This window comes from Podarcis vaucheri (assembly GCF_965113315.1).
Source record: "Podarcis vaucheri genome assembly, chromosome: 4".
In the NCBI taxonomy this organism is placed as follows: domain Eukaryota; kingdom Metazoa; phylum Chordata; class Lepidosauria; order Squamata; family Lacertidae; genus Podarcis; species Podarcis vaucheri.
This window is the reverse complement of record NC_138762.1, coordinates 105306710-105883425: the sequence shown is the minus strand read 5'-3', so window position 1 is coordinate 105883425 and position 576716 is coordinate 105306710. Positions and strand designations below refer to the sequence as shown.

The 576716-nt window shown below is 42.9% G+C and overlaps 2 protein-coding genes and 4 long non-coding RNA genes across 17 annotated transcripts; 4 read left to right on the top strand and 2 right to left on the bottom strand.

The window, feature by feature from the left end:
* Window positions 1–92926: 92926 nt before the first annotated feature.
* On the bottom strand, window positions 92927–107550 carry LOC309531725. Of its 4 annotated transcripts, none has more exons than XR_014219381.1 (4): window positions 107429–107550; window positions 106420–106494; window positions 101879–102060; window positions 92927–93167 (listed from the first exon to the last, which is right to left on the bottom strand). It is a non-coding gene; the product is annotated as an uncharacterized lncRNA (long non-coding RNA). The 4 variants fall into 4 exon arrangements; XR_014219382.1 differs by having other exon boundaries at window positions 101855–102022; XR_014219383.1 differs by having other exon boundaries at window positions 101879–102022.
* A 1652-nt stretch (window positions 107551–109202) lies between these two features.
* On the top strand, window positions 109203–110940 carry LOC309531128 (uncharacterized protein). Of its 2 annotated transcripts, none has more exons than XM_082220467.1 (2): window positions 109203–109322; window positions 110004–110940. In XM_082220467.1, the coding sequence occupies exon 2, from the start codon at window positions 110060–110062 to the stop codon at window positions 110756–110758; it is 699 nt and encodes a 232-aa protein (XP_082076593.1). In that variant the 5' UTR covers window positions 109203–109322; window positions 110004–110059; the 3' UTR covers window positions 110759–110940. The 2 variants fall into 2 exon arrangements, with proteins under 2 accessions (XP_082076593.1, XP_082076592.1); XM_082220466.1 differs by having other exon boundaries at window positions 109227–109322; window positions 109972–110940.
* An 80038-nt stretch (window positions 110941–190978) lies between these two features.
* LOC309531727 lies at window positions 190979–200847 on the top strand. Of its 4 annotated transcripts, XR_014219385.1 has the most exons (5): window positions 190979–191214; window positions 193045–193197; window positions 193965–194486; window positions 198718–198826; window positions 200138–200847. It is a non-coding gene; the product is annotated as an uncharacterized lncRNA (long non-coding RNA). The 4 variants fall into 4 exon arrangements; XR_014219386.1 differs by lacking the exon at window positions 198718–198826 and having other exon boundaries at window positions 190981–191214; window positions 200138–200841; XR_014219387.1 differs by lacking the exons at window positions 198718–198826; window positions 200138–200847 and adding an exon at window positions 194588–194881 and having other exon boundaries at window positions 190981–191214.
* KLHL1 (kelch like family member 1) lies at window positions 193558–345651 on the bottom strand. 5 transcript variants are annotated; one of them, XM_082221415.1, is made up of 11 exons: window positions 344435–345645; window positions 318909–319091; window positions 314074–314210; window positions 304084–304280; window positions 273311–273523; window positions 257151–257337; window positions 239857–240084; window positions 220343–220505; window positions 202304–202516; window positions 197791–197965; window positions 193558–194067 (listed from the first exon to the last, which is right to left on the bottom strand). In XM_082221415.1, exons 1-11 carry the CDS (start codon window positions 344923–344925, stop codon window positions 194008–194010), a joined length of 2247 nt encoding a protein of 748 aa, XP_082077541.1. In that variant the 5' UTR covers window positions 344926–345645; the 3' UTR covers window positions 193558–194007. The 5 variants fall into 5 exon arrangements, with proteins under 5 accessions (XP_082077541.1, XP_082077543.1, XP_082077544.1 ...); XM_082221417.1 differs by having other exon boundaries at window positions 239857–240081; XM_082221418.1 differs by having other exon boundaries at window positions 197794–197965; window positions 239857–240081; window positions 344435–345644.
* On the top strand, window positions 257216–560341 carry LOC309531769. The gene is made up of 3 exons (XR_014219441.1): window positions 257216–257309; window positions 260395–260640; window positions 560125–560341. It is a non-coding gene; the product is annotated as an uncharacterized lncRNA (long non-coding RNA).
* LOC309531773 lies at window positions 380962–383237 on the top strand. Its single transcript, XR_014219445.1, has 3 exons — window positions 380962–381039; window positions 381831–381928; window positions 383136–383237. It is a non-coding gene; the product is annotated as an uncharacterized lncRNA (long non-coding RNA).
* Window positions 560342–576716: the final 16375 nt, after the last annotated feature.

Here is a 576716-nt window from a genome sequence, read left to right as displayed (position 1 = left end):
ATGAGCCAACAGTGTGACGCGGCAGCTAAAAAAGCCAATGCAATTCTGGGCTGCATCAATAGGAGTATAGCATCTAGATCAAGGGAAGTAATAGTGCCACTGTATTCTGCTCTGGTCAGACCTCACCTGGAGTACTGTGTCCAGTTCTGGGCACCACAGTTCAAGAAGGACACTGACAAACTGGAACGTGTCCAGAGGAGGGCAACCAAAATGGTCAAAGGCCTGGAAACGATGCCTTATGAGGAACGGCTAAGGGAGCTGGGTATGTTTAGCCTGGAGAAGAGGAGGTTAAGGGGTGATATGATAGCCATGTTCAAATATATAAAAGGATGTCACATAGAGGAGGGAGAAAGGTTGTTTTCTGCTGCTCCAGAGAAGCGGACACAGAGCAATGGATCCAAACTACAAGAAAGAAGATTCCACCTAAACATTAGGAAGAACTTCCTGACAGTAAGAGCTGTTTGACAGTGGAATTTGCTGCCAAGGAGTGTGCTGGAGTCTCCTACTTTGGAGGTCTTTAAGCAGAGGCTTGACAACCATATTTCAGGAGTGCTCTGATGGTGTTTCCTGCTTGGCAGGGGGTTGGACTCGATGGCCCTTGTGGTCTCTTCCAACTCTATGATTCTATGATTCTATTCTATGATTCTATGATTCTAAATCATAGCAGAGAGTTGAGATGAATAGGCAGGCACAGAGAGTTTGAATCCCAAGATAAATTGATGCAATAGATCAAAATTTGTTGTTGTTGTTTTATTATTATTATCATTAACCAATTAAAACATCAAGGGAAAGAACTTATCTTTAAAAGGCACTTCTTGTTTCACAATAGTAGAAACGGAAAGGCACAATCATGCATTTGTTTGCATAAAGGTAAAGGACCCCTGACAGTTAAGTCCAGTTGCAAATGACTCTGGAGTTGCGGCACTCATCTAGCTTTACTGGCCGAGGGAGCCAGTTTTTCCGGGTCATGTGGCCAGCATGACTAAGCGGCTTCTGGTGAAACCAGAGCAGCACACGGAAACGTCGTTTACCTTCCTGCCAGAGCAGTATCTATTTATGAACTTGCACTTTGACGTGCTTTCGAACTGCTAGGTTGGCAGGAGCTGGGACCAAACAACGGGAGCTCAACCCATCGTGGGGATTCGAACCGCTGACCTTCTGATCGGCAAGCCCAAGGCTCAGTGGTTTACACCACAGCGCCACCCACATCCCTTTTGTTTCTATACCTGCACACAAATATTATTTAAAGAGAATAAAAAGTAGAGTGTCTATTACAAAAAGGCATTCCATAAGAAATAAAGGCTGATTTCTGAAAAAGCGAGCCATAGGTACTTGATGCTTGTACAAGTTCTAGACTGGATATTCCCAGAGGCCCATGGGAATCCTGGTGTTGTCATGAGCAGTATTGCCACAGGACGTTGCCCTGATTATAGTGGCTATTAATTTAGGATGTCCCCAAACTCCATTGCTCTGAGGCATTCAGGGGCGAGACAACCTCATCTCCATTTTCAACAAAAAGTAGGTAGAAAGAATTAAAGAAGAAATACATAGCCTTCTTTTAAAAACAAAAACCGAACCTATCGGGATTAGGCAAAGAGATCCACACTCTGCTGCCTCAGGCAACGCAGCAGCCCCTGCTGTTCCCACCTACTGATCTCCTGTAGCTCCTGCTAAGGTGACTGCTGCAGAACAGATGAAACAAGGCTCACCATCTCAAATCAGCAAAGCCTCATTCTGACAAATGAGTATGTTATGAGATCAAAACACGGCAGCTCAGCTGACCCTAAAGACCACCCATGCTATTACTACTTTGCCATTACGGTGGTGGATACTGTTCAAAGTTTAACAGTAGCAAGCTCTTAAATAACCCCTCACAGTTTACCATTGTTAAACTGCAAGCTCCATTTCTTGCAGCAAAATCGTGGCACTGCAGGTTCCATGCCAGGGATACTTCACCCACAAGGCATGTTCCAAGGAAGAACCTTTGCTCAGATGGAGATATAGGCAAACTTGTGCTGCTGGAGAGCCAACAGCTGCTTTCCTGCTGCAGCAAATCAGTGCTGTTGCTCGTGGAGCCCGTGAATATGACAACAGCTTCATGCCTTATGCAGCATATGCTGTGCATTGCAATCATGTCAAATTTCTGCCTTGAAGAGGAAATATATTTAGTGTTTCATAAAGAGATTATAAGTCTACTGAAGGATTTTCTTTGAAGTAATAAGCTGCTGAAAATTGGATTAACCTAACTACAACTCCGTAAACAAGATGGAAGGCTACATTTTCCTCAACATTCTTAATTAACAGTCATTTATTTACCTAAGAGCAGGGTAGAGGTCAGGAGGCTGGGAGGACAGAACATTTCAAGTTATTAGATCTTTTTTTCCTAGTCATTATATAAGTATTTTTCATTCCATTTCATCAGTCCCACCTGACTAACTGATTAGAAAGTCATTCATTCAAGCCATATTAGTGGACTTTAAAAGAAAGATGAAGTCTTTGTTTGATGCTAATTGGAAACTTAGATCTTCCTTTTGCATGCTCCTTGCACGGATGATAAATAATTTTTTTTAAAAAAGGAGAAAGAGCAAGTATTTGCACTTCAAGTCAGACCATTTGGTGCATTAGCTTTTTTCTGTTGTAAGAGGTAAATCTGAAGACATCAGATTTGTGCTTTAGATACACGAAGCTGTAACAGGTAATGCATTTTCAGCCCCTGCCTTATGGATGTGTGGAAGTCATCTGAGGAAGTTTGCTAGTCTTAGAGTGGAGCTGCTGCACACTGCAGGGTGCAGCAAGCAGGGCCTTACATATCCAGGGTGCTATCTGCAACCTGTAATTATCACCTCATTCAGGATTTTCTTGCCTCTGCTCCACATCCCTGGCTACCAATAGTGGGCAGAAAGAAACATACAGCATGGTATCAGGACATGGGGGAGTTTTTAACTATATGTTGTAGAGGGGTAGGGATACCTGGAATGATATGCTTGGCAGAAGAGCTGTATATCTGAAAATCTGATGGCACCTCTAGTCCAGGCATGGCCAAACTTGGCCCTTCAGCTGTTTTGGGACTACAATTCCCATCATCCCTGACCACTGGTTCTGTTAGCTAGGGATGATGGGAGTTGTAGTCCCAAAATAGTTGGAGGGCCAAGCTTGGGCATGCCTGCCTAGTCTTTCTCTTTCCACAAGCAATGTGGAAGTGAAACAAATGTCACAATCTATTAGCAGTTGTGCACAACATGCTGCACTGGAGATGTCTCCCTATCAAACAGATGATAGATGTTGTCAGCTTTGAAAGCATCAGTCACTTGCAACGATCAAGGTTAAAGGGATGGACTGAATTCTGTCCCACTATTTACTTGAAAGGTACGTGGTTGGCACTGTGGTCTGAATCACAGAGCCTACAGCTTGCTTATCAGAAGGTCAGCGGTTCGAATCCCTGCAATGGGGTGAGCTCCCGTTGCTTGGTCCTTGCTCCTGCCAACCTAGCATTTCAAAAGCACGTCAAAGTGCAAGTAGATAAATAGGTACCACTCTGGTAGGAAGGTAAATGGTGTTTCCATGAGCTGCTCTGGTTCGCCATGCTGGCCACATGACCCGGAAGCTGTCTGTGGACAAATGCCGGCTCCCTCGGCCTGCAAAGCGAGATGAGCGCCGCAACCCTAGAGTCGGCAGACGACTTAATGGTCAGGGGTCCCTTTACCTTTACCTATTCACTTGAAAAGGTGATTGGCGCCATCTGCACTGCTGCTTATTGTTTGCGTGTTAATTCTACATCCAGCAAGGAGAGCTATGGCCAATTCAAAATGACGGTTTTCCCCTATAAAGCCCTAAATGTTTGGGGACAAGAAACATTTGTGCTTACCTGAATGTGCCTTGAGATAAGTATTGGATGATCTCAGTAGTGGCCTATACTATATGGAATTGCTTCTCAATTTCTCAAGGGATGTATAGTTAGCCTCTTCAGTCTTAGTCTTCAAAGAGGCTTTAAAAAACTACCTGTTTCAAGTGGCTATTTATTTTGATTGGGCCTCTTGTTGTTCTACAGCAGGTTTCAGAAATAGATTTGTATTGGTGGAATTATATTTTAATGCCATATATTGTTTTTCTGTTTTTTCCCCTAAGATTTCAAGGTTTTAAAAATAATTTTATATTACTGCCATGTTGTGTTTATATTTTTCACTGCATCAGGTGGACTTTTAGACAGTTCTGGCTGCTTAATAAAGGGATTTCTTCCATAACCTCATTTTACAGAGCCTGTCTTTGCCCATGAATCACATTTGCTGGGCCATGAACATGGTCTTTCTTCCTCTGCGAGAGTTGCCATCCCATTTTGCCTAACTCAAATTTATTTTGAATTTCAAATTAAAGGGTTAAAGGATCCACACTCAGGTGAACCATCTGAAGAATTTGTAAGGAAGCCAACAGTTATGACTCAACTAGTACAAATTTCATAGAAAGCTGTGGGGAAGGTGGGGAATCACTTGTCTACAGCGGCGTAGCGTGGGTTGTCAGCACCCGGGGCAAGTAATTTGCGCCCCCTAACCCCTAACCTGCCGCCGCTGCCAGCTTCTTCTTGCTGCTGCCTGGTCTGGTCTGGTGTGGTTCTCTCCCGCGCTCAGCGCTGCGCTGGGCAGCCGCTGCACTGTCCCTCCCCCAGATAGTCCCTCTCTCTCCGCACCGCACGCCTGGCACCCACCCCCTCCACAGTGGGCAGCAACCCAGCGGCTCGGATTCGCACAGCCAGCACTGCAGTGAGAGAGAGAGAGTGAGCCAGGTAGGGGCAGAGAGCTGCGAGCGCCCCCCCCAGATGTTGCGCCCGGTGCGGCCGGCCCCCCCTGCACCCCCCATGCTACGCCACTGCTTGTCTACTAAAGGGAAGATTCCAAGGTTCGTAACTGAAATAGGTTCCAACCTTCAGGAATTTGTGGGAAGAACAAAACACATCGCTTTCCATATCTATTTAGGGTGAAAGTAAAATGTGAGCTTCTGCTTAGATCTGTGCTTCTGAGCACATTGGTTTTTATGATGTTGTTGTTTAAATATACTTTGCCAGAAGTCTGCTGTGACAGAGCCAAGAAAGCAGCCTATGTGTTTTCCTAGAACCTGACTGGTGCAATTAAGAATCCATAAAGCCCTAGCCAAACGCTTATTGCATTTGTAGATGGGAGTGTGTAGGAGACTATTCATTTCAGCGCTACCTGCTACCCAAAGGACAGTTGGAAATATTTGATTATACTTTTCTCGCATAATTCTCTCATCAATAAAAAGAGAAGAGGTGTGCAATTTATCTTCTTCCATTTAAAAAGGGGGAATCAATTACTAAGCAAAGCTAAACTTTATGGCATGGTAAAGCAAACAGTAAGCATTGCATCTTTGATTCCAATATCAATATTCATTAAAGTTTTATACAGGCTACCTACAAACTAATCATGCAGGAAGATGAGATTCTTTTCTCCCCCCCCCCCTGTCTCCCACCTACCTTTTCTGCCTCCTGTTGAGCCTCACAAAATATATTTCAGTGTTCCTTCAGTCAAGACAATGGAGCAGTTCAAAATGAGAAAGATAGCAAGCAGAATGGATAGGATGATTAAGAGGTGGCCTGGTTTAAATGACCGCTAAATTAGAATATAGCACACACACACACACACCTTCCACATCCCGGATCGTTTGATTACATCGTCCTTGTCAGAAAAAGGTCATTTTAATTCGATCACACCAAATATTCTAGGCAAAGAGTGCCGCACATGTGCAGATGCTGTGCTCATTTGTCACATTATTGCTTGCTGTCACTTTTGAAGGTAGGTGTCTGTTTGAAGAATGCACAGCATCTACAGGGGTCAAGGCATTTGCATAAAGTACCAAAAGAAACTCTTTTCAGGAAGAACAGAGGATTTTGTTCTGGTCCCTGTTTACAAAAAGTCTTGAGGGAGCAGCTGTCAGGAACTACACTATTATGTTTTCAGTTAAAGTGCTCGATTTTACTTAATAATGGATCGAGTAATTATATTTAAAGCTTGCATTTGCATGACTTCATATTAATTCCCACCCACCCTGATTTGCCAACAGCTGAAATTTCAGCTTTCTGATTATAATTGTGCTGGTTGCAGCCATTTCATCCTTTAAAAGTTGAAAGAAGATGAAGCAATATGTCAGTAATCTCTCTTGGGGGTTGTAACATTCTATGTTCTTAGGGACGCTCCTGCCCCATTCTCTAGTCAGTGGGGTCTGAGGTGTGCTCTGTCTCACAAACAGATGCCCTCATGAGTTTCCAGCTTCATTATCAGCTACCACTGTCAGTACGCCATCAACCGATGTGCAGCGACTGGGCTCAATAACTGGTTCTGTCCCGACTGGGCTAGGCAACTGGAGCACTTTCAGAGACCTTCCAATCCTGGAAAACAGGTCCCAGTGCACTGGACCCACAACTGTGCATTGTGAGCACCAGACTCATGCAGAGTACAGTGGTACCTCGGGTTACATACGCTTCAGGTTACATACGCTTCAGGTTACAGACTCCGCTAACCCAGAAATATTACCTCGGGTTAAGAACTTTGCTTCAGAATGAGAACAGAAATCGTGCAGCGGCGGCGTGGCAGCAGCGGGAGGCCCCATTGGCTAAAATGGTGCTTCAGGTTAAGAACAATTTCAGGTTAAGAACAGACCTCTGGAACGAATTAAGTACATAACCAGAGGTACCACTGTATAAATAACGCGGAAGCTAGCTGTGAAGCATAACTCCTTTTATTTCTAATAGCTACTACAAACTAAAGAACTACAGTGGTGCCTCGCAAGACGAAAAGAATCCGTTCTGTGATTCTCTTCGTCTAGCGGTTTTTTCGTCTTGCGAAGCAAGCCCATTGACGGATTAGCGGATTAGCGGATTGGCGCTATTAGTGGCTTTTAGCGGCTTATCTGCTGATCAGATCAGCTGATAAGCGGCTTAGCGGCTTAGAAAAAGGGGGGGAAGGGGAAAAACCCAGCAGGAACTCGCAAGACATTGTCGTCTTGCGAAGCAAGCCCATAGGAAATTTGTTTTGCGAAGCACCTCCAAAACAGAAAACTCTTTCGTCTAGCGAGTTTTCCATCTTGCGAGGCATTTGTCTTGCGGGGCACCACTGTACTGGCTTGCTTGAGTGTTACAGCTCCAACTCAGCCATCTGGTCACTACATAGATAAGACTCTCTCCACACACAGAGTCAGGCAGTCAGGCAGGAGCGGAAGAATGGAAAGGCAGTTTCTGCCCCCTCCTTTCTCAAAACATCAGATCAGGAGATTCTGGCAATGGGAGGGGTGAAAATATCAACAGTAATAAGGTTTCCATAAGTATGAAGCCCATGAGCTCAGGTGCATATGGGACCTGCGCGAGACATTCAATCATCCGGTTAACATGTTTTTTGTTTCCCCTTAAAATTCCTTCCATTTTTCACCAGAGAAGAAAAACCATGAAGATATTGCCCTGGAATTTTACTTTAGGCAAAGATGTGTGGCACCTGGGATGTGTGGGTTTGGCAGTCTTTTATTTATTATTGCTTTCATTGAACTCCATTAAATGTTTTGCCAAAGCAGTGTCCTCTAAATGTGCTTCACAATTTTCCCTTAAGGCAGTTCCCCTCTTACATCTTGCCTGTAAACACCCCCCCCCCCAATTTCGCTCCCAAGCCAATGTTTTATTTTCTGAAGAGCAGCGCAAAACAGCACCTCCCCCACTGCTATGAACAACAGTGGAAAAAGCTTTGCTCTTCCACTCAGACACCAATTCCTGCCTTTATCTATCCAAGTAATTTCGTTGTCCCCGAGAGGAGGCAATGACAATAAAGATATTATTATTATTATTATTATTATTATTATTATTATTATTATTATTATTATTAAATCATGGGTAGGCAAACTAAGGCCCGGGAGCTGGATCCGTTCCAATCGCCTTCTAAATCTGGCCCGCGGACGGTCCGGGAATCAGCATGTTTTTACATGAGTAGAATGTGTCCATTTATTGAAAATGCATCTCTGGGTTATTTGTGGGGCATGGGAATTTGTTCATTTTTTTCCTTCAAAATTTAGCCTGGCCCCCACAAGGTCTGAGGGACAGTGGACTGCTGAAAATGTTTGCTGAACCCTGCCTTAAATCCTGCTGCCTACTTCAGCTTATTACACAAGATAATCTTCAGACATTATAAGGATATCCCTGTTTACAAGTGAACTGTGGGAAAACACTTCATGATAACCTGGTTCAAAGGTATTATGGGTTAGATATAATGAATCCTGCTGCCACCTTGCACAGAGTGGCTGGGGCAGCAGGTGGCTATTGCAGCTATTCAGGAAAGGGAGGGCAACGCCAGGCCAGATCATGCACCCCACACTTGGGCTATTTAAACCCATTCCATCCCTCTTTTGATTCTGGCATGGAGTGCTTGTTATGCTCAATAGAGGCAATGCTGGTTTCGATGGCAGAAGGGTGTTGAGTACAGTTTCTTTTTTACCCATCAATAGATTGGCCTTGCTGTCCTGTGTTTCACCTTTTCTGTACTCATCTGTGAAAAGGTGGCAGCTACAAAGGAGGTTAATTCACTCACTTTGGCAAGTAGGCGTGGGAATTTATCAGGCACTTTTGAGGGTCTAATGTGAGACCTGCCTTCAGGACTGGGAATAAACTGGTGTGGTAAGGAACCCATTGAGGCCAACCTACAACAGAAAGGGCCTCACCTCACCTGAAAGGGTGAGGCTCGAGGGAAGGGGTAGAGGAAACATTGTCCTTCTCCCATAGTAGGGTTGTCCTCCTGCAGTATTTTCACTACTGTTCTCCGAAAGCTGGGGTCGGCAACCTAAGGCCCATGGGCCACAAGCGGCCATGAGGGTCATTTAACCAGCCCATGGACCCCCGCCGCCCACTCGGTCGGCTCCCGTGCGTCGCACTAAACCGGCACGGAGCGGAGCAGGGACTGCCTTCTGTGACGCTGGCCAGCTTCCCATTGGCTGCAGGAAACTTCTGCAGCCAATGGGAAACTGTGCAAACCTCCTCTGCGCTGCAAGGAGTGCCAGAAACAGCGTTTGTGCACGCGCGCGCACACACACACACACTCCAGCCCACCGCGGCATCTGCAGGACTGTGAAGAGGCCCAAGCCACAAAAACTTTGCCAACCCCTGTCGAAAGTAATCAATGTGGCCCCATTTCACTCAACTTTTGTTTCTCATCTCCTTATTTCCCTGTTCTGGTTGCATTTGCCCTGCAGCTTGACCCATAGTCCCATTAATCCAGAGTTCATAAATTTAAGCCTATTTAGTCACAATAAAGATAATGGATCTTAATCAGCTTACAACAAACCTCTTCAATTTAAATGGGTTGTTGATCAGGCAGCCTGACACTTTGAGCGATCAATGAAGGCATTAAGAAGAGAGGTGCTGGTTTTGATCCAATATATTAAATGATTGTGCATAACACCTTAGATGATTATAAAAACCTTACTCTCAAGGCAACTGGGATTCATGAGGAAAGGATACGGAAAGCAATGGTAATTTCACCATATATTACGACCAGTCCTTTTACTGTTAATTCGCAAAAGAAGATCTTTTATAAATGGAATTAACTCCTTGTCACCAAAGTTTCTCTGCAAAGCAAGCTCAAACTAGCTCAAAGGTTTGTGTGACTGGTTAGACATTCCACAGATTCCAAACAGAGCTGCAAAGGTTCATGTACAGATCAAAAGAATGCATGAACATATGGAGGATCGTGCTAATCAGAGATATTTTTTCCTTTGAGGTCACAAAAATAAAAGGTCATTAGCATTCCATAGCCTATAAATGACAAGTTGATCATCCCCACTAGAATTCTAATAAACAAAGAAAAAAAATACTGTGCTCCCGTAATAGTTTTGTAGCTGTCAATTTCGGAGTACTTAGAGCAAAGGACGGAGATTGTCATGGCTACATCCCACAACTGCTATAGATATTGCAAATCCTCACCAGTATTCATTTTAAAGGTCAAGGGAGGACATCATTGTCACTATCTGAGAGAGTCTTTGAAGGTACCTTTGTGAAAACCTGGGGAAGGCACAATGTGCTGTAGGTTTTGTTTTTGGTTTTGTTTATAAAAATAATACACTTAGGCTGTATCTTATTTTATTCAGGGACCTTGAGTTGCCATTACCAGACATACACAAAGAATGCAATCGCAGAACAGTTACGCAGTTTGCCTTGGAGGATAAGTGCAGTAAGACTGAAAAACTATCTTTAACAAGAGGTTTTTTTATGAAGAAAAACAAACAATCCAACTAAATCATACTCAGAGTAGACCCACTAAAATCAATGGACTGGCTCTTTTAGAGGGTGTCACTCTGAGTGTTACTAACATTGGCTACGATCACTCATAACGATCAAACATGAATTAGAAAAACGAGAAAATCTTTCCATTATTTACAGCACCAGAATGGAAAATGCAATTAAGTCCTGCTTCCTTTCTTTATATTTCCAGAATAATTTGTGAAGGAGGGAATGAAGCAACTCCAGTATGGGATGATGCATAGGCTCCCAGAATCAGAACAACTCACACACCTTCTTGCAGGGAATGTGCCTGTTAGAATGAAGCTAGTTTATTCTTTGAAAGAAGTTTTCTCTTTTCGCTTCTAGCTTGTTCCAAAAGAGCTTTGCCTGTTGTCTGCCTAAGCATATGCAGAGGCCAGAAGGAGCAAGGTGGTGTGGGGAGGTAGAAAATGTGCTTACATTACAGGAATCTACTTTAGGTGTGATTATGGTGTTCAGTACACAGCGATGGTGCATTATCTAAAGCCCAACTATTCTAGATAGCAAGCCCAGAAACCCAATTCATTGCCAAGAAACATTAAGGTGTTTAAGTTGCATTATGCAAATTATGGCACAATGATTAAAACCTAGTGCTTCCAGTTGTAGACATGTTTAACACATTTAGGTCTGTAACAGAGTTAATAGAATTTCAAACTATAAGTGAAAATGAAGTGGTTGATCTTCAGGTTGTTGGTTTTGCTAAACAAACACTCTCTCACTCTCTCTCTCTCACTCTCTCTCTCTCTCTGTGTGTGTGTGTGTGTTTAGACTTTACCATTTCAAAGATCCAGATGTACGATTGCAGGCGTGAATGCTCCCCTTCCTGAAAAACTCCACTGCATGGTTATTTTGTATCAGGCCTAGGGCTACCTGAGTTGTAAGATTTCTGTGATTAGGCAAAACCCACTGTAATATCTGGATATCCTATTACAACAGAAGAGGAACCTGCTGGATCACGCCATATATTTATCAGACTTTGATTGTACAGCATCCTGTATCTCACACTGGCCAAGCAGCTGCCTATGGGATGATCACAGTTTTAGAGTACAGTAGCCCTCTCTCACAGTTGTTCCTCCGTGACTGGTATTCAAAGGCGTGCACCCTCTGATTCTGGAAGTAGTGCATAGCTATCATGACCAGTAGGCACTGGCAGTCTGTCTTCACAGCTTCCACCTGCTGCAGAAAGAAGTGCAATACCAGAACTCCTATCATAGGCGTTTTCAGTGCATGTAGGTTGGTTCTTAGATATAGGGATAATTAATGCAAACATCAGTGATGGGTATAGGGACCTGTAGGTATGGGGCAGGGTGTTCAATTCGGTCCACATTTAAGGCTAAATTTATTATATTTGCACTTTGCAGAACAATATGGGAACCAAGCCATAGCTGTCTTTCAAAATTCACATGTATCCACCTTTTTCAGTGTGGTTCTCCAACTGACCATTATTTACAAAAATACATATATTAGGTAAAAGTGTGCATAGAAATGAATATAAATGGGAAAATAGCATACAAACATACATTATATTAGGAGAAATAGCTTGTTCAGTGGTACCTCGGGTTAAGAACTTGATTTGTTCTGGAGGTCCGTTCTTAACCTGAAACTGTTCTTAACTGGAAGTAGCACTTTAGCTAATGGGGCCTCTTGCTGCTGCCATGCCGACACTGTGTGATTTCTGTTCTCATCCTGAAGCAAAGTTCTTAACCCAGGGTACTATTTCTGGGTTAGCGGAGTCTGTAACCTGAAGCGTCTGTAACATGAACCATCTGTAACCCAAGGTACCACTGTAAAAATGTGCACATTAGTCATAACTGCTTACAAAAATATGTTTATTAGGAAGAAGTCACACTAAAATGCTGAATAATTTTCATAAGGATTTTTCAAAACAAAATTTACAACTTTTGTGGGGAATGGAATTTAAAGCTGTCTCGGAGACAGAGAGCGACAGCATGTTTTGAGGCCTTGCTGTGAGAGAGTGACTGCAGGGGTTAAAAGTTTTTGGGCAAACATCTTTTCATACGGCCAAAAAAATTATTACCTCTTCAACTATATTTCCTTCAGGCTAATATCTTACACTCACTATCTTTGCATTTTCATGTTGGGGCTCTATCCCACACAGTAAATTTTTTGTCACATTAAAATGATACATATTTTTATACATAAAAACTTCCCTGATTAAAAATTAAGTCCCTTTCAATTACAGTCATAGATTGTAGCCGTAAAATGTAACATGAAGGAGAAATGCAATTAAAATGGTAGTGAACATTTATGTAAATCAAAATTTAGCAGTGGGGCAAATATAATGGGGTGTGTGTATCAAACTATGCCCAAATCAGATCACCCCACCCTCAAGTTCTCTCAAAAGAAACATATTTAGAGAGAATGCAGATAGGAAAGCTATTTCCTTCTGCACTCTTCTTTCTCTCAAGCCATACCTACTGGGATCATTTTTAAAATACTATGGCCAGCCTGAGCTCCCAGTCCATTAATCTTCTTTTGGACCACTTGTGTCTTTGAGAATTAGAGTCTGATGGCCTTTGCTCTGAGAGAACCTTACAGGGAAAGTCACTCAACCATCAAATCAATTATCCCTAGTGCTGTAGACATATCATCTATATTTAAACTCTCTCGAGGAATTAACTAGACCACTATACTTGAGATGCTTCTGGCCTCCTTTTGTAATACTCTGGCACTGCGGTTTCCCCTACCCCAAGCACATAGTCAGAGACACCACGGAAAATCCCCAAATGGGGACCAATTCCCCAGTACTGAGTGTTGCAATAGCCCACAGGTTCCCTATATAGCAGGGGTCAGCAACCTAAGGCCCATGGGCCAGAAACGGCCTGTGGAGGTTGTTTGACGGGCCCATGAGCTGCCCCCGAACCGAGCTAACCCTAACCCTAAACCGGCGCAGCATGGCACAGGGACTTGCTTTCGCGGAGCCAGAAATCACATCTGCAGAGACGCCGAAAATCATGCACGTGATCAGGCCCATAGAGGGATCTCTGCTAGACCAACCTGGCCCAGGCAAGATAAACCTTGATGACCCCTGCTCTATAGGGTGCAAAAATTTGATCGTAAAAGTGCTATGCATTCAAAAGAGGCCCAAACTAAGACCAGGCCTCTACAACGCATTACACTTGCAGTAAAATAAAGCCCATGGAGGCAGGTCACCCCTTTTATTGTTCCAGGCAGGCAGAAAAACAAAACAAAACCAAGAGCTTGGAAGCACTATTGGAATGTATTTTTGCTTGTGCAAGGGATCCAATGTTCACCAACACCTCCTCCACACACATACTCACCATGAGCTTCCCGTGGCCCTGCAAGGCTGCTTTTGTGGTTTGGGAGCCTCTGCAGAACAGCATTGAATATGGCAGAATGGGCTGTAGAGCAACGCCATTGGGGCCAGCCCAAGAAATGTCATCCTGCAGAACATTTTGCCCACTGCTAGATGATTCTGAATGGCTCAAAACCTTTGAATCATTGGGAAAGGGAGCAGCTTTAGTTTAAAATATTAAGCATTAATAAACTTCCTAATGCAGGGCTGCCTTCAGATGTCATCTAAATGTTGTCTAGTCATTTAGCTCTGGAGCTCGGAGGTTGCATAACTCTATAAGGTAAAGGGACTCCTGACCGTTAGGTCCAGTCGCGGATAACTCTGGGGTTGCGGCGCTCATTTCGCTTTATTGGCCGAGGGAGCTGGAATACAGCTTCCGGGTCATGTGGCCAGCATGACTAAGCCCCTTCTGGCGAACCAGAACAGTGCACGGAAATGCCGTTTAGCTTCCCCCTATTTATCTACTTGCACTTTGACATACTTTTGAACTGTTAGGCTGGCAGGAGCAGGGACCGAGGAATGGGAGCTCACCCTGTTGCGGGGATTTGAACCACCGACCTTCTGATCGGCAAGCCCTAGGCTCTGTGGTTTAGACCACAGCGCCACCCGCATCCCTCGCATAACTCCATACCCTCCAATATTTCTTCAATGAAAGAAGGGCTGTCCTAAGGAAAAGCGGGATATTTCAAAATCAAATCAGAAACCAGGGGGACTTCTGTAAATCTAGGACTTTCCAGGGAAAATAAGGACACTTGGAGGGTCTGCTTTCTCCCACTTATGGAGTATCTGTCACTTCTTCTTATCGAAAAGCAAAGTGCTGTACTTAAGGACACATTCTAATGAGGGGAATACATATGAATCTCCAGAGCCAGTGTGGTGTAGTGGTTAAGAGCGGTAGACTCGTAATCTGGTGAACCGGGTGCGCGTCTCCGCTCCTCCACATGCAGCTGCTGGGTGACCTTGGGCCAGTCACACTTCTGTGAAGTCTCTCAGCCCCACTCACCTCACAGAGTGTTTGTTGGGGGGAAGAAGGGAAAGGAGAATGTTAGCCGCTTTGAGACTCCTTCGGGTAGTGATAAAGCGGGATATCAAATCCAAACTCTTCTTCCTTGCCATGGTGTGGCTCTGTTCTTGCTGAGGACACTGCAATGCATTGTGAAATATACTCGGAGTCGCAAAGTGATTTCATGCTCTTTATTCAGCTCATAGTGGTGAGGAGGAATGAATGAAAGTCCCCTCACAGTATCTGCTTTATATACACTATTTACACAATGGGCTGCACATGATTGGCTAATTCCGGAATTCTACTGTAAGCCAATCAGGTTGTGGATTCACTTCTATCTGGAGCAGGATTGGGTGGTTCCTGCCAACCAATCATACTGCTGCATTGTTCTAGGACCAATCAGACTGCTGCATTCTGAATCCTATTGTTCTAGGACTAATCAGACTGCTGCAATTTGGATCCTATTGTTCTAGGACCAATCAGACTGCTGCAGTTTGGATCCTATTCAACTCAGTACATAACACCCCTCCCCTCTAAGTTCCAGTCCTGCCCGGGAGGTCGCATTCATAGTCCTCAAGGTATGCCGGCGGCCTACGTGTGCGTTGCGGCCTAGGGTGTTCCCTGGTCCGGGCTCCCGGTTCTGGCTCGTGTTCCAAGGATGCTGGCTGTGATGGGGTTGTTTGGTCTGGTGCAACCGGCTCGCTCAGTCGTGGTTCTGGTTCTGGTGTCCTTTCGGCCTCACGGGTCCTCTCTGTATTTACTGATTCTGCCTCTCCTGCTGGCCCCTCCTGCTCTATGGGCCTCACTGCCCCGCTGTTCCCTTGGGACTCCTCTGACATGTTCTCCTCCTGGGTTTCTCCCGGGAATCGTCGCCGTATCTGGTCGCAGTGGCGGCGCCAGCATTGCCCCCCATCCGTTAGCACCTCGTACGACACTGGGCCAGTGACCCTGGTGACTGTGGCGGGTACCCATGCTGGGCCTGCCCCAAAATTCTTTGCGTACACTGGGTCCTGGGCCTCGAAGGTCCGGGGGTTCCTGCCTTCCCCCACCACTACCTCATCCTGAGCTCTATCGGGGTGAAGGCGGTCCAATCTGATTGCAAGGCGCCGACCCATTAGTAGTTCAGCGGGGCTCCGGCCGGTTGTTGAGCTGGGGGTGCTGTGCTGTGCTAGAAGGAATGTGGCAAGGCGGTACTCCCAGTCCCCTTGCGTCATGCGGCGAAGGGTGTCCTTGGTGGTCCGCACCATGCGTTCTGCTTGGCCATTGGTGGCAGGGTGGAACGGTGCCGAACGGATGTGGCGGATGGCGTTCTGTGCTGTGAAGGTTTGGAATTCTCCTGACGTAAATGCAGTCCCGTTGTCTGAGACGAGAGTGTCAGGGAGCCCGTGGGTTGCAAACAGCCTGCGTAGTACTCGGATGGCTGCGGACGTGGAAGTGGACGGTACCAGTGCGACTTCCAGCCATTTGGTGTAGGAGTCCACCACTATGAAGAATGTTTTCCCCTGAAAGGGGCCAGCGAAATCCACATGCAGGCGTGACCATGGTGCTCGGGCGGACTCCCAGGACTGGACTGGGGCCCTTGGGGGATCTGGGCGGGATTCTTGGCAGGCCTGGCAGTGTTTGACCCAGGCCTCTATCTCTCCATCGATCCCCGGCCACCACACATAACTCCTGGCAAGGGCCTTCATTCTTACTACCCCTGGATGTGTCTCGTGTAGGGCTGTGAGGACCCTTTTGCGGAGGGGCTGGGGAACAACGACTCTGCTTCCCCATAACAGGCACCCCTTGTGCGCCGACAGTTCATGTTTGCGGGTTGTGTAGCCGGCGAATTCTGGCCCGGGGCTGCTGCTGGACCATCCCCTCCACACCCAGTCCAGGACCCGGGAGATGACCCTATCTTTCTTGGAATGGTGTGCAACTTCTTGTGCCTGAATGGGGCGGTCGGGAAGCAGCTCCAGGCTCATAACCTCTTGTGCAGGTGCTGGGTCAGGGCCTGTTTCCGGCAGTGGTAGCCTGCTGAGGGCGTCCGCATGGCCCATCGCCTTCCCAGGTCGGTGAATCAGTGCATACTGGTAGCTGGCAAGGAAAATTGACCACCTGAGGACCCGAGGAGACAGCACTTGGGGGGTCTGCTTTTCGGGGGCAAACAAGCCAAGCAACGGCTTGTGGTCAGTCACCACGGTGAAGGGCCGCCCATACAAGAAATCATGGAACTTTTTTACTCCCTTCACGATTGCCAGACCCTCCTTGTCAATTTGCGAGTAGTTCCGCTCGGTTGCGTTGAGTGTCTGGGAAAAGTACGCCACCGGTACCTCTCTTCCATCCGAGAGTTGGTGCCCCAGGACAGCGCCAATGCCATAGGGTGAGGCGTCGCATGCTAGCACCACCGGCAGCCTCTCGTCGAAGTGTGCCAAGACAGAGTTTGAGACAAGCAAGTCCTTGACTGCCTGGAATGCGGCCTCCTGGCGCTGGCCCCACACCCAAGGGGCCCGCTTGTCCAGGAGTCTGTGTAGGGGCTCCGCTACCGCCGCCTTGTGGGGAAGGAAGGAATGGTAAAAGTTCAATAGTCCCAAGAAGGCCTGAAGTTCAGTCTTGCTCTTGGGCGCTGGAGCATCACAAATGGCCCGTACCTTGTCCCCAGTCGGGTGGACCCCTTCTGCGTCCACCATAAATCCCAGAAAGTCCACCTGAGGCACTCCTAGTAGACATTTTTCCCGCTTCACCTTGAGACCCGCCGTCTGGAAACGGTGCAGAACGGTGCGGAGGCGGTCCTCAAACTCCTCTGGTGTGGGCCCGGCAATCAACACATCATCGAAGAAGGGGGTGACACCAGGAATCCCTTTGAGGAGAGAGTCCATTAAATTCTGGAATATGCCTGGTGCCACGCTGACCCCGAATTGCAGCCGCTTTACCCTGAACGCTCCTCTGTGTGTCACAATCGTCTGTGCCTCTGCTGTGGCCTCATCTACTGGCAGCTGTTGATATGCTTGGGCCAAGTCCAGCTTGCCAAAAATTTTCGACCCAGCCAGGGTGGCAAGGACATGGCTGACCACTGGCACAGGGTATGCGTGGGCCGTGAGGGCCTTGTTTATGGTACATTTGTAGTCTGCGCAGATGCGGACCGAACCATTAGGCTTGACGGGTGTGACGATTGGAGTTTCCCAGGGGGCATTAGGCACCGGCTCCAGCACTCCTTGCTCCACGAGTCGGTCCAATTCCTCATCTATACGGGGTTTCAAGGCGAACGGGACCCGGCGGGCCTTGAGCCTGACCGGTCGTACTGCGGGGTCAAGCTGTAGCGCAATGGGGGGGCCCGTATACTGTCCCAATTTCCCGTCGAAAACCCCTGGAAATTCCTTGCATATGGCGTCCACGTCCACTTGTAAGCTAGTGTGGTTCACCCCGGTGACAGCTAGCCCCAGTGGTCCAAACCATGCCAATCCCAGTAAGCTAATGTAGGGGCCCTTGACCACAAGCAAGTCTAGTTGCCGCGTCCGCCCTCGGTATTGCACCCTGAAGCTCCCCACCCCCATTGTGGGGACCTTACGTTTCTGGAAGTCCCGGAGGGTGAATGGGGCCGGCCTGAGTTTGGGACCCCCAGTAGGACACAGTTTCCTTAAGGTCTTTGCCGAGATTATGGATAGAGTTGAACCCGTGTCAAGCTCCATGCGGCATGGGGCCCCCTCTATCTGTACCTCTACATAAATTTTCTCTACGTTGGGGTGGGGCAACTGGTATACCTGGCAGTCTGTGAGCTCCGTCGAGTTGCCTTGGTGCGTTGGGCCCCGGGACCTGGGGCTCTTGGGTTGGTCATCTGATGCCTGGTGTCGGGTGGGCCGAGCCCGACACACCCGGGCGATGTGTCCCGATTTTCTGCACTGCCTGCACTCTGCGTTGCGGAAACGGCAGGTCCTCCTCTCGTGACTCTCCCCGCAGCTTGCACAGTTTCCTCCTTCTCGTCGAGGCAGCTGTGGTCTGTGCGCTGCTTGAGTGCGCTGCTGTACTCGGTGCACCTCCTCCCTGTCGGATCCTGAGTCGTCGGTGAGGTCTTCATGGTGGACCCTCGGTTGGGATGGAAGGCTCGGCCGTGCCTCTTGCGTCGACCTCTCGGCAGCTTCCGTTGCCAGGGCCTCCTCCAGAGCGACCTGGAACGTTAGGTCCTTCTTAGCGTAGAGGCGTCGTTGCAGCTTCTCATCCTTCAGGCCACCGACGAGGCGGTCACGAAGCATGTTCTCCAGCTCTGAGAAGTTGCAGAACCGGGCGGCTTGGCGGAGAGAGGTCACAAACCCAGTTATGGTTTCCCCAGGGGCTTGTCGCTTTGCGTAGAAGGCATTTCGACGAGCCACCACTGAGGGCTGCGGCGAAAAGTGCCCCTTCAGCTGTTCCATTATTGTTTTGTATGGAACAGTAGCGACGTCTTCAGGCGCAAGGAGAGCCCGGGCGATTTCAAACGTCTCCTCTCCGCAGACGCTGAAGAATATCGCCCTCTTCTTGGCGTCTTCTTCGTCGGTGACCCCTTTGGCTTCTAGGAGGAAGGTGAAACGGGAGGCGTACGCTTCCCAGTCTCCAGATGCTGGGTTGAACGGTGAGAAGCTGCTGTCGGTTGCCATTCTGAGTTCCTTGTGTCCCGGAGCTGAAGCCTGGATACACGGTGCGAGGCAGCGGTGCGGCAGGTGGCGGTGCTGCGGTGCTGTGTGTGGCAGTCAGCTCAGCGGGATCCCACCTTCGTCGCCAGTGAAATATACTCGGAGTCGCAAAGTGATTTCATGCTCTTTATTCAGCTCATAGTGGTGAGGAGGAATGAATGAAAGTCCCCTCACAGTATCTGCTTTATATACACTATTTACACAATGGGCTGCACATGATTGGCTAATTCCGGAATTCTACTGTAAGCCAATCAGGTTGTGGATTCACTTCTATCTGGAGCAGGATTGGGTGGTTCCTGCCAACCAATCATACTGCTGCATTGTTCTAGGACCAATCAGACTGCTGCATTCTGAATCCTATTGTTCTAGGACTAATCAGACTGCTGCAATTTGGATCCTATTGTTCTAGGACCAATCAGACTGCTGCAGTTTGGATCCTATTCAACTCAGTACATAACACATTGAAACCATGCTTCTTTGGGTCTTTGATATAATGGGCTTTTTGCTAGTAAAAAACTAAACTTCGATATATGTGTTTTATCAATATGTTCCATGTATACAAAGTTTGTAGCCTAATAAGAACATTAAGGAAATTCAGTTTGGATTCATCTGCTTTATAATTTTAGGCGGTACATCTTGTCATTTCTCATTGTGTGCCTGCAGCCTTAAATTTTACACTGTTAGCAGTCAACAAAAACAATATTAAATTATAATATAATTATGCTTTGCACAAAGTTAACATTATGCTTCAAACAATGGCTGTTTGCTATTTTCTCACAGATCATTAAAAATGCAAAACTTGGGTCAATTGTGTGAATAACTGACACTTTTGTTCAAAAATAAAATTTAGCAAGCATAATAAAGAAGAAGCAAAATTATAATTGAATAAAAGGCTCCCAAATTAACTTGCAAAGTCTGCCACTTGGCTCCTGTTTACACATGATAAAAATAATCTATGCAAATGAGATGTAGCTGAAACTAAATGGAATTTAGCAGAGTAAATGGTGCCAACTAAATTTTATTGTACAAATAAATTTATACAATATTTAATTTTATTGTATAAATAATTTTTCATACAGATGGCGTAAGACATTGAAGAAAGTTACTTTGGAAGGGCTTGTTTGTTTGTTTGTCCTAAATAAGACGCTGTAACATTGAGAGAACATTTGAGAGATGATCTGCTTCAAATATCTGTTTTAGCTTGCTTTTAAGCTTTGCCTTCTCTCTTTTTGGAAGAGAAGAAATAATTTGCTCACTGTTTTAATTTAAGCTGATTAGATTTTGTTCCCACCTGCTGTTTATGTGTGAGAACGGAGGATAAGAAAGCCTGTGAAACTTGACTAAATTGTACCTTGTGAGAAAGCTGGATTTTTGAAAAAGTTGGAGAAAAGGGAGAAAGGAAATGTTAGAGTTTGTTGATATAAGATATTTATTAGTAGTAGTTTGCCCTCCATCATCTCCTCAATCCTTCCATTATTTAGAGACCTTGAGCTGCTTGATAGTTTTGTGGATCCCAAGGGAGAGGGTGGAGGACTATAAATATATGAACTGTCAGGAAATGGCTAACATGCAAAGAAATAAAAAATAGTATCGGTACAAACCCATAGTATCCACTGGTTGACCGGCTAAAATACTTACAAAAAAATCAGTATTTCAACATTAGAATGTTTCTCAGTGAGTAACATCCAATGTTAACTACGTCCCAGAATTTTGGTTTCCCCTCTGCAGCTCACCTCCCCTAAATCTGCTCCAGAAGGCAAGCACTAAGATCTAATGTATGTTCAATCATCTCCATATGTGAACAGGGCTGTCTTAAGCATATGCGGCACTGGGGTGCAAAGACCTTCCCGGCACCCCTTCCCTGGTTGCCCAGTCCCAGGAGCACAGGAGGACGGAGCCGTCTGGCCGCCTCAACGTCTTGCAGGCTCGGTCACCCCTGAACTCGCAGCACAGAGTCACCCACAGCAGAAGAGCCCGCCGTGGTGCTCCGACCAATGGGCGGGCCCCAGACTCTCGTCCTGGCGCCCCTGAGAGCCTGGCACCCGGGTGCCCCACACCCCTAGCACATATGGGTAAGATGGCCCTGTATGTAAACTAATCATAAAGAAAGTAGGACCCCACTTACTGGTCCTTTCCCCAAGTTCAGTGTGTACCCCCCTTGTTGCATTCAGAGGGGCTGGAAGAAGCTTCTTTGTGTGTCCAGCTGCAAACTCTTTTCACACTTTCTGCTGAAAGAGTACTTGGCAACTTTCTGCCCATCACGAAATAATACTGGCCTGCGTTACAGAGCAGTTGAAAGAATAAGTCAGATTGCATATCCCAAGAGCTTTAAACACTTAAACGACATATAAATACTAATTTAGGTTTCATTTGAAACCCCCTTGGCTTGGGATGGTGGTGGGTCGGGTGGGGGGTGTCACTCCATCCAGCCCTATTAGCTTCCTCCCAAAGGGTTATAGCAGTGTCACTCTGCCTATTCCACCTCCTAGAGTGGGAGTAACCTGCAGAAAACTCCAAGAATACGGTGATCTGGGGCAGGGTGGTTGAACCAGCCCAGAATCCACTAAATCAGTGTTTCCCAAACTTGGGTCTCTGGCATAGCTGTCAACCGTCCCTTATTTGGCGGGAAACTCCCTTATCCCAACGCCGTGTCCTGCTGCTGTCCCTTATTGATGATGTCCCTTAAATTTCCCAGGTTTCAAAGGAAGCAGCTCCTCTCCCTCCCTCCCTGCCGGCCAGGGAGGAGCGAGGCTCCAACTGTGTTGCTTGGCTGCGTTGCTCACCCAATAAGGAGTCTAAGAACGACTGGGGGGTGGAGCTTGCATGCCTTGTGCCGATCAAATCAGCCACGTTGCCTGGGGACTCGCCTTTGCTCAGCACTTCCCAGCGGAGAAGTGACGGTGGTTTTCCTTGCTGCATCCTCTTTGCCGGGTTGCTACGCTGTGGGAACCACCACTTGAGGATTTGTTTGGCTGCTGGCTGGGCTTTCTGCCTTTGGCTCGGAGGGGCTCAGAAGTTGAACATACCTGTGCTCTGAAAATCCCTTATTTTGGCTGCTGATCCCTTATTTCCAAGGCCGCTGGTCCCTTATTTTGAAATCTGTAAGTTGACAGCTATAGTCTCTGGCTATTGTTGGACTACAACTCCCATGATCCATAGTGAGCTGTTTTTGCCCCTTTTCATATCCCTTCCAGGTTTGTGGTATTGCATGCATGCACGGTTGCATGTGCCTTGAATTTGCATAACTGAGGAGTTGCCTGTATGCCATTTATATTCACACAAATTGTAACTTTATCGATTTTTCTGTTTATGACACATCTCTTCACCCAGGCTTTTGGGTTCTTGAGCTAGAATGCTGAAACTGTCTTCTGAAAGGTATTAACTTTTTGCTGCTTTGACGTTATGAATAATTTTGGTGTTTTTAACGGATTACCATATTTTTTACATGATTTTCATTGCATCACCTGTGCTTTATCTGTAAACCGCTCTGTGATCCAGCATGAAGAGCAGTATAATCATTACATAAATAAATAACCATCTGGGTGGTTATGTTTAAAGTATTAAGAAAGGAGTATTTATATAGATGAAGGCAGAAGCAATGTCTGCAGAGTTGAACTCTGAACTTTCTGTAAATCATCACAAGGCAGTAGCAATAATCCAAGGCTCCCATGGAAGCCTCAGAACAAACGAGCTCAGCTTCTAACACAATTATGCAATTAGAGTCAAATTCTGCTCCCACTGAATTCTAGAGGTCTTGTGCCTGGGATGTAGGAGTAAAACCACTCCATCTTTAAAAAGCAATTATTCCCAGAGCTTGGCTGGAATCCAGACCTGGTGTCTCTCTCTTTCTTCCTCTCTCTCAAGATCTATGGAATTATTTTCAGCTAGGCATTGTGTGGGTATTAAAATAAACAGATAGAGAACAACAATAAACAATCCCCTGAACAATAAGAGCCACAATGTACTTAAGTTCTGTTAATGCGCTCAGGACCAAATCCCTGTGATTTGCAAGGCTAAATTAGTCCAATTAGATTTCTTACAGAAAAGTCAGCGAGACACCAGATTATGAGACAATGATAAATATAATAGATAAGTTGCTTCAGATCTTTAGGGCCCTGGTTCTGGAAATCTTTGTGTATATTGTATTTCACAAATCCGTATCATGTTTGTTTGTGCGACTTTTCTTGTTGGACTGAGCTAGAATTGCCAGATGGCTTGTATCCTGATGTTCTATCAGCATGCTTAATATAATTTGTAAACTGAGAAATCCTTGAGCGCAAGCCTGTTTGGAAACCAAGCTCTCTGATTTGGGAGCATAGCCTCCCAGTTCTAAAATTGGCTGCCTTTAACAACTTAGAAATATTATTCTCACAGTGCATTAAATGAGTTCCATGCTCGGACTGACACAGGGTTCTCAAGCACATCTTGGTAGGGCTGACATACATCTGGACATTACTGGGATTTCTAAGGTAAGTCAATCGAAAAATCATGGGTTTGGGGGGTGTTTTTTGTAAAAATAAAAGGCTCAGCAACATTGTGGTATGTTTAAAAAGAGCTCAACAACTTTTGGGGTGTCCTGGTTTTTACTTTTTGAAATATGGCAACCCTACATCTTGGGGACTCGACATCTGCAAACTTCCAAAGGTTTATACACATTGTGAGATTTCTACACCAATAATCGACCTATATCTATTAACCAAATAAAACTAAATTTGTCAAATCTTAACACAAACTGGAATAATTTCGATCAGATTCATTGTTTTATTATCAAAGAACATGTAAAAACACAAGCTCTGAGACAATTTGAAAATTTATTAAGCACAATGGGTAATGGAGGAAAAGGATTAGTTTCCCAATTGCACTCCATATTGCTCAATATAGCTTATTGATCCATGGAACCCCTTAAAAAGATATAGGGAACTAGATATAGGCCCACAGATTCCTTCCAAGGATTGAAATAAACTGTTGGAATTGCGACACTTAATTTTTTCCCCCAGTTTTATTAGGGAAAACTCTTTAAAATGATTAAACAGATGGTATCATACTCATCTGCAAATGTTGAAATGTTTTCTTCTATGTCACCCAATTGTTGGAAGGGTTGTACTAAACTTGGTACATAACATTTAAGTGGGAACGTCAGTTGGTGCAAGATTTTTGGGATTTAATTTTGACAGAAATGATAAAGAAACTATTGTTTGTTGTCAAAAATTAATGTTATTGGATATTTTTGATGACACCAATGTAAATATATTGTCAAAAGAATCAGTTTTATATATGATCTTGACAGCATGAATAATACTTACAATACAATGGAATACAGCCCAAAATCTTACACTGAACACTGGGTACCTCTAACTCTGGAATATAGCTGTAATGGAGAAAATTACACATAATTTGAGATTTCAGCAGGGAACCTCCAGACACTTTTTATATGATTCAGCATTCCTTTAAGACATATGCAGCAGAACCTTCATTTTCAAGGCAACTGTCATTGTAAGCCTGTGAAATCTGAAACTATACTAGAGCAGTGTTTCCCAACCGGTGTTCCGCGGCACAGTAGTGTGCCGCCGGAAGTCGCCTGGTGTGCCGTGGGAGGGAGGCGGGCGAGTCGGGCTAATCCTCCGACAAGCTCCACCTCCAGACCCATTGCTCAAATCCTTTAACCCAGGAAGGCAGGAGGGCGGGGGGGGGGAGAGAAAGAGAAAAAAGAAAGGGTGGAAAAAAAGAAGGGGAAGAGAAAATATTTTTTTTAAAAAAGGAAAGAGAGGGGAAAAAGCGAGGGATGGAGGAAGGGGAAGGGGAAAGAAGATGGGGGGTCTTTGTGTATAAACAGAAGAGGAGGACAATGAAGAGGGGCGGGGCTTGGCAGGCAGCAGATAACTGGGGAGGGGGGCGCGGCTGGCGGCGGCTCAAGGCAGGAAGGGAGGAGCTGCCTCACGGAGAGTCTTGGGCTGCAGAGATTTCCCGTTCAGGAGCGCGGGAGGCCACGCCGTGGATGGGAATCTCCTCCTCCTCTTCCTCCTCCTCCTCCAGGAGAGAGGGTGGTCCGCCCCACCGAGTCGGGACTGCTCAAGTGTGGGAGCCTATAGTTAGAGCTCAGCTCCTTTTCTTGCCTTCCCCGCCCCCCCAGCACATTTTCCTCGCCCCCCAACCCCCGCATAATAATAATAATAATAAATTTTATTTATATCCCGCCCTCCCCAGCCGAAGCCGGGCTCAGGGCGGCTAACAACAATAAAACAGTACAAAAGTACAACATAAACAACCTTCTAAAATCATTCATTATAAAAATTAATTAATTCAAGCCACTAGCAACCATTGGGCCAGAGCTCTGCGAAGATTGCCGAGGGAGGGAGTCAGGCTGTGCCCTGGCCAAAGGCCTGGTGGAACAGCTCTGTCTTGCAGGCCCTGCGGAAGGATGTCAAGTCCCGCAGGGCCCTGGTCTCTTGTGACAGAGTGTTCCACCAGATCGGAGCCACAGCCGAAAAAGCCCTGGCTCTAGTTGAGGCCAGCCTAACTTCTCTGTGGCCTGGGACCTTCAAGATGTTTTTATTTGAAGACCGTAGGTTTCTCTGTGGGGCATACCAGGAGAGGCGGTCCCGTAGGTACGAGGGTCCTAGGCATGTAGAATAGAAGCCCTCCAGCCTCCACGGTGCACAAACTCTGTCCTCTGCAACGAAGCGCTTTGTTGCATATCTTTGGTGAGGTTTTTAGGCAGTCTTGGTGCACCTTAAATCAGCGCTAATTGCGCCTGGACGCAGTATTTACTTCCGAGTAGGCCCCCTTCTCCCCCCCCCCGTAGCACCTGACGTTGCTATTCGTATCATCAGGTTTGTTTGTTGATAATTTAATTGTTTTAAAAGCATCATGCTAAAGAGCTCTCTCCCACCCCCAGACCCTTGGGCAAAACAGAAACAAACACATACACAAACACAGAGATTGAGCCCTGCAGGTTTTATGAAATGAATGGATTCTGAATGCCTGTTTCAGTGGCTTGTCCGCCTTAGGCTGCTGGGCCAGACACCTGTTACACGGTGCAGTCCATAAGCTGTGAGCGCTGCTACCTGCCGCCGAGACCACGTAACGATAGTCTTGAAAGACCTACATTGGCTCCCAGTACCTTTCCGAGCACAATTCAAAGTGTTGGTGCTGACCTTTAAAGCCCTAAGCGGTTTCGGTCCAGTATACCTGAAGTAGCGTCTCTGCCACCATCGTTCAGCCCAGACACTGAGATCCAGTGCCAAGGGCCTTCTGGCAATTCCCTCACTGTGAAAAGTGAGGTTACAGGGAACCAGGCAGAGGGCCTTCTAGGTAGTGGCGCCCGCCCTGTGGAATGCCCTCCCATCAGACATCAAAGAGATAAACCAGTGTTTCCCAACCGGTGCGAGACGTTGCCTGGTGTGCCGTGGGAGGGAGGCGGGCGAGTCGGGCGGCGAGAGGCGGGGCGGCGGCTGCGAGGAGAGTCCGCCCAGCGCGGGGCTCTCGCCGTCTGCCTGCCTGGCTGCCTGCGTGGCGCTGACGTCACGGGGCTGTAACGTGCCCCACATAGGCACACGCGGGGCGGCGAGCGAGCTCCCTCCCACATCCCATCGCCGCTCGCTTCGGCCGGCCTACTGGGCTGTCGCAGGCAGAAGGCCTGCGCATGCGCGAGGTTTTCGCGCCTTCGGGATTCCCTTCACGCCTTCCTCCTCCCGGGTCCTTGAGAGCGCGGGAAGCAGCAGCGCGAGACCGGCGTTGAGCCTGGTAGGTATTGCGCTTGCCAAGGCAGTCATTTGGGAAATGAAAACTTGCAAAGCAAGCAACCAGTTCAATCTGAAGTACGTGTATGCTTAATATCCTGTATCTGAAACCTGTTCTGCCCCCTCCCCCACACTTGGTGCCATTTTCATCTACACATGCAGCAGAGTAAGTTGACCCAGAATAGTACCAATTCAGATGGTAGATGGGAGAATGACAGTGCTGAATGCTTTCCCATGTAGAACAGTCCCTGCAAATAAAAACCTAGCATATTTGGAAGAGGGATGCTAGCCTAACCATTACCTTCTATGCTGTTACTATTTTTTTTTTTTTTTTTACATAAGTAAAAAGTGACCTTTCCCCATCTGGCATGGTGGTGTGCCTCAAGATTTTTTTCATGAAACAAGTGTGCCTTTGCCCAAAAAAGGTTGGGAAACACTGTACTAGAGGATCTGATATAGTTGATAGTCTTTACTTAGACTTTGTTATTTTAACTCATGTGCAACTACTCATTCTACGTGCCTATTTTATAGTTTTGTTTTTCATCTTTTAATTTTTGTCTGTTGTTATCATTGTTCCCTCTGCTTTATACACATTATAAAATGAAATAATAATAAACAAACTTTACCAAACTCAAACTTCAGTGAAGCCCAGGAGGTGGTTCTTCTGATGCTCAAAATGTATTTTGGGTGAGATCTTTTACACAGTGTCTTCTCCTGTACCTTTTAAATAGTATTACCAATGTTCAAAACCTATAAAACCACTGCAGTTATGCCTCAATGAACTGCTTGATATGCAGACATTATTAGGTGCCAATATGTATCTCAGTGGCTTAAACCAATTACCCCTCTCATTTCAATTCTGCGTCTCATGTGGGCATAGGAGGCTGATTGATAAGCGAACATACTGTTTGCCCAACATTAATATCTAGCAACAACTTGCCAGTCTCAGGCAGGGCTCCTGCCCCTTTAATATTTGTGTAGAAGCAGGAATAGTCACAGAGCCATTTCCCCATATAGTACAATTCTGTGGGGTTGCAGATTGTGTGCATAGCACAAGTAATTTGGTGGGTCTGGTCACGTGGCTCTTCCCCACCCAGTCAAGACCTTGTTGGGGGAAATGATTCTGGCTGTATGAGAAAGTCACTTCATGTGGATGAACAATTCGCGTGGAAATTGGGAGTTGGCCCCCATACCATTGCAGCTCTGTGGTTTAAAAGAGGAGAACCGCAATGCAGGGAGATCAAGATCTCAGTTTTGGCATGATTAAACTTGTCAGCTAGACAACCATAAAGGGCTGTCACCATGACAGGCTGTGATTTTCAGTATAATGGTTTGGTTTAAGCAGATTAATATTTCTGAGAACTTCTGACAACACTAATTTGCTGTCCAACCAACAGAAAGAACTCAACACTGCGCTGAGTATTCTCCTTTACCTTTAAAGGGGTCCACACACAGTTCTTGACTTATTCTGTTACTAGGAGCAAAGCTCTGTCCTCCATATAGCATCTCTGGTATTTTGTCACTTATCACCCAGAGCAAATTGCATGCATGTCCTAGGACACAGACCCCCACCGTTGCTGTGTGTTGCAAAGTAAGAAAGGTGGGGGTGTTTCAGGGAAACTTGAATGAATAGGGCCAACTAATTTACCATGTGATTAATGTGGGGAAGTTTTCCTGCTTGTTAAATACTGTATTTTCCGCTCTACAGGACGCACTTTTTCCCCTCCAAAAATGAAGGGGAAATGTTTGTGCATCCTATGGAGTGAATGCAGGCTCCTTGGCTTCAGCGAAAGCAACGCGAAGCCTCCAAAGTGCAGAGGGAGCAACCCCGGGCTTCCCCCTTCAGCCCCGACACTGATTTGATTCAGAATATGTTTTACTTGTTCTCCTCCTCTAAAAACTAGGTGCGTCCTTTGCTCGGGTGCGTCCTATAGAGTGAAAAATACGATATATGCTGAAGTGCAGCAATATAGATGGCGGGGGCTGGCTTTGTAGGAGTCTGTGGTTGCCGTTGTTCCATTCCTAGTTACTGACTTGTTCTAGCACTGCGAGTGGAGATTTATTCCTCCATTCTTTTATTTTCTTTAATATTTATGTTTTATTTCATTTTTTACTCATAGACAGCAAGGCTTAAATCAGTTTAATTTTTTTAAAGTATTTCACCGGTAGCTGGAGCAATAATACCAGCTCCATTTATGACTCATTTGTGACTCCCATTTGTGCTTTTGTTGTGTCATTTGGTTTATCCCCAATAGCTTTAAGCTGTTGCTGAACTGGGAAAAGACCCCAAATTAGCTGTGCCTGGCTATGATTTATTTCTACCATTAAACAGTTTAAGTTTAGACACAATTTTCTCCACATCACGGCAACTTTCACAATTTTCTTTTGTTCCCCAGCCTCAGAGGCCTGAATAGAAACCTCCTTTGAGATTGGAGTGGTCAGGTATCAGGTCTTTTGTGGATAAGACATGCTGACACACAAAGAGACAACAGCTATTTTATAGGTTACTGATACTATTTTAGGTATATTAATGCCTGAGTGGGGAGTCCTCTTCTATGCAACTGACACAGGGGCTGACAGTTTAAAGAACACCCCCCACCCCACCCCCATGTATTTGGGGCAAGTATTACAGATTTGTGCTGCTTGAATTTTCAAGTCTAGAAATACACATCTCATTTTTATTAAAAGGGGAATTATTTAACGTAGTAGGCTATTCAGTACAGTACTGTGAGACTGACCATTTTTATCTCTCGCTGAAGACTGGAGAATCTTTTGCTTAACTACATTCAGATAGCTCTTTTCCAGTCATCTTTACATCAGTAAAATAAATAACCTCCTTTCCCAGCAATTTTATACCACTGCAACACTTTGGGGGTGGCGTGCGTGGGGAAGGGGGCAATCCTCTACTTTAAATGGGTTTAAAAGCACATGTTACAGCCTGACCTTTGTAGTACTACAACTGTCTTGTTCTGTCTCATTTTTTAAGGGCCTTAGCTTTAGATTTTACTAGCTGGATGGCTTCCTTTTACTTTCTCTCTTTGAAGCGCTGAGCTCCTTTGAATTAAGGAGGTTAGATTCCTTGAGACAAGATATGCTGTAATTAGGGAACACCAGCTTGTAAATGAGATATTAACACTTGTGGGATTTGAATTCTTGTAGCCTCTAATGTTTTAGCACACCATACTGAGCTAAGTTCAAGTGCCCATCTGTAAGCAAATCTTAATATTTTTTCCTTATTAATGAGAATCATATACTTTTTTTTAATGAGGACAAGATATTATTTCAGATTTTTCTTCTTTAGCTTTCCAACCAAAGTGAAAATGTGTATATATTTATCTCTACATATTACCCTGTATGACAGGAAGCTACAGCATGCCCTCTTTTATCTGAAAGCAAGTCCCACAAAACCAGGAGTGGGGAACTGCCAGACTGCAGATCAGATGCAGCCCTTGGAGTCTCCCTATCTGACCCACATCATCTCATCCTTATCTTTCTCTCCATCAGCAAGGCACTAAAGCTTTGAAAAAGCCTCCTGTTGAACACAGTAGGGTACTTTAAAGAAGACTAAATGCTAGATGGGGGGTATTTGGGGAAGGTATCACAGTTAGGGAGGGAAGATTAACCCCCTTTGGAGGCACACAGACCTCCCACTGGAAAATAAAACTTCACTTGCTACAGTTGGGCTTCTTTTCAAGCCTAAATCCATCTTAACTTCCCTGTCCCGATTCCCTCTCCCTCTCTCTCTTTCTAACTCTGACTTGGATTCCGCTCTGCGCACTGAGAAAGTGGCTCCCCTTTTCTTCGGTACACAGTGAGGAAATGCTGCAAACTCATGACCCAGAAAAAGTAGCTCACAGCATTTCATTTCTGGGAACTGGCAAATGGGATTCAGAGTTAGGGAAAGAGGGAAGAAAAGGGGGAGGAGAGAGACACACAGTGTTGGCTATTTGCCTTATTTGCCCTGGACCATTTTTAAAATTTGTTTTTTGTAAGGTATTGCTATCCTTGAGTCTTCAAAATTGGTATGTTTTAAAAGCATTTGTTTTAACTGTTTTACAATAAATTATATAAATTATAGCACCGTTATCCACACAGGGGACTTGCCACTTTCCTTTTTAAAAAAAGCAGGGGTGAGGTTCTCTGCTGTATCTCTGCTTGTTTGGCGCTGACTGTTCTTGTCACAACAGCATCACTTTGTGGAAATACTTAGTTTGCATTAACCACATGGACTTGGCCTATAGTCAGAATATCATAAAATTGACTCAGCCCATCAAACTGAAAACGTTGTGACTGGTTTTGACTCCGATGCAAATCATCTGCCCCCCGGGCACACAAATGACACAGAGAAGAGTGGTGCATTTTAAACTTCTTTCTACAATGGTACCTCAGGTTACAGACGCTTCAGGTTACAGACTCTGCTAACCCAGAAATAGTACCTCGAGTTAAAAACTTTGCTTCAGGATGAGAACAGAAATCACGCAGCAGTGGCAGTGGGAGGCCCCATTAGCGGCCGGGCGGAAATTGCTTAAATATCCGGGAAAATCTGGACATATGGCAACCGATATCGGAAGTGTAGATTCTGGCAAATTTTCTTAAACATAGCTCAAAAATTTCTTCTTCTTCTTTTCTTTTGAGCTTTTGTAAAGCTCAACAACTTTGGCAAAATAAAAAGGAAAGAAAAGCTCAACAACTTTTGCTTTATTATTATCATATCTGATTGGGTTTTTGCATTTCTCCTTGTTTTCTTCATTTTGTGTGGTTTTGTTTGCTTTCTGGCATTATCAAATCGTTAAAATGAAGGAATGCCACCAGAAGAGCAAAAACAAAGAAAAATCAGAAGAGACATGTCCAGATTTTCACTTTTTGAAATAATGTATTTGCCTGAATTTGGATCACTTCAGTAAAAAATACGTTATTTTTGGAACCATTGGTGGCTGGCTGCCTTTACAAGCAGGAGAAGGTGTGCATTGTTGTAAATGAAGCAAACACGTGGCATCTTTACATGAGAAACAAAACATTGGCAGGATTCATTTGATGTACCCCATCAGTGGAAGTCTTGGGCCAAGACTCCTGCTTGTGCAACAGGTCTCCCCTCCTCTCCTCTCCTCCCTCTGTGCCCCCCGCAATTGGCTTGGGAGAGGGGATTGGGGATTGGGAGAAACTTCAGAACAACTTGCAGGGAGAGGAGTGGGTGAGTAGTCCATCTGGCAAGTGGCAAAGCTAGTGCAGATGGCATGTTCAATGCTGAATTGCCCCCATTGTTCGTTTCCGCTGTTTTCTCTTTTTTGGCAAAGCGTGCTGCGGATTGCTGACAGTCCTATCTGGAGAGGAGAGCGCCTACTTTTTAAGAAAAGGTCTTCTGTAAGTTTGCTGTGCAATGCCAAAGAAGGGCACAAGATATCATCACCTAAATAAGGTAAGGTAAAGGACCCCTGGACAATTAAGTGCAGCCAAAGGCGACTCTGGGGTTGCAGCGCTCATTTTGCTTTAAGGCCGAGGGAGCCAGTGTTTGTCCACAGACAGCTTTCTGGGTCATGTGGCCAGCAGGACTAAACCGCCTCTGGCGCAACGGAACACCATGACAGAAACCAGAGTGCAAGGAAATGCCATGTACCTTCCTGCCACAGCAGTGCCTGTTTATCTACTTGCACTTTGACGTGCTTTCGAACTGCTAGGTGGGCAGGAGCAGGGACAGAGTGGCGGGAGCTCACTCCACCGTGGGGATTCGAACTGCTGACCTTCTGATCGGCAAGCCCAACAGGCTCAGTGGTTTACACCACAGCGCCAGCCATGTCCCTACATATCACCCAAATATAACAGGCAGAGCACACAGACAGTTCCAATACACTTGTCTGGATAGGATTGTTCAATGTTTTAAGCAGGCACAGGGAAGGCCCCTCCCCTGCCTGCTGGCAATAGGGGGAGGGGATGTTCCAAAGTGTAGGTACCATCACACTAGAAGATCTATTTCTTACAAGTGCAGAATCAGTATGATGTAGCCTCTGTAAGTGCTAGTTTTGCAGTCCACAGTGGTCAAGCAGACGCATATGGGGTAAGGTGATCCTACAAGCAAACTGGTCCCAAGCCGTTAAGGGCTTTATATATCAGTAGTAATACCCTGAACATGGCCAGGCAACAACTACGCCTGGTCTCTTGTCGGAAGCCATGCTGCAGCATTCTGCCCTAATTGAAGTCTCTGGGTCAAGCACCAAGGAAGCCCCACAGGGAGTGGATTCCTTGAAGCCACCATTGCCTGGACTACTGTCGTCAGTCCGGGATCAGCTGAAACTATCATACCAGGTTCATGACATATAAATTGTGCGCACACATTTGTCATTATGGGTAAAATATATTCGCGAAAGGTATTTTGTTGCTTTCAGAGAAACTGCTGTTGGTGATTTATCTCTTTGTCTTCAACAGTGCAATTTGAGCCCTCATTACACAAGGAAGTGCTTAAAGATGGGCAACCTTTCCCCCTATTTTTTTACAAGTCTTCTGTGGAGCAAGTTTTCAAAAATGATGGATGTTTCTTGCCCCTTGCTACCAATTTTCTCAAATGTAATGATGGATAGATTTGATAACCACACAGTAACCAGTTCCTGTTTTAGAAAAATAATGGTTTTACTCCAGAGGCATTAAGACAAATGGATTCTCAAGCAATCTAAATGCTGCATCTTGAAAAGTTGAATTCTGCTTTCTATATAAATTGTGTGAATTGACAAAATTGGCACAAATTCTCTGTTTTTCAAATTGAGGTTGTAATTTTTACTAACAGGTCATGAAAATGGGCAAGGTACTATGCAAGCACACACCTCTAATGACTGAAAAACCTTATTCATCCAATTTCTGGCTTTGGAGACTACAATAAACCTTGCCCAAACACTTTTAAGCATATATCTCTGCACTCACAAGGCCTAAAAAAAATTATTATTTTTTTTTAAGATGAATGCTGAGATTCTCAGGAGTCTAAATTCTGCATAAGATGCCAATTCATGTGCTTTTTATGTGTGCCACAAATCTGCAGCACATACACAGCCCCGATTATCATTACCACAATGTATTTTGTCTCTGTGCCCTTAGGACCTTACATTAAAATCTCACTGTTTATGATATCTAAGCCTCCAAATACCAGTTAAAATTCAATATCCTTCCTAAGTCTGCATCAATGCACATTGCTTCGAGGTACATAACAATTTAAAAGTCCGCCTTTAGACGTAATTGTATCAAAAAGCAAGCTCAGTGGTATCTTTGGGGCTCTAGCTAGATATGTGACAGTCAGCGGTTGTGCTAATCTGTATTGTTAATGTTGAAGACCAAGCATGACAGCAGAAGACAAGATAGGCTCTGCTGAATGACAGAGTAATCAGTCTGGAATAGAACTGGTTCATCCATAAAGGATCAGGCTGTGAGAAGCCCCTATCAGTATGTCCACATGTTTGCTTCTTTTTTGATTCCGATGGCTGCCAGATAATTTAAACAGTGCTCTTTCTTTGTTTGAGGCTATTTGAGATTCATGTTATTCTAATGCCTTTTAAAATAAGCTGATAAAAATCACCCCTGTTTACATTATGGATATTTTAGCATTAAGTGGCATAGTGAGTTCTGTGAAAACTGCAAGATAAATGTAATAAGGGACTCTAATGAACATCCCTCTTTTTCAAGACACTCTAGCATTCCGCATGCTGCGTTAAATATAGAAAACATAATACGGGAACCTGCTGTCATAAGAGACAGGAGAGAACTCACTGTGCATCTTTAAATGTCAGAGTCTAAAATATTTTGAAAATAGTATTTCAATATATCTAGCCATCATGTGAACTTTCTGAACCTTTCATAATCATTAGAATCTGCTGGTGTCAGAAACTGTAAACGTCTCCTGTCCATAGCTACTGCCTACATAATTCGGTGGTATGAAATATGTGATTCAACATGCAACTGGTCTTGCATGACTCCATTTCTAATAATATTTCAGTGGATAGGGAGGTGGCGTGCTCAGATCCTAACAGTACTATTAATACATTGTTATATATACACTATATATTCACTTTCTAAAAACAACAACTCTGAGGTGGAAGCATGCAAACACCATCCTGGAAATTGCACTCCCTAACTGATGGTGTTGCCAAAACTGCAAGTTTCACCCACCATTTTGAGTAGTGGGATCCTCTTAAAAGATGGTCCTGGTTGCGGGCTGGCCCTCAACTCAGTTCCCCTCAGCCTGGTGTGGGTAGAGTAATACCCTCACACCAGGGTGGCACCATGATCACCAGGCCTCTTGGCCAATCATTTTGAGTGGGGTAGTTGTGGGGGATATAAAAGTGGCAGTGCAACGTGTGCCTAGCACCTGCTTCGTGCTGCCGAACACCCACCCTCCCTCCCTTTAATTTAGGTGTCCTCTGGCCTTGCTTTGGACTTCGGTTGGTCACCTGTCTTGGGATGGGGACCAGGTAGGATTTTTTTCCATTTGGCAGATTGGCACTGGCCATTTGGTTTTCGCCTACCTCTTAGCAATCATCACAACTTTTCTAAGGTTTGGCGGTTAGGCATTGGCCTATTGATGAATGGGGGGTCAGCCATTGCCTGCCCCTTCATTGTCCAAGGATATTCTGTTAAAGGAATCCAGGGTCTGGATCCTGTCTGAAGTCCAGTTGAGGGGCTAGGGCCATACCAGACCTCTGGGAACACCGGGGGAGCTGCAAGCAGGTTCTCCTGAAGCAGCTCCCTCTTTTAATAGCTTACCCTTACTGACTTCCTGCAAAGGGGGCAGGAGTCTGATATAGTCTTTTGCCAATGCCTAAGCCAATACCGCTCACATTTGCTGTAATCAATAAAGTTGTGGCCTAAATTTTGTCGATGAGCCTAAAAATTTCTGTGTCAGTGTGAATTTCTTTATTCTAATGGGGGTTGGCTTGAGGGCCTTGACACGCAATTCCCAGCAACTTGGCTACAAAAATTCTATATTGCCCAGAAAGGGGACTTAAGCACAGCCTTGGCTGCGCAGTGCAAGACCCAAATCTAGTTGCGTGTTCCCCACCAAAACATGGACAATGGAGTGATCTCTTCCTACTCCTTAGCTACTGTGTGGGCCCTTTGCAGGACATACCTTACCTGTCTCTGATCCCAATCCCGCCAAGCCTTGTTGTACCATCTTGTACAAGGAGGACTGAAAATTCTGTTGAACGGACCAAGGAAAAGCTAACCACTTTCTTTGTTAATCAGCACAAAACTATAGTCTTTACTTGCCTGGAAAGCAACCTTCCAGGACCACTCTTTTGTAGCTCTCTTTCTACTCAAGCTTACAAGTAGCCTGAATTCAGACAGTCTCCTCACAGTTTCCAAAGAATGCATGTTGTTAGTTTTGATGGCAGACTTGCTGGCTCCTGAAATTTGGAGCTCCCGTCTCATGCCTGTCGTACACCCCTTGAATCATTGGTTTTTTGGTGTTCCTGACAGAGCATAGAAGTATCTTTCCTGACCCTTTCCCTAAGGCCTCCCACTCTCCACCCTCCTCCTACACCCATCCCACTTTCCTGGAAAACTTTCATAGCCATTTAACTGCTATTTGTTTTTTGTTTTTATTCACTCTAAGAAACTTTATTTTCTGAAAAGCTCCGGTCTTGTCTCAATCTGCTCCCCAAGAGCACATAAGAAGGGCACAATGTTATCCAAACTAAACAATAAGTATATGTTACCCAAATTTGGATGCTCTGGGTATTTTCACGGAGCAATGGATCCAAACTACAAGAAAGAAGATTCCACCTAAACATTAGGAAGAACTTCCTGACAGTAAGAGCTGTTCGACAGTGGAATTTGCTGCCAAGGAGTGTGGTGGAGTCTCCTACTTTGGAGGTCTTTAAGCAGAGGCTTGACAACCATATGTCAGGAGTGCTCTGATGGTGTTTCCTGCTTGGCAGGAGGTTGGACTCGATGGCCCTTGTGGTCTCTTCCAACTCTATGATTCTATGATTCTATGATTCTATGATTTTGGTTAAGTGAACTACTTTGTACCAGCTCTAACAAACGGGACAACCCCTTCCTCTCCAGTAGCATATAGGGAGGGGTTGTGTTGGAAAGTGATTCCTCTAAGAAAGTGATTCCCCTTCTGTTTCCCCCAGGTATTCATGTTCCAGAAAGGTTTATTTCCTGAACCCAGGGAAATGGGCTACATGCATGTTTAGGATGTGTCTCCTGAGAGTGCTAGAGTGTGTTTGAGTCCATGTAGCAACTTTCTGTGGTTACTGAGTCATGAGGAGAGTGCACTCTACACCTGCTCACGGGGTCCATCCATCTATCTCTTCTTCATATATTTCAGAATTAAGCCCTGGCATTAAAAGCAGGTGCTGGGCTGAGCCCTAAGTAATCCTTGTGTATATTCAAAACTGTCTTGTCAAAATCTGAAAAGCAATATAAATGCCAATCATTATTGTATTTAGGTTCTATGTAACCTTTCATGGGACACTTCATTTCCTTCAAAACACAAGATTAAATCGGCAGTCGTATGGGTGGTAGTCAGCTAAGTTTTACTGTGAGCAGACCCGTTGAAATTAATGGACCTAACTTAGTCATGTTCAAGAATTTCAATGGGTCTACTTTGAGTGTGCTTGCCCCATTGAGTAGGCCCCATTGAAAACATGAGTAAACATGCATATAGGCCAGTGCTTCTCAACCTGTGGGTCCCCAGATGTTGTTGGACTACAACTCCCATCATTCCTAGCCAGCATGAATGGTCAGGGATGACAGGAATTGTAGTCTCAAAACATCTGGAGGGCTGAGGTTGTGGAAGCCTGTTGTAAGCTCTCTACATGCTGTGCCATCAGGCTGCATTTACTTTTGGCTTTATGTATATCATAGAATCATAGAATCATAGAGTTGGAAGAGACCACAAGGGCCATCGAGTCCAACCCCCTGCCAAGCAGGAAACACCATCAGAACACTCTTGACATATGGTTGTCAAGCCTCTGCTTAAAGACCTCCAAAGTAGGAGACGCCACCACACTCCTTGGCAGCAAATTCCACTGTCGAACAGCTCTTACTGTCAGGAAGTTCTTCCTAATGTTTAGGTGGAATCTTCTTTCTTGTAGTTTGAATCCATTGCTCCGTATCCGCTTCTCTGGAGCAGCAGAAAACAACCTTTCTCCCTCCTCTATGTGACATCCTTTTATATATTTGAACATGGCTATCATATCACCCCTTAGCCTCCTCTTCTCCAGGCTAAACATGCCCAGCTCCCTTAGCCGTTCCTCATAAGGCATCGTTTCCAGGCCTTTGACCATTTGGGTTGCCCTCCTCTGGACACGTTCCAGTTTGTCAGTGTCCTTCTGGAATTGTGGTGCCCAGAACTGGACACAGTACTCCAGGTGTGGTCTGACCAGAGCAGAATACAGTGGCACTATTACTTCCCTTGATCTAGATGCTATACTCCTATTGATGCAGCCCAGAATTGCATTGGCTTTTTTAGCTGCCACGTCACACTGTTGGCTCATGTCAAGTTTGTGGTCAACCAAGACTCCTAGATCCTTTTCACATGTACTGCTCTCAAGCCAGGTGTCACCCATCTTGTATTTGTGCCTCTCATTTTTTTTGCCCAAGTGCAATACTTTACATTTCTCTCTGTTAAAATTCATCTTGTTTGTTTTTGCCCAGTTCTCTAATCTGTCAAGGTCGTTTTGAAGTGTGATCCTGTCCTCTGGGGTGTTAGCCACCCCTCCCAGTTTGGTGTCATCTGCAAATTTGATCAGGATGCCCTTGAGTCCATCATCCAAGTCGTTGATAAAGATGTTGAATAAGACCGGGCCCAAGACAGAACCCTGTGGCACTCCACTAGTCACTCTTCTCCAGGATGAAGAGGAACCATTGATGAGCACCCTTTGGGTTCGGTCAGTCAGCCAGTTACAAATCCACTGAGTGGTAGCATAGTCAAGACCACATTTTACCAGCTTCTTTACAAGAATATCATGGGGCACCTTGTCAAATGCCTTGCTGAAACCAAGGTAGGCTACATCCACTGCGTTCCCTTCATCTACCAGGCTTGTAATTCTGTCAAAAAACGAGATCAGGTTAGTCTGACATGACTTATTTTTCAGAAATCCATGCTGACTATTGGTGATCACAGCATTCCTTTCTAGGTGCTCACAGACTGTTTGCTTAATGATCTGCTCCAGAATCTTCCCTGCTATTGATGTCAGACTGACTGGGCGGTAATTATTTGGGTCCTCTCTTTCCCCCTTTTTGAAAATAGGGACAACATTTGCCCTCCTCCAGTCTGCCGGGACTTCGCCTGTTCTCCAGGAATTCTCAAAGATGACTGCCAGTGGTTCTGAGATCACATCTGCCAGTTCTTTTAATACTCTTGGATGCAGTTCATCTGGCCCTGGAGACTTGAATACATCTAAACTAGCCAAATATTCTTGTACTATCTCCTTAGTTATTCTGGGCTGTGTTTCCTTTGCTGAATCATTTGCTCCAAATTCTTCAGGTCGGGCATTGTTTTCTTTATCGGAGAAGACTGAGGCAAAGAAGGCATTGAGGAGTTCAGCCCTTTCTGTGTCCCCTGTTTGCATTTCACCATCTTCTCCTCTGAGTGACCCCACTGTTTCTTTGTTCTTCCTTTTGCTACGGACATACCCATAAAAGCCTTTTTTGTTGCTTTTAACCTCTCTAGCAAGCCTGAGTTCATTCTGTGCTTTAGCTTTTCTGACTTTGTGTCTACACGTGCTGGCTATTTGTTTGAATTCCTCTTTGGTGAGGATATCTATCCCTTTCTTGAAAAAGGGAACATACGTGGTAGATCAGGAGCACAGAGCTGTCATACTATTTATTTAGAAAACCTATTAGAAATAGTTTAGACTGGAGAACCCAAAGCACACAGATGCACATACTACCAGGGGTCCATAATAAATCAGAATAAATATATTTTAATTTTGGTCATTGTGAAGAATGTATGTGTACTTTGAACGACCGGGAGGAAGGAGTTCTCAAATAAGTTTTAAAAATCAAACCATATATCTGCCTGCTAGAGTTACTCTCACTGCTGGACCAACATCGCAACAACACCCTGGTATACTACAGAGAAGTTAAATATGATAGTTAACCAGCTGTTAGTAAAATAACTGTCAATCTGCTAGTAAACAATTCCAATGAATCATAGCATTGTCATAGAAGAGCAGATGCTCATTTTGAATATGCTTATTTCAATGTCTCCAGGTTGGGGTGTTTTTTGGAACAAAACCTACTAAATAAACATTTTGAGTGAGTGTAGGAAAGCCTGGCTTCCATTTTATTAGCAGGCAGAGCAGAAGGATCAAGGGGAAATAGCTCTAAGCTTACATTTTGTCCCTCAGTCAAATTTCAAGCCTCTCAGTGAAGCCTCTCAAAAACCCTTGATCTGCACTCGTATGACAAAGAGAGAGTTCCAATCCCTTAGCGTAGTTCAGATTACAAGAGCAAGAGCTTGGCAATTAATAGCCAATTATAAACCAATGGCTTTCAAACTATGTTCTAGGGTTCCTAGGAGGCTTATTGGGGTAGCTTAATGAGCAAAGCAGTAATGGTGGGTTAGCTTCCCTGAAAGAACATAGGGAGTAAAATAGATTTGAAGAAGAAGAAAGGAGGGCATATTTTGGGGTGGAGAGAAAATGAGCCTCAACAAACCTGGTCAGCGTTCTTAATGAACTGAAAATGCCACCACCTGCACTGCCCAAATCTGGGGGGGGGGTCTAAATGGGAAGAGTTCCCTGATGAAAAAATTGCTGAATTAAAAGACATAAATTTATATATGACTCTGGTAGACCACCTCTGCAGAACACTATCACCTGAAGACTATTAGGTGATTCTCTACATTTTAAAATATTTTTATCAGAACAACAACAGCATATACATAATAGCATGCACGTAAAATTACACACATGCACACACAAAGTGTTTATGTATCTCGTATAATGCATGAGGGAAATGTCAAACAATCGTATTAATTATACAAATAATAAATAAGGAGATGCAATACATTTAGTGAGCAATCCTACCCCAAGATCCAAAGGGATGAGTAGGTTAGGATCAGGCAGGTCCCTAAACTGAGCTGGAAGGTTCCTGGTGCCACCGATTTTGAAGTGTAGGTGGGTTCAGGCATGACCCAAGACCAGATTTCAGCTCAAAATGATTTATCGTAACACCAGGAACAAGGAGAACAAGGGTGGCAAACAGGGGCACTCAGCCCAGTATATAGACACCTGAAGCAACACATCTCCCCACCTGTGATAGGTCGCCTTATGCTGTGACTGGCGAATCACATCACTGGCCCTATCACAGCAGGGATTGGTTGCCTGCCAGCTCCCAGCAAATGTCATTGGAGGATTTTAGAATCCTCTCTGAAGCTCATGAGTTCTAGGAGCCATTAAGGGCTAGGCCTGCAATCCCTGCCTACAAAACAGGTTTAGTTCTGATTTAACTCTCTCAAATCCCTACTTAAAATATTTGTCACACAGCATGGGAACAGTGCTCACAGTACAGAACAATCCTTGAGATAGCTTCCTTGTTCCAGCCCAGTGAAAATGGATTAGCGTTCTGGCACAGTTCCCATATAAAGTGGTACCTTGGTTTAAGAACAGCTTAGTTTATGAAGAACTTGGATTAAGAACGCTGCAAACCCGGAAGTAGGTATTTTGGTTTGTGAACTTTGCCTTGGAAGCAGAACAAGTTTCACTTCCTGTTGAGTGTGTTCCATTTATAAATTGGGTCCCCCACTGCTATGGGAAAGCTTGCCTTGGTTTAAGAACGCTTTGGTTTAAGAATGGGCTTCCAGAACGGATTAAGTTCATAAACCAAGGTACCACTGTAGTACCAAGACAGCCAAATCTCCCACAGGCTTCTTGCACCACTATTTCCTTGTGTGCATGGCTTGAGCAGTTGCAACAGTTGCTAGAACTGGATGTCACATAGAAAGCTTTCTTTCCTTTCTGCATCGATTGTCTTAGCTACTGTTGGTGCAGAGCCTCAGACGTTGGTTGCTTTTGAGTCTCAGTCTCATGGAAGTGTTTTTCAGACAGAAGCCTCTGACCCACCCACCATGCTCCATGATAAACCACACCTGAGATACCATATAGGTCTTTCAAAGGCAGCTATGAAACGGCGCGAGAGTTGCCTGTTCCAAGGGAACTGGGGGGAAAGGTCATCTGGGTAGGTAGTCTCTGGTTTGCTAGCAATAGGATGCCTCCAGCATAGAGCCATTATGACACTTGCCTTCTCTGTGCTTGGTGGCTTTTAGCTGACTGGGTGAATGTCTTTGGAAAGCCTTGCGCTGTTGTGAATGCTTTGTCTGTCATACTTGACCCATTGTAGTTCATTTGCACATGCAAGCCATTAGGAAACAAATACATGATCCTATGCAATGTGCATTCCAGATATGACAGGAATCTTTATTGTGGCAACACCTATGCTCTGGAATGCTTTGCCTATTCATATCCGGCAGGTGCTTTCACTGTACTATTTTTATAAGCTTTTTAAAACCTTTTTTTTTGTTTTTGTTTAGGCATGCATACCCAGAGACATAATTGTATTATGTATATACTGTATCTTCTGAAACTCTGTTGATTTTATCCAGTTTTGATCCTCCCCCTCACTTGTTCTTAAAGTCTGTATTTTAATACAAATATTTCATAGTATTTTATGTAACTCCTTTAGGGATGTACATAGGCAGGGTTTTTTGTCAAGGGGTCTATAAATTTTGTTAAAGAAATATGCATGTATGAACCAGCCCTATCAATATTTCCCCCATGCTTTCAAATTAACTGCATACTTTCTTCTAACAGTCCACATTATACATAAATTTACCTGTGCAACAATATCCCCTGCTTAAGTACATTTTCTTATGTAAAGAATATTTTCCACAGTACTCATATTCCAGTTAACTGGTGCCATGTCACGTGATGTTATAATGGATATGGAGAACATTATTCCCTTCAGATTAAGCCTTTTCTGTGCATATATGATTTAAACCAGCTTTGAAATGAAAACCCCTTTCCATCTCATGAGTGTAGCCAACTAGTAGTCTAAACTGTAGATTTGTCTTCTGAAGCAGGTGCTTTTTGTACTTGTGTTGTGCTTAACACAATTTTAATCATAATGTGGTAAAAAAATGTTCAGGAAAGAAGCAAATCTCTATATGTATTTCACCTTATTATTATATTTCGGTCTTACATATTCGAGAGAGGTAAAGATCTACTGTCGGTCTTATTCTTGAGGAGATGTTTCAGGTGTTTGATTCCTTAGCCTCCTCCAATTGATGATTTGATGCATGCAGATCTGATGCATGATGAGTGCAGATCTATGAATTCTTAATGTGTGATACAAACTTTATTGCAGAGCCAGACCGCACCTGAGCAGAGATTTTGCCACAATTTGTAATTGCTTTGTTCAGGCAGAATATAAAGTTGTCATAATGCCTGGATGCATTCCAAACTGAGTGTTGTTTCCCTCGATTGTGAGCATGCAAAGTCAGCTTTCAGCAGCCTAGGCACCAGATTTCATGCACATATATTCTTTATCTTCTTCAATCACTTGCTCACACTGAAGATCTTGGTTTTGCTGCAAAAGCCATCTGTTCTGTAGATGCCTGCACAGAAATTCATTAATGCTAACCCTTTACTTTTGTAAAACTCTCATTGTTTGCTGTGAAGAATTGCAGTGACTTGAAATCTGCCTAACCAAACAGCCTTCTGTGTAATGAGTAACTTCTCTTTTTTTTGTATCAGCCCTCTGTTATTTCCTACAAACAACAATAAATTGTTGTCCCCCATCCAGTTCTCCCTCTCTCTCTCTCTCTCTCTCTCTCTCTCTCTGGTTCTTATATCTCACCTTTTCGGACAAAACACTCTCAAAGTGTCTTACAAAAGATAATACACTTTGTATACACTAACAGGATAATTTAGCTTTTATATGCATAACAGGAACACTGTGCTTCCAAATGATTTACATCTCAATCCACATTCAATGCTTGTGCTAAATTCTCTCTGATTTTCAGCTACCTTTGCGGGGGTGGGGCTAGGAGGGTGGAAGTAGGGGGGGAAACACAGGCAGTTGAATTTACAAGTGGATCTCTGCCAGGGCTGGTGTAGCTAACTCCCATGCCCCACACCCAGGTTATCATTTGAAAACAGCAGTGGTAGAAGGAAACATGCATGGACAAAAACTGGAGCCATTTCAGATAGATATACATTATTTGATTATGGTCGTAATGGATGTCCTAATTCTGAATCAAGAAGAAAAGAGTTTGCGAATCTTGACAAAGTTGGATTGCTTCAGGATACGGACTAGTAGTAACTAGGAAACATAATGGTCCAAAACGAAAACAGAAGTTGGGTATCCCAGCTCTAATGATTATGTCACATCATGAAATGTGCATTCAATACCTTTTTGATAATGCTAAGTAAATTATGCTGTGTATAAAAATACCTGGTTACAAAAACTGGAAACAGGTTTCATCCAGAAATGTGTAATAAACTCAGAAAAAAATGCAGGTATGCCTCATTTGATATTGGCCATATTTCTGGTCAATGATATATTTGAGAGCGCCGCAACCCCAGAGTCGTCCACAACTGGACCATGTTTTGTAAATGACCATGCTTTGAACATGGTTAAGGATAATTATAACTCATTTTTAAACTTGATATATTTATGTGGCATCGTTATGAGTTCATCTGTAAGTTACCTCTTTTTATGAGATAATCAGTCTGAATCACTTTGTTTCCTTCCATTCTTATTTTAATGGAAATAGGCAATAGCAACATTTAATTATGACTGTACAAGAGGTTTTTTTTTAAATTAAAGTGACTATTTTGTTTTAGGTGATCATATTATTTTATTGATTCCCCCCCCCCCAAGAAAAACTCTAGTTAAAACTGCAACTGTTACCAATAAATAATTGACTGCTGATATTTTGTTGTTGTTGTTGCAATTTTCTACTGATTCAGGGCCAGACCTTCTATTGTGCAGTCACTCATAATAATCCTCAGTAAAAAAAGGAAACATTTCAATTGGCAGTCAGAAAGATGCATTTCCAGACATGCATTCCTGGCTGCAACTGAGAATAATCCATTCCCATCTGAACAATACTGAAGTGGTTCAGAATGGAAATGGAAGTGGGGGGGGTGCTTTCTCCTTCCTATAGTGTAATACTCAGATTGGGAAGGAGAGACTTTCTGCAGCAATCAGGTATATATTAATGCAGGAAGCAAGCTGTATTGCTAATGAATATATATGCCCCCCCACAGTTTGTTTGTTGTTATGTACTGAGTTGAATAGGATCCAAACTGCAGCAGTCTGATTGGTCCTAGAACAATAGGATCCAAATTGCAGCAGTCTGATTGGTCCTCTGATTGGTCCTAGAACAATAGGATTCAGAATGCAGCAGTCTGATTGGTCCAAGAACAATGCAGCAGTATGATTGGTTGGCAGGAACCACCCAATCATGCTCCAGATATAAGTGAATCCACAATCTGATTGGCTTACAGTAGAATTCCAGAATTAACCAATCATGTGCAGCCCATTGTGTAAATAATGTATATAAAGCAGATACTTTGAGGGGACTTTCATTCATTCCTCCTCACCACTATGAGCTGAATAAAGAGCATGAAATCACTTTGCGACTCTGAGTATATTTCATTTGTTTTTATTGATGAAGCTCATTGGAAATTTCTAGCCCAACTCCTGAAGCAGGGTCAGCCCATGACACTTTGCTGCCTCAGATACAGCAGCAAATGACTCCCCACCCTCCTTAGTGTTGTAAACAAAATCTGCCCCTTTTCCCTTATGGGGTATCTAAGAGCCCGCATAGAGTCCTTATGTGGGTTCCCTATTGGTAGGAGAAAATAACAGGCCAACCAGAGAATATTGAGAAGCAAAGCGGCTAGTAAGCCTGATCTTTATTGATCTGTTGCAACAGGGTTCGCCCCTCACAGGCAAGAAAGGAGGAGGACCCAGAACCAAGGTGTGCCTGCCCTTATATAGACATTTTAAATTGCCTTCCCTGGAGCTCAAGACCACCCCTCCATACATCATACATACATCACAGAAGGGGTGTAATCCAAGACCTCCCCCAACAAACTTCATACCTACATCACAGAAAAGGTGGTCTACAACAGAAATTTGAACGTTGTTGTTTTTCCTGTCTGCCAGGTTATCTGATAATGCCTTATCTGATTGCCTTTCCTGGTAGTCTGCCCATTCCTTTGAGATGGTGATTACCCAATTCCTGAGACAATGGGAAGGCTCCCTGACCCCCTCCCTCCTTGCAGGGAAAACATTTGGGCAGTTTGGGAGTCAAAATGTTTTCAGGTCGGTCTTCCTGTGCTGATCTATGTACGTGCTTGGTTGGTACATTTATGAACATTTATTATATATATAAGACCTTAAATTGTTTATTACATAAGTGAAGGTACCTAAGGCTGGTCAAGTTATCTGTCACAACTTTGGCAGATAAGGCATTGGGCTGGATCCTTAGCCACAGGGGTACCACCTTAGGGAGGTCCAGGAGGGGTGACTCTGTCCAGGGAGTCCGCTAGGGGACCAATGGGCCAATACACCTCTCCCAATGGTGGCCTGTGCCGGGTCATGTTGGTGACAACTCCCCAGCACAGAGTCAGCCCCACTGGGTTTCTCTCAGGCAGCATGTGGGCTGCCTGATGCTGGATACATACCCAGTGCCTTAGCCAAACCTACTCTTACCTGTTGGCAATAAAGTTGTGGCATAAGTCAACCCAGTACCAGCCTTCATCCATTCTTTTGGTCTTCCCTGCCCCAGGCATGGGCAATATGTTCCTGTGGTGGCAAATCACTCCCCACCCCCTGTAAGTAAAGATACCCAAGGCTGGTCGAGTTATTTTGGCACCCGAGGCACAAAATCCCACAAGTGACACTCCTTGGGAGTAAAAAATACAATACGAAGAAATTAAAACAAAAAACAATAGGCTGTCCTTTCATGATAGGTAGAATTGCTGCCGGGGGAAGCCACCTACCTCTGCCAATTTGCAAATACACAGAAGCTTTTTTTGATTACTGAGCACATGCATGTGTTGAGAATTCTTTGAATTCAGTTGCTGGAACCTCGAAGGGTTGGGGAATGGAGATAAAAAGAACTTTCTGTCTGAGAGCAGGGCTGAAACTGGGCTACCTGGAGGTACCCCTGCTGAAGCACATCATTTGCAGCTCCTGCTCCCAGGCCTTAATGAAAATGCTTCTGTTCTACAAGAGTGCTGTATGTTAAACTCCAGTTGTGTGATTGTTGCCGAATCAAATTAAACGACACTGCAAACCCCAGTTACCCTTTTAGCACACTGTAAAGTCTAAGTTTAAATGCTTTAAATGATAGCGATAACCTGCCATGGAAGGCGATTCTATTTGCTTTTGCTAACCAGCATGACGTCTTTTCCATTATGTAAGTGCTATCTCATTTGTCAACGGGTCTTATGAGGTGACAGAGGAAGAGAGAGAGAGAGAAGAGCCTCTTTTAAGAATAAATCTTGAAGCGACAATAAAGATTAGGTGGCAAGAGAGGCTAAATATTTTTTTCTCAGAGTGCTAGAGGAAAAAAGGAGTGGGGGGATTTTTCAACAGGGATTTTTTTGGAGCACAGACCCCGTTCTCAGGACCATATCAGCTCTGGCAGTTCCCAGAACAGACATCTTCTGTTGGCTTTTAAACTGTGCCAGTGTATGGCAATGCCCTTCTTCCTTCATGAGACTAGGATTGATTCTAGATCTCTTCACTGCAGACCACCTTTGAGTGCTGGTTAGTGGTAGCTTACTGAAAAGCTGCATCCCTAATGAAAGCTGGACGTTCGTGTTGGACAACTAATTTAGCCTCCGAGTGGATTCCAGTCCCTTTATCAGCCTCCCAATGCCCCTATGAACAAGACATGCATAGGAGGTGACACAGGAGTTGGCCGTTACTGCAGTCACCACTTTTATGGGTAGCACCAATGATATATCTTTCCAGCTGCCTTCAAAGCCTAAGCATGGGGAAACAAGGACACTTGCTTATTTTATTAAAACCCTTCTGTTCCTCCAAAACCATGCAGAGCTTGAGAAGTCCTAACCAGGATTTTGAATTGAGCCCAGAAACAGTCAGGGAGTTCAATGTGGCCACTGTGAGAACAGGATTCTGCACTCGATGGGCACTGGCCTGATCCAGAAGATGTAATGAAGGCATGTGACACCATAACCAGATATTCAGAAATAATTTAAATCGGTGGAGGGAGGAAGAGGTGTAACTTTCCAAACAGAGTCACGCTGGCGAAGTAGTGGGTATTTGACCCTGGAAGGAAGGGGAAATAGCAAAATGAAGGAGCTTCAGCATTGAAAACCTGTTTTATAGTGCAACTAAGTGCACTTCAGGGGCGTGTAGTATTGTTAGTAAAGCCCTATTTGAGGAAAGCAGGCGGTGGGCAGGGACACATAGTAGGTAACCTGCTTAGGGCTTTGAATGCTAAAAACAAAACCTTGAACTGCACCCAGTAGCATAGTGACAGTCAGTGCACCTGCTTCAGGTGTCATATAGTGTAGACAGCAAGCTGCAGCTTTGTTTCAGAAAGTGTGAATTCAGTAGGTTCACCTTTAAATGCAAACTGAATCCTGAATATGTCCAAGATCGCCCACTTTGATTTTGGAATCACCTAAATTTGATGCAGACACACACACACACGACAGAAAGCACTCCAGATTATCACAGCGGGGGTTTTTAGAAATAGATCGGAGAACTTCACAGTAAACCTTTGCCAGATTAAACAAAATATACAGTTATGTCGCTGTGTGATTTGCAGCACTACAAATAAGCAAAGCCAAATTTTGCATCCCACCCAGCAACCTAGCACCCTTGTATTCTCCTTTGACCACTTTCTAAAGCACTTTTGTTGGTAGGAGAGGTGATGTGGATAATCAAGTGAAAACTTTTTCTGCATTTGTGAGCATTTGTTGTTCGACTCTATGTAAGATTACAGTGTGGATCATCCCCATAACGTCATCTGTGGAAATTACTCTCAGATGAAAGTAGGAATTCTCATTTGAGATATGTTGCACACAAATTGGCATGAGGTTGATATGAAAGTTCAGTTTGCGGTGACTAATCTGTGATGCCTCATTCAGAAATGAAGGTTGTTGCTTGATGCTCCAATTGATCAGTGATGATCAACAAAAGTTACCTGGCTCATAGCTGCCCCTGAACCTGGAGTCATATCAGGAAAGGACACCTGTGAGTCAGAACTGGTATCAGAAGGAAGGAAAAACAGACTTCATGAATGCAACTTTAGGGAGAATTTTCTTTGCATTCCCCTAAGAAGTACCATGAGAACTCATTACCAGCGGGAGCTGGCAGCTCAGGTAATATTTCTCACATTATTAAGAACTCAGATGGAAATAAATGTTTCTCCCTTTAACCTCTGTTGCCTTCTGCAATGTGAGCCATAATATTTTCTTCCACACTTGCAAGCAGATGTTCTAACAGGTAAAAATGGTTTTTTACACATGGCAAATACTGTGACATTGCATCGAGCAAAACGATTTTTTATTTTTTATTTTTCAGTTTTGCCCTTTGGCAGAGAGCGGCAAGTTTTTAAAGCTGTTCATAAGATAATGTCCAAGTCATGATGCAGTAGTTGTGCTGTCTATTTCAGGCAGCTGTGAAAGATGATTGAAGAGACCCAGCACTGCACAAATAGAGTCTAACTAAAGTGCTTTCAATCTTGAAATTGTATCAAGGATCAGAGTTGCTTGCAATGCAGCCTAACAGCAACATGTTGGGGCAGGGGGAGGGGAGGATTCTTTAGAATATAGATCTCAAACTATGTAGTTTTTCCTTTTTTCTCACTTTGCCCTAAATTCTGACCAATGAGATCACATAGCTGGAGAAACTGCTTACCTTACCTTGTGCATGGCGATATTGCAGGCCTTGTAGAAACTTTATCACAACTATGGTGGCTTCTTCAAGCCAACACCAGAATGAGAATCAGGGAGGGCACAAATGAGAATTGTGCAGAGGTTCCAATACATACAAACGTCACCTCCAATTCAGTGATCCTGGCCAAACCATGAGCCTTCAGGGTGTCTCTGCAATCATGACAATGATCAGAAGTGGGCCAATGGTTGAATGTACCACCCTAGGGTCCTTGTACCAAGGAGAAGACAATTATATATAGTCCTATTCCAAATATGCCAGTATGCATGGATGAGAGAATTTAAGCCGTGGTTCCTCTGAAATAAATGGAAAATAGAGATTCCATCTATCTCTCTGTTACAAAGTTCCCCTTCATTCTACTTGTTTCTATAATAATGGAATCTTAGCTCACACCTGAGAAAGGAATTTCTGTTTTGCCCTGGAGAGGCAAGGAGAGAGCCTCCATGATGGTCACTCAGGTAAGGTACATTTAAACAAGCTGTGTTGCAAAACATCCTGCAAAATCCACCGAGTGCTGTCTCCTCTTGTGATAAATCTACTTTTTGCAAACAAAGGAGCTTCGGACTCCTTCTGGAAATGTGAAGCCAAGATAATATCATCTAAATTATCACTCCTTCTCTTCCCACCATAACTAATCATGAAGTTTGAATGGCCTGAGGCTCCTGACAGAAAAGCCCCACACTGCCTGGGCAGCAGAATAAAGATGCCTTTACAGAAGCCATTCTCAGAAATTTAGGATGAACTTTTTTCTGGATGGCAACATTTTTAAACTTTAAACACCCAGTAACAGGATTTGTAATAGTTGTCTTTACTTTAAAGCATGGGTAGGCAAACTGAGGCCCGGGGGCCAGATCCAGCCCAATCGCCTTCTAAATCCGGCCCATGGACAATCAGCGTGTTTTTACATGAGTAGAATGTGTCCTTTTATTTAAAATGCATCTCTGGGTTATTTGTGGGGCATAGGAATTTGTTCATTATTATTTTTTTCAAAATATAGTCTGGCCTCCCACAAGGTCTGAGGGACAGTGGACTGGCCCCCTGCTGAAAAAGTTTGCTGACCCCTGCTTTAAAGGTTAACAGATTATGTCTTTTGCCATAGCACTTAAGAATTTTTTGGATCCTAATTTCCTGTACAGGGAAGGTCCTCCCCCCCCTACTTCTTTCCTCTCCTTCCCTTCTCTATCACTGTGGGTGTCTCCAAAGTCAGTATTTTGCAGCTGGGATTCAGCTGCATGGCAGAAATTTAAGTTTGCACAGTTAAAGGGCTTTGTTGCCCAAGGATGTATACTGATTTCTTAAAAGTACCTGACTTTATAGGTTTTGGAATGTGATGGGGAAATGCATTGAAAAATGTGGGATGCCTGAAATCAGGACAAATGGTTGCTCATTCGCATATAATTGCCCTGCAAAAATAAATAAATATCAAAACACAAGGTTGATAAAGGCTTGATAAAGATTGATATCTAACCTCCATATAAACTTTATGCTCAGTAAATAGGTCATCTGGAGTAGCCCTTTCTGCTGCACACTGAGCACTCTCACCTCCATCACTAGGGATGGCAGAGAAATTCAAGCCTGTATATATTTAAAGCCAAACCTATCAAATTTGCACATTTTGAAACAACATGCAAAGTGAAATGCAGCTGCTCCTTGGAAATTTGCACTTATCTGAATGTTGAGATGTGATTCTCCAACCAATGTTTACAAAAATGCATATGTGTGTGTGCATAAAAATGAATATATTCGTAAAAAGAGCATACAAAAATGCATGATGTTAGGGGAAAATACTTGCAAAATTCACACTAAAGTGCTGATGAATTTTCATGAGGATTTTAAAAAACCCGGAGGTGTGTGCAGTTCAGACAGCCATTGCACATGCACAGACAACAGTTCCCTTGTATATGAGTTCAAGACTGGCTTAAGACGCAAGGAAACAAATCAATTAATGCTTATCCAATGAAGACAAACACACACACAAAGTGTGTTCAGAAATTCAACTTGAAATGCTGCTGGGGAGAATGACATCAGGGCATTTTAAGCTGCTAACATATGCACACCCGTTAAGGGTTTTACCCTGAAGACCACAATAGCACCGGAAAGGGTGGTGAAAAGCAACACATGACAAAAAATAAGTTTTTTACTCAACACACATAGTTTTATAATGCATGCTGCAGATTGAGAGAGGTTAGGTCTGTCAGTGGGTTCTAGCTCTGCAACTCCATGTTTAGAGCAGTATGCTTGCATGTATAAAATACCAGAGACAAACAAAACAGTAGGTAACCTTTTACGCCCTGCATACAGACCTCTCAAATGTATTTGGTTAGCCGCTTCTGGAAACAAAATGTGAGTCTACGTGGACTTTCTATTTGATCCTGCAGGATTCTTCTTACATCTTTCATATTCGCAGGCCTGTAAGCCTCATGCAGCTATACCGGGCATTGCAAGCACTGCTGTTATCCAGTACAGATTCAGGAAGGACCTTTATCCAATTTCAGGCTTTGATCAACCACTTTGAATGCCAAAGGTTTACATTATTGGCTCTGAAGGTCAATAGATGCTCATGGTTTCCCTATGGCACTAAAGCTGGAGCAGGAATTTGACAAAGATGCAGTCCTGGAATGCAATCCTGCTTTGCTGCCTGACTGAACTCAGATATTGTAGAGGAGAGATAGGGGAGCGGGCAGAACTGGGGGAGGAGAATTTCATCTGCATTGTTCTCCACCAATGCTCTGTTCAAGAAACAAAAAGTAATTGGAAGAGAAACATGCATGCTTGATGTTGACAAAGAGTCTGTTTCGCCTTGTAGATTGAAGAAATTGTTCAAGAAGTGCTTATTCTCATGGAAAGATTGCCCTGTTCCATGCTGCCAAGGTCAGTTTCAGCTTCGGTAGCTGCCTATGTAAGTGCTGTACTTAAGTCACAGTAACTTTACTTTTAAAGTCAAATCAGATATTGAAGAATTCACAGGCCATGCAGATTCATCTGGTGCATGCCAGGTAGACTGGCAACAAAATATGGTCTCCAGGTGTGGAGTGGGATGAGGGGGACCCCAGTTCCATAATGAATTAACTGGAGAAGACAATGATTTTCTGCTGTCAGCTTCCACCGCATTGGATGCTTCACCTGCCCAATTTGGGAAGGCAAGCTTCTCAGATCGAACTGGGGCCAACAGGTGTGATGCTGCAAATCTCAACAGCTTGATCAGAAGGGCAGTACCATGGTTTGTCAGGGAAGAGGAGGCAGATGACGGTATTTCTGAAGGTCAAAGAAGTCATGGGAGTAGCTATAGGAACTAATCCCTCGGAGCCTTCTCACTCTGTGGAGTCTGTGAACAAGGCTCTCCATAGTGAGAGGCTTCCAGAGAAGTGAGGAAACAAAATAAAAAAATTCCTTCCACTAGCACCTTAGAGACCAAGTAAGTTTGTTATTGGTATGAGCTTTCATGTGCATGCACACTTCTTCAGATACTTCTTCAAATACACAAAAGCTCCTACCAATAACAAACTTACTTGGTCTCTAAGGTGCTACTGGAATTTTTTAATTTTGTTTTGACTACGGCAGACCAACACGGCTACCTTCCTATAAAGAGAAGTGAGGGTTCTAATAGCTGCTACTTTCACTTGTGGAGAGATGTCTTCCAACCCTCCCTCAGCATTGTTGACCTCCCTTTGGACCACCTACTGGTGATGCCTAGTTCATTCTTTGACCTGGAGCAGGAGAGAGGAACAAGGAGTGTGCAGAGAGTCTTGTCTTCCTTGTTCCTCTCTTCTGTTCTCAGACAGAGAAGAAGCCAGGCATTGCTGGGATTTATGGTGGATGGCAGGCAGGCAGTGCTGCTGCTGTGTGTGTTGGAAACTGAGCTGCGACCATCATCCAGAACCTTCTAATCACACAGAGATTTCTTCATGAACTCTTGTGTAAATCAGAGCACTATATGCAGCAGATCCTCTGAAGTCCATCCTTTGCATATGTCCAGAATGGCCTATGCCCCATGGCCTTTTTGACTAACCAGGAATATTTAGAGTGGCATATACTATAAATCTGTTAGTGTGCATCACTGTAATGAAACACAAATGGTAACATCTCAATCCCGATATCCCAAATTCTGATCTGGATATGAAATACTAAATGATGATGGGTTCTTATTTGGATATCAACTACAGGTTTTTCAACCCAATTTCAGGCAATTCTCCACTACCAGTGGCGTAGCGTGGGGGGTGCAGGGGGGGCCGGCCGCACCGGGTGCAACATCTGGGGGTTAGGGTTAGGGGGCGCAAATCCACTGGTCAGGGGGCGCAAATCCACGGGTTAGGGGGCGCAAATTACTTGCCTTGCCCCGGGTGCTGACAATCCACGCTACGCCACTGTCCACTACCACTGCAGCCAGTCCCCATACAGTGGTACCTCTGGTTACAAACAAAATTCATTCCGGACATCCGTTCTTAAGCTGAAACCATTCTTATCCAGAGGTGAGCTTTCACTAATGGGGCCTCCTGCTGCGCGTGCGCCAGAGGCATGTGATTTCCAACCAGGAGCAGCTACTTCTGGGTTAGCGGAGTTCATAACCCAAAGCATTCGTAACCCAAAGTGTTTGTAACTAGAGGTACCACTGTACTGAGAAGTTACAGTGGGCTGCAGAAGGAGAGGAGAGGCAGAGAAAGATCAGTTCTGCAAGCTGCCTTCTATTGCTATTTGGATTTTGGACAATATAGTCTTCAGAACCAGACCCTATGCATGGGGAACATATTTGAAAATAATAACAAAATGGCATGATCTCATACACACTATTGTATTTAAATTACTAATTATGCCATAAGGCTACAGTAAAGGAAGAGATATCACGGGGTGACCTCTGAATCAGTAACTTTTGGCTCCTTTCCTTGAACTGTTTCCATTCTAGCGGATCATACCAAAAACTCTTTAACTGGGAACAAGTGCCTGAATTTGCTTTTTTCCTTCCTTGGAAAGGGTTTATTTATTATTAGTTATGAGTTATTACCCATGCCATTGACAAACCTTCCCCTGCCCCAATAACATATTTTGTGCATAGTGATTGTCCTATTTTATTCTCACCACAGGTCTCCTCAGTTGAGATGAGTATATCTGTTGTGCCCAGTGCTATTTTTCTAGAAAAATAGATGCCAGAGCTCACCATGAACTTCTCCCTTGTTCTCTTAGAATGACAATAGCTCCCACCTGAGAGGTGCTGGAGCTCCAGTTGAAAAACAACAACCCCTAGTTATGCCATTGGTATCCCACCCCTCCTCCATGCACCAAGTAGGAAGCTATCTTAGTGGAATCTTACAAATCTTGTGTGAGATATAGTTTGGGCTGAGTAATAGTGAGCTGCTCAGTGAGTTTTATGAGTTGGTCTCTTTGGTCCAGTTACAACTACAACCCCTAAGAATCCCATACTGCACAGTTTCCCAAACATGGGTCAGCTGTTTTTGGACAATTCCCATCATCCCTGACCACTGGTCCTGCTAGCCAGGAGTGATGGGAGTTGTCATCCAAAAACAGTTGGAGACCCAAGTTTGGGAAACCCAGCCATAATACTTGCATGAGCAAATTCACTGTCTATTGTTGCTGAAAATGTGGTCTTAAATCTTAATACTTAGTCTATCCTCTTTTTAGCACCTTAACTTGCCTGGTAAGTTGCACTTTAAATAATTTGAGCGATTCTCCTTCCCACCAGCTTCCACCACATGGCCCAGTATTAAAAGTGTGGCTTTGAAACTAGGAAGCTGATTTCTGATACATGTTTGGCAAAAACTGTCTTAATAGCTGCATAGTCAACTTCAGTTAAAGGAAATCACTTCAAGAACCCAGAAAAACTTTTTATATAGCCAGCTGCCAGGTATATTGATGCTTTCTCTCTTTTTTTTTTTTTGCAGTATGAAGCCTTCATTTTCTGCTTTTATATTTACCCCATAAATATCCCCAGAGAAAATGAAATCAATATTATGATAATAAAATATGTACAAATGCAGAGCGGTGCAAGAAGTCTGTTTGCTAGTGCCATCATTTTTAAACGGCCTACGCGACTAAGATTTAAATGGATCTTTTTAGGTTACAACCAAGTCCATTCCCAGCAAGCCACAGGCACATCGAGAACGGTCAGGAGGATATGTGATTGTAAAACCTAGGTTGTGATTACCTTCCTTTGCCAGCTACACATTTGACCCCAGGTGCACTTAAATGCATTTCTTATATATTCAGCTTCTCTTAGAGGATTTTTTCTTTCTAAACGGATGTTGAAGCTGTTTCAAAGTTCATTCTGCAAGGCTCTGAAAACAAGAAAGTTAATAAGAGGGCTGTGAGGAGACACATCAACGGATGGGAAGTGTGTTTAACCTGCCTTTGAAGTAGTGAGTTTCTGCAGGGTTAAATACATTAAGATTCTTTTTAAAAGGACCTTCTCCTTCTGACTAGTCCAACCTTGGAAATTTTTCACACGCAGAGAAAGGACTTTTCCTCTTTACAGGCTTATTTTCAATCAAATACCTGACATGGGGATGGATGAAGCACTTAGTTTGTACATTCCCCCCCCCCAAGAGTTTTATGCCATGGAAGCTGGTGATTATACAATTACTGTGCCAGAAAAAGTTGTTTACAGGCTTCTTTCTTCTTTGGCGATCACTCATAGACAAGTAAGATTGTCTTCCATAAACACGGTTTTAACAGTGAATCCATAAGTGGCTGTGGAGGCCAATTTTGGATCCATATGTCCTTCCACAGTGGGGACATGGGTTTCTGGGCGGGAGTTGATCATGGTGGGGGTTTGCCAAGTGTGCCTTCCTCTTAGTACGTTTTCCCCTTACGTCCTGAGTTTGAGCATCTTCAAAGCCTATAACACCTTTAATAAAGGCTGTTCTTCAATTGGAGCATTCACAGGCCAGTGTTTTCGAGTTGTCAGTGTTTATACTGCATTTTTTTAGATTTGCCTTGAGAGAGTCTTTAAACCTCTTTTGTTGACCACCAGCATTACGCTATCCATTTTTAAATTCGGAATAGAGTAGTTCGTTTACAGTACAGTACTATGCACAGAACCATGAAAATAATGCAGTAATAATGTGAAGGAATAAAATCCATAAGTTTACTAAATAGCTAAAGGACTGTCTTATCCCCTATGAGACTGCCTGACAGTTGCTATCATCACCCGTGGTCCCTTTCCAGGTGTCTCTCTGCCTTCCAAGGATTGGCGGGGGGGTTATCTGAGAGAGACCATTTTCTGTGATGGCTTCTGGATCGTGGAACTCCATTCTTAGGGATATCTCCCTGACACCTTCTTTACTTTCCTAGGGGCAGGAAACTTGTGTCCCTCCAAATGTTGTTAATTCAACTCCCATAAGCCCCAGTCAGGATGGGCAAAGGTCAGGGGTAATGGGAGCTGCAATAAACCTCTGGAGGGTCACAGGTTCCATATCCCTCCTTTAGGTGCTAGGCAGTATCTGTTCCGTTCACCTGCATCTTGGGTGGCTACTGATGTCTTGATGTGTTAGCTCCTGCTAATGTATCTACTTATTTTATTTTATTGCTTTTGATTATTTTTTTTAAGTTACCCTAAATACCACTTTGCAGTGGAAAGGCAACATAGGGCATTTAAAACATACAAATATGTTTTAAATGCCCCAAACATGCAATTTAATATAAAAACATCTGTGTGTTCAGAGAGCACTATAATCCTCTTGAAACAGGATGCTCCACCTCATTTTTCACTTAAAATAACGCAGCTGCTTACAATGCAAGAATGATTTGTTTTACAGACATTAGTCTATATACCATGAGGCTAGGTAAAGGTAAAGGGACCCCTGACCATTAGGTCCAGTCATGACCGACTCTGGGGTTGCGGCGCTCATCTCGCTTTATTGGCCGAGGGGGCCGGTGTACAGCTTCCGGGTCAAGTGGCCAGCATGACTAAGCTGCTTCTGGTGAACCAGAGCAGCGCACGGAAACGCCGTTTATCTTCCTGCGACAGCGGTACCTATTTATCTACTTGCACTTTGACGTGCTTTCAAACTGCTAGGTTGGCAGGAGCAGGGACCGAGCAATGGGAGCTCACCCCGTCGCAGGGATTCGAACCGCCGACCTTCTGACTGGCAACTCCTAGGCTCTGTGATTTAACCACAGCGCCACCCACGTACCTGAGGCTAAGCATGCAGAAATGATGGAGAAGTCTCTTTTTCTACAAAAGGACCTTAAAACGGAAAGGACTTGTTCCACTTTCAATGTCACATAATAAGTGGAGGTGGTTTTGTGAGGGCAAACCTCATCCAGCGAGAGAAATATGTGCACATAAGTAGTCTTTGGTGCTCACTGCAGGTGTGCAGTTGGAAGGGCACACACAATACCACACACTTTGCAATGCTCATTGGAGGCCCAATAAATGACTGGGATGTGTCTTCTGACGATGATGTACATCCAGTTGTTAAGTATGACTGCGTGCCTATTATGCAGTGACAGAATGTTAGCAAATACTTTGCGAAGTTGCACTCCCAGCAGCATGACAGAGATTGGTGCGTGCTTCTGCCATCATTCATCCACCTTCCCTTGCAGCATTGGCTGTTCACACAAGCGGAAGCTATTACACTGGAGCTGGTCTTGAAAATGGGCTCGCAATGGAAGGATGCAGCATTGAACTAATTGCTGTGTAACTTCCATTCTAAAAGTCCACATGAGCACGCCTAATGATGCCGTTCCCTTTCACACAATCATGAAATGGATGCTTAAAAATGAGATTCAGTTGGGCCCTCCACAACTTCTGCTAATAAGGAACCTTCAAAATGGCCATTGTTTCCTTGGTTTTATAAAATCCAAATGTCCATTTAAAATTAGATGGGGTCAAGTAGTGGGGGGTGGGGGTGGAATTCAACTTTCCTTCAGTTCTGACCACATTCTGCTATTTTTACCTTGACGAGTATCTCATCTCATGACTAGTCTCTCTGGAATTAATGAGGCTTCATGCTGAGTAGACTACTTGAATGTGTCAGCATGAGCAAAGGTGACACTCAGGCCTTCAGCCAGCAGCGCAGTCTAACCCTCTGGCCCAAACAACACCAGATGTACATTAATAAATATAGCCTCCGATCCAGGATCCCCACTGTTTAATTGAGGGGAAGAGGAAGGGGCACTTCTTTTGCTGCAACGCCCTCTGCATTTTAAATAGTTTTGTCTTTATTAGCAGCAATGTAACTTCCACATTATTTCCATTTGTTTTGACATGATAATGTAGTCTCCGCAGACTCGCACTGACACCATTTCATTTTGTCTTGATTTTGTAACCATCCCCTTGACATCTCCGCCGACTGATTTAGTGCAGCTCTGACATTGTAATGCGCTCTGTTGCAGACTTGTATTGACATCTTCTGGGGAGATTTGTGATGGCAGGAGGTCCCACGGAAGTGAAGGGTATAATACCATTGTCACAAAATATAATCGCCTTCTGCACCCAGGAGCTATTTAGCTATCTTAAATATCTCCTCAGGATTTCCTCCACCAAAGATACATTTCTTTAAAATGCAGCAAGTTTATGCTTCTGTGAGTCAGATACAATGCAGTCGTAGCCTTGGGTTGTGCCAGCAAGACAACAATAGGCTACTCAATACATTTGTGCCTCATAATAAAATATAAATCTTATGTGCTGGCATAAAAGATACAATGTCGTGTAGGGATACTTTGACATTGGCCATTATCCTTATGTGAACGGGATACCAAGAGGAAAAGTGAGTAGAGGACTAATCAGAATCCTGTGCACATTTAGTGATCTGCAATAGGGGTGTCTTATGTGAAACACTACTATTGGTATTAGCAAAGCCTTTCAGCATCAGTGGAGAGGGCAGAGCTGGCTTTAGGTTTGATGAAACCCTAAGCTACTGAAGGTAATGGGGCCCTTTATATGTCCAGCTGTCCTTTGTCAACAACAAACTGTCGCTGTTTTTTGTGTTGAATATATGCTATTGATAATTTATGGACCTAATAGGTATCTAAAGCCATTTGCACATAACAAATAGGAGCCTACACAACACAAAACACTGTTGCTGTATGTAGGTTTTATTTGTTTTTGATCTTATATTTTGGAAATGTGCATCCAGGGTTTTTTCCTTTACATTATTTGGGGGCTCCCAAGAGAGTGGGGCCCTAAGCTACAGCTTGTTTAGCTTACACGTAAATCCGGCACTGGAGAGGGCCCTTACGTCACCCATCAGCTGATGTTGTGAAGTCAGGTGACCCACCCACCTGTCAAATTTGGCCTCCAACTGTAGGACAGATACTGATCAGGTTTCCTGGAGGAGGCAGGATGCTTCACCACCAATAAAAATAATGACACACATGGGAACTTGGTAATGGGAAGCTTTGGTGAAATTGTACTTTATGCAGAGGAAATACTTAAGCCAAACAACGAGGGTTGACACCATATATAGGAAGGGCAGATGATTATCACTTCTGTACCTACATCCCTTAAGACCCTTTGTGAATGTCTGAAGTCTTGAAAAATCATGGGAGGAGAGTTTCCAGCTACCCTCCGCCTCCCATTTGCCCTCAAAAGCCTTATGCTTTAAATATGTATTTAATCTTTCTGTTACAAAATTGTACATGTGCAAAACTTGGCATGACTGACCAAAAATGGGTCACAAGATAATTCTTGCACTGTATGGTATGGTTTTATTGGAAGCTGCTGCAGGAAAGTGACTGTGAGCAATATCCTCGGGTGTATCTAGCGCTGAGGTGAACCTGTGAGGTTGTTTTTGCTATTGGATGCCTAATGTTGTTTAAGTAATCTTGTTATCTTTATAGTATTGAAATGTGGACTTTTGTATGTTATTATACTTTTGCTTTCCAATATTATTAAATTGCTCCTATGTTATTGTTTTGCTATGTTATTTTGAAATTGTCCAGCTCTCTGCAATGCAGAAATCTTTTGCCCACTGTGGGGCTTGAACCCATAACCCTCAGATTAAGAGTCTCATGGATACCGATTGAGGTATCCCTCAGGGCTCTTTGTGTAGTGCTTGTCTGAAAGGCACCCCTGTTTCTTCATTGAAAGCCACTTTGCTGCTTTTCCGCCACCTGACATTGTTACGCCTCTGGTTCTGCATTAGATGTGTGTGTCGTTTTTTAAAGCACCCATACATGTGAGCACAACAATACTGCGTGACAAAGTAGCTTTGACAAAGTTTCAAAACCATTTTGTGATATAACAATCTGTTGGGAATGGGCAATTAAAGATCAGAAAACCCACTAGGCCAGCACAAGCCCCTCATGTGAGTCTTAGCAGCTTCTGGATCAAAGCCATTCTATCCACATGAAACATATTCTGCCATCTTAAAGGATATGGGAAGAAAATAAGGTGCTATGGCGCTTCTCCTTTTTTTGCAATTTTGTTGTGATTGAGTAAGTTTTCCAGTTTTTGTTTGTTTAGCTATTTGATTCCTGATTTACTTGCTTGATTCCTACCACTATTGCTTTTTTACTTTCCTTGTGAACATAGACTGGTCATCTAATTTATATTTAGCTTATCCAGCGGTAAACCAGTTACATGAATACACTGCCTGGCTTCACATAGCCATATTGGCAGTTATTAAAGAAAGGCTTACGGTGCATTTTCAGACCATCCAACTGAAAAGCGGTTACAAAAGTGCAAGGTACTCTTTCATAGGGAGGAAATGATATAAAAGCCAAAAATGTTAAGTCTGGCTGTGATAATGCATTTTGCTTAACTGCATAATTCAGAATGTTTGCTTATTCCCCCCAGTAAGAGTCGTAAGGTAGCTAACAAATGTCAATACACTGGTAAACAAAGTTACTTCTCCTTGAATGCAGGGGAGAAATTTTGTTCAGAGCCCAAAGTATTTCTTATTCAGCTGATTACGTCTAAAAGATAGCAATAATTGAATAGCAATGCGCTGAGGCCAGTCTTCAGAAATACTAATCCATACATGTACACCCTCACACTCACAACCTACCGTACTTGTTCTGTCATTACTTGATAAATCGGGATCATAGCTGTCAACGTTTCCCCTTTTTTAAGGGAAATTCCCTTATTCCGAATAGGATTCCTTGCAAGAAAAGTTGACAGCTATGCTCAACATATTACTTGATGATTTGCCACTAAATGTGTGAAATGACTCCATTGAAATGCATTAGCATCTAGTGCAGTTAGGTAATTTTAGACTCTGGATTTAGTTGTCTTACTGGAATACGGGCTGTTTAGATGATAATGTGCATTACTTTACAAACTTCTAAATGTGTTAAGCCAGCCCTGCTCCCTTTGGGGGCCCTCCTGCTCTTTTGAGTAAGACCTTAGACATCTGTTCCAAAAACTTGCCCTGGTGGCATGACTGCAATGATATGAAAGTTCAGTCTGTAGTATTTGATCTTTTATGGCTGATTCAGACATGCAAGACAGCATCTGATGTGGCTGTAATGAAACTCCAGTTGTCCTTAAACGCTATTACAGACACCTACTAGCATTAGGGATGGGCAGAGTCTCTTCCATATGTATTCTATTATGTCTAGTTGTTGTTATTCGGGTTACTATGAATACAACTGCTGCTAATGCTATGAGTGCTGTCTGTCTGATGGATTTCTTTGATGGCACATGATTCCTAATCACAAATTGGATTCTTCACATGCTTACACAAAAAATCTCCTTCCAGATCTTATGTGTGGCATATAGTAATCCTGATGGACGATCAGGAAAGGTTGGGGCAAGAGTATGTGGTAAGAGGGAATTTCACTTCCCCCTTTCACACAACCTCTGAATTATTCAGCAAGGATGAATTGCAGTAGGTCCAGGACAAGCTAAGGAAAGTATTCCTTCACACAATTGACTACCATGTGATGTGGTGATTGTCTCTAGTTTAAGTGGCTTTAAAAGGTCCATTAGCCATGATGATTAAATAGAGCTACCTTGTACATGAATGGCACACTTCTAAATATCAAATAGCAGGCACAGCAATATCTAGATGTTCTTAATTGGTTTTATTTATTTCTATAATTTTTATTAAATTGTCTGTTTTACATTTTAGAATATTCATTTAAAAAACCTTAAAATATTAATGACTTCCCTTCTTCTCTTTCCATGGTTCATTTTGCATAACATAAATCCTTGTATATTTTACATAAACTAAACCATGCAGTATTCCATTATTACATCCATCAAAAATTATTTACACTGTTGAATTTATCTTCATGCTGCCAACATTTTCAAGTGTACACAATTTCCCCCCATATATTCAATAAACATTTTCCAATCTTCTTTAAACGTATGTTCTTCTTGTTCTCTTATTCTATATGTTAGGTCTACAAGCTGTGCATATTCCATCAGTTTAAGTTGCCATTCTTCTTTGGTTGGGACCTCACTCGTTTACCATTTTTGGACTAACAAAATATGGACTGCAGTAGTGGCATACATAAATAACCTTTTTTGGGACACCTGGGCGATGTTCTTAATTGGTTTTAAATATGTTTTATTTTAGTTTTAAATGGATTGTTTTTCCTACTTTGTCGTTTGCCACTCTGGGTTGCTTTTGAGAGGAAAGGTGAGAAATAAATTTAATGAAGAGCAACAACATTCATCAAATCCAGCATGGCAATTCTTGTGCTCTTGTAACTCCATCCCCAGAACCCGACATCTTTTCTATACAAGCTGGCTCATGAAACACGAGAGAGCATGCAGGTAGCACAGGGTGAGATGTAGATCACACACCCAAAGATCTTGTAAAAAGAAAACCCTGGCTATTCCTTCAAGAAAGTATAATTTTCTTTTAAAGAGACACTAGAGTCCCTCAGACCTTCACAGCTTAAGTGTTCTGAGAAGAGTACCTTTCACGATCAGACAGAAATGCAGACCCTGGGGAGTAATGGCTTTTGAAGTCAACACATCTGAAAGCTTCAGTTTTCAGCTCACACAGCTAGATTTTTTTAAAAAGAAAATGGAAATGGGAAAGGAAAATTCTTCCTTCACCACATTCATTTCAAGTTATAGCTAAAAACGGCAAACAAATCTTTTTGCTAAAAGACCAGTTGTTCTTCTAGCTATTATTGGTAACATCCTTAATACCCTTGTTCTGGATAGCTGGTACTTCCTGAATGGAGAAGTTGGTGTTCCGGAGTCATAGCTGTAAAGCACACCTATACACAGTATTAGGGTTAAGACCCATATTCTGTCTACATGTATGGCAGAAGCGAAACAGGTAGCAGTTTCGGATTTATCCCCTGGTGGAGAAGCAAGTCTGACTTTTGCAGTTGGCTGGCAAGAAGGCAAAGAAGTCTCCCCAGCAACCTCTCCGCATAGGGAAACTAACGCTGTGCCATCTGCCCAAGGAAATCCCTACTGTTTTAATGAAGGTTGAATGTGAAAATGTCAGGAATGCTATAGTGGTGCTTATTTCACCATTCAGCAGGCGAAGTAAAACTGCCTTATGCCATCAGCTCAGGCCCGTGAAGGGGCCAGAAGAGAGGAACAACTTTGTCAATTAAATGGCAGGCCGGCAGGCAGAGTGTATGATTAAAATGTTACACATATATGAGGTGGCTGGGTAGTTTTTCTCTGTAACAAAAAAAAACAAACCCTCCGATTCTCAGGACTCTTCTTCCAAAAGCATAAAAGTCAGAATAAGGATTAAGATATAATTGTGATAGATGGCTTGGTATTATATACACATACAGTTTTTCTTTTCTTCTTTCTTCTTTACTTTATTTTTCTCTTGATTTGTTTCTGATGTCCCTTCTTTAGATTAGTTTGGTTTTTACTGTACCTTATGTTGAAAACAAACACATCCTTCTGAAGGAAATCAGCCCTGAGTGCTCACTGGAAGGACAGATCGTGAAGCTGAGGCTCCAAGACTTTGGCCACCTCATGAGAAGAGAAGACTCCCTGGAAAAGACCCTGATGTTGGGAAAGATTGAGGGCACAAGGAGAAGGGGACGACAGAAGACGAGATGGTTGGATAGTGTTCTCAAAGCTACCTGCATGAGTTTGACCAAACTGGAGGAGGCAGTGGAAGACAGGAGTGCCTGGCGTGCTCTGGTCCTTGGGGTCACGAAGAGTTGGACATGACTAAACGACTAAACAACAACAACAACAAATGTTGAAAACTCTCAGTAAAATTTAATTTAAAAAAAGAAGTACTTCCAACACGGATAAGGTAACTATGCAACATCACATGGTTGTGAAAACCACCATGCTGCCCTACCCTCTCTGCGAATATCTCCTGCGCTCTGCAAAAGAGGCAGAAAAAACAACCCCCGTTTCCCAGAGAGTGAAGAATCTCATGAAAGTAGACAGCAGGGTTTGGCCCAGCACTATCAACTCTGCAATTGGATGCAAAGGTTTTCCTCATATGACGCATCTTTCTCATGGTGGCATTCCTAACCCATGTTTCCTTACTGCTGTCACGTGGAGTAAATTAGGGCATTGGTACTAGTAAACAGTGGCAGGGAAAATGGAATATTGGGAAGCGGGAGGAGTCACGGCAACAAATGCTAGGGAACAGTTGCTAGGAAGAAGAAGGCAATTAGGAAAAGGATGGTTAGACGAGGAGGAGAGGGTGAGGGAAGAACCAAGGGAAATGGAAACTAAACATTATATTCAGCCAGCTTTACAGCCCAAAGACTTGGTTTTGAAACCCATTTGATCATTGTGGAGGGGCAGGCAAGGTTGGGAGGCCTTCTACATGAAATTTAGCTGTTGCCGAATGTTACTCTGTCTGAAACACTGTGCATGCACACAGCTACAGAAATAAATGACTAAAACAGAAAGGACAAAAAACCAGATTTATAGACCAGCAATAGCAAAGTAGTGAGGGTGGGAAATTTATAGGTTTGGGGCTTAAGGGGGGGGGGAATCACATCTCCTTCATTATCCTGCTGTTTGTCTGGATCATCTAATTCCCATCTCCATTCCTTGTTTAAGCAAACCTGTGGGCTCATCGGTCACATTGCAGTTGTTGATGACCCACATTAATTGTTCATCCATTATTCACTGCCATTTATCTGAAGTTGGTGAGAAAGATAGAGGCAATGTCTGAAAGGGGGGATGCTGACATATTGATCAATCCCAGAAGCAAGAAATTACAGCTGGCCCATGACTTCATGCCTTTCTTTACAAAGGAAATTAGTAGATAAAATTGGAATCGAGCCCATTTTGTAGCCTCATGGATGCTAATGCCTCAGCATTTCAGCTGAGTTTTTTCCTCCAAGGAAAGAAGAATCTTTAGATGCATGTGCATTTCAAGGGAAGGTAGGTACAAAATATCTTGGCTTTTCCATTGTTGATTAGAAAGTCTTAAAGGTGACTGCGCTATTCTTTCCACTTCGAGGTACAGTACCAGGAACAGAGTTGGTGAGGCAAATGAGAGAGAAAAATAGTATCACCAGAAAACTATGCTACATTCTACTGAGCCTGTAGCTCTTCTTGAGAGGAGGAATGCCGTAAAGGTTTATCCTGAAATGAATACACAAAGATGCACACATAGTGTGGATATACACACGAGGGGAGGGGTGTGTGCTATAAAAGAGTCGGAAATTAAATTGTGACAACAAAAGGGGGGAAACCCTATGTAAAAATCTCATAGGAAATTTGTTTGCTCTGTGGCGTCCTCTGATGTTGCATGTTTATAATGCATTCAAAGCATTGTTGTTTTTTACTAATGTAGCTGAGTCAACAGAGAGAGATTAAGGGAGAGAGGGGGGGATACAAAGTTATAGCTCTTGTTCTTCCTTACAAAGCTCAGTGCAGTTTTCATTGGGCTTCAGTGGTCCCCTATACAGGTACTGAACAGAGATCCATATTAGTAGCATCAGCAGTGGAAGTTCTTACAGTGAAATTGATTAAAGCTTACCGCCCTGCAAATTCTACACAATTCTGCTTCCTCTGGCTGTGCAGCACTTTAGCATGGAAGCATCATTTGAGGCTTGCCAGGGGACGCAAGATGCAGCCACCCCAGGACATGTACATGTCAGTGTTTGTATCAGATGCCATGGCTGTAGGACAAGCGGCCTTTCAGCTCCCAGCCCACCCTCATTTCCCGTGCAGGATTTGCAGTCACTTCAGGGATGAATAAGGATGCTTTGCCTGTCCACAGATTGGCCGAGTTGGGCAGTCTAGTCTGTATTCATGGCTGGGTGGGGTGTGTGTGTGTTGTTAAGCAGGTTAATTGGTGCGTAATTTGCAGGAAGGTGTAAAGCTAATGGGGCAGAACTGGGGGCCATTTCCAGAGGCCAGCTGCCTGGGTTTGTAGGCCCTTGGCCTGAATGTGGAATATTGTTGAGGCAAGCCTACTGAACCTTCCAGAGTTGTGGGACTTGGGATGGTGTGGGGGCAGGATGACTCCATACTCACTAGAAGGTGAGGTCCAAGCTCTGGGGCTATGGCTTGACAAGCTCCTGGATATGAGCAGGGCTTGGCTCACCCAAGGTTGATGTTTGAGATGAGTCTTCACATTTCTCATTTCCCAGGCTATCAATAAAATATGCTTTTAGGACCATCCATTTTATATATCTCATCTCCATGCCTGTGGTCCTGTTGCAAATGGACGTTATTACCATAGTGTTGCTTTTATCATCGTTGCCCAGTGGGTAAATTAAGTGAATCTCAGATAAGTTAAATGATCTGCCCTCAATCAAAGAACACTAATTGAAAGAACTGGGATCAAAACATCCAAGTTTTCCACCTGTTACATTTTTGTCACTGGGTTTTACTACCAAAACATTACACTTCAACTGCTTCATATCAATGCGTTCAGCACTTGCTCAGAGATGCTGTAATTTTCTCAGGGGAAAATGGGTCATGATGTCTGGATTGTAGCACCCTTCTTACAGAATACCACCCCCCGCCCCGCAATAGAGGAAGCTGCCCTTGTTTCTTTTCCAAAGAGCAGTTAAGACTCTTCATTTTGTTTATTTATTTTCCTAAAGCATCCACTGACTAAATTTAGTTCATCTCTGCTGCTTTTTATGTAAACCTGGAAGTATGGTGTGCTGGTTTTATATGGTTTTATATGGTTTTAAGTGCTTGTTGTATTTTATGCACTCTTAAGGTTTCTGGCCCTGTAATGGGGATGAAATGAAATAACAATTTGAAATATTTAAATTGGCTGTATTCTATTGGAAAGGCAGTAATGATACCAGTGAGGAAGGGTTTGTGTGAGGTGCTAATTCTATTCTTCTCAAACAACAGGTTGGTGTTATCAGTGATTTTTAAACAGATGGGATGATAAGATTACAAGTATGGCACAGATTTGCATTTGAAGTTCCGCATCTGGCTAAGGTACCTACTTCCAGCAATGAGTGGCCTTTAGATGACTTGGAGCCTTACACTTTCTGACTCAATCTGGTAGGAGAATGCTTTATTTTGCTTTATTTTGTTTTTGTGCCCACATTGTATTGGTTAGTCTGAAAATAGTGACTATCAGATCACATGGCCAGATTGAAGAATTTAGGATCAATTGGAGTTTCAGAGTAGAAAACTGTATTCAGTAGCCAAGCAACAGGAAGGATGCGAAAATAAATGGTTATACCTAATATCTCAGTACATAACAAACCTGAGATGGAAAAAGAAATCCCCACATGTGCCATATATTTGCTTTATAAAACCACAGTTAGTTACTGACTTAACAACAACATTACATTCTGCTCTGATAAAGGGAGATGGGGTAGGGGCTGCCAGTAAGAAAAATTGCCCTAGATAAGGCTACAATGCGTTATACTATTAATTTATAACTTAAAAGCACAACAACAGCAAACCATAAAATACTTTTGAATCACGGTAACCTTTTAGGTGTTAAATGAATTGGGTATCATGTCCACATTGATAATCCCTAGAGTCCCCTGAAGTAAATATGTCATGAATGTCAGTTATTGTTAACTTTCCTCATAAAATGGAGTATTTACCCGTCACAGATTGGTGTTCTGAACAAGCACCCGATACACAAGCAATAATTTAAATCGGTACGAGAAACAATGAATGGGAAATAATGTCACAATTACGGCAAGTCTGTGGTTATCTATGTGAAACTGTTCATCGGTAAATGAAATCTTTCAGTCTTAAAATGAGGAATTATGTGCAATTAAGCCAGGCCTTCTGTTTTTGAAGGGATGAGAATGCAAGTCAAGTTAGGTCTCTCTACTCTTAAACAGAGAATGGTGCAAAATTAAGACAATTTGCATGTGATGCACAAGTTGGAGGGGGAAAAATGGAAGGGGAGCAATCCTTGCTGCTACAAAAACCACATATCCATTTTTGGAAATAAGTATACTGAACATAAAATGACAGGTAGAAATAGCTTTGAAAATAAGTGGGACCATTTTTCACATCCCTACACACAGCTAGGGACACAGGTGGCGCTGTGGTCTAAACCACTGAGCCTAGAGCTTGCCAATTGGAAGGTCGGTAGTTCGAATCCCTGTGACGGGGTGAGCTCCCATTGTTTGGTCCCAGCTCCTGCCAACCTAGCAGTTGAAAAGCACATAAAAGTGCAAATAGATAAATAGGTACCGCTCCGTCGGGAAGGTAAACAGCGTTTCTGTGTGCTGCTCTGGTTTCGCCAGAAGCGGCTTAGTCATGCTGGCCACATGACCCGGAAGCTGTACGCCGGCTCCCTCGGCCAGTAAAGTGAGATGAGCGCCGCAACCCCAGAGTCGTTAGTGACTGGACTTAACTGTCAGGGGTCCTTTACCTTTACACATAGGTATTGGCCTTAAATATACTGTATGTTGGTGGTTGCTGATTGTTCCACATTTTTGGAACGCTCTTCTAGAAGTCATGTGAGAGATTCTGACTTTTAGTAAGCGGCTGAAGCTGAAATGGCTGTATGTTTGCTCTAGAGCAGATGGAAATTTCAGCAGAGGTTCTCCTAAATATAGGACTAGTTCATGTTTTCCAGTAATTCCTCTGGGAGCACGCAAAGGCAATGTTTGTATGGCATGGTTTTCCCATTCAGTTCTGGAGGACTTTGAAAAAGAAAACTTTCGGCAGCATGGATGCTACTAGCCCAGAGATGGAATGAAGATAAAGTCCCTACCAGAGAAGAATGGCAAATTAAATTGTTGGGCTATGCCAAAATGGCAAAATTGACTGGAAAGCTCAGGAACCAAGAAGACCAAAACTTTAATAAGGAATGGGAAAAAAATTATAATTTATCTTGGAGACCACTGTAAACAGATGAGAACATTAGCAGGATAGCAATAACACTTTATTATGTATGTATGTATGTATGTATGTATATATGTATGTATGTATGTATGTATATATGTATGTATGTATATACGTATGTATGTATGTATGTATATACGTATGTATGTATGTATGTATGTATATACGTATGTATGTATGTATGTATGTATACATACATACCCATCTGGCTGGGTTTCCCAAGCCACTCTGGGCAGCTCCCAACAGACGACTAAAAACAGAATAAACTTCAAACATGAAAAACTTCCATAAACTGGGCTACCCACAGATGTCTTCTGAAAGTCAGATAGTCGTTTATTTCCTTGACATCTGATGGGAGGGCATTCCACTTGCAATGTAGCAAGTATTATGGAGATAATGACGTTATAAATATACTGAAAAGAGATGCAGTAGAAAAGATTTAATAACGGAATCCATAGAGGGGAAGGTGGGAAGTCCAGAGATTCAGAGGAATCTCTTAATTATGGATATGTGTTATGTTATGTTTTCATAATTTTATACTTGTAAAATGAATTAAAAATTATTTCATAAGCAAAACAGAACTTTCAAAGATTGTCAGAGAAAAAATTCTCTGAGAAGATTCAACACAGCTCTACACAGTATTATTATTAGTTGTTCTTAGAATCATAGAATTGGAAAGTTGGAGGGCACCCTGAGCATCTTCCAGCCCCATGCAATGCAGTACTAGGCAGCTGTCCCCCGTATACGGGGATCGAACCTGCAACCTTGGCGTTATCAGCACCAGGCTCTAACCAGCTGAGCTATCAGTTTAGAAACGGTCTTTAATAAATAAATATGCATGTCCAATGTTGCCCATTTTCTCCATTCTTGAAACTTGGCATGGACATTTCATACTAGGGGCAAGGTGTATTGGCTTAGCTCCTTCCAGCCAGTAATTTGTCTGCCACAAGATTGGCTATCCTATTATATATATATATATATATATATATATATATATATATATGCAGGTTTTGGTGTCTTCGGGTGTCTTCCCGTGTAAGAGTCGGGGTGTCTGTGCGACGTTTCGACGAGGTCTCACTCGTCATCTTCAGGCTGGTGCTTTCGGCTTCTTGTTACTGGAACAGAGCAGAGTCTGGTGTTTGAGTTCCTGTAAATACTGTTGAGGGGTGTGGTGTATAGCCTCCAACGTTCTGGGCAGAGAGGAAGTTCCTAGATTAGTGTGCCTTTTCTTCCATCCAGTAGCCAAACTATAGTGGCACCTCCGGATGCTGCACCCCCCTGCAATCCCTACACAGATCTGGCTGGCACAAGGCACAAAACCACAGCTCGCCCCTATACACGAAGCCAAGCCAAAGCACAACTAAATGCAGCACAGCCATCTTCTCAGAAAAACTCTTCACAAGCTCAAGAGGTCAAGACACGAAAGCTTTAGCAACTAATCTACACTTAATGACCCACCCAGTGGTATTCAGAATATCACTCATGAAATCACCCAAGATATCCCTCAAGTAATTAAGGAACAAAAGAAGAAAAGGCACACTAATCTAGGAACTTCCTCTCTGCCCAGAACGTTGGAGGCTATACACCACACCCCTCAACAGTATTTATAGGAACTCAAACACCAGACTCTGCTCTGTTCCAGTAACAAGAAGCCGAAAGCACCAGCCTGAAGATGACGAGTGAGACCTCGTCGAAACGTCGCACAGACACCCCGACTCTTACACGGGAAGACACCCGAAGACACCAAAACCTGCATTCCTATACCCGTGAAAATCTACGAAAGCAAATATATATATATATATATATATATATATATATATATATATATATAATATTGTACTTAATGCTGTATTTATAAATTGGTGTGACTGGCCCTGGTACCTTCGGGTGAAGGAAAGGGAATAAATCAAACAATAATAGCAACAATGTGATGAGTTTCATAGGCCTAACAAGTGTCTCAGCTACTCATGGCCAAAAAGTTACATTATTCATTTCCTATTGCTCAAAAGGATGATAAAAGTGGGCTTATTCTCTCACTAGCCGCTGGTAAGATTGTGGGGATGCCGAGAAGCTAGTCTTATGTGCACCTTGGTTAAAATATCACAATGTATAATAGGAAAAGTGGAGTATGAAACATAATGTTAGCACTAGAATAGACACCATCAAGTTTTCTGTGCCTTGTGCCTTTGGAAAAGAGGCCACAAAGCATTGAGAGGGATAAAATATATACATAGTGATAATTGGAACTGGTCTGTCCTTTGAAATCTGAAACAGAAATGAATTGCTTAACATTTTGGAGGATTTTTATAGCCGAAATGAAGGAAACCGCATTAGAGTGGAAAGCCTAGAGACAAAGAGCTATTAAGATTGGAGGCTAACGTATGTGGGTCACTGGAATCAGGAATTTATCTTGTTTCATAATTGGAGCCAGGGTTCCTCTCCACTGCATCATTTGTCACAGATCTGTAAATCATTTGTAAAGAATAAAACTATTATCGGACAGCACAAGAGGTCATTGGATTGCTGCTCATATCCATTGCACAAGATTTGGGAATAAATGTGCAAAACCACTGTGGCCCAAATTGGACTGCGGCTCTAATTGCCTGTGATAAAGTAGGGCAGTGATTGGGAATGTATTAATAGGCCCAACAGATATTGAACTCGCTGGCATAGTTTTCAGACAAGATGTGTTCACAAAATTGATTTCTTTTCTTTTCTTTTTTTGGTGGTTAAAAATGTAGAAGAATGCATGTCTATTCTGTCTGGTGCCTTGTTATATTTTTCCAACAAAAGAATCCATGTTCAAGGAACCGTGCACTGTTGTTGATATATTTATTTTTAAGATTTCACCTGCAAACTAGTTGGCATTTGATAAAAAGAAGAGGAAGACATGTGTATTGTTAAATCATTTGCTGATGATAACACACTGCAGAAAACTCAGTGCGGTGCCATTGTAGGTGATGCCACTGAAAGAGATATAAAAATTATCCCTCAAAATGCAGATTTATTTAAATAGGGAAATGGGTTAAAAATTGATCTGCAACCATCTCCAACAATGTACCATGCAATTTGTCATCTAATTTGTATAATTTTAAAGCCTTCTTTGTATGACACTTGGTCTGATTCATGTTAATATATTAAATTAAAAATTGCAGTCTATTGCTTTGGGATTATGTATAACTCTTAGGTCAAATGAATGAATGAATCCATGGCAATTACACGAAACTCTTTAAAACTGTAAGGCATTGACTATATTTTAATTCATTGTAGGGATAAAATTACCCTAAAAGTATACAAACTGAAGGCTGAAGGAGAAAAACAATAACACTTTTGGTTTCTTCAAACCATGCATGGTGTAAGAGTGCCATCTGCAGGGTCTTTTTTAAAAAATGTCTCTTGTCTCCCTAAATTCTTGGCTCCCATAAAGAAATACTGCTTAAAGATTAATGGTGTTTACTTGTCTGGTTGCCCAGTGTTTGTCATTTTATATGTCTAATCTTACTAGTCCCTGTGAAAGAGACTTCATTTCTTTTCCCATTCTTTCACATTAAGGCCTTTGGTCTGCTCTGCTGTTTCCAGGCACATAATTTGGAGTTTCACACACACTAGAAACAACACTTTCTCATTACAATTCTGAAAGGGTGATATGCTGCACTATGTTCCAACAATACGGAGTGTGAAAACATTAATCCCCTGGTTTTTTTTAAGTACCTGCGACTGTGTAAAGCAAAGAGCAAGGGATTGATTTAGGATTGACATGTTCTAGCTCTTCAATCAATGGCCGAGTTTGGATATTATGCCAATTTGCCTAATCACTGCATCTCAACAACCTTAGATGTCAAATTGTCTGCCAGAGGGTCTGTTTCTGCTCTTGGCAACTACCTTGAAAACTTGGAGAATAATCATCTAAGGAAGTATTTTTATATCTGACAGGAACACTGAAACAAAATTAACAACACACAATTAATGTACTAAACACAGTGCAAACTTTTCTTTGCCAGTTTTAGGGCATAAAAGCAGCCCTCCTCCTCTCCCCGGCTGTGTTCGTGGTACTTTAGGATTCAGGATTAAAATCATTTTGAGGGTAATGGGAACTGGGGTTAGGCAGGAGAAGCCTTGTTATTCACTGGCTTAAAGACTGGGCTCACCTGAAATCTCAGAACAGGATCTGAGATTCCCCTCCCTTGCAATGGTTTATTTTAAGAACCCAATTAAAGTGTTGGAAGCAGAAGAGCTAGGCAGAGTGCTAGCACACCTGATTTTTCCTTCCCCTCAGCTAAAGTTTTCAGAAGAACATAAGCTGAGTGCTGATTGACAAGGAAGGGAGTTCAGAAAATGTACATTTCATCTTCTTGTTGGTTAGTACATGCATAGACTTGTAATTTTTAGGCAGCCTAGCTCCTCGGTTCACTTTGGGCATAACTTTTGGTTTCCCCTGAGGTGGAAGTGAGAGTTGCCGTAGGAAACAATAGGGAATTTGGGGTTTTAATAAACACAGACAAACAGAGAAAGCAAAACAAAAGCACAGCATGTCTACATGTATGCTTCTTCATGCGTTTGAACACTGATTTTGGCCTGAGCAGGAACCGAGGAAGCAGTTTATGCAATTGGGCAGATGTTTGCTGCAAGCTGAAGGGTGTTTTATATGGCAGACTTTGGGCTCGAAATCCAAACCAGCCTCAGTCTCACACATGACCTGCAATAGTAACAGTGGACTATTTTGCAGGGCTGTTGTTAAGTCACTCTAAATAATAATAATAATAATAATAATAATAATAATAATAATAATAATAATAATAATTTATACCCCGCCCATCTGGCTGGGTTTCCCAAGCCACTCCAGGCGGCTTCCAACAAAACATTAAAATACAATATCCTATTAAACATTAAAAGCTTCTCAACCAAAGGTGACCCTCCTTTACAATCTGCATGTGTGTGCCAACACTGGTGGCAGGGGAACTATTTTCAGATGCTTAAGCATGGAATAAAAAGAACATTTCCTATACAAAAATAAAAATGCCCTGAGTCAGAAAGAGTAGAATTCCAGGAGTTGATGCTATTTTATTTGTTTGTTTGTTTATTTTATTGAGTTTTTTATATCACTTTTTCTCTAAGGAGCTCAAGGTGGCAGGCATGGTTCTCTTCCCCCTCATTTAAACCCCACAAGACTCATGTGGGATAGGTTAAGCAGAGAGGAAGTGGCTGACCCTAGGTCACCCAGTGAGCTACATGGCTGAGTGGAAACCCTCCTTGTTGCTGTCCAGTTTGCAAGGTAAGCACCCCAGGAATTTTTGCTGCATTTCACCCCCTCCAAACAGTGGAGTCAAACTGAGAAGAATATTTCAACCCAGAGTTATGCAGGGTATCATAGGTTCCCACATATGTCAATCATAGCGGTGGCTTCCCTTATTGGTATAGAACCATGGCTCCCAAACTTACCCCACCCCCTGGCAGAAATGACTGGCAGAATCTGAGATCAGGGAGAAGAGGTGGTGGAAGAAGACTGGAAGAAATTTAAAGACTACCTGCAGAAATACTGTAAAATTAATGAATGTTGAAGGAATGTTGGATTGAAAATAAGCGGTATTGGGGAAAAGATGAATAAGAATATGTAAATGCGGATTGACAATGGCTGGAAATATATAGTTATAATAGGTTAAGATAATAAGTAAAGATAAATGATAGAGGGTAAGGATTTGCTGAACTAACTATGTGAACTGGAATACAGAAAAGGGGGGTGTGAGGAGGTCAGGAAATAAGTAAATGAAAGATATGACATGAAAATATTGATTGTTTTTCTCTTTTTTTAACTTCCTTCTTTATTGTCTATTTTTGTATTTTTTCTCTCTTTTTTATTATTGTTATGCTTTTTTATTTTCTTATCTATAATTTTGTAATTTTTAATGTTTGGAAAAGTTTAATAAATATCATTTTTTCTATAAAAAAAAACAACTTACCCCACCCCCATGGATCAATTGGAAATTGCTGATGGCCCTGGAGGACCACAACTGAGACTTTGCTCCCTGTTGCAGCAATCTTGATCCTCTGTGCTAGATGCTTTCTTTCTTCCTTTAAAAAAAGCAAGTTTCTTGCTTTTGTGGCAAGTATGTTTCAAATGGCATGGTGGTGGATATCTCTGCTGGAATTTGAGGAGGCAGAGGGAAGTGTTTCTGAATACAGTTCCCCAGAGCTGGAGGTGGGATTTCTGTTCCCTGCACAGCAAAAGACCCTGTGATATTAATCAGAAAAGAGGGAGGAAAGGAGTGTGATTTATGTGCCTTGATCTTATCACAGCTGACTTACCACAGTATTATTGCTACCATTAGATAAAATTATCTTTTCACTGCCGTTAAGTCTCCACAGTGAAAACTATTGTGCGGGGGGGGGGGAGTAAGAGTGATGTATAACAATGCTAGAATAGTTTAACACACACAGCAATTAAAATTAAGTATCTTAAAAAATACCCATCATCATAGAAATGAATGATGGGCTCAGATCTTATTTGTGACGTATATATATGATTCACATATTTTTACCTCTAGGGTGGCGGTGTATGAGTGAACGGCTAGGAAATGAGGTTCAAAGGGAAGTTAAGTCTGGGGGATTTGGGCAAGGAGGGCTCAGTATTGTCCATTAGTTAAAGGGAGAGGAATGTGCTGGGACATGGGTCAAATTAGGGGCAGGAGCTCTCTCTGAAAAACAGAGAGAGAGGTTGCTAAGTGACTAGATGAGACACCTGCTGCCTGGGTTGAGATTCTAATTTATGTCATAGAGTTGGACAGAGGAGAACCTTTTCCTAATGCATAGGATGTCAGAAGTTGGATGGGTTCTCCACAAAGAGGCCAGCTTTTGTGCTGCCTCCTCATGCAAGAGAGAAAACAGCATCAATTTCTTCATCACACAGGTGAGCAGAATGAAGGAAGTGGAGCACAGGGGTAGGTTCTACAGAAAGCATGCGTGAGACAAGTGTAGTTTAGATCTTTTCTTTTCTGCATCTGTGTCAATATGGCCCTTAAAAGCACAAGGGCCTGTTCCAGACTAGCTGAGATAAAAGAATAGAGACAAAGTGCAGGGCCTTTTTAGTGAAGACAACTATGTTGTGAAATTATTTCTACACAGAAACTAACCTGGGACGTTCCCTAGAGACTTTTAGCTGGTTGGCCAAGACGTTGCCATTTTTATTTGGTTGTTTTATTTGATACTCTATTGACCTTATTGTTTATGAGCCGCCCAAAGGCCCTATTTGGCATTTACATTTTTAAGAAATAATTTTAGAAACAACACTACTCTCAACACTCTGCTTCCATGACTTATTTGGACTACAGTCATACCTTGGGTTACGAATGCTGTGGGTTGCGCATTTTCAGGTTATAGATGCTCCAAACCCAGAAGTACTGGAACAGGTACTTCCGTGTGCTCGCACATGCGCAGAAGCACTAAATCACGCTTTGCGCAGAAGTGCTGAATCGTGTCGTGCCTGTGAGCAGATGTGGCGCTGCGGGTTATGAACGCTGTGAGTTGCGAACATGCCTCCCACACGGATCACGTTCACAACCTGAGATTCCACTGTATTCATAACTCATTCCATAAATAATCAATATTAATCTGGGTTGTGTAACACAAAACAGCTTTCACTATATCACTTTGCGGTAGGGAAAGTGCATGCAGATCATGTGGCAATCAGCACATCTGACAAACATGAGAAAGAATTACTGGCATTGTAGCTAACAGAAACAGTGCTCTGGCTGCAGCAGATGCACCATGTTAGCTTCCTGGTAAGGTGGGACCTTAGTGCTTACTGGGAAAGAGGAAGAGGCAGCAGCAGGGAGATTTAGTGGAAAGGCACAGGCGGAGCCAATCCAGAATTACTGCATTCCACTTTTTGCTCTGAGCCAACCTCCCTGCCACCTTGCCCAGAAAACCACCCTCCCAGTAAACCGCCTGCTGGAGAGCTGGCATAGTGGGTCTACCCCACCTTGCAAGCCACTTCTTTACCAAGTCTACCCATGGGAAGTTGGGTCCCCATGGACTTGACCTACATTGTAGTATTATGTAGGTGAGGTCTACAAGGTTTTCCTGCATGGAAGTGATATGCATGAAAAGCCACTTGTGGGAAGCAAAGAGCAGAGGCGGTTTTAGGGTGTCATGTCTGGCACAGTGGCAATGGGAGGTGCAACCGGTGAGGCGGACTGAGCGTCATGCTGCAGGCTGCCACAACAGTGCTGCAGAATGGAACGCGAGAGGCAGGGGGCACGAGTTTTTAGTGTCACACTGAAATTTGAGAGCCCAAAGTCCATCACTGCAAAGAGGATTTGTGCACAGGTCAGCCAAAGGTGTCCCCGTCAGCCTTGCTTGCATCATGCCCCTTCTTTATTTTCTTTAGTGTCCTTTCCTTCTTTCTTTTCTTTATTTTTGGAGCCCCAGAGAGGCAGCAAACACAAGTTTCTGCAAGGCCATCACAGAAGATGCTGTGTTTGTTTCAGAGAGTGGGAGAGAAATACAGAGTGAACGGTAGGCTAAAAGGGAGTCAGTTTATGGGGTGAAGTAGTGGATCTGCTGTCTTGTATGACCGTGTGCAGTGGTGCCCCGCAAGACGAATGCCTCGCAAGATGGAAAACTCGCTAGACGAAAGAGTTTTCCATTTTGGAGGTACTTCGCAAAACGAATTTCCTATGGGCTTGCTTCGCAAGACGAAAATGTCTTGCGAGTTCCTGCTGGTTCCCCCCCCCCTTTTCTAAGCCGCTAAGCCACTTATCAGCTGATCCGATCAGCAGATAAGCAACTAAAAGCCGCTAATAGCGCTAATCTGCTAATCCTTCAATGGGCTTGCTTCGCAAGACGAAAAAACCGCTAGACGAAGAGAATCACAGAACGGATTCTTTTCGTCTTGCGAGGCACCACTGTACATCACTTGCTTCCACATAGGCTCAAATTGTAAAATCATGAATAATATTATGAAAACACTGTGTTTCCCCCGTACTCCTCTCCTCCAAAAGGAAGCCAAACCCACTTGGTGCTTTCCCTAGAACTTCTCACCCCATAGGGGAGTACAGAGGGTGTTATAATATTAAATTACTCATTGTGCATCCAACTGAATTAGCAGGCGGAATGTTGGCCCCCCCAAAAAGCTGAACTTTGGTATTACAGAAAATGACACAATGAAGATTTACCGCCAGCAAGTAGTGACCTTAACACCGCTAATCGAAGTGGGTTCTCTGAATACCTGCAAACAGCAATTACAGTGGAAATATCTCCCATATAAATTCAGGAAGGATTCGCGGCCATTTGCCAAGAAGATAACAAGGTATAATTAAATGCTTATAATCAAAAGGATATCTTTACCACCGAGAGAACATTTAAAATATTTTTCCTACACCCAGGTATTTAAGAAGACACTGAGCAAGAGCATGTATCTCTTGCTTAAAATATTCCTAAAACATCTCAGTGGAGACCAGGGATTAAAATAGGCGTCTCAATGGTAGCAGCCTGGTAATAAATGTGTAATGCATATCCTTATGGATATAAAACCATAGGAACTTGTGCAAGGGCGATAATTATACTTTGATTAAATCTCAGATTTATATTATTACTTGCCCCACAACCACCATAACACTATGACATTAACTAATTTATTACCTAGTCCTGTAAACGACTGTGAATGACAGCTCCTCTTCATTTTAAAAACAAATCAGAATCACTACTGATATATTATTATTCTTATGATACAGCAGATTTTGGTCAGCTATGGTTGAAAGATACCCCCCCCCAAAAAAAATTGTATACTTCACTTGATTGATCACCAGAGGTATTCAAGAAATCTCTCAGTAATCCGACATTAGACCTGTTCAGGTTTTCCTCTTCAAATGAAATACACAGCTACAGCAGGGCTGTGCTTTTAGTTCTGCCTCTGAAGTCAAGTGACTTAATGGCCAGCCCCTCATATGTTTGGGGTGAATATTTGCCCCATGGAGCCTTTAATTCTGTCCTGGCTTCCTACACAATGAAGAACCTTGATTTTCCAGAGTTCTTAGTTGCCCCAGCCAGAACCTCCACAAATACAAGGGGGGGGGGGGGACCCTATTGCTATTTTTCAAAAAGTGAAAATCCATACAAAACTTTGTTGAGCTTCACCCCCCGCCTCCCAAAAAGCTATTTGCTAAGGAAATGGGTTGCCATACAGCTGGGTTGTCCTGGAAAATTGTGTGATTTTTGGAAATTCCACCTCTGGTGTGTTGGTAACTTTTGAATAGGGATACTTTTAAAGCGCAATGGATTTTCACATGGCGGGCAGGCAGGAGTTCAATGGGAACATTCACTTCTCTTGGGCAGTTCTTAGGTATTGTTCCAGTATTAGACAGAACACTATTCTCTAGACTTGACAGAACACTGGTAAGCCCATATCTTTTTTAAAAAAGTCATTTGCAAAGTACTTCTCCTCATCCTTCTCCTTTACATTATGGTTTAAAACCTTCTCCTACCCAGGTTTAAACAGTGGGGAAGAAAATAGTTTAGAGAGGGGCTAAGGAAAGAAGAGGAGAGCAAATCAGGGTATTGCACCAAATGTTACAGGGAATGTGTGACCTGCAGGTCTGGTTATAATAGTGAACTGACACCACACCAGGAAGAAGCATCACACCACCTTCTGGATCTTTCTTTGATTAAGGCTCAGTTGTATGTTTTTTTTCTATAAATTGCTAGTCTTTTAGAGTTTGTTAAGTACTCAATGCACTGAGCACCCGGTGTCAAAATAATGTAGTATTTACATAAATTTACTATTAACTGTTTTTTTCTGCTTTATGATTTCATCAGAGCTACTTCTTTTTCAGCAGTGTAAGGGCTAGAGTACCTATCAGTATATTTATAATAGCAGTTATTGAAACATTGGTACATAGAGCTCTGATATGAAATCTTGGCTATACTACCGTATTTTTTTGCTCTATAAGACTCACTTTTTCCCTCCTAAAAAGTAAGGGGGAATGTGTGTGCGTCTTATGGAGCGAATGAGGGCTGCGCAGCTATCCCAGAAGCCAGAACAGCAAGAGGGATTGCTGCTTTCATTGCGCAGCGATCCCTCTTGCTGTTCTGGCTTCTGAGATTCAGAATATTTTTTTTCTTGTTTTCCTCCTCCAAAAACTAGGTGCGTCTTGTGGTCTGGTGCGTCTTATAGAGTGAAAAATACGGTGCTTAAGTCAGTATAGGCTTTATCTGAATTGTTTGCCAATAGATTCAAGACAAACAAACAAATCTTGTACCCAAACAAAATTTCAGCTAATGTGAATTGGTACATATTTAATATCTTTGAATTCACCACACCCATTCAGCACCCTTTTGCTCAAGCCAACATGAGGCTCACTGAATATGTGGAATAATGTTGGTGGGATCCCCATCAGTGGGGAACAGCAGAAAGCCCCCAAATAGGACTTTCCATTTGTGGGGAGACGCTGAGCTGGCCTGGAATCTGCCATATCTCCAACTGATCCTACTCTCATCACTTCATGGCCTTCAGCCCATTCTGGGCCTGATCGCTGCACCAGTTCCAGGTTGGCACAGCAATTTGCCTGTCTCTCCTTCCTCCCTGACCTTCATGTGTGATGGGGCTCCAGATGTGGCAGCAGCTTTGCACCTAGCAGGGGGTTAGAATGGATTGCCCTCCTGCTTCCTATGGATGGAGAAAACACTCCTGGTCTTTCTTACATACGGTTGCTAAAACTAGGGCTGGATGAGATGAATGACTGAGCTTTGCTACGCCCTTTATAGGTGGCAATGTGTGTGTGTTTTGGAGGGAAAGTGAACATTTTTATTGTGTTGGGGAATAATTATTTGAATTATTTTACTAATGGAGTCACTGACTGTAAGGGCAGGTTGTGGCAGCTTCATCTTCCCTTCCCCACCTTTTTAAGTAGGCAGAAGAAATGTAGTTTTGATACTGTTGTAAAAAGGTAAAGGGACCCCTGACCATTAGGTCCAGTTGTGGCCGACTCTGGGGTTGCGGCGCTCATCTCGCTTTATTGGCATACAGCTTCCAGGTCATGAGGCCAGCATGACTATGCTGCTTCTGGCGAACCAGAGCAGCGCACGGAAACGGCGTTTACCTTCCTGCTGGAGCGGTACCTATTTATCTACTTGCACTTTGACGTGCTTTCGAACTGCTAGGTTGGCAGAAGCAGGGACCGAGCAACGGGAGCTCACGCCATTGCAGGGATTTGAACCACCGACCTTCCAATTGGCAAGCCGTAGGCTCAGTGGTTTAACCCACAGCGCCACCCACATCCCTTGCGCCACCCGCAGTAGCCGTTGCAAAAGCAGGAGCAATGAACCTCTTCTCGCTAACCACCAGCTGGCATCTGGTATCTCTCCTCTGCAGAATGAAGTGAGTTAACATCCTTCCAGAGCAGGGGTACTCAATGGGCTGCCCCCCAGATGTTGCTGAATACCAGCTGTCATCAGCCCCAGCTAATGTGGGCAATGGACAGAGATAATGGGAGTGGCAGCTGCTGAAAAGAAGTTTGGTGCTGCTGCTGCTGCTGCCATCACAAACAAGAGGCAAAGCTGCATTCTTTTTACCTGTTTTAAAAAAGAGGGGGGTGGAAAGAAGTTGCTGCTGATATTCTGTGGGGATGTGTGCATGATGTGTTTTTCTCAGGTGAACCCACAACATGTGTTCCTTGCGCCCATCCATACGAATGCACAGTCACTAACATCAAGGCACCGTACAGCCACCTGCTGAAGTAGATTTTGAAGAAATCTTGCAGGCAATTAGGTTGGTTTGTTTTTTCCTGGCATAACCTCAGAAAAGCCGAGGGCCTCTTGTTTCAATTCATGAGGGCAGCCTGTTGAGTAATAAAGGAACACAGCATGCATCAAAAGGGGTACAGCTTTTAGGAAAGAGTAACAGCAGTGGGGAGTGGGCTCCGTGATAGTCCTTGCTGCTTCAGGCATGTCCCTGTTTTCATCAGTGAAATGTTGGAAGATGTGAGATTGCCATGATTGCTTAATTCACATGCTATCTTGAAAAGGGGCAGCCCAGGAGGAGCCTCCGCATAACTGATACTAATTTCAGGAGTTGAGAGAGCATTAAAAACAGTGGTGGTAGGAGCAGGGATTAAAAAACAGCCCTTGCTAGCAGTGCTAGCACACCTCAGGTCTTCAATTGCTGCACAGGGCAAAAAAATGAGGGCCCTTACCAAGATTAGCATTCTTTTCTCGCTCCCTTCAAATGTCCGTTTGTTCTCTATAAACAGAATTACTTTGAGAAAACTAGTCTTATCCACATTTGTGTCGCATTCACCAAGCACATTCTCAAGCAAACACTTTTCAATTCATTAACCATTGTAAGATTTCATAATAAGTAGCACCCTAGTGTGGTTTGATAAGAACAGAAGAATGTAGAAAAGCCACATTCCTTATTGTCATGGAAATTGCATTGGAGAAAGGTGGATAGTTAGCTATTGACATTGTTTCTTAATTCCTATTTCTTGAAAAGAATAGGTGGCTTTATGCCGTTAATCTTTCTATTCATTAAATGAGCATTGTTTTAATTGCAGAGTTGGATTGAAAGCTGATCTGTAATTTCAAAGTAATAATATTTTGCCTCTCCCACTTTCTCTTGTCAAGAATGTCTTTTCTTCTTGAAAAATCCCTCCATTAACTTTCCATTTTTTCCAGTTTAATCTATTAAATGTAGTAACTTCAGCTCTTTGAAAATAGAGTTGCCAACTTTTCTTTTCTTTTTTACTATTTTTGTGCCTGTAAGGGTAGACAGATAGGCAGAAATTAAGCAGGTGTTTAATTAGGTACTTAATATCTTCCTGTCCCCTGCTTTTAAAGGTATGGGGACACAACCATTTTTGAAAATGGATTTCTGTATCTTTTTTTATTTTGTCCGAGACCTCTTAGGACAAATCCATACATCCTTACAGAAAAGCACATCTTTTAGAGGAGATTCTAAGCTTGTTATTAGAAATCTCTGAAACACTTTCATTTCATGAGTGTATATACTCTATCCATATACAAGGACCAAATTAAGAGTGTTAGTAAAAACAGAGGATAAATAATTCAGGTCATGTCCACACCACACACAGGTAATGCACATTTAAAGCACATGGTGCCCCCAAAGAATCATGGGATATGTCTTTTATCCCTCACAGAGTTACGATTCCCAGCCGCCTTAACAGACCACAGCATCCAGGATTATTTGTGGAAAACAACATGCTTTCAATGTGGTGCACGTTGGGGATGTGACCTTAGTGACACAAAGCAAAGACACAGATTGAGAAAGGGGCTCAGCACAACTGTGTGCATGCCTGTTTCATATGACTGCTTCCCTCTTAATAGGTTGAGTACCTTCAGGGGAACTAGCAGCAGCAGCAGCAGCAGCAGCAACAACAACAACAACAACACCAACAACAACAACAGCAGCAGCAGCAGCAGCAATGCAACACACAGACAGCCTTAGATGTATGCCTGTGGTTGGACTGAGCCAGTGTCATGGGTAGAGCATTGACCTTGAACTGCATGCATCTAACAACAACAACTTATTATTTATACCCCGCCCACCTGTCTGGGTTTCCTCAGCCACACTGGGCAGCTTCCAACAAAATATTAAAATACAATAGTCCTTCAGATATTAAAAGCTTCCCTAAACAGGGCTGCCTTCAGATGTCTTCTAAAAGTCTGGTAGTTGTTTTTTCCTTTGACATCTGGTGGGAGGGCGTTCCACAGGGCGGGTGCCACTACCGAGAAGGCCCTCTGCCTGGTTCCCTGTAACTTGGCTTCTCGCAGTGAGGGAACCGCCAGAAGGCCCTCAATGCTGGACCTCAATGTCCGGGCAGAATGATGGGGGTGGAGATGCTCCTTTAGGTATACTAGGCCGAGGCCTTTTAGGGCTTTAAAGTTTAGCACCAACTAACTAATGTAATTTAATTCAGATCTCTGGACTCTACCTGACCATGATTTGCACTGAGTGACCTTGAACCAATCCGCTGTGTGCTGTGGTAGATGGGATAGATCTGCAAAATAATGTTGTGGTATCTTTTAAGGATCACTTCTTACAAGAAAATGTAAGCTGTGAGTCTGCTGCTAGCCTTTACATTTATGAAATAATAATAATTTAGAGCACCTAACATCAAACATCAAATCTGTATCTAATAAAAAATAACATAAAACGTGTTGTAAGAACAGTAAAATACAGCTGTACAGGTACAAAAATGAAATTGTAGGCTTTCTTGTTTTGTTCTTGTTGATGCTTCATCCTTTTGGTGTCCAAATAAAGCTAATGGAGATCTTCTCCTGCCTTTGGTGTGAAGTCTACCTCTCTCTGCAACCAAGTCCCATCATGAGTTGGGGGTGGGCAGATTGTCTGCTCAAGGGAAGAAGCCGTCCCTGTTCCGAGGTTGGGAAAACTTTTGGAATTGCGAATGTATAACTTGCTGCTTAAATGGAATACTCAGGATGAGACAGTTAAATCGGCCATGATAAAGTGGGCCCAAGATATTGGGTACAACATCATGTTTGAAGACTGGGAAAGTTAATGGACCACCGGTATGAAATTTATGGCATGTAATGCCCTGAAAGAAAACATTATGAAAATGATATACAGGTGGTACATGACCCCAGTCAAGCTAGCAAAGATATACCATTTGACTGACAATAGATGTTGGAAGTGTAAAGAGGCTGAAGGGACATTCTTTCACCTATGGTGGACGTGCCCTAAAGTGAAGGCCTTCTGGGAAATGATATATAATGAGTTAAAAAAGGTGTTTAAGTACACCTTCCCTAAGAAACCAGAGGCCTTCCTCTTGGGCATTGTTGGCCAAAAGGTGTTAAAGAAGGATAGAACGTTTTTTATGTATGCAACTACAGCAGCAAGGATTCTCATCGCAAAACACTGGAAGACTCAAGATTTGCCCACACTGGAAGAGTGGCAAACGCAGCTGATGGACTACATGGAATTGGCCGAGATGACTGCCAGGATCCGAGACTTGGGAGAAGAAGCGATGGAGGAGGACTGGAAAAAATTTAAGGACTATTTGCAAAAGCTTTATAAATTATATGAACTATAAGAATTCGCACGATTTTGAAAGATTAGCACCAGCAATGAGAGTGGAGGACGTATGAAATTAAATAATAAATTAATGAAAGAACCAATGTTTAAATGTTGAAAATGATATTACATTTGTTTCTCTAGACTAAATTGAAAATAAGTAATTTAAACTAAAACGTAAGTTTTTGAAAGTATAAATGAAACGCATGAAACAAGGTTATAATTTGCTGATATCTTTATTGTTAAGAATGCACTGTGAGGGAGATGTGGGGAAGTCCGATAGGAAACTGAAATAAGTTTTGAAATTATCTATATTTTCTTTTTTTCTTTTTTTCTTTCTCTGTTGTTGATGTTTCTTTGTAAATTGAACGTATATCTTTATCTGGAAAAAAGCAATAAAAAATATTTTTTAAAAAAGAAAACTTTTGGAATTGCAAAGCCAGATTCATCTAGCAAATTCCACACATGCCAAAATAAAATGAGAAAGTTCACCAGAGGTACCATGTCTTATGGAAAAAATCTTTAGCTTCCAGCTCTTGAATATTGCAGAGGAAGGGATTAAGGAAAAAGCAGTTGTGGCATAACAAGGTTAAACAAAAACACGGGATCTCCTTTCCTATTACTGATGTCTGTTAGGCATGGAGGAAGATGTCTTTTTTAAAAAAAAAAATGTAGAACAGGGGAAGCAACATCTGTATTGCAACAAATGAAACACATAAAGGCAGCATCAATACAACTCCTAGGAGAGGTAGTCAAAAAACCCTGTAACTCCAGCAGGCCAAAATTACACCTATCAAAAGTGAAAAGGAGCTCAGGACAGGGCTTTCTATGTACCAAGAAATGGCAATGCTGTAAAGAGCCACACTGCAAAGTCGCTTATCTGTTGAAACAGAAGTTTGAAATTGTTCAGCTCAGCAGAACAGTGGCCCTCATGTGTTCATGCAATTCTGCAACACAAACAGAACGTTTCTAAATTAAATCCATCTCTTAACTCAACAATGTTTCCACTGTCAACATTGAACCATAACTCAGTGTAAACACAACCACTGATTTGATTTCAATATGTTTTGTTTTGATGGTGTTGATTTACCTGTCTTTGACACTTTCGTCCCTTTTCTGCTTCTTCTTCTTTATATAAGCATCTTCATCAAAATGGCTTGATATGAGAAAACCATTAATCCCACATGTAACTCACACTAGTGACAATACTGAGCTTTAAAGTGCTGTGTTTCATATACTTTATCTCGGTTATTTTTAAAACAACCCTGTTGTGTGGGCCTATATTATTACCCCAGTCATTTAGATGGGAGATGGGAGTAATCAATTGTACTGCACAGATTGCAATAATTATTTTTTATTGCGTATTTGGGGAATTAATTTTAAGTCAGACGCAACAAAGTTGTTGAAGAAGATTGCTGTACAAATGCATCCTGTAATTTTAATTTGGAATTTTAAATATACAGTGTTAAATTAAACTAAATTTATAATATAGGGCAGATGGTAGATGAGATTTAAGATGTGCTATCTCTAAGAAAAAACTTAATATATGGAATCAAAGTGTGGCAAGATTTCAAAGTTATTACAATAAAAGATTGCACACTGATAATTAGAAAGAAATGGTTTTTTTGTTTGAAATTATGACTCCTAAAATCTATTTGCCTGCTTCCAGTCAAATAGCTAATCTTCAAAATATAAATTCAGAGGGGTAGCCAGTTCGTCTATTAGAAAATGTAAAAAGAATATTGTACTTCTTCCATTTTACAACCTTTTAGTCTATATTTTCCTCAACATCTTTTCATTTCTCTTTCCATTTATCGGAGAGACAAAGAAGGGTCCCTTCAGACATATTTTTTATTGGGAATTCATGTTTATTTGTGCTTGTGATGGTATCAGGGCTGTATAAAGTGATTCTTCTTTCAATGCTGTTTGTGCCTGCCAAAGCTGTGATGCAGTCATACAGCTTCATTGCCAATCTGTGCATGTCCTGTAACTTCCTCATGAAATCTTGTAACCTTTTCCTATCATAAATGTTCAAGAATTCAGGGGTTCCAGTACTTATCCATGGTTTGGTTTCTTTGGAATGAAGGTCACTGGAGACTCTGGTGTCTTTAGGATATATGGTTTTATTTACACATAGATACATAATGAGCTTTTGAATTATGGTCCTGTAGGAAACTCTTGAGAGTCCCATGGACTGCAAGAAGATCAAACCTATCCATTCTGAAGGAAATCAGCCCTGAGTGCTCACTGGAAGGACAGATCCTGAAGCTGAGGCTCCAATACATTGGCCACCTCATGAGAAGAGAAAAGACCCTGATGTTGGGAAAGACTGAGGGCACAAGGAGAAGGGGACAGCAGAGGACGAGATGGTTGGATAGTGTTCTCGAAGCTACTAACATAAGTTTGACCAAATTGTGGGAGGCAGTGGAAGACAGGAGTGCCTGGTGTGTTCTGGTCCATGGGGTCACGAAGAGTTTAACATGACTAAACGACTAAACAACAACAACATAATGAGCATACGTATGACGGTAGGGCTTGCAACATTAACACTCCAACAAATCTTATTTCCCCTTTATTTTTATGGGGGTGGGGGTTCCCAAAGCCATAGCTTTGGATTCAGCACAGAGAGCATGTTTCTGTGTCTCCCACTCTAGCACAGGCAGATAAGGGTAACTCCTGGCCTATTGTTCTCCTCTGGAAGCACCACCAGGTTCTTGACCATCTCTTTAGACACTTAAATAGAGTGCTTGCAAGCTTAACAAAGAATCTGGTTTGATCAATCCTGCAGTCCCTTCTACTATAAACCCCTATTTTACAGATACAAAACCACAGGCTTGGGTGGGATCCATACATAATCCAAATCAATCTCCAATCCTGTAGCACTATTCCCCCCCCACACACACACTTGTGTTGTTCTGTACTTCAAGAGTGCCCCTGGGGATGGCAATAATACAGTCACAGTGGCTGTGTTACCATGTAGATAAGGCAAGCAAAGTTTCTCAACAATGTCCCATGCATCCTTAAATATGCAATCTAAGTTTCACAAATGCCCTTTAAGAATAGGTTATTATGCCTAGGATATCATCTTCTGGAGAAAATCTTCTTATGAGTGGGGAAAAGGAAGACTAGAAATATGAGAACAGCTATAATGGTTTGATTCACAGGAATATGATAAGATCAAACCAAGCATGATTTTCTTTTCAGCCTCAAGACTTCAAGGAACAGTCTAGTAATAGGCATGTAAATGGAAGGGCACTGATTCGTACTAATGTAGACTGTGAAGTACTTTATAAACTACACATTTCTTCCTGAATTCTGAACTATTTGCTATTTGTAGCTTTAAATGAGCCCCTTCTTTCTAATAACATATGGTGATCGGTGGTTTTAAAATTGAAATCTATATTGGGGGGAATGCAAGCACTAATCATAGCCTTGACTCTATATTTAGTGTCTGTGTGTGGTAATAATGGCCGATATGCTGATTAATTTGAAGACTAACTGAGGAATAATGGAGCAACTAATGGAAAATTGTTCCTCTGATATATATTTCCCATGAGCCCAAAGAAACAAGGAATGAAATACACCTGGTAGTTTATATTGTCTGAATCCAGAAATGAAAAAAGAGGGAACATTATAAATGTGCGATTACTTATTAATTTATTTGCAGAACTGTATAGTTTTACAAGTTACAGATCAACATACTAATACACTGGTTTAGCCACAGACTCTGCTCACACTTTGCTAATTTGGAGGGGGAAAAACCTCTATGTTTTAGTGCATTCATTACATTTAGTAGCAAATAATTCTTGTGGGCTGCAATAAAGTGAAAGCAATTATTAATGAATTTAAAGTAAAATATTCGGGCCCTTGCCTCATTGGAAAGTAGTTAAGAAAGATATATTGGATTTCGGCATCTGGGACTGTCAACTACTGATTGGATTCCCTCCCCTTCCCACTAATATGAATGTGTGATTTTCAGATTGTGTGATTGCCAAAGCTAGCTCACAAAAGAAACTAACTTGGGGACTAATGGAAGAATCTTTTTTCATTGGAGCAAGGTGGGCATCAATTTAGTTGTTCACTCCCATTGTAACAGGTGATTGTCACTGGCAAATTATACATTGGTGGCCATCTGTCTGATGCAAAACATCCAATCTTGTGTTGGAAACTATGGGCATGATCCATCCCAATGGGCAGAACCATGTTGGGACCCAGCGTGTGCCCACCCACCTCCTTTCTTAGTGCACATTATGGGATACACATAATACCAGCCAATACGGCAACAGAAGGACAGAACACTACCTAGCAGGCAATTTTCTTCATGTTTTCTGATTCAGTCAATGCCTAGCTGAATCTCTGGGTTAGAGATGCAGTACTGGATGAGGAAACAGAAATGCAAGCCAAAGAAGAGCAAGGGTTCCATTGAGGAAGGCTCCGTTTCGCCTTGGGGTGAATCCTGTGTTTGCCATCCAAAGAACTGGGTTTTTACTTATTTGTTTACAAAATCAAATTTGTAACCAACCCTTCCTTGTGTGAGCTCAGGGCAATGGCATAGGCTTGTCGCCTTTTACTTCTACAAAAATCCTTAGAGGTTAGTTAGGCTAAGTCAAGATCGACTCGGAGATCCAGGGACTGATTCTGACCAATTTCAGGCGGCTCCTCCTCCTCCTCCTCCTCCTCCCTCCTCCTTAAGCCGGCTTGCCTTCTTGGGGGTTAGAGCTTCAGTGTTGGGGTGAGCGGGGATGGGGAGGCAGGAAATGAAACTCTCTGTGCCTGCTCACCCACTAGTTCAAATGCAATGAAAAGAATAAGAAATGACACCCCCCCCCCCAAAAAAAAGTGAGGAAGGCAAATAACAAAACACATGGGGGAAAGCCCCCTTAGCACTCCATGAGTCTGAGGGAGGAAAAGGCTTTAACACAACAGTAGGAGGAAGAGAGGTGGAGGAAAGTCATGGGGATGCTGACACGAAGTCAGCTGCGATTTAAAGCAACAGTAGGGGAAAGACAGAGGCACTCTGACTGGCTCCTCAGATCTGTGTAAACTAATATAAACATATAGTTTGACTTTTCTCACTTGTTTAGTTACTTGCCCATCTAACAACTATGTGGATCTGTCACAATGATATCCAAACATAACTACTGTATCTGGGGAATGAAGATCCATTTATTTATTTACTTAACTCAAATGACTTCGGAGGGTGGTAGATCACTGCCAGTTTTTGATATTGCATTGTAAATCACACCCTACTCATAGTTGGACGTGCCTGGGCTAAGAGACAGGGAGTAGCTCACACAGGTCATCCAGTGAACTCAGTGGCGTAGCGTGGGTTGTCAGCACCCGGGGCAAGGCAAGTAATTTGCGGCCCCTAACCCGTGGATTTGTGCCCCATAACCTGTGGATTTGCGCCCCCTAACCCGTGGATTTGCGCCCCCTAACCCTAACCCCCAGATGTTGCGCCCGGTGCGGCCGGCCCCCCCTGCACCCCCCACGCTACGCCACTGAGTGAACTTCATGGCCAAGCAGAGATTAGAACCTGGTCTCTGCAGTCTACATTCACTGCAACTCCATCAGTTACATGCTCTCAACTGAGTAGGTGATGCATGTGTGAAACATTATTGCATATGAACATCATGTTTTCATATAATAGATGCTCTAGCTATACCTGATTCAATGCATAATTTCAGAGTAAAAAAGACAAACAAATGGGGTGGCTGTGGGGGAGGGAAGAAGAGGTTTCCACATTGCAATAAAAGGTCTAAAACTTGCTATCAGTTCCATGCCATTATGTGCTACAGAGATCATGATCATTAACATGCTTATTTTTTGGGGGGAATGGGAATAGGATACAACTTTCAACTGTGAATCATGCAGAGTTCCTATTATATGGGCACTTACTCCCCTGTTTTCTAATGCAGCGCTGAATTTTCACCTACTAATGAAACACCAGAGATGGAATATCTTATGCTGCTGAGCAGCAGCAAACCTATTTAAATCTGCAACTCTAATTTGCCAGCAATATTTTATACTTAATTTGCAGCAGTTCTATAAAGTTAAATTACAAGAAACCAACTTGCATTCCCACCCCCCTTTCTGTCTGGGAAATTATACTATTCATATGACTCCAAGCATGGCAGATTAAGCATCCCAGCTACACTGTGAAACTCATTAATACAGATAGTAAGCAAGAATTCAATTTTTCCCTGTATTTTCCATCATTCCTATATGTATATTTTATGGTATATTATTATCTCTATATCTTTTCTCATTTGCAGGAGTAAAAAAATAATTTTAACAATGCCATTTTGAAATTAAAAAGCTGCATATTGAGAGAAATTGCCAATGGGGAAAAATGAGTTTCAAGTAATTATTGGTGGCTTAAGAGTTCTTTGTATGCAATTTTTCATTTATACAACTGAAATGACATCTCTAACTTTTTTTATACCTGTACCTGATATCTCTTTCTATTTCTTTTTCTCCTTGAAAATATGATTTTGTAGTTAGGAAATGCATTTAAGTTGTCATGCCATTTAAAAAATAAAGATGACCTGTTTCCATTTTGTCAGAAAAAGCATAAGGTTCAAATGTAGCTGCCATGACAGAAATGCAATTTGTGAAGAATAGCCTAAAAGATTATAAAAACTTTCACTTACGCTATGCCTCTGCTATTTGAGGCTATTTGTTCAAATTTTCACACTAGTGGATGATGCAGGGCATGTCACTGTGAAAAGATGAAGGGGAAAGAAAATGATAGCAATGAAGTGGAAACTCTGAGTTAGCCATTTATATGTTAAAAAGCTTTTTCACAACAACAAAATGAAGCTCTTGGCATTTTGTAGCTCTCTTTATAACAATTAGGGGTTCCTTCTGACATCACCTCAGCAGTATGGCAGCTGCTGCATGTTCGCTCTTTTTGTCAGAAACTGCTCCATGTGGTGAGCTCCATCACCACAACTGCTCAGGGCAGAACCGTCCAGACTGACTCTACCCAGGCAAACCACAGTCTCCTCCTGGGAAAGAAAAAGTAAAAAAAGTTCCAGTAAAATTCTGAGCAACAAGGTCTTCCTTGGGTGTCTCTTGCATTTGCAAACTTGGTTTTTGGTCATTCTCTGGTGCTGCAACAACTGTTGTTGTTGTTATCTTTCTGACTTGGGTTTCCTGACTCTGGGCTTCTACCCACGGCAAAACCCTGACACTTTCCCACACTACTCTGCTTCCTCAAAATCTCAAGGTCACATGAAAGGTGTCATCAACATGACTTCTTTCATCCTTAGCGTTGATTCAAGATTGGTGACACTGGCATGAGAAGTAGCTGTGATGCCGGCTCCTCCCATGTGAATTCTAAACATGGCAATGGAACACAAATGTACAATCTCAATCCCAGTTGAAGGCTGAACTTTAGCTTTAAAAAGTTAATCCAGTTAGTCTTGCACATGACCTGGCAGCCCAGCATAAATTAAGACGGCAAAAAGGGGTGGCTTGTCTTCCCTCAGCCAGCAATAGCCCCACTGCTGAATGGAGTTTGGATTCAATGTGTCTGTACACCAAGCTTGCTTTCCATCAGCTTCTTGAGCATAGGATTGCTCCCTAAGATTTGCATGGGGATCCAATTCATATGTGTATTCCTGTTGTTGACAATTCATCATATGGTGCCTGGCACAAGGCACATCTGATGAACTGTTGCTCAACACCCAGTTCAGTGTGCATCCACACATCTTTTTCTAGATCCCAGTGGTAGCATTCTCAAGCCTGCTGCCACCCAGGACATTTATCTGTGACAGTGAGCATCCTTGCAGTAGTGCAGTTTCCACACCTGGGGCAGAAGAAACATGGAAACTCACAACATCCCAAGACATAGACCTTTTCTGAAAGCTAAATGTCTACAGTAGGGCACACTCAAACAAAACTACACATGTTTTAAAATGTTTCTTCTGCCCCTTGAAATACAGATTGCATATTTTTAAATTGCTCTAAATAAATCTAAATGTTTTTCCCCCTTTGCTGTATTTCAGAGACGCCAAAAAAGATTAGTTACATCTAATTTAAATTGTGTGGAGTCTATAAATATCCCTAATTGGCATATTTAGTAGTATAACAATGGGAGCACCTGTTTGAAATAATCCGACCTACACAGTTAGTTGAGTTTTTATCCAGTCATTGGAAATATCATTCACAATTATAATAATCATGCTATAGAGACATGGAGACTCTAGCCCAAAAATGAATTATATGTAACATCTGTTCAAATTCACAAACTGAAAGCTGCAATGAACATAATATTATCTATAAATGAACCCTTTAGTTCTCTGTATAAGAAGTGATCCTTTAAGCTATTTAACAGCGCTACATAAAAGAATTCCCGCATGGTTTTTTTATGCTTGGGGAAAGGATACAGTATACTAGTGAAGACTAGCTTAAGCTCATCAACAGATTGATGAATTGAGGAGCAAATCTAGATTTGCTGTCACTCTAGTCTTCTTCATACATTATGCGTATTCCTAAGGCTTTTGTTCAGTTGAAAACACAAAGTGTGACGGCAACAAGTATATTTTAAAAACACTGATTTTACCTCAGAATGTTCCGCACAGGAGGATTTAGCTCAGGAAGCTGGAAACTAAGGGGAAACTAGACTTATCCTTCTGATTGGTTGAAACATTGGGAATGGTGTGTGAAAATATTGTATGTAAATCAAACTAGAAAATTTGGTAGGAGACTGTGATTGTGGAGTCAGAGAGGCAGAGTTTGAAGCACTTCAAGGGGGAACTGCAGCAGAAACAGAATTGAGCGATAAAGATTGATAAAACATTGGCTTAATTAGGGAAACAGCCAAAACAGGCATGGCTGGATCTGTTTATCTCTGTTTATTTTATTTTATTTTAAATAAAATTATTTGTTCTTATAACTAGTCAAACTGTACAATAAGGGTTTTTTTTCTTTACCCACCCCCCAAAAAAAAATTATTCAAATGTTACTTTACTAAAACCTAAAGTAAAATCATGTTTTGTTTTGGAAAAGCCTTAATATTCACCCCACATTTAATTGCTGTATTAGGAGTAGGTTGGAAAGTTCAATGGCTGTTTAGCAGAGCCAGGCAGAGAAAGAAAATGGTATATTCTTGGGGGCATCACTGAGTAAGAGAGGCATGGTTTGCTTGCTTCCCATCCCATTTGTGGTACAGACTACGATCTACGTCATCACAGATGAAAACCCTGGGTTTGTTGCTGTTTAGTGAACACTTTTGATGCTTCACTCATGATTGAGCTCACATTTTTGACCCGGGTGTGAACTCAGGTTTTTGGGGAGTCAGTCATGGGAGTGGGGAGCTGATCCAGTACAAGGCATCCATCTGCAAGGGAAACTGTCACCCACAGCAGTTTCAGTGTGGTCTTCTAGGGAACATTATTGGTATCAGCCTATCTCTAGAGACAATGGAGTGAGCCTCTGGGAATGAAGTCAAACTGTTGCATTAGCAGCGCCAAAGTGACCTCTCTAGGGTGCTGGTCTGCCCAGACAATATCAGCCTCACTGATGTGGCTCAAAGGAAAGCAGAGCAACACATTTGGCACTGGCTTGGATGCAGGAGATGCCAGAAAGAGGCACAGAAGACAACATCCAACTGTCTTAGGGACTCCAGATTTGTGTAGGGTTTACTCCTTAGCCTTTTCTCCTCCCAAAGACATCCTTCAAAGCAGCTGAGGTTTTGGATCAGAGTTTTCCTTCTAGGTGGACTACCTTCCCAGACTGATGAGCCCCATCTTTTCCTCTAAATGGAGGGATCAAATCTCAGAGGTACAGCACATATTTCAACTGTGGCATTTTGTTTTTATCTAGCATTGAGAAAATTGTTTGCCTTTTTATAGCTTTGTGTAATCCCCTTAGAGAGTTCTATTTCATTAAGGTGTATGACTTTTTAAACGAGTATTTAATCATCAGCGTTCCCAAAGGATCTCAGATTGCATAACTGGGAAAGGTCCCTGCCTAAGACCTTGGAGAACCACTGGGCTAGATGAAGAAATGGCAGTTTTATGTGTTCATGAGAATCTCTGGTCTCAGGCTACTCTCTGGAAATATCGGCAGGCTTTTCATCATAATTCAAACCTGCCTTTGAAATAAAACTGTGCTAAATTCCAGAGAATGCTTTTTAATCATGCACCAAGGTGCAATTGCCTAAATGGAAATAAATGGAAATGCTGTTCCAGGGATCAATTTGAGCTGCTAGAACAAGTAGGCATTCCATACAGTGAATTTGTTTTGTGCAACACAGTATGCCTAATTTAGCAGGCAGTTGCCAGAGGACCTTTTAAAGCCAGCTCAGTGGCACATACAAAATTGCTGCACGTGCAGTTTGGCTTTCCATTCCATTATGCTTTAGAGACTTCATACTGATATAATAGTTTATTTTTATGTCCTTGCTTTCCTTGTTTAAGAAATGATTGTGCCTGCAAATTATATTATCAACTGTTTTAGTGTCGTGGTTTCTTTTTTTACTTTCTGTTATTTTATTTTATGTGCCGTTCTGCCCAGTCCTCGTTTTCAAAATACAACTAAAATGGGGAAGAGGAGTCTGTGGCCTTCCGGATATTTTGGACTACAGTTCGCATAACCCCTAACCATTGACCATGCTGGCTGGGGCTGAGGAGAGTTGGAATCCAACAACATTTGAAGGCTGCAGATTCTCCATCCCTAAAACAAAGACCAAAATCTGACAATTCCCTTTCCCAATGCTTATCTGATTACTCTTCTTATTAGAATGCAACACAGATCCATGATACATCTCATGAGAAAATGCATCTTAGGTTCAAGCTCCTTGTGGGAACTGTAGCCTGTCGTCTCCAAATGCAGTTAATGTTAGAGATGTGGTAGAATATCTTTGCAATTTGGAGAAACAATTCTGGGGATGGTAGGGGGGAAAATAATCCAATTTATGCTTGCCTTAATTGTTGTTCTGATATCTCCTGAAGGGGTATCTCAGCTATCTCCTCCCTCATGAACTTGTCTAATCCTATTTTAAAGTTATCCAAGTTAGTGGCCTTCACATTTTTAGGAGGAAATTCCATATTTTAACTATATACTGTGTGAACAAATTACTTCCTTTTGTTTATCCTGAATCTTCCAAGATTCAGCTTCATCGGACAGCAGATTTCTGGTATTATGAGAAGATTTCTTCCCTATCCTTTCCCTCAATGACATGAATATTTTTATACACTTGTATCATGTCTCTCTTACTCTCTCTCTCTCTTTCTTAATTAAAAATATATAAATCTAAATGTTGTAACCTTTCCTCAGCTACTTGATCATTTTGGTTGCCCTCTTCTGAAAAGGGAAAATAAATCTAGACCGAACACAATCAAATAGAGCACACATTAGTGATGGGAGAGAGAGAGAGTCAGTTTCAGAATATTTTAGGCTGTTGCTCCTGCAAGCAAGTTCAATGTGTGTGTCTCCGCACTAAGGAATTATATTAAAATGACAATACTTTATTAAAGGTGAGAAGCTGGTTAAAACCAATACAATCAGGAGTCTAAAACCAAACTTTTCTTTAGAGATGGGACACAATAAGAAACAAGGTACAGTGAATCTTATGGCGCAATGGGTGCCACATTCTGGGTGCTATCAGAATTTTCACCATCTCTGCCTCAGCAGCTGATAGAACTAGAAGCTGATCACAGAGGATGAACAAAATTGTATCATGGGTGATGGCCCTTAAATTGCCCTGATCTAAGCCGTTTAGGGATTTAAAGGTTATGACCAAGAACAGAAGTATAGTGTTCAGATCATAAGACATAGTGGTACTGCTCTTTCTGCTTTAGTCAGACCTCACCTGGAGCACTGTGTCCATTTCTGGGCTGCATTTTTAAGAAGGACACTGGATCATGTCAGAGGAGGGCCACAAAGACAAGGGCCTTAGCTATAAAGGAAGGTTAAAGGTGCTGAGCATATTTAGCCTGGGGGGGGGGATGATTAAGAGGTGCTATGCAGGATCTGATTTCTTTCACAGAGCCTGTAAGACAGAGTTGTTCCACCTGGCCTTTGGCTTGGAGTCAATTTGATTCCTTCCCCCTCTTTCTTTTTTCCTTTCTTCTCCTGTGATGAGGCTGCATTTTAATGTTCAGTGTTTTAATGTTGTATTTTAATCTTGTTTTTAAGTTGTATTCATTCAACTTGTTTTTATTATTGCTTGTTAGCCGCCCTGAGCCTGGCCTTGGCTGGGGAGGGCGGGGTATAAATAAAATTTATTATTATTATTAACCATCTTTAAATGCAGGGTTTTCACACAGATGATGGTGTGTGGCTAAAAATCAGATATCATGGAACAAGGAAGGTAATCAGCTATTCAGGCAGTGTCATGTGGCCTTGGAAACTTATCAGAGCAAGGCAGAGAATGCACTGGCTTATCCTCTTTGGAATACTTCTCCCAGCAGCTTTCTAAGACATCTTATTGATAAAAAAAGAGTGGGAGATGATGAGAAGAAAAAAGGAGGCCAATCGTGTTCTAGGGTTGCCTGAGAATGGCCCAAAGCTGTAAGATGAGATTTACGAACCAGGAAAAAAAACACACCGAGGTGACAGCAGTCACCCAAGGCTTGAAGTCTATGTCCAGGTAGTTTTGAACTTCACTATGCATAACTCATATAAAGTGACATGACTTCTAGGCTGTGCGGACCCAAATCATAAATATTTAGCCACTACAAATTAGTACTGCTACAGTTGGGTTCTGATCTTGCCTTTAGCGAAGGGGTGCAAAATATCTTTTGGATCCACTGAGACGGGTTGGGACAGGTTGGCGGGTTGGTTTTAAAAACTTACATGTTACTTCTTATTTATAAATCCCAAAGTAGTTTACATAAAAATAATCAAAATTGATAAAGAACAACAATACATCTAAATACTCATAACACGTAATTTCAGCAAATACAGCAGCCAGAACCAGAGAGAGAGAGAGAGAGAGAGAGAGAGAGAGAGAGAGAGAGAGAAAGAACTTGATATCAGCAGTCAGGAATTACCAAGGTTAACAGAAAGGTCTTTTAACTGTCTGTGAAAGCACCCCATAGTCAATGTATACCTGATCTCAGTAGGGAGCTCATTCCACAACAGAAATGCCCTCCTTTGAACCCTGGCCAAGTAAATTTCAGTAGGCCATGGCATTGTCAGGAGGGCTCCACCTGTAGTTGACAGTGGCCTAGGTGAACTATACGTGGAAAGACAGTCTTGGAAATAAGCTGGCTGCAAGATGTTTAGGGCTTTGTGGCTAAAACTCAATACCTTAAAGCTGGTATGGGCAGCCAACGCATGTCATATGTGCATGTTAGGGAGCAACCTAGTTGCAGCTTCTGAATCGACTGGAAGGGTAGCCGCACATAGAGTATGGTACAGGTACAGTTAAAAATGAAAGAGGCTCCTATCTACTTCATAAAGTATGGAGAAACTAATTCAAAAACTTAATTCGTTCCGGAGGTCCGTTCTTAACCTGAAACTGTTGAGGTACCACTTTAGCTAATGGGGCCTCCCAGTGCTGCTGCGCAATTTCTGTTCTCATCCTGAGGTAAAGTTCTTAACCCAAGGCACTCCTTCTGGGTTAGCGGAGTCTGTAACCCGAAGTGTTTGTAACCCAAGGTGTTTGTAACCCGAGGTACCACTGTATAAAAGTTTTGCTTCTTAACAGGTTGTCAACCGTTAAGACAGAATTTTGCCAAATTGTGTGCACTGCATTGTATTACTTTGGCAAGTACAAAGATATGTTAGGTTATAGCTGACAGCCTTAGCTGTGCATGTCAGGAATGTGTGTTTTCCATTGTGGAGGCAAAAATATACCACTAAAATAACTAATTAGCTCATTTTGATACCATCTTGGTGATAAATATACATCCTGGAAAATTTTGTCAACAACAAAATGTATTGCCTTTTCAAAAACTAATAGATCTATTTCAGGCCTGAGCATTTTAAGGTATCCAGATAATGTCATCAATCAATCTTGATAATCAGATACAGCCGCTTCTCTGCCAGCTATTAATGCCATGCCAAAGAGTTTCCAGCCGTCCTTGTGAGAAAAGAAAATGGTTGCTGATCAAGGTGATTATGCTGATGATGATGTATTTAGAGGGTTCAGAACAGATAGAGAAATAGATAGAAACTGAAAACCCCAAAGGTTCCTGAAGAAGGATGCTTCCTTCGAAAGGAATGTTACCCTGCATATCTAACAAGAAAACCTTCCTTTAAATGTCCCCTGGGTTACCTACAGTAGTCTTCAAACTGTGTATGAGCAAATCCTGGGGGTGTATTAGAATCTTATCAGCAGTTACTTAATGAAGGGATTCAGTAATGGTGAACAATATGCTGATTCTTCTGCCCCAATCCTTCCCCTGCAAATACAACTGCAGGAAAGAGTTGGGTGTCCTTAAGGCCATCACCTCAGTTCAGTCAGGCCAACAATGAGACGTACAGTGCTTGGAACCATTAAACATACAGTGGTGCCCCGCAAGACGAACGCCTCACGAGACGAAAAACTCGCAAAACGAAAGGTTTTTTCGTTTTCGAGTTGCTTCGCAAGACGAATTTCCCTATGGGCTTGCTTCGCAAAACGAAGCTTGCCCCGCAAGCTCCGGGGACAGCGGGAAGCGCAGCGCGTCTTCCCCGCTGTCCCCGGACCTCTTTTGAAGCAAGGGGCGGCGCGGAGAAGATCGCTTCTCCCCGTTGCCAGCCCCGCAAGCTCCGGGGACAGAGGGGAAGGCGCAGCGCCTTCCCCTCTCTCCCCGGACCCCTTTTGAACCAAGGGGCGGCAAGGGGGAGAAGCGATCTTCTCCTCTCCGCCCCTTGCTTCAAAAGGGGGGACACAGCGGCGCTTCCCCTCTGTCCCCAGACGGTCTCCATAGGAACACATTGATTGATTTTCAATGCATTCCTATGGGAAACCGTGCTTCGCAAGACGAAAAACTCGCAAGTAGAAAAAACTTGCGCAACGAATTAATTTCGTCTTGCGAGGCACCACTGTATCCCAGAATCTGGTAGGAATATAAATCTGCACTTATTTACCCTTCATGAATGCAGCTATGCCTGTGGTACGGAATTTGCACAGATCTCAGTGGAGCTCTTGTCTCTCCTTTGCGTGACAAAGGACTGGTCAGTATTTTGGGCCAGACAGAGGTGTCCACTCCTAAATATCCACCCCTTAGTCCTCTCTTCCCCAGAGCCCTAGCCAACCCAAATATATATACACCCACACTTTATGGATTTTGGAATTTAGATCCATCTTTCCAAAATATACTTGTGGAATTTTCTGTGGGCATTGAGATCCCTGGGAGAGGGATGGAGGGGTGGATAAAGCAGGAGTATTGTGTTAAAAAGGTAAAGGGACCCCTGACCATTAGGTCCAGTTGTGGCCGACTCTGGGGTTGCGGCGCTCATCTTGCTTTATTGGCCGAGGGAGCCGGCGTACAACCTGCAAAAAGCGGCAAGAGGAAGGCATGTGATAGCAAACATCCAACTCATGCTCCTGGTCTAGCTGAAATGTCTGCCTCCCTGCCACAGGACCGCCTAACTTATTTGTGGGAAGGAATGCAGGAGGGGAAAGAACGTTTCCAAGCGCATGGTTCTAAATGTACCCCTTGCATTTTATTGCCCAAGATCATTTTCAGGTTTTAGCTGAAAATCTGGATGCAAGCCATCTTGCTGTGGGAAACAAAGACAAGATGGCACCCACCCATTCTATGCGTCAAATCCTTACTTCAGTATTGCCAATGAGAGCGTGTTCCCCACTGGGGTCTTCAGGCTAGCTTAGGGAGCACAGGGCAGGCAAGCTTCAGAGGGTCTGGGGAAATGGAGGGGCTGCTCCCAGCATCTACCGCTTGAGGTGGCTGCCTCATTCTACCTAAGGACAGCATGAGATGGGGTGGTAGTGGATTATGCCTAGAAACAAACAAACAAATAAATAAATAAAAATAATACAGTTGATGAGTGAAATAGTGCCTTCCATGGACCTGAATAGACAAAACAGTCTGTTGCTCAAATAGGAAGCTGGTCGTATTGGTCTATTTAAAGAAATGCACATTCAGAAGCCGATTAACTTAATGTACTCTTGTTTCCAATATGAAGCATTTATTCACTCATGCTGATATCTGAAAACAAAAGCAAATGTGAAGAAGCATTCTACATGAAATTAAATACATGTGTAGTGTAATCACAATAGCTAGAAACAACATGTTACATTTTAATTTACACTTCTAAAACTGCTCATCGGTTAAGCATTTTATTACAAGTCCGGGTATCTTGGCACTTATTTGCATGCACTGTGTAATTAAGGCAGCGCTCCAAAGAAATGACAAATGGTGCACCGAACAGGAGTAATTATTCTTATTTATTTACATTGGGTTAGGAAGACAAATACCAATTATGATGAAGGTAGCACCATGCCAGCTAGTTAACAAATAGAGGAATGCTTTCTGTACAGTAAAATATGCACTCTCTTAATCTCCTCAGAAGACCCATCACCACAACACAAAAACATAGCTCCAGGTCATACATTTTTTTAAAGGCCCTTAATTCTGTTCCTATTAGTGTGTAGCCACATAGGCAAGTAAAGGGTGCACAGGAATGCACATATTTGTAAAAATAACGCACACAAATGCATTATATTAATGGAAATTGATTTACAATGAAATTTATGCAGTGGTACCTCGGGTTACATACGCTTCAGGTTACAGACTCCTCTAACCCAGAAATAGTACCTCGGGTTAGGAACTTTGCTTCAGGATGAGAACAGAAATCGTGCTCCGGCAGTGCGGCAGCAGCGGGAGGCCCCATTAGCCTTGGGTTAAGAACAGTTTCAGGTTAAGAACAGACCTCCGGAACGAATTAAGTATTTAACCCGAGGTACCACTGTAATACACAAAAATGCATGTGAACATGTGCAAGTGAATTTTCATGAGGACTTTGGGGGGAGGGAATCAAAAACTGATATGGAAATGTGGAGAACTGAATTTAAGCTTGTTAAAATGAGGAACTGAAGGAAACCAAAACTGATAAATTCTCTCATCCCTTCCACATACTCCTGCTTTTCACCCCAGTCACCTTATTGCTTTCTATTCTGCCCCTTGCAATCCAAACCAGTGAGTGGAATTTGACGGAAAATATCCATGCATGCTTCTTTTTGTTTTCGTCCATCCTCTCAAACCCTCCTCCCCAGTTGGTTTCCAAGATTAAGCTGCTGTTTGTTTGTTCCATTCTAAAACAAACAAACAAACAAACAAACAAATCCCACCTCTGCAATTCTAATTTAACAGAATTACACAAGATCTGTAACTGGTGCTCTGAGTGTGTGTTGGGGAATGCCTGTGCCAATATTTCAGTCAATTACGATAATATCTATTAAATTATTTTCAGGGGTAAAAGTTAAAACAACAACAGCAACCCACACCTTTCCTTCAGTTGTCAGATGTTTGGGCATTGATGACATGGTCTGAAACACATTAGGGGAGTATTGTTGACACATCTTCCTTCATGAGTAGTTCCTGTGGAAAGCCCACAAAATACCTTCTAGCAGGATAGGGCCATAGTGATAAAATATGCCATCTACAGATTCCATTAACTCTGCTTTGAACAAATAAGATTACATGGGAAGACCATAATGAATGTGTTGGAGCATTCAAGGGAACCTGTGGTAAAGAAGGAGTCCAAAGAAATTAGAACCCTGGTGTGTGCCACAAATTTAATGTTGAACACATGTCCTATTATCTTCTTGGATGCTTCCTTTGCTTCAGTTCCAAATATTCTGCTTACTTACAGTGTTTATTTCAGAAGTTCTTGTTTACTTTTTTAATTTAGAGGGGGTATCCATGAAAAACAAATGCATCCTGCGACACCCTAGAAGATCTGATAAAGGGACCCCTGACTGTTAGGTCCAGTCACAGACGACTCTGGGGTTGCAGTGCTCATCTCGCTTTACTGGCCGAGGGAGCTGGCATACAGCCTCCAGGTCATGTGGCCAGCATGACTAAGCCACTTCTGGTGAACCAGAACACCGTTTACCTTCCTGCCGGAGCCATACCTACCATATTTTTTGCTCCATAAGACACACCTGACTAGAAGACGCACCTAGTTTTTAGAGGAGGAAAGGGGGAAAGTCCTGTTTTTTGGGGGATCAGCTCACAGTTGTGCAACTTCTTTTGCAAAGGGGAAAAATCCTGTTTTTATGGGGTTCAACTCACAGTTTTGCAGCTTCTTTAGGAAAGGAAAGGGAGCCGTTTCTACAGTTTCTAGACAGATAATCTAATCAGCCAGTCACATGTCGCTGGGGAAACAAACAGCCTCTGTCTGCAGAACATTCAACAATGGAGGCCTGGGCAAGGGGGCGGGGCCAGAAAGGGAGCCAGCGATTGACCACACATTCACTCCATAAGACGCACAGACATTTCCCCTTACTTTTTAGGAGGAAAAAAGTGCATCTTATGGAGCGAAAAATACGGTATTTATCTACTTGCACTTTGACATGCTTTTGAACTGCTAGGTTGGCAGGAGCAGGGACCGAGCAACGGAAGTTCACCCTGTCACAGGGATTTGAACCACTGACCTTCTGATCAGCAAGCCTTAGGCTCTGTGGTTTAACCCACAGCGCCACCCGAGTCCTAAGAAGATCTGATAGTAATATCTTAATTTCTGATATTCTGTAACTAGAAACTTGCACAACTATTTGTGGAGGGTATGTGATATCCAATAACATGATGCTGTTGTAACTGCAACCAAGTGAGAACAGGGCCAACCTGAATGATGTTTTCTAATGAACAAACTCTTAAATTGGAAGTTATACTGTAGAATCATGAAATAATTCCCTTTTGTGTGTGTGATTTACAGCTGTGAGTAAATCCTTCTAATTATTCCAGAGCCTTCCTTGTAATCACAGACTAATCCCATTTATATGCTTCTGGGGTTAAAAAGCAAAAAAACAACAACCCAAAAACCAATGAACCCCACCAGTGTATAAAGATTTAGATATACAAATTAAAGGTTTCTTGCTGTAATCCATAGATCGGGAGGGAGGGATTGTTTATCTTTTGTTCTGTGTGAAGCACTTTGGCTTGTGGCTTCTAGACAATTGTGTCTATAACCTTAAACCAAAAATAAGACAGACAAATAAGTCAATCTTTGACGCTTCCCAAAAAGACCGTGCCATCTGGATGTTTTGGATTCTTAACAGGTGCTTCTGGGACTTTGAGCCTAATTCTTGGCCCAGATTCCAAAGCATGATGGGTGACTCTGTAGCTATGTGCAATTGTGCACTGCATTAATTGAAGAGATTGGAAGAGGCCAAGAATAGTAATTAGTCAGTTGGTCATGCAGAAAAAGAGAGCAGTGGCTTCAAGCCACAGTGATGGAGGCGCAGATGGGCCAGACCATCAGCTCTTGCTCTCCGTGGTACCCAGCTAATCTATTGCTGATCAAGCAAACAGTCCATCTTCATCCAGGTACTCAGCTTGTTGAAATCAACAACATAAATTTCAGAAGCCACTGGGGAAAGAAATCACTGGGGTTGAAAGCCTTTAAAACCAAACACACCCACCCACCCCGAAAAATACCAAGCCATGTCAGCGCAACATTATTAGGCTTGGAAAAGCACCAGAGAAGCCAAATGTTAATATGAAATTACCGTATGTCTGTATGTAAAAAATAAAACTGAGGAACATTTTAAAATGCTCTTTATATTGTGCATCAGTTGCACGTTGTGTTTGTGTGTGCTCTTGCAAGCACACGTTGTGCATGAAATTATACTATGAAGATAAAAATCACTTTGTCTAGGCAGCAAGTTTTAATTGCATAAAAGGTACCCTGGTTTTGGGGTAAGTGGGTCAAAGCACACTGATGGTGTAGCTTACTTTCTGCTGCTTCACTGCCAAATCATAAAAATCATAGAATTGTAGCATTTGAAGGGGCCCCCAGGGTCATCTAGTTCAACTCCTGCAATGCAGCAATCACAGCTAAAGCATTTAAGACAGATGGCTACCCAGCCTCTGCTTAATAACCTCCCATGAAGCAGAGTCCATCACCTTTCGAGGAAGCCTGTTCCACTGTCAAATAGCTTACTGTCAGAAAGTTCTTCCTGGTTTTTAGCCAGAATCTCCCTTCTTGTGACTTGGATTCATTGGTTCAAGTTATTTTCCATAATCTGAAAGGTCGCTCTTTCTTCCAACATGGGTGAGGGATAGCGTTTCACTTTTTATATGCTCTCGCTTATGGAATAACAAATTTGTACACATATATCAATATTGTACTCACAGAAGTGTCCACTTAGTTCCTTAATATTCTTGGAAAAAGCTCATTGCCAAGATTTTGCAAGGAGAATTCATTAGTCTGGATGGGACAAATAGTTTTGTTTTGTTTTCTCCTCCTCAGTTTCTGCTTATTATTATTATTGGGGTGTCAAAACAGCTATAAGACCCTAATTGTGAATGATAGCCTGTTGTTCTTTTTAAAGGCTAGCTAAGATGCCCTACAAGGGACGCGGGTGGTGCTGTGGGTTAAACCACTGTGCTGCTTGGGCTTGCCACTCGAAAGGTCAGCGGTTTGAATCCCCGCGACACGGTGAGCTCCCGTTGCTCTGTCTCAGCTCCTGCCAACCTAACACCAAAATGCAAGTAGATAAATAGGGACCGCTCCGGTGGGAAGGTAAACGGTATTTCCAGGCGCTGCTCTGGTTTCAGTGTTCCGTTGTGCCAGAAACGGCTTAGTCATGGCCGTTTGCCCAGAAATGTACAAAGACAAGGAATGTTCTTACCGTCTGCTTTTTATTCAGTATTTACAGAGAGATGCTTTAGAACCCAGCCTCTTGGATAATGGCATTCTCCCGAGTCAATCTCCACACACACACCCGGCTCTCCCACTTCCTCATTCGTCATCACCTCTATGGGTACTGACAAGTGCCCTCTGCCTTTGAGCTCTTTGCTTTTCTCCTTTCAAGGTCCTCCATGTTCTGGGGGGCGGGCGGTCTGGAATGCTTTCTAAAGTCACTGTGTCCATCAGCTGTCACCCCCATGGTGATTCCTCTACCTCCTCCTCCTCTCCCATTGTTTCCCAACTTTTCACCTCATCTGCATCTGAGCTGTGACCTCCCTCAAACCCCTGTTGTAATTCTGAACTGTCTTCCTCTTCTCTGGAAGGGTTGGGCTGGGGAGGCAGTCTCCATCATTCCTCCTCTGCCCAGTCCCTTACAGACGTTGAATTACACCCCACTCCCAATGTAAAAGTCTGGCAGTGGCTTATGTAGGCGCACCACAGAGCTCCACACCTGTGCTTCTTGGCCACCATGCAGTATAGGGATACAATCAGAATTTTGTATAACAATGTAGAGATGTTTCACCTTCTCACACAGAAGAATTCTAGGAAACAAAACATAACAGAGCTATCCTGTCCTGGAATGTTGCTAACATGGTAATCATGGAACAATGATATAAACATAGCAACTGTGGAAGCTGGCAAACAGAGAAAACCAAGAATACAATCCTGTTGTTTGGTCCCAGTTCCTGCCAACCTAGCACTTCGAGAGCACGCCAAAAAGTGCAAGTAGATAAATAGATACCACTCCAGGGGGAAGGTAAATGGTGTTTCCGTGTGCTGCTCTGGTCTCGGTGTTCCGTTGCACCAGAAGAGGCTTAGTCATGCAGGCCACATGACCCAGAAAAACTGTCTGCGGACAAACGTTGGCTCCCTTGGCCAGTAAAGCGAGATGAGTGCCGCAACCCCAGAGTTGTTCGCGACTGGACTTAACTGTCAGGGGTTCTTTACCTTTAAAAAGGTAAAGAACCAGTCGCAGATTGTGCCGAGGGAGCTGGTGTTTGTCTGCAGACAGCTTCTGGGTCATGTGGCCAGTATGACTAAGCCGCTTCTGGCGAACCAGAGCAGTGCACGGAAATGCCATTTAGCTTCCCGCCAGAGCGGTACCTATTTATCTACTTGCATTTGACATGCTTTTGAACTGCTAGGTGGGCAGGAGCAGAGACCGAGCAATGGGAGCTGACCCCGTCACGGGGATTTGAACCGCTGACCTTCTGATCGGCAAGTCCTAGGCTCTGTGGTTTAGACCACAGCGCCACCCGTGTCCCTCCTTTACCTTTACCTTTATTCTATTTAAAATGCTTTGTATGGTTTGTCATAACCAACATTTAGCACACATTTTAAATATGGGCTTAAATTCTGTTCTGTGATACCTGTTCTGTGACATATGCCTGTGCTTCCACAGAGAGAGATATAAAGATTAATTAGAATTATTTCAGCATGTTCCCACACATATGTCCATCACTGACATTTGGATCGCGCACACATGCACTTCACTGATATGTGTGCACATGCGTCTAGTTCACACCTACACAATCACTATGAAATGATTGCAGCATTCCAAAATAACTTCCATTTATGAGAAGGCCATCACAGATCCTACACAACTGTTAGGACTTGTTATTAACACACAAAGCTTCTTAGTAGAAGCATTTCCAGACCTTTGCTGTTTTTCAGTGAGATTCAGTCACATACTGGCAAATTCAGGTGGTGCAATTAAAGATGATTTGGAGCTCTTGTACAACAATCTCATGTCCAAGACAAGTATCCTACTTTTTGCAAAAAGGAAAGAGAGAGGAGAATGCGCTGGGAAATGTAGGGTGATGTTTGCTCAATGCAGTAGCATTGAACCTCCACCCGAACAGAATGAATTCTCAATAAATAACTGACATCATTTAGCCCCTCTGCAAATTTTGTGCAAACCAATGGGGGATGGCTGCTCAATAAACAGGTCATCTGGAGGCGACCTTTGTTCATGTGATTAGCATTTCAAACTAAATGGGTGAACTGGTGCCATGGAGAAATGGTACATTTGAAGTGAGGTGAGGGGACACCACATCTGTGGTAGTTGATCTGCAGTCGTTCTGTCAGCCCATCAAGACATCAACTGGCTGGTGAACATGTCTCTTAAACTGCCAAAGGATAGACCTGCCTTAAGCTCTTATGTCATATGCAAATTTGTCTCCACTGAAAAGTTCCCCTTGGATACCATTATGAAGACCCCTAATTATTGCCTCATGGAGGTTGCCAGTGTGTAATGACATCACTTTGGGCCACTCAACATCACATTTTCAGCTCCAGTCGCCAAAGGTTATTAGGCAACAAATTGACTTGAGACTAGTATATAGGTAAGTGCTATCTGATCATGAAAATATACATTTTGGGGCATGGAATCTGATAAAGTGGGAAAGCCCCAAAGGATTCCCAACAGATTATATTACCCATTCTCCATTTTAAAGCTGTTTAGGGCTGTGACTGATGAAATAGCAAGTTCCACGAGACGCTGTACATATGAAGCTCCTTTATAGTTAATTAGGCTGTGTTAATCTTGTAGTAACACTTCTAGAAACAGAAGAAGGTGTTCACACAATTTTAATGGATAATGTTTCACAAATTGGGAGTCCTGGAGTCTGGATACCCACAGAGGTTTTAACTGTCAGACATTTGGTCTAGTCAAGTATTATCTCTTCTGACTTGAGACAGCTCTCCCAGGTTTCAAGCAAAAGTCTTCCCCAGTCCCACTACTTGAGAGTCTTTTAACAGGGATTAAACCTGAGGACATTGTATGAGCAGACCACGGGCTCTGCTCCCTATATATGGGCCCTGGCATGGGCTTCCAAGAAAACATTTTATGTTCAGCCTGTTAGTTTCAGCGAAATCAATAGACTTGTGGAAAGAGCAAGTGTGATTGTGAATTAAGTTTGTTTCTGTTCTGTATAAAGTTTCCAAAATGAATGTAATTTGCCTAATTTTGGATTACTTGCCTTCTTCCTGTAGTTGTTTTCATTGACACTTCACATTACTTTCAGTCTGATGAACTAGTGGATTCAGCAGACTGAATGAAGCCCCTGCCCTGGGGGATGAAATGCTAGAATCCAAGGATGGAAAATATTTAAGCAAGAGTAGCTCTCATCCTTTGACATGCTCCTCTACCTACCTGTCCTACCAGAGACAGCTAAAGCAATCACTCCGGGGTGAGAATCAAATCCTTTGGGAAAAGAACAGGACTATTCGCGAAGACAACAAAACTTTCCGTATGGAAAACAAAGCTATTCGTGAACAGAATTGTACTCTCCGAGACACAAACAATATTGACTGGGAGGAGGGCAGTGTCCTCAAGGAGAACAAACTGGACGCTTTGGATGAGGGAAAATCACTTGAGGAACAGGAAAAGGTTCTCCGAAAGCAGAATAAGGCTCTACGAGAAGAGATCAAATCCCTTCAGGAGCAGGATGTGGCCTTCAAAATGGAAGAGAAGGCTCTTCAAGAGGAGCTCACTGCTTTGTGGGAGGAGAACAAGGCCTTCCAAGAACAGATCAAGGCTCTCAGGGAGAATAGTGCTGCTCTCCTAGAAGAGGAAAAATGTCTCCATCAAGAGAGGCGAGCCCTCCAAGAAGAAGAAGCTGCCCTCCAGGAAGAGAACAAAGCTCTTAGAGAAGAAAGGAAAGCTCTTGAAGAGGAGGATAAAGCCCTGAAGGAAGAGAATGAAGTTCTGCAGCAGTGGAAGACGCTCCTCCAAGGAAGCCTCAGTGTGCAGATAGAAGGGCAGGGAGCCCTGATCTGAATATTCAGCCAAGAAACATGTGGTTCTTCTGGCATACTGGTTAAAAGGGAGAGAGCGACCCCAACAAGCTAAAATAATTGTGCTACAGGTATTTACCAAGAATTAAGCATTAATATGCACTAAAACAACTTGATGTCTGCAGCCTTAATTCCAAAGGGTGTTAATAAATGTCATGGACATCATTTATTTGTAAGATTTCTTTTCTAATTGTGCTTCATTTAATTTCAAGACCAGTAAAAATCCTCCCCGATTGCCACATTCCCACCCTCCATCATGTCATTGCCCCTTGCTAGCATCCATGTGTTTATTTCCTTTCCTTTTCTACTTTTTGACTCTTCAGCAAAACACCAACCCTTAAGTGAATGCTCCAACATATTTCTTAGGTATGGCTTGGTTTATAGAAATGATATATTCATTTGAATGTTTCCCCCCCCCAGTCCCATCCCAAAGAAAACGGGCAGGTGGGTTGCAACATCCATGTAAATAAACTCACCAAAGTTCTTAATCTGGTCTTAGTCCTCCTCTTCCAGCCTTTCTGATACAATCGTTGATTCCAACACAATTTAAAATACCGGTCAAGCCCTAATGTTACTTACCTCAAAGTAATTTCAATGGTGCCCATTGAGGCATCATCCTAAATAGATGTGTACTGGATTTCAGGAAAAAATATGGAACTCTAAAACAATAATATATGAAATGATCACTTTCCAATGCTCCAAAAACCTGCCTAAGATAGCGCTCCATTTGGGGATGTTCTGAAGATGTGACATTAAACCTCAGTGTGCATTACAAGTGACCTTATGAATTATGTCAGAAATAAGCAATGCAGAGTTCAGTGCAGCTTACCCCTTGGAAAATACATATAAGATTGTTGTGAAGCTGATATTAATAACCTGGCCATTATAATTTTGTTGCCTTCATATTCTGCTTCTAAGCTTCTCAGAGGCACCTTCAGAAACGAAATGCTGGAATATCTGGACCTGTTGTGTGATCCAACAAAGGCAGTTTCTACAGCATTATTTAGACTTCTATAAAATTTGATTCTATAGAAAATATTTTCCAGCTACCAAGCTTTTAAATAATGAACAAGCACTGTATTCTAATTAGACTTCATGAATTAATATGATGAAATTTACTTTCACATAGGGAAATTAATTACTTTCCATAAATACATTAGTAAATTATCATGCATTATTGGGAAATTTAAATGTGATTAACGGCACTTAAAAATGATCTGCTTATTTCCTGTGAATAATTAAGCTAAAACTTTGTTCTCAATATATTTACAGGGACAATATACACAAGTGTATTCATTTAGCAGTTTGATAAAGTTTGCCCAATAAAATAACAATCTCAAAGTTTTAGAAATATGCAAAGATGTTATCCATAATTGGGCAAATGTTTTGGGAAACATAAAGAAAGCACAGATTTTAGCTGCCCACATTGCTCATTTGAGCACACCTGCAAAAACATTGTTGTGAGTTCCACTGCCATCATAGACATGACTGTCCTCTGCTATCTTTCTACAAAGTGTCCCCCATGCTTGTAGAATTTGCAGCCCCAAGAGCTCATCTTTCCAATTAAAACCGTTATGTTTAGGGATGGAGGAACTGTGACCCTTCAGGTACTGCTGGACATAAATCTCCCATCAGGCAATAGTAAAGGATAGTAGGAGTTGGAATCCATCCAAATCGGAAGTGCCACAGAGATAAGCATTTGACTTGGAGACATATCTTAAGGGGCTCTGGAGTCTATGCGATTTCTGCTGCTGCTACATATATTGAATTATTGCATAAATTATGTGTGCTTGGAATGGGGTGTTTACTGTGCTTTTTATTGTTTTACTCCTCTTTTTATTATGAAGCAATTGGAATATTTGAAGACCCAAGGCAGAGGGAAAATGCTGTCAAGAGAGAATTAGCTGTATTAGAGAATTTGACCTGCTTCACCTAAATGGGTTTCCTATAAGGTCAAATGACAATTGAATCATAATGAATTTACACAATGGCCTTTCCATTCCCCTCCGCTGTATGACTGGACACAGACATGGCATCTGATATGAGGATTGCAAGGGTTATGTAAGGCAAAATGTATTTATCTGCTCCTCACAAATAGAATAATTATCCAAGTCAAACAACATAATAATTGATTCATATTTTAATAAGAAAAGTCCTCTATAAACTGAGCAACATTTACAAGAGCACTATGAGTTGAACTATTAGGTGTTTGTCATCCACCCAGCATTACTGCTTGATGATCAGGTAACATCTGTGGCCAAGAGTATCTTTTTCCTGCTTTCTTTGTACACCAGCTATGGCCCTACTGGGACAATTAGTTTCTAGACTCCATTCAGAGTGCTGCCTTTGAATTTCAAAATCTAAAACAGTCTGTGTCCCTAGTATCTGGAGGAGTGCGTCCCCCTCTGTGTCTCCTCTCATGGCTAAAGAAACCACACACATCCTGAACTCTGATATTCAGTAAGAAGTTACCAGGTCCAAAGCCCTTTTAGTGATGTACAACGCATATCAAGGCAGGCCTGTTTAATTGACTCTCTCTTGCCCTGCATAAAATCTGTTGTCCTTTAAGGGGTTTTGATTTCTGCAGTTGGAATCTGTTGTTGTTTTTTTAATATGAACTCTGCTAGCTAGCATGTCTTGCGCTGAGATTTACAATTGGCAGTCTTTACAGATGTTTTGTACTGTTTTATGGCAGGGATGGGGATCCTCTAAGCCTTGTTATCTGGTCCTTGGGATGAACCTCAGGGCACCACCCCCCTCTCCAGGCCACATCCCAAAGCCACCTGGCTTCCGTGGCTGGAAGGTGCTCTTGAACTCTGATCCTGCCTGCCTAGATAGTGAATCGAGGGCAGAGTGAGATCTGGAAACTAGTCAAAGGTGAAAGGCACGTTTGTTGCTCTGCCCACTCTTGCCTCAAAAATCAATATTTCTCCGTAGCTGCAAGTACCGTATTTTTTGCTCCATAAAGCGCACCAGACCATAAGGCGCACCTAGTTTTTAGAGGGGGAAACCAAGGGGAAAATATTATTTCCCCCAGCCCCAAAGAGCAGCAGAGAGGCTGCGTGCAGCCTGTCCACTTCTCCCAGAGCCTCTCAGGGCTGCCGGGGGAAGCCCGGGCTCCCAGCCCCAAAGAGCAAAGAAGGCAAGACAGCGAGCGGGATCCATTCCGCTGGCTGTCTTGGCTTCTGCCATAGCCGTGCACAGCCTCTCCTGGCTGGAGAGGTTGCGTGAGTCTAAAGAGGAACCCAAGACAGCCAGCGGGATGGATCACGCTCGCTGTATTGGCTTCTTTAGCCACGCACATCCTCTCGTGCCGGGAGAGGCTGCGTGCGGCTATGGCAATTCCCCCACCTCCCGCAAAAGCCCACAGGAGCCGCGTACCCTTTAAGGAGCGCGCGGCTCCTGCGGGCTTTTCTACCAGGAGGGAGAAGGGACTGAGTGGCCACGTCAGACCCTTCTCCCTCCTGGGGAAAAGCCCGGAAGAGCCACGCGGAGTTTGTGTGTGGTTCTTGGGGGCTTTTCCTGCCTGCCTCCCCCCTGCATTTGCTCCATAAGACGCACATACATTTCCCCTTACTTTTTAGGAGGGGAAAAGTGCATCTTATGGAGCAAAAAATACGGTATGTCATTTTCATTCCTGAATACAAAATTGATGCCTATCCATTGTGGCCCCTGAAAATTTGCCCAGAAGGGAATGTGGCCCTCAAGCTGGAAGAAGTTCCCCACCCTTCTTTTACAATCAACTTGGGCAAGTGCCAATTCAACAAATAAACAAAATGATACAATGCAGCAGAGTGTTGCTAAATAATTGTTAACATTGTCTCACAAAGCTTTGCAGGCCTGCAGCAACAAAGACAATCCTAATTTTGTTTGTTTGTTTTTAAAAAGATTTTCTGTTGATAAATAACTGGGGTCCATCTCAAATTGATTTTAGCTCCTCTGTCCAAATTTTGTTACATAAACTGCTTGGTCTGAAGGCAAATTAAGGACACACAACCTGTTAGCATATATCTGTGGAATGCTCTGCCAATAGAGATTCAGCAAGAACCTTCTGTTTCAACCTTTAAACACCTGCTGAAAACTTTTCTATGTCCCCTGGCTTACACCAGCAATTAATAGATACATATTTCCATCATGGTTAGTTGATGGCTTCTGATTTTAATTTTTATGTTTTGGTTATTATATATAGATATTATTGTAAACCTGTTTGGTATTATTATAATATAGCAGCATATAAACATTTAAAATAAAATAGATACGCACATGTTTATTTTGTTTCTGGTGGACTAGAAACCTAGCTGGAAAAGGAATGAAATTAATCTTATGGCGGCGTTAGAGAACTAGAGTGATATTGCCCAGCTCAGATGGGTTTCCTTACACTAGAGGTCATTCCACACCTAAGTCTTAAGCAGCCCAAGTTGGGTCATGATATTTCCATCACTTTCTTTGCTTCTGCTTTCCTTGAAGCTTCTATGAATATGAGCTTGACAAGGGGATTTAGGAAATTATCCTTGGCTTTCAGCCCAGGCTGCTTACTCAAATCTAACCTTGCTGGTGGGGAATCTGGGCATAGATCCAGAAATAAGCACTTTAATTGGAAGCCAGGCACTTAACAGCAATTCAGCTGCTTCAGTTGCAGATCCCTCCAATGCAATTGTACCCGGTGTTAAAGTCAAACGGATGCCTCCTGTCAGCCTTGCTAGTGATACCTTCTGAGTAATGCTGTACCCTTCAGCAGTTGAGCAGCAATCTCTTGTTTAGTTTGGCAATCCTTTCGCTGTTAATTTTTCATTAGAAAAACAAGATCAGGCTTTTGGCTTGCACAATTGTCTGAGAAAGAAGGACCAAAGCCAATACTGTAATTCTGTAAGATTTTGTTCAAGGAATCAAATGCTTTCTTCTTAGGTGAGGTATCTGTGATCAGTGGCATCGCAAGGTGGGAGCAGAGGGGCGGTGTGCCCCATGTTCCATGTCTGGGGGTGGTGACAAGAAGGCACCCCGTGGGGTGCTTGCCCTGCCACCCGGCCGAGGCGCAGCGGCGCGGGCAGCCATTACGGTGGTGCAGCCGCATGTGGAGGATCCTCCGTTTGCAGCTGCAGCCGTGAGCAGAGGAGCCTGCCATCATCCTTACGGTTCTCAGGACGTGCCGGCGGCGACATACAACACATGTCACACATGCCACATGCATGTGCTCTGCGTAGCGATGCTACACATGCGCTGTACATAGTGGTTTGCTGCCGGCGCCACCCGAGTGGCAATCCCTCTGCCGCAAGCAACAGCCACTTACGGCAAACCGGGGGCCCCCCTCCCAGCCTCCCTGGCTTCCTGTAAGCGACTCCCGCTTTGCTGTTTTACAGCGAGCCAGGGAGGGAGGGAGGGGGACGGACAGGAGCCGTGGCTCCCGAGACGACGAGCTGTGCAGTTTTGCCAGTGCCCCCCAAAGTGGCATAGCTCCCACCTTTCCCTGATGGCTCGGGGTACTTGGGAGTCATGGGAGTGGGGGCGCAGAGGCGTAGGAAGGGGGCAGACATTCGGCGCCTGCCCACGACTCCCAAGCCTACACCTAGCTGTTGATGTGGGGGGAGGGTGACAAAAACATTTCCACACTGGGTACCACCTGGGCTTGCTACGCCTCTGTGATGTGATGTGGGATTGGTGTGTGGGTGTGTGGGTGTGTGAGAGAGAGATGGCATTCTCTGAGCAATAAATTCCAATATTTTGTACCTGGAAATGAGCTCTGCGGTGTCAGACCAATGGTTAATTTAGTCCAGCATCCTGATACCCCTATTGCAGACTGTGTGTGTGTATCCAGCATTATTGGCCACAGGCTCTGTATCAGCATCAGCACAGGACACAATTTGGCCAAACCTAAGCCCTTTGTTGCGAATGGGGAAAGTTAAGCTCAGCTTCAGTGTCTCCCAGTGAAATCAATGACCATTTCAGAGTGATTCATTTTGGATGGATTGTGATCTCAGAACTTATGGACTGCTTTTCCTCCACACAACACACAGTTCTCTTATAAGGAATTCACTGCTCTGAGCTGTACTGTCAGACACTGGCTTAGGTGACTTTAAAAGGGGGTTAGACAAGTTATTGGAAGGTGAAGGTTATCAATTGCCAAATGGAAGATTTCAAACAGGGATAGCCAATATGGTGGTTTCCAGATGTTATTGGACTATAACTCCTACCTCCCATGACCATTGCCTATTGGACTAATGGGAGTTGGAATCAAATAACATTTCAAGGGCACCATATTGTTTACCCAGCTGTGGATACCAGTTTCCCAAGTGCATATAGTAGAAGTGAGTAAGAGAGCTTTTCATTCATGTTGTCTTTATAGACCCCCCCCAGAAGCACCTTTGTAACCACAATGGAAAACAGGATACTCGCAGAATCAAAGAATTGTGGACCCAAGGGTTATCTAGTCCAGCCCCCTGCAATGTAGGAATCTCAGCTAAAGCATCTTGAAAAAGATGAACCAGTATCTGATCGACTGGGGCTCCTAAGGACTCAAACTGCTTCACATAATTTATCTCAAAAATCTATACTTATCTGTAGCTGAAAGTATGTAATTTTTATTCCTAAATACAAAATTGATACCTATCCATTGTGTCTTTAGCTCTCATACGTATGTGGATTGCATATCACTATGAGTGCAGTAATACCCAACTATTAAAGAATTCCAAATTTGTACTGGCTTCATATTTATTCTTAGTCTGTCAGTGGCTTGAGAGAATGCCTAAAGAAGAATAAATATGAAGCCAGTACAAATTTGGAATTCTTTCAGACCATCCCTGAGGAATACACACACACACATTTAATGACTCACATTTTAAGCTCTGTAGCCCAAGGTCAGAAAGCCGTTTAATTCAGAGAAAGAATGAGATGTAAATAAGGAGACAATAAGTGGTAGCTACTTGGTATCTGTTAAAAGTGGGTATTCTAATTCAATGTTTATCACAGTTCAATAGAAACTTTAAAATGTAGCCTTTTGAGGTGGGGAAACATATTATAGGGGCCATTGTTCAAGGAGAACTTAATGTAGACTTATGAAGACTATGTATAAAGAACGTGGATACTTCAAATAGTTAGAGATGTTGTGCCTAAGAAACAATATTCAAAAGAAAAGTCCCCCTTTCATCAGTCTGTTCAACTTAACTGTGTGTTGTTGCTTGAGCCTGCAATCTTTTATGTGTACAAGAGTGCTCATGTACGTGTGGAAGTAGGAGGTAGAGGAGAAATTTGACTCAGTACATATTTAAAGCTGATTCTATCAAATTCACACACACACACACACACACACACACACACGAAGTGAAACACACCTTTTGCTATGCTGCTCTCCAACCAAAAGCGTTTACAAGAATGCATTTATTAGAGGAAATTATAGATGGAAAAGATGATTAGTGAACTTACCATGCAATAATACATTATATGAGAGAACATTGCTTGCCAATATGTGTACATTAGTCAAAATGGCATATAAAATGTTTGTATTGTGAAAATTCTACTGAATTTTCATTTGGTTTTTTTTAAAGTGAAATGCGGAGAACTGAATCTAAGACTGAAAAAATGGGAAACTGAGAGAATCAAAACTGATCTATCCTTCCATCCCTATGTGGAAGAGCCATGGCTCAGTGGGAGAACACCTGATTTGGATAGAAGCTTCCAGCTTCAATATCTGGTATCTCCAGATAGGGCTGCGAAAGAGGCTGTGAAGGTATGGATTAAAAATAAATAAATAAACAGACAAATTGTTGGGGGGAAACTAAGAAGCACTCTCTCCGAAATCCTGGAGAGCTGCTCTCTGTTATTGCAAGCAATATTGAGCTGATGGCCCAATGGTTGAATTTGGAATAAGGCAACTTCCTGTGTTCTTCCTAATCAGGCTGAGAGCCAAGAATGTTGTAGTACCCTGCAAAAATCACATTGTTCATGAGTAGGAATAGGCAGCTCACCACAGTTCTGTCCTATGACCGCTTTTTCTTGCCTCAAAGCCAGCTCCATCCCTTCTTGTTCATCACCAACAAAAGTAGTCCCATATTTTTCGCTCCATAGGGTACACCTGACCATAGGGCGCACCTAGTTTTCAGAGGGGGAAATCAATGGAAAAAATATGACCCCCCCCAGCTCTAGGAGCAGCGGACAGGCTGCACGCAGCCTGTGTGCTTCTCCCCAGACCTTCTCCCTGCTTTTGCGGGAGGTGGGGGCGCTCCGTCTCCCTGTTCTGGCTTTGGACTTAGCCACGCAGTCTGCATTCGCTCTATAGGACGCACACACATTACCCCTTAATTTTTGGAGGGGAAAAAGTGCATCCTATAGAGCAAAAATATGGTACTTTTGAGGTGGGATGAAGATTGCTTCAGATTTACAGGGGCAACATTGACTCCTCTAATGGCATTGAAGATTCAATGGGGGAAAGACCTGGGAGAGTCTTTTGACAATGCAGAAATGGGACAAGATTTGGAGAAAGGCCTCATCCATATCAATATTGGCAATAATAATAATAAAATGTCTTAAAAGTAGTGCATCGCTTAAGGAAAATAAAACTGATAGCACAATCTGATTGCTTTGCTGCAACAACCCTGACTCTCTCTCTTTGTCCCCAAGTGCAACTTTTTTGGAAAAATATATTAAATGAAACAAGCACAAGCACAAAGCAAAATGTTCCTTTTGGACTCTAAAATTGTACCATTGTCTTATTATGGAAAGGAGGCCAAATATTTTTCATGTAAAAGCCTTAGAACACAGTCTTTGTCAGTGGCAAAACTCACTATTGCCTGATACTGGAAGACACTGGAATAAGACCTTCATAAAGCATGGATTTCTCAATTACAGGGCCTGATATTAATGGACAAGCCTCCAAGTCTTTTTATTTTTTTGTATAAATGATTTTTATTGGTTTTCCATGTAATCACATTACGTAACATTATACCATCTTATTTTATCTCTTTGGCTCAACTGAGCCTAACGACTTCCCTTCCTCCCGTCTGATGGTTTACAAAGTTAAACTTTACATCTTTACATTTTGCTTCTTTTCCTATCCTTGTTACATCATTACCTAAAATATTATATTACTCAACCTGAATAGGTAGCAATTTCACTTTACAGATCTTCAGATAACCCTGCTAATGATCTTAATTGCTTACAGTTGTCTTTCAAATATAATATTTGAATGCTTGGTCTCACTGGTTCCAGATTCTTCCCATCAGTTTTGCCAGTTCTGCAAAGTCCATCATTTTCATCTGCCACTCTTCTTCTGTTGGTAGCTCCTGTTGTTTCCATCTTTGGGCTAACAAAATTCTTGCCTCAGTGTTGCATATAAGAACATTTTTTTATCTTGTCTCGGTATCTCTCTACCCACTATACCCAGTAAAAAAGCTTCTGGATTTTTAACAAAAGTATTTTTAAACATTTTCTTTAACTCATTATATATCATTTTCCAGAAAGCTTTTACCTCTTTACACATCCACCACATATGGTAAAAAGTACCTTCCTTTTCCTTACATTTCCAACATTCTTTTTTTTTCTTTTTTTCCCTATACATTTTGGCCAATTTAACTGGTGTTAAATACCACCCATACATCATTTTCATAACATTTTCTTTAAGCGTACTACATGCTGTAAAATTAATACCTTCATTCCATAACCTCTACCAATCTTCTAACTATGTTATGAAGCCTCCAAGTCTTTTTATGCCACTTGGCGTGATTTATCACCTGTGCAGAACAGAAGGAAGCTTCAAAGAAGCTGCTTTGTGAGGCTATGATTGCATATGAGCTCAAAACCTTGATCCTTGAAGAATATACAATTTCTTTATCCTCTCCCACACAAAACCCCCAAATAAAACAACATGGGAGAAAATAACTATCATTTCTACACAGAACTTTGAAAAATATATCCGGGGTTAACCACTGACACCTTTCTATTATCTGTATATAAATTGTGTTTAATTTTGGCATCTATTCTATATATTTCTACAATAGCTCTCCCTAGTGGATGCCTGACTTAGTGCTGCAGCAGGTATCTGATTTACAAGTGCTACTGATAGACATATTCCAACATTATGCCTTGACACACTTGAAGCAGGCATCAGTTTAATTTAACACTATAAGAGACAGTAAATTTTATTTAGTGTTTAAACCATGAATAGACTTTGTCTTGATATGTAGTGCAAGGGAAGATCTGACTCACATCTTGGGTAGAGTGTCAAATCCACCAGCCATTCATTTGGCTATGCCTTTCAATTAAAAGTGTAATATGAAAACCTCTCCCTCCCTCCTTCTCTCACTCTCACGCACTGCCATTCCCTGTCCTCTGTTACCTTTCTTGATGGATTTATAGGGAAGTCTTAGTTTGAAAGGGCAGAATACATTATTTTAAAGGAGTGGAGGAGAGCAAATATTCATTTGGAGTGAAGCATGAAAAAAACAGGAATGCAAGAAAGCACCTTACAGAGTCAGCCTATTGACTGGCAGAGTGTTAGCTATTCCAAGTGACATCTGCTCTCCAGGGTCTGAGGCAGAGAAAGGTCTTTCCCAACATCCAAGATTCCCAAACTGAAGGAGGAGGAACTTTTGTGGAACACACCCAAAAGAAAATTTATATTGAAACAGTTGTACATTTAGTATTAAGTATGTTACTTTCTCACTGTCAAAAATACTTTTCAGGTTTATATTAGCATTTTTAAGTAGAATGGCTGCTTTCCCATAGACATTTTAGGAAGTGCAATCATCTAAGAGGCTGCTTGGAAGCCCCCAAGAGTGGCAAGTGATTTATATATAAATATAAAAAAGTTTAAAACTTAAGACCTACTTCCAGGAACACCCTATAGTAGCAGATGAGGAAGTTATGAGTCCCCCTGAGCCTAAAGTTACTTGGGAATGGTGGAAGAAAGGTTTTACTGCTATTGGTGTGTTGTTGTTTTTAAAGAAGGTATATATCACCGTGTAACTTAAGAAGCAAAGACAGCATCAAGAAGCTTGCCATCTAAATTTTGAAGGAAAACATAACGGCACAGGAAATGACCAGAGCAACCCTCGCCACAGGACTACAGATAAGCACACTTCAGACTACTCAGTCAGAGTTGTGCAGTACAAAGCTGTCAGTAAGAGGGTAAGGGATAAGCCTTTACTCCAGGATTTTACAGCAGAGTGGGGAAACTTTTCCGCCTGAGAGCCACAATCTGTCTTTGCCACCAAAGGAAGGAGAAAGAAGGGCGAAGCGAACAGAATCAACAACATACCGGAGGCATTAAAGATGCAGGGGTCTAGAGGCCATACTTTTCTGGTTATTTCTGAACTATGCTTGCTAGTAAAAGAAGACCCACCAGATGGCAGTCGAAGCTTGCAAAAGCAATATCTCTCCCATAGTGCCACAGCGTTCAGACTGGGACATACAGCACTATATTTCTGCTACTGGAATAAATATACTTTTATGGTCAGATTTAAATGTGTATGATGCGGACCTCACATGAGGATTGTATCGCCTCAGAGTCTCACACAGGGGGCATTTGTTCCCAGGCCCACTTCTCTTAATCAATAACAACATTAAGAAAGGTGAAACTGACGAGAACAAATTCAAAAGGAGCCCAGGTGTGCATCAGTATGTCCCAGTGGCATTATAACTATCAGTGAATAGAATATTTATAAAGTGATTCGCAGCCATTATCCCTGCAACCTGATAATGTATGTGAAGTACTTTATAAAGCGCCTGTGGTCCAGATATTTATCTCCCCACCCTACCCCAAGGGCCAACATTGACAGGTGGGTAGCTCCACCCCATCTGTCATTCATCTGATGTCGTAGTGATGTCAGGTGGGTAGTTACCAACCTGTCAAAGTTTACCCATGGGGTGGGGGAGGTGTCTGCCTTGCCAGCATGTTCCCTGCAGCAACGCCCCCCACCCAACCCATCGCCTGATACCACGCAGTGACACCTGAAGGCTGGCAGATGAATATGGTTATGGGAAAATGGCCTTTCAGATAAAACTGGACTCCCTGGAGGCAGCCAGATGTCTCCCAACTCTGCTTACAACATAAAGAAATATTATTCTCCTTCTATTACTGGATGACGGGTAGGAAGCTGGGAGGGTGGCTCTGACAAATGCAACCCATTGCATTTGTGACTGGGGCAAGATATGTACTAGGACCTTCCTTGTCCACTTCAGAACACATATCTAAGATTTATATCTTGGTTTATAATCCAAATAATCCACCTAGGCTTTCCCATCTCCTCTCCACTTCCTCACATGGAGGAAAAAGAGTGAAAGTTTTTCCTTCGACTTGGCTAGTGGATGCTGAATGTTCTTCAATTGATCCTGTTATATTTATGGTATTGAAATGTGTTTTGTATGTTATTATATTTCTGTTTTGCTATGTTATTATGAAATTGTGCAACCCTGCTTTGTTGTACGTTGCTTTGCACATGATTTGTGTGTGTGTGAAAAAGCAGCATACCAAGAAAATGAATGAAATGAGTGAATGACTAAACCATAGGTTCCTGTTATGTGTGAACTTGGGAAAGTGTGGCTTATTCCAAGTCTAGTTAGCTGGGATATCGTTGCCTCAGTAGTGGATGGAATTGTGGTGGCGATGCTGTTAATTGGAACTCATTAACCTGAGCATAATCCAGCGGTGTCAAAACATCTTCATTGGTTTCCCGTTTGTTTTATACAATAATTCAAAGTGTAGGTTGGGGGTGGTGGGGATAACGTGCATAACCCTGAATGTCTTGGATCAGCATACCCGAAAGGCCTGCTCCCATCTGAACATGCCCATTTTCTGAGGTCAAGTAAGCACTGACCAGAAAAAGGGTGTTTTTGGTGGCCACACCCCTTTTGCGTGTCGAGGTCCCCAAGCCACCCCAAATAAACTCACACTTCACACATCAATTTCTGTTTAAGGTTTTTGGCATGATTTTGGCCACAACTTTATTTAAATACACATATGTGAGTGGTTGCTTAGGAATTAAGGACTATCTGTCCTTGCCCCAGGGACAGAACTGACTTCCAGATTCCAGCGGAAGCCAGTCAGGGAAAACAATATTGGGGAGAAATGAAGCTGGGCAGCAGACCCTCACTTCTTACCCACATACTCCTGGGGGCTTGCACAGCCCAAGCCCGATGCCAGGGACTTGGACGAAAGCATGGCAAGCCCCTGGATTCCTTTAACGGAATTCCCTTTCCGCACCACCATTGGAGGGGTAGGCACTTACCCCTCCACCAACCAATTTTAACCAACGCCTAACCGCAAACCTTACAAGTTGTGGCGATTTGCTATGCAGAAGGCAAAAACCAAATGGCACCAGCCAATCAGCCAAATGGACAAAATTCCTACCAGGCCCCTGCCTCAAAGCAGACGACCCCATGATAGGCATAGCAAGGTCAAAGCAAAAAAAATAACCCCAAATTCAGGGAAGGTGGGCGGGTGATCCGGTGAACACAGCCCAAGAAGACGCCCAAAGCTGTGTGCCCAGTATTTAAAACCTTTGTCCCCACCCCCAAATTGGCAACATCGGAATCTACCCAGAGACGCAATTACCCAATCACTGCCTGAGAACATCCAAATGGATTTGCCCAGCAACAGTAGGGGGGCCTCCTGGCCCCCACCGCAACACGTGCTCTCTGTTAGGAAGAACACATTTTGTGGAATACCTTCCATACAGACAATCTTTTGGCACCAGTGTTAACTACAGTAGTACCTTGGTTTACAAACTTAATCTGTTCCGGTAGTCCATTCTTAAACCAAAGTGTGTGTTTTTTTGGCAATTGTTTTTATTGATTTTCCTATTATACATTTATACATACTTAGAATATTAGTAACCTAAAACTCTCATGATTACCACTTCCCTCTACCCCTCTTCTGGTTTTATTGTTTCCACACTATAATATTTACACATTGATTTATATCAGCTTACTGTTCATATCTATACATGGTTCTTTCTATAATCTCATATAGAATGCTCCATCAATTATACGTTGTAAGGTTTATCTCAGACCTGCCAGTGTTCTTATATGTAAACACTGTTTCTCAAGGTAAGTTATAAATTTCTTCCAGTCTTTTTGGAACATCTGGTCGTCTGGCTGACGAATTTGTCCCGTCAACCTGGCTAATTCTGCGTACTCTACCATCTTTGTTTGCCATTCCTCAATAGTCAGCAGATCTTGATGTTTCCATTCTTGAGCTATCAAAACTTTGATAGAGTTTTAAACCAAAGCGTTCTTAAACCAAGGTGTGCTTTCCCATAGCAGTGGGGGACTCAATTTACAAATGGAACACACTCAACAGGAAGCGGAACATGTTCTGCTTCCAAGGCAAAGTTCACAAACCAAAACACCTACTTCTGAGTTTGCAGCGTTCTTAATCCAAGTTGTTTATAAACTAAGCTGTTTTCAAACCAAGGTACTACTGTACATGTAAGCACGGGATGAAAGCACTTTTATCTTCCTGAAAATATTTTTTTTGTTAGTGTTTCCTATCTTAATCAGGGTGTTATATACCGGAATGTTTACCTGTGTTTAATTTTTATGTTTTGATTCTATTGCAAGTTGCTTTGAAGTCCTTTTTTAAAAAGCAGAAAGGTGGAACATTACTCAATGGTGGGATTTGTAGACATAAATAAATCAGTCCCCTATTGGTCCAGTCTAAATGTTGGTTAGATAGAGTATTTTAGTGTTAAGCAGATGGCTGCAATCTTACCAGAAAAATCAGACACAGAAATGTCTACATTAGCTTTCTTTTAAGTTGCAATTAAGCCTTTTATAGTTTTGAAGAAACATGTACTGAAACATCCCTTCAATTTCCCTATCTATTCAGGCCAAAATGAAGCAAGTTTGATGGCTTGTGGAAATGCTTCCATTAACAAACTTGGCTTTTGTTATTGTTTGTGCTGCTTACAAAAAAAGAAAAAGAAAGAAAGAAAGTGCCTTTATTCCCAGCTGACAAAAATTCCAGATCAGGAGAACTTCAGGCCACATAATCTGAGCTTCAGCCCATTTGCCATTGTCATGAATCTGCATAAACAATCCCCAATGTTCCTGCTCTTTATGTGTGGGAGATACAAGTATATTTGAAATGTTTTTCAACGCCACCTGTCTGTGCCTTCAATTTAGTCTTTTTCTGCAGTTGCCAAGAGTATACTGCCACATAACAATGTGGTCTTATTTCCCTTTCATTATTGTATAAACCTCAGTCACCTACTCCACTAAAAGATTCAGACAGGCAATCAAACACTTAGAAATCCAACATAAAGGCTGCCAATCCAGCCTTAGCTGTATGAATCTTCCTCTCTCTCCAAAGGGCAGACTCAATATTTTGCATTCAAACTGAAACGCTTGTGAAGGTGAGAAAAAGAGACACGCAACCAGCAAAAGCAACCAGCAATTGAAGCCAGTGGTCTGACGTGTCAGTTCCCTGAGGCCACCTGCAACTAGCTGTCCTGTCCTAAGATTTGCTGTGCCAGCAAATACTGTATTGTGCTTGTGGTAGTGAAGCCTTGCCATGGAAAGGAGCGTGTGCTAGGAAGGGAGGAGGTTCAAGGAGAGAGAGGCTGGCTCCCTATTCTATGGAGGGGGGAAGGAGTGTTGGGAGGGGTCAAAAGAAGTAAAAAGTAGCAGGTGGGAAAGAGTAAATTTGGGTCCATGTCTTAGAAGCAGAGGTAAAAGGTAAAGGTAAAGGTACCCCTGCCCGTACGGGCCAGTCGTGACTGAATCTAGGGTTGTGTGCTCATCTCAAGAGGCCAGGAGCCAGCGCTGTCCGAAGACACTTCCGGGTCACGTGGCTAGCGTGACGAAGCTGCACTGGTGAGCCAGCACCAGTGCCGCACACGGAAACGCCGTTTACCTTCCCGCTATAAAGCGGTACCTATTTATCTACTTGCACTTAAGGGTGCTTTCGAACTGCTAGGTGGGCAGGAGCTGGGACCGAACGACGGGAGCTCACCCCGCCGCGGGGATTCGAAGCACCGACCATACTATCAGCAAGTCCTAGGCACTGAGGTTTTACCCACAGCACCACCCATGTCCCAGAAGCAGAGGTAGTTGCCCTCAATACTCTACCTCCCCTGCTAAGAACGTATGAACCAGGCTTCCTCAACCTCGGCCCTCCCGATGTTTTGAGACTACAATTCCCATCATCCCTGACCACTGGTCCTGCTAGCTAGGGATCATGGGAGTTGTAGGCCAGAAACATCTGGAGGGCCGAGGTTGAGGAAGCCTGGTATGAACAGGCAATGATTCTACCCATGCAGAGGGGGAAATCATGTCAATAATATAATAATACATTATAATGTATCAATACAAGCAGTCACCATCATGGCCCTGGCTAGGGCATCCTTTGAGGTCTGTGGTGGAAAGCAGGGCTGCACATCTGTCCTCCATTAGGCAAACGCCACTGCTGTCAAAATAGGAAGCAGGGAAGTCATGGGAAAGTAGTTGGGAGGGGGTAGAAAGATGGGTGTTCTTTCCTGGTCCATTGATGGGGCAGGAGTGTGCACAGATAGTGACCAGTTAAAATATTGGTCACAGATTGCCAGCATGCAATTAGGTTTGGTGTGTCTGGTTTGTTATTTCATCTCAATAGCTTTAGACCTCGACAGGGGAGTGTTTTATAACTGGCTTAAAAACTGAACACCCTGTTTCCTTGGGAAAGATTCAACTAAACAGTTGCACTAGCGGGAACTGGGACAATGAGTCCCACTTTCACAAGAGGGCTTTCTTCCTTCTCCTTCCATGTGCCCCCACCCAAGTGGCTCTGTTCCTGGGGGGTGAGGAGACAGAAGCTTGTCCTCACTAGCAAATGGAAAGGCTTGTATTGTATAGCAGCATGATATTGAATTCCTCCCTTCGTCTTTAACAGCAGCTTCACATGCAGAGGTTTAGCATGGGGTGGGAAGTGATGGGGAATGTATATGCGTTCTGACTAGCAATGGCATTTCAGCTGTGGTATTTCCCAGTACCTTTAATCAGAGGTCCCTTAGACTGAACCTGGGACCTTCCACGTGTGAAGTATGCACACTGTCATGGTGAGGAGAGAACTTCTGTTTTGATCAGCAGGTAGGGCTTTTCCTACCTGCCTTGTCCCATCCTCCAAGCCCTAGGAGCCTTCAGAAAGGAGCTGCTTCCAGAAGAAGAACTGGGAGACTCTGCCATCAGGGGGTGGTTGGTTTCACCTGTGCTGCTCCACCTCCAGCCCTAGGAACCTTCAGAAGGGGGTTGCTGTCACAGGCATTATATGGATGGGTATTTTAATGAACTGAATAGAGTGAAAGTTTATGAGTCAAGGGGTGGGGAGAGTGTGTGTTTATGTGCAACTCCTGCAGCCAAGCTGGTGCTGAACATATTCTTCTGCTTTCCTTTGGACCCCATCAGTGAGGCTGAGAGGGGGGTCTTATCATCTGGCCAGCCCAGGACCTCCATAGACATGGACCAGGCTTGCACCCCAAGTAGGTCATTTTGGTGCTTCTAAGGCAGCGGTTTGACTTCATCCCCAGAGGTACACGCCATTGTCTCGTGAGACAGACAGGTGCCCACAACAACAGTGCTGATGATCAAGGAAAAGAAATAATGAAAAACCCAGAAGCAAACTGTATTCTGCAACCAACATGTATAGCAAAATGCCCCGTTTTATAAATGCAATCCATATTAAGTTGCAGAGCAGCAGCCTTCATAGCAAAATCATAAGAATTGGAAGTGCACAAAATGTAAGAAACTGGTGCTAATGCACGGTGGGAAATGCCCACTGGAAGAAAGAAACCGTAAAACACCCTGTAGGATTTCAGCTTGTTGTTAACCTTTCAATGAAAAGTCAAGCTATCTTTGTGCACTATATTACAGTTCACAGGTGGCCATAGCTGGGGAAAGGAACTTCTATATAAGAAAAAGCAAATACAGCTGTTTTTGCAAAATAGTTGTGAATGGTTGCCAGATTTCATCGTCTCAAGAAAATAATAACAGAGAAAATGGAGAGACAGAACACTGAAAAAGAGTGCTGATGCAGTCAAAACAAGTCAGAAGTTTAGGGAATCTGGAAAAAGAGCAAATCTTATGGAGAAGGAAGCAGCAATGAAATTAGCCTGTTGAGAGCCAGTGTAACAGCAATAACCCAGACTGGAAAGCTATGGAAAACAACCCAGATTGGAAAGGTTATTTTAATTACAGAGAGATCAGCAGCTGAGCTGTCCTGTGAAAGACAGCCCATTTATTCCTAGTAGTACAGCTAGAATTATCAACAGAATATGAATTATTAAAAATACATGTTTAGGGATGAGGATATGGAATTTGGTAGGTTGTTTAAGTGTTCTCTGCTCCCGGAAACAGTTTTCTAATATTGTTTTCATATTAATTTATTTACTCCACTTACTCATTTCTGCTTGGGAGCTCAAGGGTAGCTTAACCAGCCTCCTGTCATGGACTGGCTGGATGCTAAGAAGTGATGGGAGGCATCAGCTGGGGAACCCCCAAAGAAACCCCCAGGGGAAGAAGCCTCAGAACCAGGGGGTTGGTGGAGGGATGATGGTGAGAGTTCAGAGGGAGAAGAATGGAAGGAGGATGCGTCAGAAGCTGAAGAGGTAGCAGGGTTTAGTGAGCAGGAACCCAGTCCCCACTGTAGAGTGACTCACGTAACGCAGGAGATCACCAACAAACTTATATGTTGACTCTTAGCCTATTGGTGGTCTCTCCCATGCTTCTGCTATAACTGTGAGGTCATCCATGGCTGTCATTGAGTATGTTATCCATGGGAATCCATGTTGTCATGGAAAATTACAAAAGGCAACGAAAGGTTGACAAGCAAATCCTTTGCATGGTCTCCATATAACTAATCAACACCATCATAATCAACAACAACAACTACTACTACATTAACTGGATGACAGCCCTACTCTAAAGGCTTTTGTATCCATGCAGTGCTGATGCTATTTAGTTCTACTGATCGTGTGGACAGAATGAGAAGAGAAAGTCACTCCGTGTTAATGAGTCCGGAATAAGAGAGTGTAGTCTTGTGCCTACATTATCAGAGTCCACATGGCACTTACATAGCACTTATAAGCACCCTTAATTTGCTTTAATGCACTTGCTGCTCACACACACACACAAATCAATATGGTTGTCAAGGTGATAATCCTTAAGGAATGAAGAGTTCACAGTGGGCGGAATTTTTTTACATAAGATTAGCCGTGTTAATAATAGAGGGCTAAGACTTTTCTTGCAGAGTTAAGACACTCACCCCATGTCCAGAGAACACATTTATTTATCACCAAGGCAACCTCCTACACCCATACTTACATTAACAGCTACTTTTTATGGTGGCTTGCCTATAGGATCCTTTGTGGGTAATACAAGAAACCTGACTGGGTCTGTGAAGTCTGAGACTGAAGGTCCACTGAATTTGTCCCACAGAAAACTTTAAGGCAAATGTGTAGGCTTCTTCTCTAGCTAAACATCTGAAGGGTTTCAAACTTTCTATCACATGACAAACTGGAACTAGAAAATGTTTTGCAGCACCTTTGCACAGCAAGAAATTCTCAGAACTGCCTGAAAACATATCAAAATGGGGGCTAAGTTGTCAACACAGCTTGATTGTCAAACAACATTTGATGTGCCACTTCAGAAAATGTTACCCGCTTTAAAACAATAGGAACAAAATGGTCTTAAATGGCTTGTAGCTGTAGATCAATTCTCAGTCAGAACTGTCTGGCTTTTGGAGGCAATGGTGAAAAAACTTTACCCTGGAAATTGCCTAAAGATTGCACTTGTTTGTGAAACATTGACCAAAAACAAAGTTGGAAATAGTGAAATACTACGTTCTGCAGTAGTATGGAGTCAGAGAGCAAGGGATGGGAAGAGGAGATAAAATAGAATGGAAAGTTCATATTGGATTCCTTCTGAGGGGAGTAGAAATGTAAAGAATTGGAATTGCTGCATTTCCCCCCTACCGGGGTTTTGTTTTCGTATTTTAAGACGCCCTCAGCCTTTGGGATAACAATGAGTAAATAACTGTGCATATTTTCTATCTAAGAACCTGTCATGACACAAAATATGTGATGAATTAGAAACACACAGAAGTACATTCAGAACAAGCTCCTAAATAGGATCACAGAAGAAATTGTTGAGCACATTTTAGAGCTGGAGAAAACAAAATAAACTGAACACACAAATCTTATATACTTGACTTGACCACTGTTAAATATCAAGCAGAATAGGTAACAATATGCATTTGTTAAGAGGGCATGAAACACTGAAAGAGTCACTGAAGCATACTTTGAGGGTTTGTTCCATTTCATATTTCAATAGGAAATAGGCTTTGAAACCCAATCACAGCCAGTTCCCTGCATTTCAGCATAAAACTGGCTGTGAGGAAAACAATGGTACAATCCAATAAACCAGTTGTATCCACAGCTGCAATGAAAATCATGCAGGCAATAAGGATCAGGTGAAGGCAGAGAACCAACCTAGATTCCAGGCTCAAAGAAGTAACTCAGAATTAGGGTTGCCGGATTTCCCCAGACATGTTTTCTTTTTCAGAGGTAAAAACAAAACAAAACAAAACAAAACTGCAAAACGTTTGGGTTTTATTTTTTTTATTTCTGTACCATTTGTTTGTGCCCCACCCCCCATGGAAATAAAGACACAGTGGAGACAGAATTTACCATATTTTTTGCTCTATAAGACTCACTTTTTCCCTCCTAAAAAGTAAGGGGAAATGTGTGTGCATCTTATGGAGCGAATGCAGGATATGCAGCTATCCCAGAAGCCAGAACAGCAAGAGGGATCGCTGCTTTCACTGCGCAGCGATCCCTCTTGCTGTTCTGGCTTCTGAGATTCAGAATATTTTTTTTCTTGTTTTCCTCCTCCAAAAACTAGGTGCGTCTTGTGGTCTGGTGTGTCTTATAGAGCGAAAAATACGGTAGTTTAAATGTTAATGGGCAAATTTTGGCCGCAGCTTTATTAAATACACAAGTGTGACTGGTATTGACTTAGGCATTGGTATCAAAACTATAACTGGCTCCTGCCCACCCTGCGGGAAGCCTGGAAGGGTAAACAACCAGCAGGGGGAGCTCCATCAGTGTGTATTGACTGGTGCTCACCCCTGGGGGTCCTGGGGGTCCTGGCATGGCCCTAGCCCCTCTCTGGGCTTCAGACGAGATCCAGACCCCCGGATTCCTTTAACAGAATACCCTATTCATTGGAGGGGCAAGTGATGGCTGCACCTCCCCTCCCCACATTCCCCTAAACCAGTGCCTATCTGCCAAACCTTACAAAGTTGTGACGATTGCTAAGAGGTAGGCAAAAACCAAGTGGCCACAGCCAATCTGCCACATTGGAAAAAATTCCTACCCGGCCCCTGCTCCAAAGCAGGCGACCAACCAAAGGCCAAAGCAAGGCCAAACATCACCTAATTAACAGGTGGGTGGGCGGGTGTTTGGCAGTGCGAAGCAAAAGGAGGTCCCTATGTCACGCTGCCAAATAAATACCCCCAACCTTGCCAACCCTACTGCTTGACTAAAGGCTAGTGGCATAACTGTGGCACCACCGGCTTGGAGCGGGGCAAGCCCTGCCCACAAGCAAGTTAGGGAAGAGATCCAGGACTGAGCACAACATGGACCCTCTGTTAGGCAGATCCAACTTGTGGGACCGGCAGCTGGCAGCCGCTGGAATGAGTGATGCAGCCACAGACTGGGGTGGCCTTCCTGGGGCCGCTCAGCCTTGTACCTTCTGGAGAAGTAGCAGGAGGCCAAATAAAACAAAGGTAAGAGTGGGGAGGGAAGGAGGGGGTGGACGAGGAAGGGGTTAGTGGCAGGGAGGGGGCCAGCAACGGTCATGCGGGATGGTAGGGGTTTCCCCGTTCTTTTCTCACAAAATGTTGGAGGGTCTGTCATTTTCATTTTTAATTGTCATTATTAATTATTTGAATACACCTTTCATATTTTACTGCACGCACACACACACACACACACACACACACACTATTACTACTATTTCTCTTCCTCCCCTTTCGACACCCCCCCAGCCCACCTGTAAATGTGTCCTGGGAAATGTGTCCTTGCCCCCCCCCCTCAAAAAATATGTCAGCCCTACTCAGAAGTCACCAGTGAAAAACTGAAGGTGCTTGGAGTTTTCAATTGTTGGTGAAAAGACCCAAAGACAAGCAGGATTGAAGGCTTTGGCATTACTTGTGTGAAGAGGAGCTCCCTTTCAGTAGTGGCTTAAATGGGGTGATTTAGGAGAGCCAATGTGGTGTAGTGGTTAAGAGCGGTGGACTCGTAATCTGGGGAACCGGGTTCGCGTCTCCGCTCCTCCACCTGCAGCTGCTGGGTGACCTTGGGCTAGTCACACTTCTCTGAAGTCTCTCAGCCCCACTCACCTCACAGAGGGTTTGCTGTGGGGGAGGAAGGGAAAGGAGAATGTTAGCCGCTTTGAGACTCCTTAAAGGGAGTGAAAGGCGGGATATCAAATCCAAACTCTTCTTCTTCTTCTTCTTTTGTTGGGATTGTGGAACAATGAGATTTAATTTTTCCCTCTGCACCCCACACAGACATGAAGTTGTCCAATTCAAGAACAACATGTTAATTTCACTCAATTAAAGTCACATCTCGTTTGGCCCCGAATCTCCCTCAGAAGGGAGTGAATGAATGTTTTTCCCTTTTAGAAGCCTGGTTGAGGCCTAATTAAATATATTGTGGACAATAACTGGAAAGAACGCAGAAGCCCAATTTGCACTATTTTAAATTCCCAGCTAAGCTGCAGCAAATTATGCCATTCCCCCCACATTTGTCACTGACAACATTTTCTCTTGCTGTTAACTCTTGCTTCTTGTCAATGATTTGGCTGCTCAGCCTTCTTTAAATGCATCCTTGACACAGGAGCTTGTTTGCAGCAGGGCCGTTTCTTCTTTCCCTTGTGTTTCAAAATACTCCTTCTAACAGGTTGACTGTCTCAAAATGTATCTGAACAGGCAACCTTGATTTCACCACTAACAAGGCGCCCCCAGGCAACCCCACCAGGCGATCACGCTCTTTTGTTCCCCATGCAGTGGATGTTGTATTATTTGTGAGACAGTCTTTGGGTTACGGTTTTGATGCCAAAAATGTTTATTAGTTTGCAGCAAGCGAAAGAGAATCGGAGTGTCTGTCAAGTGTGCAGCTTTCTTTCTGGCAGACTTCAGAGCCACAAGCCAGTCTCTTATGTGCTGAATCGATTAGTTTTGTATAGTGGCCTACTGCACATAGGTAGAAATTTCCCTATGTTTCGGGGTCAATGCAAAGACACAATTTTTTTCTTGCCTAAAAATTGATATTCTGGAAGTGACCCTGTAAGCATTTGTTTAGACTGGAGTTAAATACGCGCTTAAGTCACTAGACCATGCTCTTTTCTGATGACAAATATTTAGTACTACTACTACTACTAGTAGTAGTAGTAGTACTACTACTAAATATTTGTCATCAGAAAAGAGCATGGTAGTAGTAGTAGTAGTAGTAGTACTTAGGCATTTCTGTACTTTCCTTTTTTTAAAAAAAATTATTGTTAAAATAATACACATATATTACAAATATACAAGCATACAAACATATATTTCATACAATCCTTAAAAGTGTTCAAACATACCTTTACTCATTCCCACAGATAATTCCTTTTCCCATCACCATCCACCACCCCTGACCCCACCTTTGTGTTAGACTTCCAATCTACTCAGTTGCAATTTCTTCCCACTTCTATTACTGTACTTTCTGTACTTTCCAATAAACTGTGTCCTCAAAATGGTTCACAATTCAAATCAATAAAATACAAACAAAATCAATTGTACTAAAGGCAATCGGTATATAAAAGCAATACCAACTCATAATTAGTAAAATTCAGTGTAAAACTTCACAATAGCATAGCATCAGCAAGGAGAGTTTTAACATCAACAAAGGATAGAAAAAATATTCCATGGAATATGATGATGCCAAATATATTTTACAATATGCAAAGTGATTCAGATGCACTCTTTTGGTATTAACAACCCTGTAAGTTTGATGAGTAACATCTCCCTGTTACAGAGGAGGGGAATGTGCAATTGAATATAGGGGCTTATTTAGCAAACTTGGGGCTTTTTTTCAGTCGGAACTCACCAAGAACTCAGTTCCAGCACCTCTCAGGTAGGTGCTATTGCCCTTATAAGAGAACAAGGGAGGCATTCATTGTGAGTTCCGGCACCTATTTTTAGTAGAAAAATAGCACTGAGCAAACTTATGCATGAAGGGAGGAGCATGCATGTTGAACGTCTATTCTGACTGGCAGTGTCTCTCTCTCCAAAACCTCAGGGAGAGGCTATAGTCACATGCTTCTTCTAACTGGAGGTGTGAAGGACTGAACTTGAGACCTTTTGTGTGCAAAAAATGCACTCTTGTCATTGGGTTATGGTGCCTGCACTGAGTGTAATGAGCTTACCTTATGTATGTTTCTTTATGTTATTTATTTCATAAAATCTATACACTGAAGTTATGTTTGTTTTTGTTTTGTTTTGTAATAAAGCAAAGTGTATAAGTACCTGTCTGCATATAAAGCAAGGGTGTACTTCTCGGTTGGTTATAACTTGGTTCTGATAACCCCAAAGTTGCAGGTTCGAGTCCCATATGGGATAACTACATATTCCCGCATTACAGGCAGTTGGGCAAGATGACCCTCAGGGTCTCTTCCACCTCCAAAATTCTATGATTCTCACATCAGAGGGGAGCAAAACCCAAGCCCTCTCCCAACTTCTTTCAGCAGTTTCCCCCCTGCCTGGCTCAACTACCAGAATGAGCTCTCCGTCTCATTTTTGTGTGAGAAGTAAAACTCCCTCACTCTTGCTTTATATGTGAACAAGGAATATATAAAATTGCCCCACATGGCTAGTTCAGCCCAAAGATCCAATATATTATCCCAACAGGAGTCAAGGAACTGAAACCAAACTCTGCCTCATACTATCACTTTTAAGATTCATTCCTCAGTTCTAGCAGATTTCCCCCCAGTTAATCATTTAATATATCCATATGAAATAGAGGTGGACAAAAAACTGTTGGGAATCTCAGGAAGTTGCTAAACAGAGGTAGCTTCAGGTCAAAATAGTTTGCTGTTGCAGAAGATAAGGCTTTAGTAATACAGTTCCAAATGTTGAAATATACATATGCAGTGGTACCTCAGGTTAAGTACTTAATTCGTTCTGGAGGTCCGTTCTTAACCTGAAACTGTTCTTAACCTGAAGCACCACTTTAGCTAATGGGGCCTCCTGCTGCCGCTGTGCCGCCGGAGCACAATTTCTGTTCTCATCCTGAAGCAAAGTTCTTAACCTGAAGCACTATTTCTGGCTTAGCGGAGTGTGTAACCTGAAGCGTATGTAACCTGAAGCATATGTAACCCGAAGTACCACTGTATACACACATACAGTTTGCATTTAGTTATAAAATCTGAATTTTGAGAGTTGTTTTTAAACAACAGGATAAAGAACAGAATTATGGGGAAATATTTTTAAGTGGTTGTTGTTGTTGTTGTTTAGTCATTTAGTCGTGTCCGACTCTTCGTGACCCCATGGACCAGAGCACGCCAGGCACTCCTGTCTTCCAGTGCCTCCCGCATTTAAAGTGGTGGAGGCTGGAAATTGACAGCCCTAAATACTATTCACTTGAGACCTTAAGGAGTGAGCTGCATGTGTCCTCTCAGAGTCTGAGATGAAGATGGAACCTTCGAGACTTGTCTTAATGTAGCAAGATTAACGGGCTTCTCACACAAGCCAGCATCCAAGACTGGAAGTGTTTACCCGAGCGAATGCATTATAGATAGTAGTAGGGTAAAAGGATAGCTCTCTAGATTGCATTTAAAAACCCCTATGAACTTACAGAAATGTAAAAACATCAAAGATCTCTAAAACACTTCTACCTTTCTTTAAGACACATAACATTCCTTTTTGTCAGAAACAATTCTGAAATGTATGTAGGCCTAAATGGGGATTAATACCTTGAACCAAAAATATATATGTGATACGTGCTATTCATTAAAAATGATTGAAATCATTTCCTTAAATTGTATACATTAGTGGGTTTTTATGTCAAAGATCTCCTATACTTTTGATGCTAATAGTGCATACACAAAGGGCTATTAACATCCAAAAGACCTATATTTGTTCATTCCTGAAGAAATGAATCATGGTTTTGACAGCTTAATAATCTTTTTTTTCCTTTCTATTCTCCTGAGGCTGTACTATGTAAGACAAATTCCTCTTACTGTGTAAGACAAGACGGAACTGCAAAACCATACCTTGAAATACTGGTTTGCCTTTGGGAAATGTAGTCTAATCCTAAACTTACTTACTTACTTGGAGGCAAGTCCTGTGAGTTCAATAGGATTTACTTAGGAATAACTTTCTTTACAATATCAACATGCAACTGAAATAAGTGGGAATTACTCAGATTCAGGGCTGGCCCAGCTATTAGGCTGGGTGACGCTGCTGCCTCAGGCAACAGAAACCACCAGTGCCTTGTCCCCATGGGCACCCGGCCTGCCCTGCCACCTCCACCAGCAGCAGAGAAGTAGTGTGGGCATCGGAGCCAATTTCAGGTTAGATCGCATCCATTTTGGGCGAGATCTCACCTGAAATTGGTGCTGATGGTGTTTCTCCACGTGTGGTGAATGCAGGAGGGTCTGCAGTGCAGGCAGTAGTGGTAGAGTGGGAGGAACATGTGGTGGCAAAGTGTGCTGGTGCTGGGAGTGGCAGCAGCAGGGCAGGGCAGACCGGCAAAATGGGACATGCCACCTCTGCTTAGAATACAGTGGTACCTCGGGTTAAGAATTTAATTCGTTCTGGAGGTCTGTTCTTAACCTGAAACTGTTCTTAACCTGAAGCACCACTTTAGCTAATGGGGCCTGCTGCTGCTGCTGCGCCGCCGCTGCACGATTTCTATTCTCATCCTGAAGCAAAGTTCTTAACCTGAGGTACCACTGGGTTAGCGGAGTCTGTAACCTGAAGCGTCTGTAAGCTGAAGAGTCTGTAACCTGAGGTACCACTGTACATTCCACTGAAACAATGTATGCAGGAGAGGGGTGTTTTCAAAAAGACAAAAAGGTTGGGGTGGCAATTAAGGGTTGCGTCCTAAGGTAAATAGTGACACCTAATCTTATTTAATCTGAAATTGTTCTATGACAGGAGTCAATAATACCGTCCTCACAAAAACTCTCTTCCCCAATCACTCACTCTCCAAGTTTGACCCACTTCTGCCCCCCTGCCCGTGCAAAAACTCTCCAGACCAGGTCCTTTCAACTCTCCCCCCCTCAACCCCCCTCATCCCCCTCCGCCTGCACAAAAACTCTCTCACTAACTCCTCCCCACCTAGCCCCACCCTAAATTAGTCACACCCATTAATTTCAATGGGTCTACTCTGGCTCCAACTATGTTTGGAGAGAGATGCCACTGAAACATTTCCTTCTAGAAAAGTTTTTTAAAAAACAAAACTGTAATGGGAAACTAAAGTTCTTCTGCTCTTCATTAAGGGCCCTATGGGATTATTTAGAAAATCATACCACTCTTAAAAGGTTATCCACTTTCCTTCGATACCAGAGTTCTGGAACATTCTCTAGAGAGCTGGATTACATTCCTCTAGCACCTTTTTAGTTTCACACCTATTAATTTTGCAAAGTTTCCCCACAGGCAATTTATGATTAATGTAGGATGCATGCAAATATACACGGGCTGTGGGGTGGGGGGAGGTGTTGCAGACAGTTTTCCTCAAGCCTGGCTTCAATAGCTAATGCAAAGACCCTGACACACACACACATGCTAGCATTTCCACTACAGATATTTCCACCACTGATAGAGCTTCTAGGCTTTCTCCTCTCATTATCTTTTGGCAGACTGTCCATCATTTCTAGAACTATTTCTCAAAACACTGCTTGCATTTTTAATAGTGGGTTTGACCATGAAAGGCAGCCTATAAATATTTTAAGCAAGCCAGTGCTCAAATGTTAATCTGTCACCTTTCCTTACATTTGGGATGGGGGGTTAAAAACAAAGAGAAGCAAAATTTGAAATCCTGGAAACATGGTGACTAAGGAGTTTAACTTTTGTGCCCATTTTGAGGATACTTTGACTCATAAAGCTTCCCTCTATAGATGGGCATGGACAGCGAGAGGTTTGTGTTCGCTCACTGGGGGATGTGGTCAGTGGGATATACCCAAACTGCCCTCTCGAAAGGTATAAGGACTGCCCCACTGCTCGAAACTGCCCCACTGCTCGAAAGGTATAAGGACTCCGGATTTGTGCAGATGCTTTGATCTACACCCAGTTCCTTTTGCCCACTGCCACCACAAATATACACTTCAGTTTGGCCTAGACAAGAACAAAAGCCCATCCCCCCAACCCCCCCCCCACACTCTCTACCTGAAAATTTACCAGCAATCATTTACAGCAGGCCAAGGAAAGTTACAGCCCTCATGCCCAGATATATGCACCAAACCCCTTTTGCACAAAGCACCCCTCTGAATCTAGTTTTTTTTCTATTCAGTTTTGCACATATTGTCCACATTTGCCATTCACCCAGCAGCAATCACTGGGAGACATGTGTCCAGCCAGCTTGATAAGTGCCCTGGGGTGAGAAACATAAACATCTCTGACTTCCTTGAGCCTTCGTGGTCTCTCTCTCACCCTGTTACCCAGTAGCCCCTTCCTTTAGAAAGCAAAGCCCTTCAACATAGTTCTCCAATGGACCATGTTGTTCCAATCTACATGGATCCTCTACTTGCCAGAATGCTTCACGTTTAATGTCAAGATATTAGAGTGCCTACTTTCAAGCAAACCACAAAAGGGAAAAGCTTTCACATCCCGTTGAAGCCAGTGTGATTTTAGCAGCCCACCTTTTTTCAGCATTCTAATAACTGCTTCCAGAGATGAAAAGGGGTTACATATTTTGCAGAAACTCCCATAATATTTCCCCCATAGTCTACCTATATAATCTTTATTGTGGTCCAATGACCCATAACATGGATTCAGAATAAAATACAGATTCATACAGACAACCCCCCAGGGAAGGGAGACGGAAGCATTCTTTGTTTAGTCATGGGTATGTTGATCTTTGATTTGTATGACTACACTTGTCATCCAGAAGATATTTGGTATAGTAGGCTTCAGATTGACCTGGCCGATTTGTCAGTAGTGGTTCAATCAATAGTTCCCTAGCTTGATCATATTGTCTGCAATGCAATAAAATATGCCTCATGCAGTCGATGTCCTGAGAGCATACACAGATCCTATTTTGATAAGGGATACCTCTCAGTCTGCCATTTAACACTTCTGATGGGAATACATTTAATCTGGCTTTGGTGAAAAGACGCCAGTATGTTGGTACAGACAAATTTCTAAGATATGCAGGTGTCTGAAACTCGAACCCATAGTGAATTCCTACTGCTAATGGGTCACAGATAACATGAGATTGAGATCAGAGATCACTATGTGATATGTCCCAGAGCCTTTGCCTCAGAGATTCAAGGGCGTATCATAGCCCAGATGGTATAGGAGAGAAAGTGCCATACCAATCGAAGTGGCTTTTCTAACCATAATTTTCATCCATGCACTGGTAATTTTCATCCATGAGCTACCTATATGTTGGACATATGCATGCCTTTTGATATGGGACTTCCATTTTCCACTTTCACCTCTTTGTTCTGCAATGTTTTGTCCAGGTTAAACACAACATTTTCCTATGGGATGACATGGAGTAGAAACAGCATGTGTAAGTTTGACATTCAGACAGCATTTCATTCCATTTTCATGACGTTTCTTTACCTGATAATGTCCACTCAACAGGTAATGCATCATAAAAAGAATGTTAGAATTCAGGATACAGTGGTACCTCTAGATGAGAATGGGATCTGTTCTGGAGCCCTGTTCACATCTAGAAGCAAACGTAACCAGTGATGGCATGTCTGAGCGCGTGCGCATAGCTTTTTGCCGCTTCTGCTTCTGCGTGTGATGTCATTTTGTTTTTTTTGTTTTTTAAAAAATAATATTTATTAAAAGTTTAAGAATTACAGAAAGAAGTAAAAAAGAAAAAGAAAAAATAAACAATACAAATCAATACATTACAATGCATATTAAAAAAATCAACAGATCCAATACATCAAAACAAAAACAGAAGCAAAAACAATTAAAAACACATCCAATATTTCCATATCTTTATCTTTCATTAACTTGCTTCATCGACCTCCTCACACCTCCCTTTTTTGTATTCTAGTTATTAATTATTTCAGCAAATCCTTTCCATCTTTCACTATTTTCTGTCATTTAATTGTCTTAACTTATTTTAACCTTATCTTACCATTAAAACCCTAAAACTTATTTATACTTAACTCCTTATAACATTTCTACTAAAGCCGTATAATTTCGTCCCAACATTTTTCTAGCACTCATTAATTTTACAATATTTTTCTAAATAAATTTTCAAACTTTTTTCCAATCTTCTTCCACCGTCTCTTCTCCCTGGTCTCGGGTTCTGTCAGTCCTTTCTATCAATTCCATATGGTCCATCAACCTGGTGACCTTCTGTCCGAGGCTCTTAACTCTTTTCCATGTCCGTTCTGCAGATCTTCTTCATATTTATACAGGCACTTTACTTTATCTTCTGCTGATCTTATTCCCAATTTCCTTCCTTTGGCACTGAGGAGTAGATCTCGGGCAAGCTCCAACCTGACAATGTCTTTATTCCTTCTCGACAGGTCAGCCCATTCTCCATAGTCAGAACTAAAGTCCGAAAGATATTTCAGAGCATGTTTCAAAATCCCTCCAAAGCTAAAGGCCCCCACAACTCCAATCTCCCCCTGACCCAAATCCAGATCCCAAAAGCCAGAACATCCCTGGAGATCTGACCAACTTTCCTTCTCCAAACCAAGCGGGACTCCATCCCTCCAAATCTGGCTTTCTCTAGATTCAATCGTAGAAGGCCACAGCTTATATTCATCAAACTGCCTCTGTAAGGCCAGGGCTCTCTCGATTTGAATTACTTGAGATTCAACGACAGCTTCTTCATCTTCTCCACAGCTTGCCATGTCAAAACAGATTCCTGAATCGATTCCTGGGTAGTTTCTGTATAGGTATTCACTTTTTGTCCCAAATCAGTCATTTTTTGTCCCAAATTGTCAATTTTAATAATCCTCACATCCATCTTCTCATGAAGCTGTTCCAATAAAGCACTTGTCTTGCAAAATGCAATCACTAAGGCTTCTTCTGTCAACATTCTTGTCAAGGTCAGTCTCTGTTTCTCACGGTCTTTAATCTCTACAGCTGGAAAATTACCCAGCTCCACTCCTGCAACAGTTTCAAAAGCTCCCTCTAGGGGAAACAATTTACATTTGAATCCATCCTTTTAAACGCAAATCCAGCAACAAAGTTAGTTTCAATTTTCCTTTTTAAGTGCAAAAGGAAACAATGGAAACAATATATTTCTCTTATTTAACTATCTGTCAACATACATTTATTCACAGTCAATGAACTTTCCCAAAACGTCGATCTTACTGACAGCCCGTTCCCAGGTTCAAAACGATGGTAATTTATCTTTCTTCACTCTCTCTCCTGCAGGCTTAGACGATCTAAAATTTCCCCCCTCTTCTCCTGCTTCCAAGGGGGGTTTAGTGATTTTAACCGATGGAGATTAAATCCTTTACAAAAGGCTTTCCAGGCTTTAGCTTGCAACGTCTTTGCTTCAATTTATTTACAAAAGAGGAAGGCGGACTTCCTGTCTGAAACCTTCCCGTTACGATGCCAAATTAAGATGTTTAAAGATCCAATTTTCTGTTCTACTCACGGGTAGTTGTTTAAAGTCCAATTGTTCACAGGAAAAAGTCAGTGCTCTCCGGCAACAGCAATGCGGCTTCACTCCATGTAAGAAGCAGTCAATTCGAAGCACCGCACCACTCACCCCACGTCGCTCCGGTTTCCCCGCGAGTAGGGGAGGCGCAAAAGGTGCCAGCCGAATCCCACGTCCACAGGCTTCTCCCGCCTGTGGTTTTTAGTGGGTCTCCGCCTCGCCGTGGCGGTTCAGACCCTGATTTCCACGGAGCGGATTCCTCCAGATCAGAGGAAATCCGCCATTGCTGGAGGCACTAACCCGAAAGTGCGTGTGATGTCATTTTGAGTGTCAGCGCATGCGCAAGTGGCAAAAGCCGGAAGTAACACGCTCTGTTACTTCCGGGCTGCTGCGGAGCGCAACTCGAATGTGCTCATCCCGAAGTCCATTCAACCCGAGGTATGACTGTATAAGCAGTAGTATTGTAAAAATGGCAACTAAGGCAATAATCCGGATCTCTGAGTACAAAAGTGTCACAAGTAGTGCAGGGAGAACATGAGAAAGAGGGGCTTCTTTTGACGGCAAGTCCATGTTTGGAATCTCATGGTTATGAGCTTTTTGCCTCGTATGCTATGAGTCTGCCTGTCACATTTGGACCACTGAGTCCACTATAAACTGTATTGTATCATTTATTGGAATAATCACATCTTGCTTTGCTCCCCAATTTGCTTAGACAACAGCCATAAAGAAATTCAAAGAAACATTCACCCTTGTTACTGTCATTTGGCAAAATACCATCATTATTTTCACCAGTAGGGGGTGAGGAAGGAAAATGTATGAAAGCTTCTTCCTCACAGATAACAAGCACTCAACACACCCTGCAGTTGCTCTAACAGCTGCAGCGATTCCAACAATATTGGGTGAATTATGAATAAGGATTCTAGACAGACACCAAACAGTAAAGATTGATTTGAACATGCCTTGTTTGTTTTTCTGTTCTCTTAAGATAAAAAGATTACTGCGCTCTAAACTGACAGATCTAAAGATAATGCACTTTACTTTTAGGTGTCTAGATGCATATCTATAACACAGGTTCTCTGTCATTTGACTGAATCTTTACTATCTTTTCTTTAATTGGCTCTGACTGACTCTTAAGTTTTTCTGAGCTGGTGATACAGAATAGGGGGTCACACTGGGCCTGGCCCCTTCCTCCCTTAACCACACCCCTCCCCATCTTGACCTTTCTCCTTTAAAACAAGCTTTGTTCAACATAACTCTTAGATCTCAACACTTCAGCAAAAGGAGGAAAAAGGAGCATCGCGGTCTCTTTGGACCTTCTTAACTACAGCAAAAGTTTTACTTGCAAATAATTGCATTCCAAATTACTTATAAGACTTTGCAAACTTGTAGTCACAAACTGATCCATAGTATGGATCAGCAAATCCAATACAGACAATTGTGAGCCAAACCAATCTAAGTCTTTTACATGTACGCGCCTGAGATCAAACAAGCCAAACTGCTCTATATACTTTTTATTCTCAGACCAGTGTATAAGTACTTCTCCTTGGGAAAGGGTATATTAATTATTGTACCCTTTTTTTAAAAAAAGGAAAAACACACCAACTGCAACTGATCAAGACAAAATTGAGCACCTTCCTAAGGGAAAAAAATAGAAGCATTTTTTTGTGCAAAATTTATGTATGTATGTATGTATGTATGTATGTATGTATGTATTTAGTATGCAACGCTTCACCCTTAGATCTCAGGGTAGTTCACAACAGAAAAACTCAAAAATAACATAAAAATAACAAGAATGGTGTCTCATCCACCTCACGGTGCAGACAAAAGACCCCCACCTACAGCTTACACACTTTTTTAATAGTTTTCCACAAACAGCTTGATCCATGCATCATTGATTCTAGCAGCCCCCATGTGTCACCCAGTTCCAAGCGTCCCCAGTTGTCCCACCTTGATGTAGTAGTTATAAGCAACCATTGTTGGGACTTTCCGCTAAACCTATTTGTGCCTGCTAAGCCTTCCCTAACTTTGTTGGTTCTTCTAACTTGCGGTTAGCATGATCTACTTTTGTGCTGATATTCATGTTTCTTAAGCATTAATGTACTTAACACCTAGCTCAGCCACAAGCATGTTAGGGGAGACTGGAAGAGAGTGGTGTTGAATTCCACTCTAAAAGTTTGACTCTGATATTTAGGTTATTTCACCCCATGAGATTTTCACAAACATGCTCAATAATTTTGAAAGAACTATTTGTTTTCACATCAAATGATGGAGAATGGTGAGAAAACATCAGTTTTTGTTTGTTGGTTTGGTTTTGGCGCATTAGCTAAACCATCCTGGAAATATATCTAGATAAGCCATTCCCCCCAGGAATTATCAATGCAATCAAAAGACTATGGGGTACAAGTGAGAGCGTATTCATTAATGCAGAGATCTCAGCAGGGACACATGGCCTTCAGTAGGTCATGGAAGTGATCAATGCTTACATTCTAAAGCACAACTTGACTAGGGAGTGAGTCCCAGAATGGCATAGGACTGGACTGTAAGAAAACTATGATAGATACAGCTTGCCTCAACTTGATTTTACCTTAGTGTATAAAAAAAGAGGTTTCCTCTCTAAGAAATGGGGGTGGCGGGGAGGGAGACAGCTATTCAATTATTCCCTTTCAGTCTCTGGGTTGGCTTCCTCAGCACTGAAGATCAATGAGGTACAACCAATATATCAGCTTCTGCTTTTCAATCATCATAAATTTTGTCCATGTCCTATGAACTTATCGCCACCAGCCTTCCCTGAATTTTCAGTCATCTCTAGTTCCTCCCTTTCATTAGGAATCAGGGACAAACTTTGCACCAATTGGGGATTTCAACCCAAAACAAGTATTATATGCAGAGGAGGAATTTTCCTCAGAACCACAGCAGGGGAGGAAAGGGTTAAATTACCCTATGCTTGTGATCATTTTCACACTCTTACACACCACCTGACGCTATTTGCATTAAAATCGGCATTAAAAAAAGCTGGACTGCTTTTTCCAGCTTATTCCCACCCCCTCATTTGTGTAGAAAGGGTGAAAAGAATCCACATCCCCCCCCAAAAAAAAAATTGGGGGAAAGTGGGATCATTTTAGTGAATTTCTTTTGGGAGGGGCCTTTAACACTTATCTGAATAATTAGCAATAAAAAGTGGGAGGGGGAATTGGCTCCATATTCCATATTGTTGTTTAATGTAAGGTGATTACGCACGCCACACAATGTCTGGAGTTTCCCCCCTTTTTACTTAAAAATAAAATAAAATCTATGGTTATGAAATATACTCGGAGTCAAGAGTGGATTTCATGCTCTTTATTCAGCTCATAGTGGTGAGGAGGAATGCAAGTTCCCCCAAAGTATCTGCTTTATATACATTATTTACAGAATGTGCTGCACGTGATTGGCTAATTCCGGAATTCTCCTGTAGGCCAATCAGGTTGTGGATTCACTTCCATCTGGAGGTGGATTGGGTGGCTCCTGCAGACCAATCATACTGCTGCATTGTTCTAGGACCAATCAGACTGCTGCATTCTGAATCCTATTGTTCTAGGACCAATCAGACGGCTGCATTTTAGATCTTATTCAACTCAGTACATAACAGGTTATTACAGTTTGTATAGATGAAAAGGCAACAATTTTTAATAAATACATAAATAGCATTGTGAAGTGACATTCAACACGTGACATCACTGGTGTATCTAAGCACTGTATATGCATGTTTCTGGAAAAAGTGTGTTTATGGCAGAAAAGTGGCAGGATTGCTGTTAAGGCTATGTAGCTCATAGAGCGGAATCTCATTCCTTTTGGCATTGAGCACCAGTGTTTTGCCTTTATTTTTGCAAATTTAATTCCTTGCTGACTTTTTCAGAGATTGCAGGTGAAATAATGTCAGATAACTATCCAGAAGGATATTTGGCCTGCATTACCAGACACAACTCTGTTCCTTTGTTGCACTGAGTTGGTTTCCTGGTGGGACCAAATGAGACAGCTCATCCACAATGCCTTTGAAATAAGGAACAAAGAACACTGTGAAGTGTGAATTGCTACTGATCAGAGAACCAGCACAGGTGTGAACACTGAATATGCAAGCAGTATTAGGGTATAAAATTTAGCTTTTCAATGGCAACGTCTGGCGATAAAATCAGACACCAAGACATGCCACTAACGTTCCAATAACTTGTGTTCTGCCTATGAAATCCAGCTGTGGGATGATTCTCACTCCCCTCCCTGACTATTTTACTATTACAATTTACCCATCTCTGCTGCACAAAGCATATTCATTTCAGCAAGGCTTCAGCATTTAATCAATTAGTTTCTTTATTTTAAATAGTTAAACATCTCTTGATTAATAAAAATGGTGCCCATGGTTAACTGAGCAGCAGATTCTTTTTTTAAAAAAAAGAAAAAGTACTATTTATTTTATTTTTAAGGGGGGGGGGACCATGGTTGGTGGACAGCATTATAGAAGAGGCATATCCCCTTCATTCTCATACAGGAGAGAATAGTTTATTTAGATTAGTTCCCATCATCCATGACCACTGGTCCTGTTAGCTAGGGATGATGGGAGTTGTAGTCCCAAAACAGCTGGAAGGCCAAGTTTGGCCATCACTGCTCTAGAGCTTCAGTCTGCCAATTCCATTTGGCAAACCTAGGGCAGTCACACAATACTGAAGAGTTGGTACCTCTTAAAAATGAGAAGGCAAGCAAACCTTCCAACATGACCTGGCCCAAATTCTGGACACCATCTTCTGGGTTCTAATCCCACCCAAATCATGTGTCCCATTGGTCTTACCAGGCTGCTTTCTATGTTTTTATGCATCCTTGTTAAATTCTGTTGGACTGAGTAGACATGCAAAGGATTGTGCTATAAATCGCACAGCATAATATGAGATGTAGTTGATCATTCTTTCAGTCTATCCCTCATATATGGAAAATCTCTAACAGCTCAGCAGGAGAAAGAGCATAATATATTCAACCTGTACCATTAAAATTGTCAGAAACTCAGCTGTTTACTGTGCTGGGACAGGAATTTGAACCTATATTATCAACTCTGGAGCTGCCAGATTCTGAAGCTAATATTCTATTCCTGCCTCATATAGTTCTATCCCTAAGGATACATCTTCTATGAAGAGTCATTGATTTATATGATCTGCTCAAGCCAAGTATTTTAGCATTCTGTTTCTCTTCATGGCTTTTATCGAGGGAGCCATTGATTTTTACTTTTTGTTATAGATTTTTAAAATTGTTCTTTAAAAACTTTCCTTTCATCCCGTATGGCATTGGCAGTATGGGGGTGGGGGGGGGGGGAAAGAGAGAAATATAGGAACCAAGATTTTCTGTTCACTTAACTATGCAGAGTACAAAGGTGAAATGGTATAATAAGCTGTGTGAGTGTCTCAAAGGAGAAACCTGAACACATTTAGAGGATATGTTTCCAAAATGACTGCTGTAGGTGAGATTTATGCAAATACAATAGAAGCTATCCTGGAATAGAATCTTTAACAGAGACAACCATTGAAGACATTTTAGGATAAGCATTCTAATGCATTTGTGCATTAAAACATGGATAAAATTGATTGAAACATTATTAGCTTGATTAAAAACACATAGGATCCAATACTTACCAGTGGTATAAAGATCTTACAGCCCTTTCTACACTTGAACATACAGTTTATAATCTTCAATCCTGTCTGAATAGCAACTTGGACAAGTGGATTGCAGAAGCAAGCCAGACCCAACCCACTAGGGTGAGTCAAGTTTGGACAGGCAGATCTCCTGCTGAGACTTGGCTCAGTAGGGGCTACACTGACTGAAGGCCCTCACCCTGGCTCAGTGGGAGATACATAGGCATGAGTCATCCATCCCAACTCAGCCAGGCCTCAGCTGGTTCAATCAAAGCAAGCATCAAAACAGAGGCATTCTGAGGGAGTGATGGGGAGCAGTGTGGGATGGGGCAGGGGGAAATTCACCCCACTGCATGTTACCTACTGTAGCAACCTAGCAGAAATGGCACTGGCAAAAAGGGTAAGTCAAATTCCATGTTAAAGCCTTGTTGATGGCATGGCTGTCATTCATTTCCATACAGAAAACTGAAACACAGCACCTGTGAGATGGTTGCACATGAATCCCCAAAGCAAGAATGTTGCACTTTTAAAAGAATAATAATAATAATAATAATAATAATAATAATAATAAGCCATCTCTGCCTAATAATCTTTGCTGAGAACTTCGGGTATAGGACGGTATATAAATTCAATAAATAAATAACATAATTAAATACTGACATGGGTTTAAGTACTGATAACAGCAGTGGGCTGTTTTGTTGTTTTTATTAGACAAGATGGTGGCTTCTAGCAGTGTGATATTAGTTCTATGCATAGCACTTTTACACACTGGAAACTGAGGGTGACACCACGTGTTACATTATTTAAACATTAACTGCACTTCCTAAGTTAAGCACATGAAATCATCATCATGACCAAATTTTGATACAGAAAGATGAGGTACAAATATTTTAATAATAAATAAATAGATAAGATAATTAGTTGATATGTATTCCTTAACACATCAGGAAATGTCTGGCAGTAAGCCAAGATATGGGGAGAGTGGGGTATTCAAGTATGGTTTACTGAGGGCAGACCTATAGAAATTTGTGGATATAACTTAGGGAGCAGTCCTATGCACAAGAAGCTGATGTAAAGCACATTGGTGTAAACTAAGCCAGCATAAAGTTACACCAGATCGAAACCCCATTGGGAAGCGGGGCAACTGTTGCTGATCTGCCTAAAGCTTACAGAGAGAAAACAAGCCATTAAAATAGTGTTCTATGCCAGGTTGTCAGGACAAAGCTGAATGGACTTAGGATCTGCACCCACACCCACACCCTGGCCCTGGTCATGTCCCTGCCACACTCATGGAATACTCCTTGTGGGGGACTTACACTGGCCTTGGCTCAGCCATCTGAGCGAGAATGAGCAAGTTACACGAGCATGTCTTCGCCTGAACCAGAGTTGTGGACTTAACACCAGCTGAGTCCTGCTGAGCTTGGGGAGCCACTGCATCTTAAGATGTTCATCCTGGTGGATCTTGCCATAGGATTGCCTCTGTGGTCATGTTTATTAATTTCAGCTGGAGTCTTTTGAGTAACACTTTAACTATCATGCATGAGAATGTTCCCTTGATAACTTTGAATATAGAATTAGATGAGAAATATATAAGTTTGATAGATAGCATTGCAGTAAACGGATTAGTTCCCTTGTGCAGAACCTATGAGCAGACACCTTGTAACAACTTCCTGTACTATCTCTGTAATATTTATGAATATGCAAGTTGAGCAGAGAAAGAATAGAAAAGCTACTTTCTTCTTGGACGTAACCAGTAAAGTTGGTGTTGGAGAAAGAGAGTCAAAGATGGGTCATTCTAAACATCACTTATGGAGGTAGAAGGATACACAAAATAGATGTCTGTCATGTTATGGCTTGCAACATGAAGGCTTTCCTGCTTATCAGTGGTTTTTCACAGAATCATGCCAACAGAAGATATTTTATTCATCTAGGTTTTTAGGAAACATTTTAGCAAAATAAGGGCATGCTCATTTTCTTTTTGTGATTTAGCTTGCGGTGGTTCCATCAAAGGTCTATATTTCTGCTTGTTGATAATATGTTAGGCTTTGTTAAAGATCTGCTTGTGTTATCTTTGCCAACACCTCTTGTAAGAATCCCTGGAAAGGAGAATATTGAAGTCACAAAAGCTGGAGAAGTAACTCTAGGCACAAAGCAAAAATCCAAAGTGTGGCAATTCACCTAGAAATGATAGACCACCTGCACGTTTTCTAAAGCTATCTTCAAATCAAATACTCAAAAATGCTTTCTGTGAATCACTCTGACAGAAATATTCTTCAAGCATGAAAGGCCCCTTAATTTGAATCATTTGGTAGTGTGAAGAGCCTATAAAGTGAGATGGTCCTGCCACAATATACTCCATATATAGACACAGCTAAAAATGAGATGGGTGTTTCAGATGTGCCATATTTTCACTTGGTTCTGCTAATTTTCAGCGCATTGTTACTAGAGGCTCCATTTAGGATTCTGGGGCATGTTCTAAGCTACACATCCAGTCCACATGAAGCACGGATGCAAGAAGACTAGGTTTCACCATTGCCCTGTTTGAACTGAAGTCCACACCGGATGCAGCATTAATTGTGTGGATGCATTTGACATGCATGGTGTTTGCTACCTAAACAGCAGCCAAAGGAAAGCCTGAACAGGCTCAAAATGATGCCATGTGGGAGGAAGAACTGTAATCCTTTCTCCCTTGCCCACCCCAAACCCACTCCAGTCCCAACCACAACAAAAATCCTCTTTCTGAAGCTTCTATTTTGCATTTCAAGGAATGCATCCCTTTGCACCAATTGATGCAACATACAATTTGGCCCTGGGAGTCACGAGTCAGAACACAACCCTTGCTTTCCCACAGCTGCACATTTACAGGGAATAAGCGTGTCGCTTTTACTTCTCTTCTAGGAAGGGCTAGTGGGAGCAGTATAGTACAGTTATACGTAATTGAGAGGCAGTGTGGTATAGTGGTTAAAGTATACCTGGGACCACCAGGAAGGCAGATTATGCAGCAGGTCTTTACACCTTGCTGAATATCTTGTCTCTCACCTTTTAAAATCTTTCTGCCTCCACCCACTGAAGTATGGAATTCACACTACACAGGGACACTTTCACAATGACCGCTCCACGCTTAAAACGGGGGGCGCCCTTTGCGTGGACGCGCGCAGCCCCTGGATCTGGAGCGGCTCCATCAGCATAGGCTTGGCTTTGCCTTCCCTCAGGTGGGATACCTGGAGGTCTCTGCCTACCCCAGTCAGTTGTCCAATCCCACCTGGGGGAAGCGTTGCCAAGGAGACCAGGCCAGGTAGGGGGAGGGATTACCTGCCCACACAATAGAGGGAGGATCTTACCTGGGAATCCTCACTTGGCTCCAGAGCTTCTCCCACCCTACCCACCCTCAGTTAATGTCTTATTTGCAGGTTAACTTTTCTTCACAGGTATGCGGGCGCTGCTACGTTAAGGTCGCTGTTAAAGGGCCGGAAAGGAATTCCCCTGCATTGGCAGGTTTCGCCTTTCCCGTAGCAAAACGTCACAACTTTGGCGGTATCAGGCCTTGGGCGGAATCCTATTGGCCATCTTCCTCTTTGCGGCGGCGATACCAGGGTTCCCCGTTAAAGGGGTTTCTGAAGGGAGGCATTGACCGTACGCCGAAAGGTCGTCATTGCTCTCCCCTGCGGCGGCGGCGTAACGGAGGCGGCTATCTCTGCTTGAACATATGTTCTCCAGAGCCAGCCCACCCCCCCCCCACACTGGATAACCCTGATGCTCCCTAGGTCTCCAGCTGGGGACCGGGGAGGGAGAACGCCCAATGCCTGAGCCAAGGTCTACCCACATTTGAAAGTTAATAAAGTTGTGGCCAATTTAATCCCATTGCACGTTGTCATGAGTCGTTATTTCACATGACGGGGGGGACCGCGCGGGATCTGGGGACTCCGCCTGTCCACGCAAAACTGCCTCCACCGTGAGGCAACTGAAAGAACAAACTTACGGTGATTTCCCTTGCCGTCTCCAAAATGGATGTGTGAACCGGCCTTCTCTTTGGGTGTTTTATTACAAGGGGGACATGCTTGCTTCAGAAGGAACGCTCCATGCAGCCTGAAAGTGTCCTTTCAATTCTGCTGCAGCCAGCGCCACCTCCGTAGACGAACTGACATGACAACTTTTTCAGCTCTGTAGGAATACAGTCTAACAAGGATTTTGGTATTACAGAGAACAAATACTTCTGCAATGGAAATATTAAAAAAAAAAACACCCACATGGTGGGATTTGTGGGGGAGAGGATGGGTGGGAGGAAGGAAGAGAGAACATCTCTTTTAATCTCATTTGTTTCATCTTCTTCTAAGAGGCTCTTGCACTAATTGCCTTTTGTTTCATTCTATTTAGATTAGCTGCACATAGGACTTTGAACTAAAGAAACCCAAATGTCACACAGACGCATCTATTTTTGTCTCACTGTACAGGCACTAAAGGAGAAGAACTTAAATGGGATTTCTCTTCTCAAATTCCTTCAATTGTCTCAAGTGGTATTATGTCAGACACTTCCTTTCAAACATGGCTTACATTATGTTTCTCTGGTTCTCCCTTATATCTCTGCTATTCCTTGTTGGCTCCATCAAAGTACTCTTGTCACTTTGCTATATTATCTCCCTTTCAGTTCCCAGCTGTTCTTCAGATGCTTTATAGGACTTGTTAGGGGTCACATTCGAGCTCTGCGTTTTCTTTTTAACACATAGCTGGGAATTTCAGCCACAAGCCCACTTGCATCTTCCATGGAAAATATTCCCAACGAGAATGGCTTGAGGGAAGGAAGGGTGGTTGAGGGGCAGAAATCCCCCTTCTGAAGGTAGCATTTGCTTTTAGGGGGGGCAGGGAGAATTCCCCACTGCAAACCAAACTTGTTTCAGGAGGCTCCACAGAATGGTTATTGCTGCAGAGAAGGCCCTTTCTCAAGCGCACCTCTGAAGGGGGCAGACCCTGCAAGTGTCCCTATTTTCCAGGGACGTTCCTGATTTAGAGAAGCCATCCCAGTTTCTGATTTGATCCCAGAATATCCCACTTTTCCTTAGGATGTCTCTATTTTCATTGGAGAAACGTTGAAGGGTATGGAGTTATCCAACCCCCGAGCTGTCTGAAGTCAATCCTATATAGGGATTGTTGTGGTTTTTTTTTTTAATGTTTAATGTTTTATTATGTTTTTATATATGTTGGAAGTCACCCAGAGTGACTGGGGCAACCCAGCAAGATGTGTGGGGTATAAATAGTAAAAATATCATTATGGAATGGAGCGTCCCTATTTTCATTAGAGAAATGTTGGAGGGAATGAGGTGGTGGAACATGGAGCAGGGCTTCCTGTTTGCAGTGTGTGAGGAAAGGATGAGGAAGTCCTTCAGAAAAACCAGGCCAGAGCCATTTAGCTGAAATAATCACCACTTTGCAGAAGCTGGTGCAAATAGAACTAATGTAATACAGTGGTACCTTGGGTTACAGATACTTCAGGTTACCGACGCTTCAGGTTACAGACTCTGCTAACCCAGAAATAGTACCTCGGGTTAAGAACTTTGCTTCAGGATGAGAACAGAAATCGTGTGGCAGCAGCAGGAGGCCCCATTAGCTAAAGTGGTATCTCAGGTTAAGAACAGTTTCAGGTTAAGAACAGACCTCCAGAACAAATTAAGTTCTTAACCCGAGGTACCGCTGTATGTTCTATGAAGTAAACTACATAAATTAATCTGATTGCTGCATTTTACATTAGCTGGTGTCCAAACACTCTTCCAAGGGGAGCCTCATGTAGACAGCATTGCAACAGCCCAATCCTGTATGTGACTAGGGCATAAGGGGCAGTAGCAAGACCCTCATGTTCCAGGAAAAGGTGCAGCTGGTACACAAGCCAGAGCTGAGCAAACACACTCCTGGGTTCCCTGGAGTCTTGAGAAGGTCACCTGGACTCCCAGGAGCAAAGCCAAATCCCAAAGCATTCCCAACACCACCAGGCCCAGGGCAGGATTCCAGCCCTCTTCAAGGGTGCTGTTCACAACCACATCTACCCATCTTGCCCAGCATCCTTTGGCCATCTTCAGAAGTACTCAGTACTGGAAGAATCTACCCAAGCAGAGTTTCCCAAACAATACCCCCATAGTCCACTTGAAAAGGGCGGAAGGTTTTGCTCTCCCAGGGAGGTTCGCCTAGTTGCCTTCATTATACATCTTTTGGCACCATGCAAAAACGTTTCTCTTCAACCAGGCCTTGGGCTAATTAACATCCAATATTATTTTAATGAGTTGGGGAAGGGTGATTATCTTCTTGTTTTTCTTTTTGTTTCCAAAGGACCAAGGTTCAATACTAGGAGCAGAGAATCATTAGCCTGGGAAGAGAGGTTGGTGCAACTTATTTATGTGCAGGAACATTGTAATATGAGCTGGTGCAGGAATGGGGTTGCGTATCATGGGCAAAGTAGTTGTGAAAATCTGCCTTCGAATCTTACCTAAGACGCATGAGGGAAAGGTAACCCAAAGACATAGGAGCCAACTCCTAAGGGCTAAGGTCCCTTTGGCTATCCTAATAAAATATTTGAGGGGGCCACCCCCCAAGTTGATCAGCATTGCCATTCAAATGGTGTGTGTGCACTGTGTCTTATGATTGATTATGTGGGGCAGTGTTTACCTGCTCCCCCCTCATATTTTATTCAAGTTGGCACCCCTGCATAAAGAAGAGGGACCATTTGCTACACAGTCCTTGTGTGGCAACTACAATTAGTTGATTCAGAGGATCACACCCTCACTATATAATCCAGGGTCATATGAATGAACAAAACTATTTGAAGCGGTCTTGCTTGAAATATAGTCATCTCATCTGCCTGCTTTTGAGCTGTTATCCTTGGAAGATTTTAATCAGAGTTGTTACTGAATTTTGCCTAAAGGAACATCTTGAAATGAATTTGGAGGCTTCTACTCAGGAGAAACATCTGAAGAACTGTGAGGGAAGCATGAAGAATTCCAATAAGACATATGAGTGGGTGTTTAACTACTGCACCTCTCTAATTCCAGTGTGCCTAACAAAAAATAGGTTTCAGTGTGCAGAAAACAGTTATTATTGCCCTTCAGTGGCAATAATAAAGCAGATGACAGATGACTGCAGTCTATTACTGTGTTATAAGTCAAGGGACCCCTGACCATTAGGTCCAGTCGCGGACAACTCTGGGGTTGCGCACCTTTACCTTTAAGTCAAGAGGAAACCACAGTGGGGCTATAGCAGGCGACTTTTAATTTAGTAATACAGTCCAAACCTTTATGGATGCTGGCTTGCTCACTCCAGTGGATGAGCTGGAAATCAGACTGACAGCACAACCCAAAGTGTGCCAATTTAGAAGTAAGTCCAATTGACTTTAATGAAACTTACTCCTAGGTAAGTGCATATAGGATTGCAGCCTGAATTTTCTGAGGGGAAGCAACAGAGAAGGTCTGAACCATGATACAGGTGTATAACTTGTAGTATGTTCACAAATAATTGAGGAGTTTGTAGCTTTTAGGTTGCACCTTTTGTATAAAAATATGTATAATGTTAGTTCTCTGGTGGCATGTGAGGTAAAACAATAAAACATTAAAGATCACAATAACATAACATTCTAAATGCAGCCAAAAGACAGCTATGAAATCAACCAAATCGCTTTAGAACAGGAGCAAGAGACTCAAATGCTGCAGCAAAATGACAATTTAAACACAGAGCAGAGAAGTGAAACATGCCACAGAGCTACACTAGTGTTAGATCATGGCCTAATGAAAGTTTTAAAGGCCTGGGAAAATAAAATGGTGTTTGACACCAAACATCTTTAAGTAAGTAAGAAAGAAAGTAAGTAGGTAAGTAATTAAGTAAGCGACAGCTCTATACATTTTTTTACCTGGGAGTTCAATGAGATTTACTTCTGACAGAGGTGCCAGATGGCATACCCTCCAACATTTCTCCAGTGAAAATCGGGACGTCCTATTCCATACCCTCCAATATTTATCCAATGAAAAGAGGGGTGTCCTAAAGAAATGCCAGACGTTCCAGGATCAAGTCGGAAGCCAGGATGGCTTCTGTAAATCTGGGACCACCCCTGGAAAATCGGGACCCTTGGAGGGTCTGAAATGGTCATCTCTGGCATTCTGCTGTCAAGGGACAGCAAGAGATAATGTTGCTGCCACCTTTGCCAGCCAGTTTCTTGTGCATTGCTTCCAAGTATAGCAAATGGACTTGCTCAGCAGTAAGCAGGGAAGTAAGCTGAGCTCAAGGACCCATCCGGGAACCAGGCAGGAGGGGTAACAGTGGCACGGTCCATGAGTGCAGCAGAAGGCTTACCAGTACAAATAATCCTCCGGGTTACTACCTGCCAAATCTCACAGCAGCACAGCACTGTACTGTGAACAAAATGTGCAGAACACAATTTGGGCTGGAAGTGATCAGTGTGCTGATTATATTGAAACCCAAAGTCTGTCTAGGAGGAAACTTTGGAACAAGCAGGGGATGGCTAGAAATGTACGTTCAGAAACGAATGAGTTTCTGGATCCAGTTCAAGGTGCTGGTTTTTTACAATTAAAATCCTGATTAAGAAAATTCAGTAAAAATGTAATGGGCCATTTTATTCTTTTCTCAGCTAATATATTATCTATGTTGCTGTCCAGCATCTATGTTTGAATCCACAAAACATCAAAGTTTACTCTTGAGTGGTGCTCTCTTTTAAACACCTTTGATGATACTGTATTTACATCAATTTCATTTACAGCAGTCATTTTGGAGACGTACTCTCTAAACGTGTTTAGTTTCCCCTTTGAGACTCTCATGCCACATTATACCATTTCACCTCTGTACTCTGCATAGTTAAGTGTACAGAAAATCTTGGTATCCATTTTTTCCTCTGCTGCCAGTGCTTTGGAAGATGAAAGGAATGTTTTTAAAGAGTTTTTCCTTTTAAAGAGGAAGGACACTAACGAGAGAGCCTATTCTGAACACTCACCATTTGAGGTTGGGTTGCCATGTAGTCAGACAAAGGTCTTTTCAGTGGTGGATCAAACTTTGCAGATCTCCTTTTTTTCTTTTTAGAAGATCAGCCAGACAGATCTTCTGATTTTTGGGAGGCTAGCTAACATCTTCCTCCTCTCTCAGAAGAAGCTGAAGTCAATGCAGGGTTTCTACTTTAAAGCTGCTTTGAAGCTACTCTTACTGATTGAGTTCAGTTTTATTATTCTTACAGCTTCTTCTTGTTATACTTGATCTTATTGTGAACCATCTTGAGAAGCTGTTGTTTGGGATAGAAATCCATATACGCTTTTCAGGGTTTATGGGGCCCTTTTCAGCCCAGGAACCACATGGACAATCTTTGTGGGGTTGCATGTCAGTGGGGCGTGGGGCCATATTTCAAAAAGTGGGTGGAGCAGCAGGTGTGATGCTTGTCTTTGTATTGAAGGCATTGCATTGAAGGCTGCATTGAAGGCATGCACAGTTCAGAGGTTTCTACATATACAGTGGTGCCTCGCAAGACAAAATTAATTCGTTCCGTGAGTTTTTTCGTCTAGCGAATTTTTCATCTTACGAAGCACGAAATCCCATAGGAATGCATTGAAATTCAATTAATGCGTTCCTATGGTCAAAAAAAGTCCAAACAAAGCCAAATTTGGTACAACAAGAGTTTATTAAGTGCTCTTTAAAGTCACACATACTGTAAAGAGCATTTCAAAAATTGAAGGAACAATAGATTAAGTTTCTAAACATGACAGAAAAACATTTAAAAATCAACAAAGTGTACAGTACATTTTCTGAGACTCTGGGGGACAACTCGAAGAAGGTTCCTCTTCCACTCTTTGCTTCTTGCTGAAGAACCCCCTCCTCCACTGTTCCCCCAGCCACCCACCACACAGAAATTCAAATCCAGAATTTTTTTTAAAAAACAGCAGAGTGGCCCAATGGTCACAGAAAATCATAAAAATGCAGGAAAAAAACACACAAGCTTCCAGATTCTTGCAAACCCCTCCTCAACTGTTCCCCCAGCCACCCACCACACAGAAATTCAAATCCAGAATTTTTTTAAAAAAAAACAGCAGAGTGGCCCAATGGTCACAGAAAATCATAAAAATGCAGGAAAACACACACACAAGCTTCCAGATTCTTGCATACCCCTCCCCAACACCAAGTCCTTGAATTCCAAACACCCCAACCCAAAATCCAAACCCCGCCAAAGTTTTAAAAGTTTTTAAAAGTTTTAAAAGTTTAAAAGAAGTTTTGGAAAAGCTTCAAAAATCACCAAAGTCTTTAAAAGCCTCAAAAAAGGCTACCACACCGCGTTCTATGAGTTGCTCCTCGAAGTCAAGTCGCAACTATATTAACGGTGTTAAGAAAAAGGAAACAAACTTGCAAGACGTTTTCGTTTTCCGTCTTGTGAAGCAAGCCCATAGGGAAATTCGTCTTGCGAAGCAGCTCAAAAAACGGAAAACCCTTTCATCTAGCGAGTTTTCCGTCTTGCGAGGCATTCATCTTGCAGGGCACCACTGTACACATCTCCACCCAGGAAAGGAGGAGACATTACTGCAGTCCAAGGACACCCCCTAGCCGGGCAAAAACACTGAGGGCCACTTAGGATTGTGGGGAGAGTCCCAAGGGCCAGAGAGGCTTGGAGGCCACATTTTGCTCCCACCTCTGATATATTTGTTGGTTGGCATCTTTCTGTCTCAAGAGATAATAATAATAATAATAATAATAATAATAATAATAATAATAATAAAATAAATAAATTATTTATATCCCACCCTCCCCAGCCGAAGCCGGGCTCAGAGCAGCTAACATCAAATGTATAACACATTAACATAAAATCAGACAATCAATTAAAATTCATCCTGTGGAATGTGCCTTTGAGGGGGAAGTCAAACCATTGGAGAGTTACAGCGCCTGCTGTGGCTGTAGAGACCGATATGGGAGAGACATGTTTGCTGCAACTGGGGCAAATGGAAGCGTCCGATTGGGCTACGGCAGATGCACTATGTCATTGCTTCTCTTTGCACTCTTCCCAGGTGGTCATTCCTCCTCAGGTCATTGCTATGGATACACATCCTGGCTGGCTGTCTCCAGCATTGTGGTTGTCTGCAAAGGATTCCCACACAATAAGAGTTAATGTTGCTAGAGTTGGTCTGCTAATGGGCCTGGTGCCTGAAGTCAGCTCTCCGTAGAGCACGTCCATGGGGACCCTGCCATCTTCCTTTCTGTGGCCATGACCAAGCCAGCGTAGAGATCACTGAGACAGGAATGTGAACTTGTTGGGAATGTGGACTTGGGAGAAACTTTGTCCTGCCATGTGACACTCAAGGTCTTACAGAGGCATTGAAGCTTTGCTCCTGGCAGGTGTAAGTTGTCCCTGACTCCCTACCATAAAGCACTTTGCTCAACACACAAGCCTGACATAATCAAATAACAATCCTATGCAGAATTCCTCATTAGCAAATATAATTGAGTTTCATCGGACTTACTACCATGTACTGTAGATGTACATTGGGCTGCAGCCTATATGAGATTCTGATACAGCTTTGAAATCATGCTTTTTTCTAGGTGGGGGAAAGCAGATTCCACTATTTGTGATGAGATCGCAAGGCAGAAGTAAAATCAATATGTGTGAATGAATTTATTACATGGCACAGCAGTCCCAACTCTTTCCGTTTCTCCAAAAAGATATTATGGAGGGATGTAGCTGTTTCTAGCTAACTAGATTTTCCAAGAAGAACAAAGAAGGCGCTGAAAATTCATTAGGACTGCTATGCTGTACATTGCATGCATTCACACCTATTGGCTATTGCTTCGCATTGTATAATTTATCCTTGTTTGGGGGTGTTCTGTCTTGTGATTCTTTAGATCAGTATGGCTTTTAAACTTTTTGTCCATGGTAGAGCTTTTTTCAAGGCAGCTTGCCTGACAGGGCACAGCTGCCTTGGAACAATTCTACATTGCAGAGGATTCAGAGGTACATTCTAGTAAGGTATGCAATCTATTGAATAGGCCTGTTTGTCCTTGTTGCAACAGTTTGGGTGCTACCCACACCCTCTGCCGAGTGGTGGCAGGAGTCCAGGAGGTTCCAGGCACTCACCCTGGGGATTTGCGTGTTTCTGTTGAGAATCAAGACATGGCAGAGGCTATTGTAGCTTTAAGAAACATGATTTTGCACACATTTACACCTGAATTTAAATGGTGGGAGTTCAGATCTTACGGCCTGGTTATCTCAAGAGGAGCTTGTTCCCCACAGCAGTGCAGGGCAGCACTTAAACCAACCTGCCAATATCGTTCTGGCCTTTTCTCAGCTGTTCAAAGCCTTCTGCCAAAGGCGCCCAACTCTTCCAGTGACATCACACCCAGTTACCCTGGCAACCTTCCAAATCTCCTGTCTCTGTTCACACCTCAGGACAGTGGGGAAGGACAATTCTCTTGTGTTGCCAATGGCCCTCTATGGTTCTGATTGTTCCTTAATGGTGCTAGCTTGGCCAGGTCATTGTGCATAGGCTAGCCCAGGAATTCCTCTGCAGTTTCTATTTCTTCCTTCGTAAGCTTGTCAGGCACACCCCAACCCAGAGGCATTGCTGGGGGCTGGGGGCGGTAGGCTTCAATATGGTTTCTAAATGCATTTGGCTGAACTCCCCTAGAAGCCACTTTGGAATTGGAACCCTAACAGTAGATGAAGTCAATGCTGAGCTGAGGTAGCTTCTGCTTGCTTGCAATTTTGGTGGGTACATTGGCGTACTTCTTGTTAAGTGGGGCTTCCCCATTGAGCACAGAGCTCTCTCTGCAGGCAGGTCGATCACAGGGTGCCTATGGTTGGCTGTGGGACTAATAAAAATGGCCCATAATAATGATTTTTAAAAAGCTTACCAACATTGGGCACTCCCTCCTAAGAAGAAGCTCAACAACGCTGGGCACACTTCCCCCCAAAAAGCTCAACAACTCTGGGCAATGACAATGGGTAGATCACTGCCAGTTTTTTATACTGGGAGTAGATTGCAGTCTCTTGAAAGCTGGACATGGCTGGGCTAGACAAATGGATACCTCCCAGGTGGGTCAGGGGTTTGGGTTGCTCTGCTTGGCCGCATACTGAGCTGGTCTTATGGTAACAGTATATCTGAAGGAGCGTCACCACCCCCATTGTTCTACCTGGACACTGAGGTTCAGCACTGAGCGCCTTCTGGCAGTTCCCTCACTGCGAGAAGCCAAGTTACAGGGAACCAGGCAGAGGGCCTTCTCGGTAGTGGTGCCTTCCCTGTGGAACACCCTCCCACCAGATGTCAAAGAGAACAACAACTACCAGGCTTTTAGAAGACATCTGAAGGCAGCCCTGTTTCGGGAAGCTTTTAATGTTTGATGTATTATAGTATTTTAATATTCTTTTGGAAGCCGCCCAGAGTGGCTGGGGAAGCCCAGCCAGATGGGCGGGGTATAAATAATAAATTATTATTATTATTATTATTATTATTATTATTATTATTATTACTACTACTACTACTACTACTACTACTACAGTACCATTCATTGCACTCAGAAGTCACCTTCTCTGTCCTTCATCATCATCCATTCCTCAGTGACTTAGGCATAGCCATGGGCATCTTCTAATGTCAGTAACCCACATTTTGTGGTTGTGGTTGTTGTTGTTGTTAAAGCTTTGCTTCTGAAACAAGAGCAGCTACCCAAGAGAAGGATATAGGAAGGTTTCTGCTACAAAGGTTCAAACAATCTGAATTCATTTCTATTCTAGCCAATATGATTCTTTCCAAAATGCATTTTTTGCTAAACACAATTAGGTCCCAAAAGGGTAGAACACAATCAAAGATCCTCCCTCGCCCAAGTTCTTAATTCGCCTTACTGAAGCAAATCAAGAACAAATCTGAAGTGAACATTGGATTTGCCGGAGGCAAACTTATGAACTCGGCTCTCCTTTGTTGCTCTTTATATTGCCTTTTCCCCCTCTCGTTTGATAACTCTTCAAAATAAGTCTAGAGTCGTTTCTCTGGTTACACAGAAGTAGTCTCTGTGGAATTATTTCATTTCATCAAAATGATATAAAGCAATGATATTTAGAAAAGTCTCTTACAATAATAATAAAAATAAAAATTTCTGGCTTTTTGTCCAGCTGAAATGCAGATAAAACATTCATTTTAAACACAGAGTCCATATTAATTAGTATTAACAGTAATGGGTATATGAGAATGTGAAATGTGTGTGTGGTTCCCCCTCCCATGGGAAAAAAGGTAATAATAAATGGCATGTAAATGCCATAAAAATAATCAATAAACAGTGCTTTTTTTCTTTAAAAAATGTTTAAGGGTACTCTCATTTTGACTCAGGAATATCACTATTTTATAGTTCAAATCGAAGGACAGATCATGAAGCTGAGACTCCAATACATTGGCCACATCATGAGAAGAGAAGACTCCCTGGAAAAGACCCTGATGTTGGGAAAGATGGAGGGCACAAGAAGAAGGGGACGACAGAGGACGAGATGGACAGTGTTCTCGAAGCTACCAGCATGAGTTTGACCAAACTGCGGGAGGCAGTGGAAGACAGGAGTGCCTGGCTTGCTCTGGTCCAGGGGGTCACGAAGAGTTGGACACGACTAAACGACTAAACAACAACAAATAGTTCAAATCGGAAAAAATAAATACAGTAAATGGACAAAAGTACAAAGATTCACAAAATGTTTAGGGGTATACGTACCCCTGCGTACCCCCAGAAAAAAAACACTGAATAAACTATTATATAAATGAAAACTCCCTAAGAATGCCAAATATTCTTTCCACTGTATTTTTAGAGAGTCCCCCTCGCTCAAACTTATTATATTTCAGAGACATTTAAGAAATTATCCTGAGGGGAATAAGGCTAAGTTTCCATCCAGCACTGTTCCTCCTCTGGTGCAGACACAAGAAAGAGGCAGAAATATTTTACTTAAGATTTTGATTAGCCACAGTTAGCATTATGTCTGAATTCTCAACTGTAGTTCCCCTTAACTGTGGTTTGTTGAAAGGAGTCAGTTTCATAATATACAACTGGAATTTAACCTGCTGCAAATAAACTATAGCTGTGGTTTCTCAAAGTTTGTCAGGTTTGGTTGACAAATAAGTTGTGGTTAATAAATATTAAAAATATTTAAAAGGGTAGGCTTCCAAACTCCTCCTTTCAGCTTCACCAGGAGGGGAAGGTTCAAGTACAGGAGGAAGAATGGATTTCTAATAAATCACAATATGGTAAGGCCTGGAGTTTTCCTGGCTCACACTGCCTTCCCTTCCACCCTCCTTACCTGGACAGCAATTAAAGTTATTCATACATACACACATACAAGCTTTCCTGTGTGACACTAGAAATTGTTTTCAAGCCCAGTTGCCATAAAGAGGAACACTGGAGACTGGGGGCACAGCCAGGACAGAAAGGATTAATCCTCCATTTTCCATGTGTTGTGAGCCTCTCCCCACTGACAATTGCCCCCAGATGGCAACTAGGTTTGAAAAAAGCCTACCATTGGCTCAATTGTTGTTGTTGTTTAGTCATTATTTGTGTCCGACTCTTCGTGACCCCATAGACCAGAGCACTCCAGGCACTCCTGCCTTCTACTGCCTCCCGCAGTTTGGTTAAACTCATGTTAGTAGCTTCAAGAACACAGTCCAGCCATCTCATCCTCTGTCATCCCCTTCTCCTTGTGCCCTCAATCTTTCCCAACATCAGGGTCTTTTCCAGGGAGTCTTCTCTTCTCATGAGGTGGCCAAAGTATTGGAGCCTCAGCTTCAGGATCTGTCCTTCCAGTGAGCTGACTCAGGGCTGATTTCCTTCAGAATGGAGAGGTTTGATCTTATTGCAGCTCATGGGACTCTCAAGAGTCTCCTCCAGCACCATAATTCAAAAGCATCAATTCTTTGGCGACCAACCTTCTTTATGGTCCAGTTCTCACTTCCAAACATCACTACTGGGAAAACCAGAGCTTTAACTATATGGACCTTTGTCAGCAAGGTGATGTCTCTGCTTTTTAATTGGCTCAATTAAGAATATTTTTTCCCCGGTCCAAAGGGCATGGGGAGGGGATCTCAGGTGGGGATGGAGGGGTTAAACCAGGGGTCGGCAAGGTTTACCTTTATCGCGCGCCTGAGTGCGCATGACCATGCTTTACGGCATCTGCGTCGACGCGATTTTCAGCGCTGCGGAAGCGAGTCCCATGCCGCACTCATTTAGCGCCTTGCGCTGGGACTCGCTGAGTGGATGGCTCGGTTAGGGGGTGGCTCGGGGGCCGATTAAACAACCCCCTTGGGCTGCTTGTGGCTCATGGGCCTTAGGTTGCCGACCCCCAGGTTAAACCTTCCCCATGCACTGAGATCTCCAAGAAAATCACACCTGCACCCCAGCAATTAGGCTTGAAAAGCCCTGTTTTTAATATGCATATTGAGGCACAGGCATGCCCATATAGGAAAGAGGCGCTGTATAGCCCTTTATAGGTTCTATATAGCACTTTGAATTGGCACTGAAAATAAATTGGGAGGTGTGAGAGCGAGAAAGGGTTGAGGTTAGCAACCCTTGGCTTAAATATGTCCCCAGCCCTGATATGTTTTGACATCTCATTGCAGCCATAGGGTTTCAGAGAGACTTATGTCTACCCTCCCAGCACGTGTGCTTGGCTGGGTACATAGCTAGCACATAGGGTCAGTTTGGGAGGCATGTGCCTTTGTCCCCAACCACCTTTTAGCCCCTAGGCTCACCTTGTTCACTGAAGTTCCAGTGCTATTGATGCCCCTGCTATGCAGTGCCCGCCCCCAGGAGATTAAGCTTGCTCTTCATTGATCAGTTTTCTACTCAGTCTGAAGAAGACAAATCTCTTTGTGCAAACATTTTGGAAGTAGTTAAATTGGTCAGATCCCTTCATGCACACAATGTATTACAGTTGTTGCTGCAAATCTTGTTATTTTTTTAGTGGTTTTACTGTTCTATTTTAATGGCGGTTTTTTATGATAATATCCTATTCTATTTTATTCGTGAGCACAGCATTTGCTGTAGAAATTATTGTAAAGTGCCTTGGACTAGCCAGATTGAGGGTGATCAACAGATAATACCTGCCAATGATAATAACAAAAACTACAATGCTGTTTGGGGTATCCATGTCTGTAAAAGGTGGGAGGAAGGAAGGAAGAGCTTTAAGAGGGCAAATCAACACAGGTGGGATAAATGCTCAAAGTCTTGGCTGGTGATATTAACTTCTTTAAAAACTGCAGTGTTCAAGAAAGCCATGTTTAATTGAATCACTTGTAAAGCAGATAAATTATTGGTGTGTGGTTAAAAAAAAGCCATACCTTAGTAGCTAAGCCGATGACAGGATGCTGAAATGACATTTACTGGAAATAGTAGATTTATACTACTCCTGTTATCATTTTAATTAAGCAAGTTTCAGCTGAGTGAATATGAATGGCGAGAAAATTTAGTAAATCTTTTGTCAAAAGACAGATTTACTATGGGAGGGGGAAAGACATGCATAATCAGGATAACAAGGAGGTAGTTAAAAGCATGTCTGATGAGTTGTTTAGCAGCCATTGACTTTACGGCATAAGCAGCATTTTCATTAAGCATTCTGTTTAGTTCACCAAAGCCAATATCAGAGCCCTTCATGCACCCCAGTTCATGATGTTATTGGGACCGGAGAACAACTCATTCACCACATATCCCAAACATATCCTTCTTAGAAACTGGCTGTCTCGTAAGTATTTCCTTGAGAAGTGTATTTTTTTCAGAAGTGTAACAATACGCATGCATCTAAAGGTAAAGGTACCCCTGCCCGTATGGGCCAGTCTTGACAGACTCTAGGTTTGTGCGCCCATCTCATTCAAGAGGCCAAGGGCCAGCGCTGTCCAGAGACACTTCCGGGTCACGTGGCCAGCGTGACAAAGCTGCATCTGGCGAGCCAGCGCAGCACACAGAACGCCGTTTACCTTCCCGCCAGTAAGCGGTCCCTATTTATCTACTTGCACCCGGGGGTGCTTTCGAACTGCTAGGTTGGCAGGCGCTGGGACCGAGCAGCGGGAGCGCACCCCGCCGCGGGGATTCGAACTGCCGACCATTCGATCAGCAAGCCCTAGGCGCTGAGGCTTTTACCCACAGCGCCACCCGCGTCCCCACGCATGCATCTACTCAGTACTAAAACTAAGCTAAACCGAAACCTAATCTGGGTCAGGAACAAGTAAATTGTTCCTTTGTTTGCTATAACAGACAGGATTAACACACAGAGAAAAACTTGTGTGTGAGAGAGAGATTACATCACTACATTTCCCATGATTCCTAACCATTGGCCATGCTGACTAGAGCTGGAGTCCAGCTTCTTGCAGGACCACAGGTTCTCCATCCCTGATAAAAACTAATTTCAATCCCCCAGTTTCCTGTGAAATACCTCTGAATGAGATTCTGGAAAACCAATGCCAGTTGGAGATGAAACTGGCCCAGTGGGACCGATGGACTGACATTGTATAAAGAAGTGATATACGGTATGTGACTTTGGTGTTGTTACCCTTATAGCCCATGCTCTGAAGAGAGCCGTTAAACTTCAGCGACAGTGTGCTGAGGGAGGCCAAAGTATTCAAGAGATGGGAAGTAACTGGCAAAAAGTCTGTGTAGTTGCTTTAGTTGATCCTGAAGTCCATCCTTGGTGACTTCAGATATTTTTGTTTTGGATCTAGTGATGTTGAAGAGAGAGGAGCTGGAGGTTAATAGATTCACATGCTGAAACACTCACAAAGGACCATTATAATTTGACTTCGTCTGACCTTCTGCATAATGCAGACAAGATATGCATTGAAAGGCCCCTGGAGCGAGCCCAAATTGTCTAGTGTAGCTTTGGAATAAATATCCAGACTTACTTTGGTAAGATACAAAGTTAGCCCTATGGGAGAAAAGTGGCGGTCGTGGAGAAAGTGTGAATCTGGAAGGAGTTTTAGTGCCCGGTAGTGAAATACAACCTGCAATGTAATCTAGTCTTGAGCATAAAATGACACATCTCGGTGGAGTGCGATTAAGTCTATTAACATCTTTCTTCTTGTTATTAGTGCACAAAACCATTAATAAATCTTTGACATAATTTCTTTAGACAGACTGCGCACACATTTTATGCCATCAAACCATAATGACTCTGTCATCTTTATCATGCTGGCTGTGTCTACGATCAGGACATTGTAAATAAGTTTGCTTTAAACTATGAGCCAGAAAATCAAGACTTCTATTCAATCATCCCTGGCTGAAAGATTTAATCACGGACAATAGCCATAAATCTCGCTTATATTCACTGTTGGGCAAAATCATATGCAGGTTTTCTCCACACATTTTGTCCAATTGCCTCTGTAGTGTCACAAGTGAACCCAAAATATTGCAGTAAATCTAATTATTGTAATTCCCCATTCTAATGGTATTTATGATGTTCTGTTTTCTGAGCTCCAGAAAGGAGCCACTGTATTGATGTTGTCTGATCAACTAGAGAGACTTCTCCAGCCTGAGTTTTCATTTTAATGATTTATGCCAAATCGCATCACTCGACTTTGATGAACAACTTTCTATCTCTCCCCTAACCAAAGTCAAATTATAGCTGAAAAGGATGTGGTCCACATAACACAGAGGACTCAACCCAGCAGAAGTTAGTTGCAGGTAAACCTGCAATACTTTGTATATTTACCCGGGAATTAAGCCACACAATGGAACTTGCTTCTGAATAAATATGCTTAGGATCACGCTGTATGTGTAATCCTGTCCACACCTACCCCAAAGTAAGTCCCCTTGAGTTCAGTGAGAATTGCTCCTGGAACTGCTTAAGCTTAAATTAGCTGCATCCTTAGCTGGGCACAGAAAGCCCCCATCATGCATGAGATGAATTTATCTATTCTCTCTCAAATTGATGGGCATAGACGTGTAAAAATGTCCCGAACAAACTTTTCTTTAGTTGCAGTTTGAATATACGATACCCATCATAATAGGATCAGAGCAGGTAACAATTATAAACTGTTAGTAGTAATGGGTGGGATCTGAAGCAAGCTGCTTCAGTGCAAAGGTAGGGCTGCCATATTTCAAACAGTGAAAATCCTGAAAGAAAAGTTGTTCAGCTTTCTTTTTGCAAAATCGCAACAGCACTGTCAACATGGGCAGCCATATGTCCAGATTCCCTCCCCCCCAGCACTTTGACCATTTCCTCCTGGACACTGCTGCCAAATGTGGTATTCCAGATATGTCCAGGAAATTCTGGATGTTTGGCACTTTTCCAATCAGGAAGCCACGTTCTCCTCTATTAAACTCCATTCTGTTGCTCCTCCCTCCAGATTTTCTATTCTTCTCCCTCAGCCTGCCATGGCCACAGAGCATGCGCAGTTCTCATTGCTTGATTTTTTATTCAAACCCTTTATGATTTTCACACACATCCCCTCAAGATTGTAGGGCAGCCTTCCCTATCCAGGTGGCTTCCAGATGTGCTGGACTGCAATTCCCATCAGCCACCAGCCAGCATGCGCAATGGTCAGGGATGACGATGATCTGTTCATTTGTGGATTGCCTCCCACGCTTGCGTCCCAAGGTGATTTACAGACACACCCTTAGAAATGGCTAAAGTGATTTCAAAAACAGTACAAGAACAAATGAGGATAGGTTTACAAAACAACACAAAGTGAACCCCCAGGGCAGAGGCTTTTCATTTACTAAGGCTGAAAAAGTTTGTCAGGACACAAACACCTTCACTTGCATTGCAACAAAGGATACTATTCCACAGCATAGCTGTCAACATTCCCCTTTTTTTAAGGGAAATTCCATTATTCCGGTAGGATTCCCCTTAAAAAAAGGGAAAAGTTGACAGCTATGTTCCACAGAACAGGGGTAATCAGCTCCAAGTTACTGTGGAGCGAGCTTCTGATATTATGGGAACCTAAAGGAGAAACTCTCCCTCAGAACCCAATGACCTCCTGGGTACGTAAGGAATATGTCAGTCTCTCAAATAAACTGGTCCTGAACTGGGAAGGACCATGTGTGTTAGTAACCAAAATCTTGAAAACAATGGTGCGTGTTTTAGCCCAGAACATTTAGAAGCCATCAAGCTGGGAAACACTATTGTAGGATATATTTAAAGTCCAGTGTAACCTAGCCTTTAATTAATGAGCCGTGAGTGCTGTTTTACTGTCTTTTATTTTATTTAGCTATATTAATATAGGAAGAGCAGAGAATTGACACAGACGATAAAGGCTCGGGCTCTTGAGCTCTGCCTCCTAATATATTGTGTTGAGCTTGCTCTCTTGCTGATTTTATAGCTGTGCTTGGAAGGAACAAACAGAATTACTGCAAAGGAGAGTGAAACCCACTGTGTTTTTATGGGACTTGCAATCTTAGATGTTGTTTAATCTTTATGAAATTTTAAAATCTTTTAGCAAATTAAAAGAGGGAGGGAACAGAGGAGGGATCTGACAAGGCTTAAGCACTGAAAGCCAACCTAGGTCTTCAGTGCTAGGAATCTGGTGCATTTGAAGGTCAGGTGAGAAATTCAAATTTTCATCAGCAATACACTTCACTGAAGTTACCATTTTTCTTAAATTCTGGAGGGCAGAGAGAGAGAGCATATCTAAGCAGAACTATTGGGGGAAAGATATATCAATGTTTTGGAGTAGAAATGTCTGGGAAGGCAATAGAGGCTGGAACAACGAGGAACCAAATACAGTGAAAAGTGTCATCCAGGTTGGTTGAGTAGATCTCGGTAAGGAGAGCAGACAAACAGAAAGGGAGGAAATAGAAACAGGGACATTGTACTGGTTTTAACTGGAATTATTCCAGCCTATTAATTCAAGAAGGAAGGCAAATACTGTTGTAAATTGCTGCAGCAATTTTTTATTTCCGGTTTCTCCAAATATGCTTTGCTCAATCCCATATTTCTGCTAAGATGCAGTACCATAAGACCACAAGAGGTTGCTGGATCAGACCAGTGGGCCATCAACTCCGGCATCCTTTTCTCATAGTGGCCAACCAGATGCCCTTTATAGGAAACCTGCAAGCAGGATTTGAGCAGAAGAACCCCCCCCCCCCCGGTTTCCAGCACCTGATATCCAGCAACCCATTTAAAACATCTTCTTCTTCTAAGGTTAATAATCTTCTAAATGTGGCTTCATGTGATAGAAAATAGCAGAACCATGACATTCAACTGTTAAATAGATTGTCTAGGCTTTTGACCAGTTACCCAACTAATGGAAATCCAGTGGGCATTATCCATTCTGTGTGTCTAGGGATAGGATTCCCATAGACTGTCTCCTGCTCTCTCTCCTGGTCTCCCTAGATGGCCCTTAGCTCACCCATATAATGCTCGGCACATACTGTAACTGCCTTTAGTGGGATGTTTGGCTGTTCTTCCCATATTAAGTGTCAGGAAATCTTGCCTTCAGGAGAAACTGGCCACTCTCCAGGCACCCGGCTTGATCTCCTGTTGACCTCCCTGTCTGCATTCCTGAGCAGGATCCAGGCTAGGTCACGATCGGCGATCCTCCTCAAGCGTGAGAAGAACACACCACTCTTCCCTGCCCCCCCAGGCAGGGGAAAGAGATAGACAGAAATGTATTTACATGCCTTTATTTCTGTCTTTGCAGCGTTACAGAGAAACACGTCTGCTCTCTTCAAACTCCAACAGCAGAGAGACAAACTCCACCTCCTGTACTTCCTGTACAGCTCAAGTTACACTCTGAGCTAAATCCACTGCTCAGCACTGTGAATAGACTGTCCCTCTGTTCCCACGGAACAGTCCCAACATTCCCATTATGTTTTGCTTTCATGCTAGCAGCTGCTCGCGGCCGCATTGCTTCTATATCGTAACATTAAGATCCAGACACTTTACTGTCCTAGATCTATACACATGGCTTACTCTTGCTCAAAAGGGATGGCTTGTGTGTGGTGTTTCATCCACTACAACTATTCTTAGATGAGATCCTCTCTCTCTCTAATTTTTATTAATTTTCCATTTAAACATATATAATCACATCATTATTATCCACTTTACTTCTTTGGCTCTTTCGAGCCTGTCAACTTCCTTCCCTCCCACCTCTTGGCTTACAAAAGTAACCTTTATATCACAGCATTTCATATATTTTCCAATTCTAATATAACTCATTAAAAAAATACCTCAAAATCTGAATAAATGTAGAAAGGTAAAAAAATTCTCATTACAAGTCTTCAGATAACCCTACTAGTGTTGTTAATTGCTTACAATGGTCTTTCAAATATTGTATAAATTTACTCCAGTCTTTTTGAAATACTTGATTGTGCTGGTTTTGGATTTTCCCCGTCAGCTTTGCCAGTTCCGCAAAGTCCATCATTTTCACCTGTCACTCTTCTTTTGTTGGTACTTCTTGTTGTTTCCATTTGGGGGCTATAAGGGTTCTTGCCACTGTTGTTGCATACATGAATAGTCTTTTATCTTTTTTTTGGTATCTCTTCATCAACTATACCCAGTAAAAAGGCTTCTGGTTTTTTAAACAAAAGTGTTTTTAAACATTTTCCTTAACTCATTATATATCATTTCCCAGAAAGCCTTTAGTTCTTTACAAGTCCACCACATATGGTAAAAGATACCTTCCTTTTCTTTACATTTCCAACACTCGTTAGATCTTGTCTTATACATTTTAGCAAGTTTTGATGGTGTTAAATACCATCTATACAACATTTTCATCACATTTTCTTTAAGTGCACTGCATGCAGTAAAATTAATACCTTCCTTCTACAGCCTTTCCCAAGCTTCTAACTGAATATTATATCCAAAATCTTTAGCCCATTGTATCATCCAGTGAGATCCTATATTATACTGCTGATGTTTCTCTGTAAGTGGAAATCATTAGATGAGTTGTTATTGCTTATACACTTGGGACATGGAACAAATGTTGCAGTGTAGCCAACCTTCTTTAAGAGGAGTGCTATTGTTCAAAGCTCTGGCGATCCTGGAAGATGAGGCTTATAGCGCTGATCAGGGATATTTCAGGGTGGGATGTTGAGAAGAAGCACTGAAGGAAAGGGCATTTCTCTTCCGCTTGTCTTTTGAGGACTTCTCCAGCTGCACAGCTCACAGGGATGAATGCCTGAACCAGGACCAAGTGCATGGCAATCTAGTGAGAATATACATGTCTGTGCCAATTACTCTGAAATGTGAGAAATCAATACATGTGCGATTCATCTTTTAGCATTGTGGCTATATCCTGCAAGAAACAAAGACTTGTATCCTGGTATTTAGTTTTTTAAAAACAAACAAAACATGCAAAGCAAAGAATGCACTGTTGGGCCACCTTGTTCAAACCTGGTTTGGTACCTAGAAATCACTATGGTTACATACCCCCCCCACACTTTTTTGTATCAATACAATGCTTTTCTTATTTTATTTTATTTTTTGCTTGCAGTCCTTTGGGTGGGTAGGAAAAGGCTGTGCTGCTTTAAAATAAATGCTTTCTGCCTCCTTGGAGGCTCTGCTGTTCGAGGAGGGAGTTTATAGTGGCCTGTTGTTTACCGGGACTTTGAAGTTCTACTCATGCAAGGTAGAGAGACTAGAGCGCTCCCAAGAACCAGCCTTGAGGCGTGGGTGGGGAGTGGGGGTGTTAATCCTTCAGAAGGCAAGAATGCTTTGTGAGAAGCTGTATCTTGAGGCTTTGATGTGCTGTCTGCAGAGAAATCCTCAGATTAGTAATTCTGCAGGCTGCAGAACTTTTCTCTTCTGCTAAAGGTTTGACTTATCCTCGATAATTAAAGGAAAGTGGCAATTTCTGATTAAATAGATGGTTCCTAATCCTAATTCTCTATTGTTCCAAAATGTTTATAGTCCCTTCTGAAGAAATATATGAAGAACATGCTAAACTAGAGGGAATGGGGAGAATAGAAATATTCACAAGGAAAGATGGGATGGGAGGGAGGGATGTCTTTTCTGAAGCCCATGTTATTTTCACATTTATGCATGTAACGTACATTTAAGAGAGAGAGAGAGAGAGAGAGAGAGAGAGAGAGAGAGAGAGAGAGAGACTCCAATTTCCTAATTAGAAACAAATCCTTCCAATAACAGATAAACAGTGTAAGGGAAAGCAGGGAGCCTGATAGGGAGACAGGATATGCAGTGGCGTAGCGTGGGTTGTCAGCACCCGGGGCAAGGCAAGTAATTTGCGCCCCCTAACCCGTGGATTTTGCACCCCCTAACCCGTGGAGCGCGCCCCCAGATGTTGCGCCAGGTGCAGCCGCCCCCCCTGAACCCCCACGCTACGCCACTGAGTGCCACGCTTAGCCTTTGTGGCCAGGAGCCATCGCGAGCATATTTTAAAGAGGTCTAGAAAGGGAGAACCCCCCTCTCTTTTCCCAGCCCCCACCCTCGAAGATGATGGTGGCGGTGAATTAAATTTGTATACCGCCCTTCATCCATATATCTCAGGGCGCTTCACAGCATAAACATGGCCGTTCACATCCTGCACCGGGTTCTTTCCGCGCTCCCCACGATGCCCGCCGGCTACCGAGGAGAGACCCCAGACCCGGGCTTTGCGCAGGGGGGTGTCTATTCCCTCTGTGCGCCAGGTGCCTCCAAGTGAGGCTGAAGGGCATAGGGATGGGTGCTCCTGACAGATTTGGATTTTTATGACTTTTTTGTATTAGGCTTCTGCATTCTGGCCATCTTTTAGCGCAGTGTTTCTCAACTGGGGGCCATATGGCTCCCTGGGCCCTCCCCCCAGGATATTCCAAGGGGGCCACAGATGAAAATCGTGTAAATGGGGCGGGTACGGCACGAGACTGGGGGGGGGGCAGAGAGAGAAGTGAGAAGTGAAGAAAACAGAAGTGACCTAGAGAAATAAACAAGAAAAAGACATTGCTGTTTCTTTGCAAGAAGTGCTGCTAGAGCTGCAGAACGAAGTAGCAGCCAGAGTAACTTTCAGTCAAGAAAAACACCATTTTTGGATAAAGTGTACAATATCTTTAAAGTTTCCACAGCTTTGGGATAAAGCAAAATTGTTTTAGTGGCATTTCCTACGTCTTACTTAGTAGAAGGAGGTTTCTACCTGGCCTGAGCAGTCTGAAGGGCGGGGGGGGGGGGCAGCAGAGCGTAGAGGAGAGGGTCCCTGCCTAACCCCTTTCCCACCAGCTATTATCCAACTCAATATTATTCCAGGCTGAGCCTGCTTCTCTCAGCCCCGGGAAGCCATCAGTCAAGAGAGAGCCGGAGAGCCAGCGCTGAGAGCCGGAGCCAGAGGCGCCCCCTTCTGCCGGGAGACCCTCGCCCGCCCGCCGGCTTCCTCTCAGAGGGTTTAGGCGCAGCGAGGCCCCTTGGAGCTCTCCTCCCTCCCAGTCGGCAGAAGCAGCTGCCGCCTGTGGCTGGGCCGAGGGGATGGCCTCTGCGTCGGGGTGCGGAGGCTGCCCGTGCCCGGCCAGGCGTCGGTGGCAGCGTCGGCGCTGCTGCAGCGGCTGCTCCTCCTGCGAGCAGTGAGTGGAGCGCAGCTGCAGCGGCGGCGGGGGGCGCGCGCGCTAGGGGCGCAAGGCTGGCAGTGGCGGCGGGGAGCCCGGCGGAGGAAGGAACTTGTCGCTTGCCTCTGGACTCGCGCCCCCCCAGATGTTGCGCCCGGTGCGGCCGGCACCCCTGGCACCCCCCACGCTACGCCACTGAGGATATGAGAGGAAATAATTTCTATGGAAGAGGGACTCTACAAACTACCATCAAGAACAGAAAGGCCTTACTGGATCACACTGGCCAGATGCCTGTGGAAAACCTTCAAAAGAACCCTTCTAAAACAACCAACCAACCAACCAACCAACCAGGGGATGACATCCACCCCATACTTTTCCAAATGTAGTGGTAATACAGGACTGTTGATGTGTTCTGCCTTTATACTACCAGGGAAGTCCAGGAGGAAACTGGGTTTGAAGGACTGGAGGAGATGCTTGGCTTGGTGTATGTAACACAAAATGTGCATCCTTTGAGACTCTTGTGACCTATACAGATCCTTTAATCTGTGAGGACACATTTAGTTAAAATGATTATTCTGTGAAATCAATATCCATCTGTACTGCAGTGCATGAAGTGAAGTGGTGACGGCGCAGTAAGGCAGTGGTTTTCAACCAGTGTGCTGTGGCACCCTGGGGTGCCTTGAATGATGGTCAGGAGTGCCGCGGGCAACACTGGCCTCTGCCCCTCTTTCTGTCCCTCCTTCCTCTGATGCCTTCTCACGTTTGGACTCTGCAAACTACCATCAAGAACAGAAGGGCCTTACTGGATCACACTGGATCTAAAACAAGCATTCTTTTGAAGGTTTTCCACAGGCATCTGGCCAGTGTGATCCAGTAAAGCCCTTCTGTTCTTGATGGTAGCTCTGGCTACAAGCTTTGTAGGCGAATGGTGCCTCTGGGGCTGGTCAGGGGGTGCTGGTTACCAGGAATTGAGGTAGCCTTTGGAGTAAGCAAGCAAGGGAGTCCAGCCAGCCAGTGAAGATCCTTTAGGACCAGTGTTATATGGTCCTGGCAGCCACCCCCAGTCACCAGTCTAGCTGCCGCATGCACCGCTCCAGTGATATTACCAGCATCCACCACTCCAGTAAGACAGTCTGTGGGCAGGTAGGGTTTCAGCTGTTGTACCATATGGAAACAGCTGGACACAGAATTGACCTGTGCCTCCATGGACAGCTGTGAGTCCAAAATGACACCCAGGCTGCACACCTGGTTCTTCAGGGGCACAGTTACCCCATTCAGGACCAGGGAGACCCCCACCCCTTCCCACCCCCCGTCCCTCAAAAACAGTACTTTTGTCTTGTTGATATTCAACTGCAACCTGTTAACCACCAACCTTTCTCCCAGTATTTGCTATGTTGCCCTTGTAGTCCGTGTTCCTTAGAAGAAAATACACAACAAAAAACTCAACCCTTCCGCAAAAGGGTAATAAGACTATGCAGTTGCCTTGGTTTCTATTAGGCATGTCCTGGGCAACTTCAGGTAGTTTTTGTTTTGGATCTAATGATGCTGCAAGAAAGAGAGAATAAGATTAATAGATTTGCATGTTTAAACAGTCACAAAGGACCAGTATGCTCTGATTTCATCTGACCTGCTGAATAATACAGATGAGAAGATGCACTGAAAAGTCCCTGGAGCAAGCCCATGTTATTTGGTAGGTTTTGAATACATATCCAGATCACTTATGTAAGATATAAAGCAAAGTCCTTGTATGCAACTCTGCTACCTTACTTGCCCCAGCTGAAAAACATGCCATTTATTCATTCCTTTAAAAAAAGCCTTAGAAAGAAGCTTGAAGCTTGGGAGGATTTTCTCCATATAGTAATTAGGAGAAGGCTAAACTACAGAGCCTAGGACTTCCCGATCAGAAGATCGGCGGTTCGAATCCCCGCGACGGGGTGAGCTCCCGTTGCTCGGTCCCTGCTCCTGCCAACTTAGCAGTTCAAAAGCACATCAAAGTGCAAATAGATAAATAGGTAGCACTCTGGCGGGAAGGTAAACGGCGTTTCCGTGCGCTGCTCTGGTTCGCCAGAAGCGGCTTAGTCATGCTGGCCACATAACCCAGAAGCTGTACGCCGGCTACCTCAGCCAATAAAGTGAGATGAGCGCCACAACCCCAGAGTTGGTCACGACTGGACCTAGTGGTCAGGGGTCCCTTTACCCTTAATCTCCTATAATGGTCCTTCAAATAAACACAGTGAAACCCTCCTTAGGTTGCAATCATTATGCACGCTGACATGGAATTAAGTCCCATTGAATACAACTGTATTACTTCAGAAGAAACATGCATAGGATTCCACTATAAATGAAGTCACTGTGATCTATGTGTTAGAGCACAGGGTTGCAATGTTCAAGGCAGCCTCGTCACACTGAAGTGTCAACTGGGGTCCCCTTGTGTTTCTGAAGCAATCCCTAAATAGCTTATAAGATTCTGAGAACTGGTCCAGAATGCAAAGTCAATTGATTCAAATTTCTGCCTAGCCTGTCGAACTTTATCATTGAGCTGAACTTAAATTGTACTGCAGAAGGAGGAGATCACCTTCCAATACCTTGTATGGCCCACACACAAAACTCTTTTAGTTGGTGGGAATGTAGGACCGGGTCTTCTCTGTGGAAACACCCAGATGATGGCATTCTGTCGGTTATATGGATTCCATCATTGATGCCTTTTATGTGGGCTGGAAAAAAGTTTTATATTTTCCTTGTCTTTTTACTCTGATCTTTTAAAATTTTAATACCCTGTTTTAATTCAAGTGAAACTCGGTATAAGGAAGCTTTATAGAAAAATAAAGAAATGGAACATAGCTACATTCTTCTGTGTAGTGGTAGATATTCAGTATTTCTCAGAAGTTATCTGAGAAGTTCATGGTCTTATTTCTGATCTCATTCATATTCATTGATGAATAAACTTCTGAAGAATTTCAGACTTTCCCAGAACACATTTTGAAAACCACTAGGATTTTGATTCAAAGTAATTTGTTTTTCTTTCAGATTTGGGCATTGCTTCACGGCTGGCTCTTCAAATGTGGTGAGTTTTGACATGGTGGAACAGTTGATGGGTAGACATTTTCACATAAGCTGACTTCATCGCTGACAATTACATGAGACCTCAACCATTCTCCATGACCAAATGTTTAACTGAACCTTCAGGTTCAGTTCTGTATGTTTTCACTCTCAGCTTCAGACATTTCCTGATTTTAGACTGGGCAATATAGCGTCTTGGCACGTTTTTGCTTTATATCTATCACAGTAGTACTTCATTGTCAAAACATAAATATCTTTTTTAAGTATTTGATGTGCCTCCACTTGTCTCTGCAGCTGTTTTTCTACTACTTCCTTGAACACAGGAGCCTATAAAGTAATTTGGAATATTTATTTGCCTCTCAAAATGCTATATCCTATTTCCTTATAATTCACTGCAGAATGAAGATGAGAAAAGTACCCTCATAATAAATGGCAGACTTATTTTAAAAGTACTCTTCAGAATTATAGGGTATCAAAAAGCATTTGGAAGTTCTCTTTGTGAGGAATAATCATTTCTCCAGAGTGACACCAGATAACTTAATTTACATTACAAAGCTGAAGTCTGAATTACTGCTCAGTCCACAGAACAAACACAGTTGGGTTTTATATATATATATCACTTTTAATTTAAAAACTTGTTATATTTCACTTCTGAGCAGTAATCAATACTTTAAATACAGACAGAAAATCAAGACATATTAAACAGAAACAATAACAAGCAAATGGAAGGAGTTCCTCTAGGAAAAATCAGTATGAATTTTAGAGTAAAATGATTCTGGTTGCAAGAAAGTTAACCAGGCTCACACAATTCATGACCCCCCAAGCTGACTGGACATAGTCCACCAGCTGTGGACTATGACTACCTGCCAGGTCCTTCTAACTCTTTTTTTTACCAGTCTCAGGCAGGCAGCCCCTGTTAGGCTACCATACATGGTGGGATTGCAAGAAACTTTAGAAAGCAGGCCTGGAAAGAGGCTGGCACTAGCAGACAACTGACACATTATACATCTAGATTTTCCCTGACATTACCAGAATTTCAAAGGCGGAATTGATGTCTAGGAGGAATTTCAAAAAGGTGGTGCTTTGTCCTGGATCTTAGGCAAGTCCATTGAAAAATCGTGGGGGGGGGGTTCCCCTAACAATAAAAGCTCAACAATTTTGGGGTGTCCTGGTTTTTACTTTTGGAAATATGGCAACCCTACATTATGCATCAGTTACAGTTTGTATGAATGGGGTTCTTGCGCAAGCTGCGCAACATTTGATTTGTTTCTGATTTGCTGTGATATTTGCATTCCATTTTTCCATGGGAGAAGGATACTGTCAGAAGAGACATTGTCATCTTACATGAACATTGGAGAAGCACTGCCCACAGATGATTCTGCTTGAGTTACTCAGGACAACATAATGATGAGCCAGTTTAAAGGCATCTGGAGGAAAGGACAGATGGGGCTGGATGGCATTTTGTTGGAATCTATTATAACTTTTAAATCAAGCAGGTCTTCTAATCATGTTCCTCTTCAACAGGAAGGACCGGCCCACCCATGAGGTAGAGTGAAGCAGATGCCTCAGGCGGCAGAATCTCACAGGGAGCTGCCCCTATGAACCCACTCCTGCCAACACAGGGATTGCACAAGAGCTCTGTGACATCTCACGAGAAGCCACCATTTCGCAACTCCAGTAAGCAAGGCTGTGGCGGCTGGCACCTTCCCATTTTGCCTCTGGCTAGGCCATTCTTGTCAGCAGGACTCATTCTTCTGTTTCCTACTGGTGGGACATATATTTTTGGTTTCCCCCATAATCTACTGAAAGGCTGGTTTTCTGCCTCTTTAAGTTAAGATACATGCTGAGGGTTGACTACTATGACATTCTGTCGTAATAATTAAACACACATCAAAATGACTTTCTCTGGCAAAAAACCCAAAGCGATCACTTTTAGAACCCTTTGCTGAAGTTCTTGCGGTTTAAAAGTAGGCCACTTATAGCTAAAAACAGAACTTCTTGAGGAGGCATGTTTTGCATACAGTGGCATGAAGTGTTCCCAAGGCAGAAGCAGTAAAAAGTACATTTTTAAAAAACTCTGCTATCTTTCCTCTGAGTTAGAAACATTTAAGAAAGGTTTTGTAGAAAGCAGCAAATGCTTCAGCAGATGGAAAGGGATTTCTCCTTGTCATTCCTTCCTGAAGGTCAGAATCACAACAGTCATTCTTGGGTACTACAGAGTCATGGAAGAGCAATATACAGGGTGATTCATAATGAAGTATACAGTTTCAACGCACTGTAAAAGAAGAAGAATGTAATATATATTATGTTACCTGTAATAGAATTGTAGGGGAATGCTTAAAGTTTTTTTTAGAAACAGTCACAGATGTTCTATGTGTACACCCTTTGTCACACGACACACATTGAACCGGTAATTCATTTCTGCCCAAACACGACTCACCCTATGTATTGATTTCCCCGGGCTTCCTTGAATGGCGGTACAAACACTATCAACTTCTCCTGATACACACGGTCATCCAGGACTTCTAAGTGTGCACAAACAGCCCACAGTTTCAAATTTTTTATGCCAATTGTAGATACATTTTCTACTTGGAGGTCCCCCCCCCAATAGCGATCAAAAATGCCATCACACAACAGTTACAGATTCCGTTTTGCTCAATTCAAGAACACAAAACGCCTTCTGCATTGCAGACGCAGCCACTCGCCATGTGACATGTGCACTATCGCCTACGCCACTTCTCTCAGTAGCGGAACACAAACTTTATGAGTACATCTACCTCACGGTTCGCATTTGTGGTCCGAGGCCTCGCCTGTTACTGTCTTACAGCAGCTGGAAATTGTATACTTCATTATGAATCACCCTGTATAGATATGGAAGCTGCAGTAACCCCCTGTAGGACAATGGATGTCAGTCCAAAACTCCCTTTCTTCCCTTCAGGGACAGTGGACATTGGATGACTGTAGGCCCCTTCGCACTCTCATCTGGCTGTGGATCATCCGTGTGCAGAGGCAAAGCAGACATGATTGCTTATAGATTTAAAATGTTAATCTGTAGCACACATAGGCTTACATGCATTGAGATTGACTCGCGTCTAATAATTAATTTCTATATCCGATCCAAACAGGTGATAAATATCTGGAAGGACAAGATTTTTTTTTTTAAAAAAAAACCTATTTATGGCTCTCAGATGCTCGTGGTTGCATACGTTGTTCAGTGTGAAGAGCAAGGCACTATAGACAACATGCACTTTAGAGACTAACAGGCAACAAAAGTCTTGTTATGCCCCACTGTATTTCACCCACGGGATGAACTTAGATGACTCCTGAGTGCTTGCCGTGTGCAGTTCTAGTGCCCAATATGCCTCTAATAAAAGTTCAGGCTGAAATATTAACAGAAACGCCACTGAAATCCTCAGCTGGCGCATTAATTGCCCTCTCCCTGAAGTCATATGCTCTTGTCAAAAGTATAATTATCATGTTTAATCCTCCTTTTGTCTTCTCAGTGAATTACACTACTGGGGACAGAATGTCCAGCAATGTCAAAGTTGCCGGATCATTCCAAGGAAAGAACATTTATCTTTCGTGTTCAGATGTTCAGTGAACAGCAGAGGCAATATATCCAAATTTTATACGTTGGACTGCACCTAAGACAAATATGCACTTTCAGGAATTCTGTACTGATAAATTTTGTTCTCAATTACAGGCAAAAATGCACAATTTCTCCCCATCCAGAAATAAACTTTCCAATTATGACTGGTCTGAAATATAATGTAGAAAATTGTGTTGTGGGTGGGGGCAGCACTTGTAGATAAAAAGTACCGTATTTTTTGCTCTATAAGACTCACTTTTCCTCTCCTTAAAAAGTAAGGGCAAATGTGTGTGTGTCTTATGGAGCAAATGCAGGCTGCGCAGCTATCCCAGAAGCCAGCTATCCCAGAAGAGGGATCACTGCTTTCACTGGGCAGCAATCCCTCTTGCTGTTCTGGCTTCTGAGATTCAGGATATTTTTTTTCTTGTTTTCCTCCTCCAAAAACTAGGTGCGTCTTATGGTCTGGTGCATCTTATATAGCGAAAAATACTGGTCTTCATTTGATCTTGGCTTTAGTTTGCTTGATGGGTTGCCACCTTCCATCAAAGATTCTCAAGTGTTTTGCTTGAGTATGCTGTTCCAAACTCACCTGGACATTTTATTTTAGATAAAATATGAAAACAAATGTGCTTATTTGGCATATTTTTATCCCACCTTTCTCAGAAAAGCATAAGCATACCAGAATAAAATAACACAAACAATAAAAGCAGTATGATAAGAGCAAAGGATTATGCAGTAAAATCAAGCCAGCAATTGAAACCAAGATAAAATGATGGTGTAGATAAAAGGTAGACGACTGACACCCCAATAACAATAAATTCCATTTAAAGGCAGGTGAGAACAGGGCACACTGTGGTGCCTGAATGATAACAGAGATGGTGGCAGGTGAACGTGTCTCAGCATCAAACTCCAGAATCTGGACACTGTAACTGAAAAGGGCCATTCTCCAATAGTTGCTCCTTAACTCCCAAGGAATTGTGCACCTGAAAAGTGGCTTTTACTTCCTATCAACTGCAAAAGGAGGCGGTAAATCAGGATATGGATGAGCTCATTCTTGCTTCATGCCAGTAGGGTGACCCCAAAGTTTGAAACAATCAGGCCAATGAGGAAGCCTCTTGGTTTGCAAACTTGGGAATGGTCCGATAGAGAAATTGCTTCAGTGGCCAGCTAACAGGTTAGCAGACACCTGCAACTCTTACGGAAATGAGAAAGAGGAGTGATGTGTGTGTATGTGTATTTCCCACTGTTTGCATGTAATTGGGCTAAGAGTTATTCAGGAAGAGGGGTGTAATTTGTGGCCTACTCAGTGATGCATGGGATAGAATGGGCTCTTGTTCACCTTTTCTTAAAACAGCTCCCAAGTACCCATCTTTGCTGTGAATCTTCGTGGAACTTGGTGTGCCTGATTTCTGAGTACAGTCATACCTCTTGTTACGTTTGGTTCAGGTTACGTCTTTTCAGGTTGCGTCCCGCTGAGACCCGGAAGTACTGGAAAGGGTTACTTCCGGGTTTCGCCACTCACGCATGCGCAGACGCTGAAAATGACGTCATGTGCATGTGCAGAAGCGGAGAAACACAACCTGCGCATGCGGGTTCTGCTCATGCTGCGAACGGGGCTCTGGAATGGATCCCGTTCGCAACCAGAGGTACCACTGTAGAAATGCATGAAATGTCTTGCTTCCCACACTTGGATGAAAGACTCAGATCCTTGGCTTGGGATTTTCCCAGAGCTTTACAAAATCAGCATACAGTCTCAGTAGCAGCTTCAAGTATAGGATACATAGTTTAATAGTGCATAAGCAGAGTTTGAGAATATATGGCTGGGCATAGGCAAATATATTGTCCAAACACTTGACATGCCCCTTCAATTCTGCTTTGAAAGAGCAGGTGGAGCCAGTCTGTCTTGCAGTTCTCATCCCATGTAGGAAGACTATGCTTGTAAGCAAATGTTTCTACTGGGGGTGTGCTGCTCCTGGGTCTGTTCATGCTAGTGCAGATGGTGGTGCATGTTTAGTGATGGGACCTGATGAAGGGAGATGACTGTCCTGCCATCTCCAGCTTAGCCAACTCTGCCATTTGGCCACCTGTCTCCTTCAGCCCTTTAGGAGGCTAAAGACTGACTCAACCAATTCTCCCTGATCACTGGGAAGCCAAGTGACTGTGTGTCAGAGCCCTCTTCCCCATCACTGCCCAAACTCTCCCTACCTCCAATCCTAGGGACCTCCTATGACAGATTCTGCCACTCCCAAGCTGCCCCACAACATTGAATTGCATTGTAAATTGCCATTGCCCCGCGCTCCCGGGCTACTTCCCCCTTTGCCGGCAGCCTTCCCCAACTTCTTTCCGGTGGTTCAGGGGAGGCAAGGGAGCCATGGTTGGGATGGGCGCCAATGTCCTGCATCCCTGATGGCGCTTGTGGTGGCATCCTGGGCGGGCGGGGGGGGTGGGCGCTCTCCATTGTGGCCTTGGAAGGCAAGGCAGGGCCATGGACCTTGGGCAGCCGTTTCAGCGGTGATATCATAAAAGCCCATTTTTGTAAAGTCGTGAATATAAGCCACACTTTTTTTTGGGGGGGGGGAAGTGTGGCTTATATTCGGGCCAATACAGTATTCATAAACTGCGTAATTTGTCACTCTGGTTAAGTATGGACTTTTCTACTATTTCCTAGCACTGCATATGCTATTACAGAAAAGATAATAAGTGTATTGTGCTAGTGAATATTTAATTCAAAAAGGTGTCTCTGCAGACCTTCTGCAGCAATTCTTTCTGTCCTATGAAAAATATAGCATGGCCTTCCTATTGCCACCCTCTGGGATTACAGCGTCTGTCCAGGCTTGACTGTTGCTTAAGACTTCTGCAGGCCTCCCTGCTTATTCCTCTTCCTCATCTCTTTGCTTTACTCCACAGAACCATCTTTGGCTTTGTCAAGTGAGGAAGAGATTATTCAGAGCTACAGTGGTACCTCAGGTTAAGAATTTAATTTGTTCTGGAGGTCTGTTCTTAACCTGAAACTGTTCTTAACCTGAAGCGCCACTTTAGCTAATGGGGCCTCCTGCTGCCGCTGCGCCACCGCTGCACGATTTCTGTTCTCATCCTGAAGCAAAGTTCTTAACCCGAGGTAATATTTCTGGGTTAGCGGAGTCTGTAACCTGAAGCATCTGTAACCTGAAGCGTATGTAACCTGAAGTGTTTTGTAACCTGAGGTACCACTGTATTGCCTTCTGCAAGGTGAGGACCAAATGTCCAAGATGAGAAATTTTGATATACTCATGTGAGGTTCTGCATAACCAGCTTCCCTTCAAAACAGGTAGGAGTTGTTTGGGGTTTTTTTAAGGAAAGGAAGAAGCAATATTTATATAGTATCTTACTCATGGATTTGGATACTGGCCTGTTTAAAAAAGCTTTCTTTCTTTCTAGTTCAGTTACATCGCTTGTTGTTTATGTGGAACAATGCTACATAACCTCATTTTCATTCTGCAATGAATATATATATATATATATATATATGCTTTCGTAGATTTTCACGGGTATAGGAATGCAGGTTTTGGTGTCTTCGGGTGTCTTCCCGTGTAAGAGTCGGGGTGTCTGTGCGACGTTTCGACGAGGTCTCACTCGTCATCTTCAGGCTGGTGCTTTCGGCTTCTTGTTCCAGCTCTGTTCCAGTAACAAGAAGCCGAAAGCACCAGCCTGAAGATGACGAGTGAGACCTCGTCGAAACGTCGCACAGACACCCCGACTCTTACACGGGAAGACACCCGAAGACACCAAAACCTGCATATATATATATATATATATATATATATATTAAATGTTTGCGATGCAAAACACATAACATATAAATGGAAGGAGAAGAACAAACATACATAAATTTATATCCTAATTATGTTTGTAAAGTGGTAATATATTCTTGTGCTATTGGAAGCATCAAAATCGTCTCTTTATGAAGAAGGATGTATGAGGGCACACCGAACCTCAATAAAACAAGGCAAGAGGCGGATTCTTGTTGCATAACTTATCTACCAATGTAAACTGGCCTTCCTTCTGGCCCCTGGACACCTCTGCCTCACAATTTATTATGATCCCAAGGAAACCAGGAATTGTAAAATGCCCTTAACGCATCATCCTATGAGTCTTGTGGGTTGTAAGCCTTAAATAGACAAATGTCTTTCAGTTGCATTCTGCATGATTTTTTCAGCACAATGGCCATTTGCAAGGAGCCCCAAGGAGGTTAGATTGGCCTCAGCCAGGGCCAGGGCCTTTTCAGCTCTGGCCCCGACCTGGTGGAACAATCTGTCACGGGAGATCAGGGCCCTGAGGGATTTGACATCTTTCCGCAGGGCCTGCAAGACAGAGCTGTTCTGCCTGACCTTTGGGCTGGACTCAGTCTAACCCCTGCTTTCATTTATTTTTTTGAGGGAACCCCTTATGTGGGATTTGTATATAAATTTTCCCTCGGCTCTTTTTGCTGGCCCATGTAGGACCAGCATGGATAGTTGGCCCCAGGGAATATTTGACGTTTTCTCCCCTTATGGCTTTGATATTTAGGCTACCACTAAAACGAGGCTGCATTTTAAACTGTATTCTAACTTATATTTTAATCAACTTTAACAAATAATGATTTTACTCTATTTATCTTTAGTGTTAGCTACCCTGAGCCCAGTCTTGGATGGGGAGGATGGGGGTACAAATAAAAAATTATTATTATTATTATTATTATTATTATTATTATTATTATTATTATTATTATTATTATTTTATCCTAGTCATCGGGGTCTTGGGTGAATGGGAACATTTCCCAGACAGAAGAGCATGTGTGTACTCAGGGTGCCCCATTAGAGGGTTGCAGGTGTAAGAGGAGAGCAGACGGGCCATAGAGCTTCCACCAGAGGCCACAATTCTTGGCACGACCCTGTACAAAGTTTCAGGCCTCCAGCAGGAGTAAATGGATATTATACTCAATGATGTAGCCAAACTCTTCCTACATCTGAAATCAAAGCTGTGGCTTTATCCCAGATCGTTGTCCGTCCATTCAGCGTATTTGTTCAAGACTAATCACCAAGACTTTAAACGTTTACTGCCACAGGTTTTCAAATAGAAATGTGATCAAGAAACCTAAATAACGCATTTTCATTCATCCAACATATATATTTTTCAATCGAAAACATGCAGTACCATAAATGATTTAACAAGATCTGATTCTATATACAGAACTACTTTGCACTCCCAGACCCTGGAAACAGATGCTCATCACAGCAGAGGATAGACATTAATTGTATATATGTATTTTCCTCGGAACTACTGGGCACATAATACATAAAGTACAGTTTTATAAGTGATGTACTTAGCCTGATCTGAAAGGGGATAAATCAGGGATATTAATAAAATGAAACAGGGATATTAATAAAATGTTTTTTTTTATTTGTTTCTTTCCCCTCCCAGCTATTCTATCAAAACCCTTGCTGACAATTATTTGTTGTAATTCTCTACAGCTGAGGAACAGAATAGCATTCTAGAAAATGAAGCTGCAGTAATAAACATTTTGTTTGGGCGTGAGAAAAGTTCCAGCATCTAGCGGTGGACAAGAGCTTATTGTCACTAGATGGAAGAATGTAGTACTGCCACCAAAAGAACATGGTTCTATTTTAACACCAAGGCCTCTAGTAGAAGCCATAATGACAATGATTATCATAATTATTATTATTTGTCGAGTGCTTAAAATAGATGAAGCACTTGCTGTTCTTCTTGCCACATCTCTTAAACAGATTTGTAAGGATGCCTGGGGCATATTTTTCACAAAGATGTGGTCTGTATTACCAACACGTTTTCTGTTGAATTTCCAATTGTGTTTCTACTTCGCCACATTTTTGGTTCCTTAAATGTAGAAATCATACAAAATTCAGAAGGTCCTGCAAATATGACTGGTCATCTGGCACTTCAAATTAAAGTCGAAGTCTCTTTGCTTCAAAGTGGTACCAAAATTTAGGCTGCACCAGATTATCATTAGGCAGTAGATCCCCACGCTAACTTCTGTTGAGAGACTACACTTGTCTGGTGGGACAAAGCATGCTGACGATGCCAATGTACATCAAAACATTGATTTCAGATGCAACTTTAGAGAAACCTAATTTTAACAAATGATTCCTAGCGTCACGAGAAGAAAGTGCTAGGCTTAGCAAAGTTACTTTGTTGACCCCAATACTCATTCCATTCTCCCTTCAATGTACTTTTATTGCCGAATCAGTCACAGTCCCATTCATCTTAAGCACTGAAGCTGGGGGGGGGGGCATATGTGCATCCTCTAGGTCCAGACTTGGAGGCTACTCCATAAAATGGGCGACACGGGTGGCGCTGTGGGTTAAACCACAGAGCCTAGGACTTGCCGGTCAAAAGGTCGGCGGTTCGAATCCCCATGATGGGGTGAGCTCCCATTGCTCAGTACCAGCTGCTGCCAACCTAGCAGTTCGAAAGCACATCAAAGTGCAAGTAGATAAATAGCTACCACTCTGGCAGGAAGGTAAACAGTGTTTCCGTGCACTGCTCTGGCCACTGCTCCGTGCACTTAGTCATTCTGGCCACATGACCCAAAAGCTGTACGCCAGCTCCCTCGGCCAATAAAGCGAGATGAGCGCCGCAACCCCAGAGTCAGCCACGACTGGACCTAATGGTCAGGGGTCCCTTTACCTTTTACCATAACAACTAAATAGGATTTTCATCCTCCTCCAATGGCGCTCGCCTCAAAAGAGTCAAAGGTTTTCCAGTACCTGGTTCAGGTGTTCACAGATGTTCTATCCCTAAGTTCCCACTTCCTTCTCTGCCTCCTTCTATTTCCCACCCAAACCTCATAAACCTTTTGCGGGACAGAAAGAGGAAGCAACAGTAGAATCTTGAACCATCCTTTTCACAGGTAGGAAAAGGGATTGGCACTCCATGTCCCAGCATCCCTGACGGGGGGGGGGGGAATCTATTTGTGTCAATCTCCACCAACAGAGGTGTCAAGGGGTGCTTTGAGTGTTGGGGTGGGCAGGATGTTGCTTGCCCCAATCCTACTCTTGAGGAATACAATAGGGCCACTCACATTTGTAACATCTGTAAAGTGACTCCCCGTTTGTGGAATTCTGTCCCCAGGGAAACTTGCCAGGCACCTTCATTACATATCTTTAGGCAGCAGGCGAAAACATTTCTTTATAACCCGGCCTTGGGCTGAGTGACATTCTATGGCCTTTCTGAATGTGATTGTGGGAGGGGGTGTTACTAGTTTGTACTTCATTGGTATTTTGTGTTCCGAAAGTTTTCAAACAGAGAAGCTTTCCGAAAGCTAAGCCAAATAGAGGAGTGTGTTTGGAGGGAGTCTGTATTCTGCCGCAGGTGGCTGCTAAGCTAGTTTTAGAAATATTACTATGTAAGAGATACCAGCAATAGCTTCAGTGGCCATGTTCCTTAACACCACAGTCCAAACTCAAAATCAGTTGCAACGAGAGAGTTTAGATTCAACAGATCTTGGATTTTTCTGGCCACCTGGCATAAATCGCCAAAAAGAAGTAAGGAGGGAGAAAGGTTGTTTTCTGCTGCTCCAGAGAAGCGGACACGGAGCAATGGATCTGCTATGTACTGAGTTGAATAGGATCCAAATTGCAGCAGTCTGATTGGTCCTAGAACAATAGGATTCAGAATGCAGCAGTCTGATTGGTCCAAGAACAATGCAGCAGTATGATTGGTTGGCAGGAACCACCCAATCATGCTCCAGATATAAGTGAATCCACAACCTGATTGGCTTACAGTAGAATTCCAGAATTAACCAATCATGTGCAGCCCATTGTGTAAATAATGTATATAAAGCAGATACTTTGAGGGGACTTCATTCATTCCTCCTCACCACTATGAGCTGAATAAAGAGCATGAAATCACTTTGCGACTCTGAGTATATTTCAGGATCCAAACTACAAGAAAGAAGATTCCACCTAAACATTAGGAAGAACTTCCTGACAGTGAGAGCTGTTCGACGGTGGAATTTGCTGCCAAGGAGTGTGGTGGCATCTCCTCCTTTGGAGGTCTTTAAGCAGAGGCTTGACAACCATATGTCAGGAGTGCTCTGATGGTGTTTCCTGCTTGGCAGGGGTTTGGACTCGATGGCCCTTGTGGTCTCTTCCAACTCTATGATTCTATGATTCTAAGTATTCTTAGGCACATTGGACCAAGGCAAGACTTACACCTATTCTGAATACTTTCCAGTCATGTAGCGTAGAGCAAAAACCTCAAAACGCTAGGCCTGTACTCACTTGTCAGTTCAGCCAGCAGAAGCCCCCTCCCAGAGGGTCCTGAACAGAATTTGGACTAGAGGTAACTTATGCTTGTGTACGTTACACCAGTTTCCCATAGTTAGGATTGTTCTGTAAGTTAATGTGCTCTGTACCATTATTTTACTATCATCTCTAGTTCATTTAATGCGCTCTCTTGACCACCCCTGTGAGTCCCATGTTTTAATGCGCTGGGCATGCAGAAGTGGTTGTTATTTAATGAGCTAGCACAGCTGTGATTTGAGATACTTTTCTAATCTCTTCTTCAATAACCAACTGAAATTGCTTACGTTTCACTACAGTAACGCTAATGCAAAGCGCAGACGTGGACAGTTGGCATGAATGCATGACAGCAGCTAAACTATGCGGCAATCCACTCTTGACCTTTATAAGTTACCATCAGACAAAATGGGAGCCCACCTCTACAGACAATATTAATTTTACAAAGGTTTTATGTATTTGTGTTTAGATTTCCACAGCGTCTTAAAGTTTCTGGAGAAAAGTCTTGAAAAATACTGACTGGACTGGTTTTTGAAGGTACCATAATTTGCTTCCTTTTGTGCAAAGAAAGTAACGGTCTATCATGTGTTTTGGTTTGGCTCTTGCTGAAAACTTTTGGTGCAAATGCTCTATGTGTCCATGCAAAGTTGACTTCAGAAATAAGGCGGAAATACAACAAAGAGCCATGGTATTGAGAAATGCAGCATAGTATCTTCTTCCACTGACTCAAGAATCCCATAAAACACCAGGTTCAGATGGCAATCGCGTTTTCAAGATTTGCAAGTTCAGATTGTAGGTCTCTAGCAACTTGCTTCATGCTTCTGACTCCTTTCTATCACTGCATTACACAGAGAGATCAGATAGATTATTCAAAACCTCAGGATTTTTTCCTCTGTCTTTTTTCTTCTGTAGCTCTGATTAAATCCACAGTAGGTGCTGGCCATGATTCTCTGTTGTATCACATTCTTTTAGCTTTTGTCTACGAGTCAGGCTTTGTGTTTTACCTGAGAGATTCTGTTAGAATAATGATGGTATTATTGTGATGTTGGGACTCAATATTCTGTTCCTTCTTTTCACAGGAAATGTTCAGCAATTCACAGATTGATTGATTTTGCTGTTTATTGTGTTTTCCATCACTGATAATCTAACAGAAGCTCAGAGTTTTTGGGATACACTGCTATCTTTTGAGGGGTGTGGGGTAGGAACACCTACCAGGAGAGAGCGTCCTAGTACTTCCTCGCTACAGGTTGTCAGCGTCAATAATTGCTCCCAAGCCCAGAAAAGGGTTGCAAGAATGAAGTCAGATGAGAATGTGAGTACATACAAAGTTCTGGAATCAGAAGCAAGTGTATTGGTAACCATGGCAACACAAACATAGAGGGCTATCGCAAAGGGTGGTGATTAGAATCCAGCTTATAACTGAGATTTCTCAAGTGATGGAGGCAGGGATTCTGCAAACTTCACAATTACAGGAGGTTTTATTTCCCCAAGCTCCATGTTGCTTTGCTCAAGCAAAAGTACTTTTTTTTGGGGGGGGGCAGAAAAAGCCTCACCGAGTTCTGATGTTTATGAGCAAAGTAGCATGGAAAGTATCATATGCACTATGGGTAAGCTCTGGGGAAAATAGTTTCCTGATCCTGTCTCTTAGTTATCTATCTGGAATTTTCATCTTTCAAACACGGGCTAAGTAGACATGGCAACACATTTATTGATTTACGTGCACGGAATCCAACTCTGATTGGAAAATATACCGTAGTTAACAGATGTGGTTATGTGACATTTTCTGTTGGGAGGGAGTCACCTCTTTTTTACACAAGTAGGGCTAATGCACATCTAACCCTCTAGCCTTCTATTTTCAAGGGATCCCTTCACACTTATTTCATCTTCTTATAGAATTCAGATTATGAAAAAAATACAGAATTAAGCACCATGCTATCCCACATTCAGTCTACTACTGGCAGATGTCTGGAAAATGAAAAAGCTTGAACAGCCAGTCATTGGGACACAGATATTTTATTTAGCTAGCAAATGGGTCTGAATGGGAAAACCTCACATTTCCCCCACCCCCATTCCCAAACTTGCTCAAGGAGTAGCACCCATCAGAGCTCCACACAAAGCTTTATCCCTGCTACACAGTTGAGGTCATTCATGTAATTAGACTCTCCTACACCTACTATTGAAACCAGACTTATTTTGGTGCCTTGATACGAGTTCAATCATGCTTATGACATAATACAGCCAACAGTGACGTTCATGTAAAGTCTGAGGGCATTTAGTAACCACAACAATATGACTTATGCAGCTCATTCGTAGACAAGGCAGAACTTTGCAAAGGCAAGGGGATCCATGTAGTTTGGACATCTTTTGCGGGGGTTTCATACATGCAAAGCTGGCGCTCTGCTATTGAGACACATTATGCCAAAACAACCTGATTTGCAATGTTTTTGTCTTTGTACACAGTGATGCATTATCCCTTAGGGACAAACTAGGTATTACATAGCAGACTTATGTAGCAGTCTTCCAATGTGGTTGTGTCTGTGGGTTTGTTTTTTTTAAAGAAAAGGAAAAGAATTGAGGAAATCTCTCCCAGTTTGAAGTGAGGAATGGGCTACATAAACCTTTCTCTCCTGGCTATTTTGCTACTCACAATCTCCTCCCTGCAGCTCTTTTGCTTATGGAATAATATATATATATTTACTCTGGTTGGAAAGGCAACCTGGCAGTAGGAATTTTAACAGGAAAAATGTCTAGCTGAAAAAGGTTAAGCAGTTTCTTCCCTGCTATATTTCCACTCAAACTGGCAGCTTCCTTTGGATGATTTCAAATTTTTAAAACATGTCAGAAGATTGTTAGTCTTCTGCCACGTAATGACCAGTTCATCCCTTAGTTTCAGTAACTTACAACAATAAATGGATGATCCTTATGGTACAGTGGTGCCCCGCAAGACGAAATTAATTCATTCCGCAATTTTTGTCGTCTAGCGAATTTTTCGTCTTGCGAAGCACGAAATCCCATAGGAATGCATTGAAAATCAATTAATGCGTTCCTATGGTCAAAAAAAGTCCAAACAAAGCCAAATTTGGTACAACAAGTTTATTAACTGCTCTTTAAAGTCACACATACTGTAAAGAGCAGTTCAAAAATTTAAGGGAAAATAAATTAACTTTATAAACAAAACATGTCTTTGTTTTTAGTCAAAGAAAAAAAGTCGCGAGACGTTTTCGTCTTGTGAAGCAAGCCCATAGGGGAAATTCGTCTTGCGAGGCAAATCGCGAACGGAAAAAACTTTCGTCTAGCGAGTTTTTTGTATTGCGAGGCATTCGTCTTGCGGGGCACCACTGTAATTAAAATTAAGCCGAGTTTGATTAGAACAATGATGGGATCAAGAAACACATATAAGCATTATAACATTTTTGTCTCTCTTACTGCACTTCTAGGCCCCAATGGAATTGCCTTAGAATTGCTGCATGTTATCGTTACATGATGTAATGAGCTGCTGTTTGCCTGTCTTCCACAAGCTTCTCACATGCAGGAAACGTGTAAAAGCATTGAAAGAGACAAGAATTCACATGCTTTCATAAGAAGTTAAGGTAGATTTGTGAAAGTGTTCCTTTGGATCTCCTTTTTTTGTAGCAAAGTCCCATTGGGTCAAAAGGCTCAGCCTTCCCTCAGTGTCGAGATGTTTCCCAAACACAGAACAGAGCATCAGTGCAATCTCAGAGATGATGCATAATTCTAGCGGGAGGGACAGTCCGTTATCAGAGAAACAATCAATGTGTTGTTAGCGTTGAATCATTTCTGATGAAGAAAGAAGCTAAGCCTTTCCAACCTTCATTCATTACTTTAGGAGGAAACATTATTCTCTCCTGTCTATTGTCTGAGTACATGGCAGAGAGCGTAAACCATTTCAAGATAAGGCCTTGAGAGAGAACGAGAGACAGAAAAATAAATCAGTTACCTACATTTTCTTTTAATAAAACTATGGTTTAAAAAGTGACAGTGTGCTATGACGGTTTCAGAGTTAAAATGTCTAGTGCTATGAAAACCATTCATTAAGCTGCTCCAGTCCTTTTGAAGAGTTGGTCTTGGGAATGGCTAGTTTGCTACGTCTGCATTACACAGCCTGTAGAGGAGTATCTGAATTTGCCCCTTTTGTGTTCATAGAGGGGCTCCTACAACAGCTGGTCAATTTTTCCTTGATCAGCCACTGAGCAGTGTGTAATGACTGGAAAAGGCATCAAATCCTCATTATTTTTCCTCCCCATTTTAAACTTCTTCAAGTTGTGGTCAACAGAGTGCCAAGTGTATCTATTGATCCTTATGCTCAACAACGTTTTGTTTCTTGTTTCTCTGACAGAAAAATCCACCTAGAAGTCAATAAAATCCACCGCTGATAAAAATCATGGCTGCTTTATGACTACAACACAGGCCCCAGCTCTTCCGATGTTCAGAGATGCCATCTGCAGAGAAGAAACAAATATCAGCTTCAGAGTTTACATTTGGGAGTGAAAAGGCTGCAGTTTTATGGCACGTACTTCTGAGGTGTCAAAACAAGCAACTGGTAATTCAACAACACATTATACAGGAAACCTAATATTGCTGCATCCTGCTTGTTATACATGGAAGCACTGCATTAGTGGTGGAGTTATGAGCTGGAGTTGAAGATCCTGGCCTAGTGCCTCGCCTCCACAACTGCTGTGAGGGACATAAAGATCTACAGTATCTGCAAACTGCAGCTAACAAATCCTGTTCTCCGTTACTCATTAATAACCTTTTAAATTATGGAACTGTTACAGCTTCATACATGTATACATTAACTGTCTCCAAGTATTCCACAGCATTCAGGCTTGCTTGTTTTAATGTGCTGCCTTCTGCACTGGTAAGTAGATGATTTAACAAGACCCTGATTAATGAACGTGTGTTTGTGAGTAGCTCTAGCGATATAGACTCTGCTGATCATGTTTCTCTGTATTGTAACAGGGTATAGGAAAAGGTTGGTTCTCCCTCCACTGAAAAGTCTTCTGGGAAGATCTCCTGAAAATTTGGAACTGTTTTGCTTAAGGTATGGCTCATACTAAGAGAATTGCAAAAGCGGGGAATCGACTTCAATTCAGATCAAGAGAATTCTTTTGCTGGCTTCTTGAAAAATATATAAAAAGAAATAAGTTTTATTTGTATGTGTTTTCATTAAATTTATAAGCAATGTTTTAATGTTCTCTACAGTTAGGCACGTTAAAAACAAACTGTCAAATAAAATGAAGACACAAGTAAAAAGTGTACTTTGCAATATGGAGTCTGAAAACTACAGCAAGCAGTAGTAATTTCAACTACAGTGGTACCTCGGGTTAAGAACTTAATTCATTCTGGAGGTCCATTCTTAACTGTTCTTAACCTAAGGTACCACTTTAGCTAACGGGATTCCGCTGCTGCCACGCAATTTCTGTTCTCATCCTGAAGCAAAGTTCTTAACCTGAGGTACTATTTCTGGGTTAGGAGAGTCTGTAACCTGAAGCGTCTGTAACCCAAGGTACCACTGTATGTGGAACTCTGGAACTGCCACTTTTTTCTCTAGAGCATAGTGAAATATATTGGTTTACATTCATTGCATATCATGTATCACATTTCTATTCTTGTGACATTTATACTTACTGAAATTGTTCCTATGATTTTGGGAATAGAGTGAATGATGAAATATAAAGCCAAAAGCTAAATCATTGACTTTCCAGGTCAGAATTACTTTCCTTCCTGCTATATAATTTATCTGCAAGAGGTTTGATTTCAAGAAATGCAAAACAGCACTTTAACAATTGGGCCACGTTCTCTTGCCTTTCTTGCAAGGCAGAATAGCTCGGAGGCACACCCTTCTTATATTCAGTAGAAACTGTCATCCACATGCTATGATCCTAAATCACAATATGTAAGCTCCAGATTTGTAGCATTTACAAGGCAGACTTTTTAGCACAGTGGTGGGGAGACTTTGCCCTTCCAGATGCTGCTGAACTACAGCTGCCATCAGCCCCAGCAAATATGGTCAATGGCAAAGGATGATGTGAGTTTCAGTTCAGCAATATCCGGAGAGCCAAAGGTTCCTAACCCCTGTTTTAGCAGATTCCCCTTCTCACATTAAAAGCTTTCAACATGGACAAATGGACAGGCAAGCTGATGGGACAGATCATGAGTTAGCAATATAATTAATAAACTCCAGTCTTCTAATTCAAGCCTTTTAAGTGAGCTACCTTTAAGTCCCTTACCCACAGCACAGACAGAGGTGTCTCCTCCATCCTGGCTCAGCCAAGACCCAGCCACCTGAGCAAAGCCCAGTGGATCTTAAACTGGCATAATCCCTGGAAAAGAGGCATGGTGGGAGTGGGACTAGAGGGGCAGATTTGCCTGGATCCAAAGGCCATTCACATGACTTGGTGACCCAGCACAAAACACTATTTTAAAGTCTTCTGTTCCACCTGCCAGGCTCAGGCAGAGAGCGGCAGCCATGCTGCTGAATATGGTTTGGATCTAATGCAATTTTATGCTGGTTTAATTTATGCCAGTTTCTTGTGTATGGGATTGCTCCCTTAATCATGTCTATTAAATTCAGTGGGTCTACTCTGAGCAGAACTGGCATTAAATACCATCCTGCAAGCATACATAAAATAGTATTGAAATGAAAATAGTAATTACCAAATAATCCTACACTCATAAAGTTTCTAATAAAGGTTTGGGACATGTAGGAAGAGAAGAGCTTGCACTTTTGAATTTGCCACAAATGTCTAGCAATTTTTAATCTGTTAGAATTCATAGTTGCTATATAGAAAAATGTCCTAACACTTCCCATAGGAACATATTTCTCTTCCTGTGAATTCAAGCTGAATAGTAAGTCTCTAAGGATGATACAGACCGGATGGATATTATTCTGACTTTTTGTTGAAAGTCTGCATCCTTACTCGTGGGCTTTGTTGCCTGATGCAGCAATGCACACAACAGAAACAACAACAAGGGCACCCCCTTGTTTCCAATTCCTATTGTACTTTGCTTGGAGGCCATTGGCTCTTGGCTTCAAAATGTGTGCCACAACTACCTTGGGAGACATTGCTTCAAATGCCAATTAAGCCAAGCATAAGCTCAGTGGGGTGATTCAGACAGTCTGCTGTCTGCGAGACTGAATTTCCTGGAAGAAATTATGCCCGCCCTTGCTGGGATGTTTGGAGGGCAAGAACTGCAAAACATACTGTAATGTGTATGGGTTGCTCGTGCGTAAGTTGCCGCCTTTCCAGGCTTTGTTGCCTTGCTAAACCTTTCAGTCTGGACAGCCCTACACTTCGTGGCTGCCTCAGTCGCTAGCAGAATCCGTCAGTGGGCGTTTCTTAAATCTTTTCCAACATAAAACTTGTTTGACACCCAGTCTCCTCCTACTCTCTCTGCGCGGAAGTCTTCTGCGCAGGGTGGGCGTGGGTAGCGGAGGACCCGTGCTCTCCCCGCTGGTCTCCGGCGAGGAGTCTTGGAGCCCTCTCGCCGATTCCCCCATCAGCCCCTCTATATCCCTGGTGTTGCGCTGATTTGCTTCCCCATCTGCGGAGCTGCCTCTCTCCCTGCTGGGCCCTTCTCCAGCATCATTTGAGAGCCTTCCCTCCGCCTCCAGCTCTGATGTCAGTTCCCTGACACATACTTACTTGGAAGGTGTCCCACTCTAATCAATGGGACTTCCTTCCAAGTAAACATGGATTGGATCATGGTATAAAACTGAAATACTGGTTCAATGCAACAACAGCTTTGGAAAATAGTAACCGCAAACTATAAGTTGTAGTTAATAGAAAGCACTTTTTAAACAAACGTTATCTTATGTACACAAAACATAAAACTGGGGGAGGGGGGAACACCCTCGTCACAAATACAAACACCAGAGACTTGTAACAAACCCCGATATATTTTCAAGCTGAAGTATTGTAAAATATGAAAGCAAAAAAAGGAAATAAGGATTCCAATGAGAGATCTGACAAATAAGGTTATATGGATAACAAGATACTGCCATTTTATATAACTTTTTCTTGGTTTCTCTCTCTTCGGAGAACTCTTACAGTAGAGAAAGCTAAACAGCAGTTATAATTGCATATCTGCAGGGATCCTCGCTGCCCACTAGTTCCAACAAGCCTTCTGTGAAAACTGTGCAAAACATAAAACCACACAACTACCTGTGTCCATTCATTAGTTTGGGGGTCGTATGACTCCATGGTGTTCAGGTATGTCTGCCCGTCATATCCACCTACTGCATACAATTTATCACCGAGGATACACACTCCAACAGCATCACGGGGCATGCTCAGTGGAGCTACCATTGTCCAAGTATCAGTTTTGGGGTCATACCTGCACAACGAAAGGGAAGGTATATCTCATGAAAGAACATATTTAGCAATCCAGCCCATATTCAACATCAGCAGAATTATTCATTCATTCATCATGAACTTCCCAAAATCAACCTCTTTAGCAAGGGGGGGGGAGGGGTCTGTCTCTTGAGGTTCCTGCTCCGTGTTTGCAGTCATGAGACTGTTGTCTATCACATGACGGTGTATGTTTTCATTCCACAGTGTGGGAAGTGACAGAGACAGGATGTTTATGTTACTGTGTTCTGTGAAGTGGGACTGTTGTCCTTTGTTCTTTCTCTCTTTGCTGTCTAATGTGAAAGAGGAAGGAGCTAAAGCAGAATGCTCCGAGTGTATTATATGTAAATAAAAGTAGATTAGCCAAAATGCTGTGTTACTGAGTTCTGTTACGCAAACTGCAAATACTCTGCGGATCCCTAAGTGTGCTGATGCTTCATGGTATCAGTCGCTGTGATGTTCAGGCAGAAGAAAGCTTTTGAAGCTCCTGAACGATCGACCAGGAGGGAGAGAACATGCCAGTCGGGCATGTGCCTCTCCCAGAGTCCTACAGGAGAGTAGGACGATCCTAACACTGTCATGCCAGAAACACTGAATTCACAAAGGTATCTTCACTAGGTTCCTTTCGGCCATTCAAGTGCTTTTAAAACTGGTTATTATGTACTACACCTTAAGTCCCAACCAGCCCTATTAGTTCGCTGTTTAATCAAGTCCCTCCTCCCCTACTATCCATTACAGCAAGGTTCCATCAGAACCAGATTACCCAACATGCAATGCTGGCTCACCAAGCAGGGGTATCTCAGCAAGGTGCGAGAGCTTAGTATGAGTATGTAGCTCCAAATTCTAGGTAAAGGCTTTTAAAACTCGGAATCCCCACTTCAGTTTACTCTTGCGACTCATATGGTGAAAGGTCTACAGGAGTTTCAGTAGACAGTGTCTATCTGTACCAGACTGGTAACAATTGGACCTAATCCTATCACTTATTCAAATGCCATGCATAATTAGAATATTAATGTAATCAGAAATTGGTTTCAAGCAAAGGGTTCAAAGTATTGTAGGTTATAAATATCAAGATGGCTGATATGTACAAATTTGTAAATGCATTCCACATTTCCCTGGGGAAGCTCAGTTCAGCCTAGATAATCAGGTACTGGCCCGATATGGTTACAGTTATGTTAAGAAACCGAATTGCATCATGCATCTCTGAGATTTTAGCTATGAATATAGTAATTTCCTTGTTGGATCAGACAATTTGGGTCTGATAGCCCATGGTTCTGCTTTCAATTGAAGAAAATCAGGAACTTCTAAATGCTTGCAAGCATGGCATGCAAAAACAATCCCCTCTTGTTGTCCCTAAAATATGGCATTCAGAGGTATACGGGTCTGTGCAGAGTTCCATTTCGCTATTGTGGCTTACCATTTATGAGAATATCCATTATGAATTTATTTAATTCTTTCAATAAGCCATCTAAGCTTGTGCACATCTTGTATGGGTAAATTCTGCAAGTTGATTTTGCTGGTGAGGTAACATTTACAATCTCTGAATCTTTAGTTCCAAACCATTTTGGGTAAGGAATAGAGTGATTAAATGCCCACTTCACTTCACAGTTGGCTACCAAGCATATTGAATTTGCTATATGCTTCCCATCAATATGAACTGGTTCATAGATACATCTTAGGACATTAAAAAAATGTATGAAGTATGCAAACATCAGGTAGCACAGAATGTGAGCATCTCCAGTGGGTTAAATATTATTATTTAGTAAGATTTATCTCCTAAAAGATATTCAACTATTGTCAGCTTATATTAAATACTGATTGTAAAAAAGCTTCTACTTTTAATTCTCCGTTAGGATTTAATTGGGTGCCATTGTTTCCTGTGAAAGCACTTAAAGCATTTCTTTTGTTAGTTCATTTGTTAAAACATTCTGTATGTGGAACGTTAGGCATTTTTACGATTAGCACTGTAATAAAAGCTTTCAATATTTTCCAATTTCCAATTAATATTAATGAGAAGTTACTTTATTAGACTTTCATAACAATTATTTCACTATAGATGATGCTGGGGATCGTAAGGGCTTTTAACAAGTGGAAAGCTCAAAAACCTTTCTCCTTGCCTTCAGCTTGGTCGTTCAAATTGATTTCTTTTTGTATTCAGGAACTTTATGATATCTCCTGCTTCACCCTGGGGCACATCAAGTTATTACAGAGATGAAGCATGCAGCCATTTCTCTAGCAGAAGAAACAGCATCGCAAAAAAGAAGGCAACATTTGAACTACTACACTAGTATCTTTTATGTTCTGTTTTGGGGAGTTCCAAGTATTTTATTAGTCCCTTGCTACTTGCATATTAGAAAAAACAAAAGGATGGTAAAAAAAAGGAGGTGGCATTCTTGTTTGGACTGTATTTTCTTTTTGTAGGTTTTCACCTTGATTTCTTTGTGGTTGAAAATGACAGTCCTGCATAAAGCACCCTATTAAGGTTTATTTCCCTCAGGCGTGTGAAAATAAAAACACACACTTGCTGATACTGGTTGTAATATGTCCATCAGCCACAGCACTGCAATGGTCTTGAGGTCGATGCCCCCTTTAGTCTTAATTTAATGGAATATTTAGCGATTTGTAACACACTGCTTTTTAAAACAAAAACTGTGGTTGCTTTTTGAAGGGGTAAGGTAAGATAAGATAAATAAACAAGTCATCTGATAACAAGTCTGGGGAACAATTTATACGAAAGAAGCTGGAATAAAGGAAAACAAATGTAATTTAAGCTGGTGTAAAGCTATGCCAGAACAAAACTCACTCTCACTGAGCTGGCCTAAGCCTAGCAGAGGGGAAACAAGCCTTTATAATAGTGTTTGAATTACGGCATCCTTTCTGCTGCCTTAAATACATGTAACCTCTACATTTCTGAATCACCTTGCCGAAACAGTCTTTCCTTTAACATAAGGTAAATCAGGTTCTTGCATATTGGAATTATTCCACAACACACAATTTATTGCTGGAAGGACTCAAGTGTTGGGGCAGAGCTAAAAGTGCTCCTCCACTCTGCAGAACACAGCTATGCCTCTCTCGTCCTGATCTCGCCACTGCGATCCATGTGACAGTCACCTCCAGGCTTGATTATTGTAACTCACTCCACGTGGGGCTGCCCTTGAAGCTGACCTGGAAACTCCAGCAGGTGCAGAATGCCGCGGCGAGACTCCTTACGGGGTCTTTGCCGCGGGATCACATCCAGTGCCATACCAGCTGCACTGGCTCCCGGTGGAGTACAGGGTCAGGTTTAAGGTGCTGGTTTTAACCTTTAAAGCCCTATATGGCTTAGGACCCTTGTACCGATGGGACCACCTCTCCTGGTATGCCCCACGGAGGACCTTACGGTCTGCAAATAATAACAGCTTGGAGATCCCGGAGGACTGGCCTGGCGGAATGCTCTGCCACAAGAGATCAGGGCCCTGCGGGATTTGACATCTTTCCACAGGGCCTGCAAGTCAGAGATGTTCCGCCACGCCTTTGGTCAGCCTGACCCCCTTTCTCTTTTTGTATAAGAACTAGTATGGAAGAGGCCTCCCAGCAGTCTCACAGACCCGTATAAGAACAGCGTAAACAGTTGGGCCTGATGAACATTTACAGTTCCCAACCCTAATCCTGCGGAAAGCCATCTAATTAGATTTTAATTTGATCCTGACTTGTTTTTAGGAGGTAATTTAATTATTGTTTGATTTTATACCAATGTTATATATTTGATGTCAGCCGCCCTGAGCCCAGTCTTGGCCTGGGAGGGCGGGATACAAATAAAAGTTTATGTTTACTATTATTATTATTATTATGCCCCAGATGGCAGGGAATGGGGTTAGCGTAACAGGTAGAGCAATGGTCTAATTACAAGGAAGTTTCAAATCAATTCTGAAAGAGAAGAACAAAGAGCTGACAAGCCATTTTTAACTGGAAGTATATAGCACAAATTATTCTGCGAAAGTGTTACATCTCTGTCATTTATTGATCGGCATAAACAGATTTTAGAAATATTTCCAATGATGAAATTAACAGGGGAGAGCTAAGGAGGAAAGAATATTGATAGCTTTGCTTAAAAATGGGTTCTATTTATTGTACTTGGGAATAACTAATTTCTGAACAATGTTCAGCTTTATATATTGTTTTTCTTATTGCAGTTAACCTGTAGCTGTTCTTTTAAGAGTTTATTTTAATAAATTCAAGCAATAAGACAACGGAATACATATTTATAGATCTAAGGATGTTTAAGGGAGGAACAGTCAAGTTTGCATTCAGAATCACTACTTAAAAACACATACAGAATGGGTACCTTTCAACATAGTCCAGCAGTCTGGAGCAGTGGTTAGAGGCAGGAGCATCATGGCCTCCGACTGCATAGAGGAAACCGTCACAAGTAGCCACCCCAACACCTCCTCTCCTTTTACACATTGGAGCACACATGTTCCATTTGTTTGTGTGGGGATCATAATACTCCATAGAACTCAAACAAGAACTTCCATCTCGACCGCCAACTGAATATAACCTAAAATAAACCACATAGAAATTACTAAGCATAATGTACAGTGAAGGGACAGGTTACCCAAACCTGACTGTGTAGTCACCCCAACTATTAGGCCCCAAACTTCCCAAATTATTTCTTTAAGGATTCATTAGCTAAAATGCATTAGCTTGAGTTGTATAACACAAACCAGCTGAGTAAACAAAGCCTTCTCCTTTATCAGTCCATGAAGGTGTAATAGATGGCCTTGTCAGTCCCCAGTAGAGATGGGATGGTGCATCCAACTTATCTTACCAGTTGTAACTATCCTGACCGAGCTGACGCACAGACCCCGGGAATGACGCTAGGATTGCCAGATAAGAGTACAGAAACAGTTTCTACTCATGCATGCTCAAGGATGCAAACTTACGTGCACAAACTCATGAGGCTGGATTCCTGGGGAGGGGGACGGGGGGATTTGAAGGGAATATAGGGTGTATGTTTCTGCTCTTTAGTGTGCTTGCTATGATCAACCACACAGTGCCTTTCTGCTGCTCTGGAAAGCAGAAATAAACTCTTTCTCTGAACCAACCTTGCTGTCTGTTTGGCTCCTTCCTCCCTCTCAGGAGCAACGCAGACCCAACCAATGGGAAAAGTCTGAAAGGCTACAACAGTAATAGAAACAAAACCGGGAAACATGTTCCTTTACCCCACATCTACAATCTACATACAGGGGTGGATCTACTGTGAAACTAATGGAGCTTAAGCTTCAGAGGGGCCCCAGAAGTGACTTAAAACATTGCTGAAAGGTTTTGGGGCTACTAGACCCAAACTGAGTTGCTCGACTCATACTGATTCATTTTTTTTTCTTGTATATATTTCCACAGTTCCGAAGCTTGAAAGCCTCATTGCTGGTTGCGAAGGGGCTCCCATGGCAGTTCAAGCTTTGGGAGGCCCAAAGTGCAGGTCAGCCACTGCACTCATACAATTCATACGGTAAAAATGTGTCGAAACCATATGCTGAATAGCTATGAAAAGAGATTTTAAAAACAAAGAAAGAAAGAAAGAAAGAAAGAAAGAAAGAAAGAAAGAAACCCTTACATTTCTGCATACAAAATTCACCCATTTCTCATTTTTGGCCCTTATACAAACTGGGGTTTCTTCAAGCCTCTTAATAGCATCGTCTTGTGACAGATTGTGCCATTTCAGCTCTATAAGAATCAGTACATGAGTAATAAGATGACCAGTTCAGCATTAGTGGTGATGTGGCGCTGCAGAGGGGGTGGGAGCTGAGGTTGAGAGGGAGCGGGTTACCTAAGGCCACCTCCTCAGTTTGTGGTGGAGGTGATCAGAACCATAGCTAGGTGATCTTGCATCCCTGGCAGAACCACCCAGATTGCGCCCCCTGTTGTTGTTTAGTCGTTTAGTCGTGTCCGACTCTTCGTGACCCCATGTACTACAGCACGCCAGGCACTTCTGTCTTCCACTGCCTACCGCAGTTTAGTCAAACTCAGGCTGGTAGCTTCAAGAACACTATCCAACCATCTCGTCCTCTGTCGTCCCCTTCTCCTTGTATTGCGCCCCCTACCCATGGACAAATTAGCTCTTCTTTCCACCTCTCCTCCAACCCCAACCCCCCATCCATTCAATTCACCCTCTGTTTAAAGCCATTTCTTATGAAGAAATAATCAATATTTATATTTATGGCCATATTTTTTAGCTGGTTTTGCCCCCCCCCCCGCATCGCCTGTGCACCTGGTGGGGGCCCACTTCACCACCCCCTAGCTATGGCCCTTGAGGTGATGCAAACCAGGAATTTCCTGATTCATCACTGGGAGAGGAGGCAATCCTATGGTAAGCTCAGCTGGCATTAAGTCCCCAAGCCCAGCTCAGCCGAAGATAACACCAGCATATTCTTGAAATTAATTGAGCTTACTTATGAGTAGGCATGTACTAATGGTGCTTACTTATGGTGCAGATACACACTACACCAACTCTCAATTTAAGTTTTTGTTGCAGAGCATTAATACTCTTTTATGTCAACTGTGAGACATAATTTCTTACAGACTGCCATTTAGGATTGGTTTATACATAGAAATCAGGGGTGGGGGTGGGAATTCTTTTAAGACTACTTAGTATTGCGATGGTAAAGTGTTCAGTAACTAAAATTCCAAATCCATTTGGAAGCTTGCTCCAGGGCAAATAAAACATAATTGGTTCCACCCCATATAAGTGCACATGAGAAAATTATTCTGATTGCAGTCTAACAATGTTGACACACTGAATGCATTTCTTATAAGAATTCTTTCACAGCTTGTTGCCTGTTGTACACTGCCTAGAGAATAATAAAATTTATAGAAATGTGGAGCATTTTAAAGTCCAAGCACTGAGCAATTTGGGATGCAAAACCTCCGATCAGTGAAAGAATTATTTACTTGGAAGCTTTTATAGTCCTAAGTACTTCATAAATTCTCAGCTAGTTAAATGTATATTTAAAGTTTCATTGTTAATGAAGCTGTATTCTCCTCCTCCTTACTGTATCTTATGAATGCATGGCGTTTTGAGGTCCTCTCATCAGCTTCATACCATAAATACCAAGGGAATCTGGAAATTCTTGTATGGTGTGTGTCTCACAATAGGAATGCTTTCTCAGAATAGTTTACCTATGTTCACATTTTGATTCCAAGGGAAATGATGTCAAGTGACTGGGCTGATTTTGATTTATTGTTCTATAAATTAATCTGCAATTTATAAGAATAAAATCATTATTTTAGTGGTTGGCATAACCAATGCAGCTTAGTATACGTTACTGTAAACCCACAATCATATTTAAGACTGAGTGCAAGTAGAAAGAACAGCCACATCAAAATGTTTATGCCTTCTAATTAAGTAGCATGCTTCACAGTGCAACACTCTGCATATGTATTCAGTAGTAAATCTCACTGAGTTGCATGGAGCCTATTCCCTTGCAGGCACAGGTGCATAATGACCGTGGCAGGTGAAGGGAGGGCCACAAGAACAATTGGTATTGGGTTGGATTCGGCCACAACCTTATTGATTACAGGAAAGAGTAGATTTGGCTAAGGCATTGGGCATGTATCCTGCATCAGGCAGCCTGCCTGCTACCTGATAGGAACCTGGTAGGGTCAAACCTGTACTGGGGAGTCACCCCCAACATGGACTGGATGCCATGACCCTGCACAGACCACCATTGGGAGAGGTGCTTTGGCCCACTGGTCCCCTAGGGGTCTCCTGGACAGCGTCAACCTCCTGGACCCCTCTAACGGGGTACCCCCTGTGACTAAGAATCCAGCCGAATACCTCATCTGCTGCTACGAGGTAGGCGCAAAACCTATAAGCCAGCAAATTTGCTAGGAGAAAATTCCTCCCTTGCCCCTAATACGGCAACCAAATTAACTATAGCAAGGACCATAGGCAACGTGCCCACTCCTCCCCTCCCCCTCGGTGGGTCCCTAAAGACAGGGTGGTAAAATACCACAACAATCAGCCAAGGTGGTGGTCTACACCTGGCCACCCCCTTAAATAGGCTGGGGCTGGGCTGCAGCCCTAAGCCCCAGCCTCTGATTGGGTGAATGGGCACTGCCCATCCTGACCTGAGGGTCCGAGTTGGCTGAAGGTGGGCAGTGCCAGCCATGCCCTCCCCAGGCCGCGACTAGAAGATGGCAACCTCCCTGAACCTACCACAGCAGCACCATGCAGCAACGGCCACCCACCCGAACTCCCAGGAGAGCAGATAAAGTAAGTATAGGCAGGATTGCCGCCTTGGGGTTGATTCTGCTTTTTCATGCATGACCAGCAAGTTGAATTCATCCGGGTGAGAAACAAGTTGTGCAACTCTTCATTACATTGTAGGTCTAGTGGCAGATTCCTAGGCACTGTTCCACCATACATATTGGATTTCTGAATCGGTAAGCATGTGAAAGAGCCCAAGACCTCTACAGTGAGAAACAAGCATGCAGCTGATCTACCTTAGGTATTAGTTGTGTCACAGAAATATTACTACCATACTAGGAAAACAGCTGACAGTAACTTGTAATGCTTAAGAGAGAAAGCATTGAAAAGGATGCTTAAGAAAGCTGAATGGACTCACCTAATTAACAGTGCAATTCTATGCATGTTTACTTAAAAGTAGGTCCTACAATGTTCAATGGAGCTTACTTCCAAGTAAGTGTATTCCTGGGATTCATTTAGGATCAGAGGAAGGGTGCAATATAAATACAATACATAAAATTGTATGCAGTTGAGCTGGCCCTTTTCCTTCGGGGGATGATTTAGTAGAAATGTATTCTTATTTTACAATGGATTGTTTTAATCTTTGTACAGTAAGCACAGCAACAAGGCAAACTATTGAATTATACTTCAAAAACTGAGGATGGGGAATAATTCCATGCATAACGCAAGACTTACTTGTCAAGCTGCCTGTCACAACAGATTGTTTCATTTCCTTAACATCATGGTGTACTTATTTGTGCTTGTTTTTGTAAACAAATATATTTCTTTCCATCTCGAGATCATTAACTAACTCATGCAATTATTTTGCACCGGATAGTGGCGTTTCAGTAATATTATTCTTTGACAGATCAATCATGTTAGATATAACACTCATCCACTTTGTTCATTCAGGAGACATTGATCATGCTGTTTTCTATCTGGAATCTCTGAAAACAGAGTGTTCCGAATACTCCATGGCCTTATGAAATAATTTCCAACTAATGATTCTCATTTTTTCCTTCCATACTTTCTGAGATAAGAGTCAGATCAATAGTGTACTTTAGGACTTATACTTGTGTGTTGAAAAGAATGCTTAGAGGACAATCTTATGGCAAGTTCCATTACGATGAGCAACTTAGGTTACAGTGGATCTCACAATCAGCCAGTGGATTCCCAGGCCAGTTAGGCTCAGTCAGCATTAAGACCCCAACTCCAGCTCAGCCAAAGTTGGCAGAGGAAACACTGGTGTAAAAGGTAAAGGGACCCCTGACCATTAGGTCCAGTCGCAAATGACTCTGGGATTGCGGCGCTCATCTCGCTTTACTGGCTGAGGGAGCCAGTGTACAGCTTCCGGGTCATGTGGCCAGCATGACTAAGCCGCTTCTGGCGAACCAGAGCAGCGCACGGAAACGCCATTTACCTTCCCACCGGAGTGGTACCTATTTATCTACTTGCACTTTGATGTGCTTTTCGAGGTGCTAGGTTGGCAGGAGCAGGGACTGAGCAATGGGAGCTCACCCCGTCACGGGGATTTGAACGGTGGGGGGGGGGCACTTTGGCTGCATCCCTAGCCAGCTCAGCTAGGTCAAACCCAAGATCTGCATAGGGTACTGTTTTAACCTATCGTTTTCCCTTTGCAAGGCTTAGAAAGAAGAAGAATAGTTGGGATTTGATATCCCGCTTTATCACTCCCCTTCAGGAGTCTCAAAGCGGCTCACATTCTCCTGTCCCTTCCTCCCCCACAACAAACACTCTGTGAGGTGAGTAGGGCTGAGAGACTTCAGAGAAGTGTGACTAGCCCAAGGTCACCCAGCAGTTGCATGTGGAGGAGCGGGGAAGCAAACCCGGTTCACCAGATTACGAGACTACCGCTCTTAACCACTACACCACACTGGCTCTTAGGAAGAGCAGCAACAGCAGCAGCCCTGCTGCTGAACGAGGTTTCACAGAATCATAACATTGTACAGTTGGAAGGGACCACAAGGGTCATCTAGTCCAACCCCCTGCAATGGAGGAATGTTTTTGTCCAATGTGGGGCTCGAACCTGCAACCCTAAGAGTCTCATGCTCTACTGAGTGAGTCTGGTATAATTTTATGCCAACCTAATTTACACTGACTTGCTTTATGCCAGCTTCTTGTGTATTGGGTTGCTCCTATAGCTGATTACTCAATTGCAATCTAGCTGATTCATTGGGTTGATTCAGTTTTATTAGATCTCCATAAAACTAAAACCCCATGAGAGTATGACGGAAGTGTCACAGCATGATCTTACACATGATCTTAATTAGAAGTCCACTGAACTCAGAGGCTTACTCTCAGGAAAGTGGGTACAGTATGAAACCTAATATGGTTTACATGTTAATACATGCAAAGACTCTCACTCACTGATAGGAGGAATTTTCGCTTTTGTTCACCAAAATAGAATAGCATTGGGGGGGGGGGGAGTCATTCATGTTTCCAGTGAGATTGAGTCTCCTGGGAGCTTTATGTACAATACCTAATAAGATTTAATTCTGCTCAGAATATACTCATTCAGAAAGCAGAGATAACGTGCAGAACATAGTGGTTGCACGCAGGGCTTTTCAGGGGCTGCACTCCAGGAAAGTGCATTGATGAGAAAAGGTGTTAAAGATCAGGCTCACACACTGAATTATGAATGAGTCTCGATTCAGTTAAAAGAAAATGTCACCATACGTTTTATCAAGTGGTGTACTAAAGGCAGAGAAGTATAACTCTTTGAAAACCCACAATCACCACGAAGCAACTACCGAATAGTGTATATTTTTAAATTCAACTAATAGCTTATTTCCTTGGGCCAATTATTAATAGCCTACAATCGTATTTGTTAATGAGGCCAGGGATGTAGCTCAAACCTATCTGAATTTCATGTTTGAAAGAAAAGCAAAAGTGGTGGCACTTGACTGCTGTTCATTGAAGCCTTGCATTAATTTGCACTGAACCGGGCATTGTATTTATATGCAAATGTAAATGTAGTGGGGAATCCTATGGCAAGATCCACCAGCATGAGCAACTGAGGATGCAGCTGATGTCCAGTAGTGTAATCTGCTCATCCCAGCTCAGCCAGGGCTCTGCTGGCTGAGCCAAGGCAGGTTGAAGGCCCCTAAAAGGGGTGTTATGAGGTTGTGATGTGGATGAGACCAGAAAGGGGTGGGGCTGCGGCTTAGATCCTAAGTCTGTTCAACTCAGACATGTGACCCGGCAACCCCTCATAAAGCACTATTTTAAAGGCTCACTGTCCCTCTTCTAGGCTTAGGCAGAGCAGCCGCACCTGACAGGGATTGGAAATGTAGTAACTTTATGCTGGTTTAATTTATAGCAACTTGCTTTATGCCAGCTCCTCCTGAATAGGATTACTCTCTAAACCACTTTAGACTGCAAGTAAAGGTGGTGGGGATGCTACATTTAAAATGCTCCGTCTTGAAAGTATTCTGCAAGGAAAATAATAATCTTGTATACTACCGAGCAGCCTGGACTGGGCTTTCCCCTCTGGTGCACTAATTGTTTGCTTGCAATGGTGTTTTTGTTGTTAAGATATATATTTAAAAGTAGCACCCACAACCTGCAGTTTTTAATGGTTCAGACAGTCTCCTCTACCTGTCAGAATCCTAGCACTTCAACTTTGGGCATTTATAGTTCAGGCCTTACAATTTGCTTTGTGTGAGAGATAGGCTTGTATGATGTGCTGTAAAACTGTGTAAATTAGTCACACTTGCACTTCTTGCATTATATAATGTCTTGATTACAAGTAAATAAGAATGGACGTGGGTGGCACTGTGGTCTAAACCAGTGTTTTTCAACCTTTTTTGGGCAAAGGCACACTTGTTTCATGAAAAAAATCATGAGGCACACCACCACTGTGTGCGGAGAGGGAGATGTCAGAGCCCCGCTGCTCTCTATGGGGAATCGGATGAGAGCGGACCGCCTGTCCACTCTCATCCGATCTGATCCCCACCCAGGATGGATGGAAAATAGGGTGGACACAGTCCGGCGCCTGCCTAGTGGGCGAAAATTTGACTTTTTTTTTAAAAAAAATAATTCGAATTTTTCAATTTTTCCCACAGCACACCAGGCAACATCTCGCGGCATACTAGTGTGCCGCGGAACAGTGGTTGAAAAACACTGGTCTAAACCACTGAGCCTAGGGCTTGTCGATCAAAAGGTCAGCGGTTCGAATCCCCACGACGGGGTGAGCTCCCGTTGCTCGGTCCCTGCTCCTGCCAACCTAGAAGTTTGAAAGCACACCCAAAAGTGTAAGTAGATTAATAGGTACCACTCCGGCAGGAAGGTAAACAGCATTTCCATGCGCTGCTCTTGTGTCGGTGTTCCATTGCGCCAGAAGCAGCTTAGCTATTCTGGCCACATGACCCAGAAAACTTTCTGCAGCTTGGACAAATGCTGGCTCCCTCGGCCTGTAAAGCGAGATGAGCGCCACAACCCCAGAGTCGTTCGCAACTGGACGTAACTGTCAGGGGTCCTTTACCTTTAAGAATGGTTAACAGTCCTAAAATGTGCTTTTCATTCATTTGCTTCTTGTGGAATGTGTGTATAGGTTGATTTCGCTACCTCTGTGCAAGGGACTACTAGTATTTGTGTGTTGGAGTCTGTATGTTTTAGCCATTTATAGCCTCTTTAGCTCCAACCCTAACTCTCTGATAAACAGAGGGGGGGGAACAGGATTAGGTGAAGGCATCCCTCAGCTGAGCTTTGCTAGTTAGGGAGGGCTTTTCCTATAACCCCACTGTGCCCTCTGGGTGGGTGAGAAATTACTGCCAGCAGTGTTTTGCCAGTGGTAGCCAAAAGAGGGCTTTGCAGGGATGTGGGTGGAGCAGATCCAGCCATGGACCCCCAGGTGAAAAAGAGGATGCGAACCACTTTCTACAGTGACCAGCAGGGCCTTGGCTGCAACACAAGACCCACTATTAGGATGGCTTTGTCCATCATACTAATGTGGTCAAGAAATGGAATGGATATGCAGATAAGACACAGGCTATTTACAAAGGGAAGGGAGAGACAGGGAGACAGAGAAAGTGGGATCAGAATGAGCAACAACAGTGTATATTTGATTTTTTAAAAACCTACATCTTTCTTGAAGTGGATGGTCACTAAGTTATTAGAAAGTGTTTGCAAGAGAGTCGTTTCATTTTGGTGATTCACCCCCCACCTGAAAATAAAGCTCCAATACTTTGGCCACCTCATGAGAAGAGAAGACTCCCTGGAAAAGACCCTGATGTTGGGAAAGATGGAGGGCACAAGGAGAAGGGGACGACAGAGATGGTTGGACAGTGTTCTCGAAGCTAGCAACATGAGTTTGACCAAACTGCAGGAGACAGTGGAAGACAGGAGTGCCTGGCGTGCTCTGGTCCAGGTGGTCACGAAGAGTCAGACACGACTAAACGACTAAACAACAACAACAAAGGCAAAGAGTGTGGAAAAAGAAGAGGAAGAAAACGCCTTTCAAACTTTTAAAGAAGTGTGGTAGGCAGCAGAAGGAGAAGTACAAATGTAAGGAAAATTGAAAGGTAGTGAAGGAAACAAAATAAAGAAATGCCAGGAGAAGAAAATGACATATATAGATATATTACCAGGCCAGCAATTAACCTGCAAAACAGAGGGGAAGGAAGAAGGCCAGATTAGGAAGGTGACTTCCTAAAGACGTATTATTCAGAATGATAAAGTGCTCATAGGGAAGAAAAGACAACCTGGTCAGTTCAGGGCAGGAACACCTGCCCGTTCCAGTTCCTGCAAATTTAAAAGCATTTTCTGCTCTTTCTTCCAAGCAGCAGCAGCAGCAGCAAATGCCCTTTCATAAAGCAGCCACACAAATAGAATCGTGTGCTGAACCTCGCCAGAGGTTAATTCGTCTGCCATGGGTTACAAACTGGAGGAATCGATTCTGTAACTGACTTTCAAAGCAAAGCTTCCTGTAGTTTAAATTCCTGTAGGATGAGCCACAGTGTTTTACCATTATCCTGTCATCATAACAATTGCTTGCTACTTTTGTATAGTTTACAGCTATTTACATTACAACAATGGTTAAAAGAAAGGCTCCTCTTTCAGTACTCCTTCACAGCTGTCTAGGGATTTGTTTTGGTTTTTTTAAAGTAATATTTATTGAGCAATTAATAGCTTCAAAATTTAAACATAAAATACAAAAGCCAAAAAAACCTACAAAAATAGGAAAATACAAAGCAAAACACATAAAGGTACACAATAAAAAAACAGTTAACAGAATAGAAGAAAAAGAATAAAGAACACCAAAAAACAAAACAGAAAAAAGATTAGTATTTTCATATCCTATACTTTGTTCACTAGTTTCTTGACCTCCTCACACCTCCCTTTTTGTATTCCAGTTCAGATATTTAGTTCAGCAAATCCTTACCTTCTATCACTTAACCTTACTCAGCATATTAACCTATATTAAAAATACATTTCCCCTCATTATCAGTCTATATTTACATATTCTTATTAGTCTTTTTACCAACACCGCTTATTTTCCATCCAACGTCCCTTTAACATTCATAAATTTTACAGTATTTCTGTAGATATTCTTTAAACTTTTTCCAATCTTCTTCCACCGCCTCTTCTCCCTGGTCTCAGATTCTGCCAGTCATTTCTGCCATTTCCATGTAGTCAATCACCTTCATCTGCCATTCACAGCTGTCTAGGGATTTGAATTCTGGTGTCCCAGGTGCTAGTCCAACACTCTAGTCACTATTCCACACTGGATCTTCATATATATATTTTCTTTGTTAGTGCAGTTTCTCCCAACATTTAGCAGAGGGGAGGCCCATGTCCCTGACTATTGAGGTCCATTAAATCAAGAGACAGGATCTAGAAGGGGAGTTTTGCTTCTAAGTAGCAGTATCAAAGAAGGTATGTGGCGAATTTTACCAAGACGTTTAATTAGTTTTATCACAACTCTTTCCCCTTCCCTGTTTAATTTGAAAAATTTGCCTGGGTAGAATTCTGCAAATTTGTATTACTTTTGGGGGGGGCAGACAAGAAGGAAATTCTGCTCCAGATCTTGTCCATTCCCCCCCCCAACTATGTGGAGAGTTTCGTCTCCTGATCTGAACCTAAGGGTGTCAATTGTATGTTTGGAGTCTCAAAGATTTTTGTAAAAAACAAAAACAAAAAAACCCCTGAAATGTCTATTTGCTTTATTTCTCTGTAATCAATAACGAGCAACCCATTATACTTGATATAAGCACTATCAGCCTGTGGAACTATAAAGTACTTAAAAGTTTGCTTTTGGGAGGAGGAGAATCAATGAAAGGCAGAAGTTTTTCTCTGTGGGTTGTGAAAGACAGCTATTGTATATGTGTGAAGGGCTCCTGTGGTATACCACAATTGTGACTTTTGACCCTTCACTCAGTGGGTGGCTGTTCTGTTTGAGAGTCACTCACAAGTGGGCTGTTTATGTCTAGAAGTTCAGATGTGATCTTCCAAAAAAGGAAGTTAAATATATTTTTCTATCAAATGCAGACATACAGAATTATTTTAAAATAGAACGGGGGAAGATCTGTTCTAACAAGAGGCTCAGACGCCATAGATCACTTTTAAAGCATCGTAATAGGAAGAGTTAGTAAAGGAATAATGTGCAACTCTTTGATATAAGCAGAGCTTCTAATAATTAAATCAATCAGAATAAAATGTATCTCCTTAATTTCATTTCAGATTTTATGGTCCCTCTCAAAGAGGTATTTCTCTGCTGCAAAAATTAGGTGAGCAAATACTTTGTGAAAGTGCAGTGCTTTCAGAACTCCTAACTCCTCAATGTTGATGTTTTATATAACATCATGTTGTTGTTGTTGTTGTTGTTGTTGTTGTTGTTGTTGTTGTTGTTGTTGTTGTTGTTATTATTATTATTATTATTATTATTATTATTATTATTATTATTATTAAAAAAAACTACCATATTCTGGAATTCTAATATATTTCCACTTGCCAGGCTTCCACCAGGGACCTGGACAGAGCCATTCATGTCAGGTTGTGGGCTTCCCATGCCTTCAAGGCAACTGAAGCGCAGGATACTTCCCCAAAACAAATAAAGATAGCTTGAAGTAAATGGCCTAGGAGCATCACAGGGAGCCCAACAGGAGAGACAGTTGCAGAACTCTGAAGAGAAGCACTCGCAACCTGCTCCCTAGTGGTAGCTGTGGGTAACTTGCATTATATCCAGAGTTGAGGCAAAACGAACACTGTTTGCAAAATGAAGAGAAGGCACCTACTGAACCATGAAAAACGTGGAATCATGAAAATAAGATGGCTGCTGCTGTTATTACCTTTGTAAACAGATTTGACTATTTTAAATAGAATAATAGAAATAGACTTGTAGAGTTGGAAGGTACCCCAAGAGTCATCTAGTCCACTTGCCCAACGTGGGACTTGCACCCACAACCCTGATATTACATGCTCTACCAACTAATCTATATCAAAAGGCACTAATTTCAATGACTTTAAATAAAATGTGTGTGTGTGTGTGTGTGTGTGTGTGTGTGTGTGTGAGAGAGAGAGAGAGAGAGAGAGAGAGAGAGATGAATAATCATTTGTATACAGTGATACCTCTGGTTGCGAACGGGATCCGTTCCGGAGGCCCGTTTGCAACATGAAGGGAATATAACCCGCAGTGGTGCGTCTGTGCACACGCGGGTTGTGATTCACCGTTTCTGTGCATGACATCATTTTGTGCTTCTGCGCATGCGTGAGAGGCGAAACCCTGAAGTAACCCTTTCCGGTACTTCCGGGTCGCTGCGGGACATAACCTGAAAGAACGTAACATGAAGCGGATATAACATGAGGTATGACTGTGCAGCGGTACCTCGGGTTAAGTACTTAATTCGTTCCGGAGGTCCGTACTTAACCTGAAACTGTTCTTAACCTGAAGCACCACTTTAGCTAATGGGGCCTCCTGCTGTTGCTGAGCCGCCAGAGCACGATTTCTGTTCTCATCCTGAAGCTAAGTTCTTAACCTGAAGCACTATTTCTGGATTAGCGGAGTCTGTAACCTGAAGCGTATGTAACCTGAAGTGTATGTAACCCGAGGTACCACTGTACTTAATTCTGCTGAAAACCATGCCATTCATATTTTATGAAGGAGAAGAAAGTTCAAATCATGACATTTAGCAACGATTCAAAAAAACTTAACTGGGGTGTCTGACACATGACATAGTTAAAGGGACTGTTGAGACCTCTGAACTTTTTAAGAAATCATGTAAGGGTTGAGGCTATCAAGCTGGTCATCAGACGAAGAACTGCTTAATTTTCTCTATTACTTTCAGGACTTAGATTTTCCTACTTTTAGGCCTTAACATTGTACTTATATATATATATATATATATCGCACTTCAAAAGGAAAAAAGCAATGGGGGAAAAAGTCAAAAATTAGCTATAGCGACAATCTAATGATATTTTTTGTCTTTCTGATAAGAAGACACAAACTGTTTTATCAGCTTAGACTGGTAATAGGGGTAAAGACTCTCACATCCAGCGAAATATTAACAGTGATAAATCAAGATTTGCAGAGTATAGTTTGAAGCCGACTCAATGAGTTTATGTTTCTGTGGAGTATCAATCTTAGTTTATTGTGACATATATAAACATACAAACAACAGGGACCTGTGGCATCTTTAAACTAACAGAATGTAGTGTATGGCACAATAAATGTGTTTGCTTGAATCAAATGTTGTCAGAATGGAAGGACCCCTTAGTTTGCACCAAATCTCCAGAGCAGATTTGGAGAAGTTGGGGTGGGAGATGGCTGCAAGGGAATGGAAAGGAACATGAGGTCTTCTTGTGCAAGTTAAAGTGCTCTCAGACAACACTGGGTGACATCTGTTGCCTTTAAAATACAATAAAGCAGGGTTTTATTTTATTTATTAAGATCATTTTGGGAAAAGTTCATTGTTTAGTTGTTTTGTCTGAGTACAGAACTGTTGAAGAACATGTTTAATATGCTGGAGGGAGAAGCCTTGAATGTGATAAGGAAAAGTCGGGTTTTCAGTATAAAAGAATGGGTATTTGAGAGAGCCATGTTAGTATAAGGTATGTTAATATTTCAGTCCCGAGATATCGCATCTACTGCTAGCTCCTTGAGGTATCATTCAGAGAATCAACTACAATAAAAATCTGAGGCAGTCTGATGCTATCTAATAAGCACTTGGTTCAGTTGTACATACTTCCTTGCAGGTGGAGCAAGGCTGCGACGTCTGTTGTTGTTTTTTACAGCTCTGCCAGATACTTAAACCCCTTTCATGAATCACATTTGTCCTCCTCCCTCTGTCCCTAACCACCATAAGCTGAATGAAGAAGTGAAGAAGAACCTCTTCGGACCCATGGTGACAGCGCACACAGTTATTTACTTATCCTGGTGGACCCTAACACTTTCTTTAATTTCACTTGTTCAGAACACTATAAAGAAGACTGATTTCATGAGCCATTAACTATTTTTCTTGTTACTTTCAAGCTGAGCACACAGATATAATTGTTTTTGTAATAGTTCCGTCATCTCACTTTAAGTGGACACAGTTTAAATGTGACTAAAAGGTAAAGGTACCCCTGACCATTAGGTCCAGTTGCGGATGACTCTGTGGTTGCGGTGCTCATCTTGCTTTGCTGGCCGAGGGAGCCGGCGTTTGTCCGCAGACAGCTTCCAGGTCATGTGGCCAGTATGACTAAGCCGCTTCTGGTGCAACGGAACACCAAAACCAGAGCAGCACACGGAAATGCTGTTAACCTTCCCACCAGAGTGGTACCTATTTATCTACTTGCACTTGACGTGCTTTCAAACTTCTAGGTTAGCAGGAGCAGGGACCGAGCAATGGGAGCTCACCCCATCGTGGGGATTCGAACCGCCGACCTTCTGATCGGCAAGCCTTAGGCTCTGTGGTTTAGACCACAGTGCTACCCGTGTCCCTGGATAAAATGTGACTACTTTACTATAATTATTTTTCTTCCTGAATCCACACAATATTAAACAACAGATATATGCAAACTGAGCAGAAATGTACACAAGTGTCACAGTCCTGTGCTGCCCAGCTACAACAGATCTCAGTGGGGGGGGGGGGAGCCAGCCAACCAGTCAAGTACCAGGAGGGTACTTGCCTGGAGGCAAAGTCCATATGCAAAGTTCAGTCCAGTCCTAAGGTCAGGAGTATCTGAGTCACGTAGTCAGATGATCCAGGGGTCAAGAAAGTTGAGAGACCAATGTCATGAGAAGCAAGAAGCAGTAAGGTCTGGTCAGGAATGACAAATGTTGTTTCCAGCAACTGACGTTGGAAACCCTGCTTAAGAAAGCTGGAGCCAGCTGGTTTTCATCAGGAGCAAGAAGGCTGATCAGAAGCAGGTAGAGTCACTTCACCTTCTGCTCCTTCAGGCTGCTGCTCAGCAGGTGAAGCCGACTCCAGGCCTATGACACTAAGGAGGATCAGAATCCTATCTACTAGTCTTGCTCCCAGGACTCATGTATCAGTGCCCAGGAGCTGAAGCCCAATGGCCTTTGCTCTGACTGCAGGATCTGCACTCTGCTACAGACGGCACAATTAAAGCTTATGTCTATAGGCTTCTAAAAACAAATTATCATCAACACATGAAGGTTGAGGGGTGGCCATAGAATCATCGAGTTGTAGAGGACCCTGATGATCATCCAGTCTGACCCCCTGCAATGCAGGAATATGCATACAGGGATTGAACCTGCAACCTTGGCGTTATCAGCACTACACTCTAACCAACTGAGCTATCCAGTGCTGAGTCAGTAGGTGCAAACCTAACACCCACATACCTCATCTATGAACACACGCTCACATGATTATTTTATCTTTTTTTCTATCAAGCTATTTTTTGAAACACCATAAAGAGACCTTATCAAAGTGTCAAAGAGTTTAGTACTGAAGTCCTAAAGTATCTGCCGTAGAATATTAGTTTCCAATGCTGGAAAAATATTCCCACACCTCTAGTATAACGGTCTGGTTTGTGATATTAAAGTCCATGCAGCAGTTGGCGTGTGAAGCAGTTTAAGCACTTGCACGGTGTTGTAGCATGTCTCAGGTGATCAATTTTTACAAATGTTAGCCAACTGACTTTCCGAAGATCAAACAGAAATAGGTCCTGTGATTTCCCAAGTTAAAGAACAGTCCACTAACTATGAGAAGCTATAACTCCCTGCTTTCCTATAACATTAATTTTACACAAAAAATACAGTAAAATTTCCTGTAGGCAAGTGTCTGTATTGCATACAGTTATCAATTAAAGCCCAATGACAGGTGTTGTATCATACTAGAGCCACAATTCACTAAGACCAGACTCAATTAGACTGAACCTGAAAGAAGTGTTCAGAAGAGAAATGGAACCAATATACGGTACTTTTGGGAATGGCCTGATTAAAGGAACTTTCTGACTAAGGGCATGTTCACACTGCGTGATAATGTACATTCGGTGCTGGATGCAAGTACCTTAGGGGAGTGCTGTACACATGATGTCAGTTCCGTGTTGTACCTGTCTCACACTATTTGTTGCTGTGAAAGACATTCTGTTGGTAGGGCTATAATCCGTTTTGTGCAAGAATGCAATTCTCATGCACTTGCTACACACATGTGTACACAAGGGAGTGCTTTTTCAGGTCACCTCCTCTTGGGGCAGGCCTGCTGATGCTGCAGGGATGTGCCACTTCCCCTCACAATTTAACTTTTCTATGAATGAGAAAGGTAAAATAGGAAGGAATACAGACACTTAGCTACCTCTACAAACAGATTTATATCCTTAGTCTATCAGTATAGACTTTTAAAAGACTGCATTATTAAAAAAAGAGGTCTGTGGATCGTAGCTGGTGCTTTAGATGTGTTGTGTTAAGGTGTGTACAAATGCAAACTGCTATGTACAAAAGTGCACTGTGGGGAAAAGCGACTTCTGCATTTCAAAGGCTACAGCCTAAGGATGCACTCCTATCACACTTACTGGGAGAAAGCCCTAATGGACAAACCAAGCCTTATTTCTGAGGAAACACACATAGAATTGGATTGCATGACTGTAGTCCAAAGCATATTTACCTGGAAGATCTGAAAGCAGTGAATGTTGAAAAATGGTAATACTGGGTGTTAAGCCGATAGCTCCATTAGTTCCTCAGTTTTCTGATGCAGTCACCCTCCCACAACCCAAATCATGTAGGTGGTCTTGCATTTGCATCTTCTGTTTATGTGCACCACTGGGACCTACCACTGCCAGACCAATTCCAGAGCTAGTTTATGCAAATGATGATGTGTCACATCTGCCGTCTTTGATGACAGAGTGTTTTGTTCTAGATAAAAGAATTCCTTCCAGTAGCACCTTAGAGACCAACTAAGTTTGTTCTTGGTATGAGCTTTCGTGTGCATGCACACTTCTTCAGATACATTGAAAGAGAATTCACCAGACCCTTATATATAGTGACTTCTGTCTGGTGACTTCTGTTTCAGTATATCTGAAGAAGTGTGCATCCACACGAAAGCTCACGCCAATAACAAACTTAGTTGGTCTCTAAGGTGCTACTGGAAGGAATTTTTTTTTATTTTGTCTCGACTACAACAGACCAACACGGCTCCCTACCTGTTTCGTTCTTGGCATCAGCAATTTATTAAGATAACGTGACAATAACATAAATGAAAGAAAAAGATTATAAATAAAAGGAGAAGGAAAATGTAAGACTGCAAAACTACTGGGAGCAAAAGGCATAGACATTGACACAGTGTTGCCATCTACTCCCATAACTGCTACTTGGGCTTGAGAGATGGGAAGAATGAATAAAGATCACATTATAAAATGCAAGATTGTATTTCAGACACCATTTAGGAAATATGCAATTTCTTCAAACTGCAAACTGCAAACTTAATTGTGAGATTTTCCCTTGCACTTTCAGGTCTGTAAACACTATTCTAATTATGCACAGGCTCCATTTCTGAAATCTCTGTTCTTGGCATAAGCCATTGTAGTCATGCTTGTAAGTAGCAGAAGAGCACCTTGAGTTTGGAATTTGAAGAGGTAATTGTGATATCTAGTCAATGTAAGAGGCATTGGAACGTTTCTGCCCAAGTATGTCTCAGTAATTGATAACTGTACCACTTTAAACCATTATCCCCCACTACTCACTTGCCATTTAATGCTGCCACACCGACTGTGCTTCTGGCAATAGACATGCTGGCTACAAAAGTCCACTGCTGACTTTGGGGGTCCCACCTCTCGACTGTGTTCAGATAGCTCCAACCATCATGGCCTCCAACTGCATAAATTGGCCCTTCGAGAACAGTAACTCCTAGAAAGATAGTCAGAGGAAGAAGATAACAATATATCCAACAAATGAAAGGCCAGCTCTGTAAAGGCCAACATGCATGGACCAATCCAATAGGTCAATCTGCTTCTCATATGGCAGTAAACCCCTATGTGACAGCATGTGGGGCTCCTAGAGGAATGCTGGCTGGACAATCCTTGCCTGAAGGGACTGTGCGAACTGACGGTTCCACTGGAATGGGGCCTAGGTAGCCACCAATATTTGCATGGCAGTGGCAGCACTCTTGCAGAAGTTGCATGGCGTCCATTTGATGTAAGAACTAGGTGGGAAACTGGCAAGCAGGACAAAAAAAAACAACCCACAACAACCTACCTGGTTTCAGATCCCCCAGAAACTGGTATTCAGAGGCATACTGACTCCAACAGCGGAGGCAGAACATGGCCATCATGGCTAGCAGCTGCTGCTAACCTTATCCTCCACTAATTTGTATAATTCTCTTTTAAAGGCATCCATGTTGGTGGCGACCACACACCCCAAAGTATGAAAAAGTACATTCTTTTATCTGTCCTGAGTCTTCCAACATTCAGATTCCTTGGATGTCCATGAGGACTAGTGTTAGAGGGAGAAAAACATTTCTCTATCCACTTTTCCCCTGCCTTGTTGACACTCTCAAAGAACCCTAATAGGCTCGAGAGATAAGACTTATCCTCTCTCTTCCTCCTGCCCTCATAGGACTCCTTCCTTCCCCCCCTTTTCCTTTCAACTGAGAAAGAAAGGGGCAGGGAAGTTGCAGGAAGGGCTGTGTAGCAGCAAAGGGGGGATGCACACACCACGGGAGGAGTAAAGGTAGGTGAGATACCTGACTCAAAAGGGGTCTAGCCCACCTTGAAATGGAGCCAGACTTCTCAAGCAAGAGAGAGTTAACATGCCAAGCCCCTGCAAATTCTCATGCCATCTCTAGTAAGAACCTATGATTTGTCTTACTGGATCAGACCCAAGTCTATCCAGACATGCATTCCGTTTCCAACAGGGGTCTTCTGGGCACACCCAATCAAGGCGTGAAGGAGAGGGTCTTCCCCTGTTCTCTTTCCACAGCATCAGAGATTTCTTACCCTCGTAGAATGGTGTTTCCTTTAGCTTTCATGGCTAGGAACCTTTGATGTGTCCCCCGCCCCAAGCCCAACATAATTATTCAAATTGCAGCAGCTGCATGCATAGCAACCACATTCTCACAGTTTGTCTTTTTGCCACAGTGAAAGTCGATCTGCAACCCCAGCGACAGCTTCTCATGCACAGCTCATAAGAGGGCTGCCATGAACATTGGTTCTTGGGCTTGCAGAAAAATAGTATACCCGAGATATATTGCTCATTTTCAGACTTCAGAACTCCTGACCCATCTTAAACAATTCCAGGTTTTGTAATGTTAATAGCATTGGTGATTTTAAGTGTTTCTCAAACCTCTCTCCTTGAGATAGCGGAAGATGGGTTTTCTGAGGCAGAACAGTAGCTTGAGAAAGACAAACTGTTTCAAAGATAGCTAAGGCTAAAAGTCCTCTTTTCGAATGAACTTTTCGGTTCATTTCTTTTAATAGCTAGAACTCAATTTATTTTTAAGTAGTCTGTAGTGAAATGTCAGACTGTTGTTCCTATTAGCACATGGTAGCACCTCTGTTCTAAGGCCAAAAGTGCCAAATTCTATATAAACTGTATTTTTTTCTAGTAGGTGCACCTGAATGTGGGACAGTCCCTTGGGATTAAACACTGCTAGCTGCCTTGACAACTTCTACCTGATGTGATGATTCCTCACTTAGTCATACCCATACCTTTTGGCAGCTAATTTATACCTGGGACCTGTTGGAAGGTGTTTTTTATTAGAGGTTTATTCAAATTATTAGAAGTTCTTTGCTGAATATTGTACACAGTATACAGCTGCACACTGAGTTGGACACCATATTAATGTAGCAATATACTTCTCCCTGCAAAGATCATAAAATTGTTCATGATCAAAGCACATGGACTTGTAGTTGAGAAACTGAGATCACCTGAGTTCTGTTGCAGAGCTTTGCTCTGTGAAGGAAAGCTGCATAATAATTCATGGCATAGCATGCACTCTGCATGGAGACATTCATGCTGTATAGATATTTTCCTGCATAATTCACTGAGGTTTAGTACTTGCTCTAGCCTTTCATCAAATGTAAAATAAGAAATGGCTGTATCTGAGATTCAACCTTTTATTGTCATGGTTTTGCATATCACTTTTAAAAGTCATAAGGTTATTGTCCAATGTGTGTATCGAACTCCTATTTCTATGCCTTTTTTTTACTTCACCAAATGGGCTTTAAAGTATTCCATTGACTCAGAGAGCAGATGCCATTGCTGAAACAATATATCTGAATTATTTTAATTACATTTGTAGGGTTTCACATTTTTCTGGAGCAGACATGAAAATTCTCTTGACGATGCTATGTTAATCTGAATTTTGTTCTCCTAGATGGCAAAATGCTTGTTGTTCTCTTAATATTCCTCTCACAGCTCTCTGGAGGCAGTGATCAACATAGTACACAGACAGAGAATGGACTCAACGCCCAACTTATATCTAAACCATCCATGGTACATCTTTTCCCATGAAATCTCCCCAGGCATATTATTGCATTGTTCTTGTCAGGAAGTCATTCATTACTTTATATTCTAACAGAGCACTTTTGTGGCGGTTTGGGGCAGGAGGGGGAGAATCTATGAAGGAGTTACTGCCACTTCTTACACCTTGTGGCTAGTGTGGCAGGGGCCTTTTTGCAAATACTTCTTTTCTCCAGCTTTCCTTTCCATTGACGCAAACGATCGAGAACTATTATTGTTCTTATTCTTGAAACCAGTGCTTTTTCTTTCTCCAGAGAAAAAGCTGCTGGAACACCACTTCCCTCAGAAGACTGACCCCAAAGAGGGGCAGCATGGGGGCTTGCTCAGCTAAGGTGCAGCTTTCCCGGGCACCAGCCGTTAGCTGGGAGGCAATCACTCGCCAAAGCTCTGCTGCACCTCTGGCTCAGGAGGAGAGGATATCCCCATGTGGGGTCCAGGGAGGGTCTCCTCATGAGCCAAAGGCACAGTGGGGCTTTGATAAAGGTGGTTAGATCTCTCCCTGCACTTTTGGTGCCCACCTGAGAGGTGCCAGAATGCCATCCTGGCACATTCCAGCTGGAAAAAAAAAGTCTTGGTTGAAATTAACTATGCCAACTCCAGAGCTCGTGCACTTATTGGATCTTATTTGACATGTTAGGGAAGGATGCACTTTTTAGTTCATATTATTCTAAAATATGTATATACCACTTTCCCAGGCAAGGTCCACACATGGCAGCTTGCACAGAATAAAAACCACAAATATAAAAATTATTACTAAAATGAAGAATAAAACAAGATAAAAAGAAATGCAGTCCTAGCTTGTGTTCACTGAGAATACTGATGGATGGGGCCGGCCCAAGAACTTTAGGCACCTGAAACAAGATAGACCACTGACATTTTCCCCTGCCCACAGATCTGGGCCCATCGCCGCTGGGGTGGGAGGTTGCCTCACCTCACCTAGCCTAGCTAGGGCAGTAAGCTAGCTTAGGGGCTGCAGGGCAGACCACATGGCACTCCTTCTAGCGACTTTCCAGCTGCCTCACTCTGCCTCATGGTAGGAGCAGCCCTGCTGATGGATGTGTGTGTAGATTTAATGTACCTGATTTACATTTACAGTCGTGCCTTGCAAGACAAAAAGAATCCGTTCTGTGATTCTCTTCGTCTAGCGGTTTTTTCGTCTTGCGAAGCAAGCCCATTGACAGATTAGCGGATTAGCGCTATTAGTGCTATTAGCGGCTTTTAGTGGCTTATCTGCTGATCGGATCAGCTGATAAGCGGCTTAGTGGCTTAGAAAAAAAGGGGGGGACTAGCAGGAACTCGCAAGACATTGTCGTCTTGCAAAGCAAGCCCATAGGAGATTTGTTTTGCGAAGCACCTCCAAAACGGAAAACTCTTTTGTCTAGCGAGTTTTCCGTCTTGCGAGGCATTCGTCTTGCGGGGCACCACTGTATGTGCATTTATGCCCACAGAACTTCAATGAGGCGTAATGGGGGCTCTTTGAGGGTACAGGTGTTGTTCCATTAACAGAGTTTCTCTCTAAATATATAAAAAAATTGTCCAGTAGCACCTTAGAGACCAACTAAGTTTGTTCTTGGTATAAGTTTCCATGTGCATGCACACTTCTTCAGGTACATTTTAAATTTTTTATATATATTTCGACTGCTTCAGACCAACACAGCTACCTACCTGAATCTAGAGTTTCTCTCTGTCTGCCACTGTAGTGGCACACATAACATATTCCAAAGCCCTCACTCTTCAGCTATTTTTTATTTGTAGAATATTCATTCTCTCTCTCTCTCTCTCTCTCTCTCTCTCTCTGTATAACAAGTCTGCGTGTGTTTTATTTAAAAACAGAATTCTGTACTACCAATAGGAAAATAAGTTACATCAGGGTTTAGTTATACAACTTCTAGATTTCAAAAAGAAGTTATAGAAGAAGAAGGGAAGCTGTTGAAGAAAGCATATAGTATTTTGCTAGAATGGGAAACAAAAGATGAGGTGGTCAAATCGGTTATGATCAAATGGGCACAGGACAATAGGACATAATATACAATTCGAGGATTGGGAAAAACTGTGGAAAGTAAATTTGAAATTTACAGATTGTTCTCTCTTGAAAGAAAATTATATGAAAATGATGTATAGATGGTATATTACACCAGTACAGATTGCAAAAATGTATAAAACCAGGTCAAATATATGTTGGAAATGTAAAGAAAAAGAAGGGACTTTTTATCATATGTGGTGGGAATGTAGTGGGAAATTTTTTAAAAATGGGAAATGATATACAATGAATTGGAAAAAAATGTTTAAAATGACATTTGTAGAAAAACCAGAAGCATTTTTGGTAGGGATTGTAGGACAAGACCTGCCAAGAAAAACAAAGAATTTATTTATATGTGCCACAACAGCGGCAAGAGTCTTGATAGCACAAGAATGGAAGAATGAGGAAATCCCAAAGAAAGAAGAGTGGCAAGAAAAACTGATGAGCTACGCAGAGTTGGCTAAATATAATTGCGGGACAAGGACAACTGTGACTTTAAGGAAGAATGGGAGCTTTTTACAAATTATCTAAAAAGACAACAAAATGAACTGGACTCCTTGCCAGGTTCTGAATAAACATACACAAATTTATTGGTTGATAACATGTTAGATAGATAATGTAGGGATATGTACAATTTTATAACATGCAGAGAATAATATGGGCTGAGAAATCAGAGAGAGGAGCTGAGGGAAGTCCTTGGTGAGGGGAGGAGAGAAGGAGGGAAGGGAGGGGGAAAGGGGGGAAAATTAATGTAAGCGATTATATGGTTTGACAATTTCTTATGTTGAAACTGCTAATAAAAATATTTTTTAAAAAAAGAAAATAAGTTACATCGTGATATGTTTATCTGGGTAAATAAATAGCTACATCTACAGAAGATGCTCCTTATACAGGTTTTCTTTATTTAACAGGAAATCTTAATTAAGGGTAGTTTAATGTTGCTGAGAGCTTTTATTAAATATGTGGGCTCCCAGGGCTTTAAAAATAAATTAAAGAAGCATCTTCATTATTCCGAAAGTAATAAACCTGCAGTGGTTGTAAAAAAAAAAGTAAAAAAAGTCACATTGCTCAGGCATACTGAAAGTTCATGTTGAACATCCCAGAGACTCAATAATTTTATCTGGACATTTAGCATATTTTATGTTCCATGTTTAAACAAAGTGTTGTAGATGCACATAATAAAAATGCAGATCAAAGAGACACAAACGTAAAGTTAAAAGCAAAACAAAAGAGAAACCTGTACAGACAAATAGAAAACATGACTTCCTTGTTCTAGTTCAAATCAGTGATTTTTTCTACAGCTCGTGTTTACATTTCACAGAAAACATTGGCATTCCTCTACATCAGGGGTGGCCAACTCCCAAGAGACTGTGATCTACTCACAAAGTTTAAAACTGGCAGTGATCTACCCCCTTTTGGGGAGTTCGGGTCATTGTTGTTGAGCTATTTTTAGGGAGGAGGAAAGGCCCGCTTTTTGGGGTGCAGGGCAAAAATGCTGAGCTTTTCTTAGGGAGCCACAGTTGTTCAGCTTCTTTGGGGGGAGCCAGTGACCTACCAGTGATCTACCACAGTCGTTCAGTGATCTACCGGTAAATCAGGATCTACCTGTTGGACGTGCCTGCCATGAATGAGGCTGTATAAACTTGGGAAATGGGGAACTGTGGTTTGTTTAAGATCTCTTGTTTAAAGCTGTGGCTAGTGAGAATAACATTAATTATTCCAGTTAATGAGAATTAGAGCTTAAACTGGGGATGGGACACTTGGCTTTGTAGGGGAACAATCCTATAGCAAGATCTGCTGCAATGAGCAGGATTAGGATCTAGAGAGGATCTCTGGTTGAGCCTGGAAGTTCTTGGTGTAGTTGGGTTGTTGTTGTTGTCATTTAGTCATTTAGTCGTGTCCGACTCTTTGTGACCCCATGGACCAGAGCACGCCAGGCACTTCTGTCTTCCACTGCCTCCTGCAGTTTGGTCAAACTCATGCTGGTAGCTTCGAGAACACTGTCTAGCCATCTCGTCCTCTATTGTCCCCTTCTCCTTGTGCCCTCAATCTTTCCCATCATCAGGGTCTTTTCCAGGGAGTCTTCTCATGAGGTGGCCAAAGTACTGGAGCCCCAGCTTCAGGATCTGTCTTTCCAGTGAGCACTCAGGGCTGATTTCCTTCAGAATGGAGAGGTTTGATCTTCTTGCAGTCCATGGGACTCTCAAGAGTCTCCTCCAGCACCATAATTCAAAAGCATCAATTCTTCGGCGATCAGCCTTCTTTATGGTCCAGCTCTCACTTTCATACATCACTACTGGGAAAACCATAGCTTTAACTATACGGACCTTTGTTGGCAAGGTGATGTCTCTGCTTTTTAAGATGCTGTCTAGGTTTGTCACTGCTTTTCTCCCAAGAAGTAGGCGTCTTTTAATTTCGTGGCTGCTGTCACCATCTGCAGTGATCATGGAGCCCAAGAAAGTAAAATCTCTCACTGCCTCAGCAGTTGGGTTATGTTGGCTTAACTCTTACATCCTCCGTTCAGCTGGAGTCGCACCAGCATATGAAACCCTGATCTCAATATAGTCCCCATAAAGTATAAATACATTTGGAAGTAGCTTTAAATAGTGTTTCCTCCATTTGTTTTCCTCTCATTTGTCTATTTTACCCTCTAACTCTTTTCCTTATGATGAGGTGCTAATGCTCTTTTTACGTATACTCTTTTCCCCCTTTTGTTTATCTACCATGTCCATGATGGTGTGTTGTTGTTTTTCCTATACACATTGATTTAAAAACAGACACAGTATCAACAACAATGTTTTTAATTTCTTTTTTGCTTTTAACTTTTTCTGATTTTATTGCTTGGTTTTATATTTATAAGGTAAGGGTAAAGGTAAAGGTATCCCTGCCCGTACGGGCCAGTCGTGACCGACTCTGGGGTTGCACGTCCATCTCGCTTAAGAGGCCGGGGGCCAGCGCTGTCCGGAGACACTTCCGGGTCACGTGGCCAGCGTGACGAAGCTGCTCTGGCGAGCCAGCACCAGCGCAGCACACGGAAACGCCGTTTACCTTCCCGCTATAAAGCGGTACCTATTTATCTACTTTCAAACTGCTAGGTGGGCAGGAGCTGGGACCGAACGACGGGAGCTCACCCTGCCACGGGGATTTGAACCGCCGACCATACGATCGGCAAGTCCTAGGCACTGAGGTTTTACCCACAGCGCCACCCGCGTCCCTCTATTTATATATCGTTATAAATCATTGTGATATATATTGATAATACAGCAATATATAAATACTGTTATGAATAAATAAACCAAGCAGCAGTGTGGTGGGCAAGTTTGCTGATGATACCAAATTGTTTGACGTGGTTAAAACAAGGCATTGTGAAGAGGGTCAAGGTGTTCTCTTCAAACGGATGAATTGGCAGTAAAATGGAAAAGGCAATGCAAGCAAGTGATCAGTGAGGAACAATGGGGTAAGAGATCTTAATTTCATGGGGTCTAAATTAGCAGTGGCTGACCAGGCCCAGGACCTTGGGGTTATAGTATATAGCATAATGAAAATAATGAAAATGCTGACCCAGTGGGAGGCAGCTGAGAAGCAGATTAATTCCATGTTACTGATAGTTAGGAAAGATGCTTCACAGAGCACTGCAAAGTTTGCAATGTCTTTATACAGATCTATGATGAGACCACAGTTGGAATACTGTGTACAGTTCTGGTCACCTAACCCCAAACAGAATACTGTAGATCTGCAAAGGTTCGAAAATGGGCAATCAAAAATTATCAAGGGGTTAGAGCAGCTCATCTATGAAGAAAGATCACACTTGGGGCTTTTTAATTTAGAAAAATAGTGTGAATAATGTAGGATGTGATAAAAATGGATAGGGAGCTATTCTACCCTGCCCTTCTCAGATAAAAGAAAGTCCATATTCACTTGTGCATAGTTAACTATGCATCCAAAAGATGAAGTTATGGCCCAAAGTAATAACGTTATATATATTTATTTCCCCCATTTTAAAAAAGGCAAATTTTAAATGTGTGCTGTCTAAAAGTCCATGCACCTTTTTGTCTGTAATTTGACATGCTTTATCCACAAAGGATGTGCTACAATGCCTCGAAATGTTATCTTCTATCAAAAGATGGAAAAGTTATAGCCATTTTTTATTTCCCAAAAGTGAAGGGGAAGATTGTTTTTTGGCCATTCAGTTATTTCTCCTTCTTTGCTCTTACTTCATTTTATCATATTGCTCCCTTCCACACACACAGCACAGTATTCCAGGCCCTTTACTGTTGCTGTTTCTTTTATTGCTCTCCTGAATCTATTGACTGCATAAGGAATAAAGATATAGATAGATGCATATTTCTCTCTGCACAGCTAATAGGGAGCCAGTTTAGATTAGAGACATAGCATGAAGGGAAAGGAGTAGATTCCATGCTCCAATGCTATGGCCCTGACTGAACTCTCAGCCCTCCCAAGGCTGCTGTTAGCAAAAGAAAAAGATGTCAGGAAATGAATTAATTCATCTCCCACATCACATTAGTTTGGCTATAGAATGTTTATCTGCTGTGCCATAAAAGAGACAACCATTTGTTTGAAAGAGCAACCGGGCTCACCTATGCAACAGAGCTACCTCTTAACTCCTGAAGAACAATGAGTATCTACAGAAGATATATATCCTAGAGAAAAATGACTACTTTGGTTAGTCTCTTGGCATTAGAAACAGGCAGAAAATAAAAGGAAGTATCAACAGATCAATTGCGTGAAGTGTCCCATCTCAGCTCTAGATATCAGCATTACCTGAAATGACCTCACCTTGAGGTCACGCTGTGCTATATTATTTACAACAACAGGGATCTTGGATCACCAACACAATTTCTGTAGCCAAAAATTTAAAATAAGATACTTTCATTGGTATGGCTTTAACAAAAGGAATTCTCTGGATTTCTATAAGATTAAGCCATTATACAAACACAGTACAAAACACAGTTAAAAATATTCATTTAACTAATGATAATAAACTAGTCAAAGTACACTTAGGTGTCACATTGTTTTGTGAAACAACTTGGTGCACCCGGAGCTGTTATCTTGGGTAGAAGGGGAGAGCTGAAGAAGAAGAGGCAACACAAAGTAGACATGGCCCCACCCCACAACCTGGTTGGTTAATGGGGAGCCAGTATAGTCCTCGGTGCATGGGGACAATAGCATGTAAGGAGTAAAATATATACAAAAGAAAGATAATTCAGTTGAAAAGAAGGGTCAATACATAGCTCCTAGACTATATCACTCATGTATAGGAGAATAGCATAGCAGTGTACTTGCTAATAGTAGTAGAAGTAATTTTATGGATCCTCTGCTTTTACAAATACCAGGTAGTCAAGCCAAACCAGGCAGAAGTATATGCAGCAGCCTGACTACTGATCAACAGTTCTCCAACCCTTAATTTAGGGGAAGCTTTAGTCTGGTAGACTAAATCTGATAGTACTACAGAACTACTCAACAATTTAAGTATATATCATAATATCTAACCCACCCACCTCCAACCAAATGTCAATTGCACAAGAAAACCTATATTATGGAAAACTAAAACAGCAATCCTATATCCACTTTCTGGAGAGTAAGCCCCATTGAACTCAGTGGTACTTATTTCTCCCCAGACATATATAATATAGCATTGCAAAGGTATGTATTCTAGGCGCTGATTTCTTTGCTAATAATCACTGTCTGTACTTGTTGAGTCAGCATAATAAGCAGGGATTATATCCACATTTCTGTTGGAAAATGCTGTTGAACTCTAAGAAATTGCTGATAAGAATATAAATGATTGGACTATGTCCCTATTGCACAGTGATTTAATACACTGCAAACACTGACAGACCTGTTGTTAAACTGCTATAGGCTGTGATTAAAAGAATAAGAAAATGGAATAAGAATATTGCTAACTATCACTAGACCTTGATTTAAAATGCAATACAAATTATCTTGCAGAGATTGAAAGGGTTGTTAAAGTTATCTACTGCCAATTAAATGAAATAGACTTATAAAAGGAAGAAATTTATGGCAGAGGAAAGGGTATTGTGCCACGGCTGTCCTAGAATGGTAAAACAACGAGAGAGAAATCCATTGCTAGGAATTAAGCTGAACTTTTTGTACAATGCAAGTTGTGAACAAGTTTCCCAAATTTACTTTTCATGAGAAACAATGAAATGAATTTTTATATTTCTCTCCAGGGAGAAAGCAGAGAAAGCAGAGCCTTGCAAGAACCTTGCTATAAGGGAAACAAGCAATTTAAGCCCCTGGATACATAAATATGAGTCTAGAATTTATTCCTCTTCCTTCTTCCAGCTCAAAGTCCTTCAAATCTGGGAGACCTGTTCGTTGTCCTTATGTTAAAGAGTCAGCACCCCCTAGGGTATCCCAGTTGTTAGAGAGGTTGGAAGGGAAGGGTAACAACCATCATAATCTTTTGCTGTTATCCCATCACAATGTGCTGTTCAAAGCTATCCAAATGGCGTCTATATTATTGTAACCACTGCTGCAAAATATTTTCCGCTAAGCTTTTTTCACAACTTGCATTGTAGCAGAATCATAATCCATACATAGTTAATGTTCATGATAGTTGCATTTATTGGAGGAAGAACTACAACCTTAGCACCTGGAAAACTAATCCTTGAACAGAAACACTTATTAAAAGTAAGATTTCCTAGACTGCAGCCTCTCTCTCTCTCCTTCTGAAGATCTGGTGCTTCCTTTTACTATAGACATTGATCATTGAGCTCATATTGTCTCTGACTGGGAGCCAATTCTACAAGGTGTCAGCTAAAGGTCTCTCCCAGTCTGCTGCTTGAGAACCTTCAAAAGAATATGCCAGGGACTGAAGCGGCAACCTTCTAACTATAAAAAATGTGTCTGATCACTGAGCTATAGCTACAAAGACCTTTCTTTGAGTGAAATAACAATCCATCATTTAGAAGCTGAAAATTAAGGCAGTATTTTGAAGTTCACCTACAAGATGTGCAATCTGTTATGATCTTCTGTTGCATGTGCAAGGTATACAGTTATTTTAAAAGCCAATTATGCACCCGTGCTATTATATTTGGTGTCGATGAACTTAGTAGATGTGAACAAAGACAGCTGCTTTCTCGTTTAAAAAATAAATAAATTAAGTGGCAAAAGAGTTAGAATAGGAAACTGAACATGAAATTCCTCTAGTTAGCCAGCCACTCCTTCCTTCAAGATATTCCATTTTAATCCCCTTCTGCCTGCCCATTAGATGTTTTACCATTAGGCTTTTTTTGGGGGGTGGGGGGGTACTCTGCAAACCTTGGGACTCTGCCAAGCCTGCTGATACCCACCTGTTGCATACGGGTGGTGGTTTTTTGACTAATCCAGCACTGACACCTGAACCCTGGAAATAGAGGGAATGTCTGGTAACAAAAGAAATACTCTGAAAAGGAGGATTGAATAATTTAGGGATATCTGGGTAGTAACAGGATAGTTACTGAGTCGAACCACTGGAAGCTTATATTGGCCCCTTCAGGTGCTGTTGGACTCTATGAGATCTAGCCAGCAAAGACAATGGTCGCAGGGGGTGGGAACTGTAGTCTAATATCCAGAGGGTAACAGATTAGGCACCCCAGGGTTTTTTAAAAAATGATATTGGAGGGGTGAAGGTCAGGATGACCAATGGAGAGCCAGGCTAAGGACCTCTAAAGCCAGGCTAAGAACCTCTGAAGCCATATTATAGAGCCATCTAAAAAGCTAAAAGCACATTTCTCTTTCTCCTGTTTACCACTTTGCCACCTTTTGTAGAGGCAGCTAGCTTGCAAGGATGCGGTTAGGGTAGCTTGCACCTGAGGTTAAGCCATTTCTGAGAAACGACCCCTGACAAACAGGACGTAGCTAACCGCCTAGAGAAACTGTCAAAACCACAGGACGCAGTTCTAGGAAACACCAGCTAGGGGTATTTCCTGGAACTAATAAATAGGTTAAGCAGTTTATAAGCCAGTAACGCCACCTAGTGGAATAGGCAACTTGGAACCGAAAGGACACACCAATTTATTAATTGGTTGAGCTTTAATGAATATGCATCAATGACCATAGGAAATTGTCAATCATTGGCTAAAGGGATGCCAAGGGGCTGAACTGTGCTTTGCAAAAAGGGTATATGAGTTAGCTACCCCCAAGGAGGGGTGGGCATTTCCTCATTTTTCTGAAATGCACCCTTTGCTTTTGTCTGACAAAATCAAATAAAAAAACTTTTTCTTTAAGAAACTTTGCTGCCTGATTTTTACATTCCTGGTCTGTATTTCTGAAGTCCCTTTCATTTCTGGTGCCGTGACTCGGATCAGAAGGACTTTAAGTGTCCTCAGAGACCAGGAGGCAGCTCCCTTGCCCTCTGGGCAGTGACGGCGGAGGGCCAACGGACCTCCTGGCTTCCAGGTGCACACCGAACCTTTTCTTCAGAGGGGGACAGAAGGCAACTTGACCCTCTTGCTGTATCCTGGGACAGAGGACAACGGATTTGAAGAGCCGAGGTTGGGAGGACAGGGCAGAGAACAGCCGGCTGGGGTGAGTACATGGCAACAAGCCCTGAGGGGATAGGAAATCCTCCTTTTAATTAAGGAGAAGGGAGATACTGATCACATCTCCAGCGTGGATAGTGTCATTAAGGAGAAGGGTTGACCCCTGACAACCACACACGCTTTGGTATTAGGAAGGAGAAAAAGGCGGGGGGCACAGGGTGGTTAGCGTATGGTACAACGTCTGGCGAGAGAGGCATTTTGTGCATGTATGTGTGTTACCCCGGGGCATTCCCCTGGGGTCGTTGCGAAATGAATGTGTGAGTGTTTGGTGTGGGGACGCTGTACAGGGCCATATTGAAAATGGGAGGGGGAGGCTCGAAAGGCTTGAAAGGTCCAGTAATCCCCCTTCAATGTATGTTAAACAACTTCAAGAAAGGATTCAGTGGAGACTATGGCATAGACCAGGGGGGACATCCTGACCAGATTCCCTATATAGACAACTGGCTGAAGGTGGTAGATGACCACCCCCCCCCCCGGTTGAAGAAATGCAGGACTGAATATTGCAAAGTCACTCCCTCATGTCAGGTTTTGGAGAGGGAAGACGTCCAGAAGAAGTGCAGTGTTTATAGAGAAGAGTGTACAGAACAGTAAGCAGTTATTACTGCATTAACAGAGGAAAAAATAAATAAATACCCACTTTTGAGAAAAGACCATGAAACAGGATGTTGCTATAGAATTAATGTAACAGGATCTTGAGCAGACAAATGAAGGACTTAATAGATTAAACACAAGTCATTTAGAAGAGAGGTCTCAACTAATTCAAGACCTCCAGAGGCATGGAAGAGAATTTGACAACCTCAGAGAGGTTTTAGCTGAGAAAGACAAAGAAATTTCTGCTATTATTTCAAATATAAATGTGTATTCTGAGCAGATTAATATTCTGAAATGTCAGATCAAGTGCAAAGAGGATGAAATGCAAGACAGGGAAGAAGTGTTGTCTAAGGCTGAAAGGGAAGTCCAGTTACTGAAAGATCTACAAACCAAAGGTGTGAACAGTGGAGGCAGAAAGCTTTCAGAACTTTCTGAACAGTTAAGTGCAATAAAATCATAACTGGCTGAGAAAAAAAAAATTGAAAACACTAGTAAAACAAAAGAGAATGAAGAATTTGTTAGGCAAAACAAAGAGACTAGCCAAACAGTTAAAGATCTTCATTCTGCAATCAATATTTGTGATGTTACTTAAAACAACAAACTCATGGAGTGTGAGTCACAAATTAAATTGCTTAAAGAACAAATAAGTAAATCAGCTAAAAATTGCAAGAAACAGAAATAGAATGTAAGGAGGAAACAGACCATTTTAAATCCCAGGTCGATGAACATATCTCTGCAAAGGAGAAATTGAACAAGTTACTAAAATTAAAAGAAAAACAAAGAACAAAGTTTTGTGAATGAGCTGAAATCAGTGAAAGATTCACACAACCAGCTCACTTTACAAAATGCAAAAAAAAAAGGGATGAAGATTTAGCTAATTTATCCAGACAAGTTGCTGAACATACTGACCATCTAGAAATTGTCAAAAGGTCACGGCAAGAAAAGGCAGAGATTGTGATATCCCTAAAAGACAAGCTTAAAGTTGTGGAGCAGCAGGCTTTTGTAGAATCCTGATCCAAGGCTTCAGTATTTTAGCAAAACCTCTAAATGAGAGTACCAGAGGAAGAGAAAGAGACCCCTTTGAGTGGGGACCGGCCCAACAAGAAGCCTTTGAGACTATCAAGCAATTAGATTCCACAGTGAAAGGCTGGCCACCCTGTCTGTGGGCTGTCACTGCCACCGTCACACTAGTGGAAGAAGCAGACAGGTTCATGTTTGGCCAGGAGATGCATGTGAATGTGCCCCATTCGGTTCTCATCCTTATGGAATATAAGGAGGCTGAAACAGGCTTTCCCCAACCCATTGAGAAGTCTGCAGGTGCAGTGGAAGTTTGTGAAACAGACGTGCCTGATGGTCTAGAGAGACCAAAGGGTCCTAGCCATTTTAAGGGCCAGCCTTGATTCTTGGCTGTTGCCAATACTCCAAAGGAGGAAGCCCTGGGTAGCGTGGCAGCCACTGAAGGAAGCATGTCAGGCTGCAGTGGAAGCCAGACCAGAGGGGCCTAGAGGATGCCCAGAAAGAGTACCAAGCCCAGAGGGGGCTGAGTACCAAGCCCAGAGGGGGCTGAGGCTGCTTTGGGAAGTTGTTTCTACGGTTCAACGCATCTGTGTGATGCACTGTGTGTTGGAGAAAGGCTGAAAAGGCAGTTGCAAGCTGTTCCTCAGGCAATGGAGCACCCAAAAGTGGGGGTGCAGGCCAGGCAAGCCATTCCAAGAGTTCTAAGAAAGCCAAAGTCTCCAAGAGTTGTTTGTGCTCTGAGGCGAAGTCCAACAGCAAAAGGCATTGCCCTGCAATTGGCAACTAGATGCAAGGGTAACGTCCAGAAGTTGAGATGTTACTGGAAGCAGTATGGGGCCCCGAAGAGATTGCCGTGATGCACTGCAAAGGCCATCGGAGAGGCCGGGACATGGTCACTAGGGGCAACCGGAAGGCAGACAACGCAGCTCGTGAAGCAGCTTTGAAACCTCCACCAGCACTCAACGCAGCCCTCATCCCACAACTCACTCCAGACGATGTGGAACCACGCTACACACCGGAGGAACAACAGTGGGCACGCCAGGAAGGAGCAACACTCCAGGAGGGATGGTTCCATCTACCAGACAACCGTGTTTTTGTGCCCCAGCATCTAGCCAGAGTGATTGTAAAGAACTACCACGAGTCTACTCACATAGGAAGCCCAGCTGCTAAAGCACACCTTGGGAGAATACTCTACATCCCCAACCTATCCCAACTAATTGCTGCTATCTCCCAAAAGTGTGTCCTGTGCGCCAAGAGCAACCCTAGGCAAGGCCACCTTCCCCCACCGGGTGTACAACACGTGGGCTTTACCCCTATGGAAAGCCTGATTGTGGACTTCACTGAACTACCTCCAGCTAGGGGCATCAAATACCTGCTTGTGTCTGCACCCTGACGGGTTGGACAGTGGCCTCCCCAGAAGTATTGGCAGTGACAATGGCAATGGCCCTGCCTTCATTGATGAAGTTGTGCAAGAAGTGTCCAAGGCGCTGCAGATAAACTGGAGGCTACACACAGCCTACAGACCCCAGAGTTTGGGAAAACCTGAGCGTATGAATCGCACCTTGAAGACCCACTTGGCCAAGTTGACCCAGGAGACGGGACTACACTGGATAGATGTCCTGCCCATTGCCTTGTTTCAGATTCGGAGCGCTCCAACCAAGAGACTGAGACTATCACCCTTTGAACTTTTGTATGGCAGGCCACGCCCTTTCGTCCGAGACATCCCCGCCAGTTTGGGGCGGGTGGGAGATCACATCACTCAGGAACAAGTGCAATTCCTGTCCCCGTGTGTGTTTGCTTCCCTTTCCAGGTACTACCTCGAGCCTACACAGTGCAGTCTCGCTGAGCCGGTCCACCAGTTCCAGCCGGGTGACAGCGTGGAAGCACAACCCCCTCATCCCTAAGTGGCGAGGCCCGTATACCATCCTCCTCTCCATCCCAACTGCGGTGAGAGTAGCTGACGTGATTCCCTGGGTGCATCACACGCGTCTGATCATCACCCCTGCGTCCGACGCCACCGGGAGTGCGTTGGGGCCACGGGCAACGAGATTCTGCGACTGATCATCACAAGGACTTTCACAAGGACTTTCCCCTTTTCTCTATTATGTTCTGTATTGATTTGCTCTATGTCCTACTGCCCTTTTTGCTCTATGTCCTATTGTCCTGACCCCACTGAGCCATACCGACCCTATTGGCCTGCGGACCTCTGCTATGACTGGTTCGTCTTGCCAGTGGTAAGAAATGGCGTGCTCATTGGCTATTGGGAACAGGGGTTTGATGAGGTTGCCGTGTGTCAGTAAATCCTGCAGCCCCACCTGTGGTTGTCGTGGTGGCTCGAGCCTCCCAAAAATCCCAGAATACTGCCTGAACTACTGGGCCTGGTAACTCCACATCTAATACCCTTGAATGTGGTAGGGTATTCTTGTGGCTGCATAAGGGTTGTCACCCCAGGCTTCAGCCTCCATAGGCCCTGGTCAGAGACCACGTAGGTGACCTCCACCCAGTAGGACCAGCCTTTGAACTTTACAGAGTCTATTGCCATCCCTATAGTTCCCGAGGCCTAGCAGTGTATCAGTGCCAGGCGGCCACTTTTCCCTGTGTAGAGTGGGAACGTTTTGTGTGTAGACGCTGTTCACGCCTCAGTAGGGCCAGGAGTTAGAGGCCCACATGACCTGGCCTTCATGGGCCCCCATCCCTTTGGCCTGCGGTATTACCCTTTTTGTGGTATTTCTGTGTTGGTGGTACAGTTCTTTGTTCTGGGGCACCGAACATCCCTTGAATCAGGATGTGGATCATACCCTGCCTCCTGATGGTTCTCACCTCTCAGATGGCCACCGGGTGGAGGGAGAACACCTTCCTGAACATGACCACGGCTGTGGCCAAGAGCCTGAACAGGTCTGAGTGCTGGGTATGCGTGCGAGGTCAAGATTCTGAACACCACCTACGTGGTTCCCCAGCACCATATTTGAAGACTTGACAGGGTCATAGAGGGAGGCCCGTGTATCCACAGAAGTGTACATTTCCTGGCTCTCTATGATATTGTACCTATAGGTCCATCAAGCGAAAATGGAGAACCGTGACCGGTCAGCATTTTCGTGATGGAAAGGGGGGAATGGAGGGGTGAAGGTCAGGATGACCAATGGAGAGCCAGGCTAAGGACCTCTAAAGCCAGGCTAAGAACCTCTGAAGCCATATTATAGAGCCATCTAAAAAGCTAAAAGCACATTTCTCTTTCTCCTGTTTACCACTTTGCCACCTTTTGTAGAGGCAGCTAGCTTGCAAGGATGCGGTTAGGGTAGCTTGCACCTGAGGTTAAGCCATTTCTGAGAAACGACCCCTGACAAACAGGACGTAGCTAACCGCCTAGAGAAACTGTCAAAACCACAGGACACAGTTCTAGGAAACACCAGCTAGGGGTATTTCCTGGAACTAATAAATAGGTTAAGCAGTTTATAAGCCAGTAACGCCACCTAGTGGAATAGGCAACTTGGAACCGAAAGGACACACCAATTTATTAATTGGTTGAGCTTTAATGAATATGCATCAATGACCATAGGAAATTGTCAATCATTGGCTAAAGGGATGCCAAGGGGCTGAACTGTGCTTTGCAAAAAGGGTATATGAGTTAGCTACCCCCAAGGAGGGGTGGGCATTTCCTCATTTTTCTGAAATGCACCCTTTGCTTTTGTCTGACAAAATCAAATAAAAAAACTTTTTCTTTAAGAAACTTTGCTGCCTGATTTTTACATTCCTGGTCTGTATTTCTGAAGTCCCTTTCAATATGATTCAATTTTTACTCACAGTAGGATAACTGACAAATATTTTAAGGCCACCATATTGCAAGTCAGTAAAATACAGGCTTTTTTTTAAAGTCCTTTTCTTAATTCAAATGCATATAGATAATAAACAATGATTTATACACACCTTTTTTTATTTCTACAATCGCCTCCACAGAAGCACCAATATCTGTTTGGTTCCATTTAACTTTTAAGTCATTTCAGTTTTTTGACAAAGGTATCATTCCAGCAAATCACCATTTGTTCTCGGTGGCCCTATAACCATGTTCTATTGATGTTGCATATATAATAAAACTATGCCAGAACGGGCTAGAATTTGGTACACACATAGACAAACACTTACACAAAGTACCACAAGGCCTCTTATATATACTTTTACCTGTCCAGGCTTCCAAACACATAATGGGGATGTGATATGTATGTCCTATTCACTGGGCTGTCTCCACAATCATGGCTTGTTTACTAGTCACATCATTTAGGTATGATGGCTTACCACTGACTTTACAACAACTTCAACAGAACTATTTGAGAACCAGCTAAGTCCAGTCATTATCATACTCTAGGATGCCAACCATACGCAGATATTATTTCAGTTGTTTACACAAGCCTGCACCTAAGTCCCTTCGTGCATTTCTGCATAAATATAGATATGCACATGTATTGAAATTGCTTGTGATCAATGCATCTGACATTGCTGATTACATTTTTATATATATACAGATAGCTTTGGGAAACTGAATACTTACCTAAGCCATGCCTATGGGTTGACATTGGAGGCAAAACAGTCCATGCTTTTGTCTTTGGATTGTAACATTCGACTGTGTTTAACGTCTTTAAACCATCTCGGCCTCCAATAACAAAGAGTTTGTCATCAATGACAGCTACACCAAACTGCAGCCTTCTGCCGTTCATCACTCCAGCTTGGATCCATATATTTGTCCTGAGATCATACTTCTCTATAGTTGTAGCACCTGCTAATAAAAATCAATAATGTATTTAATAACAGCATTTACATGATTTACAGACAAAAATTAGAATACATCTCATCAACTGTTTCTTTTTGTAACTGGAAAAGGCACTATCTATGGTGGAAATGCCCTTAAAATTTGATGTCTCTTTTATTGAAAATGAAGTCAAAAACCCAATAATTACAAGCTCGTGAATCCAAATGATAGTAATGGACTAATTTTGTAATCCCCTTCACTAGGGAGATGAAAAACTTGGCAGTCTGTTCATACCAGATTTTACTGATAGTGATTTGATGGCAGAATTTACACCAAATGTAAACACCCTGTTTCACCATATTTGTTTGTCTGATTTGGACTTTTGTTTGATACCAAAATCAAATGATTCTTCTTTATCTGCTTTCTATCCTGCTATAGCTCCTCCAAACTTGTGCAAAAATAAGCTATGCTGCTTCACTTCCCACACTTTACCTGTAATATAAGCAGTGCTCTGAGTCTATTCACAGTCTCTCTCTTTTTTTTAATAAAATTTTTATTGGGTTTTCACATTTTTTATAGACAAACAAACAGAAAAACAAACAGACAAAAAAGACACAAAAGCAAAAAGAATATAAAGTTTCAAAAAAAAACTTATTTTCATAACCCTGGTCCCTGACTTCCCCCCACCCCCTCCCTTGCATCCCTATTCCCAGAGTTGTGTCAGCAAATTGTCGTTTCTCAACATCCTAACCTTCTCAATAATAGCCCTTTTGAAAAGAAAAACAGTTGTTCTAAGTTGGACCTCAGTTCCCTTCCCTCGATTTCTCATTTTGTCTTTAATATCGGTCCTATTGATTAATTTCCATTGTCCTGAGTGTTGTTAAAATTACATCTTTCCCTCCCTCCCATCCCCGGTTTGCGTCCCTTCCCAATACTAGTCCACAATGTCCATTCTTAGCCTGGGTCCCACACATCCGAGGCTCTCAAGTCTATCACAGTCCCTCTCCGCCGGTCTTGTTGGTAATCCTTTGTGTCAGTCATCAAATCTCGAGAGAGGTCTATCACAGTCCATCCATAGTCTCTTAAGTAGAACTGCTGAAGAATTTCCACAAGGCATGGATCTTTCAAATCATAGTCAGAGTCAGAGTCAATGTGGAGGCCCCAATTATATTTCTTTATTTTAAATTCTTGCATTCCATAAGCTTCCAGGGCCTCCACTTTCATCTTTTGCATCTTTCGTGGATTTGTAGTAGATTCAATCCAACAGTCTCCTTGCTTGTATTCCACAAATGTCAGATTCTGGTCAGCATTTCCCAGCTTTACTTTATCTTTCTCTTGTTTTGTCTCCTTTTCTTTGATTATCATTTCAAGTTCAGCTGTGGGTTCTTTCTCCTTCCAATCCTCCTTGCAATCAGCAGGACTACTTGTTTCAGTAGTCAAGGTCATCATATGTTTACTCATTTCCGAAATATGCTCTTGCAAGGTTCCCACCAGATAAAACATCCTTTCGATTTGCTCCAGTATCTTTCCATCCACAGCCATTGTAATTCCACAGAGTTCCCCCTAGAGGGAATCTGATTACTTAACGTTGTTTTCTCCAACAGTCCTCTTTCTTATTTTTATTACTTTGTTTCCAACAATTTAAGTTCAATTGTAACACCTTTTATTCCAGAGGGGTCTTATGTAGCAATTTTTTCCTGTAGACTGTCTATTTGACAGCTTTGACAGCTGTCAAATTCTGTGCTTACAGGCTTCAAAATAGGACGCTCCCGGGCCGGGGGGGAGGGTTGTTTACAGCAAAAGAAGAAACCTCCAAAACTTCACTCTCCTGCACAAAATTGCTTTTTTTTGCCCAATCTTGGAAGTTACAGTCCTTTTAAACTCACCCTTTGCAGGGTAAACTCTCCAGCTTAGTTCGTACGTCGTTGCTTTAGTTCATCTGCAAGGGGGGGGTGCGGACTTCCTTTTAGCACACCCCCCGATCGTCTCAAATTCAAATAGGAAAATCTTAAAGTCCGATTCCAATTTACTCACGGGTTGTTCTTTTCGGCCGAATTTCAAGGAAGGAAGTCAGCGCTCTCCGGTCATGGCTCGCGGCTTCGCTCAGCGGGGGTAGCGATGGACTCTCAGTGCCACGCCACCCCCCGTATCCCCTCCGCAGCCTTTAAAAAGGCTCTTTGCGAATCAGGGGGGGCGCTTAAGGCACCCACCGAGTCTTCAGTCCGCAGGCTTCCGCGCCTGCGATTTTAAGGGTCCCCGTGTCGCCGGCACGGCAAAGACCCGTCCCCCGCTGAGCCGATTCCCTCCGGAGCTCGGAGGGAATCCGCCATTCCCAGATCGCGCCAACCCCGGAAGTCTCGAGTCTATTCACAGTCTCAATAGGTAGAAAATAAAATAATGCATTGCATATTTTTATGGAGAGGATGTCTAAATGAGCTGAATTTAAAATACTCTAAAGGAAAGATTACTAGTATCAACTTAACTCCTTTTCTGCTTTGTTTTCACACTTGCATATCCAAGTCATGCCTTCTCTCCAACCACTAATTGCCCCTACAGAGAAAGCTGCATTCATTATAGTTTGCAATTAAATGTTTCTAATCTATTTCCTCATAGTATGATAAAAAGTTATTGTCAGGGGTTTAGGAGCAGAGGCAAGGGCAAGGGAGGAAACAGAGAGCGAAGGGGAGGAGGCAGAAGAAAAGATGAGTGATGACGACGACCCGAGATCTCCGAGTCTTTCCAGTGAATCAGAGGATTCACAGAAAGGAGCACCAGTGGCCAGGGCAAGGGGGGAGTCTAGGGGGGCACCCCAGGAAGATAGAGCCAGAGGGGACTCAGAGGAGAGCAGTTGGAAATCGGGACCAGCGTCACCGCCAGAGAGCAGGGAAGAGGAAGGGAGCCAGGGGGCAAGCGCTGGCAGCTCACCACAGGAGGGAGGGCATGAGTCAGGAGTGGCCACACCTCCATCGGGGAGCGAAGAAACGGTTAAGAGGAAAGTGGAAGGTTGGGCGCGCGCGCCAAGTTCAAATGCAGAGGAAGGCGGCGCAGTAAGCAGCCCGGAAAGGGAGCCAGGTCCTAAAGCCCGGCGCAAGGAGGCAGGAGGGTCCGGGTCAGCGTCAGAAGAATCCCGGAAGGAAGAAGCCCCGGGGGGTAGAGGGACCCAGAGGAGGACAGTCAGGCGGAAAAGGTGGAGCAGGGCTAGGATATTAAGTTGGTGCGCACGGGGCGGAGACTCAGACGGAGCTTCGTCGATCTAGCTACTAGACGTAGAGTTGCGCGCAGCAGCGTGAGAATGGAAACTGTAATTCAATAAAGACTTTTACTAAATGATCGCTGGCTAGCGTGATCCTCTGTGAGCTAGGATCTTCAAGCAGCTCTGACAGTAAGCTCCGTCTCCAAATTGTGGGCATCTACAGCCCCGAGGAGGGGAGAGAAACAGGTGCCTACTAGTGAGCTCACGAACAGCAGACGACATGACGGCTGAGCAGCAGATAGAGGAACTCAGAAAAGCAGTGGCACAACTGAATGCCGAGGCTCTCGCATCCAGGAAGAGAGAGGAGGAGGCAGCTGCCGCCTGCAGGGATCTCCAGATCAGGTTAGACGTGCTGACGAAGCAGACACCCCGGCAGGAGGGAATTGGGTTGGCGAGACGAACAGGCGGGCTGGTCTCTCACTTCGATGGGAACCTGCAACAGTATCCCAACTTTAGAGCAGACGTACTGTGCGCACTGCAACTGCTGCATAAAGACTTTAGAGATGAGCAAGAGAGAGTGGGATTCATCATGGCCCATTTGCATGGGGATGCTAAAGCATGGCTACGCAATTTATGGAGGGATAAGGATCCGGCGCTCCAGAATGCAGATGCCTTTATTAAAGCGATGGATGGGTGTTTTTTATCAAGTATTGACGTGGATCTTGCCCGGAAGGAGGTGCATGGGCTAAGACAAGGGAGGGCCAGCGTCAGACAGTACCATGCCCGCTTTTTCGCCTTGGTCAGTGCCCTGGAATGGGACAGAGATTCGGCCCCTGTAAGAGACCTCTTTTGGGAGGGGTTGCACAGCTTGATTAAAGATGAGATCGCGAGGGGGGAGAGACCCCGAACCACCCAGGAGGTCGTTCAGAGGGCACTGGCAGTGGGGGTGAGGCTGGAAGAACGTCCGTGGAGCAGGGACGAAGGGCGTGGAGGGCGCGAATCAGCCAGGGGCCCCTCCTTCCTTCCCAGAGAAGCAGCGCGGGCGCAATCCACGCCTCCGCCAGGAGGAGGAGCCGAACCTATGGAGGTTGGAGGTGCAAGGGCTCAGTCAGCAACCAGAGCCCTAGCACCGGCAGCAGTGAAAGCGAAGCCTCCTAGAGGGAACAGGAAGTGTTACGTCTGTGAGGAGCCAGGGCATATGGCGAAAGAGTGTCCCCAGAGGCTCCACAAGCTCACTGCAGCCTCAGCAATGGTGACTGCAGCAACGCAGCAAGGAGAACCACAGCAGGGAAACGACGATGTCTGGCTGGAGGAAGAGGCACTGGGGCCCAGCCAGACATGTCAGTGAAGCAGTCCCCAGAGATTTTACAGCCCGTGAACCCCCTCCCGCCCAAACCAGTGGTGAGGCTCACCGCATCTCTCCAGCTGCCCAATGGAATCACCATGGACGTGCCAATTACCATCGACTCGGGCAGCAACGCGGACTTTATAGGGCAGGAGTTTGTCGACAAGCACGCTATACAGTTGCTGCCTGCCACGCTGCCCCTGCAGGTTGTCACGGTGGATGGAAGGGAGTTGCTAGGGGGGCAAGTGGTGAAGCAGACGCCGCCAATGGTGATGCGACTTGGGAATCACAGGGAAATCATCAGCTTCAACGTCACTCAGCTATCGGACACGCCCATTGTATTGGGCATGAGTTGGCTGGACAAGCACAGCCCGGCGCTGGCTTGGTACCAGAGGCAGCTGACCTTCGGCTCTTCCTTTTGTGCTGAACACTGCATCATGCCCCAGCAGGAAGGGGAGCAAGAGGAGTCACAGCTGCAGCTAGGCACGCTGCAAGCGATTCCCCACAAGTACGCAGAATTTTTGGAAGTTTTCTGCGAGAAGGAGGCGGACAGGCTACCCCCTCACAGACCATATGACTGCAAAATTGACCTGCTGCCGGGGGCGGCGCTGCCCAAAGGGAAGCTGTATTCCATGTCAGAGGACGAGCTGCAGGAACTCAAAGAGTTCTTAGATCATAATTTGGAGCGCGGTTTCATCCGAGAGTCCAAGGCAGCGGGGGGCAGTCCTGTATTCTTTGTTAAAAAGCGAGACACGCCCCAAAAAAGACTGGTCGTGGACTATCGCATTTTAAACAATGGGACCAAGCCGTCGGACTTCCCCATGCCACGAATCGACGACCTCCTGGCGAAGGTGCGGAAGGGAAAAGTGTTCACCAAGTTAGACCTGCGAGGGGCGTACAACCTCATTCGCATGCGGGAGGGAGATGAGTGGAAGACGGCCATGTTCACGCCACTGGGTACCTACGAATACAGAGTTATGCCTTTTGGATTGCAAAATGGCTCCCACGTTTTTCAAGCTTTCATGCATCACGTGTTGGCGGGACTTCTCTACAAGACGTGCGTCTGTTTCTTAGATGACATCCTGATCTTTTCGGAATCGCAGCAGGAGCATGACAGACACGTCAAGGAAGTGCTGACCAGACTAAAGCAACATAGGCTCTACGCCAAGCTGGAGAAGTGCCAATTTGACGTGACGGAGGTGGATTTTCTGGGCTACAAGTTGTCTGACAAGGGGCTCGCCATGGACAGCGCCAAGGTTCGAGCGGTATTGGATTGGAAGAGTCCACGCAACCGAAAAGAGGTCCAAAGGTTTGTCGGCTTTGCGAACTTCTATCGCAAGTTTATCAAGGGCTTCGCTATGCAGACAGCGGCCATCACAGACACGCTTAGCTCCAAGAAAAAGAAGTTCGTTTGGACAGAGGAGGCGGAGCAGTCCTTTCAGGCACTCAAGCGTCTCTTCGCGTCGGAAGAGCAGCTGCTTCACGTCAACCCCAGCAGGCCGATGAGGGTGGAGACAGACGCCTCGGACAGAGCCGTGGGGGCGGTCCTGCTGCAAAAGGACCAGCAGGGGGTGTGGCGGCCGGGAGCGTTTTACTCCAGGAAGCTCAGCAAGTCCGAGCAGAACTACACCATCTGGGACAGGGAGTTGCTGGCCATTCATGCAGCGTTCAAAGCGTGGAGGCACTTCCTGATCGGCGCCAAGCACACGGTGCAGGTTTGCACGGACCACAAGAATCTGGAGCACTGGCGCACGGCACAGTTCCTAAACCAGAGGCAGATACGTTGGGCTGAGTTTTTTGCGAACTTCGACTTCCGCATAGAGTATGTCCCGGGGGACACTAACATCATGGCGGACGCCCTCTCCCGTAAGCCACAGTATCTGGAGGACGCAACGCCAGCGGCCGCCATGCACATCTTCGCACCAACAGTATGGGCGTGCGCCGCGGCCACCGTGGACCTGGAGGCGGTGCGACGAGCGTTGCAGGATGACTCCTTCGCGCAAGCAAAGATGGCAGAGGTGCAAAGGGGCAAGGCTGCGGCCGACGGTTTCCAGCTACGAGATGGATTGCTCATCCGTAAAGGGGCCATCTACGTGCCGGGAGACGACCTTCGCGCCAAGGTGCTGCAGCAGCTGCACGACGCGCCCACGGCCGGGCACTTTGGCAAGGAGAAGACGGTGGAATTAGTAGCCAGGGATTTCTGGTGGCCTGGAATGAGAGGGGAGGTCGCAGACTACGTGGCGAGGTGTGACACCTGCCAGAGGGCCAAACCAGTGCACAGACCGCCGGCAGGACTGTTGGAACCGCTGCAAACTCCGGTCGAACCTTGGGAAAGGGTGGCTCTGGACTTTGTCACAGATCTGCCCAGCTCGAGGGGCAAGACGGCAGTGCTGGTGGTGGTGGACCTGTTTTCCAAGATGGCACATTTCATTCCGTGTGCGAAGGTGGCCACGGCGGAGCAAACCGCCAAACTGTTCATAGACCACGTGTTCAAGGTTCACGGTCTGCCACGGTCTATTCTGTCCGACCGCGGGCGGCAGTTCATCTCGAATTTCTGGCAGAAGCTGATGGGCTTCCTAAACGTCAAGATCAACCTGGCGTCGGCGAGACACCCGCAGACCAACGGGCAAGCGGAGCGGGTCAATGCCATCATGCAGCAGTACCTGAGATGCTATGCGAATCAACAGCCTGCGACGTGGGTGGATTACCTGCCGCTTGCCGAGTTCGCCTACAACAACACGAAGCACGTGTCCACGGGGGTCACGCCGTTCTTCGCCAACAACGGGAGGCACCCCAGAACCTTCCCGGGACTGGAAAGAATGGGGGAGGGGGAGCCGCAGACAGCAGATGCGTTCGCGTCGGAGCTGCAGGAAGTCCACGATCAGCTGAGGCGCCACCTGGAGCTGGCCAAACACGCATACAAGGTACAAGCGGACAGGCACAGAAGGGTTGGCGAAGAGCTCCACGTGGGAGACTGGGTCTGGTTAGCAGCCCACGCAGTGCCGGCCAGGTCGTTGGCCAAGAAGAAACTAGGGCATAAACAACTGGGACCCTACCAAGTCGAAGAGCAGGTCAACCCGGTAGCTTTCAGACTGGCACTTCCGGAGGGTTCCAGAATGCATCCGGTGTTCCACAGATCGGTGCTCACTCCCTACAAGGCACCGCACAGGTTCCAGGAACCCGGAACGGCGCCGAGTCCGGTCAGAGACAGAACGGGGCACGCGGGAGTGGCACAGAAGGAGCGCATCAATGACGTCACGGAGATTTTGGACTCCAGATGGGGGGAAGAGGGGGTAGAATACTTTCTCGCCAAGGAGGGCACCCTGGCCAGTGCGAACAGCTGGGTGCCGGGCTACGCCTTGGACGAACCTCTACTCAAAGACGAGTTTCATGCCCTCTTCCCACATAGACCTATGCCAGCAGACTTTTTCGACGACTGGCTTTTCACGCCCACGCTTTCGGCCAGCACTTTCCGGGGGTTCGACTCGGACGAGGACCCGACACAAGACGTCCGTTCCCCGGAGGGGTCACCCTCGGGATCTGCATCAGAACCCTCGTATTGGTGGGACGATAGACCAGAGGAGCAGTTCCGCAGAAGGTGGCTGGAAGGCCCAGGACGAGCAACGCCGCCAGGAGGAAGTGAGGGAGAGACGGACATGGACGTTTTCGGGGACGACCCTGGTTTCGAGCACGGCGGCACAGAGATGGAAGCGGAGGTGACCGTCGTCGACGAGAGCAGGGAGGAAGACCCGCGAGACTTCAGATGGAGGCCCGCCACGGGAAGCGAACGATATCCGACGTTCGTCCCTTTGCAACAGCACACCCCAGCTCCAGCACCGGAAGGAGGGGAGGGGGGAATGGGGGGCTTCGAGGGGGGGATGGATGTCAGGGGTTTAGGAGCAGAGGCAAGGGCAAGGGAGGAAACAGAGAGCGAAGGGGAGGAGGCAGAAGAAAAGATGAGTGATGACGACGACCCGAGATCTCCGAGTCTTTCCAGTGAATCAGAGGATTCACAGAAAGGAGCACCAGTGGCCAGGGCAAGGGGGGAGTCTAGGGGGGCACCCCAGGAAGATAGAGCCAGAGGGGACTCAGAGGAGAGCAGTTGGAAATCGGGACCAGCGTCACCGCCAGAGAGCAGGGAAGAGGAAGGGAGCCAGGGGGCAAGCGCTGGCAGCTCACCACAGGAGGGAGGGCATGAGTCAGGAGTGGCCACACCTCCATCGGGGAGCGAAGAAACGGTTAAGAGGAAAGTGGAAGGTTGGGCGCGCGCGCCAAGTTCAAATGCAGAGGAAGGCGGCGCAGTAAGCAGCCCGGAAAGGGAGCCAGGTCCTAAAGCCCGGCGCAAGGAGGCAGGAGGGTCCGGGTCAGCGTCAGAAGAATCCCGGAAGGAAGAAGCCCCGGGGGGTAGAGGGACCCAGAGGAGGACAGTCAGGCGGAAAAGGTGGAGCAGGGCTAGGATATTAAGTTGGTGCGCACGGGGCGGAGACTCAGACGGAGCTTCGTCGATCTAGCTACTAGACGTAGAGTTGCGCGCAGCAGCGTGAGAATGGAAACTGTAATTCAATAAAGACTTTTACTAAATGATCGCTGGCTAGCGTGATCCTCTGTGAGCTAGGATCTTCAAGCAGCTCTGACAGTTATTCTTTGTAATATTTCTATATCTATATCTATATCTATAGCTATATCTATGAATAAATGTTCTTTAGCAAATAAACTGCAATGATACAAATGAAAATAAACTTTGTCAAAGCTAAAGTTTTTAATAAAAAAAGAAATGTAATTTGAATCCCAGTGTAACAGAACAATAATAATGTGGATGCCCAACTGGATATATTAAATTCCATTCTAATTTGCTCAGCTACAAGAAATATGAACTAATTTCTGCATTCAATTATCTTAAGGTGGTTTTTTTTCCACAGTCCTTAATTCAAAACTGAAACTGATATAAATGAATTAATTCACTAATTAGAAACAACTGAGTACAAACACTTTGTAGAGCTGTTTTATGGTATTGCAAAGTAGATTAACACAGAATGCATTTTCAAATGGTTGAAAGTATCTCAGTCTGTGCTAAGTGTATGGTACTATTTTTTTGCCTTTAAAAATTACCAAACAACTGTTAATTGTAGTTTTGTATGTTTTGCACACAAAATATGGTTACACAGCTAGTTTGTTTTAATGAGTAATGTGCCAAAAATTCTTCTTCAGTTTAGTGAATGAAATTGCATTTGAAGAAGTTATGAAGGGGGAGAGAAATGTCCAGCAAAATTCTCATGGGCGAGATGCAGGGTTTTTAATGTGCATTCCTTACTTTCAAAGTGGTTAAGAGGTTGAGTGATATAACTTCTCACACAGGGCTTTTCAGGTCAGGAAATACCGTATTTTTTGCACCATAACACTCACTTTTTTCCTCCTAGAAAGTATGGGGAAATGTCTGTGCGTGTTATGGAGGGAATGCCTACGGGTGGCGGGGGGGGGATCTGCTGCAGTCGTGAGCAGAGGATCCATGGTTCCCCTTCCTTCCCTCCTCCGTGGCTCGCTTTGAAACAGCAAAGCGGGAGAAGAGCCAATGAGTGGGGAGGAGAGAGGGACAGAGAGCCTGCTTCTTTAAAGGAGCAAAGTGGGAGAGAAGGGGAGCCACTTACACGAGTGTAAGCAGCTCCTGTCTGGTTGGCTCCTTTAAAGCAAGCAGGCTTTCTGTCCCTCTCTCCTCCTGCTACATAACAGCAAAGTTTTTCAGCTCGCTAAGCCGGGGATGAGCGGGGAGGAGGGAGAAAAGCAGAGCCTGCTTGCTTTAAAGGAGCAAAGCGGGAGAGGAGAGGAGCCTTCTCCCCTTATACCCCTCTTCTTCATTATTAGCAGCATCCTTTTCCACACACCCCATGCGTGCTCCTTGTCCCTTGAGTGCTTTTCCTTCCCTCCCCACTTAAAACGTTGTTACAAAGCACAGATCCACATGGATCCTCAGGATTTTTGCACTGGGTCACCCCAAATTCACCATCAGATCACATAGCATATCCATGGCTACATCTTGCACCAAAAAAATCACGCACCCACTGTTGCCTGGGGCCGCAGTGGTGCAAAAATGTGGTTACAAAGCATGGATCCACATGGATCCTCAGGATTTTTGCATTGGGCTACTCCAAACTCACTGTCAGATCACATGTCTGTGGCCACAGCATGAACCACAAAAATCATACATCCACTGTTTCGTTTAGAATTTTTTTTCTTGTTTTCCTCCTCTAAAAACTACGTGCGTGTTACGGTCGGGTGTGTGTTATAGAGCGAAAAATATGGTATATGCTGCTGGAGAGGGTGCTGAGCACTGAGGAAATGCTCCATGGAAAGAAAAAAACACATGCAACCCACATGGCCCCCTCACAACCATAAGGTAAGCTGCACCAAATGAAATTATAAAAAATTATAAAGTGCCCAGAGGAAGAATGTTTTTGAGGAATCGATTACCACGGTAGTTTGCACTATGAATTATATATTTGGCACAGAAAACAAAGCATTAAACAACATGACATTCCAGGGTTGCTACAATAGGTGTTCAGTTTGCTCCCCACGAAAAACACACATTTCTGTCTGGGACCATGGAAATGCAAATTGTGCCTTGACAACAGACTGTCCACCCCTGGACAAGTGAAGTTCATCAGTGGGGTTTCACAATTCCCAATTTTGCCCTTCTCTTCCTCGTTCACCCAAAAATTGACAGGCATTACTATATATGTTGTTGATCATAAGGTCGGCGGTTCGAATCCCCACAATGGGGTGAGCTCCCGTTGCTCGGTCCTTGCTCCAGCCAAGCTAGCAGTTCGAAAGCATGTCAAAGTGCAAGTAGATAAATAGATGGTGGGAAGGTAAACGGCGTTTCCGTGCGCTGCTCTGGTTCACCAGAAGCGGCTTAGTCATGCTGGCCACATGACCCAGAAGCTGTACGCCGGCTCCCTCGGCCAATAAAGCGAGATGAGCGCCACAACCCCAGAGTCGGTCATGATATTTCAGTCTAGTAAATGTACACATCAGGAAATGGTTGTGTCCATTTTCAACTAAAAAGTAAAATTAAACCATAGTTTGCATAACTTTGACATATCCTGTGAAATCTGCCTTAACAAGCAAGCAGAAAAAGAAAGCAATCTTCCCTTTTTCTGCTGCCTAGGTTCTTTCCTTCCTCTGAATAAATTCTCCTTGATATTTGTGTCAATAACCCAGTTCAATCACATTCGTTCCACCTCAATAGATATCTTTTTATTTCAACACAGACTGTTGCAGATCACTAGGCCAAGGTCATCAGTTTGCACCTACTCAAAGCAACATCTCTAAATCTTGAACAAAATGGTCAAAGGTATATGTCAGCAGCAACTTCAGCAGGAGCAGAATCAGCAGAAAGAGCTTCAAGAAGAAAAATGATTTACAGAGCCTATAGCTATAGACCTCAATTTCTTGTTCCTCTTGATAGTTTCAGATGGTACAATGCAACAGTAACTGTAAAGAGATTCACCCTGGAGGCATTTCTATTCTGAATGTACAGAATCCAATCTCTGTACCTCAACACTGCACCCCAGAATGTAAAAGCAGAGCTGAAAAACCGAACTTCCTTTTCCTGTTTGGGTTCACCAAAGCGTGTTCTCCAATAAATGAGAGCATGTGTTGCGGTGTGGGCCACCGGGCCAGGCCTCTTGTTGCCAGGCAGGTTAATAGTTGTTGCCTGGCATTGTGATTGGATAACCGGGTTGCTGGGGCAAATTGTATGTTGCAAATTGGGTGGGTGGGACCATAGTCTTTAAATATTGGTGCACTCTGGTTTCTCTTTCTCTTTGCAGAGTGCATCGGATCTCCCGCCCGCCCGCCCTCTTTTCCGGTTGACCTTGCTTTGCCTGTCATGGGGTCGTCTGCTTTGGAGCAGGGGCCTAGTAGGAATTTTGCCATATGGCTGATTGGCTGTGCCATTTGGTTTTTGCCTACTACTCAGCAATTCGTCACAACTTGTAAGGTTGCGGTTAGGCATTGGTTATAATATGCTGGTGGTGGAGGGGTCAGGATAGGCTGTGCCTGCCCCTCCCGTTGCGCTGAAGGGAATTCCGTTAAAGGAATCCTGGGGCTTGCCACGATTTCGTCCAATCCCTGTCATGGGACCAGGGCCGCCCAATCCCTGTCATGGGAATCCTTGTCATAGGACCGGGCAGGGAAGCTTTCGGGGAGCTGCTGGGGTGAGCGGCGTGGGTCCGACGCTTAGCTCAAATGACCCCCAAGTTTGACTTTCCCTTCTACTGGCTACCGATCGGACCTCGGGATGTCAGTTCTGTCCCAGGCGGGGGGACAGATAGTCATAACCAATGTCTAAACAACCACTCACTGATTTTGTATTTTAATAAAGTTGTGGCCAAAATAGTGCCCCAAAACCAAAACTAAATTACGTGTTATGCGTGAAGTTATTTGAGGGGTGGCCTGGGGACCTACACACGCAACTCCTAAAAAACTGTATCATGCTGATTTGCATTTTTAAATGGAAAGCGGTGTTTAATAAACCCTAACATACATTTCCAGTAATCTTAACCTTTAAGTAATCCATTTTTAGTATATTTGTTATTTTTTGGCTTAAAGAACATTTGCCCATTGAAGTGAATTCTACATTGTAAAGCAGCAGCCTTGCTGAGTGCATAGCTTATATTGAGACATCAGAGTGGATCAGTACCAAAAAGGGTGTGAGAAAATCTTTTTTTTTCAGTATGAGTTAATGCATGCGTAGGCAAACTAAGGCCCGGGGGGGGGGGCTGGATCCAGCCCAATCGCCTTCTAAATCCGGCCTGCGGGTGGTCTGGGAATCAGCGTGTTTTTACATGACTAGAATATGCCCTTTTATTTAAAATGCATCTCTGGGTTATTTGTGGGGCATAGGAATTCATTCATTATTATTTTTCAAAATATAGTCCAGCCCCCCACAAGGTCTGAGGGACAGTGGTCCGGCCCCCTGCTGAAAAAGTTTGCTGACCCCTGAGTTAATGTGATGAAAATTATTTTAACAGCAACAAAATCTGTTCCTGGTTCTACGCCATTAGAACCAGGAGTTCTGTAGAAATTCCAGACCTGTTGTAAGCTCAGAAAGCAAGAGAAGCAAATGGGGACAATACACTTGGCTTGCATTGCAGACTGTCTCACCCCCCCCCAAAAAAAACTGGGCTAGTTAGGCAAGCATGCTCTCACAGTGATTCTCCTGACTGCAGCCCCCCTTCTTGTCCCATAAAAACCACTGAAATAAATTACTAAAAAAAATGTAGCATCTATACAGTATCTATACCCAGGTGGTGACTTATTTCTATTCCTCACTTCCCACTGAATTTTTGACTTGCTATGCCACTACATCTGAATATATCTGGGCACACACACACACGGACTGTGGACAGGTAGCTTTTGCAGCTGCAGAGGTTTCCGCTCATATTTGTAACTCAATAATTTTTAGCAAAACCCATGATGCATTATCAGAAATATATCATTTTGGATGAAATATGAGCATAAACATAGCATTTTCACTTTCAAACTGTCATTTTGGATTGCACCACAAGCCTTATCACTAGCCTCCTTGGGGAGTGAACTGAAGGTTGGGGGCAAATGTTTTAAATAAATAAATATATGGAAAAATTGTACGTTTATACGTATCTGCATACTCAGAAACTCAGAAACTCAGAAACTGAGTTCAGTGGGGTTATTCTCAAGGAAGTGGATTTAAGAATTAGCCTTACTTGCTCACCTAGAGAACAACACCTGAAACCCATGCCACTACATGAAGATTCATTCAAGAGATTAATATTTTGAAATTCACATTTCCATTTGCAAAAATGCAGAGGAAGTATCCACACAGACTGATTTCAGAGAGCAAAATTATTTTCAAATAATTTGCAAAATGTTAGTTTTCCATCTTCCATCAGGGGGCTGAAGGAAGAAATTCCCCATCCCCTTTCTCTCTCTCTTCTATGTGAAGAGGATAAACCACATTATGTGGAATTCAAATGGCTGCATTATGCAGTCAAAATGGATGACAAAGGATCAAACCTCCATTGCTTTACTCTAGAAAGACATTCTGTTCTCCTACTTAAACCACCTGCTGACAGTGGGAAGTCCCTCTCCAACTTGCATTCTTTATGCTTATCATCCTAGCTTTCTCTCTGCTTTTTGTTGTTTTCCCACTCATCCCTCGAGCATCTATACTCCATCTGGTGAATCCATAACCTTCTTGACCTCGTGTAGAGTGTTTTTTGATGTTGGACCACACTGAGACCACCAGTGGAGTGGCCACATGTGCAAGTGGTTAAATTAATTAGCTTTTCTTTAGAACTATAAACTAGCATAAAGAATGGCTTGCTGTGATAAACTTTCATAGCAAAAAAGTGGCTATTATATGAAGTTATAAAGAACTAATTAGGTTCTCTTTCATGTTCTGTATAAAATGGTTCACTCTAGGGAGCAATTGGAGAGCTAAAATCCACATGCTGCTCTGTCTATTAAAGCAGTGTCTCTAACATCACACCTATCAGAGCAATACGAGTGCTGCCCAGTTCTTACATTTATTATATTTCTGAGTTACACTACTACTGAGTTCTCTGGGTGACAACCATTCAATGTTTGGTAGTTTGTTCAAAGTTTCCTCAATGTTTTATATGTTATAGAGAACAGGGTTGATATTCGATAAGATGGAAGGTAAGATAGACCTTGATATCTTCTACAATTAACGGCAAAATGAAAATTTGTGTAACACTCCCACACATAATTAAAACACCCATGTTCAACATGCTCCTCGAATTTTAGCTTGATCAGCAGCTTGAGCACAAAGAGCTGTGTCAGCAAATCACAATACGTAATACTGTGCTAGAAATGAATTGTCACCAGTACGCTATTTTAAGGCTGTGGTCCTATGCAGGCTTAAGTAGCAATTCTATAGCAAGATCCGCTGGGATGAGCAGAGTGAGGATCCAGAAGATCTCTGGCTGAGCCAGGAGGTTTCCAGCCCAGCTGGAGATACAACAGCATATCTCCCCTGTCCCAACTAAGCTAACACCCTGCTAGCTGAGCGGACCCTAAACCAGATTAAGCCTTGAAAAAGTGGGTGTCTTTGAGGCATGGCAGGCGTGGGGCCAGAGAGGAGGGTCTCAGGCTGGATCTTAAAAGCATTCAACTCAGTCATGTGACCTGGCATCCCTGAGCCAGGTAAGCCAGTAAAGGTGTGGTGTGACTCAAAACACTATTTTAAAGGCTTGTTTTCCCTCTGCTTAGGTTGACTCAGCCAAGAAGGACTCAATGACTCTACCTTTGGTCCCAAGTTCAATTGCTGGTGTCTAGGGCAGGTCCTTCATGAAACCCTAGAGATCCACTGCTATGGCCAACAAAACTGAAGGAGATGGATCCAGAGTATAACTTGGTATAAGACCACTACCTTTATTTTATTCTTAAGACCACAGACATGAGAAATTTCTAGCATTGCATACATGCCCAGGCTGTTCACTTAATACGTCTGAGGTTCTGCTACTGCTTCCTGGCAACCTTAAGACCTTGACACATCTTACACTGTTGTCATCTCAACCATTCTTATGTGGCTCTTTCAGTAGTACCTAATAGTGAGTAACTTTGCAATCTGTCTTTTCTCTTCCTGAATGCCATCCTGATGAAGTTAACAGGAACAAAATTCTACTCCCTTTGTGCACACTTATGGATAAAGGAAAACTGATTAAAGATAAAGGTTGGGATGTGAAGGACCCTCCAGAGCATATTTGAGGGCTAGATGGGGACAAGCGAAACCATTAGTCCCACTGAGCGAGCGGACAGACATCACTGGATGTTGCCCACATATGTCTTGACAATTAAGAAGGAATGCGTTTGAAGCCATAGACCTATGAGTATTTGTCCACCTTTACAAATACTAAGGGGGGAGTATATTTTTTTGTAACTCGTCCTATACCCACAGGACATCTAGTTTATGTGTTTATCAAAATCTCATTTTTTTGATAGTTTTAGATTTAATCGTAAGATTAAGGAATAGGATATTTGAAATTAATGTTTCAGTAAATCAGCTTTTATCTCTTCCCATTACTATAATGTCTGATTTTTTTATAGTTGAATTTCCTGCTTGGGTTATTTTAAAGTTTTCTTTTCCCTGTGTTCACCTCCAGACAATGATTCATTGAGAGCTGAGATAACCTAGGGCTTTGAATCCAGGATTTCTCTCTCCTCCCCACCTTTTCAATCACAGTGTGTCTGACATTATTACTTTTTTAAAAAAACATTTTTATTTTGTGACCCAGCTAACTCCCTTGGTGTTTCTTCTTCTAGAACAATGAAGCAGATTGAAACACCTGATGGAAGAGCAATCAGTATTCTGCCCTTCCTATTAAACTACTCAATTATTTATTGAGATTAAAAGAGATTTTACCGTTTAGCCCACAATACAATTTACATTGTAGATTTTTTTCTGCATGAAGGATTCCAGACACTCCTAGGGAGAGATGGGGGATGGGGACTATTCTGCCAACTGTCTTTATCAAATCAATAACTGTTAATTAGTACCTTTGTTGTTGTCCATTCCTCCAACTGCATACAGGGTCCCAACTGTGGATTTTCTTGGTTTAGTTCTTGGACTTTGCATAAGAGTCCGTCTTTCTGGCAAGAGATGGTATTTCATGGCTTCCAGAATCAGCTTTTGACATTCCAGGTCATCTTTAAAAAGTGCGTGGTTTTCTAGGTCAGCTAAAATCTGTGAAATATATGAGTTGTGATTTAGTAATGACTTCCCATTCCTTATAGCCCAACTCCCGGAGAGTTCTGCTTGCACAAGCATCAGTGACATGAATAGGACGCACTATGAGCTTCAAGGCTAAGCAGGGTTTGAATATGTATTTTCCTAGTCTATCTTCAACATGCTCTATTCACTGAGTCACACAGATGCTGTATGGTGTATACAGTGAAAATAAAAGTTCAGACAATGAATTAAGGACTAAGCAGAGACTTGAACTTCCAGGTATCAAATTCATGTGAGACATACTAACCTGGTTTACACATTGCGTGACCATGCGGCAACAGCCCCAGTCCCAGCCCCCAGGGATCACAAGAAAGGAATAAAGACTCTGACAACATTATATGGAATTAAAATTAGGCCAGAACTTTATTAAACTTCCGAATGTAGGAAGACCTTGGCTTAGGCCTTGGGAGTGTATCCCTCCCAGCCCCTCAGCCAGGGGGAACTGGGGCTCATCAGGGTAAATGGGATACGGGATGCTCTGCGAGACGTAAGTGTAGCAGGCAGCCCAGCTCATGTCCCTGCATGCAGGGTAGTTCACTGACGACCTTTCAGTGTATGGCCAGTGACACCCATATATATAACCCATTTAAGAGGGGACCCTGGAATCGCCACCGCAGGGGGGTGAGTCACCACTTCACGCCCCCACCCATAGGGAAGAAAAGGCTAAAGGATTCCACCCAAGGTCAAAGTTGTGACGAATTGCTATGGGGAAGACAAAACCTGCCAATGCAAGAAAATTTCTTCCCGGTCCTTCGACAGCAACCAGTCAAAGACCGTAGCAGAGCCCGCTAAAGAGGAAGAAAAAGTTAACCTGCAAACGAAACATTAAACAAATGGAGGGTAGGGAGGGTGAATCTCCAGGGCCAACTGCCTGGCTATTTCAGCTCCACCCCCTATTTTCAAATTGGGCTGGCCCCACCTCCCAGCAAGAAACTTGATTACTGAGGCTGGGTGTGAACCTCCAAAAATTAACACTGAGAGGCAAGCCAGCCCATTTGTCAGTAAGCTCCCTGGGAACTGTAGCACCACGCGCGATCCCACAAAGAGCATCCACAATGTAAAGTGTGATTGTCATTATCGTAAACCATGGTTTATGCTGTTCAGTTGCATTTATAATGAACTGAAAAAATAATAATAATAATAATAATAATAATTTATTATTTATACCCCGCCCATCTGGCTGGGCCTCCCCAGTCACTCTGGGCGGCTTCCATAAAAACCAAAAATACAATAAAATATCACACGTTAAAAACTTCCCTGAACAGGGCTGCCTTAAGATGTCTCCTGAATGTCAGGTAGTTGTTTATCGCCTTGACATCTGCTGGAAGGGTGTTCCACAGGGCGGGCGCCACTACCGAGAAGGCCCTCTGCCTGGTTCCCTGTAGCTTTGCTTCTCGCAGTGAGGGAACCGCCAGAAGGCCCTCGGCGCTGGACCTCAGCGTCCGGGCAGACTGATGGGGGTGGAGACGCTCCTTCAGGTATACTGGACCGAGGCCGTTTAGGGCTTTAAAGGTCAGCACCAACACTTTGAATTGTGCTCGGAAACGTACTGGGAGCCAATGCAGGTCTTTCAAGACCGGTGTTATATGGTCTCGGCGGCCGCTCCCAGTCACCAGTCTAGCTGCCGCATTCTGGATTAGTTGTAGTTTCCGAGTCACCTTCAAAGGTAGCCCCACGTAGAGTGCATTGCAGTAGTCCAAGCGGGAGATAACCAGAGCATGCACCACTCTGGCGAGACAGTCCGCAGGCAGATAGGGTCTCAGCCTACGTACCAGATGGAGCTGGTAAACAGCTGCCCTGGACACAGATTTGACCTGTGCCTCCATGGACAGCTGTGAGTCCAAAATGACTCCCAGGCTGCGCACCTGGTCCTTCAGGGGCACAGTTACCCCATTCAGGACCAGGGAATCCTTCACACCTGCCCGCCTCCTGTCCCCCAAAAACAGTACTTCTGTCTTGTCAGGATTCAACCTCAATCTGTTAGCCGCCATCCATCCTCCAACCGCCTCCAGACACTCACACAGGACCTTCACCGCCTTCACTGGTTCTGATTTAAAAGAGAGGTAGAGCTGGGTATCATCCGCATACTGATGAACACCCAGCCCAAACCTCCTGATGATCTCTCCCAGCGGCCGCATGTAGATGTTGAAAAGCATGGGGGAGAGGACAGAACCCTGAGGCACCCCACAAGTGAGAGCCCAGGGGTCTGAACACTCATCCCCCCCCACCACTTTCTGAACACGGCCTAGGAGGAAGGAGCGGAACCACTGTATAACAGTGCCCCCAGCTCCCAGCCCCCCAAGACGGTCCAGAAGGATGCTATGGTCGATGGTATCGAACGCCGCTGAGAGATCCAGCAGAACTAGGAAACAGCTCTCACCTTTGTCCCTAGCCCGCCGGAGATCATCAACCAGTGCGACCAAGGCAGTTTCAGTCCCATGATGAGGCCTGAATCCCGACTGGAAGGGATCCAAATGGTCCGCTTCTTCCAGGCGTGCCTGGAGTTGTTCGGCAACCGCTCGCTCAATCACCTTGCCCAAGAATGGAAGATTTGAGACTGGGCGATAATTGGCCATCGTGGCCGCATCTAAAGATGGTTTTTTAAGAAGCGGTTTAATAACCGCCTCTTTCAGCAGGTCTGGGAAGGCTCCCTCACGGAGGGAAGCATTCACCACCCCACGAAGCCCATCGCCCAGTCCTTCCCGGCTAGCTTTTATAAGCCAGGATGGGCAAGGATCCAGGAGACAGGTGGTTGGTTTCACTCGTCCAAGCAGCCTGTCCACATCCTCGGAGGTAACAGATTGGAATTGATTCCACTCAACTTGACTAGACAGAACTCTTGCACTCTCCCGCCCCGGCCCTGCTCCCACGGTGGAGTCTACTTCTTCCCGAATCTGAGCGATTTTATCTGCAAAGAATGTGTTGAAAAACACATTTATTAAAAAACCAGAAGCCTTTTTACTTGGTATAGTGGAGGGTGAAATCCCAAAAAGGATGTGTATGCCACAACAGCTGCGAGAATATTGCTAGCGAAGAATTGGAAGAAACAAGATTTACCAACTACAGAAGAATGGCAGATGAAGATGGTGGACTATATGGAACTTGCCGAACTGACCGGGAGACTCCGAGACCAGAGAGAAGAGACGGTGGAAGAAGATTGGAAGAAGTTTAAGGAATATTTGAAAAAATATGTTAATATTTAAATCTAAGAATAGCTTTGGAAGTGGATTTAGGCTGTAGGGATAGAAGTAGAAGATAGTGTATTTTAAAATAGCATTATTTGCAAGTGATAAAATGTGAAGATTTTTATGGTTGAAGTAAAAAAATATGGTTAGAAATTATGATGTATGTAAACTGCTAAAGATGAGGTAAAATGAAAATCAGATAAATCAGGGTTGTTTATTTGTGTTATAAAATGAATAATATTTTAAAAATAAATAAATAAATATGCTGTTCAGTTGCATTTGCCTCCGTCCCCACCACTGCCACGCTGGAAGGAAACAAACTATAGCACTATCTTCGGATTATGTGGAAACCAGCACTTGTAGTATGTTTGGGGAAAGCAAGCCATGGTTGACATGTAATATTAAACTAACACTTCGTCCTGGCAAGGCATAGGGAGAGAATGCACAGGCCGCAGAGCAGTGTGCACCAGCATGCTTGTTATCTGTGGCAGATAACTCATGGTTTGTTTTAGACCACAGCTTACCATTATGTGCAAACAGGAACATTCTCTACTGGGTCCCAATGCTACCAAATGATGCTTAAGAAACATGAGGTCAAATTAATTTAATTCTAATATATCCAGAAAGGCAACCTTGGAGCGAATGTCAATCCTTGTAGTAACTTTAGAAATAATAGCCACAATAACAGAAGCGTACACATTTTCTCAGAAAATAGTCAAAACTGATAACTTGGTTTACTATCTGCCTTAGATAAATTGAGAAAATATGGCTGATGCTAGAAAAATCTCCTACACAGGAAATTAACCTGTAATGTTGGTTCAATAAGTCAGCAAAGCAAATACTGGGCTCCCGCCACTGTACATTTCATCTTCCCAAAGTGTTGCATGGAATAACTAAAATTTAATTAGCTGCTGCCCTGGCTCTATCATAAACTTCCCTTCCATGCTATGCATCCCCAGGGGAGTTGAGTAAATAGCTTGTTCAGAAATAAGTAATACAAGAATGTATCTGCATCTATCTGACAATTTCTCAATCAATGGAAAGAACAATATATTTCCCCCCCCCTCTCTCTCTCTCTCTGTCTAAGACACAACTTACACATCCTGACATCACAATCTAGTGTGTTTGACAGCATTCCCTGTCACCAGCAGCCAATTATGTGTCGTAGGAAAGCAGAGCAACAGAATTTCTGGAGGACATGGGTGAGCTGCCTTAGAGTTATAGGTGGAAGAGAAGAAACATGGAGCTCTCCATAAGTGCTAACAGCCACACATTTAATATAATGTGTTGTTTTACCGTTACCAAGCGTTTTGTACTAGAAAATGCAAGCAGAAGAGTGTACTTATTGGTAGAATTACTTTAACAGAATTAGAGATTCTATTAAAGAAGAAGAAGAAGAATCGTTCTGTTTGGGCTTGGAAAAAATATTGAGAATAATCACATTGTGCAGACAGGAATTCCATAGATGCCTTCATCCATTCCCAATGTGGCACCATTGTAAACATTTCACCAAATCCTATGCTTGGTCATTAAATGGGACGAAAGTCGTTGAAACAAAAGCATGAGAAGCCAGTTTTAAAACCAAGAAACAAAATGCATCAATATATTGCAACATGTTCACACTGAACATGCAATGAGAAAGCAGTTGATGCAGATGTTGAATGATTCAAGGACAATGAAATTCTTCGTTGCTGTGCATAACCAATGCAAGTCAATTTGTTTATCAACAGAGGAGGCATGACTAGTATAAGCTAATGGCAGGGAAATATGAACAAAATGTTAAAAACAAAACACTCAAAGAAAGATAAGCAGAAGAGATGTTGAAAGATTATCTTTTCATGAGATTAACTGGTATTCAACACAATCCTATGTATGGGTTGTATTCAACTAAGTTTTACTAAGAGTCAATCTATTTAAATGAATATGAATAAATTGGGGCCATTAATTTCAATAGGTTCACTCAGAGTAAACCTAGTTGAATATCACAATTTGTTTAGCTTAAAACAAGATAGTGTGGATAGACTGTAAATTCATTAAATAGTAAAAAGTGAAGACAGATACGTATTTAAAGTGCTTTTTAAAAATCCCGCTGAAGGGGGGGGGAAGATTGATGGAAAGGAAGCCTCACCCAACATGGCAAGCATTTCTCCCCCCAAAAAACTTTATTGGGGTTCAGAATTGTGTCTTCTGAAAATTTCTGAAGCAGTACCTCAATTTGCACCTATGAATGCAGATAGAAAATCTGGGCTGCTTTTCAAAGTCTGGCCCTATATTTAGTTGGTAAATTATTTTAAAATCAAAATAGACTTTGTTTTAGATAGGACTGAGGCATAGTATAATGCTCCACTTAAAATGTGTTTAAATCTGTTTCTTAAGATGTAGGTTTTACATACATGACAAATGAGGTTAATTTATCTGAAGTTTTATTCTCCATGTGATGGGCCTAATTGTTGAGTGTACCAACCTAGGTTTCATCTCTTAATGAGAATTTGGTTCGGCACTGGACAATGTCTTGTTTACAGGGCAATCCTAGATATATCTGGTCAGAAATTTCAGGTGTCACACGATTATATTAACAATTTTTAGATTAATACTTTTTTAAATTTGTTAGAACTTGATATGAAAAGCTTCACTTTATATGTTGGGGTAGAAATCATTTAGCCATTTTGATATTTTGTATCAGTAACACAGCTGGAAAAAATAGCCACTGTACTACATACAGTGGGTTACAACTTCAGATTTATTCAGATCAAGGTGCATTTTAAAGAAAATAAGAATGAAGGTTTCTCAGTTCCTAACAATGGACTTCTAACTGACTAGAACTTTTAAACCATATTCTTGTTGAAACACTTTGCAGTCCACTGAGTCTACATTGCAGGAATTTGATAATCTCTTCTAACAGATATCTAACACAATATCTTCTAAACCTCTTTAGATAAGACAAGGTAGATTGATTATAAACCCATTGAGTTTGGTCAGTCATTTTCTTGATGCCTTTCAGTGAAAATTCTCTTGCAACCTGCCAATACTTTCCAGCCAGTGCAAAACACTCGCTCAACCTTTTCTCGCAGCACTTCAGTCTGATCAGCTAGCTGACTGGTTATATTCTTTTTGAGGTTAATAGGGTATCTTATTATCTGGGGGGAAATCATTGCTTTTGTAAAAGCTCTGCAATGCATTCTAAGTAGTTATTTGTTATTCCAATCCATATCAACATTCTGACAAAAACCCGGCTTAGGCATGTTCACAAAAGTTAAGCCTTGCAGACATCTTCTGCTCTCGTCCTTTCTAATACAAAATGCTCAAAACTTACTACAAACAACTAAAAGTGTTTGATTTAATGCCAGCAGTGCTCCCAGAGTACACATACACAAAAGAATGAAGTTGGATGAAAATACTGACTTTTTACACACTGTCATATTTTCACATTTCTAACTAAACTCCAACCACCCACCCTAAATTCTTCCAAAGCAGCAACTGACATTGATGCAATCACATTGAGCAAAAACCACTGAAACTCTTGAGAGAGACAGTGAGGCCGTGTATCCACAGCAATGACCAGAGGAGGAAGGACTGCTGGAAGGAGACTAGAGAGAAGAAATACCAGGGTGCATTTGCACCAGCGAAACCAGGAGCCTTCACATGCCCCATCTGCAATAAAACATGTCTCTCGCCTATCGCTCTCTATAGTCGCAGCAGGCTCTGTAATTCTCCAATGACTTGACTTTACACCTGGTAGCACACTCTTCCATTGTCTCTTGAGATAGACTGATGCCAACAAACTCACACAAGAAGCAGTGCTGGCCACTGACTTGAATGGCGGATATCAATGGCCATTTACCAAGTTGTCTATGTTCTTCTACTTTCACTGTTGGAGGCAGTATTCTTCTGAATGCCAGTTACTGGGAATGACAGCTGAGGCGAGGCTTCCCATGGGCACCTGGTTGGCTATTGTGAGAACAGAATGCTGGACTGAATCAGCACTGGCCGGATTCTGCAAGGCTTATGTTCTTATAAACAGTGCTGAGGTGTGTGGTTCTGTCCGCTTTCTCCTTCAGTGAGGCACTGGTGATGGCAGAGGCTCATGGGAAAGACTCATGGGATTTCTTTTTAGTTAAAAGAAAATATAATTATTGTGTTTCTAGTTAGTATATGTGTTTTTGGTTTATTTGTAATTTTTACTCAGGTCACCCTCAAACACCAGCTCATATCTTGATTCAATTGCAGAGTTAAATCAGGAGTTCTACTAGCACTGTGATCTAATCAATGTACCCATGCACTGGCGCACAAAAAAGGAGGAGGAGGAAGAGGAGGAGAAAACTGTGCCCCATATACAGTGTTCTGAAAATACTAGAAATTTAAAATAAATAAAAAACCAAGAGAAGGATGGATTGCTAATGCCTTGGTGGCATCCAAGAACCAATTACTGCTCCTCAGCAAAATTCATTTTCTTACTTATTGCAGATGAGTTTTCATTTATTCACTGTTTATAATTCTTTTATTAAACAGGGTCAGTGTTGCTTGTAGCAGACGATGGAGATAATTGCTAAATTACTAATGTACAAACAGCAACTCGATTAAGAGCCAACGTACATCTTGTCTATTCCAAGTTTAGATTTTCCTTTTTAGGATTCTAAAATCAACTTCTGGAACAAAATTATTCAAATCATTACACTATTAACATAATATTTAAATAAGTAAGGAATCTTTCAATATGCTTTGCTCCTTTAGCAGTCTATATTATAATTCTTCATGATTTCAGCTACTTTAATTGATATGTTGCACTCTACAGCAACTTAAGCAAGGCATCCAAAATGAAGCAAGGGATAGTGCCCTAGGCATAAGAATATTGTTTTGTGATTAGATATCATTCTGCTGCTGCATAACAAAATAAAATACATACTATATTTGGTATTAAAATGCTGTATCACTATATAAATAATATGAGAACACACAATCTGAGACTCGTTAACAAAGGCAATTTGAAATGTAATTTTACAAAGTGTTTTGTACTGAAAATTCTTAGTTGGCCACTGAAGTCAGTAGCGCTCATTTACTCCTGAATGTTGTGGAATCTGAGGGGGCAGTGGGGAGAAGAAGGGGGAAGCTCTGTTGCCCAAGCAGAAGTCCATGTGCTAACAATATGACTTTGCTGGATGCAACCCAGAAGGAGTAAATGCTAAAAGCACAATTCACTGCATATCAATTCAGAAGCAAGCTCCACTGAGGTCCATTAGGCTTGCTCCCAGGTGCTCCCATTGAGTTGCGTGGCCTATTGAATATATAGCATTTAAAATCAAACTTCCATTTTGTTTGCCCCAAAATATCACATTATTCTAACAGGAACGTTCGTCAATGTATCCCCCCCCCCTTTTCATCTTTTCAGGTCGTCTCATGAGATTCCATTCTAGAGAAGTTTAAGGATCCATATGAGGAAATCTTTGCACAATGACATAGCATGAATTAGAAATGCAAATTACCTTTGCTATCCCAATTGATCCAGTCTCACCTTAACCAATATTCTGATTTAGTTCGCTAGCCGTAAAATAAATCCAGTGTAATTATTCTCAATCCCTTCTTGAATCTATTTTAATTAAAAGCTGGCATTTTTCCATTGAAAGCTTTAAGTGGGTTTATGTGGCTAAGATTTTAAAATGTAACACTTTACATAAGTAATCTCAGTTTAAAGTAAAATTCTTTTAAAATGCAATAATAATTTATCTGGATTAGTTTTTTGGTTTTCATTTCCACTGACTATTTCACATTATGTTTTTACCTTGAATGAAAATATATTATAAATTATTACAAAAGCCACGCTTGAAGAAAATCAGAGAGTAAAATAATTCTATTTTTGCACATACTAAAATAGCTACCTGAAGAATGAATTTCTGTATTGTCATGCCATATTACTATTTTGCATAAATACTAGAATATCTGTAAAAAAATGCCTGTATTGTGTGGTAGAGCTTAAATAAATGAATATGCTGTATTATAACTGACTTTTCAATGACATGACGCCCACTTTTCTGTTACGTCTGAGGCTGCGGCCTTAAATATACTTACTAGGGAATAAGCTCTCAGAGCACAGTAGGACTTCCAAGTAGTATGTGTAATATGTGGTTTTCCAAATGATGCAGTCAATGTGCTGAACAATGTCTGGAATTGGTAATGGACTGGATGGAAATGAATAAACTGACTCTCAGTCCAAAGAAGACGGAAGGATTGATGGAAGGTGGTTCATCTAACCATTGGTTCAAGCAGTGCTGGATGTGGTTGTATTCCTCATACAAGGTCACTGGAAGTCCAGGTTTTATCAATGGTCCAGTAACCTTTTCATGAGCCAAGACTGCTTCACCAGCTGCATCTCTTTTTGGATAGAGAAAGCTTGGCTACTTATCCATGCCCTACTAACCTCTAGCTTTGATTACTGCAATGTGCTTACATGCCTTTGAAGGCTAAACTTTTGCTAGTGTAAAATATAGTTGCTTTACTATTCACCAGGAACAGTTTGTGGGAATATATGTCTTGGATTCAGAAACATCTTCTTATCCATTTTGAATCTCAATTTAAAATGCTGGTGCTTACTTTTAAAGTCCCAGACTGCTTGGGTCTAGGGTATACGAAGGAAAACTTCCCTCCACACCAGCCTAACCATGAATAGAGATGGTAATAAATATGCTATAAATGAATGAATGAATGAATGAATGCAGTGCTATGAGGGGAAGGCTGCCCAGAGATTTTAAGAAAAATGTTATCAGTATATGGATGATACAGACCTCTTGAAACCCTTTCCATCCTCTTAAGCTGTGACGGTAGAAGTCCACAATAAATGTCCAATGAATGAAGGTCAATCCAGGTAAGATTGAGGTTCTCCTCATTGGTCAAATAGCTCTCTGGAGAATAGGAATTTGGCCATTTCGGGTTGCACTTCTCCTAAACATATAGCTTGGCATGTTATTAGATCCGACTTTATGGATAGATGCTCAGGTATCCTCTCTAGTTTATAACACCTTTTATCATATCTGGCTGATTCTTCAGCTTTGGCCTTTCTTGGAAAAATGAGACAAGGCCGCAATCATGTATTATACTTTCAGATTATCTTCAGGCCCATGCCCTGCCATTAGCAAGGGAGGCCCTGCTTTTGGTTCTGCCAATGGGGGCAGGTCTAGGGCAGTGCTTACAGTACTTTCTCATGCTTGGCATCACCTCCCTAGGGAAGCACATTTGCCCCTTTTGCTGGCGACTTAAGTAAAGGGACCCCTGACTGTTAGGTCCAGTCGCAGATGACTCTGGGGTTGTGGCGCTCATCTTGCTTTACTGGCCTAGGGAGCCAGCGTACAGCTTCCAGGTCATGTGGCAAACCAGAGCAGCACACGGAAACAGCACTTACCTTCCCACCAGAGCGGTACCTATTTATCTACTTGCACTTTGTGCTTTCAAACTGCTAGGTTGGCAGGAGCAGAGACTGAGCAACAGGAGCTCACCCCGTCGTGGGGATTTGAACTGTGACCTTATGATCGGCAAGCCCTAGGCTCTGCGGTTTAACCCACAGCGCCACCCGCATCCCTCTGGCGACTGTTAGGCATCAGCTAAAGACAAATGTGTTCATCCAGACTTTTGGAAGTAAATATCCTGGGGACACAGCAGTTGAAATATGTTGTTTCAGTCTTAAGTTAGGTTCTGTTGAATGTAGGGAACATTTATTGGATTTAATGCAATGTTTTTGAATTGACTGTATTTTAACGATACTCTATACTGCTCTGGATTCCCAACTGGGAGGAAATGCAGATCAGAAAGGAAATTATCAATACAGGCCCTGATAGAATCTATTGTTAAATTCAGGAGCAGCTGACACAGTGGGGATGTGGAATGGAGCTGCCCTCCCAAAACTGGAGTTGCTGTGAGTTACTAGGATGGTTGGCAATAAGAGTTGTGAGGTCAGGGCTGTGCAGGCACACTGGCAGAGTCACTCAATGTGTTTTACATGGGGTTGCCTTTGAAAATGGTTCAGAATCTACTATTATTACAGCTGGGCTGCTAACTGCTATCAATAAAAGGAACACACTTTGCCAATTCTTTGTAGAACTATACAAGCTTCCAGTTTGTTTCAGAACGCAACTCAAAGTGTTGATTTAGTTGTATGAATTCTGGAGCAACTTGGGACTGAGGTACCTAGAGGACCACGGAATCCTGCATGTTGCCCAGCTACTGAAATCATCTTTAAGAGACTCAAAATGCACCTCGTTTTTCCCGAGGTGAGGTGGATGGCAACAAGAGACAGAATCTTTTCAGTCATTGAGTCTCTCCTCTTCTCTCCCCCTTCCATCTGTCAGACTCCTCTCTGATGATTTTCAGAAGACAATTAAAATGCTGCTGTTTTCTTACCCTGATACTAGCTGATGAACTGCATCTGCTGAGTGGTGTTACGTGTTTGAGTTTTATACTGTTTTTATACTGATGTTTGTTCTATTGACATCACAGAAATTATTTATTTATCTGTGTTTGTTCAGAGTATTTTATTGTGTGTTGTTTTTCTGGAAAAAAACCACAAAGCAGCTTTCATAAAAATATTCAAAGAATAAGTATCAACACCAAAAATTCTGCAATAAAACAACAAAGAAAAGTAATGAAGAAAAAACCCCTCACACCTTTTTTGAAGCTGGACTGCAACACATTAAAAAGTCTAGTTTAGAGAATAAAAAAAGTCTTTATCTTTCACTAAAGAAAAAGCAGAATCAGTGCCAAGCAAGCCTCCTGGGAGAAAATGTTCTAAAGATGGGGCGGCAGAAAAGGTCCTTTTTCAGGTATCTGTCACATCTCAGATGGCAAAGGGACTCACAGATGGTAGGCGAAAATTTAAAACATTGTTAATTATTGTACGCATTTCTGTCAGCTAATTCCCCTTGTGATTTACAATAGTTGGAAATAATATTTGTTCTATACCCAAGCCCAACCTCTTTCAACTGTATTCAATAAAGTTGTGGTCTGTTTCAGCCCAAGCCAGTCTCAGGTGTCCTTTAATCTGTTGAGGGTTCGGGACTGAGAGTTGCAATGCCTGGGCCCACAATGCATATCACCAGAAAGGTTGAACACTTTAGTGCTTATTCACTAGTCTGCTAAACACAGGACAGGTTAGTGAAAAAAATATACTTTTTACCCAAGCCACTGGGCAGATCCATTTAGAGCAGGGGGCATTTTTCCTCTAAGGACAAATTTCCAGTAAGGGCAGGGTCAAGACCCTAGCATAAGGGTTGGGGGCTTTAACCCTTTATCTCCGCCTGATCTGGCTCTGAGTATCCTGTGTATGCCATTTGCTTTGGAAAGAATATATCACTTCAATGGAAGATCTGCTAATTACAAGCCTGAACCACAGCAGTGGGTTCTAGGGCCCTGATCCAGATCAGGCTCCCCACACCAGCAATCTGAGTTAAGAAAAGCACTCTGCACTTAAAAGCACAGCTATGTACCTAGGATTAACATGTAGTTTGCCCCAAACATTTAGTGGAGAGTATAGTCAAAAGACCCTGATGTTGGGAAAGATTGAGGGCACAAGAGGAAGGGGACAACAGAGGACGAGATGGTTGGACGGTGTTCTCGAAGCTACAAACATGAGTCTGTCCAAACTGCGGGAGGCAGTGGAAGACAGGAGTGCCTGGCGTGCTCTGGTTCATGGGGTGACGAAGAGTCGGACACGACTAAATGACTAAACAACGACAACATATTCAAGAAATGCTGCCAGGACTACTACAAGTGACACAATGCCTTCAGACAGCTGGGGAATGGGCTTCCACCTGAGGTTTAGATATATCCCACAGTATTGATGGCTCAGAAAAATTCCTCTAGCTGCACAGGTAGCTTATATATCTTTATTAATTGCGTCCTCTCCCTGCTCCTCTTTCCATGGATAGAAATTACTTAGTGAAGAGGAACAATTGTGCATTCAGGTGTTGAATCCCCGTTGCACTCACTGCCTTCTACCTGCAATGGGGGTAATAGTAAGAAGGACCTTAAAGGCTGCTCCCAGTTTTACTGCAGCTAAAGCCATAAATAAACAGGCCCTATCTGGCCTTCTAGAATAATTTTGGCTTTGGAAAGAAAGAAAAAACAAGCAATGAAAAGAACTATGCACCCTGTATAAAAAAATGCCTTGTCCTGTGTCCAGTAAGCAAGGGACGCCTTTGTCCAGTGGCGCTGTGACCCATAGATTGCAGCAAAATACCCTGCCTGCTGCTGTCAATAAAGATTTGGCCTGATTTTATCCCATCACCATTGCACAGTCTTATTATTTTGCTGTTATCATGGGTTACATTATGCGCCTGCCTGGGCAAATGACTTCACTGATACTGCAATTGTACTGCTGTCAGTAAACGGGACTGTCGGTAGAGAGAAAAGTTCTTATCAAAATATTATTCTGATGTACTGATACCCCAGAATTAACTAAAGAAATTAACTAGAATTAACTATAGTACTTAAGATTTGTTACTAATTCAGTTACATTAATTCGGCATTTTATATTCAAAGAGATGCGACTTCAAATTCCTTTTAAAAAAACCATAAACTTCTACACTAGTTCTTTTTTACTTTAAAAGCAGCATGTCAGTTCTTCAAATTTTTCACTGATAAGGCCATGAAATGAATGGCCATTTGGGTCAAATTGTGTATATATAAGACAAAGAATTTTGATAGCTTTAGAATTAAACTGCCAGTACCTTTTTTATCTCAATAGCATTTGTGACAGGTACAAAGAGTTCACATTAACTGCACTTAGTGGAAGAACAGTACATGAAATTCTGAAAAACACTGACATTTCTGGTGGTTCAGGTTCTTCCCTGTCACTCAGTTATTGTGATGCCATCAGATGTCAAATGATTACAAATTTTACACGACTATGAAATTAGCTCAAAAGCTGTCAGATCCTCTTGGACTAGCAATGCAAAGTCAATTTAATTATGAAGCAAGATATTTTCAATACAGAATGCAAATCAACAGATGTGACAATGCAGAAATCCATATGAGCTAATGAAGGTGGAGAGAGAAGGGGTGGGGGAAGGAATTTTAGCTGATGGTGACGGGGCAGGCAAGAAATCTTGGGGACGTGATGGAAAGCTCAGTAAAAATGCCAATCCAGTAGGCAGCAGCTGTGAATGAGGCAAATGCTATGCGAGGAATGGCTGGGGCTAGCATTGGTCCAACCAAAAAACTATGGCAGACTGTGGCACCATGGCCCACCTGAAAGTGAGAAACACTGGTTTAGAAAAGATGTAAATAAAGACATGAAAGAAGTGTGTAAAATATATAGAGACATCTTTCTTAAAATACTAGAACCAGAGGACATCCAAGTAAGGTAAATAAAAGGAAGTATTTATTCATGCAGCACATAGTTAAACTACCAACCCCATAGTTAGTTAACTACTAGGGCTGCAAACAGATGGATTTTACAAAGCCGATTAGACAAATTCATGGAGAAGACAGCTATGTATGGCTAGTAGACATCAAAGTTAAGTAAAATGTTCTGCAATTGGGGCAGCATGCCTCAATACCCGTCCCTGGGGGCCTAATGTAAGAGAGGGGGTTTGTCCTTATGCCATGCTTTGGGGCTTCCCACAGGAATATGTCTGGTTATTCTGGGGAAACAGCATGCTAGATTAGATGGATCTTTGGTCAACCCTGTTGTCTTTGTCCATGGAGTTTGACCAAACTGAGTTTGGTCAAACTCAGCCAGCAAGAGTTTGACCAAACTGCAGGAGGCAGTGGAAGACAGGAGTGCCTGGCATGCTCTGGTCCAGGGGGTCACGAAGAGTCAGACACGACTAAACAACAAATTGGTCAACCCACATTATCAGCCTGTGCACAATGCTGTGGGACAATGCTGCTCTCCTGTCTTCCAAACACAGCACACCACTGGTGCTTACTGAAGAGGAAATGTAAGGTGTGGGGAGCTTGGTGCAGGCAGAGGTAATCCATGCCTGTCTATCAACCTGAAACACTTTCTGCTTCCTTTAAAATTCCTCAAATATTTTGTCCTAGGAGAACATCCAAATTCTTACTAAAATTTCATTTTAGGCAAAATTAAGTGCCAACTTTATTAATAATGGCAGAGAGGGAGACAAGTCATAACAGCTCAGCCGTCTTATAGCAAAGATAATTTTCTTCTAATCTTTATACAGCTGATTCTCAATGAGATGCATAATAAACTACTACCAACACATTCTTCAAAGGCCACCACCACTACTTCTGTCATTAATACTCCAAATACAAGAGGGCCTGATGCAAAGAATTAGTCAACTATAGCAGCTGCTCATTTCCCCCACATCCTGTTTCCTCCTTACTGTGCCTCTTCATCCACAGGTGGGGGAAGAGAAATTGCAAGTTTTGAGGAGCGTCCTGGGTCTTGCCAAGTTCAGCGTGAGCTGGGGCGTTCCCAACTGCAGTGTTGCCACTCATCTCCCCACTCCATGGCGGAAGACAAGTGACAATGACAGAAATGGAAGGACTCAGCGGTGGTAGTGGGCAGGCAGTGGCACGTTCTTGCTTGACCTCAGGTGGCGAAACAGGACAGGCTAGCCCTGGTCTACAGAAGAAAACTGGTAAGCCACTGGCCAAGACTTTATAAATATGAAAAGACTAAAACATAACTTCAAATTGCTGAGCAAGATGCATGCTTCAAAACTCTTTATTTATGAAAGCAAAAAATATTATGCCTTTAAAAAATACAGCTTTTATTAAGAAGAAGAACAATTTACCTGTGGTGGAAGAAGTGGTAATCGGATGTAGGCAAGTAACATACTCAGGTCATTACATCTCCTTTGCATGTCATACTTAACCCACTTCATTAAGGCATTGAAAATGGTCTCTTCATCTGGAACATTCACATCATCACTTGCAAGAAGTTTATGGAGTTCCTCTGCTGGCAACAATAAAAACTCTTGATTTCTTATAACTTCCATTATGTTTTCCTACCAAGAAAAATGAACATTCCATAATTAACTCATAAAAAAGAGTATCAGTACAACAACCAAACTTATAACAACATTTTACCAATACCAAACAACAACCCTGAGAACCAACCAATTCAGGACAGATAATATGTAAAAATCTAACCTATAATTGGTTTTTTTCATTCGGACACACAACCACTAAGGCTGTCATCTGTAGTTGTCAGGGAACTGACATCAGAGGGAAAGGAGGTGATAGGGCTCCCAGAGACGGGGAGAGACTCAACAGCCAAAGCAGGGACCAGCAGGGGGAGCGCGGGGTCTCTGGAGGAGGATCTCAGTAATACTGAGAGAGACGCAGCAACGCAGGCAGGAAGCAGGGGAGAGAAAGGGGTGAGAGACACGTCCAGCGAAAATAGTGGGGAGGTGTCAGAAGCAACTGCAGGGAGACCCATGCTTCGTCGGAAGCTGTCACGTCGTGAGTCCAGGAGACGTGTTTCCGTTAAGGAACTTCTTTGTTGGAGGCGTTTCCGCAAACAGCCACTGTCGGACTCTAATAGTGACTAGAGCAGACATGTCTGAGGAGCTCTGTCACACACAGAGGTTTGTGGGGCCGCACAAACTCTGAAGGGGCACCATTTTAAGCACAAGCAGCTAATCATCCCCTGATAGCAGTCCGACAGTGGCTGTTTGCGGAAACGCCTCCAACAAAGAAGTTCCTTAACGGAAACACGTCTCCTGGACTCACGACGTGACAGCTTCCGACGAAGCATGGGTCTCCCTGCAGTTGCTTCTGACACCTCCCCACTATTTTCGCTGGACGTGTCTCTCACCCCTTTCTCTCCCCTGCTTCCTGCCTGCGTTGCTGCGTCTCTCTCAGTATTACTGAGATCCTCCTCCAGAGACCCCGCGCTCCCCCTGCTGGTCCCTGCTTTGGCTGTTGAGTCTCTCCCCGTCTCTGGGAGCCCTATCACCTCCTTTCCCTCTGATGTCAGTTCCCTGACATCCACCTCCCCTCCAGGGCCCCCTTCCCCCCCGCCCCCTCCCTCTCCTCTGGGCGGTGAGGAGCTGAAACCCCGAAACGAATCCTCTTCATCTTCAGACGTCTCGAACATTTCCCTCCATCGGTCTTCGTTCCGACTCGCTGAATCCTCCTCCACCTCGGAATCAGAGAACCCCTCCAACTCCTCTTCTTCGTCGGTGGTGGCGAAGTATTCCCTCCGGAACCTCGCCACTGGCTGGGGTTTACGAGGGAATCTCTGATGAAAAGTTTCAATTAGAACCTCGTCATCTACATCCTCTGCCCTGACCCAGGTGTTTTCCGACTCCGGTTCCCCTTCCCACATTACCAAATACTCTACTTGCTCTCCCTTCCACCTGGAATCTAGAATCTCCGCTACATGGTAGCTGTGTTCTTTTTCCTCCATCGCTGGTCCCCTATTGACCCTCCCCTCTCTGTCCCCTATATACAGTGACAGCAACGATCTGTGGAACACTGGGTGCAACTTCATGTGGTTCGGTAACCGGAGTCTGAAAGCCACTGGGTTGACCTGTTGCGTGACTTCAAATGGGCCCAGTCTTTTGGGTCTTAACTTCTTACAACCTCCTTTAAATGGTAACCCTTGGGTGGACAGCCACACCTGGTCTCCCACCCTAATGCTTTCCCCTTCCCTTCTGGTTTTGTCTGCCTGCCTCTTATATTCCTCCTTCGCCCGGTTTAAATTAAGTTGGAGTTGGCGATGGATCGCTTCCATTTCTTCAACGAACTGTTCTGCTGCTGGAACGCTCCAGTTCTCCCCCTCCCCCCCTGGGAAGGCTCGGGGATGACACCCGTGATTGGCCAAAAAAGGGCTCATCCCCGTGGACACGTTCTCTGCATTGTTGTAAGCAAATTCTGCCAATGCCAGCTTCTCCACCCAATCATTCTCTCTGTCATTAACATAACACCTCAAATATTGCTGGAGGACACCATTAGCTCTTTCCGCCTGCCCGTTGGTTTCTGGATGACGGGCAGTAGAGAAATTAACCTCTACATGCAGTAAGCTCATGAGCTTCCTCCAGAACCTGGAAGTAAATTGTTTCCCTCGGTCCGAAACCACCCTCAAGGGGGCGCCATGCAACCTAAACACATTTTCCACAAACAATTTGGCGGTTTCTTCTGCTGTGACCGCATGTGAGCAGGCTATAAAGTGGGCCATCTTGGTTAACAGATCTACCACCACCATAATGGCTGTTTTCCCTTTGGACCTGGGCAGATCAGTCATGAAATCTATTGCCACTGCCTCCCACGGTCTTTCCGGCGTGGGTAGTGGTTCTAATAAACCTGCCGGCGCCCGCCTCTCCCCCTTGGCTCGTTGGCATCGGTCACACCCTCTCACATACTCCCGTACATCTTCCCTAACCTTGGGCCACCAGAATTCCCTGGTAACCAGCCACATGGTTTTGTGTTGCCCAAAATGCCCTGCTGTGGGGTTATCGTGCAGTTGCTTGAGTACCTTTTCCCTCAATTCCCCTTCAGGTATGTATAACGCTCCCTTGTAGTACAACGCCCCATTTCTCTCCTCAAAACCCCCGGGTTTGTCTCCCTCCCTCCTAAGACTCCTGAGTTTGTCCTGGGCGTATTCATCCTGCCCCGTTCCCTCTACCAGTTCCCTTTGCCCCACCAATGCCGCCCCACACACCCAGCGGTCCTCGGGAATGACATGGGTCTCTTCGGGTGCACCCTCTCCCTCCAAATATTCAGGTTTGCGTGAGAGAGCGTCCGCCCTAACGTTCTCCGGGCCTGGTACGTAACAAATCTCAAAGTTAAATTTGGAGAACTCCTGGGCCCATCTCAACTGCCGTTGGTTGAGCACTCGCGCAGTTCTCCAATACTCTAGATTCTTATGGTCCGTGCACACTTGCACCTTCTGTTGTGCACCAATTAGTAGGTGCCTCCATCTCCGGAAGGCCTCATAAATTGCAAGAAGTTCCCGGTCGTACACCGTGTAGTTCCTCTCAGACTTGTTCAGCTTTCGCGAAAAGAAGGCACACGGTCGCCACTCTGACCCCTCCTTCCCCGGCTGCAGAAGAAGCACCGCCCCTATGGCTCTGTCCGACGCGTCTGTTTCGACCCTCAGCTTTTTTTGTAAATCCACATGTAGAAGTTGTTCGTCAGAGGCGAAGGCCCTTTTCAGTTCCTCAAACGCTCGCTCCGCCTCCCCCGTCCAAACAAACTTCTTTTTGCTGCTGAGACAGTCCGTGATGGGCGCCGTCAGGTGGGCGAAGTTTCGGATGAACTTACGATAAAAGTTTCCAAACCCTAGGAACCTCTGCACATCCTTCTTGGTCTTGGGTGTTTTCCATTCCAGCACCGCTTGAACCTTGCCGGGGTCCATGGCCAACCCCTTATCTGACAAGCGGTACCCCAGGAATTCCACCTCCTTGGTATGAAACTGACACTTCTCCAGTTTCACCCACAGTCTGTTGGCTTGCAGCCTGCTCAACACTTCTCTGACGTCTCTCACATGTTGCTCCTCATTCTCCGAATACACCAACACGTCATCTAAGAAGGCCACGCAATTCTTGTAGAGCAAAGGCCCCAGTACGTGGTTCATGAAAGCTTGAAAACACGCGGAGCCTGTTTGTAATCCAAAAGGCATAACTAAGTATTCAAATGCCCCCAAAGGGGTGAACATGGTGGTCTTCCATTCATCCCCTTTCCTTATACGTATCAGGTTGTACGCCCCCCTTAGGTCCAGCTTTGTAAAAATCTTTCCCTTCCGCACCCTGGTCAAAATATCATCAATCCTGGGCATAGGAAAAGCCGCCGGCTCGGTCACTGCATTTAAGGCCCGAAAGTCACATACCAGCCTCGGCTTGTCCGTGTGTTTTTTGTCCACAAAAAACACTGGGCTACCCCCCGCTGCCTTGGACTCTCTGATGAAGCCTCTCTTCAGGTTCTTGTCAATGAACGCTCGCAACTCCTGCATTTCCCTGTCTGACATGGCATACAACTTGCCTACAGGAAGCTGTGCTCCGGGGAGTAAATTGATCTGGCAATCAAAGGGTCTATGCGGAGGTAGTTGGTCAGCTTCCTTCTCGCTGAACACGTCGCTGAGATCAGCATACTGTGGTGGCACCTTCCCCTTCTCCATTACTTCAGTCCCTGCCAGGGTGGCTTGGGCCCCTGCTGACCCCTTTTCCCCCCTGCAGTGTTCTAAGCAATGTGCGGAACCGAAGGAAACCACTCTTTGATGCCAGCCCACCAGCGGATCATGTAGGGCTAGCCAGCTCATTCCCAAAATAATGGGAGCACCTCCCAAGGTGGCCACATTAAACGCTATCAGTTCTGTGTGCCTTGCCACCCTCATTATCATTGGGATGGTCTGCAAGCTGACTCCTCCTCCCAACAGTTCCCTGCCATCGATCGTGGTCACCTGCAGGGGGTTGCTTAAAGGGATAGTCTGTATCTGGTGTTCAGCAGCAAACTCCTTGCTCATAAAATTGCAGGAGCTGCCTGAGTCCAACAGTGCCTTTATTTTTAGGGGGTGTCCATTTTGCAGCTCTAGCGACACTTCAATCACTAGAGCAGGTCGAGGAGCTTCTGGCACTGGCACTTGGGGAAGGGGCACTTTCACTGCTCTTTGGCCTGGCTGCAGTGCCCTGATGGCAACCAGGCGTTGGCTTTTACCTGCTCCGTTTCTCCCTGCTCTTCCCCCTCAACAGCTCCCACCATTCCTTGCCATTCCTTCCTCTGGGGGCAGACTCTGGCAAAGTGGCCTGGCTGTTGGCAGAGATAGCATTTCCGGGCTCCCTTTCCCTCCTTCTTCGCCCCCTCACTGGGCTTTGAAACTGCGCGCGCGCGGGCTGTTCCGATTTCCATCGGCTCTGCCGGCGGGAAAGCTGGCTCAGGAATGTCTGGAATGCGTAACTCCTTCCAACGTTCCCCTCTCCCTTCCCGCCTCTCCAAGGCTCTTGCCTCCTGGCGCGCTCCAATGGTCAGCGCAGATTTGGTCAGCTGATCCATAGACACCGCCCTGGGGCTCCTGGCCAGCTCGTCTTTCACAGCTGAAGAAAGACCTTCTTCAAATAGCATCTGAATGGGTGCTGCCGATAAATCCCACCCCAATCTGTGAATCAGCATGGTAAATTCAGTCCAGTACTCACGGACAGATCTGCTTCCCTGCTTGCAAGCCATTAACTGTCTGCGCACCACCCCTTCCTCAATGTCGCTGGAAAACATGATATCCATTGCACGAAAGAATTTCATAGTGTCCTTTAGGATATCGTTGTGCGTTGCCATCAGGGGTCGAACCCAGTCTCGCGCGCCCTTCTCAAGATGCCCAATTACAAAAGCAACTCGAGATTCCTCATCAGGGAACTCATCAAACTGGACATTCAGGGCATATTGCATTTCAGTCCTAAAGGCATGGTAATCCTTGGGGTCCCCCCCAAACTTCTGCACCAATCCTGGTACCTTTCTGGGGAACTGAGTGGTTCTCCCCTTCTTGTCTGCATCTTGAGCCCTCCTCTCCTCGAGCCTCGCCGTCTGCAGCGCCAGTTGGACCTCCAATGCTCGGTATCTTTCTTCCAAGCTTGGATCAGCTCCTCCCCCTGCTACTCCGGCTCCGGCTGGGTCGCTCATGATGCTTTCTCCTGCACAGGCAGCGTACAGAGACTGTCGGACTGCTATCAGGGGATGATTAGCTGCTTGTGCTTAAAATGGTGCCCCTTCAGAGTTTGTGCGGCCCCACAAACCTCTGTGTGTGACAGAGCTCCTCAGACATGTCTGCTCTAGTCACTATTAGAGTCCGACAGTGGCTGTTTGCGGAAACGCCTCCAACAAAGAAGTTCCTTAACGGAAACACGTCTCCTGGACTCACGACGTGACAGCTTCCGACGAAGCATGGGTCTCCCTGCAGTTGCTTCTGACACCTCCCCACTATTTTCGCTGGACGTGTCTCTCACCCCTTTCTCTCCCCTGCTTCCTGCCTGCGTTGCTGCGTCTCTCTCAGTATTACTGAGATCCTCCTCCAGAGACCCCGCGCTCCCCCTGCTGGTCCCTGCTTTGGCTGTTGAGTCTCTCCCCGTCTCTGGGAGCCCTATCACCTCCTTTCCCTCTGATGTCAGTTCCCTGACAGTAGTCTAATGGGAATAAATGTCCACAAATTAATATGAATAGCAACAAATCAACTGGCCTACAAATCTAGTTGCCTAGATGGCTCTTGCTTCCCTCCTAAAGGTCTAATTTTATCCAGTACTTTTTGGGGTGTTTGGGGAGGATGTGAGTTTTTTTGGTAGCACAACCCATTCCTTGCTAATTCCCATAGTGTTCCAGCACAGCGCTTTCACCATTTACTTAGGAGAGTGTGAACTGACCCTGAACCTTTTATTTATTTGTTTGTTTCAACAAATACATTAATGTTAAGCAGCCTTCGTCTTCTCTCTGCTCAGATCACATAATCTCTAAATGGAATTAGTAACACATCATAAATCCCATTCTTGGGCATATTATTTGCATTAGCGAATATTTTGACCTGCTTGATTTACTCTAAAGCTAAGTGCCAGGTTTATGTGGCTCAGGACATGAGAGATAGCCTGGGTCACAAAACCAGCTTCATTGCAGGCAGTAGGGATATACTTTGCAACACTCATGCCTGGTAGCAAATATAAACTATCCTGACTGTGGGATACATATCATTTTTATATTTGTACTGTGTTTACTAGATATCTTTATTGAGCAGAGGTGAAGCAGAGTGCAAAATAACCACTAGCTGGGTCCTCCCTTGAGTTCTATCAAATTCAAACGTTACCAAAGAAGTATGCCTCCTAACCAAGAAAAAACTTCACAATTTAATGCAAGGTGACTGGATTTTAGCACACATCCAGCAAGATTCAAGATCTGAGGGAAAACCAATACAGAGCCATGTAATTTTAAAATATGAGAAATGGGGACAAGCGAGCACAAAACTCTGCCACATCTCTGCTGATCTCGCAAAGAAGAAACAAGGAGTAGGCAGTGTATCTATGTGTAAGTATTAATATATAAATAGACAAATGAGAAAAGCCACTCTTTCCTGACATGAGATGCCTTTCCACAGGAATAAATTGATGTCCTCAATTTGCATCAGTAATATGCAAATTAAGCAGCCCAGATTTGATACACTGGGAATATGGAAACCATCTTCAGGCAAAAACAATATGTGGCGTTTTGAGAATTTATAATGGAAATGTTTACAGATGTTAAACTAATGGGTTTAAATTAATTTTGTATCAAACCATTATAATTTTCAAGAAATGTAATTACAGTTTTAAAAACAGAACAGAAATACTTGGTTAACAACTGCATGTAACTCCATCATAAAGATTTAATTTCATTTGATAGGTAGAAGACCAAAATCAAATCTTGAAATCTGTTAGAGTAACTGAATATTATTTCTTTAAGCAGAAACCACATCTTAACCTTCATTAACTCATAGATGTAAAAACCGCCCTTGAAATATATGTGCCATAAAAAGCTATTTATTTAGCAAATGAGATAGCTATTTTTCTGGGACGAATGCAGCAACTGAAAAATCCTCTATAGTCAAAATGCAACTGTATTTTTCAAATCTTCATTGTTTTAAAATATTTTGAACTTTGGTTGCATGCTTTCTTTCTATACATTATGTATATTTTTCACAACACATCTCTACCCATTTGAACCATAAGTTGGGAATGATATTACATGTTACGTTAGATATACCGGTAATTATTTTACATATAGTTCTTCCTAAGAATGCTTCTTCTTTACATTTTGAGAGCAGTGCAGTGTTTCTTATGTTTTTCCCAGAGAGGCACGTTGCATCTCAATGCCCGACAGTAAAAAGACAAGGTCACCATATGTGGGGGAAAGGAGGCAGGTTTTTCCCTTGTTGCAACAATGCACTTTACTTTCCAATGCAAGTGAATTTGGAATAATATTAAGTAGTATGATGCCACTGGGATAGATGCTCACTTGCATTCCACAGGGCTCTGAACATGTCCTCATAGACAGCAGGCAGAGACAATTTCTCAAACTAAACTGGGCTTTAGAAACAGTCCTCAATGTCCCTACCACCTCAGAACTCTCATCATCAGAAAGGATAATCAACATCTTCAGCCTAAAGAGATACAACTACTATCTAAGAACTCCAGCTCAGAAGCCACATTCATGCTCCAACCACCTCTACATCCCATCATCAAAGACTCCTAAAGCAAGCAGGTTCCCTTTAAAGGTGGACACTTGTTTCTTTGTGGAGACAAAAGCAAAAGTGAATAGTCTGAAGGAAGCCAAATCTCCACTTAGTAGATTCAGTCAGAGTTTGCTAGCTGGAGGCGCAGCGTTCAAGTTTAACTAGTCAGACTTCCAGACGAATGATGGTGCTAAGCGTTTCTTTGTTCTACTTACTAAGACCTGACTTTCCACTTCATTTGCCCAGCAGACTTCTTCTTGGTGACCTTCCTTTCTGGAATTTGACCCTGGCCTGACTTGACTCTGCTCACAATACCCTTTATGGATTTGGCTCCCCTGGAACCAGCTCTCAGCTGTCTCTGACCTGGGTCTGGCCCATCCCTGAGAGGGTGCTGCTGGCTGAAACAAAGTATAGTCCTGTATAGCTGCACCTCTTCATCTGCATGGCTCACATATGGGGTATATTTCCTAGTTATGCAAACATATAACGCGATGTGGAGGACTGGCATTTTATCTATGCAGATTATTTACCAATAAACAAATAATATTCCATTGCTTGGATCCAGAAAACTGTAAAATTGTTTCCACTAACGCATGGGGGGTTGTAAATCCCATTTAAACAGCGGCGCTCTGCAACTCCCCACCCTACAAGTCCTCATATACGCCAAATGACCTAGCTCTCCCCACACCATAATCATCTCCCTTCCAATTTTAAAGGTTGTTTGAATGGACTGTGTAGGTTTATTCATGAATATTGAATATGAATTTGGGGCAGCTGCGGTGGACTACAGAAATCTAGAATCAGAGAAAATTGCCTCCCTGCTTTCCACTAACAGAAGGCTCCACTGGATCAATGAGTCTTCCATCAGTGGAGGGACACGTCTGGGTGCAACCCTTGTGGTATAACATTATCTATAACGCACTATGTTATATACTCTGAAAATGTTGGCTCAGAATAGAATACCATTCCCTCTTGCTTTTCCCCAACAAGATAAATCCACAGATTGTATTGTCACTTTATCCCAAATTAAGTACTATTATAAACTTTTTAAGGAGAACATTATGATACAAGTCACCAGGAACCTGTCACATTAAGTTGTTTTACCCTGACAGAACACTTACAAACTGCTCATTGAACTGCTTGTTGAATGCTGAAAATTTGCCAATGTGCTCTCTGATCCCCACAGATAAATTTCAGACTAAAATGAGATTGGAAAGCATTTTTCATGTGGCACATTATATTGATTAAACTGACAGATATGCCTGTTTTATTGGTCTTTTGCAAACTGCATACTCTGAAGAAACGTACATTGTATCCTATTTTATCAGAAGTGTCAAATGATCTTGCACTGTCAACAATCGGAAACATGCAATTATTTTTCACATTAGCTTATTTCTGAATAAGGAAATGTCAATAGTTTTTGTGGAGTTCCTTGTGCTTCATATACTTGGCAACAGCCCCTAGATAATCTAGGTAACAGGCATCATTTTATCACTGAGACTTGGTCTAGTTCAGCATAACAGTAAATCAGCAGTGGGAAACTTCCAGCTCTGATCCCTTAAGATGGGCTCTCAGTTGTTCCTTGGCAAGGGGCAGGACTCACTGATGGCACCCATCATTTAAGAAACCTTTTACAAATGGCCCATAAGGGCTGGGCTGAGGTCAGGATGCAAATCAAGTTCCCCACCGCTGTGATAGACCATGGTTTCCTGTGATGTGAATATGCTTCAGTGAGTCTCAGGCTTCCCGAATATATTCTCATTTGTGCATGAGAAGGTCAGAAGTGTTTGTTCCTTATTTTATTTTATTTTATTTATAAAATATTTATTGAGATTTTACACAAAAGAAAAACAGTGTGATATAAAATACAAAAAAACCCAGACATTTAAAAAAGTAGAAAAAGAAGAAAAAAAGGAAAGGAAAAAAAAATCTTAAAAAAGAAATAATCCATTTTTCAATATCTTTAGGTTCGTTTGCTTATTTCCTTGACCTCCTCACACCTCCCCTTTTTGTATTCCCGTTTACAAAGTCCTTTCAGCAAATCCTTACCCTTTTTCATTTATCTTTACTCTATATTCTTAACCTATTATAACTATAAATTTTCATCCATATAACTATCTATATTTACATATTCTTATTAGCCTTAATACCAAAACCACTTATTTTCAGTCCAACATCATTTTAACATTCATTAATTTTACAGTATTTCTGCAGATAGTCTTTGAATTTCTTCCAGTCTTCTTCCACCATTTCTTCTCCCTGGTCTCAGATTCTGCCAGTCATATCATGTTCCTTATTTTAAACCAAACATATAAACTGTAAACTATGGTTTCAGAACAAGTAAGGATCTGAAACTCTGGCCTGATCCATCCTTTTTCTTACCATAGTTTAAACAAACCACAGTTTACCCAATTCAGATGTCACAGAGAACTATGTTTGTTTGTAGCTTGTTTTTGTTAACCAACTGAAAGCTTCTGAACATGCAAGTCCAAGACTCATCATGGTCCATCACGTAGCAGGAAACCATTATTTTTCATTATGGCTGAACTAGTCCATTACTATGAGTGTTCAGATACCTTGCCTTTTAAGGTCTATGGCAAGATCTAAGGAAGAACTGAGCATATATTTCCCACTTTTACAGATCACACCATCCATTTTTTTTACATATATCAAAATTTAAAGTCAACTTGGGCATTCCTCTCTAGGCAAGCTATTTAAGGAATTTTGATAAAGGGTAAAAAATAAAAAAATAAAAAAGGTTTCCATAAGGTTAATGAAATTTCTCAGTCATGGTTTCCATGTATCCCGAGGGTACCACTGGATTTTGATTACATCAATATCTAAAGAAGAATATTCGTTCAAAGGTGAAAAACCTGAGTGGATTTGAGAGAAGCCAAAAAATGTTCTTGAAAAAACTGTAAGGTGCATTTTGCTTGTTCCCAAGTTTTGGGAGCAATTTTGCTTGCTCCCAAATCAAAGTTTGAAGTAAATTTGGAGGTTGCATCATAAGAAAAACATCAAGTTCCCCCAGACCTCATACATAACAGCACAACAATAACTGCTCCAGAATGAATTTAAACAGGAAACTTCCACTTCAGAGGGTAGAAAGTGGTCACTCTGAATACCATATGCAAATTGCAAAGCCAGACAAACAGGCTCTCGGACATCATTTGGAACAGGGCCTAAAGGAACCATGCCCATCAGAGATGCAAGAGAATGCCCACAGGTTGGCACATCATCATGCAGGAAAAAGAGGGGGTGCGGAGATTTTAATGCAGGTGCCAGAAGGCAGGCAAATCTGCCAGTACCTCTTAAGACTGCTGTCCTCCTAAACTGACTTGGCAGAAAATTGGGAATGACCCATCCCATCTGGAGAAGACCCCTTATCTTCTGATGATAGACTATTTCCCTAAGTTCACTGAAGTTGATCATTGGAAATAAGCTCTCAATAAAATGAAAGCTATTTTTCATGCTCTGGGAGCCCTAGCCAAGTCATCTCGTAATAATAGGCAATAATTCTCACCAGAACTTTGTAGAAGACTTGCAGAGGTCAAGAGTGAAGTATGTCAGTCTTTGACATTATTATTATTATTATTATTATTAGGAGGAGGAATTTGAAAGCATTTGGTGGGATACTGTTCCTGGAAAACCTGAGATCAATGGAGGAAACTATGTTTTCAAATGTAATGATTTTTAGAATGTTTTAACTTTTTCAGAATGTTTTCTATTATTATTGTGGATGTGGATGCCATACGGGGCTCCTTTGAGAAGGAGGATATAACACAAACAAATAAAGAAATAAACACATTCAGCAATTTCTCTCCCAGCCCATGGTCTTGCAAGCCTAATATTTAATACATTAATTTAAATACTGCAATTCTGCAATGCTTTACTAAAACCCAGTCTCCAATATGCTCTTGGTATACCTATTTCACCATCCTGGAAATAAATGTTGTATTATTGCATATAGTTCATCTCTGTTTAAAGTGTTTATTATTTATTTATTACAGTTCTGCGCTATATTTTCCTATCCGATAGGCTTTTTCACAGGGAATATGAAAAATGCTTTAAGAGGCAAGAAGACAAACAAGAACGCAAACTAGACACCCTAATCTCACCCCTGATATAGAAAGCCAAAGAAAAAATAATTCTGTCTATAATACTCATCAAAGAAAGCAAAACATTAGATTTTATGAGCTTTTTACTTGTCATAAAAGCAGTATGGTCTCTGCTCAATTTTAAGATGTACATAAAAGCCAGCTATATTTCTGAATGCCAATTAAAGAGACTAACGCAGCCTCAGCGCAGAGTTGGCACGTCACGGTTGTTTATTATATGCTAAAATCATACCCTCCAAGTCTCCTGATTTTCCAGGTAAAGGGACTGCTGACCGTTAGGTCCAGTCATGGCTGACTCTGGGGTTGTGGCGCTCATCTCGCTTTACTGTCCGAGGGAGCCGGCGTACAGCTTCCGGGTCATGTGGCCAGCATGGCTAAGCCGCTTCTGGCGAACCAGAGCAGCGCACAGAAACACCGTTTATCTTCCCGCCAGAGCGGTACCCACTTATCTACTTGCACTTTGACGTGCTTTCAAACTGCTAGGTGGGCAGGAGCAGGGACCGAGCAACAGGAGCTCACCCCGTCGCGGGGATCTGAACCACCGACCTTCTGATCGGCAAGTCCTAGGCTCTATGGTTTAACCCACAGCGCCACCCACGTCCCTCAGTCCCAGAATTACAAAAGCCATCACCCCTTATATAATGCTTCTCTTACTGCAAACTTCAAGAGAATAAGCATGCATCCTAAGATTTTTCTTAGGATGGGCTTTCACATCCACAACACATGTGTTCTTGAAGAAAAAGCCAACCTGCCATGAACTACTGAGACCTGATCAAATGAGATGAGTGGACTTTTACTGGCCCAGCTTGTTATGACCAGATACTTGTTCTAGTAACAACTTCAGGGTGGATATCAGGGAACTAGAGTTTCCATGATTCACCAAGACTGGCTTTGTAATGTGTTTTACTCAGCAAAATATATGGTCTGGTCTTGTTTGTGTATTTCTAATTTCAGGTGCTATGCATGTGGTTTACTCTCTGACTTGAGGCTGGTGCTGGAGGTGCCCAAATTCCTGATATCTTGCTTGCTCTGCACAGGGCTTCATGGTCTCCATGGCACCCCTGGGACTGGCACAGGATGTACTGATCTGTGCACGAGTGAAAAGTCACACAGTGTACTGCACTCTTCACGATTTGGGTGATCTGGTGATTGAAGGCAAAAATGTAAGGCTGTTGTCATGGTAAGATCACTACAAAACCAAGTAACTTCCACAGGAATAGTGGACCATTTGGTATGGTACACTGTTTGAGACTTGTGAAACCTCTAGGTTTCCAGAATGTGGAAAGATACATAATGAGACATTTGTTGCTGTTTAGTCGTTTAGTCGTGTCCGACTCTTCGTGACCCCATGGACCAGAGCACGCCAGGCACTTCTGTCCTCCACTGCCTCCCGCAGTTTGATCAAACTCATGCTAGTAGCTTCAAGAACACCATCCAACCATCTCATTCTCTGTCGTCCCCTTCTCCTTGTGCCCTCCATCTTTCCCAACATCAGGGTCTTTTCCAGGGAGTCCTCTCTTCTCATGAGGTGGCCAAAGTATTGGAGCCTCAGCTTCAGGATCTGTCCTTCCAGTGAGCACTCAGGGCTGATTTCCTTCAGAATGGAGAGGTTTGATCTTCTTGCAGTCCATGGGACTCTCAAGAGTCTCCTCCAGCACCATAATTCAAAAGCATCAATTCTTCGGCGATCAGCCTTCTTTATGGTCCAGCTCTCACTTCCATACATCACTACTGGGAAAACCATGGCTTTTACTATACGGACCTTTGTTGGCAAGGTGATGTCTCTGCTTTTTAAGATGTTGTCTAGGTTTGCCATCGCCTTTCTCCCAAGGAGCAGGCGTCTTTTAATTTCGTAACTGCTGTCACCATCTGCAGTGATCATGGAGCCCAAGAAAGTAAAATCTCTCACTGCCTCCATTTCTTCCCCATCTATTTGCCAGGAGGTGATGGGCCCAGTGGCCATGATCTTCGTTTTTTTGATGTTGAGCTTCAGACCATATTTTGCACTCTCCTCTTTCACCCTCATTAAAAGATTCTTTAATTCCTCTTCACTTTCTGCCATCAAGGTTGTGTCATCTGCATATCTGAGGTTGTTGATATTTCTTCCGGCAATCTTAATTCCGGCTTGGGATTCATCCAGCCCAGCCTTTCGCATGATGAATTCTGCGTATAAGTTAAATAAGCAGGGAGACAATATACAGCCTTGCCGTACTCCTTTCCCAATTTGGAACCAATCAGTTGTTCCATATCCAGTTCTAACTGTAGCTTCTTGTCCCACATAGAGATTTCGCAGGAGACAGATGAGGTGATCAGGCACTCCCATTTCTTTAAGAACTTGCCATAGTTTGCTGTGGTCAACACAGTCAAAGGCTTTTGCATAGTCAATGAAGCAGAAGTAGATGTCTTTCTGGAACTCTCTGGCTTTCTCCATAATCCAGCGCATGTTTGCAATTTGGTCTCTGGTTCCTCTGCCTCTTCTAAATCCAGCTTGCACTTCTGGGAGTTCTCGGTCCACATACTGCTTGAGCCTTCCTTGTAGAATTTTAAGCATAACCTTGCTAGCATGTGAAATGAGTGAAATTGTGCGGTAGTTGGAGCATTCTTTGGCACTGCCTTTCTTTGGGATTGGAATGTAGACTGATCTTCTCCAATCCTCTGGCCACTGCTGAGTTTTCCAAACTTGCTGGCATATTGAGTGTAGCACCTTAACAGCATCATCTTTTAAAATTTTAAACAGTTCAGCTGGAATACCATCACTTCCACTGGCCTTGTTATTTGCAGTGCTTTCTAAGGCCCATTTGACTTCACTCTCCAGGATGTCTGGCTCAAGGTCAGCAACCACACTACCTGGGGTGTACGAGACATCCATATCTTTCTGGTATAATTCCTCTGTGTATTCTTGCCACCTCTTCTTGATGTCTTCTGCTTCAGTTAGATCTTTACCACTTTTGTCCTTTATTATGGTAATCTTTGTACGAAACGTTCCTTTCATATTTCCGATTTTCTTGAACAGATCTCTGGTTCTTCCCATTCTGTTGCTCTCCTCTATTTCTTTGCATTGCTCGTTTAAGAAGGCCTTCTTGTCTCTCCTTGCTGTTCTTTGGAAATCTGCATTCAATTTCCTGTATCTTTCACTATCTCCCTCGCATTTTGCTTGCCTTCTCTCCTCCGCTATTTGTAAGGCCTCGTCGGACAGCCACTTTGCTTTCTTGCATTTCTTTTTCATTGGGATGGTTTTAGTTGCTGCCTCCTGTATAATGTTGCGAGCCTCCATCCATAGTTCTTCAGGCACTCTGTCCAGCAAATCTAAATCCTTAAACCTGTTCCTCACTTCCACTGTGTATTCATAAGGGATTTGGTTTAGATTGTATCTTACCTGTCCAGTGGTTTTTCCTACTTTCTTCAGTTTAAGCTTGAATTTTGCTATAAGGAGCTGATGATCTGAGCCACAGTCAGCTCCAGGTCTTGTTTTTGCTGACTGTATAGAGCTTCTCCATCTTTGGCTGCAGAGAATATAATCAATCTGATTTCGATGTTGCCCATCTGGGGATGTCCATGTGTAGAGTCGTCTCTTGTGTTGTTGGAAAAGCGTGTTTGTGATGACCAGCTTGTTCTCTTGACAGAACTCTATTAGCCTTTGCCCTGCTTCGTTTTGATCTCCAAGGCCAAACTTGCCAGTTGTTCCTTTTATCTCTTGATTCCCTACTTTAGCATTCCAATCCCCTATAATGAGCAGAACATCCTTCTTTGGTGTCACTTCAAGTACAAGTAGATCCAGAGCTGATGAAGCGGCTGGGCCAAAGCCGAAAGGACGCTCAGTTGTGGATATGCATGGAAGCGAAAGGAAAGTCCAATGCTGTAAAGAAAAATATTGCATAGGAACCTGGAATGTAAGAACCATGAACCTGGGTAAGTTGGATGTGGTCAAAAATGAGATGGCAAGAATAAATATTGACATCCTGGGCATCAGTGAGCTAAAATGGACGGGAATGGGCGAATTCAGTTCGGATGACTACCATATCTACTACTGTGGGCAAGAAACCCGTAAGAGAAATGGAGTGGCCCTCATAGTCAACAAAAGAGTGGCGAAAGCTGTACTGGGATGCAGTCTCAAAAATGATAGAATGATCTCGATACGAATCCAAGGCAGACCTTTTAACATCACAGTAATCCAAGTTTATGCACCAACTACTGGTGCTGAAGAAACTGAAATTGACCAGTTCTATGAAGACTTACAAAACCTTATCGAAGTGACACCAAAGAAGGATGTTCTGCTCATTATAGGGGATTGGAATGAGACATTATGGCTTAGCTAATATTCATAAAATGATATCCTCATTATAATCGTTAGGAACAATTCCTCTCTTTCCAGTTTCAAAACAATTCCTCTCTTTCCAGTTTCAAAACATTATTACAGAAAAAGAAGCACATACATGTTCAAAGTAAACGAACAAATGGAAGACTACCTGGTTTCTCCTGAAACAAATAATAAGTTATGGGGGCTTCCTCACCCCCTTTATATTTTCTACAGGAAGCACTACATTCAGCCAAGAGCAATTTCTTAGCAGGCAATTTGACTAGGCGAGAGCAATAGAGGGCAGCACTTATTGGCATCTCACCAACTCCATCCCCCAAGGACCCAAAGAACTCACACCTTACTGTCTAGCAGAAGGATGCAAACCCTTTCATTAATTCAGTTTCAAACAATGCAAATTTCTTTGGCCAGAAAATGTGATGAGAGGTTGATGGGTTAGAATGCTCTTTTATTAATGTGAGCAGTACACAGCACCTTGCAAACAATTATATAGCTGTCAAACTGCACTGTTCTAAGCACTTTTTTGAAAAAAAGAAAAGAAAAGAAAAAAGAAAAGAAAAGGAGAACATGGCCTTAGGCCTATTCAGTTTTCGGTAGTAAACTAAACTAATCCATCACAGTGGTGTTCTTAAAATTAATTTCGGAGGATTACAAATCTAAACAAATATGCTCTCTTAAAATATAGTTCACTCTCTTTCTTTGCATCATGTAATCATTTCAATTAACATCAATTATGCCCAATTACATGGACTAATTAAGTGAAAAATATGATATCCCCATTAACATTACTGTGTCAGGACACATATTGTTCCCCCACTTACAACAGGAACACTTCCTATTCATTCTAAAAATAAAAGTGGGCTAATGACATTCATTAGGATCTCAAGCAATGCACTGCTAACTACAACTTTATTTACCAAAAGTCAGAGAATCAGGAAGTCAAAACAAAGACCTAACAGAAGACACCACTAAGCCCCCAGCCTTACATAAAATGTGGATAGAAATGAGACTAGGAATCGCAAGCCCAATTCACATGTATTACTAAACAAAACCATAGTGAAATATGACAAACTGGGGTGCAGGTACTCACAGCTGCTTTGGTCCTCCTATAGTCCTGCTGCCTTGCCACTGTGAGCCATGATTTGGCTTAGCATTATGGCTGAACAAAGGCTCATGATTTGTCTCACCATAGACAAACCATAAGCTGTAGCCAAGTCTTACCTTTAATGATTTGTCTGTTTGAATGTAACAATAAGCCAGACCATAAATTAGTTCTTATCTCCCCACCCCTGGCAGGCCAAATCTGACAGGTGGGTGTGACTGCAAACCTGTCAATCACCTGACATCACAATGATGTCACATGATGCTGCAATTTGAAATTCCGACTGCTGAGACTTTAAAGTGGAGGGAGTGGTTTGAAAACCCTAATGCAAATACCCACATACTGCTCTTGCAACATCCCAAAACAGGAGGCTCAAAGAGCAGCATGAGGTTGTCTGTAAATGGGCTTTCAAAGAGCCCCCCACTGCTCTTTGAACCTCTGGTTTTATACCATATTTTCCCCTGGGAATGTCTCAAGGCAGAATCATTAAAAAAACAAACACTGAAATAATTAAAACCATATATGTGGGGGGGGGTGAGCGTAAATCATGCAAATAATTACAATTAAAAAACTATCAGAATCTCACTTAAAGCTCCTGGTGATTGCTTTGTAAACATGTCTGCACCTGCCCCACACCTGATATGATGTAATGTGAGGGGTGGGTGGCCGTGGTTTCGGGGAACAGGCATCACAGGCCAAATGGTACCCCTTCAAGATTCAAGGGCAATCAAAGAAATATTTAAACATTCCAGTGTAGTATAGTATAGCATGTGTGTACACACAAACACACACACACACACACACAACCAGAAACAGTATCCATACCTCTCTTCAGAAGCATTGGCTATCCGTCTCCACAACATATTGTCGTGAACAAGGATTTTCAACTCTTACAAATAGGAAAGATCAGGAAAAAGAGGAAAAAATGAGAGTTTGCCTCAAATTAGACCTAATATAAATGAGTTTAGTCCACAAAAGCAAGCTAATACCTCTCAATGAGTTTGTGTGCATACTTAAGATACATACTGCATGTAAGAGTCTTGTTTATAATTATATTTTGGGAATGACTCGTGCTCTTATGTAGCTGCATTGTTTTATACTTTTGAGATGATCATACTATAAAGTAGTTGTGCACTATGTTATAAATCAAGGACCGCTAGTTGTTGTCTTTTTTCCTTTTCCGGTGTATTTCTTATGAATAAAAAAAAATTTGGTGCGATGTGAGCAAATTTTTATTCTGAAAGTGTGGCCCACTGTACTATAGTCTCAAAGCAGTTTACACAGATACTAAGTCCCTGACTGGTTGGTTTGCTAATGCATGGCTCATTTCTGTGTGGCTTCTCTGTGGCTCCCTGGTGGAGTAATGAGAACAATGAGGAGGCAAATAGACCATGGAAGAGCGTAAGAGACTGTATGATATTCCACAAGCAATAGTGGATGGTTCTGGTAAAAGAATATGATTAAGGCCAAGCACTCTAGACATTATTGCAGAATTTGAAACTTTGCCACCAATAATTAATGCTTACTTCAGAAAATCAGGAATCTTGACGTGTCTTACAAAATTCTACCTGTCTGTACATCTTGATGGCTCTATAAAATATAGAGAAAAATAAACTTGGACACTGAAAGTTTCATATAAAATTCACTACGGAGAGTTTTATCAAAAGTTTTTAAAACAACAACATCATCATAAAGGACCTCTTTTAGGCAAGCATACTTTTATTACTTCATATGACATGCTAAACTTAAATCATGCAGAATTTGGGAAAGGGTAACGAGAAAATTATACATATGACAGGGAAAGGTAATTCGAGCAGAAGGCCTGTCCTTCTTGCAAAATATTCCAGTCTCCTTTTGAAAAGCTCAAACCAGCTAACATTAGACCCCAATGCAATCTCCTAGTCAGGCAACCATCAGATAATTCTAGATCCCAAGTTCTTTAGAGGGAATCACCCACATGAAGTTAGACATAGGCTATGGGTGACTGTACCTAGATCCAGACAAGGTGTTTTTTAACCCAGGGTCCCTGAAGTCAGTTGTTGGCACTTTGAAAGCGCAGTAGGTAGAGTGTCCTGCTCAGCTGAACATGCAAGGTCAGAACTTAGGGGCCTACGTGTATATAGAGTTTGAGACAGATCAATGAGCTATGTCACAGGTCATGAGGCTACTGAATCCTTTGCACTCAGATTAGAATCCTTTTTAACTTGACTGGCCAATGTAGAATTGTTTGGAAAATGCATGTAAAACATTATTATTATTATTATTATTATTATTATTATTATTATTATTATTATTATGCAGGGAGTAAAATGGTGAGCATCTCCTGGTTACTTACTCAGTAAATTATACTTATATTTACTGATATCAGCAGATACATACTGCATTCTCCTCTCACAATAAAATACAGTTGATAAAACTGGTTTGACAGTAAGTTAATATGGTCAGTTCTTATGAACATATAAAAATGCAATTCTGTGTATTGTAACCAGTAGGTCAGTGTCTGTTCCTCAAAGAAATTAAATTTGAACTTTAGGACTCTTTCTGAAAATTTCCATCCTAAATGTAAAATATTTCAGTTCAAGAAGCAGATCTTGTGTTGTGTCTATGCAGTAATTCAGCCTTATTTTCTAACATGTTAATTTCCTTTTGTGCAATTTATGCAATAAGGTTGGAGGTTCTTGGAGTTAAATTAGGCATCAGATTGCAGACTAATTCACCATGGGCTGTTTGCTTAACTACTTTCCCGATAAGATCTGAGGCATTTCAGTACCAGCAGTTGTCTTCCTTATATGCCTGCTAATTGACTTGTTGTCCATATGCCAGTCCCTTAAATGTTTTTACTTTTCCTCTTCCCCCAACTGTGCCCTGATGAAGTGGTGCTGTGGCATCACTGCTGTATTAGAGAAAGCTTATCATAAAAAAGTTCCACACTGTGATAAGTGCTAGTTATATCCATTCATTTCAAGCAAGCACCTCCAGAAAGCCAAACCACAAGCAGTGATCTTATGAAGTACAGCAGTTTATGGGGAAAACAGGGGTGGAGGGAAAAGATATCAAAAGCAAGGGAAGCCTAAGCCTCCTTTAATATCACGAACACAGAGAAATACAGCTTTGCTACTGCCTTTCACCCATGAGAAAGACCATTCTGTTGATCTATGGAAGCTTGGTAATCCAGCAGAAGTTGACATCATGATTTCTTCTTTTAAATCCATCACTCACACCAATACTTGTTTAATTTTATCATTTAGCAAGACAGATCTATGGCTCTCATTGCCTACACTGTATGAATAGCTAAACATTGGTATAACTAATATAGGAAAATCTGTGTCATATTATCTACCAGTACCTTCCTCTTTACTTCTGCTAATATTTCCTGTGGGCTTCAAAAGATAACACTCATGGAACCAGAATAGTGTGCCAGAGTCTAGGTGCACTGTACAGGTGAATTCAGAGCAAATAGCTCCAGACAACTAAGCATGACTGCTGTGACCAGACCAGGTATTTGTCTCAAATACTACCCCTGCCCTGCCTTCCACTTTCCTTATTGATAGGGATAATGTGTGGTGACTAAAATTATGTGCCTGGGTGAATGCAGAGGGGAAGGGTACCTGTATTATAATGATCAAGTCTGGGAGAGATATGGTGCTGAAGGTTTGATAAGCCTCGTGAGAAGATGGGCAGATGCTTAAAATTATTGTCTCTTCCTGGTCCTTCCTGCATCCCCCAAGGCTTAGGTGTCAACCCATCTTGTCAACCCATTCTCTAGGCTAGTGGTGGTGCTTTTCAATGCCAGGGCAGTCCACAGCAAGACATCTGTCATCCATGATTTAATCATGGATGTGGAGGCCAACCTGGCTTGTATTACCAAGGGTGGGGTTAGTCAGACCCTGTTTTGTCCACCTGGGTACTCAGTGCAGCACCTTCATTGGCTGGAGGGATTAGGTGGGGGCAAGGGAGTCATCATCATCTACAAAGTTTGCATGTTGACTTCCCCACCACCTGCCTCCAACCCCCAGTTGCTGAAAGGTCAGATAAGCACTGTTGCCCAACCATGCTATTCACTAGTGAGTCCAAGGCGCAGTAAATGCATCTTTGCATGAAGCTCTTAGAGGTAGTAGTGTGTCTGCTCATTTAAAAATCCTCCTTGGACCCAGAGGCTTAGGATAACTCAAAATGTTGCCACGTTTTTGGATTTTAAGGTTGTTTTTTCTTATGAACGAACCTGGCTACACTTGTATTTAGTGTGTGTGGATCAGTACTGAAACAGAAAGCCATGCATTGCTATAGCCATTTGAAACATAGTTTGAGAAATGTCCACCTGCAAGAATTTAGGTAGCAAAAATTAGTTTGTATAAGCTCGTAGAACATGCATAAAGACCAAAGAAAAGATGCAGTTTTGGGTTTGGATTTTTGGGATGCTGCACACTGCTGGTTTTTTACTAGTTTTGCCTTCGTGCTTGCAGTTGTATGTTTGTTTTTTCTCCTACTCGCTTGTTAAACTTTAGTATAAAAACTCTATAAATCTCCCATATTTTTCCTCCAAAGGAAACATGCCCTATAAAGCTCAGGTTCAGGAAAGGGGAAAGTGAAACAAAATATTGTACTCAAGTTTTCTGTTCTTTCATGTGACTAATGCATTTTCTGAAGTTCTGTATGCAGAATAGTGATCACTTTTTGCAGTCAATTTGTTATCAGTTGGATAAATAATAGCCACAGGTATGATAAAGCTGGACACTTTCATGTTCCAGTGGAGAAAACGTACAAAATGCACACCTATCTATTCCACTGAAATAAATGATTTTTATTTTTTTTACTTATCTTTGGCTATATTATTCTCCTCTTTAGAGTGCTTACTTTCCCTTTACATATTCTCAAAAGGTATGTGCTTTATCAGTCATCATCTTAAACCCTTTTCTCTGACTAAATTCCCAGCCTTTCATGTGGCTTTAACCATTTCTACATTATTTTAGTTTTTGGTGTCGCCCCCATCCCCCTCTTAAGTTTATATTATTCACTAACAGTGCAATCCAATACATATCTATTCAGACCGTTGAGTTCAATGGGGCTCACTCCCAGAAAAAGTACAGATAAAAGTGCAGCCTTAGTCTCCTTCCCCTTTGCTTTGATGATATCCTTTGCAATGGATTGCATTTCAAATTCTATACTGACCCTTTAATTGGTGCAAAATCCAATATATAATGAGCAATCTGCGACAAGTTCCAGGCATGTCTGAGTAACACTGACACTGCTACATTAAAATGGTAAAATTGCTGTTGAACTCAGGTATGGTCTAACTTTAACAAAAATCTATGAACTGCTCTTCATAAGGACACAACATAGAATAAGCTGCTGGTTTCCTTTCAATCACAGCACTCTGCTTCTTTTTAGACTTTCTCAGCACTCTTCAGATCACTCACGAGCCACTCTGCTGTGGGTTCCATGCTGGGCTCCACATTCTGGGTACTTTCTTTTCTGCAATACTCTTCTCTTCAGCAATTTCAAATGGGGGAAAAAATACTTGTGTAATTGTATTTATTGATGCATTTATTAGGACTTTTTAATGCAATTAAACAAAACATGTCCCAACTACATTTTATTCTTTGCAGAATACTTCTCCAGCAACAATAGTGGAATATCCATTATTTTTATCACTGTTGGGGTGAAACCTTGTCTGCCTGGGGATGGTGGGGAAGGAAAAAACCTATCTTATCCTTAAAAAAAATAATACTCTGTACAGGAAGCAGTAGTGCAAAGCAGTGAAACTCAGCTTTTTCAAAATTTGTCAAGATGGCTAAGCAGGGGGAGATCAGATAGTCTTTCTACTCATAAAGGTAAAGGTAAAGGTACCCCTGCCCGAACGGGCCAGTCTTGACAGACCCTGGGGTTTGTGCGCCCATCTCACATCTATTGGCCGGGGGCCAGCGCTGTCCGCAGACACTTCCGGGTCACGTGGCCAGCGTGACAACGCTGCTCTGGCGAGCCAGAGCCGCACACGGAACGCCGTTTACCTTCCCGCTGGTAAGCGGTACCTATTTATCTACTTGCCCCCGGGGGTGCTTTCGAACTGCTAGGTGGGCAGGCGCTGGGACCGAGCAGCGGGAGCGCACCCCGCCGCGGGGATTCGAACCGCCGACCTTTCGATCGGCAAGCCCTAGGCGCTGAGGCTTTAGCCCACAGCGCCACCCGCGTCCCTCTTTCTACTCATAGCCATTTTTAAAATCTGAGGGCTGGACCCCTAGATTCAAAGTTTGGGTGTAACTACACTTTCCAGTAAGAGAGAGCCCCCAGCAAAATTTGACAACACAGAATCATTCAGCACAGTGAAGCATGGGAACAATAGGCTGCTAAACTTTTTAATATCCCATTTAGTCCACTTACAGTGCCCTCTCTACCCCTCTTGCAGATCACACCATTAGTAGGTTTGAATGCTTTACTTACACACTCTAAAGGCCACATTCATGTGTTATAGAGTACAGTAGCAAGAAAAACACAGGTAGGAAATTCTCGGGTTACAAACTACAGAAAAATATTTCTGGGCATGCAGTATGGGCTTGAAACAATCATGCCCAGATGTGATGCATGGGTCAGCTTCACATGGTGGAATAGAATGAACAAAGGAAGCTTCACTTTTTTCTTCACGGGAGGTAAGGGGGCATGACCTAACCAAGCCTAGGCATACATTAACTAGCCCCAAACATGCTAGTTATACAGTATTTGACTGCAATTTTCCACACATGGAAGGGACCATGATTAATACTTCTGGAATTACCTTGTACCTGTCAGCTGTAATAAAGGGTATACCAGGGAACCCCAGTGTTTCCTTAGTCCCTTCCTCGGGAAAATTGCACTCCCGCAGGCGGTTTTCAGGGTAGCATCAGTGCTGTTTGGAGTCTCCTCATTCTGACAGACACAGAAGCCTTCCACACTAATCATCTGAAGGGCTTTCCATGCTGCTGGCCTCACCCCAGATGCCACATGCTAACCTGGCTTCTCCCCTGACATCCATGCATTGAACATGAATGGCTGCAGCGGGGAAGCCCATGTACACAGGCCTTCATTAAGAGCTGGAAACCTGGTCACATGAGATTCCACCTCCACTGACGTCTACACATGTAGTCTCCCCTGTCGCCATAGCTTTTTTTCAGCTGCAACTCGTTGGAACTCAGTTCTGGCACCTCTGAGGTCAGTGGCGTAGCGTGGGGGGTGCAGGGGGGGCGGCCGCACCGGGCACAACTTCTGGGGGTTAGGGTTAGGGGGCGCAAATCCACGGGTTAGGGGACGCAAATCCACGGGTTAGGGGGCGCAAATTACTTGCCTTGCCCCGGGTGCTGACAACCCACGCTACGCCACTGTCTGAGGTTGTGCGCCATTGCCATTATAAGAGAACAAGGTGAGTTCCGGCACTTCTTTTTCTAGAAAAATAGTACTGCCCATTGCAGATGCCCACACTCAGTATGCAAATGTCAGGAGTGAGGTCAAGGAAACTGGGTAACATTTGGAGCAGGGCCAACAGTGCAGCTCTAATGTCCTTTCAATGCATGGATCCCCCTTCAGTTTGTCAATGTGTGCAGGGGGCTGGAGTTGTGGAAACATCCATCACAATGACTCGATTTATCAAGGTACACTGCATCCCCTCTCTCAGCATACAAGTCAGTCCTGGCGTACAGTTTGGGAATCACTAATATAGGAGAACTTGACACTGAAGGGTTTTTGCTTCACATTGCTAATTGCTTCACATCATAAAATAAATGTCTACAAAATTCATGTAGCCCCTTCCTCCTGGCAATTGTAACTGCATAATCCTGAAAGCTATATGGAATTTCACTAGGTACAATATATTGGCATTTCAGTGCTCAGAAACATGTTATTCCTACCAGAAAAGTATATTCTCCAGGGGACACCAGTGGACTCAGCACAACAAATGACTAACACATGTGTATTCATTGCACAAAATCACAAAAGGCTTCGAGGAAAAGAGCTCTCCTTTCGTATCTTTTCAAGTCTCTCAGAGAGGTTTATAAATAAAATTCTTGCCTGGATTTTTGTGGGCTCTCCTTCATTATATATGTTCAAAACTGCACATTTTATACCATTAGTTTGCTTTCACAGTCTGTGCTGCCTTTTATTGTAGATACTTCCTTTATTTATTTGGTTCCACTACTGTTGAATTATTTAGTGCCAACTGTGTGTACTAAACACCAGATTTCACAAGGTTCAGTTTCTCTGCCCTGATGCTTAACTCCAACTTGCCCGTAAGTGTCCTGTTCACTGTAACATATTTATCTTGCTCTAGTATTATGTGGCATGGACCCTATCAGCTTATGAAATTGGAATGCATGACTTCATGAAACTGCCAAAACTGTTCCCCACTTTGCCTATACTAATTAAGCAGGAAAAAATGCTTATGAATATCGTTTTGTGTATTTACTTTTCTTTTATTGCCCTTTCAGCCATCTGGCATCATTCCACCTTTGAAGAAAAAGGCATCCTTATCTCTACAAGACGTCCTTCCTAGTCTTTGTCTAAAAATGCTTGTTGTAATTGTATCATCACAATTTCCACCAGGCTTTTCCTTTAAACAGCCCCAAGAGCTTATTTTCCAGTCCCCACTATGTTTAATACTATAGCTTTGTCATAATATAATATTAAGATAGACAATATATTATTATTATTATTATTATTATTATTATTATTATTATTATACATGGCTATGCATACATTAAATTATAAGCTAATCACATAAAAATACTATCAATTATTGTTATTATTTATTTGTTTTTTTATTTATTTAAATAATTTGGAAGTGCCTCATATTCTACAGGTAATTGTAATCTCCAAAAATCATGTAACTATAGCAGCTGAATGAATACCAACTTTTGTAATGGTGCAAGAAGCAGAGGTGCTAGAAACCAGTTTGCAATCCAGGAATAAAAATGTGTAGCTGTAGGATTAAAGTGCTCATTTGAATTATACATATTCCGTGAAGACTGTTAATTCCTGAAGGATGTCGGTGAAATTTTGACTTCTGTAGGAAATGGAGCAGAAACGCAAAATCAAACCAACACTACACTGGTAAAATTCCCATTTAAACATTCTTTCTCATAGTTGCTGCTGAAGATCTTTAGCATGTGCAGCCAATTCACAGCAACAGGATTAACATATAAATTCATCTTCTACTTACATCAGCACATCCAGATGAGGTATTGGCATATGAGTCAACAATGTGAGGCAGCAGCAAAAACAAAACAAAACCCCTAATGCTATTCTACGTTGTATTAACAGAAGTCTAGTCTCCAAATCAAGGCAAGTCATAGTCCTGCTCTATTCTGCCTTTGTCAGACCACACCTGGAGTACTCTGTCCAGTTCTGGGAACCACAGTTTAAGAAGGATATTAACAATCTGGGACATGAGCAGAGGAGGTGACAAATTTGATCAATTGTCTGGAAACCAAGTGTTATGAGAAATGAATCCACTACCAGAGATTGTAAAGCTCCAGCTCCCCCTTTGCGAGTAGCCTGGGTCCCGGAAGACAAGGAGCCAACAGAGAGTTCTGTCTGCATCTCTGCCTTCCTTGCCTCTTGACTGACATTCCATGATGAGTCCCTCCATCTCTGAAGAGCTGCCAGCCCATCTAAGCATCTAACCAAGAGCGCTGCTTGTTCTAATGGATATCTGGCTAGGCAATCACAGCAGCTGCATTTAAGGCTTTGTTTATTACTACAGTAATAATTTCCATCTAGACCAGAAGGAACAGTTCTATCTGCAGACAATAAAGTGTAGCCAAATATTACTAATAGTATCAAGTCACAAGGAACAACTTGGGTGCAGCATAGTTCAATATTTTAATTTTAATTTAATTTTAATTGTTGCATTTGCTTTAAGTTTTGGGTTATAAGTAGTGATACTTCAATACTATGCAATTATGCAATTATGGCTAGATATAGATATGTGCCTTACACCCAGTCCTGAAACCCCTTTATTATAATTATTATGAGACACTTAATTTCATGTCACAACTAGAACCCAAAGATTCTTTTGTGCACACTCAAACACTGTGGAAATAATCAGTTCAGTTAAATTTGGTTAATTAAGAAGAATTAAGTAAAACATTAATAAGGTAAAAGTTGGAAATAAGAACTTGCTGAGTTAACTATTGGAATTGGGATGCAAGAAGGGGAGGTGTGGAGAAGTCAGGGAAAGTGGTTAAGAAATTAAGGATTTGAAATTCAATATGTTTGTCTTTGTGTTTGTATGTCTGTATTGTGTATTGTGTGTGTTTATATAAATTGTGAAAACCCAATAAAAATTTTATTAAAAAAATAATAATAATCCCATGCGGACATTTTTATAATGGCACAGCATAAATTGTTAAAATGCAATGAAAATAACGAAAGCTTCTCTGTATCTAAAATAATTTTAACTGATCCAAATCAAATTTAGGGGAAGGACTGTAAGTCAGTAGAACAGCACATGTTTTAGATTGAAAAGATCCCAGGTTAGGGTTATGTAGGACTGAGAAAGCCTTCCCAGCTTCTGGGAAATGTCTACTCTCAGTTACAAGGGCAGCCATCCAGTAGGGACCCGCTGCACACCTGACCTCCCATCAATCATGTCAGTGTGCTTATCAGAAGGGAGGGGAGGATGTGGCAGGGAGGCTGGTGCAGTGCAAGCACAGCAGCAGAGTCAATCCAGCACTTCGGCTGCTGCCCCTGCACTGTGCAGCTGCTGGGGGTCAAGGTGCATGTGGTGCCCCTTCCTAGGGGCCATTCATGTGTCAGTACAGACAATACTGAGCTAGATGAATCAATAGTCTGACTGCAGGCAGTTTCCTATGATCCTTGAAAGAGCATTTGACTCTGAGTATATTTCACTGAAGTAAATGCAAACTGAAACTTTGTGGGTGTGAGTGTGTAAAACTATGTGGCTATAAAGGTAAAGGAACCCTGGCTATAAAGGTAAAGGAAGCCAACTCTGGGGTTGCAGCGCTCATCTCGCTTTACTGGCCGAGAGAGCTGGCGTTTGTCTGCAGACAGCTTCTGGGTCATGTGGCCAGCATGACTAAGCTGCTTCTGGCGAACCAGAGCAGTGCACGGAAACAGCGTTTATCTTCCTGCTGGAGCGGTACCTATTTATCTATTTGTACTTTGATGTGCTTTTGAACTGCTAGGTTGGCTGGAGCTGGGCCTGAACAATGGGAGCTCACCCCGTCACAGGGATTCAAACCATCAACCTTCTGATCGGCAAGTCCAAGAGGCTCAGTGGTTTAGACCACAGCGCCACCCGCGTCCCACGGCTATACTGATATGTATATCAGGTCTTGTGGAGAGCTTTCACCACTACCACCACAACGTCAGGAATCCTGGTGCCTCAGACTCATTTATCTATACACAAGTACTGGTGTCTGTGTATTTTAAATACCTTCACCACCACCCATTCTCCCAGAAAGCTTCACACAACCTCTTAGTCACGTGGTTAGGCTTGAACATGAGATGAACTTCACCACCAGACACAGGATAAAGTTAATATGGGTTCCAGATAGATAGGCCGATCAATCAATAGATTCATACACACACACACAAATATACTGATACTACACATATTGGAGACTTACGGTGCCAGATGAGTTTTGCACCTTATGAGTATGTACTCAAGGGCTATTGCTGCTGACTCTTGCCTCTAAATGGCATCCCCCTCAAGTCAATTATCCAAATGCACCACCCACTAATTACTTCCACACCTCTTCTCCTGAAGCAACTCCTCAACAGTCCAAATTCCAACCGTCTTTCTCCTATAGTTAACTCCCAATGGAGTTTTAATTGTTCAGCTAACTGCAATTTGCCTAATTTGAGCCCTGTCTAGTAAACCTTCAAACAATCTCTCTCTCCTGCCAAAAATGTCACCTAGCAACCACTGTTAAAAGGCTCGTCATGTTGTAACAAAACAGGGCCTCATGGCTATGAGAGGTTCCATAACGTATCTTCCTTTTAAACAAAAACGTAAGCAAACCCACACATATATAGCATTTCTCCACAGTACTCTTGGGGTCCTTTGGAAAACACGTCCACCCCGCCCTTCCTGTGTCAGAATTTCTAGTAGTGAGAATCCATTGCGACAAGAATGGAAAATTCTTATTTTAAGATAAAGATGCAAAGGGAACTAACTGGGATGCCAATATACAATGGTGCTGGTTTCTATCTGTACCCATGCAGCTGCCCACAAAGGGTTATTATTACACTTCTTCTATTAACTTGGCTGAAAGAACAGATATATTAAATTGAGATGAGATAAGTCTGCTTTGAAATCACCAAATCAGAATACACATGTTTATCTAACCATTGAGTTAAACAATAAATAAAGAACATGTATTTCAATCAAGGAAATAAGTCTGTTATATATAATCATTTGAATGAGCAGATAGAAGAAGAAGAAGAAGAGTTTGGATTTGATATCCCGCCTTTCACTCCCCTTCAGGAGTCTCAAAGCGGCTAACATTCTCCTTTCCCTTCCTCCCCCACAACAAACACTCTGTGAGGTGAGTGGGGCTGAGAGACTTCAGAGAAGTGTGACTGGCCCAAGGTCACCCAGCAGCTGCATGTGGAGGAGTGGAGACACGAACCCGGTTTCCCAGATTACGTGACTACCGCTCTTAACCACTACACCACACTGGCGATAGTGGATTAATCAAACTATCTAGTTCTTAATGCTATATTTTTGCAATCTATAATATTTTCTATAAAACATACTACATAACAAGGTATGAAGAAACAAAACAAAAACATAAGAAATATCTGAATGCTAGTGAAATCTTTGCCTCTGCTCTCCTCTGATAAGGTATGTTGAACTGCCTTACCATGGTATAGCTGTGAGCCACTTTCATAAGCTCTGTGCATCCTTGAGCATCTGCAAATGCCCGGATTCCCAAACAGTTAGATGGATGTAAAAGCTTCATGAGAAAATGACAGCACACTTCAACTACTTGAGGGAGCTGAAGGAGACACGCAGCTGCCAGGAGGTTTTCAATGGTATCTTCCTTAAGTTCCAAGCAACCTGTACAAGAGATTAAGACACACATGCAGTTTTTGCTACTCATATGTGTGCATCACTTAAACAAATAGAGCCAATTGCAATTGCGATTAAGAAAGAAGCAAGAGGGGGAAAATACATAACCATTATGAAAGCAGATGAAAAATAGAAAAACTTCACACGATTACTGAGTCGTCAGCATGCTTGTGTTGGGAAAGTTTTAGAAGAAAATTTAATACTGCCCCCTTCTTCTCTGCACTCCTCAATTACATCTCCTTTATTAGGCATCAGTTCTCCAAAAGAGTAGCATTGCGCAGCTGGTTCACTGCAGTATAGAAGAATCTGGCATACAATATTACCCAGTGGTAATATTGCATTGCACTATAAAACAAATCATACATTTGAAGTATTGAGTAATCTATTCCTGTGAGATCGGTATCCTAATTTTTCTTTCACTGGATGGAGGACTGACACCATAATAGCTTTGTTTTAATCAGATTTATATAGTGGATACTAGATGGATTCAAAAGCATGTACTGTAATTGCTAAATCAGCTTACAGCCTTTAACCACAAGAGCTTGTGCGTCCAGTGAGGCAGCCTTGAGTCTATATGTGGACTCACTATAAATCCAAGCGGTAACAATAATAAATTAGGTACAAACATCATACTAATGTAGGTTCTTACCAGAACCAGTGTGCTGTAGTGGTTAGAGTGTCAGACTAAGACCTGGGTTCCAGTGGCGTAGCGTGGGGGGTGCAGGGGGGGGGCCGGCCGCACCAGGCGCAACATCTGGAGGTTAGGGTTAGGGGGCGCAAATCCACAGGTTAGGGGGCACAAATTACTTGCCTTGCCCCGGGTGCTGACAACCCATGCTACGCCACTGCTGGGTTCTAGTTCCCTCTCAACCAGGAAGCTCAGTCTCTCAGCCTAACCTCCATCTTACGGTTGCTGTGAAGATAAAGTAGAAGGGGGGCTACCTTGAGGTCTTTGGAGGAAAAGTGGGATAGAGAAATAATAATAATCTGATTGCAGATTGAGCATGTCACCCTGGGGAGCAAGTTATGAATGGTTCAACGCATTTTTGAAGGGGATTGAGATGGCTGTGGATTAAGAAGGCTGAAACGGGTTCTAATCTTCTACACATTTTCAAAGTAACTATGTCATCAACAGGATACTGGAAATCAAAGCCAAACTGATAGCAGATTCTTATTCTTATGCTGTTTGACAGTCACTTTATCTTGCCCAGGACTAACAACCATACCGCCACTACCACACAGAGATACATTAAAACAAAGGCAAAAGAAATACATTGAAAACATCCCACCCATTTCTGAAAAAAACACAAACAGTTACAGGCCATAGAGGAAAGTTTTTGCCTGGCTCCTAAAAATATGTAATGATGGTGTTAGGAGAGTCTCCCTGAGGAGAGCATTCCACAAACAGGGGGCCACCACAGAAAAGGCCCATTCTCGTGGAACCACCCTTCGGACTTCACATGGGGGGGCACACAAAGAAGGGCCTCAGATGAGGGTTGCAGGCTGTTTAACAGGCCATTTAAAAGGCACACGTTCTGTTGCTTTGAATGGGAGAAACAACTAAACACCTGTGGTATGTAAAGTGTTTTCCTTCTAAGCAGATGGACCTTCCAAGGTGTCAGAATTGCCAAATTTATGACAGATTGGGTAAAAGATTCCTATTTTAGAGGCAATGGAAAAAGTCACCCATGCAATGATCTCACCATTGCTTTCAATGGGAGACCCAGATCCTCTTATCCTGCCTGAAATGTCTGTGTTTTGCATACAACTGGCATGATTTTGGCCCTCCAAAGGATCAGACCTACCAAACTGTAGATGGAACAAAATATTTCTCATTTTTAAATAATTCCTCTCCCCGCTCTTCCTTTCTCTGGCCTATATGAAGGCTGTTCCAGAGTGTTACATTTCTTCATCTCAACTGTAACAAATGGGGAAATGAATCCAAGAACTATAATATTTTTGTTTCATTCCTAATTTCAATTTCCATTCATTTTAATTATGAAAATTAATGAAGTAAATTGACTCATTTTGTTTAGTTTTTCATTAATTTAAAAAACATGAAGTGAATGGATTCATGCTGTTGATTTTTTAATTCATTTTTAAAAACAAATGCATACTCTCTATAGTGGGGTAGTAGAGAAGGGGGGGCGAGAAATCACATATGGCAATCCATGCATTCCTTTGGTTTCAGATAGTAAATTGGTAGAGTCTAAAAAGTCCGGGACACAAATTTTCATGGCCCTCTAGCAGCTATGGTGGCTCATTTACCAGAAGTAATGTTAACTCCTGGTGTGTATTTTGCTCTAGAGGGCTTAGTTTGGTCAGAATCAAGTATACACTTCCAGAGTTAACACTAAATACATTACTTATGGTAAATGGTTGTGCATTGGTTGCCAGATGTGAAATATATTGACATTATTTTCAGCTCTCCTACCCCACTCCTAGAATAAAGAGCTCATGCATACTTCCTTTTGCGACATGCTTTCCAGGCACAGGTCTATGTTTTAAAGCACCATGTCCAAGCAGATTTTCTTGTTCCAGTGCTTTTCCTGGGAAAACCCACAAAATCTGAGCAAATGTCAATCCATGGAACACCTGATTGCATTTTGCTCCAATTCAGCGGTAAAATGTGGGTGTTCCTGGGGAAAAGTTCCAGGACAAAAAAAAACCCCTGCTTGAACATGCAGCTTTAAAGCCTGCACCTGCGCCTAGAAATGGATCACAAAAGGAAGTCTGGGTGAGCCCAAAGTCTAAGTCAGCCAAGTGGCATGTTCCATTGGTGGGGACATGAAATGGTCAGAAACAATTTTAGCCAAATAAGAGCCAATATGTGTGTCTCATATATATATATATATATATATATATATATGCAGGTTTTGGTGTCTTCGGGTGTCTTCCCGTGTAAGAGTCGGGGTGTCTGTGCGACGTTTCGACGAGGTCTCACTCGTCATCTTCAGGCTGGTGCTTTCGGCTTCTTGTTACTGGAACAGAGCAGAATCTGGTGTTTGAGTTCCTATAAATACTGTTGAGGGGTGTGGTGTATAGCCTCCAACGTTCTGGGCAGAGAGGAAGTTCCTAGATTAGTGTGCCTTTTCTTCTTTTGTTCCTTAATTACTTGAGGGATATCTTGAGTGATTTCATGAGTGATATTCTGAATACCACTGGGTGGGTCATTAAGTGTAGATTAGTTGCTAAAGCTTTTGTGTCTTGACCTCTTGAGCTTGTGAAGAGTTTTTCTGAGAAGATGGCTGTGCTGCATTTAGTTGTGCTCTGGCTTGGCTTCGTGTATAGGGGCGAGCTGTGGTTTTGTGCCTTGTGCCAGCCAGATCTGTGTAGGGATTGCAGGGGGGTGCAGCATCCGGAGGTGCCACTATAGTTTGGCTACTGGATGGAGTCTGTAATATGTCTGTGGAGAGGGTCTGGGTTTGGGTCTGGTGTGGTTGATTGGTGACGGCGTTCTGTGTGCCTCTGGTTCTGGTGTCGGTTTTTGTGGGGAGGGCTAATTTCCAGATGTCTGGCAGGCGGGACGTGTCGTCACGCTTGTTCATGTTGTGAGGGTGTTTCTCTATCTCGATGGCTTCCATGATTATTCTCTTGTGGTGATGTTCCATGTTAAAGAGCAATTTGGAATCTGCAAAATTAATTTCGTGTCCTGTTTCTTTCATGTGTTGGAAAAGAGAGGAAGTTTTTTCTTCTTTTTTGACGGCATTCTTGTGTTCTGCGATACGTGCATTTATTCGTCTGTTTGTTTGTCCAATGTACGTGGCTGGGCAGACTTTGCAGGGTATTTCATAGACCCCTTGGTTTTCCAGCTGGATTTTGTCTTTTGGGTTTCTGAGGATATTGGCTATTTTTTGGTTGGTGCAGAAGGCTGTTTTGATATTGTGTTTATGGAGGATTTTGCTGATTTTGTCTGTAGTGCCCTTGATATAAGGAAGGAGGGCCATGCCATTGTTTTCTTCTGTGTCTTGGTTTTTGGGGGGTGTTTCTTTTTGGATTAGCTTCGTAACCCTGTTTTTCTGGTATCCATTGGCGATTAACACATTTGAGAGATTCTGTAACTCAGTTGTCAAGTGGTCTTTGTCAGCCAGGCGTTTGGTTCTGGAGATGAGAGTCTTGGCTACGGAGTTTATTTGTGCAGGGTGGTGGTGTGATTGTGCATGTAAGTAGCGGTTGGTGTGTGTTTTTGTTAAGTGTGTTACACTTAATGACCCACCCAGTGGTATTCAGAATATCACTCATGAAATCACTCAAGATATCCCTCAAGTAATTAAGGAACAAAAGAAGAAAAGGCACACTAATCTAGGAACTTCCTCTCTGCCCAGAACGTTGGAGGCTATACACCACACCCCTCAACAGTATTTATAGGAACTCAAACACCAGATTCTGCTCTGTTCCAGTAACAAGAAGCCGAAAGCACCAGCCTGAAGATGACGAGTGAGACCTCGTCGAAACGTCGCACAGACACCCCGACTCTTACACGGGAAGACACCCGAAGACACCAAAACCTGCATTCCTGTACCCGTGAAAATCTACGAAAGCATATATATATATATATATATATATATATACACACACACACACACACACACACACACACACACACACCGTGTGTGTGCATATGTATATATAAATGTTTGGTTTTGTAACAGTGAGGCTTTAAAGCGGGGGAGATACACATCAGGAAAGGTGACAATGTGTACTGGGCATGTTAAGAAAGTAAACCTATTGAGTACTCACAGATGTTAATAATTTTCTCATTTTTTTGCAATTACCAAGAAACCATTTAATTTTAATCTGATCACTACAGCATAAATTAGGCTAATCACAAGTGTGATGCTCAGCTTCCCACAGCTATAGTTCAGCTGTCCACCCCCATATTTAAAAGTCCTTGACTGGGACAACCTGACTAGAACAACAAACTTGGTTTGTTGAGGAAATTTACAGTTCTACCCTAAATTAGTCTTCATTCAGTGACTCATATAAGGCTTACAGAAGCAAATGCCAGATAGAGCAGGGATAAGAACTATTGTAGTCAACGCATCAAATGACTTACCATACAAGTAACAAGCCTCACAAGAGGTCATTGGTGGGGGTGCTGTGACTTTTCTAATCAATGAAGAGGAACTGGAATCTTCCATTAATCTCCTCCTCTGACCTTACACTGCTTGTGTGAATGGGTCTTCACCTTGCAGCGGTAAGCCAGGGCAAGGGGACATCACCTCACAGTGAACACAACAATTTCAACATGGGCTGTAAGCTGCAGTTGAACCAGTGCTTTGTGTTACCCCGCCCCCCTTACTTATGAAATGGATGATAGGAGTGAGACGTCTATTACCAATATAGTGGCGGCAGTGAACAGTTCCAGAGATTTGTAAATGCCTATTGTTTCCCCACGTCCACTGGGTAGAATAGTAAATGACAATGAGGCATGAGAAAGAGTGACTTGTGTACAGTAATGAACTTCTTTACAGCACCTGTAGATACAGAGAGAGAATGAATGAATGGATGGATAAATGTATGAACGCACAGCAGGGTAAAATGAATGCAAATACATCATTAAAAGGGGCTAAAACAATGTTTATAATCTGGAAAAAAATGAGACAGATGTGAAATGGGAATACCTGTGGCTTGCGCTACCATTGAGTACCTCACTTAAACTTCTTGGCAGCAGTTGGGAGCTCTGATAGGTAATTACAGATTCCTCTCAGACAAAATCTTGAAAAGGTTTCCTGCAAGTATCCTTCACATGTAATTGGTAATCTTGCCTTCAGTTTTGTCAGACTACAGTATATGTGTATTAAAGGAATGAAAGAGATTGCAGGAAAAAAATTATTGTACCAGAAATACTTAGGAAAAAAATATACTAAAATACTACTTTTATTACCTTCTCCTCTTTGTGTGTCTTTCACCATTCACTAAAGACCTGACCAGGCAATACATCTACATAAATCTAAGTCTGTGTGGGGAGGAAAAGGGATTGCACTTGCTAGTTCCAGCCTGAGTATTCATTGTGCAGAGTCCCTGTGAACAGGCTCTGCTGGCACATTCCGTACCCTTAAAAACATGCAAATCCCATTGCCTTGGTTCTATGCATAAGTTTGGGTTGATGCACTATTGGGGAGTGGGGAGCGGAAGAATAATGTGCAAGCCTTTGCTCAGGCTCATGAAGGCTCATCCACATAGTGATAAACCATGGTTTAGTGGTTTGTTCAGTACACATGTTTCTACACAGCTGCATGCTAACATTCTATGTTCAGGGACTAAGTCCTTCTGGAATATTAATGCCTGAGGAAATGTCGTTCAAATGATGCATTGGGAAATCTTTCCAATGTAACTCTGGCCCTATTCCAGCCATGGATAGCCTGATGTCAGGCTGGTGGGGCCTGATCCTACCAGCATGGCAACCAAAATACAAAGAAGCAAGCATGCATAATATTCAGATTGTTTAGCCTTTGCCAAGGGAGAAACAGAAACAAGTCATAGATCTAAAAAAATTAAAGTTTTTAACTAAAAGAATACTGGAACAGAAATTAACTGGGAAATTACAAGGATTTCCTAGGAAAAAGAGAAATGGCAAAGGAGAGATGGGAGAAGGAGAGATTGTGGGGTGAGCTGGTGACACAAATGCACAGTACGGATTGGCATGAGAGTGGGATTGTTGCAGGAATAAGAAAAAAGGCAGGAACATTGGGTTAGAGAGGGGAGGAGAATGATTACACTGAGGACCTCTTTGAAGACAACAAAAAGGATGATTATCTCGGATTGTGAGACAGATGCAGTCATCATCTTAGTTGCCTGGGTAGCACTCAGGGGAATAACAGACTAGAGGGGCAAAGGAGCAGCACAACTCAGCAACATAGAAAGGCAGGGTTAGTGTGCCCAAGCACTTATAGACTTGGGATTTAAAGAACTCATAAACCAGGTATGGGAAACCTTTGGCACTTCAGATATTGATGAACTACAACCTCCGCCATCCATGGCCACTGGCCACGCTTCCTGGAGTTGATTGGAATTGTACTTCAACAACACCTGAAGGGACAAAGGTTCCCCACGCCTGAAATAAGGAAAGGGGGTGGCCCTGGGAGATTGTTTCCAGGCGGTACAAAGCAAGTATGTTTGTCCTCGCCTTGATTAACAAGGGAGGAGGGGAGGGGTTGTAAGTGACTGAGGTTTTCTTAAAGTGACTATAGTACGCTATATTGTGAGAATGCCTTTCCTCTTACAAGGTTTCTGGACAGCCAATAGGTGTACAGTGAAGAATCATTATATTATGGAGAGAAGCAGACTGATAATTATATCATCAGGAAGTACCACAAAGGGATGAGGGACCAGGGACATTCTCCAGCTGCCATACATTGGGGCGGCCTACATTCAATTTGGTCAGTAATAATCTGTGCAAGCCTGCTTTAAATTAATGTCCTATCGCTTTGTATGCAACCAAAGATACAGTTTTTATCAATACAAAGCAAATGATGGGCCCCTTAAAGTATTACAGAGTCTTGGCCTTTTAGAATCTATAAATGTTTACAACAAAATCATAAAAAGGAAGTTCAGCAAACCGCATGTATCTCTGCATTACAGTTCCATTACTAACAAGTTTACAACCAGCGCTTGGGTGGCAGGATATTTTTGACACAATCCCATTATGAATACTAATATTATTTGTGTCACCTTGATAAGCACTAAGTATAAACAACTTCTAAAATCGTACAAAGGACAATATATAATAATATATACAAGGTGTTCAAACTATTTTAACCCTAAGGACAGATGCATTCAGAATCTGACCTGTTCCTGTATCTGCCATCTAAAACATTTGAAGGTACCAGATTTAACTAAAACTTTGTAAAAACCATTCTCTCAATTTCTGCAAACCCTTAATATAGCTAGGTGGAACAAAAGGAGTGCAATGGAAATTCTTATACAATGGTGCTATTTTAGAAACCATTGCAAATGTAGTTGCTTTATTCATCTGTATGAGTGCGTCAAAGAGTCTGCTTCAAAAGCTTCCTGGCAAGCTCCATTCCCAAACTCTTTTTATATCATACAGATAAGGCTAGTTTCACCACTAGGATGAAACGACCCTCTTCCAAGAGTTATTGTTTATCTCCTCCAAGTGTTCTCTAAGAGACACCAGGGCTGGCTAATGATACTTTTAACCCATGTTACACGTAGGCCAGTTCTGAGATGTCAGAACTTAAAGGTATATATAGCTGGACAGCATTTTTCTCTGCGGTATATGGAGTCCAATCCAAAGACTCTTGTGCTTAACAACCGGCTGATGGTCTGCCCAGAGCAAAGAGTTTATTGTCACTATCAATTCTTACAGCACTGGCCACATCTTGAAGGGAAAGCAGATGCCTGGATTCAGATAATCTGTCACTGAACATGTGTCCCCCAACACCTGGACCTCTCCTTTGATGAGAAAATCCAGATGGGTGGTACACAAATGAAAACCTATTTGAATAGTCAGATAGATGTTGCCATATTGGGTGAAGATTTATTCTCCTCTGCATATTAAAACGTACATATATTTTAAACTAGCCACTCTTGGTTAGCTAAGTAATTGGCATTCTGGGGGAAAATAAGCATAAATTGCTGCGATATGTTATTTATACATTTGCATAATACATACCATGTGAATTAAAGTGGCAATCCTAATGAAACAGTAATTTCATTTATGTTGTAATGAAAACTCTGTATTGAGTTATCATAGTAAAACTACATAGAGTAATCCCATTATAATAAGGGAATGTTTCAACAAATACCTTAATATTCAATTAAAACACTTAATGGAAGTGGGGAATTTAGTTAACATAAACATTACAATGTATATGTGTGTGTGTGTGTGTGCGCGCGCACACACACACATTGTTTCTTCCTCAGACTAAACATGTTTTGCTTTAGAGATATTCATTACATACTGAAGTTTTAATTTATTTTGCTGAGGGTGCTGCTTGGTCAGAGATACATTAAAATTTCATTGTCAATAAATGCATGCAATTTGGCAGTTTAATTTTCTACTCATCTTCCTAACACCCTCCTCCTCTAAGGTTAGTATGCTTTATTTAAGCTAAAACCTTATCAGTTCTGTGCAGAGCTTGACATTCTGCTTGTAACCACGTACGTTTGTGAAAGTCTCATGTATTTTTTTATACTTCAGTGAACAGGCTGTATTTCCTGTATCATCTCAGGATACTAATAAGGGTCTAACTGCACATTACACACCAACATATGTAGCAGTTCACTGGCATTAAAAACCAATGATTCTATCCCAGTTCTGGAAGATGCAATTTGGAGTAGACATGGGGCAGGCTAACCCCTTTCCCGCTCCAAACTATAGAATCAACCACACACACACACGTACACATCACAACACATTTGATCAAGCATTCTGAAACACTGCATACTTCTTTGGAGAAGGTCCATGCTCACATGCGCAAAGCAAACCTGCATTAAGACCAACAACTCCTAGACCTCAAAAGGGTGACTGGCTCAGGTTGTTAAGGGTCAAGGGCATAATTCCCTCCCACAACCACACACAACAATTGCTGATAACCGAAGGCCCTCCCACATGTTAATTACAACTATTAATTCCTCTCCAGCGCACAGGCAACTCCAACAAAGAGCATGGGGCACATAAATATTACAAAGACATGGCATTCAACTTTCCCTCATCTTTTTGCAATTCTTTGCACTTACTATGGTTCAGATGTGTCTTTGTGGTTAAAGAAGTTTCCATTTAAGAAAATATAATTTAGTGCATATTATTCCGTACCTGTGTATGCAAACTGAACAAGATCCCAGAGTGCACTTGGGTCAATGCCTTCCATTTTGATTTCCTCTTGCTTGGCTTCACAAACATCACTTGTAAACATGGCAGCAAAGTAATCAGAAACAGAACTGAGAACAAGTCTGGGAAAAGAAAAGAAGATCACAAGTATTAATTAATCCATTACATTTCACATTAACTGTTAAACAGTCCTGTTCTCAATGTGCTCAGCTAGAAGCAACCTGCTGTATGCAAATATGCAGTCAACAAGGTAATGATGGACCAATGATGGACCCATATTGAGGATGATGGAAGTCCCAATATATGGAAGAATTTTATTTTATATGTAAAAATTTCTTTGTATGTGAGGTGATTTTTTTTTTTTGTTCTTCTGTGGGGGAGGGTTTTAATACATAAAATCAATAAAGATTTTTAAAAAATTAAAAATAGAAGCAACCTTCTGTGAAATTCAAGGGTGGAGAACTAGTAGCCCTCCAGATGTTGTTGAAATCTAACTCTCATAAGCCCCAGATACTCTCCACCCCTGCTTTAAGAAAATGAAATGCTAAAAAACAACAATGTCATGGAAATCAAGCACACTAGCTTGACTCAGATGGCAATCCTATGCGCGGTTATCTAGGATTAGGACCACCGTATGCATGGATAGGATCTCACTTTAAGAAAGGTTAATATTTCATGAAAATCAATCAATTTAAAAGTAACATTTAAAAACTACACATCACCAGACACCAAAATTAGTAACACATTGGTTATTTTGATTTAAGGTCAATCAATGTCAAACAGCTATCAAAGAATAAGCATTAGCAGGTCAAGGAATGTTGGTACCACACAAACAATAATAGCGTTCCATTTGTCCTGTGATGGAAGGAATAGTTAGAGAGTTCCCTGCCTGGACTCAATCTTAGCTCCTGAATGGTATCATTCTTTCCATGATTCAATGCTGGGAGAAGAAGAGTCCTGCTGATGAATGTGAGAATGGGACCTGGAATGGTCCCTGGAAGGTTTGAAACTTCTAGAAGAATAATGCTCGCTGTATCTCAGAGGTGAAGAAGGTGCCTGTAAAGCTTTGTAGGTTTGTCTCTCTAGATTGACTACAAGAAAAAGAGTAGTGTCTCCCACTGTCTCTAGGAGACAACTGCCCCATTCTGTGATAGACTATGCACCAAGAATATCTTTGGGGTAGGTCCTTGCTAAATGGTGGTCAGATATCTTCAACCCAGTCTACAAAATCGAGTTGGCTATATTTGCCCTCAGTCACCAGAATGCGTGGCAGAGGAGAATGTCAAGCATCTTCATGACCCCCAAAGCTGGGCTAAGAAATACAGCCCTCCCCTGATGTGGGCATTACCTTGCATTTCTGTAGCGGGAGAAGGGTCTTGGCCATATACATAGCCATGGCAGTGACTCCAGACCCATTCAACAAAGACTGGAGCAGGATGAGACCTAAGTGAGGCTACTTTCTCACGCCAAACTGCAGCCCAGGTATGTTGGGAGGCACCCGATTCATGGCAGCCTGAGCATCCAGACAGGGGCCTCATGCTGGAGTTCACTTAGCAGGAAAAGACCCATTTTTCCTGGAGCAAGTTGCCAAAACAAAGGTCTGGGTTTCTCTTAAACATATATTTCATATGTACGTAAAAATATTTTACTCAGATTTTTTTTGTGTGAGCAGCAATTTTTTTTATAAAAAAAACCACATTGGTGAACTACTACCACAGCTAGTGTTTAACCATGTGAAACAAGAAGTGAAAGTTGCCTCATAATTAATCTTAATTCTGAGAAATGACATCCTATTAAATCATCCAATATTCAAAAGGAAAATAAGGATGCCTTTGGACTCACTGAATTCACAATGAACTGTTGCTTTCTGCACCTCAGAGGGCTGCAGGTGGTGCTAAATCTTGGCACTGAGGCATGTTGACCTATTCAGCAGAAAGGTCAGTTGTCTCCTGGATGTCATTTTCTTCTTTTCAATTCCTGCTATGCTACAGGAATAAACTAATGAACCTTGTTTCCTCCATGGAGTGTTGCATGCTATATGCAGCCCAAAGATAATCCATCATTTCACAAAATACTTTGATCCAACTTTTCGAAGGCAGCATTTAATTAAACCTACTACTTCCACGTGCACTATCCAGGGCGTTGCAGATCTGAGAAATTGGAAAATTTACCACAATTCCTTGCTTCCCAAGGAAAAGTTAACATTTCAAGTGACCTAAGTTTCCCTCCACCCGGACCCCACCTGGTTTCTAGTTCAACAATGGATTTTATTGCGGGAGGAGCTGCAAATGTAGATATGAAGCTTCCGCCCACTGCTTTCAATTACCCACATTTGCATTTATCACCTTTAGCAGAAAACATGGATCATCTAATGTTATGCATGAGAAATTAGGCATTCTACCATAATCTACCAATAGGGATGATGTAGTTCCACTGATGTGGACAAGCAGCCCATATACCCCTTACATCCAGCTCTAGGAGTTTAATTTCTACAAGTGCTATTGGTGGCTAAATGCTCATACTTTTCCAGGAGCTGGTCAAAAGAAAAAGCTAAAAGCAGTCAACTATTGCCCTTGCACTGGGGCGGGGATGAGGGCGCTGCAAGTGGGCCTGCGATACTTCAAATGCAAAGCCTTGCTTTTTTCTCATCCGCATGGGCCCATGGTAGTTGCAGAAGTGCTTAAAGAAACATTGTTGCAATAAATGTCACACGATAAACATCTGCCTTGTGTTCTGTTCCTCATATTTACAAGTTATTTCACAGCCTGAAAATTCGATTTGAAGAGGGTGTGTAAGGGGTGTGTAATATATAGTGCACTATATGTGCCAGTAATTCTTGATGGAACAGAGTGAGCTGTTGACTGCAGATTAGAAGTCAGAAATAATATACAAGCATGCATGCACCTTTAAGTATGAGGTAAAAATGTGATGCAGTTTTTATTTCATGGGCAAGCTTATATTTATTAAAGCAATTTTTTTCTGCTTCAAAAAGATTTGATTGCTGTTGAACTGAAATAGTCAGAAAATCAGATTCAGTGAGCAGACACACAGTGATGCAAATATGTCTACTAACCCTTTAGATAAAAATTGTAAACATAAATCTCATTTCCCCTGCCCCTGTAAAATCTGCAGCTCCTCCCACTGTCCAGCAAGTACTTTATCACAGTTTCCAAATTTGGCAAGTATGTAAGATGTACCCACTCTGAACTGTCTAAAGTAAATCAGAGCAGCAACATAAAAAATGTTTCTTTTTATTATACCTTTGTCTTATGTTCTTTCAGATGAACAGAATCAAGCATTTGAAATATAATTTCTTTCAGACTTCAAGGGACTTTGGCTGAAATGCAGGCCAGAACTCCTCACCTAACATACCAATCCAGCAAAAAAAAACACCCAAAAAACCTGGCAGAAGGAGTTCTACTTGCACAATGGGACTCCCCCTTCTCTGTACTCATCACACTTCCCTTCTGTCCCCCAAAATTGGCTCTGGGTTTGTGTCCAAAGTACCCCTAGAACAGTATGTGTGGGGACAAGAGGGGGGAATCATTCCATCTGACAAGCTGCAATGTTTTTGCAGACAGAACATTTGTAATATAGCACATGTTGAATTCTACCAATAGTCTTTGAATGTGGGCTACAGCTGAACATCGGAGGTACGTGTCTTGTAAAATCTTTACGAGGAATTAGTTCTGCAACTTTGCCCTTTTCATATATGTCACCACTACTAACCCAAGTTTGGCCAGGTACCAATGTCACATTTCTTTCTTATGAATATACCTCAGGGTAGAAATTAATCCTCAGCACAACTGACATTTGGCTATAGGATGAATCGGTACCCTACAGGCCATTATATGCAGTCGGAGTAGAAAGCCACCCCAGCTTATTTTTAATAGTTATTTTCAAATTGAAATTAGTTTAGTAACAACATGTCCTTGATGACTCACCACAATAGGTATCTTAAAAGCTGCAATTCACTGCCTTCTGGTTATAATGCTTGCAGGCGCTTGAGTACCTGTTCTCAAGAGATTCTGTTCAGAAACTTGGAACTGGTCAACTTTTGGTGAGGATGGTGAAGCAAGTGGCTAGCACACCATGAGAAGGACTGCTAGGCAGCCAGGTTGTGCAGCAAGATTCTCTGCATTCACTCTGACTTGCTTTCAACATATATGCACAAAAAGATTTCAGGCTCTATGTATCCCCCCCTTTCCCCAATTTATACATGGTTTCCTTCCTCGGTGAATAAACACCAACAGTTCCCAAGCACAACTTGTATCCTTTTGTTGTGGTTAGCAAATGCAGAAAGAAAGGTAGACAGTACATGCTTGCAGTAAGTGACTACTACACCTTCTTGGCTCCTTTTTCCCTTCCCTGGAAGCAAAGGTGTTATGGTGATAAACTATCACCATCTTTTATCCCTCCAAGGCTGTCTCTGTAATCTTTCCTTCCAATGATGCTACCAGATGGTTAAAAGAAGAGGCATCTTTTCCTCTGGTTTGGAAACTGGAGAGGTAAAATATGGTACTAAGTGTTGATAGTAGATGATCTAGTTCAGTGGCATTACCCTCATTACCATAAAAACGGTATTAGGAATTAGTTAGTTGCCTAGGCAGCAAGATTGCTATGCAGTTCACATGTACATTTTTAGACTTGATGCTGGAACTCCTGACATGTAAGCGGTAGTGGCAGCGCACTGTGCTTGTAGGGATATACACCTATGATCAAGAGTGAAATATTTCTCGAGATACAGAACAAAGTCTGTAAGGGCATGTCTGCAAAGATGAGGCTAAATCACAGTTAATTTACCATGTTTTACCACCTACCTATGTGCAGGTATCTTACGGTTCCCAGCAATCAGGATAACATCACATAGTTGTTGTTGCTTCAGGTAGCTTTCCATCTTCCTGAAGGTTTGTTCAGCATGGTGTACAGCTTGATAGAACTCCTCAGAACTGCTTGGGTCCATGTCACATGGAGGTGTCAAGGAATGGCTGACTGCTGACAACCTGTAAGCCCAAATAAAAGGCAAAGGTTGTGGGTGGTTAGTCATGATGAAATGCTTCTAGGAACAAGGAGTTAGTCAGATTCTCAATGCTGAAAGGAATAGAACTGTAATGTGCCCTTTACACAACTCACACCAGCCCCTGCTGGCATAATACATGGTCATTCTCATAGATATATGAGAAACCATGCATGCAAGAAAACTAGCTTCTGTGCGCATATTTCTGTTTGTATTTGCATATAGAGGTGCTGCTTGCACAGAGTCCCAGCCCAATCCAGGGATGTGCACCTTGAGAAGCCTAGAATCTCACTGATCCCACATTGAGAGGCATCAGAAGGCTGGACCCCCCACCCAGCTATATAATCAAAGACACCTGAAGGTGCACTCTTCTGTTGTTTCCGAAAAACATGGATGCCAACAGACTCATGCATGTTTTTTATAGGGAGCTTTTAATTCTACAGTCAGTCTTCAAAGTATACAGCCTATATCTGTATACTGTCTTTACATTTCTACAATACTGAACTTCAAGTTTTCTCACTGCATACCAACTCTTAATGTAATACGAATCCATTGTGGATGGCGTGAGAGTGAAGAGTAGGGGTGGCTGGCCCAGCAAAAGGGTCAGTGACCCCCCACCCCCAAAAGCTGTTGGGAAAGTGTTCATGCAACAGAAGTCTGACAGCTGGTGACACCTCTCCTGTTCCTTACAGTATCCTGCCTGTATGAGTCAGCTTCTGGGATGGGATGGGTCTCAGGCTCATGACGCTCCCCTGACATTGATCATGACCACTGGAGCTTGCAGTCAGTCCCGGTTAACAACATAAAACACACCATTATTCAAAATAAAGCAGATACTAATTACAGTGCATATTTTTTCTCTTTTGATAAATGGATCACTGTAGTATTAACTTTAAGGAACTGGGAACCTCACTGGTGATTTTATAAAAGTGTATTTATTTTCCCTTCCGAACAGTTGTATTCATTGCTAAATAAAATTTGACTTGGAGCTGAATAAACCATATGGCTGAGCTTGCTTGAAAATGAGAAAGTAACAGGTTTTCCTGACAACCAGATGAATTCTGTTTGGAGAGTTCTCCAAGGGAGATGTATTGTACGAAACTGGATTTCTGTCTGAACCGTCTGTCATGTTATATTCTCAGGAATCAGCATGCCTGAACATTATGTCAGTTTTATAATAAGTTAGCAGACGCATAGCTCCATCCAAAAAATATTTCTGCTACTGTTGAGTCCTGTTATTCTGTCTACATTAATAATAATAATTAGTAGTAGTAGTAGTAGTTTTGGGACTGAAATCATTTTAAAACAATTCAGTGAACTTCTGCCATATCTAAAAAAAAAAATGAGTTGACAGATTTTAAACAAAGAAGCATGAACTATGTCACCTCTTCTCAAACTTCCTTGGGATGCAGTTCTACATGACTATTCCAAAGTAAGCTCCACTGACATCAGTGAGGCTTGCAAGTATAAAGCAGGGGTCGCCAACCTTATTGGGCCATAGGTATATTTGGAAATTGGAATAATTGTTGTGGGGTTTATACACACACGACAGCCTATTCTATTGTTTACAACTGAATGCTCCTTTCAAGCCTAATATATAGATATATATTAATTACAGAAGAAAACTAGCAGTGGAAATGGAGATGTTTATTGTACTTGGCATTTTAAAAAGGTTCCCTGAACTGAATGGCAAAGTAACCGAAACAGTTTTTGGGAGGCCTTCTAAACATAGCTGTCAACGTTTCCCTTTTCTTAAGGGAAATTCCCTTATTCTGAATAGGATTCCTCGCAAGATAAGGGAAAATGGTGACAGCTATGCTTCTAAAGCCAACAGCCCTATTAGTAAACAACTGTGCAATACTTTGGTTTCTAGACTGTCTTATCTGGCTGTAAAGAATGCTTCTGGAAGTGACAGCAACAAACAGTAATACCCGGCATACTGGGACCCCTGTGAGGGCCCATGACAGCATGAATTAGGACTCCACGTGAAACACCTGCCCTTTTGATGCCAGCGACAAAACTCCCACTGACATATATTATCATCCTAAGCTCCAGCTACGTTACCCTGGCTTTATCTGTCAATTGTGTATTTATCCACATTTTTTGACACTCAGCGAGTCACGATAATCAAAGCAACCATCACATAACTGTGTTGTTAAGAATATATCTTTTCTGAGATCAAGGTAAATCGAATGACTTTTCCTCCTGCAAGAAGGTTTTTAGCTACATACACAAGAACCTTCCACAGTTACTGACCTGAGAGTTTACTTTTCCTGAATCTTAATTTATTTTAACAAATGTTGACTTAAAAGTTGACTTCAGGTACATTGATGTTTGTATGCTACTCTACAACCCATTAAACCTTCTGCACAACTTACAGTAATATCATTTTGCCAAAAGACTAAATACATTTCTTTGTCTGAAATATGTAACCGAACTCTGATGATGTGCACCAGAAAGACACATTTTATTGCGTGCCCAGGCAGACCTCAGATGAAGGAAAATGCTCTGGTGTTGACTGCGCTGCTGGTGTCAGTGCAGACCCCTTTTTATCCTTTAGGAGTGGACTGGAGTGAAGACTGCTCATTCCCGGACCGCTACTCTTGCCCCACCCCCCAGACCGCTGTGGATAGGCCAATTTGAAAAGGGGTTTTTGACGGGAACCCAAAGCAAACTCCATGGTGACCAAGGGGTGGACGGAGCAACGGTCAGTGGAGCAGCATGGCTGCTGGAGGACAGTGGAGCCACACACTGGGCCACAAACCTCGCCCACTGCCAAACCCAGTGAGCATATATTGTTAAACATAAATGCCTCTCAATCATCATCAAATTTACCTGTTTTCCAAAAAGCTTGCAACAAACCAGATATGACGATAGCATTTTTAGCAAACTAACTTTCTCCTGGTTAAAACCCATTAACACAAAAAAATAAGGCCTAAAAAATTAATAAATTGGAAAGCTGTGTGTGTGTGTGTGTGTGTGTGTGTGTGTGTAAAACTGACTTGCTCTCAAAGTTTGTAAATGTTGGCTAATAACATAAAACAGGTATTGTTGCCAGCTAAATCTCATTTGTTCTGTTATTTCACTAGGTGGCCTCATTAAGATCCATTTCAGTTGGGGTTTAGGCCATGTTTTGTAATGGGAACTGTATTAGTAACCCATATGATGACCTCTGTCAGGATAGAAAAAGGGAAAATGTGTTGCTATTAATTCTGCTTGATCTCACGGCAGCTTTTTCGATCGTGGTATTTTTTTCTGGAGCAGCTGTCCAAGCTCCAAGTGGTTGGCACCACACTGCAATGGTTCGATGCGGCTCATAGTAAAATGGCAGGAACAGTCCACTACCTCTCACTGGCAGCACTCTTCTCTACCAGGATGCACAGAAGATGAGGGGAGAGGATGCAGCAACTTGCTTGCTTGGCCTTGCAAGGGATTTTCCTGATGTGGAGGGAGGAGATGGAGGAGATACTACACATGGCAATAAAGCATGACAATTCATGACAACATATCAGTGGTCCGTTACAGGATTCAGTTTCGGAACTCAATGGACAGAGTGCGAACAATAAGGAGGAAACAAGATATTATTGTAGAGAATATTAATATCATGAAGATATTACTGCAGAGGAACCTGTGACCTATTCACATGCTGACATCCAATAATGTACGTGGTACCTTGCAAAAGGTTCCTCTGTTTCTTTACCTTTCAGCTATGGGGAAGTAGCAGAACACTTTATCCCAGTTTCCTAACTCCAGAAATTACATTTTCTGGGTGGGGAAAAAAATAGGGGAGGAGTCTGCAGGGTTTTTCACACATCGGCCAAAAAAGTATAAGTAAAGCCATCCCCGGCTTTTTTTTTTTAATAACACACATTTCTTATGAGCAGGTAATTAGATCTAATTATATAATCCTCTAGCTAGTATTTTAATCCAGTCTATTATGTTTATGAAGTCTTCTTTATTGATTCTTTTTCTTGTTTTAACTAAAGGGAATAGCAAACAAACAGAAAAGGATGTAAGAGCATTATAAAAAGAAATATACGCCAACACCCTAGGGATTTCTTCAAATCTTTTTCTTGTAAATAGATTTGAAAGAAAAAGATGTGCTATTTTGATTTCAAGAGGGAAAGGCAAATCACTTTCTTTTTCATGAAGACAAAAAAAATCTTACCCATGTAAACACTTTATAGCAGGCTGTGTAGCCCAGTGGTGTCTGCTTGAGACTGGTACATGCTCTCCAAGATCGCAAGTAGAGGTCTTTCCTACTCCCATAACAGGCATGTAACAACAACTGGTGAATTTCTTATTTCTAGATAGCACCACACACCTTTCATCCAAGTCTTTCATTTACGATCAAGGACTGACTGCTAAATGCTGAGACAGGCTTTGGCTAGGGATTATAGCTGAGTGGTTAGGGGTTTGCTAGGAAAGGCAACACAGATTATTTCCTTGTGGGGAAGGACAAGATCCTAGAAAGGGTCTAGAAGTGTTTTACTGACTTAGTAATACAAATCAACATTCTAGAAATCAGTTTAATTAGAAACAAGTTTAAAGTGGAAGTTTTAGGTACATTCTTAATTATTTCTGATTGAAACTATTAGGTTCTAACCCCCATCTTGTGTGTTTAAATAAAATTCCAGTTTTGCACCCAACATGCCTCATCCGTACTCCAGCATCCTGTGCAAGCTGCCCAAGGGAAGAGACCAACAGCTATGGGATGTCTCCCACCCACTTTCATCATGGTAGAAGCATCTTTAGGTCTACACATTTGAAAACGTACCCAAAAGAAATTATGCTTTAATTGCAGGATTCAGGAGCCAGCCCTGCTGCTTAATAAGGGTTTCAAACCATATGAAACAACCACTCGTGTTTTAAAACCCTAATTAAACATATTGTTTCCTTTTCCCTTTCCGCCGCCATCCAACTGCACTGCAGAGAGCAGGACTGAATTCTCCATCCACCAGTTAGGGACTGTAATGTTTCCTGCAGAGAATGTGCTGGTGAATCAGGGCAGGACTGAATGCTTTGTTCACCAGTTGGGGGGCAGAGGCTGCCTTCCCTTCCTTCTCACACCCCACACCAAACACCAAACTTTTAACAAATAGCTCAAGTTGATCCAGCAATGCCTCAACCCAACCTAGCTAAAGCCGGGATCATCAGAAACTGCCTCAATTCAGTTCAGGATCCATGTTTCAGCCAGATGAGGTGCAAAGCCCAAATACGTAACACCTTTGGTACATTAACCTTTCCTCCAAGGTTACAAATGAAGCAATCTTTTGAGCGCCTTTGACCCCAAACCTGAAGTCTTTCACTGAAACCAGTTTGTTGTTAACTGAAATATTAACAATTTTAATGCTTTCTTCTGTCTGCATAGGAAATCTTCAAAACATTTGTATTCAGCAGAAGGGGTGAATTAAACTTTTATTCTCAAATTTAAAATTTCATATGGTTTAAGTTTATTAAATTTTAATGTGAATGTGGAGATTCTGAAATGCTCACTTTAATAGAGAGTAGCTATATATCTCCCAGAATAATAATAAAAAGCCCTTTCCCACAAGTCTTACAGGCACCTTTCATTCTTCCCTTTCAAACTACTTTTCATAAATGCATGAAAAAGTCAAAACAAATAGAAGTAATCTAGGAGTTCATATTTGTACAAACTTTATCAAAAACCTGACTGCAAAAAAACGAAACATGGCCTGTGTTTAAAATCTCCAACAGAAATAGTATTCACAGGTTGTTAATTTAGGATTGTTTTTGTATATCAATAATCCATGTTCCTACAAGCAGGGAATTCCAGAAAGCTTTAAAGCTCATGCACACTCTTCTTCACCTTCCAAGACTATCTCATATTTCTTCAATCTTGAGTTGGCTCTGGGAATGTGGATTCACGATTAAATGCCAGTTGTGTATACCCTTCTACTAAGACCTACAGTGCTTTTCACTTCCTAGCATTCCAATTTGGATATGCAGTGGCGTAGCGTGGGGGGTGCCAGGGGTGCCGGCCGCACCAGGCGCAACATCTGGGGGGGCGCGCTCGCTGCCTCCGGAGTCGCCGAAGAGCCTCGGGCGCAGGCTGTAGCGGAACTGCATGTCTCGCGGAACCGCCGAGCTGTGCGCGCGCCCAGGCTGAAGGCGCCCGGCAGGCAGCGGCTCTCAGCGCTGGCCGCGGAGGACGCGCCAGGCAGCCCCTCTTCACAGCCCCGCCTCCGCCGGTGCTGCTGCAGCTGCTGGGCAGTTGCATTTTCCTCGCCTCTCTGCCCCCCTCCTCCTCTGGGCAAGCGGCGTCGTTTGGGCGGCAGCGCCAGCGGCAACTCGCGGGTTAAAGGTAAAGGTAAAGGTACCCCTGCCCGAACGGGCCAGTCTTGACAGACTCTGGGGTTTGTGCGCCCATCTCACATCTATTGGCCAGGGGCCAGCGCTGTCCGAAGACACTTCCGGGTCACGTGGCCAGCGTGACAACGCTGCTCTGGCGAGCCAGAGCCGCACACGGAACGCCGTTTACCTTCCCGCTGGTAAGCGGTACCTATTTATCTACTTGCACCCTGGGGTGCTTTCGAACTGCTAGGTGGGCAGGCGCTGGGACCGAGCAGCGGGAGCGCACCCCGCCGCGGGGATTCGAACCGCCGACCTTTCGATCGGCAAGCCCTAGGTGCTGAGGCTTTAGCCCACAGCGCCACCCGCGTCCCCAGAACTCGCGGGTTAGGGGGGCGCAAATTACTTGCCTTGCCCCGGGTTAGGGGGCGCAAATTACTTGCGTTGCCCCGGGTGCTGAGAACTCACGCTACGCCACTGTGGATATGGTACCATTTTCAAAAAGATTGGAGAATGAATAATGAAAGCAACACAGGGAAGCAGTTGCAAAACTTTTGTAACATTTCAAAATTTTAATGTTTGGGTTCCCGGGCATAATGTGAGGGAAAGCACATTGGCAGGCACCACCTCTGCCATCTAGAAGGGAGAGACATCAATAGGCTGTCTTGTCAGGGTGGCACAGCTTATGTCAACTTTGCAAGTCTCTCCTAAACCTAGTTTCCCTGTCTGCTTGCAGGAGGAGGCAATCCTAAGCTTTTGTGCCTGGCCCATTACTCGGGATCAAACCACAGAGGTGATGATATCCTTCGACACCATTTGTGAATTAATGGTACTTTTGGAGTGCCTTTGTAATTGGTAGCCGACAATCCCTCATCCTAAATGAAGGTGTAGGAAAATGCCACTTTTGAACAATATGGAGAATGACACTGAACAAGAACTATGCGATGCTCAAGTTTTCAGTTGTCTGCACTTCACTAAACATCCTAGCAGGTATTCCACCATTGTCTATGTGCAGTGTATTCCTAACTAATGATGTAGATTTGGGAGATCTGTCTGCATGGTGCCCCAAGTCCCTTCCAATTGTTGGGTTCCCACATCTGTGGTGGGGAGGAGCTAAAGCAAACTCATCAATCCAGTCCCTTTGTCTAGGCAATAGTTGTGAATCAGAATAGTTAAGTACCATAATTACTATAACCAATGAAGTTTTTCTGTGTCTTGGGGCAAATGGGTGGGCTTTCCCCCTTCCCACCTGGCTGGAAGGACAATAGAAGAGTAGCCAGTTGTGAGAGAACTGGGCAGAAGTGCAGGCCAGGAATCTGGAGGTAGACGCATGCTTGATTTGTGCTGGAATCCAAGGCTGTGACTAAGGGAGAAGCAAGATGTGTTGGGGTGTTAATACTGTGAGCCCCGCCATCATAGGCTCATGTTGAATATATGTGCAAATAAAACAATGTAAATTCTAAAGACACCGCAGTCTCTGCTGACCTCCTTTCCAAGGAAACCAAACCCTGGAAACCCTGGAATCTCTCTGCTTAGACAGTGGGAGGCGTGTAACACTATGCATACTGCATACCAAATGGCATCACTTTTTAATATTTGCTTAACTGAAAAGAAGCTGAAGGCAAACAAAGAAGAGGTTCTTATATTCCCTTGCAACTTTCTTCTCCCCTGATTACAGTTTCATTTTGTAAACAAAACAGGGCCTAAAGAATTCAGTGCTTAATTTCTTTAAACCTAATAATGCAAAAGTCCCAACAAAGGCATAAATTGTTCAGCTCTTAATGGGCTGAATTGTTGTTGTTGTTGTTGTTTAGTCGTTTAGTCGTGTCCGACTCTTCGTGACCCCATGGACCAGAGCACGCTGAATTACTCATCCCTAAATGGCTTGGTTCCTACACATCATATGGTCTGATCCTATGTATGTTTATTGAAGTAAGTCTATTGTGTTCTGTGGGCTTACTCCGAAGTGTACACAGAACTGCAAATTCAGAAGCTGCTGTAGCAGATATTGGAAGCTGAGGTAGCAGAATGATTAAGGGTATGAAAAATGAGTTCCAGACTCAGATCTCAACTCAGCTATAATTTATCCAGGTGAACTTATGCAAGCCACTGATATGTTGACCTGGATGCTATGTTTAACTTTGTCCTCAATATGATCTATCTCCATGTCACAATTATTTTTGCTCTGTTGTAATGGCTCACTGTGTGGGCTGTCCTAGCCACATGGATACTTTCCCAGTATCCAGCATTGACAAAAGCACTTTTCATATGATCAGGAAGATTGGCATTGCAACTGTTGGAGAAATTGCATCAGGGTAAGGACAGTTGCCACAGGGAGAAGGTTTTTTGTTTTTTGTTTTAATTACATCCTTCTTTTGGGGCACAAGCAAATTGTCTGAGCAATATTAAAGCAAAACACCAACATATTCATAGAGTTAAGGGGGGAAGCAATCAGCAATAGAAAAAAAATTACATAAAGACCAGATTAAACTAACAAACTAAACCTAACACAATTTAAAAGTCCTACACTATGAAAATGGTCCACCTGGCACTGAAAAGATAACACAGTCAGCATCACTCAAGGATCCCTGAGGTGCACGTTCAAAACACACAACACAGAATACATTATCAGAAACTTCACCTAACTCATTTTAGCCATAAAAGAGACTGGCGGGAGGTAGCATATAGATCTCACGTGGTCTGACAGGGATAGGGAGCTGAAATCACTCCATTGTCATGGTCAGACCAATTTCTGGTGAAGTTTGGATTTGCTATGGCTACTTCTCCCTGTAGTGGTGGGAAACCAGTTTAAAATGGCCATCCATGGAGACTTATGGAACCCGCTGGATTTCTGCTTTTCCATTGGAGATAACTGTCGATCCTGCTGAGCCTCTGGAGCTGCTGAACGGAGAGATGAAATGGGCTATTTATTGGCATAAACACTCATAATTGTCCTCTCTGCTATGGAGCTTGTTGATCCCTGATATACCAGGGACTTCCAAGTGATGAAACAGGATGGGCAAAGGCTAGAGCACAACTGGTGGAAATATTGCATTGAACCCCACCGAATGCTGATTAGAGTGCATAACTGTGTCTGCTATGTGGTGGGGAAGGTGCCAAAGAAGTCCTGTCTCTGTCACTTGAGGCACAGGTAGTCTCAGCGGATGTAGTAAAGATCTTCAGTCCAGAAACCTGTTCATTTTCTTATCTGAACAAAGCCTTGGTTTGGCTTAGTTGAGATCCAGTGTGGTGTAGTGGTTAAGAGTGGTAGTCACGTAATCTGGAGAACCGGGTTCGTGTCTCCGCTCCTCCACCTGCAGCTGCTGGGTGACCTTGGGCTAGTCACACTTCTCTGAAGTCTCTCAGCCCCACTCACCTCACAGAGTGTTTGTTGTGGGGGAGGAAGGGAAGGGAGAATGTTAGCCGCTTTGAGACTCCTTCGGGTAGTGATAAAGCGGGATATCAAATCCAAACTCTTCTTCTACTTCTTAGCATGTCAGTGCTTAATATCTAACTTTACAAGGCTTTTGTTAGTATTATTATAGTATCTAGGAGACAGTGTGTGTATTACCTTGAAAACACATCCCTATGGTAATAGCACATTTTTCTACAGCAGCTGTCCAACAGGGCCATCACCATGGCATGGGGAATCCTTTAGTGTATCATATGCAACAGTCTTAAAAATTCCCCTTCTTTGCTCTTCTTCTGACATGTGCGGTCTAGGGCTGAAGTAGAGTCCAATATATTTCTCTGAACTCCCTTCCTGATTTATCCCAACTGCATGATTTAGGGCAGATGTGGATTAACATCCATCTTAAAAGGTCTGTTTTTTGTTTTCCTTTTACAAAGCAAAAGCATTTATCAGGATCTGTTTACAAAAGTGAAAACATAGCTAATCTATGTTAAGTGCACAGTCATTCTTACATAAGCTTAGCACTCCTTCCATGTATCCGAGTGACAGCAGGCACTGGTTGTTTCACTGGAAATTGGCCAGCATCAGTAGACTGCAATCTATCTTCTGACCTCCCATGATTAAGGCATACAACCATATCATTTTAGTTTTATACCATTTAACTGCAACACTCAGAGGATCCTGGTGTTCTTCATCCCTAGTCCTTCATTCACAGATCAATTTCCACGATTTCCTGGGAACAGAGAATGGTTGCTATACCAGTTTAAGTCTGTAACGTAAATATACCATTGGTGTTCCAATACTCCTGAAAGTAAACTTGTAGATAAGTAAGTTTAGTGTTTTGTTTGGGACAGCATTTGTTTCGCCAGTACATGATCCTTTAAATGGAGATGAAGAATTCACAGGCATCCCCCAGCTCCTCTTTACTCCCATAGGAGAGCATAACATCTTGAGGTTTAAAAAAAGGAAAGGAAAAGGAAACTCCAGTATCATAACTTTAAAATGAATCCTATTGAAAAGGTAGAAAATAATGGCAGTGCTGTGGAAGAGGCTTAGTGTAAGACACAATATTGCCATTTTAACCCTGTTATAAGATTTTCAATATACTTGCTCTTTCACATATCAGTCTTCTGTAACTTAATTCCCAATGGCACTAAATCCTATTAAGTATGTATCAACACAAAAAGTGCAGCAAGGTTGAAATATGTTCATAGACAGCCATAATAAATTCATTCAAAAATAATTATCTACTTGATAAACAGGTCACCACCCACAGATTATATACCCATCTAAGGTTGTCTGGTGTATAAATCCTTGATAGCTGTCAAAAATAACTGCACTGAGTACAAACACCATGGACACATTGCACTCACTACATTGGCAAAGAAAAAGTGTTTTATATAAGTTGTTCATGCATTCTAACACTGTGACACCAGATGGCGCTGTGGAGTTCCATTTTTGCCAACCCAATTTCTCATACAAAGTTTGCAACGCGTTTTATTGAAACACTTCTTTCAAGGGTCTAGATCATGCCCCTGTTTTTAAATTGTTGCACAAGGAACATGCATTCAAAAAAGCATATCACACACACATACAACAACATGTGAAATAACACATGTAGTTGATTAGACCTAGGGCATCCAGTATCAAACTTGACTTTTGTTCACATTGCACTCACAACACAATTCATAGCTGAACATAATTAGCAAGAAGCAATTTCAGCTGGCTAGTTTCCACTTGGATAACTCTTCCAAAAGCACCTAACCACCTTATCAGAAACCAGCCAGAGTCCCTGAGACTGTTGATGGATGATCTTACCCATCTTAATGCTACTTCCTGTTTGCCTCCCCTTCTCTCTCTCTCTCAACAATAATGATTTCTTTGGCAGTCCATCACTGGATACCTGCCACTTCTTGCTACTTAGTACACTATTCAATTCTCAGCATCTCTCTTCCCTGTCTCATTCCAAGCCTGACATTTCTGAATCTGAAGCAGTCAGATCACCCATGTGTTTCATTTACCCCTATAAGTGTTCAAAACATATTAAAAAAAATTACTAAACATTTTCAATCTTGATCTATGCCCAATGATTATTTGTGAAATCTGTATACAGTGGTACCTCTGGTTACATACTTAATTCGTTCCGGAGGTCCGCTCTTAATCTGAAACTTCTTAACCTGAAGCACCACTTTAGCTAATGGGGCCTCCCACTGCTGCTGCGTGATTTCTGTTCTCATCCTGAAGCAAAGTTCTTAACCCAAGGTACTATTTCTGGGTTAGCGGAGTCTGTAACCTGAAGCTTATGTAACCTGAAGCATATGTACCTTCCACCCAGCAGTCGGTGAGGGTGGGACAATCAAGGTGATGCTACTCACCTGTCTTCCCAGGTGTGAATGTTGATGCCAATTCCTTAGAGGGAGGGGGTGGGCCAGAGGAGCTCAGTATGGTGCAAGTGGAGCAACAGATTGGGGGCTCAGCAAGGTTTAGGTGCAGCAGCAGCAGCAGGAGAGTCAAATCAGGGCCCTACAGTTTACAAGAGGGGTCGGCAAACTAAGGTCTGTGGGCTGGATCAGGCCCAATTGCCTTCAGGATCTGGCCCGCGGACTGTCTGTGGATCACCGTGGGGATTCTGCTCATTCAGGCTGCGCCATTCCGCCCCCCTCACACAAACACACGCACACACACACACACACACACACACACACACACCACGGTGGCGCCTCCTCCCTCCCTCCTCCTGGCTTCTCTCCGCCCTGCCTAGAGGAGGAAGGGGGCTGGGCTGAGCTGGCTGAGCGCCATTTTAAGCAGCCCCTCTCTGGAGCCAGTCCTTTCGTGCCACTCATCTTCCCTCCACCATTGCCGCCGCCGCCCTGGTGCTCCTGTGGGCCAGAGAGAAGAGCAGACAAGCTCACTCTGCCTACCCATGAGAAGCGGCGGTGGCAGTGGTGGTGGTGGTGGCGGCAGCCCCTGGGAATGTAAGCACAGCAGCTGCGGCCAGAGGGTGGGGAGAAGGACTACTTGCCCCCCTTGCCTCTTCTTCCAGCTCCCCGCCCCCAGTGCCACTTCTCCAGCACACCACAAGATCTGAGGGACAGTGAACCGGCCCATGGCTTAAAAAAATTGCTGACCCCTGGTTTACAGGCTAACACACCTGCATAATCATAACTTTACAAATATAGAGAAATATTAAGAATCACGTAGTGGGTTGGAAGCAGACCAGCACATTTGTGAACAGAAGGGAATAGGATCCAACAGAAGTTCCCATGTAAAGAATGAGGAAGGAGTTAATTTTTGTTGGTTTTGTCTTCCTGCTACAGCCTCCAGCACCACCTCTCAGTAACACTTCCCACCCATTCCAGAGGGTCAGCCTTTCAGGGTCACAATGGAGTGGATGGGAAAGAGGAATAAGTAAAAATAAAACACCTTTTCCCTTCCTTCAATGGGACAACAAGATACGGAATGATCCCACCCTAGTTGGTGGATGCCGTTTGCTCTCGATTCAGCCCTTACATTTTCAGCTCTTAACCTGACATGGGGGCATCTGCTATCTACACATGGTGCTTATTTGAAGTGCTGTTTATTGCTTTCATACTGCTCTTTCATACCGTGGGGCACTAAATATTTCTGTGTTAATTTCTTTAATTGTAACCCAACCCAGGAGGTGCTGCACAGCAGAAACGTTCTCTTCACACAAGAGAAATTGCATCACCGTGTCAATGTCGATGGATACTGCAGATTGCAATGGTAGCCAACATCTCACCATTCAATGCTAGAAAGCAACAACATCCATCCCATATCAGAAGCTGGACAGGGTTGTCTGACAGTCTGTAGAACCTAGTAGTCAAAGAATAAATAGTATGTAATGGGGATTATTCTAGTATTAATTTCACTGGGATTTAGTCTGAACTCTATAGTTCTTTGCCATCTGTTTTCTCTAGTGATTCAGCTCACCTTCCCCCTTCTCATTCTTATTTTCTGTCACCACTCTTTCTCTTACCCCCTATTTACTCCTCTACATTTGGGTCATGGGAGGGTTGTCAAACGAGATATCAGGTATAGTGAAGCAGATTTTCACGAAAATGCTGAATCTGAATTTAATTCACCGCATCAGTGGAGAACTGCTTGGGTATGTATATCTGACAAATATTTAGGGCACAACCCTATATTTGAGTTCTGCCAGGTAAGGAACCATAGGATTTGGTGGAAGTCATGATATGTTTATGGAAGACAAGATACGATAACATGAAAAAACTCCAGTGGAACTATTTTTGTGTTGAACAATCTTTTTTAAAGTAGATAAATATGGAGCATTATTTGGCATATTTAACAAACAATGCTCCCATGTAAATAAATGCTCCCTTGTTAATGAATTAAACTGATACCTAACGCAAGGTGGTCTCTAAGAAACTTACAAACATGCTTTAAAACATACAAAATTGCTGGAAAATGTTTGTTGAATTCTGACAGTCATTTTTAATGTAAAACACAAGCCACTAAAGAATACAAAGAAACACAAACTCATCAGCAAACCCAGAACAACAGGCATGTTACAGAGCTGCAGTCTTAGGAACAGCATGCATGTGAAAGAGGTGCAGCCACAGTATGTGAAGATTTAACAAGAATAAGCAATTTTAACAGCTGTTTAGAAGAGAGAATTTTAGCAGGTGTAGCTTGTTTCCTGCTCTACTTCTAGGTACCCCGGGCTGTACATAATATTACCTGCCCTGCTCTTCACCCCAAGAGCCACAATGGGCATCATAAGATAGTTTTTCTCTTGAAAAGGAAGGACACGGTATTTTTAAAAAATAAATCCTGACTTCTGTTTTAAACTTAATGCTAGGAAAGCTTATAGCGAGAGTACGATTTACAGCTTGATCCACATTTAATCACAGTGATTTTAATGGGATGGAAACTGAGAATCACAATTGAATCAACTAAAAGCGTAGCCAAGACTTTACTGTGCCATAAAACAAATTTGGGATGGGAGTAAACTACACCGGAGCAATGTCACAAAATACAATGTCATGCTAGTACCGCATGACTATTATGCTGGCACTGCAAGGAGAAATACTATCACAAAAATATAGGGACCAGAGTAGGTTTCTTGTTCAGAGGAAGGACAACCCAACTTTATGTTCTATCCTTATGTTTTATGCACCTGAGAATATACCCATCCACATGAAAAGAAAGTCTTGCTCTCCTTTTGCTATAATTTGAATTTTGAATAATGAAATGAGTTCTGAAGGAAGAACAAAAGAAGGCATCCAAGCAGTTCAACAGGGATTAGTCCAAGCACAAGGATGCAGAAATCTAACCAGTTGTGCACCTCCACTAGCTGCCTATATAAGTCTGCTTCCATTCAAATCCCTAGTGTAGAATTTGAATACATTTTCTTTTTCTTCAATTTTGAAAGCTGAAATTATGGAGAAAAAACTTATTTCAGGTTGTTTAGGAAACTGCTAATAAAAATATTAAATTTATCAGGGGCTGCAATCTAGGGAGAAAAAAACTTTCCCAAAGAATTTGTATTCATGGTCAAAGATTCTTATTTATAAAATGACACCTGTGTAGAGGCTGAACTAGTAGCTCAGCTGGTAATTAGGCAGATGGTACATAAGAGCCTTTGTTCTATTTAAAACTTTTATTTCTTTATCCATTTTGGGATTCAGAAGAGACACTTACAATCCTTTTTCTAAGCATCTTTGCTGGGATATAAATTTCAATGTTCTCGGTTGCATTTAATTCCAAGCAAAAGGTCATTAGGATTGGGGTATTACTATAATAAGGTTATGGGAACAGTAGAATCCCATTTATTTAAAGAAAGGGGGATAGGAAGGAATTCAGTTGCAAGATGAAGAAAACACACTGTGACTGCATCAAAAGAAAGATGGAAGCTCACAAAATGAGGACGCATAAAATGGCAATTCAAATGTATTCACAGAAGTTTTTAGCAATAAACAAAAATGTCAGTCCTTTGCATAAAAACCCTCCAGAAAATGTTTCGCCTACAAATGCAATACTCCAAACTTTTACCCTGTGATCTGAATCCAAGTGAAGTGAAACAGGATTTCAGCAAGATGTCCCCAATGTCTCTTGGTATGAATATCCAGCCTTTACAAGTTCCCATTGTTGCATTAATAAGGATTTTCCAAAGCTTGTCTCCTAACTTTTCAAGGAGATTATAGAAATCTAGTGTAAAATAAGGAACTAAAAAACAAACAAATGAAAAAAATCCCTCTAACACGATGCTTAATTCCTCTGAACTTGTGCTACGACACTTTATGAGTGAGGCAGAAGAAAGAGTACTAAGGCAGATACCAAGATACAGTGGTGCCTCGCAAGACGAAATTAATTCGTTCCGCAAGTTTTTTCTTCTTGCAAGTTTTTCGTCTTGCGAAGCACGGTTTCCCATAGGAATGCATTGAAAATCAATCAATGCGTTCCTATGGAGACCGTCCGGGGACAGAGGGGAAGCGCCGCTCTGTCCCCTCTTTTGAAGCAAGGGGCGGAGGGGAGAAGATAGCTTTTCCCCGCCGCCCCTTGCTTCAAAAGAGGTCCGGGGACAGCGGGGAAGACCCGCTGTCCCCAGAGCTTGCGGGGCAAGCTTCGTTTTGCGAAGCAAGCCCATAGGGAAATTCGTCTTGCGAGGCAACTCGAAAACGAAAAAACCTTTCGTTTTGCGAGTTTTTTGTCTCGCGAGGCGTTCGTCTTGCAGGGCACCACTGTAGGTTCACCTCCTGACAATAACTATTCAAGGCTGAATAGATTCAGTGATTAATCTCAATATTTACGCCTTTTGTGACACCTTTACCTTTGCTAGCTAAAAGACCAGAAAATAAGTAGCATGTTACCACTGTGCTCAGATTTTGAGTACAAATAGGACAGAATATTGGGGGTTTTGAGTTACCATAATGTAATTTTATTCATTTGTTCATTAAATTTGTATACCATCCTTCATCCGAATCTCTCATAAGAACACAAGAGCCAGCCCATCTAGTCCCCCTTCCTCTTCTCAGTTGCCACCCAGGTGCTCAAATAGGAAACTTGAAAGCAGGATTCAAGCACAGGAGACCTCTCCTGTCCTGTGGTTTCCAGCAGCTGGTATTCAGAAGCATTGCTGCCTTCAGTTGTGGAGGCAGAGCACAGCCATCAGGGCTAGTAGAGTTCAACAGCTCTCTCCTCCATGATTTTGTCTAATCCTCATTGGCGCTGTGGGTTAAACCACAGAGCCTAGGACTTGCTGATCAGAAGGTCGGTGGTTTGAATCCCCGTGACGGGGTCAGCGCCCGTTGCTCATTCCCTGCTCCTGCCAACCTAGCAGTTCAAAAGCACATCAAAGTGCAAGTAGATAAATAGGTACTGCTCCGGCGGGAAGGTAAGCGGCATTTCCGTGCGCTGCTCTGTTTCGCCAGAAGCGGCTTAGTCATGCTGGCCACATGACCCGGAAGCTGTATGCCGGCTCCCTCGGCCAATAAAGCGAGATGAGCGCCGCAGCCCCAGAGTCGGTCACGACTGCACCTAATGGTCAGGGGTCCCTTTACCTTTACCTTTAGGTTGGTGGTCACCACTGTCTTCTGTGAGACTAAGTTCCATAGCTTAACTAGGTATTGTGTGATAAGGTGCTTCTGACTCAAGACTCCCAGCATTCAGCTTCAATGGAGGTCCATGAGTGTTATGAGGGGGGGGGCGCTTGTTTCTGATTCCTTCATCCATGCCATGGACAATTTTCTAAACTTCTATTGTGTCCCCTCTTCTCTAACACCCATTTTCTCTAAACTAAAAATTCCCAAATACTGCAACCTTTCTTACTGGGGAGCTGCTCCATTCCTTGATCATTTTGGTTGCCCTTTTCTGAATATTTTTCAAGACTACAATGTCCTTTTTGAAGCGAGATGACCAGAATTATATGCAGTATGGCAAATGTGGTCACACCATAGTTTTGTATAACTGCATTATAATAAAGGCAACTTTTCCCCCCTTTCCTTTCCTAATGATCCCTAGCATGGAATTTAAATTTTCACAGGTGTTGCACACTGGGTCAACACCCTCTTTGAGCTATCTGCTACAACCCTGAGGTCTCATTTCTGATAAGTCACCGCCATCTCGGACCCCCAAAATGTATATTGTAAAATTATTATTATTATTATTATTTGCCTTTGCATGTATCATTTTACACTTGTTTACACTGAATTGCATTTGGCATTTTACCACCTATGCACCGAGTCTGGAGCAGTCCTTTTGGAACTCTTCACAATCACTTTTTGTTTTAATGACCCTGACAAGTTAGTAACATCAGCAAACTTGAGCACCTCACTGCTCACTCCAAATTGTCAATCGTTTATGAACAAGTTTAAAGGTACAGGTCCCTATATTGATCCTTTCAGTACTCCACTTTCTACATCTTTCCACTTGGAGAACTGTCTATTTATTCTCACTTAACCTGCAACTTAACCAATTTGGGATCCTCAAGAGGACCTCTCCTCTTATTATTTGCCTGCTAAGCTTACTCAGTAGTTAGCACAATGTCATAACTTGTGTTGCTGCAGTGTGATTAGTACCGAGAATCTAGCCAAGAAATACAAAGTTAAAACTTACTGCAAGTTTAGGCCACAATAATAGAAAGTACTGATGATAGAAAGTAATAATAATATTATCAGCCAAAGATACTAATATATTAGAAGAATCTGATAGCTTACACAAATTCTTGTATTTTAGAAATCTATTGTTGTTGTTTCAAGGAGGGTGGGAATCATAATTATTTTTCAGGAATCTTGACTGCCAAGTCTAAAATAAGGGGGTAAAGACATAAGCTAAGACAATAATTGTAAGTCAAGAACTCAAAGCTTCAGGTTAAAGCAATGTCCAGCTACAAGAGGGGTCAGCAAACTTTTTCAGCAGGGGGCCGGTCCACTGTCCCTCAGACCTTGGGGGGGTGGACTATATTTGGGGGGGGGGCAAATAAACAAATTTATATGGCACACAAATAACCTAGAGGTGCATTTTAAATAAAAGCACACATTCTACTCATGTAAAAACACCAGGCAGGCCCCACAAATAACCCAGAGATGCATTTTAAATAAAAGCGCACAATCTACTCATGTAAAAACATGCTGATTCCTGGACCGTCTGCGGGCTGGATTTAGAAGGCGATTGGGCCGGATCCGGCCCCCGGGCCTTAGGTTGCCTACCCATGAGTTACAATAATAGACCTTGCAAGCATAAGTGATTTTGGAAATGTTGCATGCAATTTGAGGAGCCTTATAATCAAATAAGCAAAATTACAGTCCTAATGTAGGTAAGATGTGACATTCTTGCATGGATCCTATGTGGGATGCTATCTTTCTCTCTTCTCCCAAAGCCCTCCTTTTTTGCATTTGGGTTAATTCCTTAGGCTGCAATCCTAACCACATTAAGTTAAGAGTTGCTGGCATCTGTCTGTCCTGAAAGAGACAATGGAGTGCACCTGTGAAGGCGAAGCCAAGCTGGTGTGTTAGCATCACCGACGTGACCTCCTTGAGGTGCAAGCCTGGCCAGGGTGTATGGAGGTTCTGGGCTGCCAAGATGATGTGGTCCAAAGGAAACCAGAGCAATAGGTTTGCACCAATGTGATTTGAATAATGTTCTCAGATATATCATTAGGACACTATAAAACTACAGTATACAGTTCTGCTAGGGGGAGTGCTTTTGGCTGCACAATGAAATTTCCCCTCTCTCTTATTTCCATACCTGCCCCCACCCTGCCATGCACATCTTAAATCTGTTCCAGAGGGTTGGGAAGGGAAGACCCATAATGTATTTAGGAGGTCTGAAGAGAACCCAGGGATAGGAGAGGGAATTAAGTTCCGTTGCACAGCCCAAAGTGCTTGAACTAGCAAAGGTATCAAGCTTAATAACACCCTTAAAATTTACCACCATGATCTTTGCTGGTAGCACTTTTTCTTTAGCTCTTGCACATTTTTGTTGTTTATGTAGCATAGTTGCTGTGTAATGAACCATGTTCATTGATAAACACACTAAAAGCTTATTTCAAGAAGATTAAACATTTTTCTTCCACAGCTGAAAACACCACAAAATTATAAAGCAGTTGCTGTCAGGCTAATTCTCATTTAATGACCTGCCTACCTCAGGCAGGTTACACAATCTGGATATATTACTACATTGAAACATTTAACACAAGAATATTTTTTGTTTATATTACAGTGGTACCTCGGGTTACATACGCTTCAGGTTACAGACTCCGCTAACCTAGAAATAGTGGTTCAGGTTAAGAACTTTGCTTCAGGATGAGAACAGAAATTGTGCTCAGGCGGCGTGGCGGCAGTGGGAGGCCCCATTAGCTAAAGTGGTGCTTCAGGTTAAGAACAGTTTCAGGTTAAGAACAGACCTCCGGAATGAATTAAGTACTTAACCCGAGGTACCACTGTAATTTTAAGACTCTACATAGGTAAGGCAAAACAAGAATACAGTTAACTCCACAGGGCAGCAGAGACAGAAATATGGCTAATTCATTTTCCTTGGTCATTCAAGTTCAGGCTGTGTTTGGCTGTTTCAAAACATTTTTTTTAAGAAAACTGAGTATGATATGATAAAGCCACAGTTCATTCTTGTGTAGAAACTCAGGACTTAACTATAAGTTACATTAATAGTGTTTTTAAAATAACATGTTTGGGATGGCCATGCCTCCCTCTTAAAAATCCTTTCCTCTGTTCTCTTTCCTACAGAATATCCCCTCAGGCTTCTGTGCATCAGGTGCCATGAGATGCTAATAGGACTTCTGGAGACAATTAGCAGCGTTAAAGGGCAGGGTGGCAAGGGAACCAGCCCAGGGAAAGTGTTAAAAGAACTTCCACGTTGCTTTTAAGCAGTGCCACAATGACTCTTAAGAGAGTGGTGGCCAATCCTTAAAAATATTTTAAATAGATAAGGTGTTATTTTGGAGATACTGTAAATTTACTGGCTAGTTTGGACTCTCTTTCTTATATCCCGAAGTTGTTTTCTATTTAACCAGAGACAGCAACAAAAAAATGAGTCAAAATCCCCACCCATTTCCAGCTTTAACAGTCATGGTATTGAATATATTATTTAAGAAATAAGAGAGATATGAAGTAAAAATGAATCATCCCCAAGCTTTTCCCTTGATCTCAGAGCACCTAGTGACCACTGAGATTATCATTCTACACAAACCTACAGTACAAACCTATACATGTTTGTTGAGAAGTAAATTCCATGGCAGCTTTGATGATTTTAAAATCCTAATGATTTCAACTGGAGGGTCAAGTAGGTACTTGGATCTGTCCCATTGAAATCAAAGGAACTTAAAACTTTGGCTGGCATTTAACCTATGTATCCAACCAGGAAATGAAAAAGAACACTTCACATTTTTCTTCTAAATTCCCATGCCTACAGAAGAACCTCTCTTCAGGTTCAAAGCTTCCAAACATGATTGGAACTTGCTGATCATCCAAAAGGAGGCTTTGTTTCACTTTTTCTGTTCCTTCCATTTTGCAGAATCACCAGTATAGCTACAAATTCCCCTGATGCTCCCAAAGTAAGAGAACTACATGAATACCCACAAAACTTTTCAATAAAAAAGTCAAATTGTATGAAATCAGTTTCTCCGCTTCACTGCCTTGAAACTGATTCATATATTGTTATACGCACAAATGACTGCTCACACAAGCGGACCACTCCCGTGAGCAGCCTAGTAATGGGGCCGAGATCTCACACAGGTTCCCACCTGCCAATTCACATGAGCCTGTCCCATTCTTTCCAACAAAGAGCAAAGCATCTTTTATACTTTCCAAACTAAAGTAGTGATTGAGCAATTGTGAATAAAAGACTGCGCAGAACTACACCTAGGGCACCAGACAAGGGATTCCTAACCCTGTGTTTTGCTGCCATACAGTGCTGCTTATAGGTCAGGTATTTTTAGAGAAAAGACTGAAAGCTCAGGTGGAGGTTGTCATCTCCCACCCACTGCCTTTTATCTGAAGCACTCACTGCCACTTTCCCCCTGCTTGCCCAGGTTCCACAATGTGTTTGTGGCTTGCTGGTTTGTTTGTTATTGCAAAACTGACTAGGTGAGCACCTATTTTATGCATGTCCTTAAACACAGTAACCATCTTTCCATCTGGCATTTTCCAGGCACTACTGTCACCCATGAAACCATGAGGATGGCTGGGACTCCTCCTCCTACAAATAACACTGTTCTAACCTGCAGTTGCCATGAATGTAAAGTACTCCAAAACGCTCCCAGAAGTTTGCACCGTAATTACATTACATCAATTTTGGGTTTTTATTTGTGAGGTTTTTGCCATCTAAAAATATACAGTAAGTTTCTTCCTGCCTGATCTAAACATTACCTATATTTTTATGCAATATACCATGCTAAGCGATTTCTCTTCCTAACACCCAGAATATGGAGGTAAAATAAGGTAATACAGATGGTTCCCCTTTCGGTATTCAGAGCAAAGATAATTGAATAACACAGAAAAATGACTAGACATACAAAAGTGGTCTAGTTTTGCTAAAACAAGTAGTACTGAATCAACAGTTTTTAACTTCAGGAAGTTCAGAATTTCCCCGTCTATGTCCTTGGTCATTTCGGAAACTTCAGTTGTTTATCTAGAATCATGGAAGGATAGCAACTAAGTGCAGATGCAACAATCTGTCGATAGTTTTGTGGCAAATACTGTACATTGATAGTTTCACAGTTAAGATTACCACTGGAGAATTTGGGGAGCATGCAACAATTTCCCCAAAGCTAGGATTTTACATGCAGTATTTAAGAAAGGCATAGACCTACTAAATGTGATCACACCTCTCTGAACTCCAGACTTAGCAGTGAAGCAAATTTAACAAGTGTCATATCCAGCAAAACACACTGATCTCTTGATACAAGCAGACAACAATTCTTTAAGTGTTTGAGCTCTTTAAGATGGGAGCTGACAATTCAGTTTCATCTTGGTTAACTGCAAAGCTGAAAATTCAGACCCCTGCCTGGTGCCTTCCTATAAATCTGAGTGGCATCCAGAAAGTTTTTTTTTTAAAAAACCCCTTTCATTTCTGTGCAAGTTTGGTACCTCCACATTTGATTAGATGTAACCCAGCCAAAATGAAACACTTAAGTTGTGGTTTTAACAGAAGCACATCTAAGCATGTACTCTTGTCATTCAAATGACAGACTTAAAATGGCTTAACTTTGATTTGATCATGCCTGTTGACAATTAGACATGTTCTTAACAGTCCTGATTTAACATTCAGGCACCCCAGAAAGAGAAAAAACTGGGGCACATTTAAAGTAAGTAGAGATGAAATAAAAGTTTCTGCTCTGAAAGCCTTACATACTGAGAGAAAGGAAGGCATGTTCTCTTACTGAATTAATCAAAAAGAAATGCAAACAGAATACTTCATCTGACAAAACGGAAATAGTGCATGGATATTAGTGCAAATACTTGTGAAGCTCAACCCCAAACATATTTACTCAGAAGTTCCATTAATGTCAACGACACTTGACTAAAGTACTGCAACCTAGCTCCATCTTTTTGGGACTGATTGACTGACATGGACTCCAAATGTTTATGGAAACTTTGAGGGTACCACAAGGCAACGCAGCAAACACTGGCTACAGGACTTTTCTATCTGAGCATGGAGCTTTAACTAAATAGTGGATTTTTAATATGAGCCCCATACTAAAATGCTTAGGAAGCAAGACTTTAATAACTTTTGGGACTTCTAGCAGAAGCAAATAACCTAGTAGAACAAGTTTAGAATTCATATACTAATCAGTCCAATCTTTACGCCTTCAGCAACAATATGTATCTTAAAAATGTATTGAGAATATGAGCTTGGATATTAAAATTCATAACCTAGCTATAAAATGAGAGAATCAGAGTTCAAGTTGGTACCCTTTGTCCTACAAGTTTAAAGCCTTTATCTTCATCATCTGTCTCCAAACTGACTGTGGCTATTTGGTATGGCAGAAAGGCATTCTGTATATATTCAAACACACCCATCCTTACATTATTAGTTCATGTGTTCCAGACTTATGTCCAAGTACTGGGGGGAATATAGGGCAGGACTCTGCTTGAGTCTAGCTCAAATTAAATTGTCTGAAGGTATTGCACAAGTGTCCTCCAAAGGCAATTGGTAAGAGCAAGAGAGATTGATATCAAACCAACCAAATCAATTTGAGATTACAAAGTTTTGTTACTGTGATCCCTGTCAAATGAAGAACTCCTGGATGGTTCTGCAGCATAATTTTAACAAAAACCTTTGCTGTAAAACTCACTGAAGAGAAAAGAGAATTATATACCCTCTTCAGCAAATCAGCATTGTCACAGTCCATCCAAAGTTAAACACTTTAGATTTAAACAGGAATGATTTAAGCATGTCATTAATTCTCACTGAAAACGACAGTTAAAGTGCATGTGATCAGCTAGATTGTTTAATTGTAGCCTATATGCTGATCCCACCGCAGGGTCCATGCAGAGTCAGAAATAACTGCACATGAATTTGGAATGTCGGGTTCAGTTAACACCAAGTGCATGCAATGGATTTAAAACCATGTGGTAAAAGTACATGGGGCAACATGGAAAGTTCCTCCGGTTATTCATCTGGAAACTGTTTAACTTGAGCTCCATGTCCACTCCCACAACTTTAGAAAATTACTCTTCCTCACTGACTCTGTATCCTTTGGGCTGTTACACTGGCAGATTTGAAACAGCATTTGCAGAGGGGTGGAGAAGCGTAAGTGCAATTACTCTTTGCCATGGAGGAAAGCCCCAGAGTCTTGTGGCATCATGAAGGCTAAGTGCATGATCCATCAAAGATGAGTAATTTTAAGAGCCACTGGTGTTAAAGGGAGGGTTAAATGTGCACTTAAATCCCTCCCTTTGAACTCAGAGGGGTATGCAGCCCTTTCCTACCCATCTTTACTCAAGTTCTACCAGTTTACAAGTCTTGAAAGGCTGGGATCTGATGCAGGCACTGAGAGTAAGCATCGCGGACACAGTAAACTGTCAAGGAAGCAATCTCGGGAGTGAGCCCCACTGAGTTCCGCTTCCAAGCGAACATGCTCAGCACCCAGCTGTTCATTTCAAGCAGGACCGCAGCCATGCAGAGTGGAGAGTAGGTTCAAAGGCTCAGAAGTCTCCCAGGGTCAGTGGCGTAGCGTGGGTTGTCAGCACCCGGGGCAAGGCAAGTAATTTGCGCCTCCTAACCCGTGGATTTGCGCCCCCTAACCCTAACCCCCAGATGTTGCGTCCGGTGCGGCCGGCCCCCCTGCACCCCCCACGCTACGCCACTGCCCAGGGTTCAGCAGGGCTTACTCCCGAGAAAGCATGCATCTGGCAGAGGTGGGCTGGGAATGTGCCTTATTTCGCGTCTCCCTCCTGTTATCCTATTGCAAAGAAGATCAAGGGGGCAAACACGTGCGATGAGCTCTCCCGTGGAGTGGGGCGTCGCGAGGGTGACCAAGTGCAGCGCATTAAAGAAACCTACAGGGGATGAGCACGCCGACCTTCCTAAGGAAGGCGCCTCTGTGTGTGTGGACACCCCTCTTTCCCCCAAGGCAGCCTCGCTGCTCCCCTGAGCGGGTACTGTACCTGTGCGCGGCCCCTTCACCTGTTGCCTGGCCTCCGCCCTCCAGGAAGGGCGCCGGCTCTTCCTTGACCTCGCGCAGCACCAGCGCCTTCTCCCGCTCGCGGGTAAACTCCCCCGGCGCGCCTCGGCCGGGCCCCTCCTCCAGGGACTCCACGTAGAAAGCGGTGCGCGGGGCCGGCTGGCGCCGCTGCTGCTCGGCCAGTCCATGGAGCCGCGTGGCGGGCAGCAAAGTCCCGTTGAGGGGCGGCGGGGAGGCAGCGCAAGGCGGCGGCGGCGAGGAGGACGAGGGCGACGAAGAGGCAGCTTTCTTCCAGAAGGCGCCGCTGCTCCTCTCCTGGCTCTTCAGCAGGCGGCTCTGGCTCGGCCCCCAGTGCTCGAAGCTGCTGTCCTGCTGCAAGCAGCCGCCGGCCGGGGCCGCCGGGTGGCTGAACAGTTTCCAGCGGAGGCGCAAAATGTGCTTCACGTCAAAGTCCTTCCGACCCGAGTTCGACATGCTGCTGCCTCCGAGGCCGCCGCCGCCGCCGCGGAGGGAGACGAAGAGGGGCGCGCGGCGGCGGCGGCGAGGCTGGAGCCAGGCGCCTCTTTCCCCGCTCCGCTCGCCTCCGAGGCGCGGCGCTCGCCTCACGGAGGAGGGAATAGGGGAAGCGGCGAAGGAAGGGGCTTTAAAAGAAGAACGGCATAAATAAAGGCATACGCAAGGCAGGTCCAGAGGTAGACCGGGGGAAGGCGGCGGCGGCGCCCTCAGCAGCGAGGAGAGAGCTGGCGGAGGGCGCCTCCAAACTGCGCGGCGGGCGAAGCGAAGGAGCGAGCGAGCGGGGCTCCCGCCACAGAGCGCACCGAGGGACTGGCGGCGGGGGAAAGCGCGCGCTGCTCTCGTGGACGAGGCGGCGGGGGGAGTCCTCCGCTGTGCCCCCCCCCCAGCCCTTTCCCAGGCAGCTCCAGTAGGGAAGCAGGTGGCTTCTTCCTCCTCCTCAGCAGCAGCCGCCGCCTCCTTTCCCTGGCGCGGAAGTGTGTGGAAAGAGCCTGGAGTTCTTCGCTCCCCTCAGGAAGCCGCCTCTGAAAGGCTGGGGGGAAGCGGCGTCGAAAGTTGCGTAGCCTTTAAGGGCTACTTAGTCGGCGGGGAGGCGGCGCGGCTCCTCTCGGCAGGGCAGATTAGCTCTCGCTCTCTCTCTCTCACGCAGCTGTCAAGGTCCTCGCTGAACCATTTTCTCTCCGCCTCTCCAGCGCCTCCCTCTCCGGCGCTGCCAATAAAGGATGCAGATGTTCAGAGAAGCCTTGGGCGGCGGGAGATGCCAGATGACCCTAATTTTAACGGTCACGCTTCCCGTGAAAACGAGGCGGCGGCGGCTTTTATGGCAGGATCTTACGGCCCCTTAGAATCGAGGGGATCTTCCAGGTTTTTAGAGCCCCGCTTGTCCCCAAAAGGCACTCGCCATCTCTGCAGCAGCAGCAGCAGGCGGGCGGACTCGCGGGAAGTTTGCGCGAACAAGTAGAGACGCGGGCGAGTTTCATCTTCTCCTGAGCTCTTGTCGAGAAAGTCGAGGGCAGTCCGCACATAGTGTCTTCCTCTTCAGGATGTTGCAAAGATGTTCCAAGATTGCCACGACCTGTGTTCTGGAGGGAGCAGGGGAAGCGATCTCCTCAGACCAGCAGTGCATTTCCAGGTGGCACTAAATTCAGTCGATAATAAATGAAGTTTCCCCACTGGCCTTTTCCCCCCTCTTGTGCTGACATTTTGCACTCATTTGCTCCCAAGAGTTCAAACAGTTCTCATCCCAAGCTGTTTAATTCCCATGTTTTTCCTGGAAGCCATCCCATTTTTACTCCCAGTGTTGATTTGATGTGATTTAGAAACACACACATTTTCACAGCAATAGTGGCCCAGTCCTTTCTGCTGTGAACTGACTGTGGGATACCAACTGGTTGTTCCTGTCCTAGGGTGTGGAGGGGGGAAAATGTATTATAATTTAAAATCCATACAGATGTTACAGCTAAAATATGTGAGCACAATCCAGCAGGATTCTAAAATGCTGTTAGTTGTTCCTGGAAAGGTGCGGATTTCCTGTTCTGGTAACCTGACTTCCTGTGAGATAATGGCTTGAGCCAGGCTTCCTCAACCTCAGCCCTCCAGATGTTTTGAGACTACAGTTCCCATCATCCCTGACCACTGGTCCTGCTAGCTAGGGATGATGGGAGTTGTAGGTCAAAAACATCTGGAGGGCCGAGGTTGAGGAAGCCTGGCTTGAGCATTCCTAGCCTTCCAGAGCAGGCGCACATTACAGGCCTTGCTTGCACTCTTTCTAACTCCCTCAACCACTAGCTGCATTATATGCAAATCCTTGGAATCTAAACCCTGTAGAAGATGAGGGGTTGCTATAAAAAAAATTGAGATGCCTCATAGGAAGCAATTCACAAATAAAATAAATAATTGTAATAATAGCCATGGGCTGTAGTCAGTGCTGATACTACACAGAGTCGACCCGTTGAACTTACTGGTTATGGCTAACTTTGGTTCACTCGTTTCAATGGGCCAACTATGAGTAGGAGCTGCTTTGTCTACAACCCATTGAATGCATTGTTGAGTGAATAATTCCCCCAAATGAAAGGTCACCTCACATGCTGGAGGAAATACATTTGCACCGAGGTTCCGTAGCATCATCATCATCATCATCATCATCATCATAATTTATTTATACCCCGCCCATCTGGCTGAGTTTCCCCAGCCACTCTGGGCGGCTCCCAATCAGTGTTAAAAACAGTACAGCGTTACATATTAAAAACTTCCCTGAACAGGGCTGCCTTAAGATGTCTTCTGAATGTCAGGTAATTATTTATCTCTTTGACATCTGATGGGAGGGCGTTCCACAGGGCGGGCGCCACTACCGAGAAGGCCCTCTGTCTGGTTCCCTGTAGCCTCACTTCTCGCAATGAGGGAACCGCCAGAAGGCCCTCGGCGCTGGATCTCAGTGTCCGGGCTGAATGAAGGGGGTGGAGACGCTCCTTCAGGTATACAGGACCGAGGCCGTTTAGGGCTTTAAAGGTCAGCATCAACACTTTGAATCGTGCCCGGAAACGTACTGGGAGCCAATGCAGATCTCTCAGAACCAGTGTTATGTGGTCCCGGTGGCCACTCCCAGTCACCAGTCTAGCTGCCGCATTCTGGATTAATTGCAGTTTCCGGGTCACCTTCAAAGGTAGCCCCACGTAGAGCGCGTTGCAGTAGTCCAAGTGTGAGATAACTAGAGCATGCACCACTCTGGCGAGACAGTTCGCGGGCAGGTAGGGTCTTACCCTGCGTACCAGGTGGACCTGGTAGACAGCTGCCCTGGACACAGAATTAACCTGTGCCTCCATGGACAGCTGTGAGTCCAAAATGACTCCCAGGCTGCGCACCTGGTCATTCAGGGGCACAGTTACCCCATTCAAGACCAGGGAATCCCCCACACCAACCCACTCCCTGTCCCCCAAAAACAGTACTTCTGTCTTGTCAGGATTCAACCTCAATCTGTTAACCGCCATCTGGCGGCTCTCTGTAGACATGATGCATATACACCTCCCAAAATGAGTATATGTTTACTTCATTCATTTGTTCTCTCCCACATGTATGATAGCCCCATAAAGGTTTTCAGGGGAAATTGTGGTTTATCCACAATGAAAACATGAGGATCCACCTGTAATTATGTGTGAAGTGACAGGGTACTCTGTCAGAAGCAGGATACTCTGGAGAAAAGCTCCCTTGAGTCCTATTGTTTTTCAGTGGCAATATTTAAGAACTTGCATTCATTGGTCTCATGGCTTTGCTTTCTAGTGAGCAGATATACAGGAAAGAAAGGGAGGCATTGTGTACATCAGATACAAAATGCAGAGCCTAGCTTTGGGCTGTCACGTTAATATATGCAGACAACGGTGAACACTAGGGAGGTTCAGAGAGGTTTGCCTAGGGACATTTGCTCACCTGGGGGAGAAGGTTGCAAAGGTTGCACTATGCAGCTGGGACATAATTACTGAAGGAATAACTTCATGGTTAGAAACCAGCAGAGCAGCGGCAAAACTGCATTGCATGGCATTGCCTTCTAGCTCATAAATCATCATATAAAATGTATGAAAGACTGTAGGCAATAAAATGATACACACAGTGGCTGCAAACCACTTTCCTTACTGAAATTGGGTATTTGGAGGAGGGGAACAGGTCTCCCTTTTAAGGAAAAAATATGTACAAAACCCCCCACATGCTGTACATGTATTTCTTCAGTCTAAAGAAGTTTTATTCTTTCTCCAAAGTACAATCAAAAGAGTACCATATGAAGTTCATGGTGAATGCAATTGGCGGAAGATGAGGAATGGTTTTCCTAACTCAACTAGGAATATTTTTTGCTCCTTGTTCATGAAAAAGCTGCAGCTTTGAAAACCCATTTGCAAAGCACAGATGCTTGGCACCTGGGATAATAGTTCCAATTCTTTCTGACTTATCACCAAGCTAGTAAACCCAGTTACAACCCTCTGTTAAGGGTTGCATCTGTCTCTAGACAAAGTCACATATTTCAGCTAAACAAGAATCCAGGTCTCCAGGCCCCATTTTGAGGAGAAGTGGGAGGGAAGGAACCACTGCACATTTTAAATATTGATTTATTTCACAAGAACTAGACTACAAAACACACCATACTGTGATTTTGTTCTCACCATTCAGTGATAAAACAAGACAAAAATCTGTTATAAAACAAATAGCAAAGAAAGGTAGTTTTTATCAAAGACCGCAATGAACTGTTAAAGGCACCTGCCTAAGGTCCTATTCAAATGATTGGGAGCAACATGAGGGTGACTACACTCCTGTTCATTTTAGTGGTACTTGAGAGGAGACCTTAACAGTGGCTTGTGCCCAAGGTGATCAGTTGAGAGCAGAGGTGATGCCAACCCACGCATCTGGGGCAGCAGTGATAACACTTCGCCATAAAGGCTACAGCTCTGCAGACAAAATATTGAGTTTTTAAGTCAGGTGTTATTTATGAAGGGGGAAATGCCCTTTCTCCTGTACATGATAAAACAAAATAACATAATTTTCTGAGTAATACCCCTCCCCACCTTCTCACTATATAGAAGGATCTGGCAACTTCTGTTTCAGTGTATCTGAAGAAGTGTGCATGCACACGAAAGCTCATACCAAGAACTAACTTAGTTGGTCTTTAAGGTGCTACTGGAAGGAATTTTTTTATTTTAACATAATTTTAGACACTTTGTTAACTCTGCGGCCGACCAAGGCTGAAGCCAACGGTCATTCACAAGGGGGGAGGCATCACCCTCTCCCCTCTATTGCCCACGAAGCCTTGCTGATCCACAACTATTGCCCACCCTAATGGGTAGAAGCAACCATTTTAGAGAATTCACTAAAAGTGACAATAAAAACCTGGGAAACCTTTGGGTTCAGTCAGTCGCTCAGTTACAAATCCGCATTGCTCTCACCTCCTTAGACCTCACCCCACTGGCAAGTTCATACACACTTTTGTGAAGGGATGTTTCAACACTCCTTTCCCTTTTCTCTCTCTCTTTTCACAGACTTGTTCAGCCTGTGACACCTGTGGCACTTATGACAGAGCTCTGCAAGAACCAAAATGCACATGTGAGCAGCACCAGGTGAGCAACTGAAATCATTTTACTGCCGTGGTACAAAATGGTTGAGCTCAAGCTCATGGTGATAAGGGAAAGAAATGTGGAGGTAAAATACTAACTACAGTCCTAACAGTTTGTTTTGACAAATTTCTATAAAGTTTTAAAAAGTAATCTTAATATGAAGAGGAGTTTGATTTTTGATTTTTATAACTGAGCTTTTGGATTTTTTAAAAAATGAAAGAATGAATATGTGTTTTAAAAAAACTCAGCCTGTGTTGCACTTGAGTTTGATCTCAGTGAAATATGAAGTTCTCGGAATTATTTCTTCATATCTAATTACATGCTCCATTCACCATTATTTTGCTTAGAGGGCTGAAAGCATGGTAGCTTTAGCATGAATCCATTTGAAATCAGGACACATTTGTTGGCTGCAGACCAAGATACATTGGAAAATGGAGAGTGCTCACAATCCTGTTTACAGCATCATGGCGCTTTCATTGAAAACATTGCATATTTGTAACTCTGATGCTGCTGCTTTTCATGCATTGCATCCTGGGAGATATCATATAGGATCTACTGAGTGTTCAGAAGTGTCATGACGTTGGTACACAGTGGTTGTGGGAGAGGAGATAAGGCACAGCACAGAACTGTAATATCAAATGTAAAATCAATTCTTATCAGCCTATTCCAGTAAAGAACAGGAAAGTACATGTTTACAAGAATCTGCATTTACTTATCTTTAACAATATAGCCAAGATGCTGTGTAAAATTGGGGAAAGTATCTATGCATGGAAAAGATGAACACACAATAATTCATAGCTTTAAAACTACAAATATGATGACTTAAGTTAAACACTGAACAAAAGCAAGCATAGCAAAATGATGTGGGTATTCAGCAAGCAATTCCAAAAGCAAGGAAGGATGCAACCCCCTCAACTGGATTCGATCAAATGCATTTGCAGCTTACTAGAGGACTACCAATAGCTTCTAAAGATGACTGCAGTTGCATCTTCACACCAAGGTGGGCAACCTGCAGTCAACCTCTGGCCGGTAGCCTAATTTTATGTGGCTCTCAGCCTTATTTCAAAAGCTCTCTGCAAGCAATCAGCTGTGATTTCTAGCAAGAGCAATTTGTCCCTCTTCCAGCAGGTCACTGGGCAGAGAGGTAGGGAAAGTGAGAAAGGGAAAATGGGAAAATGAGAAAGGAAATGGGTGGTTAGATAGAAGGAAAGGGTGATGTCTGGTGCCCCTTGGGACAATTAGGGCAGAAAGCAGGGAACCCAACAGTAGATGGAGCCAGAACCAATGACAGGATGAAGCAACTGATTCTAGTTTTATCCTCATCCACCTTCCTGCTAAGTTCTACAAGGGAAACATTGACACAAGAAGAAAGCTGACCACAAGGTCCATCCTCTGGGCTGGTTAAACCAAGAAGGCAGGAAGGTAAGGGATGAGTGAGGGCTGACTGAGGTTGGTGGGGCAGCACCCCATTATAGATCAGCCTCCACGGGAGAAATGGAGTGGTCACACTACTTTTCCCCCCTCTTAGGCTGTATAGACATTATAAACTTAAAGCACATTTGAAGCACATCCATTCCCTCAAAGAATTCTGGGCATTGTGGTTTACCATTCACAAAGTTACAGTTCCCAGCAACTACAGTGCTCAAAATTCTTTGGAAGAAATAATGTGCTTCAAATGTGCTTTAAAGGTCTAATGTGTATCTAACCAGGTTCTGCCCTCTGATAGATTACATACCCTCCAAGTGTCCCAGTTTCCCAGGGACAGTCCTGGAACTAGGAAAACCATCCCAGAATGTCCCTATTTCTCCCACTAGGGCTGCTGCCAAGCTTGGGGAGGATGAGTCGGCAGTTGTCCTGAGCGATGGTGATAGCCATGGTGGTGATTGTGAGGGAGCATCCCGTTGTCTCTCTATGGCCTTGAATTAATGCTATCCTCTTCACCAGCTGCTACTTCCAGAGTCTTCCAGAATGTAGTAGTTCAAAAACACAAATCACTTTCAGGTAGTGTCGTATCTGAGTTCGGCACTGTGTTAGAAAGAATTTGGTTCATGGGCAATTGAAAACATTGGCTCCATTGAAATTTGGAATGAAGTTAATTAGTCACTAAATCACAATTGCGCTTCAAGTATACAGAATTTTAGGTTCATTAAAGCTGGGCTGTTATTGAAACTAGCTGAGGGCAAAAGTTAGGCCACCCAAAACAGGACAGTAAAACCAGTTTCACTGTTTCAGTCTCTTGCATAGATGCAAGCTGAAAACTATTATATCATGCTAATATATAGGTATATCTCTGTCCTCCTCACTGACAGGAAGTAGGATTGAACTGATTAGCTAAAGATGGGTGCTTTGTGTGTATAATCTATATGTCTTCCTCTGTCTTAAAAACATAGTAAAACTTGCACACTTAAAAGTGTCCACAGTCATGGAGAATTGACTTTATAGAGCCGTAAAGTTGCAAAAGATATGAAGCAGAATTTTGTTGGCAGGAACATTGCTGAGCAAACCATGCAAATCAGATGCTGTTTATATAATACTGAGACAAAAAGAAAGTTAGAAAGAGGTCAAACTTAGCTCTCCTTGCAAATACAGTAAGTTTCTGCAGAGATCAGGTGTAACTATAGAACTTAAAAATGATAACCGTGTTGTAGAAAGTAATAACTAGAGACACAGAGCTCCTATTGGTCTCCATTAGAACACATGGTACCAGCAGCAGAGCATTCTCTGTCTGTGTCCAGGGTGGGCGCTTGCCAAGGTGCCCACAGGACACACCCAGGCGCAGGGCATGGGGTGCCACGGGAGTGACCCTTGCCTGCTGCTGCAAAGTAGGGTTCACTCACAGCACCCCACAAGCCCCATGTTGCTTTGCAAGATTCCATCTAGATAGTGTATTGCAAGAAGGCAGACCACGCCAGTATGAAGAATTCCAGACATCCAATTTTCAGGAATCACACACTGATGGAGACAAAAATTCAAACTTTAATACTATGTGCTGGTATGCCAGAGCCTTGCAGTTAAGTGGAAGCCAGTCTATTTTATTGGGAAATTGTAGAATCAAATGAGCCTGCCGACTGTTCTGAAACACTGCCCTGAACTTTTGGGAACTCCAGTTTAAAATGAAAACCAACTCTATGTGGCATTCCCTAGAAACTCTGCATTCCCTTTTCACTGGCAGCTGTAACCTCTCACATTCAGATTCCTTTCTCAGAGGTGCTAATCATTTTCTCTGTTTCTTTCTTTGCCTTTCACACCCCATTGCTCCCTGTCCTCTAACAGCACTTGGAACATGAGGGCCAGTCACTTTGCTTGAACTGCCCAGCACTGAAAACAGTTATAGCACCAGGAAAAAAGTTGTTTTCCAGGTGAGGAGTGCTCAGCCAATTCTGTGTTCATTCATAACAGCAAAAGTTCAGATGAATGCTGGTGATGACCCTCACATCCACTTAGCTGATTTTATTTATTTATATACCACTATTTCATTAAAAAATAGCAAAGTAGTTTACAGCAAAAGAACATAAAACCATACAGTAAAAACCATATAAAAATGATTTAAGGCATACATCAATTAACTATTGTGGAAATGTGCATTCTTAATTGTCTGCATTGATCTGGCAGAATAAAAAAGTTTTCAGCAAGCATTTAAAGGTTGAAATAGAAAGCGCCTACTAAATCTCTCCCCTTCATGGATCACTGCCTTGCCGTGGCAAAGGGGCTTGAATAAGGGCACAAGGAGAAGGGGACGACAGAGGACGAGATGGTTGGACAGTGTTCTTGAAGCTACCAGCATGAGTCTGACCAAACTGTGGGAGGCAGTGGAAGCCAGGAGTGCCTGGTGTGCTCTGGTCCATGGGGTCACAAAGAGTCGGACACGACTAAACAACAACAACTAAATCTCTATTACCAGAGTACTCCACAATACTGGAATAACACTAAATGTTTTATTTCTTGTTATGAAATGAGCGCCATCAGCTTCCATATGTTCTCAGTGACTGAACTGGGATATAAAGGTTCAGGTGGTCGCTGAAGTATCGTAGACCTAAGTTGTTCAGGGCTTTGTAAATGAACACAACAAGCTTGAACCTGACCCAGGAGTAGTCTAGCATTCGTAGACTAAGTCCCATTGAAATCAGTGGGATTTGTTGAAGAATAAGTATGTTCAACAATGGGAGTTTAGGACAGATTTCAGCATAATTTAATCTGAAGTTTAGGGGATGATTACTTTGAAGTATGTGTTAAAAGGAGCTTACTCTGTACAAAATAAGTTTAGGATTGCAGGTTAAATTGATCAAAAAACAGCATTCAGAAATAAGTGGGGAGTTGGGGGGAAATGGTTACAGTGCGAAGTAATTTTTAGCCCATCAAGTAAGCCTCCTTTCTTATACATTGTTTCCTATTATGAAAACTCCTGCAATTAGAGAAGGAAAGTAGCACTTTTCATGTGGCAGCAATATAAACAGTAAAACGGAAAACACCAGCAGAAGAGCTCTAAATGGAACTAAAGATTTGGATATTTTTTAAAAATACATCAAAACCAGACAAGAGTAGATTATTTTCAACAGTTTGCTTAGATTTCGAGGCCCATGTAGTTCCATCATTCTTTTTTCCAAGTAAGTAGCACAGTAACTTGGCAACAGTAATACGGTAATTCTTAAGCAGAAATTGTCAACCGTACTATTGTAGTTCATGCTTTTAAAATAAGTTTTGCAGAGCATTTGGAAATCAATCTCGTAGCATAGACCCAACACAAAAATTCTGAAAACTGGGCTGTAATTAAGTACAACTATTAAGGCAGAAACAGATACTACATTGGGCACGTGGCAGTCACTGGACTTCTGTGCTAAGACCTCTAACACCACCAACAACCACACTATATGTCATAATGTTGTCACATGCATCTCTCTAGCCCCAATCCACATCCCTGACAAGGACAGGAAATGATACATTAAAAGCAGAGGACAATTCAGTATAGATTGTCACTTTTAGCAATTGCCTCAAGCTGAACGTATTGTACCTCTTCTCTTAAACTTCATAGTCACAGCCATTTGGTTAGCAGATTATTTTGATAAGTGATATTCTGAATGTCACAGCTTGCTAAATTTGCAGAAACACAGGTGCATAAATGTCTGCATTTTCCTAAAGGTTTAAAAATGGAGATCAAGAGAGAACTCTTTTGTTTTTCTTTTGCTATAGAGTTCCACTGAATTTGTACACATCATATCTTAGTTTTATTCTTCTTCTTATTATTTTTTATTATTGTATCTTAAGCATTGTTGTCCATTAAGCCACTCTGGTCACTTTTAGTTATAAGGTGACTAATAAATGTTGCAAATCAACAACAGAATTTCAGTGTATTAATTTTGCCCATATAGACCACATATATAGGGACATGGGTGGTGCTGTGGTCGAAACCACAGAGCCTAGGACTTGCCGATCAGAAGGTCGGCAGTTTGAATCCTCTTGACGGGGTGAACTTAACGTTGCTCAGTCCCTGCTCCTGCCCACCTAGCAGTTTGAAAGCATGTCAAACAGCAAATAGATAAATAGGTACCGCTCTGGTGGGAAGGTAAACGGCGTTTCTGTGCGCTGCTCTGGTTTGCCAGAAGCGGCTTAGTCCTGCTGGCCACATGACCCGGAAGCTGCACGCAGGCTCCCTCGGCCAATAAAGTGAGATGAGCGCCACAACCCCAGAGTCGTCCACGACTGGACCTAACAGTCAGGCGTCCCTTTACCTTTTACCACATATATGTGTTCAATGTTGAAACAATGATTCTTCAACATCAACTTTGTTGGACTGGTCATGTTGTTCAGATACCTGATTATCGTCTTCCAAAGCAACTACTCTATTCTGAACTTAAAAATGGAAAGCGTAATGCTTGTGGTCAACAAAAGAAGTTTAAAGACTGTCTAAGGCAAATCTAAAAAAATGTAGTATAAACACCGACAACTCAGAAACACTGGCCTGTGAGTGCTCCAGTTGGAGAACAGCCTTTACCAGAGGCGTCATGGGCTTTGAAGACACTTGAACTCAGGGCGCAAGGGAGGCACGTGCTAAAAGGAAGGAACGCCTTGCAAATCCACACCCACCTGGAAACCAATGTCCCCACTGTGGAAGGACATGTGGTTCCAGAATTGACCTCCACAGTCACTTATGGACTCAATGTTAAAACCATGTTTATGGGAGACAATCTTACTCGGCTACGAGGGATCGCCAAAGAAGAAGAAGAATGTGTCAATTGATATGCCATGGGTTGGAACAAAATCCATAAACTTCTCAGGTTCTAAGAACTAACTCATTAATTGTGTATTAATATTAAAATGCAAGCATTTCAGTATTGTAAGTGTACAGTGGTACCTCGGGTTAAGTACTTAATTCGTTCCGGAGGTCTGTTCTTAACCTGAAACTATTCTTAACCTGAAGCACCACTTTAGCTAATGGGGCCTCCCGCTGCCACTGCACCACCGGAGCACGATTTCTGTTCTCATCCTGAAGCAAAGTTCTTAACCTGAGGTACTATTTCTGGGTTAGTGGAGTCTGTAACCTGAGCATCTGTAACCTGAAGCGTATGTAACCCGAGGTACCACTGTACAAACAAAAACAAAACAACCACCCCTGAGTAGACTTTACATAACAGATTTTCCCTGTGTAAACAAAGAGTACAGGCAGCTCCTCATTTACACAAGGTGAAGGCACACGTGACCACGAATGTACGCATCACTGGGAACCTGGAAGTGGCACGAAAAGGGGCAAAAACAGTCCTAAAAGAGCCCCAAAAAATGGCAAAAATTGTACAAAAACAGTGTCTGGCAGTCCCACAAGTCTTTGCAAGTCCAATCTCAGGAGTCTTTACAGTACACTGACCTTTGAGTTCTGTGGAGAGCTGGAGTTTGAGCAAGAAGACTTGGAGGGAGCGATTGTGGTCTTTTGGTTTTTTAAAGGGTTTTTCAAGGGTTTCCAGAGGTTTAGAGGCTGTTTGCAGGCTTTTTCAATGGCGTTCCCCAAATACACGATTTCACTTAAACACGTGGTGCCTCGGAACGCAACCCTTGCATAAAGGGGGAGCTGCCTGTATTTTCTTAGAGCAGCGATAAAACATCCTATGGCCACAAATGAATTGCAAAGAAGTGACAGTATTTGTATCAATATTCTACTGTTCATAGTGAGCCCATTCTTTATTTTCAGAGTCATTCAACGTGTTCCTTCACTGAGTTTTCTCAAAGAAAGGAGTGCTTGTCCTTTGACAGCCTTATCTACAATCCAGTTAAGTCAAGCTACTTTGCTTTAAACCAATTTATCTTCATTCAGGAATTTCACTAGTGATTCCAGAAAGTGTTCTTGAATTTTCTAGCTTGGCTGATTGAATGGGAGATCCATACTGACCAAACGTATATATTCAAGTTAAAAACAAACCACATTTTCTCTACATAATGCCATGTTGCGTCCTTATACAGACATATTCTTACTCAGAATTTATTAATGCCACATCTGAAAATGTGTAATGTCTTCCATGAGCCTGAGTAAGTGTTTAAATTTCATAAAGTTATGAGCTGAGGCTGTAAATCTTTTTAAGCAGCCAAACTTATAATGCACTTCGTTATCTAGTAACCTAAAGTTAGAAAATTCAGAACAGAAATAAATCATAAACCTGTTACAACTGATTAAACAAAAGGAAGCAGAGAAATGTCACATGCACCCTAGGGGTTCTATATAGAAAAGTTAGCACACATAACTATGAATAGAAAAGCCCACGAAGCTATAATATTTAATGCAACTTAACAATAGTCAAAGATACGTTGAGTGATGTGGCTAGTTCATATATACCGGCTCAGTTCATACAGACCAGCTCCTGGGGAACAGGAGTGAGATCATATATTCATTCATTCATTCATACACACACACACACACACACACACACACACACATTTATACTGAGCAGATCCTACACATACATCCTGAACATACATAGGCATGCCACAATGTGATAATGAGTCCTTCCAATTATTTCAACACTGACAGCTTATAAATATTCTTGGAATAACAGGTTTGGAATTGCCCAAGAAAGATGTTAAATTATTTTTAATTGCCACAACTGCTGCCCGTATTTCGTTAGCTAAAAAGTGGAAAACCCAAGAATTACCAACAATAGAAGAATGGCAGATGAAGATGGTGGATTTTTCGGAGCTAGCCGACCTAACCGGAAGAGTCCGAGACCAGAGGGAGGAGGAGTATCAGTAAGAGTGGAATAAATTTAATGATTATTTAGTTAAATTTGCTAAGTTAAACTAACTGAAAATAGCTTGCAGATACTTAATGGGTTTAGGATTTTATTTATGTTAAGTGATGAATTAATATGTTTAACTCCATAAGGTGAAGATCTAAGGATGTTAATGTTTAAGTTAAATTTCATAAAAATTGGGATTTGGAAAACTGTTAAAAAGACATGCAATGAAATTCAACCAAGGGGAAGCGAGGAAGTCACTTAACAAAGTTAATAACTGTAATTTTCAATAAGGCTATGATTTATGTATGTTTGTCTTGTGTTTGTTTGTTTATAATATTGTGAAAACTAATAATTTTTTTGAAAATATATAAAAATATTTTAAATAATAACAATAATGCTTGAACTATTAATATGCCACATTTGCTTGTGTAAGCAGTAATGGAATCATGTAGGCCATAGGAATTTAGCAGTCGGGGACTGTCCAGACTCCAGAGACAATCTGTCCCTCCCAGGAGTAGGAACTGCCTTTCTCCAATTTACCAATGCAAAATTAAGAGAAGGGTATGGACACAATGTTGTATGGGTGCATGTGGGGTTGGTGGGCACCCTCCCAATGCCCTCAAAATGGCCCTTCCATGAAATTAGTTGTTAAGCAGGATAATAAGGTATTAAGAAATCCAGAGTGAGAAATTATTGGATCACACAGAAGAAGCTAACATTCTTCTCACCCCTTGCCTTTTCCTGTAAGACCTATTGCAGTCGTTAAGAGTCGTCAACAGGCTCATCTCAGCTACCTGCCAATCTCCCATTCCCACCACCCTTCTGAGTAATACCCCTCCCCACCTTCTCACTATATAGAAGGATCTGGCAACTTCTGTTTCAGTGTATCTGAAGAAGTGTGCATGCACACGAAAGCTCATACCAAGAACTAACTTAGTTGGTCTTTAAGGTGCTACTGGAAGGAATTTTTTTATTTTGACTATGGCAGACCAACACAGCTGCCTATCTGTAACAGAAGAAGCAGAAAGCGAAATGCTGACTCTTGAAAAATAATAATCATGGCCATTGGTCCTAGCAAAGTTGCCCACTGTGGGCCCCATTTTGACAATAATATATTAAGCGGCAAAGTCAATCTCCCTGTTGCTGCTTTTAGAGTTTTCGCTAAACATGAGACATAGCAGGTGCTGGTTTGAATTTGACGCTTCACTTCTTTTCACTTTGTGTCTGTATGTGTACTTAAATGAAAGTTGGTTAAATCTTTGAAGCCACAACTGTTCCCGTTGCCTGTACATTCATCAAGGATTCTCTCTGCTTTACTCTGCAGCGAGTGCATATTGAATAAATGGCACACATTCATTACAAATTAGCTCCAGGCAGATGGTCTTTATTACCTTATGAGAACAGCCCAGTGCTTCTCATACATGCCTGGACAACTGTACCTCATTTAATTCTTTGAGTGGAAATACATTTGATTCATCTTAAGAGCAGTTATCCTTTGCAAAGGGAGGTGGGGTTTTGCCTGATCTCTGCCACTTGGCTGCCACTTCTGAAATAATAGACAGTAGTTTTCTGAATCTGCACTTATGGCATGATCTACTAAGGTCTGTGGAAATAAAATCATGTACTTGAGAAGAGCAATTTATATGTTACAAGTATTTCTACAGCTCGTTAATCTGTGAGCATACTCACTAATGGGGCCAGGGAACCAAGTGGAGCCAATTTACCTTTCTTAAGAATAAAAAGTATGAATTGAAGCTCAGCACAAACTCATTTCTAAAAATTCTGATGTTAAGCACCACATTTAACAGTCTTGATGACATGTATTTTAAAAGTAATGAAGGAGAGAAAGAAAAATAGATTTTTGTAACTTTTTTGCAAACTATCTCCTTTCTTAGCTTGTAGCTGTCTATTGCTGTGAGCCTAGAATAAGGTTGTGTTATTAATAGATTTAAAATGGCTGGCTATTCTCTAACACCTCCTGAATGATCATCTATGCTTTTTCTGATGAAGGAACTGCTTGGGGATGATGTTACAGTTGGTATGAAAGCTCTTAATTGGCTGTGGACTCTCTGTCTATCTGTATTGTCTCCATTCATTTAACATATATTATTTTAGCATTAGTAGAGTTGGGTTAATTCCAACTGCGTTGGCATTTTCAGCAGCAGAGGCATAGAATCAGGCTTCCCAGTTTACACCTTTGACCATCATGCATAAGGCTAATTACTAGCATCAGATATGCACTAACCTAGAACATAAAAGCAAGCATATGGTATCTAATATGATACAACCACAGGGAAATCCCATAGCTGAAAATGAATGACTTTTGAGACAAAGCTGACATTAAATATACTTAACAATCCAACAGGCAAAGACGAAGATGATATGATATTGTTAGCTGTGTCCTGTGCTTATATTATAATATAGTCACAGTTTATTACAAGATTAATAAAATATGACAGCTGTGGCAGGCTTATTTTTGAAACTGCCATATGGTCACTGAAGTTTAGGTTGTTCTGTGCTGCTTAATGTACTAGCAATGCAAACAATGCTTTGAGGATTGCCTTGTAATTAATCCAAGATAAATCTATGACTGTATCTATTATCATTACCACAATGATTACCGTTGCCTCCATCATCCTCATGGAGGTTGTTCCTGGCTTTGATTTGGAATGACCAAGGAAATGTTATTGTAGGATTTTCTGACTGTGGTACAGTGTAATCTTTCTAAATCTGTTTCCTGTTGCTTATTCAAAATGGGTTAGTCCACATAAGCAGTGTTCCCCCCACCCCATCCCGAAAAATAGGTGCTGATACATAAGCATCATTCCCCCACCAGCCCCTCCCTGCTGCTTGACCACCCACCCACCCACCTGCTCCCTCCCTCTCCCCCCTCCTTGCACCTTTGCCACTTCCAATGCCATAATAATAATAATAATAATAATAATAATAATAATAATAATAATTTATACCTCACTCATCTGGCTGGGTTTCCCCATCCACTCAGGGTGGCTACCAACAAAACATTAAAATATAATAATTCATCAGACACTAAAAGCTTCCCTAAGCAGAAGTTGCCTTCAGATGTCTTCTAAAAGTCAGATAGTTAATTTCTTTGACATCTGATGGGAGGGCATTCCACAGGGCAGGCGCCACTACCGAGAGGGCCCTCTGCCTGGTTCCCTGTAACTTTGCTTCTCGCAGTGAGGGAACTGCCAGAAGGCCCTCGGAGCTGGACCTCAGTGTCCGGGCAGAACAATGGGGGTGGAGACGCTCCTTCAGGTATGCTGGGCCAAGGCGGTTTAGGGTTTTAAAGGTCAGCACCAACACTTTGAATTGTGCTCGGAAACATACTGGGAGCCAGTGTAGGTCTTTCAAGACCGGTGTTATATGGTCTCAGTGGCCACTCTCAGTCACCCGTCTAGCTGCCGCATTCTGGATTAGTTGTAGTTTCCGGGCCACCTTCGAAGGTAGCTCCACATAGAGCGCATTGCAGTAGTCCAAGCAGGAGATAACTAGAGCGTGCACCACTCTGGTGAGATAGTCTGCGGACAGGTAGGGTCTCAGCCTGCGTACCAGGTGGAGCTGGCCTTCATGTGCACAAGTCTTGTCTCTAAAGAGCTGTGATGCTGAACTCGCTCTTATCATAATATTTCTGACTTCACTTACCATTGAGCAAGAGCCCTAACGCCTAGATATTGTTGATGAAAGAACTGGCAAGGAGTCTGTGAAAACAAGATCAAAATATAAACTGTTACTTAGGCAAAAGCGTAGCATGACTCAGAAGCATTTATGACCTTTCTAGGTCAGAAGAATATGATGGACTGCCTAGATAGGTGGAATCACCTTTGAGGAGGACATAAGCCTGGAAAGTCTTTGAATTTCTTGTTCTGAGTGGCTCATTGCAAGGAGCAGCAGAGCATGAGCTTGAAGAGTCTTCATCCTGGAAGCTTCTGATGCTTACTAAAGCAGGACAGTTGAAGGAATTATTTTAGAAATTTCAAAGGTATTTTACTAAGATTGGGAAAGGGGTGGGGGATCAAGAGGCCTTGATGTATCCCAATTACTTCCATTTTTATTCCATAAAGCTTTTCTGTGACCACAGTAACCTCTCTTATTTTATGCTTTTTGATATCAGATGACCTTCCTGACCCTCATCAAACCTTTCTCCTTCCCACAACTTCCCCAGCCTATATTACAAATATGGCAAGCTCTCTGGGCAGCAAGGCTTTCATTTCTATATTCTCATTTGGAACTATCAAAATTGACAGGTAATGTTAAATACTAGTGAAAGGGATAAGGCTGGTTTATTTCATTTGAAATTCTGGATATTACCACTAAAGCCTTAGATCATAATCTTCAAGGCATTTTACCCTGAAGAAGTTGCTTATAAGTCAGCAGGAGCATTCATCAAACTCAGAATGTCATGCTGAGCACTAATTTGGTCAGATTTCAAGCTTGCCTGTTTAAATTTGGAAGATTTTTTTTGTTACACAAATCTTAAAATATTATTTTAATGCCTCAGTGCTTGAATAACCAGGTGGAGTGAAAAACGCACAAGAAAAATTGAGGAGGTGTAGGTTTGGCCTGGTGGGACGCGGGTGGCACTGTGGGTTAAACCACAGAGCCTAGGACTTGCCGTTTGAAAGCACGTCAAAGTGCAAGTAGATAAATAGGTACCGCGCCGACGGGAAGGTAAACGGCATTTCCGTGCGCTGCTCTGGTTCGCCAGAAGCTGCTTAGTCATGCTGGCGTCATGACCTGGAAGCTGTACGCCGGCTCCCTCGGCCAATAAAGCGAGATGAGCGCCGCAAGCCCAGAGTCAGCTACGACTGGACCTAATGGTCAGGGGTCCCTTTACCTTTATGTTTGGCCTTAAACAGCCAACTCTTCCTGTGAGTCCTCTCAGGATTATTCCTGCCCTTGAGAGTGGCCCAGCTGGGGCAGGAATGCCCAGATTAGGAGCCCCAGTCGGCCTGGTTGGGGCAGGTACCAATGTGCAGGTCAGTGTAGTCGGAGAGGTTGACAGACCAAACACTGCTGAGACTCCCTGTGACTGGATCTGGTGCCATCTATGGGTGAAAGTCTTATGTGAGAATTGTATATTTCTTGGTGTAAGAAGGTTTTTATTGCTGTTTAAGAAGGTTTACTGTTTGAGGGGGATTTTAGTTTCTGTTTGAGGAGGTTTTCCTTTTCTGTTCAAATAAAAAAAAACACTTTCCCTCATATATTGTCTACCAAAGATCCTTTGAAGAACCCGTCGTGCTTATTGGCAAGACACCAGGAGGGTTGAATAACTGAATCTTACAACGGGAAAAGTTTTCCCCAAGTCCTGGATGTCCCCATTCCCTCCTCACAGCACCAGCAGCTCCAACCATTTACAACAAACTGATTCCCTGATTTGAACCCAAAGCAGGGGACTGGATCGCCATGTACAATTGAGTGCTATTATTAAAGTAAGAGATATTGCAGTATAGAGGGGTTCTTCAAACTATGGAGAACTGTATAGCTAGAGAAGACCTCTCTGAAATCCAGAGGGACATGTGGCAATAGGAAAGGTAGAAAATTTGAATGGAAATTGCTGGAATTTGCTTGCCTTCCTCATGTCTAAACAGAAATCCATCTAGCTAATATGATCCGTATTCACTGTCACCTCTGCTTTCTCTAATTGATTACCGTTCTCTCCCCCCCCCCCCGCCCCCAATTTGCATTGCATTTCCTTTGCACTGAAATGAATGGGGTGGAATGACATGATGATAAGGTAAGTATGTAATTTACAAAATTAGTTACATAAATAAGTTGTATAATTTTGCCACAGCAGACAGTGGGTTGAATATAGGAGCAGAAACAGAGCGGCTGTACTCAACTAATACAAGGCAGAATGGAAGCGGCAGCATCACGTTTATTTGTATGTGACTTTTCCAAATAAGGTTCAAAGCAGTTGATAAGAACAGTAGACCAATGTGTGCCATAAAAACAAGCCAAACACTGCACACTATTCATATATTGTGTGACTTGGAAAGTTTTTGACGGTCCTTCTGTTTTCACAATCCCAGGCATGCTCTGTGGCACGTTATGGATCTTCTTCCATGTATGGAATTGCCTCTGTGGGCGAGAAATGTGGAATTGCTATGGAAAGGAAGCAAAGGTCCTGGTTTGTTTGTTTGTTTTCCAGAAGGGACCTGACATTTCAGCTAGAATCTGTTTTTATTGCTAAATGCATCATGGTTGTGTGCATATTGAAAGGGAGCAGCTGGGAACTTAATCGCTGGCTCCAGAATATCCATGCTCATTTGATTCCAGGTGTTGGCTCACTATGGTGGTGAACATTATTGTAGGTGTGCACGGCTCATTTCATTAGGGCGTGCAACCAGGGGTTTTTGAAGTGAACATTTACCCAATGCGTACTCATAGTAAAAAATGACAGTATTTTTATTTGTCAAACTAATGAAACTAAAACTTAACTCTTCACCATATACTTCATTAGCTTCTGTGGTTTGATCGCTCAAGTGTAGGACTCTGGGGAACTTTTAAATACTGCTGCCACCCCCCCTAAGTTTTTTGTGTCGTGGTGGAGAGGGTTGACGCCTTACAGTTGTAAAGTTTTTTTTGGCTCCACCTCTGGAAACAGGGAGAACAAGTGGACATTGACACCTTGCAGCAGACACACCATCCGGCTGTGGTGTGGTTTAGCAAGCTTTTTGCTCATCTGAAACAGAAATGAAGCAGGGATTCCCCACCTGTTTTAGGTCATCTTCTTGAATTAATCTGTTACAGCTGAAGTTTCTCCCACAAAAAACCCCAAAACCTTTATTTGCCAAGTACACCTGAGTTTTGATTCTATTGACATCCATACAAGTTTATAAATATGGGGCGGTAGTCAACTTACGGTTTACTCAGAGTAAATCTATTGAAATTAATAAACCTAACTTAGTTGTGCTCATTCATTCCGACTGGTCTGCTCTGAGTAAAAGTTGAACACCACCGGAAAGGACAGAAGGAAGCACATCTAGGCTGCAGTCCTATTTATATACACTTACCTGAGAGCAAGTTTCATTGAACTCAGTGAGACTTACTTCTGAGTAGACATGTGCTCTGTTAAGCAGCTGCTTCCTATAGGTCTTAAACAAGCTCAGCTTGGCTGGATCTTGCTCTTACAAACCAAAATACCACCGTGCGCTTATGGAGAACATACCATTTATTTCATTTTTTAAAAAAGCAACTACTGATTACCAGGGCCAGCCCATCGATGAGGCAAGGTGAGGTGACTGCCTCATGCGGCAGGATCCACAGGGGCAGCAGATCCTGCTGCTGATCTTTCTTCCACCCTTGTTCCTGATTCAGATCTTCCCTCATGCTTTCTTCCCTGGTGGGGAGGGGGGCACCATTGTGGGGTCTACCTCGTGTGCCAAAATGTCTTGGGCCAGCCCTGATCATTACTAGAAGGAAAGCCCATCTTGATTAATTCCTACAGGAGAAACTTACATGACCTGGAATGGCTTTTAAAAAAAAGAAACAAGCATTCACTTATAGTTTCAACCCAACCAGTTTGCTTCCATCAATTTATATTTGTCCCCATCAAATACTGTAGATGGTTAATTTGCCAATTGAAGATTGCATCTGTAATATATTAGTCACATTATCCCAGTCCTCCTAACCTACTCCTGTTTCAGTTGATTCTGCCCATCTAAACCCTTATACAGTAGATTCTCCCTTATTTTCTTCCCTGCCTGCCCCAATTCCACACAGTAACCACCCACTCTCACTATTCTAATTTCTGCCCCACCCCATTCACCACCACAAACAGTCGCAGGTAGAAACTGCAGATCCATTCCAGCCTTTTTACTCTGCCTGAGTCTTTCTCTGTCTGCTTCCTCCTTCCCTCCTTGTCATAGTGGCTGAGAGAGCTGGATTGTCACTCTGTGCAACATTACAGTGTGCCTGGGCACACTTGTCCGTCCCCGTCCCTCCATGCACATGCCTACAGACCCATAGGTTTTATAGTACAGAAATCTGTAAGGAGGGGTTAGGCACACGTTATTAGAATTCTGCTTGCCAGCTGCCCAGCATGACTCTCCGTCTTTTCCCATCTCCCATCTTATTTGCATCTTTCCCCAGGTGTTGTACATTTATGTTAATTGGTATTTCGAAATCTAAGATGACTGAAGCTGGCAGCTGGCATGCATATTCACAGAGTAATTCCTTAACTTCAATTAAGCCTCGAGAATTCATTTCCTTTATAATGTCCATCAAAGGAGTGCCCTGGTGTCAGATCCACAACAAATGAGGACTGAATTTCAGGGGACAGCGGGATTCAGAATATCATACTGTTCTGGACAATTCCTCGTATTTTCTTCTATGATGTGCTCCTTCTGATGCCTTGAGATAATTTGGAAAGGACTTAGTCTTTCAAGAGTTTGTAGATGGTGACCTGAACCGAGGTCTCCCCACTCAGGACCCCTTCCTTTCCAAGTGAAGTGACGTTGCCTTTCTAACTAATGAATGGGCAGGGGAGACATCAATGAATCAATAGTACAGGACGTTGTCGGTTTCCTCGTTCAGGCCATTTCTCCAGTGCAACTCCTGGGAGATGTAATAACCCAAAAGCAAGTTCCAGCCCAGTTATTCTCTTAAGTGTATGTTTCTTTTTTCATCTTTATTCTACAATTCACTGACATTATTATATATAAAACTGAGTCAGACTATTGATCCATCTGGTTTGTTAGGCAGCAGCTCTTCCAGGCCCACAGTGGAAATCTTTCACATCACTTGCCATTTAACTGGAATTGCCAGGCACCAAATCTGGGACCTTCTAGATGCTGTATCACTGATTGATAGTCGGTTGCCAAAGGAAAAAGTGTTCTTTCCCCTCTCTTAATTTTAAATCCTCTTCTCCTATGGATTCCAGTTGGAGGAAAACAACTGTTCCAGGGCTGTAGCCTGTCTCACTTGTCATTAGTATGAGAGGAAAATGGGATCCCACAGATCCAAAATCCAGTCCCCTGGCATGGCTCTTTTCAACTAGAGGAACAGAGATTTCCACATTCCGTGTTTAAGCTAATGGTGACCTCATTTTGGGGCATCTCTTTGCATATCTTTGTGGCCACAGTCCAAAAAGCTTGCAAAAGGAACACTTTAGCTGTCTGAAAATGGTCAAAGTTTGTAATAGATGTAAATATATTTATATAGCCCTTCTTAACTAATCTTATGCCTGTTACTTTGATAATATCTTTCTTACAAGATACTCATTTTCATGGGAACATATTATGTGTCACCACAGTATGAAAATGTAATTGTCTTCTTTTATTAGGGCAGAGAATAATGATTGGTAAGTGCTAGGACATGTAAACTAAATTGCTTCATGACATAGTAATATGGTAGGCTAAGCTAAATTGAAGCTAAATAAAGCACTGAAATGAGTTCCACTAATTGTTCTCTAAAATTAGAATATTTCAACAGTAAGAATAAATTAATGCTGGAGTATGTCAAAAATCAGATTTTGCATTTATCCCTGTGCAGTTCTGTGGCATTCCTTCTGGAGTATATAAAGCAATGTAATTGTTCTGTCCTTGTTTGCATGGGCCCAACACAGGGGTTAATGAGAAAAGGAGACCTGGGAAAGTCTTAGAGGTGGAGACCAGTCTTCCAGAAAAAGTGAAAGTCATTAATTCTACCCTTCCTTCCAGAGAACATTTTCAGATGGCGATCAAACCGTATTAGGAATAACAATGTTGAGGACCGCCAGTGGTAGCCAGCTCTCCATGGGATTGTAGGAGCTCCTCAAAGCATTGTAAGCATCAGGTCCAGAAATATATACTTTAATAAAAGCAGGGACCATAAAGCAGAAAGGAAGGATGGAACTTCACTTGGAAATGACTGGAAGACCAGTCAAAGAGAGCAAGGGGTGGCTGACAAAGGGCTATAGAAAATCAAGGCACATTAGGAACCAGAAAAAAGGCAGCAATTTATCTTAAATTGCAAAACTAGAAAATAACTTGGCTTGTAGAGCAACAGTCTAAACATCCTTGTAAAGTATCAGAAAAGCAGTAACAAATGTGAAGCCTAAGCATTTATGGTATTTAGTAATATATCTCAAGTGCTGCCTGAGTACTGTCTCCATCCTAGAGGAGGAGAGGAGGAGAGCAGTTCCTTCCATTGACATTCAGAGCAGGCAATGCTCCTCATAGGAATTTCACAGGGGAAAGAACCAGGTCAGATGTGAGCATAGCTGTCAACTTTTCCCTTTTCTTGTGAGGAATCCTATTCGGAATAAGGGGATTTCCCTCAAAAAAGGGAAAACGTTGACAGCTATGGATGTGAGGTGACATTTTCCAACAGAATTTAACCCAGAGGTTGGACCTACTTGAGTCAGGTAGAGTTGTCTGCTGTGCAAGCAATGCCACCTTGCACTTCACTGGATTCTCGATGTAGGGAACAGCATTCTAGGGGGGCAACTTGAATGCTCTCACTGTCCCTTCTCCACTTCATCACCATCTGCTATCTTTGGTTTCCACTGCTTCTGAGACGTGTGTGTATGTGAGAGAATTTTGCTTGAATCATTTCCACCTATGTGCCCTAGCTGTCCACCTATTTTCATCTTGTGGTCCATAGCGCTTGGCTTGATTTATGGCATACTGGTGAAGGATGGTTGCACCTTTGAACGAAATCAAATTATAGTGGCTTAGGCACAAGTACCTCAGGAGCATGCTGGGGCCACGCCACCAATGAGCTCAGAACCTGGTGATCTTCAACAGACAAGAGAGAGGATCAAAAACAGTGGCTGAAAAAGGCCAAACATGAAAAGACCAAGCAATTTATCAGATTCCTAATGGTCTTCAAGAAAATTTCTTTTGCAAGGAAAGTACTTCTCACCAGACTGACTGGGGCAACTTGTTTTTCAGCTCCCCTAAGGCAACATCCACACGAAAGTTTAATTTGTAGAGTAAAAGTTCTGCCACGATCATGCAACATCTGTGTAGACAACCTGCACAGGAATAGGGTTGCCATATATCCTCTTTTTCAAGGACACATCCTCTTTCTCATGGGTAGAGTCATCACAGCGATCCATAGTTAAAAGTAGAAGTCGGCAAATGTGTCCTCTTTTTTGCTCTTCAAAATATGGCAACTTTACATGTGAAGGGAGTGGTCGCTGCAAATAACACCCCCAGCATTTGGCATCTAGGTGAAAGAGGAGGAAAAAAGAAGCAAAGTGATTCCTAAATGAAGGTTTGACTTGGTGTTTACCACAGGGAAGTATAAATAGTATGAATACTGCCACAGCAGGCAAGGATACTTATGGAGGGAAATGTTGTGCTTAATCCGCTTCAAATACATGGGAGAACATTGCCAAGAAAGAGAATGTGACTATTACTCAATGGGAATAAAGGTGGACAAAGGGCTCTATTTTGTTGGTATCAAAAGCAAAATAACTGTATACCAATCCCAACTGAGGTTAATTGGTTTTGCTGTACAGGAGCAAAGGGAATTTACTCCAGGTGGGATTTCCTCCAGGAGGATACTGCTAGTGGTGTGTACTTTTTAAGCATTAATGCCATGGCGGCCACCCACTGCATTAAAAAGTGTGAAATTGCATTCCCCACACCAGACATTGAACTAAACGTATCATTTACATGTACTCAGAACCATGGATGGTATGATAAAGGATGGAATTATTACAACCAGGCCCCCTCCTGCAACACTGAAGTGGGCAGCATTAGAGAGGTTTTGAGTTATATTCACTCTGGCATTTGTCTGTGGTTGCAAGCACACCGGTGTGGCTCATGAATGGGGAAAATTGCATGTTTCATTTAATTTACAGGCACTGTTGTTCATCATATATACTTGGGTTTATGGCCCCTTTTGGATATAATATCTTACCTAAATTCAGAACCTTCCTGCAATTTTAAGAAGGCACAACACACAGCCTCTAATTTGTGTTGACTCCATTTAATGAAAGCGAGCAACAGCCCCATCTTTTTTTATATAGCATCAGTCATAGTTTTAGGCAGGTAATAAAAGAGAAAAGTGTGGGTAACACAAGATAAGAGGCAGTGTAAGGCATCAGCACACATCTAATTATAGAAGTCCTACCTGTGGGCTAACGTTTTTCAAAACCAGTTTGTCATTTGCCTTCTGTATGGGAGAGGAGCTGAAAAGTATTAGTAGTCCCTATGAAGGCAGGCACAATTATTTCCAGGTGAGCATTTCTAGTTTTCAGTTCAGAGAAAGAAAATAGATTTCACCTCTGTCTTCATTTTCAGGTTGATCCATGAAAGCCTTTTCATATCACTCTCTCACATATCACTAGTACAGCACATAGTAACAGAATTGTAGACTAGTTTCATGGAAGGTTGTGCTGGGCACAAAATCTCACTTTGTCTTTTTCTTTTCTTTTCTTTTCTGAATCTCCGATGTAGAGCTTAATTTAGTGCTCAAACCTGTTTTGATTGCAAAGGCTCAGGCCTGGAGCAGGTGAGGCAATGTGTGTGTCTGTGCTGCAGGGCTCCGTTTTTAAGTAAATATAGCCAGCTCCCAAATGAATGAGATTAGAAAGAGTGGCTTTCTGATGAAAACATCTGACTCCCAAGCAGACCTGATGCTTGTAGCCCTAAGTCTGGAAAATAGCTTGGATGTCACGCAAAAGCCCAGACGAAGTCAACGGAAGGAACAAATAGAAGTGTGCCTCTGTGTCTATCTGCTCATTTTATTTTTCTCTCTTATGATTTTATTTCCTGGTTTTAATTTATATGATCACACATCACACTAGTACCACATTACAGTGAAGAGTGGGTTGATAAATGCATGGTTGATAAGTGATGCTCTTGAGGGTGAAAACTCTGGTCCACTTCCAACAATGGTGGCTTGGTCCTCACTGTCAGAGGACGCAAGTCCTCTTTCTGCACGCACTTCAGGTGCCATAATGATGGGTATTACTTGAAAAGCAAAAGCAACAACAATGCTAACAGCGGTGCCCTCCCTGTGGAATGCCTTCCTGTCAGATGTCAAACAACTACAGTGGTACCTCGCAAGACGAATGCCTCACAAGACGAAAAACTCGCAAGACGAAAGAGTTTTTCGTTTTTTGAGTTGCTTCGCAAGACGAATTTCCCTATGGGCTTGCTTCGCAAGACGAAAATGTCTTGCAAGTTTGTTTCCTTTTTCCTATGGGAAACCATTTCAATGCATTCCTATGGGAAACCGTGCTTCGCAAGACGAAAAATTCGCAAGACGAAAAAACTCGCAGAATGAATTAATTTCGTCTTGCGAGGCACCACTGTATATGACTTTTAGAAGACATCTGAAGGCAGCCCCGTAGAGGGAAGTTTCTAATGCTTGATTTTTTTCCCCAGTTGTGTTTTTATATTTTGCTGGAAGCTGCCCAGAGTGGCTGGGGCAACCCACTCAGATATGTGGCATATAACTAATAAAACTATGATGATGATTATTATTAACAATTACACATATAAACAGGAATTGGCTCAAACAGGGTAGATGGTCACTCAAAATTGTAATCCTAAAGAATAAATCTGTGGTAGAGCTAGGTTTATATCAGGGTCCATTAGATATAAAAATGAATTCACACATTACCCTGATCATAAAGGAATTAATTAAATCAAGCCCTCTGCAGCCTGTATTCTTGGAGTGAGGGCTAGGGATCGCACACAGCTGTCTTTAGTGATCGGCAAGCTGAAATCCTAAACACATTTATTAATGAGTAAGTATCATTCAATAGGGGGATGTGGGTGGCACTGTGGGTTAAACCACAGAGCTTAGGACTTGCCGATCAGAAGGTCAGCGGTTCAAATCCTTGCAACAGGGTGAGCTCCCGTTGCTCGGTCCCTGCTCCTGCCAACCTAGCAGTTTGAAAGCATGTCAAAGTGCAAGTAGATAAATAGGTACCACTCCAGCGGGAAAGTAAATGGCGTTTCCGTGCGCTGCTCTGGTTTGCCAGAAGCAGCTTAGTCATGCTAGCCACATAACCCATAAGCTGTCTGCGGACAAACGCCGGCTCCCTCGGCCAGTAAAGCGAGTTGAGCGCTGCAACCCCAGAGTCAGTCATGACTGGACCTAATGGTCAGGGGTCCCTTTACCCTTTACCTTTACCATTCAATACAGTGGGAATGACTTCTGAAGGAAAAAGGCATAGGGTGCATTTGCCAGGCACTTGCTTTTTGAAGCAGCGGTGGGACAAAGCGCACACAGAGAAAGAGAAGCTCTTTCTCTCCCCCCCCCCTCTCCCCGGTGAGTTAAAAATGCTCTGCTTTCAATTACACTGATTGTATGGAGATAAGAAAGGAGACAGGAAACTGTTCCTGGAATCTGCAAAGCCATCCCTTCAACCATCAGTTTAGGCTGCAAGAGTAAGGATGTCTGGGAAAACACTGTCTACCTTGCTTGCACCCAAAAACTGATGAATGTTGGAGTAACTGAGTGATCCACATGCTGTGTGAACCAGGCCATTCATTTCCTGCTTTCCTTTCATTAAAAAGAAAATAAACAACTGGCATCTCACACTCTGCACAATTCGATCGGGAAATATTTAATTAAAATGTTACAGTGCAGGTCTGGTCCCTCTTTTAAAGGAATATTTACTGAAGCTCTTGAGAGAAGCTGAAATTATCTTTATGGCCATTGACTGCAAGGTCATATAAACAGCTGATGAAATATTGATGAAGATTTATAAGCAAAAAATTCATATACACTGCAGCCCTCATTTTACATTCCTGAAAAGTCGTGGGAAAGAGAATTTGAAACACTTTATAGGAATGTGGCATTGCAAGTCTTCATAAAACATTTATGAGTGTTTCAAGATTATGTAAGGATGCTATGAAAAGTAACAACTGTGCGTGGTAGGTAGCTATTTTTCAAAATTTAATATCCTGAACTTTACTAAATATCTTTAATACATTAAAGACAATCTATCCTCCGAGCATTCAGGAATGCTAAATATAGATGGTGAAATGCCCACTTTATTCAGAATAGCACACCACCAGTCAAAAAGTGAATGCTGAAATCTCGTTATGAAATCTGTAATATATAGACCCCTCTTGTTAAAATTATATTGATTACTCGCCATTTCTCACAAATATGTACTTATGGTTGAGATTTATATTTTGTTTTTGTTAGACATCAGAAAGTAATCTTGGCTAGATTTAAGATTTGCTGATTTTAAAAAAAAGTTTCACTTTTGTTCTTGCTCTATAAGGAACATGGAAATGCAGATGTCCAATGAACATCTAAAGCAGTCACACTTTTTCATCACTTTTCTTCCATCTTCAGGTACCTTATAAATGCTCCCCCAAGCTGTGTGGGATCTGTTTGCCCATGAACAGCTCCAGGGCCAGCCATTGGACAAAGGGAGGTCACTGCTTCAGGCAGCAGATCATAGCTGTAGGATGGTCAGCAGTGGTAGCTGTAGGACAGTGATGGCCAAACTTGGCCCTCCAGCTGTTTTTGGACTACAACTCCCATGATCCCTAGCTAACAGGACCAGTGGTCAGGGATGATAGGAATTGTAGTCCCAAAACAGCTGGAGGGCCGAGTTTGGCCATCACTGCTGTAGGAGAACAGAGATGCATATACTACACAGCCTGTTCCAGCCTCCCTAAACTAACTGTTGCCCCAGAAGTTACAGTGGAGGGTGCAGTAAGATTCTGCTCTTAGTTTATACTGCTTCAGTACATGGAATGGGGAGAAGGTGCCATTTTGCCCTTTGCCTCAGGCAGCAAAATGCTTTGAGCTGGCCCTGGGCAGCTCCCATGTGGAGGAAAGAGCATTTTAATGACCCAGTCAAGTGGCCAGAGAACAATCATGTGACCAATGAAACAGCACCCAATGAAACCCAATGAAACAGCACCCTTTCTCCAGCATATTGCAACTTCACACAAAATCATCACCTTTGTTGTCACATCTTGTGACAGTGAACTTCATAGGTCAACCAGTAATCAAATGTTGTGTGAAGAACTCTGTCTGCCTTTCTTGAATCTACTGCCAGTCACAAAACTGGCCCTACCATTAGGCAAAGTGAAGGGATCCTGCCTCAGGCAGTGGATACCATGGCAGGCAGCTCACTAACTGTTCCTCCGAAGCCACCCAGCCCTTCTTTTCTGTTGGGTGGCAGAGTTATATACACACCCACCCCAAACTAGCATTCTATCTCAGGTGAAGCAGAATACTGAATGCCAAGTAAAGTTTGGCTGCTGCTTTGCAAGGAACGGGGAGGAGGCAAAATTGATTTTACCAGGCAACCCTGAATATTGAGAGAGGGGAAGAAAGCTCCCTCTTTCCACACAACCACCTACATTTCTATTTTATGGCCCTCCCCTCCTAGTCTTTTTCTCCCCCCTCACCCCAAAAAAATAAATGAGTCACAAATGTTTTGCCATTATCAGGAGGGAAAGTTCTCAAATCACTTGAACATTTTGGTTATTCTGTTGTTTTTTGTACCTGTCCAGTAATATGATAACCTCCTTGAGATGGGGAGAATGCGGGCAGTAGTGGATGTTCCTATGGCGCTTACTTTGTTGTACGTGTTGAGGATGACGACTTCAACACGACGCAGAGTTCCCAAAAAATAGACCACAGGCAATTGTACTTCATCCAGCAGACCTTTACTGATACTGAGGGCAAATGAGCATAATGGTCACAAATCCAATACATTCAGGATTGGCACTGTCCATAAGAAATCCAGTTGCAGCAGACTTAACTTAAACTTAACAACTTATAATAAGACTAAACCCTTACATTATAGCAGAACAGAACACCACACCAGAACAAAGAGATAGAAAGAGAAAGTGAAAGCCAGGCTCCTTCTGGCCCTACTTTTATAGTCAGCATGACCTTGACAGAAAGAGATAAGAGAACCAGTTTAAACCAACTGTACTCAGCTTCTCGGAAGGTATAACCCAAACAATAACCCAAATATCATGAACTTTCTGTCACACAGAGAAGCTTCCAGAACCCTCTTGAACTAAGCAGAACATGAAAGATCTCTACACATCAGACCAATCTCTTGCGGTTTAGCACCACAACAGCTACTCACTTTTGGTTTTAGTAAAGCAAACAGTCTAATTTGTCCATGCCTAAATGGTATTGAGCGTCAGAACAACTTGACCACAATAAGGAAATTTTGCCCATGGTATGACTATCTTCCACCTTCCCATTTTGACTCTCTGACACTCTACAGTATCTGCATAACCTAGCAAGTCTAAAATCTAGATGCACTTTTACTCTCGCAGGATTGAATGTATTGCCCTCGGCTGTACGATTTCAACAGATTCCACACGAAAAATGCTTATGTCCCTGTGGAGATGGCAGTACCAAATTGTCTTCTGGCTTGCGCTCTTTATAAAGACTTGTGGAATGAGATTATCACCCCTCTTTTATTGTCCATTCCAGGTCGCCCAACCACTGCCACATTGTCCTTTCTCTTGGCAGACCAAGATGAGCAGGTGACAGCAAAGGTTGCAAGGCTTTTAGCTGGGACAATCAGAATAAGATCCACTATTTGATTCAAAACCCCTAAAATGTATTTTATATAATTGACTTTTTATTTCTATTCTTTATATATCGTATTGTTGTTTTATTGCTATGGCTGATGGCTGATGCAAATAAAGAGTCAGTCAGTCAGATCAATACTTTCTGCACTAAGAAATGCAAACTGATATACCTGACCTCTTGAAAAGTTAGTCGCTGCTGCTTCCTGGGAGGGAGAGGGGTGAGGCAATGGCGTGCTTAGTGCAGAGCCAATCCAACCCCCTTGCCATTGTGTTTGAACTGCGCTCACTGCCTCCTCCCTCCCTCCCTCCCATCAGCAACAGCAAACCAGCTGTCAGAAGGTCAGGAAGGCACTGCGGATCCACCCCACCTCCCGCTACTGACCACAGGGCCAGGAAAGAGCCATCACATCCTAACTTGGCAGAATCTTACAAGAGACACAAAGCCATATCTGCACTTGGTCTAGAGAGGTGCTTTCTTGCTGAGAACCACCTGTTCTTTCAGACATTCTTTTGCTGGTATGAGAAAGCTATTTCCTAAGTATATTAATAACAGTATTTTGTTCTCTCCTTTTCATTAAGTTTGATTGATTACCAACCATATATACATTTCCCCTTGGGTTAACTGATTACTTTATATGCCCATCACTCAAATGAAAAGGAAGAGCTGGTGTTCCCCCCCTCCCTCCCTAGAAACTGTTGTAGTTATTAAAATAGAATGTTAGTTGCTGTAGACTGATACCCTTTTCATCTCTCCTGCCTTATTTGGTATTCCATCCTCTGTTGGCCTCGCCACCCACAATATATCAATTCCCACAGGTAAAACAACAACCTATTTTTGTGGTTTTGTTATCCTTACGAGGTATTATTGCACTAGGAAAATAGAATAAATTTGGACATATTGCAAACAAGGTAGACATCCACTGAAGCTCATGGTAAGCTTTGCAAATTAAATGACAGATATTCCAAGTTTCTGACACCCTGGTCTGGAACACATTTTGCTGAGATGATGTCCCTGTGACACACTTTTTCTCCCATCTTCCTGACAGTTTCTGTCTAGGACGGCATTAGCGAGAACAAGATTGCTGGAAGAAGATAATAAAGCAACCATCGCCAAACACGTTAGCACAACAGATTGCAAAAATCATAATATAACCAAATAACCTCACAATAATTATTGAGCTGAAAGAAAACGCAGCAAATTTGTTATATATGTTAAAAGCTCATCCATTTCCAGGCGCTTTGAATGGGTGCATGACGTTGTTAACATAAGAAGGATTGGTGATCATTGCAAGTTTCTTTTTCACTGAGGTTTCATGACATATGTAGTTATAGATGTTAAGCAATTCTGAATAACATTTAAAAAATAAATTAATTTAATTAATTAGATTCCTTACCCACCCTTTACCATAAGGTTCCTGATTGAATTATTACAATAATATATACAGTAATAAAGCATGCACATGCTATGACAAAGCACTTTTGCTTAGTATAATGCATTTTATGCTACTTTTGTATATATATGCATTTTATGCACTTTATACCAGTACAGTCATACCTTGGTTTTCAAGCAGCTTAGTTCTCTAATGTTTTGGCTCCCAAACGCTGCAAACCTGGAAGTGATTTCTGGTTTGCAAACTATTTTTGTAAGCCAAATGTCCGATGTGGCTTCTGTATGTTTTGGAAGTCAATCAGACTTCCAGAACAGATCCCATTCGAGAACCAAGGTAGGACTGAATATCCATTAAATACACACACATGACTGGACAACTGCACTGTAAAATTCAGAGAACTCCACTTACCACACAAGGTGTGATGTTATTGTGGGCTGCCACAGTCGCCACATGTTGCATCTGGCGTGGCTGCTAAGTCCTGGGCTGCCCAGCTGGTGAGGACACCTAACAGCTTGTCTCACTGGCTGGGGCATTGGATTCAGCCCTGCCTGCAAATTGGGCAATCGTGGGCTTACCTTGGGGCTGCTTCCTGGACTTTAAAGCCAAGTCTCAGCTGCACAGCTGCAAATAAAACATTTTAAGCCTGTTTTAAGTGCAATATACAATGTGACACTAGATGGTGATGATGAGACTTATGGAAAATTCAATGTATTTTAAAAAACTTTTTTATTTTTAAAAGGCATTTCCAGAATGTCTTTTATATGTTTGTAGATGCCACCCCAGACTGCCCTGGGCCCGGTGCTCAGTTCCTTTGCCAGATCTCCCCGAAGAGGATCGTTGAGAGAAGAGTGCCTTAGAAAGGACAAAGAAAGAAGCCTCATTCCCACCAGAATAGGACCCCCTAGGGGCCACAAACAGCTGGGGGAGGACAGTTAGCAGGCCCCCGTTTACATCTGGGCACCGTGGGTTGTTAGCTGCCCTTGCAGTTGTGGAATTAGGCTTGTGTCTCACCAGCTACATAGCATTGCAATCCCTGAATTAGGGCTGCCATTTCAAAGGACGACAGTGATCTGGTCCATGTATTGTTTGGGAAAGTGAGAACTTGGTAGGTTCATTTTTAAATGTGAACTGAATTGAACCTCGCCCCCCTCTCTCCATCCATCTCTGGACGCCCCCAACATACACAGCCTTTCTCCTTCTACCATTGTTGGAGCACTAACTTCTTGGCTTTGCACTTCCACACTTAGGAGGCCCCTGGTGGCAGGTCTCCTCTCCTGCTTATGGATTTCCCACCCCATGGTCATGGAGGAAAGTCACAGACACCAAATGGTTCTTCAGCCATCCTTGGAGGGACCTTAGAATTGCTCCATTACAGTACAATCCTAGGTCCATTACAGTGGTACCTCTGGTTGCGAATGGGATCAGTTCTAGAGGCCTGTTCGCAACATGAAAAGCCCGCAACATGAAGCGCCATATATGCGCAGGTGTGTGGCACGATTTGGCTCTTGTGCACATGCGTGAAGTGCGATTTAGTGCTTCTGCGCATGCGCAAGCGGCAAAACCCAGAAGTAACCCTTTCTGGTACCTCCGGGTCGCCGCAGGATGCAACCTGAAAAAACGTAACAGGAAGCAAATGTAACATGAGATATGACTGTACTTAGAATTAAGTCTCACATTGCATTAGATAGGGCTTAGTCTCTGGAAGGTGCAGACAGGATAATTGCCTTAATCTGGAAAAAAAAGTGGCTGCATCCTCAACCAGTTTCTCCAAGTGTCTCCTCGGAAATTAATGGCAATACTTCAGAGTAACTCATTTGAGAGCATCTTATATGTAGCGAAAAGGGTGGAAAAGTAACAACAAGCAGTGAAAATAAACATTTATTGAAGACTGAGTTAAACTCATACAGTATAATAAAGGCATTCCCCCCTAGCAAGTGGACACAAAATACTTTGCTAGCTTAATATCTTTTTTTTTAACGATGTGCACACGGTTCTGTTTTTAAATTTAATTTCTGGAATAGAATTGCATATCCTAAAGGTTAGATGTAAATGCCAGAGTCCCAAATCTCCAGGTGATAGCACTGGTAATTAGCTGCAGGTCCAAACAGAGCAAATGAAAATGTGATACAGAAGATGTAATGTCTTTACAGAATTTTAAATACATGTATTGAATTTTCACCTTTCCCTTTTCAGCTGCTAATCATTATGCCTCCAGCCATGAGCTCAGTTATGCATGCCTAAATCCCATTGATTTCATGCATAACTGGGTGCAGGATAGCATCCTAAGGTCAATGTGATATTGCTCTTGCTCTTTTTTTAACATTGTGTTTTTCCAATATAGTCACGCAAAACTTCAGAGTATAAAAGAAACTTTAATCCTCCGTTTTCATACATCTAACATTTTCATACATAGTTCATACACAAAATAGCAATGAGTGGAACATCAAAAACAATATAATTACTTATGAAGTACCTAGGAATGCCAGTAGGTATGGTGCAAGTCAGCTGCAATAATTATTATCCAGCAACAGCTGGAGAAATATTTTCCAGTCTTCTGCGATGCTTCTGAGCCAGTGCATTCTAGAGGCCAGAGTATTGGGTAGGAACCTAGGTGACCAGGTTCAAATTCCAGTCAGCCATGAAGCTCACTGGGTGATTTTAGCCAGCCACAGTCTCTCAGCCTAACCCTGTGAAGAGAAACTGGGCACCTTGACCTACTTAGAAGAAAGATTGGGATATAAGTGTTGTAGTGTTAGTAGCAGTAAAATAACACATTAACAGCAGCAGAAACCCATCTGTCTGTCTTGAGAGACAATGGAGTGTGCCTCCAGGGGTGAAGTCAAACCACTGTCCCAACAGCACCAAAGTGACCCCCCGGGGGGCCCCAAGCCTGGTCAGTGTGCCTGAAGGTCCTGGGCTGCTCAGAAGACAAGACCCCCCTCTCGGTCTTGCTGATATGGTCCAAAGGAAAGCAGAGCAATGAATTTGGCACCAGCTTGGCTGCGGGAGTTGCCGGAAGAAGGAATGCAAGGTGCCATCCAATCCTCTTAGGGACTCCACTCCAGCCTTTTCTTCTCCTGAAGATATCACAAGGCATTGGAGCTTTAAGTTTAGGAGTTTCCCTTCCCCTAGGTTCCCAGGCTGCCAATCCCCATCTGCCCCTCACTTCCCTCTACAGTACATGCCAAAACAGCCTTCTTGACCGTTGGTCCCACTATTGATCTTGTCCACTCAATCCACCATATCCTGGATTATAATAATGGATGGGCTGTATTCAATTTAATCATTGCATTAACGGAAAGCAGCAAAAATTATTACCACTAGTGCAACGGGACTTCCTGCTGCTCTCCCTGCCCCTCCCCATTACCCCTCCCAATCTGCTCTGGAGCATCAAAACTCACAAAACAGCATGCTGGGGTGAGGGTGGAAGGGGAATATAAGGTTAAGCAAACAGAAATGCCCATGCTGATGGAATGATCTCCTTAAAGCTATCTTTGTCAACAAATAACACTGTTCCATGAAAACAACTTTCTGCAGTCCAGCTGTCAATGAACTTCCCTGCTCAAAGGAATGTTACCGTGTGGATGTATTGCACAGGTCACTAGACCCAGGAGAATTAAACACGTAATTTTTATTACTCTTTATTGTGCGATCTTGGACTAATACCAGCCGGATGAAGATAACAGCAGGGGAGTTCACACAAACCACTCAGTGTGTTGAAGGAACACATCAAGGGAGTGGGTGGACTCTGAGGTTTGCCCTGTCCCTCTCTCCTGCCAACTGCTGCTGCCATGATCTCCTGACATCTGTAGGGTCAAGAGATATTGGAAGAAGTTCTACCCATGCTCAGAAGTATGGAGGAAGAGATTCTTCACATGGGGTAGGACTCTGACTGAATGGGGTGTGTGTCTTTTCTTGCATTCATCTGTATAATCCATGGGTATACCCTGTGCAACCTTTTGACATCCTCCACACAGTCTTACGGGGACACGGGTGGCACTGTGGGTTAAACCACAGAGCCTAGGGCTTGCCGATCAGTAGGTCGGCGGTTCGAATCCCCACAACGGGGTGAGCTCCTGTTGCTCGGTCCCTGCTCCTGCCAACCTAGCAGTTCGAAAGCACATCAAAGTGCAAATAGATAAATAGGTACCGCTCCGGCGGGAAGGTAAACGGCATTTCCGTGCGCTGCTCTGGTTTGCCAGAAGCGGCTTAGTCATGCTGGCCACATGACCTGTACGCCAGCTCCCTCGGTCAATAAAGCGAGATGAGAGCCACAACCCCAGAGTCGGTCACGACTGGACCTAATGGTCAGGGGTCCCTTTACCATTACACAGTCTTACAATGGCATGGGTGCGAGGTGTTCATGTGAATCCCCCTAATGAGTGCTACTAAATCCCTCATACTGCTGCAATGCTAGATTAGCGAAGCTCCGACTGGGTGGTGATGTTGGTAGACCATTGTAACTCTGCCAGAGTATTCTGTCTTATTTTAACAGAATAAGGAGAAGGAATGGGTGGAGAAAGTTGTTAAGTGATGGGGAAGAATGGTACAATTGTCAAAGAGGATTGCTTAGTCCAAGTTATAAAAACTGCTGCAGGGAGTGAGAAGGAAATGTGGGTTGGCAATGCTAATCAGCCCAGTACAAAACTGAATTTTGCTGTCATCTTGCAGAGCCCGTTTTCCCTGGGCTGGTTCCTGGAGAGAACATTGTTCATCTAACAGCGTGATGATGCTTCTTCCAGAGTGCAGTGACTCCTGTATTTATTTAAGTACGTGTTTGCACTTTCCTTCTATTTGTATTATTCTGATGTTAGTTCTAGTTTCAGGTATTTTATGACTGGAAGTTGTGGGGATTCTGTTTATATTTATGAGAAGTGCTGAAGTTCCCAATTTAGTTGCAAAGGTCGCCTATTCCTATAGAATGTAAAAATGGTTATGCCCGGCAACAGGAAGAAATGTGTGCAGCTGGTGTGCTTGTAAATGTCAGGCAAGCTGCTTTTGGGGATAAAAAGGATCGCTGTAATTGAACATCCCTGCATAGCTGTAAAAGTAAGCAATTAGAATATATTTAAAACTTCTTCACCTGGAAACAGAATAAAATGCATGTGTGCTATGTGACTCTTAACAGATGATGTAGATCTTAAAATGGCATTTTGCTTCTGCAGCCCCTCATTGATGATATTTTGGGGCAATAACCTTTGCAGTTGTTCTTGTGCCAGACTTAGAGCAAACTAAATGTTTGGCCAGCATCTGAGATGTGGGGGTTGCAGCTAATCAAGTTATATTCAGAATAGACCCATTCAAGTCAACGGACAAGGCTAAATTGCATCCATTAATTTCAGTGGTTCTGCTCTGAAGGTAGCTGGGCACAGCCTTGCTAACTCAGCTTACTGCCAAATAACTGAAAAGGGATAGCAAAGTGCCATCCGGATGTGGGAAGCAGTCTGTGAGGGAAGGGGGCCTCACCTTTCATTGCCTGCAGTTCCCTCCATCTCCCTCAGCCGTGGCAAAGGAAGGAAGGAGCTATAGGGAGCTTTGCAAAATTGAAAAGCTTAAGGGTGTTATTCAATGTTGGTCCTTCTCAAAGTAGACCCATTAAAATTAATAGGCATGACTAACTCAGGTCCATTAATTTGAATGTGTTTACTCTGAGTAAGATGAGCACTGAATACAACTCTAGCTAACTAAGATTCTGACATGGAGCTGCTTTCAAGTCTCCAGATGATTTTGGAAGTCTTCCCTGTGTGCTTTGGAAATATCTGAACTGATCTAAAGGCATGCACAAGCACACACATACATATAGCATAATCAATATTCAGAAACCATCCATATATATGGTTTTTGAGTATTGACCATAATTCTGTGGGCTAATCAACCCTACTATGCATTCTCCTGTATATCTTGAAATTGGTGTTCTTTTATAGCCTGACAACATCATTGATTCCCTTTAATTATGTATTCTGCGCATTCTTGTAGGGAATGCTTGTGGAGTTGCCTCATAGAAGCATTACAGCACAGCATGGGACCAACTGCAGCCAGCTACAAAGAAGGATGGCTTGGTGCAATAGCTAGGATACACTACTCCCCAAACAACATCAACAGGTAAAACCTCTTACATCTCAGTTCAACAACTTCTTTTAGATCTCAGCTCTTCAGAAAAATCTCTGAAGTATGATTTCCAAAGAGAGAGAGAGAATGAGCTATGCAGACTATGAGAACTTTGGGTAAGAAACATGTTAGCAACAAATGCAGATGGAAATCCATCATGACCAAATGAATATTTGTGCTTGTTGTGAAATCTGAGGATGTGAAAAGATCAGAATTTGTGTAAATGTAAAGAGAAGACCAAACCAGGCAGGAAGTGGCATGTTGTGGGAGAATTTCATTTATGCACATTTAATATGTATGTGACCGCACATACAAACATCACACTGAACCTGGAAGTAACCTAAAAATGTCCCCAAAAAGGGAAGGGTGAGGCAGAACAGGATGTTTTCAGGCTGTTTCAATGGTGTTTCACAATTTCACTTAAATGTGCGGCGCTTTTGGAAAATAACTCCCGCATATATGGGGGGGGTGTTGCCTGTATGGGGAATTTTTGTTGAGATATATATCTGACTGTTGGCATACAACCAAGGAATGGGGGCAATTGGCAGGCCCCCAGCTGGCTCCAGCCCACTGGCTGGTGTGCCGGGCAATCTCCAGTCCTTGTTGCAGCATCTGAGACCCACAGCTTCAAAAGCTGGAGCATGCAACTCAGCAGAGATAGGTTGTGTAAGCATATTTACAAGCAGTTTATCAGCATACATCAGGACAAAAGGAAAACATGTCTGCTCCCTTTCGTGTCCAAAGCAAGACAGCAAAAGCAAAAGCTATACACAAACGGAAGTTCCCAGCAAGCTGTGCTGGAGTGTAAACAGGCATGTGACATACAACAATCATGCCTGTTCCTTAAGGTGGAACGGAATATCCTGACACTGACATGTACAATTGCATGATTTAGATATTTTCAATGTGTTTCTGTTTTATTTGTATTGTTTACCACCTTGGTGTTTGGCATTCTGGCATACTTTTGAATGAAAGGAAGGGAAGAAATTTGATTAGCAGCAGCAACACCACCACCACCACCACCACCACAGAGAATTTAGGACCATCTAGTGTTTGTAGTTCTTCACTCTTTTATTTTTTCCTTTCCTTTCCTTTCTTTGCTTTGCTTTTCTCTTTGCTTTTTCATTTCTCTTTCCCGCCCCTCCTCCCCACTTTTCTTGTTCTGCTTTTCTGCTCCTTTGATTTTCCTCTTATGTTGTGTGTGGCGATATGGATAGGTTTGAGTGTTTCACTGAATGTATAAAAGGTTTCATAACATGATCAGAATTCTTCAATAGAGAAGGGCCTTTCCAGACTGAAATTGTATAGATAATGCTAAATAAAGGGTGACTGGCTAGTTTAGAAAGTTAATTTAAGATTAGTTGGGGGGTGGGAAGAGAGATCAGAAAATGTTTCAAAAACATATTATTGATTTACTTGTTTGCAGTAGAACAAAGTATAACTCAGGATGACAGTAAGTTCACCTTTAATCAGCTCTCCTTCATTTCAGCATGGCTTGCACAGGAAAACATCCTGGCGGATTGTACCCCAGGGTTGCAAGCTACCCATGTAGTACCTAAAGGTTTCAGTTTCTTCCAAGCAAGATAGAATTAATATTTTGCTCCCAGGAAGGATAACATGATTTCGTATTCTTGACAAATGAGTAAGTTGAGCTGCTGAAAGCATGACTTGAATGTAATTAACCTCAAGCAAGATTCAACATAGAATCATAGAACTGTAGCTGGAAGGGACCCCAGGGTCATCTAGTCCAGCCCTGCAATGCATGAGTCTCAACTAGCTCATCCATAACAGATGGCCACCCAGCCTCTGCTTATGAACCTCTCCAAGGAAGGAGAGTCCACCATTTTCTGAGAGAGTCCATTCCACTGTCAAACAGCTCTTATCAGAAAATTTATCCTGATGTTTAGTCAGATTCTCCTTTCATGTAACTTGAATCCATTACAGTGGTACCTCTGGTTACGAACTTAATTCATTCCGGAGGTCCATTCTGAAACCAGGACCGTTCTTAACATGAGGTACCACTTTAGCTAATGGGGGCCTCCCTCTGCCGCCGCACGACCGCTGCAATTTCTGTTCTCATCCTGAGGCAAAGTTCTTAACCCGAGGTACTACTTCCGGGTTAACGAAGTCTGTAACCTGAAGTGTTTGTAACTCGAGGTGCTTGTAACCTGAGGTACCACTGTAATTTGGGTCCTAGCCTGCAGAGCAGGAGAAAACAGTCTTGTGCATTTCCCATGTGACAGCCCTTTAGATATTTGAATATGGCTATTAATACCTCCTTTCAAGCTAAACATACTCAATTCCCTCAACCATTTCTCATACAACTTGGTTTCCAGACCTGTGATCATCTTGGTCACCCTCCTTTGCACATGTTCCAGCTTGGCGATATCTGGCATGACTTGTTTTTGAAAAACCTGTGCTGGGTCTTAGTAATCACAGCATCCTTTTCTAAGTGCTCACAGACCAACTGTTGAATTATTTGTTTTGGACCTTTCCTAGCACTGACATCAAGCTGACCAGTTTGTAGTTTCCTGATTCTTCTCCACCCAACTTTTGAACATAGGCACATTTTGCGGCCTACAGTCTGCAGGGGTCTCACCTATTCTCCAAAATTTCTCAAAAATTATAGACAGAAGCTCTGAGATTACATCCACAAGCTCCTTGGGTGCAGATCATCAGGCCCTGGAGATCTGAATTCCATTAAAGTAGCTAAATGTTCCTTTACTATATCTTTTCCCATCTTGGGCAGAAACTCCCTCGCTGCATCATGTATTCCATTACCACCAGGTTGGGCACTGTTTTCCTTTTGAGTAAAGGCAAAGCAGGTGTTGAGCAGTTCTGACAGCTAGTGGGGGAAAACTTTATATGCCAAAATACAAGGAGTTTTAAATATAGGCTGTCTAATTTATGAGTTATGGTTTAAAAAATTCAAATGCAATATTGTGGATTCAAATAATTTGTAACGTTGAGGCATTCTACATGATGACAGTTTTCTTTTACAATCTACCAAGGGAAAATGAAAACATTTCCATTATTTTTTTAGATAAGCTATGCGATTAACATTTAAAAGGCCTTATCGGTCTGCTAGTTATTATTAATTTTTTTTGTCCACTTCTATAACTAATACATACTGTTCAGAATATGTTTGTTTTTTCTGTGGCCATTTTCATGTGACAATAAATAGGCTTTTGGCAAAGTCAGAACTTCCTCAGTCAGACCTCTCAACATCCCCCCACCTCGGACATGTTTGCTTTTACACCAGACTTGAACAACTTGTGATCTAATGAGCCCACCAGCTGAGTATGAACACAATAAATCCCTTGGGTTGTGGTTGTTGCTTTGCCTATTTGATATTACAAAACCAGGGAGGTTACTGGGTGCTTTTGGGGGGCATAATATGTGGCTGGGGGCTTTGGGGAGGGGGTCAGTACTGACTCCAGATTTATGGGGAAGGGGCTTGGGGGAAATGCCCTCACATGAGCCACATTCCTGAGTGGGCCAATTTCCTTCTTGCTGATACCATCATTTGCTTGCCCTTTCCATTGGGGGCCAGTCCTTACAGTTGCCAAGAGAGGGCAAGGCAAGTGGATGCTGCCCCTTCTTCTGTCTCCTGCCCCTGCTTATTTGCTTTGAGCAGCGGCGTAGCGTGAGTTGTCAGCACCCGGGGCAACGCAAGTAATTTGCGCCCCCTAACCCGGGGCAAGGCACGTAATTTGCGCCCCCCCTAACCCCTAACCTGCGAGTTGCCGCTGGCGCTGCCGCCCAAACGACGACCGGAGGAGGAGGGGGGCAGAGAGGCGAGGAAAATGCAACGGCCCAGCAGCTGCAGCAGCAGCAGCGGAGGTGGGGCTGTGAGGAGGGGCTGCCTGATGCGTGCGGACCGCGGCGAGCACTGAGAGCCGCTGCCTGCCGGGCGCCTTTAGCCCTGACACTCGCACAGCTCGTCGGTTCCGCGAGACATGCGGCTCTGCTACAGCCTGCGCCCGAGGCTCTTCGGCGACTCCGGAGGCAGCGAGCGCGCCCCCCCAGATGTTGCGCCCGGTGCGGCCTGCCCCCCTTGCACCCCCCACGCTACGCCACTGGCTTTGAGTAGAACAGGTGAACAGGCAGCAACAGCAAGGAACATTGGAGTTGGTCCATTAGGGCAAATGGGGCTGTGCCCCATCAATCTTAGTCTGCCCTCAGCCAACCCACGCCTGCCTGCCCGCTTTACAACCAGTACAGGGAGTGGCGCTGCCAATCACCTCCCTTCTCTCTAGTCTCAGTGTCGTTTTGAAGAGAGAGAAAATCCTCCCCTTTGATAATTTTCCCAAATGCAATTTATTTTCTCAGTCACTGAAAGAGTGTATTTGGGGGAAAATGCAGAAGACATTTTGGGCAAAATACTACTGAGCATGCATTAAGCTGCTGCTGCTGCTTTTAATAGTCTATACATTGATGAACAGCACTCATGCCCAGGGTGTTGAGAGATCTTTGGTCTAGCTGTAGACTAATAAAGCATTTATTTCCATTCCAGTACTGCAGGACTCACCTCTTTGCCAGCTCTTATTCTAAAAGGTATAATTTTGATAAAATATACATGAGACAAAGGAGAGAGGGAGTAAGGATATCAGACCCTCCAAGTGTCCCTGTTTTTCAGGGACAGTCCTGGATTTACAGAAGCCATACCATTATTATTATTATTATTGATCCTGGAATGTCCTGCTTTTTCTTAGGACGACCCTATTTTCATTGGAGAAATGTTGGAGGGTATGGAATATATATTTTTCTAGGATTCCTACAAACTCCACTTTCTTGACTCCTGCTCATTAGATACTCTTCACACCCCAAAGCCATCTGCCCCTCTAGAATCATATTTTGTTCCTTGGAATAGCCCAATGCTCCCCCCCAAAACCCCCCTCAACATTTAGGAGTACTCTCACTTTCCTACTCATATTGAAATACTGCCCCTCAATGAGGCCAAACTTAGATTCACAAAATGTTTAAGGGTATGCTTACCCCTGCATTCCCCCAGAAAAAAAAGCACTGGAATAACCCAAGTTTTTTCTCTCCCACACATACAAACATACAATTTAGCTGGTCACTTGGTTGAATCACATATATTCCTATAGGTCTGCTGCTCACATAGTTGCATTTTGTCCCGATCCAGTCATGGATTGCATGCGCTTGTGATTTATTTAATCTTCTCCAAGAATTCCACCCACTCCCTTTGCAGGGATGGAAAAGAATTTTCCATGTGCAAATTACTAACAGTCTCAACAGGTGGAATGAAGCAAAAGCAAAGAGCTGTGTCTTTTCCCTTCCAAATAAAACACATTTCTAAATTAAGTTTACCCTTAAAACCAAAATGCATATCTGCAGTTAATATAAGTGCATTCATTATAACATTTTAAAATATCATTTTATATCCTCACTAACACATTCCTGTGAAAAGTTATTAAATAGCTGCTTATCCGAGGCTGTTAAAATCAGTAAGCTTTAGGTCATGGCTCATAACACAGGTAAGAAGAACACTTTTTATTTTATTTTATTTTTTTAAAAGAATATATAAATGTATGCACTTATTAACCAGTTAAATATATCAAGCAATGTGTCTTCTCTTTTAATTAAATTATCCTTTTTCATGGATTTTGTTCCTTGCTTTCTAAATCTCCAGCAAATTAATAAGTATTGCATTTGGAACAGGATTACTAGAACAGCTGAGCAGAAGGAAAATAGATTATGTTAGATGTCACACCAATATTTCCTTTTGCAACTCATGACTCAGGGGTGGGGGACTTGAGGGCAAAGGGCCAAATAAGGTCCTCTTTAGCCACACTCTCCAACAGCCTTGCTGTTTTTGCTTGGCTACAGGGTCACCTTGAACTCTGATAATCCCTCTGACTTGCCTGGACTAAGAAGGATGTGCGGAAACCTAGGCTACTGTAGGGTTACCAGACATCCCCAGTTCCCTGGGACAGTCCCTGGATTTGCAAATCTGTTCCCGGACAAATTCCGTCCCCGGAGTGTCCCCAGATTTGCAAATCTGTCCCCGGGAAATGTGGCAGCGGCAGCCTCAGCATCCCAGAGCCAGCCTGGTAGCGCAGTTGGCTCTGGCTGGCTTCAGGAGCTGCTCGCTGCCGCCCCCAGTGCCAAAGGGGAATCAGGGATGTCTGGCAGTACAGATCTCCTGCCCCCTGCCCCCTTTGTTGCGACAGATCTGGGGAGGCTCGGGAGTCACGGGCGGGTGTTGCCCAGGAGGGGCTCAAGGTGCACAGTTTCTCTGCCAGGTAAGGTCAAAGCCCTTCTTTCACACCCTGTGAAACATAAATGCACAGGGTTTTTTTAAAAAAAACTGGGCAATGGCCACCCGCCCACAACTCCCAAGACTACCCCGATCAGTAAAAACAAAGAGGGAAAGGGGGGGCAGGAGATTGGGGGAGGCTCGGGAGTCAAGGGTGGGCGGCGCGCTGTTACCCAGTTTTTTAAAAAATCTCTGCGCATTTATGTTTCACAGGGTGCGAAAGAAGGGCTTTGCACCTTACACATACAATATGCATGTGTGCATGGGCCCAGGGTCTTTTGCCTCACCATCCCCCCTACTGACTCCCTGTTGCTACTCAGCTTCAAAAAAAAAAAAGTGTCCCCGGATTCATTGAAAAGAATCTGGTAACCATAACTTAGGCTACTGCACAAAGGTAAAATGTGTGTTTGCGCTTTGCTCACTTTTGTTCCTGGATCCACCACCACTGGCTTTCCAGGAAGGAAAGCAAATGGGGTTAAAAGTGTTTCCTTGGTGTTCCATCTAACGTTTGTTAAAAAACCTGAAGCATTTCTGTTAGGGATTGTACAAAAAGACCTGCGAAAGACGTTGAAAAATATCTTCATGTATGTGACAACAGCGGTGAGAGTCTTCATAGCACAAGGATGGAAGACTGAGGAAATCCTGACTAAAGAATTATGGCAAGAGAAACTGATGGACTATGCAGAACTGGCAAAATTGACACATAAACTATGGGACAAAGATAACTGTGACTTTAAAGAGGAATGGGAACCTTTTACAAAGTATCTAAAGATGCAACAAAGTGAACTGGACTCCTTGGCAGGCTTTAAATAAACACAAACTTTTTATTAATAATAATCAGTTAGATAAATTAAGGACTTATACAGTTCTGTAACATGCAGAGAATAGCATTTATAGAGAAACCAGAAATTGGAACTAAGGGAAGTCGGGGCGGGGGCGGGTTGTTTTATGGGAGGGAGGGGGAAATGGGGGGGAATTAAGGATGATATGTTTTAATATAATATGTTTTGTTGAATTACCTAATAAATTTTTTTATAAGTGTTTCCTTGGCCTGGGAAGATTTAAGTCTCGTGATATAAAGAAAAGAGAGCAGACCAAAGCAAGGAAGGATCGATGCCAGTCCATAGCTTGTCTGTTAGAGGAGTTTTCATGCTGCATAAAAGCAAAGGAAGGAAGTGAATGGAAGAGACATTTGGCATCTGAGCAGTGCAAAAACTTGCTGGATGGAACTGTGCCAACCTCTGTGATGTGACCACCAGTGCCTCTTCCAGCTATTCCTCATGTAGACTGTATACGGCAACGTAAGGCCCCTGCCTCTTGCACAGCTAGGAAATGGCAATGGCCTTTAGGGCAGAAAAGAACCTTGCCCAGTCCTTTGTAATTTATTGCTATGAGTTGGGGGTGCCAGACCCCCTACAATCCCTCGATCCAGCAAGTGTTAAAAGCTAACCAAGTCTCCTAATTCTGGGAAATAGCCAAAATTTCTGGTGAGGTGATGGGGGATTAAGGGGCTCGGTGCAAGTTGGCCAATTGGTTCCCCCCTCCCTCAACAGAAAAGCCAGAGTTGAGAGCAGAGTTTGGGCAGTGATGTGACCTAGAATCAAAGCAGCAAGAGAGAGAGAGAGAGAGAGAGAGAGAGAGAGAGAGAGAGAGCCATGCCAGATCTCTGCTTGAATCTGTGCCTGGGGAGAAATGAGACCCCTTTGCAGTATTAATGCTGTGAACCTCTTCAACATAGACTCAGGCTGTGTATATGTGTAAGTAAACCATACATCATATAGATACTACAGTTTCTGCTGTGCCTCATTTCTAAAAGGAAACATGCATCCTGGGTAAGATCCTGGTACCCCTGGAATCTTGCACCTCTTGAAGACTGGGATGGCAAGCAATAATATGCTACAAGGACACTGTCCTACCACAAATATAGAACACACCCAGGGCTATCAAAGGGAGGTTTCTGCTCTATAGGCCCCTTGAAGAGATTCACCACGTTTGGTCTGCACAAGCTGTGATTCTTCAACCATATACAGTGAGACCCACTAATGGCTTAATAAATCTTCCTGCCTGCCATGTACCACTGAGTGCGTGGAGGGGGGCAGGTACATGTGGCTGGCAGGCTGCATCCAGCTTGGTGGGTCACAGGTGGTGCAAGCCTGCGCCTCAGCTACAGTTGCCAATACAAAAAAAGTGTTCACTAATGTCCTTTGCTTTCTTGTTCAGAAAGGACGGATGGACAGGATGGAAACTGACAGGTCTATATCAACAAAAAAGTCTTTTAAAAGGCCCAGAAAGAAATCAGAAGAGAAACCCTGCAACGGTGAACTCTTGAGATGTAAGAGGTGAATGAAAGGCAGACCAATTACTTCTTGTTCCTTTGGGAACTGTCTGTCTATATGGATTGTCAGAGTGGTAGCTCAGAGCTCAGACTGACACCTGTGCTATTAATGTACCTCTGCCTCTTGAAGCTTGCAGGAAAAGGGCTGAGGCTTTATTTGTAAAAAGGAGAGTCAAATTTGGATATTTGAGGCTATGTCAACAACTGAAAGACATTTTATGTGCTGGGTCATAGCTGCTTTTGTGCTAGGAGAACTATCATTACATATTTATACACCACTCTTTGGGATTTAAAACACTAGCACACCTTCCATAAATCCAGTCATCCTATATCCAGGCATTCATTTATTTCATGCAGCCTAGGTCCAACAATGCTATAAACATCAGATGCTCCCCAATAATTCACTGGGCCCTGAAAGTGAGCTATAAACAACCCAGAATCTATTTCCAGCCTCCCTACAGTTGTTATACACACCATTCTATTGTTCATAAGCTAAAAGGCATATGCAGATTGTACCGTGAGCGATGATGCTCCCATGTTGTTAAATAAGGGCAATACTGATATCGAATGCTCAAATGATTTTTCATGGCTAGCCACCATAGCAAGTTCAACATAAAACAGCTACACAGAGTTGAATCACAGATTATGCATGCCTCTCAACACCATATATTCCATTTAATTAGCACCAAGCAAAATAAATGGAATCAAACAACGAGGTCATGTGCACAATCGATCATGTTTTTATATTCACATAACATGCCCATGTCATTTTGGCCTGATGAGCAAATTGAGCAACGGATGTGGGGATATATGTTGGTTAGTCTTTGACTTAAAAACAAACAAGCAAACTCAATCGACATGCCAATAGATTTGCCCCTAATCAACTGTATGAAGTTCATACAGTTTATAAAGCAAGAAATAGTGGACGAACTCTTCCACTTCTTCACAATTAGAAGTACACAGCCATTTTTCATATTTAATATTATTTGAGCTCCCATCTATTGATACTGAAATGGACCCAAAGATGTCCTCCTGTTTAGTGGAGGTTTTCACAGATGGAAAGAGGAAGGGAGATGACATTTGCTGATCCCCCCTTCTTCCTACAACCTCCTCATGGGGGCATGGGAGACTGTATCTTCCTTACCCCTTTACAGAAGCTGAGAGTGCCTTATTCTGTGAATGGAACTTTGCTTATGTTTCTCTGGATCTCGCACACTATAATTCTATAATTTAAGAAATAGGTGTGATGGCAAAAGGTTTTGGATCACAAAAGGAATCCATCTTACATGAACAGCATCCTTAGGGGGGGAAATTGTGGGAATTCCTTCTCTCTTGAAAATGACAGCCTGACCCTGCCTGTCAGTCGGCAAGTCAAAAGGCAATCCAAAAAAATAGGCCTTCTTGTTTTTGTGTCCCAGGCAGACAGCACCCCTATGCCCACATAGATTTATTAAGCCTCTTGTGTGCCACTGTACACTTTGATGGGCTGCAAAACCCCGTAGGTCTGCACTAATTAAAACTATGCAATTTCCTCTGATAGGCAGTAGACACCTGAGTTGTATGAAGTGGAAGCACATGATGTTTTATACTACAAAGCGTAAGTGGCTTTGAAGGCCACATGGTGAAGCCATAGGATTAAATATATGTTTAAATGTTTTGTTTTAAAGGAAGCCGGCAACTTGAGTCAGAGGTGGCCCAGGAAGAAAATCCAAATGGCAGCCATTGTGGCAAAACTATGACAATAAACTGAACAATTACCAGTTTGCTTTAACGGCACTCCAAAATACGGAGCTTGATACTGCATTTTTAACCAAACTGAAGTCCTATTCCTTCAAACATTTCAGATCATGAAACCATTGCTTATTGACAGCTAATCTATTGCCACACACTGGACGTGTCCTTTGGTACACCCCAAAGAGTTTAAAAAATGAACTTGTCACTAACTCAAGTCATGCTATGTTGCGGAAGGGAACAAGTTATTATTCTAAGGGAGTACTATTAATTAAAGCCCCTGATGCAGAAGAAATACTCATACAATTAGCAGTCAATTACTCTATGCTAAGTTTCAAACACGACTCATGAATATGACAATCACACTGTGTTATGCATCAGCATATAGCTCTGATGGAGAGATCAAAGATCAATTTTGCAATAACTGGCAACGTCTGACTGGTATAGTTACCAACCATGACAAGTGCTTAGAAACAAGAGACTTCATGCTAATGTCCTGGTCAACTAAAACAAAGCATTCTTAACGTCAAAGCAGAGCTAGAAGGAATGCCTATTGGGGTTCAATGGAAAGATTCTCTTTCTTCAGAACAGAATCGTGGAATAATTTGGAGCAGACTGATAATTTATCAGTCCATTTATAGCCATGATCCTAAGCATACTTACATGGAAGTAAATCTCTTTGGAAATGTGTGCAATTGGGACTGTATGTTGACAGTCAAGTTTCCAGTACACAACACATTTAAGTTGATACAGTGGTGCCCCGCAAGACGGAAAACCCGCTAGACGAAAGGGTTTTCCGTTTTTGAGCTGCTTCGCAAGACGAATTTCCCTATGGGCTTGCTTTGCAAGACGAAAACGTCTTGCGAGTGTTCCATTTCCCCCCCCCCGCTCCCCCCCTTTTTCTAAGCCGCTAATAGGGTTGCTTCGCAAGACAAAAAAACCGCTAGACGAAGAGACTCGCGGAACGGATTATTTTCGTCTTACGAGGCACCACTGTACAGCCAGACTGAAACCAATGAGACCAAGTTAAATACTAAAATTCAAACTGATGTAACTGGGTTGTGGAATGAGCTACTCTCAAGTTAAGAAACAGAGTTTATATTGTAACAATAGTTGGGCACGATCCCCACTCTCTGCTGAGTAGTAGTAAAATTCCAGGGGATTCCAGGCACTCCCCCAGGACCTGTGCTCCTTTAGACAACTGAAGAGATGGGAGAGACTGTCGTAGCTTTGGGAAATAGGATTTATTCACATACTTACACCTTCAATCTGCATGGAAAGATTCCAGATCTCACAGCATGGTCATCTCAAGAGGGGCTGGTCCAGTGCAGCACTGGAATCAAAGGCACAATGAATCAGGCAACAACTTGTAAAGTAAGTTTAAAAATAAGATTTATTTATAATCATGCATTGGTTCACAGCAGCAGTAGCAGTGAAAACTATGCAGGCAAAATACAGATATTTATAGTATAAACAATTTCACACATGTGCCTAAAGGAAGGTTACCATACATCCCCGTTTCCTGGGGACACTCCCCAGATTTACACATCAGCCCCCATCCAAAATCCACTGAAGTTGAAAAGTGTCCCCAGATTCATTGAAAAAAAATCTGGTAACCTTAGCCTAAAGCTGGAGCAAGCAGAGGCATGTAGGCATTCAAGGCTGGTCAAAGGAAGAGAAGGAGGAACAGGAAGTACTATGTGTGCCTTCCTCTCCAGGAAAGGAGGGGAAATGACATCACACAGAGTCCTCTCTATCAGTTGTATTTCTGTGGTCTGAGTATCTGCCTGTCAGCAATACAGCTCTATGGTACTAGCCCTTTCTTATGCTAACTAGCAAGAATATACATTTATTAGGCTTGGCTGCTAATCTCCCGCAATCAGAACTGTAACATAAGAAGTGGTGCCTGAGATTTCTTCCCCCCTCCTCCTTCCCATTTGTATCGTGTCTTATAGACTGCAATACTGAGGGCAGGGGCTGTTCTAGAGGGGTTTATTGAGTGGGAGTAGATCTTGGAGCTGTGGTGGATTCCTTGGCCAGAAGGTGGCACTCATAAAGCCTGTTTAGGTTCTGCAACTTCATTAAACCACAGCAGCAGAATGTAAGTGTAGTGAGGACCTTTAGAAATACAGATCAGTATGTGGGACAGTCTATGATGTGGTAATTTTATAAACCACATCAGTCACAAAAGGACTCAAATGAGCACTGTGATTTTGAAAATCTGCAGCTTAATTTAGAGACAAACGTAGCTTTCAAGTGAAAATGGGAGGTCAGCCCTTAATCTACTTGCTGGAATTGAATGAGGATGATAATGCAAAAACAAGACCGACAAGCCAGTTATCTAATTCCAGAAGAATTGCCTTGTGGGTCCAGAGCAGTAATCAGAGTTCTTGTTCTTCGGACCCATTTTATAAAAGGAGGAGCCCAAGGAGACTGTGACCCTGTTCACGCATATCTGGGAGCAAACTGCAGGGATGATGAGCATTTATTCAGACTTGCTTTTGAAGAAAGATGCAGAGGAATGCTCTGCCTATCACATTTCTGCTTCCCCCACTTTGGTGATTCCTGGCCCTCGTTTTACTGTCAACAGGCAGTGCTGGATTTACGTATAAGCTAAACAAGCTATAGCTTAGAGCCCCACTCTTGCCCCCCCCCAAAAAAAAATTTAAAGGAAAAAAACCTGGATGTACATTTCCAAAATATAAGATAAAAAACAAATATAATAAAACCTACATACAGTTAGAGCTTAATAATTATTTCACTATTATGTACTTCTTACATAATTGTATTTCACTATTAATATACTTCTTAATTGTATTTCAGTTCAACAATTACTTTGCTAAAATACATATTTTGTTATGTGCAAATGGCTTTCGATACCTGTTAGGTCCGTAAATTCCCATATAGCATATACTCAACACAAAAAACAGTGGCAATTTGTTGTTGACAAAGGACAGCTGGACATATAAAGGGCCCCATCACCTTCAGTAGCTATGGGCCTCATCAAACCTAAATCCAGCCCTGTCAATAGGAACTAGTTTCCTGATAGAGTTGGGATTGGTATCACAACAAGAGTGGGGAAGTAAAGAGTTAGAAACTGCCCCTCTGTTCAGCAGAGCGCAATTTCTGTTGGCATCCATCTCTCTTGGAAGACAAAGAAGAGGGTGCCTTCAGGGTTTGCCACAGACATCTGGGTGGTCACTGTGAGCAGGCTCTTTCTAAGTTTTTCTGTAGGGATGTTATATGCACACTGGAGCACCTTCAAAAGTAAGTGTCAGACTGCACTCATGTACTATTCACCTATTAAAGTAGGATTTTTTTAATTTTTTAAAAAATAAAATAAACAGCACGGTCATGGCTGGAAGAATACAGCACTGGGCCCATACCTTGCATTACTAAATCATATTTTAATTCTGTAACACCTCCAAGAGCTGGTGATACACTGCTGGCTTTGTTCATAAATTTGAAGGTTCAGTATGCTAGCTAATATAATTCCTCGTTGGTTCTCACCTTCTCTAGAGGTTCTTTTTGGAATGATATAACGATAAATCATGGTCGGTATGATGAAGGAGCATTATCACTGTCTAATACCCACTCACTCAACCTTAAAGAACTATGCACAGTTCTGTCACTATTAGAGTTGTGTGAATATTGTGTAACAAAATGAGATTTTGTTCCTAATGTAAATCATGGCCTGCGTTTGTTGTAAGGATCACTAACCCCTTGACAGGTTTTGGTCTATTAACAGGATATTTAGGTCATGTCGTTATTCTGACTTGTGCTTTGTGAATGCAATTAACAATTACTTTTGACTCTGTTTCTATTTTTTTGCTATGGCATTGCTTGTCACGTTGAATTTGCTTGAAATTCTGAGGGGAAAGGTGAGCATGTATTTCTATCAATATGTACAGAGGAAAGTGAGACTCCCCTGAAACAAATAAGTTTTACCAGTAATATTTACTTTTCCTCAGATTCCCATTTATAGCTAAATCTGGTTGCATCAATCTGGACATTTTTTCCCCTCTGGAAATGGAAAAGGTTAATGTAGGGCAAATGTGGATCAAAAAAACAGTCGGCCAAGCAATTTGAGAGAGAAGCATCATTTCAGTGACTTGCTTTAAATTTGAAATGATATGACATGAGGTGATATCCAATAAAATCATACTCAGAACAGAACTACTGAAATCAATGGTCTACTATTAGATATTGCCTATGGTATCATCACCCGTCTTTGACTAACTTGTCTTACAGAACTTTTGGTGCACAGAAGGCAGTGCAGGCAGGCACTCATGAGAACCATAACGTTGTTCTTCAAAAAGCCCTATCAACCTTACATCCTCTCTATTGGCACTTGCACCATCCAACCCAATACGTAATAAAATAGCCTTGGGCAATGCAGATGAAACGCAGCAGCAGCAGCAACAACAACAACAAACCCTCAGCAGAATTTAGATAGTCACCCCAATCCTATGCATGTTTCTTAGATTCCAATTTGCAATGAGGCTTACTCCCAGGGCTGTGTATATGAGATATTAGCCTATACGCTAGAACTGTGTGTTTGCAGCTCTTTGTGTTCCCATTTGATTTGCACAGTCCACATGATGTTACCCTCAAAGACCAATTAATTTCTCCTTTAAATTAATGTTTACCTGATACAGGAATAATCTAATAAATTGGAGAAAATCAGGCTCCAAACTGCTTCATTTTGGGCTTCAGAAATGTTGTTTCGGTATTTTTGGGTTGGTGGATCAATTGCCACTTCTTCTTATTCCCTTTTTCACGGCCACTTTGTCCTCAGCTCTTTGATTTCTTTTCTGGTTGTGCTCTTAGCTATTAGCAGTGAGTTTTGAAAGGGAAGATTGTTTTTCTTTTGATCCCTCAGATTTGCACAGAACCAGAAAACTGCGCAAGCAAACCACATTTTAAAAATTTACACCGGGTATATTGTATACACACACATTGTGTACATTGCTGAAGTGAGTGCAGCAGGAATAATAAATGTATATATTTGGGTTCAGAAAACAAACACATAGAACCTGTCTGGCCCAGTGATGAAGAAAAGCAAATGTTGTTAAGGTATCTTTATTATGATGATTTGAATTAATTTAGCCCCTAATTGTGCTTACTGAAGAAACTGAAGACAGCAGAAGCCAGACACCTTTGCAGATCTCTTCCCTGGATTTGCAAAAGCCTTTGAGTCTCAGAGTTTCAGCCATCTCCTTTCATGTGAATGAAAGGAACAAGCCATGCCATGCCATGGGAATGATTCGGAGGCAGCAGTGAGCTTCTAAGCAGTTCCTTTCCATTTTGCCTTTGGTTACTGACTAGAACCAGTCTCTCTCTCAAGAAATCAGTTCTGTTCTATACGCTTTCAGACATAATTTCCTTTCCTACTGTTGGTTCATGTGCTTGCTTTTTACAATTGGTTTGGAGTAGAGCGGATTCCTTTTTGTAGTCATTATGTAGCATCAACTATATTACTGTCATCTTTTCTATGACAGGCTTTCTCCTGTCCCTTAGCATTAAGAAATAGCACAGGCACAGACTTTTGTGAGCCAACATACAAAGACACATTTTTCCATGGGCCTCCAGTTCCCACTGGTTACCAGCCCACCAGAAAAGCTTTTGTTATCAGTGTGTTGCCTTCCAGGAATTGCTCGGCTTAAATGAATTATTATTTTGGCTTCATCTCCACAGGGCAAAAATCCCACTTCTAATGATCAATTTAATATCTCAAAGACTTGTCAGTGGTAGCTCAGAAGCCCGAGCATTCAAGGTGCCAATTAGCTAGAATGTATTGCCAGTTTCCTACTCTCACAACAGCCATTTTGATGGTTCTCTCTCTAAGTGAACTTTGTGAGGATAACTTCCAGATTACTATACTAGTGTGTGCATCTTCTATACTAGTGTGTGTACTTCTGAACCCACCCAAACACACTCCCTATCCCATTCAAGCACAAACATAAACACACAAAGCCATTTCAGACATATGCTTGAGTGGCCTGCCAGTATGGGGGTGGAATATAAGCATGTCCATGCAAACGATTTCAAGTGTGATCTGAGTAGAAGTTCAAGTGCATTAATAAATATACATTAAAATTCATGTGATTTCTATAAACTCGTTCTACAAGTTCAGGAGCGGGTCAAGGATGACTGAGATTGGGAAATGCCAGATTCATACCTCACATCATTTGGGGCATCACAAAGGCTCAGGTCTATTTCCCTTCCTCCCAATTCAGAAATGAATGGATCAGTCCTGCTTTTCACCTACAATGTGATCATAAAAACACAACAAAACGTTAAAATTGGCAAACTGGTGGTTCTTTTCGAAGCGTAAGACAAAAGCCCCCTAAATAGACTATGCCATCCAGTTGAGTTTTTATGGTTCTTCTCTATTAGGAGGAGGATGCAAGATGGCATGGGAACTCCCCCTCATTTATTTATTTTATTTTCCTTATACAGCATCCGTGTTTAACAGCCTAGTAAATTAGCACATTTGAAGTGTTTAATAACACAATTAACCTTTAAAACAACACTCGTTCCCCTCCCCCAAATGTCAATGTGTACTGTATCTCTTATGGTGATAAATAGCCTTTTCCACATTCATGCAGTTAGAGAAGTGAACATTTTCAGCTCAAATGTTGTGCCATCAAAAGATTTACAACAAAATAATAATAATAGGTATGACCGCTACTTGTCTCACACTTGAAATTATGCTAATTAGAATAAGACTTTGGCATACTTTTTTTGGCATACTAATCTGTTTTCAGGTCTCTCGTTTACAGTAGACCGTTCTCTCCTTCCAGTGCTCAGTGTAAGCAATTGTGTTGTTTTCCACCTTTAATTAATAGTGCCCTTGTAATGTTGAGGCATCCTTAGAGGATTTCCATTCTTCTTTCTCTCTCTCCATCCCTCCTATTGTTTCCTATCCTGATTGGCAAGTTCTCTGCTGAGCCATCTGTCTGTCTTGACTGCCAAAGACAGCTACCGTGAAGAGCGATTTCAGAGATAAAAGACCACTACCAGGAATGATGTTAAATACAGAATGCGAATTGCCTTGACTTTGCATTATTTGTTTCCATAGAGCATAACAATAATGGGGACATAACTAAGATGGATTCAGCCAATGCTGTGTAATAATACACTCCGGACTCTGAGCCGAAAAAAGAACTTACTGTATAAGCACTCTTACCATCAAGGCAGATTGCCATGAAAACGCAGTCCATGCTGGCAAACTCTGCAAGTCCATTTACCCCTCAGTATTCATTTTGGATTGGATACCAGACCCAAATCACAGGACACCCCCCCTACCCCAATAATAGCAGTCTGCTCGAGGGATAGGTATAAAATCAGAGCCAGAAAGACACATGAACTTCCACAGCTCCTCTTTTCTGCCCTGGGAAATGGCAAACTCCAGGTCATGGAAGAGATCTTAAATGAGTTAGGCACTCTGATGTTACACTGCCCATCTGAACAGACTGGTGGTGGTTGTGGGGTGTGTGTGTGAGTGTGTGTGTGTGTGTGTGAGAGAGAGAGAGAGAGAGAGAGAGAGAGAGCGCGCGCAGGGGATATTGCTGAAACCATCCTGCTGTAACTATTGTTGAAAAAAATGGGCCTAGTTAATATGCATGCCCAAGACATGGTGACTTTCCTTAAAAAGAGGGTGGGAAGGTGGGGGAGCATTAGGGTTGCATTGAACACAATGCCAGGGTCGGTTCACACATGAAGCAGGGTGAAGCAGCTGCCTCAGGTGGTGACAACCACAGGCGCGCCACCTGCCCTGCTGACTCCACCACTGGCGGAAAAGCTACACAGGCTCCAATTTGCAAATTCTCGCAAATGTTTAATGTTTAATATTTTTTATGTGCTGTAAGCTGCCCCAGAGTGGCTGGGGAAATCCAGACAGATGGGCAGGGTATAAATAATAAAAGTATTATTATTATTATTATTATTATTATTATTATTATTATTATTGAGTCTAGAGATGAATGGTGCCTCACTGCTCTTTCCTGTCTTTCTTTTTAAAATGTGGTTTAGAATAATAATAATAATAATAATAATAATAATAATAATAATAAATTTTATTTATATCCCGCCCTCCCCAGCCGAAGCCGGGCTCAGGGCGGCTAACAACAATAAAATAGTACAACATTCTAAAATCATTCATTATAAAATTAATTCAAATCAAATTGATGGCAACCATTGGGCTAGAGTTCTGTGAAGATTGCCAAGGAGGGAGTCAGGCTGTGCCCTGACCAAAGGCCTGGTGGAACAGCTCCATCTTGCAGGTCCTGCGGAAAGATGTCAAGTCCCGCAGGGTCCTAGTCTCTTGTGACAGAGCGTTCCACCAGATGGAGCCACGGCCGAAAAAGCCCTGGCTCTAGTTGAGGCCAGCCTAACCTCTCTGTGGCCCGGGACCTTCAAGGTGTTTTTGTTTGAAGACCGTATGTTCCTCTGTGGGACATACCAGAAAAACCATATTTGGTTTTTCTGTTCATATTTCATGTCCCCAGTATCTTGGGAGAATGGGACTTTGCATAACTAAAGAGTTAGCCAAATGCAGGAGATTAGTTGTCACCAAAGCTAATACAGTGGTACCTCGCAAGACGAATGCCTCGCAAGACAAAAAACTCGCTAGACGAAAGGTTTTTTCGTTTTCGATTTGCCTCGCAAGACGAATTCCCCTATGGGCTTGCTTCGCAAGACGAAAACGTCTCGCGACTTTGTTAAACCGTTAAAACCGTGCTTCGCAAGATGAAAAATTCGCTAGACGACAAAACTTGCGGAACGAATTAATTTCATCTTGCGAGGCACCACTGTAGTTGGAGACCCTTCTGGAAGGTGAGCAGAAAGGGGCATGTCTTTCTTTTTCCCTCCCCTGGCTGAGGGTGATGTCATTAACATCTGGGTGTGGCTGTATCTAGAAAGCGGTAGAGGCTTGACTTACTCTCTGCGAGAATCCAAAGATATGGCTTTGGCCCCCTTCCCAGAAACCTAATGTGGCATGTTAATGCGCTGAGTTTTCCATCTTAGCCTCTCCCTCTTTATCTCTGTGTATAAATATACTTTACCTTATATCACAGAAGAAGCCACCATTTTCCTGTTATCTTCACTTCAATAAACCAAACCCAAAGTTTGTCTTGCAACCCGTGGGGCGTCTCACCTCTCAGAGACTGAGGTGCACATAACTATATGAAGAAAGTTGTTCTTTTTCTCTTATAACTTAGGGGTCACCAAGTTTGAGAATTCTTCGTCTTCCTTACTTACTCAATTACACTCAAGCGCTAATAAAGGTAAAGGTAAAGGTACCCCTGCCCAAACGGGCCAGTCTTGACAGACTCTGGGGTTTGTGCGCCCATCTCACATTTATTGGCCGGGGGCCAGCGCTGTCCGGAGACACTTCCGGGTCACGTGGCCAGCGTGACAAAGCTGCATCTGGCGAGCCAGAGCCGCACACGGAACGCCGTTTACCTTCCCGCTGGTAAGCGGTACCTATTTATCTACTTGCCCCCGGGGGTGCTTTCGAACTGCTAGGTTGGCAGGCGCTGGGACCGAGCAGCGGGAGCGCACCCCGCCGCGGGGATTCGAACTGCCGACCTTTCGATCGGCAAGCCCTAGGCGCTGAGGCTTTAACCCACAGCGCCACCCGCGTCCCCCAAGCGCTAATGGAGCTTGTTATATTCTGCTTGTGAAAAAGCACATCCTTTTACATGCAGTTGTTGGACCCTCCTGAAGCTAAGGGAGGGAAGTTCTGCCTCTTTCAAAGGTACATGAAAGATCTGAATATCTTACGCTTTACAAGACTCCAGGAAACCAGGAACTACAAAGTCTTCATCAATACAATAATGCAGTAAGACATCTCAGAACTGCATCTTACATAATAGGAAGCAGACAGATAGGTCAGTCAACAAGTCGGGTAGCTGCTGCTGCTGCTGCTGCTGAGTCTTTGCAATCTTATCTATATGTTACTGAGCAGGAAATCTTTCCACGACTAAAGGAAAGGCGATAACAAGGGTTGGTGAGGTAATACGGAATGAAGGGGAGATTGAGAAGCATGGTGTGTGTTTCATCTTTCTTTGAAATCAATAGCAAAATTCTCATGGATTTTAATGAAGTTGGGCTGCACTAAGAGAGGAAAAGGAGGAAAAACCAAAGAAAGATATATGAAATAAGAACTAGGGCTTATATTTTATGAATAAAATGAGGCACAGGGATGGTTTTGCCCACCACCTTTTGGCCAGCTTTAGGCATTGCGCAGATTTCTAATGGGGTTGCATAAGTAACCTCCTGTGCCATACATCTTCCTTATGTGAGGGTCATGTTCAGCCCCTCCTCTTTTAAACTCTTTTTAAATTCTTTTTTAGAATGTGGCAGCTAGACTGGTGACTGGGAGTGGCCGCCGGGACCACATAACACCGTTTCTGAGAGATCTGCATTGGCTCCCAGTACGTTTCCGAGCACAATTCAAAGTGTTGGTGTTGACCTTTAAAGCCCTAAACGGCCTCGGTCCTGTATACCTGAAGGAGCGTCTCCACCCCCATCGTTCTGCCCGGACACTGAAGTCCAGCTCCGAGGGCCTTCTGGCGATTCCCTCCCTGCAAGAAGTGAGGTTACAGGGAACCAGACAGAGGGCCTTCTCGGTGGTGGCGCCCACCCTGTGGAACGCCCTCCCATCAGATGTCAAAGAGATAAATAATTACCTGACATTAAGGCAGCCCTGTTCAGGGAAGTTTTTAATATGTAATGCTGTACTGTTTTTAACACTGATTGGGAGCCACCCAGAGTGGCTGGGGAAACTCAGCCAGATGGGCGGGGTATAAATAATAAATTATTATTATTATTATTATTATTATTATTATTATTATTATTATTATATAAACATTTGCTGCTCTTTTTGAAACTCTTTTCCCTCACTTCAAAGCACCCTGGTTGTTCCTCTCAAGGAAAGCCCTCTATGTGTCGCTTCGAGCAGCTATGAAAAATAGTCCCATCAAGATTTGCCACATCTTTCTTCCAAGTAGGAACTTCCCATATTTGCATTGAAACTGGCTGACCACTGGTGAGTGAAGCTCCCCTGTCTCTCAACAGGGGAAATGCAGTATATTTGCCATCAGACAAGGCTCTCCGCATCTTCAGCTGGGTTTTCAGTGTAATTTCTTTCTTTCTAAAAAATGTTATTGATTTCTTCAGTGTAATTTCTCAGTGGTAAAGCAAATGCCTTGCATGCAAAATGTCTCAGGTTCAGTCCCTGATTGGGATTGGGAACAACTCTGGCTTGCAGCCCTGGAGAACCTCTGCCAGTCAGTGTAGGCAACAGTGAACTAGATGGAGCAGCTTTTCACACAGCCTTCAAACATTTCCATTTGCCTCTTCTATCCCCTCTCCCTGCAATCTTAACTCTCTCTTTCTCTCTCTCTTGGTGTGAAGAATAGTAGGGTTGTTATTTGTGCAGCCCAAGGTATATTTCTATTTTTAGCTTTGTTTTGTTTTGTTAAAAACAACAACAACAACAATACAGGGATTCTCTGACCCTCAAAAACCCATAAATTTCCTGCCTCTCTCAAGGTTTCTCTGATCAGCAGTTGATAAACTGACTGATCAAATCAGCTGGATTGATTGTCAATAACAATTTTCTGTTTAAAGCCCCAATTTATAGAACTAAGAAAGAAGATGACTTACTCCAATTATGCATTCAAGAACCAATTAATAGCCTATTATTATCAAACACTTGTAATATATCATTCGTAACTAATATTGACCCCTTTTTTGGACACGGCGCTTAACCAGGGTGTTACAAGAATGAGCCACACTGAGCCTTCTTCCCTCTGTCTCTTCATCTGACATGACAGCGAGGAGGAGTTCAGAATCTCTTGCTTCCATTTCGGATTAACTGCAGCTTCTGGTGACATCTGAACCTGGACAAACAGTGGCTACACTTCACCATGATTTGTTGGAAGCAGCCAGTTTCAAACCGTAGTTTACCCAGTGGGCTTGTTGCTACATGATTTAGTTTTACATCCCAATGCAGCCAACCATCTCCCGCTGTCGCCTGCTGTACCTCACTTGGGACGGCCACACAGATATAAGCCTCTGATTTCAGAGCCTAGTAAGGTACATGCAGAAGCAGGCAATACTTGATCTAAGCTGGTCCCAATCCATAAGGGGCTTTAGCACTTTGAATTAGGCCCAGAAATTGATCAAATGCCAGTGCTCAAAAGCCAGGGCTGAAGTAATGAATTGATAATATCCAGGTGAGCCTAGCAGTCTTTCAGATATATTCAGAGCTAATTGGAGTTTCTAGACCATTTTCAACGGTTGCTCCATCTATAATGCACAGCGGTTGCCCGATCTGGAGCCAAGAAGACTGGCACCCAGTTCATGCATGAACACACAAAAAGTGAGTATAGATACAGATAATTTGCGATATTTAAAATGTTTTGTTCACAGAAGTTGAAACATAATACTAAAAATCAAAAGACTGCTGGTTTTAAAGTTAAAAAACAACAACACAACTCACAAATGGGGGATGCAGTACAGTGGTACCTCGGGTTACATACGCTTCAGGTTACATATGCTTCAGGTTACAGACTCCACTAACCCAGAAATAGTACCTCGGGATAAGAACTTTGCTTCAGGATGAGAACAGAAATTGTGCTCCGGCGGCGTGGCAGCCGCAGAAGGCCCCATTAGCTAAAGTGGTGCTTCAGGTTAAGAACAGTTTCAGATTAAGAACAGACCTCCGGAACAAATTAAGTACTTAACCTGAGGTACCTCTGTACAAACGTAAAAGCAAATAACATAAAACAACCCCCCCCCCCCATGTTATCTCTATGTATGAGCTTACTGGTTTGAACTGTATGACTGAGCAGTTGGGGCTTTGACAAAGGAATGTTAATGTTTGGAAATGACTGTGAATGTTTCCCTGAATGGGCAATTCACCAGCGGGGTTGGGACAGATCTTAGTCTATGGCATAGTAAGGGTGCAAGAAGCAGCAATTTAGAGACTGAAGCCCACTTCAGAAATTCAAGGGACTGCATGAGGTATCTGGGGGATGAGGGCGTATACACAGGGCTGCTAGCCACACCCCCAGCATTCCTGTGCATGCTGACCCTCCTCTCTCTGCCTTTCGGCATTGAACATGAAGGTCTGATTTTAAGAAGAAAGCATAATCGAGATAAGAATGGCTGCAAATATACCATTTTAAACACTCCCCCAAAGGATATTGGGAACTAGAGCTTGTTAAAAGTGCTGAGGCCCTATTCCTAGAGTGGTTTAACAAGCAGTGCCTCTTCCCATGGAACTCTGGGAATGGTAGCTCAGTGGGGAGAATGAAGGTCTAACAAATCCCAGCACCCTCAAACTACAGTTCCCATGATTCTTTGGGGAAAACAATGGCTGTTCTAAGTAGTATGGTGCTGTTTTAAATTTACAGTGCAGATGGGGCCTCATTGCAAGTAGATATCTATCGGATATGCTGTTTAAATGGTCTTTGTTCATGCCATTACGGCACAACTGGCCAGAGTTCAGCTGGACTCAACATTTGTTTGCATACTCCTGGATTGCATCCCTGATATTTTTATTATAGTGTTTTAAAGTCCCTCTTTAGCAATTCCCCCCCTTTCTTTGCCATACTTAGAATTTTATCTGATCTACAGTTTTGATGGGGAAATTTATTAGCAAAGTTGTATTTAAATTCATGTTTAAGAAGCACGAGTTAGTTGGGAAGCTGTCAAAAATGAAACGACTTTTTGGCCGAGCCTTAAATGCATTCATTCATTATGCATGCTATGAATATATAACTGGGACCAAGCAGTAATAATAAAGACAGAATTAAATTGCAGGGTGCCTGCCATGTGTAGCACCATTTATAGTTGCCCTTATATTGATTACATGTACTTTTTATAGTGGATCTCAATGCAACTGTATAGGGGAAAGACAGCAATTAGAGGTCCGTGTTTTCCCTATCTTACTATTTCTGCTTCTAATGTATGCTATGCTTTCTATTACCATTTTCTTTCTATTTTAGCTCTGCATCCCAATTGGAACATGCATGATTCATTCACTTTTTGTAATTGCTCACCCTGTGGAGATGATTAAATCTAGGGATAATCAACATGTGGGAGCAAAATCTCCCCACTGGATCTGCCACACTGATCACCGTGTGCCAAATTGTGTTTTTTATTCTATTTTATTTTTGGATGGGTGGGATGCTGAGAAAGTTAGCTATGCTTTAGTTCAGTTGAAATTAATGAGGCAAGTTAGTCCTGGGTAACTTAAGTTCCATTGATTTCAGTGGGACTGAAAGGTGCCTAACAGTTGTGGATTCCATACATGCTGACCTGTTGTTTTGCCGATTAACACGGCAGGTTCTTTAAAGGATCTTTGGTAGACAATACATGAGGGAAAAGATTTTTATCTGAACAGAATAGGAAAACCTCTCAAACAGTAAACCTTAAACAGCAATTAAAAAACCCCTCTTATACCGATAGATAAATAGGTACCGCGTTATAGCGGGAAGGTAAACGGCGTTCCGTGTGCTGCGCTGGTGCAGGCTCGCCCGAGCAGCGATGTCACGCTGGCCACGTGACCCGGAAGTGTCTTCAGACGGCGCCAGCTCCCAGCCTCTAGAGTGAGATGAGCGCACAACCCTAGAGTCTGTCAAGACTGGCCCGTACGGGCAGGGGTACCTTTACCTTTACTTATACCGATAAATAACCCCAAAGAAAAAATTTCCTCACCAGACCTTCACAGCACCAGATCCAGCCATAGGGAGCCTCAACAGCATTGGGCCTCCAACTACAGTCACCCTGAATTTGTACCTGCCCCAACCAGGCAGGGCTAGATGTCTCCATGGCTGCCACCCATGGTGATTAGGGTTCCTAATCTGGGCAATCCTGCCCCAGCTGGGCCACCTTCAAGGGCAGGAGTGCTCCTGAAAGGAGTCACAGGAAGGGTTGGCTGCGCAAGGCCAAACCGACACCACCTCATTTTTTCTTGAGCATTTTCCACTACACCTGTGCTCTTCCATGTAGGACATGACTCATGCAACGACAGCTGGGCATATCCACCATCCACATATTGATTATTCTCCACATTTAGTCATCTCCACAGAACTACTGTCACCATTTCATAAGGGTACATTGTCTCCAAGTGCCTGCAAGGGTGTTCATAATTTTCTCTACAATGTACAAAATACAGTGGTACCTCAGGTTAAGAACTTAATTCATTCTGGAGGTCCGTTCTTAACCTGAAATTGTTCTTAACCTGAGGTACCACTTTAGTTAATGGGGCCTCCTGCTGCCACCGCGCCGCCGCCGTGCGATTTCTGTTCCCAGCCTGAAGCAAAGTTTTTAACCCAAGGTACTATTTCTGGGTTAGCGAAGTCTGCAACCGAAAGTGTCTGTAACCCGAGGTACCACTGTAAATGAAATTGAAGATTCTCAATGCACACTGAGACTGTTTCTCTGTGGGCAAATGTGAAGTATGGTTGATGAAGAGATCAGAAGCCTTTGCTACTTAACTTGTAAGGAAAAGGCTACTTATTATGGAGGGCAGACCTCTCAACAGCTATAGGTTTCTTTGGGTGCTCAAGTCTCAGGTGAGATTGAGAGCAGGACTGCAGCTTCTCTCTATTAAATTGCATCCCTGTTGCATAGACTTTTGATCCTCCTTGCATTACAGGGTGAAGTTCTGAGACAACAGAGCCTGTTCTGCACAAAAAGGCTTCCTGCAGGATTTAGAGTCCTACATAACTAGGGCTCTAAATCACACTGCAATCCATTGTTTTCTGCGCACCTAACTATTGATAGGATTGTGCCCATAGTAACTGAAGCTTGCCAAAATCAACACAATCACAAAATACTATCAATCACTTCTAAGGAAATGATAATCAAGTCTAAAGCATTCCAATTTCAAATATCGGGTTAGAAAATTGACATTTGAAATACAAATTGAAAATTTTCTTCAAAATTCCACTAAATGTTCAATACTTTCAAATATTTGCTGTGGCTTTACTTGCAACTTATGGGCTCGATATATTTTGGTGAGATTCAAGTACAACCAATGGTGATGGCGTAACTCAACACTATGTTAAATGTATAGCTTGCGACATCATCAGAAGTTGTTTTCAAAAAAATACTGAGTACAGTGACCCTGGTTTTCATTGGGAGATATTATTCATAGGGAAAATTGTTGCAGGAGGGATTTGGAACCTCCTCGCCTATGCAATGTGGACACCCCCCCAGTATTAATTTTTTGGGGGGGGAATGCTGACAATGCCACATGCAACATATTTAATGTAGAATATAATTTGACCCTGATTTTAGCAGGACTGGGTTCAGCATTTTTCAGTGGAATCAGGTCATGCCTTTAGAAAGCTGTTAGTTATCAAGGGATTGTGAATTGTGTGATGTATGTGCATGTGTGAACCGGTTCCTATTACCACCCTCCTTGCTACAGCACAAGGATGCACACACTGGAGTCCTCCAGAATTGCTGCCCACTCCTGCAGATTACATCCTGAACTATGCCACCTGTTTGTTCCCCATCTCCACACACTGATCTGCTTGACTTTCAAGTAGGAAACCACCTCAGGAGGAACTATAGGGCCCCAGAGTCCCTCCTTTCATGCAAGCAGCTTCCTCGCATCCAGTTCTATCCTCACAATGTCTATATTCACACCGTGTCTTTCATTCTCCTCCTTCTCCACCTGCTCAGAAAGCAGATTCAAGGAGCACTTTCAGCCCCATTCTAACTGGGGGTTCAGAAACAGGCGGAATAGTGAGGGGAACAACTTTAATTTCCAAAGCTTTAAATTTTGGGCTTTTACTGTTAAATGTCAGAGATTTGTCTGTTCACTCCCCACCCCCACCCCTGTCCCTCAACAATGAAGAATGGAGCTTGTCTGACCTTAAGAAAATGAATCCCGAAATTACTTTTTTTACAAGTAACTCATAAATGTGAAAGGGGAATATATATATTTTTCTTCGTCTTGTGGGCGACTGAGAGGAGAATTTTATGCATCCTTCTGTGCAAGAAGTGCAGGGAAGGGAGAGATTACAGTGGAGTATATTACACATCCGAATCAATAAAGTCATCACAGAGGTTTTTAAGTTGCTTTCTCAAAAACTGGCCAGGTTTGCTGGCCTCTCGCCTGTACATCTAGCACTCATTCTTTATTGTGCAATGTGCAGGGAACAGCAGAGTGGAGGACAAGAGGCACTGGAGACACCACTAAATGCACTCACGCTTTCAAGCTTGTGGAATGGGAGAGCATGTAACATCTTGTTCCACTTCTTCCAGGCAACAGAAAAGAGTTTAGCAGTTTCCTTATCCTCACCGGATGGTTCAGTCAATTTCTTACCTTTGTAACTGAAGCAAAGTTTATGTAGCTAAATAGTCCTAGGGAGAATCTGGTGCCAGTTAATGGATATCATTTCCTGGGACTTGGCACAAGATATGGGCAAGAAACAGAAGGAAATACAGGCAAGAAGAACTGGGCCTTGCCAATGAAGCAATGCAGTGGTAGCATGGTTTACAATTGCTACCAAAATCCACCAAGGCAGACTTTTTGGAGCCATCAAAACTTAACAAAGTTTAGGCATTTTAAAAGCTTTGATATACCTAGTTTAGATTAGACTACCAGGGGCCTGATTCTGGGGATGGGGAAACCTGTCAGTTTTGGTTTCTCTCAGTTTCAATTTTTTCCAACCTACAGTTCAGTTCTCTACATTTTCACATCCCTTTGTGATTTACTGTACGTAGTTTTTAGAGGAGGAAAACAAGGAAAAAAATATTCTAAACGAAACAGTAGATGTATGATTTTTGTGGTTCATGCTGTGGCCACAGACATGTGATCTGACAGTGAGTTTGGAGTAGCCCAATGCAAAAATCCTGAGGATCCATGTGGATCCATGCTTTGTAACCACGTTTTTGCACCACTGTGTTGGCCCCAGGCAACAGTGGGTGCGTGATTTTTTTGGTGCAAGATGTAGCCATGGATATGCTATGTGATCTGATGGTGAATTTGGGGTGACCCAGTGCAAAAATCCTGAGGATCCATGTGGATCCGTGCTTTGTAACCACATTTTAGGTGGGGAGGGAAGGAAAAGCACTCAAGGGACAAGGAACACGCGTGGGGTGGGTGGAGAAGGATGCTGCTAATAATGCAGAAGAGGGGTTTAAGGGGAGAAGGAACATGTGTGGGGTGTGTGGAGAAGGATGCTGCTAATATTGCAGAAGAGGGGTATAAGGGGAGAAGGCTCCTCTCCTCTCCTGCTTTGCTCCTTTAAAGAAGCAGGCTCTCTGTCCCTCTCTCCTCCCCACTCAGCGGCTCTTCTCCCGCTTTGCTGTTTCAAAGCAAGCCACGGAGGAGGGAAGGAAGGGGAACCATGGATCTTCTGCTCACGACTGCAGCAGATCTCTCCCCCCCCCCCGCCACCCGTAGGCATTCCCTCCATAACACGCACAGACATTTCCCCTTACTTTCTAGGAGGAAAAAAGTGAGTGTTATGGTGCAAAAAATACGGTATTTATTTACTTGTTTTTTAAAGTACTCATGAAAATTCACCAGCTTTTTGGTGCAAATTTTTCCTCATACACATGCTTGTATGCTATTTTACCCAACACAAACATCTTAACAAAGAAATTTCTTTCAATATAATGCATGTGCACATGTTATTTTAAACAATATATACCTGTTTATGCCCTTTTTTTGTTTATGTCTTTGGCTGGAGAATTGCATTGCAAAATTGAAAGCAGTGTAAATTTTGAAAGATGGCTGTGTTTTGGTTGGTGTATTGTTTTGGAAAGGATCAATTAGGTTAAGTTCTCCTTTAAATGCAATCTGACTCGAAATTCATTTGATTCACACTGTAGAGGCTTGAGTATTTGAAGGTGTCTTTGTGTTCAGACAAGACAACCACTCTTTCTCTTTTGAAACAGAAAGCTCTTTCTGTAGGAAAATTTTGCATCTCCACTATTTTGGGCCTTTCAAGCTTCTGATATAGAGATAGTTTGCATGCCTCCCTGCAAGTGAATATTGCATGCCACAATAAAATATCAAATACCATTGAAATGTCCAAAACAATTCTCACTACATGCACTCTCAAGATCAATTGCTTCAAGGTCATGAAAAGTTGTGTGAAGTCCACTAGAACCCTCCTCTTACTTTTCTACACCAGTGAGAGTCCTTCCTTCCTTCCTCTGTCAGCACCAAGACATAGGCTTCTTTATTTTCATGTTACGTGTCTGAAAATGTTGCCGAGAGAAGGCAGCTGCCAGGATTTTCAGTCATAGGTCAACTGAAACCATACATCTTCAGAAAGTTGGTCTGGAAATAGGACTGTTCCTCAAGCAATTGTATCACTGTGGAATGCCATAGGCCCCTTAGGATCAAATATCTTTACAGTTACTTGCTTTCCTTCACCCTTTCCCATAGCTATTGACTCCTGCACATTCATATTAATTTACAACTTTGTATGTGCAGCTCATAGACTCCATCCCCAATTCATTTTCTTACTTCTGTTGTACTTCTTGATTTTGCAAGCTTTTTATTTATTTCTTCGGTTTCCTGGTCCAGCCAACAAGTATGAAATGTTATTGTATCCCAACCAAATCTTAAAAAATGTAGTATGAACACTGACAACTGGGAAACACTGGCCTGTGAGCGCTCCAATTGGAGAACAGCCTTTACCAAAAGTGTCATGTGCTTTGAAGATGCTCGAATTCAGGACGAAAGGGAGAAACGTGCTAAGAGGAAGGCACACTTGGCGAACCCTCACCATGATCAACTCCTGCCCAGAATCCTATGTCCCTACTGTGGAAGGATATGTGGATCCAGAAATGGCCTCCACAGTCACTTACGGACTCACTTTTAAAACCATGTTTAAGGAAGACAATCTTACTTGGCTATGAGTGATCAACAAAGAAGATTCATGATTTTGTTTCTGCTCTTATTGCAACTGATAGAAACTGCATTGATTTCAATAGAGCTTAATTCTAACTAACTGCATCAGGACTGATGAAGCATACAAAAATTATATTTTTAAAGATTTGGTTGTGTTAGTTACCCATGAGTCAGACATATTTTGGGAGGTGCAAGCTTAATGTAAAAACATGGTAAATTTTTAATCAAATTAATAAACTGTGAGACTGTAATAGGAAACATAAATTAGTAGTCTATTTAACTGCCACAAGAAAATATCATTAGTAATGAAAATGATTACAGTCTCTTAATGGAAAGATCTTCACAGCCATTGCTCCAAATGTGGTAATTGGCAATCAATTAAAATTAAAGTTAAGGGAATATATCCATTTCTTTCTAAGTTGATTATTTCCTACCCTCTTCTGTTAATGAATTTGGGAGGAAGTAATACAATAAAGTGTATTTTATTCATGATTTTAAATTTCTGTCTTCTGTGAAATAAATAAATAAATAAATAAAACTATTAGACCATAGAAACCAAAAGGCATGTCCTCTGCAGATGTAGCTCATATAGCTGCATGCACAAAAGAACGCTGCCCAAATAATTTATGCTTTCTGAAACAATAACTGTATCAAAACATGGCCATCCTTTGAAATTCCCCTTTGCGGTTCTCCAGTCAAGTACAAGGATGAAATGTACATAAAAATTCATATTGCTAGTGAAAATAGTATACATAAATGTATTATAGTCAGAAGAATATAAACATGTCCCCCCCCCCAAATTCTTTATCTTAGGCAACATTGCATACAGAAATATGTATATTCTGAGAAATTTGCCCTAAAATGTTAATGTATTTTCCGGATAATTATTATTATTATTAAATCACAAGCTGATGTGGAAATGCAGAGAACCGAATTTAAGACTGATCAAATGAGAAGCCTAAAGAAACTGAGATTTGCCCATCCCTGATGTTTGGCAAGCTTCACATGTGTGGACATCACTTCTCTGAGGCAAAGTGTCACAGGGATTTGTCGGAGAGAGGTGGACTAAAAAGGAGGGTGCTGCTTTTCTCTGCAACTTTCCCTCCAGCTGGGACTCTAGACCTGTGTTTCAGAGATACACTTCAAATCCCATGTGGAGGGAAAGTGATTGGGAAGGGGCGTTTCAGGGCAAAAGTGGTAATTGGTTGCCGAAGGGTTAATCACCCACCCTCTCACTCACAGCTTTCCCCTTGGAAATCCAATATTCTTTGAATGTCCTACTGCTCTTGACGCAGCACAGCGCAGAAATTGAGTCACTGTGCAGGAATGATGTAGTAAACAAATCATGAATCACACCTCCGCCGAATATTGTGACATTCGGTGCGAAGCACATCACGGTGACATCTTTAAAAGGAGCAGGGAATAACACTCAGCCAGGAAAAGTCAGATTGTCACAATGGATAAACACTTTGGGGAGTGCAGTGAAAGCTCTTGTCAAGCTTTTGGGCTTTCTGTTTGCAAATATGTTCATTACAAACTGCTACAATCTATGCCTTCGCCTCAAGCTGTCATTGGTCCCACTTCATTAGCTGTTATGAGTCTGTGGCTGATCCACTATGCTTGCTATTTAGAAGCACAACATTGGGCGGCAGGGGAGGGGTCATTTATAGTAGTTGCATGTTCACCCTCCGCTTTAGCTCCTCTGCTGAAACATAGCAGGCGAGGAGCTGAAAAGCGGAGACAGTTTTCTTTTTGCAAAACCATGAAGGGATTATGGGTTTTATTTGGGGGGTGGGACTGCTTTGTTCACATATATTAGGCAAACCCTTGTTTTGCCTGACCTTCACACAGAATGTCACCAGGGTCACAATTTAAATTTCACCGTGTTGTTGAATGAAATTTTGCAGGAGTGTTGTGGTTATTTTTCTCTTTAGTACTTCAGCATAGCTATAGCAATGTTGTCATTTTTTTTAAAGCAAATGGATTAGTGCCTCAATTCTCTGCCTTGTTGTTTAATTGTTTACAACAGCCATCACTTCGTATCATCACCACCATCAATTTATTTGTATGCCACCTTTCCACAGCTAAAAACAATGCTCAGGGCGGCTTACAGCATGACAAGATTTACATAATTACAAAAGTCATAAATAAACCACATCAAAAAAATACACAAGCAAATGGAAAGCAATTTCCACATAAATCAAAATCTGAAACTAAGAATACAGCATTAATACCACAGTTTAAAATGACATAGGTAAAAAATAACAGCAAATAAACAACAACAACAGAGCTCTCTCTGCCCAACAGCGGCAGTCCTTTATGGAGCCTGTCAGGACCTGCCCTAGGTCAGGTGGTGAGTGGCAGGACTTGAGCCCTCAGGTGCTGAGCAGGGAAGTCCTTCTGGGTATGAATGAGAAGTTGCCAAAAGTTGAGGAGGGTGCCTCCTTGTAGCAGACCATGCCCTTCATGATTTTGCTCGTCATAATTCCAGCAGGGGCCTGGTCAAATTTGAGCATGCCTGCTTCAAAGTCTTACGTCACCCCTATAGAGGAAGTTGCCCAGCCTGAGGCCTTGCAACAGATTGACTTCCCTCACCACCAAGGCTGCTAATCGAGAGGGAAATTCCAGGAAATCCAAACGTGATTCCAGCCCATCGACACAGAATCCTCTTTAGTTCCGTGAGCAAGGAACTCATAGAAAGCTAGTCCTATGCCACATCTTTGTATATATGTCTCTCAATCTGAGAAACCTATTGCTGACCACCAGGCTATATCACAGTGGCATGTTGGGGAGGTAGTGGTGTCTCCCCAGCTTCAATACACCCACTTTCCAGGACAGGGACAGGATACAGTGAAGCAGAGATTAGGCTGGGTTGATGTGCACAGATGCTGCCCTGGTGGATCTTCCTTGGCCTCTTTTTTGTGTGCTCCAGTTGATTCTTCTTGAATGGCCCCACCACATGAGTAACTCATCAGGGCCCCCCAAGTTGTGATTTTGCAAGCCTTGTTTTATAACCTTGCCTGGTCATGGAAAATTCTATGGTTCTAGCATCCCAGAGAGGCCATTAAGAGCTTGTGGAATATGGTCCCAACATAAGGAAACCTTCCTGTCCATCCATCAAAGGATGAGAGAGACAAAAGGGTAGTGGGGATACTATTACCTGGTGACCAGTTAATTTATTTCTTGAGAACAATCATGCAATGCCAGCAGACACAGAGAGCAAGCTACTCTTCTAAGATTCAGGTTTCTTCCTGGCAGAAGTGGTCTCCTTGCCTAGGACTAACACAGCAAGTTCAAGGCTTGTTGTTCACCTGCTCTAGCACCCGGGACTCAGCCCCTGGCTTACCAGACTCCACTCCTAGATCCACCTAGGTCCTTATGGAGGCTTCTCATTTTCATCTGTAAAATGCTGGACTGCGGCATTCCTCATTCTTACCTGACATGGGTTATTTCCATTCACTTGGTATATGAAGCAATTCAACAGTGTCAAGAAGATTTATTTCGTCTTAGACACAAGATGCCTGGCACTAAAATTAATGTTCTGTTCAAAATACATTGCTGTGATTGGTTGCCTTTGTAAACTACTTAGGGTCAGATTTCCCAAACAAAAGACAAATAACAGCTTTGAGGGAACTAGAGGGATTTGGCCTTTGGTTGATATTTAAACTCAGCTCCAACCCAATTTAGTATTTGCTTCTCTCTCTCTTTTAAAAAACCACTCCTCTCCACACTAAAAAATGGAAAAGAAACGATAGGGGGAACCTGAATTCTTGGGAAACATTTGAAAGGAACCAGATCTACCCAAACAAATACATGGCTCTTATTTTGACTGAATTGCAGCAACATTTTCTGCTCTAATAAAATTTGATCAACATTGAAATTCAGTTTGGAATGTACTCTGAAGCTCAATATGGTGGTAAATTTAGTTATTATGGCGATAATTTACAATATAATCCAGCAACCTAGAGAACTTTTCAGCAGTCGAGTGTACATGAGGGAAGAGAAAACTGTGAGGTTACCTGCTGTCAAAACCTCAAACAGATCTCAAGAGAAGGATAGCTGTGTGGGGCAGCCTACAGATTGAGTGGAAATGGATCCCCTCAAGTAAGGAAGGTGGAGAGCACAGGCAGAGCTGGTGAAGGAAAGGGATGAAGGAAGCAGCATGTTGGAAATCAGAAACCTGACAGCAGAGATGTCTGTGAAGTACACTTGCATAGTATACATACTTATATTAAGCTTCTGAAATAAGTAGCCTACGCTTCTGAATAAATATGCTGATTGATTGATTGATTGAACGAAAGATGGGTTAACACTGCTTATTGTTATTGCTGTAATTTATTACCTATCTTTCACCAGAAGGTCCTAGGGTGGGATACAACAATTAAAAAACAGTGCCACAAACAATTTAAAACAATTTACAATCACAGAAATAAGGTGGGTCATAAAAATGTACATCTCAGGTGTCGAAAGTCAAGGTAAGGAGATTTGAGCTGTGCATGCAGCTGTAGATAAGGTCTAAACTGCAGATGGTGACAGCAGTCACGACATTAAAAGACGCCTGCTTCTTCGGAGAAAAGCAATGACAAACCTAGACAGCATCTTAAAAAGCAGAGATATCACTTTGCCGACAAAGGTCCGTATAGTTAAAGCCATGGTTTTCCCAGTAGTGATGTATGGAAGTGAGAGCTGGACCATAAAGAGGGTCGATCACCAAAGAATTGATGCTTTTGAATTATGGTGCTGGAGGAGACTTGAGAGCCCCATGGTCTGCAAGAAGATCAAACCTATCCATTCTGAAGGAAATCCGCCCTGAGTGCTCACTGGAAGGACAGATCCTGAAACTGAGGCTCCAATACTTTGGCCACCTCATGAGAAGAGAAGACGCCCTGGAAAAGACCCTGATGTTGGGAAAGATGGAGGGCACAAGGAGAAGGGGACAACGGAGGACAAGATGGTTGGACAGTGTTCTCAAAGCTACCAGCATGAGTTTGACCAAACTGCGGGAGGCAGTGGAAGACAGGAGTGCCTGGCGTGCTCATGGGGTCACGAAGAGTCGACTAAATGACTAAAGAACAAAGACATAACAATCAGTATGGTTTGGTGTCCCCATTTTCCCTTCTTTCTTTTTGGTGTTCAGTTCAGTGTATCGTTGGTCTGTAGAAGAATTGGAGTTAGCATTCCCACATGCATGCACATCTCTGTTTCTGTACGTAATGCTTAGTCCCTGGAATATTGGTGACTGGATGCATGAATGGATCTGATCTTTGATGACTCATCCACATGGGCAGGTGGGAAGAACATACATGTTTGGATTAGCCCTGGTTCTGCACTCGGTAGGAACAGGAACTAAATTATCTCCTCCTTTCTCCCAGTAGGGCGCATTAACTTGATGTGAGTAATCAAACACATTGCCTTTTTGAGGTGGGCAGGGGAAAGAAACTGACATTTATGGAAAAAAGACATAAATTCACCTCCACATCTGCCCAATCAGCTATTTTTTATTTAGCTGTGGAGTGTTTGCCGTTGTGGGCAAAAAACTGCTGTATAAGCTGTCTTTAAATTATTTTATATTGAGTTCCCAGCTAAAAACCATTCATTAGAAATTTTATTGTTATCAGCCACAGCGCAAAGCTCCACTGCTACACCATAAGGTGGAGGAAGTTGTGATTTTTACGACTTGGCTACATTAATTAATTTATTAAATATTAATGATGGAAAAGCAATTCAAATGATGCTCTACGAACGGCCCCTGCAATGCGAACATGTTATTGCCCCATTCATCAGCGCCCGGGCTTGAGATGTACAGAGTAATATAACTGTTAGATGAGGTATATTCAAACCATATGTTGTTAATCTCGTTAATGGAATAACAAATACATGGCTGGGTCTATCACGTTAGAGACTTAACAATATACACTTAGGTGCACACATTTCATCTGCTACAGACGGGATGATTGTGCTATCTTTTGGACATCAGATGAGAATGGTGACCTAAATGAATGTGTTCAGTGACCATGCTGTAATTCTGTTGCTGTCCATACTGTAATCAATAGGAGGATGAATCATATGTAAACACTGCACAGTCCCTTTCAGCCTTATCTGAAGATTTGAATTGTGTGTGTGGCTTTAGATAAGATCTAAAGTGGTCTTAATCAAGAGCCCTGACTCTGTTCACTTAACTCGATTGGGCCTTTGGAAATGAGGCGGCTTGGAAGTTATGGCTTCTGCTGTTGCACGTTTCTAAGAAAGGGGGGGGGGGAACCATAACAGAAACAAGGGAAGGAGAAGAAAGGCTAGGAGAGGGCAGGTAGGAAAAGTACAGTTTGAACAACTGCTATAATCACCATCCATCATCATCATCATCATTAGACTAGCACCAGCATTATTGCCAGTGTGGTGTAGTGGTTCAGAGGGGTGGACTTGTAATCTGGTGAACCGGGTTCGCGTCCCCGCTCCTCCACATGCAGCTGCTGGGTGACCTTGGGCCAGTCACACTTCTCTGAAGTCTCTCAGCCCCACTCACCTCACAGAGTATTTGTTGTGGGGGAGGAAGGGAAAGGAGAATGTGTGCCGCTTTGAGACTCCTTAAAGGGACTGAAAGGCGGGGTATCAAATCCAAACTCCTCTTCTTTTTATTATTGAAGACTTTCAACAAGCCAAGCCTTTGGAGAGGTTATTCTTATTTGTATTGGATTTGATATTGTTTTTATATATGTCTTTCTTGTTGTTGCTGTTTTTGTATTAATTGTTTTATACACAATTGGTTTTTTTTAAATTGTCTTTATGTATGCAGTTGCCTTAACTGTTTCTGATATGTAATTTATTTATGTATATTGTAAAATTGCATTGAGATGCCTCATAGCAAGTGGCTCATAGATATATATTTTTGTTAACACTTTAGAAACGGACTTGGTGGCAGTTCAGTGGTTTTCATGCCCTGCAGACCTGTTGGACTACCACAGCATCCCCACGGATGCTCCTTATCCACCAAATTAGGGCAACGCAGAAAGGTCTGGGAACAGCACAAAACTTCAGTTTGCTGCTCTGAACCACCAGTGGAGCAGTATTTGCAGAGCATACATCTGCCACTCTAAAGTTCATAAACCATAATGTTATGCTGACAGTGTTTTGTTTGGGAAGCTGCTTGTGCACAGGAAGCTGTACTATATACTAATGAATTCAGAAACATAGGCTTGCATACAGGAGAACTATACTTTGTTGTTGTGTTAGGCTCACATCCACTTTAGTTGTATTTTCTTCATTCCTTGGAGTTAACAGAATGTTGTGTAAATATATTTATTTACAGCTAAGTCACCCTTAGTACTGGAATCCTTCTACAGACCCAGTGCTATGAATGTGCCAGTCTCCCAATGGCAAGATTGTGCTGTGCAAGGCCAATGTGTTGTTTTACAGGTTTTGGGATGCTGTGGTCTAAACCACTGAGCCTCTTGGACTTACCGATCAGAAGATCAGTGCTTCAAATCCATGTGACGAGGTGAGCTCCCATTGCTCTGTCCCAGCTCCTACCAACCTAGCAGTTTGAAAGCACGCCAGTGCAAGTTGATGAATAGTAACCACTTCAGTGGGAAGGTAAATGACGTTTCCATGCACTCTGGCTTCTGTCACAGTGTCCCGTTGTATCAGAAGTGATTTAGTCCTGCTGGCCACATGACCTGGAACGCTGTCTGTGGACAAACGCCGGCTCCCTTGGCCTGAAAGCGAAATGAGCTCCGCAACCCCATAGTCGCCTTTGACTGGACTTAACTGTCCAGGGGTCCTTTACAGATTTAGGGCTGGGTGAGCAGAGTCACTTTCCAAAACCTTGCATAGCACTCTGTGATCATATTCCCACCATATTGCTATAGCTGAAGCCCCAATTTAGCCTCATGCTACTATAACCTTGTGTTAACAGCATTAGGCAATCTAATGTATTGTTTTCTTCAAATGATTCAGATCAGATATTGTGGTAATATTATGAGAAACCTGAAGTTCAACAGAATCCATAGAATCACAGAACTGTAGAGTTGGAAAGGACTACAAGGGTCATCTAGGCCAAACCCTGCAATGCAGGGATCTTTTGCCCAACATCGGACTTGGACCCACAACTCTGAGTCTCATGCTCTGCTGACTGGGCCATGTTAGTATCATTATTGTTCAACAAAAGTTAGATACAAGAAAATATATGGCTTAGCCTATGTCTGCTGTTTGAAAATGTGGCATACCTGCATAATTTAATGGGAATGCTAACATGCAGCAAAGAGATCACCATATTTATGGTCTTCTTAATGTCCTTTTATAGCCTTTGCTATCAGTGATTGAAATTTGCAAAAGTGTGGGCTGGAATCAGTGTTCTGCATGTGTCTCGGTGCTAAGAGAGGTGCTAATCTGGTGTTAAGCATGTTATACAATACATGCTTGGCTAATTTTATTTTATTTTATTATAAAATATTATTTTTTTAAAAAATATAACAGTAAAAATGAAAAAGAAAAAAGAAAAATACAAAATAAAAATGGTTAAAAACATACATTTTTTCTTTTACTTATTTTCTTTTAACTTATTTCCCGGACCTCCTCATACCTCCCTTTTTTGTATTCCACTTCAATTTATTGGTTCAGCAAATCCTTACCATTAGATTTTAACCCATTTATAACCCTTTTTTCATATTCTCTTAAATCATTACAGCTGGAAACCCCTTAGTTGCTATCCAACATCATTCTATCATTCAATAATTTTACAATATTTCTGTAGATAGTCTTTAAATTTCTTCCAGTCTTCTTCCACCGACTCTTCTCCCTGGTCTCGGATTCTGCCAGTCATTTCTGCCAATTCCATATAGTCCATCACCTTCATCTGCCATTCTTCCAAAGTGGGTAGATCTTGTGTCTTCCAATACTTTGCAATAAGTATTCTTGCTGCTGTTGTGGCGTACATAAAGAGAGTTCTGTCCTTCTTTGGCACCAATTGGCCGACAATGCCCAGAAGAAAGGCCTCTGGTTTCTTCAAGAAGGTATATTTAAATACAGTACCTTTTTCAATTCATTATATATCATTTCCCAGAAAGCCTTAATCCTTGGGCACGTCCACCAAAGGTGAAAGAATGTACCTTCCGTTTCTTTACATTTCCAGCATTTATTATCGGGCAAATGATAAATTTTTGCAAGCTTGACTGGGGTCATGTACCACCTGTATATCATTTTCATAATATTCTCTCTTAAGTCATTACATGTCGTAAACCTCATACCTGTGGTCCATAACTGTTCCCAGTCAGCAAACATAATATTATGTCCAACATCTTGTGCCCATTTAATCATAACAGATTTCACCGTTTCATCCTGAGTATTCCATTTCAACAGCAAGTTATACATTTTTGACAAATTCTTAGTTTTGGGTTCTAGCAGTTCTGTTTCTAGTTTTGATTTTTCCACCTGGAAGCCAATTTTCTTATCTTGGCTAATTTTAGACTCATATGATAGAGACCCACATCTGGGACCCATACACATCAGGCAGCCTACTGATATTTAGGACCTCAGACATACGTGCACAGAGATCGCAGTTTCAGATACTTGAAACACCTTCAAATCTAGCGAGACCAGAGCCTGTGATGGAAAATTACTGTACCAGCTGTTGCACATTACAAGAGAGCACAGCAAAGATTGTTTGTGTTTAGGCTTCACGGCTGTTGATGGCCTGTTGAAAAATGAGACAGAACATGCCCAGTCACTGGTCAGGAGAGTGGCCTTGCTTTTTGGTGTCATGCACAGCCTCTGCAGCAATAATAGAACTGAATCTCAAGGCATACCAATGCTACGAACTTGGCAAAAATGTTCTCTCCTTGTCAGAACAATAAAAGGAGATGCACACATGTGGTACAGCAATAAAACTGCTAGCACATTTGCAAAGCTAAGCAGGATCCGGGTGGTTTCAAATTGTGTGGAAGCCATGTTTTGAGATTCCTGCATTGCAAGAATTTGGACTAGATGACCCTTGGTGATCCAGTTCTATGATTATGGTCAGGACTGGATTTCGGTTTGATGAGGCCCATAGCTACTGAAGGTAATGGGGCCCTTTTTTTGTCCTGCTGTCCTTTGTCAACAACATATTGTCGCTGTTTTTTGTGCTATATGATAGTTTATGGACCTAATAGGTATCTAAAGCCATTTGCACATAACGAAATATGTATTTTGTCAAAGTAATTGTTGAACTGAAATACAAGAAGTATATTAATAGTGAAATAATTATTAAGCTCTAACTGTATGTATGCCAACCTAGCAGTTCGAAAGCACCCCCGGGTGCAAGTAGATAAATAGGTACCGCTTACCAGCGGGAAGGTAAACGGCGTTCCGTGTGCTGCGCTGGCTCGCCAGATGCAGCTTGTCACACTGGCCACGTGACCCGGAAGTGTCTCCGGACAGCGCTGGCCCCCGGCCAATAGATGTGAGATGGGCGCACAAACCCCAGAGTCTGTCAAGACTGGCCCGTACGGGCAGGGGTACTGTCAGAGCTGCTTGAAGATCCTAGCTCACAGAGGATCACGCTAGCCAGCGATCATTTAGTAAAAGTCTTTATTGAATTACAGTTTCCATTCTCACGCTGCTGCGCGCAACTCTACGTCTAGTAGCTAGATCGACGAAGCTCCGTCTGAGTCTCCGCCCCGTGCGCACCAACTTAATATCCTAGCCCTGCTCCACCTTTTCCGCCTGACTGTCCTCCTCTGGGTCCCTCTACCCCCCGGGGCTTCTTCCTTCCGGGATTCTTCTGACGCTGACCCGGACCCTCCTGCCTCCTTGCGCCGGGCTTTAGGACCTGGCTCCCTTTCCGGGCTGCTTACTGCGCCGCCTTCCTCTGCATTTGAACTTGGCGCGCGCGCCCAACCTTCCACTTTCCTCTTAACCGTTTCTTCGCTCCCCGATGGAGGTGTGGCCACTCCTGACTCATGCCCTCCCTCCTGTGGTGAGCTGCCAGCGCTTGCCCCCTGGCTCCCTTCCTCTTCCCTGCTCTCTGGCGGTGACGCTGGTCCCGATTTCCAACTGCTCTCCTCTGAGTCCCCTCTGGCTCTATCTTCCTGGGGTGCCCCCCTAGACTCCCCCCTTGCCCTGGCCACTGGTGCTCCTTTCTGTGAATCCTCTGATTCACTGGAAAGACTCGGAGATCTCGGGTCGTCGTCATCACTCATCTTTTCTTCTGCCTCCTCCCCTTCGCTCTCTGTTTCCTCCCTTGCCCTTGCCTCTGCTCCTAAACCCCTGACATCCATCCCCCCCTCGAAGCCCCCCATTCCCCCCTCCCCTCCTTCCGGTGCTGGAGCTGGGGTGTGCTGTTGCAAAGGAACGAACGTCGGATATCGTTCGCTTCCCGTGGCGGGCCTCCATCTGAAGTCTCGCGGGTCTTCCTCCCTGCTCTCGTCGATGACGGTCACCTCCGCTTCCATCTCTGTGCCGCCGTGCTCGAAACCAGGGTCGTCCCCGAAAACGTCCATGTCCGTCTCTCCCTCACTTCCTCCTGGCGGCGTTGCTCGTCCTGGGCCTTCCAGCCACCTTCTGCGGAACTGCTCCTCTGGTCTATCGTCCCACCAATACGAGGGTTCTGATGCAGATCCCGAGGGTGACCCCTCCGGGGAACGGACGTCTTGTGTCGGGTCCTCGTCCGAGTCGAACCCCCGGAAAGTGCTGGCCGAAAGCGTGGGCGTGAAAAGCCAGTCGTCGAAAAAGTCTGCTGGCATAGGTCTATGTGGGAAGAGGGCATGAAACTCGTCTTTGAGTAGAGGTTCGTCCAAGGCGTAGCCCGGCACCCAGCTGTTCGCACTGGCCAGGGTGCCCTCCTTGGCGAGAAAGTATTCTACCCCCTCTTCCCCCCATCTGGAGTCCAAAATCTCCGTGACGTCATTGATGCGCTCCTTCTGTGCCACTCCCGCGTGCCCCGTTCTGTCTCTGACCGGACTCGGCGCCGTTCCGGGTTCCTGGAACCTGTGCGGTGCCTTGTAGGGAGTGAGCACCGACCTGTGGAACACCGGATGCATTCTGGAACCCTCCGGAAGTGCCAGTCTGAAAGCTACCGGGTTGACCTGCTCTTCGACTTGGTAGGGTCCCAGTTGTTTATGCCCTAGTTTCTTCTTGGCCAACGACCTGGCCGGCACTGCGTGGGCTGCTAACCAGACCCAGTCTCCCACGTGGAGGTCTTCGCCAACCCTTCTGTGCCTGTCCGCTTGTACCTTGTATGCGTGTTTGGCCAGCTCCAGGTGGCGCCTCAGCTGATCGTGGACTTCCTGCAGCTCCGACGCGAACGCATCTGCTGTCTGCGGCTCCCCCTCCCCCATTCTTTCCAGTCCCGGGAAGGTTCTGGGGTGCCTCCCGTTGTTGGCGAAGAACGGCGTGACCCCCGTGGACACGTGCTTCGTGTTGTTGTAGGCGAACTCGGCAAGCGGCAGGTAATCCACCCACGTTGCAGGCTGTTGATTCGCATAGCATCTCAGGTACTGCTGCATGATGGCATTGACCCGCTCCGCTTGCCCGTTGGTCTGCGGGTGTCTCGCCGACGCCAGGTTGATCTTGACGTTTAGGAAGCCCATCAGCTTCTGCCAGAAATTCGAGATGAACTGCCGCCCGCGGTCGGACAGAATAGACCGTGGCAGACCGTGAACCTTGAACACGTGGTCTATGAACAGTTTGGCGGTTTGCTCCGCCGTGGCCACCTTCGCACACGGAATGAAATGTGCCATCTTGGAAAACAGGTCCACCACCACCAGCACTGCCGTCTTGCCCCTCGAGCTGGGCAGATCTGTGACAAAGTCCAGAGCCACCCTTTCCCAAGGTTCGACCGGAGTTTGCAGCGGTTCCAACAGTCCTGCCGGCGGTCTGTGCACTGGTTTGGCCCTCTGGCAGGTGTCACACCTCGCCACGTAGTCTGCGACCTCCCCTCTCATTCCAGGCCACCAGAAATCCCTGGCTACTAATTCCACCGTCTTCTCCTTGCCAAAGTGCCCGGCCGTGGGCGCGTCGTGCAGCTGCTGCAGCACCTTGGCGCGAAGGTCGTCTCCCGGCACGTAGATGGCCCCTTTACGGATGAGCAATCCATCTCGTAGCTGGAAACCGTCGGCCACAGCCTTGCCCCTTTGCACCTCTGCCATCTTTGCTTGCGCGAAGGAGTCATCCTGCAACGCTCGTCGCACCGCCTCCAGGTCCACGGTGGCCGCGGCGCACGCCCATACTGTTGGTGCGAAGATGTGCATGGCGGCCGCTGGCGTTGCGTCCTCCAGATACTGTGGCTTACGGGAGAGGGCGTCCGCCATGATGTTAGTGTCCCCCGGGACATACTCTATGCGGAAGTCGAAGTTCGCAAAAAACTCAGCCCAACGTATCTGCCTCTGGTTTAGGAACTGTGCCGTGCGCCAGTGCTCCAGATTCTTGTGGTCCGTGCAAACCTGCACCGTGTGCTTGGCGCCGATCAGGAAGTGCCTCCACGCTTTGAACGCTGCATGAATGGCCAGCAACTCCCTGTCCCAGATGGTGTAGTTCTGCTCGGACTTGCTGAGCTTCCTGGAGTAAAACGCTCCCGGCCGCCACACCCCCTGCTGGTCCTTTTGCAGCAGGACCGCCCCCACGGCTCTGTCCGAGGCGTCTGTCTCCACCCTCATCGGCCTGCTGGGGTTGACGTGAAGCAGCTGCTCTTCCGACGCGAAGAGACGCTTGAGTGCCTGAAAGGACTGCTCCGCCTCCGCTGTCCAAACGAACTTCTTTTTCTTGGAGCTAAGCGTGTCTGTGATGGCCGCTGTCTGCATAGCGAAGCCCTTGATAAACTTGCGATAGAAGTTCGCAAAGCCGACAAACCTTTGGACCTCTTTTCGGTTGCGTGGACTCTTCCAATCCAATACCGCTCGAACCTTGGCGCTGTCCATGGCGAGCCCCTTGTCAGACAACTTGTAGCCCAGAAAATCCACCTCCGTCACGTCAAATTGGCACTTCTCCAGCTTGGCGTAGAGCCTATGTTGCTTTAGTCTGGTCAGCACTTCCTTGACGTGTCTGTCATGCTCCTGCTGCGATTCCGAAAAGATCAGGATGTCATCTAAGAAACAGACGCACGTCTTGTAGAGAAGTCCCGCCAACACGTGATGCATGAAAGCTTGAAAAACGTGGGAGCCATTTTGCAATCCAAAAGGCATAACTCTGTATTCGTAGGTACCCAGTGGCGTGAACATGGCCGTCTTCCACTCATCTCCCTCCCGCATGCGAATGAGGTTGTACGCCCCTCGCAGGTCTAACTTGGTGAACACTTTCCCCTTCCGCACCTTCGCCAGGAGGTCGTCGATTCGTGGCATGGGGAAGTCCGACGGCTTGGTCCCATTGTTTAAAATGCGATAGTCCACGACCAGTCTTTTTTGGGGCGTGTCTCGCTTTTTAACAAAGAATACAGGACTGCCCCCCGCTGCCTTGGACTCTCGGATGAAACCGCGCTCCAAATTATGATCTAAGAACTCTTTGAGTTCCTGCAGCTCGTCCTCTGACATGGAATACAGCTTCCCTTTGGGCAGCGCCGCCCCCGGCAGCAGGTCAATTTTGCAGTCATATGGTCTGTGAGGGGGTAGCCTGTCCGCCTCCTTCTCGCAGAAAACTTCCAAAAATTCTGCGTACTTGTGGGGAATCGCTTGCAGCGTGCCTAGCTGCAGCTGTGACTCCTCTTGCTCCCCTTCCTGCTGGGGCATGATGCAGTGTTCAGCACAAAAGGAAGAGCCGAAGGTCAGCTGCCTCTGGTACCAAGCCAGCGCCGGGCTGTGCTTGTCCAGCCAACTCATGCCCAATACAATGGGCGTGTCCGATAGCTGAGTGACGTTGAAGCTGATGATTTCCCTGTGATTCCCAAGTCGCATCACCATTGGCGGCGTCTGCTTCACCACTTGCCCCCCTAGCAACTCCCTTCCATCCACCGTGACAACCTGCAGGGGCAGCGTGGCAGGCAGCAACTGTATAGCGTGCTTGTCGACAAACTCCTGCCCTATAAAGTCCGCGTTGCTGCCCGAGTCGATGGTAAGTGGCACGTCCATGGTGATTCCATTGGGCAGCTGGAGAGATGCGGTGAGCCTCACCACTGGTTTGGGCGGGAGGGGGTTCACGGGCTGTAAAATCTCTGGGGACTGCTTCACTGACATGTCTGGCTGGGCCCCAGTGCCTCTTCCTCCAGCCAGACATCGTCGTTTCCCTGCTGTGGTTCTCCTTGCTGCGTTGCTGCAGTCACCATTGCTGAGGCTGCAGTGAGCTTGTGGAGCCTCTGGGGACACTCTTTCGCCATATGCCCTGGCTCCTCACAGACGTAACACTTCCTGTTCCCTCTAGGAGGCTTCGCTTTCACTGCTGCCGGTGCTAGGGCTCTGGTTGCTGACTGAGCCCTTGCACCTCCAACCTCCATAGGTTCGGCTCCTCCTCCTGGCGGAGGCGTGGATTGCGCCCGCGCTGCTTCTCTGGGAAGGAAGGAGGGGCCCCTGGCTGATTCGCGCCCTCCACGCCCTTCGTCCCTGCTCCACGGACGTTCTTCCAGCCTCACCCCCACTGCCAGTGCCCTCTGAACGACCTCCTGGGTGGTTCGGGGTCTCTCCCCCCTCGCGATCTCATCTTTAATCAAGCTGTGCAACCCCTCCCAAAAGAGGTCTCTTACAGGGGCCGAATCTCTGTCCCATTCCAGGGCACTGACCAAGGCGAAAAAGCGGGCATGGTACTGTCTGACGCTGGCCCTCCCTTGTCTTAGCCCATGCACCTCCTTCCGGGCAAGATCCACGTCAATACTTGATAAAAAACACCCATCCATCGCTTTAATAAAGGCATCTGCATTCTGGAGCGCCGGATCCTTATCCCTCCATAAATTGCGTAGCCATGCTTTAGCATCCCCATGCAAATGGGCCATGATGAATCCCACTCTCTCTTGCTCATCTCTAAAGTCTTTATGCAGCAGTTGCAGTGCGCACAGTACGTCTGCTCTAAAGTTGGGATACTGTTGCAGGTTCCCATCGAAGTGAGAGACCAGCCCGCCTGTTCGTCTCGCCAACCCAATTCCCTCCTGCCGGGGTGTCTGCTTCGTCAGCACGTCTAACCTGATCTGGAGATCCCTGCAGGCGGCAGCTGCCTCCTCCTCTCTCTTCCTGGATGCGAGAGCCTCGGCATTCAGTTGTGCCACTGCTTTTCTGAGTTCCTCTATCTGCTGCTCAGCCGTCATGTCGTCTGCTGTTCGTGAGCTCACTAGTAGGCACCTGTTTCTCTCCCCTCCTCGGGGCTGTAGATGCCCACAATTTGGAGACGGAGCTTACTGTCAGAGCTGCTTGAAGATCCTAGCTCACAGAGGATCACGCTAGCCAGCGATCATTTAGTAAAAATCTTTATTGAATTACAGTTTCCATTCTCACGCTGCTGCGCGCAACTCTACGTCTAGTAGCTAGATCGACGAAGCTCCGTCTGAGTCTCCGCCCCGTGCGCACCAACTTAATATCCTAGCCCTGCTCCACCTTTTCCGCCTGACTGTCCTCCTCTGGGTCCCTCTACCCCCCGGGGCTTCTTCCTTCCGGGATTCTTCTGACGCTGACCCGGACCCTCCTGCCTCCTTGCGCCGGGCTTTAGGACCTGGCTCCCTTTCCGGGCTGCTTACTGCGCCGCCTTCCTCTGCATTTGAACTTGGCGCGCGCGCCCAACCTTCCACTTTCCTCTTAACCGTTTCTTCGCTCCCCGATGGAGGTGTGGCCACTCCTGACTCATGCCCTCCCTCCTGTGGTGAGCTGCCAGCGCTTGCCCCCTGGCTCCCTTCCTCTTCCCTGCTCTCTGGCGGTGACGCTGGTCCCGATTTCCAACTGCTCTCCTCTGAGTCCCCTCTGGCTCTATCTTCCTGGGGTGCCCCCCTAGACTCCCCCCTTGCCCTGGCCACTGGTGCTCCTTTCTGTGAATCCTCTGATTCACTGGAAAGACTCGGAGATCTCGGGTCGTCGTCATCACTCATCTTTTCTTCTGCCTCCTCCCCTTCGCTCTCTGTTTCCTCCCTTGCCCTTGCCTCTGCTCCTAAACCCCTGACAGGTACCTTTACCTTTACCTTTAACTGTATGTAATAGGGACGTAGGTGGCGCTGTGGGTTAAAATCCCCGCGACGGGGTGAGCTCCCATTGCTCGGTCCCAGCTCCTGCCAACCTAGCAGTTCGAAAGCACGTCAAAGTGCAAGTAGATAAATAGGTACTGTTCTGGTGGGAAGGTAAACAGCATTTCCGTGTGCTGCTCTGGTTCACCAGAAGCAGCTTAGTCATGCTGGCCACATGACCCAGAAACTGTACGCCGGCTCCCTCGGCCAATAAAACGAGATGAGCACTGCAACCCCAGAGTCGGTCATGACTGGACCTAATGGTCAGAGGTCCCTTTACCCTTTACCTTTGTATGTAGATTTTATTTTATTTGTTTTTTAACTTATATTTTGAAAATGTACACCCAGTTGTTATTTTCCTTAAAAAAAAATTGGGCCCCCCAAGAGAGTGGGGCCCTAAGCTATAGCTTCATTAGCTTATACGTAAATCCGGCACTGATTATGGTACAGAAAAGGGATGTGTCAACCAGTCAACATTCTTGACTGTATTCCAGCCCTTTTACCATCTTAAGTAAGCTTAAGTTTCATTCAAGTTATTATTAAGCACATTTATTTCTATGCTGTATGTCATAAATATATTTAACCATTATGCTGAATCCAAAGCAAAATCTGCCAGGGTTCCTTGCTCAGCTAGGCTCAGCCAGGCTCTTGAGCTGAGGCCAATGTAAGATTCCCCCCCCCCCAAAAAAAAATGTGTTCTGGGGGTGCAGCATGGGTGGGATCAGAGAGGAACTTGGTTTGCAATCCTAAACCTGTCAGCTCAGTCATGTGACCTGGGAACCTGGCATAGAATACTATTTTACAAATTTGTTTTCCCTCTGCCAGTCTCAGGCAGAGCAGCAGTAGCCTCACTGCTGAATGAGGTCTGTATCAGTTTAATTTACACCGGTTTCTTGTGTCTAGAATTGCTCAGTTTAAGTCATGTGCAGGAAGGAGTCAAGAGGAGTTAAGTTATATTATTCTGCATGCTTTTGCTTCATCGATTACAATTTAGCAGACTACAGGGGCATGCTGAAGAGAAGTCATACCATTTAACCAACTTTGTTAGTGGTTTTATTAGACTTTTTTGGAGCTACATTCGCATTGCCAGCTTTGTCAACAGCATGCTTTTTTATTCTCAAGTGCATCTTATCTCATTTGTTTTGCATCTCATCTCCCTGATTCCAATGTAATCCCATAGGCTCCACTAGATGTGCATGGAACCATCCATCTCAAAAGCTGTCATTTTCTTTACTATATTAGCTGTAGATTAATTGGATTGCATCCAACTGAGTCATACTCATACTAATGTAAGTTGGACCTACTCAATGACTCATATTAATGTTATGTTTAGCAAATTTTGGTGTAAAATGACTTGAGCGTTATATGCTGAAAAGTAGTACATAACCTGATATTAATTGAAAGGGATTAGCTTTGCCCTACTTGTGGTCAAAATTATTTGCTTCTATAACTACCATGAAAACTTTTAATGTTGGTCTCCTTGCAAATGCATTCCTTTTCCATGCACCCCTCTTATATCCTGAGTCTGTGGTGATGTTTTGTCTTTGTTTGGACCTGTCTTTGCAACCCACTGGAGTGTTCTGAGACAAAGACCCATGTGGTTCTTCAATAATATAATAATATTTTTTATTTATACCCCGCCCTCTCCAGCCAAGGCCGGGCTCAGGGCGGCTAACAAGCAATAATAAATACAAGTTGAATGAATGCAACTTAAAAACAAGATTAAAATACAACATTAAAGTATTAAAATGCAGTCACATCACAGGAGAAAGGAAAAAGAACAAAGAAAGAGGGGGAGGGAATCAAATTGGCTCCAAGCCAAAGGCCAGGTGGAACAACTCTGTCTTACAGGCCCTGCGGAAAGAAATCAGATCCTGCAGAGCCCTGGTCTCATGAGGTAGAGCGTTCCACCAGGCCGGAGCCAGTGTTGAAAAGGCCCTGGCTCTGGTTGAAGCCAATCTAACTTCCTTAGGGCCTGGAACCACTAGGGTGTTGCTATTTATGGACCTTGAGGCTCTCCGTGGGGCATACTGGGAGAGGCGGTCCCGTAGGTACGAGGGAAGTTCAGAAGTTGTAGTTTTGATTTTCCCAAGAGCTATTTCTAATGTTGTAAAATAAACAGGGCAATTTCCAGCTTTTAAGGAAATAATTCCGATTATTTCCAAGCCAATCAAATTCAGGACACTGGCAGCTTGCACCTCACTAATAAATATCCATGCACTTTAACTCATAATGCCAGTGTACTGATTCACTTCCACCTTTCCCCAACCCTCCTCTTGAAATAGTAAATGTTGCTGGGTGCATCTGAACTGCAGTTAGCTGGTGAAAGTTATGATAACATCTGTTCCATCAAACTTCCTTAAGGTGACTGTTTTTGTTTTAAAAAAGATAACTGCTAGGGTCAGCTTGCAAATGTGTGTCACTTCCAAAACTAGTGAGGAGGAAATGAATACAATGAAAACCTTCTAGAGAAGGAACAGGGGAGGAACTCAGTAATGATCCTTGGTGTGAGAATAAGTGTTGTAAAATATGGATGCCCACATTTTAATCTGTGACATGGTGAGGGATGGGTAACTAAAATTCCAGTTCTATATTCAGTAAGGCTTTGGTCCAGGTAATTAAATCTCCAGCATCATTCAGTAAGATTTTGTTTATTGATTAGCACAGACTCCCTCCTGAATGTTGCTTCCTCCCAACATCGTTTGTCACCGTTTATTGCAGCATATCAATATGAATTGTCATCCTCCTGCTGTTCCACCCAAGTAAATATAATAAAACGTCAATCTTCAGAGCTTCTACTTCAGTTGAATATCAATCGTCAGATGCTGGAATCCACTTTTGTGCTGCAGTTATTGACCTAAACCTCAGTGACCAAACATATAAATGGTTATGGAGTGGTTTTCATGTCCTATTTCTGGAGTCTGGAGTCTTTCAAAACTTGGCGTCTAGTTGTATGGTGCCATGGGGCGGGGAAAATGATTGTTTATCCTCAGACGCTACATTTGCCAATTGCCTGCTGTGAAACTTTGCATAAAGGCAAGACAGAAATGGAATCTTTGCCAAGCCATGCCAAAAATTAGGCGAAGGACTGCTATTCTATAGTTTCAAATACTGGGGCACTTTTTAGAACTACAAATCTCTAACCTCACAGAAATCTCACCAACCTTTACATATGTGTAGTTACACAAACTGGACATCCACGCAAGTTCATGGTTAGGGATTTATATTATACTTTCACTATAATAGCCTCCTCCAACCTGATACCTTGCAGATGTTTTAGACTACAGCTGTCGTCATCTCTGAACACTGACCGTGCTGACTGGGGCTTATGGGAGCTGTAGCCTGAGACATCGGGAGGGTGCCAGGTTCAGAAGGATGCACTCTATATCCACACGTCCTTTTCCAAACATTTTAACTCCTCACAGGTCACTCAACAGAGGTGCAAATATGCATCTCCCGAAATTTCACTCCCAGAACTCTTCACCAGTACGGAATCAATGTGGTTAAGAGTTCAGGTTCTCAGCTTAAAGAGGCTCTCTCTCCTAAACTTTCTCCTAAACTCTCTCTCCTAAACTTTCATGTTTGGTAGGCAGGATTCATGAAGGTAGTGAGGAATGAAGGTCTCTCCTTGCCACTCTTAAAGCTTACTGGAAGTGCCAGAGTGCCTTTTAAGACAAAATACTTCAGAAGTGCCTTCACTTCCTGGGTTATGGAGATGGAATACAATCTACAGACTGACTCTAGAATTCAGCAGACCATAAAGCAGATAAGTTAAAATGTGAGCATATGTAATTAGGAAACAGTGTCCAGAACAAAGTGTCGTCTATGCAGAATATTCAGAGTTCTAATATTTAATTCTAAAATAACTTATTTTCCCGCATGACGACTGTGAGAATGACTTTTAGATATTTAGAATGGCTTTTATTATCTCTGTCATCTCATTCCCTTTCTCTTTGTCATTTCGGTCACTCTCCTTTTTAAACAGTCCCCAACTGTCCTTCTCAACTTGCCACTTGCCATTCATTCTCTTCCCACCAAACACTCTACGGCTGTCCAACATTCTTTCACTCATAACTCGGTTGCAGCCTTCTTTGCAGAATAATCACACATTCATAAATTTTATATTCATTTCAACAGTGACAACTAATTTCAGCAAATTAGTGTGTATGTTGTGTGTGGTGAAACTGAGCTCACAAAAATGGCATTTCTCCCTGTACAATATTTGCATTAGGTTGTTGTCACACCTTGGCAGTTGTCACACCTTGACAGCCAAGGTAAACAAAATGCCTAAAAAGACAAAACAAGCGAAATAACTTATTTTCTGGTCCCAAAGAAAATGAAGCAAAAAAGCCGCAGTTGAACTGCAGAAGGAATGCCAGCATTGTTGATAAGCCAACTGCTGAATCCATTTTAGAAAGGGTTAATGGTAGCATGGCAGACACAAAAACCTTGTCATTTATACGTGCATCAAAAAAGCAGGCCAAGTTTGAAACTACTATGCCATATACATTTCCAACAGGGATTTCTGTTCTGCATGACCTTCTGTTTACAGAATTTTCTTTTATGACACTTGGAATCAATCTTGCCATGTTTTCCCAGTGCATGTGTATTCACTACATCATTTGTCATGTATCTTGTGTCCTAGAGCTATAGCCACTAGTAACAGAAAATGTCAACATCTGTGAGAGAGAAATACAGACAGAAGTTGTGAAATATGTGGTACTGCTTTTAATATATTACATGGACGTAGAGGACACATTTATTAAAAGGTTTAACTTAATTTCACCAAAAGTGATTTCACTAAAACAAAGCAGAACCTTCTGCCCCCTGTGCTTTGGTTCCAGGGATTTTGTTCTGGAGATCTCACACTCCAACTTTGAATGTGCTTGGAGCAATCACTATTTTGCTTAACTCTGCTACGAGAGAGTCAAAGAATCTCTCTTCCAAACCCCTCTCTCTCCAACTGCCTTGCCTTTGTAAACAGGAATAGTTGAAGCAAATGGGTGGCCTTTCATCTTAAATACTTTATGAAACACTATTCCAGTGCTACTTGTGAGAAAATGGAAGTGGCACTGAGGGAGAAAGTTAGAATAAAAGATCTACCTCTGCAGGAATTTTCTCATGTTAACCTGGGAATTTGGATGCCCTTAGTTTGAAAGCAGTTATTATATAGTATCTAAACCATATTATCTGAGTCACCACTTACTGTTGTAAAAGCATGTTTAGCCTTAAGACCACCCTAGTCCTGTTTGGCTGGATAAATAAATTTAACTGATTCCTATTCATAGGGGAATGGAACAAAACTCGCATAATGCCCTTTGACTTTACTATTCTGTTAGCTGATGATAAGAGCAGGGACTGATATACAAATGTTTAATGTTTTCCTTGTATTAGAAAGATCGCTCCAACTTATGGAGTCATTGAAATAGTTTTTTTGTGTATACAAGCAGAGCCTATTGGAAGGAAACAAAGTCCTCAAAAAAGGCAGCAGAACTCCTAATCTTCTTTCAGATTCTGAAAGAGTAACTGCACCCCCAGGATGTTTCCATTTTAACAAACCTCAGCTACAAGTTCTCAGCTATCTGTCTAAATTTGAACTTGCAACATATTGCTTTTCTTATTCCCCAACCTCCGCTGAAAACTGTTGCCTTCCAAACACATGGTAGAAAGATATTGTGCTAACAAGGCAAAACGAAATTATTTGGTCAAATCTCTAACCTAACCCACCCACCCCCTGCTCTTTTTGCCATAGTCAAGATACCCAACCGTACCCCAATACTTTCATTTCTCCATATTTACCATGGCTGTGTTTCACTATGTCTCTTTCATTTAACCCTGTAGAGGACTATGTAATCTACAAGACAGACACTTCTTATGTCCCTTATTGCTATGTTTGAGTTATTACCATGCCAATAAGAATTCTCTCCTTAGCAACATGTTCTCCTCTGGGCTAAAGATGCTTCTTAATGCTTGTAGACTTATTGATTGGTAGGAAAGTAGGATTTTGCAGAGTGCTGAGTTTACCCCAAGAATGAGTGAAAAGGAGAGGTAGGGAGAGATGGGTGATGGACACTGGAGTCCCCCCTTCCCCATCCACAGGGTCCTGTTTAGGTGGCCTGCGGTATCAGTGAGGTGATCACAAACTGGCTTTTCTGAAATACTTTTTAACTTCTCAGTCAGATTTGGATTAATTGCTGCCAGATAACATTCCATGCAGTGTCTCAGTCCTGTCTTTCACCTGAGTAAATTCAGGTTCCAAGAAAGAAAAGAAAAACAAAAACAAATCACAGTCTTGAATATTATTTTTAGCAGGAATACATAGTATCTTTTGAGCCTTTTCTGTACAAACTGATTCCCAGAACTACTCCTACCACTTTTGCCAGGATAAAAGCAGCTTTACTTTCTCTCACTGACCTTTATAATACTGAAAGTCTGCTTGGGAAGAGTCATGGCCACAGAGTTATCTGAACCTAGAGCCTTTGGCATGTTGTGAAAGGATGCAAGCGTGATAAGCAAGCCCTTGGCACACCTTCACTGATGGACCCCTGAGGAGGGTTGTCACTTAATGGTTACTTGTTTCAGTCAAAGGCTCTTTACAAAAATTGTTAAGAGCTTTCTCAAAATTCACACTTAACAACTGCCTCTCAATAGATGAATTCCTCATAGAATGGCTGGTGGTTTTACAATACCTGTGGATCCTTCTAGCAAACACTTTCTAGAATTGCTGCATCCCAGTGTCCCAGGGAAACAATCTGGGTTGTCCTGCCTAGCTAACCCTTCATTCAGCCCTAAGCAGGCTCTGAAGTGATCCCTAACTAGATGTTTTCCAAGCCCTATCTAAGCCTAACTGACAGACAAACCCTATCTGACCTCCCACAGATAGTCAAGAGCTACCTGATAAACTGACTGGTTCTAGCTTTTGACTCCCAACTCCCTCCAATTGGATAAACTTCCGCCCAGCCCTGGTTGCTTTCTGGGTCAACAGGAGGCTGACCCAGGGTCTCTCTGACGCACTTGGTATGTATTAATGACAGGATAAGGATTGGGACATAGACACGTGTCATATCCTGGTTCTATTGTCTCACGTGTCAAATCTTCCAAGTTTAGAAAGCAGAAGTAACCTCAATGTGTTCTAGTTCCTCTTCACTATTCAATATCTCTCGGTAGAAAATGAAGCTCATATGAAAGATCCCAGCAGTATGTCATCCTCCAAATCCTTCACTTTTTCAGCTTAATAACCAACCTTCTTTATTTTGTTCAACAAGTTATATCCCATGCTTCTAATGCATTAGCACGCAGAGCTGCAATAAAAATACAATAAAAATACCACAATCACAATAAAACACCAGTATAAAAAAACACAACAGAATAAAACCAGTCTCATTGGACAGGAAAAACAGTCTCAGCATATAAGAAGAAGAATTCTGATGGCACAGAAAGAAGCCACCACCTTGCTGAAGCAAAGCAGGTCTGGTCTGATCAGTACCTGGATGGGTGACCAGCTTGGAATCACATGTGCACCTTTCTATGGTGGAAGAAAAGCAGGATAGGGATCTAAGTTCTCATAGCGACCAGCCACATGCCTATGAGTGGCCTGCAAACAGGACCCAGGCACAAGAGCACTCTGTTCTCCTGAGGTTTCCAGCAAGTGGTATTCCAATCAATGCTGCCACCAACCATGAAGGCAAAGTACTGTATAGCCAAATTGGCTACTAGCCATTGGTAGCATTTACTTCAATGAGCTTGTCTAATCTTTTTTTTTTAAAAAAGCAGTTCCAGATGATGAACACTGTTGCCAAATTCTATAGTTTAAATACAGTGGTACAGAATTTAAGAACTTAATTCGTTCTGGAGGTCCGTTCTTAACCTGAAACTGTTCTTAACCTGAAGCACCACTTTAGCCTCCCGCTGCCACCGCACGATTTCTGTTCTCATCCTGAAGCAAAGTTCTTAACCCGAGGTACTATTTCTGGGTTAGCGGAGTCGGTAACCTGAAGCACCTGAATCCTGAAGTGTCTGTAACCTGAGGTACCACTGTACCTCGGTTTTTGAACAGCTTAGTTCCCAAACAACCTGGAACCTGAACACTGCAAACCTGGAAGTAGGTGTTCTGGTTTTTTAACTTTGCCTCAGAAGCTGAACGTGCTCCTGAGCTTTCATTTTCACTGTTGCGCAGCAAATTTGAGTCCCCCGCATAGTAATTAAGGCTTTCCCCCCTCTTGTTCTACCCTTGCACAGCAAATTTAAGTCGTCCTGCCCATCGTAATTAAGGTTTTTTTTATCCCATTTGTATCCTTGAGATGCTAATTTAAGCCCCCCCCCATAATTAAACTCTTCTGTATCTGACTGCAGTGTTCTGAGGTGATATTTAGTGTTTTTGTTATTGCTAGTTTTTGCGTTTTTGTTTGTGTGGCTTTTTCATTTTTGTGACTGTGGCTTGTTTTTCGTTTTATGATTGATTGATTGATTGATTGATTGTGTGACTGTAGAAATGGATAAAAGCCCCGCATCCAAACAGTGACTATCATCAGTGCAGGTAAGATTTATTTATTTTTATCATCTACAATACTGTCTTCGTTATTTTATAGTACAGAACACTGATTATTGCTTTCATTTTATGGATCAATGGTCTTGTTAGATAGTAAAATTCATGTTAAATTGCTGCTTTAGGGGTTGTTTTTAAAAGTCTGGAACGGATCAATCTGTTTTCCCTTGCTTTCTATGGGAAAGTGCACCTTGGTTTTGGAACACTTTGGTTTTGAACAGACTTCCAGAACCGATTAAGTTTGAGAACCAAGGTATCACTGTATACACTATGTGAAGAAGTACTTTCTTATAAATGCAACAAAATGAATGACAGGGCTCACTGAGCCTCATCTGGTTGGACCACAAAAGTTTGTCAAAGTGGCAATGGAGGGAATCCAATGAACCCATAATCTGGAGGAAGCCCTTCCCTTATCCCAAGCCAACCATCCCATCTGGTGGGACACAGAAAAGGGCCTCTCCACCAGATTTTAGGGAGCAGCCGGTTGGCACAGGAAGTTAAATATTTAATCTTCAGTTTTATACAGATATATTTTTCTCCCGCCAGTTACATATTGATACAATATATTCAGAGCAGATGGGGAGGGAGTGATCTGTCAATGTAAGCTTCAGCATGTGATTGTCCAAAGGAAAGCTTTCAAAAAGTTGTTCTTAGAATTCCTAATTGGATGGGGTATATTGATTGACAGTAGCTCATAGAGGTGAAATGAAGGAGACACTTCAAAATGAGGTATATCTATATGGAAAGCGGGATTCAATCTGCCCTAATAAGCATTGAATTATGCACTGGGCATTGAATTTATTTAACTTTTTCAGAGCCTAATTTGGACATACAGCTCAGTAGAGTAACTTATGAATTCAGTATGGTTTATTTCATCAATATTAAAAGAAAAGGGAGGAAAGGCAAATTAAGACAGTGCTGTCCCACTAATATGTGAAGGTGATGCTTTTTTAAAAATGTCACAAACGATCTCTAGCATATGGGAAAAGCACAGTTTATATTTCTTTCAGAAAAATGAGCACAGGTCCAGGATCAATTTTCAAATTTAATTTAGAAAACAATTACGACAGAAACATATGTTAACATTATCCAGACTTTTGCTAAGCCACGGTATCTGCACAACACCTTTCCCTCTCCCAAAGTAATAAAGATCTGCCGCTCTCTTCTATGTAACAGCTAGCTTGTGCTTCCTTTCAGGGATTATCTGCATCAGGTTCTCATCTGGGCTGAGAAGATAACTCATTTCCCCTTCAGAATGTACATCGCTCCGCTGGGGAAATTTATGTATCCCTAGCTTAGATGTGGAGAAGAGTAGCACCAGTTGCTTCTCCATATCTGATGCAGCCACATCTTGTTCCTGTTTCTGCATGTCATGTGTTGAACCCAACATACGTCAACTGTACTGAGTTACCTTGCTCCCACAAGTGGCAGTCGCTGAAGGAGAGAGAGTAGAGATGAGAAACTCACAATGAGATAGCATGTCATACGTTAACTCAGTGTTACAGAAGGAGGAGGCATGAAGCTGCCCAGACCTTAGTACCAGCACCATTTGAGCCTTACTACAGACACTCAAACTCTATTCCACCTTTTTGGCATTTCACTTCCTGAAGATGATGAAACGGTAGCTTGGCAAACCCTTCTGGCAGTCAGTTTCCCCCACAGATCTTATTGCAAAGTTCATGTAGGAATTCTACTGATGTCCTTCCACCTTCAATTATGCCAGCTCTTTCTTTTTATATTAGACTATGAAGTTGAGTGCCTTTTTCAGCATTTTGGTATCCTAGATCTCATCTCAATGCTTCCATTAAGTATCTGTACCAGGGTGGCCTAATTATCTTCATTGGACAAAATATAAAGCTATGTAAAATACCCTTTCAGTCTTTTTAGTAATTTGCTTCTCCTCCTATTCTCAATTATTGTCCCCCCCCCCCAATCATAGATCTTCTTGGCTGGAGAGGTTAGATCTCTGAACCTCATGGCAATTCCTTCTTCCTTAGATGCTTTGTCATTGCTGGGTGTGCAATTTAGCACTTAACTACACATGGGCAGTGGGAAGGGAAATTGTCAAAGTTAAATGGACATTTTCCCCAAACCCTTCTTATTACTCCTGTTCCCAGGTGTACTTCTTCATTATAAGACCAGTTGGAGCAATGGCAAGTTTTCAATTCTTTTACATTCACATCATTACCAAAATTATTTTCATATTTGTTTCTCTACCTAAATCCTTATGCTTTCTTTGCAGCCTCATTGTATTCATTTCTGATAATGTTTCACCATCCTTTGACATCACATTTCTCTAAATCGTTGCTTAGAATCTGGTTGAACACTTGCAGGGTTTCCCAGTCTTTCATTGGGTTCTGAATCTGATTACATTTCCCCTCCTTTTCCAGCCACTTTTATATCTTTCGTTTTTCTCCAATGAGGCCAGTGTCATCTGTTGATCTCATCCAAACACTGCCACAATGAAATCTGTATGATGCTGCAATTGATTCCTCGTCTTATTAATAAAAAGAAAGTTAATCACATTTCTAGCTCTGCACTGTGGGAAAATCCAGAAAATTGTCTCCATGCATTTGTTTGCATAAAAATGTATTTGCAACAACTAAATTAATTTTTTGCACCAAAAAGTGAGGAGCTTTTAATCTTTCTCACTTTCTTGCTAAAAAAGCATCCCAAAATACATGCAGAGCGATACCGTATATTAAGAAACCTTTGTTAAAATGAGAATTAGTTTGATAGTTTATTCAAAACTTGAAGGCAGTACGTTCTTACATATACCTGAAATCAAAGCTCCAGCAATCTTGTTTAGCAATGAAATTCTGAAATGAAGTAGGTGGAAAAGCTTTAAATGAGGTTAGCACCAGACTGAAGAAACAATACACAGTTGGGAAAGAACTCTAGTTAAAGATATGCTATGGTCACATATGGCTCATAGACCTACGGAATATAATTATAAAGAGAATCTTGCCTCTGTCCTTCAGGCAGGACAAGCACAAATATCAGAGTTTATTAGGTTTAAAGTCTAGGATTTGGACAAAGTAGAGAGATTACTCATCACAAGGATATTTGCCCAAAATCCTCTGGGGCAATGCTGCTCCTGACTATAAGTCTGGGGGTTTAAGAGAATTGTAAAGGATAGTTATAAACACTGCAACTGTCTTAGGTAACTGTTCTAATCTCAAGAAACAATAAATGTTGAGGTAGAAGGAGATTTGAAAGAATCTCATTACAAATCCAGACCTGGTACATCCAATATTAGAATCCCTTCATTATATTATCCAGCTTATTTAGTTGCCTTAAATGGCAAGAAGAAATACAGGAATATTTAACAATAAATTAGCAGCATTTCCTTTTTTAAAAAAGCATGACTACTTGAGCTCAGTGCAATATTTAATAAAACTACTGCAACACTGAAGCTTCAATATGCTATAAAATATACTTTAGACAAAAACATATTAAAATAAACAATATGCCTGCAGTGATAAATACTTGGGGAATTTCATAAGTGCCAGTATATGGGCATTTCTATCTAATCTAGTCTAGTCTAAGCAGATATATATAATATTTGATGTCTTTCTTTATATAAACCTCTGTTGATTAATTCTTTCACTTATCTCATGCAATTTCCTAGCCATACTATTTCAAACTATTTTACTGTTATTGGTTTTGTGACCTGGATGTGGATTTTTAATTTTTGTTGCTCCTTTCCAAGTATGTCATCAAACTGCAATGTTTGTTGCCTGATATTATGCTGGGTAAAATATCCATCATTTTAGGAACCAAGATCTTTCAGCCTCTTCTCTTTCCATTTGCTTGGAAGACTTGTGATTATGTTCATGGAAAATACAAAGAAAGTGCTTCAATACAGCATTCCTCTGTCAGTTTCATTACTGCAATGTCTTGATGGTTATTAGAAGAATGGCACAATCCTAACACAGGATTTGCTGGGATGAGCTGTTTAAGATCTCTTAAACTGAAATTTTAAGATCCAGATTTCCTACCAAGAAATGTTTAAGAACTACTGTTGTTTATCCTAGGCTATATGTTTTGATATGTATGTGTTGTTGAAAATATGTTTGTTAATAAAAACAGAAAGATTATTTTGTGTCTTAATTATTGCATACTAAGTCAGCATTGGACCCACAACCATTTTCATTGCATGCTTTGTTGAAACATATTAATCAACCACTGGCAAATTGGAAGCCCAAGGCTTCTTAACAACTGGCACTACTGATAACACTGGCAAAGTAAAAAATTGTCCAGTAGCACCTTAGGGACCAACTAAGTTTGTTCTGGGTATAAGCTTTTTAATTTAGTTCGACTGCGTCAGACCAACACAGCTACCTACCTGAACTGACAAAGTAGAAATTCATGACAAGATGGCACTTTCCAATATCAAATTCCCTGCTGAATCTATGTCTGCATTGCTGGGTGTGCGATTTAGCATTTAACTACACAGGGGCAGTGGGAAGGAAAATTGTCAAAGTTAAATGGACATTTGTACAAACATTCTGAGACAACATACCATTTGGACTTTGCTGGTCTCCATGAACCCATTTCTCCAGCTGGCCTAAGTAGGGATTAGCACAGTCCTCATACTCTACTGGCATCCTTCTGGAAGAACTATTCTTCAACATGTTCTTCACAGTGACACATTCTGACAATTATTTTTTAAATCTGCATATGCACAATACCTTTAAAACGCCTTCAAAGTACAGTCTTTCCCTCAAAAAAATCTGGGAACAGCAATTTACAATTTTCTAGCAACCCTTAACAAGCTAAAGTGCCCAGAATTATTTGGTGGGGGGAAGGTGCTTTGAGTGTGCAAATAATTTCCAGTGTCCCTCTATGGCAAAGTGGTGCATTATTCTTTGTACTTTATGTATTTCACAACTGATTTGCATTATTCATCTCACCCAGTGATCCTGCTGTGCTTCTGTTGTGTTTCATTGATGAAAAGTGGTCTCAGCTGTATCCTGTTAGAATGAGCCCCAGCATCCCACCAGGAAGCTGGAAGATGCTAGCAAATGATTGTTTACTGGATCTGCTGAAACCGTTCTCCACTGAGTTTCTCCTGTCATTTAAAAATAAAAAAGAATTGGATAAACTCATAAAGGATTATAATGGCTAGTAGCCATGATATGGAACCTCTAAATTCAGAGACAATGTAATGTAATTGCCAGAGGTTGGTTACAAACAACAAAAGACAACTATCTGGTATTATCCACTGCAGTTTCTTGCTGACATTGCTAAAGACAGAATTAACAGAATTATGGATTGGGTGGCCTGCTATGAAGTTGCATGACAGAGTGTGAACTAATATAGCAGTTCTTAGGTTTCACTGTTCTTCATATTCCTAAGACTGCCTCTTGATTTCTCAGTCTATCCACTCTTATCTGTACATATATGGATATGATTATAATGCCAAGTAGGATTTCCTCTTGTGCCTACAAACTGACCTTGTCTTCAGGTCCTAGATGCTCCATCATCTCATCAGGTGAGTTCCATCTTCTGGCAAAGACAGTAACAGCAGTACAGTATCCTAGCAGCATGTCTGGCAATGGACTAGTAGCAACTCAGCTGTAATATTGCCTTAGCTGTACAGCCTGAGCTGCACACCTGCAATATGGAAATAATAAATGTCCCAACTTACCAAGTTGTTGGAAATAATGTACTACCGAGACAATATATAAGAGATGATTTGAACACTTCGGGAAAATAGCTACGTGAATAGTGATTCATACTATTACTAGATAAATGGTAGTCTTTATGATGGCTGGGGGGAAAGAGGTAGCAGAGGGAAAGCCCTGTGGACTGCAACATGCAATCTCCATGTGTTCTGCACATAGAGCAACTTGTAGGCCTCCCCATAAAGTCCCTGTTATTACACTGAGCCTCCCACTGTTTAAAGTGAGGGCTGCATTTTTCCACACTGCAACATCATCCCTTAGTGTGGTGTGTTATTTTTACCATACAGTCAGCTGCATAGGAGAAAGGAAAGGACACTACTGGAATTGTCTAGCAGATTTTGTTCCCTTTCAACTGCCTGTTTGCTTGGTTCCATAGAATTAAACGGGAACCCAGAAAACTGAGCCAGCTCTTAGCCTGCTCCTTTATCTACATATCCTCATCAAATTCTGAGTGAGACTGAATCCTAGCAACTAGTTTTTGTATATGTTCACCTCAAGTCAGCTCTAGCATGTACAACAAGTATGACTTTGAATGACAGTTTCTGGGAATCATAAGTGGGGAGACTAGTGTTGCGCTCAGGTCTTGCTTCTGGATTTCCCAGGAGATGTGGCTGGTTGGCCACATGGATGGGCTACTGGCCTGATCCAACAGGCTCTTATTATGCTTTTATGCATGTTACAACTAGTGGATCCTCTTATCAAAAGGCGCATTGTAGTAAAGTTAGTGTTTGTTTAGAAGCTATTCCTTGGTCAAGCAACAAGAGTGAGGCCTTGTGGGTAACCAGCAAGCCACAAGGACCATGGAAAATAAGTTCTGTCCCTTTAACCCCAGACTAACAGGCTCCCAGGGTGTGAAAGGTTTATTATGGGAAAGGAAACCCCTGATTTAATGGAAGGTTTAACACCTGGGTCCGAAGTTATGTGCATTCCCTCAGTGATGTTATCTGGCCTTGATTGCCTGGGAATGTGTATCTACAGAAAACCCACGGAAGGGAGGAACCCCTTTGATTTAGGCTCTGAGTTCTTAATTGACCCAGCTGCCAGAAGTTAGATTGATTAGCCCGCAAGCCGGTCATTGGAGAATTTGAAAATAATCAGGAGTTATGATTGGTTTTGCGGATTCCGACGCCACGTGTGAATCAGGGATAAAAGATCTGGGAAATGGCTGAGAAAGCACGCTCTGCAATCCACAAATGGCTGCTGATGTTCCATCTAAGTGGCTGTCCTTACATCCTTTGTGATGGAGAATTGCGAAAACCTTTGAATGTGGAACTTTGAAAGGACTCTAACTATTCTCTCTTTGCTCCTTTGTGAGTATGTAAGTTAGTGAGACTTAACAATGTTCTTATTTTTCTTGCCTGTAAACTACTAAAGAAGTGCCTGCTATTTTAGCATGTTTTCTTATGTTCTTTTAAAATAAATTTTAAAGAAAGTAACTGTTTTTGGTTTGTGTGCCTTTCCGGGGGAATAGTTAATTCCTAGCCTTACGCTTGTTTACGCTCTACCGTAGAATTTCTGTCTGCAGGTCTGTGGATACAGCTTGTGGAGGGGGAATAACCAGCAATAACGGGGCACAGCCTTCTCCCTGGGTTGTGGCTCTGGGTTCCCCGGAACAAAGGGAGTGGTGGCAGCCTTACCGGTGTTATTTTGTCCTGTTCTGTAAAAAGTAAACACGCCTGCCAGCCCTGCTCAAGAAACCTGGTCTGGCCGGAGAGCAAAGTCAGGTGAGGGAGGAGCGAGTGGCTGGGGGCGAAAGTTTACCACACGCATACAATAGGAAGTGGGTAAATGTCATGACATGGGTTTAAATCAGAATCACATCTGGAACTACAGCTCAAGCAGAGGCAAGCTTCCATGCACTTTTGTTAGCGAACCACTCACTATTAGAAGCAGTTGATGGTGACGCCTTTTTATATTAACCACATTCCTCTTTCTACCTTTGCAGCTTTAATCTAACATTTTTCCTTCAGTGCTTCCAAAATGGATAGGAAGCAGTGAATTTTGATGATGCAGTACTCTTGCGAAAGTAATGAGGTTGGTCTGAGTTAAGCAGTGGTAGATATAGCATGTGACAGAAACTGAATAGTAGTATTTATTAACCCATCCATCTTCAAGCTAATCCAGGGTGAAAAGCCCCTTCATTACTCCTTGTACTTCATTGAGAAAAGGCTTGGCTGTAACCCTGCCACACTTGACGCACAGTAATTTGGCAAGGGCATGACACTATTAGACTGCATTCTTTGCAGAATGAGTGCTAAGGAAAAACTTGGCAAGTACTGTCATTCCCCGGAGCATGAGACAAGTATTTCTCCTCTGCTCATGCCCGATGTTGCTTGCTCACAGATTCTGAAAAAGCGTGTTCTCCCTTGTGGAGAGCACATGTTGCGGTGGAGTCTGCCAAGCCACCCCTCTGTTGCCAGGCAGGGTTTCTAAAGAGGGCCTAGGGCAACGATTGGATGGGTGGGTTGCTGGGGTAAATGTTATGTTGCAATTTGGGTGGGAGGGGTCAAATGTTTTAAATACTCTGCACGCGGCCTGAGGCTTTCTCTTTGCTGCGTGCACTGGATCACCCGCCCACCCACCCTAAATTAAGGTTTCTTTTGCGTTGACCTTGCTATTCTTGTCATGAGGTCGTCTGCCGTTGGAGCAGGGGCCTGGTAGGAATTTTGTCCATTTGGCTGATTATTGTGTGCCACTTGTTTTTTTGCCTACTGCGTAGCAAATGGTCACAACTTGTAAGGTTTGCAGTTAGACATTGGTCTTGGAATTGGTTGGAGGAGGGGTCAGGATAGGCTGGGCCTGTCCCTCCGTGGTTGCTGCGGAAAGGGAATTCCGTTAAAGGAATCCAGGGGCTTGCCATCTTTTCGTCCAAATCCCTGGAATGGGGCTAGGGCCGGCAAGCCTTCGGGGAGCGTGTGGGTGAGAATTGAGGGTCTGTGACTCAGCTCCATTTTCTCCCCAATATTGTTTTCCCTTACTGGCTTTCAGTGGTGCCCGGAAGTCAGTTCTGTCCCCAGGTGGGGAGACAGATAGTCTTAACCAATGCCTAAACAACCACTCACATTTATGTATTTCAATAAAGTTGTGGCCAAAATTATGCCAAAAACCTTAAACAAAAATTATGTGTGTGTTGTGAGTTATTTGGGGGGTGGCTTGGGGACCTCGGCACGCAAAGCTCTGTAGCTATAAGCAATTAAGCTGGCTGGAATGGAGGGATGGAGTGGCAAAATTAGCAAACAGAGTGGACATTGCAGTCTCAGCTATATCCACTCACTGAGTTCCCTAGGATTGTCATCAAGGTTGATGCTTACAGAATTGCAGCGAAGGGGGAGAAATCTCATTTCGTGACTAAATATATAAGAGGGAGAAATCTGCACCTCATGACTGAACACATTTAGCACCATCCAGAGATAGTTAAGCATCTTCATTATTTCAGTGGGTCTGGTTATGCTTTGAACTGTGTGCTTAAGGATTGCTGATAAAGAACCATAGATGATTTCTTACTTTTTACAATCTTTTGCAGCCTGGAACTGGACAGTATGTGGCTTGAGTGTACGCCTGTTGCTTTGCCACACTCCCTTGTGGTCCTCAGACAGAGGTCCTCAGTTGGAGTTGCTGCTTGAAGACATCAGGAAAAACCTTATTAGGCTGCCTAAATATTTCTGGTACCATAGACACCACATTATTTCTTTTTCTACTACTGCATTTTAACGAGATTGTATTGTGTAGTTCTTTTGTAAAGTGGGCTATAAAGTTGTCCAGATAAATAGATGCACAAATAATTATGCCTACTCTTATTTCTTTCTCCCTATACTTCCATTTTCTACTTACATTATCAACAGCATTTAATGTACTGTACACATGTATTTGGGGTGGCGCTGTGGGTTAAACCACAGAGTCTAGCACTTGCAGATCAGAAGGTCGGCGGTTTGAATCCCCGCGATGGGGTGAGTTCCCGTTGATCGGTCCCAGCTCCTGCCAACCTAGCAGTTCAAAAGCACATCAAAGTGCAAGTAGATAAATAGGTACCTTAGTGGCGGGAAGGTAAACTGCGTTTCCGTGCGCTGCTCTGGTTCCCCAGAAGCGGCTTAGTCATGCTGGCCACATGACCTGGAAGCTGTACGCTGGCTCCCTCGGCCAATAAAGCGAGATGAGCGCCACAACCCCAGAGTCGGCCACGACCGGACCTAATGATCAGGGGTCCCTTTACCTTTACACATGTATTTATAAAACCATATACAAATAATTGGGGGGGGGAGAGAGAACTGGGTACAACCCAGCCAGACTTCAGCACATTCCAGTCCCATGACATCAATGGAAGAGTTAAGCACATGCATAAATCTGTTCTACTGAAGTTAATTGATTGAAAAGAACTGGACCTTGTCTGGGCTATGTCCATTATAAATGTATTAACACGATAATCGGGGGTCCATATATTTGAGCAGGTATTCACATAGACAAGCAAAATTTGTGGTTGGTCACCAGGTCCCTACCAACAAGGTCTTTTCTCTAAAGTCATGCTGAGTTCTGGAGGCACTCTGAACACCACAAAAGTGCAGTGCAACATCAAGGACAATCATTCAACCACCACACTAACTGCAAACACTGGAGGAAAGCTAGGACACGTGCTGAACTTCTGAAATGCCAAAAGTGCGTGGCGATGTCCTCCTCCACTCATTTTGCATAATCCTCTGGTTTAAACATGCATAGTGAAGAGTCAACCACGCTGATGAATATCAGATTGGATTGTGTTTGCAGCGATACCAAACTCCTTACTGGAGAGACTGTCGTGTTCATAGCAGTGAACGCCTTCTCGCAGTCTGCTGTTTATGTGATCCAAGTATTAAAAGCTGCTTCAACTGGCTGAAAATTCTTTGGTATTTTGTCACAGTTCATTCTCAGCCTATATCCTTTAAAAAGAATCTGTAATGAAATGTCTATTAAAAAAAAGTATTGCTTTAGCCAACCCACAAATCTGTTTCTCCCCAATACACAGGTCACTTTCTGTAGGCCAATTCTCCATGCTGGCCTTCAGGATAAATATTTTCAAGGCAGCTTACATATTAAAAAAATAAAACAAATATAATGAGATAATAATAAAATAGGGACGCGGGTGGCGCTGTGGGTAAAACCTCAGCGCCTAGGACTTGCTGATTGCATGGTCGGCGGTTCGAATCCCCGCGGCGGGGTGAGCTCCTGTCGTTCGGTCCCAGCTCCTGCCCACCTAGCAGTTCGAAAGCACCCTTAAGTGCAAGTAGATAAATAGGGACCGCTTTATAGTGGGGAGGTAAACGGTGTTCTGTGTGCTGCTCTGGTGCCGGTTCGCCAGAGCAGCTTCGTCACGCTAGCCACGTGACCCGGAAGTGTCTTCGGACAGCGCTGGCCCCCGACCTCTTAAGCGAGATGAGTGCGCAACCCCAGAGTCGGTCACGACTGGCCCGTACGGGCAGGGGTACCTTTACCTTTACTTAATAACAAAATATGAAACAACAGCAGACAAAAACTGGCAGTTCTACATCCTCATAGTTGAAGCTTTTTTTGCCTGTCACCAAAGTGGTAGCAAAGTAAGCAGCTAGCAGGACACCCCTCCCAGGGACAGAATTCCATAAACTGAGAAGACCCCCGTATCCTGTTGTCACATTCTTATCTCGTGACAGCGAGGACACCTTGAGAGGACCTTGAATGGGGATCTCAGCAAAAACTCAAGCTAATGTGAAGACAAGAGGTCCTTTAATCACCCCAATTCCAAGCCATGCAAGACTGTAAAAAGTAAGGACCAGCCCTTTGAATTGTAGTCCAAAGCTGATCAGTAACCAACAAAGATGTTTAAGGATTGGTGAGATATAGTGCAACAATTGGCGCCGATCAAATACCTTACAGTTGTATTTTGAAGTATTGTTATTATTATTAGTGGTAGTAGTATTTAATTTATATACAGCTTACTTGCAAAAAAAATGGCTTCTAAGCAAAGTGTAAAACTAATTATAAAAATATGACCACACATAACGAAAATAAATAATAAAACAGTTTGTCCAAACATTAAAACCATCTGTAATTAAATGTTGATTAAAACAAGCCTACCTCAAGTTTCCTAATTGTCTTCAAAGAATCCCCATATACAACATTGTGAGTACTCTAACCTGGATAAGACCTGTGGCCAGACTATATTCTTCCAGGAGGGATCACAGTCTTGGTTGGTGATCCACTCTGAGCCACTGACAACATTTGGGTCTAGTTTGATCTAGAAACGCCCAGCGCACCTGGCCTCCTAAATAAAATGACTATAAACAGAACCCTGAAATCATATTCTGGTATTATGAAATGGTTCTGAGCTGTAATTTTCTAAGTGACAAATAGTTTTCGACTGCATGCCATTCATCTTCAGGAGAAAATTAATCTAAAAGTGAAGGGATGTTGAACATCTATGGCACCACCTTCTTCTGAATACATTATCATTGATCTTAAATCCTGTTTAATACTTCAGGTGTTATATCCTGTACATCTGGATGCAAAATATCTGACAAACTGGAAGCTTCAAGCTCAGTTCTGGGTTCTGCCTTGTCTGTCATTAAACAGGAGAAGGAAGGTATTTGCTAAAGCTCTTGGGATGCTTGGAGTTGGCAATGGGCTTCTCAATTAAATTCACTTGTAAGGTGCACTTGTGCTATTTTGAGACTTCTTCCCATCCCTATCTTCCTCTTTGAATATCACTGCCATAACTAGGTATCTTGGCGCCCAGGCGAAGCTACATAACCCGAATTTTATTATGTGAAAAATTAACTGCAGCTGAAATAAAATGATAAAACAAGGAGAACAACCTATAGTAGTCCATTTAAGAACATAGAACAGTATCGATAGAATAAACTATAAAATTGAAAATGAAACAAAAAATACAGATTATACTTATTACAGAGATTATAAACAGAAGACTAGAAAAAATCCAAATCAGAACGACCTCATCCTTATAATGTAACCCTCTGAACTTTTATTGCAGCAAAATTGCTAATTTCTTGGTTTGAATTTATTCATTTTGTATTTTTGCTATATCGATAATCTCTCTTGTCCAAGAGAAGTTATCAAATAGTTTTTAATTAATTTTAACTTGCTAAAGCTTCTTGCATAGGATGCTACAGTAATGTTTGCTCAATTGCTGGCAAATTGACTTTAAACAGTATTATTTTTGTTGCAACTGTATTTATTTTTTCAAATAATGTACACATATCTTATCCATGGGTTGACCTGCCTATCCGCCCACTTGGCTGAACCTCCCATCTGCTTCCATCTCCTCCTTGCCCTCTGACGCTGCTGTGATGGCCCAACAACTCTGAGAGTCCAGATGGAAATCATGCTGTACAGGCAATCCTCATTATGTGCAGAAGTTCCATTTTGGACCCCAACACATCAGCAGAACACATGTCAGCCTCTCCGCCCTGGCCTGCCCCTTTTCATTATGTCTTTATAACGTTTTGACGCTACTTCCAGGTTTGACACCATGTGCCTGTGCAAGATCGTGCATCATTCAGATGCTCTTAAATTGGTTGTGGCCTGTAGTTTGAAGTCCCCTATCTGTGGCCAAATGAACTCCAGTGTGCTGGCAGTATTACATTTTTATTAGAGAGTGAAGATAGGGAGATAGATACCTTAAGGCTCCACTCTCCCCAGTTCTGGTCCTGCTGCATATCAGTGAATATTCACTGAGTATTAGGTGTTCCACCATGGCTGAATCTGTAACCCAACTATACCAAGTACCGGTATATTTGGTCAGATAACTAGCTCTAAAATGCTCTGTTCTCAGGAGTGGATACCAAGGGGGAAACCAGCCGTTTCTAATTAGTTACAGGTTCCTTCTGGATTCTTGCCAGAAGAGCCAATCCTTTAGTTGACACTTATTCAAGGTCAAAGCAGAGCTCTGTTCTGGAAAATAATAATAGTCTAAAGCATCTTGACAAGCTGCTTTCCAGAGTTGGTTATCACCCAATTCCATATAGCACAGTGCAGGGAAACACTTGATTGGCATAGTAGAAATTATTTTATTATACTGTAACTGAGCACTGACCACCCTTGCCTTAATTGTTGGCCACTCGGATTCTGTATAAAGAGGAGCTGCTGATATTCCTGAAGGTAGAGAGCATAGCTTCTGGAAAAAAATATTTCCCATGCTTTCCAAAACTTTAATTGAATCAGAACACCAGATTTCAATGCTTAGAGCATTTGAATAAGCACTTTACTATGAAATAGCTTTAGGACAGGTTCAGTTAGCTGTTCTTCCTTATTGTACTGGAACTTCATCAATGCTCCAAGGGTTTTCTGTGCTTTGACTTTCACTGCCAAGAGAGGGTTTTGTGAAAGAGTACACCCAGGTATCCAAATGAGCAGGCTTGTTCTATAGCTTGCTGATATAAACATCATTTAAACCCAGGGTTGTGTTTGCCAAAAATCACAATCTTGGTCTTAGAAAAAAATATAAATAGGCTTTCCTGTTTGCAGTATGTAATGAACACCTCCAAGAGATTTTTGAGGCTGAATCAGGAAAGAGAGAGGAGCACCAAAGCATCTGCCGAGTGGAGAATGGGAGTTTGCATTGGCTAAATATAGCCCCAAATTATTAATATAAAAGTTAAAAAGGATGAGAGCCAGAAGGCAACCTTGCTTCACCAAGTATATTTGTGAAATATCAGAAAGTGATCCAGTTTCCATTGTAGTGATCCTGTGGACTTGATATGTAGTATTAACCTGATCAAAATTATCCATAACACTCTAAAGACCAACATGCCTGCCTGCCTGCCTATCACCACATTCAGAGGCTGCTCCATAACAATGGTTAGCTTACATTACATCAGTAAATCATAAAAAGACAAAAACAAGACAAAAACTAACAACACTCTCTGGGGCAATGTGATTCATGAAGCAGCACACAGTCTCCAAAACTGATGTGCATTGAGTTTAGTCAGCAATATGTCAAATACTAGGACCTATCTGATAAAGTTTCTTTGATGTATTGAATACTAAAACATGTCTTGCTTGATGGCTCAGCTCATCCTATATTTTTGCGTTGTCCTCTTTCATATCTCCACTGTGAATGTACTTTGAGTGACCTTTCACCCATGTTGAGCGATGCTCAAAGCCTTCCCTTTCCACTGGAGCCCCTCTGGTATCCCAGCATCAAGCCCACCAGAAGCAGATGCGGCCCCTGGCAGAGATGCAAGTAATAGTGTCATATATATATTCTTGTTCCAGTAACAAGAAGCCGAAAGCACCAGCCTGAAGATGACGAGTGAGACCTCGTCGAAACGTCGCACAGACACCCCGACTCTTACACGGGAAGACACCCGAAGACACCAAAACCTGCATTCCTATACCCGTGAAAATCTACGAAAGCAAATATCTCACCTCTACGGGGAGGAAACCTTCCAGCTGACAGCTCTGTTCCAGTAACAAGAAGCCGAAAGCACCAGCCTGAAGATGACGAGTGAGACCTCGTCGAAACGTCGCACAGACACCCCGACTCTTACACGGGAAGACACCCGAAGACACCAAAACCTGCATATATATATATATATATATATATATATATATATATATATATATATATTCAAAATAAAAAACAACATATTCACAACTATGGATAATTGTCTCAAATGAACTGAAAGGATTCTGAACTGTTATCCCAAATCACTCTGGGGTGGCATAAGGCAATTAAGAAGTATATTTTGTTCTACGAGTTATTACTCTGTTCTGCCAAGAATGAGGAAGGTTGTGAAATAATTCAGTATTTCATGTAACACCTCAGAGCTATGCACCACAGCAAAGGTACATTGATGGGGAGCCACAGTAAGGTAGCCGATATCTCAAGAAGTTTACTAGGCCTTATCTTTGTTTCTTGTTGTTTAACTGCTGATGGTTTTACATGCTATTTGTGACTTTAAAAGGAAACTGAATTATCTTATTTTATGTTTTACAGTGTACATCACTTCGGATGTTTTCTAATGAAGTAATGGATAACTCTTGTCTATTTATTTGTGTAATTTATGAATCACTTTACATGTGAACCATAGGTTGAGAAAACAAGGCAGAATAAACATCTAAGGCTGGAAAAGCTGGTCAAAAGAAATATGTCTTCAATTGTTTCTGGATGTCAGGGATGCTGTTCTACTGACCAGCGGTGGCCACACAGAAAACCCTGCTCCAAGTTACTGTGGAGTGGGCTTCTGATATTTTAGGGCATTCAATGATGAACGAAGGGCAGGTCTTTGTGTACTTATAGAAAATAAAAATAAAAACAGCTTGAAGAGACAAGGAATCTGATGCTGGTGACTGTGATAACGTTCCCTTGAAACCCGCCAACGTTAAATACCAAGGTCCACAGAGTCGTAAACACTGAACATTCAATGTTGCCTTCAGGCACAAATTATATTCCAGTAGCATTATCTCAGGTTGGCAGTGGGGTATATTGACTAGCGTTAGCATCCTCTCACTACAGTACCAAGGATGGCACAGGTGAAAAGACCCAGCTGATTCCAAAATTGGTTCTTGGGAGGGCAGGGGCTCAGGTCTTTTTCATGGGTGATGGTTTTCAGAAAGCTATGGGCCATGGTGAATGGACAGGTTTTCAGGCTTGTACACACAAGTCTCTGTGACACAGGCAACGTGGAGAAAGGGAAAAGGCTCACAAATCCCCGTAGAACAGAAGCTGTTGCCTATGAGCCTATACCACTATTCTGCCAAGAGTTGTAAATGTAACGACAGTGCACATTGGGTCTGTCTGGAACTATATTTTGAATTCCTTAAGTCTTCCTTTGAGGATGCTAACTTTCTTAATACAACCTCATCCTTGCAGGCTCCTTTCCTATATTCTCTGTTCCCATTAAGTGTGAACCCTTGGAGAGGGCAGAGAGAGCCAATCCCCACTATTTCCAACAGGTATGAGTTAAATTTGCACTCGTAGTTCTCATTAGTATCTAATGGCTATTTCCAGTTAGGTATGTAGCAGCCATCAATTGCAGGCTGGGTTCAAAGTAGCTTATATCCGGAGTATCTCTTTCTAGCCAGCTCAGCTTTGAATTATTCCCAGAGAAGGACTTATTTCTTGTGAGTAGAGTCGTTCAGACTTCCTTCAAAAACTAAGAAAAAAGGAAGCATACAGAATATGGAGGTAACAGAGTATGGTTAAGAGTTTTTTTTATTTAATAAACTACTCCTATAGGACAGGGTGGCTGTTATCTGCATGGTTACTATGGTGTGGAATCAGCATCTTGAATGCAAAATCTCCTGTCTACTAAAGACACACAATGCCAAACAGCAAGGCAAAAGCTGGTTTTATTTTAAACAAGTAGCTCCAGACTCATTGGGTCGTACAAAGTCTGCTCTAAGGCTAAAGTGCTGTATCAATGCTCCAGGATGTAGAGTCCTTGAGCTGATTATGCAGGCCCACTTGAGCTGATTAATGCTCTTGTGTTTTTCAGAGGCTCTCAGTTCTGTCACTTGGTTCCACGAGAAGCAGGTGAATGATTATGAAATACAAACCCCAGAAAACATGATGTCCAAATCCTGAAAATATAATAATGAGGGATTTGCAATTGAACAATTAACTTGTGGGATCCACTGACACAATATGTGGTGACAGCCAGTAGCTTAGATGGCTTTTTAAAAAAAGGATTAGACAGGGTGGGAAAATAGCAAGGAAGGATGTTGGTTTGATTGGACACAGACCTAGAAAGTCTGGGACTGTGCCTGCTAGAAATGAGGGGCAATGGTGAGTGTGGACGAGCCCACAGTCATTTCCTTTTCAGAAAACCTTGCCTCCTGATATATTAATGGAAGTTCTATTGCTTCACCCAGAGCAGCTACATGTAATTTTCTGCAATGAATTACACTAAACTGAGGCATTTACTAGCCGCCACCGCATATACTCCTCCACTCCTTCTGCCCACGTCTTCCAGGCTTCAGCTTACTGACACAAATTGGAATTCTTCATGGGTTCTTGCAGGCTTAGGATCTGGCCCAGGGATATATGCAATTAGAAGATAATTACCTCCTCTCACCCAGGTGGCACACGGCAGAGATGCTAGCTCTGTTGATTCAGCTGTGACTCAACAGGAGGTGGCTTTTGTACAGCTCATCTCTCTTTGAATCCAAAGATTAAAATTATACTTCTCTACTTGCAGTATAAATGCCAGCTGCCGGAGTCAGGGGGCTCTGTGGGGGGGGGTCACTGCTCCCAATGATACTGTATATATACCTATACATGGGTCATAGAACAACCTGCCTTCTTAGCCATGGCAATTATTTCTTTCACTCTGTTAGAAGACATGCATAATCGTATTCTGTTTCCTGAGGTAATTGGCAGGTAAGACCAGGCTGCAGACTAAGATGTGATTGGTATGAATCACAAAAATTAAACTGAGAGGAAAGGAAAAGGGGATTTGTGTTTGTGTCAGGAGGAATTTTATGCTTGGGCTTATATATGAATGCAAATGGGACTCGCATCATATTGCTGGAGTGCGCCCCGAGCCCCTAAGTGGAAAGCTTTTGTGCAGAGCACTCACCAATCAGAAGCTTAAAATGCTGCCCTGGCCTCTCACAGATAGGGGAGGAAACAGATAAAGAACACACACACACCTGAGGTCTTCCTCTCCTAGGCTGTGTAGGGGAGATTTGGTTTTACTTTGTTTTGGAACAAAGGGCACATTTGAAATTTGAGAAAGATGAAAATAGGGCAACTTCTCACTCCACCAACTGACCCTCCTGGACCCCCATTTTTGTGCCCCCCATAGCATTTCCTATCAGAAGAAGGGCAAGTGCCACCAGCAACACAGCAAACACACCCTCCACCCCTTAATCCTGATTTTATTTTATTCTTTGGTAGAGTTACAAAAAGGAACAACACACACCAATAAACTGGGATCATTTGAGGGTTAGGCTAATCCTGTTTTTTTATTAGCTGTAAACTGGGATTCTGTACAAAAAGATGCTGCTAAAATGGTCGCAGTTGTTCGTTTGCTAAGTCAGTAGTCTAGCCAGGTCTGTTAAAGATACACTTGTTATGTAAGCTTTGGCCAAAGTCTTGCCATAGAAACTAAAGAGATGAAGGGAGCACATCTTCTTTCCTTCCACATTGTAGTATCAGTATGTGTGGGAAAGAACAGACAATCTCTTTGTAAGATTCCAGAGCTATGGATCTGTTGTAGTGCCAGTGCTATGGACCTCCCATCTTATGCTCAGACTGTATAAATAAAATACAGCAGTGCTTTTTTCTGGGGGGGAGACACAGAGGTACACCCCCCCCCCAAACATTTCGTGAATCTAAGTTTGGCTTCATTGAGGGGCAGTATGTCAATATGAGTAGGAAAATGAGAGTAACCCTAAACATTTTTTTCAGAAAAAAAGAGCACTGAATAAAACTATATATATATCACAAGATATCACGAGCCTCCAGTGACCATTACTCCAAGGAAACCAAACCCAAGGCTCGGACTCCTGAAACCACTCACCACTCGGAGACTGGAGTGCATCTATTACTATCTATCTGTGCATATAAATACAAACACAATTTTGTATCATCTGTTCTTGGGGTAAACTTGCTAACCTCACAAGCACAGACCAAGCAGAAAAACACATTACAATTACACAGAACATCACCTATAAATCTGGAAATGTAATATGATGCAAGTACCCTGAATGCCATTTGCAGTGTATATATATATATTGGGGGGGGGGGCTACCACGGTACCATGAATATGTATAAGGTACCATAAATTACTGACATGCACCAAAACAACTAGATATTTCAGTGTAGATGACTACAACCTTTCAAACTTAGAAATATTTCCAATAGAACAACAATATTGAGACATGAGACACAAAAGCAATAAAAACAACATTTTTATTGCTATTATTTTAGCAATGTGGCGGTCTTTCTAATTTCACGTCTGATCCGAAACACTCCATTTTTCAACATTTCATCTGCAGTAATCAGGCAGTCATACTTTAATTAAAAGTAAATGTTTTACACTAATTAAACAATTAGGCTGACCACCTAGCTCAGGCTTCCTCAACCTTGGCCCTCCAGATGTTTTTGGCCTACAATTTCCATGATCCCTAGCTAGCAGGACCAGTGGTCAGGGATGATGGGAACTGTAGTCTCAAAACATCTGGAGGGCCAAGGTTGAGGAAGCCTGACCTAGCTGCTATAGCACCCATCCCTTGAAGACATTCCTGAAGAGCATACGTGTGTGTGTGCGCACGCACGTGTGTGAATGCCCTCTATTGCATGTTGAGACCTTTAAACCTCTCCCCTAAATAAATTCAGACAAGACTCAAATTTTGGTTTGGTTTTTGGCAGAATTTAGGCCACAACTTTATTGATTACAGCAAGTGACTGGTTGCATAGGCTCAGGTTCAACTAGCTCCCTGCACCGTTGCAGGTAGCGCTGACCCAGGGTTCCAGCATAGGTCAGCCAAGGGTGAACACCTGGATAAGTGGAAAGCCAGGAACAGGCTATCTCCGCCACCCAAATTCCCCCCTGGACTCAGGCACGGGCACAACCCCATCACAGGGGTTGACCAAACCATCGAGTTCCTGGATTCCTTTAACAGAATACCCTTCACATAGGGGTGGCGAGAGCGTTCTCCCATCCCTATCACCTGAACCAGAGCCTATCTGCAACCTTACAAGTTGTGACGATTTGCTACGTGGAAGGCGAAACCCAAATGGCAACAGCAAATCAGCCAAGTAGGGGAAATTCCTGGTGTGCCCCTGTCCCGACGACAGCTGACACATGGTGGCATAGCAAGGTCAAGCACGCAAACCCTAAATACAGGGAGAGGTGGGCAGGTGTTCCGATGCACGCACTGAAAGAGGAAGCTCTGGGTCACGTGCATAGGTATATATAGGTCCCTTGATCCATTTAGCCTGCATCCCATTGGACTGATTGAACCCTGCATCAAGGGACCTACCAATCGGGTGTTGTGGCTATCCAAACGTACCCACCCACAACACAGGGTTAGGTTGCCAGGTCCCACCGCAACACATGCCCTCTTTAAGGGAGGACCCAATTTTTTGAATTGTATTCAATAAACATGGCATTTCCCCTTTTTCCTCATGTAAGACTCTCACTTAATTATTTCAGGTTAGGCATAGATTTGACTATATGCCTGAAGCCAAAAGTGTGAGAAGTGAATTCCAATTCCAGTTGTAAATAAGGGAAGAGGAACAATGCTTGGATAGTGCTGGGAGTTGGCCTTCTGGAAGCAACCTTTTGAAAATTTTCGTGGCAACTGAAAATTAATGAAAGGGCAGTATGGGAAATAGCAGTAAAATAAGCAGTGTTTTTTCATATCACAGGAGCCATGATATCAGTGTATAAGTACTACTCAGATATTTAGAATACATTCTGCTCCACTCAGTTTTTTCAGCTAGACAGGTGCATTGGCTGGAAAAGCATTAATCAATTCTGAATCCAAAACACACAGCTGTATTGCGCCATATGGGCGGCAGCTAGCCAACTGCAAGGAACATGGATAAACAAGGATTTCGGATATCTGCACTAGAAAACAACATGTTTAATTCAACCTAATATGGTTAATCTGAGCTTAATTCTGCCCTGCTCTACCAAATCAGCCTGGCTGTGGTTTAGGCCAACCTTGCACTCAAGCAAAAAAAATTTAAAAAATGATGGAATGGGTTCAGTGAACTGTGAACACTTCAAACACCAACCTCATTATTTCTGATTTGCCCTTCGTGTAGACCGCGATGCCAGGAGTGAATATGAAATAGCATGAGCGCCAACACACTGTAAAGTTTTTGAGGTGCAATCTTTTACCTACAAGTACTTTCACACTGGTAAATGGAATTACCAGCAAAAATATAAGATCTGCCTTTCCTCCAATAACCCTTTGTTTTTCTCAGTTTTTAAAAGAGGCTTTTGTTTGGGGGAGGGGTTGTGCATTACACTAAATTTTAGAACATGTGTATAATATATCTGTTATGTACTGAAGTTCTCACCCTGGGCCAGCAGGGAGATACTGTAGATAGTTATGCAAATAAGGGGTTGAAAGTGATGTTCAGTGATTGGATAGTTTTAGAAAATTATTACAGTTATGTTGTACTGGAGCTCTATATAAGCAGGCTGACTGAACCCTTCAGTTCACTTCTGTTCTGGCATCTGAATAAACAAGAGCTGTTTGAAGAATCGCTGTGTCATCTGATATGTTCACCCACAACTTAACAATATCGCTGTTACCCAGTGGCGTAGAGTGGGGGGTGCAGGGGGGCCGGCCGCACCGGGCGCAACATCTGGGGGTTAGGGTTAGGGGGTGCAAATCCACGGGTTAGGGGGCGCAAATTACTTGCCTTGCCCCGGGTGCTGACAACCCACGCTACGCCACTGCTGTTACCCAAACCTCTGGTAGCTTTTGAGGCACATTTCCTCAAATTGGAACAACATTTCCTACAATTGGAGGCACACTTCACTCTTTCACCTAAAAGGGGCTACTTATGAAATGTGTTCTCAAGGGAGCCCACTCTTGTTTTCTCTATATGAGCTGCTCTTATTCTGGGTCTACCTTCTCATTAAACTCATGCAGAAGCCTCATTTGAACCAGGGATTTTGCAGGGCTTCCATCTTAGAAGGGACTGAAAACTACAAACATTCCCAACATGGCAATGCAGCAGAATTAACTTTCCAAGCAGAGGCTGATTAGGAGGAGGCAAGACCAGAACAATGAATAAAATAGACAGAGAGCAATCCTTTAATTGTTCTGGGCTGCAACTGTATACCTTCTTACCTTGGAGCAAGGCTTTTTGAACTCTCACTGAGCTCAAACAGAGTTACTGTGCAATTGTTGTGTCTACTTAGAAATAAATTTCATTACTTCTTAGTAGACATTTGAAGGATTGCAAAGAAGGATTGCACTGCTAAGTTATTTCTCAAAACACTCTAGCAATTCTTCTATGGCATAGCAGTCTGTGATCTGGCACACAGTCTGCAAATTACTGTTTTAAACTCTAGAGAGCCCATAGGAGGCAATGAAATGAAAGGAGAGCAATAGCAGTGATGGTGTGACCTATAACAACAACAGTAAAATGTGCCGACGAGAAAATCAACATAAAGGCATGCTTCTTTCCCCCCAACTGTTCCCATTCACTTTTGCAGAAACCTAGACCTGGACCTATGTATGGACAATTTAAAAAAGAAAGAAAGAAAGATGAAGGTTATATGACAACCAGCATTTCTTAAGAGCTCTCTTGCACCAGGCCTGTCACTCAACTACTGCAGCATCCTGTATCCCATAGTGACCAAACAGGTGTCACTAGGAAGCCCCACAAACATGAGGACAAAAGACCTTTCCCAATATTTATCCAACAGCAAATGGTATTCAGAGGAACTACCTCAAAGGTTTTATGTACCCATCATCAATGAAAACCTTAGATTAAAAAAAAACCCCACACTTTAAATCAGATCCCAATTCATCCATGATTCAAGCTTCTAATCCAGGCATAGGCAAACTCTGGCCCTCCAGATGTTTTGAGACTACAATTACCATGATCCCTAGCTAACAGTCAGGGATGATGGGAGCTGTAGTCTCAAAACATCTGGAGGGCCTGAGCTTGCCTATGCCTGTTACAGAGAATCAAACATGACCTACCAACACGCCCATCCCATTTACTATAAGTAAACTCCACAGATCTGAATTACCTACATGTGTCTATATTTAGAAGTTAACACTGTGATGGCCGCAACAGATTTAAGAATAAAGCATCTCTCAGCCTGTTCTGACTGTGTACTTTTGGTGTGAGTGTGATGCTTTGTTACAGTTATTAACTAGTGAAGAGATTGGGGGACACCAACATTCTAGTACATGGATTTCCCTTTGAATGAATAGAAATGTACACTTCAGAAGTGTGTGTAGGGGGAGTAATGAAACCTTGTCATTTAGTTGCTTGATCACCAAACACAACTTCTTGGGCACATGATTCTTGGGAATAAGTTCAGTTTCAACTGGTGGAGAACACTGAAGCTTAAACCATTTTTTTTTTTGGCTCCCCACACTTTCCCCACACTCATTTTTGTTTCGTTTACTCCAAAAAAATTGTTAATTTAGTAATCCTACGCAGGAAATCCGTATTAGAACTGGGTAAAAATTCTCCTATTATACATGGGATGATTTTTTAAAAAATACCACTAAGCCTACAAGCCTATGCACACGTTTCTCATTCAGTTCAGTGGAACTTAGCGGATCCAATGGACCAATGGTCTAACCCTGTATTTGTCAGTTGCACACGCACAGAGCCAGTGTGGTGCAGTGGTTAAGAACGGTGGACTCGTAATCTGGTGAACCGGGTTCACTTCCCTGCTCCTCCACATGCAGCTGCTGGGTGACCTTGGGCCAGTCACACTTCTCTGAACTCTCTCAGCCCCACTCACCTCACAGAGTGTTTTTTGTGGGAGAGGAAGGGAAAGAAGAATGTTAGCCACTTTGAGACTCCTTCAGGTAGTGATAAAGCGGGATATCAAATCCACACTCTTCTTCTTCTTCTACTGGCATTTCAGATTTGTTGTGCTCTGTAAAAAAACCCAAAAAACTATTAAACATTCTCAAATTAACTACATCAGCAATGTACAGGATAGATAATTATCTGCTTTTACAATGCTTGCTATGTTCAGCTAGTTAATACAAGAGTAAGCACGCTGCCAAGTTTTAAATCATTTGACGGCTTAAAAATTCAATATTTTTATCTTGTTGGTACTAGGGGAAAGACACAAAGCCAGCTATTTGTTTGGAACTGCACGGCTTGTCTCAGGCTGCTGACAGATTTTCTACTACTCTTTTCCATTTGCCAGCTCCTTCTCAGCACCTGCCCAGAAAGAAAGATTTGGTGTTTATTTTCCTTGCCCGTCTTGCTTGGTATTCCTGCTATTGCTGTGAATCACCCAAGCTGCTCTCAGTTGAATTGTGACGGGAATCCTGTTCAGACATTCATCCGGGCAGAAATGAGCACACACAGAGGGTTCACCTACCTCTCAGTCTCTTTGCTTTGAATGGTCCCCTTTTCTCAGAGCTCATATGTGATCCATATTCTAAATAAATGTGGGGCGGGGATTGGGCCACATGTACAGGAACCTTTGCATACTTGTGTTGATGTGTGCGCCACTGCTGTGCACAATGGGACATTGAGCATGTAGAGTTCAGAAGCAGGGCCAGAGGGCCTGATCCCTGTCCCTCTGTACATTCATGTCAACACGTGTTTTTACATGCAGAAGGTCCTAGACTCAATCTATGGAACGTCCATTTGAAAGGCCCCCAGGCAGAAGAATTAGGAAAAATGACCCCTTTGAAAGTCTGGAGAGATACAGCTAGTCTGCACAGGCAGCACTCTTATGCTCACTAATTCAGGTCTGAATAGGTATTTGGTCAATGTAGATTATATAGGTATACAATACAGATGTGGGAGGAATTTGAATCAGTTCACATTTAAAGGGAAACCCACATAAGTACTACTTTCCAAAACAATGTACAAAGCAAAGCACAACCATTCTTTGAAATGTACACTCCAACTTCTCCAATGTATTCCAATGTCGAGCCAAGTAATATGCACAAAACTGCACATAATGGCATGAAGTGTTTATAGAAATGCATATATTAGTGAAAATAACACACAAAAATGCACCCTATTAGGGGGAATTGCATTGCAGATATGTGTATATTGGGCAAAAATGCATACAAATGTGCATATTAGGAGGAGAAACTGCAGTTGAATTTTCATGAGGACTTTTTAAAACCGATCCTCAGGGGAAGGCTAGGCTCATTGTTGTCATGATAAAAGATAGCTTCTCATTATATCCAAATGCAGCCATTGAGAATGAGCCAGATACGATATTCCACAGTGAATATAAATTTTCTTTGTATCATCAGTTCTTTTCTACCCAATTAGAATTTGTGGAACTGAAATATAGTTTATGGCATTGCATACAAGGGATAGGTGAATCTGTCAATTCCAATTTCTTTCCGTTTCTCATTTTTCCAATCCCTTTTCCTTTTGCAGTACCAAGCAAGCACCAAAAACAGGAGGCATATGAGACCCGACTGGCTGCAATGTATAGTTGATGAGCTATACATTGCACCAACGTTTTGGAGGTGCAAAGCAATGTATTCATTTAAAAATAATCTTCATCAAATGATAATGCTGTTTCTAACAATTTAAATATAAAGTTCCTCCTGGAGCAGGAGCAGGTTTTACCTCTTCTCTGCATGAAAGATTTATACCACAGTCATCAAGGGAACAGATGCAGCAGGGAAGATTCTTCCCCTCCCCATTTTTTGGCATGGAAAATAAATTTCCTTGGCCTAGCAGAATGCATGGGAAATACTGCAGTTATTCCTTGAAGGCTCTTGCCTAAGGGTCAGGAAAGAAAGGACATCCTTCATATCGTTTGGCCTTACTATTTACTACGGCAGCCTTAAGTATTCACCATCCATGCTGCAATGGGACTGAGGTCATTGTCTGCCCGACTGGCTGGAACAGGGCAGATGGGAACACTTTGAGGTGAACATGGCTTATGGTTTCATTATAGAGACAAAAGCCACTAGTGGGCAACACCTGGTGAGCTATTGTAAAGTGCTGCCTCTCCACCAAGAATATTTTTGCTGTTGCCAAAGGTCATTCTAAGCCTTGGAGAGGAATAAAAAACAAGCAGGCAAGAAGGTTATTAAAACTGTTCATGTCCCCGTGCTATTCCTTTAGAGATTCCCTTGCTCTGCTTTTCATGCAGCGACTATAGCTGGGCGAGGAAAAACATTCTGACTTGAGAAATTAGGTGACTGGCACATATAACCTGGGAATGAATATTTAGATATCTGCAAATTTCATGGTGTGACATTATATGATTGGCATCAGAACCGGGTGGAATTTAGTCTGAAAACTGAGCCCCAGGTCTATCAAAAGTTAGTTCTGATAAATACCATCAAAACCAACAAAAGTCAGATTTGTGGCTAACTTAAGTCCTGTTCAAGGAGACTTAGGCTCCATATGCACCTCCCTGGCAAAAAAAAAAAAAATCCCATTCAACTCAATAAGGCTTATGTCTGTGTATTTATTGGATTGTGCTGTTAGTTATAGCTAACTTTAGATGGATTAGGGCCAGAGTGGTCTGTAAACATATTTGAGAATGGGACAACGTTCTTACATTGTTTTAGTGGGTTTATCTTTTAATGCAAAATACTTAGTGTCTCTGTGAAGTGCACCTTGTGCAAGTGCACTAGGGTGGAATCTAGAGACAGATAAAAATGCTTTTTAAAAAATCGTTTTGTAAAATATATTGAATTTGTCATAATCTCACCATCGCCATCTAGTGTCACATTTGTATAATGCACTTAAAACACACTTTAAATGTTATATTTGCAGCTGTATAGCTGAGTCCTAGGAGTGTGTACAGGCCCCCAAATTAAATATGAAATAAATATAATATAGTTAAATATAGATAGCAAAATATTAACCCCCAGGACAGTGGCTTTAACTCACTGCAAACAGTGGTTCCGAAAAAGTCTTAAAGCGTGCGCTCAGACATTTATCTGACTGATGGTGGTTTCTGTGCAGAACCCACAACAGAACCACGGTGGGGCAAGGGAAGGGGTCTCACCCACAAACAAATAGTGCTAAAATGAGAAGAAAAGGTCTAAACCAGGGAAACCATTTCTAATCAATATGCTATCAGTGGTCCATTATCAACAGTAAATATACACATTAACAATGTGTAATTAATCATAGGCATGTTTGCTCGGTAAATCTCACAGTTTTAACCATTAAAATGCAGCAAGAACTCAAACAGCGCTTTATGGCAGCAGAAGATTAAATTCTATCTGCCTATTACCCTGTCTCAGAGCTGCTCTGCGATAAGTTAGCTTTTTAATGGAATTCTATAAATTTGGTGTCACCACCAAGAAAGCCCTGCATTTTGTAGCTGGAAGCCCATTTTCAAAAGGAACAGGACTTGAAGCGTGTTTCATCGAATGATCTCAGCACACAGGTGTGCAAGTGCATGAGGACTGCCTGCTGAGGGCTTGAAGGACCCTTCCTTTGCCTCTTTCCACCTGGCTTGGAGGTGGCCTTGACAGGCTTCACCAGGACTGCAGCTGCTTTTAAATTGTTTTTAATTTTTATCTGTGCTGTTTTAAATGAGACCATCTTGGCTGTGAGCCCTGGAAGACCTGCACCCTGCCTGGCTGGCCCTTTCCCATCTGGCCTGGGAGAGTGGAGTGCTGACTGACTCCAGCTACAAAAGCTGAAGCTGTTGAACAGATTATTGGGCTGGAGTAATGTTTACGGGGTGTGTGTGAGAGAGAGCTGTTGCTGTTATTAATATTATTGTTGTATCTTTAGTTTTAGATCTTACGATTACGTGGAAATTGGTTGTGTACTTTTTGATGTGTTTTATTTATTGGTTATGATTTCTGTTATGTTTGTATTTATGTAAATCTTGTCATGTTGTAAGCCACCTTGAGCATAGTTACAGCTGTGGAAAGGCAGCATACAGATAAAATGATGATAATGATGAGTGTACACAAATATGAGATGGGAAAACATGGTTTAGGAGTGGGTACTGCAGTGGAGCAGGGATGTGGGAGGCGCTGTGGTGTAAACCACTGAGCCTTGGGCTTGCCAATCGGAAGGTTGGCGGTTCGAATCCTTGCGACAGGGTGAGCTCCCGTTGCTCGGTCCCTGCTCCTGCCAACCTAGCAGTTTGAAAGCACATCAAAGTGCAAGTAGATAAATAGGTACTGCTCCGGCGGGAAGGTAAATGTCGTTTTCGTGCACTGCTCTGGCTTCGCCAGAAGCAGCTTTGTCATGCTGGCCACATTACCTGGAAGCTGTCTGTGGACAAATGCTGGCTCCCTCGGCCAGTAAAGCGAAATGAGCACCGCAATCCCAGAGTCGTCTGCGACTGGACTTGACTGTCAGGGGTCCTTTACTTTTACTGCAGTGGAGCAGTGCATCACTGCTAGTCACTAGGACATTGGGGCAGCAGGCTGGGTGTTGGCAGTGTCAGGGCTACATGGCAAATTCAGCAGTTCCACAGGTTACACCCAGTCAGCGTCAGCCTTATGGCCCCCTATCCCAGGAAGTGACAGGGACACTGGTGTCAAGAAGGTGGCTCCACACAATTGCGCAAGTCACTCCTGATATGGCCCTATCTGTGCTATATACTTAAAACAGGCATAGGCAAACTCCGGCCCTCCAGATGTTTGGGACTACAATTCCCATCATCCCTGACCACTGGTCCAGTTAGCTAGGGATGATGGGAATTGTAGTCCCAAACATCTGGAGGGCCGGAGTTTGCCTATGCCTGACTTAAAACATGAATTGTCACACCTCCCTCCACAGAATCCTGGGAACTGTAGTTTGTTAGGAAACCTCCATATCCCTCACAGAGCTACAGTTTTCAGATTGGGTTAATGACCAATCTCTCTTTCCAGGGAATTGGGGGGGGGGCTGTAATTCTGTAAGAGGGTAAGAGGAATAGGGGTTACCCAACAACTTGTCACATTAGCAAACTACAGCTCCCAGGATCCTTTGGGGAAGCAATGACTATTAAAAGGGACATGATAGTGCTCTGATAGTGCAAATAAGGCCATGGTCTCCAGTGCTCCAGCTTCACGCTGTGCAGGGCTTTAAAGTTTAAAACGAATATGTTGAATTTTGCCCAAATACTAATTGGCTGTCCCTGGACCTTTTCCAGCACAGCTAGAATATGGTCCTTACAAGTATTTCCAGTTAAGAAGCTAATTTGAACCAGCTGCAGTTTCCAAACTGTTTCCAAGGGTAGCAAGTCACAGAGGACGATAGAATTTGGAAATCCAATTTGAAAGTCCTCAAGGCAAATGTAGCAGTGGCCAAGACTAAAAACCTTACCCACTTACCTGGGAGTAAGTCTCACTGAATTCAACAGGACTTGTCTCAGAAAAGGCTTGATTGGGTGACTCCACTGTAAATCATTTGCCCCCCCCCAAAAAAAAATACAGAATAACTGAAGAACAACCAAACCTAGAACATTCCTCACGCAGGACTTTGGGCATAATATACTTATGGAGCAATGGGGGAGATTATGGACAACAGACATTAAATTCACAGCATGCTATAATCTCAGGGAAAACACCATGAAAATGGTATATAGATGGCATCTTACTCCCCCAAAAGCTTGCTAAAATGTATAAAGGGAAAACAACCTGTTGGAGATGCAAAAAAAATGGAGGGGTCATACTATCATATGTGGTGGACATGTGTAGCCATTGGCAAATACTGGAATGATATTTATAACGAGTTTAAGAAACTATTTAAAATCACTTCAAAAAACCCCCAGAGATTTTCCTACTTGGTATAATTACCACCAGAAATTAAAAAAGATATAAGAACATTGTTTATGTATGGTATACAGTGGTACCTCGGGATGCAAATGGGATGCGTTCCGGAGCCCCATTCGCATCCAGAAGCAAACATAAATAGTGATGGCATGTCTGTGCACGCGCACGTCGCTTTTCGCATGCGCAAGAGGCGAAACCCAGAAGTAACACGCTCTGTTACTTCCGGGTTGCCACAGAGCGCAACTCGAATGAGCTCAACGTGAAGCATATTCAACCTGAGGTTTGACTGTAACAGCAGCTAGAACCCTTATAACAAGGAACTGGAAGAATGAAATGCTCCCAGAGATTACAGATTGGCAGATACTCATGTTAGAATATCTACAATTAGCAAAAAGACGGGATCAATTAGAGGAATATTGAAACAAAAAACAAGCAGAAGAATGGATAATATTTAAGAATTATGTAAAACTTTATTGTACAAATAACTCCATATTAGCAGAAATTGAGTGATATTTGTAAAGAAAAATATCAAAGGAATATATACAAAGCAGAAAGAAATGATATTATACAATGTAAACCTGTGTAAAAGAGAATGTTATATCAAACAGTATAATAAGAAGGATTGGAAGGATTGTGCTGATGAGTACTTTTACTATGTAAATAACTTTGTCTCTCTTTTGTTTTAATTTGATTTCTTTTTTGCTTCTTTATATCTTTTTTATAAATTTTCTATTTTATATAATTTTCTTTTTTTTATAATCATATTTATTAAAATTTCCAATAATAACAGAATAAGAAAATAAGAGAGATAAAGAAAAGAAAGAAAAAGAGAGACTAGTTTAGACCCTTCTTTTCATAACCTTCTTTCTGGGACTTCCTCCTTCCCCTCCCGACTGTATTCCCCTTTCCCTAAGTTGGTTCCACAAGTTCTCATCCATTTAAGCCTAATATATTTTACTCATAAACCAATTTAAATTTACCCCATCTTAACGTCACTCCTCGTCTTATAATAAAACAAAATTTTTCCCCCAAGATCAGCTCTCATTCCTTCCACGAGTTCCCTCTTTCTAAAAAAAAAGAAAAAACAGAAACATATAATATCATAGTTATAAAGAATATAAGATAGAAAATATAGAAAAGTTCAAAAAATTGGTTACAAAGCCTTTGGATTCTAAGATTCCCCCTCCCTTCCCCGGTTTTGATTCCCCATGTCCATTTGTCTGTATGTTGTCGGCCTGGAGATCTTAAGTCCACAGCCAAATTTTTCTCAGTCCATCTTGTTGGTTTCTTCAGATTTGGTTGTTTTAATGATGTTTAACTTCAAAAATCCAATCTAATAGAGGCCTTTAACTTTCTTTAATCTTTTGTTGCTCCTCCCGTTATTCTTTCCGTGTCGTATTCAGCCATTTGCTCTTTTATTTCTTGGTTTCTCAGGCTTCTGTCTTGTTCAGCTGTCAAAACATTCTTGTTCCAAAATTTATTGTCTCTACAGAGGTTTGTTATTCAGGGAAAAAGACTTACGTCCAGTTCCTTTCTTGCTTCAATAGAAGATTCTATTGTATTATGGTCACCTCTGTAGACAAAATAATATTTCAGTTCTGCAGCTTTCCCAGGAGATAAGACCTGTGCACATCCCAGAGTAGTTTTCCACATACGACACTTGTAATGTCCCGAAACCCCTCTAGAGGGATTACAATAACTTTGTATCCTCTAATCCAAAAGTCAATTTGTTGTTTCTTTTTTCCCGACAGTTTATATCCATATTTTTATCAAATTATAATAAAATTAACCAGCAAAAAACTTGTAGCAAAGTCCTCTTTGTATTTTCCAATTTTGACAGCCCCCTTGACAGCTGTCAAAATCTCCATCTCTCTTCGCCAGGCTATCCGAATCGCCCCGGTTCCCGGGGGGGGGGTTGCTTTTTTTATCCTCACCCTCGACTCCTCTCCTCCAGCACAGTTCTTATAATTCACCTCGTGGAGTTGATAATTTTTGTCATCAATAAACTTCTGAATCGATCTTGGTTTCTCAGTCCTTGTTTTAGCATGTTTACAATCAGGGAGGGGACTGACTTCCTTTTTTGGATCCCCTCCCGCTCGTGCCAAATCCGGAAAAAAATTTCTTTTTTCCTCCTTTTATACCCGGTTGCCCAATTACTCACGGGTTGTTGATCAATTGTCCGAATTTTCTTTGGAAGAAGCCAGCGCTCTCCGCCGGATGGCATGCGGCTGCGCCCGGCAGGGGAAGCGGAGGACTCAAAGCACCACGCCACTCCCCGGCGCCCGATCCGTAGCCTTTAAAAAGGCTCTTTCACGAGCCGGGAGGGCGATAACGGTGCCAGCCGAGTCACCATGTCCACGGGATCCGTTCCTGTGGTTTCTAAGGGTCCCCGCGTCGCCGGCGCGGTAGGACCCAGCCCCTGCCGGGCCGACTCCCTCCGGAGCTCGGAGGGAGTCCGCCATTCGGCGATGGCGCTAACCCGGAAGTCCTATAATTTTCTCTTTTTTTATCTGTTAAGAGATAGTACATAATGGTTGCATAGACATGCAAATCTTTTAATCAATAAAGAATTGATAGTTAAAAATAAAATAAAATCGTGACCTGGTCATTTGGAAACAGTGCACTACATGAAGTTGCATGTGGGCTGAAAGGTGTATTTTGAGAAGCATGCCATTTTAAGCTTTCAAAGGAATATGAGTATAGGCCTGAGAGCTGTTGACAGTCACACATCAGCCTGCAGATTACGATGGACAAATCCCTCAAGTAGAGTTGTGACTGCAATTGCAGTAGCATTTTTCAAACCAACATTTAAAAAATGAGCTTCGTGTCAATATAAAGCCTACCTATATGGGAGGCATGCCCAAGGCAGATCTATCACAGCCATACATTTGTGACTCATAAATTATGAGCACTACAACTTCCACACCGATTTTTACCTGAAAATGTGTCATCAAACGGGAAAAGCTTAGATATTGGCTTTATGATGTATGTGAGTATATTTAGGGAAGCATTTTCTTTACCCATAAATCAGTGTACAATATTTTCACACTCTCTCACTCCCACATATACATATGAATGTGACAACATACCTGATTGGGCATTTTTCAGAGGTTTGCATTCTCAACACTCAATTCATTTCCAAAATTGACCCAGGCAGGATAATTTCACAATTTTGAATCCCTGGACTCATTTGTGGTTGGATACCAGAGACTGAACATGGAGCCTTGTATATATAAAGCAGGTATTCTCCATAATGAGCTGTGGATCCTCCATTTTAGTTTCAATTTATATTCTGGGTACAATTTCGTGATTGTTAGGTATACTTCAGAACTATCCATATCCATGGGTCATAATATTTTAACAGCAATATTTTTGTTCAGCTAGAATTCATTGCAATAAAATATACTCTGCTAGAAACCCCAGCATAGGCAGTTATATAAACAGTTCACCACATTTGTTTCCAAAAGGCTCATCCCAGCTTTAGAGCTGCCATGGCAAACCAAGCTTCTTTGTATGTTACGCAGTTATATTGTTTACTTTAAACTTTGCTTTCCTCAGAACATTTAGTTTTAAGAAGTCAGCCTTTAAATCTACTAGAACATTTCTCTAGGTACTATGTCAACAAAAAGATTATGACAGAGACCCTCAATTTCTTGCAAGCTGCAGTACAAAGCCACTGCCAAATTGGTAGCTTAGACTATTAGTGACTATGCATTGGGAGGACATGGGTTGAAAACTCAAAGTAAGATTTCTTTTTGGCTACAGAATGTTAAATCATGGCAGCAGCTCACAAACCAATGTTATTTATCAATACTTTAGTAAAAAGCCAAGGATGAATATATTACTCACAACTATCAAAAACTGATTTCCATCAAAATAAGAATATAAAAATATGCAAGAATATAAAAATGATTATCTTGGATTAATCACTTAAAGATTGGCATATCTACTTGATGAAGTCTACGAAAGTGCCAGATTTCAAATTAGTCAGATAAAAATTGCCACAGCTAAAGTAAATTAAAAAGAGCTGAAAATTGACATTGACCTCCTATTAAGACCCCCATATATATGTTTCTTTCCAATTTTGAACAACTTGAGAGTTGAAATCTCTTATTCTGGACTGGCTCCCTCCCCCCATGCAAATACTAAGTGCTTGAGGCCTGATTCGGATTGGGACCACAGTGCAGGAGGTCAGTGCCTCCTATACTCACACCCAGAACCTAATCTAGATCCAGAATAAATGTTCCTGTACTCCCCTAGGAACAGAGATATGTAGTAATTTTACAGATTGCTTCCAATGAGATTTTAGTATGCCTACTGTTATTGTTTTTTGATTGACTCTTGACCCCCAATCTGCAGAATTCTTATATAATTCAGAAAACTGACATTCCGGATGCATACATCCAGATCTATTTATTTCCCTGCTATTGCACATAATCAGGCGCAAGGCTTTCTATGACGTATGCATCCAGAGTGTTAGTCCTCTGAACTTCTTTTCTGCGTTTAAAATGCAAGGATGTTCATGAATGTTATCAGCAGGAGATCTATGAAATTGGTATTTAAATATTGGCACCTAAACCTGGCATGTGCAGACTAGCTATTTATTTTTAGCCCCAATATCAGGTCAAATTGTGTGGGTTCCAAAGAAGTGAAACAGGTGTTCAGTTTAGCCACATTTAAATCATACTGACACCCACCGAACTCTCTGCTCAGTGGAACATATGGCACGTAACACAATGTTTTTGAATCTTATGAAATCGGTAGTTACTTTTATTTCTGATATGAATGCATTTTGCAGTTTTTCCATTTGTGATCTTCTGTATTCATAATTAGGGAGGACAAAGATGTTGAGAAATATACTAGCTCATTTAATCAATTTCTCAAATAATGGATGAAAAAAGTATGAACACAGATCATTAAGTCAGCCACTTAACAGGTTGCCAGGTTTCTGGTCTCTATCACTTCCATTTCATAAGCCTGCTTAAATTTGTTTCCACATCATTCTATGATTTTAAAAGATTTTGTCTGATGCTGGCAACCAGGTTACTTCTAAGTACCGTATTTTTTGCTCTATAAGACTCACTTTTTCCCTCCTAAAAAGTAAGGGGAAATGTGTGTGCGTCTTATGGAGTGAATGCAGGCTGCACAGCTATCCCAGAAGCCAGAACAGCAAGAGGAATCGGTTCTTTTGCTGCGCAGCGATCCCTCTTGCTGTTCCAGCTTCTGAGATTCAGAATATTTTTTTCCTTGTTTTCCTCATCCAAAAACTAGGTGCATCTTGTGGTCTGGTGCGTCTTATAGAGCGAAAAATACGGTACCTCCAGAATGTTGAATTGCTATGTCCTTGCAATTGACTGTTATTTGGGTGATGTGGTAAAGGCTTTCAGAAGTATTTTGATACCAAAAAGTATTCCAACAGTGAGGCAGATGCCAATGAAATCCAATCATATCTTACTTAGAAGTAGACTGCACTGAGCTCAATAGGGCTTGCTGCATTGCATAGCACTGCAGCCGTAGACTATAGCAATCCTTTTCCAGTCGGACAGAAGGAAGGTTTTATAAATATACAGAGGATTGTCTCTAATTTTTTTTAATGAAATGATTTATAACTCCCATGGATGAATATAATCTGAAACTGAATGCATCATCTTTGAAATGAATTGACAACATGTCTGATTAAAAAAACAACGTGGAAGATAGATGAGTCCCTGTGCTGCATCCAAATGCAGCTCATGCTTATCCATAAATCAGCCCAGGGCTCTTATTTCCTAACCCAGTGGTTCTCAAACAGTGTTCCAGGGAATCCCCCAGGTTTCTGGGAAGCTTGTCAGCAGATTTTCATGGAGGAAATCCATAACAGTGGAGAGGTTTTGATGTAAAGCTGATCTCCGTGGCAAAAATTCTGGACTATGTTCTAGGCTTGAAACTCAACCCTTTTCGATGCCTCTCTCAGGGCTGGGCTGTAGGAAACAGTCCAGGGAGTCAGGAACCAGGAGTTCAAACCAAAGAGCAATCAGGATAAAAGGGCAAACTAAAAAGGCAGCTCTGGAGAACAAGCCACACTGAAGGGGTGAAGGTCAGGATGACCAATGGAGAGCCAGGCTAAGGACCTCTAAAGCCATTTAAGAACCTCTGACACCATTTTAGAGAGCAAACTAGAAGCTAAAAGCCTGAAGTCATTTTCTGAGAGCAAAGCCTCTCTCCTGTTTGCAACTGTTTGCAAAGAGCAAGTGTGGTTAGGATATTTTGCAGGTGCAGCTAGCTTGCAAGGATGTGGTTAAGGTTAGCTTGCTCCTGCAGGAAGTTTGCCAGTTGAGGTTAAGCCATTTCTGAGAAACGACCCCTGACAAAGGCAAGCAGCAGGATGTTTGCCGACCGCCAGGGTCCAGATATAACTCTTAAGTGAGAAGGTGCTAAACCACACGACTCGCTTTGGTACATTTCTTGGAAGCAGGGGGTTCAGGGGTATTTCCTGGAACTAGTAAATAGGTTAAGCAGTTTATAAGCTTCTGGCGCCATCTAGTGGATAGGGCAAGCTTGGAACCAAACACGGCAGCCACCAATCTGATTGGTTGAGCTTTAATGAATATGCATCAAAGACCATAGGAAATTGTCAATCATTGGCTAAAGGGATGCCAAGGGGCTGAACTGTGCTTTGCAAAAAAGGTATATAAGTTAGCTGCCCCTACGGAGGGGTGGGCATTTTCTCATTTTCCTAAATGCACCCACATTTGCTTTTTGTCTGACAAAATCCAAATAAAAAACTTTTTCTTTAAGAAACTTTGCTGCCTGGTTTTTACATTCTTGGTCTGTATTTCTGCAGTCCCTTTCAACACGACAGGACCGAAAAGCAAGGAAGTGGAGCAACTGGCAAGTTGGGTCCTCCTAACAGAGGATCCATGTTGTGCTTGGCCCTGAAACTCTTCCCTAACCGGCTTATGGGCAGGGCTTGCCCCACTCCAAGCCGGTGGTGCCACAGTTATGCCAATGGCCTTTAGCAAATCAGCAGCAAGGTTGGGGGTTGGCGGTATCTATTTGGCAGCGCGATGTAGGGACCTCCTTTTGCTTCACACTGCCGAACACCTGCCCACCCACCCGTTAATTAGGTCGTGTTTGGCCTTGCTTTGGACTTTGGTTGGTCGCCTGTTTTGGAATGGGGGCTGGGTAGGAATTTTTCCCAATGTGGCAGATTGGCTGTGGCCACTTGGTTTTTGCCTACCTCTTAGCAATCGTCACAACTTTGTAAGGTTTGGCGGTTAGGCATTGGTTTAGGATGTGGGGAGAGGAGGTGCGACCATCACCTGCCCCTCCAATGAATAGGGTATTCCGTTAAAGGAATCCGGGGGTCTGGATCTCGTCTGAAGCCCGGAGAGGGACTAGGGCCATGCCAGGACCCCCAGGAACCCCAGGGGTGAGCATCAGTCAATACACACTGATGGAATTCCCCCTGCTGGTTGTTTACCCTTCCAGGCTTCCCACAGGGTGGGCAGGAGCCAGATATAGTTTGATACCAATGCCTAAGCCAATACCAGTCACATTTGTATATTTTAATAAAGTTGTGGCCAAAATTTGCCCATTAACATTTAAACTAAATTCTGTCTCCACTGTGTCTTTATTTCCATGGGAGATGGGTTTTGGGGCTCGGAGCACAATCTGCAGAAACCCGAATTGCTGTTTCTTCTGATTCAGTGTTAAAGAGCTTTTTAAGAATGGGCTTTCATGGGGAAAGGGCTTTGCTACCATATCAGGACCAGATTCCCCACTCACAAACATCTGCCTGGTTGGGCAATATTGTTTTAAAATATCTTTTCAAAGCTGCTGCAATCTACCTAACCAGTTTGTTGGTTTTAAGAGACTTTTGTTTTGCATTGTTAATGCATAGTTCGCTTCTGATGTCTTTGTTTTCCATGACAGAAACGGACAAGAAAATTTACATATTCTTTAAGTCTTCTGTCATGCTGAGATGATACTTGGAAGGATCTAAACAAAAGTGTGAAACATTATGCCTCTGATCTTGCAGGGGTTTACGCTGAAAGTCCTATTGAATTCAATGGGCCTTACTCCCAGATAAATGACTTTAGGATTCCAGCTGCATAACAGAGGGACACAGAGGCTGGAGGAGATAAGAATGTTTTTGATGCACTTTCCTAACTACGCATAATTTGCTGATTAAATATTCTATGGCCTAGATGTGTGTGGCGGGGGGGGTGTATTGTATTGTTTTTGTTTTAACTATTTATTTTGTGCTTTTATCCTGTATTTTTATCTTGTAAACCACCCTGAATTGTTCGGGTGGAGGGTAGTATATATTAAAATGGGTTACCTGCAACATTTTTTCTTCCTGAATGAAGTGCTTGCACATTTAAGAAGAAACTGCAGCAACATAGCTCACTACATGGGGTAGTCAGTTGCTGACTCTGGCTTTTCCTCTGTATATCTCAATAGTACAGTCTTGAACACTTTCAAGAATGCTTGCTCACCATTACTAAAATTCCAGTTGAGTTAGAACCTGAGAATTTCCCAGAACACAGTTAGAAAACCAATGGTCTAAAATATAGGTAAATGTTTTTAACTGATTATAAGAATGAATGTGTGTAAAGTATTAATAAAAGTCAGTCATCTAAAAAGTAAAATAAATCAAACGGGTGTAAACAAGTAACAATCCTTAACATATTGTGCATTTCAAAATTAGCTCAGAATGAAGACTTAGTATCCTCCATGCACTGGTTAATTACCCTTATGCTAATTATATCACTCAGAATGCATTTGCTTGCCTTATGCTGAGCCCATAAACTGGAGGCAGCTGCAACAGAAACTAACCTAGTGATCTAGGAATTTAAAGCTTTTGCCCCATTTCTGAATGGCACGGGGCAAATTACTGATGAGACAGCAGGTTATGTCGTTGAGATGCAAGGCTTCTACATCACAGCTTCTGCACATATTTTTCCCATTGCAAGAAAACAATAGAAGTTTCTGCACTTTTATAGCGTAATAAGAAGCCACACAAATGGAGTATTTGAATTCCTGGTCACCCAGTCTATTTATTTAGTATTCAGAAGCTGTTTAGACCGAATGCTATTCTTAGCCTTCTGGACCTATAACTGCCACAAAAATCGAAGGTCACTGAATATACAAACAGCTTGCAGTCAGTCCTTCAAAGATTTATAAAACCGTGCAAAAATTGGGTGTTTTCAGTAATACTATTGCAATGTGGCTATTTTCCTATTGGCAGATATTCTTAATTGCAACTATAAATTAGTGGTCAGTTGCTATTATATGGATGGCCTGAAATTTTGATTTCCAATGTACTTGTTCAATTGCTTGAAGTGTGAGTCACAGACTCTGCATAGTGGGGAGCACTGTACTCAGTTTCTTGACCTGAACACAGCTCCAAATATGCATTGCCTACCAGAGGAGTTTTCCTGCAGGAATAAAATTCTCTGGGCACATTTACACTCCGGGAAGCACAGTTCAGAACTGGGCATTATGGATCTAACAAAGAATTTCCAGCACCTCATTAAAGTGCAATTCCCAGGATTCCTTGGAAGGAACTACAACAGTTAAAACAGGATATTAAAAAACAACAACTGATACAAGTTTGTAGCATAGATATGCCCTGTGGATCTCACCTCTGGCAACTTCTGCACACTCCCTTTTTCTGCCACACTTTATTCTACTCTAGATCCCTTGGACTAACAGAATACACATGAGATTTACTCCCGATTCAGCGTGGGTGCACTAGATCAGAAAAGGTTCCTAACTTAGTGGCATGTTGTGCTTCTGGGGTTGTTCTCTTGCCGTGGAAAACACTTTCTGAGACTGTGAAAAGACAAACACAACTATGAATTGTGGTAAAGTCAGTGTGATATAATGTTTGGAGTATTTTAACTAGGACTGGGAGACCTTAGTGCAAAGCCCCATCAGGTTCATCTTGGGCTGGTCACTTTTTCTCAACCTAACCTCCTGCACAAGTGGTCCATAAATTGCACTGGAAATGTGCGGAGAGTAGTTTTATGCTTGTATTGATACTCTCCTTGTTTTTTTATCTTGTATTATTGCTGCTTGATTTTATTCTATTTGTTGTATTATTGTTCGGCACCTTGAGCACCACTTGTTGGAAAGATGGGGTACAAGTTTAACAAATAAGTAAATAAATAAAATAAAGTGTGGTGTCAATTCAAAAATCCATTTTTTAAAGTCCCTGACAAACATCCCCACACTGAGAATCTAATGTATGCTTAATGAGCTCCACTGTGTATAATGAAAATCAAGCAAGAGGTACTCTCCAAGGTTTTGTTGCCAGGTATGCAGTTTTGCATTCTTAGTTATGCAAACCTTACATATTTTCAGCTAATGTTTTAGGGTAGCTTGAGACAACCAGGCAGTCTTTTCCTAAGGCAAGAGGTCTGGGACTAGAGCAAAAGCTATCTAATTTGAAACCTTCCTGCCTTTTCAATGACAACTATTGCTAAGGAAACATCTGCTGTGGGGAGATGGAGAAGGAGCTGAATCCCATTTGATGGGATTCAGTGACTTACCAGGCAAAAAATAAGAAAACTATGGAGAAATATAGACAGCTGTAACAGCTAGCTGTGCCCAGCTAAATAGCTAGCTGGGCCCAGAGATGTGCACTTTGCAAGGTTCAGCACTATTCAACTTGCTCTGGCTCTCAGATGAGGTGGCCTCTCCCTTCTCCAGCTGCCTCCAAAGGACTATTCAAAAACCACTTGCCCTGAGGAGAGGAATGGGAGGAGACAGGATTGCCTGGAGAGCTGCCCACCTTGTAGCTCCTGGGGTTCCTGTTGTGGTGGCATCACCCAGCTCCCACTACAGGGCTATGACGACCTTCTTGACCTGAAGGAAAGAGAGATCTAGTTTTCAACAAAGTCACCCACCCACCCCACCCCATTGCAGTTTGTCTTGGCTGTCTTATTACATAGTATTGATGAATGCTTGTTGTCTTAACATTTCTATGTAAAGAGTGTTGTTGGGTACACCTGAAAAGTTATATATTAATCTCAAAAACAAATGAACAAGCAATATTTAATGAACTTCACTGAAGGATCTGGAAAGAGGAGATTAAAAAAAAATATATCAAACTATGCAACAATCCTGTACACACTTCCCGAGGTGACTTCTGAGTAGACATGCAGTGTTTTGTGCTATTAAGCATATTGGTTTGATCTTAAAACAAGATCCTTGTCAGAAGAAAGAAAAAAAAGAATTAAATCCTGAACATCCTCCACTAGCTTGTGCAGAACAGTTCATGAAACAATGCCACTGCCAGCATTTATTCTGCTATCACACCTTTGGATCCAGTCCAGTGTTCAAACCAAGCTCCTACCCCCATTCCTTTTTAACTGTGCTTTACAGATGCAAAGCATTTACATTCCACTGAGTTTCCCAAATAAGTGTTTGTAGAATTTACTATGTGGTAATTTACCACGGTGTGCATGCTGCCACATGGCAGTTGTCTGTCTTCATTATCCTGCCAAATGGTGAGAATAATTTTTATCACACTTCCGCACTGGATGGGGAGTGAATACAGGTCAAATTCACATGTATGCCCAGCATGTGTGTGCCAGTACCAGAACAAAGTGTGTGAATTTCTTCCACGTAATGGCACATGATATTTGGATGGAAAAACCTACGTAACTGGCCTCACTTTGGGTAGTCACACACACTGCAATGGCATGGGATCGCGAACATGGGAAAGTAGCCCATGGATATATAATTTTAATAAATAACAACAACAGCAGCAGCAGCAATAGCTCCAAGATGTGAACCATTCAGCAAGTGCATATAAATGCACACCATCATAAATTACCATTCAGCAAATGGTCTTCCCTATTCTTTCCCCGCCAGCGCTCTCATTCACAAATAGAGCCATATAGGCCTCATGTAAGCAAGGGATTCTACATTCATTACAGCGGAGCTCCATATGCAAGTCCTGCCGTCTCCCCCAACTGGGGCAGGTTAGGCACACAGGGTATTAAGAAATGTGCTTGAGGAAGTGGTCAGCAGTACATAGCCCAAACATTCCAGTCAAGCTGTGCATTCCACTACAGGAGAGTGGTTATGCTTAAAACTTTATGTAATTTATGTTAAAAGTGCATGCTTACATCTACTGAGAAGTTGCCCTGCTTTCTATTTGGTCAGTTAAGTATAAATTAGGATTTCTGATGTCCCCTACCCAACCCACTGCCACCGCCACCCTTGTTATCATTCCCCTCCGGGATTTGGGTTCCCTTGTTACTTTCCTGCATTGGCAAAACTAAAACGTTTGACCTTCCTATTAAAAGAATAAACTCCCATACTGTATTAATATTTAATTCTACATTGAATAACTCTACATTGAATATACTGAACATCTGCCTTGTCTTCATCTCGTAAGTCCTCTTTTTTTTACATAACACTAAGCAGAACGTTGTCATAACACCTTTAGAGAGACTGGAGACAAAAGGATTACAATGTTTTCATTAACATAAAACTGCTCTTGGAGGTTCACTCTGTTTTGTTAAAAGGAGAGACAAGGAGCAGCTTGCTTTAAGAAATTAATGAATGAAGCTTATCTGTTTTGTGGAGTGACAGAGTGATTTACAATGCATTGAGCAGTACAGTATTATGCTGAGCCCTACTTACTCTGGGTTCATCTTTGTGCATGTCATGCTGGAGGTCAAGAAGGGAAAATCGAATCTGAGTTGTGTGTGTGTGTGTGTGTATGTGTGTGTGTGTGTGTGTGTGTGTAAATGATGACTTCCTACTCTGGTTGATCTCCAGCTATGCTGTGGCTCTAGGACCCACAACAGTGCCAAAGGGCAGTGCCAGATGGCTTCTGGGAACAGGGTCTTGTGGTGGCAACATTTTCCCTCTGGTCCACTCCTATGTAACTTCCACAGTGGATTCTTGCAATGTGCTTGAAGATGATTCAGAAACTATGGCCCCAGATTCTTGGCTCGGGTTCCATTTAGATCACAGATAACCCCTCTTTTAAAACAGCTGCATTGGTTGCCAGTTGATTTCCATGCCCAATTCAAGGTGCTCATGTCAGTGTTTAAAGCCTCAAATAACTCAAGCCCCAAATATCTGAACGACTGCCTTCTTTACACACCTTCTTGGACGTTAGACCCTCTTGCCATTCTCTGTGGCAGCTGCTAAGTTTTGGAACTCCCTCCCCGTAGATGTGCATCTGGCAACTTCATTAGATGTTTTTCGGGAGTCCTGATGATGCACCTCATCACCCTGGCGTCACAGTACAGCTTTGTACACCCTTTGATGCATATTCCACAAGTGACTCTTTTCTCCCATGGAGTTCCTTTCTTATAGGTGGGACTGATCTCTTTGTCAATGTGCCCTAGTTCTCTTATTCCAGACCCATTCCTGGCAGGTTCATCCCATGTGCTTGACTGACTAGAGCCCAGTGTGAGTATCCACTGAGAAATCTCCATTTCATAGCACTTCAACTGCATGAGGAAATGTGATGAGCTTTTATTTTCAGCAGAGTTTCTTGTTCATTTGGCTATGAAACATTTTCTTCACTTGGCTGAGTCAACTCTAAGAGTTCGTTAGCGGAGGTTTTGACCGGCCAATGACTTTCTTCCAGGTTGAATTCCTACTGACTCTAATGAGAATGTTACAGGATTCTTTCTCTGGTTTCATTCACTCAGGATGGTGCCACAAGTCCCAGTATGCTCTTTGCATAGTCTGTGGCATCTGGTGTATGATGCACAAGTAACCCCCCCCCCCCGAAAAAAAATAGGTACATCAAAATGTGTTGCTGATGACCCACAGGCAAAAGAAAAAACATTACATCCAGCTAAAAATACCCCCATCATTATCATTTCATAGAATGTGTAAACAACTAAGCTGCACCAGAAGTTAAAGGAGTAAATGGGGGGGGGGGGAGCTCACATTACCTCCTTTACATTATATTCAGTAGCAATAATAAATATTGTCTGTGACATATTGGAAAAACTATAGACTTATTAGTTTGGGTGGGATGCTAAACATGCTCTAATCTAATGAATTCCAAGCCTGTACACCCCATGAGATTTCTTCTTCATATGACAGTCATAGCAGTATCGTCAAATGCCTGATCTGAGAGATACCAGTTGCATATTTATAAAGTCCATGGTTTCTGCTTCCCAGTGGACTCAGTGTCATTTCAATCAGAAAATTGCCTCCAGAAAAATGCAATAATAAATTGGAGAAACTCGTTCTTTCAATGTGATGTTCCCGAACGCTCAGGAAATGTGAAACATAATGAAACGTTTCCCACTGAAGGCTTAAATCATCTCTGCATGGACAAAACTAATCCAATTAGTACAAAGTTGAGTTCTTACTGTAGTTTACAGAAAGCACTTTTTTAAAGGGTCCTGCATAAGTGAAGAATATCTAGGCAAAGATATTGGAAGAAGTTAAAAAGAATCGCATGAATATCAGGGATATTTCTCAAGGGGCTTTCAAGTACCTTTAAGTTGGTACCAGATTCTGCCTAATGTACACTTTGAGACAAATTTGGAGTGCTCTGTTCTTTTGAGACAAATTGAAAGAATCAGTGGCATTTCTCTGGAAGCTCTTGAACATCTCTGCTGCAAAGGATCTTGTACACTAAAACTTAAGGTTGCATTCAGCAGAATTGATTCATTCACAAAAGGACTTCCACTTGTGAAATATGATTTTTCTTTCTTCTTTATTCCTATGTGCTCCGCAGGGTAGAAGGAAACCCCACCCCCCACCCCAACATAAAGTATTTCATAGCATGCAGATGACAGAAACTGTGAGCTCCACTGTGCAGATGAAAGGAGGACTTCACTGAATACCACTCTTAGGACTCAGCTATACAGCTGCAAATAAAATGTTTAAAGTGTGCTTTAAGTGCAATATGCAATGTGACATTAGATGGCCGATGGTGAGCATTATGGAAAATTCAATGTATTTTTAAAAAAGCATTTTCAGAGCAGTTTTTATATGTTTCTAGATTCCACCTTAGTATTCTCAGAAATAGTTGACTTCGCAAAAAGAGGCCAGGAAATATAAGGTTCCGAGATGCAACTGCAATACAATTATTCCTAAATTACGTTTGGCTTAGGGCCAAGTCACATGCAATTGCAAGAAATACATGATTCGATCACCTGTTAAAGTTGCCACTTATGCCAAAAAAGAGGAACTGCATCACTGCAGTTTGCATAAACACTGCACATGCCATTAAATGTGCTTAGATGCAAAATTTGGAAATAATTACTGTAATTTAAATGGAAACACAATACACACCATGGTGAGCTTGTGTCTGTGTGACATGTGTCACCTGCTAAGTCTGCTGTCCAGGTGCAATTTCAAGGTCCCTGCTCTCCATCTGTGGACTATACAGCCTTTGAAATACAGGACTTCTTCAAAAGGAGGGCTGCCCTCAGATTGCCCTTCAAATATAGGACCATTTCTTTGTAAAATAGTACACATGGACATCTTATTACCTGTGGCTTTTAAATTTGGTAACATTGCCAGAGAAACCATTTAGATCAGGCCAACAGGACAGAAGAAGCGCTGCATGTTGCATTTATGAACCAAGGCAGGAGACCTCAGAGGGATTCTGTGCTTGCTTGAGGAACCAGTGGTCACATCTGCACCGTACATTTAAAGCACTTCTATAACACACTGAAAGGCATGTCTTACACCAAAGAACTGTGGGAGCTGTAGTTTGTTATAAGTGCTGACCTCACAGAGCTACAGTTCTCAGCGGTCTTAACAAACTACAGTTCCCAGGATTCTCCATGACAAAGTGGGATGCTTGGTGTGATGTGACAAGACATCTGGAACCAAGGGAAACTAAAGATCTCTTAAGTGTAAGGAAAATGCCAGGAAGGAGTGAGGGTGAGATCAAACACCATGTGGGGAGGAGGACAGGAAAATCTCTCTTGTCAGTGATAAGTCTTAACTTATAATCAGATGGAATGGTTTTAACCGGGCTCTGCTATCCCAGGGATTTTCAGAAAGGATGTTAAAATAACGAAATAACCTTGGTCTCTTGTGCTTCTTGCTCTTTTGCAGGTTGAGGAGAAATGCTGCATATGTCTGTCTGTTTATGCTTTGGGAAAGATTTCTGTGCCCTCTGTTGATGTCAGAATGTAACTGTCAACACTGAAGGCTCTGTGCTGTTTTTATGCTGCAGACCTGTCTATCTGTAGCTGCTTGGTGACAAGTTCTAAAAGAGGAGAGAGAGAGAGAGAATCGGGAACCTCATCATGCACCTTTGCAGGAAGCCCTGGTACTTGGCTCAGGGAAAAGACAAAGTCAGAAAAGGAAGAAGGAAGGAAGGAAGGAAGGAAGGAAGGAAGGAAGGAAGGAAGGAAGGAAGGAAGGAAGGGTATAGGATTGTTCCTGGAGCATTTGGAGGTGGGAGATGATGATGAGTAACTTCCAACCTGATTTCTCCTTCCAAACTAAGTCTTTCTGGCAAAAGGGTCTGCATTGCATGGACAGATTTCTCAATGGCTCCACCATCCATTGCTACCTCTGCAACCGGTGGTAATGCCAAAGCAGAAAAAAAGAAAACTTGCACAGCTTCCACCCAAACTGAGCCACCCTGAAATCTTTTTAAAAATTGCACTCTTCCACCCCATGACATCAATGAAATCCCACACGTTTCCACCGTATGCAAATAGGGTGGCAAAATGGAGGAGAGAGCATTAACCTGCTTAAGAATGTGGCTTCCAGGTATCCAAAAGCAACAGAGTAGTATAGTCAGGAAGCAGTTGGTTTTGAGTCAACTCCCAATTAAATGAGCTTGTAATTTTAATCTAGCTACACAACCTCACCGTACTTTTCTGTCTATAAGATGCCCTCATGTATAAGACTGTCTTTTTGGGGACTGAAATTTAAGAAAATTGTTGAGCTTTCTTTGCGGAGGATTGCACAGAGTTATTGAGCTTTGTGGAGGGGACTACCAAGGGTTGTTGAGATTTTTTTGGGGGGGGAATTCCAAAAATCACTCACCCGCATGCGACACAAAATCTGCCTCCCATCTGTCCCCCCACCGGCAAAAGTTGATAATCGACTGCCCAATTGCCACAGTGTTGGCCAATCAACACCACCCATTGACGCAACAACAAATAACAAGCACAATAGCCACTGACAGCCATGGCATCAACCAATCAAACGTCCACCCATGTATAAGACGACCCCAACTTTTTAGCATGATTTCTAAGGAAAGAAACCTAATCTTATACACAGAAAAGTACGGTAAATTGATTTGATTAATTGATTATAGTTGCAGATCTAAATATTATATATGCATCCATTAGGGGAAAATATGCAACCTTTTCCACTAAACTTCATTCTTTTGAAAACAAATATTTATTTCTTACCAAGGATGCTGGGCACATGGTATCAAAGTGTTTTCTTGGTGTTCTTTGTATAGGTTTGCTGAAGTGATTCCATAATGCCAGGGGGAAAGAAAAATATGTTTTGAAGTCTAATATCTGAAAGCTCAGTGGCATCTTGTTTTGGGTACAAAATAGTGGACATGGCTTTTCTTATTAGACAGTAATTTCATTTCCCTCCCATTAGTTGGCACTTAACTGGCTCATAAAGCCAGTGCCACAGTAGACACATCTTATTAGTAAACAAGGAAGGAATAAATTAAATAAATGGTTCTTTTGTGATCAGATCATAGTCACTTAAAACAGTAGTGTTATTGCTTTTCATATATCCACAAGAAACCAATGTCCCTGAAACTCTTCACCAACCTATAAAAAAATCTTAATATTATGTGTCTCTGTGTGTATATGTTATATCACGTATAAAATTTCCTGTCTTGCTAGCCTTTGCCAAAGGCTAATAATGGGTGATAAAACTCAAGTTTATATATATATATATAGAGAGAGAGAGAGAGAATTCACAAAAGAACAATCTTCCCATAGCAGTTTTGTAAGGTTCTGATCCCTTAGCCATTGCTTTGTAGATGTTTCAGACACTGTATAGATGTGGAGAAATACTGTTGATACTTTGACAAAGAGCATACCACCATTCATAGTAATTAGTAATAACTAAATAGGGTGTGAAGGGACGCAGGTGGTGCTGTGGGTTAAACCACAGAGCCTAGGACTTGCCAATCAGAAGGTTGGCGGTTCGAATCCCCATGACGGGGTGAGCTCCCGTTGCTCGGTCCCTGCTCCTGCCAACCTAGCAATTCGAAAGCACGTCAAAGTGCAAGTAGATAAATAGGTACCGCTCTGGCGGGAAGGTAAATGGTGTTTCCGTGTACTGCTCTGGTTCACCAGAAGCAGCTTAGTCATGCTGGCCACATGACCCAGAAGCTGTACGCCGGCTCCCTCGGCCAATAAAGCAAGATGAGTGCCGCAACCCCAGTCAGTCACGACTGGACCTAATGGTCAGGGGTCCCTTTACCTTTACCTTTAAATAGGGTGTGGGAATCAAATGACAGCCCCTTACTGCTGAAAAGACAAGCAGTTTTAAGAGCTGTACTGAGATACCAATATCTTTTGGTTTTGGCAATGAGAAATGCTGTAAGAAAGGAGCCAGCTCATTATGTAGCTTTCCCCTATGTACATAGATTACTCATATATATGGGAAACTGGCAAACCCTCCATGGGCCACTTTTGATAGGTGGGCCCCACCTACCAATCAGCTGTTATCATATGATGCTAGGAGTCTTTCTTTAAACCAGGGTTGCAAAGGGAGAATATTGGTGAAACCTATCACAATGGGGCTTTGCATTTGGTGCCAGATTTAATAGTGTTGCATTGAGATTGCTGAATAACAATTGACAGTGCAGTGCAGTGCAATTGTTCCTTTGCAGCCATAGCTTTATCTGCCCCACACCTGAAGTCATGTGATGTCAGGGCCAGGTGGGTGAAAATGTCTCCAAAGGTCAAATTAGAACCCCTGGAAGACCTAATTCTTCCCTTGAGCCAGAGGTTTCTCATTTTGTACCTTAGAATCTTCATCAAAGGCAACAGAAATCACAGTGGTTCCAAGCGTGGGAGTCAAAAGAAAAGGATTGTGACATGTTTTAAGGTCTTCAAATAATAATAATAATAGGTACAAAAGGAAGAAATTGTGTTCATCAATTCTCTGCATTAACTGTTGGTGAAAGTGGGGAGGAGATGAAGGGATGGAATCACACCATAGCTGTCAACTTTTCCCTTTTCTTGTGAGGAATCCTATTCAGAATAAGGGACTTTCCCTTTAAAAAAAGGGAAATGTTGACAGCTATGAGTCACACACATAGTAATATTGAGAGGAGGGGCTTTGATACTGGGACAATGCCTTTTCATATTTTAGGTTTATCCTAAGCCACTTTGTGTACTGGCGCTGTGTAAAAAAAGATGAGATGCTCATTTTAAAAATGCATAAGATAAAAAGAATAGAAAAGCTAATCCATTTACTTTGAGATATCTGTTATAGGAACGCTCTCATGTTTTCTCTTCTAAGCTTATTTCCTCAGATGTTTCTTAAATGACCTGGCAGCACATGAGTATGTACAATACATAATAAAAGCACAGGCATTGTCTTAAATGCAGATCATTTATGTATAACAGGTGGGCCAAAGAGCCACCAAGAATTAATTGCTGTACCATAAACCAGATTTTAAATTATAGCCTTTGGTTTAATTTACAACAGGTCTCTGTGTTTCATGGCATTCTGTTTGTGTCTGGCCAGCAACAGATGCTGCTTGATCGACTCTGTGGCAGCTTATTGGGCACTAAGTAGCGCTAAAATTAGTCTTAATGGTCCCCAGTGATAATCCTTATTTTTGGTAGAGGGTTTCTTACGGTATGTTTCAGTGCTATAAACATATAAAGGGAAAATAGTGCAACGTAGGGAAAAAGAAACAATCAATCAAATTTATTGTTGAAAGCACAGGTCATACAGAAGAGGACAAAGGGTTGCGTCCTGTGCTTATTCTACTCAGATTACATCCATGGAAATTAGCTGACGTAACTATCCTGGGTACTTCAACTTCAGCGGGTCTGCTCTAAGTAAAATGTAGCTTGATGCAACTCAAAATGAATAAACGTTTTATAAAAACAACAACAATACACTAAATAATTCACAAAAAAATACTAAAAATGCTAAATTTAACAAAACAACCTATTATATTAGCATATAATTATTCCTGACTCACTTAACCACAACTAAAAAGCCCATTTTTTTAAGCATTATACTGTATTGACACTGGCAAGTAAAATGTGTTCCCCTGTAGCTGAGTACAGTGGTATCTCGGGTTAAGAACTTAATTCATTCTGGAGGTCCATTCTTAACCTGAGGTACCACTTTAGCTAATGGGGCCTCCCACTGCCGCTGCGCCGCCAGAGCATGATTTCTGTTCTCATCCTGAAGCGAAGTTCTTAACCTGAGGTGCTATTTCTGGGTTAGTGGAGTCTGTAACCCGAGGTACCACTGTATATTCAAAATCTGGGCTATGTCCTACGTACTGTGTTCTACCAGCTTCATAAATAGCTGGACAAAAAGTGAGGAAGAGCCTCACCAAATTTACCTCAAATGTACAATCTTTAAGTCCATAAGGTTCTCTTCCCCACTAGGCCTAAACTGATACTTTCCAAGAAAACTCTTCTCCATGGTAATCCTATGTATGTCTACTCAGAAGTCCCATTGAATTCAATGATACTCCCAGGTAAGTGTGTACAGAATTGCAGCCAAAAATTGCTTTCCTGAGAAGGAATCTATCAATTTGCAGAAAATGAATTTAATACTCATAACTGAGCATAACCCTGAAAAACAAAGTTTATTTAAAGTTAACTGCCAGGGTCAGATCCTGCTGGATGGAGACATCCCTAAACTCATTGCTTTTTCCAGGGTTTTCCACTAGCAGAGAAACCTAGAGAATGAACTAGATTGATGCTATCATCTTGATATCACAAACGTCTTATTTAAGCTGCTACAGATTTATTCTGTAAGGCACAACCTCTGGAGACTTCCCCCGCGCCCCCGCAAGGATAAACTCTTAAAACTGGTAATTAAGAATAAAGGTCCGTGCTCTCCTCTCAAGTGAAAAATGCCAGTTTATTTTCTGAGGACCACCACTGGTGTGCATCTAAGCACACATGGATTTTTTCCAAGCAATATATTTTGAACTGTTTGAAGCATAGCTAACGTAAGTTGCTAAGACCCTCATCTTTCCATGCAACGCCAAGTTGAAGGGAAGGCATATTTTGACATTGAACATTTGGTGAATTGGGTAAGCTTGTTTGCCTCCCTGATTTGCAGATCTGCAGGATACTTTATATTGATTGTTCTGCCTTTTAAGTTAAGAGTTAGTAGATGAGCCTGCGAGTGTCTGAAGTAGAAAGAAATGCACACAAGAACTGGCAAGGTTTAGACTTGTTCAGTTCCCTGCCCTTTGACGTGCTATTTCTATAAGTGAGGATTTCTTCCGAAGACTACTACCTTGATTGATCAGGATAGTGGTCTTCAGAGGAAATCCTCACTTACATAGCAGGTACATCAAAGGGCAGAAAATTCAACAAGTCAATATTCAACTGTTCATTTCTACAAAATCCACAGAAATGGTAAGTAAACATTTGAAGCCTACTTAGGCAGGAATATGGAAACATAACTGTGTAGTCTATGTGAAGCAATAATGAATGCTTTCTTTCTCCCAGTAGTCATGCTGAAGTTCAGCAATAATGCAATTTATATGAAAATTAAATAAAAAGACTTCCACAATATACCATAGCTTGATCCCTTCCAGTTGCTAGCATTAGCTGCCAATATTAGCCCCACTGTAGATAAGCACAGAGATTTGACTAAGATTAAACCTCTATTTCCTCTTTTAATGTCACAAATCTGTTCACCTGAGATAATTTTGCCTGCCCACCTTTCATGTTGGAGCCTCACTAGGCTATTTGGCTCGCTGGTTAACAGGGCTGGAAATGGATTGTTCATCCTGAATTTAATTGGCCCCTTGGTTGTGCTCCACCCCCCTTTCCCACAGGGATTTAAGGCTTACTTGTATTAGGCAACGGCTGGGTTTTTGTATGTGGGCGGAAATGACAGTGAGCAGGATCAGCATAGTAAAGGGTGCCAGATAAGGGCCCTGTGGAAGAGGATTGGCCATGACACCCCCTAAGCTTGGGTTAGGGACTCTGCAATGCTGGAATCTCTCACCCCAGTCATGCAATAAGACCATGCCAGGGCTCAACACTGGGTGATACCCATGAAAGGGGTTGGGGCACTTCCCAAACCTAATGGAGGACCATTCCATCTACAAGGGTTGGTGGAATGTGGCATGGGATCTTTGCGTGTTCAGACCCAGAAACCTCCCCCCTAAATAAATTCACACTTACTCAAATTTTGGTTTGGTTTTTGGCAGAATTTAGGCCACAACTTTATTGATTACAGAAAGTGACTGGTTGCATAGGCTCTGGTTCGACTAGCTCCCTGCACCCTTGCAGGTAGCGCTGAGCCAGGGTTCCAGCATAGGTCAGCCAAGGGTGAACACCTGGATCAGTGGAAAGCCGGGAATGGGCTAACCCCACCACCCAAATGTCCCCCTGGACTCAGGCACAGGCACAACCCCTTCTCAGGGGTTGACCAAACCATCGAGTCCCTGGATTCCTTTAATGGAATACCCTTCACATAGGGATGGCGAGAGCGTTCTCCCATCCCCATCACCTGAACCAGAGCCTATCCGCAACCTTACAAGTTGTGACGATTTGCTACACAGCAGGTGAAACCCAAATGGCAACAGCCAATCAGCCAAATGGGGAAAAGTCCTGCTGTGCCCCTGTTCAAACGACAGACAACACACGATGGTATAGCAAGGTCAATAGCAAAATGCCCTAAAAAAAGGGAGAGGTGGGCAGGTGTTCCGAATGCACACACCGAAAGAGGAAGCTCTGGGTCACATGCATGGGCATAAATAGGTCCTACGAACCGTTTGGACTGCGTCCCATTGGCCATATTGTACCCAGCTTCGAGGGACCTACCAATTGGGTGTTGTGGCTGACCAATTGTACCCACCCACAACACAGGGTGTCGGTTTTCCAGGTCTCACTACAATACGTACCCTTTTTAAGGGAGGACCCAATTTGCCATACTGCCATGTCAACCCTGCTTTCCACTGCAGTCGATAAAGTTTTGTCCCTATTTTTACCCAACACTGGCTATCGCAGGGCCACAGATGTGCTTGCCTGGCTCTAAGCTCTATGAGGTTGTGCAGATCCCAAGGAAACTAGATGGCAAAAGCTCTTCCCTAGAGGTCTCTATCATTCTGTTGCTGCTGGGTATCAAATAAGCCTCTTTTCTTCTTTGATCCTTCCTTCCTTCCTTCCTCCCACCCACCCAGCCAGCCCCGTGCCCCTACCCAACCCCAAACAATGGCAAAAACCAAAGGCTATTGATGAACTGAGACACAGCAGCCTGGTTGATGAAAGCACTGCACATAAATGCTACTTTTTATGATGTATATATGTTAATTGAGAAGCTTTATTTTCTCCCACTTATCTGCTTTTGCAAAATACAAATAAGAAAATAGCACAATGTAGCAAGGAAGGTATAATTGAAATGATTCTTATTGCCAACTATTTCATTCGTTATTTTATACAAAGCTTTCATTGAGAGAATTTATTGGGAAATAAAAACATTTAAACATTTAACTAAATTTTTTTATTTGACACTCTTTGGTCTTTAAAAGAAGCAGTGGGAAAGCAGTTATATTCAGAGGAGTTTGGAAAATAGCTACTAAGAACATTGCACTGTTTGCCATAGCTGATTGGCCTAGATGCATGGAGGAAATACCAAATGGCAATGTACAGAAGAAAACGTGGATTTGTGAAGCCTGTTTAAATTATGCAAATAAAGTAAATATGCATATTTCTCTTATCTTGCACAATTCATTCTGCACTTTTTATTTTGACTGCCTTGCACAAATGAGCAGATGGGGGGGGCATATCACTCCTCCGTATACCACTGCTCAAGCCCAGGCATCACAACGGCAGAGGCAATATTCCACCCCCAGGGGGATTTTCCATCAAAAGGAGACCCCACCACCACCAGGACTGGCCCTAGAGCTTCCCCCCTGCTCTCACCCCCCCCAACGGGGTCAGCTTGTGGTTGGTAGGTCTCCCAATGCCTCAAAGGCCCCTCCATTCCTGAAACCAGCATTGGAGTCCATTGCTGGATCCACTCCAGGTTGCCTGCTCAGCCAACAAGACCCACAGTAGCTGCCTGCCATCTGCAGCCAGCCTTCTTGTGAGTAAAGGGAGGAGTAAGGGGAACCAGCTCCCCCTGCCTCTCTCTTCCCCCACCTCGCTGTGATCAGGCCGAGATGTAGGCCTAAGCACAGACCGAGGCCCCTGCCGACAAAGAGGCTGGAGCGGTCAGCTCGTCCCTTAAATAGGGACCAAGCCCCACCTCCTCCTCAGACTACCTAACGAATGCACCAATCAGTGCCAAGGATTTTCCTGCTCCACCTCTCTTGCCCAACGACCCACAAAGGTGCCACCCAGGCCTTTGGGCTGAACGCCCTTCCTCAACTGGAAGAGACTGATCACAGAGTTTTAGGCACTGGCAACTTCAAGACTGGGTTACTGCAGTATAGTCCATGTGGGACTTCCCTTGCGTTTTATCTGGAATCTCCAGTTAGTAGCTACCCTCTCAGCATAAAACACCTCTGTGCCAGAGATCTGTTCTTGTGACCCGTTTGATCCTGGGCCAAGTTCAAGGTGAAAATATGAAGATACCACATGTTAGGAAAAAACATTTCCTGGTTAAATGTTCAGGAACGTTTTAGAATGAGCTGGAAAGAAAAACAGAACCAATAAAGCATTTCCCTGTTCCTTGCTGTAATGGAGAAGAGCTCTGAAATAATGTCAGCAAGAAAGAGAACAAAAGGACACTTTAGGCAGACTTTCTGGAAATAGATTGGTTACCCACACAGTGAAGTTCTGACCGCTCTTAGTAGTAGGTTTATCTCCCTTGCCCTTGTAATCGTGAGTCCAGGAATAAGCGATGCAAATAATTCACAATCACAGTGAACTTAATTTGATGAACCAAAGAAGAAAGTCCCTTAGCTAAATAATCTCCAGATGCATAATTGAAAGGATTCTTTATCTAGAAGCAAGTGGGTTTCAACATACAGCATAAGATAAGAATGTATATGCACTGAAGAAAATGCTTAAATGGAGTACTCCAAATATCCACAATGTACTTCCAGTTAGAAAGCATGACTCCAGAATAACTTTTTCTTTTGCATGGACAGGCGGAGTCCCCCCAACCCCAGACAACTCCTGAGTGGAGTAATGACTCAAGATAACGTGCTATGGGATTAAAATTGGCCACAACTTTATTAAGTTTCAGATGTAGGGAGACCTTGGCTCAGGCATTGGGCGTTTATCCTTCCCAATCCCCAGCCGGGGATCTGGAAGACTTCAGGGTTATCCAGAATGTGTGGTGATTGGGCTGGCTCTGGAGAACATATGTTCAAGCAGAGAGCCCGCCCCCCGTTTCGCCGCCGTTGGAGGGGAGAGCATTACAACCTCTCGGTGTATGGCCAATGCCTCCCCTCAAGACCCCTTTAACGGGGAACCCTGGTATCACCGCCACAAGGGGGACATGGGTCATGTCTTCACACACCTCCCCCATTTAGGAAGATAGACTAAAGGATTCCACCCAAGGCCTGAAACCGCCAAAGTTGTGACGTTTTGCTACGGGAAAGGCAAAACCTGCCAATGCAGGAAAATTTGTTTCCGGCCCTTCAACAGCGACCCTGACGTAGCAGCACCTGCGTACCTGTGGAGAAGAGGTTAACCTGCAAAAGAAGACTTAACTGAGGGAGGGGAGGGTGGGAGAAACTCTGGAGCCGACTGCCGCTTCGCAGGTAAGATTTACCTTCTGTTGTGTGGGCAGGACGGTCCCTCCCCTTACCTGGCCAATCCCCTGGCAACGCCTCCCCAGGCAGGATTGGGCAATTGGCTGAGGTAGGCGGAGACCTCCAGGTATCCAGCCTGGGGAGGATGAAGCCAGCCGGAACTACCAGGAATCACACTGGGATCTGGGGGGCTGCGTGCGACCACGCAAAAGGCACCCCCATTTGATGTGGGGAGCAGTCATTCCTAAGGGAGTTGCTAGTACTGATTTTAGTATGTCATTGTATTGGAATGTGTTGCTCATCACCGGCTGGATCTACATGTTTTAAATTAAAATGTTGTATAAAGCTTAATAGGAGTTTTCCATTGTCAGTGGCTTGTTGCTCTGCTGCACCCTCTGGTGTCACATTTTAATAACACATTTTTAACGTTTAAAATGATGTGTAGATGGGACCTTGGTGATGGTGATCTCCCCACACCCACACAATATATGAATATCTAATTGTTTACAGTAGTTTGATGATTTTCAACAGAGAAATGGTGGGGTCACAAGAAGTTAGGCAGGTCCTTCCCCTGTTCCTCTACTGCTCCTGATCATAGACTCGAGGCTGCTTTTGAATAAAGAACTGGATTGTTAGAAGAACAGCATGTAACATGTTGTTCAGCCGTCAGCAAGCCCTCATTCCATAAAACCTGTTGATTCAAGAAAAAAGAATATAGAAAGGAGACTTCCTGGATGCCAAGATCCAAGTACCCCAGCAGAGATTTAAAGTCACAATATATCTAGCAAAGTAAACCATGGAAATACAGGCTGTAAAACCTTAAATGTAAGTGAGTTCCAAGATGTTCCCTTAAAAAATTCTTTACAAGCCTTCCCTCTTCCCCCAGCATAGGAAAAGGCCACAGATCTGGTAAGTTTAAAATGATTTACTTACAAACTAGCCAATGATCAGATTCATATGCTTCAGAGTAGCTGCACAGGCAGTAAAACTTGTGTTAGTTACAAAGCGGTGAAAGTTCCTAAATTATTGGTCTAGGCAGTGCTTTTTTTCTGGGGGTACACAGGGGTACGCATACCCCTAAACATTTTGTGAATCTGCGTTTGGCCTCATTGAGAGGCAGTATTTCAATATGAGTAGGAAAATGAGAGCAGTGGCGTAGCGTGGGGGGTGCCAGGGGTGCCGGCCGCACCGGGCGCAACATTTTGGGGGGCGCGTTTGGCCGGCCCCCCTCGAGGAAGCGGGAACCTCTCCAAGGCGGGAGAGACCTCCTCCCGCCGCCAGCCTTCGGATGGCTGTCCTGAAGACTTGTGGTGGGAGCAGTGGCGTAGCGTGGGGGGTGCAGGGGGGTGCCGCACCTGGCGCAACATCTGGGGGGGGCGCGGAAGAGACTCGAGTGCTAAAATCCACAGGTTAGGGGGCACAAATTACTTGCCTTGCCCCGGGTGCTGAGAACCCACGCTACGCCACTGAATGAGAGTACCCCTAAACATTTTTTTAAGGAAAAAAAGTTCTGGGTATAGGGGCAGAAATGGCTTTTCCTTTCGTGTTATTTTTTTCTTTTTAAAATGTTTATTTGTTGCTGTTGATAAGCAAAACCCGTGCCCCCATCAAACTATGCTACCTCATAACATAGCATTGCTTCAAGACATTATCGGAGGAGAAAGCTGCTACACAGGATTGCTGCTGCTGCTGCTTGCAATGGCAGCAATGCAAAAGTTAATAAAGGTTCAGAAGGAATGGTCGCTCCTGGGAACTTCCGCCTCTGAAAGATCAAGATGGATTCTCAGCCGTTCTGTGAGAAAGCACTCGAATGGGCTCCTTCTTTCCACTTTCCAGCCCTTGGTTGAAGCTTGAGTGTGCACACGTTACTTCTTGCGGATCACGGTCACCCCCTTTTTCAGTCACATCATAACTTTGTCATGGTATTTTCTCATGCCCTCTGTCAACGTCCTTTTGCATGGTGGCCATCTCAAAGGCTGCGCGGTAAAAGCAATGTAATAATAAATTGGCTCTGAGAGCCAAATGAAACATATAGCTGTGACATCAAATGCAAAGTTACTGCACATGGCCTTCTAATATGAGGCACTGTGTAATGGGGAGTCGCTTCCAGAGGAACAAAAACAAAACGTTAAGCTCCACTGATTTTAGCAGTTCAAAAATAAAAATAAAGAATTGCTCGAGCTCTCATTCAATAACGCCATAATTCAAATTCTTAAGCCAGGGGTTTGTTGAAGGCTTGATTAATGTTGATAGAACTCTTTACTTCTCATACATTTACTGCTTTTTTAGACAGCAACTGGAATAGATTTCAGACAACAGGGATCAGAATTATGTGTTATCTGTCCATGAAACACAAATCGAATGTGGCAGTCGCAAGTTGATGAACAAGCCTGAGTGTCCTTCGCAGCTTGTCCTATAATATTGAGAGAAAGATATATGTCGCCTATTACTTGAAGAGATCTGTTCTGAAGAATGAACTATAATAGGGTCTGCTGCGAGGTAGAAGAAAAATTCCTTGCTGTGCTTGTCAGAGAAAAAAATGACTGTATGAACTGATCTTGCTACAGCCTAATAGTGCTAATTGCATGATAATATCCTTAAGACTATTCTTGTGTGTGATAATTCTTTGTCCCCTCCTTCAGATTTCACTGATCTCATTTATATTCTTTTATGTAAAAATAATTGGTTTGGGCATCGTTGTTGTTTTTAATGATTGTTTTCAAATGTTGCTGTCTTTTCTGCTAACTAGAATTGGAGGAATTTTTGATCAAGATTATTTGCCACTCTATGAATTTGCATAAACGTGATTATCTGAAACACGATGCTGAGATGTTCTGCTGCTTCCTCTTCCATTCATGTCAATGACTTTGGCTTTGAATATCATGGTGATAATTTATATCCCAGCTGCATGCATCTTCACAATCACATCTGCCCATCAAGGAAGTCATTATTTAGGACACAATTCAGCCAAACTTAAACACTGTAAAGTTCCACCGATTTCCAAATATGAACAACCATCAACTGAAATTAAAGGCTCTTTGAAGTGCTTACCTGAAGTGGATCATGACCTTATTTATTCTAGTATTCTAATATCTAGGCTGTTTGCTCCCCCCAAGCAGGCTTAAGGTAGATGCTAACCAAACTATAACTATGCTACAAACACATATATATGGAAAAGTGGAATCCTGCTGAAACAGAAGATATGGAATGCATTCTCCTCCAGATGTTGCTTGACTACAACTCCCACCACCCTCTATCATGGACCAAGCTGCCTGGTGTTGATGGGAGTTGTAGTCCAACAATATTTGGTCATAAGTTCCCCAACCCTTAAATGGTAGAAAACTCACATTGGATACCAACTCCCATCAGCACCACCAGGTACGGTCCATGATCAAGGATGATGGAAGTGGGAATCCAGCTGTTGGAGAACCATAGTTTCTTCACTCGTGAGCAGAGGATGCTGGCAGGAACAGGGATACAGGAGCACTCCAAGGTTCTATTGGAGAAGCAATGGCATGTGAATAGAGTTAGATAAATGTCTTGCCGAGTAAGGGTGTATGAAATTAGTTTATTCCAGCTCAAACCGGTCATGTTAGTTGATCAGACCTTTTTGGGGGGCCCACCCCACCCCTCTTTCTCTGATCCAAGCAGATACCCCTCTGTCTGTGTCTGTTCCTTCTGTTGAATTCAAGCTGTGTAGCATTGCTTGCGGTCTATTCCTGCAGTACTGAGTTTACAAAATGCAGTCCTGCTCTGCACAAGGCTGACTGATTTTCTCAGCAAATCAAACACTTCAGAAACAAGTTCAACCTGAAAAGGCACTAAGCCTTTTGCGACCACCTAATTTGAGTGCTCACAAAAAAAGTGAATACTATGGTGCCCCCAAGGCCAAGGATGGCAGCAGGTGATCCAGATTACCAGCAAACATCTATTTCTGCTGGGGGTGGGACCGGGACTACAAATTTCAGCATCCCCAGTGGGAAAATGGCACAATTTGAGACAATTATCACCAGAGGGGAAACCCTCCTGTAAGAATTATGTTCCATTATATACAATAGGAGACCTCAACACTGCAAGGCAGCAGAGGCGTCTTGTTCTTTTTAAAGTTGTTTCAATATTTACTAATTTCTTTGACCAAGGTGGACATGCTGTGGGGAAACTGTGATCTAGATCTGTGTTACTTAAAAAAATGAGCCTGTTTTTAAAATTGGGAAAATGGTGCTGGAAGAGAAGGAGATTAACTCTTTCCTCATGCCGTGTTCCAGACACAAATCCCTCTAAGCCAGGGGTCACCAACCACTGTGCCCACAAGCACCCCACTAGCACCCACAAAACCCCCCGATAACCACTGTTGAAGGTCTCCAGTAACCACAACTGATAGACTGGCTGGAAACCAGGCTTCCAAGTTATTTACTGGGCTGCACGTAGACTGCCCTTTGTACACACTGCCCATCGCTACTACCGATTGGATGGTTTAGTGAGGTCCTCGGATTAGCCCCGCTGTGGTTGGCCACAGCACCAAGAAGACAGTTGAACTTGACTCTCTAGAGGAAGTTAAAGTCGTAACAAGGTTTCTGTAGGTAGAAGTCAAGTTACAGGGAACCAGGCAGAGGGCCTTCTCGCTAGTGGCGCCCGCCCTGTGGAACGCCCTTCCACCAGATGTTAAAGAGAACAACAACTACCAGACTTTTAGAAGACATCTGAAGGCAGCCCTGTTTAGGGAAGCTTTTAATGTTTGATGGACTACTGTATTTTAATATTTTGTTGGAAGCCGCCCAGAGTGCCTGGAGAAACCCAACCAGATGGACGGGGTATAAATAAAAATTATTATTATTATTATTATTATTAGGCATGCCCTTTTCCAAAGGCAATTCAGATTGGATGCCAGACCTCTCCCTTTCCCTTGTGGGTGGGGAGAGTACAGCAGAGAAGGGGGGTCAATACTGCAGAAACTAGACGGAGATGGTTGAATAGCATTAGGTTCTTATGCCTTTCTTTGTTTTCTGTGGAAGGCATGTCAGAAAGCACTCATACTTTAGGTGGTGGTGGGAGTTTCAGGCCATGGAAGCTACTTTTTCCACTTAACCCCTTTCAAAGTTTTATGCTCCCCCCCCCCATTTTTGCAGAAATGGGAAGCAGCATTGTGGACCTACCTGCCTCATGCTTGTAGGGTTCATGAGTGCTCTGGGGCATAGATGCCACTATTTCCATGCCCGCTGTGGCATTTGTACAGAGCCCCCGGTCGTTTCACAGACTATTGACCTGTACACCACTGCTTTATTCTTCCGCTGCCACCAACCAGGTTTCCTCTGGTGAAATACTGAGTCTCAGTCAGGTTGTAAAGTCAACAACAAAGATTAAAGTTTCTTGAAGAACAAACAAGTTTTAAATATGTTCAGAACAGTTTCTCAAATGCGCACCCTTAACTAGATGTGGCACTATCTCACACTGTCACACTCTTCTCTCTCAGTTCCTATCCCTGTTTCTCACTCCATCACAACCACTATGTTCGACTTTTCTGCCTCTGTCTGACCCTCACTCCTATATCTCCCCCTGGTAAACCCCTGGGCTGAGCCTCAAAACCAGGTAGGCTCCGCCTCTGAGCTTTCTCACTGGTCAATCTACATTAACCATTTCCATCCCCCTGTACAAACATAATCACAAGGAATGGGCAAATGCCACACCCACCTATTTGAGGTTAATAGTTCTCTGGAGGAAAGCATTTCCTGTTGAAATCAGTTGAGAAATACTTAATTAAAGCTGGTTTGTGTCCTATTTGAATTACACAGTACTTTACACCTGGAACAATGGAAATTCAGACTAAACGTTAGGAAGAGCTTTCTGACGGTAGAAGTTGTTCAACAGTGGCAGTGGTGGACTCTCCTTCACTGGAGGTTTCTAAAACAGAGGTTGGATGGTCATCAGTCAGGGATCTTTTGCAAAATGTGAGCCTAGGTGCCTATCTGATTCAAAGCAGTATTTGGAGAAAGGCAGGGAGGTGGAGGAAGAAAACTGACAAGCTCTTAGAAGCTCTTTCCTGAAGTTTTCTCCCCATAGTCAGCAGAATGTTATGATGTTTTATGCTTCACAAGTTTGATTATATAATCACCAAGCTTGTAGTGAAGAGGCACCTAAATACTTTGAGTGTAACGTTGGCACTTTTGACCAAACTAAAAAGCCAGTGCGTTTACATTGTAAACAGCACAGATGCAACCTGCCTTGTTAAATGTTTGTGAGGGGAATGCACTCAGACATTTGACTTGAATGCTTTGAGGATATTTTCTGGGGTAACCAAATTTAGTTTGCACTTTTTGTAATAGCTTTATGCATCACAATCTGTTAGAGACCCTATCTCTTCGTGCCAAAAAACAGCAACAAATAAAACTTGTTCATGTATATTTACGGCCCAACTTTGATTTGTACCAATAAAACTTAAAAATTTAGAAATTAATAGACTGCGAATTAAATTATGTTTCCCCAATATATAATTAGTTTAGCAATAGTAATGACATAATTAGCTGTATATTGCAAGCCACCATAGAAGAAGAAATACCTTCCAACACAATACATTATTCATGGTATAGGTATTTGTTTTTTCTGTAAACCATATTGTTAGTAGATAAAGACACCAACATAGATATAGATACAGATTTCTACAATAAGGAAGAAAAATGGAAATTTTCAAATGATATATCCCAGGAAAACATAAGAAGCAGAATTCCAGAATAGGGGGAAATGTTTTCCTAAAATCTGGACAATACTTAATACTGAAGTGTTTACTGCCAATTCTCCTATATACTCTATATTTACTGCAATAATTCCGGAATACTGTATAAAAAAGAAACCATTCTAATCAGCAGCTACGTTTGCAATTGCTTTAAAGATCGTCTGGCTTGGTAGATATGGTATTGCTGCAAGAAAAATCATTTCCTAGGTTATTTTTTGTGTGTACTAAAACAAATATTAGCTTATGATTCTCTTGTGCTATTTCCAGCTCCCCTTCGAGATGGTAATAATGGGTTTTACATTTCCAATCACATATAATGACATGTTGCTAAAGCGTTGTGCAAGCATTTAAAAAAATGTTTGAAATTATGTGGATAAAACACTGTTATAGAGTGCATTGGGAAAAGAGCACATTTTGGGTCAAAGAAGATGTGACAAGAAGGAGAAACCACACCTGGGTCACTTAGCATTGTTGAGGCATTGCTCTTCCACATCCGGCCAGAAGTACAATGTCCACTGTACAGTGGTGCCCCGCAAGACGAATGCCTCGCAAGACGGAAAACTCGCTAGACGAAAGAGTTTTCCGTTTTGGAGGTGCTTCGCAAAACGAATTTGCTATGGGCTTGCTTCGCAAGACGACAATGCCTTGCGAGTTCCTGCGGGGTTTCCCCCCCTTTTTCTAAGCCACTAAGCCGCTTATCAGCTGATCCGATCAGCAGATAAGCTGCTAAAAGCCGCTAATAGCGCTAATCCGCTAATCCGTCAATGGGCTTGCTTCGCAAGACGAAAAATCCGCTAGACGAAGAGAATCACAGAACGGATTCTTTTCGTCTTGTGAGGCACCACTGTAATTCCTTGCCACTTAATATGTAATTTGTGAATTGACATCCTGTGTCAATGCCTGTCCCTATAGCAGAGATGAAGTATTACAGCAAGAACCCTGAGAAAGTATATTCAGGAGAATGTCCATTCAGTGCCTTGAAAAATAGACCCATAACTGTGCCGCTGCCAGGGCCGGATTTAGGTTTGATGAGGCCCATAGCTACTGAAGGTAATGAGGCCCTTTATATGTCCAGCTGTCCTTTGTCAACAACAAATTGTTGCTGTTTTTTGTGTTGAATATATACTATATGGTAATTTATGGACCTAATAGGTATCTAACCAGTGATATTTTAGGGAGCAGGCTAGCAGGCGGGGCCCATTACTTACATCACAGGAGCCTACACAACACAAAACTGGTGTTGTATGTAGGTTTTTCTTTTATTTGTTTTTGTTTTGGAAATGTACATCCAGGGTTTTTTCCCCCTTTAGATTATTTGGGGGCCCCCAAGAGAGTGGGGCCTTAAGCTATAGCTTGTTTAGCTTATACGTAAATCTGGCACTGGCCGTTGCATGGCAATGTATATGAACAGGACTGGACCATCATGAGGCTAGATGAGGCAAACTGCTTCAGGTGGCAAGAGCCACAGGGGCAACAGATCCTGTTGTAAATCTTTAGATCTTCACTCACTCACTCACTCACTCTTCCCTGGTGGGGAGAGGGTGTCATTTTGTGATTCACCTCAGGTGCCAAAATGTCTTGGGCTGGCCCTGTATATGAAGATTGAAAAACTGGGTTACTCCACCCTTGAAGGGCAGAGGAATCGCAAGGGGAGCTAAACAAATACTGCAATGGAGCTACTGGAAGAGAAGCTCCCCAGGGGAGTGTGGGGCTTCTTGTTGTCTCAGGCAACCTCAGAGAGAATGTACCTACCAACCCACCCACCCAAAGAGCCCCTTGAGCTGCCAGTCTCTACCCAATCCCAGTCAATCATCCCTCCTCCATCTTTTTGCCCTCTTTACGGCCTGACCTATTGCTCATTCAGGGGTTTTTTTTCTTTAGCCACAAGGAAAGTAGAAGTAATTGGTTAGAAACCATGAGTCTTTTAAAGGATCGGTATTCCCAAAGCACATCCTAAGAGTATGGCTTGACTGCACTGGACTGGCTAGTGATGCGCATGCATTAAACCTAAGAAAAATCATCACAGCCAAGGTATCAAAACGTTGGAGAGGGGAGTAAAAAAAAACCAACCATGGCTATATGACAGATCAGGACCTCCGTAACAGTGCGTGAACAGAAGGCATTTCCAAAGAAAAGAGGTAGTGGAGACTCACCTGTGACCATTCTTGTTGGATTAGCAATTATTTCACGGAAGCCGCAAGGACATCCAAACTGGATGGGGCCTGTTGTGCTGAGGGAGAAGGGATTCAAACCTTTCCCTCTGCACCATTTTCAACATATACACTACCTCACAGATTTAATATTGGGCATGATGTGGGAAAGGAAGACTGGAACCCATATTGTACCTGTCCCAAACAAGCCTAGAGGCTACCCCAGGGGGTAACTGAAGAAGGAAGAACTGGATTGAGGGAGCGGGCAGACAACCTCCCGCATTTGCTGCTTTTGAGTGTTAAAAAAGGATACTGATTGGGACTCTCCTGTGTTCCATATATTTGACCATTATGTATATAAACACATGCAATCTTACATTATTCTCTCAAAGCAGATATAAGGCCCTTTACAGCCAAATCTATTCTTCTTTGAATATTTTTACATAAGCCTTATCTTTTTTTTCTTTTTCTTTTACAAACTCAGTTAATGTCAAATGTCCAGATGTCATCCATTTTGTCTACAGCGGTTTTCTGTGATGCTGTTCTGTGTAAAATTTTACCCCTTGCCCACAGGAAATGTAACATGAGAGCAAAAAGCTCAGAGGGGGTGTTGAAATATCACCAGATGGTTCTGTAAGTGTCCTTTTTATTTCTCTGAGATATAACACTCACTGAATTGAAAGAAGAGGTGGTTGTCCCATAGGTTTTGAGGGAATGACATTGTAGCTCGACTTTACTCAATTGTAAACTTCTTTCGGGTTTGTTGAGCATGGGAGGGGTGGAATTGACAGCCCCTACCATACAAGATAAATTGTACATGACTGGGTGACAGCTATTGGCCAGGATATAAAAAATGATAGACTATTTGTTGGTCTGTATTTGAGGCTGTGCTATTTAGGGTGGCAGTCTTGCTAGCCATCTTAGGTGCCCTGAAATTGTGGGAACTGGTGTTAGCAGGGCTGGCCCAAGGCACCTGAGGCAAACCACAAACTGGTGTCTCTCCCCCCAGCAGAGAAGGGTGAAACATCAGAAACAATGGGGGAACAATAAATGGTGGGACCAAGGAAGCACGGGTGGGAAGAGATTGGCAGTGCCTCCTATTCACCAAGGGGCCACTGTAGAGGCAGCATTGGGGTAGGGCTGCTGAGGAGGTTGTCACTGCTACAATGGATCCTGCCTCAATTTGTCTCATGGGTGGGTCAACATTGGGTAGTAGCATCCTTGAACAAGAGCAGTGGTAAGTCTTTCACCACTTACACACTGTAGGAAGGGTTATTGCCCTTATTCCTTCCATCTCTTAACCTCTATGCCTTCCCTTCCACGCTCTCTCTGTTGGCTCTTACCGCTTTCTCAAGAAATCAGAAATCTTTGCAAATCCAAATATTAGAAGTAGAAAATGTTTTTGCCATCCAAATCACTACATGCGAGTTTATGCTGGTCTCGATCAACACTATCACAATCAAACAGAACTGTGAGATGCAGCCTGACAAGGTGAGAAGGCCACAGAACTTCAACAGCCTGAACTTACCTAAAGGACAGCAATAGCACAAGCCTTTCAAATTTCTTTCTATGTGACACTTCTTGGCTGCCTACAAACCATGTACGCGAGGCAGTACAATAGACTTTGTTGGTGAATCATGTTGTTGAGCCTGAACATACTCTGGCTCAGTTATATCACACTGGCATAATTTTGTAGACTTTATTTTGTCTTATACAGCTGTACAGCCCTAGCTGTTGAGAAAATAATATTGTGCCAATGTAGGTCATTCTTCCCTGTGTATTTGACTGAGACCTCTTCCAGCTTCCAGCGTTCTCTTTTGAGCTGGGCTGCTCTCATGTGGTGAGCATAAAATGTAACCCAATTCTGCTCCTGACTTTGCAGACCCTAGAGGTGAGCCCACATTGAGCATTGTCAGCAAGCTCAGTAGCAAATAATCACCTCTGTCTGATTTTCCCTTTGTTTTGAGAGAATACTCTTGGTGGCTCGTTCAGTAGGAGTCATTTGATCCTAACCTTCTCCATGTGGTCTTAATTTCTGTGGATTACACTGAGGGTCACCGCTCTACTGGTTTTTACATTAAGAAGAAATGTATTCTTTATTTTTAAAAAGTGTGATGGTTCCGAAGGAGGGAAAAATATTAGTAGACATAGCTGCTTAATTTTTAAAAAAGAGGAGGAGGAGTTTCGATTTGATATCCCGCCTTTCACTCCCTTTAAGGAGTCTCAAAGCGGCTAACATTCTCCTTTCCCTTCCTCCCCGACAACAAACACTCTGTGAGGTGAGTGGGGCTGAGAGACTTCCGAGAAGTGTGACTGGCCCAAGGTCACCCAGCAGCTGCAGGTGGAGGAGTGGAGACACGAACCCGGGTCCCCAGATTACGAGACTACCGCTCTTAACCACTACACCACACTGGCACCAAAGGTTTTTCTATGACATATCATTCAGTTGAAAAAGGTCTGTAGCACTGACCAATAGGATTGAGAATAGCAACCTACTAGAAAAAGTAAAGCTTCATAAAATGAATGAAATACTTTATGCAGAGAGCTGTGTGTATTCTTAAATAGAAAAAGTATAAAAATTGTAATCCAGAACTGTGACCTATATGAGCCTAGCAAATTAAGTTGGCATGATATCATTTATTTTGCACATGCTTGCTATTTTGAATTCTTTCTTGCTTCTAGTTATTGGTTCCAGATTACATAGTCTAATGATGTCAGCATGTTATCAAACAGCTCCTCAATGTGGATTTTGTTGAAATTCTCAAGACATGCATACTTACTCCGAAACACACCACACCGAACACAGTGGGACTTGCTTCTGCATATGAAATATTAATATGAAAACATGAATACCAATGTACAGTGAATCTCCCACCCATGAAGACACTAGATTGTGGTGTAAATGTAAGTACACTCAATTTATGTGGTTCTACGTTAGGTTCAGTAGTGTTCTTTTGAAGTTGGTTCTTTCTTCCTGGCATTTCCTTACCTGATAATCTTTGCATTTTACACCTTTCATAAGATCTAAAAGCCACTTCTGTAAATCTAGTGGAAATTGAGCACAATGTTAATTGTTTCCCGGGGGGGGGGAGGATGGGGGACGACTGTTTTCAACCACATTCACTTGGAAAATTACAAGAGTTTTGTGTTGCCATTTCCCTGCAGTTTTTGCTATCATACCACCATTGCTCACGTAGCAGAATTTGGGATAGTATCCTGGCATGTAGATCTTTCCAGCCATTTAAAATTTAGTGTGGCAATATAGTGATTAAAAAGCCATAACACAACAGGACTAACATTACAACCACTAAACCTAAAGCAATACCCCCCTTTCTGAATGCAGCCACACAAATAAGTGCACTCATGTATTATTACTATATTCCAAATCCACTTATTGTTGAGGCCTACGTTGTGTCCTCATTGAGCCACATGAAAGCTACAATTTCATTGTTCCACACAGCTGTGTGCATTTGAATAGCATAAGATATACTGAACTGATGGGAAATCTCCATTTCCATTAGATGCTCCTCAAGTGTGAAAAAAGGTCCCACTCCCATTGCTACCTTATCCATACATTGCATCTTCATGGGACAGAATTCAAAGTTGATTCTCATATGGCTTGTGACAAGGTCTGGTTATTCTCTACGTCCATTGTGACTCTGTTGCCTGTGCAATCAGGTGTTTTGCCTGAAAATTACCGGTATAACCTCTGACAAATTTTCTTTTCAGAGAGATGAATCCCTGCTTTACTGCTACTGTATTTTATTGATTGAGGGCTTTCTTATACTCTCTTTCTCCAATACCAACCCAAGCTTTCATTTTCTCCCTGACATAATGGTTGTTGTACTTATTATCCCATAAGCTCTATATGCTTCTAGTAAATTTTGGGTATTGATTGCTTTGTTGTATAAAGCAGTAGCTAGAAACTTAGCAGGTCATTCAGTAGTTACAAAACCATAACTACCACATAGCTCTGGAAGTAAATGAATGGTAATAAAATACAATGAAGGTATTCCTTAAATAAGATTTGAGATGAAAAAGGCTTAACTATGTGTGGATATTTCCTATTAGTCAACAAATATAAAGGCTGAAGGGCTTCTTGATATATTTGGGAATGAAAACAAGGCAGGCGTCCTTTGCTGCAGGTAGGAGGAATTTGATGGAAGTCCTGTTTAGGGAAGTTTTAAATGTTTGATGTTTTATCGTGTTTTTAGTATTCTGTTGGGAGTAGCCCAGAGTGGTTGGGGTATAAATGATGAACATGATGATGATGATGATTACAGTGGTCCTTGTTTTAAGAACAGTCCTGTTTATGAATGATTTTGTTTACGAACTCCGCAAAACCGGAAGTAGTGTCCCAGTTTGCGAACTTTACCTTGGTCTGAGAACAGAATCCGAATGGTGGAAGGGTACTGGCGGCGGGAGGCCTCATTAGGGAAAGAACAGTTTTGGTTTAAGAACGGACTTCTGGAACGGATTAAGTTTGTAAACCGATGTACCACTGTATTGTTATTATTACCCAATACAGTGGTGCCTCGCAAGACGAAAAGAATTCGTTCCGCGAGTCTCTTCATCTTGCGGTTTTTTCGTCTTGCAAAGCAAGCCCATTAGCGGCTTAGCAGATTAGCGCTATTAGCGGCTTAGCGGGCTTAGCGGATCAGCTGATAAGCGGCTTAGTGGCTTAGCAGATCAGCTGTTAAGCGGCTTAGCGGATCAGCTGATAAGTGGCTTAGCGGATCAGCTGTTAAGCGGCTTAGCGGCTTAGGATCAGCTGATAAGCAGCTTAGCGGCTTGGGGAAAAGGGGGGGGAGGAAAAAAAACCCCGCAGGAACTCTTGCGAAGCAAGCCCATAGGAAATTCGTTTTGTGAAGCACCTCCAAAACGGAAAACCCTTTCGTCTAGCGGGTTTTCTGTCTTGCGAGGCATTCGTCTTGCAGGGCACCACTGTACTGCATGCAACACTAATATCTCACAGCAAATGCAACTGATCTGTAGAAAACACAACTTGAGAAAAGAGACAATGCATGCATTTTTGTAAACTAAGAAATATTTAATAAAATTCGTTTTATTAAATATTTGTGTGTTTGTCAGTTCGTAATATGTATCCGAATCTTAAAACAACAAAGGAAATGTATCCATAATGTGATAAGGTGAGGAAGCTCTATGTGTACAAATTCATACATCTCATAAGGAATGGAAAAGCTGTGCCTCCATTTCTACTCTAAGACCCTAGCTGCCCAATTATTTCTGTCATGGATATTCAGACAGGTGTCATTCACTATTTTTTAAATTTTTGCTGGCAGAAATAGAGTGAGCGGAAATTACTAATGCTTTTAAAAAAAAATTAAACCAAAATATACTGTGTGGGATGCAGTTTCTTCACATCGCTCTCAAAATTATTCATTCACTCCCGTCCGGTTTTTTAATTACATTGCACAGAACTCACTAGACGTGACATCAAGAAATCAGCATATTTTACATTGGTTTGCAGCGCTGTGTGAAGAAGGCCTATCCACATCCTTTGCCCTATTCGTGGGCTAATAAATTGGGGAGGGGGTCGTGTCGTTGAATTTCTCTGGAAGTGGAGGAGAGAAGAAATTACTCATCTGTTTCTCGAGGGTGAAGATCAACATAAGCAGTGATAGTCTTTCTTTTCTTTCCTCCCCTACAGGTTTCTTTGCTGCTGCAGCTGCCATAAGTGACATGAACAGCAATTGTGTTGGCTGCCTGGCTGCCATTTTGCATCCCCCCCCAATGCCCCAGACCTAGTGCCGCTCTAGGGCATTCTGGTGAAGGGAAATGGTGGCTGCAATGTGAGGGCGAGGAGAAGATGGAGAAAATTCAGAGAAAATTTTACTATTGGCTTCTTTGGGAGGGGGAGATGCGGAAAAATAAAATATTAGAAATATTTCCAGGGGGAAATGGATTCTGGTGGAATGTGCTTCCAATATGATTATTTTGTTAAAGAGTTTGCCTGAACTCTCCAGCTATTCGACCTAGAGAAAGAGCTCCACACTACTATACAAAGCAAAAAATGACTTGAATGTTCGTTACAAAATGTACAACTTAGAAAAGCAGAAACCCAGAACAACCTACTGTAAACTTTATGCAGGCACTTTAAGCAAATATAATCTGGCAATGTTTGGGTGTCAAGAGAATTTAATGAGCACCATCTAGAGGATGCTAAAATATTTCATTTAGCAATCAAGTAAGCGTTTGAGTGTTCAGTCATACCTGATTAGTCTGCTACAGTAGTTGGCCAGCAATGTGAACCACACTGAGTTTTATAGTTATGAATAAAGCCACAGAGGAGTAACTTATTTGAAAAAGATGCACATTATGCTAAAAGATTTATTGAATGTACATACATATTACCCAAATACTGTAAATATACCTTAAGAAAATGGCTTTTAACCCAAGCAAATTTATGGGTCTATTTACGGAACATTTCACACTTTCAAAATCTAAAAAGGAAATGCAATCACTCACGGAAAGAGACAAAAGTATAGGTTTAAATGAGCTTTATGAATAAGTGATTTAATTTTTACTTCCTGAAGAAAACATTTCTGTTAAGAAGAGGGAATGTGTTGGGGCTTTTTTATCTCATGTACCGTTACTTAAGACCATTACCGTTCTTTTCATTTAGGCTTACGTTTTTCATCGCTGTTTAATACCATATCATTTACAAGAGGGTTACCATAGCCTGCAATTTTAGAAGTGCTTCTATGTTTATTCTCTTTTTGCGCCTTGAAGAATAGTGATGATAGAAGCTAAAAAGGAGAGAAACATTCCCAGTCTGCAATTGTTTTACCTTACAATAGCCTGATTCTTATCGATGAACTATCTCTAGATTAAATGGGTTGTGGAGATGGCAAAGTATTGAATGAACTTGTTCAGTAAGCACAAGGACTTTTAGCTGTGCAACAGGACTTCCCCACCTTCTCTTCTTCCTGTGCACCCCGGTGTACCCTCTAAATCTGTTCTGGGTTTCCCCCCCCCAATCCTCTGGGGCAGATTTGGAGTGGATGAAGGACATGTGAGGTGATAAGAGATGGTGGTGAATACTGATATCCATTTGTGAACAGAACAAATGCGTTGGATACCACCCATGTACCAAATCTCTTTTCTGGTGAGAGCAGTTTTGCATCTCATTTGGAAACCAAGGACCCAGAGTCTGGAGGAAGAATGGGGAGGCACACAATGCCAGATGCTTGAAGTCGAGTGTGAAGTTTCCACAGTCTGTGTTGATTTGGGGAGCCATGTAATCAGCTGTTGGTCCACTGTGCTTCATTAAGTCCAGGGTCAACGCAGCCGTCTACCAGGAGATTTTGGAGCACTTCATTCTTCCTTCCGCAGACGAGCTTTATGGGGATGCTGACTTCATTTTCCAGCAGGACTTTGGCGCCTGCCCACACTGCCAAAAGTACCAAAAGCTGGTTAAATGCCCATGGGATTACTGAGCTTGATTGGCCAGCAAACTCGCCTGACCTGAACCCCATAGAGAATCTATGGGGCACTGCCAAGAGAAAAATGAGAGACATGAGACCAAGCAATGCAGAAGAGCTGAAGGCTGCTATTGAAGCTTCCTGGTCTTCCATAACACCTCAGCAGTGCCACAGGCTGATAGCATCCATGCCACGCCGCACTGAGGCAGTAATTGATGCAAAAGGGGCTCAAACCAAGTATTGAGTACATATGTATGCTTCTACTTCTCAGAGGTCCAATATTGCTCTATTTGCAGTCCTTGTTTTGCTGATTTCATTTTATATTCTAATTTTGTGAGATTGTTAATTTGGGGTTTTCATCAGCTTTACGCCATGATCATCCCAATTATAACAAATAAGGCTTGACATATCTCACTTTGCATGTCATGAGTCTATTTCATATATTAGTTTCACCTTTTAAGTTGAATTACTGAAATAAATATTCTGATTTTCTGAGTTTCACCTGTATTTATTGTAATTCCGTGTAGATCTTTACACTCAACACTATAGGATGCATGGAATACATTGCTACATGAACTGAGCATTATATACCATACTGGAATATCTTGCTAATATCTGTTGCAGCAAGATTACTTTGAACAAATAAATGGCTTCTCAGTATTAGAAAAGTAGAACACACTGGAGTTCTTTTGTTTTCTTTCATCTCGCCTTAATTGAAGACCAGGAATGAAAAATACCAACAATGAAAATCCCTGCATTTGGTATTCAAGCACTTCTGCATCAAATGTCAGAATGAGCTGATGCAATGAATAAAATTTAGGTAGGCTGGAAAATGTAAATGTCATGTACCCCTAAACATAACACAAGACTATTAATAAAATTGTTAAAAGTCCCCCCCCTTTAACTGTTAAAAGGTTATATATACTTCCTTTTTTTGATACCCTGAGGGGGCAATCGTATGCACCAGAAGCTGGCATAAAGCAAGCCAGTGTAAGCTGGTGTAAAGTTGCACCAGAACGCAAACTGTTCAGTGCCAGGTCTGCTGGTGGTAATACCTAAGCCTGGCAGAGGGAAAACAAGCTTTTAAAATAGTATTTTACACCAAGCTTTTTGCCAGAGTGATTTATGCCAGTTTGTGTGACTGAGATGAATGGGCTTAGGATCCAGCCTAAGTCTCCCCTTCATGCCCGCAAAATACCCCTTTCTCTGGGATTAAGCTGCCACCAACTGCAGAAGGCCTGCCTGGGCCATCTGTTTGCCTCACCTGCTTTCAATGGGGGCAGTGGCGTAGCGTGGGGGGTGCAGGGGGGCCGGCCGCACCGGGCACAACATCCGGGGGTTAGGGTTAGGGGGCGCAAATCCATGGGTTAGGGAGCGCAAATTACTTGCCTTGCCCCGGGTGCTGACAACCCATGCTACGCCACTGAACGCCACGTCAGGGTAGATGAAGGAGAAAAATACTGTGTCCTCTTCAATCCCAGCGGTCCAGCAGCAATGGGGTGGAGTGTGGGGAGGCCTGCCCAGGCTCCTCGCTTGCTTCGGCATGCACACTCACTTTTCAGCATGACAATAGATGGGTGCAAATAGAGTAATGTCCCAGTTCTTCTCACCAGTCTTACATAGTACAAGTTTGGTGTTATATCTGTTGTCTTTACTATCAGGAAAAATTTGTTGTCACTGAATGACTGGCAAAATTAAACCTAGGTGTCTTCCTCTTGTATATGGGGGGGGCACTTTTTGTCACATGGAAGTACATAAAGTTACATAATGACAGCAGCAGCAGCAACAACTTCTTCTTTACTATAAATAACCTTTTATTAGCTTGAGCTCTTATCAGGAGTACAAAAAAAAAAATTGTTAGTACTGTGGTACCTCGGGTTAAGTACTTAATTCGTTCCAGAGGTCCGTTCTTAACCTGAAACTGTTCTTAACCTGAAGCACCACTTTGGCTAATGGGACCTCCCGCTGCCACTGTGCCGCCAGGGCACAATTTCCGTTCTCATCCTGAAGCAAAGTTCTTAACCCGAGGTAATATTTCTGGGTGAGCAGTCTGTAACCTGAAGTGTATGTAATCCAGTACCACTGTACTGAATAAGAACAGGATTTTATTTATTTTTTTAAAAAAGCTTTTCAGGTTAAAGGTCATATGAGTCACTGTTAAGTAGAAGCATGCAATGAATGCATATAGCTTCTGATGATGCTATATTTCCAAACATGTATTTTGATATTACAACTGGGTCTTTGTTAAGTCAAATTGCACCTTTGTTTCACTTCTGTAAAAGAAGCTAAAAGAGAAGTAAAAGAGAATGACCCATTCTCCCCTGCAACAGCTTAGTTTTATTTATTAATTTTGAATTAGGAGTTCACAGTCCATCTTAACCACCCCTGTTTCCCTCAGTGAGTGAATTGTTCGGTAAAATGTGTTAACTATCTCCCTTGAACCATCGTGGTGTAAAAAGGGTATTAAATTGTGTGAGGCGTTCCTGAATGACCAGCAAGGAGAAAATTTACTTTTAATTGAAATGACTGTTCGCTTAGACAATAGCATGGGAGCTCTCATTTGCTAAATCTAAATTACTTGCCCTTTAAAACTGGACACTGGGAAACAATTAACATTGGCTTGAATAATATGACACTGGGCTGTTGTCCTTTAGGCATAAGAGAATTTAACATAAAGAGGCGAGTGTTGCCAGCCTGTTCCTGCTAAGTCAAGGAACTATCTAATTCAGCAAACACAACAGCCATGATGGGCTACAATGGATTGATACCAGTGGAGAAATCCTGGTGCTGTTTGGCTGCTAATTTGCTTCAGCAAAAAATTCAATGTGAGGCTGGAATCTGGACCAATGCTAAAGATGAGAAAAGCAAACAACCTGATAAGACACATAATCAACAAAAACGGCCTCGGTCCAGTATATCTGAAGGAGCGTCTCCATGCCCATCGTTCTACCAGGACACTGAGGTCCAGCACCGAGGGCCTTCTGGCGGTTCCCTCACTGCGAGAAATGAGGTTACAAGAAACCAGGCAGAGGGCCTTCTCGGTAGTGGTGCCTGTGGCCCTGTGGAACGCCCTCCCACCAGATGTCAAAGAGAACAACAACTACCAGACTTTTAGAAGACATCTGAAGGCAGCCCTGTTTAGGGAAGCTTTTAATGTTTGATATATTACAGTGTTTAAATATTTTTTTGGAAGCCGCCCAGAGTGGCTGGGGAAGCCGCCCAGAGTTGCCAGATGGGCGGGGTATAAATAATAAAATAATAATCATCATCATCATCATCATCATAACAGTTTGCTTTGAAGAAGATGCTAGTATGAAATGTGACCATGTGACTTGCATGAAGATAATAACCAAGAGCCAGGTACCAGTGACATTTCCCACTAAACAGATTAAGCACACATTTGGAAGTTGGAAATATCATTTTGCCTACTTGCAGAGCCCAGTTCCAAAAATTTCACAAGGGATGAAAGATGATGCAGATAATGAAGACATCTGGTCCTGGCTGGTCTATCTATCGATCTATCGATCTATTCTTGATTACTATCTGCACATTCACTCCTCTTGTTTGTTTGTTTGTTTCTCTGGAGACAGCAGGCTACTTCTACCTACTGCATTGTAAGCGTATTCCACATTACAAGGCAGTTTAAAAGGATTAGGGAACGCAGAAACTTTTCACAGTAGGTGGCTGAAGAATTGTGATAGCAAGATGCAAGTTTAGGGTTCTTATGCCAATTGCTCTAATTGATTGTTTTGCCAATGCCCTTCTTGTGACATTTTGGGGGGATATTGTTTTCTCAATACTTTGTATCATTCATGTAAACCAACAATATTATTTCCATGGATTTTCTTTTATGTTTCTAGTACAATCTAATCCTATAATTCCTCTCCTATTATACCTTATTTATCCATGAACCTTGGAATAATCTGTTTCACTTACAAACCCAAATCTGTAATACTTGTCATTGGCTATGGTTTATCCAGTGGACTGCAAATTAAAACCCAGATTAACAAGTGTGGTGTTTACTAAGATGTTACGAGATGTCAGCTAGCGAGAAACCAGCACAATTTTTTCTCTTTCTTTGGCATATTGTTTTCTTTTACACAAAGTCCAGGTACCTTTCTCCAGATAGTTGTTTAAATACAAGAATGTTGCTGGCTGAGTTTGAACTTTATCAGTCTCAAAAGTTACCTGTGATCTCTTATATCTATGCTTGAGGTTTTAAAAATGCAGTATTAAGAAGAATATACTGGAGGAAGCTGGAAGCCCATGGTTGCTGCAAAGTCCTTGTTCAGATGTAAATATACATTAGCTATATTTCTGGGCATTTGCACCAGCCTGTCAGTCAAAGTTTTATGTGCTACAGGTAACAGGCAGACATTTATGCTCCATGGATTTAAAAAGTAGTGGCTAAGATCCATTTTACAGAAACCTCAGATCTAGCATCTTGGAAATATATGGGACTGCCACTCTTTGTGTTAACAGGCTATTCCATGTACATTGGATTGCTAGGATTTCCACAATGATGGTGGTACATTTTCAGCTGCCCAGCACAGCAAGTCTAGAACATTTTCCCCACATTATTCAGGACTCAGCTATACAGCTGCAAATAAAACATTTTCAATGTGTGGTAAAGTGCTATATACAAATGTGACGCTAGATGGCGACAATGAGCTACGCAAAATTCAATGTATTTTTCAAAATGTTTTTTAAAAAAGCATTTATTATATGTGTGTAGATTCCACATTAATGTATAGCAAAATGGGAAACAGGAGTCATTTCTCAACTACTTCACCAAATACTGCAAATGGACTTGTAACCTGTATCACTCAACGATTGTTTAATGCTACATGTTTATGGATTGTTGTTTGTTGATGGAATCTCAAGTAATTGCATTCAGCCTTTTTACAATAAAACTCTCTCATGTAATTTCCTTGGGGAAGGAAAAAACAGCAAATAGAGGAACCAAAAAATGTGCTTGAACATTTAAAGTTAATACTTAAATTTAACAGTGCATTCCTATCCACATCTATTGAAAAGAAAATCCCATTGACTTCAGTGGGCTGATTCCCTGGAAACTAGGTGTAGAACTGCGGCCCAGGTCAAAGACTAATCTCCCATTGGGAGAAATGTAAAAGGCTTATGTTCTGTGTCATGTACTTCGATATTTTTTGTAGTTTCTAAAGTTTCCCCCCCATTACTATTAAGGAATTTTCCTTTGTAATTTTGGTTGTCTATATTTACATGTACCTGTTTAAAGCAAAATAAAAGTGAAAAAAAATTAAATTTAAAAAATGTAAAAGGCTTGTTTTGGATGTGTCAGAGAGGCACAGGTGGAGAAAGAATTATGCTTTCGTGTTCCTTGTTACCCCAATGCCTCCATCATGTCCCAAACCACTCTTCTGAGCCTATTTCCTTAGAAGCAAGTCTGTTGTGCTCAGTGAGACTTACTCCCAAGTAAGTGTGTTTGGAATTGCAGCCTTGGAGGCTTTTGCGTGTCGAGGTCCCCAAGCCACCCCAAATAAACCACGATTCACACATAATTTTAGTTTAAGGTTTTTGGCATAATTTTGACCACAACTTTATTCAAATACAAAACATGTGAGTGGCTGTGACTATCTTACCCCGCATGGGGACAGACAGACATTTTGCACGACTGCGAAAGTCAGAAAGGGAGAACATTCTGGGGTGAGCGATGGAGAAGGGGACCTCTCCCCAAATGCTCCCAGGGGCTCTTGCGTGGCCCTAGCCCCTTGACAGAGGTGCGTACAAAAGCATGGCGAGCCCCTGGATTCCTTTAACGGAATACCCTTGCAGCAGCAACATTTTAGAGGGGCAGGCACAGCCAATCCATGCCCCTCCACCAACCAAATCCTAAAACCAATGCCTAACCGCAACCTTACAAGTTGTGACGATTTGCTACGCAGTAGGCAAAAACCAAATGGCACCAGCCAATCAGCCAAATGGACAAAATTCCTACCAGGCCCCTGCCCCAAAAGCAGACGACCCCATGACCGGCATAGCAAGGTCATTGCCAACAACCCTAAATATAGGGAAGGTGGGCGGGCAATCCGATGCACACAGCGAAAAGAGGAAGCTCAATGCTGTGTGCAGGGGTTTTAAGATTTCTAGCTGCTTACATTTAGGAACTTAGGAGGCTGTCTTATACTGAGACAGATCACTGGTCAATTTAGCTCAGTAGTCTCTAACACTGGCTAGCAACAGATCCCCAGAATTTCAGACAGAGATCCTGGGGGTTAAACCTTAGGCCTTCTTCAGGCAAAGCACAGAGCTACAGCCCTTTGCCAAATCAAAAATGGAATGCGACATTGGGGAAAATATTTTTGCCCTTCTGACCATGAATTTTAAAAAACACCCCAAGTAATCCTGGAATAGCATTACTGATAATATGGTTGTGTTCCTACTACATTATGATGATGCTAAACACAGAGACTTCGAAGAAAGCTTTCATTATGAAATCCTTTTCTATTAAAGCCATCTCTCTCCTTCTTTTGGCATTATAGCAGTTTAATGCTGGGCTGCATTGTCAATACTAAGCACTTATGAGTTGGGAGCTCTTGTCTGTTATTAACTCATATGGAATACTGTAGTGATCAAACTGTGATTTACAGTGTGTTATTACATTTCTACTTGATGTCTTCGGCAAGGGTTCAATTTGAAAATAATTTGAGTAGTGGCTCACCAGTAAGAGGTAATCTTTCGTATTTAATTCAAATGGATCTGCCATCAACCTTGACTCAAGGGCACTTAAAAATAGCAAGCTGTTTAAGTGCCTGTCTTGTAATGTCTCCTCCTGGCTATTTGTAGAATTTTATACATGGTATTTTTTTCTGCCTTAAGTCTGAGTATTTATGCTTGACTGAAAGCAACCATTTTACTCACATTGATACAATATTATAAAAATGCATGTATCCCTTGATTTAGTAAAGGGAAATAATTTTTTTTAAAAGTGCTTCAATTGTAAGAGGCTTGTATTTTTTATTTTACTTTTTTGGCATCTTATTTACTTTGTTTTTGTTGCTTTGAGTTTTTCTGTGCTATGTAGTTTCATGTGCCAGGTTTTTGAAGTGATTTCCTGTGATGTTTTACTTATTTCTTCTGTTGGAGTAGGAGAGAGAAAGCCTTACTCCTCAAGAATAGCCTCAGGCTGTGATCTCATACACTTAAGTGGGGAATGCATGTGGGACTGTACATTTGAGTAAACATGCATAGGATCACAATGAACAATAGGGAAAGGTAAGCTCCGTTCTGTGCTCAATAAGCACAGGACACCTTTGCCCGGAGGCACTGCAATTATTATTATTATTATTATTATTATTATTATTATTAATACCCCGCCCATCTGGCTGGGTTTCCCCAGCCACTCTGCGTGGCTTCCAACAGAATATTAAAATACAATAGTCTGTTAAACGTTAAAAGCTTCCCTAAACAGGGCTGCCTTCAGATGTCTTCTAAAAGCCTGGTAGTTGTTGTTCTCTTTGACATCTGGTGGGAGGGTGTTCCACAGGGAGGGCGCCACTACCGAGAAGGCCCTCTGCCTGGTTCCCTGTAACTTGGCTTCTCACAGAGAGGAAACTGCCAGAAGACGCTCCTTCAGGTATACTGGGCTGACGCCGTTTAGGGCTTTAAAGGTCAGCACCAACAATTTGAATTGTAGTACATAAATTGCAGCAAAATACTGGGCAAGGGTTTTGCTCAATATCTTCTCTGTGTGATAGGCTCCTGGGCAGGGCTGGATTTAAGTTTGATGAGGCCCTAAGCTACTGAAGGTAATGGTGAAATATAATTAAGAAAAGGTATATTGGGGGGAGGGGCAAGAAAGTGGGACCCTAAGCTATAGCTTGTTTAGCTTATACATAAATCCGGCACTGGTCCTGGGATAAAGCTGTCCTGTGAATCCCAGTATGTTTCCGAGCACAATTCAAAGTGTTGGTGCTGACCTTTAAAGCCCTAAACGGCCTTGGTCCAGTATACCTGAAGGAGCATCTCCACCCCCATCGTTCAGCCCGGACACTGAGCTTCAGCACCAAGGACCTTCTGGCAATTCAGTCATTGTGAAAAGTGAGGTTACAGGGAACCAGACAGAGGGCCTTCTTGGTAGTGGCACCCGCTCTGTGAAACGCCCTCCCACCAGATGCCAAGGAAATAAGTAGCTATCCTAGTTTTAAAAGACATCTGAAGGCAGCCCTGTTTAGGGAAGTTTTTAATATTTAAAGCTGTATTTTTTTAACACTCGATTGGGAGCCGCCCAGAGTGGCTGGGGAAACTCAACTAGATGGGCGGGGTATAAATAATAAACTGTTGTTGTTGTTGTTGCAGAGGGGAAAGGAAAGCCTATAAAAGGCTGCTTCCCTTGGAACTCACAGCCATTTTGCTTTGAGAGCTTCCCATCCACGCACCCACCCTCGGGTTAGAGCCATCACTGAGCAATTTTGGGTTGTTGAATGATGGGGTCGGAAATGAACCCCCCCCTCAACCTGATTGGCATTTGGTTGTTTTTCCCCCCTCCTTGAAATTAGGTCTTTCCTTAGCTGGGCAGAATAATGTGAGAACAGAAATGGCATTGGTCAGGATCAACATAGTTTGGGGGGGGGCCATAAGGGGCCTGAGGGGAGGATTGACCACAGCAAACCCAAGTGTGGGTTCGGTATCTGCCTGGTTGGAATCTACAGCCTGGTCCCTCAGTAAGACCTTGCTTGCTTGGCTTACACCATGGCAAGGTTCAACACTGGCCGACTCCTGTCATACAGGTTTGGAGTGGTCCAAGCCCAGCAGATCCATTCCATCAACATGGGGCGTGTGGAATGATGAACTGATCCTGGGACCTAGGGCCATGCCAACTGCTGTCAATAAACATTTGGCCTGATTTTATCCCATCACCGTTGTACAGTCTGGTTATTTTGCTGCTCTCATGGGTCACATGGGCCTGCCTGAGCAAAAGCCTGCTTAGAATATTTTGCTTATTAAAATTAGTTTGCCTTTTCTTCATGTTTCACATGCGACAAGCCCTTCAAATTATCTTTGATTTTGCTCCAAACGAGCTCTCAAGGAAATCCGGTGATATACAAACCTCTCCTGAAGATGTTTGGAAGGCTTCTCTAGTATTTCTGGGGATTGTCTTGCAGTTTCTCAGATATTTTGCATCACAGTGTACCCCACACTTTGCTTTGCTTTTCACTGTATTTGAATTTTTGGAAGCATGTGTCAATAGTGATGTGTGGAACAATCATTGCCCGCTTCAATAAATGTCACTAGTCTTAATCTAACTCATCTTTCTCCCATCAAATTCCTCAGATGTGGCAAAATATAGTGGCACTTCCTGTTTGGCTAGAAACCGTTCAGTATTAAGTGCAGAAAACGTTCAATTTAAACTTTGACATCTCCTTTGGATTGATGGGAAGTGGGTGTCAGGGCTGGAGGTCAGGCAGAGCTCGTTGTCAGTATCTCTTTATTCAAGGAAACAGAATACAACTCAGCAACATTTTCCAAGACTGAAGGTCCCTTAAAACATCTGGAGGGCCGAGGTTGAGGAAGCCTGTCATAGACCTAGTTCTCACTGAGATGAAAAAACCTGTGGCTGAGCTGAAATACGTTAGACCACAGGTATGGTTTGATATGATTTTGCCTCCTCCACTCCCATAAAAAAAGATGTCCTCCCATAGTATTTAGAAATACTTATTTATTTTTATCCACAATGCTTAGTTCAGAAAGGGGACTCAACAGTGGATTGCAAAAACATTGACAGAACCATTCTCAACTTTAGCTTGGTCTGTGGTTTTTATTGGCTTTGGACATGCAACAGGTCGATCGATGCCTTGCTGAGAATACATACAATACAATAATGGTCTGAGGGAGAGGGAAGAAAGAGGTCTCTTATTTCCTCTTTTGCATATATGATCAGATACAGATCTCCATTTCAATCTTGAGCTTTTGCTATTGTTGGCTTTATAATACAAGTTATGTTACTTGTCATAAAATTTATGCCTTTCTTTTACTGTTTTCTCCACCTCTGATGGGTGATTTGAAGTGCTGAAGCAGTTCTGGGAGCACACTCACTGGCTTGTTTAGCACAGCTGCTGAGTAATTTGTGGGAAAATCCATAGAGAATTGCTTCAGGTGTCCAGATTGTAAGCAGAAAATTGGCAAACAGTACCTTAATTCACAAGCAGACCTTTTGCATTGATGTGTTTAAGGGCAGGAGAAAAGGAACACTGTCATTTCAGTCTATAAAAGCTATAAGAAGACATAAGAAACTTTGAAGTATTACTAAATGCTATATTACTGGGCACCATCGACAATATGCAAAGGAAATGTTGTTGCAGTTTCTTCTGTGCTATTTCTGTCTGCTTCTTTAATACACCCAAGCATCCTATTTTGGATTTTAATTGATGGCTGCTCAGCATGCATCTCCCATTAAAAAAAGGCGGATAGAGGCTTGGCTGTATAAAAATGGTAAAGTAATGCGGTTGCAGCTTTTTTTTCAATTACTTTTTGTTTCCTTTTAAGATACCCTGATATCCTATATACATTTTTAACTGATGCCTACCATGTGTGCAATTAAAGAATCCCCAGCAATTAAAAGACCTATAAAAGAACCCAGGGTGCCATAAAATGATGGAATATGTCACTGAAAATAGTGTGCAACACCATTACCTTATGCTTTCTTATGCAGCTAAATTTTATGTGTGCAGCAGTACTTTGCTATGTTATGTTCAGCAGTGCTTCTTTTAAGAATGTTGGGATACAGCCACTGTTGTCCAGCGGCAGACCCATTTACACAAGCATCAAACCAGTAACTTAGCGTGGCAGTTATTGCAGTTGCAATGGTGAAAAGAATGCTGGGGAGAGGAAACAATTATCAAACCATATTACTCTATATTCTACTATGCATGATTATTCAACATCAGCTTCGTTGGACTGGTCATGTTGTGCGGATGCCTGATTATTGTCTTCCAAAGAAACGACTCTATTCCAAACTTTGAAATGGAAAGTGTAATGCTGGTGGTCAGCAAAAGAGGTTTAAAGACTGTTTCAAGGCAAATCTTAAAAGATGTAGTATAAACACTAACAACTGGGAAACACTGGGCTGCGAGCGCTCCAGTTGGAGAACAGCCTTTACCAAAGGTGTCATGGGCTTTGAAGACACTCGAACTCAGGAGGCAAGGAAGAAATGTGATAACTAGAAGGCACGCTTGACAAATCCACACCATCATCAACTCCCACCCGGAAACCAATGTCCCCACTGTGGAAGGACGTGTGGATCCAGAAATGGCCTCCATAATCACTTATGGGCTCATTTTTAAAACCATGTTTATGAAAGACAATCTTATTTGGCTACGAGTGATCGCCAAAGAAAGAAAGAAAAAAGGATGATGATGATTTGTATACCATCCTTCATCCGTAAATTTCAGGGCAGTTCACTGAATAAATAACAAGATAAAAACGTGAAATGCACAATAAGAACAAAATCAAAACAAACCAATAAACTCCCCTCTGAAGGCTTCTGAAGTCCATGATCCTTTGAACACAGAGCACAGCACTTGGAGCATACATTGTTGAGTCTTGGAAGGAATTTAAAGGCATGCATCAGATACCAATGCATACATGGAGCTTCACAAGCCAGAGAATGTTTGGCGTACATAACCTGGTGTATACCAGTCTTTCTCAAAATGGCCATTTCCAGAATTTTGGACTTCATCAGCTCCAGCTGGCATGGCCAATAGTCAGAGTTTTTGTAGTTCTAATCTCAAACTGAAGGGCACAAGGCTGGGGGAAAACTTGTGTGTACAATATACAAGCCGAACACCCTTCTGACCGGAAAAGGACGAACTATTTGTGTGCATTTGCTGCGCTCTTACAGAAACCAGGGACCCAGAAAGCTGTGTTATACTGAGTCACGCCATTGGTCCACCTAGATCAGAATTATTTATAGTGCCTGGGAGTGGCTCTCCACAATTTCAGACAAAATTAACTCCCAGCCATACCTGTAGATGTTGGTGCCTTCTGCATGTAAAGATGCTCTTTCACAGAGCTAAAGCCCTTCCCCAAAGCTTATGTGCCCAGCACCAAAGTAATACAGTCATACCTCATGTTACGGACCAAATGGGTTACGTCCGGGTTTCGCCACTCGCACATGCACAGAAGCGTTGAATCATGCATTGTGCATGCGCAGAAGACCAAATGGCGCCAGCGCCTATGCAGATGCGCCGCTTCAGGATGCGGACGCTGCGGGATGTGGACGTGCCTCCATCACAGATTACCTCCGCAACCCGAGGTTCCCCTGTAATGAGCGTTATAAAAATACAGCTGCAATTTCTTTCATAAGATTGATTAATATATTGACCACACGTTAGCTAAGGGGTGAGTCTGGAGCATGCATCTTCCATTCTGAGGACGTGACCAAGTCAGCAGAAGGGTGGTGGTCACATTATAAAATATCTCATAACCATAAAATAAAATTCCTTCAGCAGGCATGGTAGAATGGTGGGAGCCTAGAGTGCTACTTATTGCAGAAACTTGAGACATATTTTCTCAAGTAAGTTATAAATACTCTTGTAGACTCAGGTTTGGAACCTGAGGAGTGCAACCAAGTTTCGGATTTTGTATTGATTTTTCTTTTAATCAAACCCATTTATTCCTTTTTAACTTAGGCCAGAATCTCTGCTGGAAGAAATTTAAAAACGTATATGCTTATTGGAACTTAATTCTATGTAAACATTTAGAATCATAGCTTCAAGACAGGACACATTATGATATCAATGACCATTGAACAAAATATCCTTTGGAATCAAAGAAGTCATTTTCTAGCCTGATTCTGTTGAGAGTTTTGATATTCTTTTCCTGAAAAACAGTTGTCCTTTTGCAAGCAAAGATAAGGGTAATCAAAATTTTATGCTTCAGGGTGAACACTGATTGCTTACCAAGAAAAAAATATCTGTCTTGCAAACAGCTTTGCAAAATTCATGAAGTACATTCAGATTTATGTATTTGTTTTGCAAAGAGGATGCTGATAATGAGTAATGGAAAGGAATGGACCAATTTAGTTAAAAGGGCAGATGAAATGTCAGTGTGGAGAGTCAGTGTGGTCTAGTGGTTATAGTGTTGGTCTAGAACTGGGGAGATCAGGAGTCAAATCCCTGCTCAACCACAAAACACTCTGTGTGACCTTAGACAGTGAGGATATAATGGAGAAGAAAGCCATGTATGCCACACTGAGTCCCTTGAAGGAAGGGTCGGATATAAATGGAATTTAGATCCATACTTCATAGTTCCGTGTAAAGACCAAGGTTGTCTTTTTAGAAAGTACATTTCTGTAAGCTGTCCTTTACTTAAGTGTTTTTAAACCCTCATCTTTATTGCACCCCAAATTCTTGAATTTATTTGTTACTCTTCGATATAACATAAGATGTAAGACTGGAAATATTTTTGTAGGAAATATGTTTGGTTAATATTGGGGAAATGGTCCACCTGGGACTTAAATACAGATTTACAGTGGTACCTCTGGTTGTGAACGGGATCCATTCCGGAGCGCCATTCGCAACATGAGCAGAACGCAACCCGCATCTGCGCATGCACGGGTCACTATTCACCGCTTCTGCGCATGTGTGTGACATCATTTTGAGTCATTTTGAGTCATTTTGAGCATCTATGCACAAGCGGCGAAACCCATAAGTAACCCTTTCCAGTACTTCTGGGTCACCGCAGGACGCAACCTGAAAACACTCAACCTGAAGCAAACACAACATGAGCTATGACTGTATTATATTTAAAATGCTATAGCATCTCATTAATCTTAACTGCCACTTCCAGAGTGAAACTTTTAAGAATCAAGGAGCAAAGAGATATAGTGACAGCAAGGTTGAGCACCTTAGTGACAACCCTGACATACCACCATTATGTGTATGAAACCCATTGGTGAGACATTGCAAGTATTAAATAAAATGGTCAGCTGTAAGTGTTCTCTGTGCCGTCTTGACAAGAGGTAAGGATTGTTTTAACACACAAAGAATGTAGGCGTGTGCTGGAATGGTCAACTAGGTGGACTCAGTCATTCTCCAGCACCTTCACATGGATACAAATTTTCCAGGGCAGAAATCTACTGTTAAGGGGTGAGACATATTTTAAGTCTGGAAAGATATAAAATGAACATTGATCTTTCTTGGTCAAGGTTCAAAGAAGATCCTGGACTTGAGATCCATAAGGTGGCAGGAAACAAAGCAAAGAGAAATCTGCTGCATCAATTTGCATAAAAACTTGAGCAATTTTTGGAAGTGTTGGAGGAATGTACCAAAATACTGTCTTTCAAAGAACGAGAAGCAGTTTCTAACTCTTTGAAAATGCAAGAGATTTCCAAAGTGGGACAGAAAGAGAGCACCAAAGTAGTAGAGTTAAAAGCCCGTAAAATCCATTTTCTTTCACACAGAAGATCATTAAAAAGTTGCTGTGGATAATATTGCCTTTTGAAGCCGGGAAATTGGGCCACCACCCTATTATTGCCACCTGCAGAACTCACAGTGGCAAACACATTTCAGCCTATTATAGCATTTCTGACTGCAGCAAGAGGGTGCCAGCTTCCTAATCCCTATAAATCTCAATGATCAGATTGAAGATCACCTTCTTTCTTGGGTTTCCAGCACTGAAATTACAAATATAAACGGTATTGATTTCAGAATGTGAGATGGGGTGAAAAGTACTGCAAATGATGTGTGCTTTTATATGGTAGCATGCCATGTATGTTATGACTAGGGTACGTCTACCATAAAAAAGTTTATGAGTACTACCCTGCTTTTCAAGATGAACACCACTGATGAGAGAAGCTTCAAATTAATGACACTGCAATTGTATGCGTGTTTATTCGGCCATCAGTCCCTCTGTGTTCAATGCGGCTTATTCTCTTATTCAGTACGCTTAGGATTGCAACCTAAGAGGATATTTCAGAAATATATGGAAGTCTCCCAACCTGTTTCAATGGTCATATATGAAAAACATCTACAGTTTTAAATCATCTTAAATGTAAATTGTCTTGCTCTTTAGATTGAGTTGGTTATAATTCATATTTATCTCTTGGCTATTAAATATAATATTGATGAATAAAATAATGTGAATACACAGTTTCCTGATAAAATGAGTGTGGAAATTTCATATTGTATGTGGACCTTGAAATTCCAAACCAAGATATCTCAAGTCCTCTTTAGGACTCAGCTGAAGTCTAGATCAAAAGAAGCTAAGCAACGGAAAGCAGAGGAACCATGAAAATTCTTCCAAAGCCAACTGTGACTTTCAGTCACTTGCTGCCAGATGATGCAGCCAATGGATGGTGAACATGCACGTAAATAAATAAGTTCAAGGGCCATTGACCAGTAGGAACTGCAGTACACGTGCAAAGTTCCACATTTGAAAGTGTTCTTCACTGTTTTCTATTAGCAGAGGAATGCTTTGAGTGCATGATGGGGAATTAAGATGCATGCATGATATGGCTTCACAACAGAGAAGTTGCTGTGATCTCAGGCTTCTGGACCACCTCTGAACAAATAGGACTCCATTGTTTTTCCATCAGAGAATTTTTTTTAGAAAACCTGTCCCAGACTTGGGATGTCATGAAGGGGGAGCAAAATTACATGACTATGAAGAACAAATGTCTCCTTTTTCAGCTGTTTCCTTTGCAAATGGAACCCCTTCCTCAGAAATACAATACATAATTACCTCCGTCTGGGAGATAGTAGCCTCCATTTTTAGTCTAATACAGGTATGGGTGGTTGGGCTACCTTGAACTAATATATTTTACTTCTGTTATTCTGATAGTGGTTATCTTGTCAATATTTAATGTGGATTAAAATTATTTTCAGTGTTGTAAGCCACCATGGGAAACTTGTCTTTTGAATGTTGGTGAATAAATTTAATAAATAAAGAAGCCAGTATTGAGGCTCATTACAAATGTCAATAATTATTTGTTTTAATTTCCTATATGAAAATAGATTATGTCACATGATGAGCCATGCAAAAACATTAACATCCCATTTTTAATTTGCAAAGCATTATCAGGTAGCATGCTTATTGCTTGTGTATCAACTATATTTGAGGCAAAGGGAGAAAGCACAGCTGTCAACCTTCCCCCTTTTTAAGGCAAATTCCCTTATTCCAAATAGGATTCCTCGCAAGAAAAGGGAAAAGTTGACAGCTATGGGAGAAAGACTCTGTTGTTGCCATCCGGGGATGACTTTTTCCACTTATCTTGCCCTACAGCCCAAAGGGCTTCATAAAGAAACTTTCCAGAAGAGGAAAGGGGGATAGACTCTGGTTGCTATCAGGGGATGGTAACTTTCATCTATGTTGCCTACTCTCCTGCCTTTGGAGCCCTTATAAGGCAGCTGAATAATGGATATTTTGACATGACCTATTAGCAAGCAGTATGCTTAGTTAAATGTGCATATATGCTAAATGAACTGTTAACAGCTATTTTTATTTTTTTAGTGTGTTGCAGTGATATTATATATCTTATATATTCTTATATTCTTACTGTTATATTACTGAATTTAGACTGGCTTTTTTCTGACCCCCCCCCCCCCGAGAACCACTTTGAGCTCAGATTTACTTGTGGAGCATATGGTATATAAATAAATTGACAATGACAAAATATATTTTATTTAGAAAGATTCATAGACCGTGCAATCAAAGGTGTGTGTAATAAAATGATCAGTAAAACACAGATGAAAACAGCAAAACTGTGGGTTTTTTAAAATATATCTACATTAATTATCAATAATAAACAGATAAAATGGATGGACCTTTTAAAAACAAATAACTGAATTATATGTGGTACATTGGAACAAATAGAGATGCTCACTTGGAAAGTAAATGGGATTAATCATCCTATTATGAGAAATTGCCAGGTTACTCAAAACAGAAAGATATTATCTGTTTGTTTTAAGAAGAAACACAACTGAAGATGAAACTACAATATTGCACACAATCTCAACATTCCAATAGTCCTCTTGTTTGCTGAAAAGCAGTGTTGGGAATAGGTGCTTTTTCATGAAAAGGTGTTGGAGAAAGAAATGCTTAAGGCTTTCTCCACCTGTTGTCCCCCCCACCCCACCCCTCCATTAGTTCCAGTTGCAGAAACACATAAACATCTGGAATCCAGCAAGGCGAAAGCAACATGGCAAGAGTTGAAGCAGGAAAGGGAGAGAGAGAAAGGGTTAAGGGTGCCAATTTGGAACTCCTTTCAGTGGGTTTGCCGCTTAGCTCTGCCACCTCTCTGTCCCAGTAAACAGATTTTGGGAGGTCAGGTGTGTGCAGCTTCTCTGCCACACAGTGCTCTATTGGCAACAAGGTATTCAGCTAGTGAATTGTTTGTTTGGATAGGGAGAACATTTTAGCCTGTGTGTGTTGGGATTCACAGGATGCTGTGTAAGTAAGTCTGCAGGCTTCAGTTTGCAACAGGCTGATGCAATACTCTCTGTGGAATGAATCAGCAGTAATGTGATTGGCTGTCACCAGTTTAAAGGTAAAGCCTGTCCAATAGTAATTGTGGTGGTGGTGGAGTGGTGTAGATGAGTGTGGAGTCTTCTTTTGCCTCAAGGTGCAGGTACTCTGTCTGAACTGCTTCTGTAGATATTTGTATATATATTTAGCTCGCAATAATAAATACTGCACTAAAGAACCTGGGACTCTGAGCATTCTGCTAAAAGCTTTGCAAGGAATTCGCGACAGGGTTATGGGCCCAGCATGCTTCCGCTGCGCAAGAGTACAGGTGGCACTTATCTAGCCGTGGGTGCTGGAGGTGAGCTGCAGGGATGGAGCAGTCCAGAGCTGGCGTGTTGCTGGAGAAGCTGACGGCCACGAACTACAGCACCTGGTCGGTCCGCATGCAACACTTCCTCAAGCGTGAGGGCCTGTGGAAGGTGGTGGAAGATCCACCGCAGTCCCCTGAGGAGGATGAGGACGATGTTGAAAAGCTGGCACTAGTAGAGACCCCTCTCTAAAGCAGGGGTGGCAAATTCTTCAGATGGTGTTGGACTCCAACTTCCCGAGAGCCCCAGATGGTTCATAGTCAAGAACAGTGGGATTGTAATCCAGAAACATCTGGAATGTCATGGGTCCCCCATCCCTGTTCTAAAGCTAAAGGAACCATTAGAAAGAAGATATATTGTTTGAAAGTTTGGGTGAGAAAAATGTAGGTGATCAACAGACGTACTGCTGTGGCCAATGGCAGCTCTTTGAGGGGAAATGGTTGGAATATTGATAACTTTATAGAAAGGGGTGCAATTAATGGGAAGGGGAGTGTAACGGGCTGATGAGCCATTTGAAGGATAAAACAGGGGAAAAGGAGGAGAGAGCTGTCAGAAAACAGGAAACAGAACTATTATAATGGGGAAAAGAAATGTTTATTTTATTAATCGCATTAGGGGTCTTAACAAAAGTCTATAATTTTAAGCTTATGTAATTCATTTATTTTAACGGACTTTGTTGAAACAAGAGGAGCTGTCAGTTAGCAACTAAACAAAACAAGTTAAGCTCTAATTCTTTGTTCATTTGTAAAGTACCAACAATTGTTTGAAAGTATGAAGGTCCGTGTGAGGAGCTTATCTTTATTCCCTGTTCCCATCATGCCTTTTTAAATTGCAAATAATTTGCCACCCTGTTTTGTGCAGATATGCATTGCATTCCGCATCCTGTGTGAACTACTGAAAATCGTTACATGCTTTTCTTTAGGTTGACTTTAGAGAGATATTTCCTATTTACAACTTTAATTACAAAAGATCAAATTTCCAGGTAGAAACAGATTGCCTAAGACTGCAGAGAAGTCTAAACGATGAGAAATTTGGGGCAGGCTTATGCATAACAATAAGTGTTTTCTTAAAACTGTTTGCCATCTTTTTAAAAGAGCATTGAGGCAGAGGATTAAAAATCTAAACAGAATTTCACTTTCAATATCACCAACACTTTTCCTGTTAAAGAAAAGTTATTAAATATAGCTATCTGTAATGCACAATATTTTTGGTGGCTATTGTACAAAAAGTAAAAGGAAGGATGCCTTCTCTTTTAATACTTTGTCAGTAAGAGAGAAGTTTCTCTCTTATTTACAGCCAGGTATCTTTAATAGGAGGACTGCAAAACACTGTGACCCAAAGAATCACACAGAACCTACTAGCCATGTATCCTGGTCTTCCAAGTACAGTGGTACTTCGGGTTAAGAACTTACGGTAATTCGTTCTGGAGGTCCATTCTTAACTTGAAACTGTTCTTAACCTGAAGTACCACTTTAGCTAATGGGGCCTCCCGCTGCCACTGCGCCACCGCCGCGCGATTTCTGTTCTCATCCTGAAGCAAAGTTCTTAACCCGAGGTACTATTTCTGGGTTAGCGACTCTGAAACGTCTGTAACCTGAAGCATCTGTAACCCCAGGTACCACTGTATTTCATATTCTCCTGTCTCTCCAGGAGGCATTTCAAGTCCATGGCACACACTGAGAAAGCGCTAATGGACCAGGTGGGGCTTGATATGTCACAGCAGATCTTCTGTAGCATTTGGATTCCCAGGATTTTAGACAGGCCATGCTGCGGCACTATGGCCAACTGACAGCCAAGGGAAAGCCTAGCCAAGCAGGCCTTGTTTGGCCTGGATTGAAAGTGTCCAAAATAGAGCGATAGAATGAATGGTGGTTAAAAGGCCTTCAAAATAGCCTTGAACATGTCTTTGTCCATTCAAAATGGTCTTATTCCTACATCACTCCCCAGTTGCTTTCCATTTCTGCTTATTTTATGGAACACACATCTGGCAATAGCAATGCAAGGACATTTATCTTTACCAACGGCTTTCTTGAGCTAGTTGATAGTTTTGCCAATAGCAGCATAGAATGGAGATGTTATGGTGGCCATTACTTTCCACCCTGTCCATTTACTGTCGAAAGCTATAAACATATTAGCCAAAAGAACTTAACAGGAGACTTAGACTTAATCATAACACCCTGTTTTTGATGGTTGGAGAAGTATGACTTGCATGGTGCATACTTGCTTCTCTGCTGGCCTCTATTGGTGGGCAAGAGTGTTCTGAGGAGACTCTTCCATGGCAGAAGGCCCACAGCCCTGGTGGGCAGATGCCAATGGAAAGCCCCATAATGGGACAGGGCATGGGAACCTTGGGACATTCCAGGTGTAAAGTCCTGCAAATATCCCAAGGGTTCGGATCCTGCTCAGCTGCACCAGCCTGGAGCTGGCAGAGTATAAATAGAAAAGTAAAAGGAGCAGAGAGGTTCCTTGCTGGCTGGCAAGCAGTTTGGATGGCGAAGTTAAACTTCATTTTTCAATAGTACTCATTTCTGTGCCTGTCTACCTTTTGAGGTTAGGGTTTGCATTTCAGTGTGTGTGTGTGTGTGTCACACACACACACACACACACACACACACACACACACACACTCCACTGAGCTCCAAAGATAATCGAGGAATATTCTAAAGTAAACCAGATGAAGACCACAATTAAGATTCAAATAGCCAAACTAATTATTTTGCAGCACAGTGAATAACTTCAATAGGAAATTTGAGGAAATTTCTTGATTATCACAAATAACATTCATGTGGCTATGAAACTATTTTGTTAACTTGGAGCCCTTTAAAGGATATGTTTAAAGAGAGTTTAATATATTCATGGCTTTAAGTGTGATTAAGAGGCTCAGTGAGATTCTGGGTATCACTGAACTAGATATTTTGGAACAAGGACAGATTGAAGGGCAAAATAGGTTCATCGCTAAAGAAAATGCTTGTAAGATTGCTAAATCTATATTCTCAAAAGGGTAGAACATCTAGCAATTTTGACTGCAGTTGGTAATGGATATTATTGACAACCGTTTCTGTCTCTGTAATGGGCACACATGTAATCATCTGTGTTTTGTGAAGATCTTCTTCCTAATCTCAAGTAGTTTGTAGATGATGATGGCCTGCTTCATGTATGTCTATTATCACATTTATCTTATAGCAAAGGCTCTCAGTATCAATTGAAGTTCAACTAAAATGGCTCCCATGAGTGGAAGCCCCATTCACTTCAACGACTAGACACATTGGCTTCCTTACTCGTGTTTTAAAAATGCATCAAGGGTGATGGTCAGAACAGGGTCACATAGCTATACCTTTGCAATTAAGGAAAGGTCAGAAAATGATTCATGAAGTCTAGAGAATGTCCTAAGAATTCTGTAGGACATGGAGCTTTTATCCAAGCTTGACCTTCTGGCATTACTGAGATGTGAAACTAACCATTTTCTGGCCAGAGGCCATTGTGTGTTTACAAACTGTGAGTAGGAAAAGGTAAAGTCAGAAGCAGCTGCTACTACACCCATCCCTGTTCCTGCTCTTAAACAAGAAGCATTTACACCACTGATAACACTAGGGGTGACTGTGTTGGATTCTGGGGAAACTTCATGGCACCTAGCCTAGTGAGCTGCTGTCAACACTCAGAATTCAGATCTGTCTTCATGCATAGAAGGGGAAAAGGATATGTATCAATAGCCTATACTGTACTGTTGGCAGACATACTGTAAGTAGTCCCTAGATTGGGTTGTCTTGAAATATAGATCTCATCTTTCTGATCTTGCTTGAAGTACCGTATTTTTCGCCCTATAAGATGCACTTTTTCCCTTCCAAAAATGAAGGGGAAATGTGTGTGCGTCCTATGGGGCGAATGCAGGCTTTCGCTGAAGCCTGGAGAGCGAGGGGGGTCGGTACGCACCGACCCCTCTCGCTCTCCAGGCTTCAGGAAGCTATCCGCTAGCTGTGGGAGACCCAGCTCTCCCAGGGCTAGCGGAGAGCTTGCCTGCACCCAGAAGCTTGGGGCCCGCTGAGCTCCGCACGCCCCAAGCTTCGGGATTAGCGCAGCGCTCCGCTAGCCCTGGGAGAGCCGCGCGGCTCTCCCACAGCTAGTGAACTGCTTGCCAGCACCCAGAAGCTTAGGGCGCGCTGAACTCTGCACACCCCAAGCTTCGGGATTAGCGCAGCGCACCTGGGGGGGGGAAATAATTTTTTCCCCTTTATTCCCCCCCCCAAAAAACTAGGTGCGTCCTATGGGCCGGTGCGTCTTATGGGGCGGAAAATACGGTACCTTCTGTTGCACTCCAAGCTCTAACATCCACCTTTATTACTAACTTAAGAACCCTGAACTGAATAGCATCTCCAATAAACGTCTGCAGGGTCTCTTCTTAACTTTCTTCTTAAGTGTGGCTGCTTTTCCTATTGCTGGGATCCATGCTGCACCAATTATTATCCATATGGACTACCCGTAGGGAGGGGGGAATCAGTTCCTTATGCTTTCTTCTCAGGTTCTGATTTTTTTAATCTCCAAGTCTCCACATTTCTTCATCAGTTTGGGATCCCCCTCCCCCGTCTTCTTCAAAGTCCATATGAAAATTCACCAGCATTTTTGTGAAATATGCATTTCTGTTTGTTATTTTCACTTATATATAGCACCGTGATGGCTTGTGTGGGGAGAAAAGATCAAGTCTCTTCCAGTATATGAAAGAATCATTGACCGGTTGCCTGGAGGTGATTCTCACTGCAGCTCAGCAGGCAAATGGCTGTTTAGAAGCTTGAATTGTCATGTTTTTTTGGACTGTATTTTTATATATAATTCAAGAGCTGATGGAATATATTTACCTTTCAGCCTCTCCTCATAAATAAGGCATGTGATATGGTATTATGTTTCTGGCACATGCTGAAAACCTACTTGTTTGCCCAGATGTTTCCTGGCTCTCAGTATTGGCTTGTGCAAATGGTGGAAAGCTACTGTGGTATTATTATGAATTTTGTCTTCTCGTGGATATGTGTTATGGTTAATACTACTTTCATTGATGGTTTTATTATTTCTCTACACATTTCTCTTTGAAATGTTTAAATATCCATCCATCCATCATTTTATTATGGTCATAGACCATCAGTTTACTTAAATATAAAAGGGTATGTGAATATTTTAAATAAAATTAAAATAAATAATTACTGGGGGAACTTTTTAAATATGTATTTTTTATTATTGAGTTTAGCACAGGGGAACTACTTTAAAACTTTTATATACTATGGGGGTACAGGATGTACCCCAACACCTTTCCAAAATCCTTTGTTGGTAGAGCATGATTCAAGGACAGAAGGCTGAATGGAGGGTGGAGTCTCAGATTATCGCTTCTTTTCCATGGAGGTGGTAGCCAGCTCTTCCCATAGGCCAGTTCCCTTGAACTTGAGAGAGATTTTGTAATGAAAAATAAACCGCCTGTGAGTATGTTAAGTGTAATTGTTTAATTGTACATTGAAATGGAAAATAACGTGGAAAGTTCCATTGCACTAATAAATAAAAGCTCTCAGAGAGCCTAACAATGATTTAGTAGGGCTGTATATCTGCTGATTGTGTCATGAGATACTTAACTTAGCTCACATGAGAAAGTATTGCATTATGAGTATCCCTTTTGAGTGTGTTAGTAGTTTTTTGTTCTGAAGTAATTGAAGAGAAGGATGTGCTAATAATTCTCTCTAGGAAAGGAATGGAGGCTGAAATGGAGGAGAAGCAGAACTTTGTCTTTAGCTCTGAACAGAATAAATTCATATTTCTAAGATATTTTTACTGTGCTGGGATCAGCACATGATATTATGCAGCTATCTGGATGTAACATTATTTGTTTTGTGTTTGTTTTGATGCAAGTTCTGTTAGAATAGCCTTTGAACTATCTTTTTGGACTGGACAATTTTTATTTCAAGAAGAGTCCATTTTTACTCATCCACATTGCTTCCAAATGCATACGATTAATAACCTCAATAGAGAAAAGGCCTATTCATGAGGAAGGAAAGTTTAAATAGAAATAAATATTTTGTTGGGAAATCACATATAAAAGAAAGCAGCAGGAGGTTGAGGAGCGAAGCCCTGGGTGGCTTTCTCTGGTCACAGGCCCATCTGGCTTTTGTGGAGAAGGAACCGAATGAAAATAATAGTCTCTGTTCCACCAGCTGAGGTTCCATCCCTTTCCTGATGGAAAGGGATTCAGACAGCCTCCTCTCTACATTCAACAAACTCATGAAAGGGGTCATAGGACCGTATTGACTAGCCCTGCTGCCATGTGCCACACTGCGCTCATGAAAAGGGGCTGCATATTTACTGGCATGTGTTTTGGGATCCTCTATGGGAGAGGAATAGCCAGCTCAAGCCAGAGAAGCGGGTGCCATAGCTGCCAAACACATTGCTAGCAGGACTACCTTCAGGGTCTGCGACCTCCCTTGGGCTTTTCTTAAGCACCTGACAGTGGTGCGGTGCTTGTCTGCTGAAGCTCTCTTTGTATCTCCAGCTTCCATGTTAGAAAACAAAGAACGGTTTTCAGTTCAATGGTAAACAAATCAAATGCTAGAAATGCTTGTTTACAGGGTCCGCGAACTACTGCATGCAGCAAACGACCTTGGAATCTGAAAACATAATCCAGCCTTGCAAGCAATATTGGATTTGTGTCAGGCACGTAAAATATTTAAAGAAAAATAATAGGAGATCACGGGCAATTCCAGCATACTGTGTGTGATCATTGTCAGCCCTTAGATTTACAGCACTGCCGCGCTATCTGTGTGGGCATAAAGCAGCCTAGTACTTCTCCAGCAGGTACCATAATCATTTTACAGGGCATTTAAAAAAGGAATATGCAACAAGGACACATTTTCCTCCAGGAAAGACATAAATAACAACTAAGGAGAATTTTGGATGGGAGAGAGTAAAGGCCATTTAGCCTGTCAAAATGAATCTTATCTTCCGTATTTCTTTTCTTTCTTTCTTTTAAGAATAACAGATGATGGTTTGTGCATGTTTTTATTTTTCAGAACCATCTTTCCTAACAAGCCTCTAGGCATATTTATTGTTTTTTCCAAAACTCAAAAGCTTTTTAATGCCCAGAATGACAGAATTTCCTCTGTCAGTTGATGTATGTGTGGAGTTGAGTTATGAGGCTCCCCCCACCCCACTATTACTATCTCATCTTTTTATCAACGAGAGAAATCTAAAACTCTAACCATTTCTAATGATGTAATTACAGGACGGTTTTCATTGTCTTTTTCTGGTGATGATAAAGCACATACACAATTTGGATTCTGGGATTCATCTTTCTTCTGTTTGGGGGGATGACCCCAGACAGAGCTGGCCTCTGAAAGAATTTAATCCTGTACCCCCAGAAACACAAGGAGATAAAAGGTTTGCCTCTTGAGGGGCTCTCAGGAACAAAATAGGCACAACACTTGTCACATTATATGCTTCAGTGCGCATGAATCTGAAGAAACAAAAAAGAGGTTCCCGTTACAAATAGCAGGTGTTGGGGGGGTGTACTGCCAAGGCCAGATGTTTTTGCCTAAGGTAGTGGCTCCTTTTGCATTTGAAGGCCAGATGATCCTGCCTGTGACTGAGAATTGCAACCTGACGTGGGTGGCACTGTGAGTTAAACCACAGAGCCTAGGACTTGCCGATCAGAAGGTCGGCGGTTTGAATCTCTGTGACGGGGTGAGCTCCCATTGCTCGGTCCCTGCTCCTGCCAACCTAGCAGTTCGAAAGCACGTCAAAGTACAAGTAGATAAATAGGTACCGCTCCGGCAGGAAGGTAAACAGTGTTTCCGTGCACTGCTCTGGTTCGCCAGAAGTGGCTTAGTCCACATGACCACATGGCCACATGACCCAGAAGCTGTATGTCGTCTCCCTCGGCCAATAAAGCGAGATGAGCGCTGCAACCCCAGAGTCGGCCACGACTGGACCTAATGGTCAGTGGTCCCTTTACCTTTAACCTCCAACATTTCTCCACTGGAAATAGGGACATACTACTCATTCAACTCATTCAATAATAATAAAATAACCTTTCCTAAAAAACCCTGAAGCTTTCCTTTTAGGAAATTCTAGGTGCCGAAATCCCAAGGGAACAGAAAAGACTTTATTTATGCAACCACAGGTGCACAGATGTTATTGGCCCAGAGATGGAAAGAAAATAAAGTCCCTAACAGAGAAGAATGGCAGATCAAGTTAATAGATTCTGCCAAAATGGCAAAAATGACGGAAGAATCAGAAATCAGGAAGACTAAAATTTTAATAAGAAACGAGGAAAATTTATAACTTATCTTAAAGACCATTGTAAACAGTTGAAATCATTAGCAGGATTGGAATATCACTTGTACTTTAATGGCGAATTTTGGATACATTGGAGAGATAAAAGATTTGTATTATTATAAAAGAAGCAGGAGGAAATGATTAAGAATAGAACCCACAAAGGGGAGGAGGGAGATTCATTGGAGTCTTGTTTTTATGTTGTATTTTGGATATGTGACTTTAAAATTTTAATCTGAAAAACCAAATAATTTTTTTAAAGGAAATAGGGATGTTCTATTCTACATCAGGAACCTTCTCCTGCATTTGATCTCCTGCACGCATAGAGTCTTATGACATTGGTCACCTTCAGACAATTACAACCTCTCTGCCTCACCTACCTCACAGGATTGTTGTGTGAGGGAAGGGATTGTGTACCACACCTTCAACAGATAAATGGAATGAATTTTTGCTGTAAGCTGCCTTGAATCCCTGTCAGGGAAAAAGGCAAAAGAATAATAATTAATAATTGAAACTGTGAGAACTCTGGGAACATACCAGAGAGTAAATCCTATTGAACTCAGTGGGACTTAGTTCTGAGAAAAATTGCTTAGGATTGCAGTGAAAGGCTGCACAGAATTTACTCAGTTACCTGGAAGTAAGCTCCATTGAATACAGTGGACTTACTTCAGAGTAGACAGTGTAAGGCTCCATTTACAATAAAGGAATCAAAACTCCCGACATTTCCTTTAAAAATTGCTGGCTACCAAAGTATTGCAATTTTAAAAATAGTAGTGGATTGGTGACCTTTTCTTTCCAATCATAGAATGGGCTTTGTATGCCAGCTTCACCATTTCCTTCTTTTGGTGCAGGTATTTTATTTTTTATTTTATTTTTATTTTTATTTTTTAGGGATGCGGGTGGCGCTGTGGGTAAAAGCCTCAGCGCCTAGGGCTTGCCGATCGAAAGGTCGGCGGTTCGAATCCCCGCGGCGGGGTGCGCTCCCGCTGCTCGGTCCCAGCGCCTGCCAACCTAGCAGTTCGAAAGCACCCCCGGGTGCAAGTAGATAAATAGGGACCGCTTACCAGCGGGAAGGTAAACGGTGTTCCGTGTGCTGCGCTGGCTCGCCAGATGCAGCTTTGTCACGCTGGCCACGTGACCCGGAAGTGTCTCCGGACAGCGCTGGCCCCCGGCCTCTTGAGTGAGATGGGCGCACAAACCCCAGAGTCTGTCAAGACTGGCCCGTTCGGGCAGGGGTACCTTTACCTTTACCTATTTTATTTTTAGTATAATCAGGACTCCATTCTTGCAGCTGCACAAACTCACACACCACTTTTATTTGTTCTCTGAGATGTGAAGAGGAGAAAAAAAGGAAAACCGGGACATTCTGGGATCAAATCAGAAACTGGGAGAGCTTCTGTAATTCCAGGACTGCCCCTGGAAACTTGGGACACTTGTAGGGTATGCGGCCTTTATTGATGCACAGCCTATGGAACCATAATGAGGCACATATATGTCTAATCAAAGCTTAAACAGACAAAAGGTACTGCATTCTTAGACATATAGGCCGCCAGAATCCGTGGTTTTGCCCTAGATTCCATTGTGCTCAGAATTTTGTCCCATCTCTAGCCAGCCTAAGCTACTAGTGAACACCTGATTACATTCATAAATCATGCAGTGATAAGTTTGCAACAAAGACTTGTAGATTCCAAAAGAAATCTTCTCTATGTCAGTGAAATAGTTAGTAAATCTTGTGTTCTTTCGTCCTGTGACTATAAAATAATAATAATAAAGAGAATTTCTATTTCAGGTAGAATTGCCAATAATCAGAGTAAGATAAAATTATATCTGGAAATGAAATCTATATTGATTTCCCATCAGGACACACTATATGATTATTTTTTTAATGGAAAGGGGGACAGGATCTAATTCTAGAGAAGCTTTTTTTAAAAAAAATATGAAACAGGGCAGTTTAATATTAGATCAATACCTTGGAATAAACGTTGTAAAACATTTGAACGTTAGAATTACTCTACTACAGAATTAGATAAAAAGGCTATAATCTGTAAGTAAAATGAGATTTTGATTGAAGAAAGTGTAAAGTTATCACTGGAGGTATAGCAGGCACTAGCCTAGTCAACGAATAGCCTAGTCTGGGGAGGCCAAGCCAGGACAGAGCTGGAGATTTTCAGTTCCAGGTAGAAACCCATGGGCTCTTTGCATCACCTGACCTTTGCATTGTGCTCTGGGCATCTGCACTGGTACTGAAATTCAGCAGAGGAGAGGTCACAGTTGTCCTTAAGACTTTAAATGGGGTTTCATTTCAGCTCTTCATGTGACAAAAGACTGTGGCCATCCTGCACAACACTACTGTTCCATGCTGTTGACAGATATGCATGCCATATCTCCTACTGGACACATGTTTCCCATCTTAGTTCAGGAAACATGAAGTATGTGTGAAAATGCCACTCGCTGGCCACTAAACTTGACCTGTAATGATATTCATAATGAATGCATGTGGCTATACTCAACTGAAAGATCTGTATAAAATTTTCAGTGAAATTAATTTCAAGAAGATTAGTATATTTTCTCAAGAGGGTTTTGCACATCTCTCTTATCCAGCAAACTGACAGAGCTGCATCTGGTTCACAACCCTATTGAAAGTTGTTTGGTTTATTGTTTTATGTGCTTCATGAAAAACCGTAGCAGGAATTTAATGCTTCCTGATCTTAATTAAAATTAAAAATATTGGAAGGAAGACTGTGTGCAAGTGAATAAATGTCAGTGATAAAAATGATGAAAAGGATGGAAAGAAAGCAAAAAATAAAATAAAATTGAATTCTTTGATTAGAGAAATAAATGTGCATGGGGGATGGAAGATGAATAAAGATTCAGAAAAATATAGGAAGAAAAGAGGAAGCTCCATGCGACATGCATATAGAATAGAAATAGAATAGAAATACTTTATTGTCACTGTACCACTTGCTTACAGTGAGATTAAACAAGCCCCCCTGCCCCCACCACAATCTCTAAGTCCTTTTTACACTCTGTGTGCTGTCGTATGACCATCAACCCTGAACATCAGCTGCAATGTTGCTGTCTTCCATTCAGCAGCCTCACGGCCCACCGGTATAAACTGTTATTTAACCTGTTGGTGTGGCTTATCATGCTTCTATATCTCCTGCCCGGCTTAAATCCTGCAGCGACTTAAATAGCCCCTCAGTTGCCAATCAGTGTCCCAGCAAGCCAAATTCTACCCCAGCAACTGAGGGGCATCCAATGGGGGGTTGTGGCTATCTAAATGGTCCCGCCCCAGCAACAAGGAGGCAGTTTAGGAGCTCTCCCCACAATATGTGCTCTCCATGATGGAGGACACGATTTCAGAGAGCCATGGCTGATTGCTTCTGGAATCTAAGGCTGCTGCGGCTATGGGAGAAACAAGAACCTCTTGAGGTATCAATGCTGTAAGCCCCTCCAGTTGTATATATGTGTAAATAAATCATATATCCTGCTGTGCCTCATTTCCAAAGGAAACACGAACCCTGGATAAATGCCTCGACCCCTGGAATCTCACACTGCTCTGTGACTGGGCTGCTGTGCAACACGATTGTTCAATTGCTGCAAAACAATCCTGTGAGACATCGCTATCCCCAAATTGCTATGCAAGGAACTGAAGAAAGCACTAAATTTGTGGCAAGGAGGAGGGCAGTATCTGCTGTATCCAGACCGTCCTGCCTAGAGAATGTCCCTTGCTTTTAGGTAAAGGTAAAGGTACCCCTGCCCGTACGGGCCAGTCTTGACAGACTCTAGGGTTGTGCGCTCATCTCACTCTAGAGGCCGGGAGCCAGCGCCGTCCGCAGACACTTCCAGGTCACGTGGCCAGCGTGACGAAGCTGCTCTAGCGAACTGGCACCAGAGCAGCACACAGAAACACCGTTTACCTTCCTGCTATAAAGCGGTCCCTATTTATCTACTTGCACTTAGGGGTGCTTTCGAACTGCTAGGTGGGCAGGAGCTGGGACCAAATGACGGGAGCTCACCCCGCCGCAGGGATTCGAACCGCCGACCATGCGATCGGCAAGTCCTAGACACTGAGGTTTTACCCACAGCGCCACCCGCGTCCCAAAGAGTTTGGATTTGATATCCTGCTTTATCACTACCCGAAGGAGTCTCAAAGCGGCTAACAATCTCCTTCCCCTTCCTCCCCCACAACAAACACTCTGTGAGGTGAGTGAGGCTAAGAGATTTCAGAGAAGCATGACTAGCCCAAGGTCACCCAGCAGCTGCATGTGGAGGAGCGGGGAAGTGAACCCAGTTCACCAGATTATGAGTCCACCGCTCTTAACCACTACACCACACTGGTGTTACCCTTGCTTTTAAGTCTCCGCAAAGCAGGTGACAGTGAAGACAGACCAACGTTTTACGTGTGGCAGGAACAGCTTTGGGCTCGCTAGAGGCTTTATTTAGCTTTCATGGTGCTTTTCCAGCACTGCACATCAAAATAATAAAATAGTAATGTAATAAAATTCTAAAGACAATTACGCAACCAGGGTATCAGTGCAAGTTTGACTCACTGGAGCTTTTACTCCCAGAGATGGAGAGAACAGATATCTCCTTAGTTGCAACACAGATGGAGGGTAGGGAGTGGTAGAGACTGGGGGAGATACATGACTGCACAGTAACAGATCTGTTCCTGCCATAGCAACTAATTAAAAGGGATCACTGCAACCACTGAAACATTAACTTCTTAGCTCTCAAGGTTCCGATACTTTTCAGTGCCTCGCTGGCCAAAATTAACAAATTATTCTCTGACTTTTGTAAATGATTGTGCCAATTGTGCTCCTTACATTCCAGAAATAAATAAATGACATGCTAGAGAAAAATCAACTTCCACATCCGCAAACCTAATGATCCTGCAATTTTATATGCCTCTGTCTTCTAGTGAAACAAATGGTTCAAATAAATTCAAGGAAGACTCTAGGGGAAGATAGGTACCCAGTGGATTTCTCCGAGAGCATTCCGGATAACTGCTTCCCCTTTTCCTATTATTAACATTTCATAAAAATATATGAAGGTACAGTGTCCTTTTATGGAAACAATAATGGTGTTATGTATCAAATATAGCTTTGCTTCATTAGTACCACTCTTTTCCATTGCCCTCCTAACGAATCCTCTAAAGTAATTAATATCACCAAGAGATGCCCATTAGGAATATTAGCTTCATTAAGTATCTTGTGCGCTTATTTACTTGGAAGCAAGTCCCATTGCTTTCCATAAGCTCTTACTTTTCAGTAAATGCCCCTTTGGACTACAGCCTAAAAAATGTTGAATACCTAAGCAATTTACTTCAGTATAAAGTCTCCTTCCTATGTCACAAGCATCTGGTTGGCTAATTTTGGCTAATTTCCTTGGCATCCTTAATAGCAAGACACAATCCACACCTCCTACTCATGTGCACAAACCACAACATTTTAAAACATACTTGAATTGTACCTTTTTAACCGCATAACTGTATTTTCCCTAACATTTGCTGGTGAAGAAAAGAGGCGGGGGAAGATGATGAACTTAAGCAAACTGTGTAAAGCTAGAATAATCTGTTAGTTCCTTTTGGTTTCTTATTTTTCCAAATTTAAATTCAGTTTGCTACATTTCCACATCAGTTTGTGAGTTTTGTGTGTCCCCTGCTGTGGATCGGTGGTACCAAAAGGGGTTTTGTGATCCCCTATACCCCCAAAATGGGATGTGGGTGGCACTGTGGGTTAAACCACAGAGCCTAGGACTTGCCGATCAGAAGGTCGGCAGTTCGAATACCCGTGATGGAGTGAGCTTCCGTTGCGCGGTCCCTGCTCCTGCCAACCTAGCAGTTCGAAAGCATGAAGTGCAAGTAGATAAATAGGTACGGCTCCGGCGGGAAGGTAAACGACGTTTCCGTGCACTGCTCTGGTTCCCCAGAAGCGGCTTAGTCATGCTGGCCACATGACCCGGAAGCTGTACGCCGGCTCCCTTGGCCTGTAAAGCGAGATGAGCACCGCAACCCCAGAGTCGGTCACGATTGGACCTAATGGTCAGGGGTCCCTTTACCTTATACCCCCAAAACATGTCCTAAAGAAAAAGATGAAATTGAACATAGCCACATTAATGTGTCAGGCGCTGGAGGACTGAGTCAAAGTGGCTCTCAGTGCAAGAAAAGACTAACTACACCGCATTTACTTGAGAAGACAGTTGCATGTGAAGACCTCCCAAAGAAAGACACGGTTGACACCAATATTAGTTTAAAGTTCTTGGGATAATTTTGGCCACAACTTTATTGATTACAGAATGTGAGTGTTAGCATTGGTTTGACTAGCCGTACCTACACTTCTGGCAGGGCAGCACTGACAACTGGACACTGGCAGAAGTCAGTAAGGGTAAACATACTGGGGGAGCAAAAATGCATAATGAGAAAAGATTTTAGAAACCCATCAGTTGAGGTAGAAGGAAGTCTTAGGCTGTGATAACCAAAGATTTGGAAATGATGTTTAAAAGAATGATGTATGGGAAAATATGTGTAAAAACCAATAAATTATTATTATTATTATTATTATTATTATTATTATTATTATTATTATTTTAAAAAGAACAGTTTCAGCTTAAGAACGGACCTCTGGAATGAATTAAGTCCGTAACCAGAGGTACCACTGTAGATGAATTCATGCGGGTATGTAGTATGGGAGTATCTCAGAATAGGGGAAAATACTTTAAACATTTTTATATGCTCTTGAGATCATTTATGTCCCACAAAGCATTGAAGGATGGCACTATGAGTAATTTAAAATAACGGAATTACAGGTGCTATTTGACTTCAGAGGTCTTCTGTTTAACCATGTAATAAAAAAGGATAAATATTGATTTCTGTGAAGTTCCTTTTATTTTTCTTATTCTGTAATCACATCAAATGATAACATTACATTTTTATGTAGCAATTTGAAAGCTTGTTAATGCCTCACTGAATTTTGGAGCCATGGTCGAAGAGGGTGGGAATGCTTGTTTAGCTGATGTAAGGCTGTTGCGTGATTTGGCTTGGCAAACCAGTTTATGGGGCGAAACACATCCAGTTAAATATAGAGGAGCTATGCCACAGGCTTTGACGCAGCCAAAAGCTGTGCCCACCTATGCAAGGCTTCTGCACATGGCAGCAACCACTGTGGAATCGCAAGGCTTAATGGCAAGTGAAAAATAGCACTCCCTATAATTAAGTGCTGCCGGAAGCTTACATTTTATTTATTTAAATATCAATATGAATCAAATTATCAAAATGAGTCAAGGAAGCTTTTCTTGGTTAAATGTACCAGGTTGCAGAGTAACTAAGGCAGAAATCCTATGTCATGATCTCTGGCTCAGCCCAGCTGGTTCCCAGCTCATCAACATCTCAGGGGTGTTCCTGGGGTGCAATGAGGTGGGCACTTAGACTGGATCCTAAGCCCATTCAGCTCAGTCACCTGATCTGGCAACCCAGCATGTTGTTGTTGTTTAGTCGTTTAGTCGTATCCGACTCTTCGTGACCCCATGGACCAAAGCACGCCAGGCATTTCTGTCTTCCACTGCCTCCCGCAGTTTGGTCAAACTCATGTTAGTAGCTTCTATAACACTGTCCAACCATCTCGTCCTCTGTCGTCCCCTTCTCCTTGTGCCCTCCATCTTTCCCAACATCAGGGTCTTTTCCAGGGAGTCTTCTCATGAGGTGGCCAAAGTATTGGAGCCTCAGCTTCAGGATCTGTCCTTCCAGTGAGCACTCGGGGCTGATTTCCTTCAGAATGGATAGGTTTGATCTTCTTGCAGTCCATGGGACTCTCCAGCACCATAATTCAAAAGCAACAATTCTTCGGCGATCAGCCTTCTTTATGATCCAGCTCTCACTTCCATACATCACTACTGGGAAGACCATAGCTTTTACTATACGGACCTTTGTTGGCAAGGTGATGTCTCTGCTTTTTAAGATGCTGTCTAGGTTTGTCATTGCTTTTCTCCCAAGGAGCAGGCGTCTTTTAATTTCATGGCTGCTGTCACCATCTGCAGTGATCATGGAGCCCAAGAAAGTAAAATCTCTCACTGCCTCCATTTCTTCCCCTTCTATTTGCCAGGAGGTGATAGGACCAGTGGCCATGATCTTCGTTTTTTTTGATGTTGAGTTTCAGACCATATTTTGCGCTCTTTCACCCTCAATAAAAGGTTCTTTAATTCCTCCAGCAAAAAATGCTATTTTAAAGGCTTGTTTTCCCTCTGCAGAACAGCAGCAGCCTCACTGCTGCTGCTGCTGCTGCTGCTGCTGCTGCTGCTGCTGGGGTTTGGATCTGATGGTTTGATTTGATTTTGAGTTATTATATGCTGCTTTTCTTTCCTGTGACTTGCAAAGTGGCTTACAAACAACAAGTAACAGAGCAGACGATCAAATACAGCATAAATCATACAGAATAATCAACAAAGCATCAGTTTAAAGGATTTCAATTCTGGGCTGCATCAATAGGAGTATAGCATCTAGATCAAGGGAAGTAATAGTGCCATTGTATTCTGCTCTGGTCAGACCTCACCTGGAGTACTGTGTCCAGTTCTGGGCACCACAGTTCAAGAAGGACACTGACAAACTGGAACGTGTCCAGAGGAGGACAACCAAAATGGTCAAAGGCCTGGAAACGATGCCTTATGATGAACGGCTAAGGGAGCTGGGCATGTTTAGCCTGGAGAAGAGGAGGTTAAGGGGTAGCCATGATAGCCATGTTCAAATATATAAAAGGATGTCACATAGAGGAGGGAGAAAGGTTGTTTTCTGCTGCTCCAGAGAAGCGGACACGGAGCAATGGATCCAAACTACAAGAAAGAAGATTCCACCTAAACATTAGGAAGAACTTCCTGACAGTAAGAGCTGTTCGACAGTGGAATTTGCTGCCCCCACCCTGCTTAGGTGGCGAGCCGATTTGGGCTCGCCCGCAGAGGCTGATGGACCCGGATAGATTCCGTCAAGCCTTGCGGGACCTTACTCCCCCTGGCGACTCATTGACTGAGCTTGTTGAGGGCTGGAATACCCAGCTCCTGGCAGCCATCGATGAGATCGCACCTAAGCGCCCTCTGCGACCCCGCAGAAACCGGGCTCCCTGGTTTACCGAGGAGCTTCGGAAAATGAAGCGGGACCTCAGACGGCTAGAGCGAGTATGGCGGGGTGCCCGTGACGGAGCCTCAAGAACATCTTATAGGGTTTTTATGAAAACCTATGAGATGGCAGTGAAGGCCGCTAAGAAGTCTTACTTCTCGGCCTCCATTGCATCCGCTAGCTCTCGCCCGGCACAATTATTTAGTATAATTCGGTCTTTAACGTCCCTTGAAGGACAGCCAAATTTAAACAACAATTTGACACACAGCTGTGAGGCATTTGCGAGCTTTTTTGCGGAGAAGGTCCAGTTGCTCCGCCATGACCTCCCTGCCAATTTGGATACAATAAAGGAACTGGAGGCCCCTCGACTGTCCTCGGGTCCAGTATTGGACCACTTTGACCGGATATCTCCAGCCGATGTGGACAGATTCCTCCAAGCTGGAAAGCCCACCACCTGTCCTCTTGACCCGTGCCCGTCCTGGCTGATTAGAGCGTGTCCAGACGAGGTGCGGGGCCCCCTGGGGGATATCATCAATTTGTCCCTTGGCACCGGGATATTCCCAGGGGAACTGAAGGAGGCGGTGGTGCGTCCGCTCTTAAAGAAAACATCATTAGATCCCTCAGATCTATCCAATTACCGCCCGGTCTCTAATCTTCCATTCCTGGGTAAGGTGATTGAGAGAGCGGTTGCTGAACAGCTTGGTAGGTTTCTGGATGAAACATCGGCTCTGGATCCATTCCAGTCCGGCTTCCGCGCTGGTCATGGGACCGAGACGGCTCTGGTCGCCCTAACAGATGATCTCCGCAGGCAGCTGGATCGAGGCGGGTCGGGGCTGCTGATTCTTCTAGATCTGTCAGCAGCCTTTGACATGGTCGATCACGAACTCCTGGACCACCGCCTTGCCGACGTGGGGATCCAGGGCACAGTCCTTCAATGGCTGCGCTCGTTTCTCTCTGGTCGGGGACAGAGGGTGGCGCTTGGGGGGGAATTGTCATCACGCCACTCCTTGGTGTGTGGAGTGCCTCAGGGTGCAATTCTCTCCCCGATGCTTTTTAACATCTTTATGCGCCCCCTTGCCCAGCTTGTCAGGAATTTTGGGCTGGGTTGCCATCAGTATGCTGATGACACCCAACTCTATCTGTTGATGGATGGCCATCCTGACTCGGCCCCAGATACACTGACCAGATGTCTGGAAGCTGTGGCTGGATGGTTACGTGGGAGCCGGTTGAAGTTAAATCCTTCGAAGACAGAGGTCCTGTGGCTGGGACGGGGCGATATGGGATTGAGGGGGCAACTCCCATCTCTTGCGGGGGTGCAATTAGTGCCAGCACCGGCCGTTAAGAGTTTGGGTGTAATCTTCGATACCTCCCTCTCTATGGAGGCGCAGATTACAGCTATAACAAAGGCGGCATTTTTTCATCTCCGCCAAGCTAAGCAGTTGGCCCCTTATCTCTCTCGTCCTGACCTAGCCACTGTGATCCATGCGACGGTCACCTCCAGACTGGATTATTGTAACTCGCTCTACGTGGGGCTGCCCTTGAGACTGACCCAGAAACTCCAGCGGGTGCAGAATGCCGCGGCGAGACTCCTTATGGGGTCTTCGCTGCGAGAGCACATTCATCCAGTATTATACCAGCTGCACTGGCTCCCGGTGGAGTACAGGATCAGGTTTAAGGTGCTGGTTTTAACCTTTAAAGCCCTATACGGCCTAGGACCCTCGTACCTACGGGACCGCCTCTCCTGGTATGTCCCACAGAGAAACCTACGGTCAGCAAATAATAACATCCTCAAGGTCCCAGGCCTCAGAGAGGTTAGGCTGGCCTCAACTAGAGCCAGGGCCTTCTCGGCTGCGGCTCCAACCTGGTGGAATGCTCTGTCACAAGAGACTAGGGCCCTGCGGGACCTGACATCTTTCCGCAGGGCCTGCAAGACAGAGTTGTTCCGCCAGGCCTTTGGTCAGGGCGCAGCCTGACCCCCTCCTCTGGCAACCTGCACAAAATCTTGCTTAATCGGTTGCCATCAATTTGATTTTAACTAATTTTATAATGAAATATTTTTAGAATGTATGATTATTTGATTGTTTATTTGATTGTTGTTAGCCGCCCTGAGCCCGGCTTCGGCTGGGGAGGGCGGGATATAAATAAAATTTATTATTATTATTATTATTATGGTGGCGTCTCCTTCTTTGGAGGTCTTTAAGCAGAGGCTTGACAACCATATGTCAGGAGTGCTCTGATGGTGTTTCCTGCTTGGCAGGGGGTTGGACTCGATGGCCCTTGTGGTCTCTTCCAACTCTATGATTCTATGATTCTATGATTTATCTTTGCAAGGCATGTGGTGGTCAAATGCCACCAAAAGGTAGTTTTAAGGGAAATTTCCATTATGTTGGAAAGGCTGTGGAGAACGAGGTTCCTATTTTCATGTTTGGTGGGAGCGTACCATGGTCCACAACTTTTGGGGGAAAGTTTTTAATCTGACCTCCAAAATCACCAAACAATCTATCCCTCCTAATCCATCAATTGCCCTATTATCCTTAGATTGGGTGAATAATATCTGGAGCATTGCTCTATATTAGAACGCCTCACATACCATCAGCAACTAATCAAAGGCATCTCCAAAAAAGATACCTTTGACGCGATCTGGTCTACCTTTTCCTCTTTTATTGAAGAAGAGCAGGATATTTTAATGCCACCATCATCACAGAGGTGTCTGTGGAGGGGATATATTGATTGAAAATGTATTGTATTGTAACTGTATTGTAACTTTTGAATAAATGTTTTTTGAACTCCCCCCCATGGTCTGTTGCATATTGTGCATATTGGCTGTAGAATGTTCAAAATCTGTTGAGATGTGTACATGATAAACTCTGCCAGGTATAATTGTTTCTATTTAATAGTAAATACAAGTCCTTCGAAGGTTGTTCAATATCTAGAAAAGAAAAAAATCGTTCAGTATAAAAATACAGACATTTGCTAGCATTAAATCAAGAGTTAAGTTACCAATATCTCTGAAATACAGGTATATTACTATTTTTTTGTAATCATAATACTTAAAAGATAAAGAAAATGGCTTGACATTTCAGTACTTTGACATTTTCCAATGCTATTAATAGGCCCATAAAACTGTCATTTGGGGTGCTATTTACAAATGAATAGATGCTTATTAATTACAGATTATATCTAATCTATTTTAGATATAAAAGGTTAGGCATTATATTTGCTTCCGTTTTTTAGGAAATCTAAAGCCAGCAGTCAACCAAAACCTTTTGAAAAATAAAATGTGAACTTTAAACAGGTTGTTTAATCTCCTGGGGACTTTCAGATAGCAAAATCCTACAGCCAAAGAACCCAGAAAACATTTTCTAGGAGCAATGGTTTCATATTTATTTATTTTAAAAAAATATTCATTATAGGTATATTTCCAGTGTTCACTTCTGTGTTACAAAAAGTCTGAAATTTCTGCTTTGCTAATTATAAGCAGGTAAACATAAACATACCCATCAACTGCCAAGCTCAGCTTCTATTTGATTCCTGGATGTCCCATTTTTTGGTCTGGCGCTCTGGTGTAAGAGTGTAAGCAGGAGGAAGAATGGACAGCATCAACAATGGGGAAAGACTAAACAGAAGGAGGATTTGAAGGCTTTCCATTCTGTACTTCTTTGTAAATGCTGAGGTACCCCTGACCATTAAGTCTAGTCGTGGACAACCCTGGAGTTGTGGCGCTCATTTCACTTTACTGGCTGAGGGAGCTGGCATACAGCTTCAGGGTCATGTGGCCAGCATGACTAAGCCGCTTCTGGCGAACCAGAGCAACAAGGTCAGCGGTACCTATTTATCTACTTGCACTTTGACGTGCTTTCGAACTGCTAGGTTGGCAGGAGCAGGGACTGAGCAATGGGAGCTCACCCGATCACAGAGATTCGAACCGCTGACCTTCTGATCGGCAAGCCCTAGGCTCTGTGGTTTAGACCACAGCACCACCCACGTCCCTTGTAAATGCTGACCCCCTCCCAAAATCATTGTTGCCCAGGGTTGCTTTCTTTTCAGAAAATGGAATCAGAAGGAAAAATATAGTCCTATGAACCCACATGCTGAAACCAAGACCAGGCAGACTTACATCTTTGATATTGCGCCTGCTTTGCTTTCTCCTGCCTTCTCTGTCTACATGAAAATCTATCCTGTAGACAAAAAACCCCTATTGGTTCCACAACCATTTTAGGTTGCAACCAAGTCATTACAAAATGCATCATTAATTTCAAGACACAAGCTATTTATGTTTATACCTTTCATTTATATGTCTCTATGCGCGTGGGTGCTCTTTGGTAATATGGCGTCCTGAGTGAGGACAAGATTTGGCACCCCACTCTAAACCTAAATATTTCTTATTTTCACAATAATTCCTTTTGGCACAGTTGCTCAGTTGCTTAATGGATCTTCTCATATGTAGGTGGTGGTGGTGGTGGTGTTAGTTATGTGTTCCCTTGACTTGACAGGGCAACTGCCCTCATCCCTTTAAATCCAGTGCAGCTGTGTGTTGTGACTTGTTGTGGGGTTGTGGGTAGTGGTTTTGGAGGGAGGGGCTCTGATTGTGCTGTTTTATCCTTGTGTATTGCTGAAGAAAGCTAATAGTGCATTTTACAATGGAAATATGCTTCACAATTGCTGAGAAGCGGAGGGAAGCTTTGCCTAATGTTATGGTGGTAGATGTGCTTCCTTAACTTTATAGTAGGTTAAACCCGCAGACTCCAGGTGGAATTCTACTGTTGTTTTTAAAAAAGTGACACAAAATGCATTGAGCAAAACAGTGTAATAAAATAATAATAATCAAGCCCATTTTGAAGCTTTTACTGGCTTCTGCTTTTTTTCAGGACTATTTTGGCAGAGTATCTATGATCTAGCCAAAATGAAGCATTTCAAAGGTCTATTGATTTAATGAGAAAGTTAAGCATATGCTTAAATTACTCCCATTGAAATCAATGAGTCTGAAAAGTGGTTCAATCTGGCAGAATCATGCAGAAATTTCCTTTGCGTCCCATCTGTTCTCTTATTTGCTGCCATTTCCTATTTTTCTACATAGCAAAACATGTATTGCAAGGCTACAGTGAGTGCTGTGGGCATTTACAGGAAGGAGGGAAGTGTGTGTAATTTCTCTAGTCTTTTAACTTCCCGAAAAATCCCAGAACTTTGCCCTTCTGGCAAACTGTGCCTGTAGCTCACAGGCAACACCAACACTACAACTTGTCAGCACTTAATCCAACTTTACCGCAAGTTGCCTATGGACAGAACATATTTAATTCATGGGACATCTTGTACCTCTGCCTCAGTAAGAAAATCCTCCTTTTCCAAGAGATTCTCTTTGCTGGGAGAGTCAGTGTGGTGCCCTCAAAATGTTGTGGGACTTACATCATTTCTGAGGGTTGGTGGAGTCCAACTATATCTGGAAGGTACTACATTGCTGTATGTCATCATATAGGAAACCCTGCTGTATGTCATCATATAGGAAACCAATACTCTCCAACATTACTCAGATGAAAATTACTCTCTCCCAAACTGACCCTCCTTGACCCCTCATTTTCATGTGTGTCCTCTACAGAGCATTTCCTATCACAAGAAGGGTGAGCACCGCCATCACGACACCAACAGGACACAGGACACACGCCCTCCACCGTCCCGAGAAAACTCCTTAGTCCCAATTTTATTCATTTTATTCTTTGGTAGATTTGCAAAGAGAGAGAGACACACCAATAAATAAATTTTAGAAAGGGGCAAGATTAGATGTGGACACACAAAGCGCCAGTGGTGTGAGCAGGGGAAATTTTGGGATCAAATCGGAAGCTGGGATGGTTTTCGTAATTCCAGGACTGTCCCTGGAAAAGCAGGGCACTTGGAGGGTATGGCGCATGCCCACAGTTGCCATCATCCCCCCCTGCACAAATGGATGTTATCCTCCTTTCTAGCTAGGAAGGGAGCCATCTGCTCTAGTACCCCATTTAAAGTTGCCTCATTGAACCAAACAACATGTATATATATGAAAGACTCTGTATTCGATTGGTCACTTGCTTTCCTCCATGCCACCTAAGACCCGGCCCAGAAAGCAACATAAAATATCTAGCTCTGACCATGTTTCCATCTTCATTTAGAAGACCAGAAGACTGCGGAACAATGTTAGCATGATAAAACTGTACTTATTACCAGGTAAACCACTGGTTGGTTTTTATATAACTTTTATAAAACTTGTTTTATATTCACTCTTCTAAATAAAATTACATGAATTTGATGCCTGGTGTTTCTCAAGTATCTGCTTAGCCCAGATCGGTTTTCCTCACTGCTTAAACTTCTCAACCATGTTACAAAAATTTAAGGGGAATCTAGAGATTTTTCTGAGCCTCCCAGAGGTCTAGCTAATAATTTCCTTCCTCTTAGATTAATTCCCATAGCTCTCTAGCCCCTTCTGCTTTGGGAGTAAAGGGAAATAACTTTAACTTTGCCTTTTATTGACACCTTTAATGTTTATTTTATTTCCTGTAAACTGCTTGGAGGTTCTATTTGCAATCAAACAGTATATACATTCTGTTAAATGGATGGATGGATGAAAATAAAGGAGGTGGTGGCAGTGATTACAAGAGGAGCTATGCTTTTTTTAAGGAAAGTCTGCCAGTAATGAACCAGCCAAGGCTGGTAAAAGCATTCCTGGCTCCCATCACCACCGGATAGCCAGAAATTAGATCTGGATCCAGGAACCTTCGAGATGGATATCTGATTTTTCAGAGGGAATGCAAGGCCATTCAGAACAAGCTGTACACCCAAACCTAGCTCACACAAAAAATTGTGATGGCTTTGTACTCTCAAAATACTATTAAAACGGTTCATAACAGCATTACAAATTAATTGTGTTGGAATCAATAAGTGGATTTCTTTTTCTTCTGAGCTATTTCCTCAGCCTCAATATTAAACACTCAGAGTTTATTGAGAGAGATTTAGGATCTGATCTGAAACTCCCTACCTTAAATTATGTTAATCGGGGCTGAAAACAAATGCACCATTTTCCACATAATAAAGTTGCCGCTGAAACTTATAACTCAATATGGAAAACTGCTTACCCTAGTAGCTTCTTACACAATAGCTCTTACTGAAAATGAAAAGAAATAAATCTACCAGTGTAAATAACGTTATCACGTTCTTCCTCAAAACTTCTTAATGGATGAGGGTCGTTGGGATGTCATTGCCCCTTCTACTAACTCCATTCGATACGGAATTAATCTTAACTAAAGCACTGGAAGTTTAGTGAAAGTACTTGCAACCACATCAGAGAAGCTGGATCTTCATGGCTACTTTGAGAGCCTGAGGTGACTTCTCCAGGTAACAAATTCTGAGTGCCATTAAAGGGCAGCAAATTGTCAGGTTGTTGTTGTTGTTGTTGTTGTTATCTTCTGCTACCAGCAAATTCAGGTGGCATTGAAGAAGTACAGATGAATATTCAGGACAATCGTTCCCACCCTTACTTCAAGTATGGAAAAAATGGAAGATCTTCTTGTCCAGTTTAATCCCTACACATGGCCAAAGGTGATCAAGAACAAAGTTTCCATGTTATAGTCCTAACTAGATGTCACACATCTGCCTATTTGAAATGCTAACACAAATTAACTTCACATATACACCAGCATGGTCCGAGCTGATGGTGAAGTAACCAGGAAAGAGATCTTAATGCTGGATAGCTCTAAAAATACCGACCCAATGTGTGGCAGCTGTGAATAAGAATTACATGTTAAGCAGCACTAGGAAAGGGATTGAAAATAAACAGTTGGGGTTACTGAATACCAAAAAGGATATTGGAGAGCTGGAAAAGGTGAAGAAAGGGGAAACCAACATGATATTGGGAGCTCACCCCGTCGCGGGGATTCAAACCGCCAACCTTCTGATCGGCAAGTCCTAGGTTCTGTGGTTTAACCCACAGCGCCACCCGTGTCCCATACTAAGATGTATGATAGAACAAACTCAAGCAGACAATGAACTGGATTCAAAAAGGCCACAGCTTTATTAATGACAGGTGCAGGTGGAATGTGGGTTCAGGAATTGGGCATATAGCCATTTCAGCCTCCTGCCAGAAGTCTGAAACCACATCAGAATCATGCCAAGGAATGAGGCTTCCCCCAAGACACTGATCAACTGAGATGGCTGTCTTAAGGCCTCTGCTGAAAGCTCTATGGCCTGTCTGCCCCACACTTGGCTTCTGGACAGAGACTTCTATGGGGATTCCTACGCAGTACTTCCACCAGCCGGTGTTCCCCTAATGGCTGGCAAACACATGGGCTTCTGCTGCTGGGGTCAGTGGATAGGGTGAAGGTCTGCAACTACTGCCCACCTGAGAAGGGTGAGTGCCCATTGTCTAGCTTAGATGGCTTTAGAAGGGGTTGGACAAAATCAGGTAGTGTAGGATTTTCAAGGGCTCCTAATCATGGCGGCTACAGAAACAGCATCCCTCTGAATACCAGTGTCGAGGTCCCCAAGCCACCCCCTAAATGAATCACAATTCACACAGAATTTTTGTTTAAGATTTTTGGCATAATTTTGGCCACAACTTTGTTAAAATACATAATGTGAGTGGTTGGCATTGCTTATGACTATCTGTCCCCACCCCGGGACAGAATTGACTTCCGGATTCCAGTGAAAGTCAGTAAGGGAAAACAATATTGGGGAGAGAATGGGGCTGGGCACCATACTGTCACCCCTCCCCGCGTGCTCCCAGGGGCTTGCACGGCCCTAGCCCCTTGCTGGGGATACGGACAAATGTATGGCAAACCCCTGGAGTCCTTTAATGGAATTCCCTTGCAGCAGCAGCATTGAAGGGGCAGGCACAGCCAGCCCTTACCCCTCCACCAACCAAATTTTAACCAATGGCTAACTGCAACCTTACGAGATGTGACGATTTGCTACACAGTAGGCAAAAACCAAATGGCACCAGCCAATCTGCCAAATTGACAGAATTCCTACCAGGCCCCTGCCCCAAAAGCAGATGACGCCATGACAGGCATAGCAAGGTCAAACGCAACAGCCCAAATTAGGGAGGGTGGCTGGGCAATCTGATGCACACAGCAAAAGAGACTGAAAAAAGCTGTGTGCCAAGAATATATAACCTTTGGGCCAAGCCTCTAAATGGTAACATCAAAATTTCCCCAACAACCCAAATTGGCCCAGTCACAGTCATGGCCATCCAAACGGTTCCACCCAGAAACCAAGAGGGGGTGTCTTGCTAGACCCCACCGCAACACATGCTGTCAGGGAACTGACATCGGAGCAAGAGGCGAAGGGGAGGCTCCCAGATGATGCTGGCGAAGGACCCAGCACCAGGGGGAGAAACAGCTCAGTAGAGGGGGAAGCCAATCAGCGCAACACCGGGGATAAAGGGAGGCAGACTGGGGAAGTGGAGAGAGGGCTCCAGGACTCTTCACTGGACATCAGTGAGGAGAGCCCAGGTCCTCCGCTACCCACGCCTTCCCTGCGCAGAAGACTCCCGCGCAGTGAGAGGAGGAGGAGACTGGGTGTCAAACAACTTTTATGTTGGAAGAGGTTCAAGAAACGCCCACTGACGGATTCTGCCAGTGACTGAGGCAGCCACCATGAGAAGGGGCTGTGCAGTCAGAAAGGTTTAACAAGGCAAATTAACCGAGAAAGGCACCAGTTTACGCACGAGTAACTCATACCCATTACACATGCTCTCCATGAAGGAGAACACACTTTGCTGGAGAACAATAGCGAGAGAGTGCTATGGCCCTCCTGCCCTGTTTTTGGGCTTTCCATAAGCATCTGGCTGGCCACTGTGAGAAACAGGGGGTTGGATGAGATGGGCCTCAGCTTTAATGCAGCCTGACTCTTCCGACTTTCTTTTTCACACGGCACCTTCCATTTCCAGTTGCTACTGTACGTTTTAAAATGGTGTTTCTTTGAAAACAAGTCAACAAGCAAAGAATTCCTGGAACTGGCAGGCACGAAAACATTGCTGGCGTGTTTAGGCCTTTTCTTCATAAATCTATATAATTGTGTTTGATTTCAAATCTGTCAAAAGAATCCCAATGACTTCTGAAGGGGTTGTATCAGGGCAGACTGGTCCTAAAAGCGAAAAAAAGAGGGGAGCTTTTCATTCCAGTGCATTTGCTATTTGATTTATGCTTGGACAGAAGCACCGTCTACTTTTTCTGCATTGTAATGTGTCAGTCTAAATGATTTTACTCGAATTGTGATAACATTATACTCTGCCCAGCTCTTGGGATTATGCTATTGTTTCACATTTAATTACCAAATTATCGCATTTTTCCCAAGCTTATGTTCGTAAATTGAATCTATTGTCAATCATTTCACTTCTCCTGAATAGCAGAAAGGTGTCTGCTACATCTACTGCCAATTACTGTTTGTCTCATTTTTTCTACACAGCTGCCCCTGGAATTGCAAAATGGCATTTCTTTACTTGAAAAACCGTTTCAAATCCCCTTTGTTTTTGTTTGTCATCTACAAACAGAGACATTTCCTTTTAGGTTTGCTAGCTTTTAGTCCATGAATGAATCTTTCAAATTATTCAGGAAAGGCCAAGGAAGAACTTTCATTATCACACTATTTGGAGTCGAAAATGAGCTCCGAGTTGCATCCCGCTGAACACAAACCGCTGTTAAATTACACACTTTAAAGAACAGTAATAAAGACCACTTGACTGCCTGCTTTAATGTTACAGGGAACAATTCACATAATATCCAGAGAAATGTGCTATTTATTCCTTTTTTTAAGGAATAAATGGAATAAAAATATGAAAAGAGCATTCTTGTTAATCAGGCATCTACAGTATGTGAAAGTGGAAAAATACTACCTGTCTTGTCTCATAGTATGGGTGGGCATGGCCAATGCAGAAGGGCAGTGTCGAGCTGCTGCCACTTTCCAAGACGGGGGAGGACAGGACAAAATGGTGGCGAGTTTGGGACTATGTGGCTGCACTGGCAATCTGGTACCCTCATGCAGTCCCAGCCGCCCTGCTGTCTGCCTGCTGCGTTGTTCCAACAAACCTCAGTGACTCTGCTGTTGGGCAGAGTGATGATGTGGCACCACCACTTCACACTGGTCACTCAGATGATAGTCTAAGTAGTCTTCTACCCCCTAGTGCCACCTGATGCCTCAGCTAGCTGAAATCTCAGACTTCTGATTCTTGTGCTGGCTACACTCAAAGCGCCAAGTTGTTTTTCTCCAGCCTGCTTCCAAGCAGGTGGGTATACTAGTAGTTAATAGCCATAAAAATCAGTGACCAAGCATCTTCTTCCAGCTATTAGTCATACAAATGTCTTCACTACTGTCAACACAGTTGCATTCTTATGAAAATAAAGTCGAGGCACGAGCAGAGGGCATTATTTATCTCAGCTCGGTTTTTCAAAAAAGAAGGAAAAGAATTTTCAGAAGGCACATAAGATTTTTCCACTTTGAGCCACCTTGTTCCATCACAGCTAAACTGCTTTCTTCTCCTTAATATAGCCAGCCGGCGCACCATGCATTTGAATTGGGGGCCACCATATATTTTAAATTATTCTTTATATTGGAATAATGTATTTAAGAAGTATGTACGATGGTGGACTCCTATGAAGCAGGCCCAGTACAGTGCAGTTTCAAGGCCTGTAGAGGCTAATTGTAAATGTTTCCTGTCAAGGATAATAGAATTTCATCCAATTAGGAACCAGGGACAAAAATGGCATTTAATTATGCCTCATGTAAGACAATTGTGATTTTTTCATTATGAATGGTACAAACTGAAATAATGAAACCCTTTATCAAATAGAAAACAGACCAGTTTACTAGCAGGAACAATTTAATAAAATGATTATCCCAAACATAACCACTTATCGACTGACTGAATTTATCTCCTGGCTTTCCTCCCAAAGGAAACCATGTAACCTGTTGGTCCATCACAAAGGAATAGTAAGATAAAATCTCTGTTAGGACAAACTAATCTTCACATAGTGGTGTGAGAGCATTTGAATTACACAACTTCAAAGTTCAGGTTCATGGAAGAATGGCAGACGCAACTGATAGACTACATGGAATTGGCAGAAATGACTGGCAGAATCCGGGACCTGGGAGAAGAGACAGTGGAAGAGGACTGGAAAAAGTTTAAGGACTATTTACAAAAACATTATAAGCTCTATGAATGCTAAGAGAATGCATGATAGAAAACAACAGGGCATCAGTAATTTAGTTGTATTATGTACGAATAAGTGATGACTAAGAAAGGATGAAAATTTGAAGTAATATTATGTTTTAGCTAAGCAGCTCAGTACATGATAAAATATTGAAAATCTGGGACATAATATCTGAGAATTATAAAATAAGAATTGAAATAAGGTAATAATTTGCTGTCTATAACTATATGACTGAGAACACAGGAAAGGGTGATGTGAGGAAGTCCTAAGATTATGAAAATAAGATTTAAGGATAAATTGATTTTGTTGCATTTTTTTCTTCTTATGTCATGTTTATTTTTTTTTAAAAAAATCTGTTGTCTGTATTATGGTGTATGGTGATGGTATTTTATATGTTTATTGGTTTGTTTTTTTCTTTGTTTAAAACTTGCAATAAATATCTTTTTTAAAAAAAGTTCAGGTTCATGTGCTTCAGAGAACAGGCAGGAAAACTTAGCTTAACTACAAAGTGGTGAGAGTTCCTAAAGTGGCTTGTGAGAGCCATGCGGTCTGAGCTGGAGCAACCAGCTCAAACCTCTTCACACACTGAGCTTCTCAGGTAGACTGGAGGTTGAACAGTAGGCTTGATTACCCATATCCTCCCAAGGTAAAGGAAGCAGTCATAGCTAAGCCTGGCAGGACAGCTTACTCTATGGTATTAACTCCTTCATGCATTAATTAGACTTAAACATGTTGGTTATATGAGGCTGGTTATCCCACAGATGCAATGCAAGCCAACATGGGAATGCTGCTTAGTCCATAGTGAATTGGGGTCAACAAATATAGTATATCTAGCATGGGAACACATTTGCATTGAAATTCTTAGTAAGTATCAAAGGTCTTACTCATTGCTTTTTTTCTGGGGGGATGCAGGGGTACGCATACCCCTAAACATTTTTTAAAAAATCTTTGTACTTTTGTCCATTTACTGTATTTATTTCCCCCTATTTAAACTATAAAATGGTGATTTTCCTGAGTCAAAATGAAAGTACCCCTAAACATTTTTTTTTAAGAAAAAAGCACTGTTCTTACTTACTTGAAATCATTGCATATAAAGCACTACTAAAATAGGCCTGCCGAGGGCTGAATCGTATTTAAACACGAGGTCTTGTGGCTGCGCTTGACAGCTGTTTCACACCTAGAAGTCATCACTCAGCAGAACTTAATGTCATTACTGCATAAACATTGCAGAAATTCACCCCTACTAACTTGCCAGTGTTGGCAGTTCTGTGTATCAGTTATCACCCTCTTCACAATTGACATACACGGGGAGGGAGATTGGACCACATGTTTTGCCACTGCTGTCCACGAGCTAAAGATGTACAGTGGTACCTCGGGTTACATACGCTTCAGGTTACATACACTTCAGGTTACAGACTCAGAAATAGTACCTCGGGTTAAGAACTTTGCTTCAGGATGAGAACAGAAATCGTGCTCCGGTGGTGTGGCAGCAGCAGGAGGCCCCATTAGTTAAAGTGGTGCTTCAGGTTAAGAACAGTTTCAGGTTAAGAACGGACCTCCGGAACAAATTAAGTACTTAACCTGAGGTACCACTGTACACAAAATGTGACACATATACAGCTGTGACTACAAGGGCGATGTGGGACCCTTTCTCTTCTGCTTTGCCTCACATTTTGAGCAGCATTAGGGATGAACAGAACCATTTGTCATTGGCTGGTATGAGCCATCGGATAAGCAGCTGTTATTCCAAGATCCTGCAACAGATTAGTTTTAGGTATAGTGGATCGTTCCGTTTCAGTTTCTCTCATTTTGTGAATTGTTCTTTTTAATAAAGTCCACATGAAAATGTGTATTCTTCTCTCCTAATATACACACTGTATTAGAAGGTACTGGTGTTCAATATATGACCCCACTTCTTCTATTCAAGGGACCTAAAGTCTCCCCCTGCCTGGATCTCTCCATTACCATATTTTTCGCTCCATGAGACACACTTTTTCCCTCCTAAAAAGTAAGGGGAAATGTGTGTGCGTCTTATGGAGCGAATGCAGGCTGCACGGCTATCCCAGAAGCTAGAACAGTGAGAGGGATCACTGCGCAGTGCTCCCTCTTGCTGTCCTAGCTTGTGGCTTAGCCATGCGAAGCCTCTTCAGGGCACGGGGAGCCTTCATCCCGCTGCCCTGCGGAGGCTTCGCGCGGCTATCCCAGAAGCCAGAACAGCGAGAGGGAGCGCTGCGCAGTGCTCCCTCTCGCTCTTCTAGCTTCTGGCTTAGCCCCTCTGTCCCTTTCCCCACCTCCCAGAAAAGCCACCAAGAGCTGCGCTCCCTTTAAAGAGCCACGCAGAACGTGTGTGCAGCTCTTGGGGGTTTCTCCCTCCTCGGGGAAAAGCCTGCAAGCCTCCACACGCTCCACACAGCTAGTGAAAGGGAGTGCTGAACAGAGCCTGGGATGCATACAGGCTCTGCTCAGCGCTCCCTTTAAATAATATTTTTTTCCCTTGCATTCCCCCTCTAAAAACTAGGTGCATCTTATGGAGTGAAAAATATGGTGCAGTGGTGCCCCGCAAGACGAATGCCTCGCAAGACGGAAAACTCGCTAGACGAAAGAGATTTCCGTTTTAGAGGTGCTTCGCAAAATAAATTTCCTATGGGCTTGCTTCGCAAGACGACAATGTCTTGCGAGTTCCTGCTGGTTTTTTTTCCCTTCCCCCCTTTTTTTCTAAGCCACTAAGCCACTTATCAGCTGATCCGATCAGCAGATAAGCCACTAAAAGCAGCTAATAGCGCTAATCCGTCAATGGGCTTGCTTCGCAAGACGGAAAAACCACTAGACGAAGAGAATCACAGAACTGATTCTTTTCGTCTTGCGAGGCACCACTGTATATCTCTTGCTCAGGGCCCAATTTAGGTTTGATGAGGCCTTAAGCTACTAAAGGTAATGGGGCCCTTTATATGTCCAGCTGTCCTTTGTCAACAACAAATTGTCACTTTTTTGTGTTGAATATATGCTATATGGTAATTTATGGACCTAATAGTTATCTAAAGCCATTTGCACATAACAAATAGGGGCCTAGAGAACACAAAACACTGTTGCTGTATGTACGTTTTATTTTGTTTGTTTTTTATCTTATATTTGGGAAATGTACATACAGATTTTTTCCCCTTTACATTATTTGGGGGCCCCCAAGAGAGTGGGGCCCTAAGCTATAGCTTGTTTAGTTTATACATAAATCCAGCACTGCTCTTGCTTGCTTTGTAGAAATGAAAAATCATGGGAGACGAGAGAGGCAGGTGTAGCTAGGCGTCTGTCAGGGCGGGCCCTGAGAGCCTATTTTATTGAATATTGCAAGCATTGCCACAGGTGGGCCTGTGGCTGATTGGTTGATACATACACACAGAAACTTGTAATTGGTTAACATAAGTACTAAGGCGGGAATTACATCTGAAAGGTGGGGATTACATGTGATCATTTATCATTGATGGGGAGAGGCTGAGAATCTGAGCTAGAACTGGACAGGCGTGAAGCCTCCTAATTGAATTGTAACTAGGGATTAATTGGCACAAACAATATAACAATCAGGTTCTGTATATGCGGTCAGCTAGGCATGGAGAGCAGGTACAGTTTGTTTTCCATGAGCTTGGGATGTCTGTTACTTAATGATTGATCATAGCATGAGACAATGTAATAATCAAGTTCTGTGAATGTGGTCAGCTAGGCGTGAAGAGCAGGTTCGTACAATGTGTGCAAAAGCAGGGAAAAGCCTACAAGCAGAACTTCTCAGAAAGCATGAGAAAAGAGGAGCAAGGCTTCCCCAAAATGGAGCAGTTTTGTGCAGAAAGAGACTTAACAGTTATGTGCAGAAAGAAGACTTCCCTTTATCTCCCCCTTTCTTTTCTTGTTTGCGAGGCATTCTGGGTAAATAAGGCAAAAATATTTCAGGATTAGTGGTGTGCCAACAAATGCCCAAAATAAGTTCGCCAGGGTCGATGGGACAAAAATATTTCGGGATACGTGGTTTGCCAACGCATGCCCAAAATAAGTCCGTCCACATCTCACCTTAGGTTTACTGTTGGTGTTGCCATTTCGCAAAGTAGGCGGCAAGAAGTTTATTAGGTGGTTGAGGGGGAGAGAGAAGCCGAGAGAAAAGGCTTATGAGGCCAGGAACGCATTGAAGGAAGCAACATAACAAAATTAAGATGCATATAATGACAAGGGCATATTGAAAGAGATTACGAAGCCAAGTAAGATTAGGTCAAATGAGAGATCTGCTTTTGGATGGCTTTGGAATTATCAGTAATATTGAAACAGCACATGTTGTCCACTTTTTCACAGCCATAATGATGAAGCATCAGCAAATAGTGATAGCAGAACGATTTTGTAAAAGTCCATAGTGAAATTCACTCTGTTCTTTATTCAAAAGGTGAGAAGCTTGTGAAGTAAAATTCAGGGCTTTTTCTGCAGAATAAGCTGAAGAATTAATGTTCACACGATTCTGTACAGCCAATCCAGGGACTCCTAAGAGAGAAACAACTAAAGAGATATATTCAGACCTACTGAAAAAGGAGACAAAAGCATCACAATCGTTAGTCAATTTCACAGAGCGGCGATATCAAGAGTGGGATAAAGGATCCAGAACACCAGGAATAACCTGGATTCCTTCTTTGGCCGCAGAAAATTTGGGTAAAATTAAGCCTGCGACTTTAGGAGGTAATTGGGTGGTCATAAGCACAATTTCACCGGGTAAAACAGTGTCTTTGGTTTTTTTGTTAATTAAGTCGATGGTAAAATCAGAGCGTGTATCCTTTGAGATGGTTTTAATAGTGGAGACTAACGGCGGAGGGGGGGGGCTCCCTATTTGTCCTGGCCCGGGAGTGGGGCCCCTAAGGAGTTTCCCAAACTCCTGCACTGATTTGCCCAATGATAGCCTTTACCGCACTTTGGGCTTTTCTTGGAAGGCTTAGCCTTATTGGCATCACCATTCCTGTTTGTACCCCTGCCAGGGGCTCTGCATTGTTTAGCAAAATGACCTGGGCGATTGCAGTTGAAGCAGTTGCTATTCCCTCCAGCATTCCTGTCACATAAGTGGATTTTAAACAGGAATCCACAATGGCCCTTCTTAGTTCTCGCATTACAGAATAAGAAAGGGTTTCATATAGCACCTGTTGTTGTGCTGTGCCTGGGTTTGCATAAGAAATAGGGAAAGCAGATGGCAACACCCCAGCCCACTCAGACTCTTCCTCTAAGGATAGGAGCCCTTTCTGCCTTGCCTGGGAAAGTGCAACACGGACAGCTCCCGTGAAACAGGCAGGAGCTGAAGCAGGCAAGGGAGGGGTGGAAGGAGGGAGGGAAGAAAGTGGGGGGGAAGAAAGAGGGGGGAAGTGGATGTTGGCTGAGACACAGCTTCTGAAGAAGTGGATGCAGGCAAAGGAAACACAGGAGGGAGGGAAGGGGGGATGGGGGTGGTGGTTGTGGGCTGAGGGACAGCTCCAGTAGGAGCTGACACAGGAGGGGGGGAAGGGGGAATGGATGTGGGCTGAGGCATAGATGCAGGAGGGGGGGAAGGGGAGGTGGATGGGTTGGAAGCAGGCAAAGGAGGGAGGGATTGGCAGGATTGTGCAGGAGGCAAAAGCTTGGGATAAGGAGGGGGGTTGTCTCTAACAGACAGAGATGCAGGGGCCGAGGGAGACGCCTGGGACGCCTGAGGTCCAAATTTTGCCACGGCATCTGCGCACCTCTGCCAAGTTAGCAGACACTGGATAGGAGCCCTGGGTTCTTCAAAAAAGGTTTTTCCAATCTTTTGCCAGGCCTCTACCCCCAAGGAACCTGCCTCAGGGTACCAGGGGCATTGGAATGCAATCTCACATAGCAAACGTTCAATTTCCTTTAAAGAAACATGAGCACCTGCACCTCTCTGTCTGACTAAATGAAGCAGTTCAGTAGCATGCACTTTCTGGGACTTTGTAAGCCCCCCCCCCCATACTCACGGTGTAGCCGGCTAAGACTTCTCCAGTCGAGTGAAGTATGAGGCTGGCTGACTGCTTCGGCTGCGCAAGGGATCTGGCACGTCGTGGGTCACCAGATGTAGAAATGAAAAATCATGGGAGACGAGAGAGGCAGGTGTAGCTAGGCGTCTGTCAGGGCGGGCCCTGAGAGCCTATTTTATTGAATATTGCAAGCATTGCCACAGGTGGGCCTGTGGCTGATTGGTTGATACATACACACAGAAACCTGTAATTGGTTAACATAAGTACTAAGGCGGGAATTACATCTGAAAGGTGGGGATTACATGTGATCATTTATCATTGATGGGGAGAGGCTGAGAATCTGAGCTAGAACTGGACAGGCGTGAAGCCTCCTAATTGAATTGTAACTAGGGATTAATTGGCACAAACAATATAACAATCGGGTTCTGTATATGCGGTCAGCTAGGCATGGAGAGCAGGTACAGTTTGTTTTCCATGAGCTTGGGATGTCTGTTACTTAATGATTGATCATAGCATGAGACAATGTAATAATCAAGTTCTGTGAATGTGGTCAGCTAGGCGTGAAGAGCAGGTTCGTACAATGTGTGCAAAAGCAGGGAAAAGCCTACAAGCAGAACTTCTCAGAAAGCATGAGAAAAGAGGAGCAAGGCTTCCCCAAAATGGAGCAGTTTTGTGCAGAAAGAGACTTAACAGTTATGTGCAGAAAGAAGACTTCCCTTTATTGCTTACTATGTTGCCTGGCTGAGAAATGCAGTCTAGATTTTGCTTTATTTACTCATATGCTGTACCCAAACTCACCGCCTTTTCAGTGGTGGCGCCCGCCCTGTGGAATGCCCTCCCATTGGATGTCAAGGTGATGGACAACTACCTGACATTCAGAAGACATCTTAAGGCGGCCCTATTCAGGGAAGCTTTTAATGTATGATATTTTAGTGTTTTTTTTGGTTTCTGTGGAAGCCGCCCAGAGTGGCTGGGGAAACCCAGCCAGATGGGCGGGGTACAAATAATAAATTATTATTATTATTATTATTATTATTATTATTATTATTATTATTATTATTATTGTCAGGGAACTGACATCAGAGGAAAGGGAGTTGGTAGGGCTCCCAGAGACTGGGAGAGAGTCAGCAGCCAAAGCAGGGACCAGTAGGGGGAGCGAGGGGTCTCTGGAGGAGGATCTCAGTAATGCTGAGAGAGACGCAGCAGCCCAGGCAGGAAACAGCAGGGGAGAGAAAGGGGTGAGAGACACGTCCAGCGAAAATAGCGGGGAGGTGTCAGAAGCAACTGTAGGGAGACCCATTCTTCGCCGGAAGCTGCCACGTCGTGAGTCCAGGAGACGCGTTTCCGTTAAGGAGCTTCTTTGCTGGAAGCGCTTCCGCAGGCAGCCACTGTCAGACTCTACTAGTGACTAGAGCAGACATGTCTGAGGAGCTCTGTCACACACAGAGGTTTGTGGAGCCGCACAAACTCTGAGGGGGCACAATTTTAAGCACAAGCAGCTAATCATCCCCTGACAGCAGTCTGACAGTCTCTGTATGCTGCCTGTGCAGGAGAAAGCATCATGAGCAACCCAGCCGGAACCGGAGAGGCAGGGGTTGGAGCTGGTCCAAGCTTGGAAGAAAGGTATCAAGCTCTGGAGGTCCAACTTGCGCTGCAGACGGCGAGGCTCGAGGAGAGAAGGGCTCAGGATGCAGACAAAAAGGGGAGAACCACTCAGTTCCCCAGAAAGGTACCAGGATTGGTGCAGAAGTTTGGGGGGGACCCCAAGGATTACCATGCCTTTAGGACAGAGATGCAATATGCCCTTAATGTGCAGTTTGATGAGTTCCCTGATGAGGAATCGCGAGTTGCTTTCGTAATTGGGCATCTTGAGAAGGGGGCGCGAGACTGGGTTCGACCCCTGATGGCAACACACAATGATATCCTAAAGGACACTATGAAGTTCTTTCGTGCAATGGATATCATGTTTTCCAGCGATATTGAGGAAGGGGTGGTGCGCAGACAGCTAATGGCTTGCAAGCAGGGAAGCAGATCTGTCCGTGAGTACTGGACTGAATTTACCATGCTGATTCACAGATTGGGGTGGGATTTATCGGCGGCACCCATTCAGATGCTATTTGAAGAAGGTCTTTCTTCGGCTGTGAAAGACGAGCTGTCCCGGAGCCCCAGGGCGGTGTCTATGGATCAGCTGACCAAATCTGCGCTGACCATTGGAGCGCGCCAGGAGGCAAGAGCCTTGGAGAGGCGGGAAGGGAGAGGGGAACGTTGGAAGGAGTTCCGCATTCCAGACATTCCTGAGCCAGCTTTCCCGCCGGCAGAGCCGATGGAAATCGGAACAGCCCGCGCGCGCGCAGTTTCAAAGCCCAGTGAGGGGGCTAAGAAGGAGGGAAAAGGAGGCCGGAAATGCTATCTCTGCCAACAGCCAGGCCACTTTGCCAGAGTCTGCCCCCAGAGGAAGGAATGGCAAGGGATGGTGGGAGCTGTTGAGGGGGGAGAGCAGGGAGAAAAGGAGCATGTAAAAGCCAACGCCTGGTTGCCACCGTCAGGGCACTGCAGCCAGGCCAAAGAGCAGTGAAAGTGCCCGTGCCAGAAGCTCCTCGACCTGCTCTAGTGATTGAAGTGTCGCTAGAGCTGCAAAATGGACACCCCCTAAAAATAAAGGCGCTGTTGGACTCAGGCAGCTCCTGCAATTTTATGAGCAAGGAGTTTGCTGCTGAACACCAGATACAGACTATCCCTTTAAGCAACCCCCTGCAGGTGACCACGATCGATGGCAGGGAACTGTTGGGAGGAGGAGTCAGCTTGCAGACCGTCCCAATGATAATGAGGGTGGCAAGGCACACAGAACTGATAGCGTTTAATGTGGCCACCTTGGGAGGCGCTCCCATTATTTTGGGAATGAGCTGGCTAGCCCTACATGATCCGCTGGTGGGCTGGCATCAAAGAGTGGTTTCCTTCGGTTCAGCACATTGCTTAGAACACTGCAGGGGGGAAAAGGGGTCAGCAGGGGCCCAAGCCACCCTGGCAGGGACTGAAGTAATGGAGAAGGGGAAGGTGCCACCACAGTATGCTGATCTCAGCGACGTGTTCAGCGAGAAGGAAGCTGACCAACTACCCCCGCATAGGCCCTTTGATTGCCAGATCAATTTACTCCCTGGAGCACAGCTTCCTGTAGGCAAGTTGTATGCCATGTCAGACAGGGAAATGCAGCAGTTGCGAGAGTTCATTGACAAGAACCTGAAGAGAGGCTTCATCAGAGAGTCCAAGGCAGCGGGGGGTAGCCCAGTGTTTTTTGTGGATAAAAAGCACACGGACAAGCCGAGACTTGTATGTGATTTCCGGCAGTTAAATGCAGTGACAGAGCCGGCGGCTTTTCCTATGCCCAGGATTGATGATATTTTGACCAGGGTGCGGAAAGGAAAGATTTTTACAAAGCTGGACCTAAGGGGGGCGTACAACCTGATACGTATAAGGAAAGGGGATGAATGGAAGACCACCATGTTCACCCCTTTGGGGGCATTTGAATACCTCGTTATGCCTTTTGGATTACAAACAGGCTCCGCGTGTTTTCAAGCCTTCATGAACCACGTACTGGGGCCTTTGCTCTACAAGAATTGCGTGGCCTTCTTAGATGACGTGTTGGTGTATTCGGAGAATGAGGAGCAACATGTGAGAGACGTCAGAGAAGTGTTGAGCAGGCTGCAAGCCAACAGGCTGTGGGTGAAACTGGAGAAGTGTCAGTTTCATACCAAGGAGGTGGAATTCCTGGGGTACCGCTTGTCAGACAAGGGGTTGGCCATGGACCCCGGCAAGGTTCAAGCAGTGCTGGAATGGAAAACACCCAAAACCAAGAAGGATGTGCAGAGGTTCCTAGGGTTTGGAAACTTTTATCGTAAGTTCATCCGAAACTTCACCCACCTGACGGCGCCCATCACGGACTGTCTCAGCAGTAAAAAGAAGTTTGTTTGGACGGGGGAGGCGGAGCGAGCGTTTGAGGAACTGAAAAGGGCCTTCGCCTCTGATGAACAACTTCTGCATGTGGATTTACAAAAAAAGCTGAGGGTCGAAACAGACGCTTCTGACAGAGCCATAGGGGCGGTGCTTCTTCTGCAGCCGGGGAAGGAGGAGTCAGAGTGGCGACCGTGTGCCTTCTTTTCGCGAAAGCTGAACAAATCCGAGAGGAACTACACGGTGTACGACCGGGAACTTCTTGCGATTCATGAGGCTTTCCGGAGATGGAGGCACCTGCTAATTGGTGCACAACATAAGGTGCAAGTGTGCACGGACCATAAGAATCTAGAGTATTGGAGAACTGCGCGAGTGCTCAACCAACGGCAGTTGAGATGGGCCCAGGAGTTCTCCAAATTTAACTTTGAGATTTGTTACGTGCCAGGCCCAGAGAACGTTAGGGCGGACGCTCTCTCACGCAAACCTGAATATTTGGAGGGGGAGGGTGCACCCGAAGAGACCCATGTCATTCCCGAGGACCGCTGGGTGTGTGGGGCGGCATTGGTGGGGCAAAGGGAACTGGTAGAGGGAACGGTGCAGGATGAATACGCCCAGGACAAACTCAGGGGTCTCAGGAGGGAGGGAGACAAACCCGGGGGTTTTGAGGAGAGAAACGGGGCGTTGTACTACAAGGGAGCGTTATATATACCTGAAGGGGAATTGAGGGAAAAGGTACTCAAGCAACTGCACGATAGCCCCACAGCAGGGCATTTTGGGCAACACAAAACCATGTGGCTGGTTACCAGGGAATTCTGGTGGCCCAAGGTCAGGGAAGATGTGCGGGAGTATGTGAGAGGGTGTGACCAATGCCAACGAGCCAAGGGGGAGAGGCGGGCACCGGCAGGTTTATTAGAACCACTACCCACGCCGGAAAGGCCATGGGAGGCAGTGGCAATAGATTTCATGACTGATCTGCCAAGGTCCAGAGGGAAAACAGCCATCATGGTTGTGGTAGACCTGTTAACCAAGATGGCCCACTTTATAGCCTGCTCACATGCGGTCACAGCGGAAGAAACCGCTAAATTGTTTGTGGAAAATGTGTTTAGGCTGCATGGCACCCCCTTGAGGGTGGTTTCTGACCGAGGGAAACAATTTACTTCCAGGTTCTGGAGGAAGCTCATGAGCTTATTGCATGTAGAGGTGAATTTCTCAACTGCCCGTCATCCAGAAACCAACGGGCAGGCGGAAAGAGCTAATGGTGTCCTCCAGCAATATTTGAGGTGTTATGTGAATGACAGAGAGAATGATTGGGTGGAGAAGCTGGCGTTGGCAGAATTTGCCTACAACAATGCAGAGAACGTGTCCACGGGGATGAGCCCCTTTTTGGCTAATCACGGGTGTCATCCCCGAGCCTTCCCAGGGGGGGAAGGGGAGAACTGGAGCGTTGCAGCTGCAGAACAGTTCGTTGAAGAAATGGAAGCGATCCATCGCCAGCTCCAACTTAACTTAAACAGGGCGAAGGAGGAATATAAGAGGCAGGCAGACAAAACCAGAAGGGAAGGGGAAAGCATTAGGGTGGGGGACCAGGTGTGGCTGTCCACCCAAGGGTTACCATTCAAAGGGGGTTGTAAGAAGTTAAGACCCAAAAGGCTGGGCCCATTTGAAGTCACGCAGCAGGTCAACCCAGTGGCTTTCAGACTCCGGTTACCGAACCACATGAAGCTGCACCCAGTGTTCCACAGGTCGTTGCTGTCACCGTATAAAGGGGACAGAGAAGGGAGGGTCAATAGGGGACCAGCTATGGAGGAAAAAGAACACAGCTACTATGTAGCGGAGATTCTCGATTCCAGGTGGAAGGGAGATCAAGTAGAGTATTTGGTAATGTGGGAAGGGGAGCCGGAGTCGGAAAACACCTGGGTCATGGCAGAGGATGTAGATGACGAGGTTTTGATAGAAACTTTTCATCAGAGATTCCCTCGTAAACCTCAGCCAGTGGCGAGGTTCCGGAGGGAATACTTCGCCACCACCGACGAAGAAGAAGAGTTGGAGGGGTTCTCTGATTCCGAGGCGGAGGAGGATTCAGCGAGCCGGAACGAAAACCGATGGAGGGAAATGTTCGAGACGTCTGAAGATGAAGAGGATTCTTTTCGGGGTTTCAGCTCCTCACCGCCCAGAGGAGAGAGTAGGGGTGGGGGGGAAGGGGGCCCTGGAGGGGAGGTGGATGTCAGGGAACTGACATCAGAGGAAAGGGAGTTGGTAGGGCTCCCAGAGACTGGGAGAGAGTCAGCAGCCAAAGCAGGGACCAGCAGGGGGAGCGAGGGGTCTCTGGAGGAGGATCTCAGTAATGCTGAGAGAGACGCAGCAGCCCAGGCAGGAAACAGCAGGGGAGAGAAAGGGGTGAGAGACACGTCCAGCGAAAATAGCGGGGAGGTGTCAGAAGCAACTGTAGGGAGACCCATTCTTCGCCGGAAGCTGCCACGTCGTGAGTCCAGGAGACGCGTTTCCGTTAAGGAGCTTCTTTGCTGGAAGCGCTTCCGCAGGCAGCCACTGTCAGACTCTACTAGTGACTAGAGCAGACATGTCTGAGGAGCTCTGTCACACACAGAGGTTTGTGGAGCCGCACAAACTCTGAGGGGGCACAATTTTAAGCACAAGCAGCTAATCATCCCCTGACAATTATTATTATTATTATTATTATTATTTGAATTTCATGATGGTCATAGTCTGCCTGGTTGCCTGCTTTACCTTTTGTGATGGCCCCCTTAGGTTTTTTTTTTAATCCACTATGGTATCACTCTGTTTAAAATTGGAAGGAGTCAGGGACAGGACCTGTGGAGTTCATTAAAGAGACACCTGCCTTTTCCTCACACATAATTCAAGCACCACCACCCCCTTTTTACAGCTGTTGGGTAGTGAACAGTTGTACAATTTCAACCATCATTTGGAGATATGGATCTGCCCCTATTGTGTCTTAATACAGGTAAGAAGAACGAACCATAGATGAAGAACCATAAAAAGAATCTTCAGAAGGTGTTTCTATAGCCCATTATCCCTGCCTCCCTCCTGCTTTATCTGTGCCGCCTGTCTCTTACCTTGGCTCTCCTCCAACAATAGTCCACCAACTGATTTCATCAATAATGAAGTCTCCTGCTACACTCCCAATGTCACCTGGAAAGGAGGATTTCTGAAGAGCGAACTGAGCAGCTGCTGCCTAGCAGGGAGAGAACCTAGCAACTTGGCACTTAGCAACTGTACATTTTTATAAAGTTTAAATAGATGAAAAGCGTCTGGCAGGAGCAGCCAAAATGAAAAGGCTCCTAACGTGTCTCTAAAAGTCGAAGCATTTTTCAACGCCCCTTTCGCAAGGCACTACTGTTTCATTTTCTTATGAGTTACTCAGAATTCATAAGTGACTGAAATGAGAATGCCCATATTTTTATGCAAAGCAGATTCCTTGAAGGGAAAGAGTCTTTTTCTCCAGACTGTACTGAGCAATCATACCTTCTTTTACAATAGCTAGAGGGCAAGGAAGGGGAAGCTGAGGTTTGGGGCTACAACCTCCATCATCCCTGGCCATTGGTCTTGCTGACTGGGGCTGCACTCTCTTTCTTTGCCTCCTGTTCTTACCTCTCCTCAGTGGTTCATCAGGTGGTTGGAGCTTCCTGGCAGGTGGGTGACTGTTGCAGACCTAGAGGGGAAGGGTGTGGTAGCATAGAGGTTGGCATGGTGCAAGCACACCAATGCAGCCAATCCAGTACTCCTGTCAGTACATTTGCACTGCACCAACCTCTGCACAACCTCACCCCTCTCCATGTAAGCAACAGCAGCCCACCTTCTGGGAAGCTAGCATAGTCATTATACCCCATCCCATGACAGGTATACACTTTCTCCAAATAGGGAGCCACTTCTGCCATGACAACATTCCAAGCACTGGTTGGCTGGTTGATCAAGATATAAAGTGTACATGTGAAGTGTTTTTCTCACTGGGGTTCTCTCTCTCTCTCTCTCTCTCTCTCCCACACAAATCTCAGTCAAAATCTGGTCTGTTGGGCTTCCACAAAAAGGACACCATCATGGCAAAGGTCCATGGGTTTGAACATCTGTGTGCAGTAAGAAGAAAACCAAGAGCTGAGCCACCTTTTTGAAAGGTGTGATGACGTTTTGTCCTTTGTGGGAGATCTGGACTCAATGGTGCTTGTTAAGTAAATAACAGAATCCAAGAGGTTGGGGGACGTACAGCTCTCAGGCAAAGGTTTCATTCTCCCATATGCAAACACATGCAATGTTGATACTGTTAAGCTGCTCAAACACATCCCCTGTTGTAATTTATCTCCAGTGGTTACCATAAATCTACATTCAGATTCATGCCCAGTCAATAGTGCTGATGCTGTTGTTTTGCAAGATAAGCTTGAGGACATGTGGAGTTTCAGAGTGATAAAGCGTTACTTTAAATGTCTCTTTGACAGGGACTGAATGTAACTGAAGGTAGATGACATGGCGTACAGGCGACATTTGGGGTGTTATGTCTCCTGAACCAAAGCATCACATTTCCCCGGCCTGCTATTCTATCAAGGCCTTGCTGTTTAAACAGGGTTGGTCTCAGATAATGAGGCTTGGCTGAGTCACACTGCCAGCAGCCCAGAAAAAAATAAAACAAACTCCTGCTTCCAGAAGTATCTTGTGCACATTGGAAGAGAAGGGAGAAAAGAAATGCTTATTGACCTAATGTAAGGGTTGCTTCTGAGAAAACCCCAATACACACACTCCTAAACATTTTAAATGCTCGCCTGCATTGAGAACCTCTGGACTGAGGCTGTAACAATTTCCTTAGAATCTGCCTTCATGCACATGGGCCTCTGGAGTAATTTAAGATAGCAGTTTGATTCCATAGGCAGGTGGGTTGGAAATATATTATGGCATATAAACAGTACGGTGTGTTAGAAGACACCTGGGGGTGTTTTTTTATAACGTACCCCACAGGAAAGGGGGAATCAAAGAGATGGTGCTGGGGAGGAAAAGGAACTTCAGGTTTGGGTAGATGTCAGAAATGATTGCTTTGTTCAAGACGCAGTGTGGAGCCTCTGCAGTTCATGGGGACTGGATCCAGGAGCCAGGGAATGATCACAAAACACTTCCTGGGAGACAATAATATTATTGACTTTGTTGTTTATTGATTAAGCATGTTCTCCTTCATGGCGAGCACGTGTTGTGGGGGGGGGGGGAGTCTGACAGGCCACCCTTCTGTTGCTGGGCTGGATTGTATAGATGGCCATAGCAGTGATTGGGCTGTTTGAGTTACTGGGGAAATTTTGATGTTGCCAATTTGTGGGATGGACCAAGAGTTTTATATACTGAGCATGCAGCATTGAGCGTTCACTTTCGCTGCATGCACTGGATCACCTGCCCGCCCTCCCTAATTTAGGGCTTTTGCATTTGATCTCGCTATGTCTGTCATGGAGTCATCTGCTTTTGGGGCAGGGGCCTGGTAGGAATTTTGCCCATTTGGCAGATTGGCTGGTGCCATTTGGTTTTTGCCTACTGTGTAGCAGATCGTCACAACTTGTAAGGCTGCAGTTAGGCATTGGTTAATTTTTTGGTTGGTGGAGGGGATGTGGTTGGCTGTGCCTGCCCCTCCAATGAGGTTGCTGCAAGGGAATTCCATTAAAGAAATCCATGGGTTTGCCATACATTTGTCCGTAACCCCATCAAGGGGCTGGGAGCCCCTGGGAGCATGCGGGGAGAGGTGAGGGTCTGGTGCCCAGCTCCATTTACTCCCCATAAAATGTTTTCCCTTACTGGCTTTCACTGGAATCTGGAAGTCAGTTCTGTCCCTGGGCGGGGACAGATAGTTGGAACCAATGCCTAAGCAACCACTCACATTTATGTATTTTAATAAAGTTGTGGCCACAATTATGCCAAAAACCTTAAACAAAAATTCTGTGGTAATTGTGATTTATTTGGGGAGGTGGCTTGGGGACCTCAACATGCAATTGTTGTTATTTATCAGTCACCTTCCAAATCTGTCCCAAGTCGACATATAACACACAAGGATAAGAACTAAAGAACAGTTAAAAACAGCACACAAAAATTGACAGAAGACTAAGTTAAGAACAGTATGAAGTGGACCTCTATGGCAGAGATGTACTCAACCAGCTAGGAAAGCTTGCTGAAACAAAAATGTCTTCAGTTGTTTCTGGAAAATGCAGTTAGTGGGCACCTGCCACATCTTAACAGGGACACTGCACCACTGTAAAGTGATGGGCACCCTAAAAGCCCTGCTCAGTGTAACTGTGGAGCTATGTATATCTTTGGAACTTGAAGAAGCAGCTCTCCTCCAGGCAGAATAAGGCAGTCTCCCAAGGAGCCTAGTTCTGAGCTCTGGTCTCCCCACTTTGCAAATGTTGAGTTCAGGTAAGCAGGGGAGAGCCGACACTGGGTGAAGCCACTGTGAGTCTAGCCAAAACTTCAGGGCACATTCATGCTGGCAAGCCATGGGAGCAATACTGCAAAAACAACACTTATCACATTGTCTAAGGCATCAGAAATCACACTGCAAAATGATGCTCGGGTAGCATTTCTGATTTAATGGATGCAGCACACTCAGGCTTCAGAGTGTTCAAATTAAATTTCTTCAAGCAATCTTTCTGGGGGCTTTGCTTAGCAGAGTTTGCTGGGTCACCATTGGGACCAAAGAACATCATTGTTCAAAGGAACATCAGGGAAATGTCTTCCACTTATGTGAATGAACATGTGGGATTCTGCTGTCCATTAGCCACTGACATGGAGCTAACAAAATAAAGGCAAGGGATGGCAAATCCCTCACTTGTGCTTTGCCTGGTATGAATTTCCAGTCACCTTCACAGAGCTGCCTCCCCACAGGGGTCAAAAGATGAAGGGACAGCCTTAGTAGTGTGCAGGGGGGTGTCATACAGACTTCCAGGACGTCCTCTTTATGTCTTAAATTATATGTCTCAGTTACTGCTTGCTTAGTGGCAACATCTTCCTGGTTCCAGTCATCCCGTCTTCCCCGTCTAGATTTGTACCTGAAACATTTAGGAGAAGAGTGGGTGTATGGAAGGTAAGTTGTAAGCAGGCACAATTTGTGACATCCCGCAACATCATCACTCATAAGGGAGCATGTCAGTTAAGGCATCAGCCATAGCTTATTATTTCCAGGCTTTGTAGAACCTGAGCCAAAATGAGATAGCCTTAACGCTGACGTTAAACAAGTTGGTTTCGTAAATAATTGACTAATAATGAATAAGTTCAACACACAATATGTTGTATCTGGCTCTTTAAAGAACATTAACTGAACGACAGTCAAGGAACTCTTAGCATAGGTTCCACAAAAGATGGAAAATTAAGACTTTCCAGCTAATTAAAGACAACATACATTATATTAACTTTGAGAGCTGTGACAGGTTCAAGCTTCTTTGAATCCCTGAAAGACAATTCATCTTGGTTACAGTTTTTTCTAAGGAACAGCAGTTACACTAATTGGGAAACAAGAGCAGAGTCTGTTGTTCTCTTTATTTCTGTAATCACTGCAAATCTCAAGTGTTAATTAAGACAGTTCAAGGATGTACTGTGTGGGCTCAAAATTCTGCTTAGCTACAAATAGCAACCAGAAAACTAAATATTGTTGAACTACAGATGAGTTCATCATATTGGGCACAACCCAACCATGCTTAAGCACCCTTGAGTGTCATTTATGTTAATGGAAGAGATGTTAAGCATGTGCTTAACTCTCCCATTAAAATGGGACTTGAATATGTTTAACCTTTACTGAATCTTGTCCAGTAATAATAGTAATTAACATATCTCCATTCAGGTGGTGCTTGTGTTTTGTGTTTCAACAATAAATCCAGGTTTCAAAACATCAGTGGAAACAGTGGCATGATCTACAGTATCTCTTTCCACAGCCACAGAGCTACATTCAGAAACTTGTGCATGTGGGAAGGAATAACCTACAGTGCTTTAATTCTGCTGCAGTGAGACTCTCTTTTATTGTCAGTGGAAG

What these genes read in the sequence shown, in the direction of transcription:
- LOC309531128 (XM_082220467.1), top strand. Translation starts at nt 110,060, where the DNA reads ATGCTAGAATCCAAGGATGGAAAATATTTAAGCAAGAGTAGCTCTCAT.
- KLHL1 (XM_082221415.1), bottom strand. Translation starts at nt 344,925, where the DNA reads ATGTCGAACTCGGGTCGGAAGGACTTTGACGTGAAGCACATTTTGCGC. An exon ending in GGTGAAGGGGCCGCGCACAG is followed by an intron (nt 319,092 to 344,434) that starts GTACAGTACCCG and finishes TTGGGCTTACAG; the next exon opens with GTTGTCAGCAGTCAGCCATT. An exon ending in TGGCTCACAGCTATACCATG is followed by an intron (nt 273,524 to 304,083) that starts GTAAGGCAGTTC and finishes TTTTCTTGGTAG; the next exon opens with GAAAACATAATGGAAGTTAT.